Below are 576,716 nucleotides of genomic sequence, written 5' to 3'. Positions count from 1 at the left end.
ATGAAGTCAGACAAATGATTGCGAATGATTTAAAGAATCTCCAAACAGTTGGGAACTTTAATCTTTTCAGACTTGTGTGGCCTATGCACAGAATTTACAATGTCGAAGAACTCTTCTAAAATCACTGAAAAATTTGTAAATATTGAAGACTAACTTTATGCAATCATTATCCATCTTGTAAAAACTGAACAATTATACAGGCGATAGAAAGGAGACTAGCAGCTCGTGGTGTGCCCTGGAAACAATATGAAATCGGCAAAATCTTATTCCCTAATGAAGACTGACAAGACTGTTTCAGAGGTGAAACTATTTCTAGGGAAGAAACGCAGCATTCACCTTGAGAGGTTCTTAGAATTAAAATCTGATGGTCGGACATCGAATGCAAAATCTTTGCAGCGGAAACGCAGACAAATAACATGCAGTCAAATCAATACATCTCCTCTGCGTTAGAAGATGAGCAAACCAGCATGAAACTGGAAAATGCAAAATAAACTACATAAAAAACGTGACCTGTCGCAGTTTTGCAACCTTTCAACATATTATGTCAACATTGATTTCTAGTAGCACATGTCGTGGACAACAGCAGGCCTGTTGAGGACGCGGCTAGGCGAGCACTGACAGATTGTGAGCGCTAGCGGTGAAATGGGACGGACAGGTGACTTCGGGTAGCGCAGCCGAGGCCGACTGCTAGTGCAGAAGTGCAAACTGCGTGCTGCTCTCAGATGAGTGACATAATTAGATTCGGCGTAGCCTTGGATACGAACACTGAGCGTATACGGCGCGGTACTTAAGGAGAGGCTCCAACCTAAAACAGCTTTTTTTCTACTTTGCCGATAGCAGCCAATTTTATAATCGTGTCTGTAATGTAAACGTGTAGAAATAACCTAGTTTTGAAGTCCGTAACTTCAATGGTTTTCGAGTTTTGAATTTTTAATATGATTTTAATGACATTCTTGAAAAGCCAACTGTTGGTACCTACACCACAATTTTCACATGCTGAAAGCTATCAGATGCATCAATATCAACATACCAGTGCAGCGTGCATAGTATTTAGGTTTATTGTGTGCAACTGTGTCATGATACACTTAGTGTTCTAATAATGTGCTTCAAAACTTTGAACACAGTGCAAACAACATTAGAATAGAGTCCATGCAAAAGATTATAGACTGATGAAAGGCGCACAGTGAGAATGACTGAAAAATGTATTCATCACATGGGAGCAGAGAGATACACGACTCAGAAATTTTCCACTATGAAAATACACTTTTTTCTCCAGGAGGAACACTCAGCGAATGAATCTACAGTTATATCAAGCTATCATACTGCTGTTTGGCTTGCAGAGAATTGCGCTGTTTTACTGATTTTCTGTTATGTTGACAGTGTGGAAACTCGGTTACATATAAAACTTACACATCGTCTTTTCCATGTAAATTTTCGCTACTTTACAAGTCTGCAGATGCGATTACGTCGATGTTTAGACTTACATGTACATGCTGCTTTTTTACGCAATGAAGGGAACGAAATCCGCCAATACAAGGTCAGTGGCAGATTTCAGCTAAAGAGTTTTCTTCGAATTAGCGTTACTCTAAAAGTGGTACCAGACATTCATCCTTTAGTAAAAAGCTAAATAATTCACTAACATTTTGCGGTTTACGTTTAACGTTTAATAAAACGGTAACGAAATACATAAATTTGTCAATTTAAATTTCGTCCTAAAGCGGATGTCACCATAAGACTGCAGCAGTCGTAAGAAATACCATGTTCCTTACTTAGCTGCTGCCCGTTCTTTTCATCATCAAACAGTTACAAGACAAGTTGAATGTCATTCTCGGTTCTCATTAATACAACAGTCTTAAAACTAAATTTGGCAAGAAACACATTAATGAGCCATGGTTGAGCACTGCTATGATGTGAGCTCGAGGCAAACCACACGAGCAGGTGTGCTGAACTGCTGGACTTCTTACAGTTCCCGTATCTGTGAGAACCCTGTTAACCCGGCGTGAACCCCAGGTTCCGCGCAAGTATCACTAATTGCAAATGGCGCACCTTGCAAGTGTTCCAATCCCCCAGTAAGGAGGAGGAGGAGGAGATTAGTGTTTAACGTCCCGTCGACAACGAGGTCATTAGAGACGGAGCGCAAGCTCGGGTGAGGGAAGGATGGGAAGGAAATCGGCCTTGCCCTTTCAAAGGAACCATCCCGGCATTTGCCTGAAGCGATTTAGGGAAATCACGGAAAACCTAAATCAGGATGGCCGGATACGGGATTGAACCGTCGTCCTCCCGAATGCGAGTCCAGCCAATCCCCCAGTAACTTAACCCTAAAATTGTCGATACAAATGCCCAATAACGTGTTTACAAGGCGTTTATTTTTTTATAATCCCTTCCGAGTCCATGTTGCACTGTTGCAACACATAAACATCTCACATATTCCAACACACATGAACTCTTTTCTTACTTTGTTACCATTTTGCCAACGCAGGTTCGAATCCTGACTCGGGCATGGATAAGTGTGATGTCCTTAGGTTAGTTAGGTTTAATTAGTTCTAAGTTCTAGGCGACTGATGACCTCCGAAGTTAAGTCGCATAGTGCTCAGAGCCATTTGAACCGTTTTTTTTTTTTTTTTTTTGCCAACGCACTAAGCTCCTAACGTCAACTGATGGGCGCATTGCAAACTGAGTGACTTTACACTTACATTCTTGTATCAACTACGCTTGTACACGTAATACTTTGGAAAATGTATATCTCTGAAAATGAATCAATGATTTATCGTAGCCCTATATTTCGAGCGTTAGTTGGAATACGTAATCTTCTGGGCAAACTGGCAAAAGATTTACAGAAAGTGTAAATTGCAAACCTGCCTTTGATACAGATATGTCAGACAATAAAAACTTGTTCAGAAATACAATGAAGAGCCAAAGAAACTGGTACACGTGTCTAATATCGAGTAGCGTCCCTGCGAGCACGCAGAAGTGCCGCAACACGACGTCGCATGGACTCGACTAATGTCTGAACAAGTGCTGGACGGAATTGACACCACGAATCTTGCAGGGCTATCCACAAATCCGAACGGGTAGATGTCTCTTCTGAACAGCACGTTGCAAGGCATCCCAGATATGTTCAACAATGTTCATGTCTGCGAAGTTTGGTGGCCAGTGGAAGTGTTTAAACTCAGAAGAGTGTTCCTGGAGCCACTCTGCGCCAATTGTGGACGTGTGGGGTGTCGCATTGTCCTGCTGGGATTCCCCAAGTCAGTCGGAATGCACGATGGACATGAACGGATGCAGATCACCAGACAGGGTGTTTACGTACGTGGCACCTGACAGAGTAGTATCTAGACGTATCAGGGGTCCAAAATCACTCCAACTGCTCACGCTTCCATCAGCTTGAACAGTCCCCTGCTCACATACAGGGCCATGGGTTCATGAGGTTGTCTCCATACCCGTACACGTCCATCCGCTAGACAGAATTTGAAACGAGTCTCGTTCGACCAGACAACGCATTTCCAGTCATCAACAGTCCAATGTTGACGGGCCGAGGCTAAGCGTACACTTTTGTGTCATGTGGTCATCAAGGGTACACGAGTGGGTCTTCGATTCCGAAAGCCTATATCGATGATGTTTCGTTGAATGGTTCGCACGCTGACATGTGTTGCTGGCCCAGCATTGAGACCTGTAGCAATTTATGGAAGGGTTGCACTTCTGTCATGCTGAACAATTCTCTTCAGTCGTCGTCGGTCCTGCTCTTGCAGGACCTTTTTCGGGCGGCAGCGATGTCGGAGATTTGATGTTTTACCGGATTCCTGATATTCACGGTACACTCGTGAAATGGTTGTACGAGAAAATCCCCACTCCATCGCTACCTCGGAGACGCTGAGTCCCATCGCTCGTGCGCCGACTGTAACACCACGTACAATCGCACTTAAGTCTTGCTAACCTGCCATTGTAGCAGCAACAACCGGTCTGACAACTGTGTCAGACACTTGTTAACTTAGACAGGCGTTGCTGACCGCAGCGCCGTATTCTGTCTGTTTACACATCTCTGTATTTGAATACGCCTGCTTATACCAGTTTCTTTGGCGTTTCAGTGTATATCAGAAGTCCAGACGTGTTTCGTAAAATTATCAATGTCCACCTACTTCAACTTCTGTATGATTTAAGCACATAGGAAAATGGACACTGTAACGGTGCTCAGTGAGCAGAGGTCATTCAGTGGGAACTATTACTCTGATACTTTTAAAGACTTGTTGCTGTAAAGATGACAGGCAAAATATACACTCCTGGAAATGGAAAAAAGAACACATTGACACCGGTGTGTCAGACCCACCATACTTGCTCCGGACACTGCGAGAGGCTGTACAAGCAATGATCACACGCACGGCACAGCGGACACACCAGGAACCGCGATGTTGGCCGTCGAATGGCGCTAGCTGCGCAGCATTTGTGCACCGCCGCCGTCAGTGTCAGCCAGTTTGCCGTGGCATACGGAGCTCCATCGCAGTCTTTAACACTGGTAGCATGCCGCGACAGCGTGGACGTGAACCGTATGTGCAGTTGACGGACTTTGAGCGAGGGCGTATAGTGGGCATGCTGGAGGCCGGGTGGACGTACCGCCGAATTGCTCAACACGTGTGGCGTGAGGTCTCCACAGTACATCGATGTTGTCGCCAGTGGTCGGCGGAAGATGCACGTGCCCGTCGACCTGGGACCGGACCGCAGCGATGCACGGATGCACGCCAAGACCGTAGGATCCTACGCAGTGCCGTAGGGGACCGCACCGCCACTTCCCAGCAAATTAGGGACACTGTTGCTCCTGGGGTATCGGCGAGGACCATTCGCAACCGTCTCCATGAAGCTGGGCTACGGTCCCGCACACCGTTAGGCCGTCTTCCGCTCACGCCCCAACATCGTGCAGCCCGCCTCCAGTGGTGTCGCGACAGGCGTGAATGGAGGGACGAATGGAGACGTGTCGTCTTCAGCGATGAGAGTCGCTTCTGCCTTGGTGCCAATGATGGTCGTATGCGTGTTTGGCGCCGTGCAGGTGAGCGCCACAATCAGGACTGCTTACGACCGAGGCACACAGGGCCAACACCCGGCATCATGGTGTGGGGAGCGATCTCCTACACTGGCCGTACACCACTGGTGATCGTCGAGGGGACACTGAATAGTGCACGGTACATCCAAACCGTCATCGAACCCATCGTTCTACCATTCCTAGACCGGCAAGGGAACTTGCTGTTCCAACAGGACAATGCACGTCCGCATGTATCCCGTGCCACCCAACGTGCTCTAGAAGGTGTAAGTCAACTACCCTGGCCAGCAAGATCTCCGGATCTGTCCCCCATTGAGCATGTTTGGGACTGGATGAAGCGTCGTCTCACGCGGTCTGCACGTCCAGCACGAACGCTGGTCCAACTGAGGCGCCAGGTGGAAATGGCATGGCAAGCCGTTCCACAGGACTACATCCAGCATCTCTACGATCGTCTCCATGGGAGAATAGCAGCCTGCATTGCTGCGGAAGGTGGATATACACTGTACTAGTGCCGACATTGTGCATGCTCTGTTGCCTGTGTCTATGTGCCTGTGGTTCTGTCAGTGTGATCATGTGATGTATCTGACCCCAGGAATGTGTCAATAAAGTTTCCCCTTCCTGGGACAATGAATTCCCGGTGTTCTTATTTCAATTTCCAGGAGTGTATACACATGGCAGCCTGACGAATTTGGCAGTCAGATGGCTTTGCGGCTGCAGCATTGATCTATTTACTATCTGGTTGCAGAAGTATTGTCTCTGAGTGGCGTGCCTGCAGCTCCCTGTCATCTGGGTCGTTCGCTATGTTGTAGTTAGGTGTTGTGATAGCTCATTGTGTGATAAAGAACTACTTACGTGTTTCTTTTGATAGCATACGTGAGCATTTCATGTAACAGGCTGACAAAGCAGCGGGAACACAAACATTTTACTTTTGTGTTCTGCTGGCATTTACGAACATCTTTGGCCGGCACGCTCAAGCAGCTGGAGGTCGACATGCAAATAGTATAGTGACCACAGTGGTCTGTGTCGGAGGCAGACTACACGGAACTGAGAGGACGGCGTGTCCGACGAAAGAGGAAACACGGAGAAAATAAAACTTTGTAGATAATAAATATGAAAAAAAATATTTGTGTGATTGTAAGTTCTGTTGCCGTTTTACCTCTGAAGATGTTTTCTGTAGTCGGAGAAGAAGCGTCTAGGAACAGAATTACATGCTGACCACAACCTCTCAGTCTGAAACTTTTACTGTAGTAAACAACGGCCGTATAAAGGTACATTGTACGAGGTGATTTCAAGTTCTAAGGCCTCCGATTTTTTTTCTAATTAACTACTCACCCGAAATCGATGAAACTGGCGTTACTTCTCGACGTAATCGCCCTGCAGACGTACACATTTTTCACAACGCTGACGCCATGATTCCGTGGCAGCGGCGAAGGCTTCTTTAGGAGTCTGTTTTGACCACTGGAAAATCGCTGAGGCAAAAGCAGCCGGAGAGTGCCTTTCATTGTTGGAAAAAGCCAAAAGTCACTAGGAGCCAGGTCAGGTGAGTAGGGAACATGAGGAATCACTTCAAAGTTGTTATCACGAAGAAACTGTTGCGTAACGTTAGCTCGATGTGCGGGTGCGTTGTCTTGGTGAAACAGCAAATGCCCAGCCCTTCCCGGATGTTTTTGTTGCAGTGCAGGAAGGAATTTGTTCTTCAAAACATTTTCGTAGGATGCACCTGTTACCGTAGTGCCCTTTGGGACGCAATGGGTAAGGATTACGCCCTCGCTGTACCAGAACATGGACACCATCATTTTTTGAGCACTGGCGGTTACCGGAAATTTTTTTGGTGGCGGTGAATCTGTGTGCTTCCATTGAGCTGAGTGGGGCTTTGTTTCTGGGTTGAAAAATGGCATCCACGTCTCATCCATTCTCACAACCGAGGAAAAGAAAGTCCCATTCATGCTGTCGTAGCGCGTCAACATTGCTTGGCAACATGCCACACTGGCAGCCATGTGGTCGTCTGTCAGCATTCGTGGCACCCACCTGGATAACACTTTTCGCATTTTCAGGTCGTCATGCAGGATTGTGTGCACAGAAATGCCAACTCTGGAGGCGATCTGTTCAACAGTCATTCGGTGATCCCCCAAAACATTTCTCTCCACTTTCTCGATCATGTCGTCAGACCGGCTTGTGCGAGCCCGAGGTTGTTTTGGTTTGTTGTCACACGATGTTCTGCCTTCATTAAACTGTCGCACCCACGAACGCACTTTCGACACATCCATAACTCCATCACCACATGTCTCCTTCAACTGTCGATGAATTTCAATTGGTTTCACACCACACAAATTTAGAAAACGAATGATTGCACGCTGTTCTAGTAAGGAAAACGTCGCCATTTTAAGTATTTAAAACAGTTCTCATTCTCGCCGCTGTCGGTAAAATTCCATCTGCCGTACGGTGCTGCCATCTCTGGGACGTATTGACAATGAACGCGGCCTCTTTTTAAAACAATGCGCATGATTATATCTCTTTCCAGTCCGAAGAAAAAAAATCGGAGGCCTTAGAACTTGAATGCACCTCATATGTTTGAGGAAATTCGACTTATTGTTTGCAGTATCTATGCCACTGGTGGCATACCAATGGACTTTGTGGACAGTAATATACCGAGACATAAGGAGCGGTTGAAACTGGGAACTATCACAAAACCAGCTTGCCAGATTATGTGTCCAAGTAAATGGACTAATTATTCTTAAATGGATATAAAAGAAATGTGGAGATCGGTTAAGTGAAAGTCAGTTTGGATGCAGGAAAAGTAAAAGCATCAGGGAGGAAGTTCTGATATTACATTATGAAAGCATGGCTTAGGACACTTGAAGCCACCTTCATGGAATGCTGCAAGATGTTTGAAATCTTCAGAAAACACATGTACGCTATAGAAAAAGACATGTAATTCACGATTTGTACAAGAATCAAGAGGACACATAAAGAATGGAAGACCAAGACAGGTAGACTCTGATTGAAAACGGCATATGCAACGGATGCAATCTTTCTGCTTTACTGTTCACCCAAGAATCTGAAGAAGTAATGACGGAAATATAGGAACAATTAAAGTGACGTATTGAAACTGCGAGTGACGTGATATCATTGATAAGATACACTGATGATACTTCTGTTATCAGCGAAACACAGGAAGCATTACAGGATCATATGAGAGCAATGAAAACTGTGATCACAACAAATTACGAATTGAGAATAAAGGGAGAAAGATAAAACTGTAAAGGAGGAATGGAAGTAAAATTATCGTTCACCTAAAATTAAGTGTTTGAGTCGACGAAGAAGACGAAGCGAAAAAATTCTACTGCCTCTAGAGTGAAGTAGCACACGCTCGGTGAAGCAAAGTGGAAGAGTGTATTCCAAGCTGAATAAATTGTAGTAGTGTCTAATATGTTTTAATATGAGGAAGAAATTTTCGAGAGCGAACTTCTAGAGCACAGCATTGTGTGGAAGCGATTAACGGACTGTGGGAGACATGAAGAACAAGGAAATCGAAGGTAAAAATTTTGTCGGTTTGCATGATAAGAAATAAGGATGTTCTCAACGAGACAAAGAAAATATGAGAAACACTGACTGGTAGATGCACGATGAATGGGTATGTGTTAATACTTCAAGGAATAACGCCCTTTGGGCTGTAGAGGACGAAAATTGTAGGTGAACTGGATTAGTGTTATTAACTTTTCTTGTGTCTGAACCACACTTCTTATCTTTCGAACAGCCTAACGTGTTTCGACTTTCCGTTATTTCCAAAGGCACTACTCCCGTAATCGAGAATGTTGGCGTGATACAATGTACGTGTTGAACAATTTCGTATGATCGACATATTTAAGAGTGCCATTGAAAATGACGGAAAGTCGAAACGGGTAAAATTGTAGGAAAATAAAAAATGTAGTGAAGACATAAGAAAAGTTAATAAAAGCGCATCCAAATGGCCGTGTCGTCTCACAGCATTTTCATGCACATTTCATCTGAACTGGATTAGTTGAGTACGTTGGGTCATGTGTTCCTCTTAGACGGGGCGGTCTGTCCCAGGGCGGAAATCGTGATCGGCTACTACAAATCTGTCAGAAGAGTGATAGCAAAAAGGTTATCTTTGGGTCTCTTTTTTAAATTTCAACGCCATGAGGAGCAGTGCTTTAACATGTTTGAGCGAAGCGTGGTATGTATTTAACCCTTCTTAAGTTGCAAAGTGGAATGCTTAACGGTTGCAAGAAAAGTTTGCCATATAAGATTTCACTTAAGGGGCTCCGGAAAGGCTCAAAATCATGAAAAGTTCAATTTTCACTTTTTTGCGTTTTCTGAATCTGGAGACTATTACCTTTTAATAGATATATAATTTATTCAATTCCGAAGACTACAACTATTTTTAAATTTTTTTTGAAATGTGTTCTACATGGGCGTGACCCACTGTGGCGCTGTTAAAGTGCTGTCAAATGGTGTTATTATTAACGTCCGTGTTCATCAGGTACATTTTAGTGACGTGAGATAAAGTATGTGTTGTGGCTAAACCTATTTTCAGAGACTTAGCAGCACCTGAACTGTTGAAAAAGTGTATTCACGGAAAAACTCAAAATCCCAATGAAAGTGTAAATAGTGTTATGTGGTCGAGAATCCTCAAGACTGTATTTGTTGGAATAGAAACACTTCACTTTGGTGTGTATGATGCCGTTGCGACATTCAATGATGGCAACATTGTAAGGTGCAAGGTATTTAGAAATATGGGAATGAAGATAGGTTCTAACATGGTACGAGCGATGCTTGCTTTAGACAAGGAACGCCTTCGGGCTGCAGACAGGGCTGTAAAGAGTCTAGAAATACAAGCAAGAGTAAACAGGAGGAGGAACAAGAGGAAGCTGGAGGAGGAGTTTGCAGAGGATGAAGATAATCCATCCTATGGACCTGGAATGCACTAAAAAGTTAATCCAATCTTTGTCGCTCGATTCCCAGAACTTTTATTTTCTCATACTAATTACATGTTTTCTAAGGATCTTCCAAACATATTTGTTTCAAACTTTCAGTAAATGTTACACAGTACCTTCTGCATAATTTAACACAGCCTTTTTCCAAAAAACTGTATATTTTTGAATATATAAATAAAAAATTGCAAAAACATGTTGTGAATTTTCATTACAATTGAAAAAAAATCATCTTTGATAACTGAACTAAAATTTTGTAAAACCCCTGTGTTAAGTTGTAGCCCATATTCCAATAAATAATCTGTAAAAAGTTCAACTTCCTACCTCAAGTACTTTGTGAGGAAAGATGTAATTTATACGCGTTATTTTAACATTGCAAGTATAGGGCGTTCCGGAGCCCCTTAAACCCAAGGAATATTTCCAAAGTCACAAAATTTCACAGATCATAATTCCGTATGTTAAAGCCAAGGTGGTGCTTAACAAGTCTCATGCGAATTAGTTTTAGCCAAGGGAGGAAACGACGTGGTGAACAGAGTGGATCTGCCGTACGAGAGAACGAGCTGCGCGCATGCGCCGAACGTAGCCAGCAGCCAGTTCTCTCGTGGGACCAGCGTGCGTCCGGCAGCCGGACGGCGAACACAACAGAAGCGCCGAAAGATACGCCGGAGCAGCGGACTGGCGCCAGATAAACGCGCGCGCACCTCCCCACTAATTAAACAAAATGTTTGGACTGGCGCCAGCGACCGCAGCGGCGCGGCGTCAGCAGCGTGCGACATCACACCGCGTGCATTACGCTCGCCGCCTAATGGCTTCGTTTCGCAGAGGAATGACACGGGCACGCCAGTTGCCTCATGCTCAAACGGCGCTCATTCCACGGGGACGTCCCTCAGTCCCTCGTCTGCGATCAGAGCCGCTCCGGTCAGCGGCAGAGAATGCGGGCAGCCATTATTTGTATTACCCCGTGCCGAAAGTGTGATAATCCGCAACGGCGATTTACACAAACTCGTTTCCGCCCCAAGAACAATGTATATAACGTTAAATTGATCTTCTCTACTGTCGTGCAACGTCACTGAAGTACGTGGGCAGTTCAATAAGTAATGCAACACATTTTTTTCTCGGCCAATTTTGGTTGAAAAAACCGGAAATTTCTTGTGGAATATTTTCAAACATTCCCGCATCGTCTCGTATAGTTTCATTGACTTCCGACAGGTGGCAGCGCTGTACGGAGCTGTTAAAATGTCGTCTGTAACGGATGTGCGTTGCAAACAACGGGAAGTGATCGAGTTTCTTTTGGCGGAAAGCCAGGGCATCTCAGATATTCATAGGCGCTTGCAGAATGTCTACGGTGATCTGGCAGTGGACAAAAGCACGGTGAGTCGTTGGGCAAAGCGTGTGTCATCATCGCCGCAAGGTCAAGCAAGACTGTCTGATCTCCCGCGTGCGGGCCGGCCGTGCACAGCTGTGACTCCTGCAATGGCGGAGCGTGCGAACACACTCGTTCGAGATAATCGACGGATCACCATCAAACAACTCAGTGCTCAACTTGACATCTCTGTTGGTAGTGCTGTCACAATTGTTCACCAGTTGGGATATTCAAAGGTTTGTTCCCGCAGGGTCCCTCGTTGTCTAACCGAACACCATAAAGAGCAAAGGAGAACCATCTGTGCGGAATTGCTTGCTCGTCTTGTGGCTGAGGGTGACAATTTCTTGTCAAAGGTTGTTACAGGCGATGAAACATGGGTTCATCACTTCAAACCTGAAACAAAACGGCAATCAATGGAGTGGCGCCACACTCACTCCCCTACCAAGAAAAAGTTTAAAGCCATACCCTCAGCCGGTAAAGTCATGGTTACAGTCTTCTGGGACGCTGAAGGGGTTATTCTGTTCGATGTCCTTCCCCATGGTCAAACGATCAACTCTGAAGTGTATTGTGCTACTCTTCATAAATTGAAGAAACGACTTCAGCGTGCTCGTAGGCACAAAAATCTGAAGGAACTTCTCCTTCTTCATGACAACGCAAGACCTCACACAAGTCTTCGCACCCGAGAGGAGCTCACAAAACTTCAGTGGACTGTTCTTCCTCATGCACCCTACAGCCCCGATCTCGCACCCTCGGATTTCCATATGTTTGGCCCAATGAAGGACGCAATCCGTGGGAGGCACTACGCGGATGATGAAGAAGTTATTGATGCAGTACGACGTTGGCTCCGACATCGACCAGTTGCATGGTACCGTGCAGGCATACAGGCCCTCATTTCAAGGTGGCGTACGGCCGTAGCATTGAATGGAGATTACGTTGAAAAATAGTGTTGTGTAGCTAAAAGATTGGGGAATAACCTGGTGTATTTCAATGCTGAATGAAACAACCCCTGTTTCAGAAAAAAAAATGTGTTGCATTACTTATTGAACTGCCCTCGTACTTTTACCGATGAGCCATCAACGTCGTTGTGTTTGGCGACGGCTCACAGCTAACGGTACACTTGAGAATGATGTAGTGCTGAAACCAAGTACGTCCGAATGAGAATCTCCGATCAGCGGGATTGAAAGACAGCCAACCAGTGGTTTTCGAATAACATTGAACATGGTTTCGACGGATTTAAACCCGTCGTCTTCAGAAGGACAAACAAACTTCACATTAGCAGATCATGCAGCAACATCTGTCTCCACATAGCAACGGTGCATATGTCCATATATAAAAATTAAGGCCCCTATAATCAAGGGCCTGTCACATCAGTAAAACCGACTTTAGTCCGCTTGTAGCTACTAACATGATGTGTTATTTTAAGTGATTGGTTTCACTAACGTGACAAGCTCGTGATTTTAGGGTGCTCTGGGGCTTGAGCACTGTGGGACTTAACTTCTGCGGTCATCAGTCCCCTAGAACTTAGAACTAATTAAACCTAACAAACCTAAGGACATAACAGACATCCATGCCCGAAGCAGGATTCGAACCTGTGACCGTAGCGGTCGCGCAGTTCCAGACTGGAGTGCCTAGAACCGCTCGACCACTCCGGCCGGCCGTGATTTTAAGGGCCTTAATTTTTACATATGGACATGAGGACCTTTGCCGATAACTGCCATATGGAGATAGCTTTTCCAGAATGATTTGCTAATGTGAAGTTGGTTTCTCCTTCAGAAGAAGACGGATTTAAATTCGTCGAAACCGTGGTCAAGGTTATTTGAAATCCACCATTTATTGCGACTAATTGGCTGGCTTTCAAACCCACTATTCTGTAACGCTTGCTGTAGTGCAGCCATGTTCAAAATATTGTAGGATCCCCGTTGTTTATTACTCTCCAAAGAAGACAACACAAAGAATATTACAGGCATATCTTTTTTTTTTTTTTACTTAGTGCGTATGATTTGTAACCTTGGTGTTCCACCGATGCATGGGTACTTCCAGAGTAGAATTCTTCTTTTTCGTCTTCAAGGAGCAGGCTTATAGCCTATTCGTCTCCACAAAAGCCACCTTTTCCTTCATGTTTACATCTCAAGTCTATTATAGCTGATGAGGCGAAAGTCCTTTAACAAAAACGCATAATTCACCGAATAATCTACACTACTGGCCATTAAAATTACTACACCAAGAAGAAATGCAGATGATAAACTAGTATTCATTGAGCAAATATATTATACTAGAATTAACATGTGATTACATTTCCAAGCAATTTGGGTGCATAGATCCTGAGAAGTCAGTACCCAGAACAACCACCTCTGGCCGTAATAACGGCCGTGATACGCGTGGGCATTGAGTCAAACAGAGCTTGGATGGCGTGTACAAGTACAGATGCCCATGCAGCTTCAACACGATACCACACTTCATCAAGAGTAGTGACTGGCGTATTGTGGCGAGTCAGTTGCTCGGCCACCATTGATCAGACATTTTCAGTTCGAGAGAGAGATCTGGAGAATGTGCTGGACAGGGATGCAGTCGAATATTTTCTGTATCCAGAAAGGCAGATGCAGGTGCTGCAACATGCGGTCGTGCATTATCCTGCTGAATTGTAGGGTTTCGCAGGGATTGAATGAAGGGTAGAGCCACGGGTCGTAACACATCTGAAATAAAACGTCCACCGTTCAAAGTGTCGTCAATGCGAAGAAGAGGTGACCGAGATATGTAACCAATGGCACCACATACCATCACGCCAGGTGATACGCCAGTATGGCGATGACGAATACACGCTTCGAATGTGCGTTCACCACCATGTCGCCAAATACGGATGCGACCATCATGATGCTGTAAACGGAACCTGGATTCATCCGGAAAAATTACATTTAGCCATTTGTGCACCCAGGTTCGTCGTTGAGTATACCATCGCAGGTGCTCCTGTCTGTGATGCAGCGTCAAGGGTAACCGCAGCCGTGGTCTCCGAGCTGATAGTCGATGCTGCTGCAAACGTCGTCGAACTGTTCGTGCTGATGGTTGTTGTCTTGCAAACGGCCCCATCTGTTGACTCAGGGATCGAGACGTGGCTGCACGATCGGTTACAGCCATGCGGATAAGATGCCTGTCATCTCGACTGCTAGTGATACGAGGCCGTTGGGACCAGCACGGTGTTCCGTATTACCCTCCTGAACCCACCGATTCCATATTCTGCTAACAGTCATTGGATCTCGACCAACGCGAGCAGCAATGTCGCCATACGGTAAACCGCTAATGCGATAGGCTACAATCCGACCATTATCAAAGTCGGAAACGTGATGGTACGCATTTCTCCTCCTTACACGAGGCGTTAGAACAACGTTTCACCAGGCAACGCCGGTCAACTGCTGTTTGTGTATGAGAAATCGATTGGAAACTCTTCTCATGTCAGGACGTTGTAGGTATCGCCTCCCGCGCCAACCTTGTTTTAATGCTCTGAAAAGCTAATAATTTACATATCACAGTATATTGTACCTGTCGGTTAAATTTCGCGTCCGTAGCACGTCATATTCGTGGTGTAGCAATTTTAATAGCCATTAGTGTAGCTAGAGAGGTAAAAATTGACACACATGCCTTAAATAAGATTGTGTTTTATTGAAACCAAATGTGAGTGCAAAAGAACGGCCAACAGACGGCGCTGCACAGGTACACGTCAGCGATGCCACATGAGAATCGTGTATAAAATTAACTGCAGTGGGAGAGGGAGTCAGATCATTACCAGCCACGCTGGTAAACACCTGCTGGATGGTACGACTTCCATGCGGGATGGCGCTCCACCACGTATTGCTACACGTATGAAAGATCTCTTGAGCACAGCGTTTGCTAACGATCCGTCACGATTAGCCTCCCAGGTCCCCACACTCCAATGCGTGTGATTATTGGTTGTATGGCTATCTGAAAACGCAAGTCTACCGCGGTAGTCCGACCTCATTAGAGATGCTAAATGGCAACATTCACAATAATTGCTCAACGTACGAAGTGACAGGCTGTACAGTGCTGTTCGCAAAATTCTCCCTCGACTAAAAGCGCTGTTGATCAAAGGCGACCGACATATTGGCCATTTGTTACAAATAACTTCTTCTTTCCTAAATATCAATTATTATGCTAATTATTGCTTTTGTGTCGTATGAAGCTCCATTTGTCCGTCCTTTTCTGCGCTTTTCTCTATTTTCAATAGAACCCCACGTCACTTAACATGTTTGTCAGTTTTTACCTCTCTACCTACATTATTCCCTTAAGTACTGAATTTGCAAATGTTAACGGACTGTTGGGTCACACTATACATCCGACTAGCCTTTCTGTCCCCGTTTTCTAATATGTTTCTTCCTTTTCATATCCAGTAGTCTATTCTTTCATTCATGCAAAACACATTTAATGATTTCCTTATACCAGAATTCTTAATTTGATCTCACAGGAATAAGTTATTAAGCTCTTTGGAGCAGGAGTGTGTGTTTACTCAGTGCGCTCGTCAATATAGGTGTTTACTCGTGAAAAAGATTTATTAATGCAATATTATTTCTTAAATAAGAATATTAGTATCTATTGTGATCTATATATTAAAAGTTTCCCTTTTACTTGGGTAGTTTTCGTGAAAAGATAACTGTTCTAAAGTGCAAGCCGTTGGCGTGCGTTTGTTTTCCTTATCGTCCGCAGTAAGTTACGTGATTATTCAATAATTTGCGAGTAGTGTCTGTGTAGCTTTATTATGAAGAGTGTCGTGCGTGTATACTTTGCATTCAGTTCATGTTTTCTGTGATCCTATACTTCCATACCGTTAATTTCCATTCTGTGCAGTAAAGTCGTTAAGTGGTGTTTCTGTTCCCACTAGAGTATTTATACATAATACAGTGATAGCGCCTGGTCAAATCTGTCGTTAGAAAATATCGAGCCTCTTTTGTTTCTTACTCGTTTTGTGATTTCCACCACTACTACCTAAGCCAGCAATTAACTTCGCGCCGTTTACATTCGCCTACTGCTACATTCGCCTTATGTCCAGAAATACTCTGCTTATCTCAACGGAAGCTAAGTTCCTTTCTACTAATTATTAGTTGGTGTGGCGGAATTGTTTGTAGTGTAATTTTTATCGTTTGATATTCAGTCATGGGTGACAATGTGGATGTTGTCCTAGGTTAGTGAACACGGGAGCGAAATGTCAGGATTGTGGGTAGGTGTTTCACTGGGGTGATTGTAGCGGGGAAGCTGTTATAGCGCCAGATGAGGCTCGCCAATGGAGTTGTAGGTTATGTAGCCGTGACAAGAAAATCGTAGAACAGGGAAAAACGATTTGTGTCCTTCCACCTTAACTAGAAATGGCGTACTTCCAATTAGACAGGTTGAAGGGGGATACAGACAATGGGAGTTGGGAACAGCTAACAAGTCGTAGTCAGAAGGAGAAAAGCCTAGAAATCACCTTTCAGATTCCAGTGAGCAATCAGTTTGATTTGTTACCTGGAGTAGAAGAGCCTCAAACAGTTTTTGAGATAAGTAGGGTGCAGCAGACTCGTAGTAACAAGTGTAATGCTAGGTCGGGAGCAAAGTCAAGCAGAAAGAAAAGAGTCCTGCTGTTAGGTAACAGTCGTGGAAGAGGTGTAAGCAGTTGCTATAGGATAGGCTAGGGGTCAGGTATCAGGTCACAAGTATTGTGAAACCTAGTGCTAAGCTTAGCCAGGTCACAGAAAACCTAGGGGCCTTGCGCAAAGGTTTTTATGGTGAGGACTATGTTCTTACAGTAGGAGGAGCAGGAAACAACCTGGCTAGCAATTCGGACTATAGTATTATGTGTGACCTAGATGTAATAGGAGCAGCAACAACTCACACTCATCTGGGATTTGTGGATGCTTTGCAGCGCTATGACCAGGTCTCAGTTAATACGGCGGCAATCGTGTGAACAGAGGGCTCGGGGGCTACTGTTGGCAGGAACTAAATCTCATATCTGTGCTGTGCCTGTAGCAACTGGGAGATGGGGTTACATTAGTCATGGCCTGCCTCTGAATAGGAGGGGGAAGATTAGTTGATCTTCTTGCAGAAGATGTAAGGGGAGCCACATCCACACAAGACAAAATACCTGTGATTACTGGAGTCAGATGGACACATTTTTTAGGTTATGGACAGAGAGTATTGAAAGAGATTAAAACAGAACAGTGCCATAATGTCTGTAGCAGTAGCCAAAGAAATAAAATTTTTGTGTTTCATCAGAACACTAGCGGATTGAACAATAAGATAGATGAGCTTCTTGTATGCCTAGAAAATGGGGTAAATTCTGATGGTATAGATGTTTTGTGTCTCTCTGAACATCGTGTAACCGCAGGGATGGAGAAGTTAAATTTAAGGGGTTACAGATTAGAGTATTATTAATGTAGAGTCCACATGCAAAAAGGAGGAGTTGCTTCTCATATAAAAAGTGGACACAAAGTCAAAAATATTGAAACAAATGGTTTTTGTGTAAATCAGATCCTTGAAGCATGTGCGTGTGAGTTGCTACTGCAATATACTTCTACAGTAATTGTAACAATCTACAGATCCCTTGAAGGTAGCTTTCAGCTATTCATGAAAAATCTAAAGGCATTATTGAGCTAAGGAAGCAGTTAGCTGTTTGTAGTGATTTTAATGTAGATTTCATAAGAGACACGCATAGGAAAAATGAACTAGAATCTTTGTTTGGTTGTTTCAATCTAGTATCTGTTGTAAATTTTCCAACTCGTGTGCAGGAGGACAGTAGGTCACTTATCGATAACATTTTGATTGACAGTGTTCAGGCAGAAACTATTAATGTGGAGTCAGTGTTAATGGGCTATCTGATCATGATGCACAGTTAGTGGAAATAACATATATAGCACCTTACAGGCGAGAGGCAGGATCATACAAGGCAGGGAGCCCTATTGATGCGAACAGTATACGGAGTTTTAAGAGCAGCCTAGAAGAGGTAGAATGGGACGAAGTACACACAGAAAATGATTCTGATTCCAAATTCTGTTAATTCCACCGTAAATTTGTCAATATTTGAGAGTTGCTTTCCTGAAACGTTATCCAAAAAAGCCATTTCAAAGTCAAGTAAGCCATGGTCTACTGAGGGAATTAACATATCGTTTATGTACAGTCATTCTCAAAAGTATCCGAACGACCTGAATTGCATTTCGCCTGATTCGCATACAATCCACATAACGCAGCTGTCTAGCAGGTCCTCTAAGCGATCCTTGGTACAGTCTGACTAATGAAAATGGTTCCAACAAGTCACCACTAGAAAACACTACTCTGTATCGCAATAACTCTAGATGAAAAGTAATACTACGATACTGAAAATATCAGTGAACACCTTATCACAGGTAAGACTGTCCTTAAGGCTTCTAAGCCCACATTTATTACAATTGAAGAACACACCTAAGATGTTACCACTCTCATTATTACGTCAGATAGGTAATGCACGTAGCAAGTTCGTCGTATTCATGATTTCCTCTTCAAAGTAACATACCGTACTTATTATTTAACACAAAATGACATTAAAAATTTAAGTTATTCACGAGCAGCTGGTTGAGAATATGTTCGAACTTCAAAGGACACGACGAACCGTCTCGTTCTGCATATGGATTCAAACACAGGTCATGCAGACTAAGCAAAGATTTCGTGGCTGACGGAAACTAACAGTCATTAGGCATACAGAGAGTGATATACCTCGATTTTAGGCAGTATCAAATAGCAAATACCAACTTTAAATTACAAAAAGCAAACATTTTTAACGCAAAAAAATGGTTCAAATGGCTCTGAGCACTATGGGACTCAACTGCTGTGGTCATCAGTCCCCTAGAACTTAGAACTACTTAAACCTAACTAACCTAAGGACGGCACACAACACCCAGCCATCACGAGGCAGAGAAAATCCCTGACCCCGCCGAGAACCGAACCCGGGAACCCGGGCGTGGGAAGCGAGAACGCTACCGCACGACCACGAGATGCGGGCTTTTAACGCACTCGAATTCCTAGCCAGCTCCTACTGTCCCTGTTAACGAACTACAAGAGATTTTAAATATTGTTTCTTAACAAGTAACTTATTTGAAATGCCGTAAAGCTTTGTGTTGGACAGGGATTCGAACCCAGAACCTAATCGGATAGATATCGAAGCACAATCAACTGTGACATATCGCATTTTCTGGGCAGTAGCTAGATGTTTTAACTGAAATGACGAGACGAAACATTAATTTTTTCCTTCCCAGGACTCCAACACAGCACCTATCGCTGTTATATTCTAGAGAAAACGAACGTGAAATATGGGTTTGTTGCACCAGCAGCGACATTTGGGCATGTTTGAACTAGAAATAACATGACGAAGAGTTCCGTGCTGACTGGGAATAGAGCCCTACACATATAGTTGTTGACTACACGCAAAGAGACGTCAGCTACCGAATTTTTCTCCACCAGCAGCTCGGAATAACACCTTGTTGAACTTACAGTGATCTTGCATATAGCTCTGTGTCTCAGTGGGAGTCAAAATCGTCAAATATCTTTGATGTTGGCAACGAATAAAATACATTAAAAATCGAAATTATTATCCACCAGCAGATAGGTGTTCTCATGCTAGATCTTGATAATGCATAATGAAATCTTTAGTGCCAGGCCAGGATTCGAACCTATTCACGCGCAATATGTGGAGATGCTGAGGAATCTGTAGTTTTGAACAAACAACAAGTTGTAGCCGAGCTGTATTGTCACGAAGGGAACAAATTCCGCGTTAAGGGCCGTCTGAGTTGCATTCCCAGTTCAGAACCAATTTTATCGACATACAGAAGCTCAGAGAAAAGATGGAATAAGTGTCCCGTGAGCCTACATAACGTTTGTTTCGTCACTAGAAATAAATAACTACTGTAAGAAAGGTTACTGGTGATAGAGTTTCTACATGTTGCCACTCCAGACTTAATTGTGGCTCAGCCTAACGTCTACTTGGTAGAGAAGGAATACCATTTTTAATGTGAATTTCAAACCACAATACCATTATATCTTTTTCACTTGGTGTAGCCAGAAGAGAATAGAATCTGTCTCTCCCTATCTAAAATCACTGACCGAAGTAGGAATCGAACCCAGACCATAGATATATGAACGTCTCATCAGCCCAACAGACCACCAAAACCTATTCTGAGTGGCTAATTTTTTTATCATACGCCGTTGTGCCACACTGGCTGAGAATTCTGACACACAGGCTCCCTGTATCAATTTGCAGCATGTTCAGTAAATTCATTTACTTGGTTGACGGAATCACCATGAACTAGCTGCTTCGGCTACCCAGTGCATACATTCAACTTCGTTTTGTAATCACCAAAATAAAATAACGTAACTGCCACCAACACAGAACTGCCAAAGTGTAGGATGTAGGAATTTAAATAGAAACATTTGTATTATGTATGGGTAGAGCGCATCGTGCCAAAATACGTCGGAAAAGTATTTTCTATATTAGCTGCGGTCTGGTAGTGGCATTTTATTCTTATTCAAACCTTGTTTGAGAGCTTTAACTCAGAACAAGTTTCTACATGCATGTAATCAATAAACTGCATGTGCATTTTCAAACTGTTATAGATAACATCAGAGAATTCGCATACATAGTTGATGATTAATTTCTCTGTCATGTTTACTAGTGTTTTAACATCATTAAAGGAAACCTTACGAAAATTGTGAACTGTATTATAAAAAAAACGAAATAAAACTACCCACGATAACCTTACGACGAAAGTCTGTTTTAATAAAACAGAGTATCTGTACACAAGCGTGCGTCTATCGACACGAATTGGTAAAATACTACTCACTTAGATTTTGATTGGGTTTGTGTTTAATTGGTATGCTGTGTCACACTCAAGATGTAGGCAAATGTAGTATATCATAAATAAAGTTATGTATTCCTAGAAACCCAAAATTTGCTTGTCAGCAGTATTGTAAGATTTTCAATATTGCAATATGAGCCGAAAGTATTTTCTTCCGATTTCCTTATCGATGTTTGATCTGACTGTTTGTAGCTCTTTCATAGAAGGGATAAAAACGCTACGCTCAGTGAGACTGGAACTGTCAACCATAACAGAAGTTGTTTCACAGGTCTGCAGGTTACCACAAAGCTGGCGAAGAACTATGAGTCTTACCTTCCTCTTACGACACCAATAGTGGCAGAACTCGTAAACCGCTATTTTAAGGACGAGATTACTTGTGATTTCCACGTGCAACGACTTTCCTGGGCTGAAAACCGTAAATTTACAATCTTTTGTTCCACCTCAAGCGATAATAACTCAGATGCAAATGACACGTAAAATCCAATGAAATTTGAGGCTTAATTCCGTGCACTCCAGGAAGTAACTCGTCGATCACAGAGTTGCCAAACATACATTGCCTTGTTGCCAAATCTCAGTTACAATACCAGCAGGAGGAAGACTAACCGATGTGATCTTACAGCGGGCTGGGAAGTGACCATAGCTGGTGTCTCCAGGTCACAACTGCTACGGCTTGGAATACGTAATGCGTCTGATTAGCATTTCTGTAGCTAGGTTTGGAGACTGGAGCGTAGTCAGTAATAATACTCAGAACTGACTGCAAACTAGGCATCATAAATCAGTAACTCTCATAGTTGTTTTTATATTTCTTTCGTAAGCGTACTCAAAACTAAGAAATTCATTCACAGACGTTTTCGTGCCTCGCCGATAGTCGAGCACAACAAACAAATAAAAATAAAAAAAGAATGTGTGTGTGTGTGTGTGTGTGACAGAGAAAGAGAGAGAGAGAGAGAGAGAGAGAGAGAGAGAGAGAGAGAGAGAGAGAGATATAGAGAGAGAGAGATCAAAATCAAAAAGAATAAGGGAGAGAGGGAGAGAGAGAGAGAGTGTAAGAAATTGTAAAGAAATTGAATCATGGTATGTAAAGAACTCTTTCATTAAAATGACACGTTCCACATCATTACTATAATCGTGTTCATGATCAATGAAACAAGAATTAATCTAATGTAATCTAATCTAATCAAATCATATTGATAACTAGCCATGAAGAGTCATGAATAAATCACTGAAGTTTTTGCCAGTACCAGTAACCAAATGTAACCTTGAAAATCAAAGACGACAATTTTTGCAATAAACCGGGACTTCTTTCAAGACCCTTTCGTCGCTGTTAATTAACCACGAAAGATGTCTGAAATACCTCTATTCTGAAGTAACGAAGTGTGCATGCATTTAAAGATGAAGTGCATGATGTGAAGTTCTGTGACAGAGATACGAACCCATCACGGTTCCTTCTCTGTCTACGGAATCCTTTACAGGTTAATAACAAACATTAGTAATTACTCGTAGATTACATTAAAACTAAAGCAGTTGATGAAGACGTTACTTGATAACAAAAACGCGGTCCCTTTCATCATTTACTTGCGCCTAGAAATGGCTATCGAGTACTGCCAAACCCAAAGGCAAGAGATCTTACTGCCTTCCGATATACGTCGCTGTCAGTTCTTCCATATGATTTGGTCGACATGACCTGTTTCAAGTTGTGTATGACAGACAATGTTTTAGAAAATCAATTGTTTTCCTTTGCAATAAACAGAAAGATTTTCATTCTAAGTATCAAAGTACAAAATTTTCGCAATATTAGTTCAAATTTAATATTCGCTTCTATAATGTAGGAAAGTATTTCACAGTTGCAAAACTCGCAAAACTCCGACTCATTGACCTTACACTTAGTCGTTGACCATAAATTCTAGCTCAGAGTGACACCAGATTAAGTAACCTAATGTAGCGAAGACTGTTTGCCAGTGCTCTTTCTCATCGGAAAATACGCAGTTCACTCATTGGGCTCCATAAGTACATTGTAACACTATTTTCTGTGGCACAACAGTGTTATGATAGAGGGTTTGGTGGTCTGTTGGGCTGATGAGAGATTCATATATCTATGGTCTGGGTTCGACTCCTGCTTCGGTCAGTGATTTTAGATACGGAGAGACAGATTCCTTTCTCTTCGGGCTACACCAAGTGAAGATGATATAATGGTATTTTGGTCTGAAATTCACACTGAAAATGATATTCCTTCTCTACCAAGTAGACGTTAGGCTGAGCCACTATAAAGTCTGGAGTGGCGACATGTAGAAACTCTATCACCAGTAACCTTTCTTACAGTAGTTATTTATTTCTAGTGACAGTCTTACCAGTGATGTTGTGTTCCCTCATATTTGTGGTATCGTAGTATTACTTTACATCTAGAATTATTGCGATACAGTGTAGTGTTTTCTAGTGGTGACTTGTTGGAACCATTTTCAATAATCAAACGACTGTACCAAGGAGCGATTAGAGGACCTGCTAGACAGCTGCATTATGTGGGTTGTATGCGAATCAGGCGAAATGCAATTCAGGACGTTCGGATACTTTTGAGCATGACTGTACAATCCAGAATAAGTCAGGGTCCGACGTTACTTGCTTACTACGAAAGATACTGTATTATTTTTAAGGAAAGTCATTAAGAAGTAGAGAAGCTTATGTATTCTGACAGAAATTAATAATGCGGATAATAAGATTAAAACTATATGGAATATTGTCAAACGCGAGACGGGCCACCCTGACAGTGCACATCATATAATAGCAATAAAGCGAAATGATGATGCGAGTGATAATTCACAAGTTGCAAGTATTTTTAACAAACACTTTCTGAATGTAGAAGCAGAAATAGGATTAAAGGGTTCAGTTGAAGGAGCAAAAAAATATGTTAAAAATGTAATTCCCCAGGACTTTAGGACATTACAAATCTCACCAACGTCTCCCACTGAAGTTAAGGGAATTATAAATATGTCCAGAATGAGATTTTCACTCTGCAGCGGAGTGTTAGCTGATATGAAACTTCCTGACAGATTAAAACTGTGCGCCGGACCCAGACTCGAACTCGGGACCTTTGCCTTTCGAGGGCAAGTTTCAGTACAAACATACGGAATAACAAGAGCTGATGTGGTGTTGATGGAATGTCTAACAGAATTTTTTTTGTGTCTAGACAAGACAGCCTAGACACAATGAGAGGAAGCCGAAAGGCACGCGCTTAAACTCACGCAGGCAGCCGTGAGGTCTGAAACAGGATACGTAATGAATGCTATAAAGAAAAGTACGTAGCTTCTGGAATACTTACCTTTAATCCACATTTGTAGAACATCGCTCTTGATGATACATTAATAGAATCTCAATATCAAGTGAATACGGCGCCTTGGTAGGTCGTAGTAAATGTAGCTGAAGGCTATGCTAACTATCGTCTCGGCAAATGAGAGCGTAGTTGTCAGTGAACCATGGCTAGCAACATCGACTGTACAACTGGGGCGAGTGCTAGGATCTGTCTCTAGACCTGCCGTGTGGCGGCGCTCGGTCTGCAATTACTAACAGTGGCGACACGCGGGTCCGTCGTATACTAGCGGACCGCGGCCGATTTAAAAGCTACCACCTAGCAAGTGTGGTGTCTGGCGGTGACACCACATTTTTGAAGTGTAGTTGTAATTTATAAGGGAACTTTTCTAGGCAGATTGAAATATGCAATTGTCAAACGTCTTCTTAAGAAAGGGGCAAGAGTGACTTAAATTACTGTAGACCAATCTGGTTGTTGACTTTATTATCTAAATTATTAGAAAAAGTTATGTATTCAAGAGTAGTCTTACATTTAAGTGTAAATAATTTACTCAGCATGTCACAGTTCGGATCCGGAAGGGTTACGTGATTGAGAATGCTATCTACACATTTACCCATCAAATGGTACAAGCCCTAAATAACAAATTATCGCCAGTTGCTATTTTCTGTGAGCTCTCCAAGGCATTTGACTGTGTGGACCATGTTACACTCTTAGAAAAACCCAGGTTTTATGAAACTGAAGGCTATACACACAGATGGTTTGAATCATACTTAACGAACATAAGCAAAAAGATGGGCTTAATAACGGAAGTAATGTTGGGAGGGGGGTAAATTCTTGTGAATGGGGAGTTATCACAAAGGGAGTACTGCAGGAATCAATTTTGGGTCCTCTTATGTTCCTTATTCATGTGAATGACCTCTCACTTAATGTTCAGCAAGCAGAACTTGTACTTTTTGCAGGTTATAATAAACCCCATTCCAGAAAAAGCAGCTGAAGATATTGTTAAGTATGTATTTCAAAGAATTATTAAGTGGTTCTCAGAAACTGGACTCTCCCTTGATTTTGAAGAAACTTACTATATCCTGTTCTGTACACCGAATAGTGTCGTACCGTTAATTGATGTAGAATATGAAAAGGGCTCAGTTAACCAGGTAGATTCCTGCAAATTTTTGGATTTTCACGTTGATGACAACTTGAACTGGAAGAAGCACATTACTGAGCTTCTCAATCATTAAGTTCAGCTTCTTTCGCTCTTCGTATAATCGCTAGTCTTGGTAATCAAACAGATCAGCCTTCTAACGTGGTTTGCATATTTCCACTCAATAATGTCTTATGGAATAGTTTTCTGGGTAACTTACGACTTAGACATAAAGTATTTATTGTACAAAAGAGAGCAGTGAGAATAATTAGTGGTGTCCACACAAGTACGTCATGTAGGCACCTATTCAAGGATTTAGGTATTTTAACTACACCATCCGAGTACATATATTCGCTACTGAACTTCGTTATAAATAATCCATCTCAATTCGCAAAGAACAGTGCTGTTCATACGTACAACAGTAGAGGGGGAAATGACCTTTACTATCCGTTACTGAAGCTGGCTGTTGCTCAAAAATCTTTGATCATTTGCCCAACAACATAAAGGGTCTGGCAGGTAGCAGATCAAGTTTTAAATCTAGCTTGAAATCATTTCTTTTCGACTACTCCTTCTATTCCATGGACCAGTTTCTGTTTCAAAACTGATAAAAAAATTTTGTACCTCCAAAAGAAGTTACATCTTTAGATTTAAAAATTTTGTAACCTGACTTCTTTCACATCATATCGACAAAATAGTCATGAAAATGATCTACGGAACATGACATAACTAAACTAAACGAAACTAACTACACTACCGCCAACTGTCAGATAAGATAATTTCATCTCGGTTTTAAGGTTTTAGTTGAAATCGCCTTCGTACATGCTGTCAAGACAGACTATTGAAATTTGGAAATTTGTGGTAAGGTCTTATGGGACCTACTGCGGAGGTCATCGATCCCTAAGCTTACGCACTACTTAATCTAACTTAGAGTAACTTACGCTAAGGACAACACACACACACCAATGCCCGAGGGACGACTCGAATCACCGCTGGGGGGGAGGGGGGGGGGGGCAGCCGCCCGGACCGTGACAAGACGCGCGACACAGACTATTGAGGCTCGGTAAAATGCAACATGCGTATTTCATGATAATGAACACTAATGAATATTGTCGACTGGTATCAATTGAGGTCAGTAGATCGTATCTCTGGTTCTTTGTCCCTCTAGTCGCCGAGCCGTGCATTTGCGCCACGTCTTCCGGTTCGAAATGTTTGCAAAGAGGGAGAGTGTGGAACGGATAATCATCGGGAGACGAAGATGAAGGAAGTCGGTTACGGGAAACGTGTGTTGTCACGCTCCGGTAGTCGGCGTTTTGAGCGATTCGCTCTGAGGGGACCTTCGCAATGGGAGCCGCTTTCGTTGAGATTTGCTGATTCCGGTGTTCTGAAAGGGCCCCTCTTTCCAGTTGTGGGGCCGTTTTGTGTCATCTAGTTTGATTGCGTTGGCGTGCTCAATTATTACTGCCTGCCCTACGTGATTTTTCCCTGAGTAGACAATCTGTACTTTCCAGGAAGTTTGGACCTGCCGTAGCGTAGTCTGTAGCGCTTGTAGAAACTTTTTGATCCAGCCCACCTCCGCGTTCGCTGAACGCTCTGTGTTGATTTCCAGAAAAGTAGCTTAGTTATGATCATTAGGTGTGGTGATAGCTTTTTACTGATTGATTTCAATAGTGTTTCTCTTTGGCAGACGATGCCTAAAACTTTTATTTGTCATAGTCTGTGCATGCGGTGGGAATGTGACGGCAGTCGCAGATCCTGCTGGTGCTGTCATGAACACTTATGATTAATGTGCTCTTTTAATTATGTTTTAGATTCTGGCCCGGGTAGATCCGTTAGTACACCCGCTGCGCTGCCGGAGAGCTATGAAATTTTCTATGGTGGCGCCCGTGGGTGTTGTAGGATGATTTTTTTTCTGGAACCTGACTGGGTCTGCGGGCCGTCTTAAACTGGTATCTACACTCCTGGAAATTGAAATAAGAACACCGTGAATTCATTGTCCCAGGAAGGGGAAACTTTATTGACACATTCCTGGGGTCAGATACATCACATGATCACACTGACAGAACCACAGGCACATAGACACAGGTAACAGAGCATGCACAATGTCGGCACTAGTACAGTGTATATCCACCTTTCGCAGCAATGCAGGCTGCTATTCCCCCATGAAGACGATCGTAGAGATGCTGGATGTAGTCCTGTGGAACGGCTTGCCATGCCATTTCCACATGGCGCCTCAGTTGGACCAGCGTTCGTGCTGGACGTGCAGACCGCGTGAGACGACGCTTCATCCAGTCCCAAACATTCTCAATGGGGGACAGATCCGGAGATCTTGCTGGCCAGGGTAGTTGACTTACACCTTCTAGAGCACGTTGGGTGGCACGGGATACATGCGGACGTGCATTGTCCTGTTGGAACAGCAAGTTCCCTTGCCGGTCTAGGAATGGTAGAACGATGGGTTCGATGACGGTTTGGATTTACCGTGCACTATTCAGTGTCCCCTCGACGATCACCAGTGATGAACGGCCAGTGTAGGAGATCGCTCCCCACACCATGATGCCAGGTGTTGGCCCTGTGTGCCTCGGTCGTATGCAGTCCTGATTGTGGCGCTCACCTACACGGCGCCAAACACGCATACGACCATCATTGGCACCAAGGCAGAAGCAACTCTCATCGCTGAAGACGACACGTCTCCATTCGTCCCTCCATTCACGCCTGTCGCGACACCACTGGAGGCGGGCTGCACGATGTTGGGGCGTGAGCGGAAGACGGCCTAACGGTGTGCGGGACCGTAGCCCAGCTTCATGGAGACGGTTGCGAATGGTCCTCGCCGATACCCCAGGAGCAACAGTGTCCCTAATTTGCTGGGAAGTGGCGGTGCGGTCCCCTACGGCACTGCGTAGGATCCTACGGTCTTGGCGTGCATCCGTGCGTCGCTGCGGTCCGGTCCCAGGTCGACGGGCACGTGCACCTTCCGCCGACCACTGGCGACAACATCGATGTACTGTGGAGACCTCACGCCCCACGTGTTGAGCAATTCGGCGGTACGTCCACCCGGCCTCCCGCATGCCCACTATACGCCCTCGCTCAAAGTCCGTCAACTGCACAAACGGTTCACGTCCACGCTGTCGCGGCATGCTACCAGTGTTAAAGACTGCGATGGAGCTCCGTATGTCACGGCAAACTGGCTGACACTGACGGCGGCGGTTCACAAATGCTGCGCAGCTAGCGCCACTCGACGGCCAACACCGCGGTTCCTGGTGTGTCCGCTGTGCCGTGCGTGTGATCATTGCTTGTACAGCCCTCTCGCAGTGTCCGGAGCAAGTATGGTGGGTCTGACACAACGGTGTCAATGTGTTCTTTTTTCCATTTCCAGGAGTGTATATATGGGCCACGACATCTTGGTACATGATTGTTGCAGTGTCTTTGTGTTTATGGGTTGCATTTTTTCATATGACTTGTCAAGCCAATGGCAGCACGACATCTCTTGCCGCAATTGTCACAAGTGTATCTGGCTGCTGAGGCAGGAGCAGTGGTAGCATTGCGAAGCTTTTTCTGCCTTAATTTGTCTAACAAGCCTTCATCATGCTTCGACATACCAGATGATATATCATCACGCCATTCTGGTCTCACGCTAACCCGTGCCTCCCGTCTGTTTGTGTCGAATCCAAAGCTCTCCATATCTCGTTTACAGGAGTCCTTGAACCTCAATACTGGACGTCCTACAGGTCTTTTGGCTGTAGAGATCTCTCCAAGCATCACCTCGCGTGGTAATCTGTCAGGATCCATACGGTGGACGTGTCCCAGCCAGCGGAGTCGTCTGTGCTTCAACATAGCTGAAATACTGTTGCAGTTAGATAGCACTGCTTCATTGGTCACTCGGTCCTTCCACGTTACTCCGAGGATAGATCTCAGGCACCGCATGTAGAAAGCATTAAGGCGACGTTCTTGTTTGGCTTAGGTAGTCCATGTTTCCGATGCATACAAGAGGATGCTGAAGACGCAAGTTTGATATACAAGAATTTTGGTGGCCAAAGAGAGTTTGTTGTTTTCCCGAACACGTGTAGAGAGTTTGCCAATAGTTGTCGCAGCTCTTCCAATGCGAGCATCAATTTCCTTGTCAACAGACATGTTTGATTCTATAGTAGATCCAAGATAGCAGAAGTTATCTACGACTTGCAGAGTAGTGCCGTCTAGTGTGATATTCGGCTTTGTGTTAGTACCCTGAACCATAATTACGGTCTTACTGCTGTTTACACTCATCGTGAATAGGTGGCATGCGTGACTAAATCTTGATACAAGCTCTAGCAGCTCTTCTGCGGAGTTCGCAACAATTGCAGCATCATCAGCATACGGGAGTTCACGAGCGACTATCTCGTAGCGCTTTGTCTTACCCTTCAGAAGACTGACATTGAAAAGCCTTCCATCTTTCCTAGTATGCAGATGTACTCCAACATTGCAATTCTCGAAAGCCACTTGGAGCAGACCCGAGAGGAAAATTCCAAAAAGTGTAGGTGCCAACACACAGCCTTGTCTTGCGCCACAGTTCATACTGAATGGTTTAGATGTACTGCCATGAAAGATTACGGAGCCACGCATATTGTCATGAAAATATCTTATTAAAGACAGTAAAGTTGGGGGACATCCAATTTTTTCCAGTATGCTGTAGAGTCCCTCCCTCCTGACGGTGTCAAAGGCTTTGTTGAGGTCAACAAAAGCCACATATAATGGCACTCTGTGTTCGCGGCACTTCTCTTGTAGTTGGCGCAAGGTGAATATCAGGTCACTTGTGGATCTGCCAGTTCGAAATCCACACTGTGACTCAGGGTAGATCCGAGCAGCCAAGGTTTCCAGTCTCTTCAGGATTATCTTTGCATACGCCTTTCCAGCAGTGCTCAAGAGAGATATTCCTCTATAGTTGTTACAATTACCTCTGTCGCCTTTTCCCTTATAGATTGTTACTATATTTGCATCTCGCATGTCTTGAGGTACTGTGCCTTCTTCCCAGCACTGCAGTAGGATTTGATACAATATTGTCAAAACGCAGTCAAGTTTGATGATTTCTGCTGTCTAGCTTTAGACTTTTAAGTGCGAGTTTTAATTCGTCAACAGTGGGAGGATCATCAAGCTCAGACATAACTGGGTAAGTTCGTAAAGTACCCAGAGCTTCTGAAGAAATGTTGACCTCTTCTGAGTATAGTTTAGCATGGTGCTGCACCCATCTATCTAGCTGCTGGTTTTTATTGTTGATTGGGTCTCCATTTAGATCTTTTATTGGAGCGAACTTTCTGCTTGTTGGCTCACTGCCCTTTTTGATGCCTGGATACATGCCACTATAATCTCCTTTGTCTCGGCAGATCTGAATAGTTTTACAAAGGTTGGTCCAATATCTATTTGCGCAATGGCGAGAAACTCGTTGCAGATCTGCTTTGCAGGCCTTGTATTCAGCAATTGCTCGTTGGTCTTTAGGATTATTTATAGCCTGTATATGAGCATTACGTTTCTTTTCTATATATGGACGCAACTCACTTTCACATTCAGTAAACCAGTCACTTTGAGTCCTACCCTGCATCCCAAATGTTCCGATAGCTGTCTGCATAATATTTTCTTTAGCTAGATGCCACATACTTTCGGCGCTCTGTGCAGTTATAAATTGCTCAGGATTCAGTTTCATCTCAATTTCTTCACTGAACTTTTTGTACAGCGCATCACCTTGAATGGCTTTGGTGTTGATCTTCACTCTTCGACAAACGCTCTCAGCTGAGTGAATCTTCTTTCGTGTGATCCGTGATTTGGTCATAACTAAAGAGTGATCAGTATCACACTCAGCGCTGTGATATGTGTGGGAATTAAGTACATGATGTAGGTCGCTTCTTCTGGTTATGATGAAGTCGAGCTGATGCCAATGGCCTGAACGTGGGTGTTTCCATGTTACTTTGTGAACGTCTCTGTTCTGGAAGTAAGTGTTAGTGATGCAGAGAGAAAGAGACGTGCAAAGTTCCAGCAGTCGCTGACCGTTCTCATTCATATTTCCAGTGCCGTATGGGCCAATGCAGTCGGTCCAGTTGTTCCGTTTATTCCCAACCCTGGCATGAAAGTCTCTCAGTAACAAGAGTTTATCTGATCCACGAACATTCTCCAGGCATTTCCGCAGGTCTTCATAGAACATGTATTTGACTTCAGGTGGCGCTTTCATAGTGGGAGCATATGCAGAGATTAATGTGACTGGGCCTGATGTTGTCTTTAATCTCAAAGTTGTTAATCGTTCAGACATAGATTTTGGTTGTTCGCAGCAGCTGAGAAGACTGTTTCCCACTGCAAAGCCAACCCCGTGTTCACGTCTTTCTCCAGTTCCTCTCCCTTTCCAGAAAAAGGTGTAATTATCTTCGCGCAGGCTGTCTTCCCCAGAGAGACGAGTTTCCTGTAATGCAGCCACATCAACGCGAAGACGCAGAAGTTCTCTGTCAATTATGGCTGTTTTTCTGACTATAGGGGCAGCATCTGTAGGAGTGTCATATCCGGGTAACATAGTTCTGACATTCCAGGTGGCAAATCGGGTTATTGAATAGTTAGTTTTGCTCATATGAGCTACTTTATTGTTGTTTTCTCCAGGTGCTTCAGTATCCCTCCTTCTATCAAGCAGTGCGAGATGCTTGCTGCTCCATACACCCATAGAAGCGCAAGGTGGGGGGGGGGGGCGGACTGGTACCTTACTGGCTGGGGACTGCCCAGCTTGAGGCGGGCGGTAACCAGCCAGTTAGCCGCAATGGGGTATCCCACCAACGAGGGTCACCCCTGGCGCCCGCATTCACGTCCCTCATCGCAAGGTTTAAAACCGGTAACTGCGACTCCCCGTGTTGTTATCCGCACCTTTGCAGGCACAGGCGGGGTGTCCTCTCCCCAGGCACTGCATCGCCTGGGTCGTATTTAAAAGCCACGAATTTGCCCAGCGTTCATAGCTTTCTCTCGACCCAAACAACTGTTTCCACAGGAGTGACGGGTCACTACGTGTGGAGTTGAGAGGGTTGCAGGAGTTGCCGACTTGTTCAGGTTGAACCCTACTGTCGCCTACGGTACTCCGGATCCGTTGCCCCATCCGCGAAGCATATGCACCGTACCAGAGATCTCCTCCTCCGCCGCAGCTGCCGTTGGGGACTTCACCCACAACCTTGGGCTAGGGTCCTGCATCAAACCCCGCAGTACTGGGGTGAGAGAGACAGGAAACTGAAAGAGACCGTCAGGTCTCGAAACCGAATACCATTGGGGTCGAAAAACCAGAGTTGGCCAACGGAGACCGACAGGAGAGAAAACAGGAGGAGTCTGACACAAGTAAGTGGAAGCAATGTCAGACTCAGCTCAGGACCCCACGGATGCCACCCGCGAACTTCTAGATGAAGTCCCCTGGGGACTTCCCTAGTAAGTAGTGATATTTTCTGGCCCTTAAATCGTTTAAATCTGTCGGTTTTCTCAAAAGACCATGTTAAATTTTGATTTGTAATTTAAAACCATTCTGTTAGCTTGAACATTTGACTCTGTTTAAAGATTCTTTACTTGCTACTAAATTTGTGCTAGTCGTTGTTAGATTTGACCTTAAAAAAATTTGCTGTAAACTCGTCCCGACTTTTAAAGGACCGTGATAAATCTTGGAACTGTAATATAAAACCATTGTGTTAGCCTTGTATCATTTTGCTATATTTTTTACATTGTTTAAGCCATTGAGCTACTTTGAATTTAAAGCGTTCCACCCATTCTTCAAAGAACTGTTCATTTCTAAAAGATTATTTCATTAATTTTTACTATTCTTTCCTTTTTGTTAAATAAATGTGAATTACTTGGCAAATCACTTGGCAACTAATAAATGATGACATGACATGGGGCCTAGGTTTTCGATGACTTTCTATTAATCTGGCTTGCTGGCGCTCAGCTGAACTCTATAGACATTTCATTATTAAAAGCCATTCAACTATCCGCAGGACTTGTGGATACCCGTGGACATATGGCCGGAGCTTTGGCCTTCATGCTACCTGAAGACTAATCAGAGATGGTTATCAGAATACACCGTATGGAGCTGTCTTCCTTGAGGGCTGCCAGTAGCTGGGCGGGCAGCGAGGCACTGCCTACTTTGGTACTTGCCGATACCAACAATACCAGCAGGCGTCGCCAGTCTCGGCTGCTCCGGCCAGGGAGGCGCGTACTCAGCACCTCATGATGCCGCAGTCAGCTAGCCGCAGCTCGATCGGTGTTTCCCGTGCCGTCTCAGGCAAACAGAAGGTAACTAGGAGGGCTGTCGTTGACGTCGTGGACTGCGCCCTGAAAACACAGCCACCTGCTGTCTGCCCGAGGTGGCCGTTGTCGTAAACTCTTGTGTCACAGCCCCTCACTGACAGAATGGCAAGTGACGTCAGTGTCCGCTCGTGGACGCAGGTTGGAGGGCGACAGCTGCTGTGCTCGTACGGGTTGATTGTAGTTTGGCAGCTCACCAGATACCATCAGCTAGGCAGTCAAATCTTCTCTTCAACAAGATGGAAGTTGGGCAACAGCAGCCCATTACCGCAAAGTCCTTCAGGCAGGGCACTGGCTGTTGCATCGTATATCATAGTCAGCTTTGTCCGAATGCAGCCGCACAGGTCCCTTCTCGGGACTAGGTTCAAATGGCTCTGAGCACTATGGGACTTGACATCTATGGTCATCAGTCCCCTAGAACTTAGAACTACTTAAACCTAACTAAACTAAGGACATCACAAAACACCCAGTCATCAGGAGGCAGAGAAAATCCCTGACCCCGCCGGGAATCGAACCCGGGAACCCGGGCGGGGGAAGCGAGAGTGCTACCGCACGACCACGAGCTGCGGACCCTTCTCGGGACTGATTAGCTGCTAGAATGACAGAATGTACCATCGTTTTCTGAAACCGTCAGCATTCTACGCCCCGTTGCAGTATCCCGACTCCACTCTTTGGGCTTGGACTTCAGTTACGAGGGCTATTCAGAAAGTAGGGAGCGTTTTGGCATTAAAAAAACTAAGTGCAAGAAATACGTTCTATTATGTACATCTGAAAGAGCGACTGACATACTAATTTTCCAGATAGTCATCAAACACATTAAGGATAGCTGTGGACAAAATTTGAAATACCTTCCCCGCGCAACTTTGCCGCCTGAGACTTCAGCCAGTGAGTCACTTCCGCCTGAAGTTCGACGTCATTATCAATGCGCTGTGTTGCAAGCCAGTTCTTCATCTTTGGAAACAAGTGGAAGTCGCTTGGTGCAAGATAGGGGCTGTAGGGCGGATGAGGCAAAATTTCCCCTTTGAATGGATTAAGGAGTTCTTTAGTGCGGTTTGCAGTGTGAGGTCGGGCATTGTCGTGCAAAAACAAAATTTTGGACGTCAGCTTTCCTCGGCGTTTGTTTTGAACTGCTCTTCTAAGGCTGTGCAAAGTTTGACAGTACTGGGCAGAATTTATGGTTACTCCATGTTCGAGAAAATCAATAAGAAGTACACCTTGCCTATCCCAAAACGCTCTCGCCATCAGCTTTCTTGCTGACTTGGTTTGCACACATTGTTTTGCTTTTAGGAGGAACCTTGAGTGCCCCCACTCCATAGACTGTAATTGTATCTGCTAATTGACGTGTTTCACCCAAGTCTCGTCACCGGTTATGATTCGATCCAGTAATGAATCACCAAGTTTGTGGTAGGCCCCCAGAAATGTCAACGTTTCCCCCATTCGCTGTTCTTTATGGTGCTCTGAAAGCATTTTGGGCACCCATCGTGCACAAAATTTGTGGTAGCATAGCATTTGGGTGACCATTTCAAACAAAGAAGTCCGTGAAACTTGTGGTACAGAAAGCGTAAGCTCCGTTATTGTGAAGCGACGGTTTTCACGAATCGTTTCAGTAACTTTAGAGACAAGATCGTCTGTCACAATTCTCCGTTGTCCGCTCTTCTCTTCACCATGAACGTTGGTTCGGTTATTTTTAAATCGAATGCACCATTTCAGGACCGAATATTTACTTTTTACGTTGTTTCCGTGCACTTCGGACAGTTCACTATAAATTTCCGTAGGTTTTAGGGTTTTTGCCAACAAAAACCGTATCACAGACCGCACCTCACAACTGGCGGGATTTTCCATTGCAGCGCACATTTCAAATTCGAATATCGGAAAAACCAGACGTGCAGAGACTTTCCCACTGTAACGGACAGACGCCGATTGAGCTGCCAAGCGCGCGCATACCAAAATATCCGCGATAGGCGCGCGTCTAGTGGCGTCAGACGGAAACGTTCCCTACTTTCTGCAGTACCTGCGTGTCTGAAGCCATTCTTGTGTAAGACGTCGGTGTCGCTGTTTAACTGTGCATAGTCAACACAATGCCTTTTGTTCACCTGTCCTGTGATACACTGGCAGCTGCGTCCTGCAGGTCGCCTGGTATGTTGCAATATAACTCTGTGGTATGCTCATGCAGCAGTAATATCGGTTTCCATTTCAATGTAGATATTGCTTACTAGCCTGCCTTCACTTCCACTCTCCCTCCGGCACTGCCTGGGGAAAGTTTAAAAATTTCCGCATCGACCCGCAAATGTCATTCTCGGGCATAACACATTTCATGTCATTCTGGGGTATAACAACATTTTTTTAAAATGCGAAGTAATGTACACTTTTGTTGTAAGGCTTGCCTCTGCTGAATGTTTAGGTCGAAAAATAATTGGCCTGCAATATGTCCATTATATGACTAAAAAGCCAGATCACTTCAGTTAACGGTTGGCCGCCTTGTAAGTCTGATGAAAGCGTCGAAAGAAGACACTTTCGTTCGGTGTTAGTGTGACACGTGTAACTGTATACGTACTTTAGGATATCCGGACTACAATAGAACAAAAACCCATCTTTAGTATGAGCACATAGAAATGCTGTCAGTAGACATGGCGAGGGAAGTCCCTGGTTCCTTACTTTACTGCATCTTTAAAATAATGGGAGAACCGAAGCAACAGTGCTCGTGATGTTAGAGTTTGCTCTGACTTTCGTTATGTTATACGATATATTTTGTAACATTTCTCCCCTTTCCGTGTTATTAGTAAAGCATTTGTAGACTTAGAGAAAGCTTTTGACAATGTTGACTGGAATACTCTCTTTCAAATTCTAAAGCTGGCAGGGGTAAAATACAGGGAGCGAAAAGCTATTTACAATTTGTACAGAAACCAGATGGCAGTTATAAGAGTCGAGGGACATGAAAGGGAAGCAGTTGTTGGGAAGGGAGTAAGACAGGGTTGTAGCCTCTCCCCGATGTTATTCAATCTGTATATTGAGCAAGCAGTAAAGGAAACAAAAGAAAAATTCGGAGTAGGTATTAAAATCCATGGAGAAGAAATAAAAACTTTGAGGTTCGCCGATGACATTGTAATTCTGTCAGAGACAGCAAAGGACTTGGAAGAACAGTTGAATGGAATGGACAGTGTCTTGAAAGGAGGATATAAGATGAACATCAACAAAAGCAAAACGAGGATAATGGAATGTAGTAGAATTAAGTCGGGTGATGCTGAGGGTATTAGATTAGGAAATGAGGCACTTACAGTAGTAAAGGAGTTTTGCTATTTGGGGAGCAAAATAACTGATGATGGTCGAAGTAGAGAGAATATAAAATGTAGACTGGCAATGGCAAGGAAAGCGTTTCTGAAGAAGAGAAATTTGTTAACATCGAGTATAGATTTAAGTGTCAGGAAGTCATTTCTGAAAGTATTTGTATGGAGTGTAGCCATGTATGGAAGTGAAACATGGACGGTAAATAGTTTGGACAAGAAGAGAATAGAAGCTTTCGAAATGTGGTGCTACAGAAGAATGCTGAAGATTAGATGGGTAGATCACATAACTAATGAGGAAGTATTGAACAGGATTGGGGAGAAGAGAAGTTTGTGGCACAACTTGACCAGAAGAAGGGATCGGTTGGTAGGAAATGTTCTGAGGCATCAAGGGATCACCAATTTAGTATTGGAGGGCAGCGTGGAGGGTAAAAATCGTAGGGGGAGACCAAGAGATGAATACACTAAGCAGATTCAGAAGGATGTAGGTTGCAGTAGGTACTGGGAGATGAAGAAGCTTGCACAGGATAGAGTAGCATGGAGAGCTGCATCAAACCAGTCTCAGGACTGAAGACCACAACAACAACAACTAGTAAAGTAATAGGAATGAGTGCGAATGTATGTGCTGATGATAAATAAGATTCTAAAGTGTTTTAGATCTTAAGCATTTTTCTGTAATGCCATGAGATAGATCTACTGTCAGGTGTTTCTACCAGGAGGAGAAGGCGGGCTCGTTGGACGATACAGTGAAACAGATCTTAGGCAACAGTTGTGAAAATAACCAACAGAGAGCAGCGGTCGATATGGAGACAATGAACCCTGGCAGTGCCAACGCATGTCCCCTAACGCACATTACCGAAAGGGGGACGGGGGTACATCATTACCACAACAACAAAAGTTTTGTTGACTTTTACTAACACCATCATTTCTAAAGAGAATTTTATATATCAGTGAGGTCCTGAATCCGAAAATATTGAATAACGGGAGGTGACATCTATTATTTAGACTTAAATTTTTGGGTTCAGGTTAACTGAAAAATTTAAAACATTTATGCATTCTGGTAAAAGAATTAATTGATAAATATTTTTTCATAATTCTTAAACAAGATATAAGTCATTGGATTACAATATTTTTAAAAGCTGGGCCACGAATTCGCCCCGCCCCCGCCCCCTCCCGCTTCCTACTGCGAGGTTTAATGTAAACAAAGAAGAAGCCAACAGAAAAGTCTTTCACAGAGTATAGGCTGAAGATACCGCTTCAGTTGTTAGTTTTTTTTTTTTAATTTTCCAATACTTTAAGAATGGCTGCTTTCGGTCTCTTACATGTCCATCATCAGGTGTGATAGCACTGTGCTGAAAAATACTTATGTCCGTACAACTGATGATGGACGTGTAAGAGCCCGAAACTGGTCGTTCGTGATGTACTGAAAAATACGTAGAGCCGTACAACTGAGGCGATATCTTCAACCTCTCCTATAATGCTCCAAATGGTTCAAATGGCTCTAAGCACAATGGGACTTAACATTTAAATCATTAATCCTCTAGACTTAGAAACTACTTAAACCTAACTAACCTAAGGACATCACACACATCCATGCCCGAGGCAGGATTCGAACCTGCTTTCGTAGCAGCAGCGCGGTTCCGTACTGAAGCGCCTAGAACCGCTCGGCCACAGCGGCCGGCTGCGGATGTTCCTCCAGCAGGATTATTTGTAGCTTTTACACAGTAATGGGAGGTACAAAGTGTTCTTTGCGGGTGGAAAGATAGAGAAGTTGATCATTATAAGGAAAAGACACTTGATATTGCAAGTTTACAAAGATGGTTCTGTTTAGTACGAATGTATGCTCTCGCGGCTATATCCATTACTAAAATTTTATCGGATTTCAAGCTGCGTCAAGCGGTTTATTGCCCACGAGCATTCGGCAGGAATCTCCTCTGCAGGAATCTCTCCAGTGGTTGACCCTCGCCTGAATGCCGCTGCCGTTCTTATGTAGCCGTGACGTCACTGGTTCCCCGACCCGCACAGTATATCGCTATGTTTTGTGGTCGCATCCGCCGTGGCCGCCTCTACTTCCCAATCAGCTTCAATTCACCGTATTCTTCTCTATTGCTCCATTTATTACCCCATCCCAGAAGCCGTTGGTTTGTTTACTAACAGAAGCGTCGTCGAATGTAATTCGGTGTTCGTTTTCCAGTGCATTCTCCGATGCAGTTGGTTTTTCGGAGCAGCGCTGAAAGAAATACGTTCCATGTTGGATGCGGCCCTGTTCCAGTAGTGCGGATAGCCTGGCCGACGTATTACTGCCCACATCCACAAGGTGCTTTCTGTATTTCAGGTGCTCAGAGGGCTACATCATCTTTCACAGGCTTCATTAATTGCAGGAACATTGCTGGGTGCCTGACACTGTATCGATTTTATGTTTCTTCAGGTGCCGCCTAATCTTCCCTGCTATTGAGCCTCGAAACGGTAAAAACGCAGTATCATTCGAGTCTTCTTCGGAGGCCTTCTGCTTCCGCAGCTTGCGCCGTTTTTCTTGAAACCTTTACGTAAGTGGCTGTTTCCTCTTCAGGTTTTCGACTTCTCCGAATGTTTAAGTTCGATGTGTGAAGGTCCTCGGAACACAACCTCTCTGCTGTGTGGTGGTAGCTGGTGGCAAACCTGTCCGTGTGAGTGGGCTTGCTATGAACACTGGGACCGAAACATCAGTAGGATTTATAGCGGACAAGGACGTTCAGAAACAGCAAGAACGGTCCTTCTCTAATTCCATCGCCAGCTTTATGTGCTCGTGGAGGTTGCTGATGTGTTCTAGGACCACTACCAGCTTTTCATGTCGATGAGGACATATAAAGAGGGTATGCTAGACGTGGCGATAAAAACTGCTACAACTTGCTGGTGACACGTCCAAGGCGATGTCCTCAAAATGCTCCGTAAAGGGGTTGGATACAATGGAGCTAATGGGCTCTCCATAGCGACGCCGTCCGTCTGATTCAAATGTTGAAATAAATCCACGATGGTATCAGCAAAGTGTTGGGACAGCGAGTCTATAGAGTCTTTGATGGGCACACAGCTACGCGTAGTGGCCGTGCCGTTTGAGGCGCCATGTAGCGGATTGCCGGCCCTTCCCGCCGGAGGTTCCATTTCTCCCTCGAGCACCGGTCTGTGTGTTGTTCTTAGCATAAGTTAGTTGATGTACTGTCTGTAGTGGCGTAGCAAGACAGCCACGCCACTCGGAAGTAGCCGAAATGCACGCGTACACACACGGCGGCTGGCGTGAGCTCTGAAACAGGATACTTAATGAATGCTATAAAGAAAAGTACGGAGCTGCGGTACTACTTAACTTTAATCCATCATTGTGGTACATCGCTCTTGACGATACAAATGAGACTCTTTAAATACAAGCACTGTAAGGCTAATGGCGCCTTGCTAGGTCGTAGCCATGGACTTAGCTGAAGGCAATTCTAACTGTCTCTCGGCAAATGAGAGAAAGGCTTCGTCAGTGTAGTCGCTAGCAAAGTCGTCGTACAACGGGGGCGAGTGCTAGTACGTCTCTCTAGACCTGCCGTGTGGTGGCGCTCGGTCTGCAATTACTGACAGTGGCGACACGCGGGTCCGACATGTACTAATGGACCCCGGCCGATTTAAAGCTACCACCTAGCAAGTGTGGTGTCTGGCGGTGACACCACAGTGTCTATGTCTAGGGACCGATGACCTCAACAGTTTGGTCCCTTAGGAGTTCACACACGTTTGATAGACACAAAGGCGTCTGGGAAAATGCATCGAAACTAACCATAATATAACCTTCACAAAGGCGTAGACGTTCAGTTCTATCGATTATGTCACAGTATTCTTTATATGGTGCGCACAATCTCGCGTCTAGAGGAGGTTGGGCAAGTGCTTTGCAGCTCTATTGTTCTGCGATCTGGTGGTGCTTAAAGGTGTATCTCTCTTATGCATCTTTGGAAAGCCATAGAACGTGCGTGAAGGGAGGAGGCTTTTTACTCTCTTCCAGCGACGACCGTTTGAGAAGTTCACAAGTCTTCCTCTCTGTTCTGACTGTTGAGTCCCGAGGCAGTTTGGTACGTATCTTCAGAAGCATCTGTCGGATTTTGGCATCATAGACGGCTCTTTCCATTAGGACGGCAGCTTTGCCCTTATCAGCTGACTGGACGACGGTGAGAGGATCTTTGCGGAGAATACGGAGGCCATCACATTCAATTCTACTCATGTTTGGTGCTGGTGGCTTGGATTTTAAAAGAAAGCAGCTCGTTTTACTACAAATTTCCTCTGCAGTTTCACTGGGAAGCTTACGATCTGAAACTTCCTAGCAGATTAAAACTGTGTGTCGGACCGAGACTCGAACTCGGGGGCCCGCATCTCGTGGTCGTGCGGTAGCGTTCTCGCTTCCCACGCCCGGGTTCCCGGGTTCGATTCCCGGCGGGGTGAGGGATTTTCTCTGCCTCGTGATGGCTGGGTGTTGTGTGCTGTCGTTAGGTTAGTTAGGTTTAAGTAGTTCTAAGTTCTAGGGGACTGATGACCATAGATGTTAAGTCCCATAGTGCTCAGAGCCATTTGAACCACTCGAACTCGGGGCATTTGCCTTTCGCGGGAAAGTGCTCTACCAACTGAGCTACACAAGCACGACTCAGGCCCCGTCCCCACAGCTTTACTTCCGCCAGTACCTCGTCTCCTACCTCCCAAACTTTACAGAAGCTCTCTTGCGAATCTCCGAGATAGCCGCCGACAGGTGGAACTGATTAAATTAATTTAGTGTTCTGGTTACCTGCCCTGGCCGCTAAAGTAAGTTTTAGGCAGTGTATTTTCCTCACCGATTGATGCTGTGCAACATGGTGTGTAGTTTTGGCAGCTCAGTTCACATACGCGTTTGGCTGGGGAGAGGGATACTTGTAACTTTTTTGGGGCCTTGAATCCTCGTGTACTCCGTTGTGGCAAGCAAGCGGCTGGTCGGTCGGTCCGTGACTGTCCCTTGGTTGGATTTGGACGAATCAAGTGTAGATGGGCTCACCGCCAGTCTCGACTAAGTGAAGGAGGGCAGACCGATCCCCTGGAGGCTCCTGAATGCTGTTCCCTTACTTATTCTTTGGCAGTGTTAATGTTGTTGTAATTTATTTTAAACAATTTTTGTGGCGTTACTGTATTTTATGTTTTCAATTTGACAAAGTTAATTGGGGCCTTCAGCCCTGGAAGCATGTTCTCAGAGTTTCCTTCAGGTCCATTACATTATCGCCTTCTGCTCTTGAAAGGTTATTGTAATTTCCTCTGAAAGATTTTACAAGTTATTGTGGGCCTTCCGCCGTTGCTGTTGCAAAAAGGAAATTTTTGAACTTAATATATTGTTTGACCGGTTGTTGTAATATATATTTCCTTAATTTGCAGAATTTAACTTTGCGACCTTTAGCAGTCTTATTGCATTTGTTTATCTCTTCCTGTGCACATTGTGGGCCATCAGCCCCGTTAGCATCTTAAAACATTGTGGCCTTCTGCCTTCAGTAATCACCATAGCATATTTGGAATTTTGAAGATTTAATTCGGTGGCCTTCAGCCGCTCGGCATGCTGATCCCATATATATATATTTATCTTATTCGTAAATTTAACTGTGTGTCATGTCTTTTCAAAATTGAACTTATTTTTAAAGCCTCTGTTTGGAGGCCTTCAGTCGCGAAGCAAAATTAATTCTTTCAAATGTGTATTTGTGAATTAAATGATAATAAATTACAATTGTGAAATGAATCCGACACAAACTCCCTTGGCCCTTTCCACAGTCCTAATTACCTGTTAGCCCTGCGTGATTTAACGGGCGTTTCACTGACCATACACCAATACTAGGCTCAGCTGTTTCGTCAGGTACTGATGAAGACAAAGGTTCTGAATTTGTGCGAAGTAAACAAAACGGACATAAGAGAAAGAACACACAAAACATCGCTCATCCCACTAAGCGACAAATTCCTCTGCCAACAACCAACCGGTTCATCCCTTCGCAAGTGCAGGGTAAAATAGTGGAAGTCACACCTCTGTCAGGAACGGAAGACTGACGACAACCTTCCATCTCAGACGCAAGACAGCCACCAAAGCTTCCACCGACGAAAATTTCTCCAATAACAATATAATAGACAGCAAATATCTATCCCTAAACACCGAACTGAAGAGACATGTGGCTGTACCAGTCAAGGACATCCATAACGCGGAATGGACCAAGTACATCTTCGAGGCGATAACGCAACAACAGGTAGCACTGCTGTTCTTCAAGAACGCAAGGATTTCTTCCGAGACACGCCAACCTCCAAGTGAGAAGATGCTCGAGGTCGACATGAAATATCCCTCAGCCGAAATAAAGGCGAAGCAAGTTGAGACTGAGCTCGTTTTACGCAACTTGTGAAGCATCAGTACAAGACTGGGGACTCCAAGACGAATACACCAATAGCCCAACCAGTCTACTATGTGTCTGTCCCTGCTGGCGCACCGAGTGACTCAATTCGTCGCTCCATGGACAAAAAAGCGAAGGAGCATCATCCACAATATATAAACTGCTAGCGCTATTTCCATACTGTAAATTACTGTTCCCGCCAGATGTGTCAAATGCTAAGGCTCCTGCCACTGCACGAAATCTCGAACTGAAAAGCCAACTTACGCAAATTGTGGCGAGACACAAGCAGCCTCTTGGAGAGGTTCTAGAAACCTCTGCGCATCTACACGGCCCAAGTCGAAGCTGCAGGGTTACAAGAACAGCAAGCGGCGAAAACAACCCCACCACCGGCTGTAAACAGCTTCCAGGACTTACAAATCGACAGGCTGCGTCGCCTTCCTCTTCGAGACGGCATGACAAAGAGGACGACGACCACCAACGGCTTCGACTACACGGAACTTCTGAAGACTTTCTCATTTCTGACATCATCTCTAAATTACGTAACAACGAAACGTCTTTCCATAATTACGAGTGTACTGAAGAATTTTGACGAAGCATTAACCATCATCTCCAAACTGATGGCCCTCTTCGAAGGTGGTATGGCGCTGTTTACACCTAGCTATAACCAGCAGACCTGCCATCCTATGGGACCTTTCACTCTGTACATTTAATTACACTGGAGTTTTGAATAAAAAGATTGAACTGGCAGAATATATTATTCGTCATCGAGTGGACGTTCTATTTGTTGCTGAAACGCACCTCCATCCCATACAAAGTTTTACGCAGCGCAACGTGGCCAGCTAGAGGTCAGACCGTGCCAATGGCCGCGGCGGAGGTACGTCTATTTTTATTGAGAATTCCATCACGCATGCACCGATGACTGTATCAGCAGTGGAAACCCTTCAAGCCACGCCCATCACTATTTCTACTACCTACGGCCACATCACGGTTATCTCTGTATACCGCAGCCCCAACAGGCAGTTCATTGAAGAGTATTTCCTGGATATATCTGACCTAATTGAGAAAGTTTTGCTTTGTGACGACCTCAGTGTAAAGCATTTTGGATGGCACTCTCGTCGTAGCAGCCCACGGACTGCGAGACTCTGTGCTTCGGAAGAATTTGATTGCTACTACGTTCGCTTCTGAGGAAGCAACAGACATTCCGTCCAACACCCATCACAGAGCAGTTGTTCTGAATGTCGCCATGATTAAGAATATGAGGCTGGACTTGCAGTTACAGACGATTAACGACTAGACCTCCAACCACTAACCCGTCTTGGGTGTTATCGTGGAGCCTTTGTACACGATGCGGTATCCATCAAAAACATCCACTAATATGGACCAGTTTGAGGGGTGCCTGCAACACAATGTCCAGCCTTTGGTCAAATTATAACTTCTACGGATCTCCCCCCATGAACCATGGACCTTGCCGTTGATGGGGAGGCTTGCGTGCCTCAGCGAAACAGATAGCCGTACTGTAGGTCCAACCACAACGGAGAGGTATCTGTTGGGAGACCAGACAAACGTGTGGTTCCTGAAGAGGGGCAGCAGCCTTTTCAGTAGTTGCAGGGGATGATTGACTGATATGGCCGTGGAACACAAACCAAAACGGCCTTGCTGTGCTGGTACTGCGAACGGCTTAAAGCAAGGGGAAACTACAGCCCTAATTTTTCCCGAGGGCATGCAGCTTTACTGTATGGCTAAAAGATGATGGCGTCCTCTTAGGTAAAATATTCCGGAGGTAAAATAGTCCCCCATTCGGATCTCCGGGCGGGGACTACTCAAGAGGATGTCGTTATCAGGAGAAAGAAAACTGGCGTTCTACGGGTCGGCTCGTGGATGGTCAGATCCCTTAATCGGGCAGGTAGGTTAGAAAATTTAAAAAGGGAAATGGATAGGTTAAAGTTAGATATAGTGGGAATTAATGAAGTTCGGTGGCAGGAGGAACAAGACTTCTGGTCAGGTGACTACAGGGTTGTAAACACTAAATCAAATAGGGGTAATGCAGGAGTAGGTTTAATAATGAATAGGAAAATAGGAATGCGGGTAAGCTACTACAAACAGCATAGTGAACGCATTATTGTGGCCAAGATAGATACGAAGCCTACGCCTACCACAGTAGTACAAGTTTATATGCCAACTACCTCTGCAGATGATGAAGAAATTGATGAAATGATGAAATGTATGATGAGATAAAAGAAATTATTCAGGTAGTGAAGGGAGACGAAAATTTAATAGTCATGGGTGACTGGAATTCGACAGTAGGAAAAGGAAGAGAAGGAAACGTAGTAGGTGAATATGGATTGGGGCTAAGAAATGAAAGAGAAAGCCGCCTGGTAGAATTTTGCACAGAGAATAATTTAATCATAGCTAACACTTCCTTCAAGAATCATGGAAGAAGGCTGTATACATGGAAGAACCCTGGAGATACTAGAAGGTTTCAGATAGATTATCTAATGGTAAGACACAGATTTAGGAATCAGGTTTTAAATTGTAAGACATTTCCAGCGGCAGATGTGGGCTCTGACCACAACCTATTGGTTATGAACTGTAGATTAAAACTGAAGAAACTGCCAAAAGGTGTGAATTTAAGGAGATGGTACCTGGATAAACTGAAAGGAACAGTTTCAGGGAGAGCATAAGGGAACAACTGTCAGGAATGGGGGAAAGAAATACAGTAGAAGAAGCATGGGTAGTTTTCATTAATGAAATAGGGAAGGCGGCAGAGGATCAAGTAGGTAAAAAGACGAGGGCTAGTGGAAATCCTTTGTTAACAGAAGAGATACTGAATTTAGTTGATGAAAGGAAAAAATACAAAAATGCAGTAAGCTAAGAGGAATACAAACGATTCAAAAATGAGAAAGTGCAAAATGGCTAAGCAGGGATGGCTAGAGGACAAATGTAAGGATTTAGAGCTTATCTCACTAGGGGTAATATAAATACTGCCTACAGGAAAATTAAAGAGACCTTTGGAGAAAAGAGAACCACTTGCATGAACATCAAGTATTCAGATGGAAACCCGGTTCTAAGCAAAGAAGGGAAAACAGAAAGGTGGAAGGAGTATATAGAGGGTCTATACAGGGCGATGATCTTGAGGATAATATTATGGAAATGGAAGAGGATATAGACAAAGATGAAATGGGAGATATGATACTGCGTGAAGAGCTTGACAGAGCACTGAAAGAGCGAAGTCGAAGCAATGCCCCGGGAGTAGACAACATTCCATTAGAACTACTGACAGCCTTGGGAGAGCCAGTCCTGACAAAACTCTACCATTTGGTGAGCAAGATATATGAGACAGGCGAAATACCCTCAGACTTCAAGAAGAATACAATAAATCAAATCCCAAAGAAAGCAAGTGCTGACAGATGTGAAAATTACCGAACTATCAGTTTAATAAGTCACAGATGAAAAATACTAATGCGAATTCTTTACAGACGAATGGAAATACTGGTAGAAGCCGACCTCGGGGAAGATCAGTTTGGATTCCGTAGAAATGTTGGAACACGTGAGGCAATACTGACCCAACGACTTATCTTAGAAGAAAGATTAAGGAAAGGCAAATCTACGTTTCTAGCATTTGTAGACTTAGAGAAAGCTTTTGACAATGTTGACAGGAATACGCTTTCAAATTCTGCAGGTGGCAGGGGTAAAATACAGGGAGCGAAAGGATATTTACAATTTGTACAGAAACCAGATGGCAGTTATAAGAGTGAAGGGACATGAAAGGGAAGCAGTTGTTGGGAAGGGAGTGAGACACGGTTGTAGCCCCTCCACGATACTATTCAATATGTATATTGAGCAAGCAGTAAAGGAAACAAAAGAAAAGTTTGGAATAGGTATTAAAATCCATGGAGAAGAAATAAAAACTTCGAAGTTCGCCGCTGACATTTTAATTCTGTCAGAGACAGCAAAGGACTTGGAAGAGCAGTTGAACAGAATCGATAGTGTCTTGAAAGGATATAAGATGAACATCAGCAAAAGCAAAATGAGGATAATGGAACGTAGTCGAATTAAGTCGGTTGATGCTGATGAAATTAGATTAGGAAATGAGACACTTAAAGTGGTAAAGGAGTTGTGCTATTTGGGGAGCAAAACAACTGATGATGGTCGAAGTAGAGACGATATCAAATCTAGACTGGCAATCGCAGGGGAAGTGTTTCTGAAGGAGGGAAATTTGTTAACATCGAGTATTGATTTAATTGTCAGGAAGTAGTTTCTGAAAGTGTTTGTATGTAGTGTAGCCATCTATGGAAATGAAACACGGACGATAAATAATTTAGACAAGAAGAGAATAGAAGCTTTCGAAATGTGGTGCTACAGAAGAATGCTGAAGATTAGATGGATAGATCAAATAAGTAATGAGGAAGTATTAAATAGAATTGGGGAGAAGAGGAGCTTGTGGTACAACTTGACTAGAAGAAGGGACTGATTGGTAGGACATGTTCTGAGGCATCAAGGGATCACTAATTTAGCACTGGAGGGCAGCGTGGATGGTAAAAATCGTAGATGGAAACCAAGAGATGAATACACTAAGCAGATTCAGAAGGATGTACGCTGTAATAGGTACTGGGAGATGAAGAAGCTTGCACAGGATAGAGTAGCATGGAGAACTTAATCAAACCAGTCTCAGGACTGCTAACCACATCAACAAGAACAACAACGACTTTGTTGACCAGTAGCCGACGAGTCACCGCCGTTTTGAACGGTTTCAATGACTAATGCCGATAAGTGAACAATGGATTACGCAAGACTATATTAAACTTAGTGCATAAAAGACGAAGGCCATAATGTTTGCACGACGACTCCCCGATCTCCGTGATCTCATGATTATGTACAGCTGGATGGAAAGAGTTGCATGTTTTGGTATTATCATGGGCAAGAAGCTACTTTTTAACACACATGTGCGAAAGAAACGAATCAAGCCACTACACCATCTCCACCAGATTTGCCCAATTCTGCCCAGCACGGAGCTACGGACCAGGACATAGTTCCGCCTATATTCTAAAATGGTTCAAATGGCTCTGAGCACTATGGGACTTATCTTATGATGTCATCAGTCCCCTAGAACTTAGAACTACTTAAACCTAACTAACCGAAGAACATCACACACATCCAAGCCCGAGGCAGGATTCGAACCTGCGACCGTAGCGGTCGCGCGGTTCCAGACTGAAGCGCCTTTATCCGCTTGGCCACACCGCCTATATTCTACAACAATCCTTCCGACACTACTCCACGGCTACTCTACATGGGGAACAGTATGCCCCTCCTCCTTACGCCTCCTCGAGGTAGTCCACAATCGGTGCTTTTGGACCATACTAAATGCATCTCATTGGGCGTGGATCCAGGACCTCCATTGTCAACTTAAAATGTTTCTCCTCAGGGAACAAATTCAGATATCCAATACGAAACTACTCAACAAGAAAAAGATCCTATTATTTGATATCATTAACCATCATATCAACACTGCAGCAACCTGAAGAATATTTAGCTACCATGGTTTCGTCCGGCTGCGGGAAAGGACACACTTCACCACAAAACAGCTGGACATGAATGGCCGTGAGCTTTTGGACATTCACCAGCTTCTAATGTGGTCACTTTTGGCCACAGAATAGGACTGGCTCGACGCAGCAACGGTGACACAACTGACATCATCAAGACAGGCACTGAGAAGCAGGAAGCGAAATTCAATCGGCTGTCACCACAATAACGTGGGGCAGAACGAGGAACTGTGGAACCTACCGTGATGAACATGTTAGTAGGAAACTTTGATGCAGTTGCCATCTCTGCATTTAAGAAGGGACTACATTTTGCTCCTTCACCACGGAGTGTCCATTTCACTGACATATTAATATTTGTTTAAAAAGCAGTTCAAAATTTCGCAGTGAAATTGCAGAGGAAATCCGTAGAAACGAGCCGCATTATTTTAAAAAACGAGCCGCCAGCAGCAGGCATAATTAGAACTGAACGCAATATCTCATCGTCGTCCTGCCAGCTGACAAGGACAATGCTGCCGTCCTAATGGAAAGAGCCGACTATGATGCCAAAATCCGACGGAAGGTTGAGGAAGATACGTACTAAAATTTGCCTCGAAACCCAACATTCAGAAGAGTAAGGAAGACCTGGGAGCCTCTCAGACGGTCGTCGGTGGAATAGTGTTATTCCCCCCCAAACCTCCTCCCTCAGGCACTCATACTACCCGCATTCTACGGTCTGCCAAGTTGCATAGGAAGGATACACCTTTCAGGCCTATAGTGAGCACCATCGGTTTGCCGAACTATAGACTTGAGAAGCATTTGGCCAGCCCCCTGTTGACGCAGTTTGGACATTGTGCGCACCATATAAAAACTACGGCGGATTTCATCGAGTGAATTATACGTCTACCCACTGTTGAAGGGGGTATTATGGTTGGTTTTGATGTGGTTTCCTTATTCAAGTGTCTGCCCATCACAGACTCAACAGACTCTGACGTCGTCGTATGTTGTACACGGTAGAGAGTATGTGTCGCAATGGGGATTCCATTAGGTCTATGAGCCGTGGTAAAAAATTGCTGTTTTGAAGGGCGCGCCGAGGCGCGTAGTGTGAAGCAGTCGCCCTCCGTTTCTGGCGGTGGCGCCTCTGTGGCAAACGCAGCTTTGGTGTCTCCCTCTGGTGGGTGGGAAAGCAGAAAGGTTGCCTGTCCATGTGCATTTAAGGGGCGCTATGAACTCGCCAGTCGGTCAGTCTGGGTGAGTCTGGACACAGTCTGGGGTCAGTCTCTCCTCCACAGCTTGCTAGTCTGTCTCTCGTCCGGATTTGTGGGGCAGTTAGTTTCTGTCTGTCGTCCGGAGTGTTAGTATGTCTTTCGTTCGGATCAAACTTTAAAGTCGGATAAATGAGAGTCTTTCCACTCCGCCAGTAAGAGAACTCAGCGAGTGTTGGCCCGGTCGGCGCTTAGTTCTTGCATCTGAGTCTGTGCGTTAGGCCGCCAGTCTGCTCGAGTTGCTCAGGCAACGGTCATTGGCGTTTGGATCGACCGGTTGGTCGGTCGCGCACTGGGACACAAGATGACTTGTCCGCCTTGAGCGTCAGCGCATGTGAGGTCGCCTCGTGAGTCCAGTGGGCCGCGCCGTATAGCGAGGGGTAGTGGCTTCACGGCCGACACGAGAGCAACAGGAGTCAACCCACGACATCGGCCTGGCCGGTGCGAGCTGCGACGCCGTGAGACGGGAGATCGGCGAGCCTTCCTGCGTCCGTTGAAGCGGCTGGCACCGGACGGTTCGGGAGAGCGATTTGGGGGTGCTGCGCCAGGTCTTCTCCAGACATCGCAGTTCATTAGAAGTAATGTGATTGTTGATATGTTGTTTCATTTACTTGTTAAGGGGCTCCGGAACGCCCTATACTTGCAATGTTAAAATAACGCTTATAAATTACATCTTTCCTCACAAAGTATTTGAGGTAGGAAGTTGAACTTTTTACAGATTATTTATTGGAATATGGGCTACAACTTAACACAGGGATTTTACAAAATTTTAGTTCAGTTACTAAAAATGATTTATTTTTAAATTGTAACGAAAATTCACAACATTTTTTTGCAATTTTTTATTTATATATTCAAAAATATACAGTTTTTTGGAAAAAGGCTGTGTTAAATTATGCAGAAGGTATTGTGTACCATTTACTGAAAGTTTTAAACAAATATGTTTGGAAGATCGTTAGAAAACATGTAATTAATATGAGAAAATAAAAGTTTTGGGAATCGAGCGACAAAGATTAACTTTTAGTGCATTCCAGGTCGATAGGATGGATTATCTTCATCCTCTGCAAACTCCTCCTCCAGCTTCCTCTTGTTCCTCCTCCTGTTTACTCTTGCTTGTATTTCTAGACTCTTTACAGCCCTGTCTGCAGCCCGAAGGCGTTCCTTGTCTAAAGCAAGCATCGCTCGTACCATGTTAGAACCTATCTTCATTCCCATATTTCTAAATACCTTGCACCTTACAATGTTGCCATCATTGAAAGTCGCAACAGCATCATACACACCAAAGTGAAGTGTTTCTATACCATCAAATACAGTCTTGGGGATTCTCGACCATATAACACTATTTACACTTTCATTGGGGTTTTGAGTTTTTCCGTGAATACACTTTTTCAACAGTTCAGGTGCTGCTAAGTCTCTGAAAATAGGTTAGCCACAACACATAATTTATCTCACATCACTAAAATGTACCTGATGAACACGGACGTTAATAATAACACCATTTGACAGCAGTTTAACAGCGCCACAATGGGTCACGACCATGTAGAACACATTTCAAAAAAATTTAAAAATAGTTCTAGTCTTCGCAATTGAATAAATTATATATCTATTAAAAGGTAATAGTCTGCAGAATCAGAAAACGCAAAAAAGTAAAAATTGAACTTTTCATGATTTTGAGCCTTTCCGGAGCCCCTTAAATTCTATTTGTTTTCTTGGTGAGGTCACCAGCCGCTTTGTTTTGGGGTCGTCCCACCATTCTTGTCCGTTTGCCCACCCGCGGGAAGGTGGTTATTTATGAATGGGGTGGTCCGTTTCTCCCTTGTGGAGTAGGGGCGGGTTAAAACAATCTGCGGTTCGGGTTGTTCGGTAATCTCCCTAACAATCTACCGTACGTTAGTAGCTGCCTCTGTCATGTTAGTCGGATTCAGTGTGTTAACGAATTCATTGCTTGGAGTGTAATGGCCTAAATCCTGAAATATGTTTTTATCTTCCCTATCATCTTGTGTACTGTAGAGCATGTTAACTCGTTTGGCCAAGTTTGTATAATTTTATATAAGATTGCATTTCATGGGCTTTTATTTAAATGGTCATTTTAGTATATAAAGTTGCCACCCTTCCACCGTAGCACCTTTCTTAGAAGTTAAAATCAAGTTGCACCTTCGGTGGCAAGTTACTCTTTCAATTTTAGTGTTTTGTACCATTTCAATCCCTCCTATGGGGTGCATAGTTTGTGTGCTTGTGTGAACTGTTAAAACTTTTAGTTTAAAGTAATCTGGTGTGTTGCAGATTTGCACCACTGTAGTCATTCAGAGGTTGTTGTGGGCGGTCTACATCTACATCTACATTTATACTCCGCAAGCCACCAAACGGTGTGTGGCGGAGGGCACTTTACGTGCCACTGTCATTACCTCCCTTTTCTGTTTCAGTCGCGTATGGTTCGCGGGAAGAAAGACTGCCGGAAAGCCTCCGTGCGCGCTCTAATCTCTCTAATTTTACATTCGTGATCTCCTCGGGAGGTATAAGTAGGGGGAAGTAATATATTCGATACCTCATCCAGAAACGCACCCTCTCGAAACCTGGCGATCAAGCTACACCGCGATGCAGAGCGCCTCTCTTGCAGAGTATACCACTTGAGTTTGTTAAACATCTCCGTAACGCTATCACGGTTTCCAAATAACCCTGTGACTAAACGCGCCGCTCTTCTTTGGATCTTCTCTATCTCCTCCATCAACCCGATCTAGTCGTGACTACGGCCGTGTCAAAAGAGAGTGGCAAGGTTCTCAGCCCGAAAGCTCAACCACTCAAAAATTCTTTAAAAAAAACGCTTTTAGGAATAAAATTCCCATTTGTTAAAAGGAACTTGATTATGATTTTATCAGTTACTCCCTGGAAACTGCTTCCACGCTCACATAGTGTGATTAAATGTTCTTGATGAATCACTAGTAAATAAAATAAAATTTTATGAATATTCTTTGAAATTAAATCCACGTTTCAGTCCAGTTGTATCCAACCTTCTTATGTTGAATTTTGAGGACATGGCCTTGGTTTTTTTATCGCTACGTGGACGATACCTTCGTCTTATGGCCCTATGAATGTGAATGGCTGGAAGAGTTCCTGGAACGTATCAGCAATATCCACGACCACATGTCACGATGAAGTAGAGGATGACCGTACCTTGTCGTTCATGGACGTCCTTGTCCGCTGTAAAGCCGAAGGGTGTCCTGTCACAGTGATTACCGCCAGCCCATCCACGCGGGTCGGTACTTGCGCGCACCAGCTACCACCACGCAGCGCAGGAACGGTGTGGATGTTCGTGCATCTGAGAAGCTGAAAACCTGCCGAGGGAACTGGGCCACATAAGTAAGGTTTTCAAGACAAATGATTGCAGTAACAGGCAAGTTTCGCACGTAGTTTCATCGAAGCCGCGGAAGACGGAGGCCTCTGAAGAAGACACGAGGAAGTTTGCGTTTTAACCGTTTCGATTATCAATGACAGGGAAGATTAACCTGCTCCTGAAGAAACATAAAATTGACATAGTCTTCAGGAAGGCTGCTAATGAAGCCTGTGAAAGGCGATGTAGGCGCCAGAACACTTGGACTAAACACATTACCGTATGGACAGTTTTATATCGGTCCGTACTGTTGAACAGCGGCGTAAATAACGTGGGCGTTGTGAGACCTGAGTTTCTCCTGGCGTATACAACTTTCTATTAACTTCCGGGAATTCAGCCAGGTAACACTTTCAGCGACAGTGAAATTCCCCGACAGCTGAATTCCCGGAAGTTATTAGAACGTGGAGGTTGCTTACGCTTACGCTATCTCGAAAAATTAACTCCAGCGGAGCTTGTGAAATGCCTGGGCTAGCAGGACAGAGCGGATTAGGTTGTGGAAAGGGGCCAAAATTAGTTCCGGTCAGTTACACTCAACATACGAACTTTATTTACCAACACACCATATTACAACAAGGATGCAAAACGCTCAAAACTTTAATCGACCTTCTTTTATTAACTTTAGATCGGCTGAATGCCACATTCAAAATCCAAGATACAAGGCTTAAGCAATATTGAAATACAAGGCTCCTCTGGAGGCTTCACCCAAGAATATTTTCTAAATCTTCAGTCTAATCGGCTGAAGGTCTTAGAAATTTAATTTTAATGGAACTAGGCTGGAGGTCGCATCTTAAGCAATAAGAGGAGTTTCAATCAAAAGGCAGAAGGCCTTATGTTAAAACATTTCATGCATATTGGGCTGAAGGCCCCATTCAAAAGCATAAGAATCTTATGCCTTAAGGGTAAGAGAAGAAGTTTAATAGAAGAGATATTGAAACTCGGCTGAAGGCTGCTTACCAACAAATAATTTAAGGGGTTAAGCTCTAGAAGAAGCATTTAAATTTCAAAGGACTGAAGGCCGTATCTTAAAACATTTCATATAAAATAAAGAATAGCAATCTCATGCCTTAAGGTCAAGACAAGGACATTAATTGAAGAGATATTAATACTCGGCTGAAGGCCACATATCAACAAAACATGTTTCAAGGCTTGAGGCCTAGAAAGAGTTTCAATCTAAAAGCCAGAAGGCCTTATCTTGAAACCTCTCCAGCAAAATTCGGCTGAAGGTCCCATATAAAAATATAACAATCTCATTCCTGAAGGGCTAGGCAAGAACATTAATTTAAGCGCTACTGATACTCGGCTGAAAGCCACACATCTACCAAAGAACTAAAATTCAAACAGGGAAATTTCCACACAACACACGAGGAACGGCGCTCAGACGTTACCAAGCGTAGGCCTGGGATTGTAACACTAACGCACGTTTAGGTGAGGCAGGCAGCCTCTCCTACGACGCAATCTGCAGGCAGCCCAACCGACAGACAGCAGACCGACCAGTCAACCAAATCAGTTCCGCTCCACGCAACCAGCAAAACGACCACAAGGTTTCAATACGCGATACACAGAATATTAAAATTATACAGGGTGATTCAAAAAGAATACCAGAACTTTAAAAATGTGTATTTAATGAAAGAAACATAATATAACCTTCTGTTATACATCATTACAAAGAGTATTTAAAAAAGTTTTTTTTTCGTCAAAAACAAGTTCAGAAATGTTCAATATGGCCCCCTCCAGACACTCGAGCAATATCAACCCGATACTCCAACTCGTTCCACACTCTCTGTAGCATATCTGGCGTAACAGTTTGGATAGCTGCTGTTATTTCTCGTTTCAAATCATCAATGGTGGCTGGGAGAGGTGGCCGAAACATCATATCTTTAACATACCCCCATAAGAAAAAATCGAAGGGGGTAAGATCAGGGCTTCTTGGAGACCAGTGATGAAGTGCTCTGTCACGGGCTGCCTGGCGGCCGATCCATCGCCTCGGGTAGTTGACGTTCAGGTAGTTACAGACAGATAAATGCCAATGTGGTGGCGCTCCATCCTGCTGAAATATGAATTGTTGTGCTTCTTATTCGAGCTGAGGGAACAGCCAATTCTCTAACATCTCCAGATACTGTAGTCCAGTTACAGTAGCACCTTCGAAGAAAAAGGGACCAAAAACTTTATTGGCTGAAATGGCACAGAAAACGTTCACCTTAGGCGAGTCACGTTTATACTGAGTTGTCTCCCGCGTATTCTCGTCGATTCACTTCTGCCGTACTCAATAACACAAAAAGCTTTCTGTTGAGCGGTCGCCATCTTAGCATCATCTGACGCTGACGCCTAGTCAACAGCGCCTCAAGCGAACAAATGTACAACTAAATGAAACTTTATAGCTCCCTTAATTCGCCGACAGATAGTGCTTAGCTCTGCCTTTTGTCGTTGCAGAGTTTTAAATTCCTAAAGTTGTGGTATTCTTTTTGAATCACCCTGTATATTAATACCTTCAGCTGCTGACTAACGTTGATATATATCAACGGGGACAGGGGAAAATGCGTACGCCGACCGGGACTCGAACCCGGGATCTCCTACTTACATGTCAGACGGTCTATCCATCTGAGCCTCCGACGTCACAGAGGATAATGCGACTGCAGGGACTATCTCACGCACGCCTACCGCGAGAACCACATCGGCACCTTGTATGTCCACACACTACAGGGCTATTACAAATGATTGAAGCGATTTCATAAATTCACTGTGGCTCCATTCATTGACATATGGTCACGACACACTACAGATACGTAGAAAACCTCATAAAGTTTTGTTCGGCTGAAGCCGCACTTCAAGTTTCTGCCGTCAGAGCGCTCTAGAGCGCAGTGAGACAAAATGGCGACAGTAGCCGAGAGAGCGTATGTCGTGCTTGAAATGCACTCGCATCAGTCAGTCATAACAGTGCAACGACACTTCAGGACGAAGTTCAACATAGATCCACCAACTGCTAACTCCATTCGGCGATGGTATGCGCAGTTTAAAGCTTCTGGATGCCTCTGTAAGGGGAAATCAACGGGTCGGCCTGCAGTGACCGAAGAAACGGTTGAACGCGTGCGGGCAAGTTTCACGCGTAGCCCGCGGAAAATTGGCTCATGCCACAACTGGAGACCGACAGCGGCGACTTCATGTTTGAACAGGATGGTGTTCCACCGCACTTCCATCATGATGTTCGGCATTTCTTAAACAGGAGATTGGAAAACCGATGGATCGGTCGTGGTGGAGATCATGATCAGCAATTCATGTCATGGCCTCCACGCTCTCCCGAGTTAACCCCATGCGATTTCTTTCTGTGGGGTTATGTGAAAGATTCAGTGTTTAAGCCTCCTCTACCAAGAAACGTGCCAGAACTGCGAGCTCGCATCAACGATGCTTTCGAACTCATTGATGGGTACATGCTGCGCCGAGTGTGGGAGGAACTTGATTATCGGCTTGATGTCTACCGAATCACTAAAGGGGCACATATCGAACATTTGTGAATGCCTAAAAAAACTTTTTGAGTTTTTGTATGTGTGTGCAAAGCAAAATATCTCAAATAATAAAGTTATTGTAGAGCTGTGAAATCGCTTCAATCATTTGTAATAACCCTGTACTTTCGTAGTGTCCCTACGCAACACAGTCATTACTCGTGGAAGACATTCTTACCAAGTACCGTAAGAGTTCGGGTAGTATGTGTGCATCCGCACAGTAGGTCATGGCCGGTATTGCCAGAACTATGTACTTATATGCATATAGTGTCTGTTCCTTCGGGAATTTCCGAAAGAACAGACACCATATCCATACAAGTATAAAGATATTATTGGCGCCCACAACGACTAACAACACCTCAGCTGTCGAACTACACGCCGCGCTGGACAGCAACAACACGACGAGGAAAAAACACTGCCTAAAATTACGTCAACGATCAGGGCAGGTAACCGGTACGTCAACGGCTACAAGGCAGGAGGTACCGCTGGTGACCTTCCATAACAAGGAATAAATTAAGTTAAATTCCACAGAAAGACGGCCTGAATCTTAGCCTACTGAAATATACACACGTTGTTGCTCGCGGGAATGTCCCAAAGCGACAACCAGGATCATACGAAGAAATGTAAACAGTTGAGGCTCGTGAGGACTCAACTTTCATGTCCAAGAACGGTGGCCGACGACCTTCGTAGCACTCACAAGCAGCTCCTCACACTCCAACCGCGCGTGCACGCCACCAGCGGCTCCAGCCTGACTCGGAGCGACGGGGGCTCGTTTGCTGCTCCATGCCAACCGAGCGACTGGACTGCTGGTCCGTCCGCGACTGCTGCTCCCTCGCGACTGCACTGCTGGTGCGTCTCCCACTCACTTCCAGACACACGACGACCCGGAAATACTATCGGTCGCTCCAGAGTTGATACGACAGTGCGCTTATCGATACGCGCTGCTGCTGCTGCCAGTCACGGGCAAGTAAGGCAGGAAGTTACTGACGCCAGTAAATGGAATACGAAAACGAGGCGGCACTGCCGTAATAGAAGATGACAATCAATTAAGGGGCTCCGGAAAGGCTCAAAATCATGAAAAGTTCAGTTTTTACTTTTTTGCGTTTTCTGAATCTGCAGACTATTACCTTTTAATAGATATATAATTTATTCAATTCCGAAGACTACAACTATTTTTAAATTTTTTTTGAAAAGTGTTCTACATGGGCGTGACCCACTGTGGCGCTGTTAAACTGCTGTCAAATGGTGTTATTATTTACGTCCCTGTTCATCAGGTACATTTTAGTGATGTGAGATAAAGTATGTGTTGTGGCTAACCTGTGATGGTTCAATATATATCGCTGGTGTGATTGTCGATTGTTTCATGTTTATTTACTCTGTCGTTATCTCGAAAACATTCGTAATTAATTCTGTTTCTTGAGTCTCTGTTTTGTTGAAGTATAATAATGAGTAAAAGTAAAGTTATTAGAAATCCTCTGAAGGCTTTTAAATAAAGGAGAAACGTTGGAAAGCCAAAGGTATGTGTTTTTACTGTAAATAATAACATTCTAACATGGTACGAGCGATGCTTGCTTTAGACAAGGAACGCCTTCGGGCTGCAGACAGGGCTGTAAAGAGTCTAGAAATACAAGCAAGAGTAAACAGGAGGAGGAACAAGAGGAAGCTGGAGGAGGAGTTTGCAGAGGATGAAGATAATCCATCCTATGGACCTTGAATGCACTAAAAATTAATCCAATCTTTGTCGCTCGATTCCCAAAACTTTTAATTTCTCATACTAATTACATGTTTTCTAAGGATCTTCCAAACATATTTGTTTCCAACTTTCAGTAAATGTTACACAGTACCTTCTGCATAATTTAACACAGCCTTTTTCCAAAAAACTGTATATTTTTGAATATATAAATAAAAAATTGCAAAAAAATGTTGTGATTTTCATTACAATCGAAAAAAAAATCATCTTTAATAACTGAACTAAAATTTTGTAAAATCCCTGTGTTAAGTTGTAGCCCATATTCCAATAAATAATCTGTAAAAAGTTCAACTTCCTACCTCAAATACTTTGTGAGGAAAGATGTAATTTATAAGCGTTATTTTAACATTGCAAGTATAGGGCGTTCCGGAGCCCCTTAATGGGATGAACACGAGCCGTGCACTGCTGAGCATGCACTGGAAAAGGGACACCGAATTCCATTCGACGATGATTCCTTTATTAAAAGGACGAGCGGCTGCTGGGTTAGGGTACTAAATGAAGCAATAGAGATCAAAATATAGGACAACACCCTCAATAAAGGCGGTGGCTTGCCGCTGAGTACGGCCTGACATCCTGTGATTAGTGTGTTGAACCGGGCTCGGTGCACAAATCATCCAAACATTGCCATATATGGTGAGGGACTTGGCACCAGTGACGTCATTGGCGATTGTGCGGCTATATAAGCACGCCAGCGGCATTCACATGACCGTCAGCTTCAAACCCGAGAGTACTTTAGTAACGATTCTATTAGATAATAAAAGATTTGTTTCCCATGTTTACCTATTTAACTACCAATAATTTTTCATAATTTATATTCCTGTGGTTAATAAATGTTCAATGGTATGTGAAACTTTCTCTTCGATAGAGATCTCTCCATTACTAATGTTGCCAACCAAACTTAAATTTTGAACACCATGAGTCCGAATAACAACTGGAAATACAGTCTAACAGCCGCGTCCCAAAGTACATTTGCGTGTGATAAAACTTCGGTGAGTATTTAATAATGAGTCTATGATCCTTTTACGTCGCAGTTACAATCAGGAACAGTGCAACAGTGCTGACTGGTGCTTACACTTAACTGCTAGAGAAAGATTCAGAAATACGCTACAGAGTGTTTCCAAGTGATTCGAATCCGATTTTTTCCTAGTGACGATAGGTAAGCCCATCAACTAACGACGAGAAGTACTGAAAATTTGCAACATTAAGAGTGACATCCTCTTACAATCTAAATGGCACTGTCGTTATTTTCGTAGTGGTGTAGGTCTTCAGTGTTAAGATTGTTTTGATGAACCACTCAGTGCTAGTCAGTACAACTTCCTGCATTACTGCGTTACTAATACAGGTAATAAAGACTTGTATCCGTTTACTTGCCATCAAGCCGTGATACCCCAGCACAATTTTTAGCTTTGAGACTTCCCAGCATATTGAATTCGAGCACTAATTATAGGCACCGACCCCAATCAGTAACGTGGCAGCATTGAACCTAAGGCAATCAACAGTCCGTGGAAGTTAGTTGAAGTTAGCTTCCCTATAAAATTCAAGTTGTACAACAACTGAAACCATTCTACTGGGCGGTAACAATTCACTGAAAAAATGTTGGAAAATATTAATGCCGACCCCAGTTTTTGTTGGCAATACTCTTATGTCGTATGATGCTAACTTACTAACTTACTTACCTGCGAGGATAATTTCAGATACTGAGTACCTGCAAATATTCATCAATTGCACCTTTGCACGTACAACGACTCCGCATCATAAAGGCTATAGTTAGATGTGCCCACCTAACGCGACGAAAGATAAGTAATATCCGGCGAGGAGAGTACATGTGGATAACGCTGACAAGAAGAACACAATTATTTCACATCAAATAATAGCTTCCATGGTACAAAAGCGAGCCGAAGAGGGTACGAACTGTAGGGGAGGACAGAGATCAGAATAGTTCAAACAAATAATTGACGACGTTGCTTCGAAGTACTACGAAACTGCTATAGTTCCCAAGGAAGGGTTTGAAAGCACCGAACCGAATTTCAGCATTTGCTTCCAGAAACGCATACGTTCGAACAATCGTCATCTTATTGACTTATTTCTTAAATTGTTTTCTTTTATTGTTGTGATGTATGTAATATACTGTTGGGTCTTAACGATTAAATACGTAAAGTAGTTTCCTGTATTTTTGAAGAGACACTTCAAATTTTCACGTTTCCTTGTGTCTCCATTTACGAAATTGGCTTAGAATATCATAATCATAGGAAGCTAGTTGCCTACTAGTAAGCTAGCACTGAGGAAAAGTAACGTTCACAAATTCCGTAGCATTCTGTAAGTTCTACATGTCACAGGGGTGCACCTAAATGGCGAGCACCTCATGCATCTGTCCCGAGTGGTCAGTGTAGGTGTCATGTACCTGAGGTAACTGGGATGGGTTTGGATCATCCACTGAGAACTGCTGAGTTCGTAGGTGAACCCAACCCCGACACCGTTTGAAACTGGGTACTGAAGAGTATCTGAAATTAGTAAGGAAAACAGTACCTTGTGGTGAAGCTATCCTTTCGTTCTGAGCTGTTCAATCTTCAAGGTTTACAACCTTCTGGAGGCACACGCCTGAAGAAGCCAACATGAAATCTAGGTCTCTACATATAGACTAATCAGACTGCCAGAAATATTTATTTCGGCAAGTGCATCTGAAAGGCACTAAAAATTTCTTTGTTCAAAACCTGCCCTAAAACTAATTTTTGGTGCAAATTTACTTTGATATCATTTCTGTTCCGTCGAAGGTTCTTCCTCCTCCGAAATGGTACCTAAAGTGGAACACACAGGAAAAAGGTTTCGGTTCACAGAACACTCTCGGTGACCAACAGTGACGTGAATTTCGTATATTTCATTACAGCCATTCTGGGAGTAACGTGACGTTGTGATATCATACATCCAAAACACTTCAGTAATCGTCTATCGGACGTTTCGCTCTCGCCTTCTTGAGCGTAAATTCTGTTTTCGCAGAGAATAGATACTTTCATACATTGCGTCTTTTTTCTGTGTCATACAAATACGATATCGATGATCCTATATCGACGCTGAAAGATCACTGCGCAGTCGCCGAACGGAAAGTATACAGTAGGCTATGATATACAGTAGACTATGACTGGTTTCCATTGAGTGCTTATAGCTGGTATTTCGTTTTTCGAGGCCATGTTTTGCTGCTGCTGATCCCTGAAATACGACGAAAGTTCTTGCCAGCCAAGTTTCTTTAGGTGGTTCCCGGCGGATGGCTCCAGTCGTCACCCCTGTTGACGTTATTAGACTGCTTTAAGATTTCGCTCGCCTCTCGTGTTTTACGATGGCGCACCAAAGGCCGCTTCGCAAGCAATCAGATTTTGGAGAACTTTATACGCTGTCCACGGTCGCGATGGAGCTCCGCTATCGCCGATTTACTGTGCTGCCCCAATAGGACATGGCTTGCGCGTACTGCCATTCGACTCCCACCAGGACTTTCGATTTGCCCTTTATGGGAGGCACCGCACTCATAGCTTTTTCCTAAGACGTCTTCAGATTTGAGAGCTTTTACGGCAGCTTTAATACAACCTATCTGACTTGCAGATGTCGATATGTGTATGAAGTACTAAAAAGAGGACCTACCTCTTTCATTACCGGACCTGAACAACCGTCTTCCATAAATACCTTCCATCTTACATCGAAACGTAAAGTGGTTTAGAACTCGCGTAAGCAGCCTGAAACTTTTAACACTGGAAAGATAATTTCGTACATTCCCACAGGATAATTAAAGCTGCTGAATCACCTGTTCCAAGAGGCTAACATATTTGCGGAAATGGTTGTCAGAGAGGAGGCGTCTATATTTCTCTGCTCTTCAACCAGGCAAACTGCCCCATTGCAGTGACCCAAAATATCCACTAAAATCGCATTACTGTGGCCATTCATTCGTCGCATAAGACCAACTTAAGTTCGCTTCATCTAGCGCTTTGCGTGCCACACGTCAGCCAGTGTTAAAAAATATATCGGCTCAACCAGTTGTTCATAGTGTAAAACACCAAGATTGATTGTCAATTTTGGTGTTTTACACTGTAAACAAGTGGTTGAGCCGATACATTTCTTAACATTTACATTCAGAACCGCGACCTCTCATCCAGTATGGATAAAATCAAACGTCAGACAGTTCAAATGGTTCAAATGCCTCTGAGCACAATGGGACTTAACTTCTGAGGTCACCAGTCCCCTAGATTTAGAACTACTTAAACCTAACTAACCAGAGGACATCACCCACATCCATGCCCGAGGCAGGATTAGAACCTGCGAACGTAGCGGTCGCGCGGTTCCAGACGTAAGCGCCTAGAACCGCTCGGCCACCCCGGCCGGCCGTCAGACGGTGTTGAGGACTACGTCGTCCATTCATTCTTCTTGCGAATTTGATGCCTATAACACACTCTATAGCAGCACTCACTAAATAGTATTCTGTGGAACTCTGGTGTTTCGCAGGAAAGGAATATATGTTCTCTTTCGACATTTTTTCTTATTTTTAAAACTCTTATTATGACTTCCGTGTCATTAGTTATGATTTAAAACTGAAGTAATCAATGAATAAAACCGGTTTATTTCAGTTTTTGAAAATTTAATTGTTTTTATTAACCTACAAGCTAACAAGGTGTTCTATCAAAGTTCCAGGATTCTCAAAGCGTTCCGTCAGAGGTAAGTTTTGGGGATCCCCTGCTGCAGAGCTCCACACACCCTTTCTCCATAAGCTGAGATAGCTGGGTGTTACTATGTGAGAAGATATTTGCATTCTAGAACTTGGTCAACAGATGCACATGAGCTCGAATAAACGTTTCTTCCCTGCAGTGGACCTTCTGTTTTTTCACTCTTGCTCTCGCGGACACCGCGTGGTGACTACATACCATTCTGGTTACGCCCCCAACAAAGAAGAACCCCTTAAAATAAGCAACAAGATCACTCACTGGAACCAGCTAACGTTGTACAGTCACGGGCCGCACTTCCTAAGAAAGAGTCTCGAGGTCAACTGACATCAGAAGTTTCATCAGAAATTCGTGCGTATATGAAAAGATGAATATGTGAACGATACAACAACTTCCACCGTCATACGTTAGCAAAAGACCTTACAGAGAATTCTAGAAAATTTTTGTCCCACGTAATAGAAGTGAAGAGGTCAAACGTTACGCAAACAGTAACTGGAGCACGAGCGTCGTGTAGCAACATAAGAAAGCGAAAATGAAGCTGAGGTGGAACCGTCAAAAAAGGCTTTGCATCACCTCTGTTCAGAGAGTTCCGGAACCTGTACAGAAAACTGGAATAGAGATCAACATAAACATCGCTTCTGCCCTCTTTATTGTTCACGAAAACCACTCATTGCATGTTGTACCAAAATACAGCGAGATCTTTAGAGGTGGTTGTCCACATTGCTGTGCACACCGGTACCTCTGACACCCAGTAGCACGTCCTGTTGCAATGCAGCATGCCTGGATCTGTCGTGGCATATTATCCACAAGTTCATCGAGGCACTGTTGGTCCAAATTGCCCCATTTCTCAAAGGCGATTCGGTGTAGATCCCTCAGAGTCGTTGGTGGGTCACGTCGTCCATAAACAGCCCTTTTCAATCTATCCCAGGAATGTTCGATACGGTACATGTCTGGTGAACCTGCTTGCCACTCCACTCGAGTGATGTCGTTATCCTGAAGGAAGTCGTTCACAAGATGTGAACGATGGGTGTGCGAATCGTCATCCATGAAGATGAATGCCTCGCCAATATGCTACCGATGTGGCTGCACTATCGGTCGGAGGATGGCAGTCACGTAACGTACAGCCGTTACGGCGCCTTCCATGACCACCAGCGGCGGACGCCGACCCACATAACGCCACCTCAAAACAGCAAGGAACCTCCACCTTGCTGCACTCGCTTGACGGTGTGTCTAAGGCGTTCAGCCTGACCAGGTTGCCTCCAAACACGTCTCCGACGATTGTCTCGTTGAAGGCATATGCGACACTCATCGGTGAAGAGAACATGTCAGTCCTGAGCGGTCCATTCGGCATGTTGTTGGGCCCATCTGTACCGCGCTGCATGGTGTCGTGGCTGCAAAGATGGACCTCGCCATGGACGTCGGGAGTGAAGCTGCGCATCATGCAGTCTATTGTATACAGTCTGAGTCGTAAAAAGACGTCCTGTGTCTGCCCGAAAAGCAGTATTCAGCATGGTGGCGTTGCTGTCGGGGTTCCTCCGATGCATAATCCGTAGGTGGAGGTCATCCACTGCAGTAGTAGCCCTCGGGCGGCCTGAGCGAGGCATGTCATCGACAGTTCCTGTCTCTCTGTATCTCCTCCATGTCCGATCAACATCGCTTTGGTTCACTCTGAGACGCCTGGACACTTCCCTTGGTGAGAGCCCTTCCTGGCAAGAAGTAACAATGCGGACGCGATCGAACCGTGTTATTAATCTAGGCATGGTTGAACTACATACAGTACGAGCTGTGTACCTGTTTCCTGGTGGAATGACTGGAACTGATCTGCTGTCGTACCCCCTTCGTCTATAGACGCTACTCATGCATGGTTGTTTACATCTTTGGGCGGGTTTAGTGACATCTCTGAACAGTCGAAGGGACTGTGTCTATGATACAATATCCACAGTCAACATTTATCTTTAGGAGTTCTGGAAACCGAGGTGATGCAAATCTTTTTTTGATAAGTGAATTAAATTTCTCCGCTAAGAAAAATCATTCACGCAGGAGGGCGTTTGACGCTAGTGGGAATATAGAAATTGACAGTTCTGGCGTTCTAAAGCAACTGAAAGGATTGAAAGCACACAAGTCTCTAGGTCCTGATGGAATTCTAAGCAGGTTTTACAGAGAGCAGTCCTCAACATAGGCCCCTTACTAAGCCTGCATTTATCGTAAATCTCTTCCCCAGCGGGGAGGACCAAGCAGCTCAAAAAATCCATAGGTCACTCTGGTACACAAACAACTGTAGAAGAACAAATCCGAAAAAAATACCGACTGTATTCGTAACGTCGGTTTGTTTCAGAATTCTTTAGCATTATTCTGTGTTCAAATACAGTTTCCTTGAGGAAGAAAATATCATATCTACAATTCATCAGGGATGAAGAACGATTACATGTGTGAAATTCAGGTTGCTCGATTCTGTAATAACGTTCTACTAACTACGGATGACAGACGACAGGCAAATTCCATATTCCTAGCTATTCTAAAAGCGCCTGACACAATCGGAGTGCTCTCAGCCATTGTGAGGCCAATTGAGGAGCTACTCGACCGAGAAGTAGCAGGTACGGTCATGAAACTGACAACGGCTACGAGAGCGGTGTGCTGACCACATTGCCCTCCACATCCGCATGCAGTGAGGCGCATGGGCTGTGGATGACACACCGGTCGGTCTGTACCACTGGGCCTCCCTAGGCCTCTTCGAACGGTGTTCAGTTGTAGTTAAGCTCGTCTCATTGCAGTAGTGCAGACTGCTAACGAAGATCCGAGCATACGGAATTGGTTCTGAGGTACGTTAGCTGTTCGATAACAAAGAACTCATTGCGTTGCCCTAGACGGCTAGTGTTAATCGGTGACAGAGATGACGTCAGTTTTGCCCAAGGCAGGAATCACACGGTCAAACTGCAGTCACAAAAATGTAATAGCAACCCCACGTGTGAATATGTAGCCGCACGGCAATACATATCGAAGAAGTTTTTGACCGCGATCTACTTTGCTGCTGATGAATGAATCTCAAAGATCATAGGTCAACGGAAGTAGCAGTCTGTAACATACTGGAACGGTAATTGCCGTTCCGCTATGAGGAAAACCAGCTGACGCTGACCAGCAGGACAACACCTATGAAAGACGTGGATAGTCTGGAACAGATATTCCTGACACAAGGGTCACTCGAAAAGAAATACACACTATTTCTTTTTAAATACATCTTTTATTCTACATGTTTGAAAGTCTTAGAATGTGTAGGTACATCCTTTATGAACTATATTTTCATTTCTCCACATAATTTCCATCTCTCTCAACTGCCTTACGCCATCTTGGAACCAGCGCCTGTATACACACACGGTAAAATTCTGGGCCAACCTGTTGGAGCCATTGTTTGGCAGCGTGCACAAGGGAGTCATCATCTTCAAACCTTGTTCCACAAAGAGAGTCTTTCAGTTTCCCAAAGAGATGATAGTTACATGGAGCCAGGTCAGGACTGTAAGGCGGGTGTTTCAGTGTTGTCCATCCGAGTTTTGTGATCGCTTCCATGGTTTTTTGACTGGCATGTGGCTGTGTATTGTCGTGCAACAGCAAAATATCCTGCTTTTGCCGATGTGGTCGACCACGACTCAGTCGAGCTTGAAGTTTCTTCAGTGTCGTCACATGTTGTTGTTGTTGTCACATATGCATCAGAATTTATAGTGGTTCCACTTGGCATGATGCCCACAAGCAAGAATCCATTGGAATCGAAAAACACCGTAGCCATGACTTTTCCAGCAGAAGATGTGGTTTTGAATTTTTTTCCTTGGGTTAATTTGCATGATGCCACTCCATTGATTGCCTCTTCGTCTCTGGTGAAAAATGATGCAGCCATGTTTCATCACGTCACAATTCGTCCAAGAAATTCATCTCCATTATTGTGTCCACATCCAACCACCCCCATAGCCAGAAACTTGCAGCACTAAGACACATGTAACATAGACTAAACAGAATCCCACTCAGCAAGAGAAACTATGAACAAGAAATGAGTACAATCACACAAATAGCTAGGAAAAACGGGTATGACACACATGTGGTACACAAGCTCAATCAAAAAATAAAAACACAAATAAAAAGCAAACAAACAGTTCCACAATACAAAAGAACTCACAAGCTGAAAACTTACAAACACACTCAACAAACACACACAATGACAACACCACACAGAAAAGAACCAGATGGTACACCATGACCTACACACATAAACTAACACACAGAGTTGCCAACATCCTAAAGAGACAGGGCTTCAAAATAGCATATAAGCCTGGGAAAACCCTTCAATCACACCTAAGCCAGCCAGCTACCAAGAGAGACAAATTCCAACAATCAGGAATATATAAACTTGAATGTCAAAGTTGTGATGCAGTATACATAGGCATGACATGCAGGAATTTTCAAACAAGATACAAAGAACATATCAGATGTTGGAAGTATGAAACAAACCATTCCACATTTGCAGAGCATTTAAAACACTACAACCATCATCCTACAAACATGGAACAAGAAATGAAAATAATGAGAATAAGCAACCATAACAAACATCTTATACAAATGCAAGAAAACTTCCACATCCAGAAAGCCATAGCAGAAAACAAACATGTGATAAATGAACAAACACACATCAGCACAGGCTCCCTACTACACTTAGTAAACGAAATGATAACATAAAACAAAAAATAATAATAAAAAAATTAAAATAAAAACAAAAAAATAAAAAACAAAAAAAGAAAGAGAACTCTTCCCCACATCATCTGGACACACACACACACACACACACACACACACACACACACACAGAGAGAGAGGATAAAAAAAATTACACACACACATACACAAAACCCCAAAAAATATATATCACACCCAAAAAAAAAAAAAAACACACACACACACAAACGCACACACAAATGCATACACGAACAGACCACAGATACTTCAATAGTTACACTCATAAGTTTGGCAATAAAATTCGATCTTTGGCAAAAACATTTGACAGTCGTCAACAGAAACCAAAACATTGCTTTAAAACAAGCGTTCTGTGCATAGTGTTGTGGGATGGCGAGAAAAACCGCAAATTGGCGTTCATAAGAAGAAGGACAACACCAAAAATGCAACAGGAGCGTAATATGTAGGAAATTGTCCACGCAACCTGTAAGTACAGTCCAAAACATTACTACTTAACAGGAAATACCAACCACCAGAACTGTTTATAACCTATAGGCACAATGACAAAAATGTAAATAAAATAGCTAACATATGTACATATTCCAGGCCACTGATGATGCTTTGCAGAAAATAAAGGCGAAACGCGTATGGCACTAAAATTGTGTTTTATTCAGTTGCTGTCAGACGGTCCATAAGTAAAAATTATTAATATACCGTAATCTTACGCCATGTCATTAACAGCCTGTGTGTTCATACATTGCAATCACATTGCTTGCAGTCCGTGACCTTCCACCCCCATGCATTATTCGAATGACTGTGTTAGGGAAACTCCTGTATTTCGTCCAGTTTGTTCTATCACCTTGTACAGTCGTGCTCATAAGTATCCGAACCACGTGCACTGCATTTTGCCTGATTCACATGCAATCGGCATAACTCGGCTGTCTAGCAGGTCCTCTAATCGCTCCTTGGTACAGTCGTTTGACTATTGAAAATGGTGCCAACGTGTCACCACAAGATAACACTGCTCTGTATCGCAGTAACTCAAGATATAAAGTAATATGACGATGCTACAAATATCAGGGAACACCTTATCTCAATTAAGGTGGCCTTAAGGCTTGTAAGCTCACATTTATTACAATAAATGACATACCTGAAATGTTACCACTCGCATTATTACGTCAGGTAGGTAATGCACGTAGTACGTTTGTCGTATTCATGATTTCCTCTTCAAAGTAACATACAGTACTTATTATTTAACACAAAATGACATTAAAAATTTAAGTTATCCACGAGCAGCTAGTTGAGAATATGTATGATCTTCAAGTGACACGACGAACCGTCTCGTTCTGCATATGGATTGAAACCCAGGTCAGGCAAACTAAGCTAAGATTTCGAAACTGACGCAAACTAACAGTCATTCCTGATTAGGCATACAGAGAGTGATATACCTCGATTTTAGACAGCATCAGTTAGCAAATATCAACTTTAAATTTCATAACGCAAACATTTTTAACGGAGGCGAATTCCTCCCCAGCATCTGTTGTCCCTGTTAACAATCTACGAGAGTTGTTAAATATTGCTTCTTCACAAGTAACTTACATGAAAGGCCGTGAGGCAAAGCTTTGTGTTGGACAGGGATTGGAACCCAGAACCCAATCAGATTGATATCGGAACACAACCAACCGTGACATATCAGATATTCTCGGCAGTAGCTAGATGTTTTAACTGAAATGACGAGACGAAACATTAATTATTTCCTTCCCAGGGCTCCAACCCGGCACCTATCGTTGTTATATTCTGCAGAAAACGAACGTTAAATGTGGGTTTGTTGCACCAGCAGCAACATGTGAGCATGTTTGAACTCGAAATAATATGACGAAGAGTTCAGTGCTCACTGGGAATAGAGCCCCGCACATATCGTTGCTGATTGCACACAAAGAGACGTCAGCTACCGAATTTTTCTCCACCAACTGCTTGGAATAACATCTTGAACTTACAGTGATCTCGCGAATAGTTCTGTATCCCACTGGGAGTCAAAAACGTCAGATATCGTTAGTGTTGACAACGAATGACAAAACATTAAAAATGAAAAATCAAATTTCTAGAAACCCAAACTTTCTTGTCAGCAGCGGAAAGAGGCGTTGCCTGTTGTGCAGCATTGTAAGTTTTTCACCATTGCACAATGAGCCGAAAGTATTTTCTTGCGCTTTCCTTATCGATGTTTGATCTGACTGCTTGTAGCTCTTTCACAGAAGGGGTAAAAACGTTGAAGTCAGTGAGACTGGAACGCCGAACCAGAACAGACGTTTTTTTCACAGAACAGCACGTTACCACAGAGCTGGCGAAGAGCTATGTGTCTCAGCTTCCTCTTACGAGTCCAATATTGGCTAGAACTCATAAACTGCTATTTAAAGGACGAGATTAGTTGCGATTTCCACCTGCAACGACTTTCCTGGGTTGAAAACCGTAAGTTTACAATCTTTTGTTACACCTCAAGCTATAATAACTGAGATTATTCAATGGAAATGACAGGTAAAATCAAGTGAACTTTGAGGCTTTACCTCTTGAGTATGACACAGCATACCAATTAAACACAGACCCAATCAAAATGTAAGTGAGTAGTATTTTACTAACTCATGTCGATAGAGGGATGCTTGTGTACAGATACTCAGTTTTATTAAAACAGACTTTCGTCATAAGGTTATCGTGGGTAGTTTTATTTCATTTCTTATAATACAGTGCACAGTTCTCGTAAGGTTTCCTTTAGTGCTGTTGAAACAATAGTAAACATGAGAGCGAAATGAATCATCAACGATAAATGCGAATTCTCTAAAGTTATCTATAACAGTCTGACGATGCACATGCATTTTATCGATTACATGCATGTAGAAAATTTGTTCTGAGTTAAAGCTGTCAAACAATGTTTGAAGAAAAGTAAAATGCCACTGCCACACGACAGCTAATGCAGGAAATACGTTTCTGACGTATTAGGGCATTATGCGTTCTCCCCATACATATTACAAAAGCTTCGAGGTGCATCTGCTGCCTGCCTGTCTATTAAACCTGAAAAGAACAAAATGTCACAGAAGTTAGCCCTTTTTCCACGTGCGACTATTTTGTGTTGAGAAGTGAAGGGATTTATGTTCAAAGTTCCATTAGATTGGTAACTTCAGTAGACAGCATAATTGCGTTTTTTTTTAATAGCAGTAAATGTATTCGAACTCACGACCTCTTCTCTAGGGCGCACAACACTTACCATTACGCTACTAGCTAACACAGAGCTGAACAACAATTCCTCCAAAACTTCTGCATACCACAGCGCTGCGAGATAATGCAAATGGCTGGGTCTAGACTTCTGAGAAAAACTGTTACAGCTTTTCTGTTGCGCTGCATGACGTTTTTTACAAACAGATAGCGCAATAGACTAACTCAAGAGGAAAGGAACACTCCCTATTTACATTTCTGCATCCTACACTGTTGGCAGTTCTGTGTAGGTGGCAGTTACGTGATTTTATTTCGGCGATTACAAAATAGAGTCGAATGTATGCACTGGGTAGCCGAGACAGTTACTTCATGGTGATTCGGTCAATCAAGTAAATGAATTTACTGAACATGCTGCAATTTACTACAGGGAGCCTGTGTGTCAGAATTCTCATCCCGTGTGGCGCGATGGTGTTACGACAGAAAAATGAGTCATGGAAGACAGGGTTTGGTGGTCTGTTGGACTGATGGTAATTTATTGTACCCAATGGTCTGGGTTCGATTCCCACTTCTGTCAATGATTTTAGATAGGGAGAGAAAGATTCCATTCTCTTCTGACTACACCAAGTGAAGAAGATACAACGGCAGTGTGGTCTGAAATTCACATTAAAGATGATATTCCTTCTCTGCCAAGTAGACGTTAGGTTGAACCACAATAAAGTCTGGAGTGGCGACATGTGGAAACTCCATCACCAGTAACCTTTCTGATACTAGTTATTTATTTCTAGTGACGAAACGAACGCTATGTAGGGTCACAGGACGCTTATTTTATCTTTTATCTGAGCTTCTGTATGTCGATTAAATTGGTTCTGAACTGAGAATGTAACTCAGACCGCCCTTAACGCGGAATTTGATCCCTTCGTGAAAATACAGCTCGGCTACAATTTGTTGTTTGTTCAAAACTGCAGAATCCGCAACATCTCCACATATTACGCGTGAATGGGTTCGATTCCTGGCCCGGCACTAAAGATTTCATTATGTATCATCAAGCTCTAGCATGAGAACATCTATCTGCTGGTAGATAATAATTTTGATTTTTAATGTTTTTTCATTCGTTGTCCACACTAACTATATCTGACGTTTTTGACTCCCAATGGGATACAGAACTATTGGCGAGATCACTGTAAGTTCAAGATGTTATTCCAAGCTGTTGGTGGAGAAAAATTCGGTAGCTGAAGTTTTTTTGTGTGTAGTCAACAACGATATGAGTGGGGCTCTAGTCCCAGTGAGCACTGAACTCTTCGTCATATTATTTCTAGTTCAAACATGCTCACATGTCGCTGCTCGTGCGACAAACCCATATTTAACGTTCGTTTTCTCCAGAATATAACAGCGATAGGTGCCGGTTTGGAGTCCTGGGAGGGAAAAAATTAATGTTTCGTCTCGTCATTTCAGTTAAAACATGTAGCCAGTTGGTTGTGTTTCGAAATCAATCCGATTAGGTTCTGGGTTCGAATCCCTGTCCAACACAAAGCTTTACCTTACGGCATTTCAAGTAAGTTACTTGTGAAGAAGCAATATTTAACATCTCTCGTAGATCGTTAACAGGGACAAGAGATGCTGGGGAGGAATTCGCGTCCGTTAAAAATGTTTGCGTTATGTAATTTAAAGTTGATATTTGGTAACTGATACTGTCTAAAATCGAGGTATATCACTCTCTGTATTCCTAATCAGGAATGACTGTTAGTTTGCGTCAGTTTCGAAATCTTTGCTTAGTTTGCCTGACCTGGGTTTCAATCCATATGCAGAACGAGACGGTTCGTCGTGTCACTTGAAGATCATACATATTCTCAACTAGCTGCTCGTGGATAACTTAAATTTTTAATGTCGTTTTGTGTTAAACAATAAGTACTGTATGTTACTTTGAAGAGGAAATCATGAATACGACAAACGTACTACGTGCATTACCTACCTGACGTAATAATGCGAGTGGTAACATTTCAGGTATGTCATTTATTGTAATAAATGTGAGCTTACAAGCCTTAAGGCCACCTTAATTGAGATAAGGTGTTCCCTGGCCCACGCTCCGAATAGGGGCGTCCTCTGCTGTCACGGTGTAAGATGGCCGGCAACGGCTACATGGCCCAGTCTCAGTTGGAGTCCATGACAACCTTTGTCAGTTTACTCGTGGATTATTATCGGCAGCCTCATACTGCATGACATTCCTTAGCCTGCTTCTTGTAATGGTAGGACTTTACTCCTATTTGTTCTTCCATAAAGTTTCTTCACATGCTTGCAGAAAGCTGTAACTTAAGTCACCGATCTGTTTCTGTATTTACGTATTTACTTATTCGCTTTTCATTTCTCCTCCTGTCCAGTTTCCCTACGGTAGCTGCTGCACCGCTTTATAGAGCACACCTCTTACCATTGTGTACGAAGTGGTATACAGGATTCAACAGAATTTTGGGTGGTAAATTTTTGCATGTTCTGGAGTGACACGTTAAAATGTATATTATGAGAACAACCAGGGGTATAAATCCTTCTCTGTGTTCATACTTTGCCTGTGTATATGTTCATTGTTGTTCCATGTTATTGTATTAGTGGCCAGTCACTCGCACATGTTTGAGATACGGTTTACAAAAATTTTAAGTTTTGCTTAGACCGTGCGTTTGATACTTACATTAATTGATGATTAATTAATCTACAAACGACTCCGTGTGCAGAATTACGCGAACTAATGTTTATTAGTGCTCGAGTGCCGGGGATCTTAACAAGGGACGATTTGCAAAAGACATCGAAGAAATTCAGAGGTCTGCTGCTAGATCTGCTGCCTGTAGCTACATATTACGGAAATATTCTGTGAATTCGAATAGGAAACCCTGGAGGGATGAAGACATTTCTTTTGTGGAACACTATTAAAGACGTTTCGAGAAGCAGCATTTGCAACAGACTATATTACGATTTGACGTCCACCAACGTACATGTCGCTTAAGGACCGTGAAGGCTAGACAAGAGAAATTAGGACCCATAAGTACACAGACAGTCTTACTTCCTTCGCTCCATTTGCTTGTTGAACAGGAAACGGAATGACTTGTAGTGGCACAAGGCTAGTTTCGCTGGTGTTATAATTTTATGTCAGTTTTTTGAATGATGTAGCTGCGGTTGAGAGTTTCTGAAGTATCTGCTGTTGTGTGGATGTGGGATTGTTCATTCCTCTTTGATTCTGCTCTCAACAATGAACCTGGTTTTGCGCTTGCCAACATGCTGCGAGTTTTGTTCAATCAGCACGGGGGAGTTTGAGTCGCTATGTGGACGCGTGCCTAAGCAGACCTCGATGGTCTGGCGCATTTATTGAGCAATATGTTTTATATTTTATATGTAAAGCTCTCTGTGTTGTATTGGCAAACGGTGACACGTTATTTAATAACTCTCACTATGGAATTCTCTGGAAACGATTAAATAAACTTAGACTTTGTACCTCATTGCTGACTTATGAAATAACCTGCGACCATCACAGACATTTCTATACCTAAGGAAACAGGGTCCAATCACAGGAGCCCAGAAGCGGAGGCGATAGATAAACACTTACCCCTTCCTGGAATCGAGAGCACGATTTTTTTATCCGTAATAGAATTTTGACGAATTTCTAACAACGAATGTCCGCGATTGTAGTAGACTGCAGATTAGACATTGCCGAGAGCGACTGGAAATGCTGTGCCTTTAGCAGGCACTACATTTTTCGGGTTATTTTTGTTGTCATGCTGTTCACGGTAAATTACGTCGATTATTTGATGCAGCGGCGGTTTTGCGTCGTTATGGCGCTCTCAATCTTTTGTTTGTCGCTTCATATGAGAAAAGAAAAGAAAGTGTTCAGTTTCAATGTCGAAAAGTTATCCACTTCAGAAACTGGGACCAACTCCAATTGTATGCTGTACAATCCAGCGCCAACATGCAGCTATAGAAATCGAATTATGCACTTCACATGACGTGGACGCACAATAAAGTGACAAACTTAATAGACAAGGAAAGGCGAGTTTGAGGGTGGTTTTGGGAGATTTTTGAAGTCCATCTGGTAGGATAAGTGTCCTGGGTTACACTTTTACTCAATAAACACAAAACATGTAGTTTAGAGAACACATTTCGTTCCACTTTAGTTAAACCAGTCTACAATGGAAAATAGATAGCATGAAAGTAATGAAGTAAATCCATAATTATCTCTAAAATTCTTATGCAAACAAAGTGTCGCTAGAGTTGAATGAGCGTTTTTGAAAGTTTAATCACTGTCTCACCACTGGAAGGGATTATTGTTGGATAATTTTATTTCATTTTTTTTTTTTTTTTTGCAGATATTCATCAAGTTTTCTCATTCGCTCTGAATTCTTTAAATTTCATATTTTTAATGTCAAAATCAACATAACATTTAGGAATACGAACAGTATTTTGATAATAATTTCTAGCTATCTTTCTAACTCGTTGAATACCCTGAATTTAGTCATATGAAAACTTTAAGATCGTAGAATCAAAAGATGGCATGTATAGTCATAACAATAATAATAATACCAAATCTATTTCGCATGCTATTGAAAAATCAAATAGGTATCAATCGGCACACATATAATAAGTTTTGTATACATCCTGCCCACGTTAGTTCATCGGTAAGAACACATTCTGCAACATATCCAATTTAGTTATAGAGAAAATGGCAGTTTGAGATTTTTGCCTTCTCCTGCTGACGTCCATGGATCTTACCAATATAAAGTCTTACGCTATACAGTCGTACCTCAGCATAACGAAAATCGTACCCACCGAGAGAATTGTGAGGGAAGACTTTACAAATTGTGCAGTATGTGTGTAAATTTAGATACGTGAAATCTTCTCGGGTGATCAGCCGAGTAAAGGCGTCGTCTTCTCGCAACGTTTCGAAGGGTTTCGTACCCATCATCTTCAAGCGAAGATCTTCGCTTGAAGATGATGGGTACGAAACCCTTCGAAACGTTGCGAGAAGACGACGCCTTTACTCGGCTGATCACCCGAGAAGATTTCACGAATGGAATACGCCGAGAAAGTCTCAAATCACATTTAAACTTAGATAGTTACCATTTTAACATCGTTACAATAAAAGCGATGTAAGGCTTAGCCTCATAAATCCAGTAACAGCTTTATATGGCCGCCTACAGCATCGATGTTGAGTGCCTTAAATCCTAAAGACGGCGTGGACAACAACAACAGAATGAAATTCCCTGTCTGTCCACCGCTGCCAGATCGCACTGCTGCCTAGGGTGGCGGCTTTAATAGTCACTTGTGTAGGACTATTGTGACCTTTAGCGTGGCTGTTGTGAGATTTCCATCGAGTGATTCGTTCATCTGTGTTGCAACTTCATTTTACGCGACATTATGCTTACAAGCTAGAAGCGAAAAGGCATAGAAAAGGAAGGCACTGTCTCACTAGCGGACATTTCCTCATATGATATCAGTGGCTACAGTTTGTTGCTAAGAAATACTTTTGCTATCAATACACTGTTTATTTTCCTGTTGTAGTAAAATGAGTTTCGGAGCTATAAATCAATTTTCAAACGTCGTGTTAACGTCCCTTGGTCATTACATCCACTTCAGTTTATCATCTAGCAGTAACTAGGCTTAGTTGTCAGTTTTACCCGATAAACATTTCAGAATTTCAGAGCGAATGAAATATATTATTATTAGCGGTGCCCTTCATTAGCCCATGAAATGCAGATCTTATACATCGATGAAAACGTCCACAGTACTACACTTCAGTAATGTAAGAGAATGATATTTCTACCATGTTGTTCAAGTGGTACAATTTTGTTTCTGATCATCAGATTATTAAGGTACCAAAACGCACAATATTGCAGTTTACAAGAAGGTAATCACTAACATTGCTGTACTTCATGGTTTATCTAGGCGCAACTGGTTTTTGTTAAGAGTAATCACTATTGTCATTCGTTTGCTTCTAGATGTTAAAACAAATCGGCTGTAACGACCAAAGAAAGTTAATGAAGCCCCGGAAAATTAGCCTTGGAAAACCGAGTTGTAACTGTGTAACACGGTGGGAAATAAACAGCAAAATAAAATACTGTTACCAACAACAGTAAGGTGTGCGTTCCAAATATCGTCCCTGTGCCTCAGATCTCCTGCGCCTATTCTGATCGCAGTAAGCTGAGAAGCCACTACACGCAGGTTTCTCGTCTGCAGTAGACCAGACCGTGATGCACGAGGAATTTCTCTAACTTTATATTTATTACTGTTTTGGCCATTGCACTAGCTGAGGAAAGTCCAGGAAAATGAGAACATGTATTTCTATTTACTCTTTCAGAAAGGACGTTAAAATGAGAATCTTCTGTTTCCATCTCCATTGTTACCCAAGGATATAAGACAAACACTTGCAGTACAGGAACAAATTTTCTAACGGGTAGCTGGAGAGAGCACAACATGGAAGTGGAAACTGGAACGTATTTGGAAGTGCAGGAAATAGCATATTTCGGCTTGAGATTCGAGAAGTAACGTTACACAAAACAAGTAATCTGACACCAGAAGCTAGTTCGAAGAAGAAATTACAAAGTTTGAAGCTCTTGATCACTATACGGATGCCGACACAGTGACGAACGCCTACACATCTTGACAAGAAGAACACATGGATGATTTCGTGTGGCAGGAATGGCTATGTGCACTCCATGCTTCAACTGGAACCACAAATTCTGTGATGCAGCCACTACCGAAAGACTGGAATATGTTTATTCATTTTTTGTAACAATTCATTTATTCTTTCTTCTTTAGTTAGTTACGCAGATATAAACAACGAGTATTTTGAAAGTATCTATGAATAGTAGACTGACGTTAATGTCTGACAGTTACTTGGTTCCCGCTTTTTACATTTCACTGTTTTTATCTATATTTACCTTCCAGTTCACACCTTTAATTACACGTCATTAATATCATTCGAATGTTTTTCGGTTGTTTCCAAAAAACTGTTCAATTTACATCACATAACGTAGGAAATCCGTGATTTTATGTTTGGTATTCCTAATTTCACTTGGTACGGGATGATGCAAACAGGGGAGGCAGAGGCGGAATGATAAATATGACTTAGAATAATACCATTTTAAGTTTCGTTAAGAACAGCATCTCAAATTTATTTAAGAAAGTGTTAGATGAGAACAGAATTAGTTGTAACGTCTGCTGAGTTTCCAGTTTTATCTGTTGTTGTAAGAGGAAGAAACAAAAGAACATCGTTAAGGTAGGACGAGTTTGGGTCACTTCTTATTATTGTTATTATTTTTATTATTATTATTTATGTTTGAGACGTACCAAACGACGTGAAGTACAGCAAGGAGCATTTTCAGGATATTTTTAGCTTCCCTGCGTGCCGGTAATACTTTCTTTCTCTCAGAATGGGCTCATTTCTGCTCATTAGACCGAGCTTCTCCAGTCTTATTGGCTTTATCTGGCAGGTCAAATGTCCAGTAGTGAATTTTCTACATAAAAGTTTTTGTCTGATCCATCGGGTTATGTTATTTCTGCTTCCTTCAGGTCCTTTATTGCAACATTCATACATTTTATTTTCAGATTTTTCACATTTAGCTTCATTGCTGTTTTCGCAGCACTCCAAAAACCGTGTACTCAATCTGGTTGCCTCCGGAGCTAGAATTTTACTAGTTACTTACCGTTCTCTGTTCTGGATTTCTTCAACATTCCTCTTCCAACTGAAAATGAGTGTTTCAGCCTTGTAAAGAAACTTTGCTTTCATGACTACCTTGTACGGTCCTAGTTTGGTGTATTTTGACATGCAATTTTTTAAACGTATCTTCCGTCGGCCTGAAAGCTGTTTCCATTTCCTGAATATGAATTTCGTTACCACACTTTCCTGGCCAGTTTCCAGAACAGTTTCGCTTAATACACTGGTGTGCAAAAAGTGGTTCCAATGGCTCTGTGCACTATGGGACTTAACTTCTGAGGTCATCAGTCCCCTAGAACTTAGAACTACTTAAACCTAACTAACCTAAGAACATCACACACATCCGTGCCCGAGGCAGGATTCGAACCTGCGACCATAGCGGTCTCGCGGTTCCAGATTCTAGCGCCTAGAACCGCTCGGCCACTCCGGCCGGCGGTGTGCAAAACTCACGGTCTAAAAGTATTACTCGTATGACGTGTCACCGCCAGGTAACATTGCTGGATGAAACTTGGAGCATACATAGGAAGAACTGCGACGGTGTAGTACAGAAGGAAACTGAAAGAAATATGCAGTTACGAAAAGGGAGATAACATAGTGACTGCACTGAGGTCATGGAGATTCATGATCGTCCTTTGGGGATTACAAAAGGTGGGACTTAGTTCTTAATAGGGTGTGTGATCACCACTGACACCAGTGGATGCTGTGCAATGTTCTCTCTTACTGGCCACAAAGTTGATGAAGAGTTTAAGTCCAGGGAACCATGATGAATAACAGGTGACTTGAGTGCAGTTATTGTCTCAGAATACCAGTGTCATGTCCTTTTGTCTCACTGCGTATGTCTTACATTTACCTTCTTTATTGTACTGCCGCAATTGCTTCAGTGTATGGTCAACGTTTCAAAGAGCTATGTTATTTGACACTGACACGTCTTCCGAAAGTGGCTTTCGTTCTTAAGTGTTGCACACCAGTGTGTTTTAATAGTGAAACTCGATTACACTTAATACTAACGTAATAATCCTGTTGACAGACTATGCTGCGAAATGAATTCATCAGTACATGTTAAGGGGGAGTGTGCAAGTGTATTCACTACGGAAGCGAGCAGCCGCAGCTGTAACAGCTGAACAATGCGGATAGCTATGAAACCCTGCCGAGCTGGTCGCGGTGGCCGAGCGGCTCTAGGCGCTTTAGTCTGGAACCGCGCGACTGCTAGGGTCGCAGGTTCTAATTCTACTTCGGGCATGGATGTGTGTGATGTCCTTAGGTTAGTTAGGTTTAAGTAGTTCTAAGTTCTAGGGGACTGATGACCTCAGATGTTAGGTCCCATAGTGCTCAGAGCCAAATCCTGCCGCACGCGTGCCGTTGCTGTTAACGGTGAAACCTCAGTTACACTCGCGTTGAGACGCTGTGTTACTGATATCCAGGTATATTGATTCAACAATATTTGGATGGCCGCAATATAGTTTGCAACAACGTACAATGAACAGTATGGTGTGTCACGTTCCTCTAATAGTCGCCATTGTACTGAGCTGTTAGACGCGCTGCTGATAGATGCCGATGATTGTTCGAAAAGCGAGCTAGTCTCGAAGTTCTGCAACTATGAGTGCTAGTCATTCTCTAACTTATTTCATCTCACGCTTTAAACGTGAAAGAAAAGCTAAGCAGCGAACACTTCTTGACATCCTGTACATTCAAGATATGGCTACCAATCTGCGGCAGTATCTCTACCAGCTGAGCCGCGCGGGATTAGCCGTGCGGTCTGAGGCGACGCAGTCACAGCCTGTGCGGCTGGTCCCGGCAGAGGTTCAAGTCCTCCCTCGGGCATGGGTGTGTGTGTTTGTCCTTAGGATAATTTAGATTAAGTGGTGTGTAATCACCTTAGCAGTTGAGTCCCATAAGGTTTCACACACATTTGATTTTCTTCTATCAGTTGGTACAAATAAAAACCAATTTAGCCTGGTATCCCACAGTAGCTGTTACAGTATGTTTACATGGAACGTTCAATAAATAATGTAATATTTTTTTCTGAGAGCAGGTTGGCTTTATTCAGGATTTCAATACACCACATTATCCTTCCCTCCTCTGGCTAACAAAATATATTTTTGTACGTGATCTCCATTCAATGCGATAGCCTCAGGCTACATTACTTGGAGGGCCTCTACACCCGCATAGTACCACTGTACTGGTCGAAAGCGGAATCAACTTCTTGCTGTATCAATAACTTCCCCATCATCCACTTACTACTCCCAGCGGAGTGCATCGTTCATTGCGCCAAACAGATGGAAATCGGAACTTGTGAGGTCCGGGCTACGAGTGGATGAGGAAGAACAGTCCAATGAAGTCCTGGGAGCTCCAGTAGGATGCGCAGGCTTGCTATAGGCTCTGCGTTGTCATAAAGAAGGAGAACTTCTTTTCAGTTTTAATTTTGATCTCGACGAAAACGCTGACGTCGTTTCTTCAGGTTCCGCAGGCTGGCGCAATACGGTTCATAGCAGATCGTTGCCCCATGAGGATGGACATCAGGCAGAATAACCCCTTCAGAGTCCCAGAAGGTAGCTGCCATGACTTTATTGGCTGAGGGTCCAGGTTTGAATTTTTTCTTCGGAGGAGAAGTGTGTGGCACCTGTTCATGGATTGTGATGAACCCATGTTTCATCACCTGTGACGATTATCGACAAAAAATTGTCGACAAGCAATTCCGCACGGTTGGTCTTTCGTTGCTCTTTATGGTCTTCTGTTAGGGGCGAGGAAACCAGCAGACATCCACAGCTGAATACCCCCAACTGGTGGAATAGCACTACCAACAGGAACGTCGAGTTGAGCAGCGAGGTGTTTGATTGTGATCCATGCATCACCTCGAATGAGGGTGTCCGCACGTTCCAATAATGCAGGAGTCACAGCTGTCTGCGGCCGGCCAGCACGCGGCTGATCGGACAGGTTTGGGCGATCTTGTTGGGATGATGGCAGGGGCATCGCCCAACGGCTCACCGTGCTTTCATTCGCCGCCAGGTTTCTGTGGACATTGTGCAAGCGCCTACGAATATCTGCAACGCTCTGGTTTTCCTCAAAAGAAAATGGTTCAAATGGCTCTGAGCACTATGGGACTCAACATCGTAGGTCATAAGTCCCCTAGAACTTAGAACTACTTAAACCTAACTAACCTAAGGACACCACAAACACCCATGCCCGAGGCAGGATTCGAACCTAGTAGTCCCGCGGTTCCGGACTGCAGCGCCAGAACCGCTAGACCACCGCGGCCGGCCTGGTTTTCCTCCAAATGGAATTCAGTGACAGCTCTCTGCTCGGAACTCACCTCCGTTACACACGCCATTTTCAAGGCCACGCATAGCGCCGCCGCCTGTTGTAACTGCATTAAACTACAGGGGCTGAAGGGCGAATATTTCACGAGTTCCCACACCAAATCACACATTTTTCACCCGACAATGAGCGATAAAAATAATGTGTGGCATTATTTAACGAACGCCCGTCGTAAACGAACGAACGTGCAACGTCGGATCTTCTATGAGGCTTCTTGTGGATGCTGCTGTTTCAGAGAAGCTGCAGCGCTAGAAAATTCTGTCAAAATGCAGGAAGACCTGAAGCGGATCGCAGAAAATTCACAGGAAGCAGTCACATCCAACAAATATTGAGGAGTATGGGCACGGAATGATTTGAATTGTACCTGTTGAGAACTTTAATTCACGTGGATCCTGCCGGAAAACTATCTCTGTCGAGAACACTGGTGAACGTGGTACTGTACACTATATTATACCACTTCAGGCTAAAAGAAACTCACGCGTTATATTGCTCTGAATGCTAAATGATGTACTATACAACGATAGTAACGTGGCAGCTAACACGAAATGACACAATAGTAGCAGCGTAGTAGCAAATAAGTAAGCAGTCAAGTGTACGCATTGCGAGAATGGTGTTTCCGTCATCTTTGCCTAAGGATAATGTTGTGTCGGCTACCGTGGGTGTCAGCACCGACACGAAGAAGGAAGGAGACAAGCTGCGATGGACGGTGGCAGGAATCGAAAATCTTCTGTACATTAAACTTTAAGATTAATAGAACCCGTTATTTGTAAAAAGAAAACATAACTACTCTTCATGAAGTGACTTCCTGTCCCTCCTACTTTCAAGTTCTTAGGCCACTCGCAGAACGCATGCTAATTACTGACGCTTTCGAAGTCTGCAACGGAACTGGGACGACAAGCGACTGGTGGCTGCTTAAGGGGCTCCGGAACGCCCTATACTTGCAATGTTAAAATAACGCTTATAAATTACATCTTTCCTCACAAAGTATTTGAGGTAGGAAGTTGAACATTTTACAGATTACTTATTGGAATATGGGCTACAACTTAACACAGGGATTTTACAAAATTTTAGTTCAGTTATTAAAGATGATTTTTTTTTTCCATTGTAATGAAAATTCACAACATTTTTTTGCAATTTTTTATTTATATATTCAAAAATATACAGTTTTTTGGAAAAAGGCTGTGTTAAATTATGCAGAAGGTACTGTGTAACATTTACTGAAAGTTTGAAACAATTATGTTTGGAAGATCCTTAGAAAACATGTAATTAGTATGAGAAAATAAAAGTTTTGGGAATCGAGCGACAAAGATTGGATTAACTTTTTAGTGCATTCCAGGTCCATAGGATGGATTATCTTCATCCTCTGCAAACTCCTCCTCCAGCTTCCTCTTGTTCCTCCTCCTGTTTACTCTTGCTTGTATTTCTAGACTCTTTACAGCCCTGTCTGCAGCCCGAAGGCGTTCCTTGTCTAAAGCAAGCATCGCTCGTACCATGTTAGAACCTATCTTCATTCCCATATTTCTAAATACCTTGCACCTTACAATGTTGCCATCATTGAAAGTCGCAACAGCATCATACACACCAAAGTGAAGTGTTTCTGTTCCAACAAATACAGTCTTGGGGATTCTCGACCATATAACACTATTTACACTTTCATTGGGGTTTTGAGTTTTTCCGTGAATACACTTTTTCAACAGTTCAGGTGCTGCTAAGTCTCTGAAAATAGGTTAGCCACAACACATACTTTATCTCACATCACTAAAATGTACCTGATGAACACGGACGTTAATAATAACACCATTTGACAGCAGTTTAACAGCGCCACAGTGGGTCACGCCCATGTAGAACACATTTCAAAAAAAAATTAAAAATAGTTGTAGTCTTCGGAATTGAATAAATTATATATCTATTAAAAGGTCTGCAGATTCAGAAAACGCAAAAAAGTAAAAATTGAACTTTTCATGATTTTGAGCCTTTCCGGAGCCCCTTAAGTCAGCTTTGACAGTGGGCGCTGAACTCTTTCATCCTAGAGGGACGGCGGTGTCCGTTGTTTCCATTGGCGTGCGGGTCAGCACCTTCCTGATGCCGTTTCGCGGCGCTGCGCTGGTCGGTGTGCAACCAATGGCTTAGGACTATACAAATAATATCTTGACCCATACAGATATTAAACGAAAAATAGTTTTCTGTTCTTAAACGCTTTTTTCATTATGTCTGTTGGCATATCAATTGTTCGTAAAAGACAGGGTGTGAGGGGTCCACTTGTACGTGGAGACCGATTTTGTAATACATTTCACGAATAATGACATCAAATGGTTATCACATGTAGAAGAAATTATGTCTTTGACACCACTGAACCAAAGATGTTGCCTGAGTGGCAGAATCGATTGTAAGCAGGGGTGTGCGGGGCGCAGTAGCAGTTGCCGTTGCACTCTATTGAAAGTAGGATATAAGACATTAAGCTAGTGGCTAGCTGTGAGAATTTAGCTGTTGGCCTATGGAAGCAGCATAATACAGTTTTGTAAGGCAATGAAATTTTGTATAATTAGTTTTAAGTATTCAGCAACGCAATGTGGCTTTCGCTAATTTTACAGTTCTGGCCCTTTAATGTAGGAATCAAGTATTTGCCATCAGATTTAAAGTATAGGTTGATTTGGTATACCCGATTTGTAATATTTTGTGCGTTTTGTAATCCTGAAATAAGGGAGCTAAATTTTGGAATCTACGTATTTTCTCAAACGATGTGAGACCTTTTGTCATGTGACAATCCAAGTATTGTTAACTACGTCTGTAAGTGAGAATTGTAGAACAGTTGAGAAGTTCACTGATTTTGAAGTTAATGTAAAATGTTTCATACCAGATTTTGTGGAGGTCAAACTTTATTTTGAATACAAGTTTCTAACTGAACCATTCGGTATTGGCATGTCCCCTTATCTGTACGTCATCCTCTTACACATCGTGTTTATTTAAATCCAATAAATAATTTTTAAAAGGGATGATTTAATCAATCAGAGTAAAAATGAAGTTTAATGTCCCATAATAAGAAAAGTAGTAATGTTTGTAACAGCTTCAATGTGGGCAGCACTGCACAGCGCTGAGCCTGTACCCAGAATTATCACTGAACATTTGCAACGTTATTCATTTATCAGCTGATCTACTGACATTATTTGTATGAAGCTATGTTACGGCCAACATTGCATTTTGCTGAGGCAAGATTGAATATTTTGTATGCCTGCTGTGAAGAGAACAGAATACCAACATTACATCCGTTGAAACGTCCCCTTAGAACAATTATACACGACTGTGCTTAAACTGACACACAATATTTTTTAGCGCAACGCAATCTGACTTTCAAAAATCCCTACAAAAGAATGGCCCTGACTAACATTAACCTATGCCTTTCACAAATCACTTACCTCACAAAAATCTTCATTACTCGAACTACTGCAATACAGCGAGCGCCACTACTGCCAGCTTAATAATCATAATATATATATAGCAGTTCATGCCATCCAGTATTACAAATTTCAAAACTCCGCCATCTCTCTCCCCACATCCACCACTGCTGGCGGCTCACCTCCAACTGCGCAACGCTACGCGCTGTTCACATCCAGCTGCCGCTGCCCAACACTACAATGGCAGACAACAATGCAAACTACCCACAGACTGCACACAGCACAGCCAGTGATTTTCATACAGAGCGCTACGTAACGTTGCCAATAAGAAAACATAAACAGCCTACTTACAATGGAAAATAAATAATTAGGTAAGAAATATGTGAACATATAAATACAGAAAGCATGCTTGGATAGGATGTTTTGGTGGAAACAAATGTTGAAATAAGACGAAAGATCTATGGAATGAAGTTTTGGGTTGGACTGAAGTACCAAATGTTACACTGAAAAAAACCCTGCCGCTGCCCAACACTACAATGGCAGACAACAATGCAAACTAGCCACAGACTGCACACAGCACAGCCAGTGATTTTCATACACAGCGCTACGTAACACTGCCAATAAGAAAACATAAACAGCCTACTTACACCGTTTCAACTCAAGAGCTAAGGAAAATGTATTTAATTGTTTATTTGCATAGGGAATTTTATCAGTTTATTGCACAGGGCAATAGAACTCGGTGCTCGCGAGACTGAGTAAATTTCAGTGGGAGTGATTTCATTACAGGCATTACATACTGGTTTTCCAGATTAAGTTGTTTAACTTTTCTTTGGATTACAGTAAAACTGATTAAGCACACCATTTTGTCAACAACAGATTACACAGTAAATTTCCATAAGACAAACATCACGCATTGCAATCCATTAACAAAACGTAATTATATTAAACAAAAAATAAACAAAAAGAACATTATAAGGGTGTTAAATATTGAACTACATGAAAAGAAAGGTAAATTACGAGTACTTACAAATTATGGAGTACGCACACGTTATTCAACATGTAAACGTCACTACAGATATTCGGATTTGGGTTGTGACGTATTCGATACGCCTGCCATCATCGTCGACGGTGTGGCGCAGACGAATAGAGAAATTCTGCGAGACTCGCTAAAGTTTCGGAACATCGATGCTATCGAAGTTTTCCTGAATGGCTGTTTGCAGCTCAGCAATGGATTTCGTTTTATTGCTGCACATCTTCTCTTCAATATAGCTCCACAAACAGGACTCGCATGTGTCCAGATCCTTAGAATACAATGGCCAATCGAGGCCCTTTCCAGTGGTCTCTGAGTACCCCAGAGCCAGAATGCGGTCCCCAAAGTGCTTCTCCAGGACATCACTCTCTTGCTTCGATGGGGCCGAGCTCCATCTTGCACGAACCACAACCACATCTTGTCGAAATCAGGGTGACTTTGGAGAACGGGGACGAAATCACCTTCCAAAACCTTCATGTATCGTTCGTTAATCAACTTGCCATCAAGGAATATCGCACCGATTATTCCGTGACTGGACACTGCGCACCATACAGTCACCCGTTGAGGGTGAAGAGACTTCTACATCGCGAAATGCGGATCTTCAATCCCCCTAATACGGCAATTTTGCTTATTGACGAACCCATCCAAAAGAAAGTGGGCTTCTACGCTAAACCAAACAGTACATCTCATACTAATTCCCATCATGCTCAGCGGCCAAACGTGCAGTTTGAATGTCCAAACGCATACCATTTATACGCTGTGACCTTTGTGATCTGAAGGACCAACAGACAAATTCAGTACTCTGAGCCAACTATTGCGTAAAAGCACTTGTCGTAGCCTATCCATTCATGCAATATATTTTTCTTAATAAATGGCCTCATGACACGCTTCAGAAAGAACCACATACTTATCCTCTGTGTTACAAGAGTAACTTCTGCTTAGCACTTTGCCATTAAACTAAAGAACGTTACAGGTTAAGTATAAAGCCAGTAACGAATTTCTTGATAAAGGACAGTTTGAATAGTCTGCGTTCTAAGTCCCTTTTTTGACGTTAGACTATTATCCTTTGTTTCCTTCAAATATCTCAAAATTCCCTTAGTACATTTCCGATGCTTGTCAGAGTATCAGTTACTAAACTGGCTTAAATAGCTGACACTGAAAGATATATCAGGAGTTGAAGTACGGAAAAGTACACTGAATTTCTATTATGGCTCGATAAGGAACGTCACGAACCACACATTTTTTTCACTTATGAACTCAAATTTAGTTTCAATATGAGTTTTTGTGCTCTGAGCACTATGGGACTTAACTTCTGAGGTCATCAGTGCCATAGAACTTAGAACTTCTTAAACCTAGCTAACCTAAGGACATCACAAACATCCATGCCCGAGGCATGATTAGAACCTGCGACCGTAGCGGTCGCGTGGTTCCAGACTGTAACGCCTAGAACCGCGCGGCCACTCCGGCCGGCCTCAATATGAGGTTTCTCTGTTTTACGAATTGCCTTACTGAATCTTTACAGTAGATAATCGATATACATAACTTGACGTGAAGACAACACATCTTTTATCTTTTCATATTTGATTTTCGTCACTAAATAATTTTTAGCTCTTACTTCGGCTTTTAAACTTAACTTACGTTTCAAGGACTCAGTTGCACTTGAGTCATCTGTGGAAATATAAAAATCATCAAAATATATTCCGCGGCTCGTGGTCTTGCGGTAGCGTTCTTGCTTCCCGCGAACGGGGTCCCGGGTTTGATTCCCGGTGGGGTCAGTGATTTTCTCTGCCTCGAAATAACTGGCTGTTGTGTTTCTTTCATCATCATTTCATCGTCATTCACTCGCAAGTCGCCGTAGTGGCGTTAAAGAACTTGTGGAGCGGCGGCCGAACCGCCCCGCGAGGGGCTCCCGGCCATCAATGCCATACTCTCATTATTATCAAAATATATAGCTATCTTAAGTAACAAAGCTTTTATCCTTACGTTTTAAAAATACACAAAGTTCAGGACTAGATTTTAGTAACCTAAGTAATTAAAAGAATCATGTATTCTCTGGTTCCATACTATGGAGTATTATTTTAATAAATACATAGCTCATTTTAATTTTAAATCTTTTCCTTCCTCAGTACAGAGGTAAAAACCTTCAGATTCCTGTATTAAAATTTCCTATTCGAGAATAAAATTTAAAAAAAGATAGCTCCACTTCAACAAGTGTGATGTTTAAAAGTAGTTCAACAGACGAAATAATCAGAAGTCTAGGTGTAGAACGCCTTACCACAGATGAGAAGTTTTCATCACAATACATTATAGTTCCCTAACTGAATCCCCTTGCCATTAACGAGGCACAGGGCTGTACTTGATCTTCAGTGTTGATTTTTTATTTATTTATTTTTATTTATTATCCGAGTAGTGAGGGAATTAGTATATTTCATCAAAATATACAAGGTATTAGAGATAAAGTTAGTGAACTGCTTATAGATGTTGACGCTGAGATTATTGGTATATCTGAACACTTCTTAAATAAGGCGATAATTCAGAGGCTTCCTTTACCAAGATATAGGTTGGCTGGCAGCTTTTCGAGGAGCTCTTTGCGGTGTGGGGGAGTAGCCATGTATGTGAAAAACGGCATCCCATTTGAGTCAATTGATGTTTCAAAGTACTGCACTGAAAAGGTGTTTGAATGTTGTGCAGGTGTGGTTAAATTTAACGGAGCTAAACTTCTAACTGTTGTTATTTATAGATCCCCAGACTCTGATTTCACAACATATTTGCTAAAGCTAGAGGAGGTTCTTGGTTCATTTTATAGGAAATACAAAAAGTTAGTTATATGTGTGACTTCAGTATTAATTGTATAAGTGATTTACAAGGAAGCGGATGCTGGTAGACCTCTTTAATTCATATAATCTTATGCAAACCGTATTCTTTCCAACGAGAGTGCAAGGGAAGAGTAGAACAACCATAGACAACATTTTTGTTCATTCCTCATTACTAGAAGGGCATTCTGTTAGCAAAACGGTGAATGGCCTTTCAGATCATGATGCACAAATTTTAACTTTAAAAGATATTTGTGCTGCAACACGTGTGAAATATAGTCATCAGCTGTTCAGGGAAGATGATCCAGTTGCTGTAGAGACCTTTGTAAACCTAATAAAGGAACAAGAGTGGCAAGATGTTTATAGCGCTGATACAGTAGACGATAAATATAATGCTTTTCTCCAGACTTTTCTCATGCTCTTTGAAAGTTGCTTTCCGTTACAACGTTTAAAACAGGGTACTAGCACAAGCAGGCAGCCTGGGTGGCTGACTAGAGGGATAAGAATATCTTGTAGAACCAAGTGGCAATTATATCAAAACGTTAGAAACAGTCAAAATCTAAATGCAGCAGCCCATTATAAACAGTATTGTCAGGTGCTTAAAAATGTTATTAGGAAGGCAAAAAGTATGTGGTTTGCAGATAGAATAGCTAAGTCTCAGGATAAAATTAAAACCATATGGCCAGTCGTAAAGGAAGTTGCTGGTCTGCAGAGACAGGTCGAGGATATACAGGGTGTTTCAAAAATGACCGGTATATTTGAAACGGCAATAAAAACTAAACGAGCAGCGATAGAAATACACCGTTTGTTGCATTATGGTTGGGACAATAGTACATTTTCAGGCAGACAAACTTTCGAAATTACAGTAGTTACAATTTTCAACAACAGATGGCGCTGCGGTCTGGGAAACTCTGTAGTACGATATTTTCCACATATCCACCATGCGTAGCAATAATATGGCGTAGTCTCTGAATGAAATTACCCGAAACCTTTGACAACGTGTCTGGCGGAATGGCTTCACATGCAGATGAGATGTACTGCTTCAGCTGTTCAATTGTTTCTGGATTCTGGCGGTACACCTGGTCTTTCAAGTGTCCCCACAGAAAGAAGTCACAGGGGTTCATGTCTGGCTAATAGGGAGGCCAATCCACGCCGCCTCCTGTATGTTTCGGATAGCCCAAAGCAATGGCACGATCATCGAAATATTCATTCAGGAAATTAAAGACGTCGGCCGTGCGATGTGGCCGGGCACCATCTTCCATAAACCACGAGGTGTTCGCAGTGTCGTCTAAGGCAGTTTGTACCGCCACAAATTCACGATGAATGTCCAGATAGCGTGATGCAGTAATCGTTTCGGATCTGAAACATGGGCCAATGATTCCTTTGGAAGAAATGGCGGCCCAGATCAGTACTTTTTGAGGATGCAGGGACAATGGGACTGCAACATGGCGCTTTTCGGTTCCCCATATGCGCCAGTTCTGTTTATTGACGAAGCCGTCCAGGTAAAAATAAGCTTCGTCAGTAAACCAAATGCTGCCCACATGCATATCGCCGTCATCAATCCTGTGCACTATATCGTTAGCGAATGTCTCTCGTGCAGTAATGGTAGCGGCGCTGAGGGGTTGCCACGTTTGAATTTTGTACGGATAGAGGTGTAAACTCTGGCGCATGAGACAATACGTGGACGTTGGCGTCATTTGGACCGCAGCTGCAACACGGCGAACGGAAACCCGAGGCCGCTGTCGGATCACCTGCTGCACTAGCTGCGCGTTGCCCTCTGAGGTTGCCGTACGCGGTCGCCCTACCTTTCCAGCACGTTCATCCGTCACGTTCCCAGTCCGTTGAAATTTTTCAAACAGATCCTTTATTGTATCGCTTTTTGGTCCTTTGGTTACATTAAACCTCTGTTGAAAACTTCGTCTTGTTGCAACAACACTGTGTTCTAGGCGGTGGAATTCCAACACCAGAAAAATCCTCTGTTCTAAGGAATAAACCATGTTGTCTACAACACATGTGCACGTTGTGAACAGCACACGCTTACAGCAAAAAGACGACGTACAGAATGGCGCACCCACAGACTGCATTGTCTTCTATATCTTTCACATCACTTGCAGCGCCATCTGATGTTGAAAATTGTAACTACTGTAATTTCGAAAGTTTGTCTGCCTGAAAATGTACTGTTGTCCCAAGCATATTGCAACAAACGGTGTATTTCTATGGCTGCTCGTTTAGTTTTTATTGCCGTTTCAAATATACCGGTCATTTTTGAATTACCCTGTAGAATCAGTGTATAGTGGGAATGTCCATGTTACTGATAAGTCGCATATATGTACAGTACTTAATAATCACTTTCTGAATATAGCAGGTGAACTAAATAGAAACCTAGTCCCAACAGGGAATAATATAGCGCTCTTAGAAAAAAGTTTTCCGAGACTGTTACCTGAAATGCTCCTCCATGATACTGACAAGAGGGAGATTGAATTAATAATTAAATCACTAAAGACCAAGAACTCTCATGGATATGATGGGGTATCTAGCAGAATACTGAAGTATTGTTCTATGGATGTTAGCCCAGTTCTCAGCCATATCTGTAACTTTTCCTTTAGGAGTGGTCGGTTTCCTGACCGATGAAAGTACTCGGTAGTGAAGCCACTTTATAAAAAGGGAGACATTGATGATGTTGACAATTTTAGACCTATTTCTATGCCATCGGTGTTTGCTAAAGTTATCGATAAGATTGTATATACAAGGTTACTGGAGCATTTAAATTCACATAATTTGCTGTCAAATGTTCAGTTTGGGTTTAGAAATGGTTTAACAACTGAAAATGCTATATTCTCTTTTCTATGTGAGGTATTGGACGGATTAAATAGAAGGTTCCGAACGCTAGGTGTTTTCTTTGATTTAACGAAGGCTTTTGACTGTGTTGACCACAAAATATTACTACAGAAGTTGGACCATTATGGAGTAAGGGGAGTAGCTTACAATTGGTTCGCCTCTTACTTTAAGAACAGAAAGCAGAAGGTAATTCTCTGCAATATTGAGAGTGGTAGTGATGTTCAGTCCCAATGGGGCACTGTTAAGTGGGCATTCCCCAAGGGTCGGTGCTGGGGCCACTGGTGTTTCTTATTTATATAAATGATATGCCTTCTAGTATTACAGGTGATTCAAAAATATTTCTGTTTGCTGATGACACCAGCTTCATAGTGAAGGATTTTGTGTGCAATATTGAAACAATAACAAATAATGTAATTCATGAAATAAGTTCGTGGCTTGTGGAAAATAATTTGATGCTAAATCACAGTAAGACTCAGTTTTTACAGTTTCTAACTCACAATTCAACAAGAACCGACATTTTGATCAGACAGAATAGGCATATTATAAGCGAGGCGGAACAGTTCAAGTTCCTAGGCTTTCGGATAAATAGTAAGCTGTTGTGGAAAGCCCATGTCCAGGATCTTGTTCACTAGCTAAATGCTGCTTTATTTGCCGTTAGAACAGTATCAACACGAAAAGTATTCTACTTCGCATATTTTCATACGCTTATGTCGTATGGTATTACTTTTTGGGGTAATTCTTCTGATTCAAAAAGGGTATTTTTGGCTCAAAAACGGGCTGTTCGAGCTATATGTGGTGTAAGTTCGAGAACCTCTTGTCGACCCCTATTCAATAGTCTGGGAATTCTGACATTGCCCTCACAGTATATATTTTCTTTAATGTCGTTTCTTGTTAGCAATATTAGCCTATTCCCAAGAGTTAGCAGCTTTCACTCACTTAATACTAGGCAGAAAAATAATCTTCAAGTAGAATGCACTTCCCTGACTCTTGTGCAGAAAGGAGTGCAGTATTCTGCTGCATCCATTTGCAATAAGCTATCACAAGAACTCTAAAATCTTAGGAGTGGCCCAAACTCTTTTAAGTCTAAACTGAAGAGTTTCCTCATGGCTCACTCCTTCTATTCTGTCGAGGAGCTCCTGGAAGAGCTAAAAAATTAAGCAAATTCCAGTGTTACATTGTTGATTTCTTCATTTAAACTTACGACATGTCACCTGAATATGTTTTTTTATATTTCATTTTATCTGTTTCTAATATCGTGTTATAATTTCATGTATTGACTCGTCCCATGACCATGGAGACTTCTCCTTAATTGGTCCCACGGAACAATAAATAAATAAATAAATAAAAAATAAGCCCCCACTTAACAAGGCACAACCGGAAGATCTATCACTTTCTAGTGTACATGTCTTCAAAAACTTGTATGTCTTCATCCATAGCAACTCTCCATTCTTCTGCATCACGACAGCAGATAGTGACAGAAGAGGACAGGACTGTTAAGAAGTACCGCGCTTTAGTGTAGTGGACGACAGATCCTACGACACGCGAACATTGGAAACAACGTCTGTCACAGACGGCAGTACTGAATCAGTTCAAGAAAATTAAGATCATGAAGTTCCTGTTCAATCTGGAGGTAAATAAACCCTGATCGCTATATAAAACTTTCCACCGACATATGTCTTCATTGCTAACCAGAACAGATTTGACAAAGAGTTACATGGCCATCGAACCCTGCGAACCAGAGAGACAACAGTTTTTCGCATTGTTGTTGGATCAGTCTCTGCAACACAACTGAGCTTAATAATACTGCCTGTGATTCCAACGGAAGACGAAATACTGTGACCAACGTCTGTGCTTGAGTCCGTGCAATTTGGAAAATTCCCGCAGTCGTATCCAATAGACCATCCGAATACAATATCGTTTGCTGGAAAAATAGCGCACGTGCCGAAAGCAGGCTTCCAAAACTTCCACCGTGGAGAATTTTGGCCAAATATGCCTGATAAGGGGAAGAAAATTATACTTTTAGTGGATTAATGATCGTAAGCAGACCTCAGACTGTTCTATGTGGCGTATTTTGGCCAAGTATGCTGGATAAAAGGAAGAAAATTCTGCTTTTAGTGGATTTATGATGTTGTAACAAAGATCATGCATTGCGTGCTTCCGAAGTACCTGTACAAAAAGGGCTGGTGCCTGAAGGATGTACGTTTAATGTCCAGTCTCTGGATATTCATTTTTTTCAGACACTACAAATTTTTTGTTAGTTGCATAACGAACGCAGTCACTGTCGAGATACAGGAGCACATTTTGCATCGCGGTAGTTTTCTGGCCCTGCAGTCCTTTTGCCTACATCATTTCAGCGCTCTTCGTTTCAAGAACTAGGATTGCACCTACTCATTGCTGGTTCGATTCATTGACAAATGAGGGGTGTGAAATGTATGAGGCTATCACTTTTGTAAGATGTGCCCATTGTGAACTTACCTTTTGCACGCATCACTGTTTACTTGATGAACTGAACTTTGATTGTCTCTTGTAATAGATTTTGTTTGAACTCAATAACAAGCCACATTTTCAACAAGCCAATGTATATTGTTTTTTATTTTCAGCAAGTTGTTTCTTCCTATATACTGAAATCTCCAACTACTTACCACATTACTAATTCATACGAAATCGTGAAACGAAATTTTAGCAACTTTTGATATAACGTTTCCAGTACTTTTCCAATACTTTATGTACTATAGCTTTTAAACGCCTGACCCAATGTCCAGAAAATTTCAGTGTATCTTCTTGTGACATGAGCTTTGAGAGAATATATGAGTTTCTGGAAACCAGTATCAAAAGAGAGAAGGTTTACTTGTGAGTTTTCTAAATTATGATGTAAGGTTTTTCTTGATGTAGGATTAAGTTCTTCTTTTCTTCCTCTCCCTCCACGGAACTTATGATTTCTTCACGATTCTTTTTTCAACTTGCGTATCACAGACATTTTCCATTATAGTCTCATCTCTATTTATTACTACATCACCTGTTTCAGTATCATAAAGTAGTACTATGAGTACTATATACCACAAAGCTTATTTGTTTTGCCTTTTTATCCCATTTTGCTCACTTAGCTTTAGGAACATACATCTTGACTTTCCTTCCAATTATTATGAGATGGCTACTGTTTCGTTTTTAGCCAGTCAAAATGCTGTTTTATTCACCAAGCATGAACTTACTGAACTATTGCGCAGATATGCTGCACTATTAACAGCTTCAACCCAAAATCTTTTATCAACTTTACAATCAAATAGTACAAATCTTGCCTTTTCTACTACAATTCTGTTCATACCTTCTGTTACACCATTCTATTCTAGTTTATAACTATTAGGCAGTTAACATACAATTCCACAATTTTTCAGAGCACTATCAAAACTCAGACCACAGCTTTCTTACAATTATCTGTTCTCAGTATTTTGATTTTCTTTGCTTGATGACTTGCTGCAGTTTTTTGAAACTTTTAAACTATTAAATTTTCATCCAGTGTCTTTAAAAATGAACGAATTTCAGTTAGCTGTAATAAATTTCCAAGATGAGAAAATATTTCCCACCATATAATGACATAACTTCCATTGCTCCACAGTGATCGGAATATACTACTTCAAGTGGTTTAGTGGCTCTGCTGCCTTTATGTGGAAAAGGCTGTCATGTTTATTTCATTGAATATCACACTGTTCTGCTTACTAATATTAATGTTAACATTTACACACTCCATTCCCTAAACACCATCATCTTGCATTTTTATAAGATTCTTTCCATTTAAATGACATAATCTTCTTTTCCAACTGTATACAATTATCATTGCTTAAAAATTGCTTCTCCTATTAATATTTACTACAAACAGAATTAGTAAGATCTGCTGTTACAATTAATTCCTGATTCTTGTTAAAAATGTTAGAGTGATCAGTACAAAATTCAAATGGGTTTACTTTTTCAATCAACTTGTTCACTGACAGTAAGATTATTGACAGTTCTGTAGCACACACAACTCTTTTCACTGTGATATCATCAAAAGTCTTTCCAACTACTGTGGTTAAACCTACTTCTCCAGAGCATAATCCTGGAATTTCAATCTGATCAACTCTCACAGTTCAATGCATGCTGACATTATTCACCGTATTCTTCATCCAATTTTTATTTGCTGTGAGATGCACACTTAATCACGCATCAACATGTAGTAGTAGTATAGTAGCTTTATTCATCCATAGATCCCTTTTAACAAGGATAGAGGACATGTACATGTCTAAGTATTTACAAATTTAGATCAATTAAAAATGAGCTAAGTTGTATATATTTACAGACTTCCAGTAAGAGACAATCATTAGATTTACTCCTGGTATACAACACTTTTTTTACAAATAACTTATTAAATAATGCAATGGCACATTGTTCACTCATATCTCACTATCAATCACTGCACACACTATACACCCATTGTTTCATAACACTTCACTCACTACACACTAACAAACCACACACACACACACACACACACACACACACACACACACACACACACACTGGTGGTCTCTGGGCCATTTTCTGTACTGCAACTTCCCATTTGCTATCCTGAGGCAGCATCCCAAAATAATGAGATGTTGAGCTCAGAAAGAAGAAGATTTGTTAGAAATGTGCTGTGCATAGATTGGGTGTAAGTATTTCTAGAAAGGAAAAAAAAAAAGAAGGGAAAGACATAAAGTGAAGGTATTATGTGGAATGTAGGATATTTTATAATAGTAATAATAATTATTATTATTTATTTGTATAACATTTTTGTATCAAACCCCTACTCCATTTTAGTCAAGTAATCTTTCAATTTATAAAATATATAGCATAACAGGTACTATTTAGCTGCCTTTTTAAATAAGTGTATTTTTTTAAATTTCTTTAATCTCTTTTGATAATTTATTGTACAGTTTTATTCCTTGGTGGAAGTGCTGTGTTGAGTTTTATGTTATTTTTTTCTGGGTAAATATAAGTTGAGTCCATCTCTTGTTGATAATTTATTGTACAGTTTTATTCCTTGGTAGAAGTGCTGTTTTGCGTTTTATGTTATTTTTTCCTGGTAAATATAAGTTTAGTCTATCTCTTGGTGCATGGTCATGGATAGAGCTGTTTGTGCAGTTTACCAATGTTATTTTTGATGTGTACAACTAACTATTAAATGTATTCACACAAAGCAGTTAAAATCCCCAGTGTTCTGAACAGATCTTTACAATGAGTTCGACTGCTATTTTTGGTTATTATTCTTATGGCTATTTTCTGGAATTTGAAAATTGACTTTGTATTTTGTGCATTTGTTCCCCAAAAAAAGGATGCCATAGCTAAGAACTGAGTGTACATATGAATAATATGTACCTAAAAGACACTGAATGTTAGACACTGATGATAGGATTCTAAGGGCATAACATGCTGATGACATTCTGTTTGCAAGTACGTTTGGGTGTTCACACCACTTTGACTGAGAATCAATATTCATTCCTAGAAATTTTGCATTTGTTACACAATCTGTAGAGGTGCCATCTACATTTAATTTAACACTGTCATTTCTCTTCTTCAAACTGAAATTCATGGCATTAGTTTTTTATGTTTAATGTCACTTTATTACTTATTGACCAATAATAAACTTCCTTTAGAGTTTCATTTGCTTTCTCAGCAAAGAGTTCTCTCGTTTTCTCAGTGACTATAATATTGCTGTCATCAGTGAAGAGGATTTTTTCACCACAAGTAACACTACTAGGAAAGTCATTGATGTGTATCAGGAACAGTATTGGTCCTAATATGCTACCTTGCAGAATACCTATATTAATGCATTTTGGTTATGATAAGTGTTTTACTAAATGTTTAGATCTATTAGAAGTACGTGTTTTCTCTACTCATTATACCCTATCTGTTAGGTATGATCGAAACTAGTCATTAGCTACCCCTCTTATTCATAATACTTCTAATTTATTTAATATAATCTTGTGATCGACTGTATCAAACGATTTAGAAAGATCCAAAAATATGTCTGTGACACTCATCTTTATCATGAGCATCAAGTACAACTTTTGGGAATTCTTCTATGCCTGAATCCTTTTTTTTGCCACTTTGGAAACCAAACTGTGATCCGCTTTAAAGATTGTATTTATTTAGGTAATTCATTAATCTGTCTTTCATAATTGCTTCCATTATTTTTCAGAGTGCTGACAGCAGGGAAATGGGCCAGTAATTTTCTCTGTCTTCTGCACTACCTTTCTTAAGCAAAGGCACAACTCTTGCCTGTTTTAACTGCTGTGGACATGTCACTGATATGAAGGATTCATTTATTATGTTTCTTAAGGGGCCTTGTATGATCCCTATGCATTGTTTCAGTACGCACATTGGTACTGACTTTTTTTTACAGTCTGAATTGTTTTACTGACTTCATTCTCTGTGGCTGGTAGTAACATCATAGTATTTAGTGAAACATTATTTAAAGGTGTTATATCTGTTTGGGGGAATTTTTGGTGTAACCTCTCTGCAATACTTGAAAAATGCTCGTTTACATAGTTTTTTAAGTGTTGTGGATCATATATTACTTTAGCCACCTCCCTTAGCAATATGTCATTCTGTGTTTGTTTGCCTCTTCCTATTTCCTTTTTTATAACATCCCTGATTGATAAGCTTTCATTCTCAGTATTATCTATTATTTTGTCATTAAATTACTTGCTTGCAACAACAACACCTTCCTATAGATCTTTTTGTATCTTTGGTAGAGATTTAAGAATTCTTGATCACTGCAAATCTTTTTCATGGACCTGAGGTGTTTAATTGTTTGGGAGGGCTTCTTAATACCTGCTGTTATCCATCTGTTTTTGTGAGATGTTGATAGAGACATGCATACTTTTGGAAATGCCTTTTCAAAATTCAATTTAAACAATGTGGAGAATTTAGAGAATTTCATATTCACATTGGTTTCATTATACACTTCATCCCAGCTTTGATTCTCTAGTTCTTTTGAAAAATCTTTTATATTTATTTCTGATAGACGTCGTTTGTAGGCTTGTAGTTTAAGGAATGATTCGATGCCTGACATTACTGTTGTTATTTGACAGAGATGGTCTGATAGTCCGAGATCATTTACAGCTACATCACATTTTTTCCTGTCCATATTTGTGGCCACATGGTCAATTACTGATGAAGTCGTTGTGGTAACCCTTGTTGCACTATTGACTAATAGGGACATGCCAAAACTTTGAAGGATGTTTATAATGTGCTGTTGGATTCATTTATGATGTTAGTGTTGATGTTAATGTCCCCACACAGAATTATGTTGACCTTTGTACTTGAGACTTTATCTAGAACTTCTGTTATCTTATTGAAGAAAGTGTCCATACTACTACTGGGAGATCTATACACACACAAAATGATTAACTTCTTGGTGATACCAAGCCATGCTAATTCAGTAGCTGATATTTCTGAGTGTTTCTCTTCACTTACAGTACTGAGGTCATGTCTTGATTTTCACTGTGCTCCTTTTCTCATTTAAATGTATGATCCTCCGCCCCTTGAAGCAGTTCTGCAGTAAGAGTTTGTCTTTTCCTAAGTATACTGATATAAATGGTCTAAATAAATTTATTCTTCTTGCAAAACCAGTCATGAAACAACGATTCCAGTTTGTGCCTCAAATCCACTGTCGCCACTCCTTTTATTGTGCATTCAAAGAAAGATCAATGGTAAAAATTATTTTCGCATTGATCTTAGCATTTTCGGTTACAACTACTCCTGAGATAAATTCTATATGTTTTTCTATAGTAAGAACGTTCTCGATGCAAACGCCGTATCTCTCTTGTTTTCACGTCTTTTCGGTTTCGGCATATTAGTCATCGACACCTTTGTTAACAATTCTTCTTTTGAACAACAGTATCCAGGACTTTAGATAACGGTATGTTCTCTAAGTCATTTGAATATCTGGATACCTGAGTACAATGATTTCTTAATTTTCGAATCTGGGCCCGTAACAGGTCGGAAGCTCTAACTCACATTGGACACTGCGAACAAACTTCTTCTGATGAAAACATTGATAAACGTATTACCACACAGTTTATTAGACCACTTGAGGTTAACAGAAATTCGCACATTATACTGCAGTGATTACTACATGCCATACTGTACAACAGATATAACACAACACACGACAAGACACGTCACAATAGCAGGTACACAATCGCAAGTACAGTACATAAACAGTCAAGTGAAGACCCAGTGAGAATGAACGAAGCAAAGGCACTGGTATATAAAGGCAAATACCGACAAAGATAATATCTGATACGAGACCACGCTTATTCTTTTGAAGGCTTCTGCATAAACTCAACAGGAACGACAACATGAAACTAACTGTAGGTAAGGCAAATGGAGGACTGAACTTCACTGGAACAATCCTTCGGAAGTGTCATCGACCGACAAAGAAACTAATTTACAAAAGCCCTTCTTCGGCCAATACCTGGATATTGCTCGTAAGTTTGGCATCCGCGCTTGATATTATTGATATACGAAGCACAGATGATCCAAGGAAGGTCAGCGTCTCATTGCAGGTTGATTTCATAAGAGTTACGGAGATGCCGAGCCGACTCCAGTGGCAGACTTCACAAAAGGGGTGGTCTGGATGTCGGTGTGGTTCACTGTGAATGGTACGAGAGCGTCCGTTCCTAAAAGACTCAACCAACATATTGCTTCCACCTACGAATATTTCGCGAAAAGACTATGAAGATAAAACACAGAGATTCAAGATCACATGAAGGCTTACTAGCAATGTTGTTCATCCCGCAAACCATTCTCAGCCGGAAAGGGAAAAGGGCGAAGTACATAAGGTCGTCTTTGTCACTCAGTGTAAGATTCCTTGCGGAGTATAAATATAGATATGGAACTAGCTGTTGGAAGATGACCTGGTCAGGGCACGTCCTAATGAAACGGATATGATCGACATCTCTCCAACACAAGTCGAAAATGAAATAGAATAGATTTTGTGCTGAGTGGAAAGAATAATTCGGAGTGACAACAAATTAGTTTTCTTTGAGTGACACATGTTTGCACAAGGCTGAACACTAGTATGGAACACCCTGTATTCGCAGCTTTTCTAATCAGTCTGGCATCTGGCGTGTGGAGCATTTCTCAGAGATTTGGCGGCCATGAATATCTACTTCGCGAAATCCACATTTTCCTTCTATCAGCTGTTAAATGGCGAGTATAGGAGGTAGGTTGAATGAATGCACGATCCCGCAGCTAAACAGAAATGAAGAGACTTGAGCAGAACGGACTACTGTGGAGAGTGGCAACAAGCCAGTCTAAGTATTGTGGACCTTCACAACAACAGCAGCGTAATTTGAAGACCGTTACCGTCACTTTAAATCACTTTGTAATTGTACACGTAATGTTACCTTTTTGCTTCAGATTTTTGAACTATGCTCTAAGAAAACACAGTGCTGGACATACGCTGCATATTTCTCAATACATGTAATATAAAACACATATATTATATAAATGGACATATTGTTACAAAATACTCAAAAATTCCTGACAGATTTGCTTCACCGTCCAATGGACGTAGGTCATATACACTCCTGGAAATTGAAATAAGAACACCGTGAATTCATTGTCCCAGGAAGGGGAAACTTTATTGACACATTCCTGGGGTCAGATACATCACATGATCACACTGACAGAACCACAGGCACATAGACACAGGCAACAGAGCATGCACAATGTCGGCACTAGTACAGTGTATATCCACCTTTCGCAGCAATGCAGGCTGCTATTCTCCCATGGAGACGATCGTAGAGATGCTGTATGTAGTCCTGTGGAACGGCTTGCCATGCCATTTCCACCTGGCGCCTCAGTTGGACCAGCGTTCGTGCTGGACGTGCAGACCGCGTGAGACGACGCTTCATCCAGTCCCAAACATGCTCAATGGGGGACAGATCCGGAGATCTTGCTGGCCAGGGTAGTTGACTTACACCTTCTAGAGCACGTTGGGTGGCACGGGATACATGCGGACGTGCATTGTCCTGTTGGAACAGCAAGTTCCCTTGCCGGTCTAGCAATGGTAGAACGATGGGTTCGATGACGGTTTGGATGTACCGTGCACTATTCAGTGTCCCCTCGACGATCACCAGTGGTGTACGGCCAGTGTAGGAGATCGCTCCCCACACCATGATGCCGGGTGTTGGCCCTGTGTGCCTCGGTCGTATGCAGTCCTGATTGTGGCGCTCACCTGCACGGCGCCAAACACGCATACGACCATCATTGGACCAAGGCAGAAGCGACTCTCATCGCTGAAGACGACACGTCTCCATTCGTCCCTCCATTCACGCCTGTCGCGACACCACTGGAGGCGGGCTGCACGATGTTGGGGCGTGAGCGGAAGACGGCCTAACGGTGTGCGGGACCGTAGCCCAGCTTCATGGAGACGGTTGCGAATGGTCCTCGCCGATACCCCAGGAGCAACAGTGTCCCTAATTTGCTGGGAAGTGGCAGTGCGGTCCTCTACGGCACTGCGTAGGATCCTACGGTCTTGGCGTGCATCCGTGCGTCGCTGCGGTCCGGTCCCAGGTCGACGGGCACGTGCACCTTCCGCCGACCACTGGCGACAACATCGATGTACAGTGGAGACCTCACGCCCCACGTGTTGAGCAATTCGGCGGTACGTCCACCCGGCCTCCCGCATGCCCACTATACGCCCTCGCTCAAAGTCCGTCAACTGCACATACGTTTCACGTCCACGCTGTCGCGGCATGCTACCAGTGTTAAAGACTGCGATGGAGCTCCGTATGCCACGGCAAACTGGCTGACACTGACGGCGGCGGTGCACAAATGCTGCGCAGCTAGCGCCATTCGACGGCCAACACCACGGTTCCTGGTGTGTCCGCTGTGCCGTGCGTGTGATCATTGCTTGTACAGCCCTCTCGCAGTGTCCGGAGCAAGTATGGTGGGTCTGACACACCGGTGTCAATGTGTTCCTTTTTCCATTTCCAGGAGTGTATTTTTAATATACATCATATATAAAGGGATAAGGTTGTTACGAAAAGTCTCGAAAATTTCTTGACTCATTTACTTCACTTTTTACAAAATGATCCAATAAACACGATAAGTGTATATGTTGTTACGAAAACTTCCGAAAATATCTTGAAGAATTTTTTGGAGATTGTGTTTCTGATATTTAGAGAAATCATCCGTTTTTCAAGGATGTACAGTGTTTCTATAAAAACTGACTGCAAGAAAGAAAATGTTGTGCTGTGCTGCGAAAATGTTCTGTTCGTTTCTTTCTCGCAGTTTTACCTGCTGTAGCGTAAGATTTAAGCGAGCAGACAAATCGGACTACAAGTCCATTTAAAAAAAAAAAAAAAAAAAAAAAAAAAATGCTTTTGCTGTGTGCAATTTTACTTCTTGTAGTTGTCACTAAACGAACACTGAATAGGCAGTAATGTGCTGAGTTGTATTCTTCCTCGAAGTTAGTGTTATTAGAAAACAGGTAAGGTGAAATTAGGGCTTATCGGTTATGGTTTTGAAATCTGAATCGTCCAAATCGTTGCAATCCTAACCGTTTACTGATCAGATCTGTGCAAGATACTGTCAGTAAACCTCCTATCCCCACAGATACAACAGCTGAAGAGGTCTCTCTTTTACCGCGCGTATCAATGATCCCAGCTGGTTTACCCACTCATTTTAAGCGTCTTAAATTCCCTGTCAAGGTTTCAGAAATAATAACGAGAAACAAGGATTAAGGTCAAACTTAGTTTTGTATATAATTTGGTTTGTGATCATCATATATAAGGAAAAATATTTAAATGGGGTAAAAGTTTGTCTAATACTTAAAATACCTTGCTGTTGCAATTATAATTCACAGTGAGAAAGAAAACAAAACGGTTCGTTTTCACTACAGAGCGTTTTCATTTTTGTGCGTAGTTTTAACAGGAAACCTCTACAATGTACGTTACAAGTATGTATGTGGCATATGTTCATGTGAATGTTTATCAGAGTATTGTGTAAAAATTTGAAGTATATCGACCAAGAAATTTTCGAGAGTTTTGTTAACAATATTTCTGTCTCATGGGTATATTTATGTTGTGTCTGTATGTGATGAAGTATATAAACTAGGTATGTCTGAATGTTTATTAGAGATTCATGAAAAAATTTAAAGTAAATTTCTCAAAGAGTTTTCAAGATTTTTATTCATAATGGTTTCCCTTAATATTTATAATCAGAAGTCCATGCCATATACAGGGCATTACAAAAAGGTACGGCCAAACTTTCAGGAAACATTCCTCACACACAAATAAAGAAAAGATGTTATGTGGACATGTGTCCGGAAACGCTTAATTTCCATGTTAGAGCTCATTTTAGTTTCTTACACCTACGCTCAAAGGAGCACGTTATCATGATCTCATAGGAGATACTCTACCTGTGCTGCTAGAACATGTGCCTTTACAAGTACGATATGTTCATGCGCGGTGGAGCTCCTGCACATTTCAGTCGAAGTGTTCGTACGCTTCTCAACAACAGATTCAGTGACCGATGGATTGGTAGAGGCGGACCAATTCCGTGGCCTCCACGCTCTCCTGACCTCAAACCTCTTGACTTTCATTTATGGGGCAATTGAAAGCTCTTGTCTACGCAACGCCGGTACCAAATGTAGAGACTCTTCGTGCTCGTATTGTGGACGGCTGTCATACAATACGCCATTCTCCAGGGCTGCATCAGCGCATCAGGGATTCCATGCGACGGAGGGTGGATGCATGTATCCTCGCTAACGGAGGGCATTTTGAACATTTCCTGTAACAAAGTGAAGTCACGCTGGTACCTTCTGTTGCTGTGTGTTTCCATTCCATGATGAATGTGATTTGAAGAGAAGTAATAATATGAGCTCTAACATGGAAAGTAAACGTTTCCGGACACGTGTCCACATAACATATTTTCATTCTTTGTGTGTGAGGAATGTTTCCTGAACGTTTGTCCGTACCTTTTTGGAACACCTTGTATATTCAAAATATGTTGCATATGAAGAACAGGAAAAATTTGAAGCGAATTGGTAAATAAATTTCAAAGATTATTGCTAACAACGATTTTGTTTTATATGTTACACATTTATTTATGTATCACATATAAATTAAAAATACGTTCACGATGCCTATCCAAATTATTACCGGAGCATTGTGTAATAATTTGAAGTAAACTGTCACAAACGTTTTGAGAATTTTGGATTCAATGTTAAACAGTGTTTCATCTTCGTTTTGGGAAGTTATAATCAAAGTTTCCCTACTGAAAACGTTATAAAACGGAAACCAATTACCATACGAGTGCGAAACTTGATATCATTAATGTCAAGGACATGAGGAAGATAAATAATGCAGAATAAATTCAAATTAAACACTTTTAATGTGCAGCTAAGGTACATCATACCATTACATATCGGTACCATTACTGCTACGAAAGGGGCTCCGTACTGCGACCATCAGTGTCCAGAAGATTCTGAAAGAGCAGGATTGCATTCTGTCACAGCAGAACGAAGCATGTCCGTAAGTATGCTGTCTACCACTCTTGACTTGTAGCTCTTTAGATCGGCGTATGTGTTAATGTCCCCTGGTTAACACTGTCCTTCAGGTAGCCCCACGACCAGAAGTGACAGGGAGTGAGATCCAGTGATGGTGCCGGCCAACGATTTGGAAACGATCGGCTTATAATTCGATCGTTTCCAAATGTGTTCCGTAGGAGCAGGTGAAATTTACGAGCGATGTGGCGTGGAGCCCCATTTTGCATGAAAGCTGTTGAATTCAAGCGTCTCTATCCTGTAGGGCGAGAATGATATGGTGGCGTAGCTTATCACAGTAATGTTGGCCAGTCACTCTGCATGTCTTTGGTCCTGGAGCGCCAAGTTTTTCAAAAAAGAATGGGTCAGTGATGAACTTAGCCGTGATGCCACACCATACGGCGACAGGTTCAGTATACTTCATGCACAGTGACTGGAGGTGAAGAACCACACACTCGGCTACTCTGAGTGTTCACCTCATCCGTCAGAGAAAAATAAGTTTGGTCTGTTCATAGGATGGACGTGGGGCAGCTCTTGTCAAGTTCAATCATTGGAAGAGTGTGGAAAGCAAAAGTCTACACTTCATGATGCGTTCTGTGATGCAAGCTGCTGTACGATGTGGATCTTGTACGGATACCATTAGAGGACGATTCGAAGCTTCTTCCGTACTGTGGACCACGGGATGTTCTGCTGTTGTGACACAGCACTCGCACTGCCAGAATATCGGAAATGTTCGCACCGTTGTCTGCATAGCAACAACGATTTCATCAACCACCTGCGGTGCTACCGCTCGTCGGCCTCTTCCACTACCGACGCCCAGTTCTCCAATTGATTCAGACTCCTCCATCATGCTCCGCACAGCATGTAGAGAAAGAGGACCCTTCCGTAAAACTTTCAGCCGACGATATTCTCGAAGTGTAGCTGCAGCATTACTGTTGTTTTGATAACAGAACTTCACCAATAATGCCCTACTCCGTTCGTCCATGCTCATGTGTACAAGTGCACTGCGACAGGTCAGGCGCGTGACACTATGAATCATGATGACTGATCTCGGAACATGGTGGCCTTAGTTGGAACTGGATGGTGGCGGTGTGACGCATGGACATCATGCACCACATACTCTCGATATAAACGAAATCAAGTCTGGTACTCGTATGGTGACTAGTTTCCGTGCTATAACATGTTAAATAGGGAAAGTTTAATGTAACCACACAGTACATTAGTAGAGTGAGAGATATTTTTATATTTTATGTATATTGAAAAAATACGCAGCCAATATTTTTATAGACGTTTGTTAGCATAACGTGTAAAAGTATGAAGCAAATCAGTCACGAAATATTCTAAATTATTGCTAACAACGTTTCTCCTTATATTTGCTTCATAGGTATATAACACATTATGTATGTTGAAAAATACAGGCCTATGTCGACATGAATGTTTGTTGGAGTACTGTGTAAAGAATTTGATGTATATCAAGGAATAACTTTTTGAGACTACTGGAAATGATACAAAATAACAACTTAGCTTTGTATTGTAATACGGATTATACATTTACGTCGTCATACAGGGAGTTACAAAAAGGTACGGACAAACTTTCAGGAAACATTCCTCACACACAAAGAAAGAAAATATGTTATGTGGACATCTGTCCGGAAACGCTTACTTTCCATGTTAGAGCTCATTTTATTACTTCTCTGCAAATCACATTAATCGTGGAATAGAAACACACAGGAACAGAACGTACCAGCGTCACTTCAAGCACTTTGTTACAGGAAATGTTCAAAATGTCCTCCGTTAGCGAGGATACATGCATCCACCCTCCGTCGCATGGAATCCCTGATGCGCTGATGCAGCGCTGGAGAATGGCGTATTGTATCATAGCCGTCCACAATACGAGCACGAAGAGTCTCTACATTTGGTACCGGGGTTGCGTAGACAAGAGCTTTCAAGTGCCCCATAAATGAAAGTCAAGAGGGTTGAGGTCAGGAGAGCGTGGAGGCCATGGAATTGGTCCGCCTCTACCAATCCATCGGTCACTGAATCTGTTGTTGAGAAGCGTACGAACACTTCGACTGAAATGTGCAGGAGCTCCAGCGCGCATGAACCACATATTGTGTCGAACTTGTTCTAGCAGCACAGGTAGAGTATCCCGTATGAAATCGTGATAACATGCTCCATTGAGCGTAGGTGGACGAAACTAAAATGAGCTCTAACATGGAAATTAAGCGTTTCCGGACACATGTCCGCATAACATCTTTTCTTTATTTGTGTGTGAGGAATGTTTCCTGAAAGTTTGGCCGTAACTTGTTGTAACACCCTGTATATGTTGTCGTGTTCTTTAGTCCCGAGACTCTCCATGCTACTCTATCCTGTGCAAGCTTCCTCATCTCTGAGAAACTACTGCAACTAACATCCTTCTGAATCTGCTTAATGACTTCGTCTCTTGGTCTACCTCTACGATTTTTACCCTCCACGATTCCCTCCAATACTAAATTGGTGACCCTTTGGTACCTCAGAACGTGTCCTACCAACCGGTCCCTTCATTTAGTCAGATTGTGCCACAAATTTCCCTTCTCCCCCAATCTACTCAGTACCTCCTCATTACTTACGTGATCTACTCAGCTAATCTTCAGCATTCTTCTGTAGCACCATATTTCGAAAGCTTCTATCCTGTTTCTGTCTAAGCTATTTATCGTTCATGTTTCATTCCCATACATGGCTACGCTCCATGCAATTACTTTCAGAAAAGACTTCCTTACACCTAAATCTATACTCAATGTCCAAAAATTTTTCTTCAGAAACATTTTCCTTGCCACAGCCAGTCTACAATTTATATCTTCTCTGCTTAGATCATCATCAATTGTTTTGCTCCCTAATAGGAAAATTCATCTACTACTTTAAGTGTCTCATTTCCTAACCTGATTCCCTCAGCATCATCTGACTTCATTCGACTACATCCCATTATCCTTGTATTGATGTTTATCTTATATCCTCCTTTCAAGATACTATCCATTCCGTTCAACTGCTCTTCCAGGTCTTTTGATGTCTCTAACAGAATTACAATGTCATCGACATATGTCAACGTTTTTATTTCTTCTCCATGGATTTTAATTCCTACTCCAAATTTTTCTATCGTTTCCTTTACTGCTAGCTCATCAGTATACAGACTGAATAACATCGGGGATAGGCTACAATACTGTCTGACTCCCTTCTCAACCACTGCTTCCCTTTCATGCCCCTCGACTCTTAAAACTGCCATCTGGTTTCTTTGCAAACTGTAAATAGTCTTTCGCTCCCTTTATTTTACCCTTGCCACCTTCAGAATTTGAAAGAGACTGTTCCAGTCAACATTATCAAAAGCTTTCTCTACGTCTCCAATCGGTGTTCCAACATTTCTACGGAATCCAAACTGATCTTCTCCAGGTTCGGCTTCTACCAGTTTTTCCATTCGTCTGCAAGGAACTCGTGTTAGTATTTTGCAGCCATGACTAATGAAACTGATAGTTCGGTAATCTTCATACCTGGCGACACACACACACACACACAGATATATATATATATATATATATATATATATATATATATATATATATATATATATATATATATATATATATATATATATATTTGCGCGAGCACACACACACACACACACACACACACACACACACACACACATATATATATATATATATATATATATATATATATATATATATATATATATATATTATATATATATATCGCTGTGAATGTTATAAGAGCAGTTTGTAAAATCTTGACATAATTCGGACAAGAACTTTTCGAAAGTGTCCTAAGAACTTTTTCTAATTGTATATATTACGTACATTAATATATTGTATATGTTAAAAAATACAGTGCCTATGCCATCGGAATGTTTATTGCAGTATCATTCAAAAATATGAGGTGAATCAGTAAAGAATTTTTAGATACTTTTGGAAACTATGTTAAATAACTGCTTGTCTTTATATCTCTGTCTCTGTGTTTGTTTGTTTGTGTGTAAAAACATGTACCGTATCTCCATCCAAATGTTATTAGTGCATCGTGTAAAAATTTTAAGTATATCTGTCAAGAACCTTTCTCTAATGATTCATTAACGAGGGAATAAAGTAATAATAGTGTTTTCTGCCACACAAATTCATATATAGGGATCACGTTTGCATCTCGGGAATTGGAATAGCGGTGCGTTTTGTTTATTTCAAGGGTCAACTTAACTTTGTAATTTTTTGGGATGTAACTGACGTAGTGCGATTCAACCATACCCATTCTTCTTGTGATTTTTCGTCTTACCGATTGCGTAAGAAATAACATGGGACGCCTATTTTGAAATAAACGTAAGCTTATGTTGAAACTAATATTTGCTTACGTTTTAGAATGTCTCATAATACTTATTCTTAGCCCCTGCCTTTCGCTCATATTTGTGAAAGCCGTTTTCCAGTATCTATTGTAATTCCAGATATGTTTGCGCTGAAACGTTCAAGTGAGGCACCGTGTATTTTACATAGTATAAGTGTTAAAATTATATATAATATATAAATAGGGGTCATGATTAGCAAAAATGTGTATCGTTCTTGGCTGATGTTCTATTGTTCTTACATCGTACCATATTACACATTAAACGTTTAAGTAAGCCATCCTGTACATAACATGGTATATATGTTAAAAATATATATAATATATAAATGGGGGACGTCGTTAGAAAAAAATGTGGAATAGTACCTGTACGTAACATGGTATATATGTTAAAAATACATATAATATATAAATGGGGGACATTGTTAGAAAAAATGTGGAATAGTTCTTGACTGATGTACTATTATTCTTACATCATACCTTATTAAAACAGTTATACGCTCACGGACTATATATTTTTCAAAACAATAATTCACAGGATTCTGTTTTAAAATCGACTACGAGAAAAAAATGCTGTTCTGTGACTTGTTGCGCTATGCAGTGGACATGTGTGGTATCATTTCCTTTCTGGGAGGCAGATTTAACTGCGAACAATGGCATTTACACCATTAGACAAATTACTTGTCACCTACATTTTCTTTCTTCTTCTAGATAATTTTAAACAGAAGTTATATTCACAATAACGTGATGTTTTATTTTCTTCCTCACAGTCGGTTTCAACAGAAAACAGGAAATTTGTATGTATGGCACACCGGATCATGACTAGAATACTGATACAGAATCTGAATTTACCGAAACTCTGTAATCCTACCTGTTCCGTGATAAAAGTATGCAAAAAGGTATCATTGAAGCTGCTATCCTGACAGAGGCGTCAGGTGAAGAGATCTGTCTCATAAGCTGTTTACCACTGGTCTGACGTCACTTCCCACTCATTTTAAACGACTTCATTTAACAATGGACAAAGCATAGGTCAAGAGGAGAGGGACAGGAAAAGAATTGACATAGAGATTAAGTCGTGTATTCAATTCCAACACATACTTAGCAATTGAGAAGCATAGACTGGTTTGCTGGTGTGGCATACATCCCATCTCCATCTCACCCTGCAATTTTTGTTTCCTACAGTTTGACGTAGTACCACAAAAGTTGGTGCCTGACCTCTTAACACTTCTTCTCTCGTCCTGCCCATACGTGTAGTTAGAATTCTCCAGTTATTACTTTCTTCGCCGATTCTACCGAGAACTCCGCAATTTATTGTTTTATCAGTCCACTTCATTTTCTGCAGCTTTGTGTAACACAAAGCTTTGATTTTCTACTCTTCCCTTTTACCCATAATACGTTATAACGTAATACCTAACACAGTCTTCTACTTGAAGGATGCGCTTATTTCCACACAAACCATAATTAATAGGGTCTTCTACAAAGTGTATTAAAACCGAAGATTTATCATGAGGAAAGGAACTATTCTATAAATAAATAATTATATAAAATATAAATAAATAAATATATATAATATATAGATAAAATATATATAAAATATATATAATCATGTAAAAGCGTAAGTACTGTAATTACAGACAAATAGCTCACAAAAGATTACTTTTCAGACTGTAGTTCTACTGTGGTATCATTACCATTGTTTGGAATTCACATAAATATCTTAAATTCTGTTCACTTTCGAAAAGCCCGTCAAACGTCTTTTGCACATACAGTAATCTTCGATATGTCGTTTATACTGTCAATGTCTTTAGATCTCAATGGGCCTTCGTTAGAGTTTCATGAATAAACATTCGTCGTCAAAGAGGTATAAGCTCTTTTTTATATAAAACAGGTACTTCTTTTGAAGTAAATTTTAGTGATATTGTCCTTTTGTAGCCCTGAGAAAAAATAATGGAATACAAATCAATTTTTACTTATTTTTCTCTGTCAGTCTGCCTTAATTTCGATCACTGTCCTGATATGTGTCCAACTTTCAACAAAAAATGTGAGCTATATATTTTATGGATGAAGATCACTGAAAGTATGCAAAAAAATCATTCAAATTTGTATGTGTAACGTTCATACTATCGGCTGCAAGTAATTACTAAATTATTTCTTTGTCTATAACGATTGTTGCTCATGAACAACTGGTTGACTTGGTTCTAACTTACAAATACCCCCACGTAGCTCCAAAAGTGTCACAGCAAAATTAAGAACAGCTTATGTATGTATTCAATCCAGCCACATCGTTTTAGACAACACACAATAATGACTTATGGGACTGAAAGTCTTATATAACGAAAATTGTTGGAACTTAGATAAGTACTGTGGAATTGGCTGCAAAGTAATTTGATGTAGCCCTATCAAGATATTTGTTACACTGCACAAATCCAAACATTCTGATGTGGTGAATCGCCTCTGATCGATCGGAAACCCAACACAAATACAAATTATAAGTGCATATTTGTTATAAATTACATTCTCAGATCATAAAATAGTTCATTCAGTGATTTTATCTTGTTAAAACTGCAATGGAAATGGAAATGAAGCCCCATGCTTCTTGACAGTGCGTAGGGAAACGATGCGGGAGATTCTTACCGCCGTACTAGGCAAGGTCCTAATGGAGGTGGTTTGCCGTTGCCTTCCCCCTACCGTAATGAGGATGAATGATGATGATGAAGACGTCACAACAACATCCAGTCATCTCGGAGCAGGCGAAAATCCCTGACCCCGCCGGGAATCCAATCTGGGACCCCGCGCTCGGGAAGCGAGATCGCTGCAGCGAGAGCACGAGTTGCGTACGAAAACTGCAATACTGGACAAAAATATCAAAGTGTAAATTTTTGCTATGAAACGGAGTTGAAGTCTTTATCTTTTTCTGATTAGACATTTCGTCATTATAACCTTTTTTCTTTTAAAATATGGTGATGGTTCAAATGGCTCTGAGCACTATGGGACTTAACAGCTATTGTCATCAGTCCCCTAGAACTTAGGACTACTTAAACCTAACTAACCTAAGGACAGCACACAACACCCAGCCATCACGAGGCAGAGAAAATCCCTGACCACGCCGGGAATCGAAGCCGGGAACCCGGGCGTGGGAAGCGAGAACGCTACCGCACGACCACGAGATGCGGGCAAAATATGGTGAGATATATGTTGTAAGGACAATAAATTTACCACCTCCGATATGAATGAATCTTTCATCAGGGGAATAGTTTTCTTTCATTATACAGCCTAACAACAACAACTGAGAAATATTTGAGGATCTGTTATTGTTTAAATTGAGGAGAAGCAATGGCAAATAATTGCTCTAAGAGAACGCTGAAAGAAAATTCGTTACCGCTCTTGTCACCTAAATAGCTTGCTACTAGTAGATTACATAACAGTCAAAATTGAGCACTATTTCAACATTTCTGATATTTTTAAACTGAGCAGAAGCAACTGAAACTCGCAGACATTCAGAAACAAGCTTTCATTCTCCCAAAATCTGGCTACTTTCAAGAAAATGCGTTTCAGTGTTTGTTTAAACTTTGTACTGGCGTGTATTGAAAGTAACCGTGACGAGCGGTAGATGGATTGAGCATTTCGGGGAAAATGCAAACGAAATTCTTATAATCGAGAAAGTATTCGTTTTCAGTGATGAATAATGAGCTACGTCCGTTCCAGTGCAGTAGATAGCCGTTACGACAATTGCTCTCTGCGTGTTATCGTTACAAAGAGAAAAACCCGCTTAGTGGACGTTCGCCATAATCTTGTTCGGTTTGTGTATGCAGATGAATGCATTCAGAAAGCCTACAGCCCGATCGAGAAAATGCAACATTGTTCTGGAGCGCTGATGGCATTTACAGTCCGGAATGGTGATTCAGACGTCAATTATAGACACATTGTCGCAAACAGAGAATGAAAAGCTAACACCGGGAGCTAAATCGTCCGGAGTAATCCTGTAATACTCATGTGAACTGCATTCGGGGAGTAGATGTTTACAGTTCTCTGTAAATTACGGCTCAGCAATACTATTTACTGCGAAAACATTTTCTAGCCATTATCAGGCGGAGTCAATCGAGCACTCTCCAGAATTCGTAGTCTATATGAATGAGGACTCTGTCTATAACAGAAACATAGCTGGAATAATATGAGAAGCTGATCTAGACAACAATAGAATTACCTTAATTTGTAGAATTCTGACACAGTGTCGTAATATTCTACTGTAATATATAGTCTTTGGTAATGTGTTTGTGTGTAAATCGTACCAGCAGAGTTCATAGAGAACACGCATGCCGGTACCTTGGCCACACTTATATAACGATAATGCTATTTATGAAAAAATCAGCAGTTATTCTCTTTTTTAATTCAGTAGTAAATGTGTAGGAGACATTTATGTCAGCACTAAAAAATCACCCTTTGCACGTAATAAGAGACGTTGATAGAAAACTATTTTTGCTTAGTACTTTAGTCATGATCCCTCCATTTGGCCTGTTGTCGGTTCGAACTCTTCTTACACTGGGCTTAACTTACCGTATTCAATGATTTCTTACACTCAGCCGCATGGATAATTTTTCTTTCTTTTTTAGCATTTTCATCGTAGTCTCTTCTTTCTACTGGCTTTTTAAATCTATCAAGACTATTCTCAAAAGTTTTTCCTGGTTGTAGTCGCTAATACCTGTTGCCTTAAGTCTTAATATACTTTTTATTACATCATCTGGAAAATGCTTCCGATGATTTTTGTACACAGGTATCTCCCAAACAGTATTTAACTTTAGTTCTTTCAGGCCTTAGGAATACAAATTCAATAAATTCTTCCTCTGTTCGTTGTAACTATCATATTTAATTACTACCGTAATACTTATCATTATGGGGTAGTTTTGGAATATAGCTTGGGGAAAACTGTGAAATAAATCGAAGAGGACTGTAAATTTTGTTTGATCCTATGAGCTACCAAACAGAACGTAATGTAAATTATAACAAAATGTTATACATAGGTGATAGCAACATTTAAATCGAATTTATGTACATAAGTGTTATCATGTAACGCAAATGGGAAGCACGTTTTCATATCTTTATGTTTACGTGGATTTGTTTGGTTGGTTAAGCATAGCTGTAAAGATCTGTCACTCAGAAGAAATTTTGCCTCCTGTAATCAGAAGCTCCAGACGAGTGTCTGTAACACCAGCCACACCACTAATGGTACGTTAAGTGTCAAAATCAGAATACAAAGGTTTTAATTCAGTAAAATAAATATCCGTTTAACCACATAGATTTCCACTGCATTTTCTCTCTGCAGCAGTATAAACTCCAAGCAAAAATGTTTGTATGTAGCATTCTGTCACAAAATATTTCTGTAATATTGCAAGATTTGCTTTTAACTCTGAGCGCATTCGTTGGGCAGCGCCAGAAATAAAACAGCTGTGTTTGACTTGCTGTCACGTGTATGTACACGAAACTTCAAAGTAGTAAATTCACTTGGACAAAATCTTAATGTTAACAACATTTAAGAAAGAAACATGTACAGTACCGCTGGATTGTGACTCATCAGAATAACGAAACTCATTGCATATGTTGAAGCGAACTAACATTTATCACGCATTCAACATCCATTACAAGATTACTGCAGTTGAAGGTTTTCGTTTCAGTGTGTATGGTACAAACACAGAACTTAACTGTGAGGCAAAGTAGCGTACCATACAACTCACAGGACACAAAAACAACAAAGTCTTACAAACTGAATATTGCTGTACGTAAACTGAATATATATGACAACAGTTTGCACCAAAATTATTGTAGAGCACCATGATAATACTTTCTCGATATACTTGCTCACTAGCAAATCTAATTTATAAGCCCTTTGACGAATAAACTCAGTGATGAGACATTCATAGCTAGAATCAGAGGCTTTGTGTAGATCCATTATAGCCTTAGAAATGAAAAATGCCTCTATGTTCTCAATGCTGTATTTTTCAAATCACGTGGTATGTATGAAGTGCGAACATACTCATGTAGCACAGGAGCATCAACTTGGGTTACTAAATTCAGTACTTTCTTTCAGTATCCATCACAGATTCTATTATATAGTCACTTCTTTCTGGTGACTAGCTTCGAGAATCATGTCCATTTTTGAATCATGGCCTTAGACGTAAGTGTAATCATACTGTTCTCACCAACGTACAAGTCAGTAACCAAATATGCATTATTCCTTTCCATTAATATTTAAATACATAAAACATGATGAACCTCATATGACCACACATTGTGAATTCTTTCCAGTCGATCGCACCAAAATTATAATCTTATGTTAAGGTTACAGACAACTCTTATTCATATAACACTAAATCAGCCAAAACATTATGACCACGTACTTAAGAGCATACTTGTCCGTCTTTGGAACGAAATACATCCCTGATTCTGCGTATCGCGTATCCGACAATTTGTCTGTAGGTTTTTTGGAGGTATGCGCATTTAGATGTCTGTGCACAGGTCATGAAAGTCTCGTAAATGGCCGCTAATTTACGTACGCGGTGATGGCGCCCGATAGCGACGCAAATGGCTTACATAAAATTTGGTAGCCGAGAAATTAACGTGAGTTCACTTCAATCTCCACAAACCACCGAAGCACTTTTCTGACTACGAGACATGGACAGTTATACTACTGAAAGATGACGTCACCGGCGAGAAGCACACCACTGATGAAGGAATGCAGGTGGTTCGCTGTCGGTGTGGCTTCGATTAGTATCACAGCTCCCACGCAAGTGCAGAAGAATATCTCCCGTAGTATAAAACTGCTCCCATCAGCCTACGTCCGCGGCGGGCTGGACGTTTAGAGCCACCATTCACCTCGCTGTCGGCTTTTGTGGGGACGACCATTGATCTAGTGTAGCAATCATGTGATTCATCCGAACAGCCGAAACGTTTCCTTTGATCGACGATCGAATGCCGATAGGAAGTTGCCCACTAAAATTGTGACTAACAATTTCATTGGGTCACCACGTGAACACATAGTGATGGTCTGCTGCGGAGCTTCATTTTCGACAATGTTCTCCGAAACACTTGCGCGTGCACCAGCAATGTGCTCTTTCGGCAGAGATGCCACAGATCACCATCTATCCTGCTTTACAAAGCGGACAAGCTTCCTATCGCCGCGTTCGGTGAAGAGTCGTTGATGTCAAACCAGCGCCTAGTGGTCGTTTCACTGTCCTTCCACCACTTTCCAGAGATACAACAGTAGCACGTGAAGATTCGACCAGCTTCGCCGTTTTAGAGGTGCTCGTTCACAGACCTTGCGTAATAATAATGTGTCCTTTGACAAAGTCGCTTATCTCAGTAGATTCCCGTTGGTAGGGTGATCCCCAACCCTCTCTGCTGCGCCTACACACTTTTCGTAGTGCATCACGTGCTCGCAGCGTCGCCATTGTAACGGTGGATAGAGATATGGATAGAGATCAGAGTAAGGGAGCCACAACTAAATCGTGACAGTGGTTACATCCTTAGCAAGGCGTGGGAAGCTGCAATCACCCGGATTAAGAAGGAAAAGGATATTTCCCAGAGTGTACCGACTTCGGGGGAGGAGCGAAGAATAACGAGAGCGGTGCCGGCAAACCCTCCTGAACGAGAAGACCTAGGACGCAGCGCCCAGACGGCGGAAGAACGGACGTTGTACCTGGACCGCACCGACTCATAGGAAGCGCCTGAGAGAGGAGCGAGAGGGGGATTGTCCTATATATACATGGCGCCGGCCCACCGCCGGTCAGTACATCAGCGCACCTGATGATGGCAACGTGGTCGATTGCCGAAATATTGTGTCCTATGCACATTCATACCAGGCTGTTCACCCGAGACTTATTTTGTCATAAAATAGCCAGGAGAAATTGAAGAATCACAACCTGATGGACTTTGGGTGAGAATTGGCCCTGGCGTGTTGTCAACATATGCCGTCAGTTGTGGTTTGGATGAACAGATGGCGCTTGGTTTCATGGATCCAGGGAATATGATGCTGCCAATATACAAGTTGTTATTAGCTATCTGGTGTGTTCTGCCATGATGGTTAAAGGTGAATGAGCTGTTTATGTCAGTGCAAAATATTGTCGTGCACACGACTATGTCTGGCTTAGTCAGTTTTAAATGTGTGCACGGCCACTTTCCACTTACGGCAGGGCCTAGTGTGTTAAACGACGAGAACAGGTATCTCATTATCCATTATATTCAGTGCACTTTTCATCTGCCCTTATTGCTGAGTTTATTGATTTGATGATTACATTTATTGTGGCTGTGGTCTAGGTAAACTACTTGCGGCTATCTTCTTAACTGATTGCGTAATACACTCCTGGGAATTGAAATAAGAACACCGTGAATTCATTGTCCCAGGAAGGGGAAACTTTATTGCCACATTCCTGGGGTCAGATACATCACATGATCACACTGACAGAACCACAGGCACATAGCCACAGGCAACAGAGCATGCACAATGTCGGCACTAGTACAGTGTATATCCACCTTTCGCAGCAATGCAGGCTGCTATTCTCCCATGGAGACGATCGTAGAGATGCTGGATGTAGTCCTGTGGAACGGCTTGCCATGCCATTTCCACCTGGCGCCTCAGTTGGACCAGCGTTCGTGCTGGACGTGCAGACCGCGTGAGACGACGCTTCATCCAGTCCCAAACATGCTCAATGGGGGACAGATCCGGAGATCTTGCTGGCCAGGGTAGTTGACTTACACCTTCTAGAGCACGTTGGGTGGCACGGGATACATGCGGACGTGCATTGTCCTGTTGGAACAGCAAGTTCCCTTGCCGGTCTAGGAATGGTAGAACGATGGTTTCGATGACGGTTTGGATGTACCGTGCACTATTCAGTGTTCCCTCGACGATCACCAGTGGTGTACGGCCAGTGTAGGAGATCGCTCCCCACACCATGATGCCGGGTGTTGGCCCTGTGTGCCTCGGTCGTATGCAGTCCTGATTGTGGCGCTCACCTGCACGGCGCCAAACACGCATACGACCATCATTGGCACCAAGGCAGAAGCGACTCTCATCGCTGAAGACGACACGTCTCCATTCGTCCCTCCATTCACGCCTGTCGCGACACCATTGGAGGCGGGCTGCACGATGTTGGGGCGTGAGCGGAAGACGGCCTAACGGTGTGCGGGACCTAGCCCAGCTTCATGGAGACGGTTGCGAATGGTCCTCGCCGATACCCCAGGAGCAACAGTGTCCCTAATTTGTTGGGAAGTGGCGGCGCGGTCCCCTACGGCACTGCGTAGGATCCTACGGTCTTGGCGTGCATCCGTGCGTCGCTGCGGTCCGGTCCCAGGTCGACGGGCACGTGCACCTTCCGCCGACCACTGGCGACAACATCGATGTACTGTGGAGACCTCACGCCCCACGTGTTGAGCAATTCGGCGGTACGTCCACCCGGCCTCCCGCATGCCCACTATACGCCCTCGCTCAAAGTCCGTCAACTGCACATACGGTTCACGTCCACGCTGTCGCGGCATGCTACCAGTGTTAAAGACTGCGATGGAGCTCCGTATGCCACTGCAAACTGGCTGACACTGACGGCGGTGGTGCACAAATGCTGCGCAGCTAGCGCCATTCGACGGCCAACACCGCGGTTCCTGGTGTGTCCGCTGTGCCGTGCGTGTGATCTTTGCTTGTACAGTCCTGTCGCAGTGTCCGGAGCAAGTATGGTGGGTCTGACACACCGGTGTCAATGTGTTCTTTTTTCCATTTCCAGGAGTGTATTATTTGAGAGTGTCTTGCCTGAAGTACGAAACTGTTTATTTATAAAAATCTCTCACAACACAATAGAATGGGGAAATATTATCTTCCATGTCACTGAATCTTTTAGTATGTTACAATGTAACACAACGGATCTTTCAAATTGAAATTAACGTCATTAGTACTGTCAGTATTAAGACTGCAGTTGCTTTCATAACTATATTTCAGCATGAGAGTTTCAACCTGCAGCGGAGTGTGCGCTGATCTGAAACTTCCTCACAGATTAAAACTGTGTTCCGGACCGAGACTCGAACTCGGGACCTTTGCCTTTCGCGGAAAAGTGCTCTACCAATTGAGCTACGCAAGCCCGACTCGCGACCCGTTCTCACAGCTTCAATTCTGCCATTAACTGCCAGGTTCAGAGAAGAGCTTCTGTGAAGTTTGGAAGGTAGGAGACGGGCTACTGGCCGAATTGAAGCTGTGAGGACGGGTCGTGAGTCGTGCTTGGATAGCTCAGTTCGTAGAGCACTTGCCCGCGAAAGGCAAAGGTCCCGAGTTCCAGTCTTGGTCCGGCACACAGTTTTAATCTGTCACGAAGTTTTATATTTCAGTACTTCTCTCAATTGCTTCCTCCATATAGATGCCATTTGTACCCCAGCCTAATGCGTATCTAGATGCTAATTTTATGTATCCGAAGTTTGGCCAGAATTTCTCCAGATATTCTTAACACAGCAATATTTTTGCTTGTCATCTCCCTCCCATTTTAGCTCCACTGGAAGAGAAAATCAGGAATGTTTCGCAATAAGATCCAAGTTCGGTGGAACTTGCCTCATTCGTTCCAAAATAACCACTCACCACCACCTTTAGATGTGTTAAAAGTGGCTTATTCGCTCAGTAGTTTTCTCCAGGTAGTAATTCATTTATTCCACTTTCGACTAATGTTTTTCCAAGTATTCCAGAGTTACGATAACCTCCACAATCCCACACGTCATCTCACTACTAACTTCATCCCGCTTCTACGGAGTCTATGCAGGTGTGAAATTTTTTTTTCCAAATACTAGTTCATCCACGTATCAAGGACGCTAGTAATTGCTACATGCGTTCCTGAGTTACCCTAATTTTTACATGTCTCCACTGGTCGAGCTTACATGCAAGGCAGAGTATATAGATATGTCTTACTATCTTCATATTTTGTTTCAGTTATTAACTCTTTTGTCCGAACTGAACCCCCCCCCTCCCCCACCGCATGGAGATGATAGTGTCACACTCCAAGTAAATTTTTAGCGCCTTAGGTTATATCTGCCTCATTCTGAGTTGAAATTCCTCCAGTTGTACCACGCTGCGACAAATGCAGATTTATAAGTGAGGTTTTCTAAATTTAGGTCATATGTCATCCAGTATATAACTGAGAAATTAATTTCTAAGCTACATGGGAGTTTATGGAGAAACAGATATTCCGCAGAGTTTCTGATCTCAGTAAATAAGCATTTCTATGCGACAGTTTCGTAGTTAAAAAAAAAAAAGAAAGAGGTACGTGTAGTTCGATTGCGACATAGCGTAATTTGTTCTCCTTAATTTCCGTAATAACTCTCCAAGTGTGTACATTGCTCTAGGACTTAACGATATTCTAAGGTATCGAAAATTTTCTTCAGCGAATTAAAAAGTTCTGGGAACGTCATTGACTCTGATCTACAGAATGTCAGAGATACTACCCATTTTTCAACATGAACTACACTTTTGTGTAGAACTACATTTTTATATATCTAGAAAAGCACTGTATTTATTCTCGTGTTATTTGTTACAGTTGCGAACACAATAACACTAATTAAATGAGAATAATAATTATCGCCCTGTATGACTTATTAGAATAGCGTTTTTCAACACCACAATTCAGTTTTGCGTCTTTTTTAGTTCCCGTTGGATGATAAACAAAATACAGATATCCACGTTCATTGTTTTTGAAGTGGTAATAGAGAAGTAAATTAATATTTTGAACTAATAACATTTCCAATGTAAAGCATGCATTTGATAGCTTCTCTTCAGGGTATTACGTAATGTGAGAATTGACTGCGCTCATATTTTATAACAGTAGCAATTGTTATTGAAATATACACACTCAGCCGTTAAACTGACTGATATATCGTATTAACTTGAAGCGTAGATAAATATCACACATAATTATGCACGTATCTCATCTCATATGTTAACTCTATAAATAACATTAGGTTCCAAAAAATAACTTCACTTTAATGTGTGCTAAATTAGAGTCACGCCGCTTCCATTTCCAGTAGCAGAACGAGCAAACTTTTTCAGTGGCATGTCCGATGTCTTCATGTGGGCTCGAAAAAGTTTACTAAGTTAATAACTTGCTCGATACAGTACAAGGGCTCCGCATCTTGAAGATGACATTCAATTTTTAAAATTTCGCCTCAGTAATTGCTTTATTTCTGCAGCCTCAAGTAATTCAGATAATACCTAATTGCTGGAAATGTACTACATAGACCAAAAACGTACGCAAATATCCGGAAATACACAAGTACGATTTATGTCATGTGATGGTTGCAGGTATGTAAACTGCCCATTGCGAAAAATCACGGTGCAGACTGAAATGCAATTGCACGTGAGCAACAGTATCTATGTAATTCGTTTACAAAATCCGTATGTTTAATGAAATGAATTATCTTTGCTGGAAGTAATTTGTTTCGCAAAGACTCTCTGTCAAGAGTTGGTTATATACACGAGCCACATCATTATGACCACCTGCTTAATAGGTTGTCTGTTCGTCTTTGGAACGAAATACATCACTGACTCTGTGTATCAGGGATCTGATAATCTGTTGCTATGTTTGTGGAGGTGTGTGGCACTAGCTGTCTACGCACAGGTTATGTAATTCGCGTTAACAACGGGCCGCCGATTTGCGTACGCGGTGATGGCGCCCGATAGCGACCCATATGCGTTCCATAAGATTTACTTCAGACGCATTTGCTTTCCGAGACTTCACTATAGTGCTCCTCAAACCATTGTAGTACGGTTCTGGCTACAAGACACGGTCAGTTACAATGCTGAAAGATGACATCGCCGTCGGGAAAGACACCAAGCATGGAGGGATGCAGGTGATTCATAGCTTTCAGCGTTCCTTAGGTTACTGCCACAGGTCCCATGCAAGAGCAAGAGAATGTCTTCCATAGCATAATACTGCTCCCACCAGCTAGCGTCCGTGACGAGCTGCACATTTCGAGCCGCCGTTCACCTAGATGATTCCGTTTGTGGAAGAGACCACCGACCTAGTGTAGAAAATGTGTGATTCACCCGAAGAGCCGACGCTTTTCCACTGACCGACAGTCGAAATCCGACGGTCCCGTGCCCACTGCAACCGTAATTGACGATGTCAATTGGGTCAACACGTGAACATGTAGGGATGGTCTACTGCAGTGCTCCATGTTGAGGAATGTACAGTGAACGGTGTGGTCCGAAACACCCGTGCGTGTGACAGCACTGTGCTCTTTCGGCAGAGACGCCAGAGGTCATCATCTATGCTACTTTACAGAGCACACAGGTCTCCAAACTCCACGATCTGCGAAGAGTTCATGGACGTGCAGCCGCTTGGCGCATAGTGGTAGTTCCACTGTCCTTCCATCCTTTTCCGTAGATGCTCCCGACGTAGCACTTGAAGTTTGGAGCAGATTCGCCGTTTATGGGACACTCACTCACGGGCTTTGCGTAATAACAGTTTCTCCTTTTACAATGTTGCTTCTCTCAGTGGATTTCGCCATTTGCAGCCAATATTTTGCCCAGGGTGATCTCTCATCCGTGTCTGCCGCGGTTACGTACTTCTGTTACCGCCTCACCTGCCCGTAACGCCACCAGGTGGCATCCAGCGTTGCAGTGGGCAGTGGGCATAACGCTTCGGCTTATCAGTGTATATCTATCAGCTATACTAAAGCCTTACGTGTATTTATCGTTTGTAATGTTGCAAAAAGTCGTAGGACCTAGAAATAACCATAAAAAGTTTTAAAATATTAATTAATATCAAACAAGAAATGCGACTTCAGCATACTGCAGATGAAGATCTTACACACTTTTTATATGTCTGTTCTGTGTTTGCGGTATGTATCCCTGGGGAAATTTTGGAGGAAAAAGGTTGTGACACCTTTAGTTCTTGAAAAACATTCTAACCTAACATCACCGACAAAACTGGATTTCACGTTATTCCACAGCTGGTGGAACAACAAGGTAAACTTAGTCGAATGCAGGGAGGATTGCACTGATATGATACCTGGAAAACACAGACTAGAAAATAAGACTGCCTACGAAACACTCGTGCGAACGGTGCTTGAATATTGTTTTACTGAGTGGGATACACACAAAACAGGCCTGACAACTGATACTGAACGTATACAAAAAAAAAAGAAAAAAACCAGTAGTACGACTCACCTCACTAGACAGCCTTACGGCAGAGTGTGAAGAGGGCGTTGAAAACTTCAACTGAAAGACTACTGCAGACAGGCGCCAATTACCCAGCATAAGGATACTTACACATTTTAAAGAATCGGTTGTAAGCGAGGAAGTATGAATTTGCTGTAGAGCTCTTGTAGTCTTGTGCCGTGACGAAGCTAGGGGGAGTTGTTATGGGTGGCCTATATCATCTTTCTACAACAGAAATGTACACATGCATTGATATGGTTCTTTATTTACAAGAATCTGCTGCTTAACTTTAAAACAGTCTACGATTGTGGTACAAGCTACTCAGTAACAGTCCTCTTGCAGACAATGTCGGTAATCTCGATATTGCATATATCCGGTCTGCAACGTGAACTGACAGACGCTAACTGGAATAGTCAGTGAGTTAGTGAGCCAGTCAGTGAGTCAGTGACTGATACACTCCAGTCAGTGCCGGCGGCCTAAATACATGCTGTCGAGAAGGCGTTGGCGGCATGTCGCTTGTTAGTATGCCTCTGCCCTGTTTTGTTACAGGCGCGCTTGATTCTGCGCCTACTATCAGTCTTCTTGCTACACCTTCGCAAAACTGTGTGCTGGCGACAGCTTACACCAGCACAGCCCTCCGTATTTTCACTACTGTACGGACTGTGAAGAAAAGATCAGACAGCTCACAACACGCATACACACCCACAGACACACACACACAAAGAGAGAGAGAGAGAGAGAGAGAGAGAGTCGTTTAAAGCAGTTATACTTCCTCACGTTTCAAATGTGAATGGAAATGGAAAAAAACATTCATACCAGGCAGGATGGTGACTGCTGTCTGCAAGGCACTTCAGGGTAGTTTGCATTATATGAATGCAGACGTAAATGAATGGACTCGAGCCTAATACTGATTTTCCAGTCATCTGGAAAATTAAATTTTACCCTTCTAATAGTATCTGAAATTTCTTTTTCAGGTCTTATAGAATACACTCCTGGAAATGGAAAAAAGAACACATTGACACCGGTGTGTCAGACCCACCATACTTGCTCCGGACACTGCTAGAGGGCTGTACAAGCAATGATCACACGCACGGCACAGCGGTCACACCAGGAACCGCGGTGTTGGCCGTCGAATGGCGCTAGCTGCGCAGCATTTGTGCACCGCCGCCGTCAGTGTCAGCCAGTTTGCCGTGGCATACGGAGCTCCATCGCAGTCTTTAACACTGGTAGCATGCCGCGACAGCGTGGACGTGAACCGTATGTGCAGTTGACGGACTTTGAGCGAGGGCGTATAGTGGGCATGCGGGAGGCCGGGTGGACGTACCGCCGAATTGCTCAACACGTGGGGCGTGAGGTCACCACAGTACATCGATGTTGTCGGCAGTGGTCGGCGGAAGGTGCACGTGCCCGTCGACCTGGGACCGGACCGCAGCGACGCACAGATGCACGCCAAGACCGTAGGATCCTACGCAGTGCCGTAGGGCACCGCACCGCCACTTCCCAGCAAATTAGGGACACTGTTGCTCCTGGGGTATCGGCGAGGACCATTCGCAACCGTCTCCATGAAGCTGGGCCACGGTCCCGCACACCGTTAGGCCGTCTTCCGCTCACGCCCCAACATCGTGCAGCCCGCCTCCAGTGGTGTCGCGACAGGCGTGAATGGAGGGACGAATGGAGACGTGTCGTCTTCAGCGATGAGAGTCGCTTCTGCCTTGGTGCCAATGATGGTCGTATGCGTGTTTGGCGCCGTGCAGGTGAGCGCCACAATCAGGACTGCATACGACCGAGGCACACAGGGCCAACACCCGGCATCATGGTGTGGGGAGCGATCTCCTACACTGGCCGTACACCACTGGTGATTGTCGAGGGGACACTGAATAGTGCACGGTACATCCAAACCGTCATCGAACCCATCGTTCTACCATTCCTAGACCGGCAAGAGAACTTGTTGCTCCAACAGGACAATGCACGTCCGCATGTATCCCGTGCCACCCAACGTGCTCTAGAAGGTGTAGGTCAACTACCCTGGCCAGCAAGATCTCCGGATCTGTCCCAATTGAGCATGTTTGGGACTGGATGAATCGTCGTCTCACGCGGTCTGCACGTCCAGCACGAACGCTGGTCCAACTGAGGCGCCAGGTGGAAATGGCATGGCAAGCCGTTCCACAGGACTACATCCAGCATCTCTACGATCGTCTCCATGGGAGAATAGCAGCCTGCATTGCTGCGAAAGGTGGATATACACCGTACTAGTGCCGACATTGTGCATGCTCTGTTGCCTGTGTCTATGTGCCTGTGGTTCTGTCAGTGTGTTCATGTGATGTATCTGACCCCAGGAATGTGTCAATAAAGTTTCCCCTTCCTGGGACAATGAATTCACGGTTTTCTTATTTCAATTTCCAGGAATGTATTTCAGACTTGTGCTACGCGCATAGAACATTCCTTATACTATGAATGGAAGCTCAAAGCGTTGTCACCACGCCATTTCACTAATGAGATGAGTATTCGAGTTGGAGAGTACACAGAAATGACGATAAACCACTGTCTCTAGGAGAGCTTTAAATTTCCTGACGTTGTGGCGTTGACCTACGCCCCAGTAACTCCGATTAAATTTAACTGAACCACACTTCCGGAATACCTGTTTTTTCCGTTTATACCGTACAACAGAACACGTTTCATTTGATTCCTTTATCTGTGGTTGCAGATCTTGCATTGTATTATCAGATTTTACACGTGACTTGCTGGCTCTGCTATCTATAGTCTGTCTGATAACATCATTTTACTGAATTGATGTTCTGTAACGATAAGGTGCCATATGTAGATACAGAATAACATAGACCTAAGGAACAATATTATAGCGATTACACCATCTTCGCTAGTATATTTGTTAACAGCCGAAATTAGCTCGTCGTTTAACCTAAAATAAAATATGTTGTTGTGTTACATTGTTTATCAATTGCTGACAGGTTGCACTTTCTGTAGCTATGTTAGATGGCCTCGGGCAAGTACAGAAAGGGCAACAGCCTCAACGGGTGCGGGGCAAAGTCAGGACATGCGGGGACCAAGCAGCAATCGGTATTGTAATTGTAAACTGTCGAAGCTGCGTTGGTAAAGTACCGGAACTTCAAGCGCTGATAGAAAGCACCGAAGCTGAAATCGTTATAGGTACAGAAAGCTGGCTGAAGCCAGAGATAAATTCTGCCGAAATTTTTACAAACGTACAGACGGTGTTTAGAAAGGATAGATTGCATGCAACCGGTGGTGGAGTGTTCGTTGCTGTTAGTAGTAGTTTATCCTGTAGTGAAGTAGAAGTGGATAGTTCCTGTGAATTATTATGGGTGGAGGTTACACTCAACAACCGAGCTAGGTTAATAATTGGCTCCTTTTACCGACCCCCCGACTCAGCAGCATTAGTGGCAGAACAGCTGAGAGAAAATTTGGAATACATTTCACATAAATTTTCTCAGCATGTTATAGTCTTAGGTGGAGATTTCAATTTACCAGATATAGACTGGGACACTCAGATGTTTAGGACGGGTGGTAGGGACAGAGCATCGAGTGACATTATACTGAGTGCACTATCCGAAAATTACCTCGAGCAATTAAACAGAGAACCGACTCGTGGAAATAACATCTTGGACCTACTGATAACAAACAGACCCGAACTTTTCGACTCTGTAAGCGCAGAACAGGGAATCAGTGATCATAAGGCCGATGCAGCATCCCTGAATATGGAAGTTAATAGGAACATAAAAAAAGGGAGGAAGGTTTATCTGTTTAGCAAGAGTAATAGAAGGCAGATTTCAGACTACCAAACAGATCAAAACGAAAATTTCTGTTCCCACAGTGACAATGTTGAGTGTTTATGCCAAAAGTTCAAGGCAATCGTAAAATGCGTTTTAGACAGGTACGTGCCGAGTAAAAGTGTGAGGGACGGAAAAAACCCACCGTGGTACAACAACAAAGTTAGGAAATTACTGCGAAAGCAAAGAGAGCTTCACTCCAAATTTAAACGCAGCCAAAACCTCTCAGACAAACAGAAGCTAAACGATGTCAAAGTTAGCGTAATGAGGGCTATGCGTGAAGCGTTTAGTGATTTCGAAAGTAAAATACTAGGTACCGACTTGACAGAAAACCCTAGGAAGTTCTGGTCTTACGTCAAATAAGTAAGTGGCTCGCAACAGCATGTCTAGACACTCCGGGATGATGATGGCATTGAAACAGAGGATGACAAGCGTAAAGCTGAAATACTAAACACCTTTTTCCAAAGCTGTTTCACAGAGGAAGACCGCACTGCAGTTCCTTCTCTAAATCCTCGCACAAACGAAAAAATGGCTGACATCGAAATAAGTGTCCAAGGAATAGAAAAGCAACTGGAATCACTCAACAGAGGAAAGTCCACTGGACCTGACGGGATACCAATTCGATTCTACACAAAGTACGCGAAAGAACATGCCCCCCTTCTAACAGCCGTGTACCGCAAGTCTCTAGAGGAACGGAAGGTTCCAAATGTTTGGAAAAGAGCACAGGTAGTCCCAGTCTTCAAGAAGGGTCGTCGAGCAGATGCGCAAAACTATAGACCTATATCTCTGACGTCGATCTGTTGTAGAATTTTAGAACATGTTTTTTGCTCGAGTATCATGTCGTTTTTGGAAACTCAGAATCTACTATGTAAGAATCAATATGGATTCCGGTAACAGCGATCGTGTCAGACCCAACTCGCACTATTTGTTCATGAGACCCAGAAAATATTAGATACAGGCTCCCAGGTAGATGCTACTTTTCTTGACTTCCGGAAGGCGTTCGATACAGTTCCGCACTGTCGCCTGATAAACAAAGTAAGAGCCTACGGAATATCAGACCAGCTGTGTGGCTGGATTGAAGAGTTTTTAGCAAGCAGAACACAGCATGTTGTTATCAACGGAGAGACGTCTACAGACGTTAAAGTAACCTCTGGCGTGCCACAGGGGAGTGTAATGGGACCATTGCTTTTCACGATATATATAAATGACCTAGTAGATAGTGTCGGAAGTTCCATGCGGCTATTCGCGGATGATGCTGTAGTATACAGAGAAGTTGCAGCATTAGAAAATTGTAGCGAAATGCAGGAAGATCTGCAGCGGATAGGCACTTGGTGCAGGGAGTGGCAACTGACCCTTAACATAGACAAATGGAATGTATTGAGAATACATAGAAAGAAGGATCCTTTATTGTATGATTATATGATAGCGGAACAAACACTGGTAGCAGTTACTTCTGTAAAATATCTGGGAGTATGCGTGCGGAACGATTTGAAGTGGAATGATCATATAAAATTAATTGTTGGTAAGGCGGGTACCAGGTTGAGATTCATTGGGAGAGTCCTTAGAAAATGTAGTCCATCAACAAAGGAGGTGGCTTACAAAACACTCGTTCGACCTATACTTGAGTATTGCTCATCAGTGTGGGATCCGCACCAGATCGGGTTGACGGAGGAGATAGAGAAGATCCAAAGAAGAGCGGCGCGTTTCGTCACAGGGTTATTTGGTAACCGTGATAGCGTTACGGAGATGTTTAACAAACTCAAGTGGCAGACTCTGCAAGAGAGGCGCTCTGCATCGCGATGTAGCTTGCTCGCCAGGTTTCGAGAGGGTGCGTTTCTGGATGAGGTATCGAATATATTGCTTCCCCCTACTTATACGTCCCGAGGAGATCACGAATGTAAAATTAGAGAGATTAGAGCGCGCACAGAGGCTTTCAGACAGTCGTTCTTCCCGCGAACCATACGCGACTGGAACAGGAAAGGGAGGTAATGACAGTGGCACGTAAAGTGCCCTCCGCCACACACCGTTGGGTGGCTTGCGGAGTATAAATGTAGATGTAGATGTAGACTAGGGAACTAAGGTTCAAATGGCTCTCAGTACTATGGGACTTAACTTCTAAGGTCATCAGTCCCCTAGAACTTAGAATTACTTAAACCTAACTAACCTAAGGACATCACACACATCCATGCCCGAGGCAGGATTCGAACCTGCGACCGTAGCGGTCGCGCGGTTCCAGACTGTAGCGCCTTTAACCGCTTCGCCACCCCGGCCGGCGACTAGGGAACTAGTATTGGTTGTACTTACGGGAAGCGGAAAATCCACAGTTGTGGAAATGGAAGGTATTACACCATAATGCATCAGTATGGTGTTTATCAGACTTTGTGGAAATTTTTATCACACAACAGGTATTAAATAATAAAATACAATAGTAAATAAATGTACAATTTTGGTAAACATTTTTGGAAAACAGTGATCAATTAATTGTTATATTTTGACTAAAGTTCAGTCTTGATCACATCATTTATGTTTTAATGATATAGGTAACCGGTTTCGGTTCCTTTTACAAAACCATCATCAGACCCATGGCTCCCTTAGGATGGTAGGCGGAGCTCTCCTCGCTGCTACGCAGTCAACTGATAAGTTGACTGCGTAGCAGCGAGGAGAGCTCCGCCTCTTGACTAAAGTTCAGTCTTGATCACATCATTTATGTTTTAATGATATAGGTAACCGGTTTCGGTTCTTCTTACAAAACCATCATCAGACCCATGGCTGCCTTAGGATGGTAGGCGGAGCTCTCCTCGCTGCTACGCAGTCAACTGATCGGTTGAGGAGAGCTCCGCCTACCATCCTAAGGGAGCCTTGGGTCTGATGATGGTTTTGTAAGAAGAACCGAAACCGGTTACCTATATCATTAAAACATAAATGATGTGATCAAGACTGAACTTTAGTCAAAATAAATAAATGTAATTAATAATGTCCACTTTGTCCATCACTATGAGTTATGAGCTCCATGGGCAGGAACACGTCCTGGTTTCCGTTGTAGTAAGAGACGAAATAGCCTTTGAATCTCAGCTGAAGTAATTAATTGCCACACATGCAGGTAGATTTCAAAGTTCCCTGTCGCATACAACACACGTTCTATGGCTGAAAAATTAGGCCACTGGTCAAGATAGTCTATGATCCGTGCATCCATCAAGACGTTTACGGTGTGAACTACAGTGTCGTGTCTTGAACTATAATATCATAATATGTCATTTAGTGTTCTGATCTTGATGGTTGTGAAAACGTGGTTAATCACTCTATCCACATCTTGACGAGCACTCAGCCTCCTTTCAACAGTTATCGAAGCAGTCCTGTTGTGTCTAATAGCATCCCACACCATGATTACGTACGGAAGATGGAGTAACTTGCCCTAGGTCTTTTACGGAGAAGCTGGCGTCGATTTGACCACCGCAAAAACAAGCGAACTTCAGAAATCCTGGGTTGTGAGTCACGTGGTAAGTTCTCCACGACATTTCTCCACTAATGCAGGGAGGAAAAGTTGAGCACAAAACACTATCTTCCATCCAGTTTTTTGGTGATACCTCCTTCAAAGTCAGCAGCCTCTTAGATCGACGACATGTCAGATGCGTAATCTGCCCACCTCCTATGACCTTGACACTACTAGGTTCAGTACATGTTGATCTAGACCTTCACAAACTACGGTTCTATCAAATCTTCCTCCAGCTCTGCAAGACATAAATTAGGAAAATATATTCGTGGTAGAGGAGAAGTACCACGAACAAAGACGGCATATTGAATTATGTCAGACCAACAAGTAAGCCACTGATGACCATAGTATAAAAACTCACCATGCCATAGACTGCAACAAAACAAGACGCTTAGGAAGCTTCCTTCTTCTGGGTTTTCTTGATTAAAGGGAACATTGAGATTAAATCTTGAGACGGTCTAACTGATAAATATACGGCCTACAAGCTAGTTATGAGTGGAATACTACACTGAGCGGAGAAAAAGCAAGGCGTTTCTCTACAGTAAATCCGCACGCGGCGTCGATAGCGTTGTTACTGGAGACTGCAATTTGCTGCCTGGTGCCGCCTACCCCACTACCGCCACTAACCACTGTGTCAGCGACATGGATAACGAGAAGGCTGGACTGCGTTGCGGGTAGCAGACCTAACGCGTTGGACGCCGAGACGAGCAGAGCAGCAGTTACCTAACGAGTCTGTTGGTCGAAATATCGAGAACTTACGGCATGACCCAGGAGGGCACCCGTGAATTATGGAAGTGAAAGATACGCTGGGAATGCATCAGATTGCATAGAAGTGAGACTCCTCGTTGAACACCATTGAACGACACTCAATGTCCCAACTGACCCCGGGTTTCCGTCACACAACCCTTCAGTGTTTGTGATAAGGTGTCGGTGCTGAAGGATGAGTGACAGCTCGAGGTCTCAAACAGGCTTCTAGTACTTTGGTTCTGATCGTTTACTGCCTACAACCCATGACCGAATTTCACCTTTCCTTATGTGTGTGTTTTCCACAGCCAGACGAAAAATTGTAAGATCTTCCCGTGACGTAGTCTGCCTGGAAGGACGCATGCCGATCTTCCGGAGTTCATATCGCCACCATTCTTTCAGCAGTCATTAGATTACAACCGTTAGCGCAGCCAGTCGACGTGATTCTTTCATGACCCTTACGCAAATTATTCGACCTACCTCAAAGACCGAAATACGCAGATGAACCTCATCTGCCCCTGTTTGGACATACTGCAGCGGATGATTCAACTCCCCTTCCGACGCTGCTTTGTGAAACATCTTTCAGTAACCATCCGGTATATTTCCATATTCTTTCGCTTGCTACTAGTAATGTATTAGTCCTACAGAAAAAAATGAACGGAACATTTTTGTAGGAAATTTAATGTAGTGGGATAATGCTATACAAAAATTGTCGCACTGCAAGAATTATTTCCCACGTTCACCTTTTTTATCTTCATTGACTGGCCTTACTACGCCTCTGGCTTAGTCGATCACTTACATATCCTAACACTGACATCTGTGTAAATTTACGTAAAAATTTTGGGAATTTTAAACTCATAAAATAATCAACTGCGTCCATTTATTCGCCAGGCTTTCTGACTACTGTGCTAATGTCCTTGCAAGGGTTAAGTTTGGGTCGAATTTTCAACGTAATTACTTTCATCGTAACGTTTACAAAAGTCATTTTACTTTCATTGCCCTTACGGGCACGTATAAATTAATAATGATAACGAAACAGCCGACTCTGCTGGTGGCGTAATATGGCGTAATAACGCATTCAACAGAGGCGAAGAAAGGTCTAATATGGGGTGTCACTAGTAATATGTTAGAAACCCCGACTGGTGAGGGATGAGTATGGGCGTGGACATGCGTCCAGAAGGTCACTTTGGAACGTTTTTCTTGAATTTACTGAAACCTGTTGTCTCCAGTACAAAATTTAACTATATTTAAATTCCTACAAAATGATCCTATACACTTTTTTTTGTAGAACTAATGGTTTGTGCGTAGCGAGCGAGAGAATATGAAAATCTCGAGCGAAGATTTTGAAGGCCAGATATAACAATTTAGGTTGCATACAACTTCGATGGTGGGAACAGGTGAATCACACTGTGGATCGATTTCCATATGGGAAGTTTCAGAAGCGTTACACACCATAAGGATAATCCACAGGCGTGGAAATACTGGAGATTTATGTGGTAGCGTTCGGTCAAAGTGTTCATGGTGTAACACTTCCAATTTCCATCAATGTATTGTCTGGAATTAAAGCTGTTCCCCGATAGCATCTGATTCTGTAATAAAATTATAAACAGCCGACCAGTTGCAATGGATAAAGAATTCTTTACCTAGGTTTCAACAAATTTAAATTTGTCTTCTTCAGAAGGTGGACTAAGGACAATGAACATCATAGCTCACATTAGAAAGGTATGAAACTTAAGTCAAGAATAGATTTAAACATAAATTAGAGAGCTCTTGCATTACAGAAACATGAGAACGACGACTGGTACTTATAATTTTACATTAGTAAGGACTAATGTACCATCGCCGTTTTTACAAATGTCGGCATAGATCCATTTGTCAAAATTAAAATATAGCCCTAGACATAGGGTTTGTCACGTAAATATAAATTAGTGCATGGATCTTGCAGAGCTCACAACCGACTGAGTGTAATCGGCCAGCGTAGTTACTCCGCGACCAGGGCAGGTGGCACTCATGGCGCGAACCATGTGCCAATTGGCGTACAAAGGCAACGTGTAAATTATCAGTATTAATAACGTCCTTAGATAAGGTAACAATAAAAAGAAGGAAAGCGTTTAACACTCCCGTTATAACAGTATGGGAGCCTTGGTACAATTCATGTAGTTATACGTCAAAAAGGCAGGTGGCGCTTACGCCGAGAGAGTTAATCACAGTGGCATATACAGCCAAAATATAAAAATTACATTACTATATTAGTGAAGCCCACAAACGATATATATGTCAGAACTTTAAAATTGAGAAGAATTACGAACCCTGGTCCACAATCCAGTTAATACACATTCGCAGGGAACCAACGTTTTAGAGCCAGACAGAATCACATAAGGGCCGATGTAGTGGCAGCCATACATCGTGAGAAAACCACATTACATAAAGGGTAGTGAGCTTAAAGCATTGAAAGTGCATCACAGCTTCCTGAGAAAATAGACCACCAGGTTACCAGCATTAATGTTGTACCATAAACGGTACAGGTTTAAAACCTTCGAAAAATTGTCTACGAGCAAGGTTCAAGTGGTCGTTCAGTATATTACCGTCCTTGAGCTCTAGATGTTTAAAAATTTGTAACTCTTCCCACAGATCTAGACTACGCCCTTTGTCTTCTCTGTGTAGGATAACAGTGTCTTCTAACTGTTTAGGCGTATGGCCGGCTATCAAGACGTGTTCAGCAAAAGTAGAGCTGTGTATATTCGCTCCTTTTTTACCTAATAGGTGTTCTTTATTACCTATTCTTGACTTAAGTTTCAAACTTTTCTAATGTAAGCTATGATGTTCATTGTCCTTAGGCCACCTTCTGAAGAAGACAAATTTAAATGTGTTGAAACCTAGGTAAAGAATTCTTTATCCATTGCAACTGGTCGGCTGTTTATAATTTTATTACGTGGAACCGTTGCTGTTGTGCAGCTATGTTTAAAATATCTGATTCTGTGTTCCTTCTTGACTGTGTTGCCATCGATTGGGCCGCTCAAAGTTTGAGTGCTGCGAGCTTTGCAGAGGAAGAAAAGCGGACACTGAGTTGGCATTGTTGACTGGCAGACTCCGAAATGGAAAGGTTTATCTGTTCTTCGTGAACCGTGGAACTTTTACATCATATAGTGTGTTGTGTTTTTAAATGTCTCTGGTAAGTGTAGGTGCCTATAATGGCTCTGTGTATTGCGGCGTCATGTTTGTGATGCATGATGGTGAAAGAAAGCACAGAATGAAACATGCTACTGGTATCAGCTCTTCTCGAACGGCACCAAGGAAGCCGCCGAAAGTAACGTCGCAGCCCACCGACGGACCACACCATAAACTGTGACAGACTAAGGAGACTGGAAATTAACCCAGGACATTGTTGCAAAGCTTTATGATTAGGAGACACCACACTACCTCCCTCCTCTCTTACGACAAAAAGAAAGCAGCTAACAGCACGCGATGTAGCTAGGTGGTTACCTATCCATGTATTGGCCATTCCCGACTCTGCTTGACTTCGACGATCTGACGAGAACCAGTGTATTCAACGAGACAAGGCCGTGGGTACTTGGCAGTTGACAGTCTCGGTTATGTGGCAATTTCTGAGTACGGACGGCGTGTTGCCATCTCTTAGGCTTCTGTGAATGTATGTTCAAATTGGTCGACGTTTGACATACCTGTAAACGTTTACCATATTCAGTTCACAATTTGTCATTACCGAAGTAGTGTTGAACCGAAGTGAAACTGTGCAATTCGCAGGCAGATGAGTGCTGTGATATTTTGAATACCAGATTTTAGACGATTGGCTACTTACACGAACAATTCAGACACAAAGAACACTTCTTCTTCTCCTGCATTTTCCTGTATCCTCCACAAGGGTGGCGTTGATATATGGTTTGCGGCAATGTTAGTGGTTGTCCTGGTGCCCTTCCTGACACCACCATCCCCTCTGGGACGGAATCTGTGCACCCCATGTCTACTTCTAGAGCAAATCTATGTTGAAGAGTGAGAGCGTTTTGTAAATGTGTAGAAATGCGAACATTACTGACATACTGTTATTAGAAATGACTGGACGACATACTGTCATTTACTGAAACCAATTCTGAGACTTGAATGCCATAATGCTCATTGGAATAATAGTTCACTTACGGTGTAGAAACTTTAGTTCATTTGTCTAGCCTGCAGAATTTTACTTGTGATACTATTGCTTCTACAATTCGATTTCGTCTGTTCTAGTGTCAACATTAGTTATAATTTCGTGCATGGTCAACGTGTGTGCTCACGTGAAGTCTTCAAGCCTTTCATCTGACAATGTGTGGATTCATAACTTCATTTGGTCCAGGATGTGAAATTAAACACATTTCAGCCGTTCTAGTTTCCAAGATTCTATCTTGGCTGTGATCAAAACAGGGGCCAGCAATGCTGGTGTTAGTAGTGTTTTGCTGTAGTGATCACTTCAACCACCATCTGCCGACTAGACGGCTGAAAGGTGTTTAATCTGACATCCTGTATCAAACAGGTGAGTCCCGCAACCATCTCTAAGAATACGGACATAAAGAGTAATTTGCTCCTTGTGGACTTCAAGATAATATATCTTTAAATATTGAGGACTGATTTCTGTATTGGAGGGTAAAGAAATTATTGTTTTCCAAAGAACCGTTGTATGTAGTCTACCTAGATTTTCCAGTTTGTTCGAATTACATTATGGATCTGCTGAAAAACTCATTTGTGATTAATCTTCTGAAACGTACAAGCTACTGGGCGTTGCTCTTGTGTCGGTTTGGATTAAGACATTTGGATCTTTCTTTTTCAGTCACATTATACTATTGGTACAATAACTGAAATTGAACTGGGTCTTACCTAGTTATATTTACATGGAAAAGTTCAATTACATTCAAAGACGTAAGAGTCTTGAAAGGAGCTTTAACATTTTCGTAAACAATGACTTATTTTTTTCTTGAGATTAGTATATAAAATGGTGAAAGTTTATCTTTCATCCTTTGAGTAACGCAGTTTTGGTACTGCTCGCTAAATAATCTTGTTGGCTGTTCATCAATGTCAGCTGCATATTCTCGGCGAAATCTGAAATCTTACTCTACGTGATTACTCGCTCACTGTGTAACGGCCTAAATCCGTCGATGTGGTGCATATTTAACGTGAAATGTATGGCAGGTGCGCAAGTAGGATCTATTAACTAGTCTTGGAGAAAACAGTAAATTTCCACGAAATAATGTTGACAGCGTGTGTCATGTTCTCTTTACCAGTCCAGTTTGCATTAATTCCAGCGGTCTAAAGGAAGATTTAGTACTTCGTAGTACTGAGTACAGGCTTCATCTACAGTATATTAATAACGAACACATACCTTTCGTATAGATTTCAGCTTGTATTTTCCAGACAACACTTCCCATACAAAAATTTTAAACAATTCCAGTGTAATTTCTTGGGTACGGATGAATTAAACTTACCTGACAGAAAAACTCTCTCAATGGTGGCTTACAGCAGTGCTTTATATCGACAAAGTTCCTCTCGTTTACAAATCGACTGCTCTTGTTCACATCCAGCATCGAAGTGTATCTTGTATTCAGACGTGCTTTCTAACATAATAAAGTTGCGGGTCTGCGAACATGAAGCTTACTAGTAGACATTTCAATCTGACTATCAATTATAACGAATTTGTGTGTTTTTCAATGAAACCACGTTTTTCTCGGTGCTGTTATGAAAAGTCTTCGTGAAAACTGTAAACGGCTTTCATCGCCCATGATGTGTTTACAAACTGTATTCAGTGAAGTACCATGTGCTGTGTCATAACCACCTTTACTCCACATTTTCTTCTGTTCCGGCGTGTTTCAAAAGTCTCTAATCACTTTTTGGCTGAAATGTTTAACGTCCACACTTCAGACACCCTCGAAGAAAGATTACAAACATTTGAAGCTGTATTAGCTGTCATTAAACATCTTGGCGATAACACATTTTTGACTGTTGTCGGCTTGTGTTGTACACTCATACTTAGACCATACTCAGGTACCTTCGCTCCATGTCGAGTGGGCACTTCTGCTTCACAGAGCTGAGCTCGGCGTCTCGTTGCAGTGGCGAGCCACCAGAGGGCGGGTTGCCTGCACACGTAGTCGATGTGAGTGCTACTGGTGCTGGAGCGCGGGGAGAAGAGGACGACAGAGTCAGCTGGTCGACAGACAAGAACGGGAAGCCTTTACCCAAAGCTGGTACGTCCAGGAACTTAGTCCAGGACCTCTCTAACAGTATGCAGAGGACATGGTCGCCGTGAGGACACAAGCAACCCAGTGGGGCAACTGCTGCTTTTACCTAGGCGACAAGACGGTGACTCGAGAGGAAATACGGACAGGGGCTTCTGCATTACAAGAGGAGCACTAGCAGGGTAGGTTAGGGACGAGCACCTGTATTTTGCTGGGTTGAGTACACAGAGTACAGTGAAGACTACAGCCAGTGCATTCAGTATGACGAATTGTCAGTAACATTCTAGTCAGGAGTTCCACGAGTAGAGTGCAGCGTTGAAGTTATTCTCTGTGCACACTGGTAGCATACAGATGTTTGCTCTAAGAGAAAGCCGCAGTGATCTTGTTGATTTTAAGCTCTGGGTGTGACTAATTTTGTATGTACCAGACAGAAAATTATTTTGTTATTATTACGCTTTGAGCGTGACTGATTTTGTATTTGTCTCTCTACAGAAAATTGTAATTGCGAAATTTGTGTAGATAATTTTGCAGTGAGTTGCTGGAAGTGTTGTTTTAGTGAGTATTTGGTAATGGAGACCACGTAGACCTATATTTACTTGAGTGCTAATATACATATGCCCTAATTACGCCTCACTGTCGTCTGGTGTTTTGTTGCTTGTTCTAAGTAGTTAATTGTGAAAGCTATTTCCGTTTGACATTTTGGTGACTTTGACTGGGCCATGTATTGAGAATTGTTGTTGTTGTTGGCCCAAATTTCTTTCTGGGGCGAAGTGCAATTTAAATTCTGCTATATTGCGTGGAAGGAACTTCATGTTATTATTCTATTGTTTCAAGCCCTGTCTTCAAGAGCTATAGGTTAAGTTTAGTTACATTAGTGTCTATTTTCAAGTAGGATCTATATGACTGCATTCAGAACCCCACTGCACCAAAATCCTACATTAAATCTTGTAGCTAAAATAGCAAAATTCATCTACCAATTTTAGTTTACTATAGGTCCTTCAACATCAGATGACTCAATTTTCTTACACCCCATTGATTTCTTTTACTTTTATTCTTAATCTTAGAATATATATTTAATTAAATTTATCTTCGAAATACTTTGCGTCTCTGACAGAATTGCTGTGCCAGCAGTGAATTTCAAGTTCTGATTTCTTCTCCTTTAACTTCAGTTTCATTCCGAAATGCCTCTTCATTTCGTTTCACCGTTTGCTCTATGTACATGTTGAGGAACATGGAGGATAGGCTGCACCCCTTCTGAACATATGCCTATGATTCATTTCTTTCTACGTCTATAAGTGCAATCTTGTTGTTTCTGGCAAATGTAGATGTTATTTTGCTCACGGATTTTATCCCTGCTATGTAAAGAATCTTATACACTGCAATCCAGTGAACGTTGTCAAAGGCTTTCTTTAAATCCAAAAAAACCAGGAATGTCGGATTATCATTTTCTGTCTGTCTTATATGATAAACCGTAGTAACCGCGTTGCTTCGTATGTTCTTACATTTCAATGGACTCCAAACTGATGTTCCCTGACATCAGCATTTACCAGGTTTTCGATACTTTTTTAGATGTGTTAGTAATCTGCATGCCTGAATTATTAAACTGAGAGTCTGCATCTACTACATGCCCAGCAAGCAACCGTAGGGTGTATGGCAGAGGGTAATTTTTGTACTGCTGTCACTTTCATACTTACCTGTTCTACTTGAAATGTTTGTGGGAAGAAATATTTTAGTAAACCCTCTTGCTAAATCAAAACTCTCCAACTTTAACTTCACGATGTTACCAAGAAATATACTTAATAGGAAGCAATAGCTTGGGTCATCTAGGAGAACGCAGTTCGTTGATACCAGAACTGCGCTCTGAAGATGCTGGTGTCGATGGCGAGTAAGCGAACACATCGTCACTCACGTGCTACGCTGGGCTCTGGTCTGACCTTGCTAGCGGAAGCGCTGATGTGCGCTCCCACTGTGATAGCTGCAGCGCAGCTGGATCCTTATGTATTCCGACTGTAGCTTGGATGGCTTGATGTGGCTACTTCTCAGTGAATATATCAGGCTATGACTCGCCCCAGCCAACAAGGATGAAAGAGTTCACCGTCTGAACCTCGACAGATGTAGGGACATGTGGACCCTTCTCGTCATAGTTCTGTGAAGGCGGCAAAGTGCTGGGTAAACCAAGTGCTTAGGCAGACAGGTAGAGCAGGGAGGGGGGTGGGGTGGAGGAGGGGAGGAGAGGAGAGGAAGCAGTGTTTTGGAGCCCAGTGACAGTAGTAGTAGCAGCTTCATCGTTACAGCTTTGTCCTGCACAGATAGGATGTCACCTTGCAACCCAGGTGCTTGACGATGACTTCTGGTCCAGGAGGAGTTCAAACGCAGCTTTTCCCAGCTGACTCTGTGGAACTGTTGGTGCTTCTGTGTCATGTGCAACCATTTTGGAACACAGGCAGTGATCAAAGTGGCTGTCTTCCTACGGAAGTCAGTCAAATCAGCGTGGCCTCCTGGAGGCCTGGCCCTGGAAACTGACACACAGGAAGGTGTCACAGAAGCGTCCTGCTGCTGCTGAGGATGGCTTAGCAGGCAAGTTGGCGATCAGCAGTGGTCAGTGCCCATTTCCTGGCGCCCTATGCCTGGCCAAAGCACTCCTACTGTTCGTCCCATTACAATTCATCGCTCCTAAGAAAAATTCGGTCCCCTATTTTCCGTTGACAACCAGTTGTAAAACAAGGACTGATTTACTTACAAGTATTTACATTTTGTGTGCCCTACTTGACTTAATATGACACGGTTCCTTACGCTATTTACGTTTTTTTCCTACCTCATTAGCACTTAGCTCACACACAGTGTTTTTTCTCGTAGATGATTCTGTCCTTTGTCAGACAATTTCTGCCTGGTGTCATTATTATTAGTTTGACTTTGTAAGTTGAAGGGTTGCAGGGATAGAATTTGGACAACTTTCCACTTGAAGCGGTAATAAGAAAAACTTATTATGTGAAAAATCAAGCAGCAAGTCGAGGCGGAGGTTCTCGTATTTACGAATTGCTGTAGACGTTCAGAAAGATAGCTTTTTACATGACGTAAAAGGAGCTCCACTGAAATGCGGAAGTTTCATACGGCTAACGTCTGATCTGAGATGGTAAGCAGGGTCAGATCTAAAGTGCCATTCAAGTAAGTCAGGTGTCCACCACATATGAATTCTAGTGATAGGGTGGCAACGTAAATTAATGCCTGTAGTATATTCAGGGTTATGGTTCCAATGACAGTGGTGGGTAATCGAAAAATTGTCGGGAAATATCTCTTTGGGTACCATTGACCCATATACCTTGACTCTGTAGATCAATGTTCATTGTGCCACTCTAACATCCTCGCACATAAAAAGTGAAAATGGTAATTAGTGGGCTTACGATAAAATATAACCAGTGGAAGCCCAGTCTTTGGATATATTCTGTCTCGTCTGTGAGTATGACTTTGGGACATTCTGTCACAAATTTCTGCGAAAAGTACTAAGTGAACTCACAAGACCTGGGTATGAAGTTTACCTCCTGTGGGTAGATGGTTATTGGTCTGGGTTGACACTGGACTCAACGTTGCTTGGAAAGCAATTTTTAAGTGTGTCTGGCTAACATGATTCATCATCTGTCATGAATGAACTGAATTCTCAAAATAAATTCCAACCCATGAAGCAAAATACGACTAACACGCTTATATGTACGTGGTTGCACTCAATGACACACTTCTTGCTCATCGCTTAACACTTCCGGCTGAGATGCCGTGGTCCATACATAAAACTCTCCCCTGACGTTTCGCCTTCGACTGCGGAAGTGTTAGATGATGACAAGACCTGCCGTGAAAGCCTTCATTCTATGATCACTTCTTTCTGTTGAAGCCTACTGAGAATAAAGAACAAAGAACTACTTCCATATAAGCTAACCCGCCCGTGGATGTTGCAGGTAGAGCTCTCACCCGAAATTACTTCAACTTACGGCTTGAACAAAATGTTCTCTTTGTGCTCACTCAAGAGCCTCATAAAATAATAACATCTATTATTCACTGCTTCCTAAAACATAAACATATCCAAAACACATAAACATTTAATTGAGAAGTAAACCCATAAAATTCACAAACGCATTGAAGCCTCAGTTATGTTGCATTAATCTTGTTAGTTTACTGTTAACGCTCATGACCTAAGTACGTAGCAATGCGTGTGAATTACTGCAGGAGTGTCGTGCTCTTTTTGCCTAACTCCACCCTTATTTTCCTTTTTCCCAGGAGCCACAGTGTAAGTTGATATAACTGAGTGTCGTCTGGACTATGTGTTACGAATTTTTCAGTTTTATGTACACTAAGAATGCTGTTTTGTGTTAAGAGGCTTTTGCAATATGATGGGGAGATGGGACTGGTCTCTGAGCGAAATATCAAGTGAGACTTCCATTGGGAACCCTTTGCGATCACGACCAAGGCAGAGTAGTGAATACAACACGCCACCACCACTGCCAGCACACTGGGGTGGCTTAGCATATTCCTGCACTGGTCACTCTCACTTTATCTTGGTTACACACTGACACCTCGGGGCGCCGCCTGCTGCTCTGAAAGACTTCTGGCCCTCTGCCACCTGTCGCTGGAAACATGCTTCACGATGAGCACACTTATCACACAGATCTGCTGATGATACCATGCGCCTCTGCCCGCCAGTAGGGTCCGAATTTTTGTTACGTAGTTTTCGGCATTTGACTTAATTTTTCATTTATTTTACTGCTATGCAATCCTCGTAATGCATACATGTGTCATAAAGGACCTGTTAATACTTTTATTAACTTTTCATTGCTCCACTGGCAATGTTAATATCTTTCTTATTTCTATCTATCTATCTATCTGTCTAACTATATCCGGATCCCGTTCCAGCTACTGCCTGGTCTGGGTGCTGACAAGTCCTCTCCATTGGGCACGGTCCTCCCACCACTTTTCTTCCTCCACATGCTGCCAGGTCACACCTCTCCTTTCCACAGATATTCTCACTCCCATTTTCCACTGTGTACTTAGGCGCCCTCTAGGTCTTTTTCCATCCATCTTTAGTTGTTCCATAATTTTGGGGAGTCTCTACCCATGCATCCTCTTAACATGCCCATACCATCTTAATGTCTTTTTCTTTATTTTATTCTCTCATACTCTATTTTTTAAGGTCCTTTCTAATCTCTACATTCCTTACTCTGTCCATTATTGTATTTCCCTTAACTGCTGTGAGAAATTTCATTTCCACTGCATGCAGTCTGCTCCACTCCCTTTCTGTCATTGTCCATGTTTCTCCACCATAGGTGACAATAGGGAAGTAATAATTCTCATACATAAGGAGTTTTACTTTTTCTGAAACTTCCTTATTCCAAATAAGGTGTTTTATTGTTTGCTAGAAATTGCCTCTCTTCTGTAACCTCCTATTAATTTCGTTGGTTATTCTTCCATCCCTAGATATGTCACTCCCTAAATAAGTGCAACTTCCTACTACTTTGAGGGGTTCTCCATTCAAGGTAATATTTCTGTTGATCCCTTTCTCTCTTCCAAATACCGTTACTTCAGGCTTATCTTTATTTATTTTTAATCCATATCTTCTCATTATTACCTTCCACGCATCAAGTTGTAACTGTACATCTACCTCTTCATCACCCCATATTACCATATCATCTGCAAAAATCATCTTTTTGTCTTTTTTTTACTATATTTTTAATTGCCCTATTCATTCCCTACATCACAACATTAAAAAGTGCAGGAGATAGAATACTTCCTTGCTTAATTCCTTGTCTTATTTCGAAGTATTCAGAGTTCCCCAATGGTGTTCGAATTCTACAAATGTCTCCTCTGAACACTGTCTTTATTACATTAATGTATCCATATTTTATATCTATCTTCTTCATTTCATCCTAGAGTATTTCCGTGTTAACTGAGTCATATGCCTTTTCTATGTCTATAAAACCCATTATTACCCTTTTGTTATACTCCCAACTTTTTTCCAACAGTTGACGGATAGAAAATATCAGGTCGATAGTGATTATTCCTTTCCTAAGCCCATGGTGTTCTTCACTCAGCTCCTCTTCTATCTTTTCACTTGTTAGATTTAGTAAAATTCTTTCAAAAATCTTGGCTGTATGACTCATAAGGGTTATTCCTCTGTAGTTTATGCAAAGTCTTTTACTGTCTTTTTAGAAGATGGGAACAATGTCTCCTCTTCTCCAATCGTCACGTATTGTACTATTTCTCCACACATTTGATAGTGCTCTATACAGTTACCCGATTCCCACTGGACCTGCTGCTCTTATCATGTCCACTGATACTTCATCAGGTCCTGGGGCTTTCCCCCCATTCATCTTCTTCAGAGCTATTTCCATTTCTTCCAGTGTAATTTGCCCTAATTCTGCTTCCCAACTTCTCTCAATTTCTCCATTATTTGTTGTTTCCTCGTGTACCTGATCCTCTAGTTTAACATTTGCTTAAAATGTTCTTTCCAGAGATCTTTTATATTCCCTGGATCTGCAATCACGGTACCGTCCTCTGTTACGACCTTTACTGGTGCTTCAGAAGCCTTCCTTTTATTTTTCATGTGTTCAAAACACATCTTTCGTGTTTACCGTTTATAAAATGAATGTACACCCACCAAAAAAGTTTTGGATCACTCCATTTCCTAAGACTCTAGAAGATAGACGTTGAATGTGGATATTGTATCAGAGACACAGTCCCTTTGACTGTTCCGAGATGTCACTAAACCTGTCCCACCCAATGATGTAAACAACCATGCATGGTTGGTTGGTTGGTTGGTTTGGGGAAGGAGACCAGACAGCGTGGTCATCGGTCTCATCGGATTAGGGAAGGATTGGGAAGGAAGTCGGCCGTGCCCTTTCAGAGGAACCATCCCGGCATTTGCCTGGAGTGATTTAGGGAAATCACGGAAAACCTAAATCAGGATGGCCGGACGCGGGATTGAACCGTCGTCCTCCCGAATGCGAGTCCAGTGTCTAACCACTGCGCCACCCCGCTCGGTAACCATGCATGAGCAGCGCCTATTAGACGTAGGGGTTCCGCCAATCGATCATTTCCGGTCATTCCACCAGCAAGGAGATGAACGGTTGATGTCGTCTGTAGTTGAAACATGAATAGACGGTCAATACTGCGTATAAATCGCGTCCGCATTGTTACTTTTTGCCAGGAAGGGTTCTCAACAAGGGAAGTGTCCAGGCGTCTCGGAGTGAACTTAATCGATGTTGTTCGGATATGTGGAGACACATGCCTCGCTCAGGCCGCCCAAGGGCTAACTGCAGCGGATGACCACTACCTACGGATTATGGCTCGGAGGAACCCTGACAGCAACGCCACCATGTTGAATAATATTTTCGTCCAGCCACAGGACGTCGTGTTACGACTCAAATTGTGCGCAATAGGTTGCATGATGCGCAACTCTATTCCCGACATCCATGGCTAGGTCCAGTTTCCCTGCTGTTTTTGAACGGCATAGTGTGGGGCCGACGTACGCCGCTGGTGGTCATGAAAGGCACCGTAACGGCAGTACGACCAAATCGGCAGCATATAGGCGAGGCATTCGTCTTCATGGACGACAATTGGAGCCCCCATGTGTATATCTTGTGAATGACTTCCTTCAGGATAACGACATTGCTCGAGTAGAGTGTCCAGCATGTTCTCCAGACATGAAAACTATTGAACATGCCTGGGATAGATTGAAAGGGGCTGTTTATGGACGACGTGACCCACAAACCACTCTGAGGGATCTACGCCGAATGGCTGTTGAGGAGTGGGACATTCTGGACCAACAGTGCCTTGGTGAACTTGTGGATAGTATGCCACGACGAATACAGACATGCATCAATGCAAGAGGACGTGCTATTGGATATTAGAGGTACCGGTGTGTACAGAATTCTAGACCACCGCCCGTGAAGGTCTCCCTGTATAGTGGTATAACGTGCAATGTGTGATTTCCGTGAGCAATAAAAGGTGCGGAAATGATGATCTCTATTCCAATTTTCTGTACAGGTTCTGAGGTCATGCAAACCTTTTTTTGTTGTGTGTATTTATATGTAAGTCTAAGGAAAGTTTAAGAATGTAAAACGTTTATGGAACAATTTATGTATGCCTCAGATCTCCACACATCGGCATTATTAAGACCACAAAAATGCGAAGCTGGATAATAATCGTTATTTATATAATATTTCACGTAATAGTTCTCTCTCTCGCGAATAATTAAATTGTTGCTCTACAGTTTATTTATTCTCTTTGTAAGAACACATTTACGGAAAGAGTTACGCGAAATACTTTTATCAATGCTGTGCTTTGCCTTTCATTATCATCATTACCTTTTAGCGGAATAAAATGTATATATGGAAGTTTGATTGTTCTGGATCTGGCCTACAATTTATGGAACGATTTTTCCGTAACTGCAACTCAAGCTAGGAATCAATATATCTTCCATACTTCATAGTGAGTAAAAGTTGAAATTACTTTGTTATGAACACTGATGTTACAGTTCGTATGATCGTTCAAAAATACAAGTTCGCAGTAGATTTTATTTCTCGTTAAAATGCTATTTCACACCACGACTAGCCCAAGAACATGAGACTCTCATTAAAAAATACGTTGTCACTATAAAGTTTGCCAGATCAGAACGGAGCACAGCAAGATTCCTATCGGAGTCTGAAGGTACATTAAATTATTTGCACTGTAAATTATATCCTATCAGCAGCCCGCGTCAATCTGCAACACATCATAAAATCCGCTGATCTTCACTGCCAGTCTGGGAGCTAAAAGAAATAATATTATTTTACTATTATTTTACCGCTTCCTTGCGGTATGCTCGACTATATCGTAAGTCATTTAAATACGCCGCGGCAGCGGCTTTTCGTTCTCCACGCAGCTCAGCACCACAGATAATATTTATATAACTGAAAAATGTTTCAACAGGATGGGATAATATGCAAGCAAGCTTAACAATAAATGATACAAGTTTTCAATTAAACAACTCTATTAAAACCTTTAAATATCTCAGTGATTACAGACCTTTGTGAATTCAGACATAATGGCGTCAAATGCTTAGTCTCGACAAAAGAGTGCTACATTCGCGTTCTCTACGACAACAACAGGAGATCTTACTCGCGCAACTTCCAAATTAAGAAGACAAAGACATTAATCTACATCACGTATTATATACTAGTTCATTTCTTTTATCTCTGTTTAACATTTATCTTCTGTGTCGGTTTTATTACTCGCCGACGCAGACGTTTTCAAAAATAAATAATAAAAAAAAATACATAATTTTATGCAATGACACAATATGATACATCTAATTCTCTAATTACTACATAATATATTGTTTTTGTTTCTCTAGACGTTACAAATACTGCAATATATGATCACGTACATATTGTAGCACAGGTATACCAATACGTCTTTTGTTTATGGAACAAATTGTGTTTGCTTTAAATCTCCTCTTGTTGGAAATATTAACACTACACAAATATTAAAAATGAATGTATGTTTATGCAATACGGCAGTGTATGGAGAAGTACATAGGGTTGTATACCAGTGTACTATTTCCTCTCCCTCCCCCTGCTTACCCTGAAACTGTTCCAACTCCGATTACGTCTCTGCCCCCTCTCCAAACCCCAATGTTCTTTCTTAGGCAGCTAGGTTATATACACCAATTCGTTGTAATTTCAAGACTATAAAACACTGAACTGTAACAGTCTTTTAGTTGAGCTACATACCTTAAGTTAGTCTTAATATACTCCCTCCACCTCGTTTGTCTTATAGGATCTTACAACAACTCATGATAATTTTAGATTTGTGTATGTTTTGTGTGCCATTTTAGCAACAGATGGCCATTTTAGAATTTTAGTGACTGCTACTAATCTTTGATAGACTCCACACTTCAGTATCTGCAAAAAAGAATGTATTAATGTCTCCTTGAAAATAAGTATAGAACCCGTTACGATCAGTTCAAACCTTCACTTGCTTTAATTAGTAAGACTACATTGAAATGTAACTTATTATAATCATGTCATACTGTAGTGTATGGCTTATATTTATAATACAGCAAACTGATGCACCACCTTGGAAATGTATAGAGAACGTATTATGTTTGGTTGAGGTCTTCCTATGCTATAAGTAGAGGAAGTACATCAAAATGATTTTAATGAATATTTGTTTACTACTGAAGTACATGGTGAGGTAAGTAGCACAGTTCTCAGATGTGTCGTGCTCTGCCTACTACCTTCTACCTTCCCCCATGTCCACCTCGAAGTCTGTTCCATTCCTCAGGCACCCCACCACTTCCCACTGGCGCTCAACCGCCCTCTCCTCCAAACTTCCCACAACCCTCATCCTCTGTCACTCATCTTTCCTCTCCCCCACCCTTCATTCTCCATCTACTGAACAGTCGTGTTCTATTGTCGGGACTGTCTTATTTTAGGAATGTGTATAGAACGTCGATGAGCAGTTCTGGATCAGGCTCTTTCAGTTTCTGAGTTTTGTGGCAGTCCTGCCATTTCACGTTGCTCGTTCACGTTGTTGCACAGGTGTAACATCCTTTGTGTAGGTCTCAAAGAATCAGTGAATTACGATTTTATAATACTGCAGCGACACTATCGTTCTGAGATCAGAATTTTGTTGTATAAATATGAAATAGTTATATTTACACTCTGAGTATCGTGTATTGGAATGTATTCCTATAAGAGGCTGTTGTGAACGTGTATAGTGTATCACAAAGACATGTTAATCGTTAATCATTTATGTAAATAAATATTACCTTCCCTTTCCTGGTGCACCTCTGGTAACGCAAACATCATGTTACTCACACAGTGGTCCCGCTTTGTTGCGATCCCTGTCACTGTTTTCAAATATGTTAATTTCAGTTGATGAGACGAATGCCGATCACAGGAATGTATCGACTGTTAAATACGCCATGCTGTGTATTTAATGTTTTTTTTCTGTGCACAATATTAGCCGTATTATGCGACTTCGATGTTTACTCGTATCCAGTAATAGTGCGACTAGTCTGTCAGACCAGAAATATGTTTCTTCTACGATGACATGTCACAGACAAGTCAGATATATTTTAACCCGTAAACAATATTTTCAGATACGTAGTAACTTCTTGTTCCTATGACCTGCGATGTATGCTATATAAGTCTTATTAATATTCCGTTCAACATGTACTTCAGAGGGGCAGTATAGCCGAAATCGTGACTGTGTACAATAAATGAACAATGAGCAGTCAAACGGCGAAAATTTCTATCAAACAATTCTTTATGACTACGGTACCCCACAATCGAAAAAATAGTTATCGTCTGCGTTCAGTAACCTGTTTCCATTGGAAATAGTGTCGGAAGAGGACTATAGCTTCCTGTGATGGGGTACCACTTAACAATCCTGTTCAGATTTCTTTATGTGTAGCTCCTGGTAAAACAGGAGACATTTTTTGCCCGTTGTAGTATGCGTCTGTATGCACGCTACAATGTAATCCTTAATAAGTATCCTGATATACACTGATGAGCTGTTTCCTGTCATCTTAACGGCGGTGAAAACACTAAAATGATGAAAAGGACGTTTATATTAGAGCAATGTGACGAATGTCCGGGGACCGACATCTGACGAGAGAGGGTAGTAAATGAGTAAATCTCAAACTCTCATACAAGCAAGTAAGCGACTAACATTGTGACCTAGCAAGCGGCAAATGTGTGAAACCGCAGAGGCCATTCTTTCTAGCAAGTAAGGGGTAATTCATGAAGTGGCCTCGCTTAATTCCATTAATGAAGTGATGACAATTAAATGACAGAAACAAATGGAGCACAATGTGGTGCCAGTTGATGGATGGGACTTGGATGGCACTCATGAGGAAGACTGTAAGGAGGACACATCTTCGATTCGTTTCGCTATTTCCCTCCAAGACAGCCGTCTCAGTTTTGCAGTTTTGCTTTGAAAAGTTGCAGTCATTCCTAACTAACCTTTTTACTGTCCACCAATGCACTGCTATAATCCGTGTGTGAACAGTATTGATATAGGAAAACGAATATATAAAAGCATATCGCCTCAGACTATTACTCAAAATGTATAAATTCGTTTGTAATATTTCTTTTTCAGGTAAAGTCTCATCATCTTTGTGAAATTTTCCGTATATGTGTTTTTGCTTACTATCACACTAATGAGGTTCCTATTTCAGTGTGTGAACAATGAAGACTATAAACTAGTGCGACGCATTGACAGGTTTCACAAAATAGTTTCTTCGTACAAATGTTGATGTTTGTGAATTTTCTATTGTTCTATAACAGTCATAGGTCACTATTGTGTCGTGACAATGTGAATGTTTTGCCAGTGACACATATTAAGTTATAAAGAGACACAGGAATTAACACAAATTCAATATCTATTCCTTTCAGTGTAACCATTGACTCACACTGAAATTTTTCCTCAACTTATATGTTTGATAAATTCATGTAAAATTGTTTATCATTCATCATTTGTAAGATTCTTAATATGATATGCTTGGATTGCAATTTTCAGTTGTATACAACTTAAGTAACACTTACTGAGTTTTGTAGCTGTTTTGGAGAAGTAATAATATTTTTCCCCTCTTTACAGCCAAATTGTTGGCTCAGTATACTAAAAGATATATAGATGTGAAGTTGGTAAGTTTTAGCTTCATGTTCAGAGATTTGTTTCCGCAATAATTGTTTCCCTTACTAAATGATATCTGAATAATTTTTGTTGAAAACTTCATCAATCATCTTTCTGTTTTTAAAAGGTTAACTAAATCATGTCTCTCAAGCGGATGTAATTGAAACAGTTTATAGTGACCACAGTGGTTTGCAGCTCACCTCTTTGCTCTCAGTACTACATTAAGATGAATGGTAAAGAAAAGGTTACTCATCTCTGATGTCATATTAAAAGAGCAGCTCCAGTGTAATTTTGCTTCCCAGCATTGGTGAAATTGGTCAGTATCAGTACCTTTAATGTAATTGTCTGGTATACTTTATGCACATTCAATTAGTCTAGCAGGTTACTGTTCAGCTGTTTGATTTACATGAATCTTAGGTGGGAGAGGGATAGCATAGGAAACCGTCGTTTATTGACCTTTCCTGTAATTCACCTCAGCAGCCTCTCTTATCCTCTCTCCAGGATGCCCATTATGGATATGCTCCGTAATGTATGAATGTGTGAGTAACTAGATGTGTGCTTGTAACTGGAGAATCAGAGTAGTCTTGTCTTATCCTTTCTTTATCGAGGCCGAATAACATTCTGGTGAATTTTATTTCGAACCAGGTTTGTGGCTTGAGGTGAGCCAGGACATGCGCACCCCACTCTGTTTAATTGCACGCTTTATGACTGGTGAAGTATTCACCAGCATTGGAAGCCGTGGGAATTTCCACTTCTCTCCTTGTACTTATTCTGATAAACTTTAGGGCGAAGGAAACCACGACCTTCTAGGCCATTTAGTAATTACCCACCTAGTTGAGTAATGGGTAGCTTCGCCTGATTGTTTTGTTGACTAACTGCGTAATTTCGTCACTCTGTGGGGTCGCTCTGCTCACACAATGGATAATGTAGATATCTAAAAAGTTAGAAGACAGCACTCTGACTGGGGCTGTATTCTGAGTAAGACATGCTCTTCTGAGCTCATCCAGTGTAAGTTATTTTCTGTTAGGATCAATTAATTAATTAATCATTCTATATAGGTGATCACTGCATTATTTAAATTCAGCCACTAGAGAATAGACGCTCTTTGGTGACTTGTGAAATCATGATCTTTCTATGCTCTGTTGCTTTTCTGTTGCTCTTTTGCCTCACCCTGACAATTAATCATGCCATTGATTGGTGAGCAGAAAGAATACCTTCACTGAAATCCAGATTTGTGTGTCCTGGTTATTACTTTTTTTTATTATGCTTGGATCGGAATTAAGGTGATGGACCACCCAAAACTGTGCCATACCGTTGTCCTCAATGCAGCTTATTGATCATTATGGATACTGGCAAGCCAGGGAAGATGTTGATAGTTCGGGATTCCTCAGACTTACCGGAATTTTATCCAGGATAGTGAACTTAGGTTCAGACTCCCCTGTAATGATGTTGCTTATTAGTGTTTGTATCCTATTTATCTTCCTTCTGAGCTCCCTGTCAGCCAATGTAAATGCTTGGATCACGAATATTAGTGTTTGCTACATTCCAAAGTTCATCCGTGAATTGTCTCCTCTGGACAAGTATCTCCTGTTGAGGATATTTTTTTGGAAAAAAGACCGCTTTAACTACCATACGTATAATTTTTTATGAACAATTTAAGAAAGGAGAGCTTATGGATGTTTACTTCGTGAAACATTATTAGATTTTAGTTTTCCCACCTTGTTAACTCCGCCGTCGTCCTACACCCCTGTGAGATCATTGACAATAACGCTCCTTGGTTGAGAAATCGTTACAGAAGTTTGATATAGTCCAGTCTCTGGACCATCGTATCATTATAATGATATAAATATCTTGCACACTTTATACAGTTTAATGTACAATATTTTTTAACGATTCCAGACGACGTTGCATTCAATGGAGTCAAAGCGAGGCTTCCTGTATGCATGACAGTTCAGAACACAAAAATATAAAAAGGCTGATGGATACCGTGAATACAAAAGATGTGTCTAAAGTTGCTTTAAATCCACGTCATTACAACTTTGGGTTCCCCTTTATACAGTGGATTGAGAACAATACACAGTTTTATAAGTCGGAATCTAACACTTCATTGTTGTTTACAATGATTATTTTGCTTCTGTATTTGCCACTACCTCGAAGTAACGGCCTCATTGCGTTTCACAGACTACACTCTTATCAAAGTGGTGAAACTGTATTTAATTTTTAACCCTTTGCGACAGCGAAAGTTCCATACGGAATAATGAGGTTATCAGTCATTTTACCCTGGTCCATGATATGTCCCTCTGCACAAAAAATTGTTTCTTATATGTATATATTGAAATGATTGTTAAGAAATGTTGCAAATTATCCGTTGCTTGCAAACAGCAGAAGGAATTATCGTTTACTATTCAGACCTTTAAAATACTATACATAAGCAAGCAACAAATTTCTGCACGGGCAAAAAAGTTTCAAACTTTCTGCAGATCGAAGCATGATCCTCCAGCGCACTGCCATGACACAGAAATATCATTACAGTTACAGCAAACACTCTTACCGAACAGCAAAAACAGGCCATTTGTTATTGTAACCTAGTATCTCATCTTACACCCTTTTCCTCTGGTTGAAAATATTTTTTTTTTCTGGGTGCATCACTGTGATACTGAAAACATCAGTTTATGTATTTAGTTAGAAAAGCTTTAAGATGTAAATATTGGTAACCTAACAGTATTGTACAAATGAAAATATGATCCGTTGTAGGCTGTGCGTTAATGTTCTTTATTTTATTTCTGAGAAAAGCCAATTTCGACTCTGCGCCACTTTAATGCATATGCGTGACGTCAACGTACCTAAACCAAGTTTTACATTCTGTAAATGTCGGACTCATGTTGCATATACTTATCTGCACGTCATAATCAATATACACAAACTGAAGCCTAATTTCTCGCACTCGGACTTTACAGTGCGATTCCTCACATACCAGCAACACAAAAATGTCTCTCACAAAATTTCGTCCTGCGCATATTTGCGACAGTAAATGGATATAAATATTGGCAGTTGGGCAGCACTGTAATCACGTGTACAGCAACTACCTCGGTCAGGCGGTAGCAGGAGTTCTGTGCAGCTAGTGCAGGAGATAGCGTTTCGGGATAGCACGTAGGAGGTCGACGGTTCGATTGCAGGTCGTGGCTTTTGTTTCATTTACTAAAAGTAGTCTGCGTCTTAATCGTCATACGGCGATTACAGTGGGTCTTCTAGAAAACATGTGCTGTTACGTGTTATGAACACAGATATGGATGTACAACGGTTTTCATTGGTCAGCTTTAAAAGACACCTTTTGCATGTCGTAGATGCGCCACTGCGTCTACTTGAATAAAAACCTGTTTTGTGTGTACCCTCCCCCAATGGTCCCATCGATTAATACCAACTATTATGTTTGCCACGGTCAAGTCCATTACATTTTGTTAGGGCTTTACGTGCTTCGCAAATTCTTTCAGTGGGATCATTGAGGGAATGTCCACAGAAAACAGGATTGAGACCTAGTAGATGCAGTGGCGAGAAGCAATTCACGCCTACGACGTGGAAAAGGCTTCTTTAAAAGCTGACCAGCGAAAACGATTGTACTTTCGTGTTGGTAACACGCAATTGCAAATGTTTACGTAGAAAACCCACTGTAATCGCTGTATGACGGTTAAGACACAAGATACTGTATATGTATAACTTCCTCTGAAAAGCGGAAGAATTGTTTTTGTGGAATTTTGTTGTTTTGTACATAATTAAGTACATTTTATGGCAAGAATAAAATAACGAGTAAACTTTCGCTACTCTCCATTTCGTATTTTTGTATACATGTGTTTGTTCTTTTTCTTTATTCTTCGGAAAAATGTAGATCACCCATTCATGTATTAGTTAACAAATTAACTTCCGGGCTGAAAATCAGACGTTCTTACGTTGCACCTATACAACAACTTACGCTTGTTATACACTTCTTTATTAAATGTTCGCTTGTAGTCACGCTAATTTCATTTCGTCACTTTCTCAGAGAACGGATCTGGTGCAGGAGGCCATACGTCCTTTGCGGTTAACTTTTCCTAGTAATGGTCTTTTCTCTTAGCGCTGAGTACATGTTCAACAGAGTTCTTGTTAATACTGCACAGGGAAGCCCATTCCTGCACAATAAACAACCAACTCCAAACACAAACTGCCGTTTGAGGAAATTCAAATAGTACTATCTACCAACAAGGTCACTTGACTAGAATACAAATGAGGTGATAAGAGCCGTAAGGATCGAAAGCACATTGTTTTTCGGCTCCCATATTGAAGTGAGTATCAGAGAAACGAGCGAGACAGCCTTTTGTGGCCGGCCGCGGCGGTCTGGCGGTTCTGGCGCTGCAGTCCGGAACCGCGGGACTGCTACGGTCGCAGGTTCGAATCCTGCCTCGGGCATGGGTGTGTGTGATGTCCTTAGGTTAGTTAGGTTTAATTAGTTCTAAGTTGTAGGGGACTTATGACCTAAGATGTTGAGTCCCATAGTGCTCACAGCCATTTGAACCATTTTTGAGCCTTTTGTGATTGTTCAGATATGCGTACACTGTGGGCCTACAGTACAGGTAAACCTGACCCAGCATAGAATCAACAGCTGTCAGAATCACGATTAAATATTACAGGCTCACAAACGACGATTATGCATTTTATGGTTCTCAGCGCATCAAATGGATTACTGCACGATAAAACGCCAGACCTAATGTACTATATCGATTTCAGAATCCCTCAAGATAGGATTATCTATCAGTATAACTATGACATATGCTGATGACTGATCTAATTTTATATAGTGAGTGAATTGGCATATTTGTGGTTTGTGGTACGGCCTAGCGGCTTTAATGACAAGCGAACGTTGATAAAAGTCTGCTGCCGTGTGTTACCACATGGTGGCATTGACCTAGACTTGCAGCTGAGTGGGAAGGGCTAGAAGAGCACGCCGCAAACCGTGCACCTCGTTTATCTAATCCGTATGTATTTTCCCTATAAGTCAATTACGTCACTCCGGTTGCGCATGCGCAGAAGCTAGCCAAAATGTGCACAAGTGAGGGTGTACTCACGACCCTGAAGCCAAGTTTCACCGAGTCTAGGGGTGTGTACATGCTCTTGTGCTCTTACACAACGGCCACCACTGCTCCTGCATGCGAACCCAAAACACTGTCCTCCACTGCACCAAATGCACAGCACTCTGTTATCTCCTGACAGAGGTAGCTACACGTAGCCGTGATTACAGTGTTGCCCTAGTGCCAATCCTTAGTTCATTCACTGCTTTAAGTATACATAGGACGAAGTTTAGTCCGAAGCATTTTTATTGCCATTATGTGAATGTGTGTGAATGTGTGTGTGTGTGTGTTTGTGTGCGTGTGGACAGAAACCAGAAACCAAATCATAATGCTATATTACCACATATCACATAACAGTAGCTGTAACTAGGTGTGCTGTAGCCTGACAACCGTGTAGATGTCAGGCATGTGCCCGAAGCAGCGCAGCGTCGAAATTAGCTAATCGCACAAATTAAATAATAGTTTGCCCTGTCTGAGTAGGGCTAGCGCTCTGAGGTTTCCGAACAAACTTAATTAGGTGTATAGAATTCGTAGATCCCGGCAGTAGAGAATCTCTACCAATATTCTATGTTAATATGCATACACTCCTGGAAACGGAAAAAAGAACACATTGACACCGGTGTGTCAGACCCACCATACTTGCTCCGGACACTGCGAGAGGGCTGTACAAGCAATGATCACACGCACGGCACAGCGGAAACACCAGGAACCGCGGTGTTGGCCGTCGAATGGCGCTAGCTGCGCAGCATTTGTGCACCGCCGCCGTCAGTGTCAGCCAGTTTGCCGTGGCATACGGAGCGTATGCCACGGCAAAGCGTATGCATACGGGGCGTATTGTGGGCATGCGGGAGGCCGGGTGGACGTACCGCCAAATTGCTCAACACGTGGGGCGTGAGGTCTCCACAGTACATCGATGTTGTCGCCAGTGGTCGGCGGAAGGTGCACGTGCCCGTCGACCTGGGACCGGACCGCAGCGACGCACGGATGCACGCCAAGACCGTAGGATCCTACGCAGTGCCGTAGGCGACCGCACCGCCACTTCCCAGCAAATTAGCAGCACGAACGCTTGTCCAACTGAGGCGCCAGGTGGAAATGGCATGGCAAGCCGTTCCACAGGACTACATCCAGCATCTTTACGATCGTCTCCATGGGAGAATAGCAGCCTGCATTGCTGCGAAAGGTGGATATTCACTGTACTAGTGTCGACATTGTGCATGCTCTGTTGCCTGTGTCTATGTGCCTGTGGTTCTGTCAGTGTGATCATGTGATGTATCTGACCCCAGGAATGTGTCAATAAAGTTTCCCCTTCCTGGGACAATGAATTCACGGTGTTCTTGTTTCAAATTCCAGGAGTGTAGATACTGACAGGATACCGGTTCTCGCAATTAAAAAAATTTCGAGAATGTTTTATTTTTAAGTCGTATAACAAATGTCATGAGAAATATTTTTTCGTGTGATTTAATATCAAATTATCAATTTTCGGCTATTCTTTCATGTTCTTGGGTTGGTAACTCCTGCTGGATGATAAATTTCATGATTATAGGTCAACGGGAAGTCCCGTACACGTTTTGGAGAGTCAGTTTGAGAGTGTCAAAATATGTGATATAAATGGTCGTGTCTTCTGACTGCATTGACTTAGAAGCTGACTTACTATTCCGCTAAAGGATTATAGGCTTTAGTACGTGGAAAAAATTTCAAGATGGTATGCCTACCCGTTCCTAAGAGAGACTGGTGTCAACAGACGGACAGATAATCGAATAACAAATGAAAACATTCTTGCGATATAACGACAAATTAACAGTATTCGGATTTTTCCTGTAGTTGTACTGCGAAACATTTTTTCTTGCCAAATTTCATGACTACAAGACAATGGGATTTAATATACAGTTTTTGGTGAGTGACTTAGAAGCTTCAACTTCTTACAACGCCAAGGGACCGTAGATCTAAGAATGTGGCATAAATTTCAACTTGATGCGTCTACCCGTTTCTGAGGAGAATGGTTTAAACAGTCGGACGGGCAGGTAAACAACCGAACAACAAGAAAAAAAACAGACAAAAAATGAAGGGTCCGTTTTAACTGATTGAGTTATAGAACTCTGTAAAACGTTAATATACAGCCTAAAACGGAAAATATAAATTATTAAAAGTTGTGGAGCCACAAAGAAATAAAATTCTAAAAATATTGTGTGTTCACAATGGATTATTCGGTCTTCATATATTTAACAGTTGGTGTTTTCGGAAAACATACGCTGAAATGATGATTTTGAGTAATGGAACTCTATAAATAAAAAAAACTCGACATAATTGAAATTTTTAATACTATACAATTTCGTTATACAATCATTATATGAATCTTTAACAGTTGTTGAATTGTTAAAACATGTAGAGAACAATACAAAACATAGTAACGTGGCACAAAGCTCTTACAATTGACGTACTTACATGTAAAACGTCGTTATAATATACAACTTTTGTAATTACAGACGATCTTTTTCTGCCAAGTAGTGCATAGTACTCCCAATTACAATTCTATTATCTTTGCTTAATGAAACATTTTGGCGGGGAGCTACGTGATATATTTGTGCGCATTTGATGTACACAGTAATGTAAAATGGATTACCTTCCACAGAATACATCTTTTCAATCAACTTTTGTCAGGCAAATGGTTTAGCAAGATACACTGTAAAATATATTTATATGACATTCGCTTTCTTTTGTGTGTAGGAGTGAGTAATAAATTAGGGAAATTTTAGTAGAAGGCTGCAAGAACACGCTGTCGTGCTAACGTAATTAAGTGTTGCGACGTAGGTGGTTGTATTTAGCGCCTTCTATTTAAGTTATAAACTACACATCACGGAGGACGCCGTCACCACTTACATTGGTGCAAAGTTCATTGATACAAATTCATTAGCACTTTCCAAACAACCGTATAAACAGTATTTTATTATGATTAATTGTAATGTATGACAATTCCATTTCTCAGGTAAATAATAATCGCATTCCGTATACGATTACCATTTTAAGAACAAATGCACGTCGTAGATTCTTCCCAGTGGAATATAAACGATTATTTCAAGCCATGACAGTCTGTTCATGTATTTTTGTATAAAATTTTTACAACGTTAGGATGATTTCATTTCCAGTAAGCACTAAACATTTCTTGAACTGATTTATACACTTTATTAAGCCTTTTTCCCAGGAAATCAGTTTTGCATTATTACCGTCGTACGTAAAACGGAGAACATAATTCTCATAGCCAGATTGGCTACGAGACCCAGTGGGTCAAGCGGTCAGACAGACTAAAAATTAAAAATAAATATTACCTGAATAACTGGAACTTCAGCCACCGAACAATAAATCGAAAACCTTGTTGAGTACTGTTATTACTTGCGTTATCCGAGGAATATTTTACGAACCAACCACCTCATTTTGAGAGTGTTTCATCCTCGAACAATACGTAGTATTTGGTATAGAGAGGGAAAACTATGGCTTTCATTTTGATCTTGCGTTATAGCACATGAAGATAGGTGAATGCTTCCTAAATCGAACAAATCCAGTAACTGAAATGGGGATGCAGGTGTAGAAACTACATCTCTATTATACTGGCGAGTCATCCGTGACAGCAGAAGAATCCAGCTCTCTGGGGGTTAGCAGTCTGTCTCTCGTTGGACTAAAGAGAGATACTGCTGGTAGTTATAGCCCAGACTCTTTCTGAATTGCTGAGAAATTTCAGTCAGCAAGCTATTGCACAAGAGACTGCCATTGGTACGAAATGGGGTGGAAAGTTATGCACAGTTGAGTGAACCGGAAAAATAGTTACCAGTCAAAATCCTCACGCTCTTCACAGATCTACACAGATAAAAAAATGACAGTTATTAATTAATTATGGACATGTTATTTAATGACGAATATATCAAAGGGCTTTTCTCACAGCCTCCGGAAAATTTTTAATTAGGATTACACTTTAGCAGAGCTTTGCTAAAATACTTTTACCAATGAAACACACAAAGAGATTAAATTATATAAATTGAGATCCACTTACGTTGTTTCACCTCTGTCAACGAACAAAGGCAGATGCTTATTAAAATAAATCTTACATTCGGTAGCAGACTAATTCCAAAAGGAGCGGAACTTAGCTGGTCCGAGCACTGAGGCAACTGCCTGTGAGCGGTAATACGGAGAGAAGGAGAAAGACGACAAGGGAGCACGTTATGAAAACACTTTGCCTGTTTACAGCACCAACATCGCTGGGTTTTGACAGTTATCTCAGAAAACAGTGCGTTACCCGATTCAGAGCTTTTCCCGTCGGCAAAGAAACTCCGTTAGCGTGAAAAGCGCGAGCTACTCGCCTGGATATAAGCGCATTAGCCGAGCAAACGAAGCCAGTGATAGCGGTGCCCGGGGCGATGTGCGGATTCAGCAGATTGAAAGCTGCCCCAGGGCCAGCTGCAAAATTTGTTTTCGCCTGTGTAAGCGACAAAAATATCTGCGCTGCTATACCTGTGAGAGCGAGCGAACTCCGCAACTGTATAGAGAAGTAAAACAAGACCAACTGAGCAATTAGTCACATACAGTTTCATCAAATGAAGGGTACTTTAGCCACTAGAGTTCCGGCCCTAAATTCCTCTTCAGAAAAGTAGCCCAGATGTGCTATCTAGTTTTACATGTTCCTCACCAGAACAAAGTGTTTTCTAAAAGAATACACGATGTATCTTCAATTTTGTGCTTATATCCACCAAATTATCCTCAGACACCATGTGACTCAGAAGAAAAACGTAAATTCAATATAAATAAATACGTATAAAAATCTCCTCCACATAAAGAAAAAGTAAAATGGCATATAAAATATATGCTAGTATTTGAAGATAGGCTTCGGCCTCGAACTAGTCACAGGTATGTATAGTAATTGTGTTCAACAAAACTGTTTTCATAGTTTTTACTTTTGATATGAAGCTATATATATTTGATGAAAGATTTTTTCCTCCTTCACCGACAATCTGGTTTATACTAGGCATTTAGTATACACACGTGATTATCACGTTAAAATCACTTCCTGGTGACAAAGTAACTACAGTTGGCAAGTGCAGCGTCTTAGTACAAGACGCTCTCCTGTTTGCCACTGCTCATCAACTGGTAAGACAGCATATACCAGGCATAAAATACAGTATGGCAAATTTGACATGGAGTTTATTTTATTGAAATTATTCACGTGAAATAATGGCCCATATTGTTAAACAAAATACTGCCTGTATTTCTGCCGTGTTATTAGAGAATCCTGGTACAATTAAGTTTATTACTCTTTTCCTTCTTCGCCTTACATCAAGCATTAGAACGTATCTATTACTGAGGTTGGAGTTCTGTGTCTACCCGTTCGACCTAACCCTTCGTGTGACAATATAGTTCTACTGTCAAGTACTAGAAATACATTCATCGGACGTACTTTCTACATGATTACACACACAGACACACACAAACACACATACAGATAGGTATATATCTGTGTGTGTGTGTGTGTGTGTGTGTAATATCTCAAAACTTTAAAAAATATCGTTTACATTACTCTTGTTTTCTTCCTGTACTTTATCTTATAATCCATGACACTGCGATATAGGTGGCTCTCGTTAATTATTATTTTGTAGGCTGTTGCTATTGAGTGTTCTATGCTTCTCTTTGGAAATGTCACGTTTTCCCTGAAAATTTAGTCCTGAAAGGGTGAAAGAAAATCTTTGGTCTCCATCGCTCTGTTACGTAAATACTCGTACTCTGAAGCGACATTTAAGTACCAGTGAAGAAGTTCACTGCTGCTCTTTTCCACACATCCTTCATTAGACTATTCCTAGCTGGATCTGACATGGTGGATAATGCACAAGTTAGTGGTTGTCTCGTGATGGTCACTTAATACAAAGTGGGTCTAGAACGATGGAATATCGTTGTTCTTTCGACAGGTACAATATACCTACAAGGTATGCAAGATCATCGTGCAGGTGATCAGAGTTACATAAGCAGCGTAGCGCTTAACAGCATACGTGCAGCCCGACGAGGTATAGAGTGCACATTGATCCGATTGTAAGGGGCCTGTGGACGCTGGTAGCAGCCCTTGGTGCTACACGGAGATAGCTTTGTTTAGGTGAGATACAACGATATCTAAATATCTTGACAAAATTACTGCGAACGTCCGCCCGATGTTTGTCGCGGTTTACTCTGCGATCGAATAGAATATCAAGCCCTAGTATATTACTGTCTCATTCCAAATGCGTAATAAGTTCTGAACTGTCTTCACACCAAAGTCAGTTGCAGTTTTCAGCGGGTGCACCTGAACAGTGCCGTCTTCCAACAAAAGGTACGTAGCGTTATGGTCTTTAACGGGAGAAAATCGCCCACGCTAACAGATCAGCAACTGTATAAAGTGTTTCCGGTGAAAGACACCTGCCAACTCAACCACTGAACTCTTTTCTGTATGGTTAAAACAGGTGCAAATTTTCTCAGAGTCTTCCTAAACACAAAGCGTCCCGTGAAGTCAGTGCGCGAGAATGAATTCCTGCGACATTCAGTGAAAACGAAGTCTCGCTTCATACAAGTTCATCTAAGTACACGATTCATCTTGCGAGTTTACCAAACATCTACATTCCTCCATTCGTCTCGCTGTGCTCAATATATCTCTGAAAATTGGATGGGAGATATAAAGAAGATACTCTTGAATGGAATACTGCTCTAAATGTCTGTGCGATGTTATTCCCTACTGAAGGGGCTTTCTGAAAATTCTTCCACAAGGACGAGAGTTTGCGATCAGTTGCAGCTACTGCCTTTTAGCAATCAAGTATCACATGCTTCCGGCTCCTCGGTTGGATTGGGTTGCTTGGAGGAAGAGACCAAACTACGAGGTCATCGGTCTCATCGGACTAGGGAAGGACAGGGAAGGAAGTCGGCCGTGCCCTTTCAAAGGAACCATCACGGAATTTGCCTGGAGCAATTTAGGGAAATCACGGAAAACCTAAATCGGAATGGCCGGACCCGGGATTGAACCGTCGTCCTCCGGCTCCTGGCTGTCACAGTGGTGATTTAGCGGCTTTCATGACATGCGATCTTCATAAGCCGCAGAACTTGTACGACAATACATAGTGATTCATTAGCCAAGTTTCTCACCTACGTAGCAGAACTAAATTCATCTTGTGGAAATTCGTCACAAATACCTCTTATCACTTACTATATCACCTGGTTGGGCTATCATCACGATTTTACGACATCAAATCTGTAATAGTCAGTCTCATCTCATCTCCAGCTAAGCGACCAAGAAGGGTAGAGGAAAACTCTCCAAACACTTCCTTGATTATTACTTTCACACATACCTGTTAGTCACGGCCACCAAAAACATCTCACGCGTATGGCAACATGTTTCGTTGTAAAGAAACACACGTCAGACTGTTGTGTTTCAACATCATGAGCAGTAGTCAAGAAAGTAGGCGCATGGAGTAGGCTATATCAGACGAAAACATAAATACGCGGTCCGATGAGAGGTCTTAATACACAACAAAGGAGAATGACATCTACGGCTGCAGGTTCTCACAGACTGTGTATTATAAAGGAGTATGTAGCTATTACCGTTTCTTTTTAAGTGAGACGAAATTAAATAACTTGCCGTTTCACATTTTTGTGCAACGAACTCTGCAAAAGGACAACTGTACTAATTTTATTAGCGAGGAATAAACGAAATTGCTCCGGTAGGTCGTTATAATTACGCAAAGGCAGCACAGTCTTTAACAAGGGGGTACTCTGCAAAGAAACATGGTATCAATCGTGAAAATAAGGCGATATATCCATTCCTAGATTCGGCTACTATTTCATTAGATTCTTAACATTTATAGTCTAAGGAATCTCGTCATAAATCGTCGGTCACGTTCATAATAATTATTCACTTCATCAGTTCTGAAATTAATACAAAGCCATTGCCACTGTTAGAAGGAGAGGCGATGTGGTGGGGCCAATGAAAATTTACTGCACAAGTCTGAGGATCAAGTAGGTAAAAAGACGAGGGCTAGTAGAAATCCTTGGGTACCAGAAGAAATATTGAATTTAATTGATGAAAGGAGAAAATATAAAAATGCTATAAATGAAGCAGGCAAAAAGGAATACAAACGTCTCAAAAATGAGATCGACAGGAAGTGCAAAACGGCTAAGCAGGGATGGCTAGAGGACAAATGTAAGGATGTAGAGGCTTATCTCACAAGGGGTAAGATAGATACTGCCTAAGGAAAATTAAAGAGACCTTTGGAGATAAGAGAACCAATTGTATGAACATCAAGAGCTCAGATGGAAACCCAGTTCTAAGCAAAGAAGGGAAAGCAGAAAGGTGGAAGGAGTATATAGAGGGTCTATACTAGGGCGATGTACTTGAGGACAATATTATGGAAATGGAAGAGGATGTAGATGAAGATGAAATGGGAGATACGACACTGCGTGAAGAGTTTGACAGAGCACTGAAACACCTGAGTCGAAACAAGGCCCCCGGAGTAGACAACATTCCATTGGAACTACTGACGGCCTTGGGAGAGCCATTCCTGACAAAACTCTACCATCTGGTGAGCAAGATGTATGAAACAGGCGAAATACCCTCAGACTTCAAGAAGAAAGATTAAGGAAAGGCAAACCTACGTTTCCGGCATTTGTAGACTTAGAGAAATCTTTTGACAATGTTGACTGGAATACTCTCTTTCAAATTCTAAAGGTGGCAGGGGTAAAATACAGGGAGCGAAAGGCTATTTACAATTTGTACAGAAACCAGATAGCAGTTATAAGAGTCGAGGGACATGAAAGGGAAGCAGTGGTTGGGAAGGGAGTGAGACAGGGTTGTAGTCTCTCCCCACTGTTATTCAATTTGTATATTGACGAAGCAGTGAAGGAAACAAAACAAAAATTCGGAGTAGGTATTAAAGTCCATGGAGAAGAAATAAAAAATTTGAGGTTCGCCGATGACCTTGTAATTCTGTCAGAGAGAGCAAATGACTTGGAAGAGAAGTTGAACGGAATGGATGGTGTCTTGAAGGGAGCATATAAGATGAACATCAACAATAGCAAAACGAGGATAATGGAATGTAGTCGAATTAAGTCGGGTGATGTTAAGGGTATTAGATTAGGAAATGAGACACTTAAAGTAGTAAAGGAGTTTTGCTATTTGGGGAGCAAAATAACTGATGATGGTCGAAGTAGAGAGGATATAAAATGTAGACTGGCAATGGCAAGGAAAGCGTTTCTGAAGAAGAGAAATTTGTTAACATCGAGTATAGATTTAAGTGTCAGGAAGTCATTTCTGAAAGTATTTGTATGGAGTGTAGCCATGTATGGAAGTGAAACATGGACGGTAAATAGTTTGGACCAGAAGAGAATAGAAGCTTTCGAAATGTGGTGCTACATAAGAATGCTGAAGATTAGATGTGTAGATCACATAACTAATGAGGAAGTATTGAATAGGATTGGGGAGAAGAGAAGTTTGTGGCACAAATTGACCATAAGAAGGGATCGGTTGGTAGGACATGTTCTGAGGCATCAAGGGATCATCAATTTAGTATTGGCAGCGTGGAGGGTAAAAATCGTAGAGGGAGACCAAGAGATGAATACACTAAGCTGATTCAGAAGGATGTAGGTTGCAGTAGGTACTGGGAGATGAAGAAGCTTGCACAGGATAGAGTAGCATGGAGAGCTGCATCAAACCAGTCTCAGGACTGAAGACCTCAACAACAACAAGTCAAAATTTACGCTTGTGGGTAAACGTGGAGTTTTTCACTTAATAGGCAATGTCTTGTAACTTTAAAATGTATGATCGTCAACTTTCTAAACCAGTTCTGATCAGTAAAGACAGCTCTAAATATTTTGCGGCAGCGAAGTGGTTACACTGAGTTGATCTTATTCACGATATTCACATAGACTCGTGATAAAGCGTTCATGGTGTAAGCAAATTTCCAAAAACTATACTTGCCGTAGCGTTTGAGGCTGCGAGGCTCCTCTCGCAGCTGTAGCCACACGAGTCAACATTCAGATGGATGTTCTGGGAAAAAGAATCTCACGTTGCTCTATTCAGAGTTAATTTTTCTTTGGGCACAAAGAACACACAAATGTGGTTATTGACTGATGTTTCTAGTGATTGACCAAATACAAATGAAATTAATTTCTAATATGCAAATAAAAATTGTGGGCTATGAGTCAATTAACAAAATTATATCCATGTGGACTCGATTTCTCGTCGGATTTGTTCGTGGATAGCCTCACAGATAAAACACGAATACAATTTAATACCTTCATTTCACATAGATGTCAGCTATACAGGAATTAGCGACGCGTCACATATATAAGTTGCGTATTCTACCGGAATATCATAGTTGTGACCTTCATGTTTGCTCTAATTATTTGTGGTGGAGCAGTTAACACACTTATTTTTTTACAGAAAGTATTCATTGTGTATCAACAGATGCGTAGAGTCTTTCATCGGGATATCACGCAGGGTGGCGGTTTTCTAGTCCCCTCCGTCGCGGCACATTCCCACGTTGCGAAGTTTCGAGACGTTGCGCCGTGCGCCCCACACACACACTGCAGGCCGAGGCTACCTCGCCGGGGCGAGCAGCAGCGGCAGCGTCGCCAGCGCCAGAAACCAGGACGTCGACGCCCGACCGCGGAGGAAACAAAAGCCTTGAGCCGAGTATCTTCCGGCGCACCCAGATGTTACTGCAACAGAGACATTACCGCACGGCCATTTGTAAGACGTTTTAAGTCTGACACACAGTTTTTTCATATAGAGCCAATGTGCAACAAAATAAAAAGACTGAGTGCAAGATTTCGTCAACACTGTTCAGAAGAGGAAAAAAAAATTGGAATAAACTGTCTCGCGTTTCCAGATAACGTTGCTACAGTTTCTGAAAATGTGGCATCTGCTGTGAATGAAATTAGCCCTGAAAAGAAACAGCCAGTAGGACCAGCTTAAAGATTTCTGAAGAGAAAACTAAATCTTTAACAACATAAAAAATGCACCGAAATTTCTTTAAACAGGTATTTCCCTAGTACAGAAGGTTTGAAAATTTAAATATCTTGGAAAAATAACCCAGTCAAATGTTTCGGAAAAATTAGCTATAGAAGAAAAGATAATTTCCAAGAATGTTGGCCTATCGAAGCCTCGGGCTCCAAACGATAGATATCGAACGTGCGATTCTAAATCGATGACGCGACTGTGGTGCCTGCGTTATGATAAATTATTTGTAAGTTGCTAGGGAAACCCAAACGATTTATGTCGGTAGTGAATGGGATATCCGCTATTATAAACGTTTCTTCTGCCGATTGCCTCATGTGGAAAAATCTAATTCCATGCTTATGCAGTATAGAAAATTGTTTGAATTTTTGTCTGAAATATGAACTAATACCAGATGACGAAAGGAGGGAATGTGTATGCTGCGGTGGGGCGAAGTCTATAAAAATTCGTAGGGAGAGTACTATAGTGAAATACTTTTGCAACTTCATTGCGGAAACTGTGGTAAACGAATGGCTATCAGGAAGAATACATGGTTTGACTATTCCAAATTATCGATTCAGACCACCATAATCTTGATCATACAATGTAAGCTTTCACGGGCGGTATTGTCTTCAATAAAAACTTCTGGGCTGATAGGCCGCGGTCGAAGTATAAAACTATCTCCTGACGTTTCGTCTCCGACTGCGGGAGACATCCTCGGAGGTAAAACGGTGAACTGCGAAGATAACTTGAGGAAGCGCTGATTATATAAGCAGTACAGAGGGCGCCACAGTCGATCACGTGGCGTCGGCTATGAGATGGTCTCTGGTGATGCCAACAAATATCAATTGAAAGTAATCGATCGTCACGCTTGCGGTGCAACGCTGACATCCAAATTTTATGCAGTTTAACACCTTCTTCTTTCCTGTTAAAATTATTACGATGTTTATCAATCTCGATAACCTCTCTATACAAGCGTGCATAATAATGCGAGGTTTTTGATATGACGCTTGTCTCGCTGAATTTTATTTCATGGTCACCTTCCTGGTAAACATGTTCCGCTACGGCCGATTTATCCGTGTGACCCAGCCGGCAATTCCTCTTATGTTCAACAAGGCGGGTGCTCACACATCTCTTTGTGGTACAGATTTAAACCTGTCTACAACTACAAGGAATTTTATATACACCTGGTGTAGCCAAAGGGTGTCGTGCATCTTTTGCCGACCTTAAAACTTCTTTTATTTTCCTAGTGGGTCCGAAAGTAGTTTCCAACCCCATACTTGCCTAAAACTTTCCCAATGCCATCTGCGACCTTACTAATGAACGAAAGAAAAACTTTGCCCTTGGGCGACTATTGTTCGTCGTTGCTTCTGATTCTCTGCCTAGAGCGAAGTGTTCGATCTATATCTTTGCTGGAATAGCCATTCTTAACGAAAGTTGACATTAGATGTTCAATCTCATCTTTTAACTAACAGGTTCACAAAGTTTGTACGCCCTGTCTATCAAAGTTTTCATTACACCTCTTTTTTGTCTAGGGTGGTGGTTTGAATCTTTATGTAGGTAACGATCGGTATGTGTGGGCTTTCTATACGCCTTATGGTCCAACGTTCCGTCCCGTCGCTTAATCAGAGACACATCCAGGAAATTCAATTGCCCATTCCTTTCCGTCTCCATAGTGAATTGAGTTTTCGGATTAATGCTATTCAAATGTGTCAGGAAGGTATCCAACTCCTCTGCTCCGTGTGACCATACTACAAACGTGTCATCAACATAGCGATACCATCTGGCTGATCTCTTACTGGCAGTCTCCATAAATAAATTAGCCACAGCAGGACTGAGAGGACTACCCATAGCCACCCCGTCAATCTGTTCATAAAAGTCATTATTGTATTGAAAGTAGGTTGTGGTGAGGCAGTGTCGGAATAATGCCACAATATCGGTAGGAAAAATATCCGCTATGCATAAGATAGCTTCGTTTACCGGAATCATGGTAAATAATGACACAACGTCAAAACTGACGAGGATATCATCCGGGCCCACGCAAGTTTCCTTTAACTTGTCAATGAAATGAGCTGAATTTTTAATATGACTACCAAAATAGGGCTGCAGCATTAAGGCAAGGTGTTGTGGACTGGCAAGACAGCCAACCCACTATGACAGGAAGCCGAAAGGCACGCGTTTAAGCTCACGCAGGCTGGCGTGAGGTCTGGAACAGGACACGGATTTTAGACTTCAGATAAAAGGAGGTAACTGGTAGAATACTTAACTTTAATCCATAATAGGTGAACATCGCTCTTGACGGTACAGGTTTTACAGCATGAATAGTAACTGGTAATGGCGCCTTGCTAGGTCGTAGCAAATGACGTAGCTGAAGGCTATGCTAACTATCGTCTCGGCAAATGAGAGCGTAATTTGTCAGTGAACCATCGCTAACAAAGTCGGCTGTACAACTGGGGCGAGTGCTAGGAAGTCTCTCTAGACCTGCCGTGTGGCGGCGCTCGGTCTGCAATCACTGATAGTGGCGACACGCGGGTCCGACGTATACTAACGGACCGCGGCCGATTTAAAGGCTACCACCTAGCAAGTGTGGTGTCTGGCGGTGACACCACACAATGTGTCTAGCTAACTCGTGTGTTGGTCCACCTACAGCGCTGACAATTGGCCTCATGAAATAAAATTCAGCGAGACAAGCGTCATATCAAAAACCTCGCATTATTATGCACGCTTGTATAGAGAGGCTATCGAGATTGATGAACATCGTAATGATTTTAACAGGAAAGACGAAGGTGTTAAACTGGATAAAATTTGGATGTCAGCGTTGCACCGCAAGCGTGACGATCGGTTACTTTCAATCGAGACTGTTGGCATCACCAGAGACAATCTCACAGCCAACGTCACGTGATCGACTGTGGCGCCCTCTGTACTGCTTATATAATCAGCGCTTCCTCGAGTTCTCTTCGCAGTTCGCCGTTTTACCTCCGAGGATGTCTCCCGCAATCGGAGACGAAACGTCAGGAGACAGTTTTATACTTCGACCACGGCCTATCAGCCGGGAAGTTTTTAGTGAAGACAGCATAATCTTGTATTTTGCTAGATTAGCTACTACACCGTGCAAGCAACAGCATTGGAAACTGACTTATCTACCAGTACCGTGCGCGGAAATTTCGGGTTTTGCAGAGAACTGCGTTATGTAATAGTGACGAAGGACAGTGTACCAATCGCTGGAACAAATAAAGTTGTTGAATTGGAGGAATCGCACATAGCAGGAAGGAAAAAACAGAGGGGCCGATCTTTAAAGAACGAAATCAAATATATTTGGGTATACTGTGGTACAGAATAAGAGTCTCGGAAGTGCTTTGAGGTAAGTGTGTTCTCCAGAGACGAGGTAAGTTTAGTCGGTTTGATAAAGCACTTTATACTGCGTGGTAGCAAAGTTCTACAACACACTGAAAGCAAAGCGATTTAAACATCAGTTCGTCAACCAGTCTATAGCGTTCGTGTCTTCCGATGACCCTAATGTGCACACGCGGAGCATCGAGCGGCTGTGGAGATCAGTGAAGTCTTCCATTTAAAGGGAAGGGCGTCCAGGAGAAAGAGACCAACTCTACTTGTTCCAGCATCTGTATTTCCATAACTTGCGGTTGCAAGGAAAGGTTGACGCATGTGACACTTTACCCACATTTTAGCCTGACGTTGGCAGAATCCACCCACGTTACGACAAAAAGGGAATGCTTCCCGCACCATGCACATCAAATGGACTTTCCCATGACAACGTCGACGACGAGTGAGGTAAGTCGTTTCCTTTGTAATTACAGGTATTCTAGTAACGCTCTGCTTTTGTCGTTGCTGTAGTGACCACTATAAACATGGTCATAACGCCCAACACCACTGTCCTGTGATCGATTTAGAATCTCACGTTCGAAATTTATCGTTTACAGCCTGCGGCTGCGATAGGCAAACATCCATCAAAGTCATAAATGGGAAAAGCATATCAAGTAATTACTATATATATATACATTTTGAACATCGCCGCACTACAGCAACGGTTGCAGAACAGCAAGTGTAATAGACGGCCAAACAATTCCCATAAATAGTGGTTTTCGATTAACCTTTATCATGGTTGCAGCGGATTTAAACCCGTCTTCCTCAGAAGGACAAGAAACAAGCTTCACATTAGCAATCAGTCAACAATCAGTATCTATTATACCTGATGTTCACAATAAAAAAGGCCTCTCTAAAAATGCAAAAATAAGCCATTACGGTACAGTCTATATTCAAGCGACTGTCTAGAATTAAACTATAATTTAGATAAATCAGGAATAATAGTAAGTTGAATCACGAGAAAAATTTGCCACGAGAAATTATGGATGGTTCAAAATTAGGAAGTAACGATGGAATTTATGGAAGCCTAGAAAACACGTCAGAAGAGAAAAATCCCAGACAAATGGGACTAAGACTCACACTCTAGGTCATGGTTCATATGTACGTTTTGATGAGTGAGTTTGCAAGTATAAAAGTATGTGAAATAAATGGCCCTTTCTTTTGACTGTGTTGATTTAGAATCTTAAATTTTGACACCCACTAGGGACTGAAGATCTTAGTATTTTACACTGATTTCAGCTTGATACCCCTACCCATTCCTGAGAATAAGGAGCCTTAATAAATGAACAGACAACAGACAGACAGACAACAAACGGATCCTATAAGCGTTCCGTTTTTACTGATTGGGATACGGAATTCTTAAACGACTGGTATTTGATTTTTATATCGAACGCTAGGCAGTAGATTAACCAACGAATTTCAATTATTTTTGAGATAATAAGTCAAGAATAAGGTGTATACACGAAGTAAAAAAAGTTTTTAGAAAACTAACATACAAAAGCTGAATAAACAGTTGTCATAGAAGTGTTTAGGGGAAAATATAGAAAGTGGCAGTATTCCAAGGTGCGATTGGAAAAACTTGTGAGTAATTGTCAGAAGCAATAAACAAGGAAAAGAATCACCCGGAACTCAAAAACTTCTCCATCATCAACACTTGCGTCTCGTGAAACAGCACGTAGAGGGATGTGTCCCCTTTTCATCCATGTACTCTGACAATAAAGACATAGATCAGTAGATGGCAAAGGGTCATTTACTTGTCTCTGAAAGTCTATGTTGAATAAAACTGCCTTTTAGGTTGCAGCTGACAAATTGCCATCACATTCGGTCTGCATGGATTGCACAAGATGACTGTCTAGCGTTGTGCATCAGGTAGATGGAGGTGGCATATTCGTTATTGTACAAAACAAAATTGCTGCCTTCCTTTCCAAGACCAACACATTTCATTTCATTGAAGAATCTACTGCTGCCTTCATTCACCCAGTTTTTAGCTGTTGATGTTTTCAAACGTATCGCACTTTGACAGTAGGCACAATTTGGTACATGTTACAGACACAGTTTTTAGCTGCTGATGTTTTCAAACGTATCGCACTTTCACAGTTGTCACAAATTGGTACATGTTACAGATACTACTGTCCCTGTCTTTGTTGTCATACAATCTTAAAAATTTTTGTCAGAGGTGGGATACGTACATGAATTTTTGGTAAAGTAACAAACAATTTCTAAATCATTGTTGCTAAAACCATTATTTAGTTCGTTTTTAATACCATAAAAGTTTACACAACTCGCAAGCTTTTCCAGTGCATTGCTCCCCCTGTTAGGTTTACAGTTTTCTTCCGCTGAACTATGTTAACTGGATATTTAAACGTAAATAAGGTCTTCACCCAATCACTGTATCTTGTCATTTTAAACGGTAATTCAGTAAAAAAATATTACGTACAGTCGTGCTTCATATAACAACCGCAGATCAACATATGTTTATATTTGTACACCATAGACAATAATGGCCACAAAACACAAACATGTAAGAAAGGCAAGGCATGTGTTACGATACGGAAACAGAACAACAGCTCTCCAAGATGTCTGACAGTTAACTTTTAATAGAGAAAATATGAGGCGAACGTCCATATTTTTTATTCCAAATATATTTCTTCATTTTTACTTCATGGTGCGCCTTGTAATCTAGTAACAAATCGCCTCTCTGGAAACCAAGAGGTTTTTGTGACCTTGCAAAGTAATATATTAAGGAAGTCTCAGTCGAAAGCTAAGATTAACTTCTCGTGGCAGGGGTTCATAGTCATGTAAAATTTTGTAAATGACGTATTGTCACTTTTTACTGTGAAATTATATATTTGTAAAACAAAATGTTGGGATTTTGAATGTGTGTCCACTACCCAGTGGAAATAATCGCACCATGGCACATGTCAAAATTTTAAAATCATCTGACATGGCATGATACAGAAGCTGGTTTCATCGCGTTGTATTCCTGATTACGACTTCTTTTAGGAAGTGCTCTCTTTGAATCACATTGTGGATATAACGCTGGTACGCAGATTTGTTTCCGCATGCATACATAATATTGTGAGGAGTAAATGATTCAATATTTGTTTCTGTTTCACATAAAACAGAAGCTGGTTTCATCTATTGTGTTCCGTATGCGCTTTTACATTTGTTCCTGCTTATGAAACCGTGTGTGGATTGCTCGATTTAAATGTGTTGTTCGTATTCTACTTTATTTTAGTTCGCATTCGTTTTTCGTACTTTCTCGCATTTAATGGAAAACTCCATGTTACTAGCTTTTAACAGAACTGGTATTCAACTTTATTACATCTTGTCGCAGAATGATTACGTATTGCTACTTTGATTGTCGTAACACGGAATGAGAAAGTATTTAGCTTTGAGTAGTACTACTTCCTTCTCGCCACTGATTATGAGTTATAGTCATAGTGGCTAGGGTATACTTCTCTGCAAATTCCAGAAACGCAATAACATTTACGCAGAAGTGATAACACGTTATTATCCGGTGCTACAAACGATATATTATAGCAGAAATCAATGTACGCGTACTAAAATCATTCTCCCACCTCAATGCGAATTTAAAAGAAAAAAAAAACACTCTCATAGTCTACATCTCGAATGTACTTGTGTATTCTGTAAGCTAGACCGTAATAAATGCTGTAACATTCATAATTGTGGAAGTGAATTCACATTGTACCGCACAATCACATGTACAATTACGCACATCGGTGTAGAATATTTTTGCGGCGTAATTATATCTGCCACAATAATTCCATACTCTATCTCTCAAACCACAAAAGAGACTCTGGCGGGATGTAACACTATTCAGAGAAGAATTACATACTCATTCCATGATAAGATGTAATAAAGCTGAATATTAGTCTGTCGAAAACTGCTAAAAGAACGTTCATCATTAGGTACGTGAAAGTTCGAAAAGTGGATACGAACAAAAGTTAAGTAGAACATGAACAACGTACAGTGCATTTACAACAGCAATTCACACACGTATTGGAAGACAGGAACAAGTGGCCACAGAACACTATGTAACGAAACTAGCTTCTGTTTTAAACGACACACTGGACTTGCATTCGGGAGGACGACGGTTCAAATCCGCGTCCGCCCATCCTGATATAGATTTTCCGTGATTTTCGTAAGTCGGTTCAGGCAAATATCTGGATGGTAACTTCCCGAGCCAACCACAAAAAAAAAAAAAAAAAAATTTGGATGGGAGCATTCATCAAATAGGATACAAGCAATTCACAGTTCAATTGAAAGAGTGCACTACACAAATGAAGTAGTAATGACGAACACACTGCTACAGGACTAGGTTCTGTTTTAAACGAAACCAAAATAAATATGGAAGTTTTTTACCACCCAATATGAAACCTTGATAATGGGTTGATAAACCTGGAGCGATGCAAGTGCCTTGGCAGCGAAGCAAGGACGTGTTACCGGAAGTCCGTTTATGAGTTCCACCACTATGACCAGAGAAGGTACGAATGTTGGATGCTACGATCTGGAGGGAAGTCGGCACTCTAACTCGTCTCAGACATGTTCTGTTGGATTCAGGTCGGAACATAGGCCCGGCTAATCCATTTCAGTAATAATACAACTATTATCTCACAGATGCTGCTTTTGGATAAGATGTACTGCCTTGCTGAAAACAATAACCGTGTTTTCAGATCTGTTTCTCATGTTGTAAAATGTGTTCATATCCTTGAACATTATCGTCTTCTTAAACGCAATAAGGGACAACACAGTTAACATGAATACAGATCCTATACGTAATAAGCTACCAACTCCTAGGTACCAACATTGTGTCCTTCATAGCAAAGGTCTTCAGGTATTCGGCACACCTAAGCCCTCCATCGCACTGCCATCGGGTATAGCGTTGTTAATCACCCCAATTCACTCGTTTTCAGTCATCCAACTACCACTTACATCACTCCCTATACCATATCAGAGATCGCGTAGAAATTACTGTAGAAATGTGAGGCTTAAGGGCAGTCGCTCGACCATTGTGTCTATTCTTTTTGAGTCCCTACGCACAGCCATTGTGCTAGCTGGACTACTGGTTGTAGTTGTTGTGGTCATCAGTCCAAAGACTGGTATGCTGCAACTCTCCATGCTACTCTGTCCTGTGCGAGCCTCTACATTTCCGAGTAACTACTACAACCTACATCCTTCTGAATCTGCTTACGGTATCCTCTACGGCTCTTCCTCTACGATTTTTATCCCCACGCTTCCCTAAATTTATGATCCCTTGATGCTTCAGAATGTGTCCTAACCCATCCCTTCGTGTAGTCGGGTTGTACAACAATGTTCTCTTCTTTCCAGTTCTAATCACCGCTTCCTCATTAGTTACGTGATCTACCTATCTAATTTTGGGTACACTTCGCCTTTCTCCCCCTGTATTTACCCCTCCCACATTCAGCATTTGAAAGGGAGTATTTCTATTAAAAGCATTAAAAGCTCTCTCTAAGTCTACAAATGCTATAAACATAAGTCTGTCCTTTCTCAAGCTGTCTTCCATGAGAAGTCGTTGGGTCAGTATTGTCTCGCGTGTTCCTACGTTTGTCCTTAACTCAAACTGATATTCCCCGCTGTCAGCTTCTACAATTTTTTCCATTCGTCTGTAAAGAATTTGTGTCAGCCTTTTGCAACCATGACTTATTAAACTGATATATTCACAACTGTCAGAACCTGTTTTCTTTGGAATTGGAAGTCTGAGGGGATTTCCCCTGTCTCATATATCTTGCTCACCAGTTGGAAGAGTTTTGTCATGGCTAGCTCTCCTAAGGCTACCAGCAGCTCTAACGGAATGTTGTCTATTCTCGGGTCCTTGTTTCGACTTAAGTCTTTCAGCACTTTGTCAAATTCTTCAGAATCCTATCTCCCTTCTGATCTTCATCTACGTCCTCTTACATTTTCCTAATGTAGCCCTCAAGCACATCGCTCTTGTATAGGCCCTCTACATACTGCTTACACAATTCTGCTTTCCCTTCTTTGCTTAGAACTGGTCATATAGGTGCCTCTCTTTTGTCCGAAGCTTTCTTTAATTTTCTTGTAGGTAGGATTTATCTTACCCCTAGTGATATGTGCTTCTACGTCCTTGCATTTGTCCTCTAGCCATTCCTGCTTACCCATTTTGCACTTCCTGTCGATCTCATTTTTAGACGTTTGTATTCTCTTTCGCCTTCTTCATTTACTGCATTGTTATATTTTCTCCTTTCATCAATTAAATTCAGTATCTCCTGTGTTACCGAGGGATTTACACGAGCCCCCGTCATTTTACTTACTTGATCCTCTGCCGCCTTCACTATTTCATCTCTCAAAGCTACGCAACCTTCTTCTACTGAGTTCTTTTCCCCTGTTCTTGTGAACCGTTCACTTATGCTCTCTCTGAAACTCTCTACAGCCTCTGGATCTTTCATTTCATCCAGGTCCCGTCTCTCAAAATCCTGCATGTTTGCAGATTCCTCGGTTTTAATCTGCAGTTTATAACCAATAAATTTTTGTCAGAGTCCACATCTGCCACTGGAAATGTCTTAGAGTTTAAAACCTGGTACCCAAATCTCTGTCTTACAATTATACATGCATCAAAAAAGTTTTGCATCACCGCTGTTCCGAGGATTCCTGAGGCTGTACAGAAAACTGGAACAGAGATGAACATAACCAACATTTGCGCCCTTATTATTGCTCATGAAAACCACAAGTAGCGTGTTGTACCACCATACAGCGAGACCTTCAGAGATGGTGGTCCAGATTGCTGTACACATCGGTACCTCTAATGCCCAGTAGCACGTCCTCATTGCATTGACGCATGTCTGTATTCGACGTGGCATATTATCTACAAGTTCATCAAGGCACTGTTGGTCCAGATTGTCCCACTCCTAAACGGCGAGGATCCCTCAGTGTGGTTGGTGGGTCACGTTGTCCATGAACAGCCCTTTTCAGTCTATCCCAGGCATGTTCGGTAGGGTTCATGTCTGGAGAACATGCTGGTCACTCTACTCGAGCGATGTAGTTATCTTGAAGGAAATCATTCACAAGATGTGCACATGGGGGCGCGAACTGTTGTTCATGACGACGAATGCCTCGCCAATATGCTGCCGATATGGTTGCACTGTCGGTCGGAGGATGGCATTCACGTATCATACAGCCGTAACGGTGGCTTTCATGACCACCAGCGGCGTACGTCGGCCCCACATAATGCCACCCATAAACAACAGGGAACCTCCACGTCGCCGGCCGCGGTGGCCGAGCGGTTCTAGGCGCTCCAGTCCGGAACCACGCGACTACTACGGTCGCAGGTTGCAATCCTGCCTCGGGCATGGATGTGTGTCATGTCCTTAAGTTAGTTAGGTTTAAGTAGTAAGTTCTAGGGGACTGATGACCTCAGAAGTTAAGTCCCATAGTGCTCATAGCCATTTGAACCATTTTTTTTTTTGAACCTCCACGTCGCTGCAATCGACGGTCAGTGTGTCAAAGGCGATCAGCCTGACACGGTTGCCTCCAAAGACGTCTCCGACGATTGTTTGGTTGAAGTCATATGTGACACTCATCGGTGAAGAGTACATGATACCAATCTTGAGCGGTCCATTCGGCATGTTGTTGGACCCATCTGTGCCGCGCTGCATGGTGTCTTAGTTGTAAAGATGGACCTCGCCATGGACGTCGGGATTGAAGTTGCGCATCTTGCAGCCTATTGCGAACATTTTACGTCGTAACACGACGTCCTGTAGCTGCACGAAAAGCATTTTTCATCACGGTGGCGTTGCTGTCAGGGTTCATCCGAGTCCTTAATCTGTAGGTAGCTGTCATCCACTGCACTGCAGTAGTAGCCCTTGGGCGGCTTGAGCGAGGCATGTCATCGACAGTTCCTGTCTCTCCGTATCTCCTCCATGTCGGAACAACATCGCTTTGGTTCACTCCGAGACGCCTGGACACTTCCCTTGTCGAAAGCCCTTCTTGGAACAAAGTAACAATGCGGACGCGATCTAACCGCGGTATTGCGCGTCTAGGCGTGGATGAACTACAGACAATACGGGCCGTGGGGGTCAGGGATTTTCTCTGCCTCGTGATGGCTGGGTGTTGTGTTCTGTCCTTAGGTTAGTTAGGTTTAAGTAGTTCTAAGTTCTAGGGGACTGATGACCATAGCTGTTAAGTCCCATAGTGCTCAGAGCCATTTGAACCATTTTTTGAAATACGGGCCGTGTACCTCCTTCCTGGTGGAACGACTAGAACTGATCGGCTGTCGGACCCCCTCCGTCTAATAGGTGCTGTTCATGCATGGTTGTTTACATGTTTCGGCGTGTTTAGTGACATCTCTGAACAGTCAAAGGGACTGTGTCTGTGATACAGTATCCACAGTCAGCGTCTATCTTTTAGAGTTCTGGGAACTGGGGTGATGCAGAACTTTTTTTGATGTGTGTACTATCAATTTGAAACCTTCCGTCGTCTTCAGTTCTCTTCCACGTATATAACCTTGTCTCACGATTCTTAAACCAAGTGTTAGCTATGATTGAATTACGCTCTGTGAAATATTCTACTTGGCAGCTTCCTCACTCATGCCTTTCCCCCCAGTCCATATTCACCTACTACTTTTCCTTCTCTTGCTTTTCCCACTGTTTAATTCCAGTCCCCGATGATTATTACATTTTCGTCTTCCTTAACTATCTGAATAATTTCTTTTATCTTATCATACATTTCCTCGATCTGCTCCTCACCTGCGGAGCTAGTTGGCATATATTTTGTACTGCTGTGGTGGGTGTGGGCTTCCTGCCTATCTTGGTTACAATATGGTAGCACTTTGGAACTCACAAGTGATCCCCTCTACTAATTTCACGCGACATTTCGTGTACAACCACCTTCTGAAGTGCACGACTGCCTCTGACTTTAAGTACCTCACGTCCACCCGGCCTTGCCCTATCTGTGGTTGTTCCTTCGCGTTCTCGCTTCTCAGGGACATCACCAGTAGTCGATTTAGGCACCTTTAGTAGGACTGATCTGACACTGGTGAATCTGTCCCTCTGGTGAAACCCAATGACCAGTCGACTTTCAAACTGAGTGAGCTATCCTCACAGACCTATTCTACTCTTACCGCTTCGCTTTTGCCTCCTTTTATCTCGCGGGGCCGTGGGGGGGGGGGGGGGGAGGGTGCAGACACCACTCTCATGACATCTAGCTATATACAGGGTGTTTCAAAAATGACCGGTATATTTGAAACGGCAGTAAAAACTAAACGAGCAGCAATAGAAATACACCATTTGTTGCAATATGCTTGGGACAACAGTACATTTTCAGGCAGACAAACTTTCGAAATTACAGTAGTTACAATTTTCAACAACAGATGGCGCTGCGGTCTGGGAAACTCTATAGTTCGATATTTTCCACATATCCACCATGCGTAGCAATAATATGGCGTAGTCTCTGAATGAAATTACCCGAAACCTTTGACAACGTGTCTGGCGGAATGGCTTCACATGCAGATGAGATGTACTGCTTCAGCTGTTCAATTGTATCGGGATTCTGGCGGTACACCTGGTCTTTCAAGTGTCCCCACAGAAAGAAGTCACAGGGGTTCATGTCTGGCGAATAGGGAGGCCAATCCACGCCCCCTCCTGTATGTTTCGGATAGCCCAAAGCAATCACACGACCATCGAAATATTCATTCAGGAAATTAAAGACGTCGGCCGTGCGATGTGGCCGATCACCATCTTGCATAAACCACGAGGTGTTCGCAGTGTCGTCTAAGGCAGTTTGTACCGCCACAAATTCACGAAGAATGTCCAGATAGCGTGATGCAGTAATCGTTTCGGATCTGAAAAATGGGCCAATAATTCCTTTGGAAGAAATGGCGGCCCAGACCAGTACTTTTTGAGGATGCAGGGACGATGGGACTGCAACATGGGGCTTTTCGGTTCCCCATATGCGCCAGTTCTGTTTATTGACGAAGCCGTCCAGGTAAAAATAAGCTTCGTCAGTAAACCAAATGCTGCCCACGTGCATATCGCCGTCATCAATCCTGTGCACTATATCGTTATCGAATGTCTCTCGTGCAGCAATGGTAGCGGCGCTGAGGGGTTGCTGCGTTTGAATTTTGTATGGATAGGGGTGTAAACTCTGGCGCATGAGACGATACGTGGACGTTGGCGTCATTTGGACCGCAGCTGCAACACGGCGAACGGAAACCCAAGGCCGCTGTTGGATCACCTGCTGCACTAGCTGCGCGTTGCCCTCTGTGGTTGCCGTACGCGGTCGCCCTACCTTTCCAGCACGTTCATCCGTCACGTTCCCAGTCCGTTGAAATTTTTCAAACAGATCCTTTATTGTATCGCTTTTGGGTCCTTTGGTTACATTAAACCTCCGTTGAAAACTTCGTCTTGTTGCAACAACACTGTGTTCTAGGCGGTGGAATTCCAACACCAGAAAAATCCTCTGTTCTAAGGAATAAACCATGTTGTCTACAGCACACTTGCACGTTGTGAACAGCACACGCTTACAGCAGAAAGACGACGTACCGAATGGCGTACCCACAGACTGCGTTGTCTTCTATATCTTTCACATCACTTGCAGCGCCATCTGTTGTTGAAAATTGTAACTACTGTAATTTCGAAAGTTTGTCCGCCTGAAAATGTACTGTTGTCCCAAGCATATTGCAAGAAACGGTGTATTTCTATCGCTGCTCGTTTAGTTTTTATTGCCGTTTCAAATATACCGGTCATTTTTGAAACACCCTGTAGCTGTCATTCACGCATTACATAGGGACGTCCTGTCACTTTTTCTCATACAGTTAATCTGCAGCTGTGACAGAAAATGGAGGGGACCGGAAATTTTTTTTTATAAATGAGATGAGTGCAAATAAAGGTGTAAGCAGTCCAGTATCTGAATTACCAATGGAGAACTGTACTGCAGAATGAGGAGCTCTCTCTCATACAGACGCGTACAGAAGGATCTGCTTCTAGACGAAACCATGTGAGGAGCACAATCCAGACTGTTGTCTTCCGAACGTTGACGTCGTGGAAGCCCTTTAGGTATGATCTATGGAGGCACTGAACCTAATGGGAACAGACAAAAAGCTTGAAAAAAATTCATGTGACCACATATTGAAAGAGACAGATATTACTCTCTGAAGAGAACTGCATATTCACACGGCTGCAAACTTCCAAGACCGGTACGACAACAACGGTGACAAAAATAACGGTTGACTTTTGCTTCTGCATCATCAGAATTTCATATTATGGGACATTCAGTATTATGGAAGTAATTGAAAAACTTTTCGCACTTGTCCTCGAAATTGAAATTAAGATTCATTAATCACTAGTCAAGATCCATAGTCACTAACTTCCAGTTTTCGCAGGGGAGGGCAATGCAGAATGTGACGGATTGAGCACTTCCACAATTCAATGGTAAGTCTGTAGTTCCAACCTCCGTAAGAGCAGGATTATTTTCGTTTTTATGGAAAAAGTAACTCACGACATTACGAGTAGAGTGATTATATTGAAGATCTCACTTAGAAAGAATATATTTCCTTAGGCGAGCATCTTCTTGTATTTTCAAGCACAAAACTTACGCGGACGAGATATTTACTTTAGCACTCCTTCAGCCGACGTTTATTTTTATTTTCCTTTGTTTGTTTGGTCGAAATTGTGAGGTTAAAGTACGTGTTCTATTACTAACTCAGGTTCTGTGTCATAAAGAAGCAATGGAGACATGTGTCAGTTTCCTAATACAGTAAAAGACTTCTGACAGTAACAAATATGACCAAAATGTCTGCAAACAGAGTTTGGAAATAATATTTGAACATGGTGTGGCTTATAGTTTCTTATACATCTGTAGAGACCAGGAGTTGTAAAGGTTAACAGAGAACTGAAGATTTAAACAGATTGTTTATGACGACAGTAATAAAAAATAATGACAGTCTGAGGGAAACAATTTTCAAATTGCAAGGACTGTAGTATAAAGTAATGTCTTTGGGTGAAGACAGTTCCCACAAATCGGAAAATCGTGTGTTTTATCAATGTCAGAAAAATCAGGCACACACAACACAGAACACAGCAGACCCAACTGCCTCCCCTCCGCAATGTAGAAGACTTCCGCTGAAATTTTTAAAAGAAGATCATTAAGCAATATAAAAGTTAACTGAGCTCAACTGACTATTTACGAACCGCGACGTAACTTACAGAGTTGATAGTAAGTACATGGTTACTATATTCTGAGAATGATCTTAATTTTTGTTTCAGTTAAATATGCGATAACAGGACTTGAGAAACAAATTGATTTATTCGAAGTTACTATACGGATAAAATTCATACGTCAACGATAGAGCAACTAATACTACATAAGAACAGTGAGAAGTGCATCAGTGTAGGGGAAGTCAGTCAAGGTGATTACATTCAACCAAAAATATTCTTAGTGCCCATAGAGGAGATAAAGATCCTCAAACTGCGAAAACGAGGAATGTGTACGTGTCAAATGAATCTACCTGAAATAGCATCGTCTTTCAAGTAATATAAGGGCACTCCATCTTCTGCGACTGTAATGAAGTTTATATAGACAAAACGCGTTTCGCCTTACGTAAAGCACCTCGGAGGTAACTGTAGCAATTGCGATTTTGTATAAAAATCGGTTTAACGAGAGCATAAACAGATCTCACGTTGAAAATTCGGTTTTTATTGCTCCCTGTTTTGGCTCCTACATTGTTTTTATGCGTTTTTCTTTACACAGGCGACAGATCCTGATTGACTTCAATGCAAGGACTATATTTTCTCGTTTTCATGTTCTATATTTCCACGTTGAAGTCGTCTACTTCATTCTTTTGTTATATAGTCTAGGTAATATATGCAGTCACGAAACTCCACACCACTATCATAATAAACAGATTTAACAAAATAATACAGTATAAGTAACACATTGAGTCACGAACCTTCACACGAGTATCATAATAAACAGATTTAACAAAACAATAAATGGAAAACACATACACACACATACTGTATTTGCAGAGAAATAAATGATTTTTTATGGTACTACGTGGATAATGAATATGTGCAAGAGAAACAAAGGTAGCCTACAATGATCAGTCTGGCTAGCAAACTGAATGTACTCACAAAGATACGCCAGTTAATTCGTAACAATTTCGCTCGCGAACGGTTGGGTGTTACATTAAAACACTAATGGAACAAAACTGAGAAACAAGAGGAGCACAGTACGGCCCTATCCAAAAGGTACAAGACATTCAAGGGTGTACCTAGTACCAGTTGCGTTGATCAATAAAGGAATCTCGACAAAAACTTAAAAATTATACATTCATATTGACAGAACCATCATTAGACATGGCTGGATGAATTTAAATTCAGAAGAGAATAATGTGTGGAGCTATTTAATACAATGAGATACATAAAACACTCTACTGAACAGCGTAAAATCAATATCAAATAAAGTTTGTTTTAATTATGAAAATTATTTGTGGAAAGTGCCGGAAATATTGAAGAGACATCATTTAAGCAGATAAATCGAAGATGAAGAACTGTAAGAAACTTTTCAAAACTAGCGGACATAAGAAAGGCCCACCTGGCCACCCATAGTCGGAATTACAAACAGGTAACGGCTAATTTAAGGGATTATATATCACGAAAACGTAGGTAATCCCGAAAAGCGCTATTTAAAAAAACTGAACGCAGAAGATACTGCAAACTCATCAATTACACCTAACAGACCTCGAAATTCTAAGAGCTCTGAACCACAATGGTCACTCACAGCGTTACAGCAAAAACTTACACTGGCGGTTTCGCTCGGAACGGTCCCAAGAAGGCAGCGGTAAGTTTCTTCTTGAGCAGCCTGAATACTCCTCATGGACATCCCAACTAAACCCAACTGTCACTCCAAAACATGTCACCCCACGCCAACTTCTGCTCTTGAACTAAAGACCCTTATCTGCCCAGCGATCTCCCAGTCGATTCACACTGTTGAAAATATCGAGGTCAAGTCCTCTGCAAATCGGCGGGGTTATGAAAGTTGCTAGCCGCCTGCTACAGCTACTGTTACTATCAACAGCAACAAAGGAGCGGGGTAAATATGCCACTAACCTACAGGTTTCAGTCACTTCCCTAATTACCTCTGTTATTTTACCGTTTTAATGCAAGGAAAGGTTATATATCACCCTTCTTACGAAATGAATCCGCTGAAAATTCAGCTGACACGTACCAACATACACGACACAAATAAAGAAAAAAGAACAGAGGGAAACGGGCGGTATCACAGTCACAAAAATATGGGTGGATAAAAACATGCGAACGAGAAAACATTTCATGTCAGTGCAGTGCACTGTGTTAAAAATCGAGAATGTTTGTGTAGAAGAACAGTGGAAAGGAGCGCCCGGAAATATTGTAGGAGCAAAAAAATGTGAGTAATAAAACAACAGTTTTAAACATGACAACTGTTTACGGCCTCATTAAGCATATTTGTAAACAGCGCCAGAATTGTTATATTGCAGATGCTTTTTTAAAAAAAAAAATCTACGCTCGTGAGGTCCAAATATGACTTTATTCTACTCGCAGAAGACAATCCAACACCCATAATACCTGTAAAGTTGCCGCTGCGGTAGAGGGGCATCGGAAACCCGAAAGATAGCTTTTCTTTTCTGATTACGTTGCACTGCTTCCTTTATGAAGGTTGAACTTTAACAAGGAATGACAGATCTTCGCTGGAAGGAAGGCAGGAGCGAAAATTAGGGTGTAACGTCACGTTGACAACTAGGTTATTACTGGTGGAGCTCAAGCTGGAATTTGAGAAGTAGTGGGAAGAATTTTGGAGACTCTTTTGAAAAGAACCACGCAGTACTTGCTTGAAGCAATACAGGAAAATCACGGGCTACCTAGTCGGATGGTAACTTGAACCACAGACCTACGTAATACTTGTCCATATAATTGCGGCTGCACAACCGCGCTCGGTAATCTAACTGGAGCGTGTCTAAAAGTATTATAAGGTAGGGTAATCTGCAATTAGTAAGTGGAAAAGAAAGTTCTACTAATTACGAAATGTGAATTCAAACAATCTGTTGAACAATTTGTTGACTGTAGGTCGTTAGATAGAACGACGGGATGGACAACGTGTGGTGTCACCGCCAGACACCTTACTTGCTAGGTGGTAGCCGCCCGGTACCCACAGCTTTACTTCTGCCAGTACCTCGTCTCCTACCTTCCTAACTTTACAGAAGCTCTCCTGCGAACCTTGCAGAACTAGCACTCCTGAAAGAAAGGATATTGCGGAGACATGGCTTAGCCACAGCCTGGGGGATGTTTCCAGAATGAGATTTTCACTCTGCAGCGGAGTGTGCGCTGACATGAAATTTCCTGGCTGATTAAAACTGTGTGCCCGACCGAGACTCGAACTCGGGACCTTTGCCTTTCGCGGGCAAGTGCTGTACCACCTGAGCTACCGAAGCACGATTCACGCCCGGTACACACAGCTTTACTTCTGCCAGTACCTCGTCTCCTATCTTCCAAACTTTACAGAAGCTCTCCTGCGATACCGTGCAGAACTAGTACTCCTGAAAGAAAGGATATTGCGGAGACATGGCTTAGCCACAGCCTGGTGGATGTTTCCAGAATGAGATTTTCACTCTGCAGCGGAGTGTGCGCTGATATGAAACTTTCTGAAAATCTCATTCTGGAAACATCCCCCAGGCTGTGGCTCAGCCATGTCTCCGCAATATCCTTTCTTCAGGAGTGCTAGTTCTGGAAAGTTCACAGGAGAGCTTCTGTAAAGTTTGGAAGGTAGGAGACGAGGTACTGGAAGAAGTAAAGCTGTGTGTACCGGGCGTGAGTCGTGCTTCGGTAGCTCAGTATCAGTTCGGCGCTAGCGGCCGTGCGAAGCGGAGGTCCGATACTTCCGCCTGTGCGGCGTGTGCGAGTGTTTATTTACTTGTGGACTTAGTCAGCGCGCGGGCTAGTAACAACGATCATGGCGAACAAGTACAGGAAAACTACATTACGAATCAATTTCTGCAAAGACTACGAACGACCAAAGGCTTTAGCAGTGGAACGATTCATTCGAGAGGACGTCAAGATACCGCCAAACGATATTGTCGGAATTCATCTGTCCATCGTTAGTCCCACAGTGTATGTTAAGATGGTAAATGACGCGGCGTGTGAGAGAATTCTACAGGCGACAAAAGCAGGTCTCCGATTTTGCCATAGTGACGGGAATGTCGGCACGGTAACTGTAGAACATGCTGGTCTGGGTGTACGGACAATACGTGTTTTTGAGCTGCCATTTGAGCTCCCGGCTGACGAAGTTATCGAGGCTTTTAAGCCATACGGCACGGTACATGGTCACACAGCAGAACGCTGGGCACAATTCGCCACGTACCCAGTTCTTAACGGAGTGCGACAGATCACTATTGATCTTCAGAAGCATTTACCGTCCTATCTGACAATTGGTGGTTGTCGGGCGGTGGTGATTTACGATGGTCAACCACGTACATGTTCTGGCTGTGGCCAGGAGGGACACCTCAGGTCGAACTGTATGCAACGGCGGATTACGCAACTGCCTTCAGATGTGCGGGAGCCGTCGCCGGCGATGACAGTACTACCGATCACCCATGCCAAAGCCCTCACTGTGTCCGCTGATGACCGAAAAGACACAGCCCTGGAGGAAGATCAAGATGGCACTCTCCGAAACCTTGTAGCAGACGTCGGGATGACAGAGGATGCTGCTCCATCGAGCATACAATCTACGGCGACAACATCAGATGAGACCGAGCTCCCACCAAGCACAACGATAGTACACGAAGCAGTTCCAGCCACTACGGATGCTGTTCCGTCTGGAACGCACTCTGTGACGACAACATCAGTTTCGACCGAACTCCCGCCAAGTACAACGATGGGACTCGAAACACTTCCTGTTCCTACAGCCGTGATTCCCTATACTCTGAGGACACGGAAGGATGATCACGCAAACAACGTTCCCCGAAAAGGAGGAAACGGCGGCGTCGCACGACATCTCCTAGGGATGACTCCCCTTGCCCCGACGACGATGTGCCTGTGGACCAAGACGACACAACAGCTTCTACGAAACAGGATGAGGCAATGGAAACTGTTCGATCAGACCAGCAGCGGTCTGTCACATTGACGGTACCGGGACGTGGTGATGCTGAAGAAGAATCACAACCAGCTGGCTCTCCAGACGCAGAAGCTGTGGCAATGGACACGAATATATCACTGCCTGCAAAGATGTGGTATGACGATATTGAGGAGGCGCCGGATGTCATACAGAGGCAGCCGGCACTCACGAAGACGGCCTAATAATTGCTGAAGGTGAAGGGAGAGGGGCGAGAGAACGTCTTCTAACTCAGCCCCCAGCGCCGATGCAGGGAGATGGTGTTGCGCATCGACAGAGTGGGATTCAACGCCATGCGAACCGTATTGCGACATTAAATATAAATGACGTGCGTTCACCGGCCAAACTACACCTACTGAAGGAAACGATTTGGGCATCTGACGTGGATATTGCTTTGCTGCAGGAAGTCCACATAGCTGCACTCCCATACATCGCAGGTTACCAATCCTATTCGTCACATGGAGATCACAATGGGAGTGGGGTGGCAGTTTACGTGCGAGATGGCTTCCCAGTGGAAAACGTGTGTTACCTTCCGTCGGCCAGGGGAATGGCTTTCACGACGTTTGAGACACGAATCATCAATCTTTATGCACCGTCGGGAAACAATCGGCGGCGGGAAAGGGCGCGATTTTATGCAGAAGACATTGCCCCACTTTTCCATGGACGTTATGAATGTGTGATAATTGGTGGAGATTTCAACTGTGTTCTCAGCCAGAAAGACCAATGGGCGTAAGCAAACATCAGCCAAGAGTTGCGAATCGTTGTCAACGACCTTGTACTTAGTGACACGTGGGAATTACGACATGGAGATGCACCGGGCTACACCTATGTGACAAGTCATTCGGCGAACAGGTTAGATCGCATTTATATTTCACGCGCTCATGCAAATGATGTCCAGGACGCGGAGCGCTGGCCATTGGCATTTTCCGATCACAGCGCTTACATCTGTACGGTGCTTCTTCCCCGTAGAGAGGTGTGGAACAGTAAGGCCCCGTGGAAATTAAACATTCAACATCTACATGATCCTGAATGCCGTCACCGGATCCTTGAGACATGGACGATGTGCGAGCGAAGGGTTGGAAGGTATGCGACGAAGCTTGATTGGTGACTGACTTGTGCTAAACCGGCGCTTCGCCGTACCTTCATCTCATATGGCAGGGAGATGGCAGAATGGCGCCGCCGTACGACCGACTTTTATTTTGCAGCGCTGCGCGACCTGGACGATGGTCCGCCAGGACAGGACGTCTGGATCGAACGCAAAAGGATAAAAGCTAAACTAGTGGCTTTAGCTCGGAAACATCTTCAGGGAACCATGGTGCGCGCCAGATGTCACGATACGATACTGCACGAGATTCCCTCCATGCACCACGTCGTGAATGAACGAAAGCACCGACGACGCGTTTTGGTACGGGAATTAATTACAAGCGAAGACCGAAGAGTGACGCGTCAAGCGGACATTGTCTCTGCATTCGTCGACCATTACCAACACATCTATCGGGAAGAAGCAGCCCCTGTCGATGACCTCGAACGTATAGCCACGTACGTCTCCCGTACACTGACGGTGGAAGCCGCGGGAACCTTACTGGAAGCCATTAGCTGTGAGGAAGTACGTGATGCGATCGCAAAGGGTGCGTTCAATCGGTCCCCAGGCATTGATGGACTTCCTGCTGAATTTTATCGAGAATTTCGCAACGAAATGGCACCGCGATGGACGGAAATGTACAACGAGATGTTAAATTCCGATGCGCCTATTCCACCGGCTTTTATGGAAGGCCTCTTGGTGCCAGTACATAAACCGAAGCCAGGAATTACGGTCACACAGTATCGCCCCATCACCCTGCTTAATGCCGACTACAAGATCTTTGCACGGTTGCTAGCGTCCCGATGTCGCACGTTAATTCGTAGCGTTCTCTCTCCAGAACAGACGACACCGGGTGGATCAGTGAATGTGCAAACAGCTACTGGCGAATGCCGTGATGTGATAGCGCTGGCGGAGGAGTGCCGGCTTAAAGCGGCGATGGTGGCGGTTGATTTTGATAGTGCTTTTGATAAGGTGCGCCACAACTATCTGTACGCTGTACTGGAACAAATGGGATTTCCAGACCTTTTACTGGTCTCATTAGAAGGATTTATGGGGGCGCACAATCCTTGGTACAGGTTAATGGGCGTATAGCAGGGCCCATTAAAATTCGACGATCCATTCGCCAGGGCTGCCCTCTTTCGATGTTGCTGTTCGCGATAGCGTTGGAACCATTAATTGGGAAGCTCACAAATTCTCTTTCTGGGATGGAACTGCGGGGCTACACCTTCAAATGTCGTGCCTATGCGGACGACCTCCTGCTGCTCGTTCGTTCTGAAGAAGAGGTGAAGACGGTCCTTGAACTGTTGTTGGACCACAGTGTGACGGCGGGTAGTGCAGTGAACATGAACAAATCGGCAGCAATGCCTGTTGGAAGGGGCCTTACGCCGGAAGCAATCAGTCCGTTTCCTTATGTGCAACGATTCCGCTATCTCGGCATAGACTTTACCTCATCTGTAAACATACTGCGGCAGTTAACTACCGACGTATTTTACAGACAACACGTACCATGGTCCGACAACATCTCCTTGATCCTTTGCAGCGAGTCGAATATCTGAACACTTATGTGGTTTCTCGAATGGTGCATATTTCGCAGATCCTGCCCCTACCACTCACGCTCGGATGTCGACTTCAATCAGCATTAGGCTATTTTGTGATGATTGGATCGCCCCTCAAGGTGCGATACACAACGCTCACGCTCCCTACGTACAAGGGGGGACTCGGACTTACGAATGTTCACTGCCGAGCGACGGCGCTCCTTCTAGCCACGATGTACAAGCAATGGCGTAGCGGGCGTGATTCCCTTACATCCCGCCTACTGGATCTCCTAGTTCCAGTGTCCCTCACACCTCCGGTAGCAGTGGGCAACATTACGCCACATTTTGCGCATGTATCAACATTTATCGTGGAACTTAGTTATATCAGAGACGAGCTTCCGCGCACGAGACCACCGTGCGCGAAGGATTTTTATGTTTGGCTGCAACGACGGATAAGTCGTAATGTCATTGAACTCAAACACCCTAAGTTGCATTGGCCGAAGATTTGGCGACATGTGCACCAAAAATTCCTTCCTACCTTCGTTCGGGCACCTGTGGCAAGTTCAACACCAACCAACGACTCTATGCAATTGGACTAGTGGACACTCCGCTATGCCCGAAATGTCGCCAAGTGGATGACGAACATCACCGCTTAACTTGTATCGCGGTGGAGGACGTATGGCTCCTAGGAAGACAGATGGTGGCTTGCTACCTCCGTGTGACCCCGCAACATGATACACCTGCTTCCTTCTTACATACGGAGAGTGACTACTTTCCGGCGACTAAATCACACTCGATCATTTGGGTCAAAGGTTGGACGATCGCGTACCTCTATGGAGACGCTGCCAAGTCGCGACTCGTCTTTTGGTATTTCTTGCAGCAAGCCCACAATGAGGTTCATAGATGGTCACACTATCGGAAAACCTTTGCCAGCTATCATCAGGCAGTCTTCCTCGACCCCCCACGCAGTTGGGATGTGCCGGGTGCAGTCGATGTGCACATTTGACAGCTGATAATGAACCTCACGCTTCTCTCACCGCTCCAAATACACTGCTCATACTATACCATGAAATGATCTACATGTTCCTATTAACAGAGTGATCTTTATGGAAAATAAATAAATAAATAAATAAAAACGACATCCCTGTATCCCTGTTCCTTTACATTTGTGATTTGTTTTACAATGATTTTTTTTTTGTTTTTGCAGAGGATGCATTTCATTTAGTGTTTGTAAAAAAAAAAAAAAGTTGGTAGAGCACTTGCCCGCGAAAGGCAAAGGTCACGAGTTCGAGTCTCGGTCGGGCACACAGTTTTAATCTGCCAGGAAGTTTCATATCAGCGCACACTCCGCTGCAGAGTGAAAATCTCATTCAGGGACAATATAGATATTTCAAATTAAGGCAACTGCAAATGATACAGATCTACATCTGTATCTACACAAATACTCCGCAAGCCACCGTACGGGGCGTGGCGGAGGAGACCCTATATCCCTACTAGTTATTTCGTTTCATCTTCCACTAGCAAACCGGGCGAGGCAAAAGCGACTATTTACATGCCTCCGTATGAGCCCTAACTTCACGAATCTTATCTCCCTGTCCTGATGCTCGATGTTTGTTGGCGGCAGTAGAATCGCTCGGCATTCAGCTACCAACGCCGGTTCTCTAAATCTTCTCAATAGTGTCTCTCGAAGAACGTCACCTTCCTCTAGGCATTCTCATTAGAGTTCCTGAAGCATCTCCGTAAGACGTACATGTTGTTCGAACCTGCCGGTAAGAAATCTAGCAGCTAGTCTCTTAATTGCTTCGACGTCTTCTTTCAATCCGACCTGGTGTGGATCCCAAACATACGAAAAGTATTCAAGAATAGGTAGCAGCAGCGTTCAACATGCAGTCACCTTTACAGGTCAACCACTCTTTACTAAAATTCTCCGAGTAACTGAAGTCGACCATTCACCTTGTCTACAATCGTTCTGACGTGCTCACTCAATTTCATATCGCTTTGGAACGTTACGCCCAGATATTTATACAAGCTGACTGTGTCAAGCGGAACACAAGTAACACTGTAACCGAACGTTGCAGGTTTGTTCTTTCTAATCACGCACATTAACTAACATTTTTTCACATTTAGAGCAGGCTGCCATTCATCACACCAACTAGGAATTTTATCTAAGTCGTATCATCCTTCAGTCACACAACTTCGACACATTACCGCATACCACAGCGTCATCAGCAAACGACCCCTGATTGCTGGGCACTCTGCGCTCCAAGTGATTTATGTACATGGAGAACAACGTTGGTCCTACCACATTTTCCTGGGGCGCTCCTGACGATAGCCTTGTATCTGGCGAAAACTCACCGTCGAGGACAACATAGTGCATTCTATTACTTAAGGGGCTCCGGAACGCCCTATACTTGCAATGTTAAAATAACGCTTATAAATTACATCTTTCCTCACAAAGTATTTGAGGTAGGAAGTTGAACTTTTTACAGATTATTTATTGGAATATGGGCTACAACTTAACACAGGGATTTTACAAAATTTTGGTTCAGTTATTAAAGATGATTTTTTTTTCAATTGTAATGAAAATTCACAACATTTTTTTTGAAATTTTTTATTTATATATACAAAAATATACAGTTTTTTGGAAAAAGGCTGTGTTAAATTATGCAGAAGGTACTGTGTAACATTTACTGAAAGTTTGAAACAAATATGTTTGGAAGATCCTTAGAAAACATGTAATTAGTATGAGAAAATAAAAGTTTTGGGAATCGAGCGACAAAGATTGGATTAACTCTTTAGTGCATTCCAGGTCCGTACGATGGATTATCTTCATCCTCTGCAAACTCCTCCTCCAGCTTCCTCTTGTTCCGCCTCCTGTTTACTCTTGCTTGTATTTCTAGACTCTTTACAGCCCTGTCTGCAGCCCGAAGCCGTTCCTTGTCTAAAGCAAGCATCGCTCGTACCATGTTAGAACCTATCTTCATTCCCATATTTCTAAATACCTTGCACCTTACAATGTTGCCATCATTGAAAGTCGCAACAGCAACTTTACTTTTACTCATTATTATACTTCAACAAAACAGAGACTCAAGAAACAGAATTAATTACGAATATTTTCGAGATAACGACAGAGTAAATAAACATGAAACAATCGACAATCACACCAGCGATATATATTGAACCATCACAGGTTAGCCACAACACATACTTTATCTCACATCACTAAAATGTACCTGATGAACACGGACGTTAATAATAACACCATTGGCAGCAGTTTTACAGCGCCACAGTGGGTCACGCCCATGTAGAACACATTTCAAAAAAAAATTTAAAAATAGTTGTAGTCATCGGAATTGAATAAATTATATATCTATTAAAAGGTAATAGCCTGCAGATTCAGAAAACGCAAAAAAGTAAAAATTGAACTTTTCATGATTTTGAGCCTTTCCGGAGCCCCTTAAGAAGACTTCGATGCACTCACATATCTGTGAACACATGCCTTAGGCTCGTAGTTTTGTTAACAGCCTGCAATGTGGCACCGTGTCAGGTGCTTTTCTGAAATCTAGAAATATATAATCTGCTTGTTCCCCTTCATTCATAGTTCGCAGTATATCATGTGAGAAAAGGGCAAGCTGAGTTTCGCACGAGCGATGCTTTCTAAAGCCATGCTGACTCGCGGACATAAACTTCTCAGTGTCAAGAAAGTTTATTAAATTCGAATTGGGGACATGTTCAAGAATTCTGCAGCAAATTAAGTTAGGGATTTTGATCTTAATTCGTTGGATCCGTTCTTCTACCCTTCTTGTATACTGGAGTCACCTGCGCGTTTCCTCCGTCGCTTGGGAGTTTGTACTGGGCGAGAGTCTCACGATAAATGTAAGCTAGGCAAGCGGCTAAGGCGGTGCAGTAGTGTTTGTAACACCGAACTGGGATTGCATCCGGCCTTGGCAATTTCATTGCTTTCAAATGTTTTAGTTCTTCCTCTACATCAGGAAGGCTTATTACTATGTCGTTCATGCGGGGGTCTGTCCGATGATCAAATTGCGATATGTCTGTACGATTCTCCTGTGTGAAACTCTTCTTGAAAAGTAAAACTTCAGCTTTCGTTTAGCCAACTTCAACTGCCACATCAGACTGGTCAACAAGGGACTGAATGGACCCGCTTAGCGATCTTACATAGGACACCCAATATGATGGCCCGCAAGTTCTGCTCATGACTAAGTAACTAATCTTACGTCTTCCGGCCAAGGTCCTCTGCTCAAGGGAAGAACCTAACTAGTCTGGTCGGTCCTTCCACGCGTTGTAAGGTTCTACAACGTGAAACTCCGACGTCACAAACCTCGAGAAACTCTACAGGCTGAAATGTATTTAAACCGACAAACTCTGGGAGGCTGCAGGGGACATCAAAACAAATTTTTTTTCCAATGTCATTTTTTCCTATGAGGACTATTTAAACCGGTAGAGGAAGATATCTTTGGCGGCAAATTAATTAAACCGACAAAGACTTTTACATTTTCTTATGACCAAGAGACAACACATAAACACAACCCAATTTCAATGACAGTAGATTTTCAAAAATTCCTCCATTGACAAATAAACAAAGGTTACACCGTCGGATCATGATCTGTCTGACACGGGCAAAAACCCCAGGAGTATTCTGAATTGTTCCTGCTGCTGCTACTATCCGGACAACCACATCCTCTTCTGATGCAACAGGAGTTGCGTAAACAAGGTTGCGCATCTCTCCCGACACAAAGAAGTCCAGGGGGTACATATCTGGGGATCGAGCAGGCCATGGTACAGGACCACCTCTGCCAAACCACGTTTCTGGGAACCGTCGGTCCAGGAATCGACGCACGCGATGACTGAAATGTGCCGGCGCTCCGTCACGCTGGAACCACATGCGTTGTCTTGTAGGGAGCGGGACGTCTTCCAGCAATTCTGGCAATGCTCTGGCGAGAAAATTGTAATAGTGCCTACCACTTAATGGCCTAGGTAGCAGATACGGCCCAATTAAACAGTCCCCAACAACGCCGACCCACACATTAACGAAGAACCGCACTTGATGAACGCTAGTAAGTGTGGCATGTGGGTCATCCTCACTCCAAACATTCGAATTGTGGATGTTGAAGACTCCATCACGCCCGAACGTAGCTTCATCGGTAAACAACACAGAGCATGTAAATGTAGGATGCATTTCACATTGTTCCAGGTACCACTGCGAAAATTGTGCTCTGGGTGGGTAATCGTTCCAGGTTGTGAACACACTGTAAGTGAAATGACTGTTCTTACATTCGTCTGATTCGTCCTCATGTTCCGTGGAATTGCACGAGTGCTGATTGTAGGATCCCACTCCACATGCTGCAAGACAGCTCCCTCAAATTGCAGCGTTCCTACCGTGCGACGGCGTCCCTGTTCAGGTAATCTGCTAAATGACCCCGGTCTCCCGCAGACGTTGGTACACAGCAGCAAAGGTCGTATGATGCGGGATACGGCGATTAGGATATTTTGCTGATAAACCCGCTGTGCAGCTCGTCCGTTGTGGTGCGCTACGAAGTACGCACCAACCATATCAGTGTACTCACTCCAGGTGTATCGCTCCATTAGTAATCAGAGACAATGCACTACTACACTGGTGGACAGCAGTTGCCTATACAAGTGAAGAGTGTAATACGCCCTGTAACAACTGAAGATAGTAATACGGCCGTCACCGGTTTAAATACTCCTCATAGGAAAATAAAATGACATTAGGGATAAATATTTGTTTTGATGTCCCCTGCAACCTCCCAGAATTTGTCGGTTTAGGGGGCTCCGGAAAGGCTCAAAATCATGAAAAGTTCAATTTTTACTTTTTTGCGTTTTCTGAATCTGCAGAGTATTACCTTTTAATAGATATATAATTTATTCAATTCCGAAGACTACAACTATTTTTAAATTTTTTTTGAATTGTTTTCTACATGGGCGTGACCCATTGTGGCGCTGTTAAACTGCTGTCAAATGATGTTATTATTAACGTCCGTGTTCATCAGGTACATTTTAGTGATGTGCGATAAAGTATGTGTTGTGGCTAAACCTATTTTGAGAGACTTAGCAGCACCTGAACTGTTGAAAAAATGTATTCACGGAAAAACTCAAAACCCCAATGAAAGTGTAAATAGTGTTATATGGTCGAGAATCCCCAAGACTGTATTTGTTGGAATAGAGACACTTCACTTTGGTGTGTATGATGCTGTTGCGACTTTCAATGATGGCAACATTGTAAGACGCAAGGTATTTAGAAATATGGGAATGAAGATAGGTTCTAACATGGTGCGAGCGATGCTTGCTTTAGACAAGGAACGCCTTCGGGCTGCAGACAGGGCTGTAAAGAGTCTAGAAATAGAAGCAAGAGTAAACAGGAGGAAGAACAAGAGGAAGCTGGAGGAGGAGTTTGCAGAGGATGAAGATAACCCATCCTATGGACCTGGAATGCACTGAAAAGTTAATCCAATCTTTGTCGCTCGATTCCCAGAACTTTTATTTTCTCATACTAATTACATGTTTTCTAAGGATCTTCCAAACATATATGTTTCAAACTTTCAGTAAATGTTACACAGTACCTTCTGCATAATTTGACACAGCCTTTTTCCAAAAAACTGTATATTTTTGAATATATAAAAAAAAAATCGCAAAAAAATGTTGTGAATTTTCATTACAATTGAAAAAACATCATCTTTAATAACTAAACTAAAATTTTGTAAAATCCCTGTGTTAAGTTGTAGCCCATATTCCAATAAATAATCTGTAAAAAGTTCAACTTCCTACCCCAAATACTTTGTGAGGAAAGATGTAATTTATAAGCGTTATATTAACATTGCAAGTATAGGGCGTTCCGGAGCCCCTTAAATACTCTCCACGCTGTATATCGACGTTGAGCTGCCTTAGCGTCCCGTGCGAGGGCGGCAGACGGGCTGGCTCACCTTTCTGCGGGTAGGGCGGCGGCGTGGCCCCGATGTCCCTCTCGGCGACGCGGCGGTACACGGAGGACAGGAAGGCCACGCACTTGAGGGACAGCTCGCCGCGCGCCGAGAAGCTGCTCCGCTGCAGGCGGACGCGCACACTCAGCCGGTTGCTGTCGTTGTGGCGCTGCGTCAGTGACGAGTTTACCTGGCGACACACACACACACGGTACACGCGCGTTAGTGCAGGACGTGGAGACTAGAGATGGGCAAAACTGTTCTTTTCAGAGATCGGATCAGAACTGTTCACTCCCTGTAATGAATTAGCTCTTTTTCATGACTCACCACTCATTTACAATAGAAAATAAATGGAAGGCACATTGCCCTTTAAACTTGGTTTATTCCAGTACTATACCTGTATTTTGATCTTATTTGATCCTATTTTGAAGTAACACAGATAATGAGTAAGAATTTTGTATTGTTTACTGAAATTTCCACGATATGACAAAGTGTTTGATTATTGATTTATTTTGCACTATCGTGGTTTTTTGGGTGATCGGAAAATGTTGTAACTTCAGATTTACACTAACAATATATTTGGCTATAATGTATTAAAATTTCATTAACCTCATACAAATACATCGCAAGCCATATATTTTTAAAGTGAACGTTTCCTTCCGAAGACGCCTAAGATCGCAAAATCCGTACCAGAATAAGAAAAAAAAAATATAAATTTGACTGTAAAACGAAAGTGCTGCATATAGCCTTACGCAGAATAAAACAAGGAAAATATTGGTGTATCACATTTTGCGATACGTTTATCGGTTCGCTCATAATTAAAGCGTAAATTCGAGTGTCCATAAGAAAAATCCTATAGTAAGAGGAATCGTCAGGAACCTAATCTGATCAGTTTAAACAAATAAAAATAAAATAAAAACAAATGATGTATACATAACATAATAATGTAATATACATAGCGGTATTACTACGAAGAACAATATCCAGTAGAGACGAACTCTGATGCAGAAGCACTGAGTCGAGCTGGTCGAGCCGCGAGCTGTATTACTGCGTGAGCTAAGACCGCAGAGACCAGAGTGACACCTGAGTTGCTTTGCTCAACGCTCTGGCTAGAGTCGGGAACGGTGGGGTGAGCGTTGAGCGGGCGAGTTCCAGGGGTGGGGGGAGCGGTGAACTCACCCGCTCCTAGACAAATCGTCCATTCCCTTGCGAGCAGGTTGTTGCAAGTAGTTCCTATGTTATCCGCTAGGTGTCTCTCTGTCCTGTTGCTCGCATCAACTGCCCAGAGGGCAGGACGTGCGACTGAAACGATCGCCGACAGAGTGCGATGCGAAGTTAAGCTGCGCCAGACACTGCACGCAGCAGACGACGCACAGAGACAGCACGGCGTATGTGAAACACATAATCCAATGGGGCACTGCACAATGCAGGCAGCCAAGGTAGAAGCAGGGCAGAGGCCAGTGCTGGCTGTGTTGTGTGGCGTGCACTGTGCTGTGACCAGCAGAGGCGCTGATGATATGCTCTGTCTCTCTCTCTCTCTCTCTCTCTCTCTCTGCCGTGGGAAACGTTTGGAGCTACCGTTCTTTTTTTCTGAATCACTGATTGTTCACTCCTTTGAAAGATTCAACTCTATGAATCAGTTCAAGAGCGGATCCCCCTTCTCTAGTGGAGACTCTGCGTGCTGCTGTCGTTGTGCTGCTGAACCAGTGACGAGTTTACCTACTATGACGTAACCGAGCCTAATGCATGTTACGAAATCTGCGATACCAGCGGGTATCAATGCCTCCACACAAGTGTAAACATCAAATTTCTGTAATAATCGAGCCCTATTTACCTTCTGAACTACCCGAGTGTTCAGGAATTAGCCGTGCAGTGCCATGTTGTGGTGTGCCAAGTAGTGACTGATGTGATTGTCAATTATTAATAAAACTTTTTTCATTGTTTATTTGAACCATATTTGACCAGATATTTGTATTGGTTCGCTGCTCCGGTTTATTTGAAGACCAACGTCTTATGTGACATCTTTGTGAGCCAAGACCTCATCCTGACTATTGAACAATCAATGTTTTTTTGTGGAGCATGTGTGTTCCGCAATGGAGACGAGCTTACCTCAGCAATAGAAGCTGCATTTGCAGCAATGTTTCCAGGAGCTAAAATGCCTAACCGCAATGCTAGACGGAACGTTTCGAAAGACGAAAATGCTCCAAAATCAGGAAGGCCATCCACATCCACATCCGAAGAGAAGGTGGCGGAGGTGCAAGACGTGATGCTGAAAAGTCCAAAGAAATCGGTTAGACGACTAGCTCAGCAGGCCCACGGGTCCGTGTGTTCCACTCACAAGATTCTCCGGAAGTCACTGTCCTTGTATCTGTAGAAAATGTCGGTCGTGCATGAAATGAGAGACGCCAATACATGGCGCGTGTTAACTTTTGGAGCTGGTTCCTGTCCCTCCTGCAGGACAATTGTGAGGAATTCTTGACATAATGTTTTTCACTGGTGAGGCATTTTATCACCTCTCTGGCTACGTGAATAGCCAGAATGGACGACGTAGAATCCGCATGAATTTAATGTGTCCTCACTGCATGATCAAAAGGTTGGTGTTTGGTGCGCCATAACTCGTAAACGCATCATTGGACTGATCTCCTTTCAGGACACCATAAATGCAGAATGGTACTGCATCTGTATTCTGGAGCCCGTCCTATGTGAACTGAATGAGTACTGGTTCCAACAGGATGGGACGACAGCAGATAGCGCCCACAAGGCGATGAACTTTTGAAAGGGCATCTTCGGTGACCGCATCTTATCTCGAGAAGTCTAGCATCCGCGTTCGCCCGACATGGCTCCAACGGATGGGTGCATTGAAGGGAAAGGCCTGTGAAGGCAATCCGCACACCATACAAGAACTTCAAGCTGCACTGGCCATTCACATTCGGAAGATCACTCCCGATGTTCTGCACCACGTCTTCAACAACATGTAGAAACGTGTGCAACTGTGTATTCAAGTTCAAGGGGATCGCTTCCAGCATCTCTTATAACATCGATGACTTTAATATGGAAAGTTATGAACTGCATAGCTACTTATTGAACTCCTGCTACAATTTCACTGAATATGTATTAGCATGTGTATGACTAAAGTTAACTTTAAAAAAATGGTTGAAATGGCTCTGAGCACTATGGGACTTCACTTCTGAGGCCATCAGTCCCCTAGAACTTAGAACTACTTAAATCTAACTAACCTAAGGACATCACACATAGCCATGCCCGAGGCAGGATACGAGCCTGCGACCGTAGCGGTCATGCGGTTCCAGACTGCAGCACCTAGAACCGCTCGGCCACTCCGTCGGCAAAGTTAACTTAAACATTAGATTTATAAAATCATTTGCATAAATATTGACAGCAACTCTCAGGATAGTTAAACGTCCATTTGTGTGAAAAAATTAAAAATATCTTCGAAATGTCTAAATTCTTTGTATAACTGAATCACTGTTCGCGCTTGGTTGTAAAAAGTAGTCAAGCTTAGTGGTTGACACAACAGCCTTGAGGAACATTTTGTGATACATATTTTGTGAGCCAATCCTCCAGGAATTTATGAATACACAAGATTCAACTGTTTTATTTAGTGGATAGTAAACCACCTAGTCAGTAGACATGGAACTAGGACATATCTTCGTATAGAAAATATCCGAGACCATCATATCTCTGAAAAGATGAAAGGGAGACCAATTTTAAGACAATTAGCTAAGTAAACTTGAAAGGCCTTTCAGTTAGTCTTCTTTCAATACATAAATAAATAAAACAAAAAAGAAAAGAAAACGACGAAAGTCTGTTTAGTCGAAACGTCGTTGTATAGACGTTTTTGAAACGGCGAGTTACAATGTGCGCGCGCACACACACACAGACACACACACACACACACACACACACACACACACACACACACACACACACCCACGACAATGCACACAGCCATTATTCACATACGCAAGGTAGGACTATTGCTGTCATTGTGCCGTTGTGCCAGGAGTGAGTTTACCTGCTAAGGCACAGAAACATAAAGTATATGCACATTATAGCCAGACGTGCAGCCTTGGTTGTTAGTTGTCGCGCTGCAGCGCTAGAGAGAAGTTTACTTGTGCATACACACAGAATAATCCATGCACACAAGCCATTCATGGGAATTCAAATGCTTGCTGTTGGTTTGGCACTGCGCCAGTGACTACTTGCGCGTGCTCAAAAGTATACCCACATATTACAGACAGTTGTCGTCGCTGTCCAGCTCCATCAGCGATGAGTTTACCTCGCATGCACACAAGCCTACTTGAACGCGTTAGCCACACGCGAACGCTAACTGGCTGCTACCGTTCTGTCACTGCGACAACAATGAGCTTATCTGTGCACACTCACCAGCATTCATGCACAATAAATGCGGCGCGTAGGCTCAACCAGTTGCTGTCACTGAGCGTCTGTTTCTGCTACGAGTTTATTCGCTAACAGACACAAACTTTCATGGTTATTATAGGCAACATTTGCAGGCACAGCTGGTAGCTATCGATGTACAATTGTGCTACCGACGAATTCACCTGTGCACACGCACAGACATATTGCTATTTAGGGGGAACACGTAAGCTATAACGTTTGCTGTTCGTGCAGCACAAGTCGTCCACTCAGCCGCGGCATTTTGAAAAGCCGCACAGACAGAGTTTTGGCTGCGGCAGCACGCTCCATATTCTGTCTAGTTGTGAAACACGTCAGCAGAACGTCGAAGATTAGGTAGGTGGTGACATAGGGGCGTCAGTGATCTGCCTGCGGTCGTAACTGCAAGTTAGCATCGTAGTTATGTCGGACCAGTTGGTCTAGCGCTTTTCTGGAATCTGAGAGGTCGTGGAATGCTGTCCCAAATATCTTCAGTTAGCCTTTAATGTAACCTTCTCGTGTCAGTGAAGAGAAGAGCCGTCTTGAAGGACACGTAATTCTTGTTCCACCTTGAACTGCAGATCCCCCTTGATCTACTGGATAACTGGGATTGATTATTGACACACAAGTGGTGGAAGTGGTATCGAATTGTAGGACATCCATCAGGCCACTGAGCCACAAGAAATCCCGAGTTTGTTACCCGCCTCACTCTATAAATCCCACGATATCCTTAGAAATTTTCTGGCCTTAGAGATTCTGAAAAACTACTGCAACATAGGGCCGAAGCTGCATGTCTCTGTTGCGTGGAGGTTGACTCCATTTACGGTGGGAGTTGTGCCTTGGCTGTGAAGGTTCACCCACTAGTCTCACAGCAGGCGCTAGTATTGGGTGCTTTCTAAAACCTCGCCACTTACGGAAAACAGTCGATTATCCTCAGCAGAGCCATTTTTTCCGCCCGCTAGAGCTATTTCAACAGCTTCTGAGAGTGCTACGCAAGCCCGTTTGTTCTGTTCTTTGTACTGAAGCCGTCTCTCCGATGCGATACGATACGGGATGTGAATTTTATACAGAGCGCAAAACTGAGAGGTCAGAAGGGGCCTTTCATGAAATGAAAAAAGATGATTGCTGACTTATCTCATGTGTCCAAGGCACGCAACGGCCAAAGCTACGCCAGTGGCATACTTTTATGGAAAACACTATCTTGGCGAAAATTTTTAACTTTTCAATGTCTTGATGGAATGGAATAACTCTCCACAAAATTTAGGGAAAATTAACACTGTACCTACGTAGCATAAGTAGAGAGGGGTAAAAAAACTTAATGTGGAAAGCAGCTTTCCAATCATCTGTCACTGACAGATAATATAGCCCGATTTTACGTGGACGATTCACAGACAGAACTGCTACAGCACAGTGCAGAAGGTAACTGAAAGAAACATCAATGACAGGAACACAAACTGGACCTTTACTAAAACACTACAACTACGCGGCAGTTGGAATCTTTGCATGTAATTTATATATATGTGTAATACTGAATATTTTATTTCAAAAACTTTCTCCTCGTGTATCGTGTGATTTAGGTATTGATTTCAACTGTTGAGCAAAACTGGTCGGCCGTGTGATGTATATTTGAACAGTGCCGTGAAATGAAACTTGGACCTTAATGAAAGGCTGAATTTTAAATAATGAAAAGGAATATAATTGAATCCCAAAAGAAACCAATTGTGTACTCAGTGAAACCTACTTAACTGAAACTCAATACTGACGTACGTTGTGGGAGTTACGTAACATGAAGTGCCATGTGTCACTTATCCACAAAATAAAATACTGTTCAATATGGCAGAAAATAACTGTTTAAGATAACCAACACTGTTCACTATAAATTAATCTTCTCTATTAGTACAACACTGGAAAATCCGCCCGCATCTCGTGGTCGTGCGGTAGCGCTCTCGCTTCCCACGCCCGGGTTCCCGGGTTCGATTCCCGGCGGGGTCAGGGATTTTCTCTGCCTCGTGATGGCTGGGTGTTGTGTGCTGTCCTTAGGTTAGTTAGGTTTAAGTAGTTCTAAGTTCTAGGGGACTGATGACCATCGATGTTAAGTCCCATAGTGCTCAGAGCCATTTTGAACTGGAAAATCCGACGACGTACTGCTTGCTCAGGAAAGTGAGATTTCCCTTGAAGCAACAGTAGCCCTAACTGTGTTGTCACCGCCAGACACCACACTTGCTAGGTGGTAGCCTTTAAATCGGCCGCGGTCCGTTAGTATACGTCGGACCCACGTGTCGCCACTGTCAGTGATTGCAGACCGAGCGCCACCACACGGCAGGTCTAGAGACACGTCCTAGCACTCGCCCCAGTTCTACAGCCGACTTGCTAGCGAAGCTACATTGACAAATACGCTCTCATTTGCCGAGACGATAGTTAGCATAGCCTTCAGCTACGTCATTCGCTACGACCCAGCAAGGCGCCATAGCATTGGATAATTATTATTGTGAAGCCTGTACAGTAACGAGCGATGTACAACAATTATGCATTAAAGTTAAGTATTCCAGCAACTACATTCTTTTCTTACTAGACTCAGCTACTTTACTGTTCCAGACCTCACGCCAGTCTGCGTGAGCTTAACGCGTGCTTTTCGGCTTCCTCGCATAGTGACTTGGCTGTCTTGCCAAGTCACAACAGTAACTTGCCTCATGTTCAGCATACTTTTCTGTGTCAGGTGAGCTGACGTTCTGGAAAGCAAATTGAAATCAGCAAATTCAACAGCTTTTCGCTGCTTGTCAAAAACAGTGTCTGCGTGTAGGGTAAGGTGCGATTCTCACGCGACAAAATATTCAAAACTTCATCAATAACGATGGGGAATGGTTTCAATTTACAAAAAATACTTGTTGAAAAATTAAAGTGTGATTATTGTCAAGAAAGACTGTACAAAATAATAAAGACATGGCAATTACTAAATTCTCTCATTACAGGAATAACAGACATTTCTAAAAAGTGTGTGCTTTTTGACGTAATGAAAATAAAGAACTCAAATTAATACAAATCATGAAAATTGTTAGTTACCTAGGGGACAAAGATTTCCTTCAGCTAATAGTTCTTAGAAACAAACACTTCATTCTTGCGTGTGCAATGTTTAGTTTGACATATACTTATATAACTCTTCATTATCAATGCAACCAATAAAATACTTGCATAAAGAAGTAAAGTATTCCATATACTTTCTCCCCGATTCAGAAATATCAGATCTGCTGCCCTAAAACTCAACTGCTCGCTACTGTGCCTCTAATAAGAATGCCCACGGCCGCACAACTGACAGGCGACAAAGCGCACTGCACATTACATTAAACACAGAGTCAAGGATGTCACCCACCAGTCGTGCAGTGCGGTCATGCATCTTTGTCCCAGCCCAGTGAAGGTGAATCATTTACAGTTCCTCCACCAGTCCAGTTGACGACAGCGGGATGGACGTTGGTGCATGTGGACGTGTTGCGACATGTCTCCCCAACAGATCACATAAGTACTCCATGCGATTTAAATCCGGCGAACGGGAAGGCTAGTCCATTCGCAGAATACCCTTCCGGTACAAGAGTTCCCTCTGCTCTTCTATGCGGTCGTGCGATGTCCTCCTTAACTATGAAGTCAGGGCCGAATCGACTACCCGAAGACATAGACTGGGAAGAAATATAGTGTCAGCGTAACGTTGATCCGCTAATGTAACTTGTTAAAATACACAAATCAAAATCTGAGAGTTCCGGAACCCTAGAGTGGTTGGTGAGACACGTCGTCCATATACAGCCCTTTTAAACCTATCCCAGGCATGTTCGACATGGTTCGTGTCTAGAGCACATGCTGGCCACTCCAGACGGGCGATGTTGTTATCCTGGAGGAAGTCATTCACAAGATGTGCACGATGGGGGCGCGAATTGTTGTCCATGAAGACGAATGCCTTGCCAATATGTTGCCGATTTAGTTGCACGTCGATAGGAGGATGGGATTCACGTATCGTACAGCCGTTACGGTGCCTTCCATGCCCACCAGCGGCGTACGTTGGCCACACATAATGCCACCCCAAAACAGCAGGGAACCTCCACCTTGCTGCACTCGCTGGACAGTGTGTCGTGTGTCTAAGGCTTTCAGACTGGCCGGGTCGCCTCCAAACACGTCTCCGACAATTGTCTGGTTGAAGGCATAAGCGCGACCCACCGGTTAAGAGAACGTGATGCCAATCCTGAGCGGTCCATTCGGCATGTTGTTGGGCCCATCTGTACCGCCCTGCATTGTGTCATGGTTGCAAAGATGGACCTCGCCATGCACGTCGGGAGTGAAGCCGCGTATCATGCAGCCTATTGCGCACAGTTTAAGTCGTATGACGTCGTCCTGTGGCTGCTTGAAAAGCATTATTCAACACGGTGGCATTGCTGTCAGGGTTCCTCGAGCCATAACCCGTAGGTGGCGTTCGTCCACTGCAGTAGTGGCCCATGGACGGCCTCAGCGAGGCATGTTATCGACAGTTCTTGTTTCTCTGTATCTTCTCCTTGTCCGAACAACATCGTTTTGGTTCACTCTGAGATGCCTGGACACTTCCTTTGTTGGGAGCTCTTCTTGGCACAAAGTAACAATATGGACACGATCGAACCGCGGTATTGACCGTCTAGGCATGGTTGAACTACAGACAACTCGAAGCGAGTACCTCTCTCCTGGTGAAATGTCTGGAACTGATCGGCTGTCGGAGCCCCTCCGTCTCATGGGGGGTGCTCATGCATGGTTGTTTACACCTTTGGGTGGGGCGGGGTAAGTGACATCTCTGAACATTCAAAGGGACTATGTCTGTGATACAATGTCCACAGTCCAAGTCTACCTTCAGGAGTTCTGGGAACGGGGCGATGCAAAACTTTTTGATGTGTGTATGTGGAGAGCATTACATTAATGCAACATTATGCCTCCCTACACCGTAACATTTCGTCCTCCAAAACGATCATGTTCGAAAATGTACTTGTGTGCTTTTTTACGTGACCCCACCTCTCGTCGTTTGGGAATACGTCTAATATTGTCCAAAATTATCGTTTCGGTGTTCCAGCTGTTATGGTGCAGAAAGTTATAATTTTCCATTGGTGACCGACTTCCTAACCTTTGAACACTGTACGCTCACCCGTCACTACTTGAGTGACGCTGTACTCCTTCCCAATGTGCGTCTGACTTCATTTTTAAGGACGACAGTGCGCGATGGCATCGAACAGGGTAAATGCTGAAGGTCATAGATAGAGATGATGTTCGGCAAATGGGCTTCCCTGCACGTTGACATCGAGCACATTGTGCGTACGTTTTGGAGGCGTGCTTTAGCACTTCCACATTTACCAGTGACCATCTTGAAGTAGTCAACCGCGCTGGTGGAGGAATGCCCTAGAAGAACTCCTCACCAACCTTGTGGCCATCATGAGAACACATTTCAAAGCACGCACTGCCGTCAGTGGTCAGTGGTAATCACCCACACAATATGGTTCAAATGGCTCTGAGCACTATGGGACTCAACTGCTGTGGTCATAAGTCCCCTAGAACTTAGAACTACTTAAACCTAACTAACCTAAGGACAGCACACAACACCCAGCCATCACGAGGCAGAGAAAATCCCTGACCCCGCCGGGAATCGAACCCGGGAACCCGGGCGTGGGAAGCGAGAACGCTACCGCACTACCACGAGATGCGGGCCCACACAATATGAAGAACAATGTCTCGCCATTTGCAAGGTCCAGGGAATCTCTGTGAATCTTGGTGACTTCACTGTAATTATTTTCTTTAAATAAATGTGTCATTCTGTTGTCTTATTGTGTATTTCTTTCGGTTACCTTCTGCACAATACAGTAGCAGTTCTTTCTACGTATGTCCCCCGTTTCATCGGTATTATTACTTGACAGCGATACACCATGCAAAAATTGTTTTCCTCTTTAAGTTTTGCACACTAGTAATTTAGTATCAGTCTCCTATCCTCATTTCACAAACAACAATTTTAAAATATTAAAAAAGATCATTAATATATTATACTTCCTATTTTAATTCTGGTCTCAAAGGATTCCCGTGTTTTAATTACCCTACATCTTAATTATTTAATAAATTCAGTCACCCCCTAAAGTGTGTGTCACTACAGCAGTCCAACATCAGGTTGCTCACAGTATTAAACCGATTTTTTCTCTTTGTTCTTATTGCATTAGTAGCATCTACTTACAGCCCGGTAGTGTTGTATGCAAGCTTCAACTTCGCTTGATAACTGCTTATCTCTAAATGGCACCGTATTGTCCTCCTCTGAAAGACGATGTCCTGATAATTTACTTTTTGAAATTCATCAAATACTTTGCACAGACTGCTTCGCCAAAATAATTTCAAAAAACTACTAAAGATGCGGTTTAACAGTAACAGGGAACTAAAATTTTAATGCCAAAACGGCTTAATTTAGATGGAACATAATGTCTGAAAGTCAAGCGTCCCTCGAACAACGGGAGACTTTTATCAATGCGAACTTTTTCGAATGGAGTGAGGGCTGTTGTAAACTTTCTTCTCAAGCCTAAGACCGCAAAGAGCGCTACAAGCGAATTTGCGTACGTCACTTCGATTTCCGAAGAAAACTTCGAAGCGTCTATACCCGGCATTAGCACTCATGACTCGTCAGATTCCTTGCGCATGAATTAATCATTAACACCAGCATCATTCGGGATGTGGACGGGTATACAGGGTCAGTCACCTAACGTCACCGCTGGATATATTTCGTAAACCACATCAAATACTGACGAACCGATTCCACAGACCGAACGTGAGGAGAGGGGCTAGTGTAATTGTTAATACAAACCATACAAAAATGCACGGAAGTATGTTTTTTAACACAAACCTACGTTTCTTTAAATGGAACCACGTTAGTTTCGCTAGCACATCTGAACATATAAACAAATCAGTGCCGTTTGTTGCATTGTAAAATGTTAATTACATCCGGAGATATTGTAACCTAAAGCTGACGCTTGAAACCTCCGACGTTCAGTTGCGTGTTGTAACAAACACGGGCCACGGTCGGCGAGCAGCATCTGCAGGGACCCGTTTCATGTGTCGCTACATCAGCAATTACATGGTGATGACTTTAATCATCGAGTGCAATTCTGTCAATGGGCATTAACAGAGAATGCGTTGCAGTTCCACCTGTTTACCGATGAAGCGCGTTTCACAAACCACGGGGCAGTGAATCTTCGGAACATGCATTACTGGTCCGTGGACAATCCTCGCTGGCTCAGACAGGTAGAGCGACAGCGACCGTGGACTGTAAATGTATGGTGCGGGATCATTGGCGACCACTTCATTGGTCCTCACTTCATTGCAGGGGCCCAAACAGCTGTAACATACATTGCGTTTCTGCAGAATGATCTGCCAACGTTGCTCGAAAATGTCCCACTGGAAACGCGTCGACGTATGTGGTATCAGCATGATGGTGCACCTACACATTCCGCAATTAACACTAGGCTGACCGTTGACAGGATGTTCGACGGGCGTTTCATAGGACGTGGAGGACGCATAAACTGGCCAGCCCTTTCTCCTGATCTTACACCTCTGGACTTCTTTCTGTGGGGTACGTTAAAGGAGAATGTGTATCGCGATGTGCCTACAACCCCAGAGGATATGAAACAACGTATTGTGGCAACCTGCGGCGACATTACACCAGATGTACTGCGGCGTGTACGACATTCATGACGCCAGAGATTGCAATTGTGTGCAGCAAATGATGGTCACCACATTGAACATCTATTGGCCTGACATGTCGGGACACACTCTATTCCACTCCGTAATTGAAAACGGAAAACACGTGTGTACGTGTACCTCACCCCTCATGGTAATGTACATGTGCGTCAGTGAAAAAGACCAATAAAAAGGTGTTAGCATGTGGACGTAATGTGCTGTTCCAGTCTCTTCTGCACCTAAGGTCCATCACCGTTCCCTTTGGATCCCTACGTAATTCGGTGCTCTCCGATACACACGATCGAGCAGCGGAGGAGTGGTACTCAAGCGTCAACTTTAGGTTACAATATCTCCGGAAGTAATTAACATTTTACAATGCAACAAACGGCACTGATTACGTATTTGTTTATATGTTCATATGTGCTAACAAAACTAACGGGGTTCCATTTTAAAAAAAACGTAGGTTTGTGTTAAAAAACATACTTCCGTGCATTTTTTATGGTTTATATTAACCAATTACACTAGCGCCTCTCCACACGTTCGGTCTGTGGAATCGATTCGTCAGTATTTGATGTGGTTTACGAAATATATCCAGCGGTAATGTTAGGTGACTCACCCTGTATACGTCACTATACGGGGTTTGTGAGTGTGGGGAAAGAAGTAGCACGTATTGCGTCATGATATTCCCACTTCCTTCTTTCAGATACTTTGATTTACATCTTTCTTACAATTTCAGGCAACTTATTTACTGTTAGACTTCTGTAATTTTTTGCACCATATTCTGACTTATAACTGAGGGGAATAAGGCTTATTACTTATTATTGGCAGCTACAAAAGCGAATTATATTTTTTATTCATTGCGTGAGCTCAGACCCTTTGCGTGTTTAGTGCATCGCAGTTGCCGGCTGATGTGGCCGAGTGGGGTTCTAGGCGCTTCTGCCCGGAATCTCGCTGCTGCTAAGGTCGCAGGTTCGAATCCTGCCTCGGGCACGGATGTGTATGATGTCCTAAGGTTAGTTAGGTTTAAGTAGTACTATGTCTTGGGGAGTGCTGACCTCAGATGTTAAGTCGCATAGTGCTTAGAGCCATTTGAACCATTTGTAACGCAGTGTATTATTTTATTTCCTATTTTTTGCAAATGATCTGCCATCTAGTGACAAAGATATGTAAATGCTACAGATTCGTTTTAGGATGTTTTTTGTGTAGTATCATATTGAGAAAGAAATAAATACGCAGGTCTAGATGTTTGTAAACTAGGAAATGCTTCGAATTAACAATTTATTTCTTAAGGATGGAAGCACAATAGGAAGATAGGGTAGTGTTTAGATTTGAGGAATGTCACTGCCGATGCCGTACAGGAAGGGAAACAAACTGAGTGTCTTGCTTCTGGGAAGCCGCTCCCTGATCCACTACCACTAGTAGCCGTCCAAGGGCGAGGACTTTGAGCCTCTCGCCCTGAGATGGCGTGATCCTTCATCTTGGTTAGGTGACTCTACACGGCAGTATATGCTGTCCCCTTTTCTACGTGTATCTTACAGTGTTATATTACTGCCCAGTGAAAACCTGTGCGGTTGACACTCCGGTGACTGTATATTTAGTCCGTATTCTGTGTGCTGTCGTTCGATGTGCTACCACAAGTACAACAGTTTGTTTCACTGGTACGAGGACTGTTACAAAATTATCCGACTATTTTTTTTGTGAATAGGTGATGGATTTGTATCTAGCGTTCTTGTATGAGCCGTCTTTGAACCTCCGTGAGCATGCATGAGTCCTTTCCCGCCCGTCGACAGCGTCAGTTACCGGAAAACCACAGTTGAGTGAGGAGTTTTTGTGCTAGCCTCAGGATTTCATTTCAAGGGAAGTGCCGGAACGACTGGAGCGGCGATACAGCATAAAATTTAGCCATGAACTGGGAGACATTCACGTGGAAACTAATCTGAAAATTCGGACGGCTTTCGTTGACGATGCTGTGGTCATCATAAAGATTAAGGAGTGGTACAACCGCCATTAACATGCCAAATTGACCGAATCATTACCAAAATTAACTCTGTGGTAATACAGGACCGTCCGTGTGTCTATCAGAGAAATTGCGGAGGAGGTGGGCGTCAGCAGTTTTTCGGCACATTCCATTGTCACCGATGATATGGCCATGAAGAGAGTGTCGGCGAAATTCGTGTCGAAGCTGCTGATGGTGGAGCAAAAAAGCAGCTTCGTGTTCAAGTCTCACAGGAGATGCTGGGCTCCATAAACAGTGACCACGACTTCGTAAACACCATAATCAGTGGTGACGAATCCTGAGTGTACGTGTGAGACCCAGAAACTACACACCTGTCGTGACAGTGGAAGTGTTCCTCGTCACTGAGACCACAGACGGCCCACCAAGTGCTCAGCAACGTCAGGGTGATGCTGACTGCTTTCTTCCTACACCACGTCTTCGTCACGACCATGCTCCAGCACATTCCTCGCACTTTTTCAGACATTTTTGGCGAAAACCCAGATTCCTGTGCTTCAGCAGGCTCCTTACTCTTCGGATATGGGCCCCTGCGACTTCTGGCTGTTGCCCAAACTTAAAACGTCACTGAAAGCAAAGTGATTTCAGGCAAGAGAGGACATTATAGCGGCAACGACAACAGAACTAAACTCCATTCAGAAAGAGGCTCTTTTGGCATGCTTCCAAGAATGGCTGCAACGCAGAGAAAAGTGTATGTCGTCTCAAGGGAACTAGTTTGAGAGCGAATATGTGTCCAAAGCTCCAGGTAAGTCAGTTTTTCTTCCTCCGGGCAAAGACCCGAAACTTTTCTATCAAAACTCGTACTCTCTGTGGAGTCATTCGTCGCCTGTGTTCTCTGCAGCCTGCACTATTGTTCGCTGCTAGTATTCTGTATGCAGCGATATAGATATTCCGTCTCCACATTCGTTGATATAGGTCGATTGTGTTATGTCGCCATGGAAGTGTATTAGATGTCTTTCTTATCACCAAAGGTTACAGCACAAAAGTACGTGTTCTGGGGTCCGTCTCCCACCACAGGCACCACCAGCCCCCTGACCGATGTTTACACGAAGGAAATGCTTGCGGTATGACCAGTGGTAGGTTAAGATGCGAACAGTGGCCTGACTGGGACAGACATGTTTCATCCTCGATGATGGGGAAAGATGAAGATATACCCTATGGGCCTTTTCGCAGTTGTCCCTCTTCCGTGAATTTACTCAACAATATTATAGCTTCCAAGGTATCTACATTGCTGTTTTTCAGGCAATATGTTGTTACGTGATACTCTATACTTACGTCTATCGACTATTTATCACGAGCGCCACGCATAGCACCTCCACTGTTGTGGTGCCGAGAGCCCCCGACAACAGAGAGAGAACACTCCTCTGTCCGCGCCTTACCTTCATGGTCTCAGCTACGATGCTGCAGTTTAGCTCGGCCAATCCACATTGTATATCATTACTGCACAGGGAATTTGTAGGAAATTAGGGGTCTCAAATTGTAAGTCAGACGGATAATACGAAACTTTTATTTCAGCTGATCAAGTGGCCAATTGACAAGAAGTAATGTGGAGCAATGTTCTGAAAACTGTACCAAACTAAGTCAAAAAACTTCCTGGCAGATTAAAACTGTGTGCCCGACCGAGAATCGAACTCGGGACCTTTGCCTTTCGCGGGCAAGTGCTCTACCATCTGAGCTACCGAAGCACGACTCACGCCCGGTACTCACAGCTTTACTTCTGCCAGTATCTCGTCTCCTACCTTCCAGACTTTACAGTAGCTCTCCTGCGAAACTTGCAGAACTAGCACTCCTGAAAGAAAGGATAATGCGGAGACATGGCTTAGCCACAGCCTGGGGCTGAGGTCTGAGGTCGACGTTTAGCTGGAAGGCGGCACGAAGTAAAAATTAGTGAGATTTCCACATTTGAACATCTCACAAAGGCTAGGTAAATGAGACAAATGTTCAACGTAGATAACTAGGCATATGATTTTCATAACCATATGAGTTACGACTTGCTCGAAAGATGGATTGCACTACTGGCTGAGTGAAACTTCTTCCAGCACAGAGAAAATGCGCTTGTCAACACCAGACAAGATTGGTGAAGCGAATATCTTTTTAGAATCGAAGTTATTTGTAGATCCTCACAATTCCCAACTTCCGCTTGGCTGTAAAACTGACCAAAGAATATGTTACCTTTTCTACGGAAAAGCAGGGGAAAACCGCATAAAATTCCCAGTTAAACCATACAAAAAGCATCACTGCGGTTCATGAGGTTGGTACTGGTTTCTTACAGTCCCTCTTCACTGGTTAGCACAGATCACGTCGTGTCCGGTTGAGGAGACTTTACCTGGTATTGGACAGTTCATGATTTGGGAGGTAAGCGACGAAGTTCCTCACGCTAGGGAAGCGCCAGTTGGTGGCCTCCTTTTTGATACGCGGACGGCAAGGCAAATTTCACCCTCAAGCACTCTTAGGGAAAAGCTTGCCTTTGGCAAGCAGATTACCTGGAATGGTGACATGTCTTCCTTTGGCAAGCAGATTATCGCCAGGAACTGTCCACAATAAGCACTCTGGGAAACACGAATATTTCCGCGACATCCACGAGACGTTCGCCCTCTGCTACTGAGATGAAGAGCCTTCTGCCGGCCATACGCGACTGCAGCGCTTTGTCGTGCCACTCGCATCTGCTGAGAAACGGAATAGTTGGCACTCCCAGAAAAAAAGTGTACCAACCGCACACAGTAAAGGGTAATCGTGAGAGAGCTAAGACAAAATTGCAAAGCATTAAACGTATTCGCAATTGAAAATATGGACAATCATCAGCTGTAAAATGGAATGACAACAACTAAAATTTGTGCCGGACCGCGATTTGAACCCGGCATGCATGCGTGCCACGTCCCAAAAGAACTTCGCATCTTATTTCTGAATAACACAGGCACTGCAGTATTGTATTTTTCCGCCAACGAGTAAAATATCTCCTCTCTACGGGAATATACATAATGGATGTACGAGTACAGGCTATAGGTCATAGCTGACAACGTATGGAAGTTTGGTCCTAGCCGTGAGTCATGTCTGGATAACCAAACGGTAAGGCGACCGCTCGCTGTAAGGGGGAAATCCGGCTTCGAGTCCCGGTCCGGTATAAATTTTCATTGTCGTCATTCCATTATACGGCTGGTCCATTATTCGCAACTGCGAATACATTTAGTATATACTTCATAACGACTGTAGTCGCCGCAGTGCATGCATGTCCGAAGGAACTTCGCATCGTCTTTCTGAATAACACACGGACTGCAGTACCGGAAAATCGCAAAAGATAACAGTATTTCTTTTCTGTTCCGTTTACTGGTCGAATAGCCTGATCGAGATTGTCATCTATTGATTTACCGAGTGTAAAGCCAAACTGTTGTGCAGCTGGAGGTGATCTAAAAAAGGTTGCTCCGGGACCTTAGTCTGTGAATTTAGAAGGCAAATAGGCCGATAAGATTTTTGTTCTGACGGATTCTGTTCACGTATTTTTTTATGGTAATTGTATACTCCGCCTTCCATGTTGCAGGTACTCGTCGCATACAGAGAGTGTCATTAACACCATTCGGCAGATGTTGGATGATTTGCTGTGCAGCTAATTAGAGCACTTATAACATCCACGATATATGTTTTTTTTTATTACGAGTGGAATATGAACGTGTGCAAAATTACGTAACTCAATAATATTCATTCAGTTATGTAATTATTCCTTAAAAAGATGATAATTATGTAAAACAGAGACAATATTTGTCTCACATTCTTTGTTAATCTATGTCATGCTTTTCTTTCATTTCGTACCCTTTTGTCGTCTTCTTCTGATGTACGTCGCCGACGCCAGACGCGAATCGATTTGAGGTCTGTTTAATGAAAACCATTTAACGTAAAATTATTGTACTTTTATGTTCATTTGCTGGTGACAAACACATAGAGCCAAATGTGTTAAAACTATTTATTATTAATAATTGAAAAATCACTTCCTCTTTTAATTATAATTTTGTATTAATTGTTTTATCATAGCAGCAAGAAGCGCAGCCATTGTTAGTTGCGATTATATAGCAACTTCGTCTGTACTTCTGGTTGAAATATCAAGGGTTTGTGTTAAGCTAATTTGCACAGTATCAATAATTTTTTTGGTGGCATCAATTTAAATGATTAATTATTTATTGAGCAAAGGAAAATCTTAATCAAAATAGAAATCCTCTATCTTTCGTTGGCCGCCATCTTAACTTTTATCTCGGCGGCAAATTTAAATTACTTGAAACTGCAAACAATATTCCGATGTGTAAGAAATAAATGTGCACCGGTGGTACTGAACTCTATCTATTTATTTGAAAAAAGTTAATCGAATCAGACTGCATCTTCTAAGAACATTGCTGGTGGTATTTATTGTTGAACAAGATTTCATTGCAGCCAAAATTAAACTACGCACGAATCACGGAGAAAAATATTTCTGGTAGTATACGTCAGTGCTGTGTGCGGGTGGTATTCTGTGGTTTCTTTTCATGATCAATTTGCTAAGAATAATTAAATCCATCGAAGACAAAAATTATAAAAGCTCTGATGTACGATCTGTAATTTTAGTGATATGAACACAACTTACAGTCAACATTATTACACTACGTCAGGTGGATTTCTTGTGCAATTTGAACAAAATAATAATCCGGGAGAAGTTGTATAACGAACATTGCATTATACATGTGTATAATATTGTCAGTATCATTTACAAAATCAAATCAATGCAACTGCTAAATATCAGAGTGAAGTCAAACCGCAGAATACCATAGAGTATCATATCATCCATATTCGTTGCATTTGTCCATGTTGATGATACGCAAAACCGTCACACATTCCTGAATGAGTTCCATCGGGGCTTAATGACTAAATCGAATTCCCCTAGTGTGAAGGTGGGCCAAAAGTATACGTCGTATATTGTGTTTCCATCTGTGTTCGTAAATGCGTGTGTTCTCCTTCGTCACTCAGAGGATGCTTGTCATGGACGATCTTATACTACAGAAATTACCCTGTCTGCCTCCATCTCTGGATCATTTTACCATTGTCATTGTCGTTGTGTTGATGGTATTAACGGCGTTTTATATTCTCTTGGTCAATCTGCCGTCGTAACCATCCCAGTGTCTCTTCTTAGCTCGGAACAATGCTTCCCGATAGTATGCTTTAGCCTTTTTTTAAACTGCTTACATCTGACCTGGCTGTCTCCAGCAGCGCAGTGGTACGGTTTACTTCGTCCTTCCCTACACTAGCCAGTTCCCCATTCTACAGTGTTCTATCTCTGGGTCTAGTGGCGGGAATTATAAAGGCGGCATTCTGTACATGTGGTTAGTAAGTCAGTGAATACGTATGCCCTTTTCCAACAACATATTTCATTTTGCCTGGTGGAAAGGTGGATATTATACCAAGAAGTTTCTCCATTTGGCCTTGGACAGATTAAGCCGCCGTTCAGGCGTTATCTCGATTTGCGTGACAGAGTCAATATACAGGGTGCTTCAAAAATGACCGGTATATTTGAAACGGCAATAAAAACTAAACGAGCAGCGATAGGAATACACCGTTTGTTGCAATATGCTTGGGGCAACAGTACATTTTCAGGCAGACAAACTTTCGAAATTACAGTAGTTACAATTTTCAACAATAGATGGCACTGCGGTCTGGGAAACTCTATAGTACGATATTTTCCACATATCCACCATGCGTAGCAATAATATGGCGTAGTCTCTGAATGAAATTACCCGAAACCTTTGACAACGTGTCTGGCGGAATGGCTTCACATGCAGATGAGATGTACTGCTTCAGCTGTTCAAATGTTTCTGGATTCTGGCGGTACACCTGGTCTTTCAAGTGTCCCCACAGAAAGAAGTCACAGGGGTTCATGTCTGGCGAATAGGGAGGCCAATCCACGCCGCCTCCTGTATGTTTCGGATAGCCCAAGGCAATCACACGATCATCGAAATATTCATTCAGGAAATTAAAGACGTCGGCCGTGCGATGTGGCCGGGCACCATCTTGCGTAAACCACGAGGTGTTCGCAGTGTCGTCTAAGGCAGTTTGTACCGCCACAAATTCACGAAGAATGTCCAGATAGCGTGATGCAGTAATCGTTTCGGATCTGAAAAATGGGCCAATGACTCCTTTGGAAGAAATGGCGGCCCAGACCAGTACTTTTTGAGGATGCAGGGACGATGGGACTGCAACATGGGGCTTTTTGGTTCCCCATATGCGCCAGTTCTGTTTATTGACGAAGCCGTCCAGGTAAAAATAAGCTTCGTCAGTAAACCAAATGGTGCCCACATGCATATCGCCGTCATCAATCCTGTGCACTATATCGTTAGCGAATGTCTCTCGTGCAGCAATGGTAGCGGCGCTGAGGGGTTGCCGCGTTTGAATTTTGTATGGATAGAGGTGTAAACTCTGGCGCATGAGACGATACGTGGACGTTGGCGTCATTTGAACCGCAGCTGCAACACGGCGAATGGAAACCCGAGGCCGCTGTTGGATCTGTCCTCTGTGGTTGCCGTACGCGGTCGCCCTACCTTTCCAGCACGTTCATGCGTCACGTTCCCAGTCCGTTGAAATTTTTCAAACAGATCCTTTGTTGTATCGCTTTTCGGTCCTTTGGTTACATTAAACCTCCGTTGAAAACTTCGTCTTGTTGCAACAACACTGTGTTCTAGGCGGTGGAATTCCAACACCAGAAAAAACCTCTGTTCTAAGGAATAAACCATGTTGTCTACAGCACACTTGCACGTTGTGAACAGCACACGCTTACAGCAGAAAGACGACGTACAGAATGGCGCACCCACAGACTGCGTTGTCTTCTGTATCTCTCACACCACTTGCAGCGCCATCTGTTGTTGAAAATTGTAACTACTGTAATTTCGAAAGTTTGTCCGCCTGAAAATGTACTGTTGTCCCAAGCATATTGCAACAAACGGTGTATTTCTATCGCTGCTCGTTTAGTTTTTATTGCCGTTTCAAATATACCAGTCATTTTTGAAACACCCGGTGTATTAGGATCACATTACGATCACTGTTGATTAATGCCTTCGTTACGTCCCCTAACGTATATGATGCAAAGCTCTGTTATCTGCTAAGGTAAAGTCTATGGTGCTGTAAACACACTCTTGATTTGAAAATGTGTATGGTCGTCTTCAACAGTCTTGTGTAGCAACAGCCCGCAGGCAACCATTACCATCTATAATAGCAAATAGGCCTATATTGTCAACCGCGTGACAAACCAAAATAGCCTTAATATGTGCGGAGTGCTCATCTCCATTTCCGCACAATACTCACAAAACGTACAACCATACTGAGACGTTCTTCAACTGTTCGTCCCCTTTCGCCTCATGTATCTCTCCGCCACAAGGCAAAGCGCGCGTTTATATCTGCTTATATTACTTGATACTGTTCAGTCTGGCGGAGAACGTCTCAGTATGGTTGTACGTTTTGTGAGTATTGTGCGGAAATGGAGATGAGCACTCCGCACATATTAAGGCTATTTTGGTTTGTCACGCGGTTGACAATATAGGCCTATTTGCTATTATAGATGGTAATGGTTGCCTGCGGGCTGTTGCTACACAAAAGTAGTTTGGCAGTCGGTTCAAACATGTAATCCGTCCGTCTCGAACGTAGTACTGTTGAAAGCATATCACGTCCACATGTACTCCATTCAGTACCTTAACGAGATCCTCGTCCACAAAGCTACTCCTAATGCCACTCTATAGCAGAATCCTCATTACTGATGCTTAGGGTATATACAGCTAGGCACTGAATATTTCGAGAGAGCGAGGTACAGTAGTATGTGCACCTTCACAGGGTCCCTGTATATTTTGTGTGTGGTGAGTCTTCCCTCGCGCATTCTGCGGGTGTACCAAAGAGCTCAGACAGCTTGCACGGTTCCGTCGGCATGTTCACATTAGGTTGTGCTAGCCGCGTTAAGATTGGGTATGCCCTCTGAAACATTTCTTTAGACTGTAGCCTACTTACAACTGTGTATACATTAAGAAGGCCATTTACTTGCTGCAACGAAGTGTCACGTGCTTCCACATAGACCGGCCAATCAAGAAGCTCTGCCGAGGCCTTTCTCTTTTTTCATAGACCAAATCACCTAGACCGTGTTTTATGCTTTATGTCAATAGAGATCCTTAGAGACGACGTTACATTACAGACTGTGAACTCGCGGCTGCTGACGGAATTCGATGAATTGTAGGCTGGGTCCACTCGAGGCTGATAAATACTCCCGTCGAAAGGAAATAGTTGCACCTCGAGGCTGCCAAAGAATTGGGTTTGATAACTGCCAGCTGTCAATGGCGAGATATTGGTAATGTTCAACACGTTCTAGGCTAAACATGACGTCAGTACAGAGTAATAGTTGAGAAATAAATCGTATTCACCCATCAGCCTCGCTGCTTTTCAAGAAATAATGAATCTTATACAGGTTCTTACATCCTACCAGGTGCAATAACAACTTGTAAAGCGAAAGAGCGTAAATGATGGTTTCGAAAGTTCCCTATAAAGAGATCTAGATGCTTTGGTTAATTTGTTTAATAGAAATTCTGCATGTGCTTCGATTATAATCTTTCTACTATTTCAGTGTCCTTCAGCAGAGTGCAGTAAAATATTGTGATTGATTACTTACTATATTAAAGCATGTCAGATGAAATTAGTGAGTCGAATACTTTGTAATTTGTTTCAAATATGTGGTTCCACATCACACTTCACATGATACACTGTGATAATTAGTGAGTTATGTCTACAAAAGTCTTACAATCAGGAGAAGTAAGTATTGCCTAGATTTATCAATAATTCCTCCGTTTATCAAAATGTCACCTACAAATCGTGTGGTTCTGAAAAAAATGCATGTAGAAATACATGAGTGGCACATGACATTGGCATATTGCTATTTGTATACATAATAAAAAGACTGAAATTCAAGTATAACGTATAGATATGTGTAACATTAGAAACTGGACCGTAACCACCCTTCCTCACGACCGCCTCCAACTTCACCCTCACCCCCATCGCCCCATTCCCCCTGAAAGTGATTGTGGTGACAAACCTAGCTGTAGCGCAGCCCGAGGTGCAGGTTACATTGAAGGATAGTACTAGGACTGTTGTTGGCGAGGTCGACGAATGTAAATGCTAAATATAAGTTGTTGTAACACATTTACGTAAGACGTAGCCTAATATTTACAAATTCAAACGCTTTTTGCTTTATTTAAGGCACTTCTAGTCATAAAATCTAAAACGGCAATGTAGATTCAAAAACTTTTATTGGCCTCCAACGTTTCACCTGTATTTGAACTGATTTTACGCATCTACTATTGAGCCCACGAATGTAAAGGAGAATTCATAGTTACGTACTACTAACGTTATAATAATACGAAGGGCTTCACATGTTGGAAAACAGCGAGACACTTGTGCTGAAGGCCTAGCATCATTAGGCTAGCCCGCATCTCGTGGTCGTGCGGTAGCGTTCTCGCTTCCCACGCCCGGGTTCCCGGGTTCGATTCCCGGCGGGATCAGGGATTTTCTCTGCCTCGTGATGGCTGGATGTTATGTGCTGTCCTTAGGTTAGTTAGGTTTAAGTAGTTCTAAGTTCTAGGGGACTTATGACCACAGCAGTTGAGTCCCATAGTGCTCAGAGCCATTTGAACCAATCATTCGGCTAATTTTTGTGGTTATATGAAGGGCAGTTATCTAAATTACTTGCGCTAAAGCAAGCATATCATCATCCGACTCATGTAAATGGAAGAAACGTCATCATGCTCATTAGTTGTTTTCACCTAGAACATGTGCTACACTGTATATCAACAGAGCTCCATACGGACCAAGTCACCAGGCAGAGCTGTTTCGTGCCTTTCTTATGACGTCATGAACGTTAGCCAGTCGGCAGCCAAATCTCTGGCTGCCGGGAGTCGTAGGTAAAGAAAGCTGGCGTTCGCACCCATACTCTTGGCTGCCGTGTAGGCGTTTAATGTCTTGGTGTGTGTAGACAGGCCACAGCCGGTCTGGCCATTTATTTGGGTGTTTCCTGTTGCTATTTAACACATTATAGTTGTTTTTTGCATCCTAAATACCAAAATCTCCTCTCTTTCCTATTTTCTGCCTGCAGGTTCCTCTCTCACATAACGCTTCTCAATCCCTCTTACGATGTTTTTTGGAGTCTTCCTCTTCCTCTGTTAGTTCGAATGCATAGAGTCATCTTCTTAGGCCATATGTCCTCAATCCATCGGCATACATGACCATTCCGTCACTGCCGTTTTGCTTCGATTTTATACACTACAGAGGTATCAACGTTCATTCTGTTACGTTTGTCTTAATTTTTAACTTTGTTCCGTGACGTCCATCCCCAATAATAATAAGTTCCTCTTAATTCTTGAAGTTACTTCCCATGCTTATTCTACATACGTGACTATACTTCCTATAATAGTTCTAAATATCTTAATTTATTTCTGATATACACTCCTGGAAATGGAAAAAAGAACACATTGACACCGGTGTGTCAGACCCACCATACTTGCTCCGGACACTGCGAGAGGGCTGTACAAGCAATGATCACACGCACGGCACAGCGGACACACCAGGAACCGCGGTGTTGGCCGTCGAATGGCGCTAGCTGCGCAGCATTTGTGCACCGCCGCCGTCAGTGTCAGCCAGTTTGCCGTGGCATACGGAGCTCCATCGCAGTCTTTAACACTGGTAGCATGCCGCGACAGCGTGGACGTGAACCGTATGTGCAGTTGACGGACTTTGAGCGAGGGCGTATAGTGGGCATGCGGGAGGCCGGGTGGACGTACCGCCGAATTGCTCAACACGTGGGTCGTGAGGTCTCCACAGTACATCGATGTTGTCGCCAGTGGTCGGCGGAAGGTGCACGTGCCCGTCGACCTGGGACCGGACCGCAGCGACGCACGGATGCACGCCAAGACCGTAGGATCCTACGCAGTGCCGTAGGGGACCGCACCGCCACTTCCCAGCAAATTAGGGACACTGTTGCTCCTGGGGTATCGGCGAGGACCATTCGCAACCGCCTCCATGAAGCTGGGCTACGGTCCCGCACACCGTTAGGCCGTCTTCCGCTCACGCCCCAACATCGTGCAGCTCGCCTCCAGTGGTGTCGCGACAGGCGTGAATGGAGGGACGAATGGAGACGTGTCGTCTTCAGCGATGAGAGTCGCTTCTGCCTTGGTGCCAATGATGGTCGTATGCGTGTTTGGCGCCGTGCAGGTGAGCGCCACAATCAGGACTGCATACGACTGAGGCACACAGAGCCAACACCCGGCATCATGGTGTGGGGAGCGATCTCCTACACTGGCCGTACACCACTGGTGATCGTCGAGGGGACACTGAATAGTGCACGGTACATCCAAACCGTCATCGAACCCATCGTTCTACCATTCCTAGACCGGCAAGGGAACTTGCTGTTCCAACAGGACAATGCACGTCCGCATGTAGCCCGTGCCACCCAACGTGCTCTAGAATGTGTAAGTCAATTACCCTGGCCAGCAAGATCTCCGGATCTGTCCCCCATTGAGCATGTTTGGGACTGGATGAAGCGTCGTCTCACGCGGTCTGCACGTCCAGCACGAACGCTGGTCCAACTGAGGCGCCAGGTGGAAATGGCATGGCAAGCCGTTCCACAGGACTACATCCAGCATCTCTACGATCGTCTCCATGGGAGAATAGCAGCCTGCATTGCTGCGAAAGGTGGATATACACTGTACTAGTGCCGACATTGTGCATGCTCTGTTGCCTGTGTCTATGTGCCTGTGGTTCTGTCAGTGTGATCATGTGATGTATCTGACCCCAGGAATGTGTCAATAAAGTTTCCCCTTCCTGGGACAATGAATTCACGGTGTTCTTATTTGAATTTCCAGGTGTGTATTATGTGTGCCCCAGATAATGCTAGTTAATGGTTTTCTTTCTTATCTGCCTTGGCCCATGCGGTTTTTAATATCACTCTTACTGAATCCATCTTTCTTAATAACGACTCACAAAATTGATAGTTAACAGGCCTTATTATTCCGAAATCTAGAATCAGGTATTGATCCACACCTATAGTAAACAAATACCCCGTTTTGTCTAAGTTAGTGATTAAATCTAGAATCAGGTCTTGATCCGCACCTATAGTAAAAAAATACCCCGTTTTGTCTAAATCAGTGATTAAACCCCATTACTGATAAGCTCTTGCAACTTTTTAACCACGTAATTCATGTCACCATCTTGTGACAAAATGAGTCATCAGCAACATGCAAAATCAGTAGCTTGCCACCATTTAGAAATACACCCATACTACGAGAAGAGCGTTTCCCTGTCTCTAAGGCAGAATTAGAGTACATTTTAAATAATAGAGAAGCTACCGCACATCCTTGTTGTAAATATTAGGTCGCAGAAATCTCTCCTGATGTTTTTGTACCTACTTTCATTCTATAAGTTGCGCTACTGTATAAAATTGTAAAACTGGGAACATATAAACGACTCACGCTAACATTGCAATCCACAATTTACTGAGAAGCATGCTATCATACGCTTTCTTCAGATCAATAAAAGGCGTAAATTCCTGATGAGTCTCTTACCCATAAGCTGTTTTTAGAAAAAAAAATTGTTTATGTCTGATCTTCCAGCATGAACACATTCTGATACTCTTCGTCCACAATGAACGAGGGCTGCTCAGCACATTTTTTCTGTCGGCCAGTTCCGGTTGAAAACATGTGGAATTAGTTGTGGGACACTCTCGGGTATTCCGGCTTCGTCACCCATAGTTTTAGACAGTTGGCGTCACTGTACATAGCCTTCAAAATAGCGACTGTAACGGAGATGGGCCCTAAGCAGAGAGGTGTCATTGCGTTTTGGCGGAAAAGCAGAGCATCCCAGATATCCATAGGCGCTTGAAGAATGTCTACAGAGACCTGGCAGTGAACAAAGGCGCGTTGAGTCGTTGGGCGAGGCTTCTCTCGACAACGCAGCAACGTTGTGCAAACCTGTCCGATCTCCGGCGTGTCGGCTGGCCGCACACAACTGTGACTCATTCAGCGTTGGAACGTGCGGACACCCTTACTCGAGGTGATAGACGGGTCACAATAAAACCCCTCGTTGCTCAACTGGACCACTCCGTTGGCAGTGCTGACACTTTCATCCGCCAGTTGGGGCACTCATAGGTGTGTGCCCGCTGGGTTCTCTCCGCCTAACAGAAGGTCTGAAAGAGCAATGCATTGGAAACAAAACGCCTATCCACGGAATGGAGCCACACCACCCATCCCCGGAAGGAAAAGTTCAAAGTCACATCCTTAGTCGGTAAAGTTACAGGGTGTTTCAAAAATGACCGGCATATTTGAAACGGCAATAAAAACTAAACGAGCAGCGATAGAAATACACCGTTTGTTGCAATATGCTTGGGACAACAGTACATTTTCAGGCAGACAAACTTTCGAAATTACAGTAGTTACAATTTTCAACAACAGATGGCGCTGCGGTCTAGGAAACTCTATAGTACGACATTTTCCACATATCCACCATGCGTAGCAATAATATGGCGTAGTCTCTGAAAGAAATTACCCGAAACCTTTGACAACGTGTCTGGCGGAATGGCTTCACATGCAGATGAGATGTACTGCTTCAGCTGTTCAATTGTTTCTGGATTCTGGCGGTACACCTGGTCTTTCAAGTGTCCCCACAGAAAGAAGTCACAGGGGTTCATGTCTGGCGAATAGGAAGGCCAATCCACGCCGCCTCCTGTATGTTTCGGATAGCCCAAAGCAATCACACGATCATCGAAATATTCATTCAGGAAATTAAAAACGTCGGCCGTGCGATGTGGCCGGGCACCATCTTGCATAAAACACGAGGTGTTCGCAGTGTCGTCTAAGGCAGTTTGTACCGCCACAAATTCACGAAGAATGTCCAGATAGCGTGATGCAGTAATCGTTTCGGATCAGAAAAATGGGCCAATGATTCCTTTGGAAGAAATGGCGGCCCAGACCAGTACTTTTTGAGGATGCAGGGACGATGGGACTGCAACATGGGGCTTTTCGGTTCCCCATATGCGCCAGTTCTGTTTATTGACGAAGCCGTCCAGGTAAAATTAAGCTTCGTCAGTAAACCAAATGCTGCCCACACGCATATCGCCGTCATCAATCCTGTGCACTATATCGTTAGCGAATGTCTCTTGTGCAGCAATGGTAGCGGCGCTGAGGGGTTGCCGCATTTGAATTTTGTATGGATAGAGGTGTAAACTCTGGCGCATGAGACGATACGTGGACGTTGGCGTCATTTGGACCGCAGCTGCAACACGGCGAACGGAAACCCGAGGCCGCTGTTGGATCACCTGCTGCACTAGCTGCGCGTTGCCCTCTGTGGTTGCTGTACGCGGCCGCCCTACCTTTCCAGCACGTTCATCCGTCACGTTCCCAGTCCGTTGAAATTTTTCAAACAGATCCTTTATTGTATCGCTTTTCGGTCCTTTGGTTACATTAAACCTCCGTTGAAAACTTCGTCTTTTTGCAACAACACTGTGTTCTAGGCGGTGGAATTCAAACACCAGAAAAATCCTCTGTTCTAAGGAATAAACCATGTTGTCTACAGCACACTTGCACGTTGTGAACAGCACACGCTTACAGCAGAAAGACGACGTACAGAATGGCGCACCCACAGACTGCGTTGTCTTCTATATCTTTCACATCACTTGCAGCGCCATCTGTTGTTGAAAATTGTAACTACTGTAATTTCGAAATTTTGTCCGCCTGAAAATGTACTGTTGTCCCAAGCATATTGCAACAAACGGTGTAGTTCTATCGCTGTTCGTTTAGTTTTTATTGCCGTTTCAAATATACCGGTCATTTTTGAAACACCCTGTATGACGACTGTCTTCTGGGACTATAAAGGGGTTCTTGTGTTTCATGTGGTCCCTTGTGGTGCTACGATTATTGTGCTACCCTCAGGAAAATGAAGAACGGACGTCAGCGTGTTCGTCGCCACAAAAATACAAACGAACTTCTTCTTGTCCGTGACAAGGCAAGGCCTCACACAAGTCTGTGCACCCGAGAGAAGCTCACAAAACTGTAATTGGACTGTTCTTCCTCATCCACCCTGCATCCCGGATCTCGCACCTGCCGGCTTCCATCTGCCCCAACGAAGCAGTACAAGGATGATGGGGAGGTTATTGACGTACGAATACATTGCCTCAAACATCGAGCATCAGAGTGGTACAGAGTGGGCATACAGACTCTGCCAGTAGGATGGTGAAAAGTCGTCGCATTGAACGCAGATTATGTTGGAAAGCAGGATTTTGTAACCAGAAGAGTGGGGAATAATACGGTTTATTGGAATCCTGAATAAAGCCAATATGCTCTCAGAAAAAAAAGAGTGCTGCATTTCTTACTGAAAGCCCCTCGTAGAATTCTGTCTCGGAATCTAAATGTGACGCGCGGGATTAGAGGCGCTGCAGTCATGGGCTGTGCGGCTTGTCCTGGCGGAGGTTCGAGTCCTCCCACGGGTATGGGTGTGTATGTTTGTCCTTAGGATAATTTAGGTTAAGTAGTGTGTAAGTTTAGAGACTGATGACCTTAGCAGTTAACTCCCATAAGATTTCACACACATTTGAACATTTTTTTTTTTTTTGTAAATGTGACGATCACTTCACGCAATTTCAGTGGAATCCTTGCTTCAGTCGTATAGACTGAATCGCGCGCCAAAACCATTTCAACCAATGAGAGACTGTGCTCGACATCTATTGAGGCTCAACAAGATTGTCGCATTGTGGGTGATTGTACTTTATATAATCATTCAAAGTAGTAGTTCTCAACAAATGGCTTTTTTCAGGGCCACAATAAGTAAAAACCTCAAAAGTCCTTCTCAGACGCACAGCCGAAGGCCACCCTAGAAAGTGGCCTCACGGTAAGTGAGGTCTCTTTCTCAGGATAGACTTGTTGTTGAGCCTCAATAGATGTCGAGCACAGTCTCTCATTGGTTGACGTGGTTTTGGCGCGCGATTCAAATTGGTCTGAGCTATTCTCAGACGCACAGCCGAAGGCCATCCTAGAAAGTGGCCCCACGGTAAGTGAGGTCTCCTTCTCAGGGTAGACTTGTTGTTGAGCCTCAATAGATGTCGAGCACAGTCTCTCATTGGTTGACGTGGTTTTGGCGCGCGATTCAAATTGGTCTGAGCAACACGCTACCTAATATTACTAGGAGTGTGTTGCTCAAAAACTCGCTTCCGGTGCGATTGCGTAGCTGATAAGAGTCCACATCCGCTGCGTGCGCCAGGACTGATGCTATAAATAGCACACTGTTCTGTCTAGCGCATTCACTCGGTTTGAGGGAATAGCCACTGAGGCACTGCTTCTTACAATGATGCGTAAACGTTGCTTTCGTCGCCGTCGGCGAATGCTTATTTACAAATCACTTATCAATGTGGACGGCACTCTAGGTGTTTCGACATCTTCTGCGAAGATGCGTAATTACGTGCGAGGTTCGGCGCAATTTCATAATTAGTATATCAGTGAGCGAAACAACTCATTTATGCGTGGTTAATAACTGTTAATTGTGTTCTAATTGCTCACACCAACTAGGTCGTTACATTGCCCATAAATGGGATTCGAAAACCAAGATGAACCGGCGTGTTTTTTTTTTTTTTTACGACCACTTTCCAGTAATAATTTTGCGAACAGTCAAGATCAAACTAAAAATATGGTAGTAACACTCGAAAGCATTTTATGGTCTTTTTGCATAGCAATATCATTTGTGCTTTCTGTGCAAAAACGTACTTTGAAAGTAGACAACCAGAAACCAAACCGAGAGACTGAATATTGCAAGATCTTGTTAAACTGCGGATAAATTATAAATCTGGGTGCTTCTGTTAGTTTTTTGTGTGATTCTTTTAGATCATAGCGCCATTGGAGCCTACTAAAGGCTACACTCCACACAAACTACGTGACTTCCTATCACATTTATGTCCGATGTCACCAGATTACTATTTTCAGCAATGCATTTTTTAGTGCCAGCCTGCATTTTATATTCTATTCATAACTGCTATCATCTGTTATTTTTGTAACGAAATAATAAAACTCTTTTGCTACTTTCAGCGTATCAACTTCTAATCAAATTCTCACAGCAAGACCTAATTTAACTCTACTACGTTCAGCTACCTCTGTTTTACGTTAGTTCTTATGATCTATTTCTTATACACTGTTCCTCCAAGGCCTTGGCCGTCTCTGACAAATTACAGTATCATCGGCATTTCTCCCCATGAACTTCAGTACCCTTTAAGAATTTCTCCACTGATTAGTTTACCGATTCCTCAATGTACAGACTGAAAAAAAATCCTCTGACACACTCTTGTCAACTACTGCTGATTCTTGCAATTTCTGTCTTGTTACTGCAAAAATTTCATACAAACATTCTCCACCTATATTTTATCCCTGTAATTTCTGTGGTGTATCCATTCAACATTATAAATAACTATCTGACAGTCGATAAAAGCTGTAAAAATAGCACTGCGTTTTCTAATTTGTCTCATTCTGTCTTTAAAGATAATTTGTTGGATTGGAACTACCTTGAATGATGTTACATTTCCCCGAAACCCAAAGTGATCTTCTTCCAAGTAAGATTTAATCGCTTCCACATTATTCCGTAAACAATTTTCGTCAGTATTTTGCTACCGCGACCTTTTAATTTGGTGGCACAGTAATACAGCTGCCGGCATCTGCCTTATTTGCATCTGGAATTATTATATTCTTCTTGAAGTCTGGGAGTGTTTCATGTGTGCCGGCGGAAGTGGCCGTGCGGTTAAAGGCGCTGCAGTCTGGAACCGCAAGACCGCTACGGTCGCAGGTTCGAATCCTGCCTCGGGCATGGATGTTTGTGATGTCCTTAGGTTAGTTAGGTTTAACTAGTTCTAAGTTCTAGGGGACTAATGACTTCAGCAGTTGAGTCCCACAGTGCTCAGAGCCATTTTTTTTTTAGTGTTTCATGTGTTTCTTATACACTGCCTGACAAAAGTGTGAAGCATGGTTGGATGTCAACCTAACTTTGTATACATACTCATGATCAGTGGGTTTAGTGTAGTTATCAGGTCTGATAGGGTATACAATGGTCACGAATAGCGTCAAATGTGGACTGGACTGATTACTGTGAAGCGTTCCAGTCGACCACGTGTGGCCACAACAAGGAACGATTGCCGCATTGTGCACCAAGCACGTCGTAACCTCTTCGCAGACACGTTTGCTATTCTGGAACAGGTAATGTAGTTCCTGCTACGTCCTCTACCAACTCGAACCATTTATCTAAATTTTTATTATTTTTATATGAACTTACGTGGTTGATAGGACTTTTAATAATTCCTCAGTGTTTCGCAAGTGTTTGCACTCTTTGGGCACTATCCATATGCTAGCAGATCTCTTGAAAGTAGGGAATGGCTTAAACCCCGGTACCGTGATGGTTGTTATTGCGAAATGTATCTTCGTGGTTCTGTTTTCAGACTGAGTATTAATTTACTAGTTTCCCAAACGTCTGCGACAGTGCGACACGGAGTCCTTTGCTTCAGAGTCTCTGGTTCACTTTCACGTATCGCATGCGTCTATATTGCTCAGTTTTAAGTCCGTCAGTTTTCTATTGGTCGTCCTGCTGACAACCTCGTAAGACGTGCTGTGAACTACTGCTGATAAAAAAAAAGGAAAGTTATTGGCACATTTTGCTATACGATGTTCCATATGCAACACGGAAATCTTGATATAATGGTGTCGGTCGGATACTGGCAGCAGCCAGAGTAAAGAATTATCGTCCCACGGGTAAGCTCCCAATGACATCACAACAAAAATGGCGGTGTTTATAGTGGTGCCTGAAGCGGGAAGTGTGGACTTCTGTGACGCCGCTTTACATTCAGCGACGTATCGCGGTTCTGCATTAACCCACATGACCTCGATTAGCGAGTATGGCAGCAGTCTGAATAGAGGTCCCATCCTTCCAATGTTTCGGGGACTTACAGGGGTATTACGTCTGACATCATAGTAACGGGAGCTGTCAAGTATGATTTCAGTCCACGGCTGGAAGTGACTGAGGGAAATCTGAAGGCGCAATGATGTCACTGACATCCTGCGTCCTTATGTGTTACCTCTCATACGACTGTGACCTAAGCGTCATCTTTCGACAGGACAATGATTGTCCACATATGGAATGTGCCTCTATGAAAAGTCTTTGTGATACAGAATTAGTCTCGCAGCCAGAAAAGAATGGTTCAAATGGCTCTGAGCACTATGGGAATTAACATCCCAGGTCATCAGTCCCCCAGAACTTAGAACTACTTAAACCGAACTAACCTAAGGACATCACACACATCCATGCCCGAGGCAGGATTCGAACCTGCGACCGTCGCACGGTTCCAGACTGAAGCGCCTAGAACCACTCGGCCACGGCGACCGGCGCAGCCAGAAGTATCCCTAGATCGGTGCCTAATAGAAAATTTTTAGGACTAACTGGGACGTCAACACTGCCTCGGTTTTAGTATCCAGGGCCTCGAGGACCTGTTGTAAAGAAGCTTGCCTCAGGAGAGAATGCAATGGCTTTACGACATCCTGAAAGACATCGCGATTTTTACCCGCCGACTCTCATATTTATTTAATATTTTTTTACTATTTTGCTCATGTAGCGTTTTTATTAATTCGTTAATCATCGGACTGCAATTTTAGCGGAGAATACACAGGATATTTCGAGAGGAATAGTAACTATTTTAACAGGTGGTAGCACAGGACAATTGCAATAAAAAATGCCATATAACATGTGTTCAGTTTTTATTGACTACTGAGATAGTATGTAACCCAAACAAACGTAAAGCAAAGGCAAATGAGTACGTTCACAATTGATGTTCAAAACCTCCACCGCCAATTTCAATGCACTTTTAACTTCTCTTGATAACACCATGCGTAGCGTTTCTGAGGTCGTCTTTGCGTTCTTTTATGAGGGATGCACTACCCATAATCCGATCAAATTGGCTCTTGCGATTACTTTTTTTTTTTGTAGACCCCGCCTTTGCATTATCCCCACAGGCAAAAATCCAAAGTGTTTAGGTCCGGGGACCTTGGTGGCCAAGAAACGCTCCCATATCTACCGATCCATCTTCCGGGGAATATCAGGTTTAGATGATGTGTCACCTGACTACTACAATGTGCAGAAGCCCCGTCATGCTGGATGAACATACGTATTCTTGTAGCCAAAGGAATCTCTTCCAATACTGCTGGAAGCTCTTTTTCAAGAAAGTGTAGGTAACGGGTTCCTGTAAGGCGATGAGGTAGCAAAAAAGGTCCAGTCAACTGATTGTCTTTCAAACCACACCACACATTTACAGAGAAGCATTCTTGAAAATGTGTCTCCACAATGGCATAAACTTTTTCTTCAGAGTACTGATGTGAATTACGAGTCTTATTTGACGTCATGACTAAAAGTGTCTTCATCGGGCAACAGTAAAAGTTGGATTACCTTGCGATTTTCAAGTATCCAATGGCAAACTTCCTATTACCTATTTCATCTCATGCTGTAAGGTACTCTGCGATCTGTAAATGACAGGTATGGAATCTGTGTATGGGTACCGTCCACCACACTCTTGTCTGTGAAACCGATATGTGCAGATATTCTACGTGTTGAAGGACAACGTGCTGTCGACTGAATAATGTCTTCTGTTCATTTACACCTTCAGATGCAATATGTCTGCTGGCGACTGTACCAGAGTCACGCAGTGTACTCAACACAAGAGTAAACATTCTTGAATCTGGCAGTCTGCGGTTAGGAAATCGTATGCCGTATTCTCTACAAGCAGGAGTAGTGTTTCCATTACGAAACCAATACACAAATACCATATCGGCACATTCATCATGTATATACGTGTACAGCATGTTTGCCCGCTACAGTACAGCGGAAGTGGCCAACAAATCACAATCAAAACGTCAGTGCAATCTAGAGCACAAGTCCACAACGTGAACTGAAATTCGACAATCTACTGCTGACGTTCGATAAATACGCACTTAGCAACCTATAGCAACCGGTGTTCCAACACACGAAAGGAGAATGCGTTGTACCCAGCTATATCAGTACTCAATAAAAATTGGACACTTGTTATATGCCTCTTTTATTGCAATTCGTCTATACTACCGTCCCATTCGGATAAGATCGGTTTGGATTCCGTAGAAGTGTTGGAACACGCGAGGCAATACTGAGCCTACGGATTATCTTTCGAAGATAGATTAAGGAAGGCAGACCTACATTTCTAGCATTTCTAGACTTAGAGAAAGCTTCTGACAATTTTGACTGGAATACACTGTTTCAAATTCTAAAGGTTGCAGGGGTAAAATACAAAGAGCGAAAGGTAATTTAGAATTTGTATGGAAACCCGAGTCGAGGGCACGAGAAGGGGGCCGTGGTTGAGGAGGGAGTGAGACCGGGTTGTAGTTTATCCCAGATGTTAGTAAATCGGTATATTGAGCAAGTAGTAAATAAAAAAAAAAGAAAAATTCGAAGGAGGAATTAAAATCCATGGAGAAGAAATAAAAACTTTGAGATTTGCTGACGACATTGTAATTCTGTCAGAGAGAGCAACGGATTTGGAACAGCAGCTGATCGGATGAAAGGAGGATATAAGACGAACATCAACTGAAGCAAAAAGAGGATAATGGAATGTAGTCGAATTAAATGAGGTCATGCTGAGGAAATCAGATTAGTAAATGAGCCACTTAAAGTAGTAGATGTGTTTTGCTGTTTGCAGAGCAAAATAACTGATGATGATCAAAGTAGAGAGGATATAACATGCAGACTGGCTATGTGAAAGAAAGAATTTCTGAAGAAGGGAAATTTGTTAACATCGAGTGTAGATTTAAGTGTCAGGAAGTCTTTTGTGGCCGTGTTTGTATGGAGTGTAGCCATGTATGGAAGAGAAACAAGGACGGTAAATAGTTTAGCCAAGAAGACAATAGAAGCTTTCAAAATGTGGTATTACAGGAGAATGCCGAAGATTAGATGGGTAGATCACTGAACTCTTGAGGAGATACTGAACAGAATTGTGGAGAAGAGGTCTTCGTGGCACAAACTGACTAGAAGATGGGATCGTGGGCCGTGCGTGACTCGTGTTCTCGCCATCATGTATTTTACACCCTGTTTTAACGTACTTCCACCTCACTACGTTAATTTAAATCACTATTGTCACTGAGTTGTTGATTTACCTGACTGTGACCGACGCTAGCAGCGCGTATCGGTATATCCCCTCTTGTAGTATCTTTGCTCGACTGCTATTACTTCCCGGTCGCAGTCTGTCGTAATCCAGTTCGAACAGCGAGTTCGGGTCTGCCAGTCGGTTGGTACGCGTCTGGAGCTCAGTCCGGAACTCCCTGTCGGGGAGTTGCAATGCGGCAACAGTGCAGTCGGGTTGGAGCAACAGTGAGGTCTGCGTCGACATGGCTCGCCCGACCATTGCAGCCAATCATAACTTGAGCCGGGCCACGGTCTTGGCGGATCGTCGGTCGGTCGTCCTACCGGACGACGCGTTTTGGCCCGCCGATCGTTCATGAGTCGGCTATGTGTGTGTGTGCATCGACACCCGATTTGTCTTCGTGGGTGTTTAGTTGAAAGGGTACAGTACCGCCCGACATTGAAAATAGGTACAACATACTTCATTATTTTTGTCAGAACAACACATTTTTTTTTGTAAAATAACTCAATTTCAATTAATACAGCGAAGCCGGATACCTGTGTGGGAAAGAATGACAATTTATTTATTTAATTGATCACACGTGCACTCCCGCAAAGTAAATCCCTACATCCAGTTTGGTGAGATCTGTGAAATGAATGAATGTATGGTCGTCTGCTAACCGCAGATAGTGAATGTGAATATATGATCATCTTTGAGTCGATCCTTTGGCCACCTTTGGTGGAACCAAAGAGATGAAATTTACCAGAGCTTTGAGCGCCTGAAATGTGGCTGACCAGTACTGTAGCAAGGTGCTTCCCCCACCTCGACAGAGTTGGGAGATGACCTGGAGAACGGCCACGTTTCGGCACTCTGCTGCTGTTAAGACCTGTTTTAGTTGTGCTCCGTAATGACGAAAGAGTGGAGACATGGTATGCATGTGGAATATTTAAGAGTAGTTTGAAATATTAATTTCTCTATTTCAGGAACTTTTGTGGGGAGAATTAAATGTCAGGCCGGTAATATTATTGGGATTGTAGTAATCTTTGGAAGTGACCAACAGTCACAATGAAACCACGTGTAGCTATAAGTTGAAATACTTCTGTGTGCTTAAGTTAAGCTGAATTACTAGCGTGAGTACAATAAGTTGAAATATTTAAGAAATAGCATGTGTACCATAAGTTGAAATATTTAAGAAATGGCGTGTGCAGGACTTGAAATTAGAGAAGAGTACTTCCACGTGGTGAGTACTGTGTGAGTCTCAAACTGTGTATGAGACAAACGATAAAGAGAGTACTCGTCCATGGTATCAGTTGAGGACTCGCGTGTGTGATGAATACGTTCTTAATATTACTTTGCGTGATATGATTCCGTGTGACGCTAGATTCAAACTCTGAGAGAGAAGCAAAGTGAGTCGGCCGTCTATCCAGCAACGCCACTTGGCTTGCATTGCACAGGAAGACGTGCATATATCTCCAGAGTTCATAGTAGGAGAGTGGAAATATGAAGTGGGGCAGTGTCGTGTGTAACTGGGATAAATATTAATTGAAGTGGGAAAGCTGAAAGTGATAATGTTGTGACTATTCTCTGTGTAGTATTTCATGTTGTAGTGTGGTGTATGTCATGTAATTTGGGTATGTGTGGTTTGCATGGGAGAGTAGCGAGGTAGTTTCAAAAGATTAGTGGGTTATGCTTGTTCCTTCGGTACCGCTCGGTCTGGAGGAAAGTTTCGTGATGATGATTGTGAGAGTCGAAGCGTGAGGTATAATAAAAGATCCACCATCCTATCCAGAAAGTGCACTGTAGCGTTAAAAGTAATTACGAGACCATAATATAGAGATTCACCATTGTAAAGCCATGCCCACTGTGCGGAATTTCTCATGTGTTATTGTTGTAGGTTGTAGAATTTGTGTGTTTAGGTTAGAGACTTTATCGGAATAAATAAGATAGTGAAAAGAAAAATATTGGTGGACTTTTCCTTCGAATTGTATGTTGTCATAATGTCCCGAATTTATAGCGTGTGCGCCATTCATATTCAGTGCGGTGGACACGTGTTGACAAAAGCCGTTAAATAAAAGACAAAGAGAAAATGTGGTATTGCCAGTGCGTAGTGTATAGTCAGAGTTCTGTAAATTACTGATAGTCAGATGCGTGTTTCCGTTGCGTATTAATCATATAGGAGGATAACTTGTAACTTAAGTGTGAGTACTAGAGTTCATGTTACTCGATAAGTAAAAATGAATCCACTCGCTTGGCAGACCACTCATCTTGCAGGCCTGACTGCTTGATGCCACAGTATGAGCAAGGCATGTGGGTGCCTCTCATAGTTACTGGTGCGTATCGTTCAGATCTCCGTGCAAGTGTTTGTCAGGTTGTGTGTGTAGTTGGTGTTATTTCCACTGATGACTATTTTAGATGTTGTCGGCATTCTGAGAGGAGTCGGTGGGTTGGTGCGCTCTAAGGAGGATATCTCCTTGCGGCGCGGTCGGCTGGGTTCGCTGCCGGTCCCTGCGCAGTGTCGGAGCGTGTGTGGAGCGGTCCGATCGCTACGAGCTTCGTGGCTCACCGTCCCAGGACGTCAAGGTTGAGTAGTGCTTCCTAGTACCCAAGGTTTTGATAGCATAATAGATACCCGTATTTGATTGTGGATAATTACGTGCGTAACATTATGGTGTTTGAGTTCTCATGTACCGGTTGGTGGCAAGCAAGTCTTTTAGTCGTTCGGTCCGTGGCTGTCCCTTGGTTAGGTTCCGACGGATCAAGTGTAGCTGGGCTCACCACCTGTCTCACCTAATGGAACGAGGGCAGACCTATCCACTGGACACTCCTGAGTGCCGTTCTCTTAATTATCCTTTTGGCAGTCTTAATGTTGTTGTTATTTAACTGTAATTTATATTTTTACTTTGGTAAGGTTAGTTGCGGGCCTTCAGCCATGGAAAAATGTTCTCAGAGTTTCCTTCAAGTCCTAACATTATCGGCAGGACAGTGTGGCCGATCGGTTCTAGGCGCTTCAGTCTGGAACCGCGCGACCGCAGGTTAGAATCCTGCCTCGGGCATTTATGTGTGTGATATCCTTAGGTTTAAGTAGTTCTACATCTACATCTACATCTACATCCATACTCCGCAAGCCACCTGACGGTGTGTGGCGGAGGGTACCTTCAGTACCTCTATCGGTTCTCCCTTCTATTCCAGTCTCGTATTGTTCGTGTTTCCCTAAGTTCTAGGGGACTGATGACCTCAGAAGTTAAGTCCCATAGTGCTCAGAGCCAGAGCCAAACATTAAGACTCGCATTCGGCAGGACGACGGTTCAATCCCGTCTCCGGCCATCCTGATTTAGGTTTTCCGTGATTTCCCTAAATCGTTTCATGCAAATGCCGCGATGGTTCCTTTGAAAGGGCACGGCCGATTTCCTTCCCAATCCTTCCCTAACCCGAGCTTGCGCTCCGTCTCTAATGACCTCGTTGTCGACGGGACGTTAAACACTGACAACCAAACATTAACGCCTTTTGCTCTTGAAAGATTATTGTCATTTCCTCTGAAAGATTTTACAAGCTATTGTTGGCCTTACGCCGTTGATGTTGCAGAAGGAAATTTTTAAACTTAAAGTATTCTTTTACCGATTGTTGCTATATATATATATATATATATATATATATATATATATATATATATATATATATATAATTCTGCAAATTAAGGATATATATATTTCCTTAATTTGCACAATTTAACTTTGCGGCCTTCAGCCATCTTATTGCGTTTGTTTAACTCTTTCTGTGCACCATGTGGGCCATGAGCCCTGTTAGCATCTTAAAACATTGTGGCCTTCTGCCTTCAGTAATCATCATAGTATATTTGGAATTTTGAAGCTTTAATCCGGCTGCCTTCAGCCGCTCCGCATGCTGATCTCATATGTATATACGATTTACCTTATACGTGTCCGCCCCCGGTAGCTGAGTGGTCAGCGTGAGAGACTGCCATCCTAAGGGGCCCGGGTTCGATTCCCGGCTGGGTCGGAGATTTTCTCCGCTCACGGACTGGGTGTTGTGTTGTCCTAATCATCATCATTTCATCCCCATCGACGCGCAGGTCGCCGAAGTGGCGTCAAATCGAAAGACCTGCACCAGGCGTACGGTCTACCCGACGGGAGGCCCTAGCCACACGACATTTCATTACCTTATACGTAAATTTAACTGTGTGTCAGGTCTTTTCAAAACTGAACTTACTCTAATGCACCTGTTTGGAGGCTTTCAGTTGCGAAGCAAATTTAATTCGTTCAAAAGTGTATTTGTGAACTAAATGATAATAAATTACAATTGTGAAATGAATCCTACCACAACTCCCTTGGCCCTTTCCACAGTCCTAATTACCTTAGCTCTGCGTGATTTAGCGGGCGTTTCAGATCCGTTTGTTGGACATATTCTGAGGCATCAAGAGATCATCAATTTAGCATTGAGGGGAAGCGTGGAGGGTAAAAATCGTAGAGGGAGCTAAATACAGTAAATAAGGATGTAGGTTGCAGTAGTTACTCGATGAGGCTTGCACAGGAGAGCTGCGACAAACCATTCTCTGGACTGATGATCACAACGGCACCGTTCCATAAACTGACATACGGCAGGCAGAATCGTATACTAACCACATGCCAATCCATAACCGCATCCAGTGATGCCTGTCTGCTGATGATGACATGGCGGCCGGTCCATACCGTTGCCCTTCATGGCCAGTTCTGGCGGAGTTAAGTTTTCAGTGCTGAGATATTTACCATTCCCTCCGCAACACCCTGTATTGGGTCAGCAACTGAGTAACAACTTTTTTTTCTGTATCTTATACTGTAAGTAGGCTGTTTGTTTTCTTATTGGCAACGTTACGTAGCTCTCTGTCTGAAAATCACTGGCTGTGCTGTGTGCAGTCTGTGGCTAGTTTGCATTTTTGTCTGCCATTGTAGTGTTGGGCAGCGGCAGCTGGATGTGAACAGCGCGTAGCGTTGCGCAGTGGGAGGCGGGCCGCCAACAGTGGTGGATGTGGGGAAGAGAGATGGCGGAATTTTGAGAATGCATAATCTGGAAGTGTGACCATCAGAAAGAGTACATTTGTACGAATGGATGTCATGAACTGCTATATATATTATGACTATTAAGGTAAATACAGTGTTTGTTCTCTATTAAAATCTTACATTTGCTAACTATGCCTATCAGTAGTTAGTGCCTTCTGTAGTTTGTTTCTTTTATTTAGCTGGCAGTAGTGGCGCTCGCTGTATTGCAGTAGCTTGAGTAACGAAGATTTTTGTGAGGTAAGTGATTTGTGAAAGGTACAGGCAAATGAAAGATTTTAATAGAGAACAAACACTGTATTTACCTTAATAGTATAATATATATAGCAGTTCATGACATCCATTCGTACAAATGTACTGTTTCTGATGGACACACATCCAGATTATCCATTCTCAAAATTCCGCCATCTCACTTCCCCACATCCACCACTGCTGGCGGCCCGCCTCCCACTGCGCAACGCTACGCGCTGTTCACATCCAGCTGCCGCTGCCCAACACTACAATGGCAGACAACAATGCAAACTAGCCACAGACTGCACACAGCACAGCCAGTGATTTTCAGACAGAGATCTACGTAACGTTGCCAATAAGAAAACATAAACAGCCTACTTACAATACTAACTGGTGGTGACAAGAGTCTGAATTTCCCCGCATGTGAGTTACGTGGATTAGGCTAAGATGGTGATGCCTGTAGTGGAAGGAAACAGAAACCTTACTGACAGCCACCTTGTGGAGAGACCCGAACAGGTGGCGCAGTACCGTGTCAGTGAGTAACCGGATGATCCATGGGAACCTGAAATGCGTTGTTGCTTACAAATAACAATACACCTCCTAAACTTCCGCAGTCAAATCAGTGTTTATATCAAGGCAACGTCACACCGATAGCTGGGCTTACACTGCCAAGTTAGCCGTAAATTTGACTCGATTTTGCAATCACTACAGTAAAATTCCATCCCCTCTCAATCCGCGAAATTTTGATTGTGTTTTCTGCTCCCCTCCCGAGTCCTCCACCTTTTTATGTCAGGCAGTGAACCTCGCGTACCAGGTTGACTAGTTTTGCGAAGATACGTTCCCCCAAAATTCTGAATAATTCTGAGATAACATCGTCAACCAAAGTGTCTTGTTTCGACGTAAACCTTTCAGCGTTCCTTCAAATTCTTCTCGCAGTATCGCGTTTCCCATCTCATCTAATTCTTCCAATCCGCTTCCCTAGGATCGCATTAAGGCCTCAACCCGAGCAGCTGCGTAACCACACCCATGCAGTTGAGTACACTCCGAAGCGATCCGTCGCCGGTCGACGAACAGCTCCGATAGGGAGACGCAACGGGCGAAGGAGTTGGGAGACTTTGAAGCGACGCCTCGGCGTTAAGCCATCCTGGCGGGTTCTAAGCGCAATGTAAGCGCGACGCTGCCGACACGGGCGCGCGTATCCAAACGCAAGAAGCGGATCAGCGGATGGCAAGCAGGCCGAGGGAAAGGGGCGGAAAATGAGGAAGCGATAATCCAGTCTGGCAGACACATCTCTTATCGTGTTATTACAGATTCCCGCGGAGCGGAGCGAATTTATTGAGTCAGCAAACCAGTGGCAAGCCGGACGGCCCGGCGCCGCCGTCTCGCGGCTCCGCACTCGCTAATATTTGCGCAATCGATTAATCGATTTACGTTTCTGCCGACCGGGGGTGCAGTCGGCGCCGGCTCGGGTGACGCAGACGTCGGCGGCCGGGCCGACGCCGGCTGCGTTTGTAATTACGAGTAAACAGCGCCGCGCAGCGGCGGTCGGTGACACTTCATCCGGCGTCGTAACAAAGGAGCGAGACATGCGCAATTACCGAGAGCGGCGGTAAATATTTTGCGCAGGGCCTGTGTGTGTCGCGCCACGCAGCCCCACACACACACACTGCAGCGACTGTAACAGCACTGGGCTGCTACGCAGTCGGCGCAAACTGTTTGTGCGCCCATTAAATGAAATGCTATCCGTGGATCACAGCTCTGACAGCCTTTCTAAGAAATGAATAAAGGCTTATTTTCCGGAGAAGGCGCTTTACTTTGTGTCCACAGAACAACAACTTTAGAGGCCAGTGCCACGAACAGGGGTAAAGCGTCGGAAGTCAGCTTCACAAGACCTATTCTCAGAATGGCAGCGCACAGCACCATCCTTTCTTTGGTCCGAACCGTACACTAATACCGTGCACAAATTTGTCATTTCCGTCGTTTTTTGGAAGTAAAGACGCACACCTTCATGTATATTTATCCTCCACACGCTACCCTACGTTGCATAGCAGAGCAAAAATAGTGAACTTTTTACATTTTTCATGAATAGTTGCCCCACAGGAGAGACCACTCCAGATACTCCGTCCTGTGGGCCACAATTTCCCTAACACTGCATTAATAATCACGTGAAATATATGATGGGGCAATAAATTAGTATTTCTTCTTGGTTTCCAACGCAAGCTCTCAGAATTTTACAAGAATACGAGCAATATCTACAACAATGTGACGCAGAATTTGCCCGAATCTTCTCTATAACTGCCTTCAACATCTGACATTTACTTATCTACTTGCTGTTACCCGCCGGCCAGAGTGGCCGAGCGGTTAAAGGCGCTACAGTCTGGAACCGCACGACCGCTACGGTCGCAGGTTCGAATCCTGCCTCGGGCATGGATGTGTGTGATGTCCTTAGGTTTAAGTAGTTCTAAGTTCTAGGGGACTTATGACCACAGCAGTTGAGTCCCATAGTGCTCAGAGCCATTTGAACCATTTTTTTGCTGTTACCCACGTTTGTGCTCGCGTATCAGTAAGCACGCAGTAATGAGTGATGGTAACAAGGTAGCAATTTATGAATACCTGGGTGTACATGGTCTTGGGAAAAAGGTGTCGAATACTTCGAGATGTGGTAGTACTCATCGGAACAGGATAAGTAAGTCCAATAAACATGGGTCCAGGAACTCTACTTTCCGAGAGAGGTAGGGCTGCACGACATTTTCTCTCTTGGCCGTCAAATGTGTCGGCAGGGTATTATGATATCTTTACAGCATTCTACCTGTAAGTAGGCTGGTTAGGTTTCTATGTTGGTAACGCCACGTAGCGCTCTGTATGAAAATCACTGGCTGTGCTGTGTGCAGTCTGTGACTGGTTTGCATTGTCGGAATATTCGCTATTGTAGTGTTGGGCAGCTGGATGTGAACAGCGCGAGGCTGCGTTGCGCTAAAAATATGGTGTGTCAGTTTAGTGATGATCAGAATAAGTAAAGAGAGAAATGTCTGAGCACCTTCAGTTTTGCTCAGCTGTTTGAAAATCAAATAACGTATGGGGCTCACCAGCACAGTGATTTATAATTTTCCAAAGGGGACGTTTTATACCTACCGCTAGGTGGTCTGTATTCAGTTGTGTGGTTCGAGTCGTGTTGTAGGCTACGTTACTCTTCGTCGTGTTCGTGTGCCTTATTGTACAATACTGTCAACGCTATGAACGTATCATGGTAATTTTCCTGCTTCCAAACGCGGATTCACTTATCGCTGTTATTGCGCTATTTGTACGTACAAATGGTGTAGTACGTTTACATTTTCTCTCTTCCACCATTTGTCAGAAATGGCAGTCTACTACTCGACAAGTGAAACAGTGGATATGATATACTGCTATCATTTAGAAAATGGATGTAGCCTGCTAACCCATGTCTTCTACTCTGAAAATTATTCATAGCGCTGATAAGCTGTTCGGCAGACTTCTCCAGCGTTTGAGGGACACAGGTATCCTTACACCTCGGAAGACCTACAGAATGCCCAGCACAGTTTGCACACCTGGCTTGGAGGAGCATGTTCTACATTCGCTGGAGGAAACCCCTGAGACCAGCGTGCGACGATTAGCAGCCGCAGCAGCAGCAGAAGGCTTGTCCCACTCTCTTATTTGGGGGACTTCATGAACAACTGCTGTGCCGATATCATCCACGGCGCGTTCACGCCCTAAGGCCACAGGATCATCATGGCAGACGGCGGTTCGGTCAATGGTTGTTGCGCAACTGTGTCGCAGATTTACTGTTCACATCCAAGGTTTTATTTACCAATGAGACAGGGTTCACAAGAATTTCCATAACCAGTATATATATGGGCAGATGTAAATGCCCAAACAGTCCTGGAAATAAGGCATCAACACCTATTCTAAAGCAACGCTTGGGCAGCCGGACTTGTTGAAGGATTAATTGGGTGATACGTGCTACCACAAAGGATAACTGGGGCGCATTACTTGGACTGTCTCATTAATGCATTTCCTACCTTGGTGCAGGCTATCCATTACAACAAATGTGATTCATGCATGACGGATCACCAGCACGCTTTCGTCACAATGTGCGTGAACATCTGACGCAGACATTGCAGGACCGCTGGATTGGCCCCGTACCTTGGCCTGCTCGTTTCCCAGACCTCAATACCTTAGACTTTTGGTAATGGGGACATTTGAAGGAATTGGTCTACTCCACGCTTATCAATGATGTACGGATGATACAGGATCGCGTCTTTCAGTGCGTTCCAGCAGTTATGACAACCGGATACACTTCGAAGGGTGGGTCGTTAGTTATGCCCTAGTGCAAAAGGGCGCTTGTCATGAATGGACGCCACGTTGAATACCCCCTTTAAACCCTTGTTTATCGCAGAAGGTATGCATTGCCATGTTTATTGGACTTAGAAAGTATGCATTTCCGGACGCATATACAGGGTGTTTCAAAAATGACCGGTATATTTGAAACGGCAATAAAAACTAAACGAGCAGCGATAGAAATACACCGTTTGTTGCAATATGCTTGGGACAACAGTACATTTTCAGGCCGACAAACTTTCGAAATTACAGTAGTTACAATTTTCAACAACAGATGGCGCTGCAAGTGATGTGAAAGATATAGAAGACAACGCAGTCTGTGGGTGCGCCATTCTGTACGTCGTCTTTCTGCTGTAAGCGTGCGCTGTTCACAACGTGCAAGTGTGCTGTGGACAACATGGTTTATTCCTTAGAACAGAGGATTTTTCTGGTGTTGGAATTCCACCGCCTAGAACACAGTGTTGTTGCAACAAGACGAAGTTTTCAACGGAGGTTTAATGTAACCAAAGGACCGAAAAGCGATACAATAAAGGATCTGTTTGAAGAATTTCAACGGACTGGGAACGTGACGGATGAACGTGCTGGAAAGGTAGGGCGACCGCGTACGGCAACCACAGAGGGCAACGCGCAGCTAGTGCAGCAGGTGATCCAACAGCGGCCTCGGGTTTCCGTTCACCGTGTTGCAGCTGCGGTCCAAATGACGCCAACTTCCACGTATCGTCTCATGCGCCAGACTTTACACCTCTATCCGTACAAAATTCAAACGCGGCAGCCCCTCAGCGCCGCTACCATTGCTGAACGAGAGACATTCGCTAACGATATAGTGCACAGGATTGATGACGGCGATATGCATGTGGGCAGCATTTGGTTTACTGACGAAGCTTATTTTTACCTGGACGGCTTCGTCAATAAACAGAACTGGCGAATATGGGGAACCGAAAAGCCCCATGTTGCAGTCCCATCGTCCCTGCATCCTCAAAAAGTACTGGTCTGGGCCGCCATTTCTTCCAAAGGAATCATTGGCCCATTTTTCAGATCCGAAACGATTACTGCATCACGCTATCTGGACATTCTTCGTGAATTTGTGGCGGTACAAGCAGCCTTAGACGACACTGCGAACACCTCGTGGTTTATGCAAGATGGTGCCCGGCCACATCGCACGGCCGACGTCTTTAATTTCCTGAATGAAAATTTCGATGATCGTGTGATTGCTTTGGGCTATCCGAAACACACAGGAGGCGGCGTGGATTGGCCTCCCTATTCGCCAGACATGAACCCCTGTGACTTCTTTCTGTGGGGACACTTGAAAGACCAGGTGTACCGCCAGAATCCAGAAACAATTGAACAGCTGAAGCAGTACATTTCATCTGCATGTGAAGCCATTCCGCCAGACACGTTGTCAAAGGTTTCGGGTAATTTCATTCAGAGACTACGCCATATTATTGCTACGCATGGTGGATATGTGGAAAATATCGTACTATAGAGTTTCCCAGACCGCAGCGCCATCTGTTGTTGACAATTGTAACTACTGTAATTTCGAACGTTTGTCTGCCTGAAAATGTACTGTTGTCCCAAGCATATTGCAACAAACGGTGTATTTCTATCGCTGCTCGTTTAGTTTTTATTACCGTTTCAAATATACCGGTCATTTTTGAAACACCCTGTATATTTGACTTATTTTTCTTGGTTCAGTTAGTAATACCACCTCTCAAAGTATTCGGCACCTTTCTATTTGAACACCCTGTATGGAGGTGTACATACGGATGATATCCAAATGCTGTCTGACGAGAACTGTACCACGTTCTAAATGTAAAGAGACAACGTATCTCTGTTTGTCGTATAGCACTTACATGACACCATCCTTATGAGTGTCCAAGCGTCTCAGAAGCTGTAACAGACTTCTGACGCTCAACAACTGCACGGCGACGGGCTTGTGACTGTTCTAATGCGGCTCTAGCTCTTAAGGACGCATGACGTTCTGCTTCTGACCTGAAATTATCTTCAAGGCCATCACTTTCGCGGCTCGAGCTCAAAAAATAAATGATAATAATAATAATAATAATTATTGTTATTATTATAACTGTATGTTTCTCAAACCTTTCCCGACGTAATAGTTTTAAATATACTGCTCGGGCTTACCTTCGGATTTTATTATTGTAGCTCCACAACACATTGACGTAAAAACTGCCTAGTTTCGCCCGACAGTGTAGCTGTTGTCTACAAATTTCAGAAACATCGCGCACGAGTAAACACTGGATTTGCACTATGAGGCTATAATACGTGTACATCGTATTTAAAAATATTAATCATACTCAGTTTTCTAAGGTAGCCCATGTTCTTCCTCAGGGTTTAAGCTACCTCCATACCAAATTTCATTAAAATCGATTCAGAGGTCTGGTCATAGAAACGTAACATAGAGACCTAGTTTCGTATTTATAATATTAGTACGGATTTATTATTTTTACTTAGGCTGTTATCTCTACAGGGTGTTCCGCGATTCCTATTACAGAACTCTGGGCTTGTAGCGGGGTCTTGCAAGATAAAGTTTCGATAAGGAATCCTTAAGTTTGAACATCGAATTACTTTCGATACTGAGAAGAGGGCGCCATCGGCCGTCGCTGTTGTAATAATGACGTCACACAACATTTTCGTCGAACAGCGGCTGCGGTAATCTGGTACGTTCGGAACTGGGAGGGTCGGCTGTGGTCCTCCGCGATCGCGCCCCATTCTCGAGTTTGAAGAGGACGCCCTTCGCCCCGTAGGAGAGGACGCGACGACGAGTACTCGAGAAACATTGCACACGCTGTAGGAACCACAGGTCACACAGGTCATTGTTTCCGCTGTGTGCGTACCAGGAAGGGGCAGATTTGAAGGTGATTCGACTTTCAAGCTTGTGCCGTGCGTCGACAGTTTGGTATTTTTCGACTTTGTGTCTCTCTAATGACGTCGCTGTTTGAGTAGAATCTCTTTGCGGGAGAACCTTGTCGTGCGAATGTAGCCGGTTAAGCGGCGTGGTTCGGGCAGCAGAGGAATCTTGAGTTATGAGCGGCACGAGGAAGGTGTGGAGCGGGCCGCTGTGCTGGGATCAACTCATGTACGGGGCTGTTACAAATGATTGAAGCGATTTCATAAATTCACTGTAGCTCCATTCATTGACATATGGTCACGACACACTACAGATACGTAGAAAAACTCATAAAGTTTTGTTCGGCTGAAGCCGCACTTCAGGTTTCTGCCGTAGGAGCGCTCGAGAGCGCAGTGAGACAAAATGGCGACAGGAGCCGAGAAAGCGTATGTCGTGCCTGAAATGCACTCACATCAGTCAGTCATAACAGTGCAACGACACTTCAGGACGAAGTTCACCAAAGATCCACCAACTGCTAACTCCATTCGGCGATGTTATGCGCAGTTTAAAGCTTCTGGATGCCTCCGTAAGGGGAAATCAACGGGTCGGCCTGCAGTGAGCGAAGAAACGGTTGAACGCGTGCGGCCAAGTTTCACGCGTAGCCCGCGGAAAATTCGCTCATGCCACAACTGGAGACCAACAGCGCCGACTTGATCTTTCAACATGATGGTGCTCCACCGCACTTCCATCATGATGTTCGGCATTTCTTAAACAGGAGATTGGAAAACCGATGGATCGGTCGTGGTGGAGATCATGATCAGCAATTCATGTCATGGCCTCCACGCTCTCCCAACATAGCCCCATGCGATTTCTTTCTGTGGGGTTACGTGAAAGATTCAGTGTTTAAACCTCCTCTACGAAGAAAAGTGTCAGAACTGCGAGCTCGCATCAACGATGTTTTCGAACTCATTGATGGGGACATGCTGCGCCGAGTGTGGGAGGAACTTTATTATCGGCTTTATGTCTGCCGAATCACTAAAGGGGCACTAATCGAACATTTGTGAATGCCTAAAAAAACTTTTTGGGTTTTTGTATGTGTGTGCAAAGCATTATGAAAATATCTCAAATAATAAAGTTATTGTAGAGCTGTGAAATCGCTTCAATCATTTGTAATAACCCTGTATGTAGTGGAAAACGATTTAGCCGCACGTGGAGCGATAGCGCGGCCTTGTAAGTTGACAGCCGTTGTTTGCAAAGCTATAAAGCATCTTCCCTTTTTCACACACGAGTGCTTCGGCTGCACAATATTATGTTGACCAAAGGAGATCGGCCGTTGGAGATCTGTGCATTCACTGTTCTTTCGCTGCACCCTGGTTGCTTTTACACACGAGTACTGGTAACTCCACGTGAAGTTGAGTAACCTTATTGTGTGTTTCAGTTGTTCATCTTGCAAAATAATAATTGTGTCTGCTCTTGTGGGGCGTCATTAATTTCACCATTTCGTGACTAGTCATTTCTTTGTTTTAACTGGTCCATCTTACAAGGTTTTCATTGAGTTTTCTCTGGTGTGGCCCGTTATTTGTATACATGCGTGCGACCAGTGATAACTGATTTTTGTTTCAGGTCTTGTATCGCCAATTTCGTGATGTGTGTAATGTATTACCAGGGAGTGTGCGCAAGTCTGATGTGTGAAATAAAATAAGACGGCAAGATTACGGCTCTGTAAATCCACTAAGGTAGTAGCGGATAAATTCAAATGTTGCAGATTTGTCCTTGAGTTAAGTAATTACCTTCGTAATCAAATAATTCACGCGTCTTAATTGGGCATTCGTATGAAGAAGTTTGCACTTACACTTGTTTGAAACTTTGTTACTACTGTGCAGTAAATGAGCAAATTTTAAACTATGTCACAAAAAAGGTGTGTACGAGTGTACTAAAGTTGTGATAAGAAGGTCCCACTGTAGTTTGTTGTGTATTTCAAGTGGTTTCGTTCAATTGGATTTATCTGCATACTGTTTTTAGGTTTGAATTGCTGTCAGTTTGCTATAGTAAATTTGTTTAAAGGCTACTACATGTATTTAGAAACAGCTATGGGCATTTTAAGCTTTTATCACAAACAGTTTTCGAGCTTGAGTTGAAACTTTCAACTTATACTATAATTGCTTCTGGCTCAAAGACAGTGTTGAGTAGTAACTCTTCTTCATAAATTTGTTTTAAAGGCCGTCTGAATTCATATTGCCGGCCGCGGTGGTCTAGTGGTTCTAGGCACGCAGTCCGGAACCGCGGGACTGCTACGGTCGCAGGTTCGAATCCTGCCTCGGGCATGGATGTGTGTGATGTCCTTAGGTTAGTTAGGGGTTTAAGTAGTTCTAAGTTCTAGGGGACTGATGACCACAGAAGTTAAGTCCCATAGTGCTCAGAGCCATTTGAACCTTTTTTTTTTTTTTTTTTTTTTTTTGAATTCATATTAGCCCGGCACCTTGCCGCTCCGTTACAGCTCCTGTCACACCAAATCAATTATTTTACGTCGAAACGATTAATTGTCGGACATGGGCTAGTAGCATACTTTAAGTGAATGGAGACCAGATTGTGTGGTCTAAACATTAAAGCTGCCAGATCATTAGCCTATAAACTAGAAGAAATAAATGGTGTAATATGCACATTTGACAAAGAAACTTATCTATCTGGGCAGGACTGGGTTACAGGATATATTACTATTGTCTATTCACAATCCAGAAAATACATTTGGTGCACGAGAGATGAGATTCAACAAAATAGCGGTAGCACAGTTTAACTCTCTTGTTAGTAAAGTTATTGGTAAATACAAGCTGACTACTGACAGGCTTGTCAGCTAATTCTAAACATCAGTCGAAAGTAACAGCAGTTAAGAAAGATATGCAAGCAGGAGCAGCAAATCTGCAGAATGTTTAAATGTAGTTTCAGCAGTCGTCTGAAAATGTGCATCTGGACTACCCATGCCTTTCCAAGGATGAAGAAGAAACGAGAATTTGAGCTTAATTTTCTTCCTGGGGCTGGTCTGAAGTTTATTCCCTGGAATGGATCACTACTGAATTAGTTCTCATATGGCCACAGAAGTATCACCTGTGCTCCTTATTGGCTCTGAAAGTTCCATTTACACTAAAAGTCTGGAGCTGCTTGATATGGCTAGAGACAATACTGTACACCTCTTTTATTCCGTTACATCCACTGTATGGAACGTTCTACAAACGCCTGACATGTTATTAAGGCAAATGATGTTACTCTTCCCAACATATTATTGATATTCGCGATATTTGGAGCCGCATTTTTATGTGCCTCCACAATGCCAATTGCTATAAATGGCTATACATGAGATACGGCCATCTGACCTTAACGTTTCTTGAGAAGCAGACTATTTCCCATCAGCACCCAACTGATATAAAGATAGAAAACTGGGAGATCGTGCGGCAAAGTCTGCATAGGAAAATCGCAGAAGCTGATAACTGACTCTCCAGTGTCCACTGTGTCTCCCAACAAGAAGACTAAGACTAACCAATGCTCAATCATGGACCGCCACCCTTGAGGTTCATCGATGTCAGATTCTCCTAACGTGTTATTTTCCTAGAAAAAACTTGTTCCAGGAGTCATTCGACGCTGTCGTAATAATTCAATTAATCGGTCATAATATTAAGTGAACTCAGGAATAAAAGGAAGAACTGAAGTACAAATAAGAGATTCTCCTCATAAGAATGAACTAAAGGATTCTGTCACAAGCAATGAAAAGAAAGAAAGAGGCTTCAAAGATTCAAAAACATCAGGGCAACATATGTACACACAAAAAGAAGAATAAAAGAAAAAGAAGCTCAGTGTCCTTCAGAAGGATAAGAGGAAGAAGATGGAGGAGAGTGAATCAGAGGGAGAGGAAGCTGAGTAACTCTAACGTGGGTGGGGACATACTCCGTTTATGATGAGGGTTGGGTCTCACGTCAGAAGTGGGTAACAATTCATGTACTTTGGTACACATTGAGGATGAAGAAGAAATTCTGATTTGAGAATATTTGTCAGAAAGACCTGCAGTTACTAGCTGGGTGATTATTAAGAATGTAACAGCACACTTTATTTTTCAAAATGACATTAAAATATTTTCTTATTTTTAATAACAATTTTTTGATTCCAAATTTCTTAATCCAAATCGATCATTAAACAACTTTATGTTCTTGTTCTAAGATGAAATTTGTAATAATTTCAAAGTTTACGCAGTAATTTCGCAAAAAATTACCTGACCCCAATCCACTCACTCGGAGGGGCAGACAGGGAGATGCCCAAGCAACTTTCTGAAAAATAGTAGGAAATACAAAACATATGGTTTTAACTATGTTTCAAGTAACGTACGCCAGGTTATACTGCAAGGTGATTTTAAACACCTTTAAAAAATCAAATGGCTCTGAGCACTACGGGACTTAACATCTGTGGTCATCAGTCCCCTAGAACTTAGAACTACTTAAACCTAACTAACCTAAGGACATCATACTCATCCATGCCCGAGGAAGGATTCGAACCTGCGACCGTAGCGGTCACGTGGTTGCAGACTGAAGCGCCTAGAACCGCACGGCCACAATGGCCGGCAAAACACCTATAAGAAGTGTTTTGTTGTTTTGCCTTACTTTACAAAAAAATTTTTAGGTATTAAGTATCCCGTTGTGCTCCAAGCTACCCTATTGATAATTTATCTTCATCGCCTGCTTTAAAAGAATTTTAATTGAGGAACATAGCGCTGTTCTTAATAGTGCTTGATATTTGATCTCACTCTCATAGTCTTTACAAATAGTTTTCAAGAAGCAGCATGTGACGCACTAGAGATTATACTAAATCTTGCTGTAAAGGTCTTTCTTTGGACTTTGAGAAGATATTATCTACAGAAAGCTGCAAGTCATCATCCTGCAGTGTAATTCCTGCAAAGGCCAATTATTGAAATTCAAGAGGACATTAAGAACACTGCAGCAGAAATGCAGCAAATGAATTTCACAATTTGGGAACGTCAAATATGACATCTATACCCTGTATTTTTGTTGTAATGCCAGCAGCATGTTTTGTACTCATCATCGCTTCCGTTCCATGCAGTACGCCACTTCTATCTGACCTTCTGTTTCACACAATTAACATCTTTACTTGCGCCTGTGCAGTTGTTGTTCCGTACCTGTACACACTGTCTCACGCTCGTTGAACTTCACTTCCGCCGTATCCAGCACAGCTTACATTTATCAGAGTGGTATTATCTTTCCCGTTCTGAGACCTGCCGTCATTAAGCTCCGAAACTGTGCACTAATTTAATACATCCTAATTAAATTTTGAGTGAGCTAACACGTACTAACGCACATGTTTTCTGTTTTTATCTGCACCGAGCATACTTATACCCCTTTTTTTGTGGATCGCGGAAGAGAATGCACCAGGCAGTTCTGCTCAATTTACAAACACGGTCGCGTCTGCACCCGCAGCCCACTCGGCAATTTCCCACTTTTTTTTCTTTCTGGGTCTTCTTTTAGGCTTCCTTTTTTTTCCGGTCGGCTATCGCCGCCGCCTTTTTCTACTTATCCTCGCCGTGCCGGCCCCGCTGGCGATGCGGCGCCGAATTAAAGTGCGGTAATCTCGTTAGGTAAATATTGCATTACCGCGCGGCCGTTAGCGGAACTGCATTACACAGCAGGCCGAAATTGAATACTTCTTTGTAAGGCGGCCCGGCGCTGACGCGACACATTTCTGCCGCCGGCACGCCGCAATAAATTGTCCCGATAAAATTCCTCCTTCGCAGCCTCGTTAATCGATTGGCGGGGATCGGTCCCGCGTAACTGACACGTCACACAGAAAAGTCGAGAGCGGCGGCGGTGAGTTTCGTCCTGAGAGCAAGTCGTAAACTGCGAAAATAATTACAATTCTTAAAATTTATAAACTTTGGCAGACGCTAAAATGTGCACTTCTTCGTTTTCTTCTGCCTGTACCTCTCATCGGCGTAGGTTCTGTATGGATATTAACGGGGTTGGCGTTCTTAATTGAAGAGGTTGCCCGATGCCCTTCCGTCGCCACTCTACAGCTCCCATCAGGAAGGAATGTGTGTGCCTCAACTGTCTGCGAGTAGCGTCGTTCACGTGGAAATGAGCGAAAGTTTTTTAAATGTTAGCGAATCGTGTAACTGAGGCTGGCCTCGGGTACAAGCCCAGCATTCACCTAGTGAGGTGTGGGACACTACACCAAAACCACATCCACTTTGGCCAGTAGACCGACCCTCCTCGCTAATCTGCCTGGTGGATACGGTCGGGGGCCAAAGCATCTCCTCGTCCCGAAAGCAGCGCTTTAACACGCACGTATATCCAGGTGGATATTACGAGAAATTCACATGTTTTTGCTCTGAGCACTATGGGACTTAACAGCTGAGGTCATCAGTCCCCTACAACTTAGAACTACTTAAACGTAACTAACCTAAGGACATCACCATGCCCGAGGCAGGATTGGAACCTGCGACCGTAGCAGTTGCGCGGTTCCGGACTGAAGCGCCTAGAACCGCTCGGCCACCGCGGCCGGCATTCACATGTTTTTTTTCGTTTCGTTTCTTCTCCTCTCTAGACACTGTTTTGTTTCACACTCACCAATAGCCATTAAACCTGAATAGTCAGTTTACAGTTTCTAAAACTACCATTAACAACGTAACCCCGATTCTTTAAAAAAATCGAACTCCCGTGTGTAAAACAACAGGGTTATTTGCGCATGGTTTTAAGGAGACCTAGTTTTAACGCATCTCAATGTTTATGAGGTGATAATTCGTGAAGCTGTGCGTCGTACAAGTGTACAATTCTGCAGGTACGAGTGCGTTCAGTAAGTATTGCAATACATTTATTTCTCACTCAGCTTTGGTTAACATGTATGGAACTTTTTGTGGGACATTGTGAAGTATTCCTGCTCCACTCCTTACAGTTTCATGAAGTTCCGATAGGTGGCAGCGCTATACGTGTCCTTCCAAATGGCGTCTGTAACAGAGGTGCGTTCCAAGCGCAGAGCTGCCACTCAGTTCCTTTTGCAGGAATACCAGAGCAACGCTGATAATCATAGGCGCCTGAAGAATGTCTACTCTGACCTGGTAGTGAACAAAATGACGGTCAGTCGTCCCAGACACTCCGGGATGATGATGGCATTGAAACAGAGGATGACAAGCGTATAGCTGAAATACTAAACACCTTTTTCCAAAGCTGTTTCACAGAGGAAGACCGCACTGCAGTTCCTTCTCTAAATCCTCACACAAACGAAAAAATGGCTGACATCGAAATAAGTGTCCAAGGAATAGAAAAGCAACTGGAATCACTCAACAGAGGAAATTCCACCGGACCTGACGGGATACCAATTCGATTCTACACAGAGTACGCGAAAGAACTTGCCCCCCTTCTAACAGCCGTGTACCGCAAGTCTCTAGAGGAACGGAAGGTCCCAAATGATTGGAAAAGAGCACAGGTAGTCCCAGTCTTCAAGAAGGGCCGTCGAGCAGATGCGCAAAACTATAGACCTATATCTCTGACGTCGATCTGTTGTAGAATTTTAGAACATGTTTTTTGCTCGAGTATCATGTCGTTTTTGGAAACCCAGAATCTACTATGTAGTAATCAACATGGATTCCGGAAACAGCGATCGTGTGAGACCCAACTCGCTTTATTTGTTCATGAGACCCAGAAAATATTAGATACAAGCTCCCATTTAGATGCTATTTTTCTTGACTTCCGGAAGGCGTTCGATACAGTTCCGCACTGTCGCCTGATAAACAAAGTAAGAGCCTACGGAATATCAGACCAGCTGTGTGGCCGGATTGAAGAGTTTTTAGCAAACAGAACACAGCATGTTGTTATCAATGGAGAGACGTCTACAGACGTTAAAGTAACCTCTGGCGTGCCACAGGGGAGTGTTATGGGACCATTGCTTTTCACAATATATATAAATGACCTAGTAGATAGTGTCGGAAGTTCCATGCGGCTTTTCGCGGATGATGCTGTAGTATACAGAGAAGTTGCAGCATTAGAAAATTGTAGCGAAATGCAGGAAGATCTGCAGCGGATAGGCACAGGGTGCAGGGAGTGGCAACTGACCCTTAACATAGACAAATGTAATGTATTGCGAATACATAGAAGGAAGGATCCTTTATTGTATGATTATATGATAGCGGAACAAACACTGGTAGCAGTTACTTCTGTAAAATATCTGGGAGTATGCCTGCGGAACGATTTGAAGTGGAATGATCATATAAAATTAATTGTTGGTAAGGCGGGTACCAGGTTGAGATTCATTGGGAGAGTCCTTAGAAAATGTAGTCCATCAACAAAGGACGTGGCTTACAAAACACTCGTTCGATCTATACTTGAGTATTGCTCATCAGTGTGGGATCCGTACCAGATCGTATTGACGGAGGAGATAGAGAAGATCCAAAGAAGAGCGGCGCGTTTCGTCACAGGGTTATTTGGTAACCGTGATAGCGTTACGGAGATGTTTAACAAACTCAAGTGGCAGACTCTGCAAGAGAGGAGCTCTGCATCGCGGTGTAGCTTGCTCGCCAGGTTTCGAGAGGGTGCGTTTCTGGATGAGGTATCGAATATATTGCTTGCCCCTACTTATACCTCCCGAGGAGATCACGAATGTAAAATTAGAGAGATTAGAGCGCGCACGGAGGCTTTCAGACAGTCGTTCTTTCCGCGAACCATACGCGAGTGGAACAGGAAAGGGAGGTAATGACAGTGGCACGTAAAGTGCCCTCCGCCACACACCGTTGGGTGGCTTGCGGAGTATAAATGTAGATGTAGATGTAGATGAGAAATGTCTTCATTATCGCAAAAATGTTGTGTCTCGCAAACCTGCCCCTTCTCCCGCCTTCCGTCCGGTCGCACACAGCTGTCACTCCTGCAACATTGGAACGTGCAGACACTCTCATTCGAGGTGATCGACGGATCACAATCCAGAACTTTGCTGCACAACTGGACATCTCCCTTGGTAGTGCTGACACATTTGTCCACCAGTCGCGGTACTCAAAGGTGTGTGACGGCTGCCTTCCTCTGTGTTTAACAGATGACCATAAAGAGCAACCAACGACCATCTGTATGGAATTTATAGCTCGTCACGTGGTTTATTGTGAGAATTTTTCGTCGGACATCGTCACAGGGTTCATGGGTTCATCACTTCGAATCGAAAAGAAAACGCAAGCCATGAGGCCGCTTCCTCAGACGGTAAAGTCATGGCGAAAGTCTTATGGGATTCTGGAGGCGTTATTCTGATATTCACCCACATGGTGTAACGATCAACCCTGAAGTGTATGGTGCTATCCTAAGCAAATTAAATAAAGCAGTCGCCTAATAAATAATTGCAACTTTTGACAGGACCATTAATAAACGCTTTAAGCGATTTAAATAAAGTTGCTGCCCCCTATCAACGAAATATTGAAACTGAAGAATGAAAAAAACAGCTTCAACGTGTTCGTCGCTACAAAAATGCAAGTGACCTTGTCCTTCCCCATGACAACGCACGATCTCACACTAGTCTTCACATCCGAGAGAAGCTCACAAAACTTGACTGTACTGTTCTTCCTCACACACTTTACAGCCTGTACATCGCAACTGCCGACTTCCATCTGTTTGGGCCAGTGAGGGATGCATTCCATCGGAAGCAGTACGGGGAGGATGGGGAGGTTACTGACGCAGCAACAGCAGCCAGACGTTGGCTTCGACGTCGTCCAGTAGAGCGATAAAACGCGGCAGTAAAGTGGCACAAGGCCGTCGCACTGAATGGATATTGTTTTGAAAAGTAGAGTTTCGTAGCCAAATGACTGGCGTATAATATGATGTATTTCAGTCCTGAATAAAGCCAATCTGCTTTCAGAAAACTCATATTTATTGAAAGGACCTCGCTCATTCAGAGATACACGCCGTTACCATATGAACAGTGAAAATGTAGTAACCGATAACCTTTTATCCTTTCATTATTTTTGTGGACAAGGGTGGCGTGAGGGTGTGGATCCTCAAAATGATTCTATGAGTTTCGTGATCATGTGTAGGATCGCTTTAGATATACGACAAGCGTAAATATATTCACTTCCACAGCCTCTCGTCATTAGACTGGAAGAGGAGGTCGTGTTCTGAGGCCAGTACGGTCGTTATATCGGTCTCCTACAGACATTTTGCTGTGGTGTACATGGCCGATCTTAGCCCAGCATATACGAACACAAAACAGACTGGTTAGTTGGAGTTTTAAATATCAGGCTCATTGGACAAGAGACATCAGTGAATTTGGGAGAATGAAACAGGAACTTTTCAGCCGTTGTAATGATTGAGTGAAGTGTAACGTTCGTCACTTTGAAGATTTTGTACAGGTATAAATTGATGCACTTAGACGTAAATCGATTATGTCTATGAAACTAAATATTAATTTTGGATCAGCTGAACTTTATTTCAGAGTACTAACTTTACGACCCTCTGTTACCTGATTGTAACTGACAACGTTATGCTCAACCGATACCGATTTTTATTAGCCGTCCTATTACCACTAACAGTTCCAAGGCATTTTACTCTCAACCAATGGCTTCGAAAAGTTGGGCGTGCCCGTATTTTTAGCGGCAGGTGGTGCGACACCTGGGAGCTCTTCGGTGACACGTCGCTTCTCGTTTGTATTTTTACACTGTGAGATCGCAAATGATGGAAGCCTCTCACGTAGGTTCTGGCAGTATGGTGAAGCACACAAGATGTGGCTATAAAATAGCGGGACTTACGCCGTCGCAAACTAAGTACACATGGGCCAAAGATGTGGAGCGAGAAGAGTTCTCAGTCGTGTGCGCGACTCTGGTGCCTGTAGACAAATAAATGTGGTCGTGGCGTTCGTAAAAATGGTAAGTATTCTAATAGAGCAACGAATTGTGGTGAAGTTTCACATGAAACTTGAAAAAGAAACCGCTACTGAAAGTTATCTGTTATTGATGGACGTGTATAGCGAATACTACCAGAGTTTTTCAGTGAGTTAGTCGAGAAGGGTTTGAAGATGACTCACACCCGCGACGCCCTTCAGCATCAACAACGGATGAAAATATCGAAAAATTAGGTAATATGATTCGATCTGACCGTTGGTTGATTATTTGATCGATTTCTGGAACTGTAGGAATCGACAAAGAATGCAAAAGGAAAATTTTACATTTCCAGTTTAACACGAGAAAAGTGACTGCGAAACCGGTGAAACTCGTGGAAATGTTTGTAGTGGCATATTGAAATCCACTGAAGATTTACCTTATGTCTTGGCTAGACAGATTACATATGGCAAATCTTGGTATTTTTTCACTTATAATCCAGGAACTAAGCGCCAGTCCATGCACTTAAGCGGCCCAACTTTACCGGGAGCCGAAAAATATTTAACGAGCAAATCAAAATGCAAAATGAAGATGACTATTTTTTTCCGATGTTCGTGAAATTGTATATCTTCACTGGGTTTCGGAAGGTCAAACTATTAATCAGCATTACTACCTTGAGGTTTTTCCTAGACTCCGTGAGAATATAAGAAAAAGTGACGCATAGTGTTCGAAGAACAAGTCATGAATTGTGCAACAACGCACCGGCTCATACCTAACCGCCAGTTAAGAAGTTTCTAGCGACGTACAGCATCCCATCGTTAGACCACCCACATTACTCGCTTCTCCTAGCGGGATGTGACTTTTATCTATTCCCCAAAGTCGAACACGCGTTAAAGGAAACGGGATTTCAGTCCATAGTAGCAGTGAAAGGAAAAGCGGCGCGCGTCATCTAGGAGCTCATAGACGAAGACTTAACATCTATGGTCATCAGCCCCCTAGAACGTAGCACTACTTAAACCTAACTAACCTAAGGACAGCACACAACACCCAGTCATCACGAGGCAGAGAAAATCCCTGACCCCGCCGGGAATCGAACCCGGGAACCCGGGCGTGGGAAGCGAACGTACGGTGAATTGTAGGGATAGAGGAGGGGAGTTCACTGAGCGCGACAGTAATGGAATGTGTATTGGTTTTAAGTAAAATGTTTACGGCAATTGTTCCACTATTTTATAGGCACACTTCGTATGCAGGAATTTTCGAACCGACTCATTTTTAACTGAAGTAATTCGTCTGGAATGCATTGCCCGTATGGTCTGGCTAAATTTCCTTAACTTTGGGACGGATACCATTCCTGTCGCAAGATACAACACTTAATTTAATGATGGATGAGGGTGGGGGGGTGGGGGTTGTGGTCGTCCTCTGTCTCCAAAAATGGCTCTGGGCACTACGCGACTTAACTTCTGAGGTCATCACTCACCTAGAACTCAGAAACAGTTAAACCTAACTAATCGAAGGACATCACAGACGTCCATGCCCGAGGCAGGATTCGAACCTGCGACCGTAGCAGTCGCTCGGCTCCAGACTGTAACGCCTAGAACCGCACGGCCACTCCGGCCGGCGTCTGTCTCCAGATCATGTGAGGTTTGTTTTGCACTGAAATTGCTTGTGTAGCGTAATTTTGTGAGATGATTTTTGGGAACCAGTCCAGAATTTGCTTAAAGAAGCGTGGAAAATCTACCTAAAAACCAGCTAGCGGTGACCTGTGTCTAATACGATTCGTCGTTAATCCACTTTACGGAATTTACCTGGCAAGGCCTGATCAGAATGTATCACAAGCTAGCGCGCCCTTTGTTAAGCTTTACGAGCACGACGATTCTGAGCCTCTGGAAAGACTTAAAAGTGACCCACGTACAACTCCGTAGGCCTAACCGTCAGCGTACTGACAGACGTGCACCTGGCCTGTGCTATCAACAGTAATTTCTTGATTATTGCTCGAGGTTTCGGGCTTGCAGCTATATGATGTCGACATGTGTGATGTGACAAGAAGGTCCAGGAAATTGCACCATGTGGTACCGCTCAGCTGGCTGGTGAGTCAATATTGAAACGTCCCCTTAGAACAATTTATACAGGACTGATGTGGGGAGAGAGATGGCGGAGTTTTGTAATTTGTCATGAACTGCTATATATATTATGACTATTAAGGTAAATACATTGTTTGTTCTCTATTAATATCTTTCATTTGCTAACTATGCCTATCAGTAGTTAGTGCCTTCCGTAGTTTGAATCTTTTATTTAGCTGGCAGTAGTGGCGCTCGCTGTATTGCAGTAGTTCGAGTAATGAAGATTTTTGTGAGGTAAGTGATTTCTGAAAGGTATAGTTTAATGTTACTCAGGGTCATTCTTTTGCAGGGATCTTTGATAGTCAGATTGCGTTGCGCTAAAAAACATTGTGTGTCAGGTTAAGCACAGTCGTGTATAAATTGTTCTAAGGGGACGTTTCAGCCTACTTACAATATCTATACCAATATGATGACCTATGTTGGTTATCATTAGTGTTAAATATTGTTTTCGTAAGCAAAAGTATCTGAACTATATACTAAGTGTTCTGTTTGCATTCTGTTTCATGTTGAGCTAAAGCGTCGCAGCTTGCAGTCGGCAGCGCCTTAGACGCGGCCGCCAAAGCTGGCTACTGTTGCCCTTCGCGCGAAGGCCACTGCGCGAACTTCGGCGCGTGTTCTCGCCTTTCACGTACATCACATTAGTGAATTAAATTAACTGTTGAAGTATTTTTTAGTAATGGAGGTCTATGTTAGAAATCGAAAAATGCCATGTTTAAGATCAGATCTTGTTTAAACTTGATACTAAGAACATCTGCGTTACTGTATAACTTCTGATGTGAAAATATACATCGGTAAATGTGTAATCCTACGTGTTTCTCAGTCAAGAATATCGATATGTTGGATTATGTCATCATAATGTGATGATTTATTTGAGGACCGAATTTCATTAGTGAATTTTTGAAGGTAACTGAATATTTAAGTGAGGCACCGATCGACATTTGAGAGTTACCAGTAGAGATATTACGCGACTGGTGCAATTTGGGAAAAAGCTAGGACCTTTATGAATCTTTGATACCCACAAAACTTAATCTTCGTTACCTCAACTTCCAAACTTCAGGAAAGTTAATCAACACAATCCTTTGAGTTAATTCAATTTTAGTTGTAGCACCCCTCTGCAAAAGAAGTCGTTTGAGGTCAAGTCTTACAGCATTCCCCATATGATCAAAAGCGCATATGACCGATCGGTGCCTCACTTAAATATTCATGGACCTTCAAAAATTCACTAATGAAATTCGGTCCTCAAATAAATCATCACATGATGATGATGGGCTTATAAAGAAGATTCATACATAGATTTATCATAATGCAACATATGGATATTCTTGATTGAGAAACACATAGGATTACACATTTACCGATAGATACTTTGACATCAGAAGTAATACAGTAACGCAGATGTTCTTAGTATCAAAGTTAAACAAGATCTGATCTGCAGCACATACTGGTATTGTTACCTTTTTAAATCATGAGTGTGGTGCCGCACATGTTGCCATGACAATTAAGCTCACTGACTAAATCACACCTGAAGACGGCGAGTTTACAGATGAACTATCGGAGCAATATTTCCTTATCATACGGCTGGAACCGGGAACATCATGAAAGCTCAAAACACTTCTAGAATAGCAATTTTCTTGATGTACCTCCCACAAATGTTAGTACAAAAAAAATTTTTAACTGTGGCAAACCTGGAGCTGCCACTTTTTTTGTTTTTTTTTTTTTTAGTCGTCAGTCTTATGAATGGTCTGATGCGGCCCGCCATGAATTAGTCTCCAGTGCCAACCTCTTCGTCTCAGAGTAGCACTTGCAACCTACACTATGTGATCAAAAGTATCCGGACTCCTGGCTGAAAATGACTTACAAGTTCGTGGCGCTATCCATTGGTAATCCTGGACTTCAGCGTGGTGTTGGCCCACTCTTAGCCTTGACGACTGCTTCCACTCTCGCAGCTGTACTGGAAGGTTTCTTGGGGAACGGCAGCCCACTCTTCACGGAGTGCTGCGCTGAGGAGAGGTATCGACGTCGGTCAGTGAGGGCTAGTACGAAGTCGCCGTTCCAAAACATCCCAAAGTTGTCCTATAGGATTCAGTTCAGAACTCTGAGCAGGCCAGTCCATTACAGGGATGTTACTGTCGTGCAACCACTCCCCCCACAGGCCGTGCATTACGAACAGGTGCTCGATTGTATTGAAAGATACAGTCGCCATCGCCAAACTGCTCATCAACAGTGGGAAGCAAGAAGGTGCTTAAAAGCTTAATGTAAGCCTGTGCAGTGATAGCGCTACGCAAAACGACAAGGGGTGCAAGCTCCCTCCATGAAAAACACGACCACACCATAACACCACCGGTTCCCAATTTTACTGTTGCCGCTATACACGCTGGCGAATGACGTTCACCGGGCATTCGCCATACCCACATCCTGTCGTCGGATTATCACTTCGTATACCGTGATTCGTCACTCCACACAACATTTTTCCACAGTTCAATCATCCAATGTTTACGCTCCTTAGACCAAGCGAGGCGTCGTTTGGCATTTACCGACGTGAAGTGTGGATTATGACCAGCCGCTTGAACATGAAATCCAAGTTTCTTCGCCTCCCGCCTGTCATAGTACTTGCAGTGGATCCTGATGCAGTTTGGAATTCCTGTGTGATGGTCTGCATAGATGTCTGCCTATTACACGTTACGATCCTCTTCAACTGTAGGCGGTCCCTGTCAGTCAACAGATACCAGTCAACAGATTAGGTCGGCCTGTAAGCTTTTGTGCTGTACGTGTCCCTTCGCGTTTCCACTTCACTATCACATCAGAAACAGTGCACCTAGGGATGTGAAATTCTCGCGTACAGATGTATTACACATGTGACACCCAATCACCTGACCACGTTCGAAGTGTGTGAGTTTCGCGGAGCGCCCCATTCTGCTCTCTCAAGATGTCTAATGACTACTGAGGACGCTGATATGGAGTACCTGGCATTAGGGAGCAGCACAATGCACTTAATATTAAAAGCGTATGTTTTTGGAGGTGTCCGAATACTTTTTATCACATAGTGTAAGTTCGCAACTATTATCTGCATATACACTCCTGGAAATTGAAATAAGAACACCGTGAATTCATTGTCCCAGGAAGGGGAAACTTTATTGACACATTCCTGGGGTCAGATACATCACATGATCACACTGACAGAACCACAGGCACATAGACACAGGCAACAGAGCATGCACATGTATATCCACCTTTCGCAGCAATGCAGGCTGCTATTCTTCCATGGAGACGATCGTAGAGATGCTGGATGTAGTCCTGTGGAACGGCTTGCCATGCCATTTCCACCTGGCGCCTCAGTTGGACCAGCGTTCGTGCTGGACGTGCAGACCGCGTGACACGACGCTTCATCCAGTCCCAAACATGCTCAATGGGGGACAGATCCGGAGATCTTGCTGGCCAGGGTAGTTGACTTACACCTTCTAGAGCACGTTGGGTGACACGGGATACATGCGGACGTGCATTGTCCTGTTGGAACAGCAAGTTCCCTTGCCGGTCTAGGAATGGTAGAACAATGGGTTCGATGACGGTTTGGATGTACCGTGCACTATTCAGTGTCCCCTCGACGATCACCAGTGGTGTACGGCCAGTGTAGGAGATCGCTCCCCACACCATGATGCCGGGTGTTGGCCCTGTGTGCCTCGGTCGTATGCAGTCCTGATTGTGGCGCTCACCTGCACGGCGCCAAACACGCATACGACCATCATAGGCACCAAGGCAGAAGCGACTCTCATCGCTGAAGACGACACGTCTCCATTCGTCCCTCCATTCACGCTTGTCGCGACACCACTGGAGGCGGGCTGCACGATGTTGGGGCGTGAGCGGAAGACGGCCTAACGGTGTGCGGGACCGTAGCCCAGCTTCATGGAGACGGTTGCGAATGGTCCTCGCCGATACCCCAGGAGCAACAGTGTCTCTAATTTGCTGGGAAGTGGCAGTGCGGTCCCCTACGGCACTGCGTAGGATCCTACGGTCTTGGCGTGCATCCGTGCGTCGCTGCGGTCCGGTCCCAGGTCGACGGGCACGTGCACCTTCCGCCGACCACTGGCGACAACATCGATGTACTGTGGAGACCTCACGCCCCACGAGTTGAGCAATTCGGCGGTACGTCCACCAGGCCTCCCGCATGCCAACTATACGCCCTCGCTCAAAGTCCGTCAACTGCACATACATTTCACGTCCACGCTGTCGCGGCATGCTACCAGTGTTAAAGACTGCGATGGAGCTCCGTATGCCACGGCAAACTGGCTGACACTGACGGCGGCGGTGCACAAATGCTGCGCAGCTAGCGCCATTCGACGGCCAACACCGCGGTTCCTGGTGTGTCCGCTGTGCCGTGCGTGTGATCATTGCTTGTACAGCCCTCTCGCAGTGTCCGGAGCAAGTGTGGTGGGTCTGACACACGGGTGTCAATGTGTTCTTTTTTCCATTTCCAGGAGTGTATTCCAATCTCTGTCTTCCTCTACAGTTTCTGCCCTCTACAGCTTCCTCTAGTACCACGGAAGTAATTGTCTGATGTCTTAACAGATGTCCTTTCATCCTGTCCCTTCTCCCTGTCAGTGTTTTCCTCATATTCCTTTCCTCTCCGACTATGCGTAGAATCTCCTTATCCTTACCTTATTAATCCACCTAATTTTCAACATTCGTCTGTAGCACCACATCTCAAATGATTCGACTCCTTTCTGTTCCGGTTTTCCCACAGTCCATGTTTCACTACCATACAATTCTGTGCTCCAAACGTACATGGTCAGAAATTTCTTCCTCAAATTAAGACCTATGTTTGTTACTAATAAACTTCTCTTGGCCAGGAATGCCCTTTTTGCCACTGCTAGTCTGCTTTTGATATCTTCCTATCTCCGTTCGTCATTGGGTGTTTTGCTGCCTAGGTTATAGAATTACTTCATCTACTGCGAGGTCATCAATCCTGATGTTAAGTTCTCATTTCTGCTGCCTTCATTACTTTCGTCTTTCTTCGATTTCCTCTGAATCCATATTCTGTGTTCTGCAGATCATGTAATTCTTCTTCACTTTCACTCAGGATAGCACCTAGGTTGTATATCCCTCATTGCTTGCTCGTTGTACAAACTGGACAGTTGGCGCAGAAGACTGCACCCCTATGTTACACTCTTTTTAATCCGAGCACTTCGTTCTTCGCCGACCACTCTTAGTATTCCCACTTGGTTCCCTACTGGCTCATCTACATATTGTAATTATCCGCCTCTCCCTACAGCTTACCTATATCTTTCTCAGAATTTCGAAAATCTTGCTCCATTTTACGTTGTCGTACGCTTTTCTCGGCTCACCGAATCCTATGAACGTGTCTTGATTATTCCTTAGTCTTGCTTCCATTATCAAATGCTATGTCGGAATTGCTTGTCTGGTGCCTTTACCTTTCCTAAAGCCAAACTGATCGTCATCTAACACATCCTCAGTTTTCTTTTCGTTCTTCTGTATACTACTCTTCTTAGAGCTGTTAATCTGTTTGTGCGATAATTCTCGCACTTGTCAGCTCTTGCAATCTTCGGAATCGTGTGTATAATATTTTTCCGAAATTCGTTTTATTTATGGATCATATGTTGAAAACAATAGACTGGCTGGGTGAGATTAAGATTTGTGAACACAAAATAAGCAGTCTTGCATATGCGGATGACTTAGTTGTGATGGCAGATTCGATTGAAAGTTTGCAAAGTAATATTTCAGAGCTAGATCAGAAATGTAAGGACTATGGTATGAAGATTAGCATCTCCAAAACGAAAGTAATGTCAGTGGGAAAGAAAAATAAACGGATTGAGTGCCAAATAGGAGGAACAAAGTTAGAACAGGTGGACGGTTTCAAATACTTAGGATGCATATTCTCACAGGATGGCAACATAGTGAAAGAACTGGAAGCGAGGTGTAGCAACGCTAATGCAGTGAGCGCTCAGCTACGATCTACTCTCTTCTGCAAGAAGGAAGTCAGTACCAAGACTAAGTTATCTGTGCACCGTTCAATCTTTCGACCAACTTTGTTGTATGGGAGCGAAAGCTGGGTGGATTCAGGTTACCTTATCAATAAGGTTGAGGTTACGGATATGAAAGTAGCTAGGATGATTGCAGGTACTATTAGATGGGAACAATGGCAGGAGGGTGTCCACAATGAGGAAATCAGAGAAAAACTGGGAATGAACTCTATAGATGTAGCAGTCAGGGCGAACAGGCTTAGATGGTGGGGTCATGTTACACGCATGGGAGAAGCAAGGTTACCCAAGAGACTCATGGATTCAGCAGTAGAGTGTAGGAGGAGTCGGGGCAGACCGAGGAGAAGGTACCTGGATTCGGTTAAGAATGATTTTGAAGTAATAGGCTTAACATCAGAAGAGGCACCAATGTTAGCACTGAATAGGGTATCGTGGAGGAACTGTATAAGGGGGGCTATGCTCCAGACTGAACGCTGAAAGGCATAATAAGTCTTAAATGATGATGATGATGATGATGAATTCGTTTTGTTGCCACTCCGCCCAATGCTTTCAGAAATTCCGATGGAATCTTATGTATCCCTCTGCCTAATTTGATCTTAAATCCCCCAAATCTCTATTAAATTCTGATTCTAATTCTGGATCCCCTAAGTGGTTCAAGTTTCTTCTTCTATCTCATCAGATAAATCTTCCCCCTCATAGAGGCTTTCAGTATACAGTGAGAGACTTACCGGGAAGTCGTTGAGCAGGTAGAGCATCTCGACGGGAGGGTCGGAGGGCGGCGCTTCGCACTCGGCCCTCAGCAGGTCCCCGGGCCTGTACCGCGACACACTCTCCACCTCCAGGCTGAGCGGGCCCTGCGGCGGCACTGCAACACACGAGTCACGTGACTGCCATAGTCGTCCTCACTGTCCCAGGCAACAATACAGCTGCATGAGGCATCTTAGAGGGAACGAGTCTGAAAGCTGGACGATAATACTTCTTTCCATAGTTGACCTATGATTCTGTTTTGTGTGCAAACACCAACTCTGAGTCTGAGATATACAAGGGCAGTTCAATAAGTAATGCAACACATTTTTTTTCTGAAACAGGGGTTGTTTTATTCAGCACTGAAATACACCAGGTTATTCCCCAATCTTTTAGCTACACAACACTATCTTTCAACGTAATCTCCATTCAATCCTACGGCCTTACGCCACCTAGAAATGAGGGCCTGTATGCCTGCACGGTACCATTCCACTGGTCGATGTCGGAGCCAACGTCGTACTGCATCAATAACGTCTTCATCATCCGCGTAGTGCCTCCCACGGATTGCGTCCTTCATTGGGCCAAACATATGGAAATCCGACGGTGCGAGATCGGGGCTGTAGGGTGCATGAGGAAGAACAGTCCACTTAAGTTTTGTGAGCTCCTCTCGGGTGCGAAGACTTGTGTGAGGTCTTGCGTTGTCATGAAGAAGGAGAAGTTCGGGAACAAACCTTTTAATATCCCAACTGGTGAACAATTGTGACAGCACTACTAACAGAGATGTCAAGTTGAGCACAGGGTTGTTTGATGGTGATCCGTCGATTATCTCGAACGAGTGTGTTCGCACGCTCCGCCATTGCAGGAGTCACAGCTGTGCACGGCCGGCCCGCAACGCGGGAGATCAGACAGTCTTGCTTGACCTTGCGGCGATGATGACACACGCTTTGCCCAACGACTCACCGTGCTTTTGTCCACTGCCAGATCACCGTAGACATTCTGGAAGCGCCTATGAATATCTGAGATGCCCTGGTTTTCCACCAAAAGAAACTCGATCACTGCCCATTGTTTGCAACGCACATCCCTTACAGACGCCATTTTAACAGCTCCGTACAGCGCTGCAACCTGTCGGAAGTCAATGAAAGTATACGAGACGAAGCGGGAATGTTTGAAAATATTCCACAAGAAATTTCCGGTTTTTTCAACCAAAATTGGCCGAGAAAAAAATGTGTTGCATTACTTATTGAACTGCCCTCGTACTATTACCGCGAGTAGCAGGTGGCGTGCAGTTGCTGAAAGTAGCCGGAAGTGATCAGACGCAGCTGCCTGCGGTAGGGAGCCGCCGCGCAACAGATGAGATCGCAGCCTGCCGTAATCGTGCTAGTAGCGCCGTAGGAGACTTTGGTATAAACTGGAGATCTTTTGGCAATTTGCCACTTTGATTCTATCATTAAAAAAAGGAGATGGACTATCCCTCTTCAGGACTTGCCCCTAACTATTCCCAAAAATTCTCCCAAGGTATAGGTTCCACGGGTGTATAATTTGTTTCTTTTTATTTTTGTTATCAATTTATTTCATGTAATTACATGATTATAATTAGTAAATGTGTACATATGAAAATATTATAAAAGAAAATGTTACAGTAAAAATGTGGTTCAAAGTATAGAGTAAAATTGCTTGCGCTACTTCAGTGAAACGGTACTACTGGAGTTCTCTTGTCGACTGCAACTAGTGTTCTCTGTGTTCATCAGTACTGACTAAATATCTACAACAAACTCATGCTGCATTGCCTTAGCGAATGCAGTGTTCCTGCAATCAACTGCTCACTTCCATCTTGCACTGCTAGCAATTCAGGTCATCCTGTCCTCGATGAGATACGGCGCCGTACCTTACACTGAACCTTATACTCCCCAGCTAGAGGAGAGCAGGGAGTTTAACACCTCGTAAGTAATTTGCAAAGAGCGGAAGGTACCTTGGTGTGAGTGCAAGAGCGGTGTGTGCGTTTTGCAGATACAATCAGTAATCAGGGGTCCACTTTCACTATTTAACACGTCATAATACAGAAACCAATTACCAGACGAGTACCAGAGTTGGTAGCATTAATGTCCAGAGTATGGGGTGTAGGATTTCCATGCGTCACAGTGTCACCGTCGAGTTACAATTATGGCCAGCAAGTGCCGTGATCAGTCTTCGTGATTGATAGTCTCGCACGCCTGACCAGTCGCAGTTGACGTTGTAAGTAGGCTGTTTATGTTTTCTTATTGGCAACGCCACGTAGCACTCTCTGTATGAAACACTGGCTGTGCTGTGTGCAGTCCGTGGCTAGTTTGCATTGTTGTCTGCCATTGATTCTTCAAAAGTTCGAATGACTCTGCGGTGGGTTTGCTCTGTTGTGGCCCATTACCTGTCAGCATGTCAAGAGTCAGCACTGTCTTTCCGTTGGAAGGACAACACTCCTTCTTTAAGACTGCATGGAAATCCACTACTTCGGTGTGCAATTTCTTTTACTAATGAGACTTTGTGAAAAAAAACTGTAATTACTATTATGACGAATGATCAGGACTACCTTTATGGACTGTGAGAAAATTTTAGCTTTTGACCAACATTTTATTAATAAGTGTGTGCATTTGCTATCTTTCTTACTGTAATTATGAAAAAATTTTTCAAATCTGTATTGGCCACTGGCCAAAACCATTTGTAAATTTTTTTATGGGGAGCATGGGGGCTATGTAAGTAGGCTGTTTATGTTTTCTTATTGGCAACGCCACGTAGCGCTCTCTGTATGAAACACTGGCTGTGCTGTGTGCAGTCCATGGCTAGTTTGCATTGTTGTCTGCCATTGTAGTGTTGGGCAGCGGCAGCTGGATTTGAACAGCGCGTAGCGTTGCGAAGTTAGAGGTGAGCCGCCAGCAGTGGTGGATGTGTGGAAGGAAATGGCGGAGTTTTGAAATTACATATATTATGACTGTTAAGGTAAATACAGTGTCTGCTCTCTATTAAAATCTTTCATTTGCTAACTATCCCTATCAGTAGTTAGTGCCTTCAGTAGTTTGAATCTTTTATTTAGCTGGCAGTAGTGGCGCTCGCTGTATTGCAGTAGTTCCAGTAACGAAGGTTTTTGTGAGGTAAGTGATTTGTGAAAGGTATAGGTTAATGTTTGTCAGGGCCATTCTTTTGTAGGGATTTTTGATAGTCAGATTGCGTTGCGCTAAAAATATTGTGTGTCAGTTTAAGCACAGTCTTGTATAAATTGTTCTAAAGGGGATGTTTCAACGTGTCACCATGAGCTTGGACTATTGGTCACTACTGGTGAAGTTCTATCATCAAAACAACAGTCATGCTGCAGCTGCACTTCGAGGATATCACCGGCTAAAAGGCTTACGGGGAGGCCCTCTTTTTCCACCTGCTCTGCGGGGCGTAATGAAGAAGTTCGAATCAAATGGAAAAACTTGGCGTCGTTCCATGGAGAGGCCGACGACCGGCTGCACCACAGACGGTTGACGAATTTCCCGATAGTCAGTGAGTGCGTATGCAGCGTCCCGACGGTTGAACACACAGTGGTCCATTCTACGGAAGGTGCTTCGAACCATTCTCAAATGGCTGTACAAGATACCCATCGTACAGCAGATTGCACCACAGGACACACAACGACGTGTTGACTTCGCTCTCCACTTTCTCGCAAGGACTGTAGTTGACGAGGTCTGACCCTGGACCATTCTGTGGACAGACGAAGCTCATCTTTCTCTGACGAGTGAGGTGAACACACAGAATTGCCGAAAGTGGGGATCTTCGCCTCCAGTCACTGTGCATGAAGTACCTCTGTATGTTGAACGTATCACGTATGGTTTGGCTTGACAGCAGCGTTCATCACTGGCCAATTCTTTTTTGAGCAGCTTGGCGCTCAAGGACCAAAGACGTGCAGTGTGGCTGGCCAGTGTTACTGCGACACGCCTCGCCAGCATGTTATCTCCGCCGTACAGGAGAGAGACGCACTCAGTCAACAGTTTTAAAGCAAGATGGGGCACCACTACACATAGCTCGTGATGTGTCACTTGCTTCATCCAAACACATTATCAGCCGATATTTTCCAAATCCTTGGCCGTCACGATCACCTGATCTCACTCCCTATGCTTTCTGGTTGTGCGGCTACCTGAAGGTCAGGTTTTACCTGGGGATCATTCACACACGTGCTGATCTGAAGCGCAGCATATGAGAGGCAGCCAACATACCTACGGACATGCATCCTTCTGCTGTGCAAAATGCAATGCTGCACTCTCAGACTCTTCTGGACACTGGTGGGTGCCGTATTGAGCCCCTTTTGTAGCAGTAATGGTACTTGTATGTAATGGTATGATGTACCATACCAGCACATTACAAGTGTTTCAATTGAATTAATTCTTCATTATTTCTCTTTGCCACGTCCTTGACATCAATGTTACCGAGTTTGGTACTTGTACGGTTGAGAGGTGGCATGAGCCCCCTCTCATATTTCTATCTTACGATTTTCCTCTCAAATTGCATGCAGTGAAAAGTCGCTATTCCTTCACACGCGGACTTCCCACGCAGCGTCTCTCATCACCCGGGTGGGCCGGTGACAGGCGGGCTCTGCTGATCTGGAAAGCGTTAAGCCGACGGGTGTGAGGAAGTCGAGTGAATGCTTTGCAGACGCCGACATTGTCAAAAGACACGCCCGGAGGGGTCTGAAGTAGCGGCTGGCCTAGAGGTTCCGTTACTTCGCAGAAACTTAGCGAAAACACTTTCTGGCGGGCTACTAGCGAGGCGTGGGAATGACTTGTGTACCCAGGCAGTTGTGGCGGGAAAATTCCCGCGCTTTCTGCAAAATAGTAACTGTGATTGGCTTGCTGAGGGCGTAGCTCCATGACGTAGCAAAATCAGCGCAGAAATTGGCACCAAGAATCTCCATTGGTGGAATGGTAGTGCTCCGGCAATAGAGTGGAATTTTCCGCCGGTTTTCGAGTTGCTGATTGGAACGTTTAACCACGGCCACTGTTGTGGGGGCGGGAATGTTGTGTGTTCGGCCTGTATGGGTGCTCTAGGTAGTCGGCTCTCGCCTTTCGGTCGAGGACGTCGAAGCAAACAGCCATCGCCTCCGGTACGCCAGATCGTGTTCTGGCAGTTAAGAAGACAGTTTGGTAATGTATGTCCGCAGCACCGGCAGATAGGGATTTTCCTAGGTGATAATCAGAGCTCAGAAGAGCGCGCCTGTTCGTCTTTTTCTAACTTTGTTCTGTCTTGAGTAGCAGCAATTAATGTTGGGTTAGCTGTGTGTCTCTCTTAAGATTTGAGTGGCAAGGAATTGGCTCCACATACCACTTCGTCTTAAACCTCACAATCTAGTTTAGGGACAACTTCACCTTCATAGTGTTTGTTTGAGTATCCAATTTGAGCCAATTTGATGTATTATAAATGTTTCATGTGTTTTTGTTTATTATTTTGTGTTTAGTCTTAATAAATCATGTTGTTATTTTGGACAGAACTTTCATTCTGTTAATCGGTAGAGCAACCCATCATTTCTCACTACGTTAATGAAACCTTAATTTATTTAACTTATTTATCAAATTAAATTATTGCAGGTGCCAAACTCTTTTCCACTCCACTTGCAGGGTTGATTACAGTCAGTTCGTGTATATTTTTTAATCCATGTGCAACAGCAAAAGTCGGAGTTAGAATAGCGGGGGCTTAGAGCATCATTTACATATGGAGATTATAGAAGAATTTTGTGTTAAATACACTGCTTGCCTCGGCACCTCGCACGGTAATTAGATTCCGTGTTATAACGTGTTAAATAGGATAAGTCTAAATGTAACTACCGGTAGAACGAGAACATACAATTAAAGATTGATGAGACAGATTACAGACTGAGATTCATGGGAAGAATCCTGAGTAAATGCAGTTCACCGACAAAGGAAGTAGCTTACAAAACTGTCATTCGAGCAGTACTTGAATATTTTTCGTCAGTGTGAAATCCTACCAGATGGGATTGACAGAGGAAATGGAGAAGATGCAAAGAAGGGCAGTACGTCTCGTTACAGGTTCACTTACTAGGCGCAAAACTACCACGGGGAAGCTCAGACATCTGCAATGGCAGCCGCTGCAAGAAACGGCTCTGCATCACTCTATGGTCTATTGTTAAAGTTCTGATAACGTACGTTCTTAGAGGAGTCAACAAATATCTTGCTTCCCTCTACGTATATCTCTCGATAAGGCCGTAAAGGTCAAATTGGAGAGATTTTAGAAACACGGAGGCCTAACAGCGGTTGTTATTCCTGCGAAACATACTGCGATTGTACGACGCCAGTTCAATAAGTAATGCAACACATTTTTTTTTCTGAAACAGGGGTTGTTTTATTCAGCATTGAAATACGCCAGGTTATTCCCCACTCTTTTAGCTACACAACACTATTTTTCAACGTAATCTCCATTCAATGCTACGGCCGTACGCCTCCTTGAAATGAGGGCCTGTATGCCTGCACGGTACCATTACACTGGTCGATGTCGGAGTCAACGTCGTACTGCATCAATAACTTCTTCATCATCCGCGTAGTGCCTCCCACGGATTGCGTCCTTCATTGGGCCAAACATATGGAAATCCGACGGTGCGAAATCGGGGCTGTAGGGTGCATGAGGAAGAACAGTCCACTGAAGTTTTGTGAGCTCCTCTCGGGTGCGAAGACTTGTGTGAGGTCTTGCGTTGTCATGAAGAAGGAGAAGTTCGTTCAGATTTTTGTGCCTACGAACACGCTGAAGTCGTTTCTTCAATTTCTGAACAGTAGCACAATACACTTTCTGAGTTGATCGTTTGACCATGGGGAAGGACATCGAACAGAATAACCCCTTCAGCGTCCCAGAAGACTGTAACCATGACTTTACCAGCTGAGGGTATGGCATTAAACTTTTTCTTGGTAGGGGAGTGGGTGTGGCGCCACTCCATTGATTGCCGCTTTGTTTCAGGTTCGAAGTGATGAACCCATGTTTCATCGCCTGTAACAATCTTTGACAAGAAATTGTCACCCTCAGCCACATGACGAGCAAGCAATTCCGCACAGATGGTTCTCCTTTGCTCTTTATGGTGTTCGGTTAGACAACGAGGGACCCAGCGGGAACAAACCTTTCAATATCCCAAGTGGTGAACAATTGTGACAGCACTACCAACAGAGATGTCAAGTTGAGCACTTAGTTGTTTGATGGTGATCCGTCGATCTTCTCGAACGAGTGTGTTTGCACGCTCCGCCATTGCAGGAGTCACAGCTGTGCACGGCCGGCCCGCACGCGGGAGATCAGACAGTCTTGCTTGACCTTGCGGCGATGATGACACACGCTTTGCCCAACGACTCACCGTGCTTTTGTCCACTGCCAGATCACCGTAGACATTCTGCAAGCGCCTATGAATATCTGAGATGCCCTGGTTTTCCGCCAAAAGAAACTCGATCACTGCCCGTTGTTTGCAACGCACATCCGTTACAGACGCCATTTTAACAGCTCCGTACAGCGCTGCCACCTGTCGGAAGTCAATGAAACTATACGAGACGAAGCGGGAATGTTTGAAAATATTCCACAAGAAATTTCCGGTTTTTTCAACCAAAATTGGCCGAGAAAAAAAAATGTGTTGCATTACTTATTGAACTTCCCTCATAAAAGGAATAGCGGTAATTGACAATGGTTCACAAAGTACACTGCGGCACATACCGCAAAGTCGCTTGCGGAGTATAGATGTAGATGAAAAATCTGGCCGAACCAACTAAAAAACATACCAAAGCGACTTTTTAAGATGTACCCTTCTGCAGCGTCCCGTCCCACGCCACCCGACTTGTTATTCCACAATCAGTGGGCGGCAACACAGCTTCATTTCCGTCACTGGTACAACAGCGATTGTATCTCACACTGGATGTTCCCTTCCGTGTTTAATCTCGCCGGTCGGAGGAGCTCTCAGTTTAATACCTCACTCCGCCAGTGTTCTTCAACAATAAACTGGTGATGTGCCACCGCGGCTTCCATATGAGTTGCTCGCCATCGAGCGCACTTTGTTTACAGTAATAGCGCCCTGACAAAGTGCTATTCCATGCGGAACGTGCTCGGGTCGTTAATGGATTCCGGGCAAAGCTCCTTCCTGTGAAAGCGCTAGCGGTGCATTCGTACTCCGCGATTTCCATTTCAAAGAATACAATTTGCATGTCGATGACAGGTTAAGTTTTGTCTAAGTGCTCCGCGAATTCTCTGTCTTCGTAACGGAACTAGCGCCTCTCTCACGCAGTGTGTTATATACCTACAATCGAACACGTAACGCACATATTTGGCATCTACGCAACTTTACGTGAAAGATATCCGTTTCACATACAGTCAGAAGCGGCAGTACGCAGTAGCACATCGCAGGATAGCGAAACGAGTGAAAGAGCTGACGAATGCAGTACATAAACGTTCTAGAGTAGTAACTACGGTCAGGTCTTGAAAGTATTCCATTCCATTCTGTAGCTCTCTACATGAGTGAATTTATGCATTTTTCTTCACGCCTCCTCTGATTTTTCTTCGCTCTCACAAGCTGACATTTTATTTGTCGTATAGTCTAGCGAACTCGTTCACATCCACGCGCGCGATTTCACACATACACACACACACACACACACACACACACACACACAGGTATACCTGTACAACCATACAGACAGGTTAAGGTACGCACACCCTCACGAAACCACACATTCTTTGAAAGCCTTATATCTAATTAGCAAGGGCTGTCACCAAGACACCGTTTATTCACCCAGCAACTGCTGATTTTAAATCATTTAAGACGAAACGTTTGTCTGGCCTGGTGAGAAACGTAGAGGTAGAAACGATTGAGTATTACACTGTTGCAAATGACATGACTTTTTTAATGTTCAAACATTCTCCTTATTTGCGTAGTGTCGCTACAAACAGCATGCCTAATAAGTATGTTCCTCGATAAATTCGTAGGCATTGCTTCACTATTTACGTTTTACAGTTGTTTTGTCTGATACAAGTGGCTCTGAGCACTATGGGACTCAACTTCTGAGGTCATTAGTCCCCTAGACCGTAGAACTAGTTAAACCTAACCAACCTAAGGACATCACACACATCCATGCCCGAGGCAGGATTCGAACCTGCGACCGTAGCGGTCTCGCGGTTCCAGACTGCAGCGCCTGGAACCGCACCGCCATATCTGATACAGAACTAATGACAAATCCACACGCCTGCCTGAAATATCAAATTTGCATTCCTTTAACAAAAAATCATTACGTCTCTTAGATTCTAATCAACTGAATCAACTGGCGGTTTGAAATGTCTGAATAACGTTGAAAGCGAAATAAAAGTTTCCGGACGCCACTATATACACTCCTGGATATGGAAAAAAGAACACATTGACACCGGTGTGTCAGACCCACCATGCCCGCATCTCGTGGTCGTGCGGTAGCGTTCTCGCTTCCCACGCCCGGGTTCCCGGGTTCGATTCCCGGCGGGGTCAGGGATTTTCTCTGCCTCGTGATGGCTGGGTGTTGTGTGGTGTCCTTAGGTTAGTTAGGTTTAAGTAGTTCTAAGTTCTAGGGGACTGATGACCATAGATGTTAAGTCCCATAGTGCTCAGAGCCATTTACAGACCCACCATACTTGCTCCGGACACTGCGAGAGGGCTGTACAAGCAATGATCACACGCACGGCACAGCGGACACACCAGGAACCGCGGTGTTGGCCGTCGAATGGCGCTAGCTGCGCAGCATTTGTGCACCGCCGCCGTCAGTGTCAGCCAGTTTGCCGTCGCATACGGAGCTCCATCGCAGTCTTCAACACTGGTAGCATGCCGCGACAGCGTGGACGTGAACCTTATGTGCAGTTGACGGACTTTGAGCGAGGGCGTATAGTGGGCATGCGGGAGGCCGGGTGGGCGTACCGCCGAATTGCTCAACACGCGGGGCGTGAGGTCTCCACAGTACATCGATGTTGTCGCCACTGGTCGGCGGAAGGTGCACGTGCCCGGCGACCTGGGACCGGACCGCAGCGACGCACGGATGCACGCCAAGACCGTAGGATCCTACGCAGTGCCGTAGGGGACCGCACCGCCACTTCCCAGCAAATTAGGGACACTGTTGCTCCTGGGGTATCGGCGAGGACCATTCGCAACCGTCTCCATGAAGCTGGGCTACGGTCCCGCACACCGTTAGGCCGTCTTCCGCTCACGCCCCAACATCGTGCAGCCCGCCTCCAGTGGTGTCGCGACAGGCGTGAATGGAGGGACGAATGGAGACGTGTCGTCTTCAGCGATGAGAGTCGCTTCTGCCTTGGTGCCAATGATGGTCGTATGCGTGTTTGGCGCCGTGCAGGTGAGCGCCACAATCAGGACTGCATACGACCGAGGCACACAGGGCCAACACCCGGCATCATGGTGTGGGGAGCGATCTCCTACACTGGCCGTACACCACTGGTGATCGTCGAGGGGACACTGAATAGTGCACGGTACATCCAAACCGTCATCGAACCCATCGTTATACCATTCCTAGACCGGCAAGGGAACTTGCTGTTCCAACAGGACAATGCACGTCCGCATGTATCCCGTGCCACCCAACGTGCTCTAGATGGTGTGAGTCAACTACCCTGGCCAGAAAGATCTCCGGATCTGTCCCCCATTGAGCACGTTTGGGACTGGATGAAGCGTCGTCTCACGTGGTCTGCACGTCCAGCACGAACGCTGGTCCAACTGAGGCGCCAGGTGGAAATGGCATGGCAAGCCGTTCCACAGCACTACATCCAGCATCTCTACGATCGTCTCCATGGGAGAATAGCAGCCTGCATTGCTGCGAAAGGTGGATATACACTGTACTAGTGCCGACATTGTGCATGCTCTGTTGCCTGTGTCTATGTGCCTGTGGTTCTGTCAGTGTGATCATGTGATGTATCTGACCCCAGGAATGTGTCAATAAAGTTTCCCCTTCCTGGGACAATGAATTCACGGTGTTCTTATTTCAATTTCCAGGAGTGTAGATTACAAGGGACTCATTCAAATGATTCTGGAATGTTTATGTTGTAATGTAGGACTCAGTGGCATCATTCAGGTAACACGAAAAATTTGATTATATGCAGAGGCTTACCAGGACTATGGCATTAAATGTTAAGGAACGTATCAGAAGTAATGCTCGGTCCTTCGCCTATCTTCAACGTCGAGCCAGAAAATCCACTCACAGTGTGTGGGTGGCACCATTAACTGTAAATGGTGTGTATAGCGTATGGGGAGGGGGAGGTGGGCGGGCAATCGGGGAACACGGTAAATAGTGCAGTCGTTGCAGCGACGAGGGCCGCAGTTTGTAAGCCAATACTGCAAGCCAATACCGTTGACATGTACGGCATCAAATGTGTCAAAGCAAACACCCTGCATACGTTACGGTCTGTAGAATGTTTCCGAAGCATTGCCTAGTTGATTTAGTCGGTACGGTATGTGTTCCAGTTCAACACAAGTTTTCATGTATCCTTAGGAGCCATATCCATCCCTACATGCAGTTGGTTTTTCCTCAACATGATGGCATCTACCAGCAGGATACTGTAACGTCTTACACAGCTTGTAGTTTACGTACGTGGTTCGAAGAACACGAAGATTGAAATCCAGTCGGGAATATATGGGACGACGTCGATCGGGCTCTTTGGGCCCTGGATCCTCAACAGAGAACCCTAGAGTAGTTGGCCACGGCACTATAATAGGCACACCTTTGTCAGTATCTTCCATAGTCTCACTGACTCTCGACTGTGTCCTTTCGAAGAAACCACCAAGGCATTTGCTGGAGCAATTTCAGGAAATTACAGAAACGTTATGTCACGTTGGTCAGTCGCTGGTTTGAGCCAGTACACTCTAGAAGGAGAGTCTAGTGCAGTAACCTTGAGTGATGGGAAAATCAACAATTTTTTACCAACAGTTTGCGTGCTCGGTTGTTTTTTCTTTCATTCAGGTTTCTCCGTCATACGAAAGAACCAAATGAAACTAGACTCTGTGGCCATCTTAGCAAAATGAGTGTTTCAACTCAGTCTCCAGGTCTGAGTGATTTTAGTCAACGTGAGGCAACCAACTGACGCAAGTTTCTGACAGATATGAGGTTCAGTCCGGAACCGCTGCGGTCGTAGCTTCGAATCCTACCTCGGGCATGGATGTGGGTGATGTCCTTAGGCTAGTACGGTTTAAGTAGTTCTAAGTCCAAGAGACTGATGAACTCAGATGTTAAGTCCCATAGTGCTTAGAGCCATTTGACCATTTTGACTGTCTCTTTCTGTCTCTCCCTCTCTCTTCCCGCTTGTTTGCACTCACCAGTGATAATTCCATTTATGTAAATGCTGAGATGACGTGATCAGAAAATGCAAATTTTTTGTTTGGTGACTTACTCACTTGCCTTTCAGTCATATAATGTCATTGTCGGACGTATTTTTTATGATAAATTCGTTACCTCTCTCTGAATTTCTTTAACAAATGTAGTTTCACAATTTTATTCATCCTTGCAGATACTGTCCATCCCACTGAATTTATCTTGAGGACGATACGCGATGGAAAAGTGCAGTCAACAATTATGGTTTAACAATGACGAAACGATCAAACGTTTCCACTTACAACTGAATGTCCAGACATTTGGTTGCTACCGCAAACTCGTTTTACTCGAAAGAATGTGTGAATGAACCAATAGATTCCTAAATGCAGACGCGAATGAGTCGACTGTTCTTCAGTGGCCGACTGAATCTATTGTTTCCGCTCGGTCATATGCGTTCCTCGCATTTTTGTGTCCACATCTTCCTCCTCCATCTCTCTGCCCACCTCATCCTCCCACCCCCCCTGTAGCTGAAATTCGCCTTCTCCCTGTCTCCCCATCCAGTCCTCACCAGTCTCTTTGTCCACCCCTTCTGCCTCTCTCTGTGACCATAGCTCCCTCCCACTTCTATCAGCCCATATACTCTTCCTCTTACGCTGTAAATCTTCCCCCCCCCCCAATTCCTTTCCCACCTGCGCACTCCCTCTGTTCATCTCATCCTCACTCTCTCTCTCTCTCTCTCTCTTTCTTTCTGCCGAATACATCCTCCCTGCCTCACTGTCCTCCTTCCCTTTCCTCACTGCAGCTCATCCTACCCACTCGGCCAGTAACCATCTCCGACCTGCCTCTCTCTCTCTGCTGAGCTGTGACCATCCACATGTTTAACACCTGCAAGGTACGTTGATACTACCTACACAACAAGCCTGCTTCATTCTCTTTGTCCATATAGTCCTCCCCTCCTCTGTGCGTCTCCTCCCCCATCTCTCTATCCATCCCCTCCAGCCTCCCATTTCTCTCTCTGTCTCTATCTCTGTTTCTCTCTCCATCACCTCCTGCCCCCTCTACACCTATCCATCTGCTCCTGCTCCCTTCCTCCGTCCATACTGTCCACTGTTTACTGCTACCTTTCCCCAGCCATGTCCATCCACAGAATGGTAAAGCAGGTTGATATTACTGCCACAAAACACACCTGTCATGCAGGCAGCCTATATGTCAGAAGTTTGAAAGGCGGTTTAGGCCCCTCATGTGTGGTCTGCCAAGGAAAGCAGGTCAATGAAGCAGACTGTTATTACGCCAAAAGAAAATGCCTGTCATACATGGCAGCCTCTCTGACAGGGGCTTGTATCTCTGCTACTACTGGAACTAGAGCCAGCAGGTTTAAATGCCACAGTGCTGATACTCATGAACTTTGCTGTTTGTGTGAAATATCGTTGAAATCAGTCAATAGGTTTGGTTAAATAAACTGCAGTCAGTTCAAATTCCGCAACTCTGAACAAGTTTTCACAAGGTCTTCCGTGATTGGTCTCAGCCATTCACTTCCAATTGGGACTTTCTCTGTCCTTCTGACAACGTACCTGTCATTTGACTGAAAAGGACAGAGGTTCTGTCATGAGTCAGACCTCTAATGGCTCTCGAAGTAGAGTGTGAAGAAAACAATAAATTAGCTTTAAAATTTGTGAGAATAATCAGAAATGTAGTAGCATAACATATTTTGCCGTACACCCACTGTATCTAAAATATACCCAGATGAAATTCTAGTGTAAGTATATGGGAAACCAAACAAATGGCAAAATGTTTTACTAACGGTAGTTTTATAATAACCAATATATTTTAGATCTAGATTGTGTTGAGATAAATATATGAGTAGAAGACTTGTACAAGAATATAAATAAAGGGCTTCAAGGAAACATCTGTAATACGAAATATGAGGTAACTGGTGGAATATATACTGGTAAAAGTGTTGGGAATGGTAGCAGATAGAGACAGATAGACGTATCTAACGGTGACATTTACGAATCTTGTTAAATAAGATCCTGAAATGAGAATATTAAAAATTTCATCTAATATTATTTTTTCTTTACTGAATTAAATGCAAGTAGATAGCACATAAAATTTTATAGTGTGATTAGAATGTGTAAGATAATAGTTGGCGGAATTACTAAACATAAGTAGCGAGGCAATCAGGGACAGAATGATTAATCAATATTAAAATACTGAATTAATTTGCAGAATCAACTGCAATGATTTCGTCATGAGAAACAAAAGCAACAAGAATACCTTCGAAAATATATCATGCAATGGGCATCACACACAGGAAGAGACAAGGAGCAACTACCTACTACTTGGATTTTGGGTATTCAGTTGTTAAATATGGAGAACCACATTCCTGAAGAGTTAGAAACGAATAGAGGCCAGTGGAGAAAACAAATTGAACGCTTTGTGACCATGGCTCCTGTGAAATATGTAAACATTATTAAAACAGGGTAACTAGTGGTTTTCTTTAATGTGACTGCATATAAGTAATTAGGTAAAGTAATTACAGAGTATTCTTTTCCTTCTGCCTTTACATGTTTAGGATAAGACTAGTGTTTTTCCGATTCAGCACTTTGTGTGCTGTCTGCCGATCTGCATTTGCCAACATGCCCACAATACATTATTTGCGCTGGAATCCCAGTTTCCACAGTGCGAAGAACATATTACTTTCAGTTCCTGTTTCACCTGCTGCAACCTTTTAGAGAACTGGGGTACTTCAGTTCTTAGGTATTTAGAAACATCGTTTATTTGGGTCCATATTCAGCTCAGCGGAAGATGGTGATTGTTACTACTTTATGCACTTTCTTCTGCCTCTCTATCCTCTCGCTTTCTTTGGGAGCTCTTGCAATTGCACCACATATTTTCTGATAGGGTTTAATAACATTTCGCGTATTTCTCTTCTCTTCTGAGTTTATGTCGCAGCACAGTTACTGAAAATAAGACCCTTGCGCTCATCATTGACGACAAATATCAATTTTAGGTCTCATTGGGTTCTTTCCAAGGAAAGCCCATTGCAAAAGGATGCATCAACTTACAGGCGAATATTGCACAAGTTACCTTTACCAAAGTATGTAGTATGTACATGTATTACGCACACGTAATACAGGCCCTGGTGAAGGCAAATATTCGATACAAACTTGAGCTTATCTCATACCAGCTGTACGAGCCTACGAAGTATGTATGGTCCAAGTTTCACCGAACTAAGTTACGTGGCACTGACATCACGTGAAAGTTAGTTTCATCGTTAAGTTTTACTTGCCAGTGTGTTATTCCATTCTTTTCTCGTGTGTTACGCGATGAGCCTCCACCTTGCGTGAAATGACCACGGTCGTCGTTTATCCACTTCTCTCAGTAAACTTCGATTTTCCAGTGAACAGTTGTGCACATTCAAAAAACTGGCGTTTCCATGATGCTTCATTCGTCAAGTAAATCTACCACAGCAACGCCGCACCACTGTAGAGACAATTCGGAGTACTGAGTAATGGAACAGGTTTTGGAAGTCATTGTCACGAAGCTGCTGATGGAATCAAATGTGGAAAGGATGAAATACAATGGAAAGCGGTATTTGTAGAGCACTTCTTTGACTATACACGTACAATCAAGCTCTATTGCAGTGATACGATTGTTATTGCTGTTTCATTCGTCATTTAATGTTAAACGTTGGCATATTTCTTAACTTATACTTCTTGACTTTTTTATATAATATTTGAAAAGCCATATACAGGGTGTCCAGCGAAAGAGTCTCTGATTTTAAAAATTAAGACTGTCGAAAACTATATCGACTGACGAGTGCAACAAACGATGTGTTTATTATGAAAGCTATATGAATTTTATACGGTAACTTCAAAAAAAATTTTGAAGCTGCTGACAGATGACGCTGTAATCACAATACGTAGTGCCTACAAATAGCGCGCCGGAGTTCAGAAAAATCAGTTAGAATTGTTGAAACGTGAAAGGAGGTTAGCGTAACAAACGAAAAGTTTGACTTGACATCTTGTATCCCATTAAAAAACGTGTTTCCCTGGTACAGCTTAGAACGCAGTCCGACGGAAACATGGTACAGTTTTTAAACACAGTGTAATGTTCTAAAAGGAACTGATGCGGAAAATATTCAATAGATCCTTGCCAAAATTCAACATAAGGCAGTGAGGCTGATAAGCTATCCAGTAATGTTGGACACAGGCTAACAGTAAATACTGTCTGGGCTGCTGTACGCTGCAGAGGCACTATTAACACTTTCTTCATGCGAGAATCGATCACTAGGGAATGTTACTTTGCAATTTTGGAACAACACATCGCCACACTGCTGGCGTTGGAGAATCGACCAAGCGCCGAGAGGCTCATGCAAGCAGGATTTTGGAACATATATTGCGTTCGAAGGAATTACCTCGAAGAGAACGATCTATAGACACACAGTCGACACGGATTTGTGAAACCACTTTACTCACACGAAGTGTTGATTGCCATCGAGAAAGGATTTCTAATTGATTTCGTATTTCTAGATTTCTGCTTTCATGATGCAGTCAGGCACAGGGTTAAGACTTCAGGTGGCAGGTGCTATTTATTGAGAGAACTTGGACGGCACAGAGGTACCTCATGGACATTCTGTTAACCTACGTGTGACCCTTCATGCGACAGTATCGAGGTGACAGTTTTCAGTCTGACAACGCTCGTTCACACACGACACATGTCCCTATGAAACGTATGCGTGATGTTAAAGTACTCCCGTGGCCAGTAGATTCCACAAACTGTCCCCGATAGCTCGTATGTTGGAACAGCTCGGACGTCAGATATCTCACAGCGTCAGTATGAAGGATGTCAAGAACCCGTTACAGGAATTGTGAGCTAGCTTGCCTGAGGAGAAGAAACACTGTCCCCATGACACTCTTTCCAACCAAATCAGTGTAGGCACGCAGGTCAAAAAAATGGTTCAAATGGCTCTGAGCACTATGGGACTTAACTGCTGTGATCATCAGTCCCCTAGAACTTAGAACTACTTAAACCAAACTAACCTAAGGACATCACACACATCCATGCCCGAGGCATGATTCGAACCTGCGACCGCAGCGGTCGATCGGTTCCAGACGGTAGCACCTAGATCCGCTCGTACACTCCGGCCGGCCACACATGTCAGAGTTGATGTAATATGGTATGTGGGTTTATAATACAAAGTTCTCTATAAATTTGTAATCGCTGAAACAACGTCACATGACTTTTAAACTTATGAAGTTTCATTTCGTTTCCTCCTCTGATTCTGGGTGCTTCATCACCTTTCGTGTCAGGCAGCGTGTTAACAATAAATCCGATATGAGGATATTGCAGTGATTGTGTTATTCACAATTACGATATATGCATGACCGAAGGAACTCTGCGTTGTGATTCGGAATAACACAGGCACTACAATATCGCATTTATCTGCCGATACCGGGAAGGCGATTTTGAAGTATAATATCTACCCTGAACGGGAATATACATAATAGATATACGAGTGCAGGCTGTAGACACTTGGTTCACGACATATGGAAATTTGGGTCTGAATGTGAGTCGTGCTTGGATAGCCACATGTAAAAGCGAACGCTCGCGATAAGCAAGAAATCAGGGTTTGAGTCCTGATTCGACACAAATTTTGATACTTGTCATCCCATTACACAGTTGACGGTTGTCCATATTTGCAAATGTGTATACTAATATTTCATGTAGTGATAAATTTGGTCAATATAATTTAAATGCCAGGGCTATCAGGACAGAGCGGATTAAGTTGTGGAAAGGAGCCAAAATGAGTTCCTGTCAGTTGCACTCAAAATACAAACTTTATTTATCAACGCACAATATCAAAAAAACTTTAATCGGCCTCCATTGATTAACTTTTATCCCCCTTTTCAGAGGGGCCACTCCGCCAGTAGCATTAATCGATTTAAGGAAACAATAGGAAAGGTAACCTAGAGATGTGCACCCTGCTTAAATCTCCTTCCTGCCCTCCTTCCCACCGAAAGCGTGTAGTATCGCAACAGCTGCTCACGTCTCACTCTAACAGTGCCACTAGTGTAGGATGGTTCAACGTCGGCACTTGCAGTCTCATCCTATAGTCTTGGCTTATACGAATATAATGCATCATTCACGTTAGTGGAGTATCTTTGAATATTCGTTCACCAAATAATGGAATGCCAAGCCTCCCAATGGTACCACACAGTAATGAATACAGCGTAAAATGTCCGCCAACGGTTCAGAGCAAAAAAAAAAAAAAAAAAAAAAAAACATTTCAGAACACAGAGAGAGGAAAGAGGAAATTCCTCTCCAATACAGTGGCACGCAAGCTGCAGAGCGCGTTCATCCTTCTGTTGCATTAGACGTTCCCAACGCTCGGGTAAGTACATAGACCATTGACAGGTATTCTGAGAGACCAGCGAGTGAGTCATAACGGCAGCAGTAAAGGATGCCTTCACATTACGTATAGCACATGTAATACCACTCACAGGACTAACAGAGTTTATGTAAGACAATGCAACACCTACAGCCGTCCTTATGGTGTCATTTATTGTGTGGCTAAAAGTTTCGGTGCTTCAGTGGATTATCTTCAGGCCTTAGCTGATGCTGAGGGGATGGACGCCATCATCACACACGATGCATCAGTGGCCGAGATCTACAACTGGTTTTCACAGACTACCTGTAACCGCGATATTGTCTGTCCAACCACCAACTATCAGTTGATAGTTGATGGTTGGAGAGACAACATCGAGACTGCAGGTAGTCATCGAAAACCAGTTATAGATGTTGGCCACTGTTGCATCGTATATAGGGATTGTGTTAACCCCCACAGCATTAGCGAAGGCCTGAAGATGCTGCTCTGAAGCACCGACACTGGTAGCCATACAGTAAACGACATCATAAGGCCGGCAGTAGGCGTTTCATTTTCTTAGATAAGTCAACGATCTAAGTCCCCCAGATCACCAATCACAAGGATGGACATAAAAAAACCGTTAGGATTTGTCCATTTTCGAGCGCTGCCTCCGACAAGAAAACAGAACTTCCCCGCCTTTGCCTCAAGCGAGTCCACTGTGAATCTCGTGCATGTGCGTCCACAGACAGGGAGGTGAAGCTGCTTGCACAGAAGCTGTTCTGTTTGGGAGGAAGAGGCTGTGATCCCAGTTCGCACCATCTCCGTTTTCGTTCACAACTCTCACAGTTTGTTAAACTTTATTTGTTGTTAACAGTGTCAGCCTTATCGTGTGCCTCTGATGTGAACACATATCCTACAACACGACGATTTTTTCGTAAGAAGAGGTATATGTTGTTTCGACGATGTCTTGTGATTTAGGCATGTCATACTTTTTGGCACGTAACTCATGTTCTTAAATGACATGACGATCTTTTGTTAATTATACTACCCATCCCTCTGTGTGTTCTATACGTTTTATTCAGATCTGTTTGCATTTGAGAATCGTTATATTGCCAAAATAGTAATTGTGAAAAATAAATGAACAATAGACCACAATCAAATGGATGGTTGTAATTTGTTTTATGTGACAAAGGTCCCCAACGGAGGGAAAATCATTAAGAGCCTCACATGTTTTTCCCCTTTCGCTTCTGCTACTACTAAAAATTTCTGTTAATAGAAAATTTTTGTTGTGTAAGAGTGGATGTACACCCATGGACCACCCTACAAAATAATTTTCAAAATTCACAATTTTTCATATTCTTTATTGAGCTTGTACACTGAAGCGCCAAATAAACTGGTATAGGCATGCCTATTCAAATACAGAGATACGTAAACAGGCAGAATACGGTGCTGCGGTCGGCAGCACCTGTATGAGACAACAAGGGTCTGTCAAAGTTGTCAGATCGGTTACTGCTGCTACAATGACAGGTTATCAAGATTTAAGTGCGTTTTAACGTGGCGTTATAATCGCCACATGAGCGATAGGACACAGCATCTTGGTTCAAATGGATTTGAGCACTATGGGACTTAACATCCATGGTCATTAGTCCCCTAGGACTTAGAACTACTTAAACCTAACTAACCTAAGGACATCACACAACACCCAGTCATCACGAGGCAGACAAAATCCTTGAACCCGCCACAGCTTCTTCGAGGCAGCGATGAAGTGAGGATTTTTCAGTACGACCATTTCACGAGTGTATCGTGAACATCCTGAATCCGGGAAAACATCAAATACCGGACATCGTTGCGGTCGGAAGAATATCCTGCAAGAACAGGACCAACGAAGACTGAAGAGAATCTTTCAAAGTCACTGAAGAGCAACCCTTCCACAAACTGGCGCAGATTTCAATGCTAGGTCATCAATAAGTGTTAGCGTGCGAATTATTCAACAAAACATTATTATTGTACGGGCTTTCGGGGCCGAAGGCCCACTCGTGTACCCTTGATGACTGCACGACACAAAGCTTCACGCCTCACCTGGGGCCGTAAACACCGACATTGGACTGTTGATGACTGGAAACATGATGCCTGGTCGGACGAGTTTCGTTTTGAGCCGATGGACGTGTATGGGTATGGAGACGGCGTCATAAATCCGCGGACTATGCATGTCAGCAGTTGACTGTTCATGCTGGTGGAGGCTCTGCATTATTGAATAATAAAATAAACGAAAAGAATAAGAAGCAGTTACACCAATAGAAAAAAATAAAAAACAATTCAACAATTTATTCATCTTAAACAAACCATTTCAAGAATCAAGTCCTTTGAATAAAATCCGGCCAAAAAAGGTGTACCGTGGGGCACGTGCAGTTGAAGTGATATGGGCCCTCTGATATGTCTAGATACGATTCTGACAGGTGACACGTCCGTAAGCAGTCTGTCTGATCACCTGCTTCCATTCATGTACATTATCCATTCTAGCGGGCAATTCCAGCAGGACAGTGCGACACCCCAGTGTCCAGAATTGCTACAGAGTGGCTCGAGAAACACTCTTAAGAGTTTAAACACTTGTGATGGCCACCAGACTCCCCAGACATGAATATTATTGAGCTTATCTGGGATGCTTTGCAACGTGCTGCTCAGAAGGGATCTGCCCCCCCTCGTACCCTAGCAAATTTATCGACAGCCCTGCAGGATTCATGGTGCCAGTTTCCTCCAGCACTACTTCAGATATTAATTGAGTTTGAGCTATGTCGTGATGTGGCACTTCTGCGTGCTCGCGGGGGCCCTGCACGATGTTAGGCAGGTGTAGCAGCTTCTTTGGCTCTACAGCGCATAATCACAGTAAGGTGTGTGCCTGCTACAGAGAAACCGAAGGATCTGAAACCAATCGTACTGGATTTAATTCGCAGAGACTAAAAGAAAACCAGGAAAAAAACTAGAACTGGTACCTATCCACAGCCGCTTTATGCCCGACTGAAACAGGTAGAGACAGTTATTTCGCAGTACGGCATGTGAACAGATTTCCTAACAGCATTTCCTGCGACAGGGCAAGCGCTAGTTTGCGGGACAGAAAGTACGAGACTAAGTGATACGGTGTAGAAACGGAAGAGGAAGAGAGAGAGAGAGAGAGGGGATAGTGGAGAGGGGGCGGCACCGCCCATCTCCCACCCCCACTACAATTCTGATCGGCTGCCGCTCCCAGCGTGTCTCCCCTTTTCGCGGAATTACAATTTTCTGCCGGGCACGTGCAGTTTTGTTTCGCGCCGCTCGCCCTCTGCGTTAATTAACGTCTGTCCCGGCGGTCGTTACCGGCGCACCGATTGCGAGCCGCAGCAGCCGCGGTGGCAGGCAGATCGGACCAGAGTCCAGTGTCCGTAACGTACGTAGCGGCCGAGCCGACCTGACCGCTTTTATCGCACGCTCCTATCGCCACCAGGGCCGCTGCGAGCGGTGCATTTCTGCCAGTAATCGAATCTCGGTGAAAGGGCCGCTGTCATATATCCGATAATTGTCCGATTATGTAACTAACCGGGAAAAGCCACTCGCGAAATGGACGCGCGCGCAATCCCGATGTTCACGCACGGCTGACTGTTTCAGCTGCACTTTTACGTTCTCAGTTTAGCGGCTTGTTGCTTATGGTACATTTCTAGAACGAATTTCTTCAATATTAGATGAGGAAATCGTATGAACGATGTAGAGCATGCGTAGTCAACATACTTACCAACCTCCCACTTTTGATTCTCTGTTACTAATACAATTTTGGTAATCGCACACCATTTCCACTGCAATTGTCACTTACAAAGTATGTAAGTAACTTTACGTTCTAAAATTGTAGCAAGTTAAACCATATGATAGTACGAGGGTCACTCCAAAAGAAATGGACACTATTTTTTTTAAGTGCTTCAAATGCCTCTGAGCACTTTGGGACTTAACTTCTGAGGTTATTAGTCCGCTAGAACCTAGAACTACTTAAATCAAACTAACCTAAGCACATCACACACATCCATGCCCGAGGCAGGATTCGAACCTGCGGCGGTAGCGGTCGCGTGGTTCCAGACTGTAGCGCCTAGAACTGCTCGACCACCCCTGCCGGCTTTTTTTAAAGAATCCATCTTTTATTCTACAAGTTTGAAAGTCTTACAGTGTGTAGATACATCCTTTAAGAACAATATTTTCATTTCGCCACATAATTTCCATCCCTCTCAACTGCCTTACGCCATCTTGGAACCAGCGCCTGTATACCGGCATGGTAAAATTCTGGACCAACCTGTTGGAGCCATTGTTTGGCAGCGTGCACAAGGGAGTCATCCTCTTCAAACCTCGTTCCACGAAAAGAGTGTTTCAGTTTCCCAAAGAGATGATAGTCACATGGAGCTAGATCAGAACTGTAAAGAGGGTGTTTCAGTGTTGTCCATCCGAGTTTTGTGATCGTTTCCATGTTTTTCTTGACTGACATGTGGCCGTACATTGTAGTGCAACAGCAAAACATCCTTGTTTTGCCGATGTGGTCGAAAACGACCTAGTCGAGCTTGAAGTTTCTTCAGTGTCGTCACATATGCATCAGAGTTTATGGTCGTTCCACTTGGCATGATGTCCACAAGCAAGGGTCCTACGGAATCGAGAAACACCGCAGCAGAAGATATGGTTTTGAATTTTTTTTTTTTCTTGGGTGAATTTACATGATGCTACTCCATTGATTGCCTCTTCGTCTCTGGTGAAAAATGATGGAGCCATGTTTCATCACCTGTCAGAATTCTTCCAAGAAATTCATCTACACCATTCTCGTACAGTTCCAAAAGTTCGCTGCATACCGTTTTTCTTGTTTCTTTGTGAGCCACTGTCAACATCCTGGGAACCCACCTCGCACAAACCTTTTTAACGCTAACACTTTCAGTATTCTGCAAACACTTCCTTCCCCTATCCCAACGTAGCGTGACAGTTCGTTCACTGTGATGCGTCTGTCAGCAGTCACCAATTCGTTAATACTCTGCACATTGTCTGGAGTGTGTGCAGTTCGAGGCCTGCCGCTGCGAGGACAATCCTCAATATAGCTGTGCCAGCTTTCATCACGTGACCTGCTTGCCCACCGACTACCTGAACTATGATCGACAGCAGCATCTCCATACACCTTTTTCAACCTCTTGTGGATGTTTCTCACTGTCTCGTTTTCACAGCACAGGAATTCTACAACAGCACGTTGCTTCCGACGTACGTCAAGTGTAGCAGCCGTCATGAAGACATGCTGTGACGGCGCCACTCACGGAAACAAGTTGAACTAAGTTTGAAAACAAGCGGGAAGGATGTATCTACACACTGTAAGACTTTCACACATGCAGAATGAACACTGTATTTTTACAAAAATAGTGTGCATTTATTTTGGAGTAAACCTCCTAATAATCAAGTACTAAATACTTTATTTCAAAATTTTATGAAACATAATGAAAGTATCTTTAAACTCCAATCACCAAAAGTTGGAACGCCGAGTAGCCGGTGGTAGGAACCAGCTGATGGAGAGTGTTAAACACTTACTGTTGAGTCATCAGTCTTCTGATTGGTTTGATGCGTCCACCAGGAATTCCTCTCTTGTGTCAACCTCTTCACCCCAGAGTAGCACTTGAAACCTGACTCATCAATTATTAGCTGATTGTATTCCAAACTCTGTCCTTCTCTACAGTATTTACCCTCTACAGCTCCCTCTAGTACCATGTAAGTCATTCCCTGACGTCGCTACATATGTCCTACCAGCCTGTCCCTTCTTCCTCTTGTCAGTGTTTTCCATAGATTCCTTTCCTCAACTGCTCTGCGGAGAACCTCCTCATTCCTTACCCTATTTCTTCAACTGAGACCTGTGTTTGATATCTGGAGAAATCTCTTGTCCATGAATGCCCTTTCGCCCAGCGCTAGTCTACTTTTAATGTCCTTTTCGCTCCATCCGTCATGGGTTATTTTACTGCCTACCTAGCAGAATTACTTAGCTTCAAATGCTTCTTGATCGCCTGCTTTGATGTTCAGATTCTCGCTGTTCTCATTCCTGCTGCTCCTCATTACTTTCATCTTTCTTCGATTTACTCTCAATCCATGTTCGGTTCTCATTTGTATGTTCATTCCATTCAGCAGATTCTATAATTCTTCTTCATTTTCGGTTTCAGCTTGAATTTTAATTCCTCTTTTAATCTACCCATCCCTTTCTTATTGTTGCTGCTGTCCACGATGGTGAAGTCTTCACAGAAAATGCGAGAGGTCTAAGATTTACAACAAACTTTGTACTTATCTTTTCTCGCACAGTTGGCTCCCGTTCTTCATGCCTAGGTGTCTGATACTTGAAGCCGAAATTCGAACATTTTAGGTTCTCATGCTTTAATTGGTCTAAATAATTTTGAAGAATGACTTTGAAGAAATTCTGTCTTTATGATAATTTACTGTCTCACATTTTACTACATCACATTGTCTTTTGAATTTTTACAATAACAAAGCCGAAACTACATTGTTCGTCCAAAATACAAAAATACGCCCGATTACATCAGAGGCATGCTTACTACTCCTTCGCTCTGCAGTAATAACAATATTCCAAAGGTTTTACAGTTCTTCTTGACAAATGAATTTCTGTTAGTTTTGATTATTATTTTATTAATGTATCCAGAAATGAATGTAATAAACAGTAATAATAATTAATACAGTACTAATAATTATAATCGAAATTTTAAATGTGCCAAATATTTTGTAACTTCAAGTGTTTCTAAAAATAAATTAACTGTACGTACAGAGCTAGTACATATCGATTGCAACAGCAAAAACAGAGTAATTCCTTTTCAAAAATTTTAGCTTGAAATATAACATGCTTGGTGGAATGAGGAATGCGATGTAGCGATTCAACGTAGACCTAAGGCCTGGTTAAATGACCAACAAAAGAGAACTGAAAGCTCCAGGGAGGAATTAATAAATGCTAGACGATCAACTGCCAAAGAAATTAGATGGGTCAAAAGGCAATTTCTTAAAGACTCGCTAAAATGAATCCAGAATGCTTCCAATCGCCACAATTTGACCCGTATCGAAGAAACAAAACGCATTTAGAACAGTTATATCACCACATCCAGATGAAGTACTAGCAGAGTTTATCTCATTTCGGAATTATAAAGCAGCAGGTGAGAACCAACTAGTGGCAGAACTTTGTAAATATGCAAATGTACAAATTATTCTGAACTTACACAAACATCTTACTGACATTTGGAATACTGAGAAGTTACCAGAGGAATGAAATGTTGCAAAAATCCATCCTCTACAGAAAAAAGGAGATAGATTGTATCCAACTAATTATAGGGGTATATCCCTGCTGGATATAACTTATAAAATATTTTCCATGGTTCTGTATTTCATATGTCATGAAGAGCTTGATGTTGAACCAGGCGAATGTCAAGGAGGCTTTCGTCCAGGACGAAGCTGTCCTGATCAAATTATTAGTCTCAAATACATAATGAAGCAGCAAAGGGTCAGGGACAACAAACCAATGATCACGTTTCTGGATTTTAAAAAGCCTACGATAGTACCCATAGTGAATCTCTACTGCCAATTCTTAAAGAATTTGCTTTACATCAGAAACCTGTCAACCTCGTTGCAGTCACCCTTCGAAGTACTAAAGCTAGAGTGAGGTTCAGAAATTAATTCTCTGAACGTTTTGAGATTCATACTGGCCTTCGACAAGGCGATGGTTTGTCTCCATTATTGTTCAACTGTGTGCTGGAGAATATCATGCGTTAATGGAGCAAAATATGCCCACCACCTGTTGAGATTGGAAGAAAAATTCGACTTAACTGCCTTCCATTTGCAGATGATTTGGCGCTGTTAGAAAACAATATTGATGAAGCAAAGGTTTAGTTAGAACAACTAGAACGATTAGCGGCAAAGTTCTGATTGCAAATTTCCTTTGAGAAAACCAGAAATAATGTCCAGCTTTCCAGTTGACACATCCCATATCATACTCCATAATGATCAAAAAATTAAAATAGTAAAAAATATTTAAATATCTTGATGAGATTTTTACCTGGAATTTTAATGAAAGAGCACCAATAGATAGTAGAACATTAAAACTTCAGCGAGCACAGGGAACCACGTGGCCAACCTACAAAAAACGATCTCTCTCAATAAATGCTAAATTTCGAATAACTCCCCCGTCGTTAAACCGGAAGCGACATATGTAAGTGAAACACTATTCAGACTAAATACTCAAGCGACAACTGACAAATTGCAGAAAGCTGATAGAAGAATACTCCGAACAATTATCAGCAAGAAACACTAAGTTAATGGGCAGCGAAGACTTTTGCCCAATTCAGTAGTGTGTAAAGAAAGTGAATCCATTATTGATACAATGCGGAAAAAAAGGACTGCAGTTTTCGGCCACATATCTCGCCTACCAAATACTAGAATCCTGAAGCAACTTTTTGACTACTACTGGAACAGTAGAACCAAAAACGTCTGGTTTAAAGAAGTACAAAGTGAACTGATCCTCACTACACACCAAATTCAATACAGAGAAGAGATACTGCTTCTGCAGAACAAATACACACGGCTGACATTCAAACCATCAAAACGGAAGAAGTATGTCACATCTGCAGAAGAACAAGCAGACAGATCACGGCGAATGAAGAAGTATTGGGAAACGAAGAAATTGCTGACTGCTAAGACCTAAACTTAATCATTGTAGACACTGTTGTATTATGTTTGATTTTAGTGCTCAAATGTGGGCGTAAGGTATGTAAATAAATAACATATTGTGTATAACATTATATGTATTTTTTTAGAAAAACAGCTTATACTGACCTATCCAAATATCGAAAAATATTTCTACTATCGACTACTACTGTTGAGGAAAAGTAATGCTAGAAAAGGACGTCCCTTTACACACTCTTGAACCATCTGTGATTTCCATTACTGCTTCTTCGATGTACAGATTGAACAGTAGGGCCGGAAGACTACATCTATGTCGTACACCGTTTTCAATTTGAGCTCTTCGTTCTTGATCTTCCATTCTTTTTATTGCCTCTTCGCTATTGTGCATGTTATATATTACTCGTTTCCTGCTATAGCTTACCCATATTTTCATCAGAATTTCAAACATCGTTCAAGGTCGCCGAACCCTATGAATGTCTATCTCTCATTATCAACCGTAATGTGAGAACTGCCTCTCTGGTGCCTTTACCTTTCCTAAAGCCAAACTGATCAGCATCTAACAAACACATCCTCCAATTTATTTTCCATTCTTCTGTTGTATTATTCTTGTCAGAAACGTGGATGCATGAGCTGTCAAGCTGATTGTGCGACAATTCTCGCACTTGTCTGCTCTTTCAGTCATCTCAAATGTGTGGATGATATTTTTCCGAAAGTCGAATCGCCAGACTCTTATATTCTACACACCAATGTGAATAGTAGTCTTGTTTCTACTTCCTCGAGCGATTTTCAAAATGATATTGGAATGTTATCAATCACTTGCGCTTTACTTGATCTGAAGTCTACCAGTGCACATGGCAGTAGATCGTACCAGGAGAAATTTTGGCGGAGCAAAAGTGCTGGTTGTACGGCTGTCACGTGTTCGGCTTGGTTTTTCCAATGTCAAGTCTCGCTGCAGTGCTCAATCGGCAGAAATCGGTAAAAATCGGAGGCCTTCGGGCAAGTAGCAAATTGGATTCAGCACTCGCCCGCTGACGTTCGAGAGTCTACACTACCATAGCGATCTTGCAGCATTATTGAACATGAACGAACTGCTTGTGCAGCAGATGTATGAACCAAAACACTATCGCCTATCAACTTTATCAGCGACACACGTCTGTTCTGTAGCAGTTGTTTCTTCATGATGCTGCCTAGACGATCATCATCACCATCATTTAAGACTGATTATGCCTTTCAGCGTTCAGTCTGGAGCATAGCCCCCCTTATACAGTTCCTCCATGATCCCCTATTAGTGCTAACATTGGTGCCTCTTCTAATGTTAAACCTATTAGTTCAAAATCATTCTTAACCGAATCCAGGTACCTTCTCCTCGGTCTGCCCCGACTCCTCCTACCCTCTACTGCTGAATCCATGAGTCTCTTGGGTAACCTTGGTTCTCCCATGCGTGTAACATGACCCCACCATCTAAGCCTGTTCACCCTGACTGCTACATCTATAGAGTTCATTCCCAGTTTTTCTTTGATTTCCTCATTGTGGACACCCTCCTGCCATTGTTCCCATCTACTAGTACCTGCAATCATCCTAGCTACTTTCATATCCGTAACCTCAACCTTGTTGATAAGGTAACCTGAATCCACCCAGCTTTCGCTCCCATACAACAAAGTTGGTCGAAAGATTGAACGGTGCACTGATAACTTAGTCTTTGTACTGACTTCCTTCTTGCAGAAGAGAGTAGATCGTAGCTAAACGCTCACTGCGTTAGCTTTGCTACACCTCGCTTCCAGTTCTTTCACTATGTTGCCATCCTGTGAGAATATGCATCCTAAGTACTTGAAACCGTCCACCTGTTCTAACTTTGTTCCTCCTATTTGGCACTCAATCCGTTTATATTTCTTTCCCACTGACATTACTTTCGTTTTGGAGATGCTAATCTTCATACCATAGTCCTTACATTTCTGATCTAGCTCTGAAATATTACTTTGCAAACTTTCAATCGAATCTGCCATCACAACTAAGTCATCCACATATGCAAGACTGCTTATTTTGTGTTCACAAATCTTAATCTCACCCAGCCAGTCTATTGTTTTCAACATATGATCCATAAATAATATGAACAACAGTGGCGACAGGTTGCAGCCTTGTCTTACCCCTGAAACTACTCTGAACCATGAACTCAATTTACCGTCAACTCTAACTGCTTCCTGACTATCCATGTAAAGACCTTTAATTGCTTGCAAAAGTTTGCCTCCTATTCCATAATCTTGTAGAACAGACAATAACTTCCTCCTAGGAACCCGGTCATATGCCTTTTCTAGATCTATAAAGCATAGATACAATTCCCTGTTCCACTCATAACACTTCTCCATTATTTGCCGTAAGCTAAAGATCTGGTCCTGATAACCTCTAAGAGGCCTAAACCCACAATGATTTTCATCCAATTGGTCCTCAACTAATACTCGCACTTTCCTTTCAACAATACCTGAGAAGATTTTACTCACAACGCTGATTAAAGAGATACCTCTGTAGTTGTTACAATCTTTTCTGTTTCCATGTGTAAAGATTGGTGTGATTACTGTGATTACTGTGATTACCTATACGATATGCTAATGTTTAAAAAGTTATCCTCTCAATAGCATTAGTTTGCTGAGGAAAAGGCATCTTCTCGTAAGCAGAATGTAGTAGTCATCTGAGGCGCACGAGAACCCACATATCTGTACCATTTAGCTCTTAGCCCATTAACTGCCGTTTTTCTTCAATTTACATTTATTTATGGTTTTTCTAATTGACGTAGAGACTGGGAAATGGAATGTGAATAGCATTAGTGGAATATTTTCATTCGCGATGCAGTAGAAGACGTGAAGAGTATGTAACACAATGTTTGAATTTGTATCTCACTGGTTCCCGCGAATAAACTGTTTTAGGCTACGGTGTCCGTAATATCGAATCATTTACTCATCAGTGTTCGGGCTGTCAGAAAAAACTTGAAATCTCACGCCTTTGTTATGCAATAAGTTCATCACGGAAATTATCCCTTTCGTCAACTGGGATTTCATTCAGATGTATGTTATCGGTGAAGTGAATTTTGCGCTTGATTTCCAGATGCTTGTTGCCGCGCGTACAGTGTCGCACGTACCTTATATCAGAGTCTTAATCATCATTCGAATATAGCCGTTCCTATGAGGAGCGCTATACTAACAACATTTTTATGCAGTCATTGGATCAAGCTGTGATTATTGCTCTGTGTAGCATGCTAGACTCTTTCCCTAGCAATTAGGTTCAGTACTTGTTCATCAACAATTTCTTCAAAGCCCCTGTATACTTTCCATTTAGTGCTGTTACAAAATGGTATTTGCACTGTCCAGTTTCTGCTCGACTGGAGCAGGTTTTATTGTATGTCGCATCCTCAGCTGTTCAATTAAGAGTGATTTATCTTTAATTTTCTTCTTTCAGTGGCCTGTATTTCCCTCGTTCTTACTTTCTTCATTAGTATGAAGTTCCAGACCTCCTGAGACATCATCTGGGAGAGTATTTTCCAATATGCTTGTTGCCGCGCATACAGTGTCGCACGTACCTTATATCAAGTACTGACAAGTAATGCCTTCACCTTCGTAACTCTTCAGCAGTTGGCGTCATTGGTATGCGGCAGGTACTGGCGTGTTCTGTAGCGTCTTCTCTACAGCTCAGGTTGGAGAGAAGCCTCAGCATTGAATGTTGTGTTGTTACAGTGTGTAGTATAGAAGCCTGCGCAGACTGTCGGTCAGTGCGATTTAAGCAACGTGCAGTCATTGAATTCTTGATAGCAGAAGGTGTTACTCCATAGGAGATTCATCAGAGAATGAAAGCAGTTTATGGTTATTGTGTTGACGTGACTACTTTGCGCCGCTGGGCGAGTCAGTTTAAAGACGTTGAGGCGGGAATATCTGACCAGCGTGATAAACAAAGAGTTGGATGTCCTGTGACAGCAACAATCGAGTTTCACAATGCAAATTGTTTGACAGGTTGATTCAGGACGATCGTTGCGTCACTCAGAGAGAAATTGCAAGCACAATCGTCATTTCACAAGAACGTGTGGGTCACGTTATTGCTTTGCTTGGTTATCGGAAGATCTGTGCACGATGGGTAACCCGGATGCTGACTCCTGAAATGAAAGCGCACATACTTGAAATTTTCCAGGAACTCCTCTCCTCCATACAGTCCAGATTTAGTACCGCTTGATTTCCATCTGTTCCCGATAATAAAGGACGACCTGCAGGGACTTCATTATGCTTCTGATGAAGACGTTGAGAGAACTGTGAGACTGTGGTTGCGGAAACAGAGTGTCGACTTCTTCCGTGACGGCTTCTGAAAATTTGTTCATCGTTAGCAGAAATGTATCCAACTGGCTGGTGATTATGTGGGAAAGTGAATATTGGTAATTAAAGATCACTTTCGAAGGATTATTTCTGCGTTTGGCGTATTAAAATGTTCCCATCCAAACCCAGTTAACGAAGGTGGAGGCATTACTTTTCATTCAACCCTCATTCTTTCGTCAGTACTATTACAGTTACGCATCTCATCTACGCGATTTGGAGGGAATCGACGATGTAAATGGTTTGAATTCATTTCACCCTCATCTTCAGCAGAAACCATGAAACTGGGAACATTTACAATGTCTTCCATTTCCCTTATGGGAAGCGCTCCATAGCCACACAATGTGCCTGGGAAGAAATGAAAACTAAAATGTTGTTTTAGGCGGAACCTGCCATGAGCCCCAGCTGGGCATCGAATTCAGTGAGCTCTCATTGGAAAATAAAATAAGCCTTGGAAGTACACAAACATCTAAAACCGTACAGAATATGCCACTACACAGTTGCTGGACGTTATTTACATTATAAAGTAACTAATTCTGATTTGAAAACGTATGTCTCTTGCAACTAGGAAGAACCTACTGAAAGGTATCTGTTGGATTTCTTTCAAGTTAATTTCTTAAATCTGTTGTCATTTACGGCATAAATTCCTCTTCTAAATTTACTGTGGTGTTTCTGATTCTATCTCGGAGGAGACTGAGCAGTGGAACGTGTTACTTTTACACATAAGCAAGAACGATCTGTCACACTACTACAGTTTAAAACACAGTTTATATGTAATTCATGTCACACAGTCTCATACAGAACCTACATCCACTTTCTTTTATATACTGTATATGATAAGATACTGTCATCCCCATTCCTCTCTGTGTGAAAGGATGAATGAGCAATGTATTTCTAGTGGTAGCAGAGAAGCCTGTCTGCTAGAGAACAGTAGGACCAATGTTGGAACTGGTAGCCACACTTTCTAAAAGCAAAGAGGTTTCTATTCTTGGTATGGTCCTGTCCGTCCCTTGTCATGTTGGTATAGGAAGCTGCCTCTCTGGTCACTTCCGTTTGTATCTGTGAAGCACCCTCGGTAGGGGCCCACAGCAGTCTGTCTGCAGCGTACGTCTGTAGTGGTAAGATCTTCGGCTAAGCGCTTCTCTGCTAAGTCCGTAGGACAATGGATTTCTTAAGTTCAGCCTAACTGAAAATTTAATCACCTTTATTTCAGGTTTAGATCTAAAATATCTAATGTTATCTTAAATTGCAACGCAGTGTAATTCGAGTGTGAAGTTCAGAATATCTTCCAGTAGTTGCTTTGTCACTACTTTGTGAGTACAGTGGAACCACGTGTTGATGATACGTAACTCTAAGATCATCAATCTTAAAAGCGAATGTGTCTGAGATTATAATGTCTCGTCTTGACAATATTTTTCAATATAGCAACTTTTCTTTATGTTTAACCCACGTAAGGGTATACTTTGTGAGACCAGTACCACGTGCTTATACAATTGTTTGACCCATCAGGTTAATAGTAAGACGATAGTAACCAGTTCGATGTTTTTCTTTTGTAAATGGCGTTTCGATGTAATTTATTTTAATTATAAGAATTACTGTGGAGTTACACACTTTGTGTAAGCCAAGTTGACCACGTGAAGCTAAATGGTTCAAATGGCTCTGAGCACTATGGGACTCAACTGCTGTGGTCATCAGTCCCCTAGAACTTAGAACTACTTAAACCTAACTAACCTAAGGACATCACACACACCCATGCCCGAGGCAGGATTCGAACCTGCGACCGTAGCAGCAGCGCGGCTCCGTACTGGAGCGCCTAGAACCGCACGGCTACCGAGGCCGGCCCTCGTGAAGCATGTGGTGTAAACATCAAAGTAGCCCTCAGGTATTCTTTTCTGGAAGATTTCACAAAGAGTTAGGATGAATTTAGCATACCATTGTGTGGTAATTTCATGGCGGACAGGATTGCGCTACGAACGTAACTTCTTTGGGTGAAGATTGAATCGGTTGGTTGTGGTTAATTTCCTCTTTCATATGTTTCAATATTATTCGTGTGTTATTTTATGAATGCAGTGTTGTATGCAGTCTCCCAACTCACATTTTCACAATCCTAAATAAGGCACAAAGTTTAATATGCTGAAATTTTAACGGAACAATGATCAATGTTAAAATAAATGTCCAAATATGCTTGATTTACTTGTTTTTATTTAAATTCTCTCTCTCTCTCTCTCTCTCTCTCTCTCTCTATATATATATATATATATATATATATATATATATATATATATATATATATATATATCACCTGATGTCATAAGATGACTGTTAAAAGATTATGATTAATGTTAGTCTGGTTGGGAATTTGGTAAGCTAGACTGGATACCTGGTGAAACAGTTGCTCAGTAATGCAAGGTTAACTTCCCCAGATAGCTCACAGCTTTTAACCCGATTTTATTGTCTTGAATATCAGCACTGCTTTCACAACAAATTAATGCATGAACATTACACTACTTCTTCACACATACAATCCTGTACATTTCACTTGTTTAGTCACAAGTGACTAACAATCAATGCACAAGCTCGACGAAGATCAAGACAACGAGGCACAGTGGTAACAATCCGTGCCAATATAATTCAAATACTAAAATTGACAAAGACAATTCACCAAGTTCGTTAAATCGTCTAATCATCTTTGATTTTTTTTTCACCCCGTCGGTGACCGAGGCATTTGCGAAGGTCTGTCTAGGGTACCGCTCGATACAGCCCTCTTTGTCTACAATGTTTTCGGAATGTGTGAATGTGTTCTAGTTTGTAGTACTCGAGAGTTTCGTTCATTGTCGGCGGTGGTTTGCAAAGATGATAACGCGCGTAATATATCTCGTTACCGTAAGACCTCTTGCAATAGTCAGCATTTTATAAGGCGGCAGAAAAATAGAGAGAGAGAAATTTAAGTTGAGATCTGCTTCAATGAATGTTAAACTTGAAATTTTAAAGTTGGAATGAACGTTACTTGAATGTTAATGTACTTCACAAAGAAGTTTTTCCCCTTAATGGAGAGTGCTTTAAAAGGATCTATACTTTCCGGACTACCTAGCAATCAGGTGATGTAACAAGCGAGTACGCTTACCTCACGATCATTTTTCTGTTAATATTGTTACGTTCGTAAAAATAATTTTTGTAACTGGTTATATATATATATTTAGGGCCCACTCCTTCTGAAGAAGACATTTTTAGAAATATCGAAACCTTGGTCCAGGTCTAATAAGCCTCTGTTTTGCAACCGGTTAGATGATTTTTTCAACTTTGTTGTACGATATTTCTCTTCAACAAAAGAACGGCTTTCGTAATTCTGTACACAAGACCTTACACCTCTGCGTTTGAATAAACTTAATTCTGTAAGTAATTCCGTGACGGCTGCCGTGTAACAATACAATTTGTTCCGCTCCGACAATAAGTCTTTTTATTCCAGTACCTCAAGTCATAGTAAAAAGTATTATTAATCCCACATACACATATTACTAGACTGGCAGTTTCGTATATAGTACCACCCAGTTTACTTTAATGTAGCAATATGGCGGCGAGAGCAAAGAACGTGTAAACAGCTGTTTATTTACTGACAAAACAATCGTAAGAAATGGGGAAAACTTATATAACTACGTTACGTTTAGAGGTTTGACAAAATGGTTGATACATTGGTCGTGTTTTCGAGAAAAATTTCTCGTACAGCAGACGGAAGGTACAAGGAAAGGAACATGTCACAACCCTAGAATAACTAAAAACATCTTACGTATGTGCTGTATGCAATCCTAAATAATTAACTTGCAGTTTGTTCTATCTGAAATACCGGCAACGATTAAATGGTTTATGTAAGTTTTAGACGGTGTCATAAATCTAGTGCGCGACTGTTACGGTCGCAGGTACGAATCCTGCCTCGAAGATGGATGTGTGTGATGTTCTTAGGTTAGTTACGTTTAAGCAGTTGTACGTTCTAGGGACTGATGACCTCAGATGTTAAGTCCCATAGTGCACAGAGACATTTGAACCATTTTTTTTCATAAATCTATTATTAAAAGACGTAGCTTAACGATGTGTTCTTAGCCAGTTTTCATCAACTTAGCTTTTCGTCCAAAGGTATGCTCATTATGAAAGTGCTCCTATAAGTAGAACGTGCTATTTGTCATAGATAACAAGTGTTCGTTATGCATTTGAGTGTTCTTATGAAAACTACGGTGTGCTCTAAATGTCTATATATGTAACCTGATGTTCTTGACATAACTTGTTTCTATGTGTGTGTTAACCTCAACTATTACACAAACGTTTGCTCAACTGTAGAACTTGATTAGACCATCTCATAAAGGCTACAACGACATTTGGTTTCAGAAAATCGTAGTAGTACCATACATCAACTTCCTGTCGAAGCCATTTTACCTCACCAAACATTTGGCTTCAGTAACAGATGCATCTCTGTCAATCTAATAATGTGTACTACTGGCCATTAAAATTGCTACACCAAGAAGAAATGCAGATGATTAAAGGATATTAATTGGGCAGATATATTATACTAGAACTGACATGTGATTACATTTTCACGCAATTTCGGTGCATAGATCCTGAGAAATCAGTACCCAGAACAACCACCTCTGGCCGTAATAACGGCCTTGTACGCATGGGCATTGAATCAAACAGAGCTTGGATGGCATTTACAGGTACAGCTACCCATGCAGCTTCAGCACGATACCACAATTCATCAAGAGCAGTAACTGGCGTACTGTGACGAACCACTTGCTCTGCCACCGTTGACCAGACGTTTTCAGTTGGTGAGAGATCTGGATAATGTGCTGGCCAGGGCAGCAGTCGAACATTTTCTGTATCCAGAAAGGCCCGTACAGGACCTGCAACATATGGTTGTGCATTATCCTGCTGAAATGTAGGGTTTCGCAGGGATCGAATGAAGAGTAGAGCCACAGGTCGTAACACATCTGAAATGTAACGTCCACTGTTCAAAGCGCCGTCAATGCGAACAAGAGGTGACCGAGACGTGTAACCAATGGCACCCCATACCATCACGACGGGTGATACGCCAGTATGGCGATGACGAATACACACTTCCAATGTGCGTTCACAGCGATGTCACCAAAACACGGATGCGACCATCAAGATGCTGTAAACTGAACCTGGATTCGTCTGAAAAATTGACGTTTTGCCATTCGTGCACCCAGGTTCGTCGTTGGGTACACCATCGCAGGCGCTCCTGTCTGTCATGCAGCGTCAAGGGTAACCACAACTATGGTCTCCAAGCTGATAGTTCATGCAACTGCAAACGTCGTCGAACTGTTCGTGCAGATGGTTGTTGTCTTGCAAACGTCTGTTGACTCAGGGATCAAGACGTGACTGCACGATCCGTTATAGCCATGCGGATAAGATGCCTGTCACCTTGACTGCTACGAGGCCGTTGGGATCCAGCACGGCGTTCCGTATTACCCTCCTGAACCCACCGATTCCATATTCTGCTGACAGTCATTGGATCTCGACCAACGCGAGCGGCAATGTCGCGATACGATAAACCGCAATCGCGATAGGCTACAATTCGACCTTTATCAAAGACGGAAACGTGATGGTACGCATTTCTCCTACTTACAAGAGGCACCACAACAACGTTTCACAAGGCAACGCCCGTGAACTGCTGTATGAGAACTGTGTATGAGAGATCTGTTGGAAACTTTCCTCATGTTAGCTCGTTGTAGGTGTCGATACCGGCGCAGACCTTGTGTGAATGCTCTGAAAAGCTAATTATTTGCATATCACAGCATCTTCTTCCTGTCGGTTAAATTTCGCGTCTGTAGCACGTCATCTTCGTGGTGTAGCAATTTTAATATCCAGTAGTGTATGTCTGTGATTAATCCAGTGTCAAGGATGCTATATCAGTAAAGAGTAGCATCACGTACATAGGTTATTGTCGCAGTCGCTTGTGAGTTGCGTTAGCGTGAGTGTGTGTGTGTCTGAGTGTCTGTCTGTCGTGTTATTCTGACGGAGGCCTTACTGGCCGAAAGATTTATTTGAGACAGTCTTTATGTTTCACCTATCTGCGACTCGGCTATAAGGTGAGTAGCAACAAGGCCTTATTGTTCGAAAGCTTTATTTGTGACTGTCTTTTTTTTGTTGTGCTTATTTGCGAGTCAGAACCTCAGCTATAAGGTGAGTATCAACTTTCCTTCTCATATTATTGTTACTTTCCATCCAAAATTTCCCGTTGTTTAATTCTCAAGAAGGGGTAGAGTACGTTAAAACTACAGTCTGTGTCGCTGAACACTGTAAAGATAGCTGACCGATTCATCTCGAAATCAGCATATTTCTCGTCTCAATTTGTGACATTACAAGCAGTCGGCGAAGAGTATCGGAGGCTTCTGATGACTTTACATGCATACGTACAAGTTACCACTAGAAGATAACAGACAGTAGTAATGTACAGGATGCGACTGTAGCAGAGGGCTAGCAGTGGGGCAGCTGAGACGGCTCGGACGCAGCGCCGGTCCTTAGGGAGTGGCGCTGGGCCACAGCTGGCTTAATCTAGATAGACCCGGCGCAGCGCGCCACCCCTTACATTTTAAAAGCTTAATTAATCTGCGCGCCTCGGGCCCAACCCCCACCCCTTCCCACCCCACACTCCCTCACCGGCGAGGAGAGCCTCGCCGTTCACGCCCAGCGGACGTTTTCTTCTTCTGTGGATCAAGGAGGCTTTCTTAATTGGAAAGGCCATTAAGTCTGGCCTGATAGCCGACGTTCCCAGTGACGGAGATGGAGCTGCGGCCCATCAGTGATAACGGGCCGTTCCGCGGGGCAGGTAGATTCGCCGGCGACGTCTGTCTGTCCACAGAGGCAGTGGTGGTGACGGCGACGCGATAAACACCCCCCGGCATTCCTAATTTTGTGATGGGCGTGCCTCTCTAGAAATACCGAGTATTAGCTATGTGCTCCATGACGTCAAGTATTCCCCTATACAGGGCGGTCCACTGATAGTGACCGGGCCAAAAATCTCACAAGCGTCAAACGAAAAACTACAAAGAAAGAAACTTGTGTACCTTGAAGGGGGAAAGCAGTTGGCACTATGGTTTACCCGCTAGATGGCGCTGCCATAGGTCAAACGGATGTCAACCGTTTTTTTTTAAAAGGAACCCCCATTTTTTTATTACATATGCGTGTAGTACGTAAAGAAATATGAACGTTTTAGTTGGCCCACTTTTTTCGCTTCGTGATAGATGGCGCTGTTATAGTCACAAACATATGGTTCACATTTTAGATTGGTTCAAATGGCTCTGAGCACTATGGGACTCAACATCTTAGGTCATAAGTCCCCTAGAACTTAGAACTACTTAAAGCTAACTAACCTAAGGACATCACACACACCCATGCCCGAGGCAGGATTCGAACCTGCGACCGTAGCAGTCCCGCGGTTCCGGACTGCAGCGCCAGAACCGCTAGACCACCACGGCCGGCTCACATTTTAGACGAACAGTTGGTAACAGGTAGGTTTTTTACATTAAAGTAGAGAACGCAGGTACGTTTGAACATTTCATTTCGGTTGTTACAATGTGAATGGGACCGCACAATCTGTTATTCTGAATCGACCATTTTCTTCTGTGGATGTCGAGTTAATTTTTCACTCGGTGTCTCAACTGGAGCAGCTGGCAGTGGGTGGTTTACACTCGGAATTGTCCGCTGTGGGAACGCATCGTTACCTGTACTAGAATCTTTAGCCGATCGAGATGTCATCGCCTACAAGACTTGGCACTGTGGAATCGGCCCGAAGACGCAGAGTAGACCTAGTATTGTTTATAGTAATATGCCTTTTACTTTGTATACTCGATCATGTAGAAAAGTGTCTAATGATGAAAAAAATAATGTATAGATGAAAGGACTTGGTGTACTTGCTGAGAATGTTACTGTAACTGTTGATATTTCTTTGTATTATAATTATTAATAAAGTGTTTTCCTTGACTCCTGTAACCGGTGGCGTCAGACGAAAACCGCTACATGTACATCTGGTAATCGGGGGCTCAAGGATGCAAAAATTTTAAGATATTAGCAAAACATAGTGCCGCACTGCCTGCTGGGCGCCTAGCCAGCCGGTTATGCAACCCTCCTGGCTCGGCGCTAGGCCGGCGCACCAGCGGGTACGCTGTACAGGGCTATTACAAATGATTGAAGCGATTTCATAAATTCACTGTAGCTCCATTCATTGACATATGGCCACGATACACAACAGATACGTAGAAAAACTCATGAAGTTTTGTTCGGCTGAAGCCGCACTTCAGGTTTCTGCCGCCAGAGCGCTCGAGAGCGCAGTGAGACAAAATGGCGACAGGAGCCGAGAAAGCGTATGTCGTGCTTGAAATGCACACACATCAGACAGTCATAACAGTGCAACGACACTTCAGGACGAAGTTCAACAAAGATCCACCAACTGCTAACTCCATTCCGCGATGGTATGCGCAGTTTAAAGCTTCTGGATGCCGCTGTAAGGGGAAATCAACGGGTCGGCCTGCAGTGAGCGAAGAAACGGTTGAACGCGTGCGGGCAAGTTTCACGCGTTACAGGACACGTGTATCTGGACATGCTGGAAAATTGGCTCATGCCACAACTGGAGACCGACAGCGCCGACTTCATCTTTCAACAGGATGGTGCTCCACCGCACTTCCATCATGATGTTCGGCATTTCTTAAACAGGAGATTGGAAAACCGATGGATCGGTCGTGGTGGAGATCATGATCAACAATTCATGTCATGGCCTCCATGCTCTCCCGACTTAACCCCATGCGATTTCTTTCTGTGGGGTTATGTGAAAGATTCAGTGTTTAAACCTACTCTACCAAGAAACGTGCCAGAACTGCGAGCTCGCATCAACGATGCTTTCGAACTCATTGATGGGGACTTGCTGCGCCGAGTGTGGGAGGAACTTGATTATCGGCTTGATGTCTGCTGAATCACTAAAGGGGCACATATCGAACATTTGTGAATCCCTAAAAAAACTTTTTGAGTTTTTGTATGTGTGTGCAAAGCATTGTGAAAATATCTCAAATAATAAAGTTATTGTAGAGCTGTGAAATCGCCTCAATCATTTGTAATAACCCTGTATTTCTCTCCCGCTGGTGCGCGCAGAGTCTAAGTCCGGTATCAGCGCGTGAAGTAACTAATGGCACGCGTCCACTATATGACCGGGCAGTGCACGCCAGCGGAATCATTCCGCTGTGAGCTCTACCTGCAACAGCACTGAAGCACTATGCCTCGTCGACGTGTGTATCGTCATCGTCGCCACCGCATCCCAGTGTACATTTCTGAGAGCGCATGCTGTTACAGCGTGATTACCTGTAAATACCCCATTAATGCAATATATGCTAAAAATGACGTCCGTCAACTTCAATGCATTTGACAATAAGTGTAATGACATTCCTCTCAACAGCGAGTAGTTCGCATTCCGCAATGTTCGCACATGCTCTGACAATGCGCTGACGCATGTTGTCAGGGGTTGTCGGTGGATCGCGATAGCAAACATCCTTCAACTTTCCCCGTCAGAAAGAAATCCGGGGACGTCTGATCCCGTGAACGTGCAGGCCATGGTATGGTGCTTCCACGACCAATCCACCTATCATGAAATGTGCTATTCAATACCGCTTCAACCGCACGCGATCTATGTGCCGGACATCCATCATTTTGGAAGTGCATCGCCACTCTGTCATGCAGTGAAACATCGTGTAGTAACATCGGTAGAAGACTACGTAGGAAATCAGCACACAATGCACCATTTAGATTTTCATCGATAAAATGGGGGCCAATTATCCTTCATCCCATAATGCCGAGCCATACATTAGACCGCCAAGGTCGTTGATGTTCCACTTGTCGCAGCCATCGTGGATGGCTTTTGGTGAATGACGCTTCGTCGCCAAATACACTCCTGGAAATGGAAAAAAGAACACATTGACACCGGTGTGTCAGACCCACCATACTTGCTCCGGACACTGCGAGAGGGCTGTACAAGCAATGATCACACGCACGGCACAGCGGACACACCAGGAACCGCGGTGTTGGCCGTCGAATGGCGCTAGCTGCGCAGCATTTGTGCACCGCCGCTGTCAGTGTCAGCCAGTTTGCCGTGGCATACAGAGCTCCATCGCAGCCTTTAACACTGGTAGCATGCCGCGACAGCGTGGACGTGAACCGTATGTGCAGTTGACGGACTTTGAGCGAGGGTGTATAGTGGGCATGCGGGAGGCCGGGTGGACGTAGCGCCGAATTGCTCAACACGTGGGGCGTGAGGTCTCCACAGTACATCGATGTTGTCGCCAGTGGTCGGCGGAAGGTGCACGTGCCCGTCGACCTGGGACCGGACCGCAGCGACGCACGGATGCACGCCAAGACCGTAGGATCCTACGCAGTGCCGTAGGGGACCGCACCGCCACTTCTCAGCAAATTAGGGACACTGTTGCTCCTGGGGTATCGGCGAGGACCATTCGCAACCGTCTCCATGAAGCTGGGCTACGGTCCCGCACACCGTTAGGCCGACTTCCGCTCACGCCCCAACATCGTGCAGCCCGCCTCCAGTGGTGTCGCGACAGGGGTGAATGGAGGGACGAATGGAGACGTGTCGTCTTCAGCGATGAGAGTCGCTTCTGCCTTGGTGCCAATGATGGTCGTATGCGTGTATGGCGCCGTGCAGGTGAGCGCCACAATCAGGACTGCATACGACCGAGGCACACAGGGCCAACACCCGGAATCGTGGTGTGGGGAGCGATCTCCTACACTGGCCGTACACCACTGGTGATCGTCGAGGGGACACTGAATAGTGCACGGTACATCCAAACCGTCATCGAACCCATCGTTGTACCATTCCTAGACCGGCAAGGGAACTTGCTGTTCCAACAGGACAATGCACGTCCGCATGTATCCCGTGCCACCCAACGTGCTCTAGAAGGTGTAAGTCAACTACCCTGGCCAGCAAGATCTCCGGATCTGTCCCCCATTGAGCATGTTTGGGACTGGATGAAGCGTCGTCTCACGCGGTCTGCACGTCCAGCACGAACGCTGGTCCAACTGAGGCGCCAGGTGGAAATGGCATGGCAAGCCGTTCCACAGGACTACATCCAGCATCTCTACGATCGTCTCCATGGGAGAATAGCAGCCTGCATTGCTGCGAAAGGTGGATATACACTGTACTAGTGCCGACATTGTGCATGCTCTGTTGCCTGTGTCTATGTGCCTGTGGTTCTGTCAGTGTGATCATGTGATGTATCTGACCCCAGGAATGTGTCAATAAAGTTTCCCCTTCCTGGGACAATGAATTCACGGTGTTCTTATTTCAATTTCCAGGAGTGTAGAACGCGTGCAAAAAATCTGTCATTGTCCCGTAATTTCTCTTGTGCCCAGTGGCAGAACTGTACACGACGTTCAAAGTCGTCGCCATGCAATTCCTGGTGCATAGAAATATGGTACGTGTGCGGTCGATGTTGATGTAGGATTCTCATAACCGACGTTTTTGAGATTCCCGATTCTCGCACAATTTGTCTGCTACTGATGTGCGGATTAGACGCGACAACAGCTGTAACACCTACTTGGGCATCATCATTTGTTGCAGGTCGTGGTTGACGTTTCACATGTGGCTGAACACTTCCTGTTTCCTTAAATAACGTAACTATCCGGCTAACGGTCCGTACGCTTGGATGATGTCGTACAGGATACCGAGCAGCATACATAGCACACGCCCGTTGGGTATTTTGATCACAACAGTCATACATCAACATGATTTCGACCTTTTCCGCAATTGGTAAACGGTCCATTTAACATGGCTCCGTCACTATTAGTGGACCACTCTGTATATTAAGGTCATACTGCAATGTATGATCTCTATATCAGCAATTGCAAATATCAGAAGCGTAGTGTAAAATATGTATGGGTGCTCGTGCGTTTTTCTTCCTGAAATTATGCCTTATGAGAAAACGCTGTAGATGAAGGTGAGGTAAAGTGGCCACTCTGAGGAAAACTGAATTTGCACCGAGCTATGGATGTCGACAGAAGCTTATAGCCCATACTTCTTGAATGTACGTATTACAAGTTACATCACAAAGTATTTGTAAGTGAAAAGGAAACTAATATATAGGAGCTACATGAAGTTTTTCTGAAGGCTTACGAAGTTGCCACTTTTCCCTACCTAGGGGGTGTATAGTTGTCAGTTCCATCAGAATAGGATTCGATCTCGGTTCTTGTGATTTTCGAACATACTTTCTAGGCCTCTTTATATCCTAGTATCTCAAACAATACCAAGAGCCTTGGTCAGATTATTTCCAGTCTGATTTTTGTATTAGGCCGCATATAACAGAAAGGAGACGGTTTAACATAATGTAAATTAATTAACGAGGCAGAATGATAGGAGATAACTTTTTGTATAAAAGCGAATGGAAGTAAATAAAGTAAATTCGATCTGAAGTATTATACGTGACATTCGGAAATAAATAACCATTACCAGGGTAAACAACTTGGCAACTTTTCCAGACGAGTAATGTGGCCACTATTCCCGATCGGACACCATGCCAACATTAGTGGATCATAGATGAAACTATCAAACAGGCACGGACAACAAGAAGGTACATTTGTAGTCCAAAAGTACAAAAGATCCATACCAGAGAAGGAAAGTTCCTACTAACCATATAGCGGAGATGCTGAGTCGCGATAGGCAAAATAAAAAGATTCACACACTCATAGCTTTCGGCCATTAAGCCTTTGTCAGCAATAGACACACATACACACAAGCACACACACACTCACGCAAACACAACTTGCACAAACGTCTGTAGTCTCAGAGAGCTGAAACTACAGTGTAGCACCGACTCGAGTCCAGTTATTGCTAAGAGAATCCCACGTCCTGTGACTGCCTTTCCAGAGAAAATACACACATCAAAAAAGGTTTTGCATCACCCCGGTTCGCAGAACTCCTGAAAATAGACGTTGACTGTGGATATTGTATCACAGACACAGTCCCTTTGACTGTTCAGAGATGTCACTAAACCTTCCCAAAATACGTAAACAACCATGCATGAGCAGCGCCTATTAGACGGGGTCCGACGGCCAATCAGTTCCAGTCATTCCACCAGGAAGGAAGTACACGGCTTGTGTTGACTGTAGTTCAACCAAGCCAAGACGGTCAACACCGTATTCCGATCGCGTCCGCATTGTTACTCTGTGCCAGGAAGGGCTCTCAAAAAGAGAAGTGTCCAGGCGTCTCGGGGTGAACCAAAGCTATGTTGTTCGGACATGGAGGAGATACAGAGAGACAGTACCTGTCGATGACATGCCTCGCTCAGGCCTCCCAAGTGCTGCTACTGCAGTGGGTAATCGCTGCCTGGGATTATGGCTCACAGAAACCCTCACAGCAACGACACCATGTTGAGTAATGCTTTTCATGCAGCCACAGGACGTCGTGTTACGACTCAAACTGTGCGCAATAGGCTGCATGATGTCCAACTTCACTCCCGACGTCCATGGCGAGGTCCACCTTTGCAACCACGACACCATGCAGCGCGGTACAGATGGGCCCAACAACATGCCGACTGGACCGCTCAGGATTGGCATCACGTTCTCTTCACCGATGAGACCTGATGAGTTGCCTATTCCAGAATGCATTCGCCTAATGCTGGCAGAGCTAGGTTGGAGGGGGCGTCAGTTGCAGTTCACTGTCATATTTGATGTTTCTGCATAGTAAAGTAACCAGTGCCCGCTGCATTGGACAGTCTGATAGCCCCGTATTACTGTCATTTCTTCGACAGTAAGATGTGCCTTTTAAGCAGGATAATGCACTTGAACTGTATCTGCTGCAACGCTATATTCTCTTCATAGTTCACGAAAACTGACATCTCCAGCAAGATCACCAGACCTTTCGCCAATTGAAGACGTCTGAGACTTGATGAAGCTGGAGATTACTTGTTCTACATGGCGTGGAAAAAGCATTCCCGAATTGCAACAACCGGCTTTGGGCAATCTATTGCAGAATGCCATTCGCTACCTCCATAAGCGTTTGCATGCGAGAATAAACATCGCCCCTAGAGGGGTATAGTGTGAATTGATGCGACATCTTGGGCACCCTTTCCTATGACATGGATGTTTCATCCGGGATCTCTGATAATATACTTATACAATGATAATCTTATCTATCACCTACATTTTCAATAGAATGACTATTTCCTTCAGGACGTATGTATTTTTCTCCGGCAGTGTATATCGGTTCTTCACATTATCTCTGTTGATGATTTTGCCACAGTTACTCGAAGATATGTATTTTACAAAACTTATTATGACAAAATTTACAATACATTGGTGTTGAGCTATATGAACACGAATGGGAATTCGTGCTGTTATCTATTTGTTAATTAAGAAGCAATATTCTTCCCTAATGTAGGGTATGTAAAATTTCTTAAGAGGGATGATAACTGAATTGCATTTGCTCATTAAATATAAACTGTAGGGATACACACATCTGTTTCTTAATTTCAGATATTTCAAGGTGAGCTTCGCACTCTTTCCCTCTACGTGTAGCACTTCTACATCAAATTATATGTTTATGGTCGCCGTATAGGCTATTTTCTGTAAAGAAAATTGCACGGATTATAAAAATATGAGGAACTGCATCAAATCAGTTTTTGAACTGAAGATCACAACAACAACATTTCAGTCGCTGTCTTCTGCTATAGTTTTTCCCTCCATAGCTCCTTCTAGTACCATGGAAGTTATTCACTGGTGTTTTAACACATGTCCAATAATCAGGTCCCTTCTTCTGGTCAGCGTTTTCCATACACTCCTTCCTTCGCTGAATCTACAGAGAACGTCATCACCATTTTTTCTTCTGCGGCATTTAGGTTAAGTAGTGTGTAAACTTAGGGACCGATGACCTTAGCAGTTAAGTTCTATAAGATTTCACACACACTTGAACATTTTTTCTTGTACTTGCCTGTTTTTATGTCTTCCTAGCGTCGTCCGTCGTCGTTTTTTTTTTTAAGTAGCAGAAAATATAGCTTCATCTACTTCGTGGTCACCATTTTCGGTACTAAGTTTCTCGTTATTCTCATTTACTCTATTTTTCATTAATTTTGCCTTATACCGATTTACTCTCAATCCACATTCTGTACTCATTGGACCGCTCATGCCATTCAAAAAATCCTGGAATTCTTCTTCACTAAGTGATATTTTCTCACACTGAATTTTAATTCCACTCTCGAAGCTTTCTTTTACTTCCGTCATTGCTTTTCCGATTATTGCTTTTCCGTTCTACAGACTGAACGACAGAGGCGAAAAGATCCATCCTTACCTTACACCTTTTTTAGTCCGAGCATTTCGTTCTGGTATTCCAGTGTTATTGTTCCCTCTTGGTTCTTGTACATGCATCACTTGCATTTCCATATGCCTTACTCATCTTTTTCTCAGATTTTCCATCATATTGCCCATTTTACATTGTCGGTCGCTTCTTCTAGATCGACGGACTCTATGAGAGTGTCTTGATTTTTCGTCAGTTTTATTTCTATTATCAAGCGGAAATTCAGAACTACTTCCCTGGTGCCTTTATCAGAAACCTGCCGCCGTAGCGGTCACACGGATCCATATTGAAGCGCCTAGAACCGCACGGCCACCCCGGCCGGCCCGAATGGGGAAAGAACTATAGGGTGTGTTCTCGAATGTCTGCTATTCGAGTTGGCGTTAAGTTCACCTTGACGCAGTTTTCCACAGAGTGCCCGATACATATTATTCATTCTCCGATGGATGTATACAGTTTTTCGTCCTTCGGCAGCTAAGGAAAGAATAACAGCTCTGTGGTCCTATTAGGTCGCCATAGTTCAAATTTCCGCATTTACCTCACTCACGCCGGAAAGACACGAATGCCACACAAATACCTTGTATACACGTCGGTGCTTATATAACCACGCCAGTGTCGCGCTGCGTGGCATATACGCTGTAGCAACGCCCTCAAACGGAAAATTTTTGATAGTCCCTCACACAAAAACAAGTAACAGGTGAGAAATAAACTATTCAGATCAATGGAAATGTAATGCTACGAAAGATATGTGCCACATTGGTGCCTACATAATTTGTGTTATACCCACAAGTAACGAAACTGGCATGCACAATATGTGAAGCAAAGCAGAAAGGAGTGTGGTGAAATATGTGCCAGCTGATGTTTGTATACAGTTCGTAGGTGTTACTATCGATTCGAAGTTTGTATCTATGTGTGTGTGTGTGTGTGTGTGTGTCTTCGCAAGGGCAAGACAAAATTTTAAAGTCTCATAAGCAGAGCCTTTTTGCCCTTGTACCGTAACGGACAAGAGCAAAAAGTCTACATATTAATATTTACATGAGTTATGCCACTACGAGGTTTAATTAAAAAAGAAACTTTATAAAATTCTGTCTTCTGCTGATAAAATTTGTCATGGGATCATGAGCGAAACTATTTGTCAAATGAGATTTTGTTAATATTCCACATACAGGGTGTTTCAAAAATGACCGGTATATTTGAAACGGCAATAAAAACTAAACGAGCAGCGATAGACATACGCCGTTTGTTGCAATATGCTTGGGACAACAGTACATTTTCAGGCAGACAAACTTTCGAAATTACAGTAGTTAAAATTTTCAACAACAGATGGCGCTGCGGTCTGGGAAACTCTATAGTACGATATTTTCCACATATCCACCATGCGTAACAATAATATGGCGTAGTCTCTGAATGAAATTACCCGAAACCTTTGACAACGTGTCTGGCGCAATAGCTTCACATGCAGATGAGATGTACTGCTTCAGCTGTTCAATTGTTTCTGGATTCTGGCGGTACACCTGGTCTTTCAAGTGTCCCCACAGAAAGAAGTCACAGGGGTTCATGTCTGGCGAATAGGGAGGCCAATCCACGCCGCCTCCTGTATGTTTCGGATAGCCCAAAGCAATCACACGATCATCGAAATATTCATTCAGGAAATTAAAGACGTCGGCCGTGCGATGTGGCCGGGCACCATCTTGCATAAACCACGAGGTGTTCGCAGTGTCGTCTAAGGCAGTTTGCACCGCCACAAATTCACGAAGAATGTCCAGATAGCGTGATGCAGTAATCGTTTCGGATCTGAAAAATGGGCCAATGATTCCTTTGGAAGAAATGGCGGCCCAGACCAGTACTTTTTGAGGATGCAGGGACGATGGGACTGCAACATCGGGCTTTTCGGTTCCCCATATGCGCCAGTTCTGTATATTGACGAAGCCGTCCAGGTAAAAATAAGCTTCGTCAGTAAACCAAATGCTGCCCACATGCATATCGCCGTCATCAATCCTGTGCACTATATCGTTAGCGAATGTCTCTCGTGCAGCAATGGTAGCGGCGCTGAGGGGTTGCCGCGTTTGAATTTTGTATGGATAGAGGTGTAAACTCTGGCGGATGAGACGATACGTGGACGTTGGCGTCATTTGAACCGCAGCTGCAACACGGCGAACGGAAACCCGAGGCCGCTGTCGGATCACCTGCTGCACTAGCTGCGCGTTGCCCTCTGTGGTTGCCATACGCGGTCGCCCTACCTTTCCAGCACGTTCATCCGTCACGTTCCCAGTCCGTTGAAATTTTTCAAACAGATCCTTTATTGTATCGCTTTCCGGTCCTTTGGTTACATGAAACCTCCGTTGAAAACTTCGTCTTGTTGCAACAACACTGTGTTCTAGGCGGTGGAATTCCAACACCAGAAAAATCCTCTGTTCTAAGGAATAAACCATGTTGTCTACAGCACACTTGTACGTTGTTTGAAGCCAGCGCCAGTTCTCGCCCCTTTCTTGCTGGGCACAGCCGCATAAAGGGCGCCATATGGAGACTTTTTCAACTTCAGGGAGTGTCCTGCCACCCAGCGCGCATGTTTACACAACGCCGCCAACTTTCCGGATGGCGTGTTTTTGTAAGACACAGAAAAGTAAGGGGTAGAGCAGCAGGACCCAATGGAGACATGAGGCGGTGCGTGTTGATGCGGCGACAGCCGTCTTCGCTCCATACGGTATAACAGGACGCTGTGTACACTGAAATCTTCCCTCAGCCCCTCACTCCGCTCCTGTCATTGTCAACCCCCCGGCTCTATCTCTAGAGATAATATGCAGACTGCTATAGGCTAAACGTTACTTTGGTTACTGGATAGTAACTCATCATTTCGTTAGGGACAAATATAAACTTCACTCCGGTGTGTTTGTTTCGTAATGGGACGAGGAACCCTCGGCACCAATCAGAAATACACGGTGCACAAACACTGTCAAGCGTATAAAAACTAGAAATATCATGTGTCATCATTTTCGAATACATTTAAGTACCGGAAAATCACTGAGTAAGAGCCGTATATAACAACTACCGCATTAATTTACCGTGGTGACTCACAGAAGATTCTCTGAAACTTTGAACTTAGATACTGAATAGGAGCATCATTTGAACCCACCACTTGCAAACGATATTTGGAAATCTAAAATTGCAGTGATTGCAGTGACTGGAGTAACGCTTGTTGCGTTTCTCTCTCTCTCTCTCTCTCTCTCTCTCTCTCTCTGATGTCAGAACAGAGCATCTGTCACTGTGTGTTGCAAAATTGGTACCAGACAGAAGCGTTTGTTCGACTTACCATATGAATAAGTGTGGTGTCACCGCCAGACACCACACTTGCTAGGTAATAGCCTTTAGATCGGCCGCGGTCCGCTAGTATACGACGGACCCCCGTGTCGCCACTGTCAGTGATTGCAGACCGAGCGCCGCCACACGGCAGGTCTAGAGACACGTCCAAGCACTCGCCCCAGTTGTACAGCCGACTTTGCTAGAGATGGTTCACTGACAAATTACGCTCTCATTTGCCGAGACGATAGTTAGCATAGCCTTCAGCTACGTCATTTGCAACGACCTAGCAAGGCGCCATTATCATTTGCTATTTATCTTGTGATGCATGTACCGTCAGACCGATGTTCACCAATTATAGATTAAAGTTAAGTATTTCAACAGCTACGACCTTTTTTGCTAAAGTCTAACTTCCTTAAATCTTCTAGGCCTCACGCCAACCTGCGTGAGCTTAAACGCGAGCCTTTCGGCTTCCTCTCATAGTGGCTTAGCTGTCTTGCCAAGTCACAACAATAAGGTGCATAGAACTCTAAGACTGACGTTATTACATGAAAATTTCAATAAGCAAATGATTAATATAGCTGCTTGTCGTGTTTCTTGACTAGTTAAGCCAGCAGTCTTCGTGGTAATGGATCTTACTGTTGTTGCGGTAATAAGTCCAAAGACTAGTCTGATGCAGCTCTCCATGATACTCTATCCTGTAAAAGCCTCTTCATCTCCGAGTAACTACTGCAATCAACATCCTTCTGAACGTACTTGGTATATTCATCTCTTGGTCTCCCTCTACGAATTCTACCCTCCACTCTTCAATTCTGTGCTAAATTGGTGATCTCTTGATCGCTCAGAACGCGCCCTATCAACCGATCCCTTCTTCTAGTCACGTTGTGCCACGAATTCATCTTCTCCCCTATTGTATTCAGTACCTCGTCATCAGTTACGTGATATACCCATTTAATCTTCAGCATGATCTACCCTAGAGAACCGTTTATTCAACCCACCAAATGTAAACGATATTCTAAAACTGCCATTCTCACATGAAAATTTGTGCAAACAAGTGATTCAAATATCAGATCTTTGCCATTTTTTTACTGTAATGACGTCGCCACAGAGCATCTGACGCTACGTTTCCACCTGAAGCGTACACCTAAACCACTAGAATCAAATATTTTGCTTTCCTAGGCGGTGTGATATCAAAAACTGGCACAGGAGGATGAGACACTGTGTTCACAGGAAGTACAGTGGAAAAAATGTGACGGAACGGTTCAGTAAACCAAGATCAAGAAAGTTGTAAGGTTAAGATCGCTCTTCTCACTACTTACGTGCAGTTCGTCAGCCGAAGTGGCAACAGAGGATAGGGAACTATTCGGCTACCTCGATATGTAGCGCCGGATACCAACATTCAACGTTGCACAGGACGCCGAAACTGAACGAGAATCGAGTTTCGTGCTCGTTGAACTTGTACTAGCTACACCTGTAATACGCACAGAAACAAAGGAAACTTAGGCGTTGTGGCGCCGTGTGTTTATATGCTTGGATGCCAAAAGGTTTACTAAGTTTCCTTGAATAAGTGGACGAAAGTTCCTTTATTCAGAGTAGAATATATCAAGAGGAAAGATGAATTAACGACGTTGTGGTGGACAATGAAAGGTAACGATTCCAGTAATTAGATTTAAAATTCAGGTATAGCGGTGTGGTTCCACCCGAGAGTTCTTAAAAAGTACAGGGACAAAATTCTCGAAGGGCTCTTTAGGAAACGTGTAACTGTTGTAATATTGAAAATCTGCTATAACCAAGCAGGAAAATTAAGAATGGAAGTCCAAAAGCTATTACAAAGGTTGTAAGACAAGGATTAAGTCCTGCGCTTCTACTGTTCCATATAAAATAATATCGAAGAAGAAATGACGAAAATTTGGAAATTTGTGGTAAGTTTTATGGGATCGAACTGTTGAGGTCATCGGTCCCTAGGCTTACACACTGCTTAGTCTAACTCAAACTAACTTACGCTAAGGACAACACACACACCGACGCCCGAGGGAGGACTCGAGACTCCGATGGGGGAAGCCGCGCGAACCGTGGCAAGACGCCCCAGACCGCACGGCTACCCCGCGCTGCAATGGTAGAAGTATAAGAAATGTGGACGAGTGACATTAAAATTCAAGGTGATAGAATTTCAACGATATGATTCGCAGATGTCATTATTGTCGTAAGTGAGAGCGAGGAAGAACCGCAAGTCATCTTCAATAGAATAAACAGGCTAAAGATCACATCGTACGGACTTACAGTAAACCGATGGGAGACGAAAGAGAGGGTAAATAGTCGAAATTAGGTTAGCGACAAAACCGACCTCACAGTCGGGGACCACGATTCAGAAGAAGTGAAGGAATTCTGCTACCTTGGAAAGTTAACACAAGACGGACGAACCCCAGAGGACATAAAATGCTGGCTAGCATGGGCAATTAGTGCATTCCTGGCCAAAAAAAGTCTTCTGGTGTAAAAAATTGGCCTGAATTTGAGGAAAGAATTTCTGAGAACGTACGTCTGAAGCACTGCGTTGTGTGGAACTGACTCGTTGCCCGTTGGAAAAGCGGAAATGTATTGAAGCGTTTGATATGTGACGCTGGAAAATTATATTTACAGTTCAACTGACTTAATTCGTAATAAATAACGACGGTCTCCTGAGGGTTTTACCCGTCTGCCATCCTGGTTGCTCCAGAGGCCCAGCGTCCTTTTAGACTTTTCGGAGTACCGGAGGAGCTGGACTCCTGCGTTTGTTTTTACCTTCTTATTTTATGATATTTTAAACCAGCATCCCGACCATGTACCAGTATTTACGGATGGCTCTAAACAGGGGGACTCTGTTGGTTGTGCTGTTGTTTTCCCTGATCGAGTCGTCAAGTTACGGCTTCCTGCAGCGTTTACCATCTTTGATGCCGAATTGTTTGCGATCTTGCGGGCATTGGAGCAGATGAGATGTGTTCCCAGTCTTAAGTTTCTCATCTGTTCTGACTCCCTGAGTGCCCTTCAGACCATGCAACACTTGTACCTAGCGGATACGGTCGTTCAGAACATCCATGATGCCCTACTCCACCTGCAACGGCAGGGGCACGTGGGTATTAGGGGAAACGAACTGGCGGATGTGGCTGCCAAAGATGTATGTTCCCTCCCTCACGTTGTTGAATGTGCCGTCCCCCTCCATGATGTTACCTCCCTTTTGCGTTTTCGTGTTATGCGTCAATGGGAAGAGGAGTGGCTGGCAGTCGGTGAAAGTAAGCTGCGTCTGGTCAAGGCCACCACGCGGCCATGGCGTACGTCCTACCAGTCATGCAGGCAGGATGAGGTTCTCCTCACTCGCCTCCGCATCGGGCACAGTCCCTTAACGCACGGTTTTTTACTCCGGCGGGAGGACCCCCCAATCTGCAGTGCTTGTGGCGTCCCGATTAGGGTCCGCCACATTTTACTTGACTGTTCTTTATTCTCTGACCAGAGGGCGGTGGTTTCCTTGCCACCGGATTTGCCATCTATTTTGCAAGACGACGCAACGACTGTGGTTAAGGTCTTACGGTTTTGTGTCCTGTCCAATTTGTTGGCTCGGATTTTAGGGAGAGGATTTTAATGTGCTGCTGGGTGACTGGCTACCCAGGCTTTAGGTAAGAGGTCCGCCAGTCACGATTACCTAGTTGTTTCACTTCGACTTCTGTTCTCTTTTCCTTGTGTTTCCTTTCCTCTTTTAGTGCGTTTCTTCTCCTCTTGTTTTGCCTCTGTATGTGAGGATTTGGAACTGCGTCAGGTCTGTGTCTTTTAGCCGTTCTCCTTGTTCGGTGTCCGTCTTCGTCCCTTCACTGCATGTGTTCCTGTTTCTATGCGTTTGGGCGCTGATGGCCACGCTGTTTAGCGCCCGAAAACCTCAAACCACACACACACACACAGGAAAGAAGTATGAGGAATTCAGTGTAAAAAGGTAGATCGATAATGTTTTGGTGCGACTTCCGTGGTACTAGAGGGAGGCTTAGAGGGTAAAATGTTAGGGAGACAAAGACAGGAATATCTCCAGAAACTATCCAGGACATAGAGAGCGATCGTTACTATGAGATAGAGTGATTGGCGTAGGAGAGGAAGTCGTGACGGGCCTCAGCAAATGAATCAGGCTCATGAATATCCCTTCCTCTCCACCCCACCAAAGAAAAAAAGCAACGATTACGGAAGGTAACGATTCAGACAATCGCAATTAAAACTTGGGTACTGAGGTTTTGTCAAATTGTTCAAAACTTCCCATTTAAAATTACGTCACAGACCCTCCGTAGTTTCTGCAAACATCGCTTGTTTGCGAATGGGACAGATTATGCAAAACTGACAGAATGTCATGTCGATGCAACTGTCCTCGCAGTTCCGGGAACAATGGTGCTATTACGCGATTAGCATTTTGTTTACTCCTGACGGCGTGGCAGAATGGCGGAAATGAACAACGGTCATCTGCACACAACGCGTTGTTAGCTCATCGCGAAGCTGTACGTCTCTAAAATTGTGTCCTCTATTTGATCGCTAACGTAATCAGAATCAGTTGATGATGATGAATTTCGCTTTCAGTGGTCAATGGTTATTCTCTAGACCTAGTGTATGCTTTTTTCGAACGGCTAGCATCGTTTCGGACGCGCAGTAATCAAAAGCTAAAAGCCATAGGAATTTATTAAGCAACGCGAAAGAGTCTAGAATCCATTTCCTGCAGGCGGGGTGCCCGATTCGGCTGGTTCTGTTGTTACGTGCAACTATCGCACACTGTTTTGAGTAAGTTTACTAACCCTCATGAGTGTGTAAGCGTCAAAATTTTAGTTTCTGTAAACGTTTCTTCGTAGTTCCATTTTTGCTGGTTTTCGTTGTTCAAAAAGCTATACGTCAGCCTGATATGTAAATAAGCGTTGCCCTGATGGAAGAGCCAGTGCACAATGCACTCCTTTCTTATCCTCACGGACTCGTCTTAATATAGTAAAGCAGTCATTACATTTAACTGTGATGCACTGCCCTCTCCATAACTACTATAAACGGACATTACCTTCGTCTGATCTTACCTATTCTACTATCAGTCACGATAATGCATCGATTCCATGGTTCTTTGGTACCTTTTTCATAGCCTGTAACGATTTTCGACGAAATTCCAAGACGTGACGTTGTTCTGTCATGTCCAAAATATGTTCACAAGTGCATTTTCGTCAACCACGTAAGACAGCGACGAAAACAAGCACTCCAACATAAATGACGTGCAGTTACGGATGATGGTTTATCAAATGATCCAAAAGTGTGTGTAGCAGAGAACCTGCCTGTACAAAACTTCTCTTCTCCAAATAGATTCCTATTCAGTTTCGAGTCTCCTCTACAAAAGCAAAACCATGTTTTATAATCTAATTAAGTCCGTAATGCTTGCTTCTGACTTAGGAGCAGAACATAGTAGTGTAGCATTCATTTTGAAAATAAAATTAAACTGATTTTGTGTAAATTATCTAGTCTCAGTTGTAAAAACTTCTATTTGTCCTGATGGAGTTAGTAAACTTAACTGTTACTCTGCACGCTCATTACGGTAGTTACGATCCGTTCAGTTCAGAATATTTAGAGAAGAGGATGAAATAAGATGAAACCGGTAATGAAATTTGCAATCACGTAATTCGAAGGTCATCAGCTTTAATAAAGTAACTGAAACCTATAAAACTATACTTTGTCAAAGAATTCACCTTTTCGTAGCAATATGTGAAAAACAAATACAACTACGATGTTTGACAGGGAAAAATAATGTTAATTTTCGAAAACTTCTGGTATGGTTAAAAACAACAATCGCTAACTTTAAATCTGTAATATACTTTGTATTTTTTTTATTTGTCCATGTTTACTGATATTATCAAAATAACTGTCAACATAAGTGAGTACACATTGAATTCAAGGACAAATACTATACAGGTGAAGAAATGGCTTCACCCTGCCAATTTTCATGAGCAATATTATACATGTCGCTGAATTTGAGCTTCGAAGGCATCAATATTGTTGGAGTGTGTGGTAGGTAGATCTCCCTGCTCTTTCCTGGTAAAATATAATAAATGGTTTTGATTTCCTGCCTGCAGCTGTTCATTTGTTTGCTTTGGTTTCCTCTTTGGTATCATGGCCTTCCGCCTTCCAGTGTATCTCTGAGTTCCACGTTTGTTTTCACAACAATGGCCTGATATCAATGCGGCGGATGTACGCACATCATACAGGATTTTACGTTTACTACATCGGTTTTATACGGCTGGTGTCTACCGAATCCTGTAATATGTCCCATGGTGTGTCATCCGGTAAACTATTTTACATATCTACATCTACATCTACATCTACATCCATACTCCGCAAGCCACCTGACGGTGTGTGGCGGAGGGTACCTTCAGTACCTCTATCGGTTCTCCCTTCTATTCCAGTCTCGTATTGTTCGTGGAAAGAAGGATTGTCGGTATGCCTCTGTGTGGGCTCTAATCTCTCTGATTTTATCCTCATGGTCTCTTCGCGAGAAATACGTAGGAGGGAGCAATATACTGCTTGACTCTTCGGTAAAGGGATGTTCTCGAAACTTTGACAAAAGCCCGTACCGAGCTACTGAGCGTCTCTCCTACAGAGTCTTCCACTGGAGTTTATCTATCATCTCCGTAACGCTTTCGCGATTACTAAATGATCCTGTAACGAAGCGCGCTGCTCTCCGTTGGATCTTCTCTATGTCTTGTATCAACCCTATCTGGTACGGATCCCACACTGCTGAGCAGTATTCAAGCAGTGGGCGAACAAGCGTACTGTAACCTACTTCCTTTGTTTTCGGATTGCATTTCCTTAGGATTCTTCCAATGAATCTCAGTCTGGCATCTGCTTTACCGACAATCAACATTATATGATCATTCCATTTTAAATCACTCCTAATGCGTACTCCCAGATAATTTATGGTATTAACTGCTTTCAGTTGCTGACCTGCTATTTTGTAGCTAAATGATAAAGGATCTATCTTTCTGTGTATTCGCAGCACATTACACTTGTCTACATTGAGATTCAGTTGCCATTCCCTGCACCATGCGTCAGTTCGCTGCAGATCCTGCTGCATTTCAGTACAATTTTCCATTGTTACAACCTCTCGATACACCACAGCATCATCTGCAAAAAGCCTCAGTGAACTTCCGATGTCATCCACCAGGTCATTTATGTATATTGTGAATAGCAACGGTCCTATGACACTCCCCTGCGGCACACCTGAAATTACTCTTACTTCGGAAGACTTCTCTCCATTGAGAATAACATGCTGCGTCCTGTTATCTAGGAACTCCTCAATCCAATCACACAATTGGTCTGATAGTCCATATGCTCTTACTTTGTTCATTAAACGACTGTGGGGAACTGTATCGAACGCCTTGCGGAAGTCAAGAAACACGGCATCTACCTGTGAACCCGTGTCTATGGCCCTCTGAGTCTCGTGGACGAATAGCGCGAGCTGGGTTTCACATGACCGTCTTTTTCGAAACCCATGCTGATTCCTACAGAGTAGATTTCTAGTCTCCAGAAAAGTCATTATACTCGAACACAATACGTGTTCCAAAATTCTACAACTGATCGACGTTAGAGATATAGGTCTATAGTTCTGCACATCTGTTCGACGTCCCTTCTTGAAAACGGGGATGACCTGTGCCCTTTTCCAATCCTTTGGAACGCTACGCCCTTCTAGAGACCTACGGTACACCGCTGCAAGAAGGGGGGCAAGTTCCTTCGCGTACTCTGTGTAAAATTGAACTGGTATCCCATCAGGTCCAGAGGACTTTCCTCTTTTGAGCGATTTTAATTGTTTCTCTATCCCTCTGTCGTCTATTTCGATATCTACCATTTTGTCATCTGTGCGACTTCTTTCATTCTTGGCGTTTCGGTTCTATAACATAGTATTAATTTTTGGGTGACATTTTCCAATATAATTATAGTACATTTAATGATATTGCTTGAATTTTAGGCATTTCATCACCGTTCACATTACTGTCCCATTCATTATTGATTTTTTCGCGCTTTTCTCTAAGCCTGGATCATACAACAGACACGCTTTGTACACTTTGTCAGACATCTTTCGCGTTAATCAATTTTATTACGACAGCGCACTAATGTGGTTCTTAGCTAGGATAACTTCCCGAATGCTGGGACTCCGTTATTGTCCATCGAAATTGTGGAAATAAGACCATTGTGAGTACTTCTCATAGTTATTTTTTATATATTTTTTTATGCTAACACAATCTATGGCTAACCCACCAGGGTAGCCGAGAGCGCTAACGCGCTGCTTCCTGGACTTGGGTGTTCACGCCGGCTCCGGATCAAATCCACATGGCGGATTAACGACGGAGGGCCGGTGTGCTGGCCAGCCTGGATGTGGTTTTTAGGCGGTTTTCCACATCCCCTAGGTGAATAACGGACTGGTCCCCACGTTCCGCCTCAGTTACACGAATGGCAGACATTTGCAACACGTTCGCACTATTCCATGCCTGGGGGTACGGGGTGGCGACAGCATCTGGCCACCCCTTAATCTTAACATACCACATCCGCTAAACCATGGCCGACCCTGCGTAGCGGGAAAAGGCTCAGAAAGAGAGAAAGATGTCTATGGCTCTGTGTTTCTACCATTTCATAAACTGATTTGTACTCTTGGCAGAAGATAAACCTGAATATGACGTGAAACCGGCAGTTGCGATTGAAGCACCTTCATACAGCTATGCGTCTTTTGGAAACAACTCATTATAATACATTTTATTATAATTTAAATAGTTATTGAGTTTTCAGTGTTTGTTATTGTTATTCACACTGAGTTGTAGTTTCCCTAGCGAGAAAGTTTTTTGTATCTTTAGCAGTGAAAATGATATCAGAGTAGGATGGTTGCTGTCGGTAAGCAGTTACCTTACAATTATGTTTGTCGACAAAACATATTTCAAGCCATAAATCCTCACGATGAAAGAATTGTTTGTATCGTTATCTTTTGAGTATTGAACATATCTTACGCATGATTTGTCGCAGAACTGCACCTCGAGAGATTTTTCCAAAGTCATAGTTCCATTTAGAAAGCAACATGGATGTCATCATTCGGCAGCTGTAAATGTTCAAAATTACTTTCTTACGTCAGAAAATTCGTCATACTGTCCATTACAGTTTTAAATCGCAGTGACTGTTCTTGAGACATTTTATGTCGTGTGTTTTGGCTACCTTGCCATCTGTATCAGCTGCTAGTATGTGAAGAGTGGCAATTTTCTGAGACACCTTGAAGAGCCACTAGAGTGCACTAGTGTTGTTTGCCTTTAGTGTTTTTTCCTTAACTAGCAACGTATATAAAGGATGTAAGCTGCGTCAGATGTTGTGTGATCACTGTGAAGGAGACGCGGATTCCACGCACTCGAGTGAGCTGGCGTCATCAGCGCACGGAGTTTGAAAGAGACATAGTTACGGGTCTCCATTTGGCTGACTGATCGAAATGTGCAATTTCTAGGTCACTGAGATGTGACAGTGGCCCGACGTTGGAGTGCATGCGAATGTGAGGGCAGGAAGACTGATCATCAACGTTGTGGTTTGCCTCCTCTGACCACCATAAGGAGTGTTAGCCATATTTTTCTCCAAGAATATCGTAACCCCTTTATATCTGCGACTGCTACCGGAGAACAAGTATGTCCCTCACTGAAACATTCTGTGTCGCCCCAAAACCGGTAGATTCTGCCATTACTGTGTAGGCTGCCATTAACACCGTAACACAAATGGACGTGTTTGGCATGATTCTGTGACCAAAAAGCATGAAATGCCCATATGGAGTGTTGTAAGATGTTCAGTGATGAATCATGATTCTGTACTAGCCCGGACGACCATCGTCGAACGACGATGACTTGGAGAGAGGTTCCATTCTTCCAACGTTTTCAAGATACACAGTGGGATGACTCCTGGCAGTAAGACGTGGGAAACCATTGGGTATACCCACTTCAGGTCACAGCTGGTACTGACAAAGCTACTCTAATGGCACAACGGTGCAGACGTCTTGTAGCCTGATGGGTTACCTCTCAGGTGATAGTATAGTGATGCCATTTTCGAACTGAACAACGCACATGGCAAAATACACAGGTGAACATCCTGCGTGATGTTGAGGAACTCCTATGACCAGCAAGATCCCCAGATGCCTCCCTCACAGAAGACGTGTGGGAACATCTTCGATATGTCAGTGCCCTAATGCCAGTATTCAGGATACCAAGGACTGGACATCAGGAGAGGTTACTACGACCGTATAACAAACACCTTTCCCAACCGAGTCGGTGTGTACACCCAAGCCAGGTGGAGTACCATGCCATACTAGCTTTTGTATCCCGCCTGGTAGGCGGCACGTGAGTCAGCTGCCGTAAACTGAAGGGTAGGCCGAATATAGGAAGCGAATAAGAGCAGGAAAAGGTGAAGTACTGCGATACTGCGTATAAGTTAAAACTCATTTACTGGTGTATGAACATGTACAAGTAATATTACTTAGCTTTGGCTGAGATGTGCAAGTAGGTGCAAAGGCGCACAGGCATCAACGCCGACAGCTACTAGTAGTTGCAAAAACTACCATCGAAGTAACTGAAGTAACAAAGTCTGTAACGGCCGGAGGCACCCACTGCAACAGCGTTCTTGCCCTATTTTGGCGGCATGTATTCGAGAATAGAAAGAACCCTCAAAAAGCACGACGTCAAGTGTATTTTTCGGCCACCATCAAAACTGAGGAATTTACTGTGCTCGGTCAAAGACGATCTTGGCCTCAGGAATCGTGGCGTGTATAAAATCCCATGTCAATGTGGAAAATGTTATATTGGATAGACATACCGAACCGTGAAAGAACGTTGCGTCGAACATCATCGTCATACACGCCTGGGGCAACCTGATAAATCAGTTGACACGGGACATCGTATGCTTTACGAACAGACGGAAATTTCATCCCCAGCGTCATCTTTCTGGGACTGTATTATTAAGGAGGTCATACATATTCGCACGGCGGACAATCTTGTCAACAGGGATGCAGGTTTCAACTGAGCTCTGCCTGGAATCCAGCACTGGCTGCCATTAAATGAAAAACAGGGAAAACAAGAACTTCCGTTTCCTCAAGTGACGCAACGCGTAGCTGAGAGTTAGCTCACACTTTAACCGCAGGAGCGTCCGGCAGCACAGTCATTGCCCATAGCGCACGCGCGGATGGCCTTTCTGCGGCTCCCAGCAGAGGGCACAAGGAGCGCCGCTTTCCTCCAACCACGAGCGCCTTCTCGTGCACGCGTATTGCCTGCTCCCGGCATGATAAATTCCGACGCCACCGCGCGATTATCATCAGTCGCGTCTTGCAGCAGTGACAGCAGCAGCTACCACCACCTGATGATGTCGAGCAGTTGCATCGAAGAAATATTGTTGCGATGTACACAATACGATCCGGCGGCAAACCCGAGAAGCGTATTTGCAACAGATCCGTCGGGAAAGAATGAAAAGTCACAACTCATACCCTCTAAACCCAAGGAGTTTCGTTTCGTTTCGTTTCCTCCTTCCCCTCTGAGTGCCTCACTTTTGCTAAACAATATTAAACAATACAGCTGCAGAGATCAGACAATACTTGTTCGGATACCATTTCTGGTGAAAAAATTCCACTATATTTGATAGGTGAAAGCGAATCAAGAGACTTTCTCCCAAGACTCCCTCTGTAGCCACCTCTTGTTCCATCAAATATCGAAACCTTCCTTCTTTCCCAAGATGTACCTGGCCATACTGCTCCTCAACTACCTCCAACACGGAAATGTGTATTTGCTGTTAACACTAATGTAATTATTACAAAGTAAGGTCGAGCTATTTATGTTGTTCGCTGCTGACTGAAGATTATCTAGTCAAACGAGTCTGTTTTAACAATGGCCTCTCTGAATAGTGATTTCAAAAATGATATATGTTATAAGCGGAGCTGAAAGAAGACTGCCTAGATATTAAACATGGGATTTTTGTTCTAATTTTCATGAAAAGTCGAAAATGGGCAAATACGGTATCAGACTGGCCAGCTTGAAGTTTAGTGTTGTGAAAACGTTGGAACTACTTAAAAGTTATCAGGGTGATAAGAAGAAATTAATTAGTGCTCTGAGAGAAAAGTGAAGTCTCTCACGAACAGTTGCTGCTAGCTACGTAAATGAAGTGTCAAAAAATACAACACAGCAAAAATCTAAACCTCTTTACCTTTTCTTTATCTTTATACTCTTAATAATAGGAATGCAGACCGATATCTAATATATTATATTTCATGCTTTCTGAACAAAACGTGAAAACAATGAGCATTAACAAAACGACTAGTTTTTTGTGAAACGATTTGTCTAAAAGTAAGAAATGAAATACATTCAAAAAATTTGAAGGATCTAGGAACATGCTCGAAATATTCGACAGCAAACAAGATGCCGATTGAGTATTTAAGTTCAGTGTTTAATTATGATGTTGGAATTTTAAAGAGTAATAGAGGATATTTGTCAGGTCGAATTTCACTCTGTGACTTCCTTACGAAACCAGTGTAAGAGCATCTCAGCTGCTTTCACGATTTCGAACGTCATTCAGTTTCACAAAACATTTCTTTCCAGAATGTTTTACTTGCGGGGAATCATTCATCACAGCGTTCGTGAATTCCTCTTCTTCTGCTCTCGTTACATAAAGAATAAAATTTATTCTTTCAGCACTTTATTTTGGCAACCATGTCAGGATCCGTAAGTGGACTGTATAGGGTGAATGTTTTTTCTTTTTTTTTTTCTTTCGATTTCGCCTCTCTGCACTGACTGAGTCCTATAGTGCTCCAAACCGTTTGAGTAATACCAAGCTATACGTATCTGAAGTAACGAAATATCTGCAGACCGGTATGTAGTATTCATGAACTTTGCAAGAATGGCTGGAGCCGTTTGCTGCAAAACAGCGTTCGTCGAGGCAGCGGACCGTCGCGACGTCTTCCTTGCCTGTTACCAATGAGCAGCGGGCGCTCTCGGTCGGCAACATCACACAGGAAGCTGGCCGCCGGGGCCTCGGTTTACTTTGGGCAGTATTTTCGTTTCCGGCCGGCGAAACCACGGCGCGGCTGTCGGACGGAAGTTAACGCTCGGCCGGCCACGGGGGACTGCGGAGCAGGGTGTAGGAGGGTCCGGAAGACTGATAGGCAGAGCCGCGACAGACGTCCGGGAGGAAAGAGGGAGGACCGCCGGAGAAATATGGATGTGCGAGGGTGGGTGGAGGGGGGGGGGGCGGGAAGCGACCGGCAGGACGCGGCAGCTGTTTCCAAACTGGCGCGTGTTTAAGGAGGCGGCAGGCTGTTCCGGGAAGCTGGGAGGCGGGAAGGTGGGCGGCAGGAGAATGACGGTGGGCGGGGGGGGGGGAGGGGGCGGCCAGTGCCTTGTTTGTTTCCCCGGGCGGCGCTGTGCAGCTGTGGACGTCTGGCGCAGGGGGCGGCGACCCGTCCCAGACTACACCGGCGGGCAACACTTAACGTCGGAAGTAGCTTTCGCACGATGTGCCCCTGCCAAGTAACATATCTCGACGAAACTGTGGTATAGTACAGAAGTGAAAGAAACACACTTTGAGACGAACAGGAATGACGCTTTAATTCATCATCATCATCATCATCATTTAAGACTGATTATGCCTTTCAGCGTTCAGTCTGGAGCATAGCCCCCTTATAAAATTCCTCCACGATCCCCTATTCAGTGCTAACATTGGTGCCTCTTCTAATGTTAAACCTATTACTTCAAAATCATTCTTAACCGAATCTAGGTACCGTCTCCTTGGTCTGCCCCGACTCCTCCTACCCTCTATAGCTGAACCCATGAGTCTCTTGGGTAACCTTGCTTCTCCCATGCGTGTAACATGACCCCACCATCTAAGCCTGTTCGCCCTGACTGCTACACCTATAGAGTTCATTCCCAGTTTTTCTTTGATTTCCTCATTGTGGACACCCTCCTGCCATTGTTCCCATCTACTAGTACCTGCAATCATCCTAGCTACTTTCATATCCGTAACCTCAACCTTGTTGATAAGGTAACCTGAAACCACCCAGCTTTCGCTCCCATACAACAAAGTTGGTCGAAAGATTGAACGGTGCACAGATAACTTAGTCTTGGTACTGACTTCCTTCTTGCAGAAGAGAGTAGATCGTATCTGAGCGCTCACTGCATTAGCTTTGCTACACCTCGCTTCCAGTTCTTTCACTATGTTGTCATCCTGTGAGAATATGCATCCTAAGTACTTGAAACCGTCCACCTGTTCTAACTTTGTTCCTCCTATTTGGCACTCAATCTGTTTATATTTCTTTCCCACTGACATTACTTTCGTTTTGGAGATGCTAATCTTCAAACCATAGTCCTTACATTTCAGATCTAGCTCTGAAATATTACTTTGCAACTTTCAATCGAATCGGCCGTCACAACTAAGTCATCCGCATATGCAAGACTGCTTATTTTGTGTTCACATATCTTAATCTCACCCAGCCAGTCAATTGTTTTCAACATATGATCCATAAATAATATGAACAACAGTGGCGACAGGTTGCAGCCTTGTCTTACCCCTGAAACTACTCTGAACCATGAACTCAATTTACCGTCAACTCTGACTGCTGCCTGACTATCCATGTAAAGACCTTTAATTGCTTGCAAAAGTTTGCCTCCTATTCCATAATCTCGTAGAACAGATAATAACTTCCTCCTAGGAACCCGGTCATATGCCTTTTCTAGATCTATAAATCATAGATACAATTCCCTGTTCCACTCATAACACCTCTACATTATTTGCCGTAAGCTAAAGATCTGGTCCTGACAACCTCTAAGAGGCCTAAACCGACACTGATTTTCATCCAATTGGTCCTCAACTAATACTCGCACTTTCCTTTCAACAATACCTGAGAAAATTTTACCCACAACGCTGATTAAAGATATACCTCTGAAGTTGTTACAACCTTTTCTGTTTCCATGTTTAAAGATTGGTGTGATTACTGCTTTTGTCCAGTCTGATGGAACCTGTCCCGACTCCCGCGCCATTTCAATTATCCTGTGTAGCCATTTAAGATCTGACATTCCACTGTATTTGATGAGTTCCGTCTTAATTTCATCCAATCCAGCTGCTTTATTGCACTGCAATCTATTGACCATCTTCTCCACTTCCTCAAATGTGATCCTATTTTCATCATCATTCCTATCCCATTCTACCTCGAAATCTGAAACATTACTGATCGTATTTCCACCTACATTCAGCAACTCTTCAAAATATTTCCTCCATCTGCCCAAGGCATCCACAGGATTCACCAGCAGTTTTACTGACCTGTCCGCAATACATGTCATTTCCTTCTTACCTCCCTTTCGAAGACTGCTAATTACACTCCAGAATGGTTTTCCAGCAGCTTGACCCAATGTCTCCAACCTGTTTCCAAAGTCTTTCCAAGATTTCTTCTTGGATGCTGCAATTATCTGTTTGGATTTGTTTCTTTCTTCAACATAACTTTCTCTGTCTACCTGAGTTCTAGTATGTAGCCATTTTTGATACGCCTTCTTTTTCCTTTTACAGGCTGCCTTGACTGTGTCATTTCACTAAGCTGTTTGCTTCATCCTACTTTTACACACTACTGTTCCAAGATATTCTTTAGCCACTTCTAGTACTGTGTCCCTGCATCTTGTCCAATCCTTTTCCAATGACTGTAATTGACTACATTCAACTAACTGTACCTTCTGAGATCGCTGTTATGTACTTGTGCCTTATTTCCTTATCCTGAAGTTTCTCCACTCTTATCTTCCTACATATGGACCTGACCACCTGCACTTTCTGCCTCACAATCCCAATTTCACTGCATAATTAATAATGATCAGTGTAATCAAAGAATCCCCTGAATACACGTGTGTCCCTCACAGCCTTCCTGAATTCCTGATCTGTTATTATATAGTCAATGACAGATCTGGTTCCCCTGCCTTCCCAAGTATACCGGTGAATGTTCTTATGTTTAAAAAAGGAGTTTGTGATTACTAAGCCCGTACTGACACAGAAATCCAAGAGTTGTTTCCCGTTCCTGTTGGCCTCCATATCCTCTCCAAATTTACCCATAACCTTTTCATACCCTTCTGTTCGATTTCCAATCCTGGCTTTAAAATTACCCATGAGCAGAACACTGTCCTTGTCCTTTTCTCTAACAACTACATCACTGAGTGCCTCATAAAAACTATCCATCTTATCTTGATCTGTCCCTTTACAATGCGAATATACTGACACAATCCTAATTTTCTTGCTAGACACTGTCAAATCTATGCACATCAGTCGTTCGTTTACATACCTTATTGCAACTTCGCCGGTTTCCATTTCTTTCCTGATGTAAAGCCCTGCACCCCATTGTGCTATTCCTGCTTTGACTCCTGACAGGTAGATCTTGTATTCTCCCACTTCCTCTTCTTCCTCACCCCTTAACCGAATGTCACTAACAGCTAAAACGTCCAGCCCCATCTTACTTGCAGCCTCTGCCAGCTCTACCTTCTTCTCAGAGTAGCCCCCATTCTTATTAATAGCTCCCCATCTCATTACCATTTGTTTGCCAAGTCGTATCTTAGGAGTCCCTGGTTTGTCAGTTAGAGGTGGGACTCCATCACCTCCAAAGGTCCGAGGCATTTTGCTCTGATTGTTGCCAGCATCATATTTAAAGTACCAGGGAAGCAGGTTGCTAGCCTTACTTGCCCCGGGTCTCATTGGGCATTACCCCTAATGGTTGAGGGACTAACTAGTGGATTTGGTAGTCTTTGCCGTATGAGCACAAAGGTGACCACGACTCAGAATATGTCCGAGATGCCCTGCCTTATTCCAAATTAACTGGTATCCCGACTGTCAGGACCACTTACTTGGCTACTCATACGTTGCCTGCGGTTCACTGAAGACACAGTGACTTGTGATGGTCCCGTGAACATTGAAGAAGGCGTGACAAGGTAGAGTGTTGTAAGACGTCGTGGTCTCCTGACCTTCATTGCTTACATATTCCACCCTCACAATCATATTCCGCACATCAAGACGCTGCATTCGAACCGAAACTCGATAAGATACAGTCAATGTTGTATGAATTCATGTAAACGATATGCATACAACTAATAAATCGCAAGTGCGCACCGTGGTTGAAATACTCGAGGCTGGCGTACACAAATACATTCCACACACGATGATCATAGGAGCTTTTAGTTCAAGAGGGGCAACTGCACGCCAGGAGGCCGGTCCCAACACATCTACGTCGGCCGGTGACCGCCAGGAGAGCAGACAGCGTTTTCCCGAGTGAAAGGTCGACCCCGTGTTCGGCTTAAAAGCAAATTCCACTACCTTGTGTGGGAGCGACCAGCCTACGCATTCTTTACACATAGCACGCAGTTTGAGAGATTTTCACAGGCAGACAGCAAACGCCAAACCCCAATACTGCAGATTTCCGGATTGGTCGCCTTAAACGAAATGTCATTCTCCCATTTTAGAAGAGCAATGCTGATAGGCAGACGATATTTCTGACGCCTTGAGCTAAAGGAGTAATGGAAGAGACCGAAAGATATGCCCCTCCACGTCTGGCGTGGACAAGGGCCGTTCCATTGACGCTCTTGGAGCGAGAACATGTAATGAGAGCGTGCGCGCTCGTACGTGTACTCAAAAGAGCGAGGAACAAGTCTCTCGTCAGTACTTCACTGGGAGAGCACCTCTGTCGAGAGCGAATTGGAGTGCAACTCTATATTCACTCCTTGCGACTAGGCGTTGTTCACTGTGTTGGCCGCCACAATTATTGCGCAGTGTGAATGGACAGAGTTATAGTTAAACGCTTGTGAGCAAATGTTTGGGTGGCATCGCGGTGGACTGGTTATCTGACCGTTGTACCTTGCCAGTAGTTAGACTAGGGGCAAACAGGAGTCCTTGACTTCATCAAGGCGTAGGGAGAGTTTGATTTGCAAAGGTCAATCCAGATAGAACGAGAGTTATCTTATCTGTCAGCAGACAGCGGCGCAGACAGCAGTCATTGCTGCTTACGGTATTGTACGCTACAGCTCTTGCGAGCCCCATATTTCCTCCACAACAGTACATTTCACTGCAATTCACACACGACAGCCTCAACCGAACCTAGCAACATTCTAACGGATAATTATTCAAGTTGAGTAGGCTCGGTTTTCAGCCATTCTGCCAAGTCAATAACAATCTTAAACTTTGTATAGAAATTTCAGTAGGGAATCCTATCCTTGAGAAGTAACTTCACATTCCGGAAAGAACCAAGAAATAACGTGTCCAGTTCATAACTAAAAGTGCCATTGTGTTATCTCAGAATTTTTGCAAAATAAATAATAATATCTGTTAATTTCATGTTTTTCTTACACTAACTAACATTACTCCAGTACCCAAGTTTCGCACTAGTTACGTAATAAATTTTGTGAATTTTTGTGTCATTTCCTTACAGCAGATGATTCCAGAAGATATTTATTGCTGAAAGTTCTTCAGGCATTTCTCTTTAGAACTTTAGTAGCGTCTGTCTGACTTCTGTAATAGTGTGGGGGTGGAAATTGCATCTTGCAGGAGCCACAGGGTAAACAGTACATCTCAGATTAATCCGTTGTGCAGAATAACAGAATAGCTCCCACGCTCACAGTGTGTGATCACAGGGGTTGGGAACACATTGTCTGCAATGTGGTGGCAACCAGATTCGTAAGGAGCTGTTGTGGTAGAGCATTCTGTTCCTTCACCAACCTGGTTGGCAAATGGTGGATGGTCGTTGGTGCAATATGTCTGTCCAGTCCATCCCACATGGGCTCCTTGAGAACTCGGGAAACGAGCAGACCAGTCCATTCGTTAAGTGCTCTCTTCTTCCAAGAGCTTCTTCACCTGCGCCACTCGATGTGGTAACACATTACAGGTTTTTTTGAGTCAACAGTCTTCTGACAGGTTTGACGCGATCCGTCACGAATTAATCTCCTGTGCCAAACTCTTCATCTCAGTGTAGCACTTGCAACCGAAGTCCTTAAAAATTTTCTCTATACATCTCAATATCTGTCTTCCTGTACAACTTTGACCGTCTACAGCTCACTCTAGTACCACGTAAGTTATCCCTTGACGTCTTAACCGATGTCCTGTCTCCTGTCCTCCTTGTCAATGTTTTCCGTATGTTTCTTTCCTTGCCGATTATGCCGAGAACCTTCTCATTCCTTATCAGTACACCTAATTTTCAACATTTTTCTGTTGTACCACATCCCAAATTGCTCACGTTCTCATCCGTTCCGGTTTTCCAACATCCGTGTTTAACTACCGTACAACGCTGTGTCCCAAGCGTTCACTCTCAAAAATTTCTTCTTCACATTAAGGTCGTCTTTGTACCCATGTTTTTCTTTCCAACTTCTGCGGCTGCCCTTTTTAAAGATGTCCTTTCCTTTTCAACTGAACTGCTTGCTTAGCTACTCATTACCACAGTATCAGTTGCCTCAAACAACTCCAATCATTTCTATTTATTCCGTAGTACTTCCGTTTCTCAATTCTTTGCGTATTGATTCTTCATGACCAGCACTTTAAACTTCATCCTAAACGTGTCATAAAATTCCGTGTAGCTGTGGGAAGGTTTATATTAGAACAACGAAAAGAAGTGTCTATATCCGCTTAGCCGAACACAAAAGGAACTGTCGACTAGGACGTACCGACAAATGAGCTGTAGCGGAACATGTTTTTAAAGACGGTGATCATGAAACAAATTTTGTGAGACGGGCGTGCAGCGGGCGCACCCACACCCACCAACCCACACACCCTAGTATTAAGTTAATTATAGTTAATAATAGGAAATTGGTTGTAGGCACCATGAGAGGATGTAGGTGGCAAATGTAAATGAGAGGGGCAATGTAAATGTAAAATTCAGATGCAAAAGGCACCACTGCTAAAAGTAAAATATGCAAATTAACCTCATAAATAACATCAACTGTATGCTCTGACATGATAAAAATATTATATAGATGTCAGAAATAGCCCGAACTACTCCCAAGCAATTTTACTATCATAACTCTGTTGTTCTATTAATTCTTATTTTACCACATAATCACTCTTAATTTTAATGTGTATCAGTAATTGTTAGAGCAAAAACAATGAACAACGTAAGACATAAGTTCCCAAAAGACACACACATCTCAAACTTACATAGTTACAATATGCAATATCGTATGTTTGTATTAAATTTACCACGTGTTATCCTAAACAAATTAATGTAACTTTCAATTAATACAATCACTGTTTTCCTTTTCCTCCTTCCCTTTCCCTTTCTTTCTATCAGCACAGAATACGTAGAATATGTAGAATAAGTAAAATTGTAAATTTAACTGTCAGTAATAGGAAATTTTCACTGATGCAAGAAATAAAATGTAATAAAATAATAAAATGTATCCCACACCCACAAATTCTGAAAAGGGTATTGCAGGCCCTCAAACAGCCCGCCCTTCCCCCTCAGGAATTGGAAAGATAAGTTAAAAAGAAAGTAAAAAACGCCTGGCAGCCAGTCGTTGACTCACCTAGGAAGATGTTGCCGCAGTTGGCTACGAAACGTCAGGATCAAGAAGAATTTTTTTTTCCCAGATCGACCATGGCCTCTCAGCCCGGGAGTTTTAACTAATGAAGACGCCGACTGTGAAAGCCTACGCGTTATGATTGTCATCTGAGTCGAAATCTGCTCGCCCAGTATCTGATTTATGAATCTCTGGCTCAGCATGATGTAATATAATCGAAATCTATCCGTATCTCCCTGCGTTTTCCGAGTATACCTCGGCCTCTTCTCATTCTCGAACAGAGCACTCGCTACTACTATCGGAAATTTATTGCAAAATTCACTCTCACGTTCCGTATCAACCAAATAATCTCCTGTAACCATTTCTTCTACTCATTGCCCTACAACCGCATTCCTATCCCCATGTCCCTCAACGTGCTCAATTACTCACTGAATAAACTCATATACTTTCTCCATCTCTTCATCTTCCGTTGTGATGTCGGCATGTGTAGCCGAACTGTTGTTGTCGGTATTGGTTTGCTGTCGTGTCTGATCACTCAACTGTTCACAGTAACTCTTTCTCTGCGCTATCTTGCTATTCATAACGAATCCTATCCCGTTACACCATTTTCTGCTGCTTCTGATATTACCTTATACTCACCTGACAAGAAATTCCTATCTTCTTTCCATTTAACTTGACTGCACTCACTACATTTAAAATTAACCTTAGCACTACTCTTTTAGATTTTCTAGTTTTCCTACCACGTTCAAACTTCTGACATTCCACGACACACTTGTAAAACGTGATACTATAGTTAGCTATTCAATTCTTGTTTTCGTGGTTACCTTGGAATTCCCCTTCAGGAGGGCCTAATGTGGACTATTCCAGTATGTTTTGCCAATGGGCCAAATGTACCTCTGCAAAGACAATAATGGACGTATCCTCATCTGGTGAGAGGTGGGAAACCTAATGCTGCCAGGAGAATGTACACTCCTGGAAATGGAAAAAAAGAACACATTGACACCGGTGTGTCAGACTCACCATACTTGCTCCGGACACTGCGAGAGGGCTGTACAAGCAATGATCACACGCACGGCACAGCGGACACACCAGGAACCGCGGTGTTGGCCGTCGAATGGCGCTAGCTGCGCAGCATTTGTGCACCGCCGCCGTCAGTGTCAGCCAGTTTGCCGTGGCATACGGAGCTCCATCGCAGTCATTAACACTGGTAGCATGCCGCGACAGCGTGGACGTGAACCGTATGTGCAGTTGACGGACTTTGAGCGAGGGCGTATAGTGGGCATACGGGAGGCCGGGTGGACGTACCGCCGAATTGCTCAACACGTGGGGCGTGAGGTCTCCACAGTACATCGATGTTGTCGCCAGTGGTCGGCGGAAGGTGCACGTGCCCGTCGACCTGGGACCGGACCGCAGCAACGCACGGATGCACGCCAAGACCGTAGCATCCTACGCAGTGCCGTAGGGGACCGCACCGCCACTTCCCAGCAAATTAGGGACACTGTTGCTCCTGGGGTATCGGCGAGGACCTTTCGCAACCGTCTCCATGAAGCTGGGCTACGGTCCCGCACACCGTTATGCCGTCTTCCGCTCACGCCCCAACATCGTGCAGCCCGCCTCCAGTGGTGTCGCGACAGGCGTGAATGGAGGGACGAATGGAGACGTGTCGTCTTCAGCGATGAGAGTCGCTTCTGCCTTGGTGCCAATGATGGTCGTATGTGTGTGTGGCGCCGTGCAGGTGAGCGCCACAATCAGGACTGCATACGACCGAGGCACACAGGGCCAACACCCGGCATCATGGTGTGGGGAGCGATCTCCTACACTGGCCGTACACCACTGGTGATCGTCGAGGGGACACTGAATAGTGCACGGTACATCCAAACCGTCATCGAACCCATCGTTCTACCAGTCCTAGACTGGCAAGGGAACTTTCTGTTCCAACAGGACAATGCACGTCCGCATGTATCCCGTGCCACCCAACGTGCTCTAGAAGGTGTAAGTCAACTACCCTGGCCAGCAAGATCTCCGGTTCTGTCCCCCATTGAGCATGTTTGGGACTGGATGAAGCGTCGTCTCACGCTGTCTGCACGTCCAGCACGAACGCTGGTCCAACTGAGGCGCCAGGTGGAAATGGCATGGCAAGCCGTTCCACAGGACTACATCCAGCATCTCTACGATCGTCTCCATGGGAGAATAGCAGCCTGCATTGCTGCGAAAAGTGGATATACACTGTACTAGTGCCGACATTGTGCATGCTCTGTTGCCTGTGTCTATGTGCCTGTGGTTCTGTCAGTGTGATCATGTGATGTATCTGACCCCAGGAATGTGTCAATAAAGTTTCCCCTTCCTGGGACAATGAATTCACGGTGTTCTTATTTCAATTTCCAGGAGTGTATATCACGATAGTTTTGCTTCTACCAGCGATGTGGTGAGAGAAGGTGAGGGAGGGTGCAGTACTGCATAGACGTAATGACCTCCAGGCGTTTGAAAACGGTACTCTTGCTCTTGAACATTATTGTGACACTGTACTTCTTTTATGTGTAATATGGAGCGTAATAAAGAAGTGAGGTTAACCAAAACACATCACTACAGCTGAAAAAGATAATTACACACTATAAAGACTTCTTTGAAAGCAATAAATTAGTTTACTACTACTACTACTACTACTAGTACTAGGCTAATTACTGTTTAGCTCTACAGGACCTTTATACTGCAATGTTTCCCACACCGAGGCGTAGCGCCTTCGTATCGTTCCTGTCACTTGTTAGGACGATATCGTTATAGGCATGAGTCATCGACAGATGTCACCAGCTGACATGGACCTGAGTTACAGAGCTGCACGTAGTTGTACTAGTAGGCGCCAGAGGTCAGCAGTTGACGGACAGTGCTAGCTGTCGTAGCCAAAACAATGTTGTAAAGTTATGTTTGACTAAAATTTAATGTATTTCCATAACTATAATTGTTTTATATGTGTAGTAATTAGCAGTGTGAGTGTTGTATGAGTGTAGAAGAGCAGAAGTAAATGAAAATTCTTTTGTTTATTCACGAAGTACCAGTTAAACTATACAGGGGATGTACTATAATTAAATGTGCAGTCAGTTTATGGTACTCATAAATCGTGAGTAGAACACAAATTAATCGGTAATTTCAGAAGGAGTTATTTTATATTTGATACTTTTCTAAATTTATTTATTTAGCAATTCCCATAGAAAGAAATGTTTTACTATGACTGGTCATTGAAGTAAAGCGCGGGTTAGCGCGGGATAATACTGCAACCTGATTTGCTGTTTGTGATATCAGCCAATCAGAAAAATGCAGGCTCGCGCCAATCTATGATGGGAACAAAGCCTTTGGTGTGATCTAGGTCAGTCGGGGCTGAGGATTCGAACTAGTAACGTCTCATTGAAAGCAGCTCCGACGAAAGTACTGTAAAATCGCGAAAAAATGCTAATTATGAGTGCGCGAAGTAGTACAAAGCGTATTTAAGTGAACAGTATAATGGAAGTCGTGTGGAATTTCGGACGTAATACCAAATTACTGCTTTTGACTGTTAGTTAAAACCGCGTGGCGTGTTGTGCGATCTGAGACTGGAACAGGTATTACGTGTAGAGCAGAGCGCACAACATTTGAACGAGCATTTTCATAACTATACGATCTAGTGAGCTCTATTAACTTCGGTAACGGGTGTAAATACCATAAACTGGATACGTGTGTGATTGTGGTGTGCGTGGGAGCTTTACATTGTGTAGACACTTATTACGGACTTGGCAGTATTAACTGTGATCTTTATCGTAAAAATACACCTGAAAATTAACATTGCAAAGTTAAAACTTTTATTCAGTAGCTAGCCACATCCCGTTTACCGGACAATTCTATGTATGTTGCGACCTGCAGTAGACAATAGTGGTCTAGTATTTTCTACTACAGCTTTTAGCTAGACAAATAAACATTGATGAACATTGGCAGGGTGGTGTAAAGAAACGTGCCGCGCCGCAACATCACCTTGTATTGTCTTTCTATGTATCTGAGTATCTGCATGTTCACTGTTGTGGGTAAATACATAAAGCGTACACAGGGCGATGTGTGAAACTGATAGTGATTACATGCTTCCGCTGTTGTAGAAATCTGCTCCAGCTGCTGCAGATACCGTGTTGAGCTGAAAGTGGTAACCAAAGTACGGAGAAATATTCTTTGGGGCTCTGTTGCATAGCAATCAGATTGCTTTCAGTTCTGAGAAATGTCTAGGTACAATTGTGGATTTGAATGATCCATGAAGTGACTTCTTTTCCGAAGAAAGCATCGAACTATTTCACTAGAACTGAACGCTCCTGTCGGAACTGTTCTCAAGCTGGTATTTATTATTAAATCACAATAGAAGTAGACGCTGGTTGTAGAATAACACGTACCTTCTTGAAGTGAACAATATTTTATTCTTCTATCAACTGATTTCCTTCCATATACACATATGTTTTACAATGTGAATCAAAATCTCTCAATGGCGTCTATTTTTACATCACAAGAATGGCTGTCGTCTTGTAAAATTACTCTTAACAAGAACAAAAGCTCTATATCCTAAGAATAATTATGTGATCGCTGACCGCCACAGAGTAATAAACAATATCTTTGTCTCTCTCTCTCTCTCTCTCTCTCTCGCACTGTCACAGCAAGTTATGTTGCATGATACATCAACACACATTAAATTATTGATTGAAACAGAAGCAAGAATGTTAGGTATGATACCTCAGAAACATAGTGCCACAGAGGAGTGTAGTATATCACCTACTAAAATCAATCTTGATAGCAAAATGGTAGATAATGCGTCAACCGTTCAGCAGTTGACGATATCAGTACGGCAATAAGAATGTCAGCACATTTTGTTAGTGCGGGTTGCCTACATTGGGGGCAGGCATGCACTCAAAGGCAAACCTATTGTCCTCCTTTGATTGACACATACTTAACTTACTATTCTCCTTTAATTGACAGGTCCTTAACCTGTTGTTCTGTTAAGTGGTTTTCCATGTCACACACTTAACCAATTGATCCCCCACCCCCTACCACTTCCCTCCTTTCTCAGGAAACCAACCACCCCTCGCTGCTACAGGTACACATTCAGGTCTGAGTTAACCTATTGTTCTGTTAAGTGTTTTTCCACATCACTGCCATTTTCTTTAGATCGACAGGCACTTAACCTTTTGTTTTGTTGTCAGGATACAATTCTTCAAACAGCTCTGCAGCTCTTGGAACAGGAATGCTAAAGCGTTACGTGTAAGCTTGGATCCCACTGTATCGCTGCCGTCGGGTTTCTTGAATGCAAAAATGCTTGTGTGGTACTTTGAGGACATGAGACAGATTGTTATATACGCTAAACAGGAGCTCATTCTATTGCGGAGTGCGACGGACAATAACTCATACATTCATGGAGCTCCAGAGGAGAATATGATCACAATCAGCAAGGTAATATGGAAAATACCTCAAATCAGTGTATCAGACGAGGAGTGTTTTCAGCTTTTAAAAGTCCTGAAGTCTGATGAGAGGTTTTCGAGTACACAGTGTTACTATCTGTGAGTAAACAATTGTGGGCTATTAAAACCTCTTCGCAGCCAGAGACACTAGATTCACCATACTTGCGTTTCAGACTGATAGAACAGGTAATATAGCATATGATTCCACGATGTTCGATAACTGCAAATTACCTAATGCCCAAGTCTACCTCAATTCAGAATTCTACCCATATGACAATTTATAGTTGCTTTGGAATCAAAATTTATACAGTCTAGCTTATGACATGTATGCACGGTTTCGCGCTTCTTACTATGAAATTGCCGAAGGAGAGGGAGGAGGGTGTCTACTCAGTCCACATAAGTTCAAGGAGCTATCACCAATCATTGTAACATACTGCTCGAATCAGAACGAGATAATTAAGTCTGGACCTATAGATGTCCGAATTGAATTTGAACCTTCGACAAACTTCCCAGAACACACTGCTGCATGTGCTCTAGTTCTGCATGACCGTATGATAAACTACTGCCCGCTCACCAGTGCAGTGCGATGACCTGTATGAATGAATATGTAATGCACCATACCTAGAGCATTTCACAATGGCGTCTCAAGGTGTGAACATCATTGCGGATGCTCAGGGTTTCTATGATGGTGTGGGTAGACAGTTCATATTTAAAGATGTTGAGTTTGTAGCGTGCACACATGATGCTGGAAAAATAGGGACATTCTGAGCAAACATTGAATCACCAAGGTCTTTGACGTACATGAAGTGTTGTAAGACTCTTAAGAGAGCAAAGTGGTTAATGCATTTCTTCCATGGATTTCACTGGGATGAACCTGGCATGTCCTATGAATATATGGTGATGGCGCTTAATTTATTTGATCACATGGATACCATCTTCTACATGATGGGGAAGGAGACCTCATGGATGTGTCGAATCTTTAAGTTTGGTGGTATTCAAGACCCTGAATTCTATGAGTGTCCTTCTCTCCATTGACTCAAGACCATGCTTGAAAAAGTGTTGCTGTGACTGCTTACGAAAATATAAAATTGCTTTTAAGGTGAATCAGAAACAAATGAATTTTAACGTCACTACCTCTGTGTTCCTTCTCAACCCTTCTCCCGCTGTGACAGCGTACAGTTTTTTAACCACACGCTTTATCTGTTGATTTCTTGTTTTAACACGTAATATCCAAGCAAATTTGGAGTACGTACGAGGCTAATCCCACAAGTAAGGTCTCGTATGTTTTATAAGTACATAGACCCGTTTATTTTTACACTGGTTTCTATCACTTTACAGCTTGAACATTTAGCTATAACTGCGCCCAATTCGCACTTGGCGCTAACATCCAACGGGAGCTCAATTCTCAACGGCTGCCAAGAGAAGACTGAGCGCCTGACTGCTCCAATGACAGACCATCGCGTCGATGCCAGTGAAAAACATTTGCGTCTCTTAAATTTCGACGGTAATGGATTTATGGACAGAATTCTTACAGGAGAGGCGAGCTGTGGGCACTGTCTCCAACCTGAACTGAAAAGTAGAGTTAGGTTGGCGTCATAAAGATTGGTCGAAACCAAAAATATTCCGCACGCAAACATTGGCGGGAAAAATCATGCTAACTCTCTTTTGGGGTGTAGAAGGGTAGTTTTAAAGCTTTACATGGAAAGGGAATTCACAGTAGAGTGTAATTAATACTCAGTTCTGCTACAGAATCACCTTCGCTCTGCAATTAACAGTAGCGACACTACACGATATGAATTTTGAATATGTTGATCAAGAACCTCGCTCGACAGACCTCGCCTCGAGCGCCTTCATTGTGTAAGGACGGCGCAAAGCATTGCTCTGAGTGACGTAGAGTTAAAACTTCGGTATAGCGGTGAAATGCATGTATAGCACGTTATTTTATATCTCTAATATCAATCAATATTTTCATTTGAGTGACAGCCATAATAATATGAATCTAGGGTTAGTACATGCAAATGTTTCGTTTCCTTTCACGGTTTAGGAAGTAGATAAATCAGTGGATCTACCGTGACATTCACGGTGCTATGACAAGACACCACATTTCCTATTCCGTGCACACACACCTTCGCTATCTCTCGTCTCATGGAACTGCTCACACGTGCCCACCCAACCACACACACACACGAAACACATAAACGGACAAAAGTAAGGAATGTTCGCAAGGGGAAGTGTGGAGAGAAAGTGAAAGAGGACGAGGTGAACCCTGGAAGGTTTCTAGTTAAACTTGTGTCAATGTGTACTCTGTCTCGGCTGCGGGAGCGCCGGGCCGTGTAGCGTTACGGCCTTGCGGAGTGCGCCAAACTGTTTCTTAACAGCGCAGAAACTTGCGCGCGCCGCCGCCTGCCGTCCGCAAGTTGCCGCCTCCTGCGCCTGCCCCCCCCCCCTTCCCCCCCCCCCCCCCCCCCGCCACAGCAACCACTGCGACCCATCCTACACAGACACTGCGTGACACCGCCACAGTTGCCGGCGCGTTAAATCGCTGACGCCGCTGCTTGTTTTGCCTAGAATGCTCCTGTTCTCACAACCTACGTCACTATAACTTCCTGAAATGTTAAAAGGCTTAACTGTATCCTCGCTAAATCCAAAACGTGCAAAAAGCAAACGTTAGGTGTTTTCTTTGTTTTAACGAAGGCTTTTGACTGTGTTGACCACAAAATATTACTGCAGAAGTTGGAACATTATGGAGTAAGGGGAGTAGCTTACAATTGGTTCGCCTCTTACTTTAAGAACAGAAAGCAGAAGGTAATTCTCCGCAATATTGAGAGTGGTAATGATGTTCAGTCCCAATGGGGCGTTCCCCAAGGATCGGTGCTGGGGCCACTGCTGTTCCTTATTTATATAAATGATATGCCTTCTAGTATTACAGGTGATTCAAAAATATTTCTGTTTGCTGATGACACCAGCTTGGTAGTGAAGGATCTTGTGTGAAATATTGAAACATTATCAAATAATGTAGTTCATGAAATAAGTTCGTGGCTTGTGGAAAATAATTTGTTGCTAAATAACAGTAAGACTCAGTTTTTACAGTTTCTAACTCACAATTCAACGAGAACTGATATTTTAATCAGACAGAATGGGCATGTTATAAGCGAGACGGAACAGTTCAAGTTCCTAGGCGTACGGATAGATAGTAAGCTGTTGTGGAAAGCCCATGTTCAGGATCTTGTTCAGAAACTAAATGCCGCTTTATTTACCATTAGAACAGATCTGAAATAAGTGACATTTCAACACGAAAAGTAGTGTACTTCGCATATTTTCATACGCTTATGTCATATGGTATTATTTTTTGGGGTAATTATTCTGATTCAAAAAGGGTATTTTTTGCCCCAAAAAAGGGTTGTTCGAGCTATGTGTGGTGTAAGTTCAAGAACCTCTTGTCGACCCCTATTCAAAAGTCTGGGGATTCTGACATTGCCCTCACAGTATATATTTTCTTTAATGTCGTTTGCTGTTAGCAATATCAGCTTATTCCCAAGAGTTAGCAGCTTTCACTCAGTTAATACTAGGCAGAAATCAAATCTGCATGTGGAATGCACTTCCTTGACTCTTGTGCAGAAAGGAGTGCAGTATTCTGCTGCATCCATTTTCAATAAGCTACCACAAGAACTCAAAAATCTTAGCAGTAGCCCAAACGCTTTTAAGTCTAAACTGAAGAGTTTCCTTATGGCTCACTCCTTCTATTCTGTCGAGGAGCTCCTATAAGAGCTGAAAAATTAAGCAAATTCCAGTGTTACATTCTTGATTTTCTTTATTTAAACTAATGACGTGTCGCCTGAATATGTTTCTTATATTTCATTTTATCTGTTTCTACAATCGTGTTATAATTTCATGTATTGACTCGTTCCATGACCATGGAGACTTCTCCTTAATGTGGTCCCACGGAACAATAAATAAATAAAAATAAAAAAAATTAACTTAGTTCCATTTAAGACGGGTATAATGGCGGTTTCCATAGAATTTAGATATCGTTTTCACTTAGAAATACACAATTAATTTTGCACTGCCACGCGGGATTTCTAATGATACAACTGCAAGAAACACCATGGTCGGTGGAGCAGTTTATTACTCTAAGATTTATTCAACCTGACTACCGTTATGACTTAACCGAATGCTGCAATGTGATATAACATGAGTTGCATACTAATATTAATGCACCGGTCCCAGTGGTTAGTCACTTGAAAGCTTTGGTGCCACACAGGTTGTATTAAATGGGGCGCGCAGCAGGCCAAAGTCCACCTAACGTTTTTTACGTGTCGTAACCACCGTAGACCACGACATTTATATTTCTGGAAGATATTTGGCTCTCAAAGATAGTCCTGCTCTCCCGCTGTCGATGCTACTAGCCGGCCGGAGTGGCCGTGCGGTTCTAGGCGCTACAGTCTGGAGCCGAGCGACCGCTCCGGTCGCAGGTTCGAATCCTGCCTCGGGCATGGATGTGTGTGATGTCCTTAGGTTAGTTAGATTTAGTTAGTTCTAAGTTCTAGGCGACTGATGACCTCAGAAGTTAAGTCGCGTAGTGCTCAGAGCCAGTTGATGCTACTCACTGTAAACAATCTTTGGAAGCAACGAATCAACCAATTAATATTGTAATGAAAAAGGGTGTTGCAGCAAATGAGAAACCGGACCTGCTGTGATAAATAAAATATAATTCAGAGACGCGGTGAACTCCAGTAAAGCATATGTTACAACTGCAAGGGATTGCTATTACAGTAATGGCTGGTACCTGTAATTAATCCGAGAACACACAAATGCACAGTATCAGGCTAACATCTTCCCTTACCCGCCTTATGTTAACATCTCTCATTTACGTTCGTAAATTATCTTCACAATGAATGAGGCTTTATCCTTCAGAACAATGCAATATACGTTAGCCCCTTCTAGAACATCCTGTCCTCTCTTTACGCACATAGAATTCACATACCGGTTTGACTGAGAGATAGACAATTAATTTTGCACTGCCATGCGAGGCTCCCAATGATACAACTACAAGAAACACTCGCTTGCCTCAACATTACGATATTAATTTAGCTGCACTCAATTCTACAGCCACCTTTCATACCGTACAACCTTGAAGACTTACCGGAAATTCACACCCGCACCGCGCCATGCAAAAAAAAAAAAAAAAATCACTTACCGATTATGATGGGAGTGCATGTTGATTGCGATACGCGGTTCTACCGTTGTTCTAAAGTTCATCACAGTTCCAACGAGACATCATATCATACAATCAAAATTGCAGCCTCGTGTGCTCTTTTACTGGAGTATTAAGTTGCAGAATAGCCTGTCGCTACTCAACTCCTGTTCCAGATACTCCGAGCAGTGCCTGGAAGGCCATTTATACTGTATCTCCAGAGCGAGAGCGCCAACGGCAAAACTCGCACTACCCTCCACTTTATTCGTACCTCCGCGCCGATGAGTAATCACGTCGTTTCTCACTTTATACACTAATGAAAGAAAATAGCATGCAAGAGAGAAGATCGTTTTCTTAACCCTGTCCTCAATTACGTACTTTAGATTACATTTAAAATATATTTTTCTTAACCTGAGGGGTTAACAATACATGGGACTATTTTCTCGACGCAGATATCTCGCAATATTGCCATCGAAGTTCTACAGGTGTTGGCGGGAGGGGGGGTTCTCTTAAGCATTCACGATCCCACGTGCTTTCTGATACCGGAACGGTATTACTATGCTCTATAAAGTATTAGAAATCAATCATTTTCCCGAGCAACTGGCAGTGTCATCTACAACTGGTCACGTCAACGAGAGCGCTGTCCCACTAGAGATGACTCAGAGCCTTCTACACCGATCGTTCGACATATGCCTGCCCACTACCATCTGCGTAGTCTCATTTACATTTACTTTACAACGAAAATATATTAATTCACATCGCCTTATGCGTGACGTGAATTACTTTGGTATTTATTATTATTAAAATTACTAGTGAATTCTTTAAATAAAATTGCAAAATAGAGAAGGTATATTTATACAGTACTACGTAACGTAGTTCCTACGTTACAACTTGCAAGTCAAAGACGCAGTCAACTAAGTGCTGGACAATTCCAGAAGAAAGCAAACAAAGTCCACTTGAGGTTTAAAAAATGGTTCAAATGGCTCTGAGCACTATGGGACTTAACAGCTGAGGCCATCAGTCGCCTAGAACTTAGAACTACTTAAACCTTACTAACCTAAGGACATCACACACATCTATGCCCGAGGCAGAATTCGTACCTGCGACCGTATCGGTCACGCGGTTCCAGACTGAAACGCCTAGAACCGCTCGGTCACGCCGGCCGGCAGTTGAGGTTTAAGCAAGACGATGGTGTAGAAGAATAGTGAAAATGTATATAATGACTTGTTAAACATATTCACAGTAGTGGAACAAGTAAGAAAAAACTTTACTCACACGAAGTGTTGAGTACTATTGACAAGGGATTTCAAACTGATTCCGTATTTCAAAATTTCCAGAAAGCTTTTGATACCGTACCTCAGAAGCGACTTGTAATCAGATTGCGTACTTACAGAATATCGTCCCAGTTATGCGATTGAATTCGTGATTTCTTCTCAGAGAGGTCGCAATTCGTAGTAACTGACGAAAAGTCATAGAGCTAAACAAAAGTGATTTACGGCGTTCCCCAAGGTAGTGTTGTAGACCATCTGCTGTTATCTATATACTTAAACGATTTAGCAGACAATCTGAGCAGCCGTAATTACAAAAAAAAATCGCGAAACGATCTACAAAACATATCTGTATGGTGCGAAAACTGGCAATTGAGCCAAACTAATGAAAAACATGAAGTCTTCCAGTTGATTGCTAAAAGGAATCCGTTAATCTTCGGTTACACAATAAATCAGTCAAATCTAAAGGCCGTAAATTCAGTTAAATATCTATGAACTACAATCACGAACATCATAAATTGGAAAGAAGACACAGAAAATGTAATGGGGAAGGCAAACCGAAAACTGCGTCTTATTGGTAGAACACTTACAAAATGTAACAGATCTACTAAAGAGACTGCCTACTAAGCTTGTCGTCCTCTTTTGCAGTACTGCAGCGCGGTACGGGATCCTTACCATGTAGGGTTAACGGAGTAAATCGAGGAAGTTCAAAGAAGAGTTTTTTATTACCGTGAAATAGAGGGGAGAGTATCACTGACATCATACAAGAATTGGGGTGGACATTATTAAAACAAAGGCTTTTTCGTTGCAGCGGATTTTTTTCACGAAATTTTCGACATAAACTATCTCTTCCAAATGCGAAAATATTTTGTTGACGCTGACCTACATATGTAGAAACGATCGTCATAATAAAATAAAGGAAATCAAATCTCGCACGGTAACATATAGGTATTCGATATTGGTATGTTAGAGAATTATTCTGAAGGTGTTTCGATGAAACCTCTGCTAGAGTATCCATGTAGATGAAGATGTCCAGGAACCAAAGACAAGGAAATGAAGACATCGGAACTGCAGCGTGGACAAAATACGTGTAAAACTAGCCCGGAAAATATTTCACAGACACGGGAGCAATGGGTTGCCTATCTTAAGGTGCATGAAATGATTTCCTCGCTTATTTTATCCAAGCCAGTCTGTGTACTGACAATTACGGGGAGTGATGACGAGGAAAGGAATGTTTAAAATGCTTTGTAATATGTCAGACTAGAGACATGCCACCAAACTTACGGATATATATCATCCACACCCTACTGACTGTAGAATGGACAGATAAGTGGGAGAGTTACAGCGCAATAAGGTCAATAGTTCATGCATCCTGACAAGTGTAACATACAGAATATTAGCGAACATGATTGAGGGTCTGTTGGACGACGGTCAGATTGACTGTAAGACACGTAAAGGCACCAGAGACGTAATATTATGATTGATAATGGAAGCAACACTTACGTAAATTGAATACAAGTCCGCAGGTTAGCCCATACGGGATTGAACGTCAGTTGTAATACTGTACGTGAGGTACACGTCACGTGCATCTGAGTTCGGAGTAGGAACATGAAATTTTTTAGATATGGTGATATCGCAGCTTATTTGTTTTCATGTGGGTGATTAAATAACAATATGACATCATTCAATATAGTGCAATATTGCTTGATAATGCACTTCTTCTTATTGCAATGTACACGAAAGTGCCAAAGAAACTTGTATAGGGATGTGTATAGAAATATAGAGATATGTAAACATGCAGAATACCGCGCTGCTTTCGACGACGCCTATACAAGACAACAAGTGTCTGACGCAGATGGATTACTGTTACTACAATGGCAGATTATCAAGATTTAAGTGAGTTTCAACGTGGTGCTATAGTCAGAACTTAAGCGATTGGACGTAGCATCTTCGAGGAAGCGATCAACTGAGGATTTTCCCGTACGACCGTTTGACGAGTGTACTGTGGATATCATAAATCCGCTAAAACATCAAATCTGCGATATCGCAGTGGCTGGAAAAATGTCCAGCAAGAAGGGGGCCAACGACGACTGAAGAGAGTCGTTCAACGTGACACAAGTGCAAACCCTCCCCAAATTGCTGCAGATATCAATGCTGGGCTATCAACAAGTACCAGTTTTCAAACCATTCAACGGAACATCATCGACATGGGCTTTCGTAGCCGAAGGCCCGCTCGTGTATCCTTGATAACTGCACAACACAAAGCTTCACGCCTCGCCTGGGATTGTCAACACCAACATTGGACTGATGATGACTTGAAACACGTTGCCTGGGCGGACGAGTCTCTTCGAATTGTATCGAGCGGATGGACGTGTACGGGTATGGAGATAACCTCATGAATTCATGGACCCTGCATTTCAGAAGGCGACTGTTCATGGAGGTGGATGTTCTGTAATGGTATAAGATGTGTGCAGTTGAAGTGGTATGGGGCCACTGGTACGTCTAGATACGAATCTGACAGGTGACACCTACTGGAGCATCCTGTCTGATCATCTGCATCCATTCGGGTCCATTGTGCATTCCGACGGACTGGGCAATTCCAGCAGGACAATGCAACAGCCCACACGTCCAGGGTTGCTACAGAGTGGCACCAGAAACACCAGTGTGAGTTTAAACACTTTCGCTGGCCACCAAACTCCCTAGGCATGAGCATTACTAAGCATATCTGGAATGCCTTGCAACGTGTTGTTCCTACCCCTCGCACTCTTACGGTCTTATGGACAGCCCGGCAGGGTTCATGGTGTCAGTTGCTTCCAGTACCACTTCAGACATTAGTCGAGTTCATACCACGTCATGCTGCGGCTCTTCTGCGTGCTCGCGTGGGCCTTGCATGATATTACGAAGGTGTATTAGTTTCTTTGGTTCTTCATTGTGTAAGTGGTGTAGGTAACATTTTAGTATCGTAGGATATGACACGATATCTGGGTGACAAATGTTACCATACATAACTCAGAATTACTGTTAATGTGACTCATTAGTTCAGAAGACGCTGTTGCCTCAGACTAAAAGCCTACAGCCGTGACGCATGGAATAGTAATTGAGTTACGTGACTTGGTTATCTTCTGATTTTGAACTAGCGGCGAGGTGTACGTAAAAGTTATCTGCCACATTCGTAACTTTCGATTTTGAATTCCCTTCACGAGTCCTTAAACTGCAGTCTCTGCGCGAAGATACCTTCTTTGCCAAGCTTTCGATACCCTAAAACAAGACTGTCCGTGACAAGTGCTGTAGAATGGCAGGAGGAAGCTCTTTGTGGCTCCTAATAAGTAGTAAGCGCGGCACGTGACCTGTTGGAGAACGGTGTGTTTGAAGATGCAAAGACATGATTGAATGGAGTGTAGTTGAGGCGCGGTTTGCGGAGTGCGGGAATGGTAATATTCTTTACATTTGTGTAGTATTTGGCTACAACTTACGTCAGAGCCTGTTGTTCACTCGCAGGCATCGTGCTGTTAATATTCACCTACCTTCTCGTTCGTATTTCAAGGACTGGCGTTGTGATAAACTACTTTCAGAAGTTTAAGGAGAGACTTCTATTTTCAGATTGTATATTCATTTCTTAACGGACGGATGATTGTCGAAGTGCAGTGCAAAATCTTTTTTTTTCCATTTATCCATCTGAATATTAGGAAACATAGACCCGTCATATTACGTATTACGAGCTTTTCATGTCTTGCGGCTTTCATTACCGTGTGCTATACGCACATCTGTTGTGTATGCCACGGTTGACTATACATAAAATGCAATTAAATTCGAGGTTGTTAAATTCGAGGTGGTGCAAAACATGTGTCAATAAGTATGTGTGTACTGTCGTTTAGCCGTATGCCGCAAATGATTTTCTTGCGATGTTGTAACTCTGAAGATTCTATACCTCGCTCGCCGATGTCTCAATACACATTTCAGAATGGAAGCACTAACACCAACAGAGCGTTCGTTGATCGTAAAGATACATTTTAACGCAAATTCTGGATGTATGATTGTGTTAAGACGCTTATTCAACAAATAGCACTTTGGCACAAGAGCAGCACCACTCGGAATGACCACTTCTCGGAGAGATTACAGAACTGCAGTAAAAACGTGACGACTAAATTTAAGCATCATCTGATACAGATTTTGGGTAATGTTTTCCCTGATTTGTTACTGTCTGACGAAATGTTTTTAAAAGACCGAATCCCTACATGATTCCAGGAAGGACCAGTCAGGACAACCAGTCTTGGTTGTAACCCTGCTGAATGGCGCACGAGTACAAACCTTATTCAGCGAGAAGCCCAAGAAATCTGTAAACCATGCAGCACAACATCTCAGGATGTCACGGCGGCCTTTCCAGAGAATAATTAAAGACAAGATTAACCTTTTCCCCTCGCAATATTCAACAGTGCCAACCTATAAAGTGATGAAGGAGAGGGGTGTGAAGGCGCTATTCTTTAGGAAACAGGATGAATAAGGACTTCTAAAAAGGAACAGTCGACACGGATCAGATCTGTTTAAGTGATGAGGCACACACTTCCACCTCCGTGGGCAGCATCTCAAGAAATAGCGCCACTGGGCTACTGAGAATCCACATGTTCCAGCTGCTGCTCCACCTCGCCAACAAAAGGTCACTGTTTGCTATGACATCATTGCACAGTACACTCTCGGGGTCCATCTTTATTGACGGACAAGTCACAGCAGACAAATACAGACAGATACTGGTATATGAATTGCTACCGGCTGCACGTCGCGGCCGAATGCTCCGAAACTACGCGTTCACGCAGGATATGCAGCACGTCGACAATGTACTGCGGAGGTATTCGATTTCTTTCAGAAGACGTTCAGAGATCAGGCCGTTGTCCTGGACATCTTAGCATTCACTAGAGACTGCGTTCAAAGGCCATCTTGTAGTCACGATCTCAATCCATGTGATTATTTCTTATGGGGTTACGCGAAGGACAGTCTTCAAATGTGCACCTGCAACACTGCAGGGTATTGGTATTGCAATTTCCAGAGAGATTCAAGAGTCTAAAACAATGCTGTCGAGAAATTCATCATGGACTTTAGTTCCAGGCTCTAAGCACTCCTTGGTCCAGGGGGAAAGTACTTTGGAAACCTCCTGTATTAAACATCACGTTGTCTGCTGTGGCATTCGTATGATAACGAGAATCTATCACCCCACGTGATGTTGTAGTAGAAAAAAGAACTTCATGACATCTCTTTCGCGCAATCCTATAAATTCTATTAAAACATTGTAACTGTCGCTAGTGATCCCTTTCCACTACCTTTAAATTCTGATTCCTTTACGGCCAAGTTGTATCTTGAAATCCATTCCACATGTGTGCGTATTGCTTTCAGCAGAGAGAGAGAGAGAGAGAGAGAGAGAGAGAGAGAGAGAGAGAGAGAGAGAGAGAGAGATTTTCCTGAAAATTATCACTGCGAATAATGTTACGAACTTCAGTAATTAAAATGAGTAATATGCTTTGTCTTTTTCTGTGCATGCTTTTACAGGATCGAAGATAAGTCAGCCGCTGTAGTTGCTGATGGATCCCGCAATTTATCATGTTCGATAAAGCGTCGTTGCTTTACGTACTGCATTTTCAAATTTCGAAACAGAAAGGTTATGCTAGCAGACTGGGTCACATATGCCCTATGTACGCAACTTGGATACATCCTCGTTTGTTTACACATTTTTGGGAATTCGTATGTTCATCACATATTAGTAGGTTCACGCAAATGGCTTAATTGCTAACGTATGCCCATTATTAGTACATTGTTCAAAGCAAGTTTCTTCCGTTTTTGTCATATTTCCTTAAACGTAATTCAATTTCTAATGACCTCGATGTCGGCGGGTCATAACATCCAATCTTCCTTCCTTCCTTCCTTCCTAATGGTGCTATCAGATGGCATTACTATATGAATTCCAGGGCCTAAAATTAATTAATGAGAGTGCATTTCAGTTCAAGGCATATTGAAAATACACATTTCCATGTAATACAAATTTAATAAACGTACTGGAGGCTTAAAAGATTTGCACACCGAATACTGAGTATCGGCTTAATTGAATGCGGCCCGACTGCTGGGGTATACTATATCCGATCTCGTACAGAATATGTGGATTCTTCCCCTTCCACAATTAGCAGAAAGTTTCGGAGATAGCTGCAACCATGACAGTAAACGTCTGTGGGTAGCTAAATGCTAAAAAGGAGAGTGCCGTCTATGATCGTCGATTGAGCTGCTCATTTACTGACCAACTCAGCGGAGAGGAGAAACTACTTAAATAAATATTATTTTTTAATCCGAACTAAAGGTATAAATTTATATTTTCTGTTCCGGAACAGATTCTTAATCCCATATATACAGTTCTGAAATTCTGTGATTGTGTATTCTTGAGTATGAAAATACTTGTAAATTTGAAAACAAAAGACCTGGGGCACTTGCAACTGATAATAGTAAGGACATGAACTGTTCAAATGTCAAGTAGCAAGTAGTGTAAATAGTAAGGAGGTGTACTATCGATGTATCAATCAAGATTACATTTCTTCCCAATGTTATGTCTCAGATCTTAGAAGTACATTTATAGTTATTAAAAATTAACAATAACAATGTTTCAGGGCTATGCGTACGGGGTTAAGAATCTGTATAGGGCTAGGAGAAACTGTTTTATTCTTTTTAGTCCATTAAAAAAAAAACATAAAATCTCTCCGTTCGAAGAGACCTTGGAAGGCCCTACGGTATCGACTGATCGCCTTGTTGTACTCAGCCGATAGGCGTCGCTAAATGCAGGTATGGAGGAGCACATGGTCAGCACAGCGCTCTCCCAGCCATGGTCAGTTTTCATGACCGGAGTTGGAAAAATATGGTATATTAAAAATTCATTTTAATTTAAATAATTATTTTCTGGTTTTTAATCCTCTGTGTGAAATTTTTCAGTCGATTTCAGATATTTTGAAGAGATTACAACAGAGACATGTAAATTTCAGGGTTTCTTTAGTTTCTCCTCACATGACACAACTAAGAAATAGCTTCCTTTTATGTACATCTCAGGAAAAGATTGTGCAGGTATTATTTACAGAGATACTAGATCACAGAGAGGCATACCTGCAATCGTTCTTACTGCTAATCATTTGCAGCTGGAACAGGAAAAGTGGGAGATGTCAGTGGTAAATGAAGTACCACGCACACATACCAGACAAGAAGGCGAGTTAATATTGCATTGTTGTCTACTTCTCAGCTCTGATCAAAGTGTCTCTAGATCACCACAAAGTTAGTTTAAAGTGAACTGCAAAATTATGCCCAACAAACAGATAAGGAAGTGGTATCCATCCGCTTTTCTCCGTCAGCCTGAGTGGCCGAGCGGTTCTAAGTGCTTCAGTCTGGAACCGCGCGACCGCTCCGGTCGCAGGTTCGAATCCTGCCTCAGGCGTGGATGTGTGTGATGTCCTTAGGTTAGTTAGGTTTAAGTAGTTCTAAGTTCAAGGGGACTGATGACCTCAGATGTTAAGTCCCATAGTGCTCAGAGCCATTTAAACCATTTTGAAGAGCTTGCTTGTCTGTCGCCTCTTGCTTGCGACATGTTAGATATTGTAACCAATTCCTTCTGTAATAAACTCCGCTAATACCATTTGCTTGAATTGTTGTCTAGTGATCCGAGAAAGCAGATTTACTAGGCACCCTGTATTAGACGAGTGGGCAGAACACAACACTGTGTATGTCACGGGACACAGATATCCTCATTGCTGCGGTAACACCACCTTTGGCCGCCTGAAGTGTGAAAATCTGCTAGGCAGATACGTCACGTTATCACCCCCTGAGCGGCTGTGGGATTATATCCAATAATATCGCTTGTAAACAGGGCACTGTTCATGTATTTGATCGACATACTCTAAGGTTCATGATGGAATCTGATGCTCATAAGTCTGTAGAGTGATGCAGCCACATACAGAAATTTCCCAACCGATTAATACTGTAAGTAAAATCGTGATACGACTGAACCTAGTCAGTTGCGGGCCCTGGCCTCACCGGTCGAGTTGACAACCTCACACCTTGGGTTTCTAACAGCATCCCTCCACATCACGTAGTTAGTCATCACAAAGTAGTTCAATCAGAAAGAGCAATGCCAATGAAAATTGTATCCGGAATGAGATTTTCACTCTGCAGCGGAGTGTGCGCTGATATGAAACTTCCTTGCAGACTAAAACTGTGTGCCGGACCGAGACTTGAACTCGGAACCTCTGCCTTTCGCAGGCAAGCGCTCAACCATCTGAGCTACTCAAGTACGACTCACGCCCCGTCCTCACAGCTTTACATCTTCCAGTACCTCGTTTCCTACCTTCCAAACTTCACAGAAGCTCTCCTGCGAACCTGCAGGACTAGCACTCCTGTAGGAAAGAATATTCCGGAGACATGGCTTAACCACAGCCTGGGGGATGTTTCTAGGATGAAAATTTCACTCTACAGCGGAGTGTGCGCTGATATGTAACTTCCTGGCAGATTAAAACTGTGTGCCAGACCGAGACTCGAACTCGGGACCCTTGTCTTTCGCGGGCAAGTTCTCTACCAGCTAAGGTTCGCAGGAGAGCTTCTGTAAAGTTTGGAAGGTAGAAGAAAAGGTACTGGCAGAAGTAAAGCTGTGAGGACGGGGCGTGAGTCGTGCTTAAGTAGCTCAGATGGTAGAGCACTTGCCCGCGAAAGGCAAAGGTCCCGAGTTCGAGTCTCGGTCCGGCACACAGTTTTAATCAGCCAGGAAGTTTCAATGAAAATTTTAGCTTATGGTTCGATAAGTTATACAGCATAAGATTCAAAACTGTTTACACCACGCCGTGAGTTGAAAGATCATTCCGGAAACCCGGTAACGGGACGACATTGTCTAGTGACTTAACCCATCTGGTAGTGTACAGAACAGATTCTCTCCCCCTCTCCCTCCTTCCACGCTTCAAATGGTTCAAATGGCTCTGAGCACTATGGGACTCAACTGCTGTGGTCATAAGTCCCCTAGAACTTAGAACTACTTCAACCTAACTAACCTAAGGACAGCACACAACACCCAGCCATCACGAGGCAGAGAAAATCCCTGACCCCGCCGGGAATCGAACCCGGGAACCCGGGCGTGGGAAGCGAGAACGCTACCGCACGACCACGAGATGCGGGCTGCCTCCCACGCTTCCCACTCAGCATCTTCCCACCACTCCTTCTCTTCTAACGGACCATTCAGATGCTACCAAAGAGTGTGACAATGATTTCAGTTACGCTCCTCTGCCATGGGGATCATTTGTGTCATCCAAGACGCCTGACATAAACAATATATTGCACATGTGGAATGTCAGCGATCGATTTCTCCAACCAACCTTTGTAAACTTTAGTCAAGGTCTGAGCGTTCTTGGGTTAGTATGACTCTCCAGCTGTCTCAGTATCGCTTAGGGCTCATGCCACGAATAGTTACACCAGTAGAAATTTGTAGTTGACTGTTATTTAGTTGCTCTGCATTATAACTATGGCCAATGACATGCTGGTTTGTTTTTCAGAAATTTGATTACTTGCCTGTCATTTGTAGCAGACGTTATCTGTAGGCACTTCATATCTAGATACTTGTCAATGGGCTCTTTCTCCATAAAGTAGCTTACGCAGAGTACGTCTGCAGCGCTACGATTTTTTGATGGTCTGTGTGATACATAGAAGTTTCAATAATCAACGATATGCTGGATCGGATTCCATAAAACCTGCAAATACTGTGGTATGCTATACTCAAAGACGAAAGTCACTTTCGAACGATGTGTCATTGCCAAGTAACATAGCTGGATGACACTCGGACCATACCGGTACATACACTCCTGGAAATTGAAATAAGAACACCGTGAATTCATTGTCCCAGGAAGGGGAAACTTTATTGACACATTCCTGGGGTCAGATACATCACATGATCACACTGACAGAACCACAGGCACATAGACACAGGCAACAGAGCATGCACAATGTCGGCACTAGTACAGTGTATATCCACCTTTCGCAGCAATGCAGGCTGCTATTCCCCCATGGAGACGATCGTAGAGATGCTGGATGTAGTCCTGTGGAACGGCTTGCCATGCCATTTCCACCTGGCGCCTCAGTTGGACCAGCGTTCGTGCTGGGCGTGCAGACCGCGTGAGACGACGCTTCATCCAGTCCCAAACATGCTCAATGGGGGACAGATCCGGAGATCTTGCTGGCCAGGGTAGTTGACTTACACCTTCTAGAGCACGTTGGGTGGCACGGGATACATGCGGACGTGCATTGTCCTGTTGGAACAGCAAGTTCCCTTGCCGGTCTAGGAATGGTAGAACGATGGGTTCGATGACGGTTTGGATGTACCGTGCACTATTCAGTGTCCCCTCGACGATCACCAGTGGTGTACGGCCAGTGTAGGAGATCGCTCCCTACACCATGATGCCGGGTGTTGGCCCTGTGTGCCTCGGTCGTATGCAGTCCTGATTGTGGCGCTCACCTGCACGGCGCCAAACACGCATACGACCATCATTGGCACCAAGGCAGAAGCGACTCTCATCGCTGAAGACGACACGTCTCCATTCGTCCCTCCATTCACGCCTGTCGCGACACCACTGGAGGCGGGCTGCACGATGTTGGGGCGTGAGCGGAAGACGGCCTAACGGTGTGCGGGACCGTAGCCCAGCTTCATGGAGACGGTTGCGAATGGTCCTCGCCGATACCCCAGGAGCAACAGTGTCCCTAATTTGCTGGGAAGTGGCGGTGCGGTCCCCTACGGCACTGCGTAGGATCCTACGGTCTTGGCGTGCATCCGTGCGTCGCTGCGGTCCGGTCCCAGGTCGACGGGCACGTGCACCTTCCGCCGACCACTGGCGACAACATCGATGTACTGTGGAGACCTCACGCCCCACGTGTTGAGCAATTCGGCGGTACGTCCACCCGGCCTCCCGCATGCCCACTATACGCCCTCGCTCAAAGTCCGTCAACTGCACATACGGTTCACGTCCACGCTGTCGCGGCATGCTACCAGTGTTAAAGACTGCGATGGAGCTCCGTATGCCACGGCAAACTGGTTGACACTGACGGCGGCGGTGCACAAATGCTGCACAGCTAGCGTCATTCGACGGCCAACACCGCGGTTCCTGGTGTGTCCGCTGTGCCGTGCGTGTGATCATTGCTTGTACAGCCCTCTCGCAGTGTCCGGAGCAAGTATGGTGGGTCTGACACACCGGTGTCAATGTGTTCTTTTTTCCATTTCCAGGAGTGTAGAAAGAACTGCTACAGTGTAGTACAGAATGTAACTGAAAGAAATATGCAATCAGGCGATCAGAAATTACACTTTAGTGCATGTCGATGAGCCGAAGTACGTCTTGCCAACTCATCCCACACGTCCTCGATGCGACTTACGTCAGGGGAACGGGCAGACCGGTCTACTGCCAAATATCTTGTCGCTCTAAGAGCCCCTCCACTTGCGCTCGATGTGGTCACGCATTGTCAAACATAAAATGAAGTCTGAGCCTAACCATCCCTTGAAAAAATGCACATTGTCGCAGAAACGTTTAAGGGCCGATGTGCCTTGTTCGACGGTTGGGAGTTAATTAGGTCCATGCAACGTTATGTCTCTGCTCACGATGACACCTGGGCCACAAAAACGATCGATTTCGGCAAAGTCCCTGAAAGGATTACATGTTCCCACCTACCGCCGTATTGGGGGTACGTCCAGAACCACTGTCCAGACTGTATCACATCTCATCCGAGAGGAAGGCGCAATCCCCCGTCTCGTCAGTCCAGCGCTACACTATTGGGCCCATCGCAAACGGCTACGGTGGTGTGTGGGTGTCAACGGAAAACAACGTACTTGACGTTGGGCAAAGAGATCACACCCACAAGCAGTAACCGTGCCGATGGGGAGCAAGACATTGCGTGCCTTGCAGTCCTGCTAAATGTGGCTGCAATAGCATCTGCTGTTGGTCATGGGTTTCGCCTTGGCTGTCGCACAATGTGACAATGATCTGTTGCTGTCGACCACCTTCTCTGCTTCTGGTAGCACTGCTTGTGTTTCGGATCACTAATCATGCAAGTGAAACAATACTATCCGTAATACCAAACTCATGGGCTAATCTCTTCACACTTCGTTCTTCTTACAGTTGGCCGATGATTCTTCCGGTGTGAATACATCCCAATGTTGTCTCTGGCCCACGTTACAGTAAGAAAACCACCATAGCGCACCGTAACTAATCGCTGCCTGGCACATACTACGCCTTTCCCCGTTCTGTTGCGGTGCCGCCACCATTTCGCGCTGCAGACAAGCTGACCTCACGCCATGTCACGTCCAACTTCCTACAGGGTGTTTCAAAAATGACCGGTATATTTGAAACGGCAATACAAACTAAACGAGCTGCGATAGAAATACACCGTTCGTTGCAATATGCTTGGGACAACAGTACATTTTCAGGCAGACAAACTTTCGAAATTACAGTAGTTACAATTTTCAACAACAGATGGCGCTGCGGTCTGGGAAACTCTATAGTACGATATTTTCCACATATCCACCATGCGTAGCAATAATATGGCGTAGTCTCTGAATGAAATTACCCGAAACCCTTGACAACGTGTCTGGCGGAATGGCTTCACATGCAGATGAGATGTACTTCTTCAGCTGTTCAATTGTTTCTGGATTCTGGCGGTACACCTGGTCTTTCAAGTGTCCCCACAGAAAGAAGTCACAGGGGTTCATGTCTGGCGAATAGGGAGGCCAATCCACGCCGCCTCCTGTATGTTTCGGATAGCCCAAAGCAATCACACGTTCATGGAAATATTCATTCAGGAAATTAAAGACGTCGGCCGTGCGATGTGGCCGGGCACCATCTTGCATAAACCACGAGGTGTTCGCAGTGTCGTCTAAGGCAGTTTGTACCGCCACAAATTCACGAAGAATGTCCAGATAGCGTGATGCAGTAATCGTTTCGGATCTGAAAAATGGGCCAATGATTCCTTTGGAACAAATGGCGGCCCAGACCAGTACCTTTTGAGGATGCAGGGACGATGGGACTGCAACATGGGGCTTTTCGGTTCCCCATATGCGCCAGTTCTGTTTATTGACGAAGCCGTCCAGGTAAAAATAAGCTTCGTCAGTAAACCAAATGCTGCCCACATGCATATCGCCGCCATCAATCCTGTGCACTATATCGTTAGCGAATGTCTCTCGTGCAGCAATGGTAGCGGCGCTGAGGGGTTGCCGCATTTGAATTTTGTATGGATAGAGGTGTAACCTCTGGCGCATGAGACGATACGTGGACGTTGGCGTCATTTGGACCGCAGCTGCAACACGGCGAACGGAAACCCGAGGCCGCTGTTGGATCACCTGCTGCACTAGCTGTGCGTTGCCCTCTGTGGTTGCCGTACGCGGTCGCCCTACCTTTCCAGCACGTTCATCCATCACGTTCCCAGTCCGTTGAAATTTTTTAGACAGATCCTTTATTGTATCGCTTTTCGGTCCTTTGGTTACATTAAACCTCCGTTGAAAACTTCGTCTTGTTGCAACAACACTGTGTTCTAGGCGGTGGAATTCCAAGACCAGAAAAATCCTGTGTTCTGAGGAATAAACCATGTTGTCTACAGCACACTTGCACGTTGTGAACAGCACACGCTTACAGCAGAAAGACGACGTACAGAATGGCGCACCCACAGGCTGCGTTGTCTTCTATAACTTTCACATCACTTGCAGCGCCATCTGTTGTTGAAAATTGTAACTACTGTAATTTCGAAAGTTTGTCCGCCTGAAAATGTACTGTTGTCCCAAGCATATTGCAACAAACGGTGTATTTCTATCGCTGCTCGTTTAGTTTTTATTGCCGTTTCAAATATACCGGTCATTTTTGAAAAACCCTGTATGTTCGACTTGGAGACCTGTAGCAACATGGTCCCCACTCTGATTCATTCACACCCGGTAATTAAGATCTTATGTTACTTTACGCACCTTGTTTTTAAGGTTTGCAGAGTACAGTATTTGACTAAGAGTGTTTTCATGTAGTCTACAGCTGGGAAAGAGAGTGAGGAAGACTTCTTTATAAACACAAAAGAAGTGTCTAAAGTAAAACCAAAAGGAAATTGTAACAATCAAGTCGACGATGTGATAAAAAAGTAATGTAAGAGTTATTATATATGTTATACAAGAACAGCAGCTCTGCCGTTACGCTAGGTAATTAAAGAACAAACGTGCAGAAAATCAAGATATGTTAAAGGATTTGTAGATGTATACGTAGAAAGAGCTTTCAAATTATCAGAGAAATTAGTGCATACCGAAGGTACACAATGGTGTTATAGAAAATGTGCTAGGGCCAAGAGGATGCAATGCGACTGGAAGACCAAGAGTGGAGTGTACGGGTTAAAAAGCGTGTAATAATGGCTTTCTACTGTACTGTAAAGTAAGCCCATTGCCGAAGCAATGACAGAAGAGCGATTCAAATTCGCTTTTTTGGATGCCGTCGGTAATAACCATTGCAGACAGAAATATTGTAATCCTGCATCGGGCATGAATGTGTGTGATGTCCTTAGATTAGTTAGGTTTAATTAGTTCTAAGTTCTAGGCGACTGATGACCTCAGAAGTTAAGTCGCATAGTGCTCAGAGCCAGAAATATTCTCAGTGAATGTAACAAGAACTGCTGTAACTCCTGAATATAATGGATAATCTACTCATCCATTCACATTCTACTCAGCATTGACTATGGATGACCAAATATAGACGAAAGTATTAATGAGCAACGAAATTGAGATTGCGGACAAACGAAACATCAAACGCGAGGAGAACGTCGGAGACGAAGTGAAAGCATTTTGTTACTTTGGAAGGAAAATAGCGGATGACAGATGAAGTAATGAGGGTATAAGAGGCACAGTAGCACAGGCGAAGAGGTCATTAATAGCAAAAAGAAATCTGTCAATGTCAAACATAGCTTCCAGTTTCAGTAAGATATTTCTAAGAAAGTACAGAATCGTGGAAGAAACCTAAAAACGATATAGATGTGTTTAAGCTGTTATATTACGGAAGGAGACCAGCACGGTCAAGTTTACAGAAGAGAAACAACGTTTAGGACAAAGTTCCAGAGTGAAATTATAGGGAAGACAGAAGTTGGAAATATGCAACAAATAATTTAGGGAGTTCAGCGTTGAGATGAACATATGGGCAACGAAGAAGTCTCTTGACAGGCCGCATCAGATGGCTGTCGACTCAAAAAAGAAGAACCGACAAACAAAAAGTTTGAATCTCTTCTATCGAAGAAAATTGTACACAGCGCACCTATAGTTTCTTTCCCTACGTACCTAACCTACAGCCGGCCGGAGTGGCCGAGCGGTTCTAGGCGCTACAGTCTGGAACCGCGCGACCGCTACGGTCGCAGGTTCGAATCCTGCCTCGGGCATGGATGTGTGTGATGTCCTTAGGTTAGTTAGGTTTAAGTAGCTTTAAGTTCTAGGGGACTGATGACCTCAGAAGTTAAGTCCCACAGTGCTCAGAGCCATTTGAAGCATTTGAACCTAACCTACTTTTTCTGAATTAAATACTTTGTTAAAGTACTATAACTATGACCCCATCCGAAAATAATGTTCCTACATTAAGTTGATACAATGTTGCTTGTAAATAACATGAAATCAGTGTAGATCATATTGTAGCTGTAAAAAATCAAGTGACATTGTGGATGGGAAGCCTCTGAAAATAGTATGGCTATGAAGCTGTATATTGTATTAGAGTTCAATACATTTAATGTAGTGCAGTTTGTCTGACGGTAGAATACAATAAATGCCCAAACGTGTCTGGTACTGGACACATTTATGACAGTCTACCACTTGTAACATTTATGTAGTAAAGATCGTATGTGTGATATGTTTAATGCTCGTTACATGTAAGAGAGGTTCTTACGCCTCTAATCTTGGCTGGATAGTTGCGTAAATTACTCACAAAGCAGACAAATCACAGGGAAAGATAATTATAGAAAGGAATGTTGGTGTGAAAACGAGTAATGCTTTACATAAGCTGTCTAACTATTGTAATTCTGTAAATTATTATTGATTTATATTTATATCACATCACTGTTTACGATCCACTATCAGTTTATTGGGCATTTCATTGGCTGATGCTGGCTAGCACCAAGTACTAACTGTTTCTGTAGTATTCCATGTCTGGGAATTAATTGAGTGCTGACAGAAAAGCTGACATGAGCGACACGCACCTTAGAAGCTGCTGTCTGTTAAAGAGGGGTTGGTATGAGAGTTGTCCTGTCCATCAGGGGCCGACATTTACCGACCTGGCAGAGCACAGAGCGAGTAGGCGGTGCATTACAACGCTGGATGCCACAGAAAACCCGTAGCGGTCAGGAGGTTGCACTCTGGTGGGCTGAAAAACTATTTCAAAATAGCGTACTTGGTAGTAGAGTTTTGGGGCAGAACGAGGCCAAAAGATATCCTTTTTAATGCACAGGAACGTGCAGAGTCATAAGCGATGGTCGCGAGCTGACCTCGAAGGGATCTTCTCACGGAAAGAGCCGGGTCATCCTTTCCGCCGAAAAGCTGAGTTGTGTATTTGATTGGGAGAGTGCTAAGGGTGTAGAAGGGGAAATGGAAACTTCCAAAAAACTTTGTGAAAGAAGTGTGAGCTTCGGGGAATTGACTGGTAGTGACTGCAGTGTTTGTAACGGATGGTGGGATTCATCACCTGAGCGTAAGCGTAGGTGCCTCGTGCCCAGGAGGGAGCAGGCGTATGGCAATGGAGGCACTTCACTGTGGGAATCCACTGAAGAGAGATGGACCGAGAGGCTTCGCTGGCGACAGTGATAGAGAAGAATGTGGCGGTTAGATATTGATGAGTGTTGATTTCGGCACAAGGAGCGCGTGAAGTCGTTTCTCAGTGAACAGAGTTGTTACTATGTTTACCTGTGTGATGATTCCGTATCTCTGTGTAGAGTCTGACGCACACTGAAGTGCTTCTTTATAGAAGAATACTTGAGCCGAAATTCTGTTTCTCGCTAATTAGGAAACAGATATTTGACTTATTTTATGTCTTGTAGTGATATAATTTTGGCGCTAGGAGTTTGAAGGTGGCATACTGCACCCACTGCGTAGGCAGGAACTACAGGTACACCACGTACATCATCTGCACAGTCGTGAATGCCCCAGCGAGCAGATCATCCGTGCAGTGAAATTACTGTCTGTATTTCAGTAGATGATATGCACACTTTCGTTCGGTTTATAGGGAAACGCTCAAAGTAAATTTGTTGCGTTCCATTTGTTCGTCCACAGGATTTTTTCTGAAAGTGCCAGTCAGGGCCTAGGTTTCCTGTTTCTCACCACCAACTATGTCAGTCAACTCTGTATTTGTCTAACAGAAAAATTCTCGACCTCCGCTATCGGGTGGAGAAATGTAGGGTCCCCCTGAATAGGTCAGGCGTGCACTACACGCCGGAAGCGGCTACAAGGGTAGCGGAGTACGTGTGGAGTGCACATGGGGGTTTTTTAGGTTAGAGCATCCCCTCCCAAGGCCCGACAATACGCCTCCTGAGACGCGGCAAGGTAGGAGTAGGCAAAATGCAACAGAGAATAACAATATTAATGTGCTAATAGTAAACTGCAGGAGCGTCTACAGAAAGGTCCCAGAACTGCTTTCATTATTAAACGGTCACAACGCCCATATAGTACTAGGGACAGAAAGTTGGCTGAAACCAGACGTAAATAGTAATGAAATCCTAAACTCAGATTGGAATGTATACCGCAGAGACAGGCTGGACAGTGAAGGGGGAGGCGTGTTTATAGCGATAAGAAGTGCAATAGTATCGAAGGAAATTGACGGAGATCCGAAATGTGAAATGATTTGGGTGAATGTCACGGTTAAAGCAGGCTCAGACATGGTAACTGGATGTCTCTATAGGCCCCCTGGCTCAGCAGCTGTTGTGGCTGAGCACCTGAACGATAATTTGGAAAATATTTCGAGTAGATTTCCCCACCATGTTATAGTTCTGGGTGGAGATTTTAAATTGCCGGATATAGACTGGGAGACTCAGACGTTCATAACGGGTGGCAGGGACAAAGAATCCAGTGAAATTTTTTTAAGTGCTTCATCTGAAAATTACCTTAAGCGGTTAAACAGAGAACCGACTCGTGGCGATAACATATTAGACCTTCTGGTGACAAACAGACCCGAACTATTTGAAAAAGTTAACGCAGAACAGGGAATCAGCGATCATAAAGCGGTTACGGCATCGATGATTTCAGCCGTACATAGGAATATTAAAAAGGGTAGGAAGATTTTTCTGTTTAGAAAAAGTGACAAAAAGCAGATTTCAGAGTACCTGTTGGCTCAACACAAAAGTTTTGTCTCAAGTACAGATAGTGTTGAGGATCAGTGGACAAAGTTCAAAACCGTCGTACATAATGCGTTAGATGAGTATGTGCCAAGCAAGATCGTAAGAGATGGAAAAGAGCCACCGTGGTACAACAACCGAGTTAGAAAACTGCTGCGGAAGCAAAGGGAACTTCACAGCAAACATAAACATAGCCAAAGCCTTGCAGACAAACAAAAATTACGCGAAGCGAAATGTAGTGTGAGGAGGGCTATGCGAGAGGCGTTCAATGAATTCGAAAGTAAAGTCCTATGTACTGACTTGGCAGATAATCCTAAGAAATTTTGGTCTTATGTCAAAGCGGTAGATGGATCTAAACAAAATGTCCAGACACTCTGTGACCAAAATGGTACTGAAACAGAGGATGACGGACAAAAGGCCGAAATACTAAATGACTTTTTCCAAAGTTGTTTCACAGAGGAAGATTGCACTGTAGTTCCCTCTCTAGATTGTCGCACAGATGACAAAATGGTAGATATCGAAATAGACGACAGAGGGATAGAGAAACAATTAAAATCGCTTAAAAGAGGAAAGGCCTCTGGACCTGATGGGATACCAGTTCAATTTTACACAGAGTACGCGAAGGAACTTGCCCCCCTTCTTGCAGCGGTGTACCGTAGGTCTCTAGAAGAGCGTAGCGTTCCAAAGGATTGGAAAAGGGCACAGGTCATCCCCGTTTTCAAGAAGCGACGTCGAACAGATGTGCAGAACTATAGACCTATATCTCTAACGTCGATCTGTTGTAGAATTTTGGAACACGTATTGTGTTCGAGTATAATGACTTTTTTGGAGACTAGAAATCTACTCTGTAGGAATCAGCATGGGTTTCGAAAAAGACGACCGTGTGAAACCCAGCTCGCGCTATTCGTCCACGAGACTCAGAGGGCCATAGACACGGGTTCCCAGGTAGATGCCGTGTTTCTTGACTTCCGCAAGGCGTTCGATACAGTTCCCCACAGTCGTTTAATGAACAAAGTAAGAGCATATGGACTATCAGACCAATTGTGTGATTGGATTGAGGAGTTCCTAGATAACAGAAAGCAGAATGTCATTCTCAATGGAGAGAAGTCTTCCGAAGTAAGAGTGATTTCAGGTGTGCCGCAGGGGAGTGTCATAGGACCGTTGCTATTCACAATATACATAAATGACCTGGTGGATGACATCGGAAGTTCACTGAGGCTTTTTGCAGATGATGCTGTGGTGTATCGAGAGGTTGTAACAATGGAAAATTGTACTGAAATGCAGGAGGATCTGCAGCGAATTGACGCATGGTGCAGGGAATGGCAATTGAATCTCAATGTAGACAAGTGTAATGTTCTGCCAATACACAGAAAGATAGATACTTTATCATTTAGCTACAAAATAGCAGGTCAGCAACTGGAAGCAGTTAGTACCATAAATTATCTGGGAGTACGCATTAGGAGTGATTTAAAATGGAATGATCATATAATGTTGATCGTCGGTAAAGCAGATGCCAGACTGAGATTCATTGGAAGAATCCTAAGGAAATGCAATCCGAAAACAAAGGAAGTAGGTTACAGTACGCTTAATCGCCCACTGCTTGAATACTGCCCAGCAGTGTGAGATCCGTACCAGATAGGGTTGATAGAAGAGATAGAGAAGATCCAACGGAGAGCTGCGTGCTTCGTAACACGATCATTTAGTAACCGCGAAAGCGTTACGGAGATGATAGATAAACTCCAGTGGAAGACTCTGCAGGAGAGACGCTCAGTAGCTCGGTACGGGCTTTTGTCAAAGTTTCGAGAACATACCTTCACCGAAGAGTCAAGCAGTATATTGCTCCCTCCTACGTATATCTCGCGAAGAGACCATGAGGATAAAATCAGAGAGATTAGAGCCCACACAGAGGCATACGGACAACCCTTCTTTCCACGAACAATACGAGACTGGAATAGAAGGGAGAACCGATAGAGGTACTCAAGGTACCCTCCGCCACACACCGTCGGGTGGCTTTCGGAGTATGGATGTAGATGTAGATGTAGATACTGTATTTCTCGTTATCTTGGGTCTTATCTTGTTTAGTGAATATTTGTGACTTACAGGCAAAGGAAATGTTACTTAATGCGACGACTTTCTAAGAAGACTGTCGCAGTTAGTGTTAACGGTCCGCCTAATAATTTCGAGTTAACTGCTTGAGACGGGGACAAAGGCGACAAGTTGCGAAACCTACATTTCGAGAAAGACTAATTGCTTGCAGCTACTGCGCTGAAAGTACTCACCGACGACCTGCAAAGTTGCGTGGCCCCTTTTCGTAGAGAAGGGCTTCCGTGAACTCTCGACGGTGACCTCGCAAGTGAACTTCCCGGAAACCTCTCGCTGAACATCCAGCAGCCGCAACTGGGTGGCGTTTGAGTGCGTCATCTGTAACAGAAGTAAGGGCGGGGGAGTATAAGTCTGCATACATTGTGAAGTGCGTGTTCACCGGTAGCATTAAACCGGAGTACGAAAAACAGGGATCCCACAGCAGTGTGCATGGAAAGAGATGTGACGAGCAGCGCAGCAGATACCACGCAGAGCAGTGGCGTGCTCGTGAGCTGGCGCCTAGAGCATTGCGAAGGGATATTGTAAAGATCTAATTGTCACCCTTAAGATGTTATACAGTGTTTGTCTTGATTTCAGGTTGTTAATTCTTCTTCACGCAGCATTCAGGTATAGAGGGTAATTCAACTGCCCCCACCCATGGGTTTTATGCAACCTGCAACACCTTCAAAAACCACTCCAGAGATTTTTCATATTCTCTCGCTCGCTATGCGCGAACTATTAGTCATATAGAAAAAATGAACATGAACTTTTTGTAGGAAGTTTTAGGTAGTTAAATATTTTACAGGTATACATTTTAGTTGGAGACCATGGTTTTCGATGTATTAAGGGGAGATGGAAGGCAATTTTTATCCCTATTCTGCCAATGCTGTTTTACTCTTTGAATAGGTACACTTTTCAAAGGAGCTATAAGTGATAAAACAATTAAATTTTTACTGAATATATATATATATATATATATATATATATATATATATATATATATATGCTTCAATTTACAAGTAAAACGAACATAATAACTCTTATGGTTCCGAAGAAAAAATAATTTATTCTTTCATTATTAAAACTGAACATTTTTGTACATTAATTATTGTAAAAGAGTTTCCGATTTTTTAGTGGATCTCAATTTACTTGTAATAACTAATTACCATCTGCAGTACAAATTGACCACATTTCATGTTTCTAACCCCATTAGTTTATCAAATAATGCTACCTGAAAGTAAAAAAGAAGTAGTTTTGAGAAAAATCCATTTAAAGATTAATTTTGCAATTGTAGTATAGTTATTGATGAGATCACTTACCACTAATATCTTCCTGGACCATACTGAGCATCATCTGAATCATACTGATCTTCTTTTATTCTGTTGGTCCCTCTTCTTTTAGGTCTGGCTTCTTTTGTGCATTTTAAGTTAGCAATATCAGGTTTGCGGATTCTCTCTTTATCTATTTGTACCAAGGATTTTACAGTATTGTCTCTAGATTTTATGCCCAATAATTCCAAAACATCCAGTTTTCTAATGACATCATCATTGGAGCTTAAAATAGCATCATAAACACCAAATTTGAGGGTTGTAAGCTGAACAAATACAGTTTTCGTAATTGCTTCCAAATGACAGAATTCACACATTCATTTAAATTTGGGTTTTTCCATGAAGATATTTCTTCAGCAAGGTATCTTTACAAAGGTCTCTAAATATGAGTTTAATTCTATTCATTACTGATGGAGGTAAATAACGTTTGTGGTCATATCTGGCACTTCTCCTGTACTTGCAGCAAATGTCAGGATCATTCGGGCAAAGACCGAGCAGTGGTTTTTCATTTGTGGGAAGGTTATGGATAAAGATAGCCCATACAGCTTTTTTCACGTTTTCTAAATTCCCTACATTTCTTCTTATGGCCAAGCCATAATAAATCTGTAATCCATCTATTTCAATATTTGTCAGACCACCATTACCACCTATCTTCTTCCCATCTTCCAATAGTATTTTTCACTTTTCTTTATATAATCATCTCAACCTGGACACCATTCTCTTCTGCAGATCCTCAAGGCACTCTAATTTATAAATTGTGACATTAAGACCATAGGGTTCTTCTACACATACCCAGTCATAAGCCCTGCCATCACCGTCCACAGATTGCACAGAGCGTCAGGAAAACCATCATATCTCAAGAAAAAATTGTCTCATGTATATAAAACAAAAACTGTTTCACGCAGGAAAGACCAGGCATTTCAAATATGCTAAAATCTAAAAATCTAATTTTTGAAGCCCACTAGCCTTCCGTCTCCCCTTAAAGAAAAACGCACTGAGAGGTCGCTTTTGTACGTTTTTCTTGAATAATTTAGAAACTACAGCCTCTAGCCCAAAATTATTGCAGTAAAAAACCAAACTACATTAAATTTCCTATAAAAAGATCCGTTAGCTATTTCTGTAATACTAACGGTTTATACGTAGCAAGGGAGAGATTATGAAAATTTGGCTTGTTTGAAGGCGTCACTGGTTGCATAACACCCATTGGTAGGGGCAGCTGAATTACCCTGTACACGTTTTAGACAGCGTTTGTTGGCCTCCCGAGCGCCTTGCAATCTCAGCATCACGTGTCTACAATATTGCTGTAGCATCTGCCTGTAATTGTTGACCCCTAGGAAGGAAATCTGTGAGGATGACTCCACGGCAGTGACAGAAAACTGGAAGCATGACATTCCAGGATAACTTTGGTATTTGGCTCGTCTGTCAGGCAGATGCAACAAGTTCAGCAATTCCTTTCCCATCCCCCAACAGTGCCACAAGATGTGCAGTCATTTCCATAAACTGTCGACATCTCGTCATGGATTTCCAGGGCACTTTTACCTTTCAAGTGTCAGAACCTTATCACAGGTCAGGCTTCAGTTTTTTCCATACTACAGCCCAGTCACATGTGGCATTCCCGCTAAGAAAATGGACACACTAACTGAAATATTCAGCATAAAATACCGGGGGGACCTATGAAAAAACTAATAAAATTCCATCAACACAACCTAATAATAGCGAGGTGCTATCCAAAATTTTCGGGATTGGTGCTGCCATCTGTTGGAAACCTTACCTGTGGACTAATGGTCACCATCACACTCAAAGTAGTTCCCATCCGCACATACACGCCGGTTCCAGCGCTTCTGCCACTGGTTTTCTGGATCTCCTGTTATTTGATGGTATTTATCACCACCAGCGATGCTTCTTGAATCCTCTGTAGAGTGTCTAACCGACGGCCTTTCAACTTGAGTTTCAGTTTTGGGAACAGCGTGAAGTCGCAAGGTACCAAATCTGGCGAGTACGGTGGGTGAGGTACAACCGCCATGTTGTTTTTTGCCAAAAAGTTCGTGGTGAGCGAGGACGTGTGACAGGGGGCGTTGTCGTGATGCTGCAGCCAGTTCCGTTGACACCAAATTTCGGGCCGGTTGGGTGGGACGAATTCTTCGTGCACAATGTCTGGTGTTGTGCGGCTAATGGGCTTTCCAGTGTGAGTATCGTCTTCGACGTCTGTACGGCCGGCCCTGAACCAAGCATGCCACTCAAACTCACACGTACAGCTCTTGCTCTGTCCCCCAAACACTTGTTGAATCATTGCAAGGGCCTCCGTAGCACTTTTCCCGAGATTCGGACAGAATTTGATACACACGCGCTGTTCTGTTCCCGGATCCGTCGTAAAATCGCCACACACCAAACACAGCGTATTACGGAAATCACTGTGGACACTCAACATGTTCTCCCAGCTGAACGTCACTCCGCACACTGACTGATCAGATATGCAGCTCTCACCACCTAGCGGTGCAAAGATGTACTACTCCTACTTTCCAGATGACAGCACCGTCCCGAAAATTTTGGATTCGACCTCGTAGAACTTTTAACACCACTCGTAATGCTATGTTCGTAATGTGGCACCATGTTTTCTTATGACGACAAAAGTTTTCTTGCTTTAGTCAACTTAATTAATCAACAACAGGTTAGAAAACATCGTCGATACATTCTTACTGGTTTACGAATGTGAGTGACTAATGCCTTTAAGATGTTTAAGAGTGGAATGTGCATCCTGCTATCCTTTGATACAATCCGAGAACACAATGCCACTGAAACTATTGTAACTAGTAACGCAAACAAATCCAGTTCATCACGTCGTTGGCATGATGCCGAGCACCGAAATGAATACTCGGTTTGCTTAGAATTACAAAGAAAAATGGTTTTTAAAATGGAATTTAACGTGACCATTCGACGGAGCGGTCCCAGATTAGTCTCGTGCGATATTCGTTTTACTTTTATGTATTAACAGGGACAGTGAGACTCAAGGAAATACCAACGCTCCACCAGCGACAGCAGCGCCCTGGCCTCCGTTGCCCACTACTGGTGTGTAGCAGAGTGCTGCTGAGTGACTTCACGAGTACTGATTATTCCTCATGTTTTACTATTCCTGTTAATACAGGTTGATAAAATGAATGGTGCGGTCTATCGAATGGATCCGTAAAATTCCGATTTAAAAATCATTTTCTTTGTAATGGGAGACAAGCAGCTCGCTTCAGTTCGTCCCAGGGCATCGTATGAAGTGATGAACAGGATTTGTTTCGCACCTTCTCTAATCCCATCTTGACCGCTTCACCACTTGCTGCAACCAGTGGTTGCTCAAGGTCAATCCTTCTAAGACCCAGGCGATCATTGTAGTCAAAACCACCCCTTCCTTTCTCCTTGATTTCTATATCACCATTTATGGCCGCCCTATCGCCATAATCCCTACCCTGAAGCACCTTGGCGTAACCCTTGATCGTCGCCTCTCCTGGACCCCCCATCTCCGGACAATCCAAGCCAAGGCACGCTCCCGACTTCGTCTCCTCAAGCTCCATTCTGGCCACACATGGGGTCTGGACCCCTCCACCATCCTCCATACCTATAAATCCCTCATCCACTTTATCTCTGCTAAGCCCACCCTCCCAGGATCTCCGCCCCTCCTACCTTTTACAAATCCCTTCAAATCCTAGAACGTCATTCTCTCCGCCTCGCCTGTCGCATCTGTCTCCCCTCCCCCATGCGGATCCTGTATGACCTTATTCCGCCGGCCGGAGTGGCCGTGCGGTTCTAGGTTCTACAGTCTGGAACCGAGAGACCGCTACGGTCGCAGGTTCGAATCCTGCCTTGGGCATGGTTGTGTGTGATGTCCTTAGGTTAGTTAGGTTTAATAATTTCTAAGTTCTAGGCGACTGATGACCTGAGACGTTAAGTCGCATAGTGTTCAGAGCCACTTGAACCATTTGACCTTATTCCATTCCCACACCTCCTCCTTCTCCTCAAACAGATACGGGTCCTCTACACCTCCTGTAAACTTGATCCCCCTCACCCGCTTGTCTCTCCCATCCTCTCCCACCCCCATCCTCTGCTGCGCCTGTATTCCCACGTCCCACCTGCTCTCCATACCCTCGCCCAAGGTGGCTTCTGCCAACTCCCCCCTCCCTGATGATGTCCTCATCCCTCCATCCACCCCTCCTACCAACTTTGATCCTCCCCTTCCGCACCCTGTGTTTTTTGCTTAGGGCACCACCTCTCCTTCCTCCCTTCCACCCCCCTCCTCCCACAGAGCTTCCCCTACCCTCCGTACCATCTTTCCTCCCCCTCCATCTCCTTTGCCACTAGCATCTACCCTCTCCCCCCTCCCTCCTCCAACACCTTTCCCCTTTGGGCAGGTCCCCGGACTCGCACACAAGTGAAGGTTCGCGCGCCGGAGATCATCGCCTTCGGTTCTGTGTAAGTGTCGTCGTGTTAGTGCTTCAGTGTTTTCACCGCCCACGGTCTGTTGTTCACATGTGTCATCTCAGTCATCAGTGTTCATGTACAGTGCTGACCGTTTTATTCTTTTTCTACACCTGTGAACGGCTTTGTGTTTTTTTACTCGTGTTTCTAGTGTTTTTTCACCATTATATTTAGTTTTTCTGTGTCTTCCTTGATTCTATTTGTACTGTTTCTGGCCGAAGAGCGGCGTAATATTGCTGCTGCAGGCCCAACTTTTTATGTAAGGTGTTAAAATTACAAAAAAGGAAAAAAAAGAGATTTGTTTGGAGCGACACCAGACATGTTGCAGAAACAACTTTGCAAATATCTACCGAGACAATAGAGAAAACTCGCCTGACTTTCCACAGGAGAGACATCCGTTATATACACTGCGGAAATAAATTAAAGGTTCGCCTTTTCCAAACCCATAATTATCTCCCATTCTGTCGAAGGTGCCTCCAGCCTTCCTCTCTAACGGTGCAAGAAGGTGGCCTCTGTGACGCCATCCACCGACTCGGCAACGCTTCACACAGCAAGAACAGGATTTCAAATCAAACATCTTTCAGCCATCTACATTTCCAAATTAATATTTTATTTGGCTACCAGTTTCGGCGATATATTACACCGTCTTCAGGCCCCCTGAGCGACGTGTAGGACGGTTCCTATCTTTGGTCCAGTCGAGATAGGGGCTATAACTGCAAGGCTGATATCCGTAGATTTTTGAAATAGCGATCACTTCAAACATCACATACCGACTGTTAGACAAACATTCTCAATCAGGTGATTTTTCAAGTGATCGCTTTGTCACAAATCTACAGATACCAGTATGCTGGCCCGTATTTCGACTGGACCAGAGGGGATAGTTTTCGAATCTCTCTACACGTCGGTGAGCGAGCCTGAAGATGGCGTAATGTATCGCCGAAACTGGTAGCGCAAAAAATATCACCATGGAAATTTGGACCACTGAAAGGAGTTTGATTTGACGTTCTGTACTGAACAGCCGAGGCCTCGCAACCATTCACATGAAGATGGACATAAAGAGTCTCAAACAGCAAGTGTCAGTGCATGCTAAAAAAGATCACATATTAGAAGTTCATGTGAGCTATTTATTCGGTTAATGATGGCACAATGGCACCACAGTTCCCCCCAGCGCCACCGTGGACGTATCACACGGTGGGAAGACCATCACACTTTCTCGCCCCCATTTTGCCCCTTTCCTTGACGCTTCTGCGATAGAGGTCAGAATCACGGCATCCATCGTTGAAGTCACGAGGCTCTTGTATGGGTGTCCAAGCGCGTTATTTCAGACACACCGCCGCACGGAATCGACACGAAAAGGGCTCTGGAGCTGGCATGAAGGGCGCCACTGAAGCCCAACCCTTCCAATGGTGCGTTGATTCCCATATATTTCGCGGTCGAAAACGACAGTTCGCCGAGTGATGAGTTATACGACGACGTCTTTGCCAAATTTGTGCACTGCTACCACCTCTTGCTCGTTTCAAACCTACTCTAAAGCCGTCGGTAGACCGACCGTGCATCCGAGCGTTGGACTTGCCGAGGTTCTGACGCCATAGCGTGGAACAGAACGTTCGGGAGTCTTTCCGAACGTCCAGAGTAACATCTAACATGTCAGATATTCTGAGCGTGCGTCTGAGCGTTGACCAATGAGATGGCACAAGGCCCCCTACGTCAGACGCACGCTGTCTCCCTTCAGCACAGAGTTGAGAGCCGCCATATTGAGCAGAGCACCAGGAAACTGAGAATCACTCGAAAACACTTTGTTAACTTTATGATTCGTTGCAATAAAATAATGAGAAACATCAAATTCGTGGCAAAGAATTATTGTAACTTGCGTATAATGAGAGTATGCCTTTTGAAGGCAATGACACACTGAGGATCCACCAAAAACGCATTGTTCTTGGTACAATTCATTATCGTTCAATTTCAGTTATTAACATAGAGCTACAATGAAAATTTTGAGCAAGTTGGAACAAGGTATGATTGACTAACAGTTAGTTGTCCTCGGTTTAGATTAGTGAGTAGCGTTATCGACTCTTCGCAAGACATACACTATGGCATTGGTTCGCGTATCCCCACATCTAAACTTTTTATTTCCTAACGTTCTTCTATTTAATAGGTTCTATTGCTTTATTATTAGTTTGATATAAGTATGCACTATACTATTTGATGTTATGTAAATATAAGCTCACCTTTTTTTTTAAGAGTGAGTTTGTTCGATTGGCTTAATCTCCAGGACAGCTTGCGCTGCTTTTATGATGATGTTTTGCACCTTTTTCGTTTTAAGTTTCGTAGTTCACATATTGTAAAGATTCTGCTACTGGGTAGGAACAGTGATCAAGTAAGAATGACTTTGGGGTTTTACTAAAATGTGGGAATGTTTAAGTAATGTTTATCTTATGTGGAGAACTACTGTAAATTTTCATCGCACTGTTTGTGATAGAATTTTTATAAGCCTGTGTCCTTATTGATTGTAGACGGTATTTTCCTATCCATCTTAAAACATGTACATGGATACTGAAGATTTAATTTGTGTATATTACATATAGAACAACGTGAATAGCATATGGACAATGGAGGAATGTGCGTTTTAATAGATCTAACGTGGGAATTTTAAGCTCGAATGGTTCGAATGGTTCGAATGGCTCTAAGCACTATGGGACTTAATACCTGAGGTCATCAGTCCCCTAGACTTAGAACTACTTAAACCTAACTACATCACACACATCCATGCCCGATGCAGGATTCGCACTCGAGACCGTAGCAGCAGCGCAGTTCCGGACTGAAGCGCCTAGAACCGCTGGGCCACAGCGGCCGGCGAATTTTAACCGCGCCGATTTAATAAACAGTGTGATTTACGAACTAGAAACATCGCGCAACTGCCACTGGAGTGCGTTGCGATCGCGTATAGCACGTTGGGTCCCACGTACAGTACGCACAAGTCGTATCGTTTCTGAGCGTCCTGGAGCACGGTGAACACATTACGCTCAACGTTGACGTTCGACAGAACGGTCCTTGTGCCGACGGCTTAAGGACGCCGCGGGGCTGCAACCTCATAGAACGTGACTCACTCCTTTGCAGTGTAGGGTAATGGCAATTTTTCATTTTTCCTGCGATACAGGCTAGAAACCTTCGACGAAACATGAACGTGATCCGAAGCTCTGTCACCCCTCTTTTCCCGCGCCCTTCTGTGGTGAGGTCACGGGAGGGTTCGCCATTGACACATGCGGGAATAAAATGGCAAAGTGTCCCTCAAAGACCAAGCAGTTCGCATCACCCTCAATGCCACGTTAATACACTCCTGGAAATGGAAAAAAGAACACATTGACACCGGTGTGTCACACCCACCATACTTGCTCCGGACACTGCGAGAGGGCTGTACAAGCAATGATCACACGCACGGCACAGCGGACACACCAGGAACCGCGGTGTGGGCCGTCGAATGGCGCTAGCTGCGCACCATTTGTGCACCGCCGCCGTCAGTGTCAGCCAGTTTGCCGTGGCATACGGAGCTCCATCGCAGTCTCTAACACTGGTAGCATGCCGCGACAGCGTGGACGTGAACCGTATGTGCAGTTGACGGACTTTGAGCGAGGGCGTATAGTGGGCATGCGGGAGGCCGGGTGGACGTACCGCCGAATTGCTCAACACGTGGGGCGTGAGGTCTCCACAGTACATCGATGTTGTCGCCAGTGGTCGGCGGAAGGTGCACGTGCCCGTCGACCTGGGACCGGACCGCAGCGACGCACGGATGCACGCCAAGACCGTAGGATCCTACGCAGTGCCGTAGGGGACCGCACCGCCACTTCCCAGCAAATTAGGGACACTGTTGCTCCTGGGGTATCGGCGAGGACCATTCGCAACCGTCTCCATGAAGCTGGGCTACGGTCCCGCACACCGTTAGGCCGTCTTCCGCTCACGCCCCAGCATCGTGCAGCCCGGCTCCAGTGGTGTCGCGACAGGCGTGAATGGAGGGACGAGTGGAGACGTGTCGTCTTCAGCGATGAGAGTCGCTTCTGCCTTGGTGCCAATGATGGTCGTATGTGTGTTTGGCGCCGTGCAGGTGAGCGCCACAATCAGGACTGCATACGACCGAGGCACACAGGGCCAACACCCGGCATCATGGTGTGGGGAGCGATCTCCTACACTGGCCGTACACCACTGGTGATCGTCGAGGGGACACTGAATAGTGCACGGTACATCCAAACCGTCATCGAACCCATCGTTCTACCATTCCTAGACCGGCAAGGGAACTTGCTGTTCCAACAGGACAATGCACGTCCGCATGTATCCCGTGCCACCCAACGTGCTCTAGAAGGTGTAAGTCAACTACCCTGGCCAGCAAGATCTCCGGATCTGTCCCCCATTGAGCATGTTTGGGACTGGATGAAGCGTCGTCTCACGCGGTCTGCACGTCCAGCACGAACGCTGGTCCAACTGAGGCGCCAGGTGGAAATGGCATGGCAAGCCGCTCCACAGGACTACATCCAGCATCTCTACGATCGTCTCCATGGGAGAATAGCAGCCTGCATTGCTGCGAAAGGTGGGAATACACTGTACTAGTGCCGACATTGTGCATGCTCTGTTGCCTGTGTCTATGTGCCTGTGGTTCTGTCAGTGTGATCATGTGATGTATCTGACCCCAGCAATGTGGCAATAAAGTTTGCCCTTCCTAGGACAATGAATTCACGGTGCTCTTATTTCAATTTCCAGGAGTGTAGAAGGGATTATTTCATTGGTCGTCTCTATGCTACTCCGCGAGGCCTTTAGTGTCGATTCTCAGCGATAGTGCACCTGAAATTTTTTCCTCGGCCACCCCCAAGGAAACTGCGTGGTTTCAACGCTGCGCGTCGCGGTTCTGACCTCCATTGCAGCGCCGTCAAATGAAATGTGGGGTAAGTAGGTGTGTGGCAACCTTATCGTCGGGTCACATGTCGACCATGGAGCTGAGCAGAATTGTGATGAAATTTGGTGCCAGTATAACATCATTAACCCACCTTACACCTCACATGAACTTCTGAGATTTGCCCTCTTTTCCGCATGTGTCGATACCTTGCTGTCTGATTCGTCACCGAGCTGGAGGGTATCGTCGCAGAACGCCAAGCTTCACCACTCGGATAGAGGAAGGTTGTAGACATCTTCGAGCCGAATTTAAAACTTAAGCATTGCAATAGGAGGCCCTTACGGAATTTTGAAGCATGTCGCGGAGAGGAGTGAGGGGTGTGTAGTGGGGGGACTCTGAAAAAAGCGTCCGCCCCCGGTATCTGAGTGGTCACTCCTAAGGGCCCGGGTTCGATTCCCGGCTGGGTCGGAGATTTTCTCCGCTCAGGGACTGGGTGTTGTGTTGTCCTACCCATCATCATTTCATCCCCATTGACGCGCAAGTCGCCGAAGTGGCGTCAAATCGAAAGACTTGCACCCGGCGAACGGTCTACCCGACGGGAGGCCCTTGTCACACGACTGAAAAAAGCCACTGTCGTAAGTTTGTTGGCATGCAGTCGTGGTTGAAGCATCCCGTGAATGGCAAAATCGGCGCCGAGGCAACTGTGGTCCACCAGCTGCCAAAGATGAGAGGGGTGAACGACATCTGCAAATATGTGTTCGGGCTAATAGACGTGCAACTCATGACAACTTAATCGCCCAGATGAACGAAGGGGCTTCCAAGACGAATGCTGCTGCGCAAGGGCCTCCACGGCAGGCACCTGGTTCACGCATTCATGCTAACTGCTGTTCATGCTGCTAAGGCTAGAACCTGCATGCCAAAACAGAAACTGGACTTCTGAGTGGCGACAGAGGGACATTTCAGATGGCACTTGCCCATTGGAGTGTACGAGGTGAAACGAATGGAACAAAACAACTGGAACTAAGGCCCGAAGCGTCCAGGATTGTGGAGGGAGCGTTATGATCTGGGGAATGTTTACGTACCATTCCCTGGGTTATCCCGTCATTCTGGAACGTACAATGGATCGAAACAACTATGCATCTATCGCTGAGGACCATGGTCACCCCAGCATGCACTTTTGTTTTCCCTCAATACGATGTTATCTACTACCAGGACTGTGCAACGAGTCAAACACCTTGCACTGTGCGTGCGTAGTTTGAAGAGCAGCAGGATGATTTTGTCGTACTCCCCTGGCCACTAAACTCCCCCAATCTAAACCCAGTCGAGAATCTGTGCGAACTCATTGAAAGGGCTGGTTGCGTCATGGTTGTTCAACTGCGAAACCTAGAGCAGACCACCACGCGATGGCTCTAGATCAATGTCGGTACCCACAAGACCACTGACTCTTTCTGCACGTCTCGCAGCTATCAGGAGTTTTACATGTGTTTGCAGCAATGTGACTGAAAGGTATATACAGGTTGGTCCATTGATAGTGACCGGGCCAGTTATCTCCCGAAATAAGCATCTAACGAAAAAACTACAAACAACGAAACTCGTCTAGCTTGAAGGGGGAAACCAGATGGCGCTATTGTTGGCCCGCTAGATGGCGCTGCCAATCGTCAAACGGATATCAACTGCGTTTTTTTTTAAAAGGAGCAACCATTTTTTATTACACATTCGTGTAGTATGTAAAGAAATGTGAATGTTTTAGTTGAACCACGTCTATTAGGAAATGACAAGTATTTTGGACAGGTCAGGAAAACTGCTGGTGAATCCTGTGGATGCCTTGGGCAGATGGAGGGAATATTTTGAAGAGTTGCTCAATGTAGGTGAAAATGCGATCAGTAATGTTTCAGATTTCGAGGTAGAATGGGATAAGAATGATGATGGAAATAGGATCACATTTGAGGAAGTGGAAAAAATGGTCAATAGATTGCAGTGCAATAAAGTGGCTTGGGTGGATGAAATTAAGTCGGAACTCATCAAATACAGTGGAATGTCAGGTCTTAAATGGCTACACAGGATAATTGAAATGGCCTGGGAGTTGGGACAGGTTCCATCAGACTGAACAAAAGCACTAATCACACCAATCTTTAAACATGGAAACAGAAAAGATTGTAACAACTACAGAGGTATCTCTTTAATCAGCGTTGTGGGTAAAATCTTCTCAGGTATTGTTGAAAGGAAAGTGCGAGTATTAGTTGAGGACCAATTGGATGAAAACCAGTCTGGGTTTAGGCCTCTAAGAGGTTGTCAGGACCAGATCTTTAGCTTACGGCAAATAATGGAGAAGTGTTATGAGTAAAACAGGATATTGTATCTATGCTTTACAGATCTAGAAAAGGCATATGACCGGGTTCCTAGGAGGAAGTTATTGTCTGTTCCTAAAGATTATGGAACAGGAGGCAAACAGGTGGACGGTTTCAAGTACTTAGGATGCATATTCTCACAGGATGGCAACATAGTGAAAGAACTGGAAGCGAGGTGTAGCAAGGCTAATGCAGTGAGCGCTCAGCTACGATCTACTCTCTTCTGCAAGAAGGAAGTCAGTACGAAGACTAAGTTATCTGTGCACCGTTCAATCTTTCGACCAACTTTGTTGTATGAGAGTGAAAGCTGGGTGGATTCAGGTTACCTTATCAACAAGGTTGAGGTTACGGATATGAAAGTAGCTAGGATGATTGCAGGTACTAGTAGATGGGAACAATGGCAGGAGGGTGTCCACAATGAGGAAATCAAAGAAAAACTGGGAATGAACTCTATAGATGTAGCAGTCAGGGCGAACAGGCTTAGATAGTGGGGTCATGTTACACGCATGGGAGAAGCAAGGTTACCCAAGAGACTCATGGATTCAGCAGTAGAGGGTAGGAGGAGTTGGGGCAGACCGAGGAGAAGGTACCTGGATTCGGTTAAGAATGATTTTGAAGTAATAGGTTTAACATCAGGAGAGGCACCAATGTTAGCACTGAATAGGGGATCATGGAGGAACTGTATAAGGGGGGCTATGCTCCAGACTGAACGCTGAAAGGCATAATCAGTCTTAAATGATGATGACGATGATGATGAATGAGTTCAACCACTTTTTTCGCTTTGTGATACATGGCGCTGTAATAGTCACAAACGTATAAGTACGTGGTATCACGTAACATCCCCTCAGTGCTGGCGGTATTTGCTTCGTGATACATTACCCGTGTTAAGATGGACCGCTTACCAATTGCGGAAAAGGCCGATTTCGTGTTGATGTATGGCTATTGTGATCAAAATGCTCAACGGGCGTGTGCTATGTGTGCTGCTTGGTATCCTGGACGACATCATCCAAGTGTCCGGACCGTTCGCCGGGTAGTTACGTTATTTAAGGAAACAGGAAGTGCTCAGCCAATGTGAAACGTCAACCACGACCTGCAACAAATGATGATGATCAAGTAGGTGTTTCAGCTGCTGTCGCGGCTTATCCGCACAACAGTAGCAGACAAACTGCGTGAAAATCGGGAATCTCAAACACGTCGGTGTTGAGAATGCTACAGCAACATCGATTGCACCCGTACCGTATTTCAGTGCACCAGGGATTGCATGGCGACGACTTTGAACGTCGTGTACAGTTCTGCCACTGGGCACAAGAGAAGTTACAGGACGATGACAGATTTTTTGCACGCGTTCTATTAAGCGACGAAGCGCCATTCATCAACATCGGTAACGTAAACCGGCATAATATGCACTATTGGGCAACGTAACATCCACGATGGCTGCGACAAGTGGAATATCAGCGACCCTGGCAGGTTAATGTGTGGTGTGGCATTATGGGAGGAAGGATAATTGGCCCCCATTTTATCGATGTCAATCTAAATGGCGCAATGTATGCTGATTTCCTACGTAATGTTCTACCGATGTTACTACTAGATGTTTCATTGCATGACAGAATGGCGATATACTTCCAACATGATGGATTGGTCGTCGAAGCACCACACCATGGCCCACACCTTCACCGGATCTGACGTCCCCGGATTTCTTTCTGTGGGGAAAGTTGAAGAATATTTGCTATCGTGATCCACTGACAACGTCTGACAACATGCGTCAGCGCATTGTCAATGCGTGTGCGCACATTACGGAAGGCGAACTACTCGCTGTTGAGAGGAGTGTCCTTACACGTTTTGCCAAATTCACTGACGTTGACGGACATCATATTGAGCATTTATTGCATTAATGTGGTATTTACAGGTAATCACGCTGTAACAGCATGCGTTCTCAGATATGATAAGGTCACAAAGGTACATATATCACATTGGAACAACCGAAATAAAATGTTCAAACGTAACTACGTTCTTAATTTTAATTTAAAAAACCTACCTGTTACGAACTGTTCGTCTAAAATTGTGAGTCATATGTTTGTGACTATTACAGCGCCATCTCAGAAAGCGAAAAAAGTGGTCCAACTAAAACATTCATATTTCTTTAAGTAATACACGAATATGTAATAAAATAGTGGGTTCCTATTTTTAAAAAAACGCAGTTGATATCCGTTTGACCTATGGCAGCGCCGTCTAGCGGGCCAACCATAGTGCCATCTGCTTTCGCCCCTTCAAGCTAGACAAGTTTCGTTCTTTGTTGTTTTCTGTTTGACGCTTATGTCGTGAGATATTTGGCCCGGTCACGATCAATGGACTACCCTGTACAGTGTGTATGTTTTAACTTTAACGTTGTACGAAAAAGCTGTCGGAGATGAAATAGTAATATCAGTAAAGAGGACAACTTACAGTGTCACAACTGGCCACCTGGTCCCTCCCGCGTGTGTGTGGGGTCAACCTTGTATTTTCATACTGGAACACCTCTTTTTTGTCGTATATTCGGATTCTTCACGAAAAAATCATCTGCATCTACACGATTACTCTGAAATTTACAATTAAGTGCCTGGCAGAGAGTTCACCGAATCACCTTCAAACTATTTATCTACCGTTCCACTTAAAAACATCGCACGCGAACAACAAACATTTAAATCATCTTGCGCTAGCTCTGATCTCTCTTATTTTGTTATGACGATCATTCCACCCTACGTAAGTGGGTGCCAACAAAATATTTTCACACTCTTAGGAGAGAGTTGGAGATCGAAATTTCGTGAGAAGATCCTGTCGCAACGAGAAATGCTTTTTATTGCCACCCCAATTCACGTATAATATCCGTAGTTAAAATTATATATTAATACCTTCCGCTGCTGACGGGCGTTGATATATATCAATGGTGAAAATGTGAGCCCCGAGCGGGACTCGAACCTGGAATCTCCTGCTTGCATGGCAGACGCTCTATCTTTTTTTTTTTTTTTTTTGTCGTTTTGTTTGGTCGTTGCGGACGGCATATGACATCCGTTCTAGTTCGTTGTTGATCCTTTTCATTCAGTTTCTTTTTATTACAGAGGCCAACCAGATCTCTGACGGAGCGCGCAGAGCTACCGTGCTGGGACTCCACCTGAGCCAGCGAGGGCACAGAGGATGGTGCAGCTGCAGGTTCTATCTCGCGCACGCCTCCCGCGAGATCCATATATCATATCTGTGGCGCTCTTTCCCCTATTTAATGACAGTACAAAACGAGCTACCCTTCATTTAACTTTTTCTATGTTCTCTATCAATCCTATCTAATGTGGATCCCACTCCGCACAGCAATAGTCCAAAAGAGGACGCGGAAGCGTAGTGTTGGCAGTCTCTTTGGTAGATCTGTTGCATTTTCTAAGTGTTCTGCAAATAAATAGTAGTCTTTCGTTTGCTTTACCAACAACATTATCTACGCGATCGTTTCAAATTAAGGTATACGTAATTGTAATATGTAAGTACTTAGCTGAGTTTACAGCCTTTAGGTTTATTTGATCTTTCAGATTTACGTGATTTATCGTGCAACCAAAATTTAGCGGAATCCTTTCGGTACTCATGTGGGTGACTTCACACATTTCACTATTTAGAGTTAATTGACACTTTTCACACTATACAGACATTCTGTCTAAATCGTTTTGCAATTTGTTGACATCAGCTGATGACTTTATTTTTTTTGAGACGGTAAATGACACCATCATCAGCAAACAATTAAAGAGTGATACACCGATTGTCTCCTAGATAGTTTACGTTGATCAGGAACAGCAGAGGGCCTATATCACTTCCTTGGGGAAAGCCAGATGTACGTACCGTTTATTCAAATTATTGATTTTCAATGGAGGTAGATGGCGCTGTAATCGACAAATTCTCAATTAAGGACGGACGCACTTGATTCTACATTTCATTTACGACGTAAAAAATTTAAACCATAGAAACAGGAACACAACAGTAATTTACGAAATGCTTCCCGATGGCCCTTGTGTACTCAGTGTCATGTGGGACACCACCTCCATGCTGCGAGGGTAAGAGTGGCCAGTATTTCATAACTTTTAATTGGAAACCCCATTCACAACGTTGTATTCCTCCAACATAGCGACAGGGAACTACTCAACAGGCCACCGTGGCCGTGGCTCGACGCGAACGCCACCTGTACTTCTCCAGAGTAAGTGTTCGAACATAGTACGGTCAATGTCAGTACACTTAGTGAGCCGCTTGTCAAATGACCGTACACATGACAGCATGTCAGCGGGAATGTCAGCACAGGGGTTTCTGATGAGGTCGACCATGTCTTCACGGCCTGTTGGCACATTATGATACACCTCGTCTTTTAAATATTTCCACAGAAACAAATCCGGTGACCTATGGTGCCAATTAACAGTTCCACCTCTAAATTATTCACCGACCAGTATAATTACGATCTAATACCCCTCGTGCTTCAATTGCGTAATGGGCTGCGCAACCGTTATGTTGCAACCACATACGTTGTCGAACGTCCAAGGCAACATCCTGCTGTAGTACCGGTTGTTTCAGTTCCATTTAACGTGCCGTCGATAAAATCTGCACCTGTGAGTTTGTTCTGCAGAATGCCACATCATACTTCAACAGACCGAGGACGTTGATGATTGACTTGCCGTCACCAATAGGGATTGTCTACACTCCACTAATACATGGTATGCTGGTTCCCGCTACCATCGTTTGTGAATCTACAGGGTTATTACAAATGATTGAAGCGATTTCACAGCTCTACAATAACTTTATTATTTGAGATATTTTCACAATGCTTTGCACACACATACACAAACTCAAAAAGTTTTTTTAGGCATTCACAAATGTTCGATATGTGCCCCTTTAGTGATTCGGCAGACATCAAGCCGATAATCAAGTTCCTCCCACACTCGGCGCAGCATGTCCCCTTCAATGAGTTTGGAAGCACCGTTGATGCGAGCTCGTAGTTCTGGCACGTTTCTTGGTAGTGGAGGTTTAAACACTGAATCTTTCACATAACCCCACAGAAAGAAATCGCATGGGGTTAAGTCGGGAGAGCGTGGAGGCCGTGACATGAATTGCTGATCATGATCTCCACCACGACCGATCAATCGGTTTTCCAATCTCCTGTTTAAGAAATGCCGAACATCATGATGGAAGTGCGGTGGAGCACCATCCTGTTGAAAGATGAAGTCGGCGCTGTCAGTCTCCAGTTGTGGCATGAGCCAATTTTCCGCGGGCTACGCGTGAAACTTGCCCTCACGCGTTCAACCGTTTCTTCGCTCACTGCAGGCCGACCCGTTGATTTCCCCTTACAGAGGCATCCAGAAGCTTTAAACTGCGCATACCATCGCCGAATGGAGTCAGCAGTTGGTGGATTTTTGTTGAACTTCGTCCTGAAGTGTCGTTCCACTGTTATGATTGACTGATGTGAGTGCATTTCAAGCACGACATACGCTTTTTCGGCTCCTGTGGCCATTTTGTCTCATTGCGCTCTCGAGCGCTCTGACGGCAGAAACCTGAAGTGCGGCTTCAGCCGAACAAAACTTTATGATGTTTTTCTACGTATCTGTAGTGTGTCGTGACCATATGTCAATGAATGGAGCTACAGTGAATTTATGAAATCGCTTCAATCATTTGTAATAACCCTGTAGATTCAGCGGAAAGTAGTACCTCGGCCAAGACCGTGGGGATCGTTCCTAGTTCTTGACGAGCCCATTCACAAAGCACTATCCGGTTATGGCAATCGGCGCCATGGACTTCTTGATGCAGTGACGCGCGATATGGATGATACGATGGTGCAGACTGTGACAATACTGCCTGCGGACATACTGGAATCGCGGTGTGATTGCCTGGCACTGCCGCTAGTACAGATATTTCATTAGCTTCTCATGTAACACATTGTCTTCGCCAGTACGCTGCCGTCAGACATAAAGGCGTTCACAAACTTCTAGAAGAACGAAGCACAGCGAGCTCTTCGTGGAAAGCGCTCTGCATACAAGGCAACAGCAACCTCAACATTTGTCATACATTCTCCGTCAATGAAGATCATTTCAGTTTTTTCCTTCCGTGGCTGCAATAATCATCGTCCACTTGCACGTCTGTTCTCGAAATGATAGATAGGTGTGAAGGCAACAAACACTGCGCTAATATTTTAACGTTTAGAGGCGCTGTCTGTTCTACGTCTGCACAATACGTGAGATCTGGTCGCAATGTACTGTCTGTTATGATACGTCGTAGTTCGCTACAAGGCCACGGTTGCACGTCGAGTAGTCTCCTGTTTGACATGTCGGAGGAATACAACGATGCGAATGGAGTTACCAAGCTATAAAATCCTGCCCTGTCCTACCCTAGGAGCATGGGGGTGGCATCCCACGTGCCATTGGATATTTGTGGGCCATTGAGTAGCACTTTGTAAATTACTAGGGCTATCCACAAAGTACATTACGTTTTGGAATTAAAAATAAATAGAGTATTGGAAATTTTTTTATTATATACAGATGAAAGACACACTTAAACACTACTTTTCTACATAGTTGCCATTTAAATTAAGGCACTTATCGTAGCGATGGACGAGCTTGGAAATTCCTTCGTCGTAAAATTCGGCCGCCTGCGCCTTCAACCACGTGGTTACCTCTTCTTGAAGCTGTGCGTCGTCATCAAATCGCTGCATAGCCAACCACTTCTTCATTGCTGGGAATAAGTGGAAGTCGCTCGGTGCCAGGTCGGGACTGTACGGCGGATGAGGAAACAACTCCCACTTAAAAGATTCGAGAACTTCACGAGTGGCATTTGCCGTGTGGGCCCGGACGTTATCGTGAATCAGCAAGATCTTCGAGCCCAACTTTCCCCTGCGCTTGTTTTGTATTGCTCTTCTGAGGTTGTGCAGAGTTGGGCAATACCTTTGAGAGTTTATTGTAGTGCCTTTTTCCAGGAAATCCACAAAAATCACACCTTTTCTGTCCCAAAAGAAGAGGTAACCACGTGGTTGAAGGCGCAGGCGGCCGAATTTTAAGACGAAGGAATTTCCAAGCTCGTCCATCGCTACGATAAATGCCTTAATTTAAATGGCAACTATGTAGAAAAGTAGTATTTAAGTGTGGCTTTCATCTGTATATAATAAAAAAAATTCCAATACTTTATTTATTTTTAATTCCAAAACGTAATGTACTTTGTGGATAGCCCTCGTACGTTTGTGTATCCATTTCTATTCCTCCAATTACAGTGCCATCTGTGGTGAAACGAAGAAAATGCTTGAGGCAAAATGTATTAAGATTTGGCCGTCGAATCGTAATCTGCAATAAAAAACAGCGTTCCCTTTGAAGATTTAGAAGTTTCCCCCTGCCACCTACGCACGGGATGGAGTGGTGGGTCGAGTGTGTTATTGTTTATGTCCATCTCCTAGATAAACGAATTAGAATTATAGCTTTTTTTGGATCCGATGTGTAGTTTTTGAGGTATTTGAATGTCTTCAGTTAATATGAACACGAGTGCTACAGAACTTTCGCGTCAGAGACAAATGAGAGACGTGACTTCTTTCCGTGACGTTTGTGGCGAAACAAAGAGTGATATTGTATTTAAGTTTCAAAATGGCACTCATTGCTCATTGCTTCTTTGACGAGACTACGTTCCCAGTTATCCTACATATTTCTTATGCATGTAGGCTGTTGTTTTAGCGCTTTTATTTAAATCTGAACTCTACTAAGAAGTTCATGGTCAACACTTTTTTATGTGTTTTATTTATTTATATATTAATTGTGCATTTACGCCTGCTAGGTTGTCTTCATTCTCATATTTCATTATTCCATCTACTTTATGACATTCTCAACTAATGCCATTACTACTTCAGTGATTTTCTTTCAGTTCTATTAGTTTTTCATTTGCCTTCATTCTCCTTCTTGCTTCATTATTAGTTTCTTTTCTCCATTCGTTTTGTTTTTGCCCTCCTTTGTAAACAATCAGTTTCCACTGCTATTAGCCTTCGTTTGACGTCAGCATTTAAAATTAGATCTCATGCATAGCATAAGACAAATTCAACAATTAGCATGTTCGTTCTTGTTGCTGTTAAAATGTTCTTTTTCCAGTAAAAATAATTCACACTGCCAATAAATTTTCTGATTGCCTCCGTAGCGGAATGTTTAACCTGCATAAATGCCATGTGCAGGACCAGGGTTCGATACCCTGTACTGTCAGGCATCCGTCCTTGGTGGGACGACTGCTGCAGAGTGCACTCAGCTTCATGAGGCCAAGCTGGGAGCAGCTCAGCATGCTAATAAGTATCGGTTCCAAGGTCATGAAACCCCATGACGTCTGGGACAGTGGCGTGCTGACCATACGCCCATCTTTTGCCTGAGGACGGCATGGCGATCGGTCGGGTTCGGCTGGCCCACCTGTGGCCAGAACGCGCAATCTTACCTAATTGATTTCACAGCTTTCTTGCTTTGTTGTATTTTATGTATTACTTATGTACTGACCAATACACTTTTTCTACCTGTTTCATAACTGCTCAGTCACTGATAAGTACATAAACTTTATCCTTGGAAGGACAAGATCAATGAATTAACGGAGCAGTGTACGCAAGGAGGACCCCTGAAGAGTGAGGCTTGCACTTCTGCCATACAGCAAAATGTTGTTATTAGTTGATCTTTGGAACAATTATATCTTTTCTAATAATAATAATAAGAATAAAACGAAACTCAGTGAAATAGCTTCTACAACAACTGATATCTTGTTATTAATTGATCATTGCAATAATTATTCCCTTCTTAATAATAATAATATAATAATAATAATAATAATTTCCCGCATTTAACTAGGTGAAATAGCTTCTACAACAATTGATATGACTCTCAATGATCTTTATTGAAGTCTTGATTTGGAAATTTTGAGCTGTACCGTTTGGACCAGTGGTGCAGTGTTGACATTTGCTTTGTTAAATTGTACTGAAATCGCAAGTTGGGAAATTTCGCTGGATATTATCCTCACATGTTATATTTCTGCTTCAAAATGGTTCAAATGGCTCTGAGCACTATGGGACTCAACATCTTAGGTCATAAGTCCCCTAGAACTTAGAACTACTTAAACCTAACTAACGTAAGGACATCACACACACCCATGCCCGAGGCAGGATTCGAACCTGCGACCGTAGCAGTCCCGCGGTTCCGGACTGCTGCGCCAGAACCGCTAGACCACCGCGGCCGGCTATATTTCTGCGCTGGTCACTATTCTTTACTGGTTTAACGACTTTAAATTAACGTATATATGTTATTTCCTAGTGTCAGGTCGCTGTATGTTTACTTACGTATGTTGTCAATTCACAGCAATGTTCATATTATTTAAGCAGTGACGTTACTGGTTGCAACGTCATCAGACGACAGACCAGTAACAATATCAGTTGACCGGCGCTGAGACTTACTACATTACTTTATTGATTTCGTTAGGACAAATGATTCAAAACGGGATTGAATAGAACACCGTGACGACATAATTATTGTAGCTGTCAGCGTGGAAGGCCATTTGCGGGCGGCTCCGGATCGCCGTCATGCGCGGTCGTCAGCAACTAAATGGCTGTCCACAAACCGCACATCACTCCAGCCCACAGCCGCGATTTGTAATGCGGACAGCGAATCCGCTTCCCTGATGAGGCTTTCAGAAGGCAGTGCGTGCGCGATCACGATAGGGCGTTTGCATCAGCAAATAACGACCCGCACACGTGTGCGGGAGACGCTCTGGAAACCAAGAGCCAATGATGTAGCTCCACACAGTTTGAAAGAAGTGATCTGGTGCAGAAATATACTACCTGATAATGAGAAGGATACACTAATAAGGAAACTTCATGGGGTGAGACTGATTACGAAAACGAGTCAAGTTGCCATAGAACTTGGCAGAGTTTGGCCAGTTATCCGAATGACTAGTACGACGTGGCACACGCTCTGGCTGGATGTACCCACTGATTGGGTTCTGAAGCAAGCTGGCCAGTACCATTGTCATTTCTTCTTGCCACCAAGACAGAGTTCACGTCTGCGTTGCTTCCACACATCTACACTCCTGGAAATGGAAAAACGAACACATTGACACCGGTGTGTCAGACCCACCATACTTGCTCCGGACACTGCGAGAGGGCTGTACAAGCAATGATCACACGCACGGCACAGCGGACACACCAGGAACCGCGGTGTTGGCCGTCGAATGGCGCTAGCTGCGCAGCATTTGTGCACCGCCGTCAGTGTCAGCCAGTTTGCCGTGGCATACGGAGCTCCATCGCAGTCTTTAACACTGGTAGCATGCCGCGACAGCGTGGACGTGAACCGTATGTGCAGTTGACGGACTTTGAGCGAGGGCGTATAGAGGGCATGCGGGAGGCCGGGTGGACGTACCGCCGAATTGCTCAACACGTGGGGCGTGAGGTCTCCACAGTACATCGATGTTGTCGCCAGTGGTCGGCGGAAGGTGCACGTGCCCGTCGACCTGGGACCGGACCGCAGCGACGCACGGATGCACGCCAAGACCGTAGGATCCTACGCAGTGCCGTAGGGGACCGCACCGCCACTTCCCAGCAAATTAGGGACACTGTTGCTCCTGGGGTATCGGCGAGGACCATTCGCAACCGTCTCCATGAAGCTGGGCTACGGTCCCGCACACCGTTAGGCCGTCTTCCGCTCACGCCCCAACATCGTGCAGCTCGCCTCCAGTGGTGTCGCGACAGGCGTGAATGGAGGGACGAATGGAGACGTGTCGTCTTCAGCGATGAGAGTCGCTTCTACCTTGGTGCCAATGATGGTCATATGCGTGTTTGGCGCCGTGCAGGTGAGCGCCACAATCAGGACTGCATACGACCGAGGCACACAGGGCCAACACCCGGCATCATGGTGTGGGAAGCGATATCCTACACTGGCCGTACACCACTGGTGATCGTCGAGGGGACACTGAATAGTGCACGGTACATCCAAACCGTCATCGAACCCATCGTTCTACCATTCCTAGACCGGCAAGGGAACTTGCTGTTCCAACAGGACAATGCACGTCCGCATGTATCCCGTGCCACCCAACGTGCTCTAGAAGGTGTAAGTCAACTACCCTGGCCAGCAAGATCTCCGGATCTGTCCCCCATTGAGCATGTTTGTGACTGGATGAAGCGTCGTCTCACGCGGTCTGCACGTCCAGCACGATCGCTGGTCCAACTGAGGCGCCAGGTGGAAGGTGGAAATGGCATGGCAAGCCGTTCCACAGGACTACATCCAGCATCTCTACGATCGTCTCCATGGGAGAATAGCAGCCTGCATTGCTGCGAAAGGTGGATATACACTTGTGCATGCTCTGTTGCCTATGTCTATGTGTCTGTGGTTCTGTCAGTGTGATCATGTGATGTATCTGACCCCAGGAATGTGTCAATAAAGTTTCCCCTTCCTGGGACAATGAATTCACGGTGTTCTTATTTCAATTTCCAGGAGTGTATTAGTGGCAGATATGTAGGAAACGGACACCCTGAGACGTGACACGTTAGGAAGCTGGTTGTCCGTGACATACCATTGCCAGTCAGAGGTCCTTCGATGACTACCAGCCATCAGGTAAACGCACATCCGGTGCCCTACCACAGCATGATGCCAGAGTAATCCAGATTTTATTTATTTGTTACTCTTTCTTTATTTACTGAATCAACAGTTTTCTGATTGGTTTTGATGCGGCCCGCTACGAATTCCTCTCCTGTGCCAACCTCTTCGTCTCAGTGTAGCACTTGCAACCTACGTCCTCCACAGTTCTTACGCTTTGCAGCTCCCCGTGGTACCGTGGAAGACATTCTCTGATGTCTTGACTCACGTCCTGTCCTCCTGTCCCTTCTCCTTGTCATTGTTTTGCACGTACTTCTTTCCTCTCCGATTCTGCGCAGAACCTCGTCATTGTTGTGTTGGCAGAAGAGCCAACACCGTGTTACAAGAGGAGGCCGAAATGCACGCGTTTTAGCTCACGCAGGCTGGCGTGAAGACGGAAGAACTATACTGACGTGAGGTCTGGAACATGACAAGGAAATAGAATTCAGAAAGCAGACGTAATTACTTTGCTACTTAACTTTATCCCATTAATGATGAAAGTCGCACTTGACGCTACATGATTCACGATATTATCTGTTCAGATTATAGTAACTGAATATGGCGCCTTGCTAGGTCGTAGCAAATGACGTAGCTGAAGGCTATGCTAAACTGTCGTCTATGCAAATGAGAGCGTATGTAGATAGTGAACCATGGCTAGCAAAGTCGGCTGTACAACTGGGGCGAGTGCTAGGGAGTCTCTCTAGACTAGACCTGCCGTGCGGCGGCGCTCGGTCTACAATCACTGATAGTGGCGACAAGAGGGTCCGTCGTATGCTAACGGACCGCGGCTGATTTAAAGGCTACCACCTAGCAAGTGTGGTGTCTGGCGGTGACATCACAGTCATTCCTTGCCTTATCGGTCCTCCTGATTTTCAACATTCTCTAATACTTCGAATCTCTTCCCTTCCGGCTTTCCCACAGTACATGTTTCGCTACCGTACAGTGCTGTTCTCCAGACGTACATGCTCAGAAATTTATTCCTCAAATTAAGGCCTATCTTTGATACTAGTAAAGTTACCTTGGCCTAAAATGCCCTTTTTCCAGCGCTAGTCTCCTTTTGATATCCTCCTCGCTCCGTCCATCAAAAGTCCAGGCTTCACACTCACGGAACAATTGCAGACGCATAAGTTTTTGCTGGCGGAAACCTAGGCATGGGATAGAAGCTGTTGCTAGTCTCTGACCAGTGGTGTGTGATGAGACAGGATGTTACAGGCAGTCCATTACCTTCCTTCGATTCAAGATGCGGATATGTAGGGGTTACAATGTGCTTGGTGTGCAGTACGGTGACTATTCCCAGTGATGGTCAGACAGTATCCTCGACGACGGCTCTGCTTACCCTCACGTTCCCACACAGTTCTACATCGGACTACTGTCAAGTCCAAACCCTTCAAATGTCTGGATATTCCACGATTTGAGCAGCCGGTCATATGCTGGCCCACAATAAGACAGCTTTCGAAATCTGTCACATATTCTCGTAACGCTATCTCATACGATTATGCGGTATTTTCTTGGCGTTCACAGTGATGACTCAACATACGTCATCACTTATATACCCTATCAAGTCCGACAACAACCCAAAATACGAGCAGCACTAATGCACTCTACTCGCTGTTCTACCTCTCACAGATAACTGCAGCTCGTATCATTTACACACACCCGTCAATGGTGTGTATAAGTACGAAGTAGCACTGACTGCCGAATATGATGTCTGCACATGTCCGGATGACCATACATTCATATAATTGATTCACCTCATTGGGCTATGAAAGCATCGTCTTCATTGCAGATGCCCAATTATGTTCGACCTCCGGTGGGAATCTCGAAGTAGCGAGCAAGGAGAACAGGAACGGGGACTGCGCATAGACGGCGCTCGGTGTGAATTTTGGTCGGCCGGGACGCGTGTCTAGGTAGTCGGCGCAGATGTGATAAACACTGCGTCCGGATGGCATAGTGGTTAACGCCTTTGCTTACTAAACAGGAGATCCTAGGTTCTAGTCTTGGTCCGGCACACATTTTCACTGGTCGCCACTGATTTCACATAAAGTCCCAATGCAGACATAAAGTCCTGGTGCAGCTGACATGAATAATTCCTTCCCCTTCCTTTCCATCCTCCCCCTCCACCTTCAATTTAGATAATAAATTCATAGATCAATTACACAGTGTATTCTTAGCCTCTGCAATCCTCTGTCCTCTGCAATCTCGAGAACGATCAGTTGCACATGCTGTCTGGCAATGGTTACATCACTCATTTGAAGAAATTTTATCACCGCTTTTCCTTGTCTTCTTGAGTTATGAGAGCTCTCTTCCTCTCAGATATGCATCATCCTTTAGGAGGAGATTCTCTCTCACTGGTCATTTGAGCGATGACCTTTCAGGACACAGGACCTAACTGTACATTTAGAACTAGAAGAAGTGTCTTTCATTCTGTCAGTTTTGTGAATTATTCTTCCAGATTTCATTTAACTCTGGCCTCTCTTTGAATACTTTTAAAAATATATAGATTTGGATTGGTGTCAAGTGTAATCAGTCATCTTCTGATTTACAAGTGACTCGATGTCAGTACATCCTGTATAATATCATTTATAGTACTAATTGAAACAATTAGAAATGTTTTTCGACCTGGTACATTAGCAGTACGACTATCAGCAAGTATAACTGCCGGACAACCATCCTGGTCAATTTATGGGCTGCTGAGGGGGGATTTTATTTCCAACTGTAGCGTCCTTATTGGTTCCTCAAATGTGTGCAAATGTGTGTGAATTACTAAGGGACCAAACTGCTGAGGTCACCGGTCCCTAGACTTAAACACTACTTAACGTAGAGCCGGACGGAGCCAAGTCCGGCCCGTTTTGCTGTGTGTGATGGGGCGTTATTATGGAGCAATATGACTGTGTTGCCTTTTTCCATATTCCGATTGTTTTTCACGTAATGCTCGATTTCAATCGATCATTTTCTGTTGGTAGCGATCAGTGTTAACAGAGTCACTATGTTTCAGCAGCTCATAACATGTGACACCCTTCTCATCCCACCAAGCACAGAACATTGTCTTCTTTCCAAAGCGATTCGGTCTCTCAGTGGATGTCAGTGGTTTGCCTGGATTAATCCATGATTTACGACCCGTAGGATTCTCAAAATACATCCACTATTCGATGCAGAAACGATTTTGCTTTGTACCTGGCGAGCAGCATTTCACAAGTGATCTTTCGATTTGCATCTTGTCTTTTCCCATTTTCTGTACCTTTGCCATAGCTTTCAACCTACAAGAAACGGCTTTCTGCATCACATTCAATTGTTCCGTGATTTCCTGTTAAGTTTGTGTATCTGCGTCAATTCCTAAGGAGCCGAACTGCTGAGGTCACCAGTCGCTAGACTGACACACTATTTAAACTAACTTAAAGTAACTTATGCTAAGAACAACACACACGCACCAATGCCCGAGGGAGGACTCGAACCTCCGGCGAGGGGGGGGGGGGGGGGGGGTGCCGCGCAGTCAGTGACATAGCGCCTGTAAAAGCGCGGCCACTCCACGCGGCGAGTGGTTCCTCATCTCTGTCTGTCTTCTTTGAACATCAGTTTTTAAATGAAATTCAAAAGAGTGTGATTCCTCAGTACAGCAGCCTCACACTGAGACTAGTCCCAACAGATGCTGTTTCACGTGGGATGTCAACAGACAGATGTGCAGCCTTACGTGTTACGGTCATGTGCGGCCCCATGGCTCAGTGAAGCGCCGGACATTTGGCCTCAAGCACGAAACGTCTGGCAAATCCCATGCAGAAACACTAAAGGCATACCATAAAACTTTGTCAGTTACTGCACGCGCGCGATTACCGTGCTTTGTTGAAAACATTGGACATAGTGGCATCGATAATATGAGAAGCAGATCTACTTAGTGGCAAATTTACATTCCATCGTTACACTCACGATGACTGCTTCTCATACCCTAGGTCCAGAACGATACCATTCCTGGATAATATCGTATGCTACCTCGCAAAGTCAAAAATTGCACGCCACAACATACTCTTACGTGACGTCCTTACGTGGCCTGGAGGATAAGTCCACAATGCGGAGTTGAAGCCACGAATGAAGCGTCGAGTCGTCCGAGACGACTGTCGTCTAAGATTAGTGACTACTGATTTGTGAAGCGAAAATCTTTCACAAACTAGGAAGTGCGTTGTGCTGTTAGGCTGTGGATTATCGATTTCGAAGACAAGTTAAAAAAGCATGTACCCATTGCAATATTGTCATGAATGTTCGTAGATGGTTTTTATTGTTTTCATTTCAACCAGATTTATGTGAAAGGCCATTCTTTATCGAGGCTGGAAAGCTGCCACAAATGTATTAGTGTTCTACGAGGCTTCCCCAGAAAGTAATGCGTCGCATTTTTTTCTGCTTCAACAATTCTTTATTGAACATAATGGGAATTAGGTACACGAAAGACTGGTGTTTTATCTACACACCCTATTTTTGCACATGATATCCATCCCGTTCTATGGCTTCCTCCAGAGCGAAACAAGGGCGTGTGTGCCCTTTCGGTACCAACCCTTGTCCTGGTGGTGGAGCCAGTGATTCACTTAGTAAATCACCTCCTCATCACCCCCAAAATGTGTACAACAAATGCAATTCTTCAATGGTCGAAACAAGTGGAATGCCGAGGGGCTGGGTCAAGTGTGCCAGGTGTGACAGCCGTGGATGATCTCCCCGACAGCTGCAAATCGTGCAGCTCCGCTGAATCGCCTTCTGATGACCTCACCTAGCGACTAACTGTACTTTTGTCGACAGCAGATGCAACATATACTTTGCACAAGCGTTTGTGATTATTCCTTATAGTTTCTTTCTCTGCAGTGATACATTTAATGACGGCACTTTGCTTGTAACGTACATCACCTGTAGACGCCACTTTGAAACTGTCCAGCAGCTATGTTATCTGTCGGAAGTGACGGAATCTTGGCCCTCTCACTGAGGAGGATTCAAATAATACATATGTAACGTTTCGCATTTCTAGTATTGTTTTTGGGTGAGAAGAGAAATGCGATCTATTACTTTCTGGGAAACCCTCGTGCAAAAATAGCTCTTCACCTTGAGATAGTAGCAACAAATACTAACAAAGACAGGTTTGATATGGGATTCCACAGATATGCTGCCAGAAGAAGGATGCCAAATATCTGGTATTCTGACACGTAAAGGAAAGTTTCATGCAGCGAATATAGAGCTGAAGGTATCTCTCTCATTTCTGAGGAGGCAAAGAGATCAATAAGTCACACTGAGATTCTTTGCAGTATCAGGAGCTTGGAGGGAAGAGTAGTGGAATAGTTTGCTAAGAACGACGAAACACTACCTAAAAATGGTCATTGGTATCGGAGGAAGTATTAAGTAGTTACTGTTGGATATACATGCCGACCGAAATTGTCGACGAACAGTAAAGGTGGATTTTGTAATGTTGGCGCCAGTGCATTTCATTACATCTCCTGAAAATAGCCGTAGAGTGATATTTAGGTATTTGACAGCTTACACAGCAGACGTGGATGCTACAGGCCGAACTAAAGCTGGTATAAGAGAAAGATTTGCAACATGTGAAGGCAATCGGCAGTGTCTTTGTTGCATTCAGACAAATGCCTTCTTCACGATGTGAGGTGTTCTGCTGACCTGGAGGCACCAGTGTCATAGAAAATCCTTAATTGCGTCGTCGAGGGTTCTCACAGGAAAATAACAGCTTTCTGTGTCGGGACATGTATTATCTTCAGTAATTATCACACTAAATTAAACTACAAGGATCCTTCATTCTTTATTTTCCATTTCAAAGTTACGTATCCTCGTCATTCAGTATCTAATCCTATGGTACTTCTTACGACTGACTGCCCTTCCCTTTATTTAATTCACTATTTGAACATTCAAAGTGTATTTTACCATTGTTAGCTTAATCTTTAGCAACAGACGATTCAGCTTAAAATGCTCTAATGTTACTGTTTTGTTTCACGACAGGTGGCAAAGTCGTCCTTCGACCAGAAGTGCGGCCGTGACAGAAAATCTGCTAGGACTAGAGAAACAATGTTCTCTCTGCAGCAGAGTATGCGCTCTGTTTAAACTGGCAGATCAAAACTGTTTGTCAGACCTGGCTCAATCCTGCCTTTCGAGGACAACTGCTCTACCGACACAGTTATCTCCATCGCCCGCCGTCACAGCATTTCATCCGTTATTACCTCTCTCCTATTTTCCAAACCGAGCAGAAATTTTCCCCCATACTTTGCTGGATTAGAATTTCTGGAAGAAAGAATATTCTGTCTAGTTTGGAAGGTGAAACTGTGAAGGTGACTCGTGAATGTAGCTCAGTCAGAAGAGCAACGCTATGTAGAATGCTAAGAGACCAGGTTCTGTTCTCTGTCGAGCACTCGGTTCTAACGCGCCAGAAAGTTTCCAAACAAAAACGAAAAAGAAAAAAAAGACATTAATCCTAGGTATAAGAGGCCAATATAAAGAAACGATACAAATCAGAAAAGGAGTGAGACACGGCTGTAATACACCATCTACGCTGTTCAGTGTTTACACTGACGATGCAACTGGCAGATGTAATGCTATGATGAACACCGGGGTGCAATTAAGCAATTCAGTAAGCTAAAATTCACTTCTGTATGCTGATGACCATATACTGATTTTTTTATTAGAACAGGATTTGCGAACTGAATAAGCTATGTAAAAAATATAATATGAAAACATCTTCTGGCAAATATTCAGGGTTACCATTATTGAACAATATGAATAAAAAAGGTAAATTAATTACAAACTACGGCATGCACACATTTTATTCAACATGTAAACGTCACTAAAAAGGTCCGGATTTAGGTTATGAAATGTTCGACGTGTCTGTCATCATTGGCGATGATGTTGCGCAGAGGAATAGCGGAATTCTGCGTGAGCGGCTGAAGTGTCGATGACTTCTTAAAGGCTGTCTCCAGCTAAGAAATGGTTTCGGGGTTATTGCTGTACACCTTGTCTTTAATGTATCCCAAGGAATAGGAGTCGCATGTGTTCGGATCTGGAGAATATGGCGTGCAATGGAGGCCCTTGCCAGTGGTCTCTGGGTACCACAGAGACAGAATGCGGTCCCAGATTGCACCTCCGGGACATCAAACACCCTCCTGTTTCGATCAACCACATCTTATCGATATCAGGGTCACTTTAGCTAAAATGGTTCAAATGGCTCTGAGCACTATGGGACTCAACATCTTAGGTCATAAGTCCCCTAGAACTTAGAACTACTTAAACCTAACTAACCTAAGGACATCACGCACACCCATGCCCGAGGCAGGATTCGAACCTGCGACCGTAGCAGTCCCGCGGTTCCAGACTGCAGCGCCAGAACCGCTAGACGACCGCGGCCGGCTCACTTTAGATAATGGCGATGAAGTCATCTTCCAAAACCTTCACGTACCGTTCGGTAGTCACCGTGTCATCAAGCAATATCGTCAGATTACTCCGTGACTGGACGTTGCACAGCACATAGTGACCCATTGAGGGTAAAGAGACTTCTCGATCGCGAAATGCGGATTCTCAGACCCCCAAATGTGCCGGTTTTGCTTATTGACGAACGCATCCGAATGGAAGTGGGCTTCGTAGCTAAAGCAAGTCAAACTAATTCCCATCTTGCCCCACTGCCAGTCGTGCAGTTTGAACGGCTTAACGCAAACGTTCAGACGTTATGACTTCTTATTTCGTATAGTTCAATAATTGTCATCCTGCAGGTTATGGCATTTTGAGGGAAACGTCAAGTGATAAATAAAATGGTAGTCTGTGGAAAAACACTAGAAGTTAACTCTCTTTGATGCGAACTACCGTCTGAATATAAAGAAGATACGCGGATCAAGTTGAAGACATGTGGAAATATCTGTGGAACAATTACCAAGACTTAAAAGTATAACATAAAGTGTGCTACACGGCTGAAATTTTGTAAGGGAGTCGGAATACGTTCCTTATTATATGGAAGTGTATCATGGGTATTGAATGAGACAAGGAAAACAAACCGAGCGAGGTGGCGCAGCGGTTAGCACACTGGACTCGCATTCGGGAGGACGACGGTCCAATCCCGCGTCCGGCCATCCTGATTTAGGTTTTCCGTGATTTCCCTAAATCGCTCCAGGAAAATGCCGGGATGGTTCCTTTGAAAGGGTAAGGACGACTTCGTTCCCCGTCCTTCCCTAATCCGATGAGACTGATGACCTCGCTGTTTGGTCTCTTCCCCCAAACAACCCCAACCGAAGAAAAACAGATACAAAGATTAGAGATGAGATTGCGTATGTTGTGGGTTGGCAGGAAACCAACACCCTAATATTAGAGGAAGCCGGAAGGCACGCGTTTTAGCTCACGCAGGCTGGGGTGAGGTCTGGAACAGGACAAGGAAATTAGTCTTTAGCAAAAAAGGACGTAGCTGTTGGAATAGTTAACTTTAATCCGTAAATGGTGAACGTCGCTCTTGACGTTACATGTTTTACGGCATCAGTAGTAACTGAACATGGCGCCTTGCTAGGTCGTAGCAAATGACGTAGCTGAAGGCTATGCTAACTATCGTCTCGGCAAATGAGAGCGTAATTTGTCAGTGAACCTTCGCTAGCAAATTCGGTTATACAACTGGGGCGAGTGCTAGGATGTCTCTCTAGACCTGCCGTGTGGCGGCGGTCGGTCTGAAATCACTGATAGTGGCGACACGCGGGTCCGACGTATACTAACGGACCGCGGCCGATTTAAAGGCTACCACCTAGCAAGTGTGGTGTCTGGCGGTGACACCACAGCGTAGAGCAGTGAAGAGATGCATACGTACAGATAGCATACGAAATAAAAGTATTCGAAAGGACTTGAAAATTTGGAGTGTGAAAGAAAAACTAGATGAAAACAAAAATAAAATAATACAGAAAAAGTACGAAATGAATTGAAAATTTGTAGTGTGAGAGAAAAACTGGATGGCTCAAAATGGCTCTGAGCACTATGGGACTCAACTGCTGTGGTCATAAGTCCCCTAGAACTTCGAACTACTCTAACCTAACTAACCTAAGGACAGCACACAACACCCAGCCATCACGAGGCAGAGAAAATCCCTGACCCCGCCGGGAATCGAACCCGGGCGTGGGAAGCGAGAACGCTACCGCACGACCACGAGATGCGGGCAAAACTGGATGAAAACAAAAATAAAATGAGTACAGATAAAATTCAAATTGAAGAAATTCGATAGGAGTTGAAAATCTCGAGTGTGAAAGAAAAACTTGATGATGAAAAAAAAAAATGAAATGAACATCCACAAAGAATGGATCGAGAGAGACTACCACTTCAGTTAAGAAACATTATACCTATAGGGATAAGAGATGCTTCAGACCGATAAAGAACTGGGAATCGTAACTGGTCACAAATGCCTAATACGGAAAATGCAGAAGGGAAGAGAGAAGACGACATACTGAAGGGGTGGTTTGATACAGTAGTTGCTGCAGTTACGTCATAGAATATTTGAATGAGGTAGGATTTAATACTCACGTCGACGACGATGCCGGAGAGCGGGAGTATCTTGCAGACGCCGTTGGCGAGACAGCGGAAGATCTCGCGGTTGCCGCGGTAGAACTGCGCCTGGTAGAGCGCGTCGCCGCCCAGCTGGTAGAGGCAGAGCACGAGGGCGCTGCCGCCGCTCGCCGCCACCGCCGGCTCCACCAGCACGCTGACGTCGCTCAGGCACTGCCCGCCTGCAACACCGTGCCGCGGCCTCCTCACTCTCCCCGTTTCCAAGAGGGGGCGTCGAACAGATGTGCACAACTATATCTCTAACGTCGATCAGTTGTAGAATTTAGGAACACGTATTATGTTCGAGTATATTGACTTTTCGGGATGTAACGTCTACGCTCTCGCGTACGTTAACTCTTTAAAGCCTGTACTATGGTAAGTTGACGGGCTTCACCTTATAAGAAAGGATTCTAGTAAATATGTTGACCGCGTGTACCTGAATGGAGGCAAAATCAGACTTACACTCACTCAGTAACAACAATGATACGTCAAGCAAGTCTAAAGTGCAACTACACGTTAGGACGGGCAAGAAATATACACAGCAGATGCTACCAATTGTTAATAATACGGTCGCCAGCCTAATTAGGCATTAAGTGAGTTTTTTCCTTGTACAAGTAGATGTACGTACAAGTATAACAACACGTAGTAATACTGCATTATATGGTAAACTTGCGAACCAGAAAAATCTACTGAACTAATATTTTCACTTTCTGTACTAATTTGGACAAGCTATAAATAAACAGCATTACACTATAATGATTACTACAAACTGCGTTTTGTCTATTGATCCGACTGAAATCGGGCATAGGTTACCCTAGAAATAGCACTTTTGAAACACACATACAATGTCAATTTTAAGAAGGGTAAAACACTGATAAATTTAGGTTTTATATTGACTTTAATGGGGCATGAAAGAGAAGCAGTGGTTGGGAAGGGAGTAAGACAGGGTTGTAGCCTCTCCCCGATGCTATTCAATCTGTATATTGAGCAAGCAGTAAAGGAAACAAAAGAAAAATTCGGAGTAGGTATTAAAATCCATGGAGAAGAAATAAAAACGTTGAGGTTCGCCGATGACATTGTAATTCTGTCAGAGACAGCAAAGGACTTGGAAGAGCAGTTGAACGGAATGGATAGTGTCTTGAAGGGAGGATATAAGATGAACATCAACAAAAGCAAAACGAGGATAATGGAATGTAGTCGAATTAAGTCGGGTGATGTTGAGGGTATTAGATTAGGAAATGAGACACTTAACGTGGTAAAGGAGTTTTGCTATTTGGGGAGCAAAATAACTGATGATGGTCGAAGTAGAGAGGATACAAAATGTAGACTGGCAATGGCAAGGAAAGCGTTTCTGAAGAAGAGAAATTTGTTAACATCGAGCATAGATTTAAGTGTCAGGAAGTCATTTCTGAAAGTATTTGTATGGAGTGTAGCCATGTATGGAAGTGAAACATGGACGGTAAATAGTTTGGACAAGAAGAGAATAGAAGCTTTCGAAATGTGGTGCTACAGAAGAATGCTGAAGATTAGATGGGTAGATCACATAACTAATGAGGAAGTATTGAATAGGATTGGGGAGAAGAGAAGTTTGTGGCACAACTTGACCAGAAGAAGGGATCGGTTGGTAGGACATGTTCTGAGGCATCAAGGGATCACCAATTTAGTATTGGAGGGCAGCGTGGAGGGTAAAAATCATAGGGGGAGACCAAGAGATGAATACACTAAGCAGATTCAGAAAGATGTAGGTTGCAGTAGGTACTGGGAGATGAAGAAGCTTGCACAGGATAGAGTAGCATGGAGAGCTGCATCAAACCAGTCTCAGGACTGAAGACCACAACAACAACAACATTGACTTTGTTGGTCAAATCAGTTCAGTACACTTCAGAATTCAAATGAATAGAAAAGAAAAAGGGGGGGGGGAAGACCCTGAAACTGTAATGATCACTGTAGTAAAAGTTTGATTATTGAAAGTATTAAGCATTCAAGATTTCCAATATATGATTTACCACTCTTTTTGCCTTATTTCCTGCTCATTTAACTATCCTTATTTTTGTCTCAGTTTAAATAAATTACATTACTAAACCAATTTCAACATTATCTTCCAACTTTGTCATACCTATATTATTCGTCCTGTATTCATTAACAACAAAGTTCTTTAAACATCATTTTAACATTGATAGGTCTGCAGGTAATTATTATTAACATAAACTTTAAATCTTCATCTTGGGATACTCGGATTGCACAACATGTGGAAAGGACCCTGTCTAGGTTAGTTGTGAGGATAATTAATTGATAGGACAGTTCTGGTAAAATAAAAGTTGTTATTGAACAGTATGTAGCAAACGTAACACTGGTCCACACGAATACACTACTGAAAGTTTCAACCTGTTCGTATCGATGAGGCGGTCGGCAGGCGGCGAGATGGCGAGGCACAAAGCACACATGCAATTACAGCAATGGCTCTTGAAATATTGGCACTTCACTTCTTCATACCGTCGCAATACTTTTCCATTTAGTGCCTATGGAATATTGCCATGCTGTATAGACGTCGGAAACAGTGCATCTGAGGCTCAACGAAACCACTTTTTCCAGGAGAGCCTCCTCGATCAAGCACGTGTTTCTCAGATCGATGCCAACTCCGACCACTACTGCTGAGCCCGTTATGCCGTACCGCGCCCGTGTGCATTTTCCCGCGCTCGCCTGCCTCCACCTTTTACCGCTCCCCTACAGACAGGGTATTCACCAAAGGTTTTACATTCTACTTATTCTAATACATTGCCTACGTATGGACCAGGCTTATATTTACAACTTTCACATCTTACAATAGTTTCCAACATTAGTTCCACTTCCCTTTGATTACAACATTACTTGAAATTGAACATAAATATTAAAATTTACATCGAAAATTGTTTATAGCTTCTTCAACATAATGTCATGAAACAAAAGTGAAAGGATACCAGAATATCGATTATACAAATTTATCGAAATTCAGAAGAAAAAAAATTATTACATATACAGTAGGATAACGTTAGTGTTGTTACATGGAGACTAGAAATCTACTCTGTAGGAATGAGCATGGCTTTCGAAAAAGACAGTCGTGTGAAACCTAGCTCGCGCTATTCGTCCACGAGACTCAGAGGGCCATAGACACGGGTTCACAGGTAGATGCCGTGTTTCTTGACTTCCGCAAGGCGTTCGATACAGTTCCCCACAGTCGTTTAATGACCAAAGTAAGAGCATATGGACTATCAGACCAATTGTATGATTGGATTGAGGAGTTCCTAGATAACAGAACGCAGCATGTCATTCTCAATGGAGAGAAGTCTTCCGAAGTAAGAGTGATTTCAGGTGTGCCGCAGGGGAGTGTCATAGGACCGTTGCCATTCACAATATACATAAATGACCTGGTGGATGACATCGGAAGTTCACTGAGGCTTCTTGCAGATGATGCTGTGGTGTATCGAGAGATTGTAACAATGGAAAATTGTACTGAATTGCAGTAGGACCTGCAGCGAATTGACGCATGGTGCAGGGAATGGCAATTGAATCTCAATCCAGACAAGTGTAATGCGCTGCGAATACATACTCGTAGACAGATAGATCCCTTATCATTTAGCTACAAAATAGCAGGTCAGCAACTGGAAGCAGTTAATTCCATAAATTATCTGGGAGTACGCATTAGGAGTGACTTAAAATGGAATTATCATATAAAGTTGATCGTCGATAAAGCAGATGCCGGACTGAGATTCATTGGAAGAATCCTAAGGAAATGCATTCCGAAAACATAGGAAGTAGGTTACAGTACGCTTGTTCGCCCACTTCTTGAATACTGCTCAGCAGTGTGGGATCCGTACCAGATAGGGTTGATAGAAGACATAGAGAAGATCGAACGGAGAGCAGCGCGCTTCATTACAGCATCATTTAGTAATCACGAAAGCGTTACGGAGATGATAGATAAACTCCAGTGGAAGACTCTGCAGGAGAGACGCTCAGTAGCTCGGTACGGGCTTTTGTTAAAGTTTCGAGAACATACCTTCACCGAAGAGTCAAGCAGTATATTGCTCCCTCCTACGAATATCTCGCGAAGAGACCGTGAGGATAAAATCAGAGAGTTTAGAGCCCACACAGAAGCATACCGACAATCCCTCTTTCAACGAACAATACGAGACTGGAATAGCAGAGAGAACCGATAGAGGTACTCAGGGTACCCTCCGCCACACACCGTCAGGTGGCTTTCGGAGTATGGATGTAGATGTAGATGTAGATGTAGGAGGCGCATCTCAAGTCGTGGACTCCTTCAGCGGTGCCCCGTGGGGCACGAGCGTCAGCTCTCCCGCAGGCTTACGTTACCCGGCAGCAGGACCCACTGTACACGTTCGCTGCGTCAGTGGTCCCTGGGCCCCACCAGCCCGACGTCGCTGGCGCTCGGCCAACGATATTACGAGCGTCACTCCAAAAGAAATGCAAACTATTTTTTTTAAATGCATCTTTTATTCTACATGTTTGAAAGTTTTACAGTGTTTTACGCCATCTTGGAACTATCGCCTGTATACCTTCACGGTAAAATTCTGGACCAACCTGTTGGAGCCACTGTTTGGCAGCGTGCACAAGGGAGTCATCATCTTCAAACCTTGTTCCACGAAGAGAGTCTTTCAGTTTCCCAAAGAGATGGTAGTCGTATGGAGCCAGGTCAAGACTGTAAGGCGGGTGTTTCAGTACAGTCCATCCGAGTTTTATTATCGCTTCCATGGTATTTTGACTGACATATGGCCGTGTTTTGTCGTGCAACAGCAAAACATTCTGCTTTTGCCGATGTGGTCGAACACGACTCAGTCCAGCTTCAAGTGTCTTCAGTGTCGTCACATATGCATCAGAATTTATGGTGGTTCCACTCGGCATGACGTCCGCAAGCAAGAGTCCATCGGAATCGAAAAACATCGTAGCCATAACTCTTCCAGCAGAAGGTGTAGTTTTGATTTTTTTTTTGGTGAATTTGCATGTCACTCCGTTGATTCCCTCTGAGTGTCTGGTGAAAAATGATGGAGCCATGTTTCATCACCTGTCACAATTCTTCCAAGAAATTCATCTCCACCATTCTCGTACTCTTCCATAAGTTCGCTGCATACCGTTTTTCTTGTTTCTTTGTGAGCCACTGTCAACATCCTGGGAACCCACCTGGCGCAAACTCTTTTTAATGCCAACACTTTCAATATTCTGCGAACGCTTCCTTCCCCTATCCCAGCGTAGCGCGACAATTCGTTCACTGTGATGCGTCTACCAGCAATCACCAATTCGTTAACACTGTGCACATTGTCTGGAGTGTGTGCAGTACGAGGCCTGTCGCTGCGAGGATAATCCTCAATATTGCCGTGCCCGCTTTCATCACGTAACCTGCTTGCCCACCAACTAACTGTACTATGATCGACAGCAGCGTCTCTTATGGATGTTTCCCACTGTCTCGTTTTCACAGCACAGAAATTCTATGAGAGCACGTTGCTTCTGACGAAAGTCAAGTGTAGCAGCCATCTTGAAGACATGTTGTCACGGCGCCACTCACGGGAACAGGTTGAACTAAGTTTGAAAACAAGCGGCAAAGATGTATCTACACACTCTAAAACTTTCACACATGCAGAATGAAAACTGTATTTTTACAAAAATAGTGTGCTTTTCTTTTGGAGTGGCGCTCGTATGATTCCGTAGGCTACGGACTAGCTCACCTTTCCTTGTGGGCACTCAAGCAACAACAGAATGGCCTACCAGGTGCAGAAGTTTGAAACCGGAATTTGGTTGCAATAATTAGGCGTCTGTTGTTTGAATCTGAAAAACAATATTTTATTCAACATGATCTCCATTTCTGTTTATACATTTCCCCCACCTCTCTGGCAGCTTATGAATGCCACGCTAAAAAACAGTTCTTCTTTTGAAGCGAACTAGTCAGAGACGTTTTAGTACATTTTCATACGAACTGAAGCGTTGTTCAGCGAGAGATTGTCCCAGTGATGCAAACAGAGATAACCGGCTGGAGCCAGGTCTGGAGAATAAGCCGCAAACCATAGTGTTTCACACTGGAACGCCTCGATCGTTTATCTGGCCCGTTTTGCTGTGTGTGATGGGGCGTTATCATGGAGCAATATGACTGTGTTACCTTTTTCCACAATCCGATCGTTTTTCACATAATGTTCGATTTAAATCGATCATTTGCTGTTGGTAACGATCAGTGTTAACAGAATCACTAGGTTTTAGCAACTCATAACAGGTGACACCTTTCTGATCCCATCAAATACAGAGCACTGCCTTTTTCCAAAGCGATTTGTTTTTTTTTTATTTATTTATTTAATTATTTAAATGTCAAGTTCCGTAGGACCAAATTGAGGAGCAAACCTCCAAGGTCATGAAACGTGTCAGTACATTATGTTACAACATAAAAAGTAATAACAGAAAAAAATAAATATTCATGAACCTGAAAGAAAATCAGTCCATAAGTTTAAGCAAACGCTATCAGCAATACAATGAGAATCATCTTAGTTTTTTAAGGAACTCCTCGACAGAATAGAAGGAGTGACCCATGAGGAAACTCTTCAGTTCCGATTTTGAAAGCGCGTGGATTACTGCTTAGATTTTTGAATACGAGTGGCAGCTTATTGAAAATGGATGCAGCAGTATACTGCACACTTCTTGCACAAGAGTTAAGGAAGTCCGATCCAAATGGAGGTTTGATTTCTGCCGAGTACTAACCGAGTGAAAGCTGCTTATTGTTGGAAATAAACTAATATTGGTAACAAGAAACGACTATAAGGAATATACATATTGAGAGGCCAATGTCAAAATACCCAGACTCGTGAAAAGAGGTCGACAAGAGGTTCGTGAACTCACACCACTTATTGCCCGAACCACCCGTTTCTGAGCCAAAAATATCCTTCTAGAATGGGAAGAGTTACCCCAAAACATAATACCACACTACATAAGTGAATGAAAATGAGCAAAGTAGACTAATTTACGTGTCGAGATTTCACTCACTTTCGATACAGCTCGAATAGTGAAAATGGCAGTATTAACTCTTTGAACAAGATCCTGAACGTGAGCTTTCCACGACAGCTTACTATCTATCTGAACACCTACGAGTTTGAACTGTTCAGTTTGACTAATCATATGCCCGTTCTGTGAGATTAAAACGTCAGGTTTTGTTGAATTGTGTGTTAGGAACTGTAAAAACTGAGTCTTACTGTGATTTAACGTTAGTTTATTTTCTACAAGCCATGAACTGACGTCATGTACTGCTCTACTTGAAACCGAGTCAATGTTGCACACAACATCCTTTACTACCAAGCTAGTGTCATCAGCCAACAGAAATATTTTAGAGTTACCCATAATACTAGAAAACATATCATTTACATAAATAAGGAACAGGAGCGGCCCCAACACTGATCCCTGGGGCACCCCCCCACTTGACAGAACCCCACTCACATCCCACATCACAGCCGTTATTAACATTGTGAATAATGACCATTTGCTGCGTGTTGCCAAAGTAAGAGGTGAACCAATTGTGAGCTACTCCCCGTATTCTGTAATGGTCCAACTTCTGGAGCAATATTGTGTGACCAACACAGTCAAATGCCTTCGTTAAATCAAAAAATACGCCAAGCGTTCGAAACTTTATGTTTAGCCCATCCAGCACCTCACAGAGAAAAGAGAATATAGCATTTTCAGTTGTCAAACGACTTCTAAAGCCGAACTGTACATTTGATAGCAAATCGTGTGATATAAAATGATCAATTAACCTTACATAAACAGCCTTTTCGATAACTTTTGCAAACACTGGTGGCATAGAAATAGGTCTAAAATTATCTACATTATCCCTTTCTCGCTTTTTATAAAGCGGCTTTACTACTGAGTACTTTAATCGCTCAGAAAACTGACCAATCCTAAAGGAAAAATTACAAATTTGGCTAAATACAGGGCTAACATGTGGAGCACAGTACTTTAATATTCTACTAGACACTCCATCATAACCATGAGAGTCCTTAGTCTTCAGTGATTTGATTATTGTCTCAATCTCCCTCTTGTCTGTATCACAGAGAAGTATTTCAGACGTCAATATAGGAAAGGCATTTGCTAAGAAATTTATATGATTTCCTGTAGATACTAAATTTTTATTTAATTCACCAGCAATGCTCAGGAAATGGTTGTTAAATACTGTACATATATCTGATTTATCAGTAACAGAAATATTATTACTGCAAACTGACTTTATATCGTCAACCTTGTGCTGCTGACCAGGTACTTCCTTCACAACTGACCATATGGCTTTAATTTTATCCTGTGAATTAGCTATTCTATTTGCATACCACATACTTTTTGCCTTGCTAATAACATTTTTAAGCACCTTACAATACTGTTTGTAATGGGCTACTGTAGCTTGATTGTGACTACTTCTAACATTTTGATATGATTCCCGCTTTGTTCTACATGATATCCTTATCCCACTAGTCAGCCAATCGGGCTGGCCATTACTGCAAGTACCCCGTTTAGAATGTTCTAATGGAAAGCAACTCTCAAAGAGCATGAGGAATGTGTTATGGAAAGCATTGTATTTATCATCTATATTATCGGCACTGTAAATATCTTGCCACACTTGTTCCTTGAGAAGTTTTGAAAAATTCTCTATTGCTGTTGGATTAACTTTCCTACGTAGTTTGTGATTAAATTTTAATACTGTAAAAAACAAATTGTCTTTCAGTGGATGTCAGTGGTTTGCCTGGATTCATCCATGATTTACGACGCTTAGGATTCTCAAAATATATCCACTATTCGATGTAGAAACGACTGGAGAGCAGAATTTCACAACTGATCTCTCGATTTTCTTCCCGTCTTTCATTCGGGTCATGCGGAACCTATTTTCCCACTTTCTGTACCTTTACCATAGCTTTCAACATAAAATAAACGGCTTTCTGCACCACATTCAATTGTTCCGTGATTTCCTGTTACGTTTGTGTGTTTGCGTCAATTCCTAAGGGACCGAACTGCTGAGGCCATCAGTCCCTAGACTGTCACAGTATTTAAAGTAACTAAAACTAAATTATGTTAAGAACAACACACACACACCCATGCTCGAGCAGTAATACTTGTATATTACAACGTGACTTCCGTCCTCTGCATTGGTGAGAAATCTGAATATTTGCATTTGCATTGTGAAACTATTTAACATGTTTTTTACAGTACTACTTGACTCAAATGTATCGTATTTAACTTTTACATAATTGACGAAATAAAATAAGAATAAAAAAGTTAAGTAGAGGAGTGACAGTTAACAAATTCAGGTTTACATGTTTGCATGTTCAACACGACATCTGAAGTGCGTAGTTACGTAAGGTATAAATGAAGTTGCTTACCAACTGGCAATAGGTATATCCTGGGGTTGCGTGGCAGCGTGGCAGGAATGGGAGACAGGGGAGAGAGGGGAAGAACGGGAAGAGGGTAGAGAGAGAGAGGGGGGGAGGAGAGGGAGGGAGGGAGGGAGGAAGATAATGGGTTGTTTGGAATGAGATAGTAGGATGTATTTAATTTTGGTCCTGGTGTAAGGAAATTATGTTCATAGTTCCTTGTGAGACATTAAATACTGAACACAGAAAGTAATCTGTTGTATTCACTACATGTTTATTCATTCAACATGTCAGTGGTTTGGAAAAATCTGTTGTCTGTGTATTTCAGGTGTCTCTGTTGTACTGACATTCGCGCCTGAAATTTGCCTATGACAGACTGTGAAATCTTGGAAGATGTTTGGAATGCTGCGTTTGCTGTCACCATATGTTTTGGAAGTTTATGGTAAGCTCCTATGGGACCAAACTGCTGAGATCATCGGTCCCTAGGCTTACACACTACTAAATGTAACTTAAACTAACTTACGCTAACGACAACACACACACCCATGCCCGAGGGAGGACTCGAACCTCCGTCGTGGGGAGCCGCGCGAACCGTGGCAAGGCGCTAAGATCGCGCGGCTGCTCTGCGCGTCTTGCTGTAATAAACCCGTCTTGCCGCTGCAGATATAACGACAATCAGGTGGTCATGCACACGGAATAAATCACCAGATTTTATTTCTTTAATTTCTCTAGTTTCGTTAATCACTCATAAGATATACACTCCTGGAAATGGAAAAAAGAACACATTGACACCGGTGTGTCAGACCCACCATACTTGCTCCGGACACTGCGAGAGGGCTGTACAAGCAATGATCACACGCACGGCACAGCGGACACACCAGGAACCGCGGTGCTGGCCGTCGAATGGCGCTAGCTGCGCAGCATTTGTGCACCGCCGCCGTCAGTGTCAGCCAGTTTGCCGTGGCATACGGAGCTCCATCGCAGTCTTTAACACTGGTAGCATGCCGCGACAGCGTGGACGTGGACGTGTACTTCTGCCAGTACCTCGTCTCCTACCTTCCAAACTTCCAAAGTTTGGAAGGTAGGAGACGAGGTACTGGCAGAAGTAAAGCTGTGAGTACCGGGCGTGAGTCGTGCTTCAGTAGCTCAGATGGTAGAGCACTTGCCCGCGAAAGGCAAAGGTCCCGAGTTCGAGTCTCGGTCGGGCACACAGTTTTAATCTGCCAGGAAGTGTCATATCAGCGCACACTCCGCTGCAGAGTGAAAATCTCATTCTGACGTAAGCTGTAGCTCGGCAAATTGGTGGAGAGCTGTCACAGAGGTTGTTTCGGTGTGCCAGCCATGATTCACAACACATATCAGTGCAAGGATACACCCGCCATACCCATTGCAGTTGCGCGCATACGGCCAGATTCCACATCACCCGTTGGGCAGTTCAGTGATGCACATATTAGCAATGTTTGTCTGAGGTCTTAGTCTTCACTGCAGCGAGTCCATCTGGCATGTTGTACTGTATTTCAGGCTGACCTATGTCGTGTTAACATTCAGCTGGTGGTTCACTATCTCAGTCTGTACCTCACAGACAGGCAGAAAGCATTGCTGCTACGAGCAGTACCTTGAGAGAGTCATCGTTTGAGCTTGACCTGCTTCCCCTTTAATAACTTTCCCAGCCATCGACATCATCTGTCACTGTTTGCTTTGTTTCATAGTTTTCTTTTATTAATTTTATCTGCACGCTCTGGTGATGCACATGTTGGATTTGTAATAAAACAAGCCTGAGAAGACAATATTTGATTTCAGTATCCTACTAATCCTGACCATTTGAATTATAATAAATTTTTCTGAATAAGTGCAGGAAACCTTACAAATGGCAATGCTTGCCAGGATCTTACCAGTAGACCCTAATGATTTGCCGTCAGATAGGTAGCGTTTGGTTTTTAATATATCAGCAAGTCTATCTGATCTACAGCCCCGTATTTCAACCAAACTATGTCGTACTGATGTTCAGCTAGCAGTTCACAGTCTCGGTCAGTACTTCACACATAGGTAGAAAGCGTTGTTGCCATTACCTTGAGGGAGGAGTCGACCGTCTTCCCCTTTAATAACTTTGCCAGCTATCAACGTCATCTGTCACCATGTATTTTGTTTCATGTTTTTTTTTAGTACCCTATTCATGCAGACCATCTGAATTGCGACAGAATTTTTGTGAGCTGAGGGTAACAATGGTAGTAAACTTTACATATTCACTACATGCCTGTCCCTAATCGTCTTCTCAGAGATAATGTCTACAGTTTCACCATACGCCACACCTAGCCGCAGCTTCCTGCCATCTTACGTGGCACACCTTCAGGTGGGACAGTCCTTTCTACATATTTTCGGCGTTCAGTTTATAAGGTCACTGGACAGCTTTTAGTCGCCCCTTTAAAGCAAAGTAGTTGTTGATAGCTGTAGCTGATACAGAACGTTCCAGCCGCCGATACGACCAACCAGCACAGGTGTAAGTCAAGGCAGTAGTAGTGAAGTGGTTTGTATGGGCACGTCGGTGATATGGAATCCGCTGAAGTAAGAGAGTCGACTCAGAGAAGTTACTAAATGTCATAAAATAGCAGCCATATTTGGAAGTGCCCATGATCACAATGTGAATGAAGTTCTCTGATGTAATGGTATATCGGGAAACAATCCTAAACAACAGGGAACGGAGAACAATGTCATTATCTGTCAATTGCAAAACGATATGTGCCGGACGTAAACCACTGCTCACAAGGAATGCAGGTTCATCCCAAACAATCTGTGAGCGAACGCTGCAAAGGGAACTGCATGGAATGAACGTTATGTGTTGACTACATTTCAGACAACCTTCTGAATATAGAAATGAGAAATAAGTTCATCAAGACTTGATGTGGAACATTTTAATATATAGCAGATATGCTTCGGACAGCAGTACCTGAATGATGTGGAGTCTTCCAAATTTTTCCGAAAAGCTTAACTCTTGGTCATGTCTTTTATACTACCTTCTGTTGCAGAAACAGGCTTCGTTTTGGTGCTGACCTTACACGTTGTGACCCATTGGCTGAGCTATGACAACATGTTCCCATTTCTAATAAGTGGTCAAATCACAGTCCTTTCACATTAACTCAGCTTACCCTGTTACTATACGGGTTGCAGAATGTGGTAGACACAGTGCTTTCCAACTTCTGCTCAGTTCCGACTTAAATTGGAACGGTCACCAGTGCAAAGCTGCAGGGATGGACAGAGACTGAGGAGGTTGTACAAGTTGCTTAGGGACTATCTAAGAGCGCGTTGGAGTTTTACTGTAGCACGTAGGTTCGAAAAAGGTGATTCGTTTCGGGAGGTGAGAGTGCCATGAATGTGAGTTACTAGTGGCTGTAATCATTACGCGTAAAAGACATCGCCATAGGATCCAACGCAGGTGTGTGGTTGAATGGAAGGAACCGATTCCAGATCGGAGGCAGCGTTTCTGCCTGAATCACTATCAGCGACTCTTGTGTATGCCTGTAGAACCAAGATCGCTTTTCACGCAGGCTGACGGTAACATTATCTCTATTATCGTGTATATAATAGCGCTCTCCTTACGTGTAATGCATTTGACCGGCGGTAGAATCCTTTGTGGTCAGCTGCAAATGTCGGGTGGCAATAGCGTTTCTCGAAAAGTGCATCGTCTTCCCTCCAAGGATTCCCATTTGAACTACCTGGTGAGTATAACCTCACTACTTTAAAATAAAAATTACTCGCCATGCGAAGTGACTCTTATGATCAATTTAATGAATTAGACTATCAATTTGATATCAGTGACATGCTGCCTGGCTGGTGTAGGTGATGGCCGGGGCAGCACGGCTATGCTCCTTCACTTGGTGTTTGTTTTGTTGCTGCGATATCTTTTAATGATATTTCAATCGTCGGCCTATACAAGGAGAGACAATCATCATAATAAAATCAGATGTGTTGCCAAATTTATAAAGTGATTATTTTTTGGTCACCAGTCTACTGACTGGTTTGATGCGGCCCGCCACGAATTCCTTTCCTGTGCTAACCTCTTCATCTCAGAGAAGCACTTGCAACCTACGTCCTCAATTATTTGCTTGACGTATTCCAATCTCTGTCTTCCTCTACAGTTTTTGCCCTCTACAGGTCCCTCTAGTACCATGGAAGTCATTCCCTCATGTCTTAGCAGATGTCCTATCATCCTGTCCCTTCTCCTTATCAGTGTTTTCCACATATTCCTTTCCTCTCCGATTCTGCGTAGAACCTCCTCATTCCTTACCTTATCAGTGCACCAAATTTTCAACATTCGTCTATAGCACCACAGCTCAAATGCTTCGATTCTCTTCTGTTCCGGTTTTCCCACAGTCCATGTTTCACTACCATACAATGCTGTACTCCAGACGTACATCCTCAGAAATTTCTTCCTCAAATTAAGGCCGGTATTTGATATTAGTAGACTTCTCTTGGCCAGAAATGCCTTTTTTGCCATAGCGAGTCTGCTTTTGATGTCCTCCTTGCTACGTCCGTCATTGGTTATTTTACTGCCTAGGTAGCAGAATTCCTTAACTTCATTGACTTCGTGACCATCAATCCTGATGTTAAGTTTCTCGCTGTTCTCTTTTCTACTACTTCTCATTACCTTCGTCTTTCTCCGATTTACTCTCAAACCATACTGTGTACTCATTAGACTGTTCATTCCGTTCAGCACATCATTTAATTCTTCTTCACTTTCACTCAGGTTAGCAATGTCATCAGCGAATCGTATCATTGATATCCTTTCACCTTGTATTTTAATTCCACTCTTGAACCTTTCTTTTATTTCCATCATTGCTTCCTCGATGTACAGATTGAAGAGTAGGGGTGACAGGCTACAGCCTTGTCTTACACCCTTCTTAATACGAGCACTTCGTTCTTGATCGTCCACTATGAGAGTGTCTTGCTTTTTATTTAGCCTTGCTTCCATTAGTAGCCGTAACGTCAGAATTGCCTCTCTCGCCCCGTTACTTTTCCTAAAGCCAAACTGATCGTCACCTATCGCATTCTCAATTTTCTTTTCCATTCTTATGTATATTATTCTTGTAAGCAGCTTCGATGCATGAGCTGTTAAGCTGATTGTGCGATAATTCTCGCACTTGTCAGCTGTTGCCGTCTTCGGAATTGTGTGGATGATGCTTTTCCGAAAGTCAGATGGTATATCGCCAGACTCATATATTCTAACACACCAACGTGAATTGTCGTTTTGTTGCCACTTCCCCCAATGATTTTAGAATTTCTGATGGAATGTTATCTATCCCTTCTGCCTTATTCGACCGTAAGTCCTCCAAAGCTCTTTTAAATTCCGATTCTAATACTGGATCCCCTAACTCTTCTAAATCGACTCTTGTTTCTTCTTCTATCACATCAGACAAATCTTCACCCTCACAGAGGCTTTCAATGTATTCTTTCCACCTATCTGCTCTCTCCTCTGCACTTAACAGTGGAATTCCCGTTGCACTCTTAATGTTACCACCGTTGCTTTTAATGTCACCAAAGGTTGTTTTGACTTTCCTGTATGCTGAGTCTGTCCTTCCGACAATCATATCTTTTTCGATGTCTTCACATTTTTCCTGCAGCCATTTCGTCTTAGCTTCCCTGCACTTCCTATTTATTTCATTCCTCAGCGACTTGTATTTCTGTATTCCTGATTTTCCCGGAACATGTTTTTACTTCCTCCTTTCATCAATCAACTGAAGTATTTCTTCTATTACCCATGGTTTCTTCGCAGCTACCTTCTTTGTACCTATGTTTTCCTTCCCAACTTCTGTGTTGGCCCTTTTTAGAGATGTCCATTCCTCTTCAACTGTACTGCCTACTGCGCTATTCCTTATTGCTGTATCTATTGCGTTAGAGAACTTCAAAGTATCTCGTCATTCCTTAGTACTTCCGTATCCCACTTCTTTGCGTATTGATTCTTCCTGACTTATGTCTTGAACTTCAGCCTACTCTTCATCACTACTATATAGTGATCTGAGTCTATATCTGCTCCTGGCTACGCCTTCCAATCCAGTATCTGATTTCGGAATCTCTGTCTGGCCATGATGTAATCTAATTGAAATCTTCCCGTATCTCCCGGCCTTTTCCAAGTATACCTCCTCCTCTTGTGTTTTTTGAACAGGGTATTCGCTATTACTAGCTGAAACTTGTTACAGAACTCAATTAGTCTTTCTCCTGTTTCATTCCTTGTCCCAAGCCCATATTCTCCTGTAACCTTTTCTGCTACTCCTTCCCCTACAACTACTTTCCAGTCGCCCATCACTATTAGCTTTTCGTCCCCCTTTACATACTGCATTACCCTTTCAATATCCTCATACACTTTCTCTATCTGTTCATCTTCAGCTTGCGACGTCGGCATGTATACCTGAACTATCGTTGTCGGTGTTGGTCTGCTGTCGATTCAGATTAGAACAACCTGGTCACTGAACTGTTCACAGTAAGACACCCTCTGCCATACTACACCTGTTATACCATTTTCTGCTGCCGTTGATATTACCCGATACTCATCTGACCAGAAATCCTTGTCTTCCTTCCACTTCTCTTCACTGACCCCTACTATATCTAGATTGAGCCTTTGCATTTCCCTTTTCAGATTTTCTAGTTTCCCTACCACGTTCGAGCTTCTGACATTCCACGCCCCGACTCGTAGAACGTTATCCTTTCGTTGATTATTCAATCTTTTTCTCATGGTAACCTCCCCCTTGGCAGTCCCCTCCCGGAGATCCGAATGGGGGACTATTCCGGAATCTTTTGCCAATGGAGACATCATCATGACACTTCTACAATTACAGGCCACATGTCCTGTGGATACACGTTACGTGTCTTTAATGCAGTGGTTTCCATTGCCTTCTGCATCCTCGTGTCGTTGATCATTGCTGATTCTTCCACCTTTAGGGGCAATTTCCCACTCCTAGGACAAGAGAGTGCCCTGAACCTCTATCGGCTCCTCCGCCCTCTTTGACAAGGCCGTTGGCAGAATAAAGTGATACGTAGTATAAAACATTTACAGCTACTCTGTGCTGTTACCTTACGAGACGTCGTATGTGGCTAGTCATTATTTATCTTAACAGAGAGTGCGAAAGTGAGGGGGCGTCTTGTGACAGTGGTAGATTTTAGCTCTTCGTCATGAGCCAAAACTGAGTTTAATATTCTAGTCCTGTGATGCGTGACGTGACAGATAAGCAAAGATATTTTACTACTTCATGAAAGAATACTTAGAGGAAATATATTCTATTTCATAGTCCTGTACGGGACTTTTACAACGAGTAACGATACTTTAGTGACGTGAAAACGAGTGTATTGTGAGAATTATTCTAACATAACTCGTTAACGGGAGAAATCTACATTTCGCGTGAGAAATTCGAGGTGTATCGTCAGCAACATCGCTGCCTTGGGTTGAGTAAAGTAGATTTTTTTTTAACTGGCGGGGATATGTGGGGGTGGGATTGTTCAGACCTGGTGTATACGTCCAAGGTGTAGCTGCTTGTTTCGCATTGCACCACGGCTGCTTGCAAGGGCGGTCGCGAGGAGTCGGTAACCGGAAGTACAGACTTAGCTCAGCCTCTGACGTGCATAAAGGAGGCACCTACGTGTCTGACCGTGTTTGTTGTTTCAGACAGCTGTATTTCATGCACGCATGCGTTCGGTGCGGGCAGACATGGTTGGTGCGCAGCAGCGAACAGGAAGTCAGCCCGACAACAAGTGGCGCGTGCTTCGTGATCGCGAGTTTTGTAATCGTCAGGATATTTTTTCACCAGATGTGTTCAGTGTATGGTTAAATGATGATGGCATACTCTTGGGTAAAATATTGCGGAGGTAAAAAAGCCACTCATTCGGATCCGTGGGAGGGGACTACTCAGGAAGACATGGTTATAAGGAGAAAGAAAACTGGCGTTCTACGGACCGGAGCGTGGAATGTCAGATCCCTTAATCGGGCAGGTAGGTTAGAAAATTTAAAAAGGGGAATGGATAGGTTACAGTTATGTACAGTGGGAATTAGTGACGTTCGGTAGCACGAGGAGCAAGGCTTCTGGTCAGATGAATACCGGGTTATAAATACTAAATCAAATAGGAGTAATATAGGAGTAGGTTTAATAATGAATAAAAAATAAGAGCACGGGTAAGCTACAACGAACAGCATAGTGAACGCATTATTGTAGCCAAGATAGACATGAAGCCAACGCCTACCACAGTATGCCAACTACCTCCGCATATGATGAAGAGATTGGAGAAATGTATGATGCGATAAGAGAAATTATTCGGGTAGTTAAGCGAGACGAAAATTGAATAGTCATGGTTGACTGGAATTCGATAGTAGGGAAAGGAAGAGAAGGAAACGTAGTAGGAGAATATGGAATGAGGGTACGGAAACAAAGGAGAAGCCGCCTGGTACAATTTTGCACAGAACATAACTTAATCATAGCCAACACTTTGCTTAAGAATCATGAAAGAAGGTTGTATACACGGAAGAGGCCTGGAGACACTGGAAGGTTTCAAATAGGTTATATAACGGTAAGACAGATATTTAAGAATCAGGTTTTAAATTGTAAGACATTTCCAGGGACAGATGTGGACTGTGGCCACAATTTATTGGTTATGAACTGCAGATTAAAACTGAAGAAACTACAAAAAGGTGGGATTTTAACGACATGAGACCAGTTTAAACTGAAAGAACTAGAAGTTATAGAGAATTTCAGAGACAGCATTAGGGAAGGATTCACAAGAACGCGGAAATGAAGTACAGTAGAAGCCGGATTGGTAGCTTTGAGAGATGAAATAGTGAAGGCAGCTGAGGATCAAGTAGCTAAAAAGACGAAGGCTAGAAGAGATTCTGGGAAAACAGAAGAGATACTGAACTAAATAGATAAAAGAAGAAAACATATAAATGCAGTAAATGAAGAGGCGAAAAAGAATACAAACGTCTCCAAAACTAGATCAACAGGAAGTGCAAAATGGCCAAACAGGTATGGTTAGAGGACAAATGTAATAACGTAGAGGCATATATCACGATTACTTGAGGGCAATATTATGGAAATGGAATAGGACGTAGTTGAAGATGAACTGGGAGGTATGGTACTGCGTGAAGAATTTGATAGTGCACTGAAAGAGTTAAGTCGAATCAAGGCCCCGGGAGTAGACAACATTCCATCAGAGCTCCTGATAGCCTTGGGAGAGCCAGCCATGACAAAACTCTACCATCTAGTGAGCAAGATGTATAAGACAGGCGAAATACCTTCACACTTCAAGAAGAATATAATAATTCCAATCCTAAAGAACGCAGGTGTTGACAGATGTGAAAATTACGGAAGTATCACTTTAATAAGTCACGGCTGCAAAATACTGACAAGAATTCTTTACAAACGAATGGAAGAACTGGTAGAAGTTGACCTCCGGGAAGATCAGTTTGGATTCTGTAGAAATGTTGGAACACGTGAGGCAATACTGACCCTACAAAATGGTTCTGAGCATAATGGGACTTAATTTCTGACGTCATCAGTCCCCTAGAACTTAGAACTATTTAAACCTAACAAACCTAAGGACATCACACACGTCCATGCTTGAGACAGGATTCGAACCTGCGACCGTAGCAGTCGCGCGGTTCCAGACTGTAGCGCCTAGAAGCGCTCGGCCACCCCGGCCTGCCTACTGACCCTACAACTAGTCTTAGAAGATAGATTAAGGAAAGGCAAACCTAGGTTTCTAGTATTCGTAGACTTAGAGAAAGCTTTTGACGATGTTGACTGGAATACTCTCTCTCAAATTCTGATGGTGGCACAGATGAAATACAGTGAGCGAAATGCTATTTACAATTTATACAGATACCAGACGGCACTTACAAGAGCCCAGGGGCATGAAAGCGAAACAGTGGGTCAGAAGGGAGTGAGACAGGGTAGTTGCATATCCCCAATGTTATTCATTCTGTGTACTGAACGAGCAGTAAAGGAAACAAAAGAAAAATTAGGAGGAGGAATTAAAATCCACGGAGAAGTAATAAAAAATTTGAGGTTTTGCCGATGACACTGTAATACTGGCAGAGACATCAAAGGATCTCGAAGAACAGTTGAATGGAATGGACAGTATCTTGAAAGGAGGATATCAGATGAACATCAACAAAAGCTAAACAATGATAATGGAATGTAGTAGAATTAAATCAGGTGATGTTGATGGAATTAGATTAGGAAATGAGACACTTAAAATAGTAAATGAGGTTTGCTTTTTGGAGAGCAAAATAACTTATGATTGTCGAAGTAGAGAGGATGTAAAATGGAGAGTGGCGATGGAAAGCAAAGCTTTTCTGAAGAAGAGAAATATGTTAACATCGAGTATAGATGAAAGTGTCAGGAAATCTTTTCTGAAAGTATTTGTATGGGGTGTAGCCATGCATGGAAGTGAAACATGGACGATCAATAGTTTAGACAAGAAGAGAATAGAAGCAATACAGAAGAAGCTGAATATTTAAACCTGTCATCGGGTGGATTTAGATAAGTTATTATGACATTTGTGTGTGAGTTGTGTTACGACATGGTTATATGTGATGTGTTACGACAGCGAAAGGAACCTGTGACCACTGTTCCTCCAAAAAACCATAACACAGGACACACAAAATATCATACTAACTATTGTAAATCCACCCGATGATGGAGGTTTAAACCTTTGAAACGCGTCGTGGGAATAAGTAAAACGGTAACTGGTAACAGTAAACTCGTTGTTTCATTTAATGTCAATAACAGTCACTGTAAAGCCTAACCTAAAATGTTCGTATTGAAAGTTGATCATTTTACTTTCGCGCATCAAGGCTAAACATCAAATCAGCGATTACTACAGATGAGATACTATCGTTCGTGGCGTTTATTGCTTCGATAAAATAGAAACAGTTTTTGGTAAGTAGCGCAGAATGATTACCTGTGTACTGTTCGCTCCAAGAAGAAACCAGACAACGTACTTTACCCTTTTTGAGATTCCTTTTTTGTAAGACTTCCAAGCTGTTGGAAAGATAAATGAAGATGTATGGTTGTGTTTGTTGTAGACCAGCATAATTTTTTTTTTCGTGTGATTTTTTTCCCCTAGGTATTCAGTCTCTTATACATGTTGCTTCCTTATTGGTCTAAAGGTCTCACTTCTTACAAACATTATAACAGGAATGCTCGATCTTAATCACAAGTAACAGGGAGCAAGATGGAACGTTTCATCCGTTATCCCCTAATTTTTGTGGTTTTGAATTACTTAAAGCATGCTGTACCAACACTACTGAATTTTTCAGATGCATTTGGAGTAAAATTTTCGTAGATTTCCTGATTGGCTATAGTCGACAACTGCAAATGCAATGACTCAGTGATCATTACATTTAGTGTTCAGAAAAATCGTCAGTAAAGATCGAGACACTTGTTATGAAAGTGATGAATGCTCCACGCCAGAAAGTGACACTTTACCATCATGGGCTTTCTCCTAGGTTATTATATAAATATTACGAGGCACTTTATAACATCAAAATAAAGGTACTTCCTGATGCAGTATGTGGTAGAGATACTTTCATTCATGCTGGATTCCCAGCAGATAGGAGACAGGAATGATAAGTTTAGCAGAAACACGTTCCTTGGTTTATGCACTACGAGAAGATCTGTGAAAAATAAGTTTTAGAAATAAACTTGAATATACTGGGTGGTCCATTGATCGTGACCGGGCCAAATATCTCACGAAATAAGCGTCAAACGAAAAAACTACAAAGAACGAAAAGTCGTCTAGCTTGAAGGGGGAAACCAGATGGCGCTATCGTTGGAACGCTAGATGGCACTGCCATAGGTCAAACGGATATCAACAGTGCTTTTTCTTAAATATGAACCCCCATTTTTTATTACATATTCGTGTAGTATGTAAATAAATATGAATGTTTTAGTTGGACCACTTTTTTCGCTTTGTGATACATGGCGCTGTAATAGTCAGATACGTATAAGTACGTGGTATCACGTAACATTCCGCCAGTGTGGACGGTATTTGCTTCGTGATACATTACCCGTGTTAAAATGGGTCGTTTACCAATTGCGGGAAAGGTCGATATCGCGTTGATGTATGTGTGTTGTGATCAAAATGTCCAACGGCGGTGTGCTATGCATGCTGCTCGGTATCCTGGGCGACACCATCCAAATGTCCGGATCGTTCGACAGATAGTTACGTTATTTAAGGAAACAGGAAGTGTTCTGCCACATGTGTAACGTCTATCACGACTTCCAACAAATAATGATGCACAAGTAGGTGTTTTAGCAGCTGTCGCTGCTAATCAACAAATCAGTAACAGACAAATTGCACGAGAATCGGGAATCTCAGAAATGTCGGTGTTGAGAATGCTACATCAACATCGATTGCTCCCGTACCATATTTGTATGCACCAGGAATTGCATGGCGACGACTTTGAACGTCGTGTACAGTTCTGCCACTGTGCACAAGAGAAATTACGGGACGATGACATAGTTTTTGCACGCGCTCTATTTAGCGACGAAGCGTCATTCACCAACATCGCTAACGTAAACCGGCATAAATATCGTAACTATCCGGCGAACGCAGAAATATCTCCTTGTGAGCTCTGAGAAATGAGAGAAATCTCATTTTGTTGCTGCGATCAAATTGTTTCAAATGGCTCCTAGCACTATGGGACTTAACATCTGAGGTCATCAGTCCCCTAGAACTTAAAACTACTTAAACCTAGCTAACCTAAGGACATCACACACATCCATGCCCGAGGCAGGATACGAACCTGCGACCGTAGCGGTCGCGCGATTCCGGACTGAAGCGCCTAGAACCGCTCGGCCACCGCACACAGCAGAGAATCCTGCAATGTTAGAACGTGTGGAAACTCTGATTTAAAGTAATCGACATATCATAATTAAACACCTCGCTGCAGAACTAGACATCTTTGTTGGTGGTGTTTACACACTCGTCCACCATTTGCGGTTCAAACACGTGAGTGTCCACTGGGTTCTCCACCTCCTAACAGGAGACCTTAAAGAGCAACGAAGGACCATCTGTGCGTAGTTGCTTGCGCGTTACGAGGCTGATCCGGAAATTATTTTGTCCAAAGTAGCCACATGTGATGAAACATGAATGCATCATTTCGAATCGGAAATAAAACGGGAATCCATGGAGTAGCCCAACACCATCCTTTCTTCTAAAAAAATGTCAAATCTGCAGTTGGCTCCGCTAATGACATGGCGATGGTCTTCTGGAACTCTGAAGGTGTCTTTGATATCTTCCCTCATAGCGCAACGATTAGTTCTGAAGTGCATTGTGCTACCTTTAGGAAATTGAGAAACGACTTCAGTGTGTTAGTCGGCGCAGAAGTTCAAACGAACTTCTCCTTCACGTAAGACCTCACACAAGTCGGTGCATCTGAGAGGAGCTCACAAAACTTCATTGGACCTTTCTTCATCAGCCAATCCACAGACCGAATCTCGCACCTTAAGACTTCCATCTGTTGGGCCCAATGAAGGATGAAACGGGAAGCAGTAAGGAAGGGGGGGGGGGGGGGTTTACTGATGCAGAAAAACTTTGGCTCCAACGTCGATACGGCAGTAGTGGCCGAGCGGTTCTAGGCGCTTCAGGTCGGAACCGCGCTGCTGCTACGTCCACAGGTTCGAATCCTGCCTCGGGCATGGATGTGTGTGATGTCCTTAGGTTAGGTTTAACTAGTTCTAACTGATGGCCTCAGATGTTAAGTCCCATGGTGCTGAGTGCCATTTCAACCATTTCAATCCAACGGTCGACCAGTGGAGTGGTACCAAGTTGGCATACAGGCTCTCGCTGTAAGGCAGCGTAAAGCTGTCGCAGTTCATCGGAGATTATCTTGAAAATTCGGGTTTTGGAGAAAAAATGTGGGGAATAACATGGTGTATTGGAATCCGGTACAAAACCAACCTCATTTCAGAAGTAAAAGGGGTGCATTACTAATTGAGCCCCCGTGTACTTTTAGAGTTTCGTAATATATATACGTTTAACAGAACAGACGTACTTCTACATTAAAGTTTACTTGTCCTAATAAATATTTATCAACACAACCTCCTTATGGTGCACTATCTCACGCCAATTTGAATCTCTGAAGACGGAATTTCCACTCTCAGATACATACAGGTGCAATAAAATCCGGCAGTTAAAGTTGGTGTATAGGATCTATGAGTCTGCAGACATATCATCAGACTTATCATCCTGACAGCTCCGTAGATATCAGGGCAGAGAACTGCAAAAACTGTCACACAATCGGCTTAACAGCTCACGCATCCAAGATGCAGACAAGAGTAATATACACAGGTATGGAAAAGAAGTACTAGTTAGACGACGATCAGTTTGGGTTTCTGAAAGATAATATCACCAAAGAGGCAGGTCTGACGTTCAGTACGATAATGGATGTAAGACTAAAGCAGTACCAAGCCACTTTAAAAGGATTTACCACCCAGCAAAGAGTTTCGACAACGTAGAATGGTGCAACATGTCTGAAATTCCGAGTAAATTAGGAGTAAACTATAAGGAAAAACGATTAATATACAACATATACAAGAACCAAGGGGAAGGAAGAGAATAATGGAGTAAGAACGAAGTGCTTGAATTAAGCAGATTGTAAAGCCGGAATATCGCCTTTCGCCCCTACTGTTAGATCCGTACATCGAAGAAACAATGACATAAATAACAGAAAGATTCGTTAGTGGGATTAAATTTCAGGGTGAAAGGATTTCAACTATAAGACTCGTTGTCATTTCTATTACTAGTGAAAAGAGGAAGAGCTCAGGGCATATTCAATGTAATGAACTGTCTACCAACCACATAACATGAACTGAGAGTAAACAGAAGGAAGACGAAAGTAATGAGGAGTATGCGAAATGAAATTAATTAGATATTTACCTTCCAAATTGGGGAGCACTAGGTAAACGAAGGAATTCTGATTTCTTGAAAAAAAAAGAAAAAAAAGAAAAGAAAAGAAACGTACGACGGACGAAGCGGAAAAGCATAGGGAAAAAAGGCAAAAGAAGTTTGCTAGATTCAGATATCGATTTTAATTTCGGGAAGAAATTTTTGAGACTGTATATTTTGAACATAACATTGTATGGTAGTGAACCTTGGACCGTGGGAAAACTGGAAAACACTGTAATAATAATAACCGAATATTTTAGATGTGTTGCTACAGAGGGATGTTGAAAATAAAGGAACTGGTACGATTAAAAATGACGAGTTTCTCCGACGAACTTGTCCACAGAATCGGCGAAGAAGTTAGAGAAAGAGAGGAATTCGTGGCGTTCCCCATCAATCCTGTAGGAAGACTGATGAGTCAAAACAATCTAAAATATAGCCCGTAGTAAAATAGACATATTGTGCCGTTTATAATGTGTTTACATGAACGTGGAGCTCTCTTTCCATGCTGCAGTCCTGGTTGTCTGTTTATTTGTGTTTGTGTGTGTGTGTGTGTGTGTCTGCGTAATGCACACCTAAATTGCGCTGAAACGTACACGCAAAAGAGAATACCGCAACATCACCATTTTCTTTATGAGATCTGAGAGCGTTCTCCCTCTGTGTGGCGGTCTATGACTAGCAGTATTTTCATTTAAAAGCCGTATTTTGAAACCCTTAATTCTGTCAACGAGCCCATCAGAACGTGTAGCCAGTGTCAGTTAGCGGAGGTACGATTGGAGTTCCGGTCGGAGTCGGGTAATTCCTTTCCCATTTCGCTTTGTTGTCGGACACCGATTCAATTACGGCGGTCCATTGTTTCACCGCACGTAAATGAATAGCGATAATTAACTGTAACAAGTGGTCTCGTAATTGCAAATGCTTAATGGAGAATAATGACCATCGTTGGGTGGTAGTTATACACCCTTATTTTCTCGTTTCAGTTTATATTTTTCAGGCAGAAATTCGCGACTCCGTGGAGGCAACAAAAGCCCGCTCCCGGCGATGCTCAAGTCAAGGTCGTAGTTGTAAGCGTTGCTTTAGTTTCTTATCTCGCATGCTGCCGTCACCACCGATGTGAGATGTTGCACTTCGTAGCACAGTAACTTGGAAATTAGATAATTATAGTCGATTTGTTAGAAACCATTCAAAAGCCAACATCGAATATAAAATTTCCTTATTTACGCTGAATGTATGTGTCCAGCCTATGTAAACTGCTGTAATGTACTGTGTTCGCATGACGTAATAATCATCTGTGACCAATATATATATGGACATGGCCTTTTGCACACGGTGCTTCAAGTTTTTAAACATTTTAACTATGACAAACGTTTATAATGTGCTGAGTTTTATCCACTTGACATATCGTGCTTGAGGTTCAGCGTAAAATGAACATGTTTTACAACAAAAAGATGTTAAAGATCTGAAGAGAACAGCAATGACTATCGTAACCGGTCGTCTTAGATAAAGACACCTTTTATGCGATCTTGGATTTTGAATGGATTTTAAGAATTAGAACAGATCGCGCTTCAATACTCTAAAAATAAGAAAACTCGAATATCGTCTATTTATTTCAAAAACGGAAGTGATCATGAGAACTAGCTACCTTTGAGGTAGAACAATAAGAGTTGTGACGTATCAACACTTTCTTAGTTCTACGGTCGAATATAAAACTGTGTCATAACAGTTGGCATATGCTTGTTTTGAGAGCTTTCAGTACAGCTCATGACATATTACAGCTTCTTTGTTCCTTTAGATCAGTATCTTCGCTTCCCAGTGATTGATTTGTGCAAAGAACTCCCGTATTTAAATTTGTCTTAGATTAGTTGTGGATGCAGTATAGATATCAAGATAGCTGGTGTAACGGTCCGATTATCGCGACCGTATTAATTTACTTTGTAAGCCAACCTCGCGACCTGGACGCTTGGAAATCATGTTTAATAAAGAGACAGTTAAGTCCGCAGGCATTACCCATACAGGAGGAAATTTTATGTTTAATCGTTGCGAAAAATACTCCACCAACAGAGGACAATCGACGATCGGCCGAGAATGTATTGGGCATCAAAGACAACATAATCGCAATCGCCAAAGATTGAACTTTTATAAAATATTAAAAAGTAAAAAACAGCGACACTTTGGATTCGTTTATGTACTAATATAATAGCGTCAAGCTACAGCAGTGAAATTCTTATTGAATCTTGTATTGCAAGTGACATCTACTTAGAAAATTTTAAGTGCCTTACTGATGTATTCGTTAGCAGAAAATATAGCCATGTTGATTTTGAATTGTGCTGGAAGTGATAAGTAGTTTGGACTTAGGTGACTTCTCCTGTTAAACTGTTATGAAACACGCCGTCGTGATTTTTACTCAGGTTTAATCAGAAATACTCCTGATACAGAAATTAGAGTAGTTTGCGCGACTGACTGTTTACTTGCACGGTGGCGGTGAAATTGCTCCTTGACTCTGGCGAACGGTTTGCGTTCTGTCAGAAGTACGAATTTTTCCCCTCCACTTCCTCTGATTAGTCAGATTAATTCGAAAATTTCTTTTGAAGCCCAGTTTCGTGTGGTCTCTCCCTGGCTCAGTGACTACGACTCTGCCTCAGATTCTCTCAGGTCATTCCGTTGATCGAGCAGGTGTACCCGAGGAACGTAAGAGACTTACGGATATGGGAACAGCCGCAATGGCATTTCTCAGCAGAAATCAGACGCTGTGAAATAATTTTCATGAATTAAGTGCTTTCTGCAGCAAAAGATCGGAAATAATCACATGTTCTATTAATAGTCAGTCCCTTGAAACCAAAAGCTCTTTTGTTTACTAACTAAAAATTATGCATACTAAATTTTGGTCCTGTTATAGTATCAGCTGTAACATCACTGTGACACACGACTCTAATTCTGCACGAACTTTTAAAATCATCTGTCTCCTGAACCACTCTGAGCAGCTCCGGATATTCCACACTTCCTACAGTCTTTACATCAACCACACTATCATTTCACCTCTGAATGTTAGCCCTCATAGCTACTTTGTAAAGACGCGTCCACTCAAACTTGGATCTCATCGCTAATGTCGGGTCTAGAATAATTCGAGGACCCACTGTGGAAAACACAATGACGACAGTGGTTCTGGCAAGTCATCTGACAAGGAATGTTCTCAGTGTATCTTACGTGTCAGAAGATGACAGGGACCAAGTGGAGAGAGGAGGCAATGCTGGTTCACTGCCAGAAGAAGTACTGTAGGAAAAGAAAATCTTTACTGAAGAGTAGATCCGAGATCTGTGGCCCTCGGTAGTCCCATACGACGACGATGACGAAGATTGCATACGCATCCTCGGGAGCCACTTACAGAAGTTTCTATTAGTAAACTCGAAATTACGGACAGTATTTCATTGTGAAATATTCATTGTCACTTTTAATATATGTGCACCAAGTTTGCCAACAATAAATATAAAGTTACATAAAGACAAAGGAAAATGAGAACGTTAAAGTTAAGTATTAGACTGTATAGAGAGACACAAAACTTAGACTGTCTTCACAATCAGGGAGGTGAATATTTAGAAACTTTCCTTAAAAACTTGTAAGGGTTAAAAATAGAATATCCGAGATCTTTGTACACTACTTGCCATTAAAATTGCTACATCAAGAAGAAATGTAGATATATAAACGGGTATTCAGTGTAAAAATATATTATACTAGAACTGTCATGTGATTACATTTTCACGCAATTTGGGTGCATAGATCCTGAGAAATCAGAACCCAGAACAACCACCTCTGGCCGTAATAACAGCTTTGATACGCCTGGGCATTGAGTCAAACAGAGCTTGGATGTACAGGTAGAGCTGCCATGCAGCTTCAATACGATACCACAGTTCATCAAGAGTAGTGACTGGCGTATTGTGACGAGCCAGTTGCTCGACCACCATTGACCAGACGTTTTCTGGAGATTGTGCTGGCCAGGACAGCAGTCGAACATTGTCTTTATCCAGAAAGGCCCGTACAGGACCTGCAACAGGCGGTCGTGCATAATCCTGCTGAAATGTAGAGTTTCGCAGGGATAGAATAAAGGGTAGAGCCACAGGTCGTAACACATCTGAAATGTAGCGTCCACTGATCAAAGTGCCGTCCATGCGAACAAGAGGTGACCGAGACGTGTAACCAATGGAACCCCATACCATCACGCCGGGTGATACGCCAGTGTGGCGATGACGGATACACGCTGCCAACGTGCGTTGAACGCGATGTCACCAAACGCGGATGTGACCATCATGATAATGTAAACAGAACCTGGATACATCCGAATAAATGACGTTTTGTCATTCGTGCACCCAGGTTCGTCGTTCAGTACACCATCGCAGGTGCTCCTGTCTGTGATGCAGCGTCAAGGGTAACCGCAGCCATGGTCTCCGAGCTGATAGTCCATGCTGCTGCAAACGTCGTCGAACTGTTTGTGCAGATGGTTGTTGTCTTGCGAATTTCCCCATCTGCTGACTCAGGGATGGAGACGTGGCTGCACGATCCGTTAAAGCCATGTGGATAAGATGCGTGTCATGTCGACTGCTAGTGATACGAGGCCGTTGGGATCCAGCACGGCGTTCTGTATTACACTACTGAGCCCACCCATTCCATATTCTGCTAACAGTCATTGGATCTCGACCAACGCGAGCAGCAATATCGTGATACGATAAACTGCAATCTCGATAGGCTACAATCCGACCTTTATCAAAGTCGGAAACGTGATGGTACGCATTTCTCCTCCTTACACGAGGCATCACAAGAACCTTTCACCAGGCAACGTCGGTCAACTGCTGTTTGTCTATGAGAAATCGGTTGGAAACTTTCCTCATGTCAGCTCGTTGTAGGTGTCGCCACCGGGGCCAACCTTGTGTGAATGTTGTTAAAAGCTAATCATTTGCATATCACAGCATCTTCCTTTAGGTTTAATTTCGCGTCTGTAGCACGTCATCTACGTGGTGTAGCAATTTTAGTGTTCAAAAAAAGTTCAAATGTATGTGACATCTTATGAGACTTAACTGCTAAGGTCGTCAGTCCCTAAGCTTACACACTATCTAACCTAAATTATCCTTGGGACAAACACACACACCCATGCCCGAGGTAGGATTCGAATCTCCGCCGGGATCAGCCGTACGGTCCGTGATTTTAGCGCCGACCGCTCGGCTAATCCCACGCGGCAGCAATTTTAATGTCCAGTATTGTAAGTTGTCTGGAAAATTGACTATTGTGTAATCTTTTTGGAGGAAAAGTTTCACCTACGTTTGCTGTTGAATGTGAAACAGTGTGATTTGAAATTCCATCGTCGAGTCATTTCAGCTGAAGGTTTCCTGCCTTCTCATATGTCGGAGAATTTAAGCGTTTCTCGAAATACATAAACACACCTCACTTGTTTCTTAGCTTGATGTGAAAAGTGTATGTATTCCAGAATTTCTAAACTATTGCGCGTCGTGCTATATAATGAAGTGAATTAAGGCTACAGTACTGCGTAGTAATTGACGACACCATAACTGGCACAAAGCATTTACAGCTAGTCAGTCAGATGGAAGATTTAGCAGGATTCATATGCGCCGCCCGCAGCTGCACATCCAACGCCATACGGGAACTCGGTCGCCTTGACGCCTCTGTGAGGCAGGATTTATTGTCTTAGGCCGACCCACGACCGCTACTCGCGAACCGGAAAAATAATCAGCGTCGGACAAAGTTAGCAACATTGCTACACTGCGCCGTTTCCTGTCGGAGAATGTGCTTCGGTCTAAACTTCCTCAAGAGGTCTTTGTGGCTGCTGAGCCTGCAGCTACACACGGTGTTTCAAAACGTGTCATATGTTTCTGTAGGGGGTCATGTTGGTCGAAACTAGAAGAAAACTTCCTATAAACATGTGTTCGGAAGGTGGGACGAGATGCGGGCCAATCTGTTCTCCCATTCCCACGTTTCTCTTAGCAGAATTATACCCCACGGTCAGTATTGCATGTCCTGACATATCCTTCAGCACCGTTCGCAGTTAATCAAGCTCTTTTTCAGAGACACCTGGTTCCATTCGAACTGCCTCTCATGCAATGGTCACACGCTCGTGTAGTAGCACGTTGTCAAATGGCTCTGAGCACTATGGGACTTAACTGCTGAGGTCATCAGTACCCTAGAACTTAGAACTACTTAAACCTAACTAACCTAAGGACGTCACACACATCCATCCCCGAGTCAGGATTCGAACCTGCGACCGTAGCGGTCGCTCGGTTCCGGACTGTAGCGCCTAGAACCGCTCGGCAACCCCGGCCGGCAGTACATTGTCAATGCGCGGGACACGCAGCAGACCATTTAGACCCTCTTTTACATCTGATAATGGTTTCACAAATACAGTACTTCTTTCATACCGCAGTGACCTAACAAATGACAATAATATTAATATGACAAATTGTAATAAAATTGCTTTAACAGAACTAAAAATGATTTGGATACATGTAGAGGCAATATGAATAGATAGTACTGGCTAAGTTAACACTGGCAGTATTCCTATTACAATAGCTGCTGCTGCTGCTACTACTACTACTAATTATAAAAGTTGTTGTTGTTGTGGTCTTCAGTCTTGAGACTGGTTTGATACAGCTCTCCATGCTACTCTATCCTGTGCAAGCTTCTTCATCTCCCAGTACCCACTGCAGCCTACATCCTTCTGAATCTGCTTAGTGTATTCATCTCTTGGTATCCCTCTACGATTTTTACCCTCCACCCTGCCCTCCATACTAAATTGGTGATCCCTCGATGTCTCAGAACATGTCCTACCAACCGATCCCTTCTTATCGTGAAGTTGTGCCACAAGCTCCTCTTCTCAACAATTTTATTCAATACCTCCTCATTAGTTATGTGATCTACCCATCTAATCTTCAGCATTCTTCTGTAGCACCACATTTCGAAAGCTTCTATTCTCTTCTTGTCTAAACTATTTATTGTCCACGTTTCACTTCCATACATGGCTACACTCCATACAAATACTTTCAAGAAACGACTTCCTGACACTTAAATCTACACTCGACGTTAACAAATTTTTTCTTCTTCAGAAACGCTTTCCTTGCCATTGCCCGTCTACATTTTATATCCTCTCTACATCGACCATCATCAGTTATTTTGCTTCCCAAATAGCAAAACTCCTTTACTACTTTAAATGTCTGATTTCCTAATCTAATTCCCTCAGCATCACCCGACTTAATTAGACTACATTCCATTATCCTCGTTTTGCTTTTGTTGATGTTCATCTTATACCCTCCTTTCAAGACACTGTCCATTCCGTTCAACTCCTCTTCCAAGTCCTTTGCTGTCTCTGACAGAAATGCAATGTTATCGGTGAACCTCTAAGTTTTTATTTCTTCTCCATGGATTTTAATTCCTACTCCGAACTTTTATTTTGTTTCCTTTATTGCTTGCTCAGTATACAGATTGAATAACATGGGGGATAGGCTACAACCCTGTCTCACTCCCTTCCCAACCACTGCTTCTCTTTCATACCCCTCGACTCTTATAATTGCCATCTGCTTTCTGTACAAATTGTAAATAGCATTTCGCTCCCTGTATTTTACCCCTGCCACCTTCAGAATTTGAGAGAGAGTATTCCATTGTCAAAAGCTTTCTCTAAGTTCACCAATGCTTGAAACATAGGTTTGCCTTTCCTTAATCTTTCTTCTAAGAAAAGTCGTAGGGTCAGTATTGCCTCACGTGTTCCTACATTTCTATGGAATCCAAACTGATCTTCCCCGAGGTCGGCTTCTATCAGTTTTTCCATTCCTCTGTAAAGAATTCGCGTTAGTGTTTTGCAGCTGTGACTTATCAAACTGATAGTTCAGTAATTTTCACATCTGCCAACACCTGCTTTCTTTGGGATTGGAATTATTATATTCTTCTTGAAGTCTGAGGGTATTTCGCCTGTCTCAAACATCTTGCTCACCAGATGGTAGAGTTTTGTCAGGACTGGCTCTCCCAAGGCCGTCAGTCGTTCTAATGGAATGTTGTCTACTCCGGGAGCCTTGTTTCGACTCAGATCTTTCAATGCTCTGTCAAATTCTTCACGCAGTATCATATCTCCCATTTCATCTTCATCTACATCCTTTTCCATTTCCATAGTATTGTACTCTACTACATCGCCCTTGTATAGACTCTCTATATACTCCTTCCACTTTTCTCCTCTCCCTTATTTGCTTAGATCTGGGTTTCCATCTGAGCTCTTGATATTCATACAAATGGCTCTCTTTTCTCCAAAGGTCTCTTTAATTTTCCTATACGCAGTATCTATCTTACCCCCAGTGAGATAAGCCCCTACATCCTTATATTTGTCCTCTAGCCATCCCTGCTTAGCCATTTTGTACTTCCTGTCGATCTCATTTTTGAGACGTTTGTATTCCTTTTTGCCTGCTTCATTTACTGCATTTTTATATTTTCCCCTTTCATCAATTAAATTCAATATTTCTTCTGTTACCCGTTTATAACAGTAAAAATACAAATCTTAGAACCTTTTGACATTCAACCAGATTGAGACCAGGAGATGCACTCTGTCCCATTACGTTCAACGTCGACCTAAACAAGGTTATGGAGACTGCAGTCAAATAGTTCGAAACACTTGCGGATGTACAGAAAAATAGGTTCACAAACTTCAATTGAGAAAACTGAATTCTTATGTTTAAAGACAGAAATCCCAAAGCCGAAAACGGAATAAGGTAAAATCAATAGGGTCGCGTACTTTAAATACCTCGGAGAATTCTCTGAACCGACAGGCCTTGAAAAATTCCCACAGTAAAATCGCCTCCCAAGAATAAAAAGAGCTTTACGGTTAGTCCTAAGCCTTTATGCCTCATCATATAATGATTCTGTGATCTGGGCCCCCACCACGAAAAATCCATGTCAAGAGGGACAAAAATTCAGCAATACAACACAATCATAAAACCAGTAGTCTTCTACGCAAGCAAAAGACTGACAGTTAACAGAAAACACGAGCTTGAATAAATCAGTAAAGAAGTGAGAAAGATCATTAGGAAAATTTTAGAAGCAAGACATACTCAAGCCACTCGCAGGAAAGAGTCATTCAAAACAAAAGTTTTCAAACATAGAAACTGACATTAACAGAAGGCGAATGAAATTATTTGGTCCTCTCAACAGACTACCAGAAAAGTGATTGACATAATGGATGACACACTGTGTAACATTACATAAGGAATCCTCACCTTGGCTGAACGAAATTGGTAAGGACCTCAAAAACCCAACCGTAAGACCAATTGACATATTAGGAGGAGACACCCTCATACACAAAGCAGACAAAGGAGAAGTTACACCAGAGCAACCAAAAAGAATACAGTGCTGAACAATGATGTCGGAAGAACGTGAACAAACCCTGTCCGCAAGAATGTACGCCTACTGGAAAAACAAGAAGAATCTAGATAAAAGTTGACTGAGTTATTTGCTTAACGTCTTCCATTTACTGAGAGAATTCCCTAATAATAATAATAATAATTGTGATACAGAAACATACAAGAAGTGTTTATAGGTACAGAAATTAACATTTTCTGTTATTGCGAGTTCTATGGGTGGAACATTTAAGTACACTAATCTGTATAAGAGAACTGGAGAATGGCGTTTGTGGAAAGAACGATATAACCGAGAAACGAGAGCGTGCAGGCACAAAGACGTTACTGAAGCTTCAATGGCTATATCATTAACTGTCGTTTGAAAATTTAAGTATTCAGTTCTCTGATACAGTCAGGGAGCATATACCAGAGTCGAGTTCCTGCTACTGAAAAAGACTTCGAGGGAGTGGCTGACAGGTGGAGTGGGACAGAAAGAGTTTTGCTCTAGTGGGAACGAGTGTTTCTCCCAAGTTGTTCAGACGAGAGGGTTGAGGTCGTCGAGAGATATGAGGGACAGTGTACACTGATGAGACAGAAGAGAAGACTATATGGAAATCTCTGCACTTGTCCGCAGACGATGATGAAATATGTTGAAAGAACCGCACGTCACAGATATATCGAACACAGTGTCCCTAAGCGGTTGCAGGCGCTGTGAGTTTTCCTGTGAAAGAACTTGCAGGAGAATATCGCTGTAATTAACTATTGGAACTATAAGAGTTTGTATAAATTTCTTTTTCATATGAAGAGGAAAGAGGGCGTTATATTTTTATAGAGCATGGAGAGATACTGGTGCCTTCTTGCGCTTTGCAGCTGTGCGGTTAGCTCAATTTACATTTTCATTTATTATTACTCCTAGATTCTTTAATGAGGGAGAGATGTTGATATTCTTCGCATTTAGGCGTAAAGATGGCAGTGATTCCAGATATTTCGGGCTAATGAGCGAAGAATGATCAACCAGTATCGCTTGGGTTTTGACTGGATTAAGTTTTAGCCCTGTATCATGTCCCCATGTTGATAGGGCACAGGTTAAGACTTAAATTATGGATAGCTGTCTTTATCGGTATCGCACTTACATAAGACCGGAGGCAATCAGTGTATATGTCGTATTTACAATTTGACAAGGTTGGCGTCACATCACTGACATACAATCAGGATAGCATAGAACTTAATACCAGATCCTGGGTGATGACTAATATAACATGTATCCTTTGTGACCTATATCTGTTACATTTTTGTATGTCATTCTTTTGACAGGGGGTGTTAGGGTCGACGGTCGTTTACTGTTCTGAGGAAGTGGAACGCCCTTAGCCGTCCTTATGATTTTATTAATTTTCTAGCTAAAAATTCGACGCTTCAGTAGGCCATTTTCAGGTTGTAGTAGATGGTGAAAGGCTTGACACGATCCCTATATATATACCGCATCACTGGCCAACGTAACTGGTTACGCAGACTATCTGAAAACCTTGGTGCCTAGTTGGCAGTTGATGGCTGGAGTGCTGACAACAAAGTTTTGAGATAGTCTGCGAAACCACTTACGTTGTCCATTGATGCGTATATACTGGGATCTTGTCAACCCCTTCAGCATCAACTATAGCCTGAAGATGGCGCACTGAAGCGCTGAAAGTGGTAGCTACAAAATAAATAAAAACATAAGGGCTGCTTTAGGCGTTCCATTTTCTCACAATATATCCATTATGAGTGCTCGGCATGACGCATTGCTGGGGAGACGTCATTTACGAGCGAAACCACTGCGCCGAACATGGGGAGAAACTAAGTTTGTCAAGCAAAATATCGAAGTCGACATATGCTTTGCTGAAGTCTAAGAAGCACATGGCAGTTGACACTTGAGTATCCATGGCAAACTTCAGTTGTTGGTTAGTAAGGGTCGTGGACTATATATTCTAAGGCCTTGTACACTGCTCGAAGAATGAAAATAAGTGAGTAATCAGAAGGTACTAGGGCAACATCCTTTCTAGGCAATGGATCAACTAGCCCCGGTTTCCAGACCTCAGGGTAAACACGTGTGGTTAAGGCTGGATTGAAAGTGTCGGTTAATTATGGACTACATGGCATCAATAATAAGCTTTATCATTTGTACTGTAGTGCCAACAGTTGCCATGTCGTCGTAACTCCTCGATCATCGCCTATCAAACGTTTCGGAGAGGTAGTGTCTCGGCATCCGTAGAGAATGTGGTTGTGACCCATCGTGCAGGAAGTTCAGTCGTTGACTTTCTACAAGGGGAACGTTCCCTAAAAGTGCTGGTAATAGATCGCGCAGAAACAGGTGTACAAAACACCTGTTTACCTGTTGGTAAGGTGTATAGCCCCATGACTCTCTCACCAACAATTCCTGCTCATACACTGCCAATGAAGCTAACGTATTACCTCAGCACCTTGAACTGCGCGAGGGTTTGCGTCTGCGGGCACGTTTGTACTGTGGTAATCACTGTGCCATCTCTTGTGGATCCCATCTCGTTTGTAAATAATATACATTACTCGTCACAAATCAAATGGCCTATATTTCAACATGTACTGAATTCCTCAGATATCATTACTTGGAACTTTTCTTCTAGTTCTGGAAAATACTGTCTCCTGACGGGATGTATGACAGTTTTTTTTTATAAAACGCCATGTGCATTAACTCGTTTTCATCGTTAAGATGTCGCTTTATTACGGTGGAAGGAATTCCTTTATACGCAAGCATTCATACAAGAGTAATATTCGCCGAAAAATTACAGTAAACAATGTCTGCACTGTACACTCCTTCCTTAACTAAACAGGAAACCTGATACTAAAGACAAAATCGTCTGCGTTGTTGGGCCTGAAGAAGATCCCAGCATAGGGGTCGAAATGACGATTATTTAGTCGGAAATATGACGCAGCCTAACAACTCAGAAGATTGTATCTTTAGTGACAACGACCACGAAAGCCTGCACTATTACAGGAAACCTGATGTTTGACAGTATAGTACAGCTTGCAATTCATCCAGAACATAATGAAAGGCAATTTGCTCGTTCGGTTAGATTTTGCGTTTTAATTAACTTGCTTGGGAATTGGCTGTGGTCAGTTTCGTCCTAGACTAAACTAGAAGAACTAAATGATATGAACACTCAAGGAGTACGTTGCAGTGTTTTGGGTGGTAATTAGGTGAGTTGTTTCCAGTCTATTTGTGTGTGAGAAGTAGCTTTATGTCGAGTTCACAAAAATCAAAATTTATTTTTTATTTTCCTGTTATATGGCTTGCAGTGGATGTAGTCGGTTATCTGTTCAAATAAACTAAATTGTGACGAATACTGAGAATCGTATAATTTATTTTGGCATCAGCACTTACTGGTCTCTTCCTCTGCACAAAGCTACTTCATTTGACGGGCCTTCCATGGTGTTTATATTATACCAAGCAACGTCGACGGACAGCATCCATAAGTTCTTTAGATTACGAAGAGTTCTTCTGACAGTAACCTAGCAAAGGTGACATCGTTTGTGTATCCTTAATACTGGATACTTGGAATATTTGGGAACAGATTACGTCATGAAAACAACTGATGCACAATCCATGTGTTGTGACAGCGACAGGTTCCACTGCTAGTAGGATTACGCGCCGAGCGGCAACCCTGCCCGTATATCTTCATTCAGTCTGAGCTACATTAAACTCTGACATCTGGTTGTTGGAAGTATTCGCGATTACAGCGACCCTGCCCGCACAGCCACGGCGAGGACAGAGGAGGTTGCATGCATATTGCAGCAAATCGCGTTCCGCTGGGCTGCTCATAGAAAAGGTTCCTACGCACCAGATTCTGAGAATGTCGGCAGTTTGCGTTGAGTGCCAAGTAACTCTTGGCTCTCAGAAAAGCACCGGATTCTGGTAATTCACTTCAATTCATTTCAGTTGAATTTATTGCTACGAATTTTAGACGTGTTACCTGGGAACTCTAAGTAGGTCGTGGCCGGGCGCTGTGGCCGAGCGGTTCTAGGCGCTTCCATCCGGATCCAAGCTGCTGCTACGGTCGCTTCGAATCCTGCCTTGGACATGAATGTGTGTGACGTCCTTAGGTCATTTAGGTTTCAGTAGTTCTAAGTCTAGGGGACTGATGATCTCAGATGTTAAGTCCCATGGCTTAGAGCCATTTGAATCATTTTTTTCTAAGCCGGTCCTACATATTCGTTATCACATTGACACACAGTGTTTTATATTGTGTATGTAGTAGTAAATCATATTAATAGCAAACACTGGTAAATTAATATACAAATAAAACAAAACATTTGAAAAATAAGAATCAGTTAAAAAAAACATAAAATACTCAAGTTCCAAGTAATAACTTCAAGTTCCAAGTAATAACTTCAATCTTACAGTACTAGATACGTTACCGGCAGCCTCGGAAGACCTCTGGGTTTGCAGACTAACAACAGCTACACCTACTTCTAAACCAACAGTTGCTACATCTTTCTACATCTAATTCTACGTCACCGACATTGGTACGTATGTGTCACGGAATTTCTCGAGTCTGTGTTTACCCCTATGTGTGGTTATAGCATTCTTACTTTTCTTTTTACTTAATTTTTTCTTTTTTTTCTTCAATTCAATGTATATGTGCACATTATTATCTATAATTGAGGAAACGTTGCTTGTGACCTGTTGACATTATATGGTATTCAGAGCGTCCACTTGATCTTACAGACTAAAAGTTAAGCGGCTGCCTTTTTGATATCCGATGTGTTATCATATTGAATTTTGTCCAAAAGTTTTGGCCACTTACAATTCTGCTAATACAGGCTTACCGTAGCGTGTTCACCCTCCAGCGTTGGCTGATATTTTTATTGATCTGCTGTACTGACCACTCATGTAGAGACGTCGCTGTAAACATCTCGTCACAGATAAAATTTTGTTTCAAATCACAGACCTCATCCATGACACGGTCAGCAGTTATGTAAATAGATGTAAGTTTTTGATATGTTATGCGTAACACACCTTCGTAGTCATCCAGTTTAACCGAAATGATATCTCGGCTCTCCCTAGGAAGTGTTATAGAAGCTCTCCTGTTCTTAATCTGTATAAATAAGTTTGCACACCATCTGAACCGCCTTCGTAGATTATTTGCAGAAGATCAAAACGAACAGAAAAATAGTGTAGACAAGAAGTCCGACTGTCGCGAAATGTTGCAGTTGGCCCTAAACAAAAAATAGTGTAAGGTCCTCCACATGAGAAGTAAAAAAAAAAAATTCTGTCGGATTTCTGTTACGCGATTTATAACACTGATTCAGTTATCATGGATTCAACTAAATACTGTACCTAGAACTTACAATTTCAATACTTACTTTCAGAGGTGGTGCCTGAAAACTCGTGAGTATTTGAAAAAGTCGTGATTACCGCCTCGAGCTGCTGATTAAATGCTTTATTTAGCAACCACTTTCGTTCCACAGGCCACTGTTAAGTCCTTAAAAGCTCGTACACAACCGTATTAGGCTATAGTGCGATCCACAAACGATGGCTGTTCGCGCATGTCTAGGCACGGACGGGGATCGCATTGATGACGATACCAAGCGACAGTTCCTCTTGAAGAAAGCGTACATCCTGAAAATTAGGTCTCTCGCTTACTTGTACAGAATTTATCACTTACCACCACAATTAGTGATGACAACTCGTTACAAACGGAATAGAAATTCACTAAACAACTCGCTACGATCACGTTTAATGCTCGCATTTGCTACCGCACTCATAGTAGAGCGCTCAGAACATACTGAACGCCGGCCGCGGTGGCCGTGCGGTTCTGGCGCTGCAGTCCGGAACCGCGGGACTACTACGGTCGCAGGTTCGAATACTGCCTCGGGCATGGGTGTGTGTGATGTCCTTAGGTTAATTAGGTTTAAGTAGTTCTAAGTTCTAGGGGACTTATGACCTAAGATGTTGAGTCCCATAGTGCTCAGAGCCATTTGAACCATTTTTGAACATACTGAACACTCACTGGCTGTCAGAGCCTACATGACGAAGGTGCGCAGAACAAGCCTAAACTCGACCGCCATCAATCGTGACTCCAAAAATACTACATAACCAATGACGCCAGATACTATAACATTGTATTTTTAATTTTAGTCACAATAACATAAATTACATCGTCATTATATAGCCACCTAGCGCAGTTTATAAATAGATGCTGTAGTTACACTGCAATGTGCCAACAGTTGTTTTATAATCTGACGTCAATGGTTTTATATTCACGTAAAATAATGCTGTGCTTGAACCTGGTGCTCCTCTGTCCATCGAAACGGGTGGTTAAATAGAGAATTTTATCAACAGTTTGAGGCGGTATTCATGATATTTTTCAAATTCTAAACAACTTACATTTGAACTGTAATGCAGAAAATGTTGCGGAAAGACGAACAAAAGCCTGAGTTTTGTTGGCAGTACACTTAGAAAATGTAACAAATATACTAAAAAGACTGTTACGCTACGTTGTCTGTGCTCTTATGCAGTACTGTGGCGACATGTTCATCCTTATCAGACAGGATTGAAGGTGGACATGAAAAAATTCAAATAAGGGCAGCTTGTTTTGTATTATTGTGAAAGATGAGAGAGAGTCTATCGATATGATAGTGAGTTAGGGTAGCCATCACTCGTCTTTTTCATTCTGACAGAACTTTTCACAAAATTCCAAAAACATTATGATTTGAATGTATAATATTTTGTTCGCTCCCACCTACAAAAGAAATACTGACAGCTATAGCTGAGTGAGAAAAACTAGAGCTCGCACATGATGATGTAGCTGTTAATTTTTGTCGAAGACCGCCTCTCCTGCTCCCCACTCTCTGTTTCAACCTCTTCCCCACCCCAGCTCTCTGTCCATCTCATTTTCCCCGTGCCCCTCTGTTTATCCCCTCCTCCCCCTCTGTCTCTCCATCACATTTTCTCCAACTTCTGTCTTTATCTCGTCCTTCCCCTTTCTACTGTCAACCTCATCCTCCCCCTCTCTCACTATTCATCTCTGCCACCTCTCTCTCTGCTCTGTCGATCCACACATGCCGCCCTTGCAAGGTATGCTGATATAACTTGCACAAGACCCTTGTTCTGCAGGACAGGCTATATGTCAGCGGTTGAAATACCTTCTTCTCCTTATCTTTATTCCTGTAATAGTTAGGAAGTTATAAGCCCCACAGTGCTTATTCTACAAGTAGTGTGTGAACCAGATTTCGATTCCGTGGTTTAGGAGGAGATACTGTACACAAGTACATACGTACCTACATCTTGTATAGTCTCGATTCATGGGCCGGGACTATTATGTTTCCTGCCAGCCAGTTTCCAGCTTCTGTGATATTTAGCCCATTGAAGATGTACAGATTTATATACCCCTGTGATCAAAGGACCATCGCAACGTGGCCAACTGAAAATACTCATTGTATGCTGATCCCCTTGAAATGTTGACTCGTTAAGTGGTTGAGACAGACCTACTTTCATTAAGAGCAGTATCTGTTGTATGGTTTGATACCGATTGTCATTGACAAGGCCCTTTTTCTAAAAAACAAAAAGGGGGGTCTTTTGTAGTGCCACATTCGAGAAACTTGGATATAATTATGTAACCATCTGTAGCTGAGGCGTTTATTTTGGAAAAAAAAACTGTTTCTGGCTGGGCAGCGAATTCCACCCACTTGGTGCCTTCCGACAGGAGAGAGATTTTTATACGTAAAGTGCAGCTACGGGACCAGACCGTGCCACTCAATCACGAGTCCTATAAGTATAAACTATTACTAACCGTATTTTTTGCCACTGCAGATATCTAGTAATGGGTGTAGCATTCGGTAAGCGTGAATGTATCAGCATAGTCGTAGCAGGAAAATATCAATGACGTTCTGTCTCCTCAAAGCAATGAAAATGCGTTTGGTTCACTGGTAACTTACGAAAATGTTTTATTGTACATCACGGTACGAATGTCATACTAGCAAGTTAGTGACTGTGCAGTTTCACAACTGGAACTTCGACACGACGGCCAGAGTGGCTTTCCTGGTAATAAAGCCTAGTGGTGATCCTCTCATTCAACAATGTATTTTATTATGTTACATTCCGCAGCTACCTGTTGCCTTGTAACAGCGTAATAACAAGGAATTTGCACCACGTTCCAACTGGCAAATAGGTCCGCAACTTGTTTTGTAACCAAAATAAAATGTTGTAGCTCCTTCATAAGCCGCATTCAGAAGTATCAAAAGAGATACTTCTCAATACAACTTTGTGACACATGTCTCCATTTTCAAATCATCTGTATCTAAAGTGTGACAACACAGCACCTTTGGTACACAGGCTATCGCTTGTAATGTTACACGATAAATACGGTTTGAAAATGGACGCGAGTAGCCGAAACTAGTCACCATCAAAAGATAAGAAAAAGATACTTCTTAGTGAAGCAAGTGACGGAGCTACAACCATTTATTTCAAGGGTAACAATAACTCACTCTCTGGGAAGCTGTGGGATAGTGGGTGAGGCAAATAACGTAGCTCGCACTGCAAAGCAGAAGAAGATCGATATAGCCAGCCAGTTTAATACCAATTGGAGCTTCCTTCAACCTCTCGATTATAGATGCCGACCTGCGACTATTCATTGCAGATGGTATGGACAGACAATTTTGTACAGTAGTTCTGCACACTCTTGAGCAGCTAGTTGGGTAAAACATACGCAACGGAGATATTTTAGGTCTTGTAGCTACAAAAAGGCCCGTCCTTATAATCAATGCCCGTACAGAGATAGGGTTCAAAATGGTTCAAATGGCTCTGAGGACATGGGATTTAACTTCTGAGGTCATCAGTCCCCTAGAACTTAGAACTACTTAAACCTTACTAACCTAAGGACATCACACAAATCCACGTCCGAGGCAGGATTCGAACCTGTTACCGTAGCGGTCGCGCGGTTCGATACTGAAGTGTCTAGAACCACTCGGTCACTCCAGCCGGCATGGAGATAGGGACTAGTTATCATAGGTATAATGATTACCAAAGTTAATTAGTCGATCGTGAAGGATAGGACAGTTTTTAAGAGGGAAAGAGTAGGCAATTAATGGATGTCATTTAGTTCCATGGCCGTTGGAGCATTATGGTCAAAGATTAAAGTAGCTTAAATTTCGCTCTGGAGAAGTATATGGTATAAGGACGGAAAAGAATCACAATGGATTAACAACAAAATTCGGAAAGTGCTGAACCCTCGGTTCAAAAATGTATACAGACCAATTAGGCGAAATCTGTGCTCCTATAAAAAGTCCAATGAGCGAAGTATACATCAATTTCCAACGTCAGACGTTAACGAAATATTTGACCTAGGACAGGAGAAAAAGGAGAAATTGTTGGTCCTACATAAAATTGTTAAGTGGATCGAAGATATCTATTCAGAGGCATCAGCAGGAAAATTAAATATTAAAATTCACAATTAAGGAATCCATAAACTCTGACGAGCAGACATACGCACATGTAAATAGGCATAACTGGCGATCAAAAGTAACTGAGAAGGTTGGAAACAAGTAAGTTGCCAGATATGAATGAAATTTCAATTCGATTATACAGACACTACCCTTCGGCACTTGTCCCTCACTTAACTGGTATTTATCAGGAATAGGAATGAAATTTTCACTCCGCAGCGGAGAGTGCGCTGATATGAAACTCCCTGGCAGATTAAACCTGTGTGCTGGTCCGAGATCGAACTCAGGACTTTTGCTTTTCGCAGGCAAATTCTTTACCAGGTGTGGTACCCAAACACGATGCACCGTCCTCACAGCCTTACTTCCGCCAGTTCCTCGTCTGCTACCTTCAAAATTTCACAGAAGCTCTCTTGCATACGTTACAGAACGAGCACTCCTGGAAGAAAGGATACTACGGAGACATAGCTTAGCCCTGGGGCTGTTTCCAATATGAAATTTTCACTCTGCAGTGGAATGTGCGCTTATATGGAAGTTGAAGTACGGGAGGTAGGAGACGAGTTATGCCTGAAGTAAAGCTGTGAGCACGGGCTATGAGTCGTGCTTGGGTAGCGCATCTGGTAGAGCAGTTGCCCACAAAAACAAAGGCCCCGAGTTCGAGTCTCGATTTGCTGCATAGATATAATCAGGCAGGAAGTTTCATTTATCCCGAATCCCTCTCTCAGCGCCGACTCGCAAATTTTCAACAGCAACCGGAACGGTCGCGGGGTTGCCGTGAAAGAAAGCGCGGCGGGACCGAACGGGAGCGGCCTGCGAACAACCAAGACGGACGAACGGGACAGAAAGACACGCACGACGACAGACGACCGAGAACAAAAAGAAGCAATAAGCAACGGGGTCACAAGCGAAACTCACGAAATCAACAACGTCCGTTAGCACACGGAAGTAAGCAAAGTAAACACCTTGTCTGTAAACGAGATTTCGAGAGACTCCCGCGAGCATCAGACTGCTTCGCTGAGTTTTTTTTTCCTTTATTGTAATTTTCATCACCTGATACAGGCGGGCTGTCAGCAGCATACTACGCTGCTCTTCAGCCTTAAGTGGAACAATAACAAGACATATAGGTGACACAGACACTACAGTAAAAACGGCGGGCAAAAAAAGGAGATATAAAAAACAATAAACATGAAGCCGTTCACGCTGGACTCGAAAAAACAGTAAACACTTGGTGACACGGCGCACAGAACACGGATGACGGCGACGGCACACGTGAACAGTTGATGCGTGACGGTGACAGAACACTAAACACAAATCGAGGCACACACACGACACACAGATGGCGATGATCTCCGGCGCGCGAAAGTCCACTGAGCGTGTACGAGTCCGGGGAGCTGCCAAGAGTGGAGGCGGAGGAGGAGGATGAGGAGGGGAATGGGAGAGGGGAGAGAAGAGAGACCATGGGCAGAGGAGAGAGGGGGAGGGAGGAAGGGGGCGGAGAAGCCCGGGGGAAGAGGGGAGGAGGAAGGGGGGAGAGGAAAGAGAAGGGAAGGGAAGGGAGGGAAGGAGGGTGCCTAAAGGAAAGGACACAGGAGGTGGGGAGCTAAGGTCAAAGTTGATAGGAGGGGTAGATGGAGGGGAGGAGGACATCATCAGGAAGGGGGAGCTGGCGGAAGCCACCTTGGGAGAGGGTAAGGAGGGTGGAGAGATGGAGACCGAGTGGGACGTGGGAATAAATGTGCGGCAGCGGGCGGGGGTGGGAGAGGATCGGGGATACGAGCAGGTAAGGAGGATCAAGTTTGCGGGTGGTGTACAGGATCCGTATCCTTTCAAGGAAAAGGAGGAGGTGGGTGAAGGGGATGAGATCATACAGGATCCGCGTGGCGGAGGGGAGACGGATGCGATAGGCAAGGCAGAGAGCATGGCGTTCAAGGATTTGGAGGGATTTATAAAAGGTAGGGGGGGGGCGGAGATCCAGGCTGGATGGGCGTAACAAAGGATAGGGCGGATGAGGGATTTATAGGTGTGGAGGATGGTGGAGGGGTCCAGACCCCACGTACGGCCGGAAAGGAGTTTGAGGAGACGATTGTGCCTTGGCTTGGATTGTCTGGAGATGGGGAGACCAGGAGAGGCGACGGTCGAGGGTGACGCCAGGGTGGGAGTGAGGGCGATAGGACGGCCATAGACGGTGAGATAGAAATCAAGGAGGCGGAAGGAAGGGGTGGTTTTGCCTACAATGATCGCCTGGGTTTTGGAGGGATTGACCTTGAGCAACCACTGTTTGCACCAAGCGGTGAACAGGTCAAGATGGGATTGGAGAAGGTGTTGGGAGCGTTGCAGGGTGGGGGCAAGGGCAAGGAAGGCGGTGTCATCGGCAAACTGGAGAAGGTGGACGGGGGGTGACGGCGGCGGCATGTCCGCCGTGTACAAAAGGTACAGAAGGGTGGAGAGGACGGAGCCTTGGGGCACACCGGCGGAGGGGAAAAGGTGTAGGAATCTGTGTTATGGATGGTGACATAGGAAGGACGGCGGGAGAGAAAGGAACCGATCAGACGGACGTAGTTAATGGGAAGGGTGAAGGTTTGGAGTTTGAAGAGGAGACCGGAATGCCATACGCGGTCATAAGCGCGTTCGAGGTCAAGGGAGAGGAAGATTACGGAGCGACGGGAATTAAGCTGGTCGGAAAGGAGATGAGTGAGGTGAAGGAGAAGATCGTCGGAAGAGAAGGACGGCCGAAAGCCACACTGGGTTACGGGAAGGAGGCGGTGCTGGCGGAGATGCTGGTGGATGCGGCGGGTGAGGATAGATTCCAGGACCTTGCTGAAGACCGAGGTAAGGCTGATCGGACGGTAGGAGGAGACGGCGGACGGCGGTTTGCCAGGTTTAAGGAACATGAGGATATGGGAGGTTTTCCACAGTTCGGGGTAGTAACCGGTGGACAGGACCACATTGTAGAGCCTGACCAGGGTGGAGAGGGTTCGCTGAGTGAGAGGCAGGGGCTTAAATACACTATAGGGCACGTCGCTATTGGCCTCAAGGACCACGTGCTCCAGCGGCGCCGTCACATTATACGCGGGCCAGGAGCGCGCGCAGTCACGGCTTACGGCGCTACGGCTGTAGACACCTCCAGTGGTAATCGACGTCGATGCCATCTCACGCGGATTCGAAACCCGCAGCGCTCGCTACCAGATCCCTCCCCCCTGCAACTTGCGTGTAGCGGCGGAAACGCCCCGCGTGCTGTGGTGGTCAGCAGATGGGAGAAGATCCGGTCTCGCCAACCGCCGTCGGCAGGGAGGAAGGGACGTCAGCTGAAGGCAGCGTCGGGAGGCAGATCGGTGAGTGACCACAGTTGATTAACTGACACTGTCTGTGGCTATCCATGTAGGTGGATGACGAACGTGTTCGCACCGCGACGTAGCACACGGTGACGACCCGAATAAAGTGGCTGCAGGGCTGCTCGCAAAGTGACATCTCACAGCGTCACAAAGTCACACGAAGCAAGGGTGCAGAGGTGTGTGATGAGTGTACGAACCAACCCGACCAGGGCGGGAAGATCCTTGGTTGCAGCTGACATTGATTCCTCGACGAACTCGGCTGGAAGAAGGAGGGGCTCACCGTATAGAATCTCAGCGAGCAAGGCGTTCACATCTTCTTCATGGGCTGAGCGAATACCCAGCAGGACCCACGGCGGGCCTCCGTCCACAGGCCACCGTGGCACATTAGCGTGGCCTTGAGTGCGCACGCCGTTCGCCTGCGGACGGTGAACCGCTGTGTGAAATTTGGCTATGCTGCAGAGTTCGCAGAGTCACGCAAAGAGGGCAGACTCAAACTGGCGTCCCTGGTCGGTTGTGAGAGATGGGACAACTGCAGCGAGCAACCCACACCGAGACGAAAGAACGGGTGACGGTCTCGGCCGTGATGTGAATAGGTGGGACCACCTTGTCCCAGCTGGACACATGGTCGATGTTCAATCAGATGTATCTGTAATGCTTGGAAGGGGGGAGGGGACCAACGATGTTGGTATGGACATTCCAAAAACGCCCATTTGAAATGTCAAACTTGACCACCGGAGGTTGAGCGTGCCTGCCGACCTGGCTGATTTGGCACAGGACGCAAGCACGGCTCCAAGTGTGACAGTCGTGCTTCACGCCAGCCCAGACGAAGCGCTTCGTAACTAGCCATGTCGTAGCTCATGTCCCAGGATGGGCTAAGCCGTGCAAGGCAGTAAAGACCCTATAATGAAGTGCGGTAGGGACCAGGGGGCGTAGTGTGCCTGTAGAGGTGTCAGAAAGGAGAGGGATCATCGACCCATGTAGTATACAGAGCAGGACAGAGAGCGATGATACGTTGTCTGATATTATTTGCTGTTTGTCATCGTCATAGGCTTGTAGTCGGGTGAGCTCCTCCAGATTCAGTAGTGCAGTTAGCACACAGATGCGGGAAAGGTAGTTGCCACCATGTTCTCCGCGCCACGGATATAGCAAGTGTCGGAAGAGTGCTGACGGATGTAGTCCATACGGCACGAAATGCCTCAGCAGAAAGACCTTAGCTGGATTACGAATAGCGTCCACGAGTGGCTTGTGATCTGTATAGATCGTGAAAGATCATCCCTCGAGGTCAATAGGGAAATGTTTCATTGACTCGTACACAGTAAGAAGCTCATGGTCAAAAGCCGACCATTTGGAGTCGAGGGTCTGCTGTTGTAAAACAGCGCCCACAGCTGAGTCATTGTCATTAGTCGTGATCAAGACAAGGGCCTCAGGGTCAGGGTGGGCGAGTGTGACGGCTTTGGCGGGGGCGGTTTTAAGGTTACCAAAAGTGTTGAGCATGAGTATGGTCCACTCCAACTTCCATTCCCAGTGGTGTTTTTGAAAGAGAGAGCGTCGGTGAGAGCCATTTGGATGGAGACAGTTTGAGGAAAATGGCAGTGGGAAAGTTTTCCATACCCAGAAAAGGAAGGGTCTGAGCATAATTCTCAAGGAGAGGAAGATCAAATACGATTTCGACAAGAGAACTCATTGATTGGAGGCCATCGGAAGGGACAGTATGGCCTAGGAAGGTAACTGATGTCCATGACGGCCGACCCAGTGTGCAGGTCGTCGGTGGGAGCCGCCGAGCAACCAGAGGGCTTGTGGCAGGCCCGCAGGAAGGCAGCAACTGGGGGCAGTGGCGGCGACTCGAGGATCATGTCTGTACCTCAAGGAAGTAGCGGATGAGGGGGTGGCGGCGGGAGTCCCGCGGGGATATGTGGGCGGTGCCGGTTATGATGGCGGTGCTCTAACCCTTTCAACGTATTTTTTGCAGTGAACACATGGTACGTCGTGGGGCGATCTCTCTGTTTTTAAAATAATTGAAAAGCCACGATCGCTTCAATCGTTTATTAGATTCAACGTCTGCACAGACGTCACACGCCGCCCATGGTCTGCGACGACTGTGGCAATCCATCTAACCCGCCTTGCTCCCGTACACACGAGCCCACACGGCCACGCCTGGGGTGTAATGCTGAAAGGGCTGGGAGTGGGGGCAGGAGGGGGACTGTATCAGCAAACAGAGCAGGGTCCATGGAGGAGCTCCGCCGGACTACATCCATCAATTGGCGTGGTGCGATAGGTGCTCAAGAACAGGGTGGGGGCCGATGTAATTGCAGATGATTTGACTGCCTTTGTCAGCTGTTGTTTAAATGTACAAACAAGCCTCTTCGCCGCGCCGTTTTAGGAAGGGTGGAAGGGTGGGCTACTGATATGTTTGATACCGTTGGCCTGACAAAAGTCGCGGAAGGAGTATGCCATGAATATCCAATATCGGAGACCAATGTGTGAGGCTGCCCTTCAATGGCAAGAACCTGGGCCAGGGCTATGAGTGTGGCCTCCATTGTGGTGGACGCCATGTGGACGACATATGGATATTTGGAGTAGGCAAAAAGATAAGTAACCACATGGGCCCCAAAAACGGGCCCGCAAAATCGAGGTGGATGCGATCCCAGGGCTAGCGAGGCACAGACCAGGGTGCGAACGACTGAGGTGGGCTTGCCTGGTGACACGTACACACAGTGCAGCCGCTGACCAGGCGGTCAATATCACCATCGATGCCGGGCCAATACACATGCCGGCGAGCCAAAACTTTCATGCGAAACATGCCCCAGTGCCCGCATTGTAACAAACTGAGCACTTGATGCTGCAAATCTGGAGGCTGATCACCCGATGGGCATCTGAGTCCGTGGCCAGCAGAAGGACACCATCGACGATGGAGAGCCCAGTGGCTGAAGTCGGTCCACATCCGACGAGTAGTATAGGAGGGCCAACTGTGGTCCACGTAGTGGAGAAGCTGCAGCAAGATAGCGTCTCGGCGTTGCCATGGCAAAGTGAGCAACCATAAGAGGCAGACCGCCCAGCGCATTCTGGTGGGCGGAATCAATGTGAAAGCAGAGGACCTCCTGTCGGTCAAACGTAGGATCAGGGCCTGCTGGGAGACGTGACAGAGCGTCCGCGTTAGCATGGTGGGCGGTGGTATTATAACAGATGGTGTAAGCGTAATTCCGTAAAAATAACGCCCAGCCCTAGAGACGTTGAGCTGTCCACTCTGCAAGGCGAGAGTGGGGTCGAAAAAGCGTAACTAAGGGTTTATGGTCCGTCAGGAGGGCCAACCTTGCCCCGAAGAGATAGGTGTGAAACTTTTGGACGGCGAACACTATCACCAGGGCCTCTTTTCCAATATAGGAGGAGTTCCGTTGTGCTGGGGTCAACGTCTTAGATGCATAGCCGATGGGCTGTTCTGAGCCCCAATGCCGAATGCCGACGCATCAGCCGCCACAACCAAGGTGTGGTCTGGAGAGAAGGGAATAAGGCAAGGGGCAGACTTCAGCATCACCTTTAAACGGAGAAATGCCTGGTCACAGGTAGGAGTCCAATCAAAAGATACCCCTTTGCAACGCAAGTGAATGTGAGGTTGAGCAACGGAGGCAGCCTGGGGTGAGAACTTTAAGAAATAAATAACCTTACCCAAAATCACCTGGAGTTCAGATAACCTTTGGACGAGGAAGGGCCTCAATGGCCGTGACGTTGCGACCTGAAGGGCGAATGCCATCTTCGCTAAGCAAATGCCTTATGCATTCCACTTCCGGTTGAAAAAAAAACTTGTCTAGCCAACAGCGTAAACCTGCAGATTGCAGAACGAGAAATAAGGTGCTGAGGTTGTGCAAATTCCTGGCAGGAAGGCCCGATGACCAAGATGTCATCCAGATAATTCAGACAGGAAGGGATAGGCTGCGTCAGCTGCTCCAGGAACCGCTGGAAAGTGGCCGGCGCTTGTATAATACGAAAGGCGTGTTGATAACCATGATGTTCTGGGAACCGGCATCCAAGGGTGGTCTGGCTCAGCCAGGTCGATCTTTGAAATGTACTCTCCCCCGGCAAGCTTGACGAGAAGATCTTCCTGTCGGGGTAAGTGTCTACAAGAGACTGAGCATTGGCAGCAGCTCCTATGTCTCCACACAGCCGAAGGGACCGACTGGGTTACTGTATGATCACCAATGGTGTTGCCCAGGCACTGTATGTCACAGGCTCCAGAACGCCAGCAGCCTGGAGCCGATCAAGTTTCTGCTTGACTGCTGGCCGTAAAGCTACAGGAACAGGTTGGACCCAGAGAAAGCGAGGCTGAGCATCCAGCCGAAGTGTGATGTGCGCCTGAAAATATGAAGCACATACGACATCCGTTGCAAACAACGACGCAAAAGCTGAGCATAGATCGTCCAAGTCCTGAAAAGGAACAGCCGTGGAAACGAAATTAACTTCACTGGAAATTAAAAAGCCAATTAGTTGAAACGCATCCGGGCCAGAAATATTCGAATCCGACGGACGGTCTACGACAAATAGGGTAAGGTGCCAGGGAACATGTTTGTAAGTCGCCTGGACGTAGAACTGCACATGAAAGGGAATGGAACCTTCTCCATAGGCGACCGGACGCCAAGAGGAAGGTGACAACTCTAGAGAGCCCAGGAGGCTATATGTCGCCATTATAATCAGGGAGCCAGTGGCTCCACTGTCGACCTCAAGACTGACATCCTTAGTGAAGAGGCAGAGCGTGAGGTAAAGCATCCGCACTTACGGGTCATCCAGTGGGACGACCGATTGCAGAGCATGTACGGCATCTTGCGACGAAGGAGGGGCAGGACTGGAGCGAGTCGAGCGACTACGACAAACCGATCGGATGTTTCCATTCTGGAAACATCCCCCAGGCTGTGGTTAAGCCATGTCTCCGCAATATCCTTTCTTTCAGGAGTGCTAGTTCTGCAAGCTTCGCAGGAGAGCTTCTCTAAAGTTTGGAAGGTAGGAGGCGAGGTACTGGCGGAAGTAAAGCTGTGAGGACGGGGCGTGGGTCGTGCTTGGGTAGCTCAGTTGGTAGAGCACTTGCTCGCGAAAGGCAAAGGTCCCGAGTTCGAGTCTCGGTCCGGCACACAGTTTTAATCTGCCAGGAAGTTTTATATCAGCGCACACTCCGCTGCAGAATGAAAATCTCATTCTGGAAACGTCCCCAGGCTGTGGCTAAGCCATGTCTCCGCAATATCGTTTCTTTCAGGAGTGCTAGTTCTGCAAGGTTCGCAGGCGAGCTTCAGTAAAGTTTGGAAGGTAGGAGGCGAGGTACTGGCAACTAAAGCTGTGAGGACGGGGCGTGAGTCGTGCTTGGGTAGCTCAGTCGGTATAGCACTTGCTCGCGTAAGGCAAAGGTCCCGAGTTCGAGTCTCGGTCCGGCACACAGTTTTAATCTGCCAGGAAGTTTCATATCAGCGCACACTCCGCTGCAGAGTGAAAATCTCATTCTGGAAACATCCCCCTGGCTGTGGGTAAGCCACGTCTCCACAATATCCTTTCTTTCAGGAGAGATAGTTCTGCAAGGTTCGCAGGAGAGCTTCTGTAAAGCTTGGAAGGTAGGAGAGGAGATACTGGCGGAAGTAAAGCTGTGAGTACCGGGCGTGAGTCGTGCTTGGGTAGCTCAGTTGTTAGAGCACTTGCCCGCGAAAGGCAAAGGTCCCGAGTTCGAGTCTCGGTACGGCACACAGTTTTAATCTATCAGGAAGTTTCAGATCGGATGTTTCCCTCCTTTTCACACATCGTGCACATTTTCCATCGACTGGGACAATTAGCTCGAGAATGTGCGGCAAAGCAGTGTGGGCAAGAGGGAAGTGGGCTGCACGACCGGCGATGAGGAGTGACCGGAGGCGCCGATGCCACAGATATCGGACAAAGAGTCCCGATGGCGCTGACCGATGTTGGCTGGGCCACGTCGATGTCACGAGTTCGGAACCCGCCGAGACGCATCGATCGCCGGCACCTGCGGCCGTACCTTGAGATGCTCGTTAGCCGCCTGAGCCACTTCAAATGAGTGGGCAGTGCGGAGAATGTCTTCCAAGGAGCGGTTAAGGAGTTTCAACGCCGCAGTGTGGACCTCAGGATCAGAAGCCAGCTGAACCGCCACATCCCGGATGAGGGAGTCCACATACGAAGCCTTACACTGCTGACTGGTGCACTTAAAATCGCATCGACGGCTGAGACCGTGTAAGTCTGTGAACCAGGAACGTTACTATTGACCAGGCTGTTTATGGTACTGGTGGAACTCCAGCCGAGAGGCGACCACATCGTAGGTTTGTGAACAATAGTCTGTCAGCTAAAGGCATATCTCTATCTCCTGGAAAGAGAGAGCTACAGGACCGGACAATGGTGCCAAATTGCAGAGGAGAGGCCCAAGACAAAAACAACGACTGCGGCAAGGAGTCATCAGTGATTTGAAAACCAATGAAATGTTGTTTCAGCCAATGCAAGTATGTTTCCCAGTCTTTGTTAGTGTCATTAAATGGGTGGAGCGACGGCCGACGTAGAAAAACATCGGGCACCCGAGGACTCGGAAGCTGTTGTGGTAGTGCATCCCTTGCATGAACTTCGTCCATTAGCAACCGCAGCGACTGCTGTAAGATGTCTAACTGGAGCTGCTGCTGCATGGGCTGCTGCTGTTGCTATAGGAGACAGACCAACTTCGCGTCCATGCTAACAACCATCACAGCTTACCTCGTCGCCAAAAATTTTGTAACAGCCGGCCGGAGTGGCCGTGCGGTTCTAGGCACTACAGTCTGGGGCCTAGCGACCGCTATGGTCGCAGGTTCGAATCCTGCTTCGGGCATGGATGTGTGTGATGTCCTTAGATTAGTTAGGTTTAATTAGCTCCAAGTTCTAGGCGACTGATGACCTCAGGAGTTAAGTCACATAGGGCTCAGAGCCATTTAAACCAATGTTGTGACTGCGACCGGTACGTTCGCGGGTTACCGTGAACGAAAGCGCGGCGGGACCGAATGGGAGTGAGTGGCCCGTGAAGAAACAAGACGGACGAACGGAAGGGAAGGACACGCACGACGACAGACGACCGAGCAAGACACCAAGAACAACAAGAAGCAATAAGCAATGGGGTAACAAGCGAACCTCACGAAATCAACAACGTCCACTCGTACACGGAAGTAAGCAAAGTAAACATCATGTCTGTAAGTGAGATATTGAGAGACTCACGCAAATACAGGGTGTTTCAAAAATGACCGGTATATTTGAAACGGCAATAAAAACTAAACGAGCAGCGATAGAAATACAGAGTTTGTTGCAATATGCTTGGGACAACAGTACATTTTCAGGCGGACAAACTTTCGAAATTACAGTAGTTACAATTTTCAACAACAGATGGCGCTGCAAGTGATGTGAAAGATATAGAAGACAACGCAGTCTGTGGGTGCGCCATTCTGTACGTCGTCTTTCTGCTGTAAGCGTGTGCTGTTCACAACGTGCAAGTGTGCTGTAGACAACATGGTTTATTCCTTAGAACAGAGGATTTGTCTGGTGTTGGAATTCCACCGCCTAGAACACAGTGTTGTTGCAACAAGACGAAGTTTTCAACGAAGGTTTAATGTAACCAAAGGACCGAAAAGCGATACAATAAAGGATCTGTTGGAAAAATTCAACGGACTGGGAACGTGACGGATGAACGTGCTGGAAAGGTAGGGCGACCGCGTACGGCAACCACAGAGGGCAATGCGCAGCTAGTGCAGCAGGTGATCCGACAGCGGCCTCGGGTTTCCGTTCGCCGTGTTGCAGCTGCGGTCCAAATCATGCCAACGTCCACGTATCGTCTCATGCGCCAGAGTTTACACCTCTATCCATACAAAATTCAAACGCGGCAACCCCTCAGCGCCGCTACCATTGCTGCACGAGATACATTCGCTAACGATATAGTGCACAGGATTGATGACGGCGATATGCATGTGGGCAGCATTTGGTTTACTGACGAAGCTTATTTTTACCTGGACGGCTTCGTCAATAAACAGAACTGGCGCATATCGGGAACCGAAAAGCCCCATGTTGCAGTCCCATCGTCCCTGCATCCTCAAAAAATACTGGTCTGGGCCGCCATTTCTTCCAAAGTAATCATTGGCCCATTTTTCAGATCCGAAACGATTACTGCATCACGCCATATGGACATTCTTCGTGATTTTGTGCCGGTACAAACTGCCTTAGACGACACTGCGAACACCTCATGGTTTATGCAAGATGGTGCCCGGCCACATCGCACGGCCGACGTCTTTCATTTCCTGAATGAATATTTCGATGATCGTGTGATTGCTTTGGGCTATCCAAAACGTACAGGAGGCAGCGTGGATTGGCCTCCCTATTCGCCAGACATGAACCCCTGTGACTTCTTTCTGTGGGGACACTTGAAAGACCAGGTGTACCGCCAGAATCCAGAAACAATTGAACAGCTGAAGCAGTACATCTCATCTGCATGTGAAGCCATTCCGCCAGACACGTTGTCAAAGATTTCGGGTAGTTTCATTCAGACACTACGCCATATTATTGCTACGCATGGTGGATATGTGGAAAATATCGTACTATAGAGTTTCCCAGACCGCAGCGCCATCTGTTGTTGCAAATTGTAACTACTGTAATTTCGAAAGTTTGTCTGCCTGAAAATGTACTGTTGTCCCAAGCATATTGCAACAAACGGTGTATTTCTATCGCTGCTCGTTTAGTTTTTATTGCCGTTTCAAATATACCGGTCATTTTTGAAACACCCTGTATCAGACTGCTTCGTTGAGTGAGAGGCAGGCGCATAATACACGATAGGGTATGCCGCTATTGGCCGCTGGGACCACGTGCTCCACAGTGGCGTCCTCACATTGTACCCGTACCAGGAGCGCGCCCAGCCATGGCTTACGGCGGGACGGCTGCAAAGACCTCTAGTGGTAATCGAAGTCCATGTCGTCTGGCGTAGATTCGATACCCGCAGCGCTCGGTACCAGGATAGGAGGAAAGCGCAGGTGACTCCTGTGTATAAGAAGGCTAGAAGAATGCCCTCACAAAATTAGACTAGTATCCTTATCATTGGTTTGTTGCACAATTCTTGAACATATTCAGAATTCAAATATTATAAATTTCCTAAGGGCAGAATTACTTCTGTCTACAAATCAACGCAGGTTTAGAAAGTATCGCTCGTGCGACACTCAGCGTTTGCTTTTCTCTCATGACATCCTGCGAACCATGGATGAAGGGAAACAGGCAGATTCTACAGTCCTAGATATCCGGAAAGTATTTGAAGAGCTGCTCAAGAGCAGACTGCTAGCCGTGGTCCTACAGTACGTGATAGGTTCTCAGATATGTGACTGCCTTGAAGGAACAGAACCAAATACAGTTGAGTGACTGTATGACACAGGATAGCCAGGACAAAATTTCTGGTAGGCGCTATGAAAAGCAGTTTGCTCAGATTGTGAAAACATGTAGGTAAACTTAGAAGAAAAGGAAAATCAATTCTTTGATGTTCGAATATAGCATTAGTGGTGTGATACGTGACAGTCACATCGGTTACATATGTTGGCGGAACGTTGCAAAGCGATATTAAATGGGACGAGCACGTAAAGTGAGTAGTAGGGAAGGTGAATGGTCGAATTTGGCTCATTGGGAGAACTGTGGGAAAGTGTAGCTCATCTATTAAACAGACCGCATGTAAAACTCTGGGGTGACACATTCCTCAATACTTCTTTAGTGTTTGGGATTCCCATCAGGTCGTACATGGAAGCAACTCCGAGGTGTGTTACTAGACTTGTAACCAATAGATTCCGTCAACGCTCGAGTATTACGGAAATGTGCTTGAATTGAAATGGTAATCCATACAGCGAATACGACGTTCTTTTCGCGTACACTATTGAGAACAGAGTACCGCATTTGCGACAGACGGCATTACGATTCTCCTGCCAACAATGCACATTCGAATAAGGATCGCGAAGAGCACATAACAGAAATTAGGATTCGTACGGAGGAATATAGACAGTCGTTTTTCCATCGCTGTGTTTGTGAATGGAAGAGGGAAGGAAATAAAAATACTTCGTTCATCATAAGAATAAACCTGATGTAAACAAACACAAAAGCGATGATTGGTTAGTAGCCATTGCCTCGTACACTGGTACTGTTCCACCCATGGAAGAGGGTCAAATTTATGTATTCGCTGTGAACCTTTCAGACATTCTGATATGTTAACAGCTATCAACGTTTTTCTTAGTCATACTTTAGCTACGTAATTTTTATTTCAAAATTCGTGTACAGTCACAGTTTCTGTAAACGCTAATGGTGATCTGATTGTCTCGCTCTTCATACGTACTGTTAAAATGGATGGCACTGCTTCCCGGTTTGTAGCGAAACACGCGCCCGGAGCACCGTTAATGGCAAGAAAGAAGTTGTTTTTAATGCTTTTCACAAGATCACAGAGAAAACTCAACTTTGACCTTGTCCAAGAAAAAGAAGGTACTAAATATAAAGACGCATGATTCACTTATATCCTTGGCGTAAACGGCGTCATAAAATGAAAACCCTGTATGCTGGCAGGCCGCGGTTAGATAATCGTTATGGTCTATAAGGTTTTTGGTCGGTTTGGATACCTAAGTAATTTAAATATGAAATTCATCAAATGTGTGCTATTTAACGCACACTTGACCAACTTCTTCAAGAAAAATGCACGTTTTCTAGTTTCTAATTAAAATCGCAAGCAAAATCCTGACTTTCATTGTAAATACACATTCTTAAGTATCGATATTTTGTAAAAGATTATTGAAATTATGGAAACACTACACAATTAATTTTTTTGGAGAAAATGCCAAGCCAAACCCTCTTAATCTGAATATACCCATTGTTTTGTAAGACAGATGTGGTCTCACACGATCCAGAGTGATAAGCGTCGTAGAAACATGATTTTCGCGGCGTCGAGCACACTGTACAAATGCTGCATTTTAATAGTTGTCACTGTATCACTGCAATCTGAACCCAGCAGAATTGATCTGCAGCCAAAGTGAGGAAGTGATCTGACTAGGCCGCGGGTTCTCAACAAGACATTTCTCCTGCCACACGTACAGAAACTAAGGCACGAAGCTTTTGGCACGTCACTGCCGAATGATGGCGAAATACGGAACATTTCGTCATAAAAAGGGAGGATGAAATGTGGATTTTTTTAGTGGCTAGGAATCCTGTTGCTGATCGCATCGTTATCAACGTAGCAGCACTAAAATGTATCACATTCCTCAGAGTTAGATGCGGAAGGAGATATTACCAGGCGACTGATTGTAATACCTCAAGTGGCTTCAATATTTAACAACATGGGAAATTATCTGTGCGCTTTAACGCCACAGATAGCTCATGAGGAAAATTACTCTAGTTAAAGCCAGGCATTTTCATCACTCTTGTTTTTAACTATAGCACTGTGTTAGCTAAGATCGAGAGCATGTTATGTTTCCCGTGCGGTCAGCTTAGAAGCGAATCGCCTAAGTTTTGCCATATATTATTTCCTTCTGCTTAAAAGTTAAATGACATTCAAGGCTATATTGCTTCTCTGCTCGTCTCTTTTTACGACTTTACCGAAACTGTTCACATCATTGCAGGTTAACTGGATCACTTTGCTGGCGAGTTCTGACCAAGTTAAATGCGCCGCTAGAGCTGTTGGACCCTCATCATCGCTGAGTCAATGCACACGTAACGCGTTACGTAAAACATACCCTTGTTATGGTACTTGACTGTACTCGAGACAGCTTTGCTTCTGCTCCGCGTGAAACGAAATCCAGTGAGGTTCCAGCAAACGAGGAAGAATACGTAGCGTAATGTTTGCAATATGTTTATTCTAATGATGATCGAAGTATAATAGCGTTTGAAGGTACTCCCTGCCAAGCACCGTATGACGGTTCAATGGGGCTCTGAGCACTATGGGACTTAACATCTGAGGTCATCAGTCCCCTAGAACTTAGAACCACTTAAACTTAACTGAGCTAAGGTCATCACACACATCCATGCCCGAGGCAGGATTCGAACCTGCGACCGTAGCAGCCGCGCGGTTCCGGACTGAGCGCCTAGAACCGCATGGCCACCACGGTCGGTTCGTATGACGGCTTGCGGAGTATGTATGTAGACGTAGGTGACACTCATCTGTGGTACTTGTCACTATGCATCATTTTACTATCACGCTTCTTACGTCGTACTAGATGGGAATTGTACACCATCCGTTGTAGAGATATTAAACATTTCGCGTTGAAACACTGACAATTTGAGTAGCTTTATCCACAGTCTTGGTTAGGCAGACACGTGATACCTCATTTTTGCCACTCTGTCGCACCCCCACGTGACCACGTCGTCTCTGCTTCGTGCGTCGATCGCCTACAAGTGCCTGACAACTAGAGATGGGCAAAACTGTTCTTTTCAGAGATTAGATCAGAACTGTTCACTCCCTGAAATGAATTAGCTCTTTTTCATGACTCGCCACTCATTTACAATAGAAAATAAATGGAAGGCACATTGCCCTTTAAACTTGGTTTATTCCAGTACTATACCTGTATTTTGATCTTATTTGATCCTATTTTGAAGTAACACAGATAATGAGTAAGAATTTTGTATTGTTTATTGAAATTTCCACGATATGATAAAGTTTTTGATTATTGATTTATTTTGCACTATTGTGGTTTTTTGGGTGATCGAAAAATGTTGTAACTTGAGATTTACATTAACAATATATTTGGCTATAATGTATTAAAATTTCATAAACCTCATACAAATACATCGCAAGCCATATATTTTTAAAGTGAACGTTTCCTTCCGAAGACGCCTAAAATCGCAAAATCCGTACCAGAATAAGAAAAAAAAAATATAAATTTGACTGTAAAACGAAAGTGCTGCATATAGCCTTACGCAGAATAAAACAAGGAAAATATTGGTGTATCACATTTTGCGATACGTTTATCAGTTCGCTCGTAATTAAAGCATAAATTCGAGTGTCCATAATAAAAATCCTATAGTTAGAGGAGTCATCAGGAACCTAATCTAATCAGTTTAAACAAATAAAAATAAAATAAAAACAATTGATGTATACATAACATAATAATGTAATATACATAGCGGTATTACTACGAAGAACAATATCCAGTGGGGACGAACTCCAATGCAGAGGCGCTGAGTCGAGCAGGTCGAGCCGCGAGCTGTATTACTGCGTGAGCTGAGACTGCAGAGACCAGAGTGACACCTGAGTCACTTTGCTCAATGCTCTGGCTGGAGTCGAGACGGTGGGGTGAGCGTTGAGCGGGCGAGTTCCGAGGGTGGGGGGAGCGGTGAACTCACCCGCTCCGAGACAAATCGTCCGTTCCCTTGCGAGCAGGTTTTTGCAAGTAGTTCCTATGTTATCCGCTAGGTGGCTCTCTGTCCTGTTGCTCGCATCAACTGCCCAGAGGGCAGGACGTGTGACTGAAACGATCGCCGACAGAGTGCGATGCGAAGTTAAGCTGCGCCAGACACTGCACATAGCAGACGACGCACAGAGACGGCACGGCATATGTGAAACACAAAATCCAATGGGGCACTGCACAATGCAGGCAGCCAAGGTACAAGCAGGGCAGAGGCCGGCGCTGGCTGTGTTGTGTGGCATGCACTGTGCTCTGACCAGCAGAGGCGCTGCTGATATGCTTCGTCTCTCTCTCTCTCTCTCTCTCTCTGCCATGGGAAACGTTTGGAGCTACCGTTCTTTTTTTCTGAATCACTGATTGTTCACTCCTTTGAAAGATTAAACTCTATGAATTAGTTCAAGAGCGGATCCCCCATCTCTACTGACAACAGCCGAACGCATTGGACGGTCAACTGACAGCTGGGTTCCATTACACCACCTGCTGCGCTACTATGTGACCGGCGTGCATCTTTAAGGCGATGAGTATTATTAATGTGTCTGGAGTGATTGATTTAGCAGGGGGATACTGTGTGCTAACAAGACTGCTTCTGCGTAGGATACAAGTGTCACCCGCAAGTCCACTAGGACACATGCGGAGATCCCGACAACTTGTGGCATGCCGCTCCATCTGGGCGAGACAGACGGTCAGCGCGGCGCAGGTGATCTCGGCGGAATGCGGCAGGCAGCAGGGCAGCCAATCTGCGGCGTGACCCCCCTGACCAGACAAACGGACGGCGCGCGGCCTGGAATGCCGACCCAGCTATGTTGGCATGCCTGACACTTCAGGTCCGCCCCCTCCGACTGTCCGCCAGCCGAATTTCTGTAACCCCAACGGCTGTTCTGCTTGCTGCTCACCCCGCGGCACTCAGCTACGTCGCGAGCGGACTAGCTGACAAGTACAGCATAACTGTGCCCACAGGTAATTCATGATCTAGATTAATTTATTGGAATAAGACCATACATTCAAATGTGTGGTCTACGTTAGCTCTCACGTTTATGATAATGATCGTGAAAAGAAACTGTTACAGGATTTCCACGTGATAGGAAGGATCAAGAGAACGGTCCCTAAGAAAACCGTGTAAGAGGCACTACTTAAATTCTTTAATACTATTACTGTACCATTACTGGCTTGAGGACAAATTTAAGGGCTTTGGAGCATATATAACTAGGGGAAAGAAAGATGCTACATCTGGGAAATTAAGGAGACCTTTGGAGAAAAGAGAACAACCTGCATGAACATCAAGAGCTCGGATGGGAAACCGGTCCTAAGCAAAGAAGGGAAAACAGAAAGGTGGAAGGAGTACATAGAGAGTCTATATGAGAGAGATGTAGTTCAAGCCAATATTCTGGAAATGGAAGAGGACAAAGATGAAAATGGGGAGATACAATACTGCGTGAAGAATTTGACGAAACACTGAAAGATATAAGTCAAAACAATGCCTCAGGAGTAGATAAAATTCCGTCACAGCTACTGATAGCCTTGGGAGAGCCAGCCATGACAAAATTCTTCCATCTGGTGAATATATGATACAGGCGAAATAGCCTCCGGCTTCAAGAACAGTATAATATTCCAATTCCAAAAAAAGCAGGTACTGACAGTAGTGGAGAGTACTGAACTACCAGTGTAATAAATCACCGTTGTAAAATAGTTTCACGAATCCTTAACAGAAGAGTGGAAAAAACTGGTAGAAGCCGACATTGGGGAAGATGAGTTTGGATTCCGTAGAAATGTAGGAACACTCGAGGCAATAGTGGCCCTATGACTTGTCATAGAAGATGCATTAATGGCAGGCAAACCTATTTTTTATAGCATTTGCAGACATCGACAAAGCTTTTCCCAATGTCGACTGGAATATTCTCAAATTCTAAAGGTGGCTGGAGTAGAATACAGGGAGCGAAAGGCTATTTACAATTTGTACAGAAGCCAGATGGCAATTATAAGAGTCGAGGGGCACGAAAGGGAAGCAGTGGTTGGAAATGTAGTGAGACAGGGTTGTAGCCTATCCCTAATGTTATTCAATCAGTATATTTAATAAGCAGTAAAGGAAACAAAAGAAAAAATTTTGAGAAGGAATTAAAATCCATGGAGAAGAAATAAATACTTCGAGGTTTTCCGAAGACATTGTAATTCTGGCAGAGATAGCAAATGATCTGCAAGAACAGTTGAACAGAATGGAATCTTGAAAGGAGGATATAAGATGAACATCAACAAAAGCAAAACGATGGTAATGGAATGCAGTCGAATTAAATCAGGTGATGCTGAGGGAACTAGATTAGGAAATGAGACAATTAAAGTAGTAGATGAGTTTTGCTATTTGGGGAGCAAAATAACAGATGATGGTCGAAGTAGAGAGGATGTAAAATGTAGACTGGCGATGGCAAGGAAACTTTCTCTGAAGAAGAGAAATCTCTTAACATCGAGTATAGATGTAAGTGTCAGGAAGTCTTTTCTGAAAATATTTGTATGGAGCGCAGCCATGTTCGGATGTGAAACATGGACGAATAATAGTTTACACAAGAAGAGAATAGAAGCTTTCGAAATGTGGTGCTACAGAAGAATGCTGAAGATTGGATGGGCAGATCACGTAACTAATGAGGACGAAAGACTACATCCCCGCCTTATACACTTCTTAATACGTGCACTATGTTATTTGTCTTCCACTCTTACTACTCCCTCTCGGTTCTAGTATATATTTCCTATTATCCGTCTTTCCCTACAGCTTACCCCCCATTTTTCTCGGAATTTAGAGCATGTCGCACTGTTTCACACTGTCAAATGCTTTGTCCAGGTCAGAAAATCCTGTGAACCTGTCTTGGTTTTACACCAGTCTTCCTTCCACTATCAACTGCAGCGTCAGGACTATCTCCCTGGTGCTTTTATATTTCCTAAGGCCAAACTCATTGTCATATAACAGATGATAACTTTCCTTTTCAATTCTTCCGTATATTATAACTGCAAGCAACTTGGATGTATCAGCTGTTAAGTTTATTAGGATATGTGATAATTTCCACACTTATCGGCTCTTGCCATCTTGGGAATTGTGTAGATGACGTATTTCCGGAAGTCTCACTATACTGTACGCCAACGTGAATAATCGTTTTGCTGCCACTTCCCCCAATTATTTTAGAAATTCCAATGAAATATTATCTATCCCTTCTGCCTTTTTTGACTTATGTGATTTTAAATCTTCCAAAGCTCTCCTAAATTCTGATTCTAATACTGGATTCCCTACCTCTTCCCTATTGATTGCTGTTTCTTCTTTGATCACTATCAGATAACTCTTCCCCCCATAGAGGCCGTGAGTGTATTCTTTCCCCTAACCTCTCTTTCCTCTGCATTTAACAGCGGATTTCCAGTTGCACTCTTGCATTTAATTTGACCGAAGGTTGTTTTGTCTTTTCCAAATGCTGAGTCACTCCTTCCGACAATAATTTCTTTTTCGTTTTTTTCGCATTGTTCGTGCAGCCATTTCGTCATAGCTTGCCTGCACTTTCTGTGTATTTCATGCCTAAGTGACACGTATTTCTGCATTCCTGTATTTCCGTGAACATTTTTGTACTCCCAAATTTCGTCGATCAACTATAGTGTTTCTTCTGTTACCCATGATTCAGTCGATGTTACTTCCCTTGTATCGACGTTTCTCTCTACTACTTCTGTGATTGCTCCTCGTAGAGACATCCATTGCTTTTCAATTGAACTCCGCCAACTAAGCCATTCCTTATTGCAGTATCTATAAGCCTCCGAGATCTTCAAGCGTATCTCCTTATCTCTCAGTACTTCCGTACCCCCCTTCTTCGAGCGTTGATTCTTTCTGGCTGGTCTCTTGCTACATCACTGCTACATTGTGATCTGAATCTTTACGCTTTGCAATCCAATATCTAATTTCGGAATCTCTGCCTGACCGTGATATAGTCTATGTGAAATCTTCCTGAGTATCTCGGCCTATCGAAGTACACGCCCTTCTCTTGTGATTCTCGAACGAATTTTCGTTATTACTTTGTGAAATGTATTGCAGAACTCAGATAGTCTTTCCTCTGCCTAATTTCTGCTACTAACCTCATATAATCCTGTAAACCTTTCTTCTGCTCCTTCCCCTACAACCGCATTTCAGTGCACTATGACATATTTTCATACCGCTTTACATACTGAATAACCCTTTAACATGCTCATATACATTTTCTATCTCTTCATCCATTGCTTGCGACGTTTGCATGTATGCCTTAACTATTATCGTTGGTGCTTCTTTCCTGTCGAGTCTGATGTGAACAATACTGCCAGTGAACTGCTCACAGTAACTCACGCCCTGTCCTGCCTTCCTGTTCATAACGAATTCTACTCCTATTATTCCATTTTCTGCTGCTGTTCATATTACTCTATACTTGTCTGAACAGAAATCCTTGTCTTTTTCCATTTCACTTCACTAATCACCACTATATGTATATTCAGCCTTAGCATATACCTATTCGCGTTTTCTAGCTTCGCTAACACACTCAAACTTCTGACATTCCACGCCCCACCGCGTAGAACGTTATTCTTTCGTTGGTTACTGAATCTGCCTCTGATAGTCATCTCGCCCTTTGCACCACCTCCCATTCACAGAAAAATGTGTAAAAGCCCCAGTGCGAAAGCCTCATTAAGGCTGGACGAGGATGTCAACATCAACAGAAAAAATAATAAACAGAAAGCACACTCCATGTAGGCCCTTTTGCACATGAGCGTGTCATTGCCATCTAGTATGCATCGGCGAGTTCACACCACGAGCTCACTTACACTGTCTATTTATGTACAACGATAATGTATTCTCTTAATTCCACCCATTATATCACCAGATGGCAGCTCCGTTAGATCTCCTTCCATCGTGGCGGATCGTCCTCGAAAACAACGTTAAAAACTGCTGTAATATTATCAATGATAACAGAGGGGCTATTCGTTAATTTCTTTTTGCTTGCGCTGCAGGAATCTGGGTGCTGTCTGGAGGAACATGTGAACTGTGCTGGCTTAAACGTCGCCAGCACACCGCTCGAAAAAACAGTTATGGACGTGAGGAAGACCGCACTGCAGTTCCTTCTCTAAATCCTCGCACAACCGAAAAAAATGGCTGGCATCGAAATAAGTGTCCAAGGAATAGAAAAGCAGCTGAAATCACTCAACAGAGGAAAGTCCACTGGACCTGACGGGATACCAGTTCGATTCTACACAGAGTACGTGAAAGAACTTGCCCTCCTTCTAACAGCCGTGTACTGCAAGTCTCTAGAGGAGTAGAAGGTTCCAAATGATTGGAAAAGAGCACAGGTACTCCCAGCCTTGAAGAAGGGTCGTCCAGCAGATGAGCAAAACTATACACCTATATCTCTAACATCGATCTGCTGTTGGATTTTAGAACATTTTTTTTGCTCGCGTATCATGTCATTTCTGGAAACCCAGAATCTACTCTGTAGGAATAACATGCATTCCGGACACAGCTATCGTGTGAGACCCAACTCGCTTTATTTGTTCATGAGACCCAGAAAATATTAGATACATGCCCCCAGGTAGATGCCATTTTCATTGACTTGCGGAAGGCGTTCGATACAGTTCCGCACTGTCGCCTGATAAACAAAGTAAGAGCCTACGGAATATCAGACCAGCTGAGTGGCTGGATTGAAGAGTTTTTAGCAAACACAACACAGCATGTTGTCTCAATGGAGAGACGTCTGCAGACGTTAAAGTAACCTCTGGCGTGCCACAGGGGAGTGTTATGGGACCATTGCTTTTCACAATATATATAAATGACCTAGTAGATAGTGTCGGAAGTTCCATGTGACTTTTAGCGGATGATGCTGTAGTATACAGAGAAGTTACAGCATTAGAAAATTGCAGTGAAATTTAGGAAGATCTGCAGCGGATAGGCACTTGTTGCAGGGAGTTACAACTGACCCTTAACATAGACAAATGCAATGTATTGCGAATACATAGAAAGAAGGATCCTTTATTGTATGATTGTATGATAGCGGAACAAACACTGGTAGCAGTTACTTCTGTAAAATATCTGGGTGTATGCGTACGGAACGATCTGAAGTGGAATGGTCATATAAAACTAATTGGTGCTAAGGCGGGTGCCATGTTGAGATTCATTGGGAGAGTCCTTAGAAAATGTAGTCCATCAACGAAGAACTTACAAAACACTAGCTCGACCTATACTTGAGTATTGCTCATCAGTGTGGGATCTGTGCAAGGTCGGGTTGACAGAGGAGATAGAGAAGATCCAGAGAAGAGCGGCGCGTTTCGTCACAGGGTTATTTGGTAAGCGTGATAGAGTTACGGAGATGTTTAGCAAACTCAAGTGGCAGACTCTGCTAGAGAGGCGCTCTGCATCGCGGTGTAGCTTGCTCGCTAGGTTTCGAGAGGGTGCGTTTCTGGATGAGGTGTCGAGTATATTGCTTCCCCCTACTTATAGCCCACTAGGAGGTCACGAATGTAAAATTAGAGAGATTCGAGCGCGCACAGAGTCTTTCCGGCAGTCGTTCTTCCCGAGAACCATACGCGACTGGAACAGGAAAGGGAGGTAATGACAGTGGCACGTAAAGTGCCCTCCGCCACACACCGTTGGGTGGCTTGTGGAGTATAAATGAAGATGTAGATGTAGAAGATCGATAGCAGGCGCTGGATCAAGTGTGCTTATCATCAGAGAGTTCAGAGACACACCCACAAGCGACACGATGCCAACGCCATATCGCCAGCATGTATTTGAGCCGCCGCCGCTGACTGGAGGCCTCACTCACACACTCATCCATTCTGGCGTCTGTCAGTTTAGTCGCAGAGTAGGGTTAGTTCATCACAGGCTGCGACAGGACATAGCGATGAGATCAGTCACTATGGTGGGACTAATTTTATTGACGTTACATCACTCTGCATGAGGGCTATTACTGATGAGCTTGTACCACAAAACACGGACTCTATTCAAGTAAGTAACAGCTTCCTGCCCACGTAAATAAAGAATCGTGTTAATCCACGTGTGCATTTGTGTTGCAGAAAGAGGGTACCGGTCACCAATAACAGTATCCTCTCCCTTGCTTCCATTCGGTAAAAGAATATGCATAAATTACATATCAGCCCCGCGTGTCTTGCTTGCTTCGTCCATCGTCGTGTATCGCTCGAGTCCTCAGTCGGCAGAAAGCGGCAAAAATTGGAAGCCATCAGTCGAACTGCATATCTGACGCAGCACCTGGTCGCTGACCTTAGTGTGGGGAGGGTGGGGGGTTTGCCGAAGTCGTCACGCCATCAGTACGGCTCTGAAGGACAGAGACATTATACCGGACGAATAATCTATAATAGTAAACAAGTAAGAGAGCAAACTGATGTGGACGATATTCTTTTTGTTAGAGTCATACTGTGTTCTCGACTGGCCCCTTGCCTCAGCGAAATTGATTAAACTTTTAATCCCCTGAGGCGTAGATGTTTCAAAATTCTGCCAACGGCTACTCATTTTGTGAAGATTATAATAAAGAATTAAAACAATTGTGTTTGTCAGACATTCCTATTTTGTCCTACGACGCGCATCGAAGACTTTCACCTTAGCTTTAATTGGATTATATGTTTGCATGAATATTTGTCGTCCTGGATGTCGTCAGCTGTGTCCTACACGCATCTTTTCGCCTCAACTTAGTTATCATGTGTTGCTTATTATCACACTCTATAAACTATAATAGAGCTATATACAAGATGTTCCCGCTAAATATAAACCACCCGTCGCTATCCATACACCTTTGTATCGCTGAATATCACCCACAAATACGAAACAAAAGTAGTTCAGAGATTTTACAGGTATAGAGACACAGTATCTTGTAAGACAAAAAAGTATTACCAGCTTATGTTTAGAGAGAAAAATACACACAATGTTCGTATATTTTATTGCACTTTTAGAAACTTGCCGTTGCTTAAGTAATCTTTCTTCTCTCATTCCTTTTCCTGATCCCATATTCTCCGGTAATTCTTTGTTATGTTGCTTTCCCTACTGTTGTGTTCGCATCGCTCATGTTTGTTTGATTTATCTCCTCCTTTACACATAAATGTGATCTAAAGGCTACATGTCGGCGTCATTTTCGTCTTGATTCTGTTTAGACTGTCTTATGGCTCAAATGCTCTCAGTACCTTATCCTAGTTGCCTATTCATGGCATTACGCCATCTCCTGATGCTATTGATATTTCCTTACATTCGCTTGTCGGGATTGCCTCCTAATCCTTATCACTTCACTGAACCATACTCGTAAACACAGACTGAAGCAGCACCATTTACACCATCATGTCAGCCTCCCTTGCCCTCCCCCCCTCACCCCTCCCACACCCCCTTGGCAGTCTACTCCCGCCATCCGAATGGTAAAATAGTAGGATACCTTTTGGCATACAGAGACATGATAGTCTCTTAATTAAAAGTCATGTGTCTATAATGCAATGACTTATTTTTTCTGCCGTGACAAAAAATAAAAACACCTGCAGCCGTCCTTATGATTTTATGTTATTTTATCACTACCAGTTTCGACGCTTCATTGCGTCATCTTAAGGCTTCAACCATCAACTGTCAACAGAGTGCTGACACATTATCTGCGAATCCAGTAATGCTGCCAGCTGATGGGTTATGCATGGGGATCGTATGAAACTGTACCGCATCTAAACAGCCTCGAAACAGGTAGCGGCAAAATAAAATAAAATCATAAGGACGGCTGTAGGTGTTTTTATTTTTTGTCACGATAGTAAAAAGGTCGTCGTCCTGCTAAAAGGATGGACATACAAAATCAATTTTTTCTGCATCCTCATGCAGTTGATCTTTTGCTGATTCGCCCACCTTAAGGGTTAGTTTTCAACTCTAATGTGAGAACGGTGCTGCAAATATTGATCTACCTGTAAAGATTTGAGACTGACCCCTGAACACTGTAAGACTCTGTCTTGAAACGTTCTTTCACATAGACACAAATCAGGCTTAATAACAACGTGACAGTAAGGGCCCCAGTCCTGCTTTCTGCCTACTTCGCTACCATTCTCGCTAGGCGATAACCATCGTTCCCTGCACGCCACGAATTGCGCTATTCGAACACCATGCCGCCCCCCCCCCCCTTTTCCCCCAGTGCACCACCAATTATTCCATCAGAACACTATCCTTCCAAGTGCGCCACCAATTCTGCTATGGAGCACCGTCCTTCGCAGCACCCCACCAATTGCGCTAACCGTGCATCATCCTTCCAGGGCGCCACCAATTGAAGACATGCTCGAAAAAGCGGGCTAAGTCTCAAATTTAAAAGCTTAGAGACAAGTGCTCTCATCTGTTGCTGGGTATAGGGAAATATCAAAACAGACATTCGTCTCACCCCTAAGAGATATTTAGGGGTGAGAGAAATATCAATTTTGATAGTCCCCATACCTAGCAATACACGACAAAACTTATCTCTAAGTTATTACATTTGAGCGTTAGCCCTTTTTTCCGCCCAAGTCTTCAATTGCGCTGTCCGAACAAGAGCCCTTTGTGAAAGGCAAACTGACATGCTCGAGTTCCTATCTCCGACACAAATATTTATGTCACCATACATTCCGCTGAAGATAAATCACCTTACTACCCTAGATACACTTAAAACGTCCCCTTTGAACAATTATAAGACTGTGCTTAACCTGTCACACAATATTTTTAGCGCAACGCAATCTGACTTCCAATAATCCCTACAAAAGAATTGCCCTGACTAACATTAACCTATACCTTTCACAAATCACTTACCTCACAAAAATCTTCATTACTGGAACTACTGCTACACAGCGAGCGCCACTACTGCCAGCTAAATAAAAGATTCAAACTACGGAAGGCACTAACTACTGGTAGGGATAGTTAGCAAATGAAAGATTTTAATAGAGAACAAACAATGTATTTACCTTAATAGTCATAATATATATATTTCAAAACTCCGCCATTTCCTTCCACACATCCACCACTGTTGGCGGCTCACCTCTAACTGCGCAACGCTACGCGCTGTTAACATCCAGCTGCCCCTCTTGGGCCATTCTTTTGTAGGGATTATTGTAAGTCAGATTGCGTTGCGCTAAAAATATTGTGTGTCAGGTTAAGCACAGTCTTATAATTGTTCAAAGGGGACTTTTATATGTCGACCCTTAGCCTAGGATACCTCACTGGAATCTTCTGATTTTTTCTTGTAGTTTGTGTATTTAGTGTAGCTTTTGTTTATTGCTAGCGCGTAATTATAGAGAGAATTTCCTTGGTAGTTGTGGTTTTTCATTGTTGCACAGTAAAACAGTTGTGGCATGCATGTAGATTTGCACCAAGTATTTCGCAGCTGCGCTTGCAATTAACTAGATATTATTTTCAGTTCTATGTTAATGTGTTCTCTTATTTTTGCTCTTCAAATTGTGTCTTTTTGTGTTATCGTGTGAAATATTGTGACAATAATGGCATGTGAAAAACGTAATACTAGGCTCCAAAGTAAACTGAGAAATGACAGTGAAGACGAAAGCAGTGTGTTAGCGCCACCGTGTAATGAAGTAACTATTGTTCAAAGCAGTAATTTGATAATTGTTCAAAGGGGACGTTTTACACTGGAGAACCAAAGGAACTGTTACACCCGCCTAATATCGTGTAGGGCCCCAAGAGCACCCAGAAGTGCCACAACACGACGTGGCGTGGACTTGACTAATGTCAGAAGTAGAGATGGACAGAACTGACACCATCAATCCTGTAGGGCTGTCCATAAATCCGTAAGAGTACGAGGGGTGGAAATCTCTTCTGAATATCACGTTGAAAGGCATCCCGAAAATGCTCAATAGTGTTCATGTCTGAGAAGTTAGGTGGCCAGCAGAACTGGTTACACTCAGACGGGTGTTCCTGGAGTCACTCTGTAGCAATTCTAGACGTGTGGAGTGTCGCATTGTCCTGTTCATATTGGCTATCTCCATCGCAATGCAAAATGGACACAAATGGATGCTTGTGATCAGATCCGATGCTTACGTACGTGTCACCTGTCATATCTAGGGGTCCCATATCACTCCAACTGCACACCACCACACCATTACAGATCCTCCACCAGACTGAACTGTCCCCTCCTGACATTCAGGGACTATGGTTTCATGAGGTTGTCTCCATACCCGTACACCCATGCGCTCGATAGTATTTGAAACAAGACCCGTCTGACCAGGCAACATGTTTCCAGTTATCAACAGTCCAATGTCGGTGTTGACGGGCCCATTCGAGGCGTAAAGCCTTCTGTCGTGCGCTTATCACATTTACACGAGTGGGCCTTCGGCTCCGAAAGCCCATATCGATATTGTTTCGTTGAAAGGTTCGCACGCCGACACTTGTTGAAGGCCCAGCACGGAAATCTGCAGCAATTTGTGGTAGGATTGCACTTCCCTTCACGATGAACGATTCTCTTCAGTCGTCGTTGATCTCGTCCCTGCAGGATCTTTTTCCGGCCACAGGGATGTCGGAGATTTGATGTTTTACCGGATTCCTGATATTCACGGTGCACTCGTGAAATGGTCGTACGGGAAAATTCCCCACTTGATCACTACCTCGGAGATTCTGTGTGTCATTTCTCGTGCGTCAACTATAACACCACGTTCAGACTCAGTGATGTTTGATAAACTGCCATTATAGCAGCAGTAAGCGGTGTAACAACTGTGCCAGACATTTGTCTTTTTGTATAGGCGTTGCCGACCGCAGCGCCGTATTATACCTGTTTACATACCTCTGTATTCTAAGTCTAGGGGACTGATGACCTCAGATGTTAAGTCCCATAGTGCTTAGAGTCATTTGAACCATTCTTGTATTTGATTTCGCATGCCTATACCAGCTTCTTTGGCGCTTTTCCATGAGACACAGCACACTGCATATCCAGTGTTCCATCAACACAGTGCAGGTCTTCCCTATTGACTTTACCATCGAATAAAATTACGTCTCTCTGAATCGTTCCTTTTAACACCAAAACAGAAAATATTCCAATGGTTTTCCATCTCGTAACATTCATCATTTCCTCAACAGCACGGGCCCAGTGTCTTACCTTTCAGCCGTGTTGTAGCTCTGGGTTTTGTCGTCTCTCTCCTCATTCCCGCGGTCAAAGATAATATACCAACACACATCAAACTAGACACCTATAAAATACATCGACTACTGTTAGGTTGTGCCACATCTGAGGTTGAATGTATCCTTCAAAGTATCCACGACTGTCCATTTAGTGCCAATATTGTACCATGGCCGCGTTTCAGTTCATTAATCCGAAAATAAATTGCTGTGAAGATTGGTGCAGCAGCTGCATGACCTTAATTTCCATTTTTGATGTGTGCATTTGGAGACACCTTAACAACAGTATGTTTGGTATCAGGGTATGGAGCTGCGAATACATCTGGAAATACTTTTCTTGTTCCCAAATCTGTTGATCGCATTGGGCGGATGTACCAGTTCCGACTCTCACGAGGGAGTGTCTCGTCACACGAATAACAAACCGAACAGTCAACGGTGGCCGTCTTGGTCGAGTGATGTCTAGTGATCGAAATGGATTCTAATGCAACAGGTAAGCTGTTATGAATCGAAAAGGAAATGACAGGAGTTAATCAGTTTTTTTTTCCAATAACTCTGTCATACACCGCACTAAACACACCACTACTTATCTTACTCACTTGACGATTCCAACAGAAGCGATAACAGAATTATCAGTTCTGAGATACTTCACAATAATTGTCACCTTTTCATTGAAATTTGCACGAAGTACCATTTTTCTCTTGGACTTCCGTAGCCACCTGGCGTATAATTGACGTCATAAGAGTAACTATAGTGGGAGCATGAACTAACAACTGTAAACAACAGGTGTGCATTCGGTCAGTTAGATGTGAGCAGGCAGTGTTAAGTAGTGTGTCAGCGTTGTTTTGCCACAAATCGCAATGGAGAAATGTGTATAAATCAAGTGTTGAAGACATTCTCCACAATGCTTTGAAGCAGATAAAAGGTGTGTACAATGCTTAGGCCTCACATCCTGGCCTAGAATAAAAAGAATGACGCGTGGACATCTGTTGCAACTTGATTGAAATACAAAACTCGGACAATTCTTTTCATGGAAGTGTCATGGGTGACAAGGCATGATGTTATCCGTGCGAATCTAACACAAAACGACAAAGTGCTGGAATTCACATTAGAGGTCAACCCTTTGACGACATAACCGTCATCCAATCCAAGTGACACGTGAGCTGAACAACATCCCACAGTAGGACGTTTCTGACAGTTTCACATGGTTGTGCGAGCCTTTTGTTCTCATAGAGAATATGCATAACATCTCAAGCACTAAAACCACCGTCATACCTATTCTCTATTTTTATGAATACCATTTCACAAGTTTTCGGATTGTCAGGGTATGATACGTGATGTGCGATAAGAAACAATTTATATTCAGTTTAAGTATTGTAAATAATATTTTTAACAACATAGCTGTCAGCAACTGACTACCTTCTCCCTAACATTAAATTACGTATTGTTTTGAATTATGATCTAGAGCGATGGTATAGCGGAGGTACGGTTCACAGTGAATCATCTCGAAAGGAGGGTAGGTGAACGTGTTCTGCCTGAAGCGAAAGGCAGACTGTGCAGAGAAGTTTCGCCAGCTGTGACGCGTATTTATCTGTTTGCAGAGAAGGGGTCGTGACCTGCTAGGATTTGGACCGTCTCATTCAGTAAACACCCGACTTATCTCGATACATGCCCCGTTGCAAACCGTAATAAGCATAATATTTGTACGCAGCTCTCTTCTATCACCCTCGAATACTTTTAAATAATGGTACACAACATCATTTAAACTACGCAGTTGTTTAAATGTATCCGTAGTTAAAGGCTATCTCATGGAACATAGAGAAACAAACTTTGTCTTATTACCTGACTGTGTTTTCTGAAACTCAATCATGGTATCTCCAGCTGTTCCGAAAATACAAGTAAAGTCACCTAAACAGATAACTTCCAATACTTCAGATGCCATTTAAGACGTCGAATATAAGTTTTCACCAAAATGAAGTATAACAAAGGTGAATCGTGAGCTGTATATCATCTGGCAATAGCAAAATTAATTGAAGGAATTGTGATATCAATATCACTGTTTTAAAATGGAGCTGTAATAATATCTTTGCTGTTATCGTTCATCTGGAAAAGAGACTGATTAACTGTGGTTTACTCTCCGAAACCTAGTAAACGGAGTCGAACGAACAAATTTACTATTTATTTGTTTTGAGCATTAAACAGTCTGATACCTAAATAAAAAAAAACAAGTACATCAGAAAAGGAGGAAAAAGTGTTGAAACATCGCTGATTTCCCTTTCCTCCCTGACTTTTTTTGTTACTTTGTGGTAAGTTCTTGTGAGACCAACCTGCTGAGGTCATCGGTCCCTAAGTTTACACACTGCGTAATCTAACATACACTAAGGACAGCACACACTCTCATGCCCGTGAGAAGACTCGAACATCCGACGGGGGAAGCCGCGCGAACCGTGACAAGACGCCCAAGACCTGGCGTCTACCCGGCGCGGTCCCTATCTGATCAAAAGTATATGGCCACCTATTACTTGACATTAATTTAGGGTGTGTCAAACTTTCGCTCTTATCCAGAATGAGATTTTCACTCTGCAGCGGAGTGTGCGCTGATGTGAAACTTCCTGGCAGATTAAAACTGTGTGCCCGACCGAGACTCGAACTCGGGACTTTGCCTTTCGCGGGCAAGTGCTCTACCAATTGAGCTACCGAAGCACGACTCACGCCCGGTACTCACAGCTTTACTTCTGCCAGTACCTCGTCTCCTACCTTCCAAACTTTACAGAAGCTCTCCTGTTGATCTTTTCCGAGGCAGTCAAGAAGCGCCATTACGACATTTCAGCAATTCAAACCGAAACTACGCAAATAACCTTTAGAAAATCGACTGACTAATTCAGATAATGTCAGGTTATGTCATTACTGCCATTCACTATTACAGTGTGCGTATTGTTGAGAAGTGATTCAGAAATGCTCGAATTGTCTTCTGTCACTGCTAATTAACTTCCAGTGGAGGGAACAACGTCTATAGCTTTTGATCTATACTACCATATAAAGACAAGTCGTAGTGTAACGTTATTAGAAAAAATCATGAAAAGTTGTAGAGCGATTTTCTTTAGACTTTTACGTTATACTCTAACAAACGTGGGGGTAGGCATAGCCTAACTTATATATATATATATATATATATATATATATATATATATATATATATATATATATATATGTGTGTGTGTGTGTGTGTGTGTGTGTGTGTGTGTGTGTGTGTGTGTGTAAGATTTTTATCAAAAATCTTGGAAAGTTTCTTGGTCGATTTAATTGTCTCTACTCTAACAAAGTTTGGATACACATGCTCTCCATACATACACGAAGACAATTCGTAGTTTAATGTTGTTACAGACAAAATGTAATAAAGTTCTTCAATTTGCTTCAGATTCTTAGATGAACGTTTATGACGATGTGGGCTACATGCTTCTAGAACATATGTTTTATATAAGTATGTCCATAAATGGAAGAGTTTATTAACAAAAATTTCTCGAAAAGTTTACGTAGTACTTTTACATGATACTCTAATAAAATTCCAAATAGGCATAATCTACATATCTAAAATATATTTTGCAAACTTGTTACCAAAAATCGCGAAATATTCTTGACCGATTTTATTCAAATTTTTACACAATATTCTACAAACGTTGGGACCGCTGTAGAATATATATTTTTAATATATGTGATAAATAAATATCTGTATATTGTGTAAAGGGGTTAAGTTGTTGACAAAAATTTCTAATCGTTCTTGACCTATTTGCTTCAAACTTTTACACGATACTCTAACAAATATCTGGACACGCATAGCCTACATCCTTTTCTATTTATTTAATACATAAATCTATACGTCTTATAACAGAGAAACGTTGTCAGCATAAATTTCGAAATGTTCTTGAGTGAATTCCTTCAGATTTTTACACTACGCGCTAGTAAACCTTTTTCCAGAAACAGGCTACATGATTTTAAAAATATATATAAAGGTGAAACGTTAGCGAACTCCTGAAAAGTTCTTGACTGATTATTTCAAATTACTGCACAGTGCTCAAAATTAGGACTGCTACAGGCTATATTTTAAATACATGTGGTATACTATATATGCGGGATATAACATGCAAAATTCCGAAAAGTACTTAGTCTATGTACTTCATATTTCTGCACAATATTTTCATAAACGTTCAAGGGACATAAGCTGTACATTACTTAGGCAGTGTTGTACAGGTTTTCTGATAAAATCGACTCTGAGGAAAAAAAATGTTGTGCCGTTCTGCGAAATTGTTTGGTTTTGTTTTCTTTCTGGCAGTCAGTTTTAACTACAATACCAAGGCATTTCAAATATTAGACAAATTCTTCCTCCTATATTTAACCTTCTTTCCTTATATATCGGTTTGTCTGCTTTGGGACGCCAGGCGCAATTTCTCTGGTGTTTCGGCAGATATTGGCAATTTAGTTTTACAGCTTATGAACCATGGACCTTGCCGTTGGAGGGGAGGCTTGCGTGCCTCAAAGATACAGATGGCTGTACCGTAGGTGAAACCACAACGGAGGGATATCTGTTGAGAGGCCAGACAAACGTGTGGTTCCTGAAGAGGGGCAGCAGCCTTTTCAGTAGTTTCAGGGGCAACAGTCTGGATGATTGACTGATCTGGCCTTGTAACATGAACCAAAACGGCCTTGCTGTGCTGGTACTGCGAACGGCTGAAAGCAAGGGAAAACTACAGCCGTAATTTTTCCCTCGGGCATGCAGCTTCACTGTATCGTTAAATGATGGTGGCATCCTCTTGGTTAAAATATTCCGGAGGTAAAATAGTCCCCCATTCGGATCTCCGGGCGGGGACTACTCAAGAGGACGTCGTTATCAGGAGAAAGAAAACTGGCGTTCTTCGGATCGGAGCGTGGAATGTCAGTTCCCTTAATCGGGCAGGTAGGTTAGAAAATTTAAAAAGGGAAATGGATGGGTTAAAGGTAGATATAGTGGGAATTAGTGAAGTTCGGTGGCAGGAGGAACAAGACTTCTGGCCAGGTGAATCCAGGGTTATAAATACAAAATCAAATAGGGGTAATGCAGGAGTAGGTTTAATAATGAATAAAAAATAGGAGTGTGGGTAAGCTACTACAAACAGCATAGTGAACGCAATATTGTGGCCAAGATAGACACGAAGCCAATGCCTACTACAATAGTACAAGTTTATTTGCCAACTAGCTCTGCAGATGATGAAGAAATTGATGAAATGAGATAAAATAAAATATTCAAGTAGTGAAGGGAGACGAAAATTTAATAGTCATGGGTGATTGGAATAAAAGAGTAGCAAAAGGGAGAGGAGGAAACGTAGTAGGTGAATATGGATTGGGGGTAAGAAATGAAAGAGGAAGCCGTCTGGTAGAATATGCACAGAGCATAACTTAATCATATCCAACACTTGGTTCAAGAATCATGCAAGAAGGTTGTATACAAGGAAGAATCCTGAAGATACTGACACGTTTCAGCTAGATTATATAACGGTAAGAAAGAGATATAGGAACCAGGTTTTAAATTGTAAGGCATTTCCAGGGGAAGATGTGGACTCTGACCACAATCTATTGGTTATGAACTGTAGATTAAAACTGAAGAAACTGAAAAAGGTGGGAAGTTAAGGAGATGGGACCGGGATAACTAAACCAGAGATTGTATAGAGTTTCAGGGATAGCACAAGGAAACTATTGACAGGAATGGGGGAAAGAAATACAGTAGAAGAAGAATGGGTAGCTCTGAGGGATGAAGTAGTGGAGGCAGCAGAGAATCAAGTAGGTAAAAACACGAGGGCTAGTAGAAATCCTTGGTTAACAGAAGAAATACTGAATTTCATTGATGAAAGGAGAACATATAAAAATGCAGTAAATGAAGCAGGCAAAAAGGAATACAAAGTCTCAAATATGAGATCGACAGTAAAAGCAAAATGGCTAAGCAGGGATGGCTAGAGGACAAATGTAAGGATGTAGAGGCTTATCTCACTAGGGGCAAGATAGATACTGCCTACAGGAAAATTAAAGAGACCTTTGGAGAAAAGAGAACCACTTGTATGAATATCAAGAGCTCAGATAGAAACCCAGTTCTAAGCAAAGAAGGGAAAGCAGAAAGGTGGAAGGAGTATATAGATGGTCTATACAAGGGCGATGTACTTGACGACAGTATTATGGAAATGGAAGAGGATGTAGATGAAGATGAAATGGGAGATACGATACTGCGTGATGAGTTTGACAGAGCACTGAGAGACCTGAGTCGAAACAAGGCCCCCGGAGTAGACAACATTCCATTAGTGCTACTGACGGCCTTGGGAGAGCCAGTCCTGACAAAACTCTGCCATCTGGTGAGCAAGATGTATGAGACAGGCGAAATACCCTCTGACTTCAAGAAGAATATAATAATTCCAATCCCAAAGAATACAGGTGTTGACAGATGTGAAAATTACCGAACTGTCAGTTTAATAAGTCACAGCTGCAAAATACTAATGCGAATTCTTTACAGACGAATGGAAAAACTGGTAGAAGCCGACCTCGGGGAAGATCAGTTTTGATTCCGTAGAGATATTGGAACACGTGAGGCAATACTGACCTTAAGACTTATCTTAGAAGAAAGATTAAGGAAAGGCAAACCTACGTTTCTAGCATTTGTAGGCTTAGAGAAACCAGATAAGAGTCGAGGGGCGCGAAAGGGAAGCACTGGTTGGGAAGGGAGTGAGTCAAAAGCAAAACGAGGATAATGGTATGTATACGGTAGGGCATATTCTAAGGAATCAAGGGATCACCAATTTAGTATTGGAGGGCAGCTTGGAGGGTAAAAATCGTAGAGGGAGACCAGGAGATGAATACACTAAGCAGATTCAGAAGGATGTAGGTTGCAGTAAGTACTACGAGATGAAGAATCTTGCATAGGTTAGAGTAGCATGGAGAGCTGCATCAAACCAGTCTCAGGACTGAAGACCACAACAACAACAACAGCTTGAGTCAGTCCACAAAATTCCTCTTAATTGCGTCTTTCATGTGACCCCCAGCGTCAAAGAGAAACGTCGATTTCTTTCCCTTTACAAACAAAATGATTTTTAAATCTGATTTTTACGTCCCCATTCGATACAGCGTTGACAAGAAATTGGGTCACACGGATACTCTCAGTAGCAAAACCGATGGTCATTTGGCAAGTTTTTTCGGTAAATGGCAATCCAGCACATCATTCGTTTTGTCGATATGTATCAACGGCGGTAGCAGTCAGGGTGAACCAGGGCAGTGCTTTCGTTGGTGGAGTACTTGTTATGCTTCATGTTTCACTATTCCTGTTACATAAATAATAACAAATATTGCACTAGACTAATCTTGCGCCGCTCTGGCGAATACGCACGTAAATTTCCGCTTTAATTTTGTTTGTAACGGGAAAAACACCGATGTTTTCCAGCGACGCTGAGCTCCGCATTAAAGACGTGATGAGCAGTATTGGTTTGAGCTGACTCCATCTAGATGCCGCAGAAACGAAGGTGGAATTATCTGCCGATACACTAGGGAAGATGCGCCTGACGACTTTAGGAGAGACAGCTTGCGTAGTCTTAAACAAAATGTCTATACACAACCACATACTGTTTCGTTTCATTCCTCCCAGTCGATTTTAAGAGGAAACGCGGAAGTTGTACTTACGGCTTGTCGGCTTACGGTTAGAATATTATTACGAAACGACAATCGTTCGAAAATTCGTAATCCTGCCCATATGCAGATTAAAATCATGCGAAATACTGCCACTGAAGCTACTATCCTGACAGATCCAGCACCTGTAGACGTCTCTCCCGTAGCACATACACCAATGATCCCAACCGATTTACCCATTCGTTTTAAGTGATTGCAGCTTCCAATCAAGGATTCCTTAGCCACATAAATAAACAGGGCTCCTAAAGGGGATATGGGGGCGCGGAGGGGAGGTGGACAGAGAGCAGGTAGGAAATGAACATAGAGAGGGAGGAGGAGAAGTGGATTCAAGGAGTGAGAAGGGGAAGAACGACAGAGAGAGCGGAAGGAGGAAGTAATGGACAAAGAAAGAGGGGAGGAGGAAGAGATAGAGGGGAGGAGACGGACATAGAGAGGGGGCAGGAGATTAGGATGTACATCCACTTGCCATACATGTTTAGCAATTACGAAGCACTGCCGCCTTCACTATTATAAATTAAGCACACGGAAAAAAAGAAAACTATCCATCGCCAGGAGACGTCATGCTAGTACCATGTGACGTTTACGATTGGCTTAATTCGGCATGAAATCGAGTCACAAGTTTCTTTAGGCGGGCCGCTTACAGCTGAAATCACGTGTTGCCCTTCAGCGCTACGAAATAACGTGAATATTGTTTGGCACATTTTCTCACTGTATCTAATGGTCCGTAACATTATGTATGGATGCGTTCTGATGATATGGTGGGCTAGCCCTGTGAACACCGCTCTTGTTATCTGGCAGTTGGGTGTGTCCACAGATGATACTGAAAGGGCAAGACTTGGTCACCAGTAATTTTGTGATCAACATCCAGGTATAAATTGGTTGTACCCTACACTATTGGTCGTACATCGTAGTAGAAAAACAGTCCCGAAACTAACAGAACCACCTATGGTCTGAACTACACCGCCCAAACACTGCGTAAGACATCATTAGGCCATCGGTACAGTCGAAACCTGTATTATCAGAAAACTGGCAGATTCACTACTCATCGAAGCACGGTGCAAGCCTGGCTAAATTCTGTATCGCTTGGCTCGAAATGTTCGGTCGGCAACTGGATTATATGGACTTCCATGCAATGGTGGCATGTGCCGTTGTCGGCTATGAAATCAGTTACATCGAGGAAGTGTAACATTCGTCTGCGCTTCCGGTCTGTTAGGACTTTTTACCACCATTGTGGTTATCTGACTTCGTGTGGTACAACATTCCTTCTAGACATGTTGGACACTGCGCACTGATGAACTACGAGTCGTTGTGGTCAGATGGAAGTCCAGTTCCTGTCCGCTACTCTGTCACGACCTTAGGCAGTGGTCACAGTCTCATCGATGGATTCCGGGGACGAACGACATCGGCCGTAGAGGGCCGACCTTTCCAAATCACTACGCCGCTGCATGCCCAGTCACACTGAAACCCATCTCATCGCTCAAACTTACAGACTTCGTACGACGATCGGTAAAACTCGGATAATTTTACTTTCTTCGGTCAAATCGACCTACGTTCTCACACATGAAATATGGAGTGTTGCAAATCGATAAGTTTAGCACAAAAAAGAGCGAGTTTGTAGCATCCACAGGGTGAATATTCACACATCAAAAAAAGTATTGCATCACCCCAGTTCCGAGGACCCCTGAAAATACACATTTACTATGGATATTGTATCACAGACACAGTTCCTTTGACTGTTCGGAGATGTCACTAAACCCGCCCAAAGATGTAAACAACCATGCATGAGCAGCGCCTATTAGACGGAGTGGGTCCGACAGGTGATAGGTCCCAGTCATTCCACAAGGAAGGAGGTACAGGGCCCGTGTTGTCTGTAGTTCAAACATACCTAGACGGTCAATACCGCGGTTCGATCGCGTCCGCATTGTTACTCTGTGCCAGGAAGGGCTCTCAAAAAGAGAAGTGTCCAGGCGTCTCGGGGTGAACCAAAGCTATGTTGCTCGGACATGGAGGAGATACAGAGAGACAGTACCTGTCGATGACATGCCTCGCTCAGGTCCCCCAAGGGCTACTACCGCAGTGGATGATCGCTGCCTACCGATTATGGTTCGGAGGAACCCTGACGGCAACGCCACCATGTTGAATAATGCTTTTCGTGCAGCCACATGACGTCGTGTTACGACTCAAACTGTACCCAATAGGCTGCATGATGCGCACCTTCACTCCCGACGTCCATGGTGAGGTCCATCTTTGCAAGCACGACAGCATGCAGCGCGGTACAGATGGGCCCAACAACATGCCGAATGGACCGCTCAGGATTGGCATCACGTTCTCTTCACCGATGAGTGTCGTATATGCCTTCAAGCATACAATCGTCGGAGACGTGTTTGGAGGCAACCCGGTCTGGCTAAACGCCTTAGACACATTGTCCAGTGAGTCCATCAAGGTAAAGGTTCCCTGCAGTTTTGGGGTGGCATTACGTGGGGCCGACCTACGACGCTAGTGGTAATGCAAGGCGCCGTAACGGCTGTACGGTACGTTAATGCCATCCTCCGAATGAAAGTGCAACCATATTAGCAGCATATTGGCGAGGGATTCGTCTTCATGGACGACAATTCGCGCCCCCATCGTGCACATCTTGTGAGCGACTTTCTTCAGGATAACGACATCGCTCGACTAGAGGGGCCAGCATGTTCTCCAGACATGAACCTATTACCATGTCTGGGATAGATTGAAAAGGGCTGTTTATGGACGATGTTAAAAATACATGGCTCTGAGCACTATAGGACTTAACCTCTGAGGTCATAAGTCCCCTAGAACTTAGAAGTACTTAAACCTAAGGACATCACACACATCCAAGTCCGAGGCAGGGTTCGAACCTGCGACCGTAGCGGTCGCGCGGTTCCAGACTGTAGCGCCTAGAACCGCTTGGCCACCCCGGCCGGCTATGGACGATGTGATCCACGAACCACTCTGAGCGATCTAGGCCGAATCGCCGCTGAGGAGTGGGACAATCTGGACCATCAGTACCTTGTTGAACTTGTAGATAGTATCCGACGACGAATAGAGGCATGCCCGAATGTAAGAGGACATGCTACTGGGTATAAGAGGTGTACAGTCGCGTTGTATGGTTGTCCCACACGCAATGTGTGGTTTTCGTGAGCAACAAAAAGGGCAGAAATGATGTTTATGTAGATCTCTATTCCAATTTTCTGTACAGGTTCCGCAACTCTCGGAACTTATTTTTTATGTGTGTATCATAATCAGGATTTAGTTCAGAACCTATGTACTGAAATGGCTGGTTCTTTGGAAATTACAAGAAGGCAAACTCTTTTTTAGATATTTCGGACGTATATCATAACTTCAAAAAGTAATTTGTTCATGTGACAATGGTGGCATGTCTCATAGCTATGTTGTGGACCATTTTTGAGCTGTGCTAAGGTGGTATTTGCTATCTACGAACTTTTATTACCACTTACTGGCGTTTCAGTACCATTGGGGGCTGATTCTGTTAATATGAAGTGGTTTGAAAATGTATGTATTTAAACTTAACGTCACTGTAGGTGTTCACAGTACCGAATACAGAACTTTATGCTTGTCTTTCACATGTACGCTGAATGACATTGAATGTTAATTGATGTACGTCTGCACAACTTTAAGTAAATGAAACTAAAGAATATGTATGTAACTTGCTTTTCAATGCCAGCACCGATTGTCTCGAGTATGCAATAGAACATTTCTTCCGTCAACTAACACATTCGCAAAGCTTATCTGGCCATTTCGATAACTGAGGACAAAGTGTATTCTCCACGTTCTTTTCGGGACAAATGTAGGTCATTCACTTGCATTCGCTACCTTTTTGACAGCAAAAGCCACAACGCAGCACTCGTCTCCAAGCACACAGGCTTCGTGGCACCCATTCTACATCATACGTAGAATAGATTCTAATCTAATCTACTTGACCCCACCAAAAACTGACGGAGGATATCGCACTCACTCCTACCAATCTGTTGGTCGATGTTGTTGAGCGACCTCTGTCGACGTTGGCTGATTACTATTGTCAGTGCCACTGTGAACGTTGTCTTAGATAAATATTGCTGTGCTGATACAATGCAGCCGAATGGTTCATATAAAGAAAAACTTAATTAAATGTGTTTCCTGAATTAGGCACATATTTATACTGCCACTACGCATTTCAATGGTTCACACCATCATTTTCAGCTGGAGAAGTATTCAGTTACATACCTGGTGTTAGTGAAGAGTACAAAGTCGTCTATTAAGCAAGTCTTTTCTAACCTGGAGTATTTTTATCTCGGTATCCAGCCACACTTTCTCTAGACTCTATTTGAACTATGTTAGAGTATAGTAAGTTCTTCGGGATCGCACTTACCCATTTCTTCTCTGCTATAAGCTACATCAGTGTCTGAGGCTTTCTTATACTAGTTACACACAATCTACAGGGCTCCAAAGCGACCATGAGGCTCTATTTACTTCGCGAGTAACATTTTGTACGACGAAGCTTACAGCTAGTAAGTGTTTTATGAGAAAATCGCGTATGGGAGAATGGCTCCTTGTGGCAGGATGATGAAAGTTCAGACCGTGTATGCAGCAACGTGTTGCTTAAGACCGTTAGTAACAGTCATAAGTAAGTGTTGAGCAGAGTACTTGCACCTGGCAGACGGTAGATGTAGGGCGATGACCCTCGGTTCTAAAGTGCACTGACATGGATGCGTAAGGCTTTTGCTACGTTACAGCGAGCAGCTGTTGTCTAGGAGAAGAAGACCGAGCAATGGCGCGCTGGGCGGTAGCTGCGTCGGGCACTTTCGCCAAATGGTACTGCCTCTAGAGTGTTGAACACGCACACCGTTCGCTAGAGAGGGGATGCGCAATGCTGACTGGATCTCACTGCATGTGTTTGACCAGATGGTTGTTGCAGATGGCTGGATTCCAGGGCTACCAATAGCACAGTCAGTCTGCCAGTGATGTCCCACAGATGGTGCTGGTGACCGCGCGTATCTGAGGCGTCGACTGGTACAGGCTGAGCGACATTATGTGATACAGCTGTACTGATGATGATGGGCAGGCCGGGGTGGCTTAAACACAGGTGTGTGGCGATGACAGTGCGGGAGAAACTACAGTAGGTTTCTGTGTCGCGTGGAAACGTCACGAATGGGCCCAGTGTTCTATGGGGGGATGGGGAGGGGATGGGGACGGGCGGTATTCACTCAGAAGGCTGTCATAAAGCGGCCCAGCAGCGAAGGGTTGATTCATCAACAAATACCTAACTGTGCCTGTCAGTGCTCCAGATACGGCAACTCCTCCCTCTTTATGTGAATGCTGTACACTGAGGTTCTACTTGAAGGTCCAGATGCAACGGAGGCAGCTATATATTTCTTATTTTTTGAGCACTTCGTAATTTCTGTCATGAACTTGGAGTTTTATTTCATTACCTTTTCCCTTTGTGGGTCCTTCTTAATATTTTATGTTACACATTATTGTAGTCTTGTGATGCTCAAATACAGAGGTGATCTTTGAGTTTACCCTGCGTACTGGATATTCTATTAGGTTTTGGGATTGCAGCCGGATCTTTTTTCCTTTGTACATAACATTGTTACATTCACTGAGGTTGAGTCACTTGGCCGTTGGAACCGCACAAATACTACGTATCTACAAGGTAAAGGAGGGTAAAGGTGGGATTCGGAAAGCTGTTTCTGAGATGGCAGAGCAAAATGCTTGTTATTATCTGATTTAAACAGACAGTTAATGCAGAAGTTTGTACGATGAGGAGTCGGTGACTATGTTTGGCAGATGCTGTTTGACACAGCCAAGCAGGTGTCCCATCGTCAAGCGACTATTTTGCGCTGCTTTAACCTAATCCACGGAAGAACGGATTGACTAAAGCGTCTCATTTAACTAATTTGGTTTTCCTTGCACAGGACCATTACGGTCGCAGGTTCGAATCCTGCCTCAGGCATGGATGTGTGTGATGTCCTTAGGTTAGTTAGGTTTCAAAAATGTACTTTCTCAAAAATGTACTTGTACCTATGCTGTGAATTGAAAGTGCTTCTCACTTTTCCTGGGTTTCGCTCACATAGGGCTATTCATAATTCGTCGACGTTGCTGTTACTTTTGTGGCAGAATGCACTTTCGGGCAGAACAGTTCCACGTAACTGGATGTACTAGGCAACGAGCAGTGTAAACAATTATTCCTTTCTGTATGTTATCAATTTCAGTTTTAACTGTCATGTTTAAGTAGTTCTAAGTTCTAGGGGACTGATGACCTCAGAAGTCCCATAGTGCTCAGAGCCATTTGAACCATTTTTTGACTATCACTTGTTTGGTCCACTCAAACAGGGATTAGGGGGCCGTCGATTTGCCTCGGACGAAGCAGTCAAAGAAGCGGTGCATTCCTGGCTTGCAGCTCAACCGAGAACCTTTATTATAACAGCGAGAACGTTTTCATGTACACTACTACCCAAACGTCCCGTATATCAGTTCATTTAAGAAGTTTTTGTTCCACTGAGATTTTAAGGAATATTTGACGCAGAGTGACTTGATAAATATGTCTGGAAATGGTAATGTGAATATGTGTGCTCTTTGGTGATGTTTTCTCTACATGCGTGGTAGAAAAATAAAAGTTTCATAGCCGTTGAAATGTTTACAAATTACGAGTGTCATACTAGGTTTACTGGGACACAATTAGAAGTTATGTATCGAATGACAGCTTACAGTTATTCCTCTTTATCTAAATCTCAGTCCTACAAAAAGGCAAGTTAAGAGAAAAGTGCTAAATACGAGGGCAGTTCAATAAGTAATGCAACACATATTTTTTTTCTGAAACAGGGTTTATTTTATTCAGCATTGAAATACACCAGGCTATTCCCCAACACTATTTTTCAACGTAATCTCCATTCAATGCTACGGCCTTACGCCACCTTGAAATGAGGGCCTGTATGCCTGCACGGTACCATTCCACTGGTCGATGTCGGAGCCAACGTCGTACTGCATCAATAACTACTTCATCATCCGCGTAGTGCCTCCCACGGATTGCGTCCTTCATTGGGCCAAACATATGGAAATCCGACGGTGCGAGATCGGGGCTGTAGGGTGCACGAGGAAGAACAGTCCACTGAAGTTTTGTGAGCTCCTCTCGGGTGCGAAGACTTGTGTGAGGTCTTGCATTGTCATGAAGAAGGAGAAGTTCGTTCAGATTTTTGAGCCTACAAACACGCTGAAGTCGTTTCTTCAATTTCTGAAGAGTAGCACAATACACTTCAGAGTTGATCGTTTGACCATGGGGAAGGACATCGAACAGAATAACCCCTTCAGCGTCCCAGAAGACTGTAACCATGACTTTACCGGCTGAGGGTATGGCTTTAAACTTTTTCTTGGTAGGGGAGTGGGTGTGGCGCCACTCCATTGATTGCCGTTTTGTTGCAGGTTCGAAGTGATGAACCCATGTTTCATCGCCTGTAACAATCTTTGACAAGAAATTGTCACCCTCAGCCACATGACGAGCAAGCAATTCCGCACAGATGGTTCTCCTTTGCTCTTTATGGTGTTCGGTTAGACAACGAGGGACCCAGCGGGAACAAACCTTTGAATATCCCAACTGGTGAACAATTGTGACAGCACTACCAACAGAGATGTCAAGCTGAGCACTGAGTTGTTTGATGGTGATCCGTCGATCATCTCGAACGAGTGTGTTCGCATGCTCCGCCATTGCAGGAGCACAGCTGTGCACGGCCGGCCCGCACGCGGGAGATCAGACAGTCTTGCTTGACCTTGCAGCGATGATGACACACGCTTTGCCCAACGACTCACCGTGCTTTTGTCCACTGCCAGATCACCGTAGACATTTTGCAATATACGAAATGAATATCTGAGATGCCCTGGTTTTCCGCCAAAAGAAACTCGATCACTGCCCGTTGTTTGCAACGCACATCCGTTACAGACGCCATCTTAACAGCTCCGTACAGCGCTGCCACCTGTCGGAAGTCAATGAAACTATACGAGACGAAGCGGGAATGATTGAAAATATTCTACAAGAAATTTCCGGTTTTTTCAACCAAAATTGGCCGAGAAAAAAAATGTGTTGCATTACTTATTGAACTGCCTTTGTAGTTCTACAGTCTCCTTATGGGGGCGGGTGGGGGTTGGTGACGGGGGACGCGGAACGGGGGGGGGGGGGATGGCGGCGTAATAAAAACTCTTTTTTTCAAAAATGTACTGGTACCAATGCTGTGAACTGAAAGTGCTTCTCACTTTTCCTGGGTTTCGCTCACATAGGGCTATTCATTATTCGTCGACGTGGCTCTTACTTTTGTGGCAGAATGCACTTTCGGGGAGAACAGTTCCACGTAACTGGATGCACAAGGCAACGAGCAGTGTAAACAATTATTCCTTTCTGTATGTTATCAATTTCAGTTTTAACTGTCATGTTTACACTAAGCTAGTTTCAGATGCATGCCATCAGTATTTTTCGAGAGGAAGGTGCGGCCGTGTACTACATTTATGCCCAGCTCTAGCACCTGAGCGTCAGAGGAGAAGGTTGGCAGCACTGCGGAGCAGGACAGTAGCGCCTTTGTGTGTGTGTGTCGCCCCAGGCCGCAGAGTAGGGCTGGCAGAGCGGAGGACCTCGTTAATGGCGGAGCAGCGGCTGCCTGCGTGAGACGGAAGGCTATGCGTGCGTGCGTGCCGCTCCTTACAGGCAAGGGATACATCCGCGTGGCAAGTTACGTTCTAGGTAATGACGATGAACATCCACATCCCACTTGAAACGCCAGTTGACTGGTTCTGCCTGCTAATACTAGCTACAGCGCAACAACATTCCTTTCGTTTCCGCGTATCGTGGCATATAATTAAAATAAAGTCTCTATCTTACAGAAAGTACAAAGTGAATATAAAATAAAGTAATATGAATATGCCGGCTTCGTGGCCGTGCGGTTCTAGGCGCTACAGACTGGAACCGCGCGACCGCTACGGTCGCAGGTTCGAATCCTGCCTCGGACATGGATGTGTGTGATGTCATTAGGTTGGTTAGGTTTAAGTAGTTCTAGGTTCTAGGGAGTCCCCTGACCTCAGAAGTTAAATCCTACAGTGCTCAGAGCCATTTGAACCACTTGATATGTGTACAGCTTTGTGTTGCCGTGAGGCGTTTGTCCATGGGCTGCACTAGACAGCACTATAGTCAAATGTGGCCACTGCCATAAGTTCTAGCTTCAAAAGTCAGCACAGTCTAGACTCTACATCTACATCTACATCCATACTCCGCAATCCATCTGACGGTGTGTGGCAGAGGGTACTCTGAGTACCTCTATCGGCTCTCCCTTCTATTCCAGTCTCGTATTGTTTGTGGAAAGAAAGACTGTCGGTATGCCTCTGTGTGGGCTCTAATCTCTCTGATTTTATCCTCGTGGTCTCTTCGCGAGATATACGTAGGAGGGAGCAATATACTGCTTGGCTCCTCGGTGAAGGTATGTTCTCGAAACTTCAACTAAAGCCCGTACCGATCAACTGAGAGTCCCTCCTGCAGAGTCTTCCACTGGAGTTTATCTATCATCTCCGTAACGCTTTCGCGATTACTAAATGATCCTGTAAAGATGTGCGGTGCTCTCTATCTCTTCTATCAACCCTATCTGGTACGGATCCCACACTGGTGAGCAATATTCAAGTAGTGGGCGACCAATTGTACTGTAACCTACTTCCTTTGTTTTCGGTTTGCATTTCCTTAGGATTCTTCCAATGAATCTGAGTCTGGCATCTGCTTTACCGACGATCAGCTTTATATGATCATTCCATTTTAAATCACTCCTAATGCCTACTCCCAGCTTCCAGCTGCTGAACTGCTAAATTGTAGCTAAATGATAAGGGATCTATCTTTCTACGAGTATGTATTCGCACCACATTACACTTGTCTACATTGAGATTCAATATTACGGAGGCGTGCATAAACAGCTTTCATCTTCGCTCAGTTCATGAATACCTCGAATTCTATTTCTATACACACTGTGTTGTCATAAAGCTTTAATGACAGCCTCGACAGAGTTAAGCCGGTTCTTTCTTCGCCTGCAGGTACACTTCTGTTGGTGGGGTACACGTTAAAGTCTTCATACCTTAGCACGCAGCTATAGGAGCAAAACACAATACCACATGCCACAGATGTAATGGAGTGCCGTGAGGTAAGTTTTTTTCTGTGTTTGAAGGGAAACAATTCTACAACAATCCATTCTGATTGGCGGAAACAATGCAACACTGTGGACAAGAGGTGCGCTTATTGGTATGCAATGATAGCATGTAATTCACATTCTTTAGCTTGTCTAGGTGAATACCTATCACGAAACACTAGCATTTCAGCGAGGGGCTAGCTTTTTGTCACTACTGCACAGTATGCAGTAGGGACCGAACAAGGAATCCTTGGGATATCTAAACATTGTACTAAAAAGTAAACAAAAAATACGATAGAGACCTGGATTAACCTTTGCGAGGTCTATGAAAGATGAAGCCATGAGGTAATGGAACAAAACTATTGTATACCCATAGTGATTGTACTCATAAAAGAAGGACTATGTAGTCACCTACATTTAACGATTTTGTAAGTCCAGTTCTTTAGCATAGTCCTCACGAACGACACGATTGAGTATCTAGCAGATTGTATTGCAGGAATGATGAAAGACATGTTTATGCTCTGCACGGGTATGTACCGGATATGATCGTTTTCACTACACGATATTTCGGCGAGTCATCTGGGAGACACCTTCAGGTGCTGAGTTCATAATCACGCCGGCGTGATTCTGTAGTAAGCGATCGCACCTGAAGGTGGCCGGCAGATTGATCGCCGAAATATCGTGTAGTGAAGATGACCATATCCGGCAGCAAAACCGTGAAGAGCATAAACATGTAAGACGGCGGGAAAATCTGCGGAATCACAAGACGAAAGACAGATAGCTAAGACGTTACAGAAATAAAGTATGTCACTACAATCACTAAGATCCGGAAGTTAACACACTTGATCGGCGCAAGTGCTCGTGGCCCTAAATACAACCCAACTTCGAAATTCTACCTCAATAATGGCGGACACGTTCTTCATAGTGTCAAAACGGGATTCCTCAGAAGAATACTCCTTAATTCAGTAAGACATGCTATACTCACTGACCCAAGTACTTCCTCCAGATACATCTGAACCTCGGAGATCACATCTACACCATCTTTCACCGTTAGAGAAGCGGACACAAGGCATTGAATTCAACAGGTAGATGTTGGAAGGGAATACTTAAAAAGCCAATGATGTTACATTCTTTTTATTTTTACAGAATCTGTGCGCTTTTTTTTCAGTAGAAGTTGATTCTCTAGAGTCAAATTTGTCTACAGCTCCTTTGAGTTTCTGGTCATGTATGACATAATAACAAGCTCCCATGAACCAACAACGGGAAAACTTTATAGGTCTGAATGCGTGTACGAGCTTTGAGAAACTGTTAACCTCAGGAACACTATTTCTGACGTCGTTTGCTATATGGTTTAAGCCATGGGCGAGGCAGATGCAACTGATAAAAATGGGTTAGAATTCTTTCAGTGTTCCCCTCGCATTTAACATGTAGGCAGCACAGCCACTCACAAACATCAAAAATTTCCCATCTCTATCTTGGTTCACATCGCTCTGAGTGCTATGAGACTTAACATCTCAGGTCATCAGTTCCCTAGGACTTAGAACTACTTAAACCTTACTAACCTAAGGACATCACGCACATCCGTGCCCGAGGCAGGATTCGAACCTGCGACCGTAGCGGTCGCGCGGCTCCAGACTGAAACGCGTGGAAGCGCTCGGCCACACCGGCCGGCCATCCGTATCTTCTCATGCCCGTAGTATGCATAGGACAACCCTGAAAGTTCGGGTTACAATACTGTGACAGATGAGGATTTCCTGATGGCGTGGAATCTAATTCCCTCACTACGACATAAGCTTCAAATCTGTCGCAACTCTCAGCGTTCTCGTCGAGTGAAATTCAAGTGTAGTGGTTAAGAGCTTCTACTTTAATATCAGCAATAGCCTTTTCATGCACCTGTTTCAAAGAATTTTTGTCCAGTGTCGACTCATCTGCTATATACTCTCCTTGAAGCCCTTAAAAGCAGGGTTCTTGGGCACGTTCCATTGCGTGTTAGCCGACACTAAAGCCTCAGACAACTCTAGAAAAAACCTATCCAGTACGCCACTTATCATAGAGGAAATTAATGGCTGACTGTGTTGTTTGTCCTTCTTCCTAGTGACGCTCGTAATGAAAGCTGCGGAATCTTTACGTTCAAGGAAATATGACTTTTTGTGATGGTTTGCCTAAAAGTAAAATAAACGAACACAAACAGGATGGCAGTAACACAAAAATTAGAACTCTATCATGTAAAATGTTAACTTAAGTTGAATCTCATATGCAAGTCAGTAATCTAATTTTAAATTTGGATCTGGAAATACAGGGTTATTACAAATGATTGAAGCGATTTCATAGCTCTACAATAACTTTATTATTTGAGATATTTTCACAATGCTTTGCACTCACGTACAAAAACTCAAAATGTTTTTTTAGGCATTCACAAATGTTCGGTATGTGCCCCTTTAGTGATTTGGCAGACATCAAGCCGATAATCAAGTTCCTCCCACACTCGGCGCAGCATGTCCCAATCAATGAGTTCGAAAGCATCTTTGATGCGAGCTCGCAGTTACGGCACGTTTCTTGGTAGAGGAGGTTTAAACACTGAATCTTTCACATAACCCCACAGAAAGATATCGCATGGGGTTAAGTCGGGAGAGCGTGGAGGCCATGACATGAATTGCTGATCATGATCACCACCACGACCGATCCATCGGTTTTCCGATCTCCTGTTTAAGAAATGCTGAACATTATGATGGAAGTGCGGTGGAGCACCATCCTGTTGAAAGATGAAGTCGGCGCTGTCGGTCTCCAGTTTTGGCATGAGCCAATTTTCCAGCATGTCCAGATACACGTGAAACTTGCCCGCACGCGTTCAAACGTTTCTTCGCTCACTGCAGGCCGACCCGTTGATTTCCCCTTATAGAGGCATCCAGAAGCTTTAAACTGCGCATACCATTGCTGAATGGAGTTAGCAGTTGGTGGATATTTGTTGAACTTCGTCCTGAAGTGTCGTTGCACTGTTATGACTGACTGATGTGAGTGCATTTCAAGCACGACATACGCTTTCTCGGCTCCTGTCGCCATTTTGTCTCACTGCGCTCTCGAGCGCTCTGGCGGCAGAAACATGAAGTGCGGCTTCAGCCAAACAAAACTTTATGAGTTTTTCTACGTATCTGTAGTGTGTCGTGAATGGAGCTACAGTGAATTTATGAAATCGCTTCAATCATTTGTAATAGCCCTGTACGCGGGAAGAAGACTAGCAAGGAGACTGGTAGAAAAAATTAATGATAAAAATAACCTGTGATTACTTGCTTGTTTTTGACAGGTTTTGGCAAGAAGTTACTCGACCATCAGGTGTAAAACTGGATCTTTTCCAACCGACTGCCGGAAGAGCCTAGTTTTTCAACATTTCTCTTTAGGAGTGACAAAACTGCACTTAAAGCGCGGTACTCAATGCGAGTCGACAAACCACGCAGCTTCACTTCGTAACTACAAAAATAAATGCACTCAAGTGTCACGGGTCTGTTCCTTTAGCACATTTGTTTAATGTCGGATGGCGTTTAACTAGAGGCTCGCTGAGGTTGTCGCAACGCTGTGGCGTGTGAACACATTCTCAAAGCGGAAATGCAGTGTACACAGAGTCTGTGCTGTACGTCTTATAGCTTCTAAGCTACAGAGAAAAAGAGACTCAAATTTCACCGATGCAGCAGCATGCTGACACATTATCGCGTTATAAAGACAAGCGACATTGTGCCATACAGAGCCTTGATTTCAGTGCAGTGTATACATTTAGTTGCTATGTTTTTGTTCACATTCACGAATTCACGTTAACTATTTTTTCGTAGTGTTAATTAAGAAAATCTAGTAAAAACCGAGTTTTCCTCAAAAATTCCTCTTTAGACCCTACTTTATCTGAGAAAGTCCTATTGAATCACTTTAGGCCTTTAAGTGTATTGCGGTCCTTTTTAGGTTATATACTGGGGTGACATGCGTCTTGAGACAGCGATAAACAGATATATAGCCCTTTCACTGCGCATTTACTCTCAGCGGCTCCCGCCCTGTGCGCGTTATTTTCACCCGGTGTGTATATATACGACTGTAGCAGTCTACCGTTATTATTGAGATAAAAATGACACGCAAAATCCAGTATTGTCGGTGTAAATCGTTTCCTTTTTTTAAATCTTTGTTCAGAAAGTCTTATTTTGTTCAAAAAGGTACTTTATTACGAGAAAAGAATACAAAACATATTACATTAGTAATTATTAGTGTGATATCTCTCGAAACAAAAATTCAAACATAAAGGCACATTACATTTTACACAAATGTATCTTGTTTCACTTGGTTTATCATGTCTTGCACATACAATACACCTTCTCTGGGCGGCCTTCTTCTTTGAAGTTCCTGGGATTAGCGAGATAAAATAGCGCTCGGTTAGGCGTAAGGGATTGTCACCATCAGCCGATCTCCATCCACGACGTCCCTCTGTTTGCCGTTGGTGGTCAATCTCTAGGATCTCCTTCATAAGTTTCTGTTGAAAATCAGATACTGAAATTTTTCGTCCCGTTTGAGTTTTATATAATGCATGCGCACTGAGCAGAGACAGATCCACCAAATGAAAAAATACTTTTTAATACCACTTTACAGTTTTTCGTACACATTCTATTGAACTTAGCATCATGTTGCTGCTGTCGACGGCCCCCATATTTTCAATGTACCTTACGATGCAAGCTGGTTTTGTTTCTGGTTCATTCGGGGTTCTGTCAAGTTTGTCTGTCGTTGTAATTTCGCTTGTATGAAGAGTTGAAAACATCCTCACTTCCCGCTTGTCCTGCCACTTCAGAGCAAGAAGTTTACCTGTTGAAATAAACTCGATCTCGCCTTTTCTAAGTTTTTTTGATAAAGCAGGCATACCTTTGCGTTTTGATCTCACACTTCCACAGGCATTAGTCACTCTGTCGTGCAAATAATAAAATAACGTTGGGCTAGTGTACCAATTGTCAACATATAATGTGTGACCTTTACCGAGGTAACGTTCAAGTAAAGTGAGAACAATGCTTCCAGGTACTCCAACATTTACACCAAAGACACTTTCCTTTTTTTACGTCTGTTGCTGCACCCACATAAATAATAAAGTCAAGAATATAACCAGTTTCACAATCACATAACACAAAAATTTTACACCAAATTTGTGGCGTTTGGAAGGAATGTACTGCTTGAAGAAGACACGACCTTTGAAGAGAACTAAACTTTCGTCAATGCACAAATTTTTAAAAGGATAGAAAGCACCTGGAAATACTTTTCTTAAGTGGTCCACAATTTGACGTAATTTCCAGATTTTGTCATCTCTAGGGTCCTTACTGTCATCAGCAAAATGTAACATTGTAAGTAACAGAAGATATCTATCTCTCGGCATGATGTGCGCAAACATTGGAGTAGACAGTAACTAATCATTGGTCCAATAACTGTTTATTTCATTTTTTCTCACTTGAACCATCAGAACATTTACAGCAAGGAAACAGTAAACTTCGTCACTGTTTGTGTGTTTGCAACGTCGCAGTCTTGATTTTTCACTGGCATCATTGGAAAGGTGTTCATAATATAAATTACATTGCTCAGCTATGTAGCTCACAATTTCTTGGCTGAAAAAAACTTGGAAGCAGTCGTATACAGTACATGAATCATCTAAATTGACGATTTTGCTACCGGAGCCACTGTTATCGAAATTAGACACTTTACGGTCCAAATCAGAGTCTTTCCATCTAAAATCAACTGTTTTGTGTCTCTTAGGAGATTTTTCAGTCATACGCTCAGGCTCTTCTTCGGAATGGGGGGAAGAATCGACGATAACATCAAAATCTGGATCTGCTTTTACTGGTTCAACGTTTGTTGGTTCACAAATATTTCTGTTATATTTGTGGTGACAGTGTTCTGCTCATGGGTGATTTTAACGCCAGGATTGGAAATCGAACAGAAGGGTATGAAAAGCTTATGGGTAAATTTGGAGAGGATATGGAGGCCAACAGGAACGGGAAACAACTCTTGGATTTCTGTGCCAGTATGGGCTTAGTCAATGAGGAGGTATTGAATAGGATTGGGGAGAAGAGAAGTTTGTGGCACAACTTGACTAGAAGAAGGGATCGGTTGGTAGGACATGTTCTGAGGCATCGAGGGATCACAAATTTAGCATTGGAGGGCAGCGTGGAGGGTAAAAATCGTAGAGGGAGACCAAGAGATCAATACACTAAGCGGATTCAGAAGGATGTAGGTTGCAGTAGGTACTGGGAGATGAAGAAGCTTGCACAGGATAGAGTAGCATGGAGAGCTGCATCAAACCAGTCTCAGGACTGAAGACCACAACAACAACAACATGGGCTTAGTAATCACAAACTCCTTTCTTAAACATAAGAACATTCACCGGTATACTTGGGAAGGCAGGGGAACCAGATCTGTCATTGACTATATAATAACAGATCAGGAATTCAGGAAGGCTGTGAGCGACACACGTGTATTCAGGGGATTCTTTGATGACACTGATCATTATTTAATCTGCAGTGAAATTGGGATTGTGAGGCCGAAAGTGCAGGTGGTCAGGTCCATATGTAGGAGGATAAGAGTGGAGAAACTTCAGGATAAGGAAATCAGGCACAAGTACATAACAGCGATCTCAGAAAGGTACCAGTTAGTTGAATGTAGTCAATTACAGTCATTGGAAAAGGAATGGACAAGGTACAGGGACACAGTACTAGAAGTGGCTAAAGAATGTCTTGGAACAGTAGTGTGTAAAAGTAGGATGAAGCAAACAGTTTGGTGGAATGATACAGTCAAGGCAGCCTGTAAAAGGAAAAAAGAAGGCGTATCAAAAATGGTTACATACCAGAACCCAGGTAGACAGAGAAAGTTATGTTGAAGAAAGAAACAAAGCCAAACAGATAATTGCAGCATCCAAGAAGAAATCGTGGGAAGACTTTGGAAACAGGTTGGAGACTATGGGTCAAGCTGCTGGAAAACCATTCTGGAGTGTAGTTAGCAGTCTTCGAAAGGAAGGTAAGAAGGAAATGACAAGTATTTTGGACAGGTCAGGAAAACTGCTGGTGAATCCTGTGGATGCCTTAGGCAGATGGAGGGAATATTTTGAAGAGTTGCTCAATGTTGGTGAAAATGCGATCATTAATGTTTCAGATTTCGAGGTAGAATGGGATAGGAATGATGATGGAAATAGGACCACATTTGTGGAAGTGGAAAAAATGGTCAACAGATTGCAGTGCAATAAAGCGGCTGGGGTGGATGAAATTAAGTCGGAACTCATCAAATACAGTGGAATGTCAGGTCTTAAATGGCTACACAGGATAATTGAAATGGCCTGGGCGTCGGGACTGGTTCCATCAGACTGGACAAAAGCAGTAATCACACCAATCTTTAAACATGGAAACAGAAAAGATTGTAACAACTACAGAGGTATCTCTTTAATCAGCGTTGTGGGTAAAATTTTCTCAGGTATTATTGAAAGGAAAGTGCGAGTATTAGTTGAGGACCAATTGGATGAAAATCAGTGTGGGTTTAGGCCTCTTAGAGGTTGTCAGGCCCAGATCTTTAGCTTACGGCAAATAATGGAGAAGTGTTATGAGTGGAACAGGGAATTGTATCTATGCTATATAGATCTAGAAAAGGCATATGACCGGGTTCCTAGGAGGAAGTTATTGTCTGTTCTATAAGATTATGGAATAGGAGGCAAACTTTTGCAAGCAATTAAAGGTCTTTACATGGATAGTCAGGCAGCAGTTGAAGTTGAAGGTAAATTGAGTTCATGGTTCAGAGTAGTTTCAGGGGTAAGACAAGGCTGCAACCTGTCTCTACTGTTGTTCATATTATTTATGGATCATATGTTGAAAACAATAGACTGGCTGGGTGAGATTAAGATATGTGAACACAAAATAAGTAGTCTTGCATATCCGGATGAATTAGTTGTGATGGCAGATTCGATTGAAAGTTTGCAAAGTAATATTTCAGAGCTAGATCAGAAATGTAAGGACTATGGTATGAAGATTAGCATCTCCAAAACGAAAGTAATGTCAGTGGGAAAGAAATATAAACGGATTGAGTGCCAAATAGGAGGAACAAAGTTAGAACAGGTGGATGGTTTCAAGCACTTAGGATGCATATTCTCACAGGATGGCAACATAGTGAAAGAACTGGAAGCGAGGTGTAGCAAAGCTAATGCAGTGAGCACTCAGCTACGATCTACTCTCTTCTGCAAGAAGGAAGTCAGTACCAAGACTAAGTTATCTGTGCACCGTTCAATCTTTCGACCAACTTTGTTGTATGGGAGCGAAAGCTGGGTGGATTCAGGCTACCTTATCAACAAGGTTGAGGTTACGGATATGAAAGTAGCTAGGATGATTGCAGGTACTAGTAGATGGGAACAATGGCAGGAGGGTGTCCACAATGAGGAAATCAAAGAAAAACTGGGAATGAACGCTATAGATGTAGCAGTCAGGGCGAACAGGCTTAGATAGTGGGGTCATGTTACACGCATGTTAGAAGCAAGGTTACCCAAGAGACTCATGGATTCAGCAGTAGAGGGTAGAAGGAGTCGGGGCAGACCGAGGAGAAGATACCTGGATTCGGTTAAGAATGATCTTGAAGTAAAAGGTTCAACATCAGAAGAGGCACCAAAGTTAGCACTGAATAGGGGATCATGGAGGAACTGTATAAGGGGAGCTATGCTCCAGATTGAACGCTGAAAGGCATAATCAGTGTTAAATGATGATGATGATGATGATGATGATGTGGTGACAGATTTATCTGCCAGCTCGTCGTCGTCATTATCTGTCCACCCATAATCAGCTGGATTGGGCATGATGATGTCCTCGTCGTCACTTTGGTTTGGAATACTCAGCAGCTCATCGTCTGTAAACGGACAGTAACGTCGCGTCATTTTATTCGGTAACGCGGAAACGACCGCACACAAACTAGGTAATATAGCGATACGAATGAACTCAGCAGAAAGAGAATTCAGCATTCAATAGTCGTTCAGGTATTTCCTAGTACTCCAACAATTCAACTGCATACTTGCGCATTAATTACCTCCGACTCGCTGGCCCGATTGTCGGCGTTATACGTAACTATACGACTGTAGCAGGGAACCGCTGTAAGTATTTTTTTTATAGCAAATAGTATATATACGTCTCGAGCACTGAAACGATTAGCGTATACAGGGTTATTACAAATGATTGAAGCGATTTCACAGCTCTACAATAACTTTATTATTTGAGATATTTTCACAATGCTTTGCACACACGTACAAAAACTCAAAAAGTTTTTTTAGGCATTCACAAATGTTCGATATGTGCCCCTTTAGTGATTCGGCAGACATCAAGCCGATAATCAAGTTCCTCCCACACTCGGCGCAGCATGTCCCCATCAATGAGTTCGAAAGCATCGTTGATGCGAGCTCGCAGTTCTGGCATGTTTCTTGGTAGAGGAGGTTTAAACACTGAACACTTTCACATAACCCCACAGAAAGAAATCGCATGGGGTTAAGTCGGGAGAGCGTGGAGGCCATGACATGAATTGCTGATCATGGCCTCCACCACGACAGATCCATTGGTTTTCCAATCTCCCGTTTAAGAAATGTCGAACATCATGATGGAAGTGCGGTGGAGCACCATCCTGTTGAAAGATGAAGTCGGCGCTGTCAGTCTCCAGTTCTGGCATGAGCCAATTTTCCGCGGGCTACGCGTGAAACTTTCCCGCACGCGTTCAACCGTTTCTTCGCTCGCTGCAGGCCGACCCGTTGATTTACCTTTACAGAGGCATCCAGAAGCTTTAAACTGCGCATACCATCGCCGAATGGAGTCAGCAGTTGGTGGATCTTTGTTGAACTTCGTCCTGAAGTGTCGTTGCACTGTTATGACTGACTGATGTGAGTGCATTTCAAGTACGACATACGCTTTCTCGGCTCCTGTCGCCATTTTGTCTCACTGCGGTCTCGAGCGCTCTGGCGGCAGAAACATGAAGTGCGGCTTCAGCCAAACAAAACTTTATGAGTTTTTCTACGTATCTGTAGTGTGTCGTGACCATATGTCAATGAATGGAGCTACAGTGAATTTATGAAATCGCTTCAATCATTTGTAATAGCCCTGTATTTACGTCTGGAGCAGTGAAACGGATAGATGACGATAGGGCAGGACACTGGCGGAACTGTCTTTGTACTCAGCTGAGTCATGTGATAAGGTCTCCGACGTTGTCGTTAGTTTGGACGCGGAATAGTAGTAGTAGGTAAAAGCGTGGGACATTCCATTCAGGAAACCGTTGCGGAATTCAGTATTCCAAGATCCACAGTATCAAGAGTGTGCCAAGAATACCACATTTCAGGCCAGCCGTGGTGGCCGAGCGGTTCTAGGCGCTTCAGTCTGGAGCCGCGCGACCGCTACAGTCGCAGGTTCGAATCCTGTCTCAGGCATGGATGTGTGTGATGTCCTTAGATTAGTTACGTTTAATTAGTTCTACATTCTAGGGGACTGTTGACCACAGCAGTTAAGTCCCATAGTGCTCAGAGCCATTTGAACCATTTGAACCACATTTCAGGCATTAACACTCACCACGGCAGCTCGGGATAGTCGTGCGGTCTGACCCGCCTCGACACGGTTTGCGCGGCTCACCCCGTCGGAGGTTCAATTCCTCCTTTGGGCATGGGTGTGTGTGTTGACCTTAGCGTAAGTTAGTTTAAGTTAGATTAAGTAGTGTGTAACCCTAGGGAACGATGACCTCAGCAATTTGGTCCCGTAGGAACTTACCGCAAATTACCACTCATCACGGAAAACGTAGTGGCCGACGGCCTTCACTTGACAACCTAGAGCAGCGACGTTTGCGTATAATTATCAATGCTAACAGACAAACGACACTGTGTGGTATAATCTCATAAATGAATGTGGAACGTACGATGAATTAATGGCCTATGGTAGCAGTGCCTTTGCTAACAGAATGACATCGCTTGCAGTGCCTGTTTGGGGCTCGTGACCATATCAGTTGCAGCCTTGACCACTATAAATCCGTGGCCTGGACGGATGGGTTCCGATTTCAGCCGGCAAGAGTTGATGGTAGGGTTAGATTGTGGCGCAGTTCGTACAAAGCTATGGACCAAAGTTGTCAACAAGACTCCGTGCAAGATGAAAGTGGTTCCGTTTCCGTGGAATAGACTTGGTCCTCTGGTCCAACTGAAGCGATCACTGATTATAAATAGTTATGTTCTGCAATTTGGAGTAAATCGGCAGCCTTTCATGGACTTCATGTTCTCAAAAACCGATTTAATTTCTATGGAAGACAATGCGCCATGTCACCGGGCGACAACTGTTCGCGACTGGTTTGAAGAAAATTTGTTCAGTTCGAGAGAATGATTTGGCAACCCAGATCGCGCGACATGAATCGTACGGAACAGATCACGTCGTCCACAACATCCTGCACCAGCAATACTTTTGCAGTTATGAACAGTCGTAGATGCAGCATGGCTCGTTATTTATGCAAGGGGACTTTCAACGACTTGTCGAGTCTCTGCCAAACCGAGCTGCTGCACTACACTTGGCAAACAAAAAAAAAGGGTCAGACTCGATATTAGGAAGTATACCATGACTTTCATCACCTCAGTGTATAAGGTCGGCAATCTTCAAATCCTGCTCTCGATAATCACAAGTCTACAGGAAGTTCATATTGTAGTAATACCTGGTTAGAGCAAAACATTGCTGCCCGAAAACGATTTTGGCAGGAGTCATTCGACGAAGAGCATTCACTAAGTAATGCAACACATTTTTTCTCTGCCAGTTCCGGTTGAAAAAGAGCTGAAACTGTTGTGGGACATCGGTGAATATTCACGCTTCAGCTCTTAGAGTTTCATGCAGTTCTGGTAGGTGGCGACGCTATACACAGCTTTCAAATGGCGTCTGCAATGGAGGTGCGTTCCAAGCAGAGAGCTATCAATGGCGGACAACAAGAGCATCGCAGACATTTATAGGCTCCTGTAGAATGTCTATGGAGACTCGGCGGTGAACAAAAGCAAGGTGAGCCGTTGGGCGAGGAGGTTGTTCAAATCGCAACAAGGTCGTTCAAAAATGGTTCAAATGGCTCTGAGCACTATGGGACTTAATATCTATGGTCATCAGTCCCCTAGAACTTAGAACTACTTAAACCTAACTAACCTAAGGACATCACACAACACCCAGCCATCACGAGGCAGAGAAAATCCCTGACCCCGCCGGGAATCGAACCCGGGAACCCAGGCGCGGGAAGCGAGAACGCTACCGCACGACCACGAGCTGCGGGCCAACCAGGTCGTGCAAACCTATTCGATCTCCAGCCTGCTGACTGGCGGGACACAGCTGTTCCTCCTGCAATGTTGTGATGTGCTGACGCTGTCACTCGAGGTGATCGACGTACTCACAATCAAATACCTCGCTGCTCAACTGGACGTCTCTGTTGCCATTTCTGACACATTCGCCCACCATCTGGGGCACTCAGAGGTGTGTGCCCGCTGGCTTGCTCGCCACCTAACACAAGACAATGAGGAGCAGTGAAGGATGCGCTCCGCGGTAAGCAGTACGCTTATGATGTGGAGGTTAATGATGCAGCAAACGTCGGCCATAAGATAGGCACCACTGGGCATACAGCGCCGTTTCTCCTCCCTCCCAAATAAAGTTGTATAAGACTGTAGTATCTAACGGAGATTATGTTGAAAAATAGGGTTCCCCAGGCAGAGGAGTGGAAAATAAAATGGTCTACTGGATTCCTTTATAGAGCCAACCTGCATCCATGAAAACAAGGTGTTGAAGTACTTCTTGAACGCCCCTCACATTATGGCCCCCCCACTTGTTAATGAGCATCTCGGAAACAGCGAAACTGGGTTGGTTGTTCGCGAGCTGTTGTCGTGAGCATCCATGAAAAGTGCTTGAACGACGGCGATACCACGAACATGCGAGCGTGTGCCGATCGCCCTCAACTCGTCCCAAAATCTACAGGTTGGAGAGTTGCCCGCTCTAGAAAGCAGGAACGGCGGCGATTTGTGATAGATCTGGCGACAGAGTGCAGTCACGTCTGTCTAGTTCACCCCAGTGCACAATATTATTTTGCAAAGAAGTTATTTAGCTAAGCTAATCATATACTGTCCCTTTACTTGTAACGACCCAAACCAACCCCACACTATTTCATAATAGCAGACTATGACTATGGTGGCGAAGTCTGATTCCTGTTTTGTGTATCGCAGCTGACCATTTGCTTACCTCGTAAGCTGAGTCAGCATCTCTCCAGAAAGGGAGTGATATTGAGCTGAGAAGCAGGATTAAATGCACGTTTAACTTTGGGAGCGTCGTCAGGAAGAATCAATATGCAAACAAGTGGGATACTGAAGGCGTTTGAAATTCTCGGAGACTGTGATTTCTGCGACAGTGAATACCACAGTAGGCAGTTCAACTGAAAAGGCATGGGCAACCAAACAGCTGCACTGGTAAATGTAAATATACAGGTGGTAACTACGTAGGAACTTCAGGTAACAGAAGGAATATTTCAGTTGATCGACAAAAGAAGGAACTATAAAAATTCTATGCTGCAGTGCTTGTGTTGTTACGAAGGTCGATGCGATGACTTTCAATTAAAATGTACTCTCCTTTGTGGGAATTACATAATGTGTGTACTAGTAAAGATTGTGACTCAGGAATGACGACATACGGAATTTTGGGCCACCCTGTAAGCCGTGCACGGATACAAGGCGGTTAAGGCGACTGCTCTCGTAAAGCGGTTTTGAGACCCAGCCCACCACACGTTTTCATTGTCGTCATTCCCTTGTCCAGCTGATGGTTGTTCGTTTTCGTAGCTGCGAATGCATTTCATATAAGTATGAAAATGTTCAAGAGTAGACGGGAATACACTACGATAAATCACTCAGAACTGAAATCAGTAGTAAGTTCATGGAAACTATAGGGGAATGAGTGTAGCAACCACGTGAAGAAATTGAGAAAGAAATTTCCGTCAGAAGCTTCACTCTCAGTGAAGCTAAAATGAAAGTTTAGAACGCTAAGAGTGTTAAAGGAATGCTTTTGCTAAGCACGGAGAAGGGAAATATAGGAAATACTACACTGAGGCTCTTTGCGAGTGGGAAGTACGGTCTACTGAAGTGAAATCGATGTTGAATATGACAGAGCTTCCAAAGAAATGGGAACAATTAAGACAGAAGAAATAAATAGTATGTCATCGGGATTAATGAATCATTCGGGAAACTGTCAATAAACAGTTAATCAAATCAGTGTGTATGAAGCTTGAGGCTCACCTTCTAAAGGACGTAATCCACTCAGTATTGAAGATCACTTAGGCATATAATTGCGATAACCATCTTACGAGTAAATTAACAGCTAGTGCACCCTAGTTACTGACACATATAGTACATAAAAAAACGAAAAAGAGTATTGCTAATCTATCGGATCGAGATCAGGTGGCAACCGTACCAGAGGGGCAACTCCGACGTTGCGTTTGATAATGAAGGCAACAAAAAATCGCTCTGAGCACTATGCGACTTAACTTCTGAGGTCATCAGTCGCCTAGAACTTAGAACTAATTAAACCTAACTAACCTAAGGACATCACACACATCCATGTCCGAGGCAGGATTCGAACTTGCGACCGTAGCGGTCGCTAGTATGCAGACTGCAGCGCCTAGAACCGCACGGCCACTCCGGTCGGCATGAAGGCAACAACTGAGAAAAATTAAGACCCCTTCATATAACGTGCTTGTTACAGCAAAAGTATTCTACAAAGTAATAATTTTCAAAATGTTTCTAAAAATCAAAGGAAAAACATCTAAGTTATACTGAAAGCCAAGTATTGTACAATATCTACAAGAAGCAAGACAGAGCAACAAGAATGGAAAGCCCAGAGTGAAATAGTCTCGGTCTTTCTCCACTGATGTTCGTCCTCCACGTCGAAGAACCTACAACGAATATAAAAGGAAGGTTCAAGAGCAGGACTAAAATTAAGGTGGAAAGAATGTCAATGATAAAATGAATTGATGACTTCTCAATCCTCAATGAAATTGAAGAATAATGGGACGTGCTGAATGGATTCAACAGAATATGGTTTGTGAGTAAACAGAAGAAAAACGAAAGTAATGAGGAGCAGTGTAAATCAGATAAGCGATAAACTTTAAAATCAGATTTGATGATCACGAAGCAGGCGAAGCTAAGGAATTCTGCTACCTCGGAAGCATAATAACACCTGACGAACGAAGCAAGGACGCAAAAACGAGGTTAGCTCAGGCAATGACGTCATTCAAGTCCGTAATAATTCTGCTACTATCAAACATCAGCATTAAGCTGAGTAAGAAATTTCTGAGAATGTATTTCTTGAACAGAAAATTGTACAGAAATGAATAACACACTGCGGGAAACTGGAGCAGAATAGAATCGATGCATGGGGTTATAGAAGGATGTTGACTGTTAAGATAAGAAATGTGGAGCTACTGCACAGAGTCCTTGAGTAAAGAACGTATGGGAAACAACAGTGTGGACTAGATGACAATACAAGTTTTAGGGTATCAAAAAGCTCTCCCCAGTAACACTGATAAATGGGAGGGAGAGACAGAGATTAGAGCATGTATTGCATATACTTAAGGACGCTGTGTGCAAGCGCTACCGTGAGGCGAAGAGGCTGGCGCAGCAGAGAGCTGCATCAAACTGGTCAGAGGACCAGTCGCACATTCGACAGTTTCGGCAATGACTCTGCCACTCCGTTTACATAACCACATCAACATGTAGAACGTAAATACTTTTAATATACATTACAATACGAATATTAAAGTAATTACTTTGCTGGCAGAAAATAAAATCCAAACACTTGGTCTGTAGAACATGCAGGGGTCGAAAGAAACTGGATACTCAAATACAAACCTTAAAATTCTTTCTCAGTGAATAGATACGTGTACTGAAACGTGTGTGTACGGAGAGTATATTTAGTTTCATTCGAATAATACTAAAAAACATAAAAAATTCTTTTTCAGAGTGGCAGGAATTTAGAGCATATACTTGTTGATAACAATTATGTGACCGATTCGTGTAGCGTCCATTAAGATGCGGATTCCAAGAGTAAGGGAGAAAATACAGCTTTATATTTAAGTTGTAGTGAGGTGCTGTCCAGGGAAGCTGGTGGAACCGACAGGCTGGTGAGGGACGGAAAATAGACTGTACACATAGGAGATGGACTACGGTCAGCCATCGCGTGACCCCAGGTCCCTTACAGTAGCACGTCACAGTGACACAAGTGCATCAAGAGTTGCCCCAAATACGGTAATGTACGCTCCCTTGCCGGCGATGTGCGTCAGAGGGAATGTTCCAGAAACTTGGTGAGCTCTGTGAAGAGGGGACTCGCCCCAGAGGAGAACACAGCAGGAGTCTCCTGGGAAGCTACCCCTGTGGCGGTGGTCGCCAGGCTGAGGACTTAGAGCCGTGTCGGGAACAAGATAGTACTGAGAAGATAGGTTCAGCGTCGCGAGTTGGAAGCAGCTGATTGTTAGAGCTGAGTGAGTCATATACAGGAGTATCATGCGTTGAACAGATGACTTAAAGTCAGTGGTACCAGAAGTGAACCGCCATTGAACTTTGATATTTAGAATTTAATTCAACCTGAGATTCCTTGAGATTTACACCGAGTTCTGCATTTACAAACAACCTCTGAGGTTGTAGATTCTTTACAGGGTGGAGTTCTACCAGCAGCCCACGCGAAACTTGCCCTCCGATGCCATCGACCGAGGTAAGCCCTTGTAATTAAAATGTGTCCTTCTTACTCACTCTCGGGACACGAAAAGGGTGACAAACTGATTCTGGTGCCAGGTGCGGGATGGGTGTGATTCGATGTAGGTGGGCCGAATCAAATGAGGCACTTGAAGAGGCGTAGGGAAACGGGAACACGTCGATGGAAAAATTTCGAGATAGTGTGGCTGGCTTTACAGAAGGGGCCACCGCCCCACCACACAGACCGCAAGCTAGAGTGTCACGTGACCCGGAAGCAGACACTAGGGAAACCAAGGCAGCGGCCAGCACGACAATAGCAACAGATGGTTAGTGACTATGACGTCACCCTGTGAGGCTGGGAGTCTGCACCCAGATAGTAGGATTCGAGAGTTTTTGAGCTACAGTGAGACAACCAAATTAGTGTCAAGAAAATTTGACGGTGATCGCAAACAATTGTCGGAATTCATAAATAACTGCGATAACGCATACGAGTTAGTGCATCGCAGCTCTAAGAAGATATATGGTGTATCAGAAATAATCATCCGATTTGGCACCTATTTCTGAAAGTAATAAACATGTACAATGAATTTTGTTTCTTGATGAATAGCAAACGCAATTTTTTTTCATACCGTTTCACAATTTTTCAGTATGCCCTCCTTGAGATGCACGGCTTATGTTAATTCGGTATTCAAATTTTTCCCTCGCTGCAGCGAGCATGTCTTGAGTCACAGCTTCCACAGTTGCTGTTACGCGATGTCTCAGTTCATTCATTGTCGTTGGTAGCGGAAGCACAAAACAGTCTTTTATTGAAGCCCACAAGAAATAATCACATACAGGCAGATCCGGTGACCTTGGAGACCAGTAATGGAAACTGAACCATTTGGTCCAGTGCCATCGATCCAACGTTTGGTGATCTTTTGATTTAAAAATTCCCGCACTTCCATGCGCCAGTGTTGCGGTGCCCCATCCTGCTAGTAAATGATGACGTTCGAATCAATCTCCAACTGTGAGGAAAGAAAGTTCTTAAGCACAGCGAGAAACTGTTCTTGCGCTTGGTTCTGGCTATTCAGCGTCCACGAAAGGTAATCAAAAAATGGTTCAAATGGCTCTGAGCACTATGGGACTCAACTGCTGTGGTCATAAGTCCCCTAGAACTTACAACTACTTAAACCTAACTAACCTAAGGACAGCACACAACACCCAGCCATCACGAGGCAGAGAAAATCACTGACCCCGCCGGGAATCGAACCCGGGAACCCGGGCGTGGGAAGCGAGAGCGCTACCGCACGTCCACGAGATGCGGGCAGTGGTAATCAAAAAGTATTTTATAGTTACGTAAATTACATAAAAATTACGTTGTATGTAATACGAGGCAACCCAGCTTATACCATTTGTACGTGGAGCGAATGATGTAGGTTGGGTTGCCTATCTTAAGGCGTACGAAATATTTTCTGGGGCAGTTCAATTCAGACACCTGAGTGTATGCTCGCAAATTATCAATGATTTTTCATGGAGTGCCAGACACTGAACCACCGAGCAGGTGTCTCGTTAAGCAAAAGTGAAGCGGGTGAGTGAGGCTGTTAGGTCCTGCGGGTTCCCTGAGACAGACGCTGTGGAGTGCCTCCACGGTAGAGCACGGTGGAGGGACTACTCGTCGTAGTCGTCGTAGTCGGGGTCCAGGCAGGTCGGGATGGGTGGGCAGTCGGCGGTGGCGCACTGCACCTGGTACAGGAAGCACTCAGTAGATATTGTGAGTTGAAGAGGCTTGCACGTGACAGAGCACCGTCGAGAGCATCACACCAGTTTTCGGAGTAAAGACCACCACAATTGTATCCAACTTCAGAGATGACCGCTACATAATAAGCTACCAAAGATGGAGGTGGTGGTATCAGCTATCAGAGAACGACATATACACTCATGGAAATTGAAATAAGAACACCGTGAATTCATTGTCCCAGGAAGGGGAAACTTTATTGACACATTCCTGGGGTCAGATACATCACATGATCACACTGACAGAACCACAGGCACATAGACACAGGCAACAGAGCATGCACAATGTCGGCACTAGTACAGTGTATATCCACCTTTCGCAGCAATGCAGGCTGCTATTCTCCCATGGAGACGATCGTAGAGATGCTGGATGTAGTCCTGTGGAACGGCTTGCCATGCCATTTCCACCTGGCGCCTCAGTTGGACCAGCGTTCGTGCTGGACGTGCAGACCGCGTGAGACGAAGCTTCATCCAGTCCCAAACATGCTCAATGGGGGACAGATCCGGAGATCTTGCTGGCCAGGGTAGTGGACTTACACCTTCTAGAGCACGTTGGGTGGCACGGGATACATGCGGACGTGCATTGTCCTGTTGGAACAGCAAGTTCCCTTGCCGGTCTAGGAATGGTAGAACGATGGGTTCGATGACGGTTTGGATGCACCGTGCAGTATTCAGTGTCCCCTCGACGATCACCAGTGGTGTACGGCCAGTGTAGGAGATCGCTCCCCACACCATGATGCCGGGTGTTGGCCCTGTGTGCCTCGGTCGTATGCAGTTCTGATTGTGGCGCTCACCTGCACGGCGCCAGACACGCATACGACCATCATTGGCACCAAGGCAGAAGCGACTCTCATCGCTGAAGACGACACGTCTCCATTCGTCCCTCCATTCACGCCTGTCGCGACACAACTGGAGGGGGGCTGAACGATGTTGGGGCGTGAGCGGAAGACGGCCTAACGGTGTGCGGGACCGTAGGCCAGCTTCATGGAGACGGTTGCGAATGGTCCTCGCTGACACCCCAGGAGCAACAGTGTCCCTAATTTGCTGGGAAGTGGCGGTGCGGTCCCCTACGGCACTGCGTAGGATCCTACGGTCTTGGCGTGCATCCGTGCGTTACTGCGGTCCGGTCCCAGGTCGACGGGCACGTGCACCTTCCGCCGACCACTGGCAACAACATCGATGTACTGTGGAGACCTCACGCCCCACGTGTTGAGCAATTCGGCGGTACGTCCACCCGGCCTCCCGCATGCCCACTATACGCCCTCGCTCAAAGTCCGTCAACTGCACATACGGTTCACGTCCACGCTGTCGCGGCATGCTACCAGTGTTAAAGACTGCGATGGAGCTCCGTATGCCACGGCAAACTGGCTGACACTGACGGCGGCGGTGCACAAATGCTGCGCAGCTAGCGCCATTCGACGGCCAACACCGCGGTTCCTGGTGTGTCCGCTGTGCCGTGCGTGTGATCATTGCTTGTACAGCCCTCTCGCAGTGTCCGGAGCAAGTATGGTGGGTCTGACACACCGGTGTCAATGTGTTCTTTTTTCCATTTCCAGGAGTGTAGTTACGATTTTTTTAATCACTTGATTCTTTTCGATACATTCTTTTTTTTTTAAGGTTGTCATAGGACAAATATCTGGGTCAGCAAATGATTAATTCGTGATCATACGGAATCCTGGTCCGCAGTGCGTGAGATTTTAATTAAAACTTGTGAGAATAAGCGAACGTTAGACTATTACGCTTACCAATTATTTGGCAGCAGACAAGCACAGAATGAAAGTGTGGGTCAGTGGGACGCGAGCAAAGATGCGATGCAATTTCATTCCAGGGAAACAACGAAGAGATTAGTGAATCCAGAAGATGTTTCGGGAAGTAGCGCATAGACTGGAAAACTCGGACGGGCAGTTTATATTCAAAGACTATATGAGGACAAGATAAAGACTATCATTAGAGCTCAGAGGGGAGCGGCTAACAAAGTCGGAAGCTATCAGTTTAGCGGCAACTGAAGAGAGTGCCACGACTTGAGACTAAGAATAGTATAAGGGAACAGTCGCTCCAAGACAAATCCATGGAGCAAGTACAAAGCTTTTCAGATGTGGTCGGGGAGGACACTTGGTGCGCGACTGTAAACGACTGTATCAAGTCAGGCATATTATTCACTCTCGAGTACCTTTACCGAGAGAAGCTCTGAAATGACTACCGATCACACAGACGGAAATTCGTCACTTCAGAGGAAACGGGTCCGATACCGGTGCCCAACTCCAGTGACGTGCAGTCCGTGGTGTCACCGCCAGACACCACACTTGCTAGGTGGTAGCCTTTAAATCGGCCTCGGTCCGCTAGTATACGACGGACCCGCGTGTCGCCACTGTCAGTGATTGCAGACCGAGCGCCGCCACACGGCAGGTCTAGAGACACTTCCTAGCACTCGCCCCAGTTGTACAGCCGACTTTGCTAGAGATGGTTCACTGACAAATTACGCTCTAATTTGCCGAGACGATAGTTAGCATAGCCTTCAGCTACGTCATTTGCTACGACCTAGGAAGGCGCCATTATCATTTGCTATTTATCTTGGGATGCATGTACCGTCAGACCGATGTTCACGAATTATGGATTAAAGTTAAGTATTCCATCAGCTACGTACTTTATTTGCCAGTCTCAATCCCTTTAACTGTTCCAGACCTCACGCCAGCCTGCGTGAGCTTAACTCGTGCCTTTCGGCTACCAATCATAGTGGCTTGGCTGTCTTGCCAAGTCACAACACAGTCAGCGCAACCTGGCTAGCCTGCGTGGCCGAGCGGTTCTAGGCACTTCACTCTGAAACTGCGCGACAGATACGGTCGCAGGTTCGAATCCTGCCTCTGGCATGGATGTGTGTGATGTCCTTAGTTAGGTTTAAGTAGTTCTAAGTTCTAGAGGACTGTTGACCTCAGATGTTAAGTCCCATAGTGCTCAGAGCCATATGAACCATTTTCAGTGCATCCTGAGGAAAACTAGGGATATGTTTCACCTGTGAACGCGCGGAACACTACGCCAGGGATTCTACGGAGAACCGATGGCTGAAAATGCGTCAGAAGAATGGGCAAGGAAACGAACGGAAAGCATAAGGGAGCAGACACATTAAGCTGCATCCGGCATTATACGTACCGTGGACTACACCAAAAAGAATGATTTTATTCAACTGAAATGCCCAGATTCATGTAACCCTCAGTAAACTTATTAACAGACAGGTGGTCGCGTTTAAGTACAGTAAAGGAGGAAAGATTGAAGCCCAGGAGATCCTGGGATAAAAGGGAAGATGTGAGCATTCGAAGGATTGCAAATGAGGGTCTCCGAATGGAACAGAGAGCAAAATTAGTCTTGTATACTCCGTAGGGGACAAGATGTGTAAATAATTTCCAGGTCACTGGTGCAGGTATTGATTTACCCTGTGATGGTTTAGTGGGAAGGGACTTCCTGGAACAGCACCACGTAATTATTGACTATGCAGACCGACGACTTAAAAAGGGAACGAGTGGGTCGAGTTGCAAGAGGCAGATGAATATGCAACAGTAGTCAAACTGGCAGTGGCGCTAAACAGAAATGCTGATACAGGACACGCAAGACATGAGAAAGGAACCGAGGGAATGAGATTTTGCGCAAAGACACGGCTACGTGTTATAAGACACCAGGGGTACGCAAACAGGGAAGCGATAGTGCAGAAACTGGCAGCCGCTCATTCAAGAATGAGAAATTTACTCAGGAAATTAAACACAAGCGGGACTATAGATAAGGGTCCCAGACAGAGGCAGCCGAACAGGACGATAGCACAAGCTGCCCTAGACCAGAGTAAGGTTATCAGCATCACAAAAGAAGAAGAGTCGCGGAAGAGAATTTCGCCAAAAAAACTGCGTCGACAGGCCGCAACGAATAAACAGTAGTCAACTGGCAAGAAGCCAGATGCAACAGCAGTCAGAGGTTAAAACAGAAATGCGGATAGGACCTCGAGAAGAGCGTATTGTGCAATAAGACAAAGACAAGTTAAATGGACTGAAGCTGTTATTCAGAGACAAGAGATACGACCGGGTTTATTCTTCCTAGACACACTAGTGACTGTGAAAGACTGAACGTGTATTACTGGCACGATAAACACTCGCAAGGAAGGCAGGCGAGCACCAGCATCCGAGGTATTTGCAGAGCCTGTACCTCCACTAAACCATTGTAAACTCAGCCAAGTACCAAGAGCCCCGCCCACAACTGTTAAGTCTAGAAAGAGCCTTCTGATAGAGAACATGTGAATAGACCCTTTGAACAACGCAGAGAAACAATCGATTACAGAATTGTGTGTCGCCTACAACGACGTCTTCCATTTACTGGGTGATCGATTAACGCATACAACAGTCGTGAACCATCAAATACCACAGCTACCAGAAGCAGCAGCACGAGCATCAGACCGATCGTGGTGGCACAGTGGTTGTCACAATGGACCCGCATTCGACAGGACGACGGTTCAAACCCGCATCCGGCCACCCTGATTTAGGTTTTCTGTGATTTCCCTAAATCGCTTCAGGCAAATTCCGAGATGGTTCCTTTGAAAGGGCACGGCCGACTTCTTTCCCCATCATTCCCTAGTCCCCTGAATCAAGCAACCAATTAACAATTATCAGTCGAAGGCTTTACACAATTCCGCATGCCCAGCAAGAGGCACTGAAGAAAGAAGTTGACAATATGTTAGCAGATGAAATAATATCGCCTAGTAATATTCCTTGGAATTTCTCGTTAATTATGTTGCCTAAGAAAGTAGATGTAAGCACACACCAGAAATGGAAAGTGGCAGCCGACTACACAAGTTTAAATGGGATATTTCTCAACATGGTATATCCTCTTTAAAGTATAGACGAAATACCAGCAACTTTCGTAAACCAAAATACTTTCCAACGCTGGACTGGAGAAGGGGTTCTCAATGTACTTATAGATGAAATAGATCGAGAGAAAACTGCGTTTAACACGCCCACAGCTCACTTTGAGCACAGTAAGATGACCATGGATTTGAAGGCAGTACCACCACGTTCCAAAGATTGATGAACACAAAGTTGACAGGAATGCAGGGTAACCAAGTTTTCGTATAACTGGATGATCTACTCATTGTGTGAACCTCGCTCGAGGAGCATACCATCCGATTAGAAGCGATGCTCGAACGGTTAAGACAAAACACATGACGTCTTTAAATAGGTAAGTGCGAATTCTTGAGAAATGATGTCACTCTTTTGGGCCAGGTGTTGACGACCAAGGGACTTGAGCCGGATATGTTCAAAGTGGGAGCCATTAGGAAATATCCGAAACCGCAAACGGCAAGACAACTGAAAACGTATTTAGGTCTCGTGGGGTACTATAGGCATTTTCTGAGCAACTCCGACAAGACAGCCAAACCACTGAATGAAATGTTGAAAGCCGCGCGAGATTAGCCGAGCGGTCTAGGGCGCTGGAGTCATGGACTGTAGGGCTGGTCCCGGCGGAGGTTCCAGTCCTCCCTCGGGCATGGGTGGGTGTGTTTGTCCTTAGGATAATTTAGGTTAAGTAGTGTGTAAGCTTAGGGACCGATGACCCCAGCAGTTAAGTCCCGTAAGATTTCACACACATTTGAACATTTGAATTATTGAAAAAGTACGTTCCATGTAGCTGGGGGACTCAACAAGAAGGAGCTCTCCAACAGTGAAAGGAGAAAATAATTCTTACTCCTTCTCAGGACACGACAATTTCACCATGCGAGGAATATCTAATCGAAAACGAACGATCTAGTACATGGATTATTCTTAGCAAATGAAACCATCTGAAATGGGAAGAGGAAGGTTTAGATGGAATTGTTCACCCTAACTTTAATTTGCAGAAGACGTAGTAGCCGGAATGCAAAGAAAAATTTAACCAAGATAGGATAAGCGGTGGAGCGCTGCTGTGTTGGCAATGAAATGAAGTGCGTTCGAAAAACAGGAAAAGATTATAGGCAAGTGATGGACTTAATGAAAAAAATACTTGTTGCAATAGAACAGAATTTAGGGATGTCGGAATATTCAACAGAGGAAGGGAGCAAGTAAAACATGGTACAGATAGCAATAGTGGAGGCTGGATATGGTCAGAGCATGTAAATTATTTTACAGCGAAAGATTACAGTGCTGTGAAAAGTGTCTCCATGTTCAAGCAAGAGCAACACGCGATGAAAATCCGCCGCCGTGTTATCTTTAGCCGCACTAGGTCAATTGGATGCGGTATTGAGGAGAACACTGGACCAACATACCGCTTCCCCTGCTGCTGTCAGGTATCCACGTCTTAGAGCTGCCTTGTCTCACTTAGTGAGCCGCTCAGTTGGTGCTACAAGGCTTGAGGGCACCCTGTTCCTATTCTCCCATCAGAGTAAGAAAATCTACTGCGATACAGGGAACTGAATCCGGGTCTTTCAAGTCGCTTTTATACACGTTCACCTCTCAACCGTGGACGCGACCGCTAACCGGTGTAGGGCCGTAAATACACTCCTGGAAATTGAAATAAGAACACCGTGAATTCATTGTCCCAGGAAGGGAAAACTTTATTGACACATTCCTGGGGTCAGATACATCACATGATCACACTGACAGAACCACAGGCACATAGACACAGGCAACAGAGCATGCACAATGTCGGCACTAGTACAGTGTATATCCACCTTTCGCAGCAATGCAGGTTGCTATTCTCCCATGGAGACGATCGTAGAGATGCTGGATGTAGTCCTGTGGAACGGCTTGCCATGCCATTTCCACCTGGCGCCTCAGTTGGACCAGCGTTCGTGCTGGACGTGCAGACCGCGTGAGACGACGCTTCATCGAGTCCCAAACATGCTCAATGGGGGACAGATCCGGAGATCTTGCTGGCCAGGGTAGTTGACTTACACCTTCTAGAGCACGTTGGGTGGCACGGGATACATGCGGACGTGCATTGTCCTGTTGGAACAGCAAGTTCCCTTGCCGGTCTAGGAATGGTAAAACGATGGGTTCGATGACGGTTTGGATGTACCGTGCACTATTCAGTGTCCCCTCGACGATCACCAGTGGTGTACGGCCAGTGTAGGAGATCGCTCCCCACACCATGATGCCGGGTGTTGGCCCTTGTGTGCCTCGGTCGTATGCAGTCCTGATTGTGGCGCTCACCTGCACGGCGCCAAACACGCATACGACCATCATTGGCACCAAGGCAGAAGCGACTCTCATCGCTGAAGACGACACGTCTCCATTCGTCCCTCCATTCACGCCTGTCGCGACACCACTGGAGGCGGGCTGCACGATGTTGGGGCGTGAGCGGAAGACGGTCTAACGGTGTGCGGGACCGTAGCCCAGCTTCATGGAGACGGTTGCGAATGGTCCTCGCCGATACCCCAGGAGCAACAGTGTCCCTAATTTGCTGGGAAGTGGCGGTGCGGTCCCCTACGGCACTGCGTAGGATCCTACGGTCTTGGCGTGCATCCGTGCGTCGCTGCGGTCCGGTCCCAGGTCGACGGGCACGTGCACCTTCCGCCGACCACTGGCGACAACATCGATGTACTGTGGAGACCTCATGCCCCACGTGTTGAGCAATTCGGCGGTACGTCCACCCGGCCTCCCGCATGCCCACTATACGCCCTCGCTCAAAGTCCGTCAGCTGCACATACGGGTCACGTCCACGCTGTCGCGGCATGCTACCAGTGTTAAAGACTGCGATGGAGCTCCGTATGCCACGGCAAACTGGCTGACACTGACGGCGGCGGTGCACAAATGCTGGGCAGCTAGCGCCATTCGACGGCCAACACCGCGGTTCCTGGTGAGTTCGCTGTGCCGTGCGTGTGATCATTGCTTGTACAGGCCTCTCGTAGTGTCCGGAGCAAGTATGGTGGGTCTGACACACCGGTGTCAATGTGTTCTTTTTTCCATTTCCAGGAGTGTATGAAACGAGTATTCTGTGCAACACATGCAGAAGGACATCAAACGGGGTAACGTATATGAAGTACGATTTTGGGGCAATGGTTGTGGATGGTACTAACATGAATGCAGTTTCTTCGTGTTCATAATATGTCTTCAACAAATACCATTATTTCCGTAGATGTACTACAGGAATGTCTTCGTGCTGGGATAAAATTAGTTTCGAACGTAGAATCTTACTTATATTTGCACTGCCCAGAACAACAATAAAGGTATAGGCAATACCTCTCCTCTTACACAGTCTCACACACACACACACACACACACACACACACATTTGCAGAGCATACACATGGACACACATTTTCTTATCTTCTGAATTAACGGCACCCGAACGCATTACTAATTTCGAGTTTGCCTCGCCGTGGTACAAACTGCGATTGTACCTTATCGAACTTCAGCGACTGCGTACTGTTCATGCACAATATCCTCGGCAGGCACACATGTATTATTGTTTGCAATTAGACGAAATTGCACGTGTATGTGTACACGTTTACCTGGAAGTTCGGGTACAAGGGCATAACGGGCGGACGATATGACAACATACAATGCTAATAATTTAGAACGGCAGTTTCAGCAGCCAATTGGACCCACTCAAGCGGCCAGTCCACAGTGCTACGAGCGTGCTAAAATGAGGTTCACCTCGTTACAAATATTCTCGGCGATTTTATTTTCGCGGCAATCTACATAATGTTCTTTTATTCCTTTTCTCGTATGCGCCTGTATACGCCACCAACTCTGTTCATTCAGCAGCGAAATAACTCGGTCTGCTATTCCAACGCTACAGGTAATTGGATACTTGTTTTCGAATTCACGAATTGCGTAAAGTTTCTGATTTTGGGTACTGCATGATTCATGATATTCAAAGTGTGACCTATGCCAATCAGCCTCGACCATCAATCAGTAAGTACGACACTGTACTTCGGAGAGGACATCTCAGGATTTTCTCATTTTGGCGCGGAGTGTCAACGGTAATTGGAGTCCGCGGATGACAGAATACTAAAGCAGTATATTTACCCTGTCTGACGTGGATTTTCTTATTTCCAGGCTGCTGACTCTTGTAATTTTTTCTGAGTGCTGCGTTTATGATTCATGGGACTTTTTTCCCTGCTGTTTTGACTCACGTAGGGCCTACTTTAGATCACGTAGCTCATGACGTCGTTTGCTATGTTTTCAGGGTTAACTACGTCCACAATAATACAGGAAAGTGATGTGTTTCATTTTGAATCATATATTTATGTTACTTTAATTCCTGCACTCACGAGCCGTTATTGTAGTCTATCTAAAGTACAAATGCGCTTGTACGAAATTACATCGTTGTAGAATTTACATGAATGTTATTTTCTTCAGGGGAGGGAAATATTTATTACAAAACAGACCACAGTAATGATAGCTTTACTCAATGCACGCTTCTGAATTATTTTGAACAAAGTACAAGAAGGTAAAAGTTATGTACTGCTTCTGCAGCAAGCTGCTACAGTTTTAATGATCGAAGAGTGTGGAACGTAGCTAATAAATGAGAAGAGGGTGAGACAGATTTATCCAGTTTGTAAATTGGGCAACCATTACAGGAAACCGAGAAGAAATTTCGAAAGGTAATTAATGCTGTCAAAGATGAAGAAAATGCATTGTAATTTCGTGGTAATGACGTAACTTTGAGAGAGATGGCAAAAGACCAGGATGATTTCTTGGAACGAGTGGATACTGTCTTCATAAGAATTTACAGGATTAATGTGAATAACTGCAAATCAAAGATACAGAAGTGTAGTTCAATTAGGTAAGATGAGGCTGAGAGAATTAGATTGTACAATGAAATGCTAAACCTAATGGACCGGTTTTACTGTTTGAGCAAGAAATTTTTGTACAGGTTGGTAAAATGTAGTTCAGCATTAGTAAGCAAAAGTATTTATGGAAAATAAATGTATTAACATCGACTATAAAATTCCATTGCTGTATCAGAGAATGTAAGATCATAAGGATACATGGACGATAAACAGCGTGAGGTTAAGACTAGCAACTGACCCCTGTAGATGTCAGAATTGGCCGAGCTCACCGAAAAACGGATCAGTCCCTATACGATATTTAATTACAGGTGCCACTCAATGGATAGTTTGCTGAAGCGAATTAATTAAACATCAATGGCGCTTGCATATATGAAACACACAAAAAACGATAGATTCATCAAACTACAAAATGAAAAATTGTCACAATAAATTTTACTTATTACAAGTCCCCATAGATTTCAAGTTAAATACAAAGTGCACGATTAACAAAGAACAGATACGTTCATGAAGTATCAACACAGGTTAAAACCGAATTAACTTTTCAGCAACTTAGTAATGGTCAGATAATGTATCCGGATTGAAAAAGTTAGAATCGGCATCTACATGGGATAGCAACTAAGTTGATGGATGTCGTGCAGTGGTCGCCGACTGTTAAGGGGCTCCGGAACGCCCTATACTTGCAATGTTAAAATAACGCTTATAGATTACATCTTTCCTCACAAAGTATTTGAGGTAGGAAGTTGAACTTTTTACAGATTATTTATTGGAATATGGGCTACAACTTAACACAGGGATTTTACATAATTTTAGTTCAATTATTAAAGATGATTTTTTTTCAATTGTAATGAAAAATCACAACATTTTTTTCCAATTTTTTATTTATATATTCAAAAATATACTGTTTTTTGGACAAAGGCTGTGTTAAATTATGCAGAAGGTACTGTGTAACATTTACCGAAAGTTTGAAACAAATATGTTTGGAAGATCGTTAGAAAACATGTAATTAGTATGAGAAAATAAAAGTTTTGGGAATCGAGCGAGAAAGATTGGATTAACTTTTTAGTGCATTCCAGGTCCATAGGATGGATTATCTTCATCCTCTGCAAACCCCTCCTCCAGCTTCCTCTTGTTCCTCCTCCTGTTTACTCTTGCTTGTATTTCTAGACTCTTTACAGCCCTGTCTGCAGCCCGAAGGCGTTCCTTGTCTACAGTAAGCATCGCTCGTACCATGTTAGAACCTATCTTCATTCCCATATTTCTAAATACCTTGCACCTTACAATGTTGCCATCATTGAAAGTCGCAACAGCAAATTTACTTTTACTCATTATTATACTTCAACAAAACAGAGACTCAAGAAACAGAATTAATTACGAAAATTTTCGAGATAACGACAGAGTAAATAAACATGAAACAATCGACAATCACACCAGCGATATATATTGAACCATCACAGGTTAGCCACAACACATAATTTATCTCACATCACTAAAATGTACCTGATGAACACGGACGTTAATAATAACACCATTTGACAGCAGTTTAACAGCGCCACAGTGGGGTCACGCCCATGTAGAACACATTTCAAAAAAAAATTAAAAATAGTTGTAGTCTTCGGAATTGAATAAATTATATGTCTATTAAAAGGTAATAGTCTGCAGATTCAGAAAACGCAAAAAAGTAAAAATTGAACTTTTCATGATTTTGAGCCTTTCCGGAGCCCCTTAAACAAGAACGAAGGACAGAACAACAAAAAGTATCACACTTCCTCCTATTGCCTTGATTGAGCACTTGTTGAGCCTGTGATTACTAATAATCATACTTGGAATGAAAATGTGAAACTCCTAGCGTTAGTCTCAAAACGGCGCATGGTTCCTGCAGCTCCGTTCGCAAACACTACTCTTGCTCACCACACTTAACAGTTACCAGTGCACACGCAAGTGTCTGCCAAGTTTGCTGCCTCTTTCGGACGGAAGACCTCTACAGAGAGCTCCCAACGCAGGAAATGCAGTTTTACTCTTTCATTCTATCTTTCGTTGAGAGTGTGAGTCTTGTGCATGATTCTGATCGCCAGAGATAGCGGTTCTTCGAAGTGCCGATTAATCAGATGTGTCCTGATAAGGAAGTAGTCTCTCTTCCATACTCTGATTTAATGCAGTTAGTGTAGAGTGGATAATGGAATGTAGTCGAATTAAGTCGGGTGATACTGAGGGAATTAGATTAGGAAATGAGACACTTAAAGTAGTAAAGGAGTTTTGCTATTTGGGGAGCAAAATAACTGATGATGGTCGAAGTAGAGAGGATATAAAATGTAGACTGGCAATGGCAAGGAAAGCGTTTCTGAAGAAGAGAATTTTGGTTACATCGAGTATAGATTTAAGTGTCAGGAAGTCATTTCTGAAAGTATTTGTATGGAGTGTAGCTATGTATGGAAGTGAAACATGGACGATAATTAGTTTGGACAAGAAGAGAATAAAAGCTTTCGAAATGTGGTGCTACAGAAGAATGCTGAATATTAGATGGGTAGATCACATAACTAATGAGGAAGTATTGAATAGGATTGGGGAGAAGAGAAGTTTGTGGCACAACTTGACCAGAAGAAGGGATCGGCTGGTAGGACATGTTCTGAGGCATCAAGGGATCACCAATTTAGTATTATTTAGTATTGGAGGGCAGCGTGGAGGGTAAAATTCGTAGGGGGAGACCAAGAGATAAATACACTAAGCAGATTCAGAAGGATGTATGTTGCAGTAGGTACCGGGAGATGAAGAAGCTTGCACAGGATAGAGTAGCATGGAGAGCTGCATCAAACCAGTCTCAGGACTGAAGACCACAACAACAACAAAAACAGTCTAGAGTGGGGATTTTTAGTGCTGAATCTCAGAAACAGCCGCTTTCTTGTTCCAGACAATAAGGGCTCCTCCACCTATACACAGGAGGGCTCCGTTCCCTCACACCTGCTCTATTGTCTTTCTCACATAAATCAGCAACATCACTTAGGCTTGGGTCAGCCTGATCGCTGCTAGGCCCACGCTCCCAAGCACACAGGTACAGGATGGCCTTCTGTCATCCCACCTAATAAATTTTTTTCTCCGGACTGTTACTTGCTCAGCATTTCTCAAAATGTGGGACTACTGCATTGCTCAGTTCCTTACAATTTTGGATGCTATATCACTGTTAGCTTGCGGGAAAAAGTCGCAGTGCATCCTTGTTGGCGGCGGGCATGCAGCGTTATAAATTATTTACTCAGTATCCTCCTGTCGCTTAGGATGCGAGCACGGTTGTTGTCCAAGAAAGCACAGACGTCACCTTTCCACCGGGCCTCTGTTCACACACAGAAAAAGGGGCCTGGCGACTTCCCATATGGCGCTTCACATTCCTTAGTAGCGGCGTAGCCCTCGGTACTAATAGCTTAACATTAGTCTACATCTACACGGATACTCTGCAAATCACATTTAAGTGCCTGACAGAGGTTTCATCGAACCACCTTCGCAGTTCTCTATTATTCAGATCTCGTAAAGCGAGCGGAAAGAATGAACACACATATATTTCCGTACGAACTCTGATTTCCCTTATTTTATCAAAGTGGCTCTGAGCACTATGGGACTCAACATCTTAGGTCATAAGTCCCCTAGAACTTAGAACTACTTAAACCTAACTAACCTAAGGACATCACACACACCCATGCCCGAGGCAGGATTCGAACCTGCGACCGTAGCAGTCCCGCCCTTATTTTATCGTGGTGATAGTTCGGCCCTATGTAGGATAGAGTCAACAAAATATTTTCGCATTCGGAGGAGAAATTTGGTGATTGGAATTTCGTGAGAAGATTCCGTCGCAACAAAAAACGCCTTTCTTTTAATGATTTCCAGCCCAAATCCTGTATCATTCTGTGACACTCTCTCCCCATATTTCGCGATAATACAAAACGTGCTGCCTTTCTTTGAAATTTTTCGATGTACTCCGCCAGTCCTACCTGGTAAGATACCCACACTGCACAGCAGTGTTCTAAAAAGAGGACGGACAAGCGTAGTGTAGGCGGTCTCCTTAGTAGGTATGTTACATTTTCTAAGTGTCCTGCCAATAAAGCGCAACCTTTGGTTAGCCTTCTCCACAACTTTTTCTACGTGTTCTTTCCAATTTAGGTTGTTCGTAATTGTAATACCTAGGTATGTAGTTGAATTTACGGCTTTTAGATTATACTAATTGTCGTGTAACCGAAGTTAAACGAGTTCCACTCAGCACTCATGTGGATGACCCTACACTTTTCGTTATTTAGGTTCAACTGCCACTTTTCGCACCATTCAGATATTTTTTCTAAATCGTTTTGCAGTTTGTTTTGATCTTCTGATGACTTTATTAGTCGATAAACAACAGCGTCATCTGCAAACAACCGACGACGGCTGCTCAGATTGTCTCCCAAATCGTTTATATAGATAACGATCAGCAAAGGGCCTATAACACTACCTTGGGGAACGCCTCAAGTCACTTCTGTTTCACTCGATGACTTTCCGTCAATTACTACGAACTGTGACGTCTCTGACAGGAAATCGATAATCCAGTCACATAACTGAGACGATATTCCATAAGCACGCAATTTTACTACGAGCCGCTTGTGTGGTACAGTGTCAAAAGCCTTCCGGAAATCCAGGAATACGGAATCGATCTGAAATCCCTTGTCAATAGCACTCAGCACTTCATGTGAATAAAGAACTAGTTGTGTTTCACAGGAACGATATTTTCGAAACCCATGTTGGCAGTGTGTCAATAGACCGTTTCCTTCGAGGTAATTCATAATGTTCGAACACAATATATGTTCTAAAATCCTGCTGCATATCGACGTTAACGATACGGGCCTGTGATTTAGTGAATTACTCCTACTAGCTTTCTTGAATATTGTTGTGACCTGTGCAACTTTCCAGTCTTTGGGCACGTATCTTTCGTCGAACGAATGGTTGTATATGATTGATAAGTATGGAGCCAATGCATCAGCCTACTCCGAAAGAAACCTAATTGGTATACAGTCTGGACCAGAAGACTTGCTTTTATTAAGTGATTTGAGTTGCTTCACTACTCCGAGGATACTTACTTCTACGTTACTCATGTTGGCGGCTATTCTCAATTCGATTTCTGTAATATTTACTTCATCTTCTTTTGTGAAGGCATTTCGGAAGGCCGTGTTTAGTAAATCTGCTTTGGCAGCACTGTCTTCGATAGTATCTCTATTGCTATCTCGCAGAGAAGGCATTGATTGTTTCTTGCCGCTAACATACTTCACATACGACCAGAATATCTTTGGATTTTCTGCCAGGTTTCGAGACACAGTTTCGTTGTGGATTCTGTTACAGGTACCTCGCATTGAACTGCGCGCTAAGTTTCGAGTTTCTGTAAAGGATCGCCAATCGAGGGGATTTTGCGTCTGTTTAAATACGGCATGTTTGCTTCGTTGTTTCTGCAACAGTGTTCGAACCCAAGGAGTATCAGCTCCGTCATTTGTTAGTTTATTTGGTATAAAACTCTTAATTGCTGCCGATACTATTTCTTTGAATTTAAGTCACATCTGGTCGACACTTATATTATTAGTTTGGAATGAGTGGAGATAGTCTCTCAGGAAGGCGTGAAGTGAATTTTTTTTAATACATATATTTTTTTGTTTATTTTTCGAGGACATGGGGATTACAATATTCAATCTCACTACGACAACCCTGTGTTGACTAATCCCTATACTGGTTTTCATGCTGGTTATTAACTCAGGATTATTTGTTGCTAAGAGGTCAAGTGGGTTTTCACAACCGTTTACTACTCGCGTGGGCTCATGAACTGACTGCTCGAAATAATTTTGAGAGAATGCGTTTAGCACAATTTCGGATGATGTTTTATGTGTACCTCCGGAATTAAACATGTATTTTCGCCAACATATCGAGGGTAAATTAAAGTCACCACCACTATTATCGTACGAGTCGGGTTTGAAATCAAACTCAAGTTTTATTTGACTTTCAGTAACTGTATCATATGTACTCGGAGGTCGGTAAAAGGATCGAATTATTATTTTATTCCAGTTGCCAACAATGACCTCTGCCCATCAAGTGGGTTTCCACAACCGTTTACTACTCGCGTGGGCTCATGAACTAACTGCTCGAAATAATTTTCAGAGAATGAGTTTAGCACAATTTCGGATGATGTTTTATGTGTACCTCCGGAATTAAACATGTATTTCCGCCAACATATCGAGGGTAAATTAAAGTCACCACCACTATTATCGTACGAGTCGGGTTTGAAATCAAACTCAAGTTTTATTTGACTTTCAGTAACTGTATCATATGTACTCGGAGGTCGGTAAAAGGATCGAATTATTATTTTATTCCGGTTGCCAACAATGACCTCTGCCCATCAAGTGGGTTTCCACAACCGTTTACTACTCGTGTGGGCTCATGAACTAACTGCTCGAAATAATTTTCAGAGAATGCGTTTAGCACAATTTCGGATGATGTTTTATGTGTACCTCCGGAATTAAACATGTATTTTCGCCAACATATCGAGGGTAAATTAAAGTCACCACCAATTATTATCGTACGACTCAGCTACTTGTTTGAAATCAAACTCAAGTTTTATTTGACTTTCAGTAACTGTATCATATGTACTGGGAGGTCGGTAAAAGGATCGAATTATTATTTTATTCCGGTTGCCAACATGGACCTCTGCCCATACTAACTCACAGGAAGTGTTTACTTCAATTTCGGGACAAGTTACACTACTTCTAACAGAAACAAACACGCCACCGCCAACCGTGTTTAGCCTATCTTTTCGGAACACCGTTAGGTTCTCCGCAAAAATTTCGGTTGAGCTTATATCCGGCTTTAGCCCGCTTTCAGTGCCTATAACGATTTGAGCATCAGTGCGGTGTGTAACCGAAGCCATCACAGCCTGAAGCCGAGAGCGAAGTGTCACCAACTCGGCTCGCATCCGCGCACAACAATCGCAGTCCCTGTCCATACCAAAGACCGTGAAAAACTAAACTATGCAGATAAACGGACTATAGGCACGTGCTGCGCAACTCTAATGTAGAGCCTGTCGAAAACGCACGAAACTGTCTCTAGTAATACACAGATATTCGAGAACCTAACTACCGAAGCACTCAGGTGAAACTAAATAATTTGCCCCTGATAAGGAACTTGTAATATATCACAAAATCGGTTTACTTTCTCACGCAAACGAAAACGCGAGAACTGTGGCTATTAGATTTCAATTTACACGCAGAAGCTCAAGAAACTAATCTGTTAAAGCATACAGATGATATAATAAAATTCGCTCCTGGTTAGGAACTCGTAAATGTCACAAAAGTGGTTTACTTATCTGTAGTCTGTCTGTCTGTCGCGGTCGGCCACTATTGAGGGCGAGGCTTCGCTGAACATGCATTCAACAGGGCTCTCAGCCACTTATTTAAGTAATGCTCCAGGAGAGGAAATTAACACGGAATTTTAATAGTTAGATGTGAGAATGACTGACGTTAATTTATCCATACCTGTACTTCCATTTCTCAATGGAAATTAATTTAGATTACTGGCTTAGATTACATTCCATTGGAACTACTGACGGCCTTGGGAGACCCAGTCCTGACAAAACTCTACCATCTGGTGAGCAAGATGTATGAAACAGGCGAAATACCCTCAGACTTCAAGAAGAATATAATAATTCCAATCCCAAAGAAAGCAGGTGTTGACAGACGTGAAAATTACCGAACAATCAGTTTAATAAGCCACAGCTGCAAAATACTAACACGAATTCTTTACAGACGAATGGAAAAACTAGTAGAAGCCGACCTCGGGGAAGATCAGTTTGGATTCCGTAGAAATACTGGAACACGTGAGGCAATACTGACCTTACGACTTATCTTAGAAGAAAGATTAAGGAAAGGCAAACCTACGTTTCTAGCATTTGTAGACTTAGAGAAAGCTTTTGACAATGTTGACTGGAATAAACTGTTTCAAATTCTGAAGGTGGCAGGGGTAAAAATACAGGGAGCCAAAGGCTATTTACAATTTGTACAGTAACCAGATGGCAGTTATAAGACTCGAGAGACATGAAAGGGAAGCAGTGGTTGGGAAGGGAGTGAGACAAGGCTGTAGACTCTCCCCAATGCCATTCAATCTGTATAATGAGCAAGCAGTAAAGGAAACAAAAGAAAAGTTCGAAGTAGGTTTTAAAATCCATGGAGAAGAAATAAAAACTTTGAGGTTTACCGATGACATTGTAATTCTGTCAGAGACACCAAAGGACTTGGAGGAGCAGTTGAACTGAATGGACAGTGTCTTGAAAGGAGGGTATAAGATGAACATCAACAAAAACAAAACAAGGATAATGAAATGTAGTCGAATTAAATTGGGTGATGCTGAGGGAATTAGATTAGGAAATGAGACACTTAAAGTAGTAAAGGAGTTTTGCTATTTTGGGAGCAAAATAACTGATGATGGTCGAAGTAGAGAGGATATAAAATGTAGACTGGCAATGGCAAGGAAAGCGTTTCTGAAGAAGAGGAATTTGTTAACATCGAGTATAAATTTAAGTGTCAGGAAGTCGTTTCTGAAAGTATTTGTATGGAGTGTAGACATGTATAGAAGTGAAACATGGATGATAAATAGTTTAGACAAGAAGAGAATAGAAGCTTTGAAATGTGGTGCTACAGAAGAATGCTGAAGATTAGATTGGTAGATCACATAACTAATGAGGAGGTATTGAATAGAATTGGGGAGAAGGGGGGTTTGTGGCACAACTTGACCAGAAGAAGGGATCGGTTGGTAGGACATGTTCTGAGGCATCAAGGGATCACCAATTTGGTACTGGAGGGCAGCGTGGAGGGTAAAAATCGTAGAGGGAAACCAAGAGATGAATACACTAAGCAGATTCAGAAGGATGTAGGTTGCAGTAGGTACTGGGAGATGAAGAAGCTTGCACAGGATAGAGTAGCATGGAGAGCTGCATCAAACCAGTCTCAGGACTGAAGACAACAACAACAACACTGGCTTTATCAACGTAATGGACGCTGATTATGATGCACGGCAGTTGTGACAAATAAAGTCACTTATAAACGGTACAGATACTAATTTGACAGAAACTTTCCGAATGTGGTGTTATAAAAGATTGGATAATATCATATGTGTAGGTCGAACAAGTAATGTAGTTGTACCAAACTGAATCGAGCAGAAATGACGGCTTAAGGTACAACTAGACTAAAAGATGAGATATGTTACTAGGACACATCCTGTTATTTGTATAGGGGGATAGGAGGCCGCGGGGGGGGGGGGGGGGTGCGATTAAGATTTGTGGAGAGGAATCAAAGCTTCTCTATAGCAAAGACATTCATTTTGTTTTGGGTTCAGTTATAATGCAGATATGAAACGACTTACACAAGCTCCACCAGCATGAAGACCTATAGCAAACTGCGGTCAGGACGACAAAAAGGTGAAACGAACTACGTATAGATACCTTAAAAGCAAATTGCCGAAAGCACATCACCAGCTGAAGAAAGAAGGCTACGTCTCAATCACATCCTATGCACATTATAGACTTTTATGTGCAATCCAAAAGTCTGCAAAATTTCGTGTCTGTCTCAAAGAGAATTCAAGTCTGGCCAGCCCCCTTCGTTATGTCGTAACTCACCTGAATAGAATCTGTTCAATACGCATGGGCAGATTTGCCGCTTGGATAAAATGTTTTTATAACTCCATGCGGGTTGCCTCTACTAATTCTACTTGTAGTACTAGAATCTGCACCCACGTTACATCTGTTAACAGTATTTTTAGACCATAAGTATTTGCAACATTAGAAATTATCTCAGTACTTACCAATTAATTACGATTTACCGCTGGCCCATAATTCTGTTCATCTGGACCCGTTCTTCATTCTCACTATGAGACATAGGACAACTGTCCTTGTGAGGCATTCTCAAAGTTCTTCTGTCTCTAGGTGCAGTACTCGTATAAGCGTCTTAATTTATACCTGTACTTGACAAAGTACTTTGAAGTGCACGGTGGAGGATATTTCCGACTGGACCATATGTTAGGGTTCCTTCCCGCCCCACCCGGGTATGGAGGGAACCTTTGTGTAAGCAATAATTTGTCATCTTGTCTTCGCGGTTCCAACGGAACAAAAGCAGCTGTAGTATTTTCCTAAATTCTTCACTTAGTACCAGTTCTTGAATAGCTGTAAATAGGCTGTCGTGTGACAGTTTGCATTTATCTTCAGTCGTTTGCCACTTTACCATTTTCGGCATTATGTGACGTTCTCCTGTTAGGCAAAGACACCTGTGACTAATCTTGATCACCTTCTCTGTATGATATGGATCCTACACACTTAAGAGATATTCTAGGGTCAGTGTGTCTTGCAGACAGATTGCATTTTCCCATTATATTACCAGTGAAGTCTGTCATTTGCGTTATCAACGATTCAGCCCACTTATTTGATCATGCTTATAGCCCCACAGATATTAAATCCAGGTATTTAAGCGAGTTGACTGACTCCAGCTGCGATTCTGTGATATTGTAGGCATGGTGTACTACTTTTCCGTTTTCAGATTTGAACATTTCAAACAAGTTTTCGATCACTGACCACTTCTAAACAGTAGAAGACACGTCTGTAAGTTTTGGGAAGTGAAGTCATACGCACACACACACACAAAGTCGCATAGGTAATTTCGTAGATATATTTCGGAGATTTTATGTGATTTTATGTTGAGTCTGGAATAATATTTCTGCGTCTCGTACAGGATCATACTAATCTCCTAAAAGAACATGTTCCCTAACGTCTGCAGTAAGTGGGCTTATAAGTAATACGTGCATGTTCCCATGTTGTCAATACTTACTCATTTAAGATCTCTGTCCTCTAATTTTGATAAATAGCCCGGGATTGGACGTGGCTATTGAGCAGATAAAGCATGCACTAAATTGGAGTAGCAGGACTTACAATCTTGTTCTGACAGCAGAGATTGAATGGTAATCAGAATTAGGAAACGGAAATAACCAGTGTTTCGTGGCCTGGTATCTTTCTGTTATGCCGATCGGGAATATCCTGTCACAGACAGATAGAACGAACCATATTGCAAGACACTGTTGCTATTTTGTCATTAGTAGTCGGACAAAATGTTGTTATGCCTCCTAGAGCACAGTAAAATGTACACGAGGCTGTGCTGAGGAGTATATAATGCCTGCGATTTAAAGTCTTAACAGCGTTTTAAATGATACAGATGTTATTAACAGTCTACGTCTTTATTCTTCATGTCTATATACACTCAAAACGAAATAAAAAATAAAAAAAAAGAACGACGCATTATGAAGCTATTACCCGAATGGGGAGGAAATCGGTAAATGTATTGTGGAAGTACAGACACCCTTCGTAGTGCGTCTTTCTTTTGTGTTATGTTGTATTTGGAGCACTCTGCCTCTGGAGGGTTCCGGACTGTAGCGTGTAACATGACGGTATGTAGCACCTTTGACAAACAGCATGCTGCAATCAAGTCTCGACTTCGAAGAGTTCATCCACAGATGGAGCATATTCTCTTTCAGCAGGACGATGCCAGACAACACACGAATGCTGCAGAATTTGCAAACAATTTGACACCTTGGTTTCACTTCAACGATCGTCCCGACTTGACCCCATACGACTGGTGCGATGGCAAGGGAAGTTGTGAAAGGAAATGTACTGACATCAACATCAACGCTTCCTCATCTGTGGTCTCATATTACAACTGCGCATTTCTTATTTCGCTGACGGTAGCATCATCATTTCCTTATCTCCAAGGGCATTCCTGGAACCACGACATCCTGCCACCACAAGCTCTGCAGCCAAATACGATGAATTATCTCAATTGCTGAAAGTTTTGTTAATCGTGTTTGCATTACTGACTTCCATAAACTCGTCCAGGAACTGACACCCTAGTTACGTCGGTAAATATAATTTGAAGCTACATACTAATCCTCTTCGAATATTGGAATTTGTCGGCAGTATATTTCTATATAAATAATTGACATTCAACATTTGGCTGTAAAATATAAATAACCAAATAGGAATTCATAATTGTTGGAAATGAGTTTTACTTCATGTTAAGGCATGTAACCAGCAGATGGCTGCACTGTAGAAAACGAGTGCTCTCTACTACCAGCAGATGGCTGCACTGTAAATTCGACCGATGTTTGATCGTCTTACTGCAGCTTCTTACTGCAAGCAATTGATTACTGCACAGTTAAAAAACGCAACAGAGTCGTAACTTAATTGCATATCAAAGCTAAGATTTTGAAAGAATTCTGAAATGTCTTCCAAACACGTTGGCAGCAGGAAAAGTGCGATGTTAACATTGCTTGTGAAGTAAATACATGAGAAAATGCTATAGCATACAAATCAAGTATGTGATGTCAGATTAATGCCAAAATACGTCTGCAATGTAAAAGGAAGAGTGAGCTGATTTCCACATTCAGACATATTTGCCAATTGGTTCCCATAATTCTAAAGTATGCACCCCCAAAACTATATTTTAACGACTAATGACACGTGACATTTGAGAATTTAGGCCTAATATCTCGACGTCGTAAAACTAAACTAATGTGACCAGTCTTATAGCTACAGAAAAATACGTGGTAGTCAAGAAATACTGCACTAATCAGGCAAATAGACTGAATGTAACTAATTATGCCGACTCTTGAGGTAAATCACAAAATACTCTTAGATTATATACACCGCATTTAAATTGTTCTCAGGCACCATTTGAGAAGGGACAAAGACAATGCATCATGTTATTCACTAGAAGAAATATAAGTGATGCTACTGTTTTACATTTATTTCTATTATTACAAATGACACAGGCCTATGTACAATAACAGCAGTTTGCAGTCAAAATCCTCCTTAACAGCTTAATACACTGTATTTTTCCTATATTATTGGTGACAGTACTCTAAAAGTACGTCAGCAAGGTGAAAAGAGCGATCTTCACGTTGTTGTGGTATCTAAACACGTATGGTGTGTAGCCAATCCGTGGAGTTGGATTTCCGGAGATTATGCGAAAATAAAAACTTGTAACAAACTGCACCACCATAAACATACGTGCAACACAGTTTCTTATTAGGGAAGGAAGGAGTAAGGTGCTTTCGTTACCAAATAAATAATTCACTGATATTGTTGAGGGACGTTTACTTCTTTTAAACAGACGAACGAAGGCAGTAAGAGTGACACTTCCAAAGACAATGTCAGAATCGATATATCGGAAAATAAATAAAACGACTTACAATATACTGAGAAACGTCTCACTCTTTGAATCCACAGGTTAAATATTGCTTCATCTAAATTGTCTGTATAACTCATTAAACTACATGTATAACGTAACATAAACAGAATAGGTCTGAAAATTCGATCTTGTACGCGTTGCGAGCACAATGAATCATCAAAACACACCTTACACCTAATGCGAGACACTATATGACCACTAATATGCTCCTTAATTATTCAAATTTCGTATTTAATCATGTACAACCTACTTTTTATCAAGAAGAATTTTAAGATTTATTTTGTTGAATTTAAAGCCGACAAACCCATGCCGCAGTGGCTGAGAAGTTGCCTCATTTCACTGTGTGATGTTTATTACAGCTTGTGCGTGTGCTTGTCTGCTGTTAGCTGTTAATAGTCCATTGAAATCTTATATTAGATTCACTTTCCGCTGAATCCTATGTCACCTTAAGATTTTTTGTAGTTTCTCTGGCACTTTGGTAGGAAGTATTTGAATCCCAAGAAAAAGATCAAAATCTATACCTAACTTCTTCAACATGTCCAAACACTGGACTAGAGGCAACACGCCACTCCGCTGCAGATTGAAAATCTCATTCTCGAAACATCCCCCAGGCTCTACGTAAGCCATGTCCCCACAACATCCTTTCTTTCAGGCGTATTACCCCCGAAAATTTCGCAGGAGAGCTTCTGTGAATTTTGGAAGTTATCAGATGTGGAAGAGGCGGAAGTATGGCTGTGAAGTGGAGTCGTGAGTCGTACTGGGGTAGCTCAGTCAGTAGATAACTAGCCTGCAAATGACAAAAGGCCTAAAGTTCGATTCTCGGCGTGGCACACTGTTTTAATCTGCTACGGAATTTCAACTCAGTGCAAATTTCGTTCTGGAGTATTACAGCTGTTAAGCACAAATCGGCTATAAGCAGTGTTAAACAATACTTAGGTGCATGACTCAACTTCTCAGCCACTGCGGCATGTGCTCCTCGTCTTAAATTTCAGCTAAATAGATCTTAAAAGCCTTCTTAAAACAAAATAAAAGAAGTCAATTAAATTTTCCTGGGTTTGAGGCCACATTGTCACCTATAAAATTCCGATGTTTCGGCGACTGTTGCAAGGCGCCTTCCTCAGGGTGTATAAAAGAACTACGGGCTGTCATTACCAAATACGAAATTTGAGTACATAGGAACAACCTTAATGACCACCCTCTACTTCTGTAAATGCTAAACAAATGCCACAACACACACTATAGCAATCGTGTTGCAAAATTTTGATGTTCGCAACGGAAAATGACGTTAGAGGTACTGCTTACCCATAATGCGGCCTCAGTTAAAATCAAGCCCTCGGCTACATTGTTCATATTCATGTTACGAACACTGCAGTGTGACAGCACGACAGAGCCAGTTTGCGGAGGCGAAGATATCGACGCCGTATTACACGAATAACAGAGACGACATCATTTCAGCAGCTTTAGGGGTGGAAAATTACCATTGCCAAAATGACGTACTTACATTCCACAACAAATAAGTTAAAATGAAGGATACAATTCTTTGCGTACATATCTAAAACTGTCTTGAACCGGAATGAAACACGTTCCATTCCGTGGTGGTGTCCAGCCTCGTAATACCATGTTCCAGGCAGATGTAGAAAAATGTTCCTGTAGCCACATGTCTGGACGCTTCATAACATCTGTAAAGTGGTTACCAATAATGTTTTTTTCCCCTGGGCTTGTGATTTGACAAATATAATGTATGTTTTACTCTACAACTGGAGGTCACTAACATTAAACTATCACCCCTCACTATCTTAGCATGCATTATAACCTTAGGTGTGGCCATATATGTGAGATGTCACCTCCAAGCGAACACTGTGTTCCACTTAGGAAAAACTTATTGCAAATACCGAAGCAGGTTGGTTCCATTAATGTAGTTTTATAGCATAGTTTCATGAGGTAGGATAGTATGTGACTTTCACATGCACTGGGTATAAAGTAATCGCATCATATCATATTCCGCAAAAGATGGTGACGAACAGTAACGCGATAATTTAATGGTAAATTCCTTGATTTGTATGTGACACAGTACCAAATCGCGACAGACAGACTGTACCACTGGTGGTATTGCGGATATCAACACTTTCCTTGTTTTAATATAGCCAGTCAGAGTAGCTTATTATAAGCGTATGCATACAGAATGTTGTTAACTGCCTACATGCTCACCAGTAGACAACCAGCAGAAATATTGCTTAAATCTTTTGTATGTTATTCGTTAATTGAACACCACTTGGAAGCAATTACCACCGAGCGGTGGTACTCCTTCTCAGCACTCACCGCTACCAAGTCGCAACATAGTATTGCCTAAAACATCACAACCCAAGGGGCTCCCGTCCCAATGCTAGGAGAAATGACGAAGTCACAACACACACATTACCGTATTGGGTACTCGAATACATTGTGTGCAGTCCACTGTAACTTGGTGAAAGAAAATTGTCATCTGTCGTCAAGTTCTCACGCGCTTTAAGCGATGTCATTTACCGGTGGTTTCTAATGCAAATTTCCAAATAAGGTCTCTACCCCATAGTCTGAATGTTGCTGTGTATGTTTCAGGCACTCACTATTAGCACTGGCATATATATATATATATATATATATATATATATATATATATATATATATATATATCTGTTGGGACCCTGTAGCATCGACACTTAGAGTATTTATTTGACGTAAAGAATATATATATATATATATATATATATATATATATATATATATATATATAGTATTCATTTGATGTAAAGAATATATATATATATTCTTTACGTCAAATGAATACTCTAAGTGTAGATGCAACAGGCTCCCAACATATCCATTCGAAGTAAAGAAAACAGTATTAGGAAAGGTATTTTTTGCTTTTGCGACATATAAACTACACACTTCATAAGTTAGTAGAGATCTGTCGTAAGCGACAGTATTGTGTTTTAACCCCACCCACGAACTTTCCTATATCGGAAATCGTTAGGGAATTCAATGTTCCGATATCCACAGAATTAAGAGTGTGTAGAGAACACTAAATTTCAAGCATTAAGTCCCACCACGTACAACGCAATGGCCGACGTCCTTTACTTAACGAGCGACAGTAGCGACGTTCTCGTAGAGTTGTCAGAGCTAACAGACAAGCAACCACTGCTTTAAATAACCACTGAAATCAATGTGGGATGTATGACGAATGTATCCGTTAAAATAGTGCGGCGAAATATGGCGTTAATGGGTTACGGCAGCAGACGACTGACGCGTGTGCTATCGTATTCAGCAGGACATCGTCTGTAGCACGTCTTCTAGGCTCGAGATCATAGCGGTTGGACCCTAGAGGACTGGAAAACCGTAGCCTGGTGACATATGAGTCCTTATTTCGCTTGGTAAGAGCTGATGGCACAGTCCCCACGAAGCCATGAACCCATATGTTCAACAAGGCACTGTGCATACTGGTGTTGGCTTCATAAGGTGCAGGATGTTTTACGTGGAATGCGATAGGTCCTCTGGTCCAACTGAATTGATTAGTGACTGTAAATGGTTATTCTAAGTAACTTGGACACCATCTGCAGCCATTAATGGACGACATTGCACCTTGTTACTTGGCTGGAATTGTTCGTGACTGCGTTGAAGAAGATTCTGGACAGTTCGAATGATTTATTTCGCCGCCCAAACAGCCCGACATGAATCTCATCGAATATTTATGGCCGGCCGGTGTGGCCAAGCGGTTAAAGGCGCTTCAGTCTGGAACAGAGCAACCGCTACGGTCGCAGGTTCGAATCCTGCCTCGGGCATGGATATGTGTGATGTCCTTAGGTTAGTTAGGTTTAAGTAGTTCTAAGTTGTAGGGAACTGATGACCTCAGAAGTTAAGTCCCTTAGTGCTCAGAGCCATTTGAACCATTTGAATATTTATGGGACATAATCGAGATGTCAGTTCGTGCTGAAAATCCTGTACTCTCAACACTTTCGCAATTACGGACGGCTATGGAGACAGCATAGCTCAACATTTCTGCAGAGGACTTCCAACGACTTTCCTTGCCACGTCGAGTTGCTGAACTACGTTTGGAAAAAGGAGATCCGACACGGTTTTAGGAGTTATGCCCCGACTCTTGTCACCTCAGTGTAAATAGTAATTATAACCCTACAACCACCACTGTTAGTTTCCTCGTCGTATTTTACTGGATGCTGTACCATCCCTGCTACGAGTTGAGAAAGTTTTATGGCTTAAAAGTAGGATAAATAGTTTTTTCGATGCCACTAAAGATATAGACTGGAATGGGTTAAGCACGAAATTCAGCCAATAATTTTTGATATTTCTCAAGCTCAGTATTACACTGCTGGCCACCGTAAATGCAACACCAAGAAAGACAAGAGGTGGCACAAGTAAATTTATTTTGTAGGTAACATGTTGACCAAGTATCAAATGATTACGTTTACACTCGTCTGTGACATGTGGTTCCTGCCAGAATCAGTAGCCAGAGTAGCCGCCATTGTTGGAGATCACCGCTGCCACACGTCTCGGCATTGAGTCAAAGAGACGTTGGATGTGTTCCTGGGGTACAGCAGCCCAAGCAGCTTCCACACGTTGCCAAAGATCATCTGGTGTGGCAGCTGGGGATGTAATCTGGGTCACCCGTTGAGCAACCACGGACCACATGTTTTCTATCGGCGAACGATCCGGGAGCGAGCCGGCCAGGGAAGCAATTCAATCTGGTTATTGACGAAGAACCTTTGGACAATGCGTGCCACGTGTGGTAGCGCATTATCCTGTTGAAATATGGCTGTGGCCGAGCCCTGAAGGTAAGGAAGGACAACTGGCTCCAGCACCTCGGATATGTAGCGCCGACTATTTAAAGTACCGGCAATGCGTACTAGAGGCGTGCGAGAGTAATATCCAATACCGCCCCATACCATAATACCCGGTGCAAGACCAGTGTGGCGGTGCATAATGCAGCTGTCCAGCATCCTCTCTCCACGGTGTCTCCACACTCAAATCCGACCATCGTGGTGCTGCAGACAGAAGCGTGCCTCGTCAGTAAAGACAACGTCATTCCATTCTGCCGTCCACATCCATTGGCGACGGAGACGTCCGTGGTTCTGCGTCAATGGTAGACGAAACAATGGACGTCTTGCGGACAGACCACTCTGCTGTAAACGGCGTCGAATGGTACGCGCAGACACTGGATGATGCGTTACAGACGCAATGTGCTGTGCTGTGGTTCGGGATGTCACTGAGCGATCCGTCACTGTCATGCGCACAATTTGCCTATCAGCACGTGCAGTGGTGCACCGAGGTGAATGCGATCGACCACGTCGGTCCGTCGTACCCTCCTGCATCCAACGGTCACTTATCCGCATTACAGTTGTTTGGTTTCGTCCAACACGACTAGTGATTTCTCTGTATGATAATCCACAATCTCGGTAAGCCACTATCCTTCCTCGGTCGAACTCGGATACTTGATCAAAAGATGTTCGCTGTTGTCTACGAGGCATAACTGATCGTCTTGTGAAACAACCACAAGGTAAACACACGTGCCGAACGTACACTCGTCGAAATCGCCAAGCCTTAAATGGCGCTATGAGGTGGCGCCACAGGCGCGCGTGATGTGCGTCTGCGCTGAAATTCTAATCAGTTGCATATCTCATCGCTGCAAACTCATGGTGTAAATTTCACTTGATTCGGATGCTTCCTTCAGGGTGTTGCATTTACGGTGGCCAGCAGTGTAAATAATGGATGCCTGGAAATTTTCGTGCCCTTTATGTTACATGCAAACACTGGAGTAATGAATCTACTACAACAGTTTCCTATAAAATAAAAAATTAAGAAATATCAGAATAAGAAATAAAAATATAAACGGAATAAAAAATTATGAAAATATTGTGTGACCCATGAACGACAGGTAGTGTTATTCTCCAGTTTAGTCGTATTAATCATATAAGTTTTGTAAAATACAGGCCAAGACATATGGAATACGTTATTTCTAACTGCGAAAATTTGCGAGCATTCACACACGTCAGAAAGACACCGAATCACATAAAAAGGAATTTATATTTTGATCCTCGCAATGTAGCTGTCGCAGTTCACGACTGCAGACACGCAGTGAGCAGTTTAGTGATAATAGGCTATCAGTGTTTGTTACGAGATTCAGTGTAGCAATAAACATCACAATATTTTCCTGAGGGCGGAAGAAATCAGACCGAAGCGGTAACATCCATAACATCCGTAAAGGTACATTCAACATTACATCTGTCTTGTCAAGAAGTGACTGTTGTGTTCGAAGTCACTCGCACAACGAACGAAACCGGCAGATGATGAGACCATTGCATCGTGTCGTTTTGAGGGAACTCGGGGCGAGTGTAATTCGGTTATTCAGCGCGAAAGGAACACTAATAACCCGTGTATTCCTTTCGTGAAGAACAGACAGAAATATCTGAAGAATAAAGATATGGCCAAACACTGAATCGATAATTTGAAGAAGAACAATTATGTTTGCGCTAAAGATGCAAACTTCTGGCCTTGGCCCATAGATGGGATTGACGTCAACCAGACGGAAGCGCCTTACATTCGACTCGAACGCTTGTTGGTTTTTACATTAAAAATAGTTTGTCTCCTCTCGAAAAGGAGTGGCTCAGAGCAAGTACATTCATTTCGTACTGTTATCCATGCTCTTTCGTTTGCTTCACGTCGAATGCATTTCGCAACTCCAGACACATGTTTGGAATGGCAATGGAACGTTCTGTAGTTGAAAACTAGTTTGCACAGGAAAAAATTTCTTCTACGAAACTATTCTGCATTGACGAAAAGTATAAGTGCGTGCAGTGATGAGTATAAATCGGACCGGAATAATTTTGTGGAATGCAGGACAATAATTTCAATTGGCATGATCTGTCGAAGGAATTCTATACCAAAGCGCACCTATCAGGATGCAGGTCTAACTATGATTAACTTAGTTTTAGTAGCGAACTGTGATATTTTGTTGTAGATGAATCGGAACATAATAAAACACATTAAAGAGAAAGTTACAGAAGAAACTGTTAAACTAACATTTTTTTTCAAATATTTATAAAGTAGTTCTGTGAAATTGACTCGCCCTTAATTTAAAAAAAAAAAAAACACATGATTTAGTCTTTCACAGCGAATAGTAATACCAACAACTGATGTAGCACATAGACAGGAGTCGACGTAATACTGCGAACATTTGTGTGTACATATTGATGAAAACTTGAACTGGAAATATCTTGTTCCTCAGCTGTTCAAGTAATTAAGTTCAGCTGCAGTTGTTCTTCATGTGATTGCCACTTTCCTTTCCTGAGCTTCAGTCCCGAGTGACGCAGGGCGGCCGTGTTATTACTGATGTGGCAATGCTGGTGGCAAAGGGTGGCTGGTTGCCCTTCCTGCCGCCTTCCCGAACCCCCAGGACGGACGAAGTGTATACCACAGCTGTCTGCGTCAAGTGTAAGTCATGAAATAGTGAGAACGTTTTCAAATGTGTGAGAGCCGTGTAACTGAGGCGGAACAGGGTGACCATCCCGGTATTCACCTAGCGGGATGTGGAAAACCGCCTAAAAACCACATCCATTATGGCCAGAAGACGGCCCTCGTCGTGAATCCGCTGGGTGGATTCGATCCGGAGCCGGTGCTCCTACTTGAGTCCAGGAAGCAGCGCATTAGCGCTTTCGGCTACCATGGTGGATCCTTCGAGTGACTGCCACTATTGGGAACAAATGATTAAACCTCCTAGTATATTTTGCTTATTTCCAATTAATAACGTATAAAGGAGTACTTTTGTGTGGTAATATGTCACTTAGAAAGTATTGATTGCATAAAAGCTAGCAATAAGAATAATACGGGGTCTGGCAGGCACTTTTAAAAAGAGTTAGGCATTTAATGCGTGTGAAATTTAGAAAGAACTTTCCACCATGACACTGCTCACCATCCTACTTGGAGGTACGCACTGAGTCGGTCTGGAAAGGTGTCATTAAAGCCACTTCATCCTCTCCAGAGAGCAGTTGTCATACAGCCATAACAGTTTGACGTGCTGGGTACTAGCACTAGGACGGAAATTACATCCGTGATAGTCCCACACATTTTCTACAGTGAAGAGATCTGGCTGTTCTGATGGCCACTGTTGTACTTCAGCATTACGCAGACAGTTCACATATACGCGAGCCGTCTATTTTCGAGCATTGTCGTATTGAAAAATGGCATCACGATATCGTCGTGTGAGATTTACATCTACCTCTTCGTGGATACTATCCAAGTCACATTTATGTGCCTGTCAGAGGGTTCATTGAACCACCTTCTCGGTGAGTCTCTATTATTGCAATCTCGAACAGAACGAGGAAAAAAAACGAACACTTATACCTTTCTGTGCGAGCTCTAATTTCCCTTATTTTATAACGATGTTCGTTTCTCCCTATGTAGTTCGGCGTGCGTCAACAAAATATTTTCCCATTCGGAGGAGAATGTAGTTGATTGAAATTTCGTGATAAGATTCCACCGCAACGAGAAACGTCTTTCCTTAATGATGTCCACCCCAAATCGTGTATCATGCCAGTGACAGCATCTCCCCTATTTCGCGATAATACAAAACGTGCTCCCTTTCTATGAACTTTATCGATGTACTCTGTTGATCATATCTGGTAAGAATCTCACACCGTGCAGCAGTACTCCAAAAGAGGACGGACAAGCATATTGTAGGCAGTAGCTTTAGTAGATCTGTCACGTTTGCTGTGTGTATTGCAATAAAACGCGATCTTTGGTTTGCCTTCCCAACAACATTTTATATATGTTCTTTCCCATTTAAATTGTTCGTAATTGTAATTCCTAGGTATTTAGTTGAGTTTACCGCCTTTATATTTGACTGATTTATCGTGTTACCGAAATTTAATGGATTCCTTTCAGCAGTCACGTGGATGATCTCACACGTTTCGTTCCTTAGGATCATTTGCCAATGTTCGCACCATGCAGATATCTTTTCTAAATCGTTTTGCAATTTGCTTTGGTCTGATGGCTTTGCTAGTCGATAAATGACAGCGTCTTCTGAAAACAACCTAAGACAGCTGCTCAGATCGTCTCCTAAATCGTTTATATAGATAAGAAGCAGCAGAGCGCCTGTAAGTCTACCTTGGAGGACGCCCGAAATTACTTACATTTTACTCGGTGACTTTCCGTCAATTACTACGAACTGTGACCTCTCTGACAGGAAATTATGAATCCAGTCGTATAACTGAGACGATATTCCATAAGCATGCAATTTCGCTTGTGTGGTACAGGGTCAAAAGCCTTACGTAATCCGTTATACATCCCTTGCGAATAGCGCTCAACACTACATGCGAATGAAGAGCCACTTGCGTTTCAGAAGAAAGTTTTTTTCTAAATCCTTCTTGACTGTGTGTCAATAGGCCGTTCTCTTCGAGTTAATTCGTAATGTTCGAACACATATGTTCCAAAATGCTCCTGCACATCGATGGTAATGATATAGGCATGTAATTTAGTGGGCAATTCCTACTACCGTTCTTTAATGTTGGTGTGAGCTGTGCAACTATCCAGTCTTTAAATATGGATCTTTCGTCGAGCGAGTGGTTGGATACGACTGTTAAGTGTGGAGCCATTGAGTCAGCATACTCTCTTAAAGGAACCTAGTTGGCAGACAGTCTGGACCGGAAGACTTGCTTTTGTTAAGTGATTTAAGATGCTTCACTACACCGAGGATATCTACTCCTACGTTACTCGTGTTGGCAGATGTAACACTTGTGGACGCCGGATGTCCGTGACGTACGTTATGTAGTCAGAGTTCTCGGTATCACCTGAAGTCATACGAGATGTGTCCACACCTCGTGGCACCGGGAGTAACACAGATGTGCCTCTAGAAAACATGAGAAGTTTGCCATCTTACTCCCACCACAATGGCCATCCCAGGATGTGCAGCAAAGCAGTTCATCTCAGAACTCAATGCGGCGTTATGCATCGCTATTCCATGCTTCCTGCTAAAGGCACCAGTGTTGTGGTGCTAACGTCAGCCTGTGCATGGGACGATAATTGCCTAGTCCAGCTCATGCTTTATTTAAGGCGTTATTGTTTATATGTGCAGGTTCAATAATTCATAATTTAAAGGATTCTCAGGATATTCGTTTTATGGGTTCAATTGTTAATTTTATACTTTTAACTTCAGTTTGTTTTAATGTTTCTGGTTTGTCTTTGTGTGGTATACCTTTTTTAGCAGGGTTTTATTCAAAGGATTTAATTCTTGAAATAGTTTGTTTAAGATGAATTAATTGTTCAATTTTTTTCTTTATTTCTTTTCTACTGGTTTAACTGCTTCTTATTCTTTTCGTCTTTTCTATTATTCAATATCTGGTGATAATAATTTTTATTCTAGATTTTCTTTTGATGATAGGGGTTATTATATTTCGTTTGGTATAATTGGTTTATTATTTGTTGCTGTTTTTGATGGTAGCCTTTTGTCTTGATTAATTTTTCCTGTTCCTTATGTGATTTCTTTGCCTTATTATCTAAAGTTTTTAACTATTACTGTAGTTGTTTTAGGTGCTTATTTAGGTTATCTTATTTCTAATTTTGATTTTTCTCAAAATATATTTTCTATAAGTATGCTTTCTTTTGTCAGATTTGCTGGTTCTATATGGTTTATACCTTTTCTTTCAACTAAATTTATTAGATATATTCCTTTAAAATTGGGTTATTATTCATCTAAATCATTTGATTATGGTTGAGGTGAATTATTTGGTGGTCAAGGCTTATATAGACTATTTATTTATTTAATTGGTTATATACAGGGTTGATATGATTCTAATTTTAAGATTTATCTTTTAACTTTTATTTTTTGAATATTTATATTGGTGATATTATTTTTCGCTTACTTAAATAGCTTATAATTAGAGTGTGACACTGAAGATGTTAAGGAAGTATTTTTACTTTTAGGTATTTATAAATATAGATATATTATTTTTACAGTGAAAATGTAATGTTTTATTTAAACTATATAAATTTTAGAAATGTTAACGGAGTTTAACCGCTAATATAAAAAGTTAGCAGCTTTCATATTGGCTTTACATTTCCTTAATTGGAACTTTATAGTTCAATTATATTATTAAGAGTAATACGCCTCTTTTTGGCTTCAATTAATAAGAATAAGGGTATTTTATTTACCAATCTTACAGGTCGAAACTGACTGCAATATTTCGCTTCTTATTCTATTTAAGGTTGATTGATTATATCAATACTTTTTGAATGCAACCCAAATGTTATGGTTAACTACAACCCTTTATTCTGCTCATTGTAATGCTCCTTGATTTCATTCATGGTATAATCCAACTAATAATACTAGGATAAAAAATATTGTTGATACTGTTCAGATTATAATGTCTGAGGTTTTGAAAATGATTGCAATTGGAAGGATTAGTGCAATTTCTACGTCGAAAATTAAGAAAATTACTGCGATTAAGAAAAATCGTAATGAGAATGGTATTTGTGCTGATCTTTTTGGGTCAAATCCACACTCAAATGGTGATCTTTTTTCTCAGTCATTAATTAATTTTTTTGATAATGTTGTTGCAAGGGTTATAACAATTATTGGGATAATAAATCTAATAAAAATTCTTGTAGATATAATTAGGATTGTTTTTCTTGATTTATATCAAGCTTTTTCATTGTAAGTCAAATGTACTATTTATACTAGAAAAACATTTATCTACCTCATCAATAAATAGAGATGTATAGGAATAACCATACCACGTCTACAAAGTGGTCTTGCCTGCGTCTCCGACCATTGGTGTGCGATCAGATTGATCTGCTTGATACTGGAACTGAGACGACATCCGAGATGGTGCAAGAATATTTTCTACAGGGAGCAGATCTGAGGATTTTGCTGGCCACGGCAGTACGTCAGCATCACGCAGACAGTTCACAGGGACACATGCCATCTGTGGACGAGCATTGCCTTGTTGAAAAATGGCATCACGATACTGCCGTTGCAGCTCTAATCATTTCCATACGCGCCGACGTCGTATCGATATCGTGTACAAAGTTACACCGACATCCGACCGTGTCTTCTTGGTGTTTCAGAGGTAGTGTACGTGAATGCTAATTAAATTCGTCACAACACAATTTGAGAACAGGTGTTCAAATCTATAGTTAGGCGATAAGGAGAGAAAAATAACGGAGGGTGCACCATTCCGAATCTTGTAGGCGATCAACATGTAACAGTCCACAGAATCTTATCAAGTATACATAACACGTAAGCGGACTCGTTCTGCATCTATTCAGTGAAACAGCCAAGGCAAGGGTCTGTGGGTCATACAAGTAAGTAACTAACTAGGAGGAAGAGTGTCTTGCCTGTGTCGTCAGCTGGATTACAAACGTACTGACGGTAAAACTTCATGTATTTAAACTGATACAGGTAAAGCTATGGGAAAATAGAAAGAAAACAGGAGACGGTATAAGCCGATAAATCTAAATACTAAGAATCTAGGCTATCTAACGCCCGTAAAACACTGACCACAATAATGTTCAGACGAATAGAAAGTGAAGTTCAGTTTTGTCTGTTAAAAGTGAAACATAAAGAACGAAAGGTTCGCGTTCGAAAGGTAGGCTTTGAGCGTACTCCTGCTGCTACTTAATTAACACTTTCAATAAATAATGTATAGGGTACATCGAAACCAACGACTTACAGAAAAAAAATAGAGAACAGAAGAGTAGTAATATGCTTAAATGGTTACGTTTTCATAGACATCACCTCTCTAATGGAATGAAGGCAATTTTAATTTGTGGTGGACCGGAAATCGAACCCGGGTTGTTGGCTTACCGCGAGCAGGCGCCTCACAATTAGGCTACCCGACGAAGCTTCAAGACCGGTCCAAAACTTCCATATATCGTCAGTCACGTATCTACAACCTGCACTCGTCATCCATTATGTATATTCCCGTGCAGACGAGGCTTTTAGTTGAAAGTCGCGTGCACAGTGTCTACAGATGAATCCGATACTGCACTGCTTGTGTTGTTATAAAACTGCATTGCATTGTTCGTTCGGACACGCTTACACTCACGCACGTATGTACGAAGGCACACTACATCATACTTCTAAATAATACAGCTACTACAATATCGATTCTTCTTTTGTCTGGGAAGCAGGATTACACAGAACAGTTGGGGAATGGGGGGAAATGGTGAAGCGAAAGTAAACTTTCTTATCAAAACAGTTCAGCTGCTGTCTCTTACCATATTGTGAAAATTTGCGCATTTGTGGTGAGTTTCTATGGGACCAAATAGCAGAAGTCATCAGTCCCTAGGCTAACACACTACTTAATCTAACTTAAACTAATGTACGCCAAGGTCAACACACACACACACCCATATTATATTGGGATTGTGGAAGGATTTACTGATAGTGTGCATCTCGACAAAATGTTGTGTAAAAACTAAGGTCAGCTGTGGGAATACCACAGAATGTAGTAACTAGATGATCCGTGACGCAACAATAGACATTGAAGACTGAATGAAAAGTGTGTATTTAAGAGGCACTGCAAAGAACAGACCTATCATAAGTATAATAGAACCCTCACCAGTGAAAGCGAAGCTTCAACAATCATCAGCCATTGGACCGAGTAAGAATTAAAAGTAACGGCTCAATAAGTGATAAAATTCGTAGGGGCAAGGAAAGCACACATATGTACAGAAGGTTATGTAGGATGTAAGGTAGAGAGAAGAAACATTAGTGTTTAACGACATCGGGGTGATTAGAGACGGAGTAAGAACTCGGACTGTGTCAAGGATGGGGAAGGAAATCGACTGTGCCCTTTCAAAGGAACTATCTCGGAATATACCCCGAGCTATTCAGGGAAATAACGGACAACCTAAATCTGGATGCCCTGACGTGGATTTGAACCGTCGTCCTCCCGAATGAGAGTCCATTGTGCCAGTCACTGCGCTATCTCGCTCGGTAATAGGCAGATGTTTGGATGTAACAATAGACAAGATGCAAGATGAGCTGGACGACAGCAACAAGGCTGTCGGAAGCGTCAGAGGGGAAAACTGTAATAGTGCAAAGGTAAGATAACGAACAAGGGTGCAAATGTCATTTTCCAGGTCCGCTAAATTTCTCATGTTTGCTAACGTTATCAGCCTGGTTATGTTTGGCAAGGTGTGAACTCATCTCCAGTTCGTTAATACTGGTAGTTGAAAGGTGGCCGCCTCAACATAAGGCCATCTTATCTCCGAAGAAAAGGGCAACTCCGGAAAACTATTGAAATAATCGTGTGAGACGTACGCTTATCACTCAAAGGTCGCCAGTCCATCAAAGCTCAATCCAGTCATCACATTTTGCTACTTAATGTTCCTAAAAACCGTCCAGTGTAGGAAATAATGGTTTACGAATCTACGTTTGCTGACTGCGAATTTCATCTTACAAACGTATGGAAATTCAAAGATTGCGTGATGCAGTTTCAAATGTCATCGAGATATTTATACGTAAATAGATATTTCATTAACCTCTTCTCATGTTAGGCACTGTCTAAATGACGTTGTTCAGGTATTTATAATAATCTCCCGATGTGCCTTGTTTAAGTAAGGTGGTAAGTACCACCTGTAAATGGAAAGTTCTTGATATGGGTGCTCATAGATTCCCATAAGATTTTTGTGAATTCAGTTCTTGTTACGAATGACTCTAAACTTACTGTCGCTTAAAAATAGCACTTTGTGACCTACTGTGGTGGTGAAAGGTTTTGTAAGTGTCCTGTAAGAACAGAAGGTCCCGAGTTCGAGTCTCGGTCCAGCACACAGTTTTAATCTGCCAGGAAGTTTCAACAGATATCATATGTCAGAAACAATGGAAGGTGACAACACACATCTTTGGCGAACGTTTCGAACAGTATGATATCAGTCTATCCAGTGGTCGTTTACAGTCATTTCCACACAAATAAAAGCAACAGTAACTGTTTCAAAGTTCGTATAATTACCTATAGTGAAATTGTACATAACAATACGGAAATGGGCCTTTACTGTGTGAATTAAATTAAATGCCATGCGTTTGCTTCGCTCAACAACCGATGTAAAAACGTCGCCTTAAGGTTCAACAAAGGCATGAGGCCTGCATGTTCGTGAACGAGGATATGTGAAAAATGGCAAGAAAAAAACGATTTGATTGCAGCATTCAAAGAAACTGTCCTCAGATAATTGGTTAAAACGCATAATGATGCGGAAGCGACATTGTAAAAAAAATGGTTCAACTGGCTCTGAGCACAATGGGACTCAACTGCTGTGGTCATAAGTCCCCTAGAACTTAGAACAACTTAAACCCAACTAACCTAAGGACATCACGCACATCCATGCCCGAGGCAGGATTCGAACCTGCGACCGTAGCGGTCGTGCGGTTCCAGACTGTAGCGCCTTTAACCGCTCGGCCACTCCGGCCGGCAGCGACATTGTAGAGTAGCAGTAGTTTACTTAAGATACAGCGTATCTGATGGGAATATTGCACAACCAATAAGCTCTCACCATTCAGCGATGGTCCCTACATAGGGAAGTCAAATGTAGGTTTACAGTATACCAAAAAATAAATAATATGTCCGAAGACCATCGATGAATACATTTAACAGACAAATAAAAATGGAGAATAATTGAGACTACCAAATTTGAAATTCTACCAGAAATTAAATTTCCGTCTCCAACGAAATAAAACCACGAAATTGCTAGAACTTATTTCCTGCGACATTCCTCACTGAGGTCGGGGTGTGTGATTAGCGCATCGAAATAATGTATATCTGAATCACAAAGGTAATGCGACTGGGGTAGATCTATGTATAAATACTTCTCCCCTATGTTGATAATATATGTCTCCTATGTATCTGATACAGCGGGAGTAGAAAGTTTATTTTTTGTTTAGTTTTGGTTTTTACATCTCTACTTTTTTACTTGGCTGTGGCGATGATTAGTTGACGGACATTCCGATTTTGCCAGAAGATGCGTAATTGAACTGATTTCATTTAATGTGCGTTCACAATAAATGTTGCATGTCCTCTGACAGAGCACAGTATTCGTATTTTGTTTCCTCTAGATAGTACAAGTCATGTGTTTTGCCCTATTATGGAGACTTTATTTATGAAGCATATCTTGATTTTTTCGATGAACGGCTGACCGAGGTGTCTGCTTGTTCCTCTTTATATGGAGATGAATAGCAGCGCACAGGTTCGACAGGAATCACGAATACAATGTAAGTAGGCTGTTTATGTTTTCTTATTGGCAACGTTACGTAGCGCTCTGTATGAAACTCACTGGCTGTGCTGTGTGCAGTCTGTGGCTGGTTTGCATTGTTGCCTGCCATTGTAGTGTTGGTCAGCTGGATGTGAACAGCGCGTAGCGTTGCGCAGTTGGAGGTGAGCCGCCAGCAGTGGTGGATGTGGGGAGAGAAATGGCGGAGTTTTGAAATTTCTAAGACTGGATGTAATGAACTGCTATATATATTATGACTTTTGATGACTATTGAGGTAAATACACTGGTTGTTCTCTATTAAAATCTTTCATTTGCTAACTATGCCTATCAGTAGTTAGTGCCTTCCGTAGTTTGAATCTTTTATTTAGCTGACAGTAGTGGCGCTCGCTGCATTGCAGTAGTTCGAGTAACCAAGATTTTTGTGAGTTAAGCGATTTGTGAAACGCATAGGTTAATGTTAGTCAGGGCCATTCTTTTGTAGGGATTTCTGAAAGTCAGATTGCGTTGCGCTAAAAAAAAAATATTGTGTGTCAGTTTAAGCACAGCCTTGTATAAATTTTCTAAGGGGACGTTTCAACAATATTATTAGTAAATTGTGGTGCTTGCATTTCGGCAGACAATGTTGTCCGTTTCAAGACTCACCGTCTGTGGCGACCCCGATGACCGTGGCCCACAGCAGAAAACTCCAGGCTCGCCTCCCCTTCATTTCAACTGCTGCTTTAAGAAAGTCACTGGCGTTGCTCCACTGCACTGGTGAAGAACATCAAACGAAGACACTCGGGCAGGGCTTCGAGGTAACCAAGCGTTAGCACTAGGCTGGTATCAAGCGACAGTTCACAAGTCTTATTTCTGAGGTGCTGTGTAAGTTACTTATAAGCGACTAATTTACTATCGTAAAGGTGTATCAGCAGCTTTGCTGGAAACTCTAGACACATACTCTGTAAGTTATTACATTAAATTATCAAAATACTACAAGTTCCCTTTAGGGTAGTCTGCATCCCAATTTTCAAGTTATTTTTCATCTTTTTCTTGAGGTATCCTTGTATGTAACGGCAAGAAGGAGTAAATGACTGAAAAACATTCGGTAACTATCGCAGAAGGATTGTGCGAAGATGGAGTCACTTTGCCGATATTTGGGTATTGATGCTGAGACAGCACTCCTGTATGCAGAGCAACAAGTGTTTCTGAAGCCACGGAGGAATTGCAGAACCGGAGAAAAAGAATCACTATTGCCGGTATTGTGTCGGAGCCGCTCAGTCGTTTAGCATGAAAAGCGAGTCCGCAACCGACTAAAATAAGAAAAGACAGAACACACGTCAAGCTTCAGACATTGTGCCAAAATCGGACGTCGCTGCAGTGGCAGTCCCGAACACAAAGCAACAAGTGTTGCTGAAATAGAGAAAAAATTGCGGGAAATGCGACGGAAGGTTCGCGGCGGTCTGAGCCTCTACCTCGTGTCCTGTCGTCGTTCACTGTAGTAGCGGACGGCAAACTCGACTGCCCGTTTCCACTGACTGCCTTGCTCTACAAACGCGTTTGCACCTGCGCGGGGCTGTCACGGGAGCACAGCGACAGGGGCGTCCGTTATGGTGGTAGCACTGCGCACAGTGGCGGCTGCGGTCCCCTCGCGTGAGGCGCGGGCCGCAAGACTAGTGCCGCCTGTTCTGCATCCGACGCGCGTCGCGTCGCCTGCGGCCAGCTCCGCCGCTGGGATGGGGGAAGCGCGCCGCGCCGGGCCGTTCTGCGCACGCGCCGCCCGCCTGCCGCACGCGCCACGCGCTCCGGATGACGTAGCGTGCATGTCGCGTCAACCCGCCAGCGCGCGTGCTGTTGCGGCGGAAATTTCGCGTTTCCCGTTTGCGACTCCACCCTTTCTCTCTCTCTCTCTCTCTCTCTCTCTCTCTCCCTCTCTGTCTCTATCTCTCCCTCTGTCTCATTTTTCTCTCTTTTCACTGTGAAACCAGGTACACGGCCCGCGGCTGATGCACGAATGTAGCGAAAAAAAAAAAGAAGAGCCCTTAGTCTTTATTTTTATTAAAAAAAATACAGGAACACGCGCAGACCTGGTCTGGGAGAGAATCGTGCAGCGGTTGAAAAGGGTTTTGCGAAGAACACCGCGCCACTACCCGGAGCGCTCGTTTTAATTAAAAGCATAGCCGGTGTTCCTTTAGATTAGACCGCGTGAGTGCCGAGGGGCGCCACTGTCGCTTGCGTGCAAAAGCGTTCATCGGAACTATCGCACACAGCTCTCCAAGACGCGTGTCGAGTTGAAAGAAAGCTCTCTCGTCGATTTCTCCCTTCCTTGACCACTAATTAGAAGTGTGTTGCCTTCGTGTTGGGGCAAGGCTCTGGAAAAGCGCTCAGAGGGGTTTAACTAAGCGGATCGGCATTAAAATTGCATCCTCTGTAAAATTAAGTTTTTTGCCACTATAAAGGTACCGCGCAACATGTGTGCTTCTCACAAATTTTCATTTCCTTTTGTTTCTCTTTCGAAGCCGAAGAGGGATGTTAAACGGCAGCGCTCATTCAGAGAAGTATATTTAGATATTCGTTGTGAAGAAAATATGCATTTAAATTTATTTGGGGGATTTAAGGGGATTTACTGGCATTCGTCTGCGACAGAAAAGCCAAAGGTCAAATGCGTACAGAATGGCAAACCATCGAAAGAGCTCATGGGTGTACGTAATATTCGTGCTTTATCACAGTCTCAGGTGATTCTGAAATATATGAAATAAGTGTAGCCCTTTTTCCGCTTCTTTCTGAAATGTGACATAATCGAAACCCATACTGCTATGTTAGGGCAAGTGGTTTCTAACGTACTTGCCGAACATATTGAAAGTTATTGGCCTATTTACTTAAAATTTTTACACAATATTCTAATAAACAAATTGGACAGACATAGTGTACACTCGTATCTAACATACATGACACATAAATACACATCACAGGGGGAAACCGTCAGTAAAAATTTCCTAGAGATCTTGACCGACTTACATCAAATTTCACGCAGTGTTCTAATACACATTCAGATGCACACAGTCTGCATATTTTATTTTAACAAATAATGTACAGGTTGTGACGAGACACCAACTGCGAGAGAGCTAATGCTATATTCTGCGTGCTGTGCCACTGTGCGTTTTCATCTTCTTTCTCGCAGTCCATTTTACCTACGGCAGCACGGCGTTTAAACCATTACACAAGTTTTTTCTCCAAAATGTATTTCTTCTTGTTATATTTGTGTATTTATTCATTCATTTAGCCTGATGTTACATACAGTTTTAAACAAAAGTTGTATACACAATCATGTGTTGTTTTTTATTCTTCCTCGCTGTCGCTTTCGACAGAAAACAGGTTCAAAATTGTTCAAATGGCTCTGAGCACTATGTGACTTAACTTCTGAGGTCATCAGCCGCCTAGAACGTAGAACTAATTAAACCTAACTACCCTAAGGACATCAGACACATCCATGCCCGAGGCAGGATTCGAACCTGCGACCCTAGCGGTCGCTCGGCTCCCGACTGTAGCGCCTACAGCCGCTCGGCCACCTCGGCCGACGCAGAACTAACAGCTGGAAAGGTCTCTCATACGACGTATATCAATGATCGCAACTTATTTACCCATTCACATTTGAAGTGACTTTAATTCAAAATCAAGGTTTCTTTGGCAATAACAATAAAACAGGGGGGGGTGGGGTGGTATGGGTAGGGGAGGAGGTGGTGAACAGAGAGACAGTGAAGAGAAGATTAGGACGTATAACCAATTACTATACATATTTAGTAATTGCGAAGCGTCGCCGGGTGTGCCAGTAAAATATGACCTTTTTTTCTTTTTTTTTTGCGCTTGCATCCCTCTTTTTACGACTGTGATCGTAATTCTGTGAGTTTGAGACTGGGTGGAAACGTGAGTCAAAGATGGCTGTAGTAGCTGTTTGATTCTCTCACATAAATGTGCAAAAGAGAGTCATCAGCTGATTCACTCACATTAATTAGTTAATAAATACCACAGATCATTTCTTATTTGTCCTTGTGTCTCATGAACTGAACGTGCAGTTTACTTCACACAGTGACCAGCCTCCTTTTACAATATTTCATGTGTAGACTAGTTTCCATTTAATCTATTCTCTAGTGCCACAGATTATCTCTGATTAGTTAATATCTGTGAGCTTGTTTTTCTGAGAGCGAATGGTGGGGGAGCAGAGGGTTTCTTTAGAGATCAGTTCTGTGGGACTGATTCGCTTAGTCTCTCCAGAGTGATATGTTCCTTTCTTACTGACGAATTAGAGCGTTTCAAACTTTCTGACACAGGAAACTGTCTCTAGAACAGTGTTTTTCAACCTTTTTGAATATGAGACCCCTTTGCAAGTAAAAATATTCTGGCGACCCCCAGAACCGTAATAAAAGAAGAATGTGAACAGTTTCAAATGCAATGTATTTAATTATCTTTCTATTGATACTATACTGATCGAGAAATCAAATGCAATGTGAAAAGAGGTCGCAGAGCTCTGCGGGCACAGATATAATCATATTCTTTGCCGCAGTAGAGGCGTGGGGGTGAGCGGGGGTTAGTGGGGGCATAATCGCGCGTTTTCGGTCACTTTTCGAGTACGCCAGCAAGTACGGACTTGATTCTTGTCTTCGCGCTTCGCTCTTAGCGAGCAAAAAACGGACAAGTTTCGCAAAAGAACTGTGCAGCCCTCCAAGTTTGTTACAAATGGCAGTGACGGAAGCGAATCAAAATAGAAAAAAAATAGTTTATGACGACAGTTATCTTGCAACTGCGTTCTCCTGTGACCGTGACCTCCTGAGCTTGGCTTCGCGACCCGTAGGTTGAAAAACATTGCCCCAGAACATTCGAGCGAGATACTGCCTTGACGAATCAGAGACGTTCCAATACTTAGAAATCGGCGACTGAATCTTCCAGACCAAAGGCAGCAAAAACGCGCTCTATGGAGCATAAGGCCTCCAGTGACCATCTTAAAACTTAACAACCGTGTTTCTAAAATTTAAATAGCAAAACCTGATCTCCCTCTGGAACACAGATTAAAATGTTCATTCGGTGGTTTCGTCAAGTGTTATTTGTGTTGTAGATTTTCATTGCACTCAGTGTCTACAACGTTCTACTGCGTTATTATATCATTTCGGCGACCGATTTAGTTAATTTACGAGAGATAAATGTGGACGAACACTTTGCTTTGTTCGCTATAGGGCTGGCCTTGTGCGCTTAGCAGCAGTCTCTCCCACGTTCCCTTTTTGTTATCGTGTACCTGATAGTGACTGCGTTTCGATCACATTTATTTTCATTGTATCTGAATAAACTTTAATTACTTCTTGCGAATCACGTATGAAGCATAATAACAAATTTGTGGTTGCCCATGCGATTACAATTCCCTCATAAATCATTCTCGTTTAGATACTACTGTTACCTGAATCAGCTAGTGTGATAACACGATTTTGCGCGCAGCTTCATTGTCACTTGCCGATGGGTAGACTTGGTTTCGAAACTCTTGGTCTTCCCAGTCCGCCCAATCAGTGCCTGCGTTGAGTTGTGTATAAAGAAGGAAGAATATTAGTGCAAGATTATTTTCCATTTAGCCATGTATTTGACCAGTCTCCTACTCTCTCATAGGATACATAAGCTACTTTCTCCTTTGGAATTAATTACCATCCAGTAACTATCATCGTTAAGGGACTGTGACTTCATTAAGTGAACAATGCTACGTTGATCGTACAAAGTGGGTTGCTGTGTTCAATAATAAATTTGATTTATTTATAAAATCCGTTTATAAATAATAGTTCTACATAAAGTCATCCCCTACTTCCTATTAACAGGATTTCCTCGCGAAAGGAGTAATGGAAAAGGCAGTAGTTGTAAGATGGTATTATGCTCAGATTAAATGACCCCCATGTCAATAGGAGCGTTTTCGTTCAAATCAGGTTTCTTTGCATATTTCAAACGCAGATCAACCAGCAGTGATATCGTGTAAATTAGTTATCCGCCATTCTAAGAAATTACAGACCATTTACAAGGTGAAACGTCCCCTTAGAAAAATTATACAAGACTGTGCTTAAACTAACACACAATATTTTTTAGCGCAACGCAATCTGACTTTCAAAAATCCCTACAAAATAATGGCCCTGACTAACATTAACCTATAGCTTTCACAAATCACTTACCTCACAAAAATCTTCGTTACTCGAACTACAATACGGCGAGCGCCACTACTGCCAGCTAAATAAAAGATTCAAACTACTGAAAGCACTAACTACTGATAGGCATAGTTAGCAAATGAAAGATTTTAATAGAGAGCAAACAAAGTATTTACCTTAATAGTCATCAAAAGTCATAATAAATACAGCAGCTCATGACATCCATGTTTACAAATTTCAAAACTCCGCCATTACTCTCCCCACATCCACCACTGCTGGCGGCTCACCTCCAACTGCGCAACGCTACGCGCTGTTCACGTCCAGTTGCCCAACACTACAATGGCAGACAACAATGCAAACTAGCCACAGACTGCACACAGCACAGTCAGTGATTTTCATACAGAGCGCTACGTAACGTTGCCAATAAGAAAACATAAACAGCCTACTTACAAAGGGACATACATTTATTTCTTCATTTACCAAACTGTCGATAGCAGTCACATGACTAGACTATAGCTGCGGTACACGAGAAAAAAAAAAAAAAGAAAAAATGAAAAGTAAAGCGCACTTAATTTCTCACTTATAATTTTAAAATGCTAGAGAAGGTAACCCCCATGACGCCTGTACATAATCTACTACTTCCTCTGAGTAGCATATTAAAGTAGCCTTATTTTTTACATAATTTATTAAACTAAAAGGGTTAATACACTGGGGTGACAAAAGTCATGGCATACCTTCTAATCGCGACTGCTACGGTCGCAGGTTCGAATCCTGCCTCCGGCATGGATGTGTGTGATGTCCTTAGGTTAGTTAGGTTTAAGTAGTTCTAAGTTCTAGGGGACTGATGACCACAGATGTTAAGTCCCATAGTGCTCAGAGCCATTTGGTACCTACTAATATCATGTTGGACGTGCTTTTTCCCGGTATAGTGCAACAACTCGACGCAGCATGGACTCAACAAGTCGTTGGCAGTCCACTGCGGAAATATCGAACCACTCTGCCTCCATAGCTGTCCATAAGTGGAGGATTTTTTGCGCGAACTGACCTCTCGATTATGACCGATAATTGTACGACGGGACTCATTCCGGGTCACCTGAGATACCGCATCATTCGCTTGAACTGTCCGGAATGTTCCTTAAAGCATTCGCGAACAACTGTGGCCCGGTGACAGGACGCATTGTCATCCATAAAAATTCTGTCACAGTGCGGGAAAATGAATGGCTGCAAATCTCTCCAAGTAGCCGAACACAACCATTTCCAGTAAGTGAGCGGTTCAGTTGGACCAGAGGACGCAGTCTATTCCATGTAAACACAGCCTACACCAGGGGCGGGCAAACGTGGCACGCGGCTCATGAGCGCACAGCGCTGCACGTGTGCTGCTCGCGTGCAATCGTCGGCTGGGGCAGTGGCGGCAGCCGGCAGGTTGCGGCAGTGTAGTACCAGGCTAAGCTGCGGACGTTGATGCGTAGCGACCACTACGTAGTCAACGTTGTATTTCAAGAACCGAAAAATGCAGAGTGAAACAAGGAAACGGAGAAGTGGAGATTTGCTATCTTTTAAAAAGTAATGGGAGAATCATTTTTTCTTTGTGCAAAAACGTGAAAATTCAAAATGTTTAATATGTGGCAGTATTCTTGCTGGTCAGCGGACGTTTAGTATTGAAGGCCATTATAACAAATTTCACACGGACGAGTACAATTTATTGTCGGATTCTGAGCTGATGGGGAAATTGACTGAGCTTAGGAAGAGAGATCTGACGATACTAGATGAATCTGTCGTAGTTGCTCTGGTCACGAGAGATCTACGACTTCCTTTCGTCATGTCTCTCATGTAACTGATTTAACATTTTATGGAGCACCGTTTTCAATTTTCAGGACGACAACAATAATAGCCCAGGGGTACGAGCTTAATATAGCGAGAGCTGGAAAACCATTTGCTGAATTAGTAAGTGTCGGTTAAGAGCAAACATCAGTGATGAAAATTTAAGTAACTGCTTGCGTTTGTCTGTATGTAGAAATTTTGTTCCACTCCACCTGCGATAATTAAATAGAACGTATCGTAGGTAATAGGTACTCTTTCAAAACACATCTTTCAAGCACTCCAACTAACCTTATTTTGTTCCACTCCACCTGTGATAATTAAATAAAACGTATCTTAGGTAATAGGTACTCTTTCAAACCACGATATCTTTCAAGCACTACTACTACTAATCTTTTCCTACATTCAATAACGCACGCTAGAAAAACAAAACGCATTGCACAGGAAGGAGCGGACAGAAGGTATGGTGGGGAGGGGAGATAAGCGGGTGGCCAGCTTGCCCCTGTGTGCACGCAGAACACCTGTTAACTGCTCGCGTGCAAGTGCACCGCACACGTGCAGGATTCCTGCCCGCCCCTGGACTACACAATTGTGGAGCCACCACAAGCTTGGTTCAAATGGCTCTAAGCACTAAACATCTGAGGTCATCAGTCCCCCTAGACTTAGAACTACTGAAACACGTATGTAACATAGCAGCGATGGTGAGGCACGTTAAAATCTTTGACCAGAGAGCCTATTTTCGTGGTTAGTCTGCGCTTGACCGCGCGAGTGTTGCGAGGAGTACTCTGTTAGTAGTCGTTGAGAGCAGTTCTGTAGTAGTCGTCATGCAGAGCAGTCGGTCAGTAGTAGCAGCCCAGTGCGGTTGTGTGATGTAGTCTGTCGGCAACACTGGTCAAGATGCTGAATAAGGTATATTATTAATTAAGGTAATCGTCAGATAATTTAAAGTTCATTTATTGTAATTAATTTGCAACAAGTGCCCCCAATAATAATTTGATTTCAAACCAAGCATTTTTAACAAACAATCGTTTTTTGAAATAATATCTACCTTGCATTTCCTTAAAGAAAACTTTCAGTTAAATTACAAAAAAAAGGAATATTATTATTTGCAATGCAGTTCCTCCAAGCAGTGCGGAACAATAAGAGCAGAAATGTGACTAGCAGTTACAATGAGGTAAGAGTTTAATTCTGAATTTTGCACAGGGCCAAAGACCGATATTTCGGTTTAATTGAATTTTCATTGTCACTGAGATTTTCTTATCACTGAATGGACTTTCATTTTTTTTGTGGGAGCTTATACCAGAGTCAGATTGCGAACTTCTGTTTAATTGTCATTGTCAGTAAACTTATTTGCTGGGAGATTACGTTAGGTTGTTTTCTTGTTAGCATTCAAATTACTGTCCGGTCAACATTCTTGTGGGAGGTTACACTTGGCTCCATTTCTATATAATATTGTCCTTTTTAAATTTTTGTGGGAAGGTTTCACTTGGCTCCATTTATATTAAATAATTGTCTTATGAAATTTTTGTGGGGAGGTTACACTTGGCGACACCCAGTCCAGGATCGTATTTCGTTGAGAGTCTTTTGAAAAACAGTCAGATATCTGCTCTTATTTGCTTAAGTATAATTAGGATTTGGCGCTACGCTTTTACTAATCTTGTGACTTTCTTTCTACAGGTCAACGGCAATTCTTTGCTCTGTTGTATTTGTGTGTTGTTTTTGCATTTGTGCTTATTGTTTTGTGAATAATTGTGACTATTGTAAAAATGCCGCGAAAGACTGTGAATAGTGTATCGCGAGGTATTATGAACGAAATTACTGACTTAAACAACGTGACTGATAGGACATGTGACACGCAGTGTAATGATGTCAATCCTGCGTTCACTGACAATCAATGCGTTCCAACCATTAATAATGATGTAGACCTTAATGATGAACAAACGAACTCGATTGTGTCTTGTGTTGATTTGACGGCAATTGATGACGATGGGCGCACTATTGTAATGAACGCTGCCCAGCTTAATACAACCGGTTTACTAAATTCACGTGACGAGCAGACAAATTTGTCTAATGAAAATGAACAGGATACACAAAGTACGCCGGAGTTATTTAATTCCGAAATAGTGAATGAGAGTGTACATTTGACAGGGACAGCTTTTTGTGAACCAAAGAATGACCAAATGGTCACACAAAACGTGACAATTGCATGTACTCCATCACAGAGTACTGAGAATGCAACAGCTACTTTAAGTTTGGATCAATTTATGACAATAATGCTACAGTTTAAGAACGATCTTGGTGTAAATATCAAACAACAGAGTGAGAAAACAGACAACAATTTCAGACAACTTAGAGAACAGAACAGACAAGATAATGAAAATCTCAAACAACACTTTAATGAAAGACAAGACAGCCTTAACGAAAAATTAGACGACAATTCCAGACAGTTAAATGAAAAATTAGACGACAATTCCAGACAGCTTAGTGAACAAATTAGAGCCGTTGCCGCGCAGTGTCATGACACTAAGGAACAGTTGCGCGTGGAAATTGAGGCTTGTTCACGTAAAAATAGCGAAGAAATTAAGTCTGTTGCGCAAGAATTAAAGGAAATGCAAACAGCCGCAACAGAAACACTCAGAGACGAAATTAGCGGAGTCGCTAAACAATGCTCTGAAAAAGCTACACAATTACGCGACGAGTTTAAAGCAATGACAGCAGAACTTTCGCGCACAATGGATGAAAAGATAGACGCGAAATTCGAACAGCAGAACACTCAGATTAACGAGCGCTTTAATCAGCACATAGAAAACAGTAATACGCGTTTCCGCAAATTTATTCAGGATCAAAATAAAGTCAAACGTTAGGTCATGGAAACAATCACTGCACAAAGACAAGAAGACAAACGTAAAATGTTCGCGAAAGCGAAGACGTATGTAGACAATAATATTACTACAGTGTCCGACAAAATTAATACCATAGAACAGTTGAACGCGGAATTACGGAATGAAATTTCTGATCTTAAATCAAAAACAGATACACACACAGTAGATATTCAAACAGTGACAGACAGATTCGAACAATTAGAACTAACGCAGGATTGCGATGTTATCAAAGCTGATGTTAGAAAACTGAGCGAAACTACGCGTAAGTTGCAGAAACAGATTAATGCGTCCGACTGTAAAACTGATGATCAGGCAAAAATACTGACTGAAAAATATGATGAATTGGCCAGTCGTATTGATGCTATCGAAAGTGCTAATGAGAATAAATCAGACGATACTGCGCCGGTTTCCTTTAACCAAACACCAGAATTTCAGAATTTACAGCAGACAATTAATGAGATCGATTCATCTAACAACACGTTACGTAGGAAGTTGTCAAATTTACAACAAGAAGTAACAGAGATTAAAAACATTTCAGTTAATAACATACCACAACAGACGCCACTTTATGAACATTTGCCAGACTCACGCAGCGCATATAATTTGAGTAATCTACAGAGAGTGCGGGACTTAGATTCCGAACAACCACAGTTCAATAGATACTCTTACGATCCTGAACCTGTTGCATCACACAGAGATGATAATTTCGATTACAAACATTTTCTGTCAGTGAGAAAGTTTAAAGTTTTTAAAAATGATAGAACGCAGATTCACCCACTGGATTGGATTCAACAATTTAGCTTTGCTCTTCCACCGACTTGGCCTGTTACGCATAAACTTGAATTTATTTGCAGCTTTTTGGAAGGCGAACCGGCAACTCGTATGAGACCGATCGCGAGACAGTGTTACTCGGTAGAGGAATTTCAGAATGCTTTTCTATCAGCGTACTGGTCGAAGACGACACAGCGCGGAATTAAAGATCAGTTAATTAGTTTGCGAAATTATGAGAACTCCAATTTTCCCAGTGTCACGCAATTTTTTGAGCACATGGTACAACAAAACCAGTACCTAAGTGAACCGTACAGTGAATCCGCACTTATACAATTATGCATCTCTAAATTACCACGGTCATTACGAGTGTCACTTTTAACTGGTCAGCAAAAAGAAAACATTTCAGCATTCAGAGATCTTTTACAGCTTTTAGAAGTACAGCAATCTGATTATTCTTTTGTAAACAAAAACTTTTCGTATAATAACCAAGGTCAACAAAAGTACAGCAATTATGATCAGACACGTAATTTCAATAGAAAAGATAACAGACGCTTTAGAAACGACAACTACCAGAACTTTGGTAACAGCCAAAATTCTAATTATCAATATCGTCAAAATTTTCAGCAACACGAACCACACTTTAGTAACAATAGAGGTATTTCACAACAACAACATCAAAACCAGCCGGTTAGCATACGTAACCAACAATGTAATGCACAAGGTCAACTAGGCTTTAATGTTCCGCCGCGAGCGCGTATAGTCCCTGATACAACAAATAGTAACGTACGGCAGCAAGGAAACAACTACGTACAAAGAAGGCAGTATTTCAATTCCTATCGCAATACACCGTATAGGAATGACTATCACGACAGACGTAAAAACGATGAGCACAATTATCAGCGTACATATAATAACAGTCGGTCTTACCAGCAACAAAGTAATCAACAGGAACATATTCTCATGAATGAACCCGACAGTAGGTACCATCCAGAGCGTAATACGTCGGGAAGAAGTAATAGGACAGTTCAAATAGTCGAAATGCCACAGAATCCTCCTAATAATAATAACACGACAGACAGAATCTGACTAGATACTGTACAGGACGCATCTTCCAATAACGCAAGCGCTACGTTTGACACGCAAAATGTTGTTCACGAAAATGTAATTACTTTTGACGATATCAGAGACACACTCTTGCAGGAAAGACCATTTGTTCAGAAAACTATTTCACATCCTGTTATCGAAATTAAAATTGGTTCATCAAAATTCTCAGCAGTAATTGATTCCGGATCACCTATATCAGTAATAAATGAGGAGACTTTTAACGAGTGCAACAAAGAGAATACCTATCCGACATTACCTTTAGGCAAAACAAAAGTGAAAGGAGCAGTATCGAGTAAAGGAGTAGACGTTAAATTGCAGACACAATTATCATTTTGTATTGGAGGTCATATTTTCCACTCTAATTTTTGGATTGTTCCATTACTGACAACAGACGTAATTTTAGGTACTAATTTTCTGGTACAACACGACGCAGTTATTGATTTTCAGAATTCTTATTTAATGCTAAAGGATGAAGATGTACAATTGGCTTTAGAATTTCAGCACTCATTATCTGCGGAAGAACAAACAATTAACCGCACAGAGGTCATTTCCGTGTCACGTTGCATAGACAGTAATCCCACATTGTTCACGGATACGTACGTACACAACTATAATACTCCAGACGAAGCTGACTACGACGTTATACAGATGATTTCTGATAAGGTTAAAGAGAGCAGTGCAACTACAGACGACGAACGAATGCAACTACACAAAATTCTTTTACAGCAAGCTCCAGTTCTTGACAACATTCCTGGTACTATGTCCGGATTTATGTATGAATTTCAAGTGAAACAGCACGACACATTTAAAGCAAAGCATTATCCCATTCCATATATTCACAGAGAACAAGTTAAAAAAGAATTGCAGGATATGCTTGATCAAGGAATTATAGAACCAGCAGTTAGTCCGTACATAAACCCGCTACATATTGTTAAGAAAAAAGATGGCTCACTTCGCCTTGTACTTGATTCACGCCACATTAATGACATTATTATTAATGAAACAGATCGACCACAGACACTAGAGGAACTTCTACAGAAATTTCACGGTACTGCCATTTATTCCACATTAGATTTGAAATCGGGATTTTGGCAAATTCAACTTCATCCAAATTGCAGAAAATATACAGCTTTTCTTTGTTTCGGCGACTGTTATCAATTTTGTAAATTACCATTCGGCTTAACTATTTCTTCTGCAGCTTTTATTCGCGGTTTGAACACTATACTTCCGACAGAACTTAAGGACAGAATTACGACGTACGTAGACGATATTCTTATCGCAGAAGCTAACTGGTCTGATCACAATCTGATTCTTGAACAACTGTTACAAACTTTCCATGCACAAGGACTTACAGTTAATCTTAGTAAATCGCATTTTGGCAAAACTTCTATAAAATTTCTTGGACACGTAATTTCAGCGGAAGGCATTGCACCTGATCCGGAAAAACTTCAAGCTCTTCGTGACATTACTGTTCCTACGACAAAAAAGCATCTACGCAGTTTTTTGGGCTTAATTAACTTTTTTCGAAAATTTATTCATCACTCTGCTTTGGACACACCTAGATTATGTCAACTGACAGGTAAAAACAGTATTTGGTCTTGGGATAAGCAAGCACATTCTGAATTTGTGAACTTGAAACATGCTTTGTTGAATGCTCCACTTTTATCGCACCCAGATCTTACCAGAAATTTTTCCATTGCCACCGACAGTTCTAACACCGCTTTAGGCGTACACATTTTCCAGGAAATTGAAGAAGATGGTTCGATTGTAATTAAAAACATCGCATTTGCAAGCCGCATTTTGTCACCTGCTGAACGAAATTATTCTGTCACAGAACTGGAAACATTATGTGTTGTTTGGGCTTTCACGAGATTTCGGCACTTTCTTTATGGCAGACATACCACAGTTTACACAGACCACAGAGCGATACAATTTTTACTTTCAGCTAAATTCACACACGACAGATTAAGCAGATGGAAACTTTATTTACAGGAATTTAATTTCACAATAGTTCACATACCCGGTACGCAAAATGTTATAGCAGACGCACTATCGCGTTCTCTCGGCAACAATCAGCAAGACGTAGCAACCAACTTCTGCAAAACAAATTTCAGTGTCATCTACATTCAGCAAGTAGCATTTGAAAATTTTATTTCATCGTCATTACAGGACATAGCACAAGAACAAAATAAAGACAATGTGTGGAAAGAAATTAAACACCTTTGGCAAGATAAGAATAATGTTACGATTAGGAACCATTACACTGTACGCAATGACATTCTGTTTCGTCGCTCTCATCCAGACAGCAACAATTGGTTATTATGCATCCCCGACGAACTTGTTAACAAATTAATCTGGTACACTCATTTAAGTTACGCACATTACGGAGCACGAAAATGTTTTCTTATACTGAGACAGAACTGTTATTTTACCAACATGGAGAAACGTATACGACGAGTTTTAGCGTCTTGTAAAATTTGCCAGAAAGCTAAATCAGACACCACTTCACATATTCCTCCTTTATATCCCATTGTACCTGTTAAATTAAGACACATGGCCGCAGTAGATATTTTTGGTCCGATTCCGAGAACTAACAGAGGTTTTTGCTACATCTTTGTCGCTGTTGAGCTCACTTCAAAATTTGTTACTTTCACTCCGTTACGCAAAGCTACTGCTAAAACTGTTTCGAAAGCATTTGTAAAACATTTTCTATTTCATGTAGGGCATGTGATGAAAGTAATTTCTGACAATGGATCTCAATTTCGTAGTAGCATATGGACACGCATGTTACGAGCCAGAAACATTTCTCCGATCTATATATCCAAGTACCACGCTTCTTCGAACCCCTGTGAACGGTTAATGAAAGAAATTGGTAAGCTGTGCCGAATATACTGCCACAAAAGACATATTGATTGGGATACGCACATACTCTCATTCCAAGATGTAATTAATTCCATTCCAAATGAATCCACTATGCTATCTCCGTCTGTTATACTGAAAAATGTTGAACCACCAAACAAAATTAAAGAATTTGTAAATTTTCCCACATCTCGTCGCTTACGACACCACGAAATAATTGACATTGCGCTGAACAACATCAAACGTGCCGCAGAGCGCCGGAGAAGACAGCAAAAACAGGTTTGTACACGTCGAGACTTTCACGTTGGACAGAAGATATTAGTACGTACACACCATTTATCCAGCAGAATAAAAGGTAAGTGCAGTAAATTCGAACTTCTATACGCAGGTCCATATCGGATTCGCAGCATCCCTCACCCCAATGTTGTACACGTCGAAACTTTGAGAACCAGAAAATCGAAAGGCAACCACCATATCTCAAACATTAAACCGTTTATTGAATGAAGACACTTTATGATTCAACACACTATGATGTCATTTACTAATGCAATTATTTCACCTGACTAATTACTGATGATTATCGTATTTTTTCTTGGCAAGTGCCCGGCAAGGTAAGGTTAGCAGGTCGCTTTTCTTGTCGTTACTCACCAGACCGTGCACATTTTCCATTTTTTGTGTGTACGATTGTATTCCAGTTTTGTCTATATGCACTGTGAAATAGTTAAGGTATAACACACCCGTTGACTTTGACATTTTTTGCCCTATGATGTCTCAACATCGTGACTATTTTACGTTTTTCTTTTTTTGATGCTGCATTGTGATATTCCGTGTACATTTTTGCCTTTGAACACTGTCTGTGCTTTCGACATATTACGTTTTCTGTCATGTTATGCTGTATGCTTAATTATATTACCGTTAATCAGTAATTACTTAGTGGGTATATGATTTAAATGCAAGACGTTATTCTCTATTCATCAATTTCAGAAAGAAATGATGCGTGTAAGAAATAAATTCAACAGAAATGAGAATTTCACCTACGGAATAAACGATAGAAGATGCAATAACTTTATGAGGAAGAGTAAATGGATCAGGATTAACAAGCATTAACAAGAATATACTATACTCATCGTAGAATAGCAGTCTTAACTAATTTTTTCTTTCAGAATACAAGGTGATTGATGCAGGCTGTCAGACAGAACTACACGTCTTAGTTTTAGTGATGAAATATGCTAGAGATAAGGAATAGTTGTGTAATGAGTAATGAAGTGATTTTTGCAGATGATAATGAATGCTGATGAATAATGATGAAGAATATGCTACTATGGATAATGAAGTTTTTCTTTACAGGTGATGATAATGATGGAGTTATGAATAATGAAGTGATGAATAATGAAGTTTTTTTTTCTTTGCAGATGAGGATAATGTTGAAGTCATGTATTTATGCTACGTAGTTATTTAAGTATTTGTTGCAGTTTGTTTTGACAGCAGGTGTTATATTGCATAGTAGGATGACGGAAAGTTTTGGAAAGGACAGCTATGGAGCACATTTTATACACATTTCACTACTTGTTAATTCGAAGTTCACTACTTTTCAGCATAGTGTGCGTTTCTTCTTTCAGGTCAATAATCCATTTTGTATTTTTTCCAGCAGAAGCTTTTCAAGATACTTACTAAACCTATTACTTATTATACCTGTTCTAGTACTTGCATTTATTTTTTTTTTTTACCCATTTGTGTCTATCATTTATACATGTGATCACATTACTGCCTTGTTTCACAATCTTGCTACAGCTGACACATGACGAATGACGTTACACATTTTTCATTTACAGGAACAACCCACTACCAATTATTTTTTTTTCTCTCTTTTTCTCTTCTGGCTTTCTCTTATAATTACCAAACGCAATGCATTGCTAACAAAAAAATGTATTACCAGTCCCAAATAGTGATACCAGTTTGAGAAAGTTCTGAATAATACTGATCAACTCTGAATAGTATGTCACTTCAGTAATGACTTCGTAATGACACAAAAAAAATATATATATATAAAATAATGCCTTGTAACTGGCTAATAACTGCCACTGTTTATTGTAATGAGACTACTTATAATGCCCATGATTATTAATGCTATGACTAATTAGCTGATTTTTAATAATGACTTCATAATGATCTGAATGTGACTCAATGGATTGTTATTACTTCTTAATGATCTGAATAATACTGAATGATGAACAATGTTTTATTCTATTCAATACTTGATGGCCACTGAGTGCCAATAATTAATGACAATCAATGAATTAGGTTATTAATTATGCCATTAATTAGCTCTTGTTTTCAATGTTGATACTTTGTAACTGGAAAAGAATAATGTTTTGTAATTAGGAAAAGGCTAATAATTAATACTATTGAAATGACAAATAATTAGTTAACTATGCCATACTTTGAAACTGAAAAAGAATGCGATTATTTAATAATGCTTTGTAACTAGGAAAAGAAGGTTACTGATTCTATGTAAAACAATTAATGAACATTTTTCTGTAATACTACATACTTGGTACAGAAATGTTCAACACTGGGCTATGAATGCCCCAAATGAAAACTGTAATTGTCAATATTATGTGACTTAATGTCCTTCACCTCATGAGCTAACTACCCTGAATTACTGCAATGTCCATTTGTCCTGTCTATCCTAGTGATCATGGAGCACTACCTTTCACTACCTTTGGGTTTGCACTACTTCTACGTTGGTGTGCCTTGTAAAAGCGTGGTGTTGACACGACATGCTGTCCACCACCATGAGCGATGAAGACGTTATTATGGTCCCACTGTTTGGTGTACCTAATGTACTGCCAAAATGAGAACATGAAATATTACTACGAGAGTTCAGTGTCTTGGCTACACTGATGAATTCTGATGGGAAAAGAACTGCAAATTGTGTCACTTAGTGTTGTACTTCTGTGGAAAGATATGGACTTTCAGAACAGCTGTGTGCAATCTAAAGTGCTACAACCATGATGCAATCCTTCCCTTTCCTATCCTAATTCTTGTCACATAGTGAAAATCATTTTTTTTGCTAACATTATTTATGTTCATGAGTTATACATTTTTTTTTGATTCACTCAACTCCAGTGCGAGTACACTTATGTCACTTGTCGATATGATTTTTGCCATTATGTTTATTTATTACAAAAATACCTAAGACATTTTTTCGATTTGTTCTCAAGTACAGTATGTGCACTCTTGTCTTTTACATTGTATTTACATTTTTTTAGTATTTTATTTTAATGATATGTTCTGAACTACAGTGCATGTGCACTTATGTTGTGTGTTAATATGTTTTCTACTGAACTTCAGTGCCTGTGCATTTTTCTCATTTTTCAATATGATTTGTACTATTCTGTATATTCAATACTTCAATGCGTATGCACTTATGTCATTTGTTACTAATTGTATATACATTTCATCATTTACTGATATGTTCTCAACTGCAGTGCATGTGCACTCAATGTCACTTGTCAACATAATATTTTTTGCCAGTCTGTTTATTTGTTCTGAATATGATATAGAATTTTTTCAGTGCCTGTGCACTTTGTTATCTGTCAAATAATTTGTATATACAGTTTTCTGATTTACTACTATGTTTTGTACTCACATCCTGTCTTTGTCTGATATATTTTGTACTCGGTGCATGTGCACAACATTTAATTTATGTACTAAATTTGAATATTCTGTAAATTGTAAAAATTTCTTGCGATGGCAAGTCCAAATGACTCACCATCGCTGCCAAATTTTTGCCCCCCCCAGTGGAGGGTTATGAAACACGTATGTAACATAGCAGCGATGGTGAGGCACGTTAAAATCTTTGACCAGAGAGCCTATTTTCGTGGTTAGTCTGCGCTTGTCCGCGCGAGTGTTGCGAGGAGTACTCTGTTAGTAGTCGTTGAGAGCAGTTCTGTAGTAGTCGTCATGCAGAGCAGTCGGTCAGTAGTAGCAGCCCAGTGCGGTTGTGTGATGTAGTCTGTCGGCAACACTGGTCAAGATGCTGAATAAGGTATATTATTAATTAAGGTAATCGTCAGATAATTTAAAGTTCATTTATTGTAATTAATTTGCAACAAGTGCCCCCAATAATAATTTGATTTCAAACCAAGCATTTTTAACAAACAATCGTTTTTTGAAATAATATCTACCTTGCATTTCCTTAAAGAAAACTTTCAGTTAAATTACAAAAAAAAGGAATATTATTATTTGCAATGCAGTTCCTCCAAGCAGTGCGGAACAATAAGAGCAGAAATGTGACTAGCAGTTACAATGAGGTAAGAGTTTAATTCTGAATTTTGCACAGGGCCAAAGACCGATATTTCGGTTTAATTGAATTTTCATTGTCACTGAGATTTTCTTATCACTGAATGGACTTTCATTTTTTTTGTGGGAGCTTATACCAGAGTCAGATTGCGAACTTCTGTTTAATTGTCATTGTCAGTAAACTTATTTGCTGGGAGATTACGTTAGGTTGTTTTCTTGTTAGCATTCAAATTACTGTCCGGTCAACATTCTTGTGGGAGGTTACACTTGGCTCCATTTCTATATAATATTGTCCTTTTTAAATTTTTGTGGGGAGGTTACACTACTTAAACCTAACTAACCCAAGGACATCACACTCATCCATGCCCGAGGTAGGATTCGGAACTGCGACCGTAACAGCAGCGCGGTTCCGGACTGAAGCGCCTATAACCGCTCGGCCACAGCGGCCGGATCCACAAGGTTGCAAAGTGCATTATTGAGAACAACGGTCCGTGGCTTTATGGGGTCTGTACTACAGTAGAACCGTACCGTCAGCTCTTACCAGCTGGAATCAGGACTGATACGTCGTGGCCGCCGTTTTCCGGTCCTCTAGGGTCCAACCGATATGGTCAGGAGCCCAGGAGGGACGCTAATGGTGATGTCGTGCTATGAACAAAGTCACTCGTCTGCTGCCGTAGCCCGTTAACGCCAGCTTTTGCCGCGCTGTCCTAACGGATATGTCCCACATTGATTTATGGGCCTGTTTCACGCAGTACTGCTTGTCTGTTAACACTGACAACATTACGCAAACACCGCTTCTCTCGCTCGTTAAGTGAAGGCCATCGGGCACAGCTTTGTCAGTGGTGGGAAGTACTACTTGAAAGTTGGTGTTCTCGGCACACTTGTGACGCTGTGGATGTCGGAATATTGAATTCACTAACGATTTAAGAAATGTATTGTTCCATGGGTATAGTTCCATCTACCCTTCCGAATTCAAAGGCTGTTCATTCGGGTCGTGAGACCATAATTACATCGGAAACCTTTTCACATGCATCATCTGAGTAAAAATGACAGCTGCACCAATGCATTTGCCTTTCACACCTTGTGTACGCGACACTACCGCCATGTGTAAAAGTGCATATCACTATCCCACTACTTTTTTCACCTAGGGTAATTACCACTGACATTGTCACAAATGTTCTTAGCACATTTCTCCCATCGTGGCCCCAGTTTCAATATGCTCCGTTCGTAGACGACTTGTTGGCTGTAGTATAGCCATCTGCGGACGGCTGATTTCACATACACATTTTTCATAAAGCGTTTGTCGGCCGGGAAGTTCCTCATGGTGTAAGTAGGCTGTGATGTCAAGAGTCGGCACTGTCTTTCCGTTGGAAGGACAACAATACATCTTCAACATTGCATGGAAATCCACTACTTCCGTGTGCATTTTCTTTTACTACTCAGACTTTTTAAAAAAAAAAGCTACAATTTTACTATGATGGATGATCAGGAGTGTCTTTATGGACTGTGAGAAAATTTTAGCTTTTGACCAACATTGTATCAATAAGTGTGTGCATTTGATATCTTTGTTATTGTAAATATGAGACATATTTTCAAATCTGTATTGGCCACTGCCCAAAACAATTTGTAAAATTTTTTGTGGGGAGCATGGGGGCTATGTAAGTAGGCTACTTAGGTTCTTATATTGGTAACGCGACCGCCACGTAGCGCTCTGTATGAAAACCACTGGCTGTGCTGTGTGCAGTCTGTGGCTGGTTTGCTTTGTTGTTCGCTATTGCAGTGTTGGGCAGTTGGCTGTTAACAGCGCGTAGCGTTGCGCAGTTGGAGGTGAGCCGCCAGCAGTGGTGGATGTGGGGAAGTGAGATTGCGGATTTTTGAGAGCGGATGATCTGGACGTGTGTCCATCAGAAACAGTACGTTTGTAATAATTGATGTAATGAACTGCTATATATATTATGATTTTTGAACACTATTAAGTTAAATACATTGTTTGTTCTCTATCAAAATCTTTTATTTTCTAACTATGCCTATCAGTCGTTAGTGCCTTCAGTAGTTTGAATCTTTTATTTAGCTGGCAGTATTGGCGCTCGCTGTATTTCAGTAGTTCGAGTAACGAAGCTTTTTGTGAGGTAAATGATTTGTGAAAGGTATAGGTTAATGTTATTCAGGGCCATTCTTTTGAAGGGATTATTGAAAGTCAGATTGCGTTGCGCTAAAAAAATATTGTGTGTCAGTTTAGTGTTGATCAGAATAGGTAAAGAGCGAAATGTCTGAGTACGTTCAGTTTTGCTCAGCTGTTTGAAAATCAAATAATGTAAGAGATTTATCAGCACAGTAATTCAATAATTTTTCTAAGGGGACGTTTCAGTGGAACCAAATGGTCCGAAGGTGCAGGGTCGGGACTCATGCTGGAGCACCTCGCACCCAAAATTTGCAGATTTTCCCACGAAGAGGAGCAGCAACACCGGGGCGAGCGTTGTCATGAAGAAGTTTGACACTGTAGGCATTAATGTTGTGGCGCTTGTCACGAAAAGCGAGACACAGCCAAAGTTTAATAATGTGTGCTGTAGCATTGGCAGTGGTCCCGTGTTCACCAAAGTCCACCAATAATCCTCCATGCATATCCTAGAACACTATCATAAGCACTTTCCCGGCAGAATGAGAGATTTTCTTTCTTTCTTTCTTTTTTGTACGGGGAGAACCAGCATGTTTCCACTCCAATGAGGTCTACTTGGTTGCGGACGCGTAGTGGTACGCCCACGATTCATCACCAGTGATGATTCCTTTCAGAAAGTCATACACTTCTGCGTCTTAAAGCGTCAGGTGATACAAGTGTGCAATCATTCGTTGGCCCTTCTCCTTGTCCGTCAGGTTCTTAAGCACCCAGCAAGCAATAAGTTTACGAAATTTCATCGTATCGTGAACAATATCGTACACCGCACCATAGGAAAGTTTGAATTGCTGCGATAATTTTCTCAGCTGCACATGTCGGTCGTTCAAAATTTCCTCCTGAATGACTCCGACATTCTGCCGGATTACAGCTGCTTGCGGTAGCCCGGAGCGTGACGAATCATTAAGGTTCACACGGCCCCCGTGGAAGAATGCACACCAAGCGGAGACATTGCTACGGTCCAGTCAGTCATCCCCATACACGTCACTCATGTCCCTGCCCTTGGCCCACAAATATCGAACCACACTTCGCTGCTCTTCACAAGTTGACTACAGGTACATCCACTACGTGTTTCTTTCACAGTTCGGGCTTGTCTCGCTGCCCATGAAAACAAAATACCATTTGCGGCCAGACTTCAGGCTATATCGTCATTAAATTTCAATATTTCAGCTGTAGTACCATCGGAAAAAAATTGTTGTGCATTAGTTTCCGATCCTCCCTCGTACTTACATTATGCGATCGTCCAAACAAACCATTCGGTCTCGCCCCCAGTAGCTGACGAAATGTTTGCCATCCCACTTCTGATTCCCGCTAGCTGACGAATGCCTTTTCGTCCGAGAAAATGGCTCTACATTAGTATACGTTGTGAGCAAAATATTATGTTTTATTTTGTGAAGAGAAGAAGGAAACTGCTTTCTCTGCTATCCTCCACTTTTTGTAAAACATCGTGTTTTTGTTATCCAGAATTTATGTTCTCTATCGTGGGTAGGAAACTGTGAATTTCGCTGTCTGTAGCTCAGCGACGTGTTTACATGCAATCAAGCGGCCTTAACGGTTGTGAAACGTCCCCTTAGAACAATTTATATACGACTGTGCTTAAACTGACTCACAATATTTTTAGCGCAACGCAATCTGACTTTCAAAAAGCCCTACAAAAGAATGGCCCTGACTAACATTAACCTATACCTTTCACAAATCACTTACCTCACAAAAAGCTTCGTTACTCGAACTACTGAAATACAGCGAGCGCCACTACTGCCAGCTAAATAAAAGATTCAAACTACGGAAGGCACAAACTACTGATAGGGATAGTTAGCAAATGAAAGATTTTAATAGAGAACAAACAATGTATTTACCTTAATCGTCATAATATATATAGCAGTTCATGACATCCAGTCTCACAAATTTAAAAACTCCGCCATCTCTCTCCCCACATCCACCACTGCTGGCGGCTCACCTCCAACTGCGCAACGCTACGTGCCGTTCACATCCAGCTGCCGCTGCCCAACACTACAATGGCAGACAACAATGCCAACTAGCCACAGACTGCACACAGCACAGCCAGTGATTTTCATACAGAGCGCTACGTAACGTTGCCAATAAGAAAACATAAACAGCCTACTTACAGCTGGAGTTCTCAATCTGATAATTGGACGTATAGGAAATCATCACGATGGTTTTATAACGTTTGAGTTAAAAGTAATTTCGAATGAAGCGTCTGTACTTACGAACGCCAGAAAGAAGAACGTTGATAATAGCCCAGATAAGGGGTTAAATACATTATTACATTAGCATATATCGAAAATATGTTACATTTTTGTTGATAAAAACTGATGTAGTAATGTTCATGAAGTAGGGTATAAACTGTAAATGTAAGTAAAAGGGTAGAGGAACAGATATTGGCTCCTTGTCTCAGATGTAGAGTCCTCTAGCACTGAAGATAGCCAATATGGTCGCAGCGCGCGCAAATTCAAGCAGCCTGCCAAACATCCTGATGCTAAACGTGTTCTTTGTTTGGTTCACTCAGACCCAACAAACATATCTTTTAGACGCCTGCCTTAAATTTACCACTTCCGAAAAAGGCACATTTTAATTCATAACAAGCATTTAAACAAATCGTAACTCTGGGCCGCACAGATGTCTGTGGATTACTAGAGTTAAGCGCATGAAACGCCTGAATTTTCGAGCACAGCGACCTGACTGGTTAACTTCAACGCCAAAGAACTCGGGAACGGCGCAACGTGTCTAATTTATATCAAATATTTCTCAGCACAAACTTCCCTGCAAACACCTTACGAGCTTTTCAGATTGTTCCTGACCACCCTATATGCAGGATGATATTACGAACTTTCAGGGATGATGGAGAGGAACAAATTGTACCAATATGAGGTAAGAAATCCTGGTCCACAAACGACCCAGTCGGAAGTTGCCTGCGAGAGAGGAATGTAAGTACCTTTTCTGTTGTTGCTGAGATCGTGGGGCAGGTAACAGCGACGGGCACCTAGGTATAGAGGTTGAACTAATAACTCAGCTATTCCATTGCAGATTACGTACTGTTCACCGACAAGAGCAATCCTGGTATACGATGCCTATGCTGTATTAGATAGCAGTCCCTGTTTTCACGTTGAAGTACTGTCTCTACCAGCCCTAACTAAATAGAATTAGACCTGATGCCGGAACTTGCAGACGTGATTTTCGTGTATAGGTAAGCAGTAGAGAAGCACAAAAGTTGTACAGGTCCAAA

The 576,716-nt window shown here is 43.3% G+C and overlaps 1 protein-coding gene across 1 annotated transcript; it reads right to left on the bottom strand.

Annotated features, from left to right (window-relative positions):
* Window positions 1–166,589: 166,589 nt before the first annotated feature.
* Window positions 166,590–553,058, bottom strand: LOC126092153 (uncharacterized). Its single transcript, XM_049907623.1, has 6 exons — window positions 552,060–553,058; window positions 403,823–404,025; window positions 369,876–370,017; window positions 266,387–266,523; window positions 197,918–198,104; window positions 166,590–167,545 (listed from the first exon to the last, which is right to left on the bottom strand). Exons 1-6 carry the CDS (start codon window positions 552,121–552,123, stop codon window positions 167,424–167,426), a joined length of 855 nt encoding a protein of 284 aa, XP_049763580.1. The 5' UTR covers window positions 552,124–553,058; the 3' UTR covers window positions 166,590–167,423.
* Between the last annotated feature and the right edge of the window lie 23,658 nt (window positions 553,059–576,716).

This window comes from Schistocerca cancellata, chromosome 7 (genome assembly GCF_023864275.1).
Source record: "Schistocerca cancellata isolate TAMUIC-IGC-003103 chromosome 7, iqSchCanc2.1, whole genome shotgun sequence".
Lineage (NCBI taxonomy): Eukaryota > Metazoa > Arthropoda > Insecta > Orthoptera > Acrididae > Schistocerca > Schistocerca cancellata.
Note: the sequence above shows the minus strand (reverse complement) of the source record. Positions and strands in the feature narration are given on the sequence as shown.

Excerpts from the sequence above, each read along its gene's own strand:
- LOC126092153 (XM_049907623.1), bottom strand. The coding sequence starts at position 552,123 with ATGAAGGGGAGGCGAGCCTGGAGTTTTCTGCTGTGGGCCACGGTCATC. Across the intron at positions 404,026-552,059 it reads CATCGGGGTCGCCACAGACG|GCGGGCAGTGCCTGAGCGAC; the intron begins GTGAGTCTTGAA and ends ACGGTGTTGCAG. Across the intron at positions 167,546-197,917 it reads GCCGCCCTACCCGCAGAAAG|TAACATCTGGGTGCGCCGGA; the intron begins GTGAGCCAGCCC and ends TCTCTGTTGCAG.